General features: G+C 37.3%; 5 protein-coding genes and 3 pseudogenes across 10 annotated transcripts; 4 read left to right on the top strand and 4 right to left on the bottom strand.

Moving 5' to 3' along the window:
• Positions 1-83,811: 83,811 nt before the first annotated feature.
• On the bottom strand, positions 83,812-84,635 carry LOC106144869 (large ribosomal subunit protein uL30 pseudogene; annotated as a pseudogene).
• Positions 84,636-99,026: 14,391 nt separating this feature from the next.
• Rbm45 (RNA binding motif protein 45) lies at positions 99,027-135,113 on the bottom strand. 5 transcript variants are annotated; one of them, XR_013424179.1, is made up of 12 exons: positions 134,685-135,113; positions 130,195-130,317; positions 128,518-128,644; positions 126,532-126,654; positions 125,592-125,771; positions 123,385-123,514; positions 123,126-123,210; positions 122,736-122,899; positions 120,686-120,886; positions 118,098-118,129; positions 113,657-113,696; positions 99,027-109,309 (listed from the first exon to the last, which is right to left on the bottom strand). XR_013424179.1 is itself a non-coding variant. In XM_040294521.2 (11 exons), the coding sequence occupies exons 1-9, from the start codon at positions 135,054-135,056 to the stop codon at positions 120,694-120,696; spliced, it is 1,497 nt and encodes a 498-aa protein (XP_040150455.1). In that variant the 5' UTR covers positions 135,057-135,113; the 3' UTR covers positions 99,027-109,309; positions 113,657-113,696; positions 120,686-120,693. The 5 variants fall into 5 exon arrangements, 3 of the variants coding, with proteins under 3 accessions (XP_040150455.1, XP_077873782.1, XP_077873780.1); XM_040294521.2 differs by lacking the exon at positions 118,098-118,129; XM_078017656.1 differs by lacking the exons at positions 99,027-109,309; positions 113,657-113,696 and adding an exon at positions 117,642-117,936.
• Positions 135,114-138,502: 3,389 nt separating this feature from the next.
• Positions 138,503-150,909, top strand: LOC106144614 (cytochrome c, testis-specific). Its single transcript, XM_005324650.3, has 3 exons — positions 138,503-138,659; positions 141,283-141,469; positions 150,629-150,909. The coding sequence occupies exons 1-3, from the start codon at positions 138,567-138,569 to the stop codon at positions 150,775-150,777; spliced, it is 429 nt and encodes a 142-aa protein (XP_005324707.3). The 5' UTR covers positions 138,503-138,566; the 3' UTR covers positions 150,778-150,909.
• A 15,011-nt stretch (positions 150,910-165,920) lies between these two features.
• Positions 165,921-547,827, top strand: Pde11a (phosphodiesterase 11A). 2 transcript variants are annotated; one of them, XM_005324647.4, is made up of 20 exons: positions 165,921-167,362; positions 221,110-221,268; positions 301,697-301,786; positions 304,978-305,118; positions 319,612-319,676; positions 358,669-358,801; positions 381,293-381,368; positions 383,940-384,007; positions 385,282-385,374; positions 413,418-413,468; positions 453,985-454,131; positions 454,384-454,491; positions 469,572-469,681; positions 477,971-478,061; positions 481,476-481,576; positions 495,113-495,190; positions 500,901-500,964; positions 507,145-507,219; positions 512,240-512,323; positions 542,546-547,827. In XM_005324647.4, the coding sequence occupies exons 1-20, from the start codon at positions 166,451-166,453 to the stop codon at positions 542,699-542,701; spliced, it is 2,802 nt and encodes a 933-aa protein (XP_005324704.2). In that variant the 5' UTR covers positions 165,921-166,450; the 3' UTR covers positions 542,702-547,827. The 2 variants fall into 2 exon arrangements, with proteins under 2 accessions (XP_005324704.2, XP_077873779.1); XM_078017653.1 differs by lacking the exon at positions 165,921-167,362 and adding an exon at positions 169,278-169,366.
• On the bottom strand, positions 200,075-200,573 carry LOC101978200 (cytosolic 5'-nucleotidase 3A pseudogene; annotated as a pseudogene).
• LOC101968530 (transmembrane protein 254-like) lies at positions 210,007-210,460 on the bottom strand (annotated as a pseudogene).
• A 4,086-nt stretch (positions 547,828-551,913) lies between the features above and the next one.
• Positions 551,914-554,294, top strand: LOC144365578 (intraflagellar transport protein 70A). Its single transcript, XM_078017652.1, has one exon. The coding sequence runs from the start codon at positions 552,126-552,128 to the stop codon at positions 554,121-554,123; it is 1,998 nt and encodes a 665-aa protein (XP_077873778.1). The 5' UTR covers positions 551,914-552,125; the 3' UTR covers positions 554,124-554,294.
• A 1,714-nt stretch (positions 554,295-556,008) lies between these two features.
• LOC144365577 (intraflagellar transport protein 70B-like) lies at positions 556,009-558,438 on the top strand. The gene has a single exon (XM_078017651.1). The coding sequence runs from the start codon at positions 556,039-556,041 to the stop codon at positions 558,034-558,036; it is 1,998 nt and encodes a 665-aa protein (XP_077873777.1). The 5' UTR covers positions 556,009-556,038; the 3' UTR covers positions 558,037-558,438.
• The last annotated feature ends 18,278 nt before the right edge of the window (positions 558,439-576,716 follow it).

Here is a 576,716-nt window from a genome sequence, read left to right as displayed (position 1 = left end):
CTATGGAAATTATAGATTAAATAACGTGCCACCTAACGTTTTGGTCAACAATGGATTGCATATATGATGGTGGTCCCATAAGATCAAATGGAGCTGGAAAACTCCTGTCACTCAGTGACATCATAGCTTCCCAATGCCATAGTGTATAGTGAGGTCATAGTGGAAGGCAGTAGGCACATGCCTGTGGTCATGCGGGGGTAAACAAACCTGCTGTGCTGCCAGACATACAAAAGTATAGCTTAAATAATACTAGATAATGAAATAAATTACTACATTACTGGTTTATGTATTTACTGTAGTTTTATCATTTCAGAGTATACTGCTACTTACAAAAAATTTGCTGTAAAACAGTAAACAGCAACAGTGTGTTAAGTTGGCAGCAGCCTCCTACATCTTGTGTTTATACCACATTTCTCAACTGCACCATTTCTTCTTGTGCTTAATTTTATCTCATATTGTTTTGTTCATCGTGGATCTAGGAGCAATAGGCTCTATAACACACACACACACACACACACACACACACACACACACACACCACAGAACCTATGTGTGTAGCAGACTATACCATCTGGGTTTGTATAAGTACACTGTATGGTGTTTGCACAATGATAAAATACATTTTTCAGAACATGTGCCCATTGTTAAGTGACACATGACTGGAATATGTGTTCAGGACCTAGCACTGCAGACTTCCTAATACAGAGCAACTAAGATGAGATAATTTTTTTTCTTTTTCAAAATGAAGACCTATAAAGTATTCTAAGACCTCTTTCATACAAATAATACTTTCTTCAAACTACAAATCTGTTATCTCAGAGAAAAATTACATGCAGAAATCATTGAAATGTTCATGACAAACATCCAACTTTGATTAGGCTCATAAGAATAAAGACCATGACTTTAAAAGTTCAAAGCATCCTAACTTACAGCAGCTGCCAGGCAGTAAGTAGCTATGGGATGAGTCTCTAGAATCATATAGATTCACATTCCCACTCTGTCACTCTCTAGCTGTTAGACCTTGAAAAAGGTATAAGTAATTTTTCCATTACTGTAACAAAATAACTGAGGCTGAGTGTTTTATTAAAAAGAAAGGTTAAATCACAGTTCTGGAAGATCCAGGGCATGGCACTGGCATCTGCTTGGCTCTGGTGAAATCTTCATGGTAGACTTACCCCAATGGCAGGAACATGTGTAAGGCTGAAATATCACATTGCCAGACAGAAAACTGGGATGGGGGCAGCCTTACTCCCTGTATAGCAATTCCCACACTATAACTAACCAAGAGGTCCCATAAGAATCACCTTAATTCTTTCTGAGGGCAACACCCCAATGACCCTACAAACTCCCATGAGGCTCCATATCTTATCTCATCTGAGCAATGCGAAGCCAAACACAGTACCAGTTATAGAAGCAGGTGGCAGGGTGCAGAGTTTGAAGATATAAGTAAATATGGGAAAAATTTTTTCCCTCCCTCCCTTGAATTGTAATTTGCACATGGCCACAGTGGGACCAAGCTTCCAACACATAAGCCCTTGGGGTACACACTTAAACCATACCCAAGTCACAGCAGTATATGTTTCCTTAAGTGTGAAATGGGGCTGCTAACAGCATCTACTATCTAGAGCTGTAAAGTGGATTCAACAACAGTACTAGGTACACAGGAAGTACCCAATGTTAGCTTTCTTTATATCACAGCTGCTTTGCCCAAGTCACATTGTATACATTTCCAGATTCAAATTATTTATAATCATGCTCCCTGATTAACCCTGTTCATTCTCCTTCCATCATAAATAAATAAATGAATAAGAGTCTGTCCCTTATCTTCTTTGATAAGGGAGCCAAATTGAAGAATTTCTTGGAAGGCATTAATTATCTAATTACTGCCCGACAAGGTATAGACCCGACCAGTGCCTATCCTGTGGCATGCTCCCTTTTACTGCAGTGCAATCTACAAATCTGTCCTGTTCTACTCAAGGAAGAAGGGACGCTGCCGTCATGAAACCATTCCTGGCCCAGCCAGTGTGTTACTACTGCCTGACATCCTTGATTTTATTTAGAAACAACAGTCCAGTAAGTGTTCTCAGCAAAGAGAGGACTCTCAAGTTTGTGGGATAAATTTCTTCTTCAAATGGGCAAATGACAAAGCTGGGTGCTGTGGTCTCTGTAAGAATCAGAATTCAATAAGTGCTTGCTTCTGTGCTTTGCATACTCTAGCCCCATCTCTGGCTCCACTCAAACATGGACTGAATGCCATCATCAGGCCTGGCCCTGAGAAACTGCAATGTGAAGCCAAACACAGTTCCTGTAATAGAGCTTACTCTGTAATGTAACAAGGCCCTGGAAGGGAGTGGCAGGGTGCAGAGTTTGGAAATATAAGTAAATAAGGGAAAATTTTATTCTCTCCCTCCCTTGAATTGTAATGACCATGGACTTCAGGCATTCTGAATGAATTCTACTGAGCCCTATAGAACAGTTTAGAATCTGTATCTAAATTCTTATGTTGCTGATGGGAACATAGTTGGCAAAAGTAATCATACACTGTGACCCAGCAATTCTTCTTCTCCTGGATGTATACCCAAGAGAAGTGGGTGCAGATTCAGAAGGTTTACAGCAGCTTTATTCAGGCTTCATGCAAAACTGAACCAACCCAGTGTCAAATAGGAATAGAATATCAAAGGAGCCTTCAGGCTGGTGAAAAAAATGAGGTGCTGGGAAGATGTTGTGCCCAGAGGGTATGGAACCTCCATCCCACCCACAGCCCTACTTCACCTATGAATCCCTGACATCTGGCTATTCCTGACTTTATAGCACCCTGGTAAATGATATTACAGGAGAGTTACGTGAATGTAAAGCTGGACCATGGTCTACTAATAATGACATGTAAGAGAACAGAGCTACCCAAAGCAATACAAACCAATCCACAAAGCACATCCTCAGCAAAAACATAAAGTTGCATATTGAAGTTGACTGAAGACATGATTATGCAGAGAGCACTGCAGGTCACTTAGGATAATGGCGAAAAGTTCCAAAATGAATGCTAACATGCTGGGAACAACGGAAGAAAAAAAAAAATGGACAGGGATGTTCTGATGATCCTTGCTGCCCTCTCTGAGCCACTGTACTAACTCAGGTCTGGATCTACCGTATTCATTTTGGCTATAAGAATAAATGTCCTTCTTTTGGAAAAAGAAAAATAATATTGAAAATATTGTGGAACATTCATACAATAGAGTAATACAGAAATGAAAAAGAGTAAACTGATAGATAACAGCAAGAAACACCATGGATGAATTTCTATAAAAAGACCACTGTATAATTGATTATATATGAAGTTCAAAGATAGGCTAAATTAGTGCCTGGAGATAGAGGTTATAACAGTGGTTATTGTTGGGGGGTACAAACTAGGAGGGAGGCTGGAGATACAGCTCAGTTGGTAGAGTGCTTGCCTTGCATGCCCAAGGTCTGGGGGTTCAATCCCCAGCACCACCAAAAAATAAAAATAAAAAAACTAACAAGGGGCCTGAGAAAAACTTCCAGTGTGTTACAAATGTTCTAGATCTTTATCTGGAGGTATTATTTGTATCACTATAGACTTAAAGAATTAAACATGTACTTTACTATATATTAATGATATCTCTTGAGAAAATCTAAAAAGTAAAAAGCAACTTTAAATTTTTTTTTTTTTTTTTAGTTGTAGATGAACATACAGTATCTTTATTTATTTTTATGTGGTGCCGAGGATGGAACCCAGTACCTCCCACATTGGAGGCAAGTGCTTTACCACTGAGCCCCAGCCCCAGCCGGCAACATATTTATTTTAAAGCCTTTAGTATTGTGAAGCTTTGAATCATACATCATTTCCCTCCTTCCAACATTGACTCAGTGCCTACCACTACCAGCACTACCAGCAGCCATGCATGGTCCTCATCATAAAAAAATTTGGATGCAAGTAGGGAAGACCATTTCACTGGTAGTACTATTCATTTGGCAATCACCACCTCGGACACCTCATCTTGTCTTCAGTTATTTGCTATTTTATATACTGATTAATTTTACAGCTGGTTTCAAAGTGCACATTCCTGGGTCATTTTAAAACTCCTTATGCCCTGAAATACCTAGCATAGTGCCTTAGAGTACACAGAAAGCACTCAATAGTTTCCTGTTTTTATAACCTATCACACTGCAGGATTTCTCTTGGCTTCAAGTTTCTTAGCCAATATTCTTTTCTCAGTTTCTCACTTTTCTTGCCTCCTATAACCCAGCTGATCTGAAAATTACTTAACAAAAATAGCATATGGTTTATATTTATATATGTTATATTTTTGGCCAGTGGAGTGCAGGATGTGACTTATGCTATTTCAAGATTTTAAAATTAAACATTAAATCAATAATAAAATTTAAGAGCTGGGTGCAGTGACATACTCCCATAGTCCCAGCAGCCAGGGAGGCTCAGGCAGGAGGATCATGAATTCAAAGCCAGCCTCAGCAACTTAATAAGGCTCTAAACAACTCAGCAAGACCCTGTCTCAAAATAAAAAATAAAAAAGGGCTGGGGATGTGCAGTGGTTAAGCATCCCTGGGTTCAGTCCCTGATACCAAAAACAAAACAATAGACTTAAGCATAGGGGAGAGATTAAATAGAGAAAATAAAAGGATAATAGAAAGACTTCTGTCTTCATAGAGGAAAATGGTAAACCTTGCTTTGATGGCTTCCAATGCACTGGTGTAAACAAAAATAGCCGTGCCTGTCTGGATTCCCCATCTTAAAGTGCTCAAGACCCCAGAAATGCCATGTTCCAAATACCCTTAAGAATGACAAGAAGATGCTATGCTTATCCATCTCTCCATATGATTATTTTTTTCAGCGTGTGACTTTTCTAAGAGTCACCATTGAGGAAAAGATTTAAAAGTGCCAGGAAAAAACTTGGGTCTCACTATCAAATGTATTTAACTATAGTTAGAATTGCTGTCACGAAGAGATGCAAGATAAAAGAACCAGAATTGCTTTTTTTTTTCTTTCTTTTTTTTTTTTTTTTTGCACATGGAGGTCTCATGTGATTTTTTCTTTTTGTGGTGCCAGGGATCAAACCCAGGGGCTCTTAACCACAGAGGCATATTCCCAACCCCTTTTATATTTCATTTTGAGACGGGGGTCTCACTAAGTTGATTAGGGGTAGGTTGCTGGCTGAGGCTGGCTTTAAACTCTCAATCCTTCTGCCTCAGCCTCCCAAGCCACTGGGATTACAGGTGTGCACTACCATGTCTGACTCTCAGGTGTGGCTTTAAGAAGCCACTGTTTTCACCTGGAGTTGAGACTGTAAAGGTGGCACTTTGATGTCTTGGCCTTATCCTGTGTGTTAAGCCTTCACATCCATGTTCCTGTTGATCTGCAACTGAGCAGCATCTGTTCCTCACAAGACAAAAGCCATACCCCCCTTCCAGATGGGGCAAGATAATCAACCACTAGCCCGTGATCCTGCAGTGAGCATGCTGACATGATAGAATTGGTTTCTGTATGGTTTTCTCACTGATATTCAAAAGGAACACCCACCCTAAGTGCAGCAGGATTTTACTTTGTGTCCTCTTTTGGCATTCTTGTCTGCTGAAAATCACAAGATATTGTCCTGGGGACAATAATGGAGGTCCTGCTCCAGCTTGAGTTAAGTCAGTAAAGACCATTTGGTTATTATTATCCTGTGAAAATCAGAAACATACACATTTTGCCACATAGTTCAGTGGACTCAAGGAAGTGCTCTCAGGATTGAGACTAAAAAGGGCTTACACTTCTCAGTGTGATCCGTTCCTGCCTCTCTCTGTGCCACATCCCATCCCATACCACTCTTCCTATTAATTCCTTTAGCACATTCTATTTCCTCTGCCTGGAACATACTTCTTTCCCTTTCCTTACCATCTAGTATATCTCAATTCAAAACCACAAAACCCAAATTTGTAAGTAATTTGCAGATTTTTATCCCATGGGAACTGCAAGCTGGACCAGATCTTTTGTCACACAATCTTGTAACACCTGCATTTTTATTTTAGCACTTATCACAGTTCACAGTTAGAAACTTCCATAATTTTTCTCAGGCATATGGTTTTTCTGAGCTTCTCAAGGCTACATGGTGCTCAATAAACATCTGTAGAACAAAGTAAGCGAGGAAGAAAAAAAGGAGAGCAAAAAGACAGGAAGAATGGGGACCAGGAGAGAAAGAAAACTTTAAGAACATAGTACATGCTTCAGTGTTGTTAGATTTAGGCTAATAGTAGAGGAAGCATATCAGCCCAGCTCACATGACTACAGAAACACTGCCATGCTTCCAAGGGCTGGCCTACATTTTCTGATTCAAAACAGTCACAAAAGAGCCTATAACCTCTAATGTGGGTGAGGAACAATTATTTAACTCTGAAACAACAATTTGAAAATAGCATGAACTAAATTAAAGAGTGCAAACTTTTGGGGCTGTGTTTAGGCATTTTACAGAAACATATTTTTAATGGGGACAACAATGGATACAAAACTACAAAAAGTAAATATTAAAAAATCACTGCACCACACTGATAAGTTTTTTTAATTTTCTCATTCCCTTTGAGGTTGTGTATACAGATTGCCAATATATGGGCCAGGGACCCCTTGGAAATTATGCAATTATTCCAAGGGTCCTGAACATGCACACACAAAGCAAGTATTTTCTACCACTGAATTAATTAAAACCCAATGATTATCATGTTTCATACCAAGAAATTTTGCCTGAGGAAAGGGGTCTTCATACTCAAATATTTCAGAGCCAGGCAGTTTAGAAATTAGTTATAACAAGACCTATTTCCCGCTACATTGATGGAAGAGGTTCACTTATAAGATGAGCCCTTATGTGGCTCACATCTATAATCCCAGCTACTTGAGAGGCTGAGGCAAGAGGATCACAAGTTTGAGGCCAGCCTGGATAATTTAGGGAGACCCTGTCTCAAAAATTTAAAAAAGAAAAAGAAAAACGAAAAAAGGTCCTATTCCTCTTTCTGAACCAAAATTATTTCCAGTATCAGGAAACTCTTGATGCTGGGGTGCCTGATCTAGTACTTGGAAAAACAAGGTAGGAGTCACAAATCAACATTTGGGAATTGCTATAGAGTTTTTAAAGAAGATAATGTCATAAACCCACAGTGTTAGTGTGCTGTTCATCAGTTTAGATATTTATATGAGAGTGTGATGCTTCAATTCAAGTAATTTCAAAGGACTTAATTTACTTTTTTTTTCATGCTTATGGGTTTTACTTTTCTTTGGCTAGATAATTTACTGAACTGAAAGATCTTACTGGACAAACCAACTGACATTCGCTAAAAAAAGTTAGAGTAGTGTCCCATACATATCACAACCTCATTGTGGGTCATAATGTGGGAGCTCCCACACTGGAAGCTTCTTACCGTCATCCCCCGTTGCTGGAAATGTGGGCACAGGGTGACTAAAAGTGCTGGCCAAACAAGTAATAACAGAAGCTTCAAAAATCCTGAGGTAAATTAAAACTTATCATTATCATTTTAGAAAATAGTAAGAATGTTCTGTCTCACACATGTGCATAAATGCATATAAGGCAAGTACCTCTGCAAGCCTCAGGCCTCCTAATTAAGTTATGAGAGTCAAGGTCAGGAGCCTGCCATGTCCCTGAGCACTAGTTCACTATCAGAGGCCAGAATGATCACCAACCATCCCAGGAGAGCAGGAAAACATACCAAGAGTTGAAAGTCTGTATGCCTCATGGTTCTGCTCCTTCAAAGAGTGTCACTTTTTAGTTCACTGCCCATCTCTGGGACTTGATCTCTTTCTTTGTCAACCAAGGGTGCTAAGTTGCTAGATGATTGCCAAGGTCATTCCAGCTCTGACAGTCTATTCTATATGTACTTTTGCTCAAGATCATATTAGCACCTTGTTTTTGGAGAAATCTGTTATAGAACTAATTCTCATTATAGTAGAGATAAGGTCCAGTGTTTTAAAAATGTTTTTTAAAATAAAATCTAACGTTGTCATCTGTTTTTATTGTAAGTTTAGAACTATATCATCAAAAAAGAAAAATGGAATCTAGAGCTATTGATGAGGATTAATAAAGTTCCAGGGGCTGGGGTTGAGCATTATATGGAACTTGGACACGTTTTCACCAACTCTCTCTCACCTCTCTCCCATGTTTTCCCAAATTATTAATTCCCAGTAAGGGTTTAATTAAAGCCAGGGAGATTCATGTATATTGATGTCCTCTAATTTTCACATTAACCAAAGGCCACTAAGACAGTGAACATATGGCCTCTGCCCCGATATTATACCTTCAAACAGTGAGAAATTCAGAAACTCAGGCACCCTGGTTTCTCTTTAACGATTAATCCACTGAATCACAGGACCCTAAAAACAGGTAGGCAATTTTTTTTTGCTGAAATATCAGAAGAAACTATGCTCTTGCCACACTCCTTTTCATTGATATCTATTTAAAAATATTAATGTTCTTTCTGCTCTAAAAATAAAATCTATTAGGTTAAATACACACAATGTCACTTTAGATATTTCTTATTTTGACTCAAAAATTACTTCCCTTGGAGACAGATTCTGAAAAATAATGAAATGAAGCTTTGCTAACATTTTGATACTACCCTAAAATAGCATAAATCTGTATTTTCTTCTATGATAAACAATGGTTTCTGCAATATGTACTATGGAAAATTCAATGTTCAAAATAATTGAGTGTCTTTTACATATCTACTTTTGTTTTTTGAAGAATCTAAATAGGAAAACTGACACAATTTCAAGACTGCCATTTTAAACTAGCTTTTCAAGCAATGCAAAATAATTCACCTCTGCATTAAATTCTGAATTTTCCTGTAAAGGAAGTAAAATAATTCAGGTCTACAACTCAAATTATAACACACACACATGTAATACTTTGTTTTAGAACCAACTGTGTTCAGAATACATGGTCCTTACCCTGCTTAAAACGAAATACTAATCTAACTGCTTTACACATCGCCTCTCATTAAGAAATAATAATAACAGCAACAATAAAGTTTGAGACCAGGAGAAATCTGCCAAAAATAATGACAGAGATCTCTCCTTGACTTATAAAGGAAACTAGAACCACTGAGGTCATGAAGGGTTTGTAGCCAATTAATTTTGTCTTGTATTCACAGACTGAATATTTCATGTCTAGAGATAAAATTCTTTCTCTAAGAAAATGTTCAAAGTGAGAAAACAGTTGAAGGAGGGTCAACTAAAGTCAAAACTTGCTCAGTACAAAATTCTCCATTTGAACTACTGCAATCTGTTTTCTAATCTCTTCACTTTACATACATCACTTCACATTCAGGCCTCTGGCCATGCCTATACTATGGAAGCCAGTGACTAATATTTGAATTTCACCTTCCTGAACCCCTTCTTTACTCAGACATGTTCAAACATAGCTTTTGTGAAAGGCAAAGCAGAAAACAGGCCACATAATATTTCAAGGTCCCTTTGAGTTATATTTTCTATGAATTTATAATGATATCCTTAGCTTCTTTTACATTACCTTACAGTTCTTGATTAGTTTTCCTATACTTTTCAAACTAATCATCATTTTTAGATCATTCTCTTTATGGCTTTCTTAACTGTTTTATTGAATTATATAACATTCCTGAAGAGTAAGGTGGTAACTCTTTGGGGTACAGGGTGGTTTTTTTATAAATGCAGGCAACTATGTAACTACAACTCAGATCAAAGCATAAATCATTAGTCTCCCAATCCAGAATTCTTCAAAGAACCATCATTAAGATTTCTAACATCAAAGATTAGTTCTTCCCATATTAAGACTTCATCTAGATAAACATCACCTTTTAACCTGAAATTCACTGAGAAATGAATTATATCGGTTTCATTTAACACCAAGATTTGTTGCATCAGAAAAAAAGAAGTAAAGATAGAAATTGGTGAGCTTAAGTTAAAAAAAAATCTCTTGTGATTTTCAGTTTGAATTGGAAGTATCAGCACGAACTAATAACGTAGCTTACTAAAAGGTAAAATTCCCTGACCTTATCCGTTGAAAAAGTCTAGAAATAATAACTAAGTTGTAATCATCACCCCTGGTGACAAACTGTGTTTTTGAAGTGTACACACACACGGCTTGGTAGCCAATCAGAAGAGTTTTCTCTAGACAAAAATGGGACATTTTGATCATCAAAAAGAATAATGAATGCAAATGTATTAAAAAATAAAATGTATTTAAATCCATAGATTCATGATGACCTAAAAAAAAAAATCACTCTTCAACTTTGGAGGAGGCCAGCCAATCAATTCATTTGTAAACTGGTAAATACAGGAAAAGGAAGGAGGCTGGGATTGTGGCTCAGAGGAAGAGCACTCGCAGGGCATACATGAGGCACTGGGTTCAATACTCAGCACCACATAAAAATAAAATAAAAAGGTATTGTGTTCACCTACAACTAAAAAATAAGTATTAAAAAAATAAACAAGGGCTGGGGATGTGGCTCAAGCGGCAGCGCGCTTGCCTGGCATGCGTGCGGCCCGGGTTCGATCCTCAGCACCACATACCAACAAAGATGTTGTGTCCGCCAAGAACTAAAAAATAAAATATTAAAAATTCTCTCTCTCTCCTTTCTCACTCTCTCTTAAAAAAAATAAATAAATAAAAAATAAACAAAAAGAACCAAGCATTTATCTGTCTAAATGGGATAGTGGTGATGACAGTCAATTACTGTTATGATCACCGGAAGTCAGTCCCACCCTGCACAAGTTTCATAGAGGGAAACAGATCATTCAGAATTGACTCAAACTTAATCCAAACAGCAAAGGGAATAAAGTAAAAGGTAATTTTACCTCTTGGGCTCTTTTCTTTCCAATTAGATGAAGAAACTACCAGAAATACAGCAATGTCGGTATATAAACTTTCTAAGGAAAACTGCTGCCTGTCAAAGGAGCCAGAGGCATCTACAAATTAGTTCATCCTGGGGTTGACTGCTCTGCTTATGAGTATTGCCAGTATAAATTTTTCTTTCCAAAAGATAAAAGTAAGAGTAATTCTGGCTTTTTTTTTTATCCATGTTATCTTTTCCCAACCTAAAATAGAGATAATTGAGTTAAGGAATTCAAATAAAATTCCCTACAGAAAAAAAAAAACACATTTGGATCTAATTCTACTATTGAGTCCTCACTGATTTCTTTTAAATTAAATGAAATCAAATTAAATGCAAGCTCTGGGTACAGTAATTTAACCACTATTTTGATCATTTCTCTTCTACTTAATTAGCAAAACTGAACCATTAAGTAATCCCATTAAAAATAAGGAGACAGGTAAATGGCTTTCTGATTCTTACAATTATCAGTACTTGACCTTAAAAACATCAGCGCAATCTCAAAAAGGAATTTGGTCAAGAAAACTTCAAAATCAGGAGGGACTGGGGGACGGTAATGTTTCCCTTACAAGCAAATGATTCAGCTACCTACAGGTACTAGCTAGCCACAGCACTCATCCACCATAAACCTTCCAATGACAGAATCACCTGTCACCAGAGAGAATGAGGGATCCTTTGTGAGACTGTGCGCCCACAAGTGTGCACAAACGCACATACACTCATGTACATACCACTCACATAGCTAATCTCCGTTTGGCCTTTTGTATTTGTTTGCTTGTTTGTGGTGCTGGGGATCAAATCTGTGGTCTCAAGCATGTTAGGCAAGTGCTCTATCAGTAAGCTACCCCCAGTGCTCATCTCTCTGTGTGAGCTGAGCAATGATGACATGAGGCTGCTTTCTCCATCATTCATGAAATCACCTTTCTGTAACTATGAGGTGGGGCTACAACTTCAGACTCAACAAACAACCCTGAACTAACTCTGGATCAAAAGACAGGAGCTTCACAGACAATGAAGCTCAACAAAAGAAGCTAGACACAAAGGAGTACACACTGAGAGATCCCATTCCTATGAAGTTCGTGAACAAACAAAGTTAGTATTGACTGGGAAAAATCAGAACAGTACTTGCTTATGCAGGGTAGGGGATTGAGGGAGACAGGCAGGAGGGACGCTTCTGGGGAGACAGAGACAGAACTATCATAACACGGAGCAGGTTATAGAGGTACATCCATTGTCAAAACTGTGCAGCCAAGATTAGTGCTTGTCAGTATAGGTAAACTTTGTTTTAAAAAGCTATTTAAAGTGACCATCATCATCATCATGTACAGTGAATGCTGATGAATGTATAGATGACACAAGGGCAGCAGAGTATTGGTAATTGTGGTGGCCAAGTAATGGGCAACTGGGGTTCAGTATATTATTCTCTTGACTTTGTACGTATTTGAAAGTTTCCACAATTGAGGTATTAGGAAAAGATTAGAAATTTAGTCCTCTGTCACTTAATAGTCATTGGGTCCCCAAGAAAATCATAACCTTTCTGAACCTTGTTTTATTTACCTACAAGCTGGAGGTAATGCTCCCTGCACATCTAATTCAAAATATCACTAAGCTGTTGGTAAGTATCAAGTGAAGCAATGGATGTAAAGTAATTTCTAAACTTGAAGCAATACATTTCACATAGCAAATTCACAATAATAAAGATGTGTAATTACCCACAGACCACAGTCTATATCTGAAGTGATGATTAATATATTTTCTTCAAACACACGACCTATTAACTTTTCCAAAATTCTTGTTTGAAAACATAGTAATGGAATTGATATGCCAGAAGTATGGATAATTAAATATTACTTATATTAGATTACAAAGTATACTATGAGATTCATTTTATAACTTCTTAATAATGGAAAAATTGGGGCCCTTAGCATAGTTTGTAATCTTTGCACCTACACTAACTTGATGGCCAAGAAAAGATGCCTAAAAGCACATTCCACACAGAAATTGGTTTAGGACTTTAAGTGATCTGGATAATCTGCATGTTAATAATTAAGAATTGACTACTCAAAAACTCACTGAAGCTTGACCAGCCAAAATAATGTTCATAGTTTATATAAAATCACATTGGGGATAAGATACATTAAATTCTTAATGGAATTAGATTAGAAATTAGAAAGCTAGACATCTGGCCCTCCAAAATTAAGGCACACATATGTTCAACTCTAAGAAGCTCAGCTGAAAGTGGACATGTGGACAATGCCTTTATGTGATTTTTTAAAAGTTGTCTGCTAGGCTATCCTTAGGTGCAACTATCACAAAATACAATTATACAGAGAGAGGTAGGTGAGAGTACAGGAATTGCAGGTGTATTTTGCTGTAACATCTGGACTAATTCCAGTGTGTGAAGGGAAAAGACAAACAATTGGGTTGGCCTGGTGTGCTGTTGTGGGCCAAGTTTCAAAGTAAGTAAGCATGCCAGAGTGATGTTTTAAATAAGGACATTCCAGCTTGAAATCATACTTACAGGAAAACCACTTGGATAAATTATTTTGCAGTAATGTCATCTTCAAATAATAGATGTATGTACCAAGCGCCTACTCACAGTGTTCTCTTAAGACCTGGATTGGGGGAGAAAGTTTTTTTAATCTCTGTCCTGGCCTCTGAGCTTTGACCTGATGCACCCTCCACCTTCTGCTGCCTCAGACACCCCCTCTGCCCTTTTCCACATGACTTCCCTAAGAAATGCCAGCTCAGCCTACCAACTGCTGGGTTTTAGGAGTTGCCTGAGGAAGACCATCTGAGCTGCTATTTATGAAATTACTGAGCAAAAACATGTTTGAATCTGCCCTCTTCTTGCTCCTTTGCAATGGCAGAGGAGATTACACAATACACAGCCATAAGGTTGGTCATTCTAAGATAAATCAATGCTCCAAGCTAAAGCCCCCACTCCAGGTACCACCCATTGGAAGAAAAACTTCCAATCCCAGTCCACACACACCAAATTAAGCCCTGTGTTCTATTTTCCCTAATAGTCTAACATCTCCCATCCAAGGCAGTCTTTTCTCTAGGAGGCTGTGCTTTCTCTAAATATAAACTCTGCTTTTTTCCTCCAATTCATCATAGAGCTTTTCTGTCATTGAAGAGCTAAGGTCCCTATCAGCCTGTGAAACACAATACTGCCCGTGTGACCCCCTGAGTCAGGAGAAGATGCCCCAGAGGAGCTGAGCTTCTCAACTGTTTCTCCCAGAGTTTGCTTCGACCCTTTCCATAACACAGAAATCAGGGACGTCAAGGTCACACCACGGATGAAGTGAGTGCCAAGACTTGAAAGGATTCCAAGGACTTGGGACCAAATGATTTCCTCCGAGGTCATTTTAATCTCTGCAGTTCTACCATTCAGAAAGAAACAGTGAAAACTGCAAGGACAGAGGAAGTGAGTGAGAACACAAATTGAGATGGAAGCTCTCCAGGATTTCAGAATGAAGCATTCCTCTGTCAGTTCTCTTCAAGTCACTTCAATTTGTTGTTTCTTCTCAAACATTCCTTTAAACCTGGGCCTTGACGTCACACTATGATATGAAAGGAATCGAAGTGAGAGACTGGATAATTGCTAAGAACTGAAGACAACCTCTGAAGCACTCAACCACGGCATCAATGGAGCACGCTTTAGCACATCTCAGTTAGTGTAGGATGCTGATGTCAATTCCAAAGAACTACATCCTTGAGAACTTCTGTCCCAGAAAATACCAGTAATACCAACGACCTGGGTATTTCTAATAGGTTCTTCCAGTGGGTGCTAGGATTTACTAGTGTGTTCTACTAGTCACCACTAGCTAATCTTCTCAATTTTTATCTTGTTTGCCTCCAGTAGTGTTACCAAATAAAATGCAAGACATCTAGTGTACAATAAGTAAGGATTCTTTTTAAAATATAAGCACATCTCAAGTGTTGCATTTAATACTAAAAATGGACACTAAAAATGATTCCTTGTGTATATGAAATTTAAATTTAATTTGATGTCTTGTGTTTTTATTTGCTAAATCTGACTACTCTAAGTCCTATCTCCACTACAGTGACAAGATAAAATCAACAGGCATATAAAGAACATATTATTATATCCATTTGTGACATGGTGGTTTTGAATTCATTGCTTTAGGATATATAACATGGATAATATAGCAAAATATGAGAATGAGTGGGATGGTATTGCTGGATAACCCCTGTTCTCCAAATGAAAAATGGAAACAGTTGGACCAGATATAAAATTTTAATAAACCACTGAATTATTAATAAACATTCATCCATATCAAATTTAATCATTCATATCTGAAATTCTCATATCTCCTGGAAGAGGCTTTCTAACTGAAGAAAGTGACCACCAGCTCAATTTATCACTGAATTTTCCTCCTTCTTCAAAAGCAACTCCGGGAACCCATTCTTTTCCAACTTACCAATGGTGATAACCTCTACTGTCTTACAGTGGTTTGAGTATTTGCCACTTTCTGTAGATTCTGTTCAGTCCACTCTCTTGGAAATGTTCAGGAGCTGCAGAAAAACTAGGAGTCCTCATCCTGACCACAGAAGGACTGGGGCATGTATTGATCCCTGGGGGATGCCTTGACAAAATGTCATTATTTTAGCAGAAGATCTCAAATAATTCTAAGATGGGGTTGTATGTGAACAGTCATCTCATCAAGTAAGAAGAAACAAGCAGATATCTAATTCATGCTGACCAAGAACAGTCCATTACTATTAGCATTAATTATAAGGAATGAGGTAGGATTTACGTCTCTCTGCCTATCTATATTTGGCTCTATTTAAGTGGCCTCAAGTAACCCAATCTTATTTTCTGTGATATAGATGGCATCTAATATAATCATTTTTGTTTAACAAAGATCTCCAAGCTCCTCTGTGAAATGTGAATTTAGGACTGACTACATCAGAAGAAAAGTTTCCTAGTGTTTCATTTTACTCAAATCATCTTCTATGCTTTCAGTGTTTGGGTTGGAGCAATTATGCTAATTACATTAGCAAACTATGGCCCACAGGCCAAATCTAGCCCTCTGCTAAAAGTTGTTTTGGAATATAGTACAACCACTTATTTACATATTGTCAACGGGGGCTTCTGTATCACAATGGCAGAGTTGAATAGCTGGCCATGGAAACCATGGCCCATTAAACCCCAAATATTTACAATCTAGCTCTTTCCAGAGAAAGTTTCCCAATCCCTGCTGTAAAGTACTACTAATATTTTATTAAAGGAGAAATGAAGTAAGAACATTCAAGGCTTTATGCCTTTGGGGCAACAATTTGCAAAAGAAAATGGTTAGTAGCTTCCGATCCAAGAATTAGCAACGTAGTACTCAAGCCATGTAGCCTCTAAATGTCAGAAAGCATTTCTGGTGTGGTAGCTCATGTTTCCAAGAGCAGTTTGAAAAAGAAAAGGGCTCTTGACCAACAGACATTCTTCAGAACCCAAAGAACAAACATATACCCATGGAAACAAGATACTACACATTTTTTTTCCTGCTTGGAGTCCTGCATTTCAAAAGGCAAAATTATACAATGACAACACGCAGGATGGCTGCTGCCACAATTATTTGTAGTCTGGCAAAGAAAATGCATCAGAGCAGCAATAAGGAAACTGTCTCCATTTGGCACGAGGGCCTGTGAGGGAACTGTCACCGTCACAGGAATTCAGATTTTCAATCATCATGGCTCTTCTGTGGCTTCCCTGCTTTAGGCAGGAAAAGTGTGTGATCAGAAAGAACAACTACCTTCAAAACCCAAACTACAGTGAACCTCAAAAGATCCCCAACACAGTTGCCTTGGAGGAGAGATTAGATGGCCAGAATGACATTTTATAGTTTCAGAGAGGCTCTTGGTATAAACCACCTTCTCTACAGTAATCAAACATGAAGGGCCCCTTAATCTCCCTTCTGCTCCCATGGAGAATCCTTGCAAACAGAAATGGCACACTCACAGTTAATGAAATTTTATGCCCCAGAAAATTAAACACAGATATTCCTCTAGTTGAAAGGAGCAGGAAGAAAAAAAACATACCATAGTAACTGTTGCTAGGTTTGACTTTATAATATTGACAGAGTAGATGGCTTACCAAACAAAAACTTTAAGAACTGGGTCTAATTCAATCTTGCAACCCCCATTACAGATTGCAATGGGTTTTCTTACTGAGACAGAGCAGAAATCTGGCTCGCTTTTGATTCTTACTTCTACAATATGCAACACCTTCCACTCCCTGAGCCCATGGTTCCTTTGTTAGGGCTATAAAGTGGGTCCCAGGCCTAGGGGCCTTAGATTCTGACTTGACAAAAACAGAAAAATCAAACATACACCAACTTTCCTTGGGAGGAGGAAGAGCCATCCCAGCTAGCTCACATCCAGGTGTAGTTAGAGCTTACCATGTTTATACTCACTCTATTGATCTATTTATTTATTCAAAATATTTGATAAGTGTCTACCATGTGCTTTGAGGTTCAAAGGTGAATAAGAGAGGCAATCTCCAGCCTTCTGAGGATACTGACACACTACAGGGGGGCAGATTTCAGATGAATCATCTATAATTATGAATTGTGTTCAGTGCTGTGAAGGTGAAGAGCAGGAGTCTGTGAGAACATAGCGGGAGACCTAATTTATGTTGCAGGATCTGAGAAGGCTTCTGCTCTGTGAAAATGATATTCAAGATGAAACCAGAAGGAGGAAGAGTTCTTCAGGTGAAGGCTGGAGCTGAGGAGTATCTGAGGCAGAAGGAACAGGTAGTGGAGAAGCCCTAAGGAAGGAAAAGTGCAGTGTAGTCAATCAAGGAAGGTGAGAGTGATGTGGGGTGGTGGGGACAAGTGGCAGCCTTCCAAGGCAGGGTAGTTGTTTTATTTCATTCTGAGTACAATGGGAAAATTACTGGCAGGCTTTGAACAGGTGAATGAAAATAAGATCTGCATATTTAACTGATGGGTTGCCTGAGTTCTAGACCTGAGCAGACACAGAAGGAAGGAGCTACCAAAGTAGGAGATGACAGTAGCCTAGCTAAAGGTGACTACAGTCTCTGTGGAGAACTGTAGCATTATCAAAGATAGATCTGGAGGTAGAATCACAGGAGACACAGACAAAGGAGGAAGAAGGAAGTACCAGGATGTCTCTCAATTTTCTGGAGCTCCTGGGTAGTTAGTACACCATGCATCAAGATGGGAACTACTTAGGAAGGTGCTATAGGAGGAAGCAAGGCACATTCAGTCTTGGAACCACAAAGCGTAGCCATTAAGAGCACAGACAGATGTACTAGCTTCTCTGTAAGCGACTGTGCCTTTGCTTTCATTATCTGTAAAATAGGGTTTTGATAGAACATATATGGTGTTGTGATAAAACAAAGTGATACATGTAAAACACATGGCATGATTCCTGGGACACGGTAACCTCAATAAAATATTAGCAGGTATAGTTATTATTTTACACTTGAAGTTTATTGGTGACCTTAGTGAAGATGTTTAGTAGGCATTGGGATAACCTGTCTGAGAAGCTCAGAACTCTCCTGCTGGAAGTGGGAAGAATGATCATGGTTCAGAGTTTAAGTATGCTGATATGAGATTCTAAACAAGACATTCAGTTAGGGATTTTGTGACAAAGACTGACTTACAGGGCCAAACATATGGGAAATCTGATGCAGAAATGATCCCCAAAGGAGACAAACAGTGTGTCAAGAAATGAGCCTATCTAATGTAGAGAGAGTTTTTTAAGCTCAAGCATTAGGCAAAGATTGGACAGACATTAAAAGGTTTCTATACATATTATTCCATTTTCTTTCCAAACAGAAAAATGGTAATCTTAAAAGAAGTTGATAATTCCCTTTACATGTATATCATAAGCATATACAAAGATACATGTGTCAGAATATTCACTCTACTACTACAATCATGGAAACGAACTAAAACCAATGATAGGAGACTGAAAAATCAGGTAAAGTATAGCATATCCATATAAAGGAAGAAATTTATGGCCATTAAATATTGTGCTATAGATGATCTACTAGGAAAAGGATCAATGTAGTGGTATGTTAAAAAAAAGTAGGCTAGAAATTAGCATGCACAATATAATATTTGTCTAAAAATATAATAGACAATAGAAAGATATATCAGAAGGACAAACAACATCAGAAAATTAAAAATAGTTCATTTGGGCTTGGGGTGTAGCTTAAGTTATAGAGCATGATGTACTTAGCATGTGTGAGGCCCTGTATCAATCTCCAGCACCAAAAAAAAAAAAAAAAAAAAAAGACAGTTAATTCTGACTAATGAGATTTCAGGTGATTCTTTTCTTTCTTTTGTTTTTTAAAAAAATATCATCATTGAATAGATGCTATTTATATGAATAGACAACTTTCATCTCTTCCTCTAAAATATCTGCCATTTTTCACCCTCAAATCCCTAAACCAAAAGCTCAAGAGAAAAAATGTGCCTGAAACCCTGACACGAGCATCTTCATCCTCACCCTAGCATCTTCATCCTCACCCTAGCAGCAAAAGAAGCATGATACTGTTATATACAGCAAGAGAAATAAATAAAATAGATCCATGTTCTTCACTAGGGGATGTTCTATATAATCCTAAAGCAACTAACAGCAGCATTGCAAATTACATTATGTGAATCTGTAACCACTCTTCAACAATATGCATTAAGAGAAAGTAATACAAAAAGTTTCATTTTGCTGGGTGCAGTGACACATGCCTGTAATCCCAGCGGTTTGGGAGGCTGAGATAGGAGGATTGCAAGTTCAAAGCCAGCCTCAGCAAAAATAAGGCTCTAAGCAACTCAGTGAGACCCTGTCTCCAAATAAAATACAAAATAGGTCTGAAGATGTGGCTCAGCAGTTGAGTGCCCCTGAGTTCGATCGGTGGTATCCCCCCGAAAAAAAGTTTCATTTCATTAAAAAAAATGTGAAGCCAGACAAACTTTATGTTTGTGAGTTCTTTAAGGTCATCACACCCACAACCTCAACTAAAACTCTTTTTTAAAATATTTTTTTTTAGTTGTAGATAGACACAATGCCTTTATTATGTTTATTTATTTTTATGTGATGCTAAGGATCGAACCATTGTCTCACACATGCTAGGCAAATGCTCTACCGCGGGGCCACAACCCCAGCCCCCATACCTGAAACATTTTAAATAAAATATTAAACATTTTCAGAGGACTTTTACTTTCCATAATACTCTTGATTTTTTATGTAACCTTACATTGCTCTTCCACTATACCAATAAATAAGTTTTCATAACATGAGATTGAAATTTCTCATTAATATCTCTATCTATACACATGTAAGAGTGCAATGTCTCCTTATATCCTGGTACATATTATCTGTGCAACCTTGGCAAAATTATTTACCTTTCTGTGTCTTATTTTTCTCACCTACACATAGGGAGAATATAATGCTCCTCGCCAGAGCTTTCACACTTAGAGCACAATGGTTGCCTCAAGGATCCAAAAATCCTAGACACATTTTTCCCCCAAAACCACAAAACCAATGAGAGTAAATATCATATTCCCAATCCACTCAGCATTATTAGGAACAGAAAATACCACAAACTTCAAATTACCTGTAAGTGAAGAAATAGACACTAACTCCCCATAGAGCTCCTACTGAGGGTAGGAAGAATGGCAAAAACTGTTAAGGGGACATGGAAAGGACTTTGATAATGCAAAGACAAAATAAAGAGAGAAAGTTCTTCACTAAGTGCTAACATTTCTAACTCAAGTTTGATATCTGACAGTTCTCTGCCCCGACTATAAGCATGGAAAGGTTTGAAGGTGAGAGAGAAGGGAGGGTTCAGAGAAGTGTGGCTTCTAGTAGAGAAGAAGAGAGAAGGAGTGATGTGCTGTGCTGGTGAGGGAGGAAGGAGGCCCTGAGGATACGGCACCAGGGAAAGAGAGGTGAGACCCTCATCATCTACCACCAGCACCTACCACCTATTAAAGAAGCTGTGTCTCCGGCTGGGGCTGTAGCTCAGCAGTAGAGCACTTGCCTAGCACGTGTGAGGCTCTGGGTTCAATCCTCAGCACCATATAAAAAAATAAAATAGAGGCATTGTGTCTATCCACAACTTAAAAAAAAAAACAATTAAAAAGAAGCTGCAACTTCCCTGCTGGCAGAAACAAGAGCTCATGAACCAGGAAAAGTGCCCAAGTTTGATGATGTGAAGGGGGCAGGTCACAAGTAGGTGCAGTTAACCAGTGTGGCTGCAACCAGATTCATTCAATGAATATTATTTGAGTGTCTCGGCATGCAGGGCACAGCTGCCAGAGCCTGCAAGTGGAAGTGGCTCTCCCTACAAGGAAGACAAGGAGGGAGCCAGAGACTTTAATCAGGAGAGTGATATCATCAAACTAAATGAAGAGAAAGGTAACTGGAGAAGTGGAATGGAAGACTTTCTGGAATGGGGCACAACTTAAAGGGAGGCTAGTGAGGAGGCCACCATAAATAATTCTAAGATAAAAGCATCAAGGTTTCCAGATGACCCCAAATCAAGGCACCAAGGCTTTTACTTTAGGAAACTGGAGAATGGCTCCAGTAATAGAAGAAGAAAATTTCAGCTTCCTTTTTGGCCATGGTATGATAATAATATAGAGAGATTGTAACCTCAGGAGAAAGTAGGAACTGGAGACCTTGGGAGTTGTATCCTTTTAGATAAAAGAGGCAGCTACTGGACAAGAGGAGATGGCCCATGGGTAAGTCAGTTCTCATGCTGGGCCATGGGACAATTCTGGTAGCCTTAGCATTTGAGGGTAGGAGTGGAGGAGGAGTACTTCTACCATAAGAGAAAGTGCCTAAAATAGCTGTAGGAAGAGAAACTCAGGAAATGGCGGTGGAATGCAGATACACAGACTGCATGGAGGAGAATTTGAGGCCAAAAAAAGGGGGTGCAGACACCAAAAGTGATCTTGTGGATTAGCAGTTTCAGGTTGAGGGGTGAATGGCATTCACAGAGGAGAAATAGTGAATGCTCTCACAGTAAAGGAAGGAGACAGAGAATGGTGATATGAAGGTGAAGTTTACTAAGGACAAATGTGGGAGTGGAGGGACAGGTGAGAGCTAGTGGTAAGGTCAAGACCACAGGAAAGTTAAGAATAAGATAAAACTGATGGAGCGGGAGAGACACGGGCCAGGGTCTGGATGGAGACCATCCAATCAGATTTCTGGGTCTTTTCCTATGAGAGTAAAGGCTATGGGTACCACGCTATTAGGTCACCATCCTATCAGTACATGGGCTACAGAATGTGCTTTGAATGAAGGGTTGGAAGCCTAGAGGCCGAGACATGGATTTGCATGCCAGTTTTGCCACCTACCAGTTTTGCCACTTACACCTTTGCAGACGTCATAACTCGTGAAGCTCAGTTTTCCCATCAGTGAATGAAGTATAACAACCCAGTCCTCTTCCTCCTCCACCTATCTCACAGGGATGTGGTGAGGATCAAATGACACAGGGTATATGGATGTGCTCTGAAGACAGAACAGCCATGCATCGGTTATCAGACTGGTATTAATTATTTCATTCGTTTCTCACAACAGCGTTTGTTCAATCTGCAGTGCGCTCTGTACAGGGTCTAACCCAGTATTAAGCACTGAGATTTTAAACACACACTGACTAGGAATAAGCACCAGTCTCCTCTTCATAGAGTGTATATTGCTGAGCTGATTCTATGTCCACACCAGTACACAAGAAAACAGAAGGCTGACCCCTGGGGTAGTTTCCCAGCCTGCACTTAGCAACAGAGTTCAACTACATACACTTTGTAACAGCAGTTTCAAATTAGCAGAAATGCCACTATGAAAAGGATGCCATGTGTTAGAGTCAATAATTTGTTGTTTTTAATTAAGAAGAAACCAGGAAGAAATCATGTTCTAAGAGTACTCAACCATTTGGTCTAGAAAAAGGCACCCACAGAAAACCAACCAGCCCCTCCTGTCTGATCAGGGGAATTTCTCTCAAAGGGTGGAAACCCCCCTAGGCATTGAAAGACACATCAGAGCTCTGTCAAATCATCACAGAAGAAGCTGCTGCAAGTCAAATCCATCCTGTCCCTTCACATTTGCATCCCAGTTGTCCCCAAAATGCAGCAACTGCTAGAAACGCACATCGCACATCTTAACACGGCTGCTGCAGCCACACCCACCATTCAATCATAATCTTTTCATTACAGAGATAATATAGCATCTATAACTTGGCCCATTGTTGGAGGGAAAATATACATGTGGAGAAAATGGTTTTTTTCACTTCCAAAGCAGCAAATCGTTTTAGCTACTCTACACAGTACAGAGAAGCTCATGCATTTTAAGAAACCTAGATAAGTTCTTTTTTCCATCTGAGGCAAGTCTCAGTAGAGACTTAAAATTAAATTGTTAACCAAGTGTCAGGAACCATGAAATAAGCATAAGCGGTATTCTCCCTCTGAAAAGCAAAAAAACACACATTAGGAGCTCTAACAATTCAAAAGATTCTAGTCAAGAAAGCCACCTATTATGTTTAAGAACCACAATCAAGGGAAAATATTATGAATGAAATGATTTTATTCTCTTTTTGTAAAAAGACTTTCACTTATTCATTCATGCAAATAAATATATTGAGCCAATAATACGTGCTAGACAGTGCTTGGAACTGAGAATATGGTATTTAACCAAATAGGCTTGTCCATAATCTTATAGTCTAATGGGAAAGACAGATTAAGATAATAAATGGCTATTCCTGTGATTACAAATATTAAATGTCAGAGGGAAAAGTTCAAGGTACTAGGAAAACGAAATGAGAGGGACCTGGTTTAAATGTATAGGAGTAGGAGGCTTCTCACAGGAAATAGCATTTAAAAGCTAAGACCAATGTATCATAAAACAATTTTATAAAACAGCTAATGCTAAAGGGCAAAGAATGTGGAGTTTGGGCAGTGTGTAAAGGAGAGGAGGGCATGGAACGAGGTGGTAGATTTAAGAGACAGTATTTGGAGGATCTCAGTTTTTTGGTTTTGTTTTTGTTTTTTGTAAGTGCAGTGGAAGGTGGTGAACAACTTCCACTAGAGCAGAAACAGGATCATATTTTTGTTTTGAAAAGAATTAATAGAGAGAACAAGAAATGGGAGCACTAAGGCGATGTAGATGGGAGGAGAAGAGTGATTTTGAAATGTATTGATGTATTCTGGAGATGAATGGAGAGGACCCTTCTACGTGGGTGGGGGAGTGCAGGAGCAAACTGAGGCCTAAAGATGATCCTGGGGTTTCTAGGTGAAGCATCAGATTGAATGAAAGTGCCTCATACAAAGATAGGAACAGTGGGATGCACAAGTGTAGGTGAGAAGTAGGGTATCAAAAGATTGATTTTGAACAAAATTTAAAAAGTGGAAGATGCCTTTGAGACCACCAGATGGAAATGTCAAGGAAGGGGCAGAATTGAGTGAAACAGAAACATGACACATGTGCCATTCCACTCTCAAAACCTATTATGGTGGCTTAAGACTGCCTGCCTTCCTCTATGGAGTTGTTTCCACTCGCTCACTCACCTCTGGACACATTTCCATGCAGGACAACAAGATGGGAATACAGGTCCTCTCCAAGAACTATGAGCAGGGCTACTTCTCAATATTAGCAAAAGATAGTCTGAGAAAGTAAAGATGTCTGTTAGAAACCAACTATGTAAGATTACAGACCTTATAAATTTTGTATATATTATACATTTTATGTATCTATGCAAAAGTTAACAAAATATATTGTGAATACAATTTTAATATATTTCATAAACAAATTTTATATAAGAAAATACAAATATATTTTCTAAGATTTTTTTTTGTTTTCATTTGGTGCTAGGGATTGAACACAGAGCTTCATGCACACTAAGCACATGTTCTGTCACTGAGCTAAGCTCCAGTCCAATTTTCTAAGGCTTTATGTGGATAGATTGTGCTGGTTATTTCATAGCTGTCTTATTAAAAAAAAAGAACTTAAATGTATTTTTCTAAATGTTAAGATAGTCCTTAGGACTTTGATTAGGCAAAGGAGAATGTGGGAAGAGGAGGGGTCTTGGAGGCAGGAAAGATGGCGGAATGAGATGGACATCATTACCCTAGGTACATATGGTATAACTCTTCATCGTGTACAACCAGAGAAATGAAAAGTTGTGCTCCATTTGTATACAATGAATCAAAATGCATTCTGCTGTCCTGGATAACTAATCAGAACAAATTTTTTTAAAAAGTAAAACATTTGAAAAGACAGTACTTAGATGGTTAATTGAACTTACATACCGTTCCTTTGATAAAGACTTAAAGCATCGATATGCTACATACATAGCTACATACTAGTAATTTGAAAATCACCATGAGATGGTATGAAATAACTGTCTCAATTCAGTGGCAGGTTGTAAAAGTCTCCAAATATGAGTTCTGGGTTGATTTGGGTGTTGTTTTTTTAAGCCAAATTGGCATGATTCAAAAATCATTTGTTCACTAAAAACTTCCACGATTTAAATAAGAGTAAAAACTGGAAGTAGGCTCATCAGGCTTGACTTCTGACAGGGCGACATTTAACACCAGGGAGACTGCCAAATAAAAAAGTGACGTCATCCACATCTGCTGATTCACTGGAAAGGGGGACGCAAGGAAGAGACAGTGAGGCCAAGAGAGATGTAGGAATTGTGATTACATTTTGCTGGAAAACATGCTGCTGAGCTAGACAAGTACTTAAAAAGGTTACTGGTAACCAGTGAAGAGAGAAAAAGCACTTTGTTAAATGAGATCAGAGGAAAGAAATAATATTTGTCAGGTGTGCAAGCAGAAGGCAGGATTTTAGCTGTGAGGCATTGATACCAAGTGTCCCCTTATCTTTTTCTGAGTACATATTTTCCACCTCTGACTCACTTGAAAATAGTTTCTCAAGCATGCTTTCACAAGATACACTTTTAAATCATCTTAAAGCCACTCTTGTTTCAGGCAATCACTTAACCTTGGAACAACTTTGAAAATATCTTTTAAAAAGTCACCAAGTGGGGGCTGGGGCTATAGCTCAGTGGTAGAACGCTTGCCTTGTACGTGTGAGGCACTGGGTTCAATCCTCAGCACCACATAAAAATAAATAAAAATATATTTTTAAAAAGTCACAAAGTAGGGCTGGGGCTGGGGCTCAGCAGTAGCGCACTTGCCTGGCATGTGTGAGGCACTGGGTTCAATTCACAGCACCACATATAAATAAATAAAATAAAGGTCTATCACCAACTATCTGTATATAAGTGACAAATCCTTTGAAAGGGAAACAAGGAAAACTACCCCATTTACAATAGCCTCAAAAAAAAAAAAAAAAAACTTGGGAATCAACAAAAGAGGTGAAAGGCCTCTAAAACGAGAGCCACAAAACGCTTAAGAAAGAAATTAAAGAAGACCTTAGAAGATGGAAAGATTTATCTTGCTTTTGGATAGGCAGAATTAATATTGTCAAAATGACCATACTATCAAGAGAACTATTCAGATTTAATGCAATTCCAATCAAAGTTCCAATGACATTCCTCATAGAAATAGAAAAGCAGTCATGAAATTCACCTGGATAAATAAGAGACACAGAATAGCTAAAGCAATCCCTAGCAAGAAGAATGAAGCAGGAGGCATCACAATACCAGACCTTAAACTATACTATAGAACAACAGTAACAAAAACAGCATAGTATTGGCACCAAAATAGACTTGTAGACCAATGGTACAGAATAGAGGACACAGAGACAAACCCATATAATTACAGTTATCTTATATTAGACAAAGATGCCAAAAACGTACATTGGAGAAAAGATGGTCTCTTCAACAAATGGTGCTGGGAAAATTGGAAATCCATATGCAACAAAATGAAATTAAGTCCCTATCTCTCACCATGCACAAAATTCAACTCAAAGTGGATCAAGGACCTACGAATTAAACCAGAGACACTGCGCCTACTAGAAGAAAAAGTAGGCCCAATCTCCACCATGTGGGATTAGGCCCCAACTTCCTTAATAAGACTCCGATATTACAAGAATTAAAACCCAGAATCAATAAATGGGACGTATTCAAACTAAAAACTTCTTCTCAGCAAAAGAAACAATCAGTGAGGTGAATAGAGAGCCTATAATTTGGGAACAAATATTTGCCACAAGCACATCAGATATAGCACTAATCTCTAGGATATATAAAGAACTCAAACATTTTAACACCAAAAAACCCAAATAACCCAATCAATAAATGGGACAAGGAACTGAAAAGACACTTCTCAGATGACGATATACAATCAACAAACATGAAAAAATGTTCAACATCTCTAGCAATTAGAGAAATGTAAATCAAAATTACTCTAAGATTTCATCTCACTCCCGTCAGAATGGCAGCTATTAAGAATACAAACAATTATAAGTGATGGCGAGCATGTGGAGAAAAAGACACACTCATACATTGATGGTAGGATTGCAAATTGGTGCAGCCAATATGGAAGGCAGTACGGAGAATACTTGGAAAACTGGGAATGGAACTACCACTGGACCCAGATATCCCACTCCTTTGTCTATACCTAAAGGAGTTAAAAACAGCATACTACAGAAACACAGCCCTATCAGTGTTTATGGCAGCACAATTCACAATAGCTAAACTGTGGAACCAACCTAGATGCCCTTCAGTAGATGAATGGATTAAAAATGTGGTATACATGGAATATTATTCAGCATTAAAAGAGAATAAAATCATGGCATTTGCAAGTAAATGGATGGAGTTTGGGGATTAGCTAAGTGAAGTTAGCTAATCCCCAAAAAACAAATGCGGAATGTTTTCTCTGATTTAAGGATGATGATTCATAATGGGGTTGGTGGGGCATGGGAGCATTAGATGAACTCTATGTAGGGCAAAGGGGAGGAGGGGAAGGGAGGGGGTATGGGAGTAGGTAGGGTGGTGAAATGAGATGGACATCATTACCTCAAGTACATGTATGAAGACAAAAATGGTGTGACTCTACTTTGTGTACAACTAGAGATATGAAAAATTGTGCTCCATATGTGTAATATGAATTGTAATGCATTCTGTTGTCATATATAACAAGTTAAAATTTTTAAAAAATGGAGAAAAATTTTTAAAAGTCACAAAGTAAAAATTTTAAACAGCTATTACATTCAGAAACATAATTTCTAAAGCAAAAAGTATATTTGTGTTATATATGCTTTATGACCTTACTTATAAAACCTGGCATATGAATGTATGCAAATTGTTATTAGCCCACCTAAAGTATCAAATTAAAATGAACTGTATATTTAATCATAAGTCCATTTTCACAGAATTAAATCTCTAAAGAAATGTTTGAAAAAATGTTTGTCATCCATTGTTGTCATCAAAACATTTATCCAGTAATTATTGTCTGAGTACCTACTATGTATAGGGAAACACAGTGACTGATCAACTCTTGAGCCAAAATTAAGACACTAAGAAGTGTGAGCGGAACTATGGGGAAAATTAGTAATGATAGTACAGAAATAATAATGGCAATTATTAACATTTACATTTATCAACTGATCATTATGTGAATGGTTCTCAAGTACTTCTTTTTAATACTACTTTTAATTGTGGTAAAATACACATAAAATTCACCATCACAACTGGTATTAAGTGCATAGAGCAGTGATATCAATATTAATCATCTCACACTATGAAACCATCACTATCATCCATCATCTTCCCAAACTGAAACTCTTGTGTCCATTAAACAAAACTCCCCACCCTCTCATCCTCCCATTCCCTACCACTAGCAAACACCATTCTACTCAAGCATCATGATTTTCTAATAAGCATAGCCAACAATATACTTCTTCTATTTGAATCTAGAATATCTTCCTCACCTAAGACATTAAAATCAAGAATAAAATAAACTGTACTTAAGATTTATGTGTAATAAAGTATTAAATATAGAATTTTTTAAATGAAGCGCATGAAATTACTAGTAACATCTTCAAGTAAAAGGGTTTTATTATTAAATTTTTAAATATCAATTTCATCTTTCTTCATATTTATAAAATTTCTGTTTCATGTTTTATAAAGATGCTACTCTACATATATAAAATGTATTAATAAATATTATATTTTAGCTCTCACATGCTCAAAAATGTTTTATTGATGTGCTGTGCAACCAAAAAAATGTTTAGAGAACCACTGTACATAAGACCGTAGTCCCGTTAATAGCAGTTGATGAAGCAGGGGAGGCGACGAGTTTGACTTTGAATCTGTTGATATATATTGAGTCCAATGTGCAATGTCGATGATCCAATGGACACCTCCAAAAGACAAAACACATGCAAGCCTGGACTTCAGCTGACATGGAATCTATCCTTAGGAGTTATCCACAGAGAGGGAACCACAAAAGATGGGCAAAGGAATGAGAAATATGAAAAAGGACAACAGCCCAGGCCTACACAGAGGGGAAGAACAAGCCTGGAAAATGGAGGGGGAAGCAGATCTAAAGGACACAGGGAGACAGGAGGTGACCCAGAAGAATATATAAAATGGATACCACAACTAAGACCACTCAGTTATAAGCTGATGAAAATTAAGGAACCGAGAAAAGGCTGCCCACTGGATTTGGCTACCAGGTCACTTCAGTCCTCTTAGAGCATTTTTCAAGCCTGGGAAATATCAGAAGCCTGAGTCAGAATTGGCTGGATGATGAGCCATGGAGATTGAAGCTGGAGGGGTTCACAGGGAAACCTGGTGATGGTGGAAATGAAAGGATAGCGATGGACATAACCCCTTGTTTGCATGAAGACTTCCTAAAGCAGTGGTTCTCAAACAGGGGTGACTCCATCCCTTGAGGGACATTTGGCAATGTCCAGAGACTTTTTCTTTTTAATTTTTTAATTTGTTTTAATTAGTTATACATAACAGTAGAATGCATTTATGCACTTTGACATATCATACAGAAAGGGGGTTTGATTGATTGTATGAATAAATGCAATCAATCAACAAATATATGAAAAAAATGTTCAATATTTCTATCATCTTTAAAGGAAAGATCCATTTAGCCAACTCCAGGGTGCCATTTACATTTGGTGCACAGAGGCCAAGGTTGCTGTTAAATATCAGTAACACCCAGTACAACCCCCACAGCAAAGAATCTTTCACTTCAAAATGTTGAGAGTGCTGAGAAGCTCCACTATAAAGGAGCAGAGAGATCTGAGCATTTTGTGAGCAGAGAAACTACCAAATTTAAGTTATAAGAAAGGAAGGATATAAGTGATAAATTGGCATCTCATAAGAGTGGGAAGGTATATGATTAAGGGCAGAAGTACGTGGGTGAGCCCTAGAAAAGAAGAGCTTTTCAATTTTGGGAGATGGATCAGAGATCAAAAATCAGAAAATTGAAGGAATTCATAATCTAATAGTTTTAATCTTATTTGAAAAGCAAGCAGCATGAATTCTACAGAGACACAGAGGTGGAATTAGTATCTTCGGAGAGGAAAATACTTGATATAGCCCCTAAGGAGGTGGAATCAATTATAGGGATATGAAGGAATTATTATGTACAGGTGAAGGCCCAGCAGGGGAAAAATATCTAAATATCTTTGGCATAAAGGTAATTTATTCGCGGTGTACAGGTCATGACCTTAGGGTTTTCTTGAGGTCAGTATTGGGCTAATCAGTCAGGAGAGAACAAAAGATAAGAAAACCGAACAGTCTACCTACCTGTCCAAGCTAAGGCCATGAAATCAGAAATGAGAAGACCAGCAGGAGACTGGGGCCATGGTCAGGACAAGAGCAGCATGGGTGAAAGGAAGACTAAGAGAAGGAAAGAGGGATAGAAAGCCACAACAAAAGATGGTAACTCTGGGGTGTCAAATTTGAAACAAATTGTTCCAAATTATAATGAGATCCAAGACATGATTGTAAAAGGCTATAGACAAATTCTGACATCCATGCACCGCAATCATCCTGGATTGCACCATATTCGATACATTCCTACCAGCATCAGTCTTTGGAGATGTCAATGTCTCTGTTTAGGTAAGTCAATCACAGTATGCCTGGATCCCCTTGTATCTCCCATAGCATACACTGGTCACTTCATCATCTAAGGTTAGTGTCTGGGTGAACAAGCCTTCTGTTACCAGGCTCATGTAGAACTCAAACCTCTGATACCAAATCTTCCAGAAAGGGCTACACATGCAAAAAGATACCATGATAGAGTAGCACATAATGTTCATGATCACATGAATGGTATTCACAGCTATTGTTCTTCTGTGACCGGTGCACTGTGGAAATGGTAAAATCCAAGTTGACATTCAAAGAAACATTCAAAAAAACTGTCCTTTCTTGCCATCTGAATTCTAAGTGATTAAAGACACAAACTTCATTAAGCATTATTCATTAAATGTATAATTTTTCTGAAATTAAAACGTAAAAAAAAAACCCAGATCTATTTCATCATCATTTTATCTGATACCTTTTAGCCCAAGACCTGTTACAGCAGGCTCTATGATCTTAAAAGCAAAGATTCATTTCTAAGGGACTGTAGCAGCCAGGAATGTGGATTGAACAGAATCAATGACTCAGAAGAACACACAAAATGAGAACTTGGAAAAAAAATACCCTAGGAACTGGGGCTGGAGCTCAGCGGTAGCACACTTGCCTGGCATATAAGGAACTAGGTTCAATTTCAGCACCGCATATAAATAAATAAAATAAATGTCTATAGACAACTAGAAAAATATGTTTAAAAAAATAGCCTAACTTGTGAAAACAAATGTTATGAAGTTGAAACATTAATAAATGGTTTGATTGCACTCCAACATCAAATAAAATGTCCAGCTTTGAAAGTCAACTTTTTTCATTAAAGTACTGAAAGGTTAGTTCTTCATGCTAATGAAAAAAATATTTTAAAATTTCTAGGGCTAGGGTTGTGGTTCAGTGGTAGAACACTCGCCTCGCATGTGCAAGACCCTGGGTTCGATCCTCAGCACCACATAAAAATAAATAAGTGAAATAAGAGTATTGTTTCTGACTACAACTAAAAAAATAAAAATAAAAATAAAATTTCTAAAAGAGGAACTAAACCAGCTAAAATTTAGGTTGGAAGCAAAAGCAGTACTAATATTCATCAAATGATACGTATTTTTCTCCAATTAGAGAGTATATCAAATTATCTGGTCCAATGTAAGGAAGAAGAGATAAAACTAAGACCCCCAAATAAATAAGTAAACCAAAGATTACTTATTCATATAAATAAATAAGCCCAAGATTACTTATAAATAACCCCAAAGTATTCTGTAATTAAGTAACTTCAAGCATGGAGGTAAATTTCTGGCCTCTCTGACAGATGATCTACAAACATTAATTAAGATGGTTCTTATTCTATTATTCACTATACATAGGGGTATAGAAAAGAATCTAACCAATAATCCATGTATTAAAGATGTCCTGTGAATAGCAGGAGAGTATCCAGCAATATAATTATTCCAGAGCTCATCAGAATGATTGAGTGTATAGATTTAGAAGCAATCTGTACACGCCTGATGATATAAGTTGCAAAAATGAATGGGATGATTCACATTCAAGGTAGAACAAGAAGAAAAATGACCCAGGGCCAATCTCTCTGAATGAGTATTTCTCAGCTTTTAGGGAACTTCTGAGACAGACTTCCATACAATGTCCAGAGTCTTATTCAAAATGCTTAGTATGGGGCCCAAGCAAATGGGTTTTGTAAATAAACACTTCATTTGATCCCAAAGCAGGTACTGAGTGAACCAACCTTTGAGAAACATTACCCTAGACCATAAAAGGAAGAATTGATAAGAAAAAATTTTTTCTTTAATTTTTAAGTTTTTCTTAATGATAAGAAAAATTTTTTCTCTATGAAAAAAGATACCATGAAGAGAATGAAAGTATTTTCATATCTGAACAGCTCTGTGGATTCTACCAACATCCATATCCTGGTCCTGATATTGTACTATAATGTATGGTTCTGAATCATACTATAATTATGATGTTACCCTTGGAAGAAACTGTGTAGAAGGTACATAGGAACTTCCTGTGTATTTTGGGGTGACTTCCTGCAAATCTATAATTATTTCAAAACACACATATTGTCTTTTTTTTAAAATCTCTCTTTCCCTCTCTGCCTTATCCCCCACCGCAACATACACATTGGTAACAAGTTGGCTGATTATACTACAGTGTGTGATAAATTTTATTCTAAAGAATTGAAGCATAACGAAGGATGACAATTCACAACCTGTGAAATCCTTAAAACCACTACCTGAATTGGACATTCTCTCCAACTCCATACTAATTCAGATGCTAATGCAAAACGTGTTGCTGTTGTTATCATTATTAGTTCACTTTTCCAAATATTATTATAATATGTGTCATAGAAATTGAATAGATGATATGACTTCAGACATATGTAGTAATGAACTTTAAGAACTGTTATGAAAATACTTCTATTTTTCTCCTATTAACATAATACTGAGTGAACATTACATTTTTAAGACTGTATGATTAGTATTATTTAAAAAGCTGAATAAAGTAAATTACTCAACTTTTTTGAGAAAAGGAAAAAAATAAACTGCCACTAGAGAACTATTACTGTCTCGATTCATAAAGTGTGTTGGCAGGAATATTTTCAGTGTCTCTAGAATTGTGCCTACTATGAATAATAAGACTAATGATAATTGCTAGTACTTATGAAAGAATTACCATGTGCCAGAGATTGTGCTAAGCTCATTTCCTAAGTGGATCAGTCCAACACTTACAACAAACCACAAGGCAGGAGGTACTGCTATTAAAGATGTGAACAATAAGGACATTAAATAGCGTGTCCATGGCCAGATCTTTCCTGATGCCAAAGCTCAGGCTCTGCCTCGATGTTTCTGGAAAGTGAGGGATCCCTTTAAAGCTCTGAAAATGCAAGTGAAATCAAAGACAATGGCTTCCAGCAAGGTTTTTAATCTGACACTAAACATTTTAATACCTAAGTAATGAAATCCACAGTAATTTCAGTAACTGTGGGTGAATTAACAATGAAAACAGAACCACTGGAAGCTAAGAAATTCTATGCTCAGCCTGTTGAGAAGCCTCAACAAAGTCAAAGGAAGCAGCCATGATAAAGTAAGGCCATAGAAGGAAACCCACGAACATGGCCACAGTTATAAGAGAGTGAGACCATTTTAAGGAATTAGAAATTCTTCATCTGAAATTGGCAGTTATCTGAGTTCTGAGTTTATTTTTACTGAGTATTTTGTTTCTGAAGCCAATTCCAAAATTTTAAAAATTATTTTTCGATCTTAAAAAAAACTTTTCCAAAGATTTTAAACTTTTCCAAAGCTTCTTTAATCAAAGCTCCTCTTCCCAGTTATACACTCAGAATATTGAACATGTTTCCACATTTCTGGATTGAAAGTGCTAGAAGGATTGTATAAAGTGGTAAATAGTAATTTACAGTACTCTTTTTTTTAATTGTAGATGGACACAATTTATTTTTTTATTTATTTTTATGTGGTGCTGAGAATCAAACCCAGTGCCTCATACATGTGAGGCAAGTGCTCTACTACTGAGTTACAGCCCTAGCCCCTAATTTAAAGTTCTTGATATTATGAAAATACACACATTCTAGGCAGTACATGATAGATTGTTTCGATTCAGGCCATTAGGAAACATCTTTGTGTAACTATTTGACATCCAACGTTATTGTAAGTTGACAGTTAAAAACGAGAAACAGGTGTTCTGGGTCACTCTCAAGTGTATCTCAGAGGTGGCAATTACGAGTATTTCCATGAGATCACCTGAGGTCCAGGGACAAGTCCCTCTGTCCACTACACAGACTAGGAGAGATAGTGCTGGTGTTGCTTTTGAATGACCAAATGAGAGCTGTTAATACAGAATGAAGTCCTAAGCTGAGAGGAAACTTCAGTGTTCCGGTAATAAAGCAAAGCATACTATGTGATTTCACAACAATGGAGACAAGATGCAGAATGAAGTGTTATTTAAACCCAAGACAAAGGAGCAAGGTAAATCAGTTTCTTCCTTTTAATGAACTAATCTAAAGTGTCTAATAATTATTTACAGAACTGTGACTAATGTAACACTAAAATTTTGCTTTAGCCATCACAACTACCTTATAACATAGGCACTATCATCACATTTTACATATGAGGAAACTGAGGTTCAGAAGTTTCAATAACCTGTGCAATATCATACAGCTACTAGAACCGGTGCTAGAATTCAAATCCAAGCATTTTGAGTACAGACTTTCTCTCCTTAGCCATGGTGCCATTTGCCTCTTGGATTAGTGATTTCCAGACTTATTTATTTTGTTGAAGTTAAGGTACTTATTCAAAAATCTGATAAACTAATGATATAGTAATTCTGAACATATGTATCTGGATGTAATATCAGGTCATCTTAGACTAGGTTTTAGAATAAGTGAGCACCAAAATATAGTAAATATTTAAGAAAAAAATGTAAGACAAAATTTAAATAGAGGAAAACAAAGTGAGAAAAGATACTGTTTTACTCAGTAAAAGGATTTTGGAGCAGCAAGACACCTGTATCAAGTTCCTATGGCATAGGAGCAATTTAAGAACCCCTAAGACGGATGTCAAAGACATGGAAATTTGAACAAGGATTAATCACATTCATTTAAATTTATAAATTTGCTTATTAGATTTGCAGAGACTAAAAAGAATGCTGGGAAAAAAATAAAAAGGATGCTGGAGGTGGTGAGGGTGGGGGAAAGGGCTACTCATGTACTGCTGTGGGTGGAATGTACATAGATGGTGCTAATTATAAAACAGAGAGTAGAAGCTGCTGAACTATCCCACAATCAGAATTTGTTAAATCACAGCATGCTATACAGTCTGCCAGCAATGCAGGTCTATATTTATTGAGATGTCAGATATTTGTGCTATACAGTTGTGGGGAAAGTAGACTATGAAATAGCACAAAAGCATAAGTCCGTTCCTTTTTAACATATAGTCTAGGGAGGTAATCATATTCCGGTGTTAAAAGCTAATATCTCTATGGGGTAGGGTTGGGACAATCATACTTGTCCTCTGAACAGTTACACCTAATTTCTGTCTCCCATGCAGTGCAGCACATACAACCATCTCTGCTTTAAAGGAAGGTAGTCAGAAGCTGATCTTGGTGACTCAGGTTCTGACTGGCACATGTTAAGTGACATATTTTGTAGCACCCGTAAGCCTCCTTTAGGTATTACATGCATCCATATTTCATCTCCGTGACTTTTCTAAAGAACCTGGTGCATTTGATCAGCACCACTACACTTGATCCCTATCCAGTTGTAGACAGCTCCCCATACATGTTCTATATCACTGACCCCATACTTAGTATAAGAACCAGTAAACATGCTAGCACAGAGGAGATGATCAAGTGACATGTTGTTTTATGGCTAATAAGGACAGCAGATGTATCTCTATTATGGCCTCTAAGAGTGCCAGAGCTGTAGCTGATAGGAAATTCAGATTCATGATTCCTCCTATTTTTCACTGAAACACAATAAGGTAGAGGACCCAGCACTAGAAAGAATAAATTGTTTTATAATGAAACAGAATACTATAGAAGACAAATTTTTCCTGAGAGAGGGTAGAAAACCATTATTCCATCATTAGTTTCTATATGCCAGACACCAGACTAGGTGTTAGAGAAACCAAGACAAAAGGAAAGGAAATTCATAATCTAAAGGACCAGGCATTTGGAGGGCACATAAGTAACAGTAAGTGTAGAATACATAACTAGACTCAGTAGAGTATAAGCAAGGGAGCAATCAACTGGGAAATCAGAAGACTGATCAGTATCCCTGTTCTGTTGCTCAGCTGCTATAAAAATATTCCTTTATAAATAACTTCTTTTCCAAATGCTTATGCATCCAAAGGGCAAGGAGATCCTTACAGAACAGAAGTATATCAGCATACTGTGCAGGTTGCTCATCATTTTCCCCTCCCCACCCCACATCCATTGTCTAGCCTTCTCTGCCCTTCTCTGCGTTCCAGGAAGCTGACCTTAATAGGATTCATCACCCAGCATCTTTGGCCCTCTAACTTCCAGCTAACTTTGACTTTCTGAAGGGACCAGCGATAGAGTGAAGGGCAGAAGGGTTGAGGTATTTGCCATACTACATCTCTTTACTCTGGCCCTCCAGCTGTAGCTGTATCCACACTCATTGCTCCGTGGTCTGAGCTCTTAATGGGTCCCAGGAACACAGCTTCCTCCTTTGCTCCTTCTGGCTCTCCGTTGCAGACGTCAGAGTGATCTGTCATCACTGGGGAGTTCCCTGAACTTGGCCCTTATTCACTAAATGCTCCTCCGATAACTTTTAGGATATGCCATCCCTTACCTAAGAGGACTCTGACTAAAACCAGATTTTCTAACAGTGTAATACCAAATCTCTAGAAATTATCTGACCACTCTTAAGGACCTGAAATCTGGACAATTTCATCACTGTCTGATGATAGCACGCTCTATCGAGGACTAGATGTACAAGTTTCAATTACAATAAAATTTGTACCCTGTAATCAGTTTGAGATCTGCAAAAGGACAGTCTTGGGTCTTTGGGGCAGTTCTGAGTATTTCAAGAGTGAGTCATAGGCTTCTATTTTTTAATTTTTTTTTTAATTTTTATTTTTTTTTAATTTTTATATAACAAGCATGTAACTGAGAATCCCGAGGGCAGAGAATAGTCAACTCACTGCTATCCATAGAGAGACTTCCATCCAAGGCTACATAATGTCTGGTAGCCTATTAGAGCAGTGGAAACATGGCCACCTGCCATAATAACCACCCTGGTACATCTGCAGATGTGTTTAAACACACATGCACACCCAACCAATTTTATACTAGTTTCACATTTGTAACAGTTCTGATTCACGAAAGTAACAAATAAAATATGTTCTATGATTCTGAATGATGTCATTCTGACTCCGGAAAAATCATTCATGATTCACTCAAGCTACAGTGGAGACTACAGGAAGAAAACAATGTTGGTTCTTAGCATCAGAGTTAATTAAACACATTACACATACAAATCTGTTCCAGTGAGAACAATATTTTTATTGCCTACTTTTCAGAAATCTCCCTTGTTCTTCTTCCCTCCTCTGAGAATTGGTGGCAAAGGGATTTTTTTTTTTCTAAGCATCACTCTCGGGTCTGCCTTCTCAGTGCCCTCCTGCTCATTTTGTGGCTTGGTGTTTTGTTCTGCAAAAACAATTTGTTCTTATTTGTTATTTTGATTTCTATCATTTGCTTCAATGCAACCTTCTCCCCACATTCACATCTCTTCTATTCCTTTTCTCTTGATTCCCTTTCCTTTATTCTCCCCTTTCCCTTCATTCACTGTCAGATTATGGCATAACCTCACACCCCACTAACATTAGCAAAGTATCCTAAAATCCACAAATGTACTTCCATTGCCTCTCTGAGGGCAGAGTTCCTCCTTTCACATGTGGTGTTTCCCCTGGGACTTGGGTTATCCTTGGGGCATGTGACAGAAGCAAGCCAGGTTGCCCAGGCAACCGCTCCAAATTGTCCTAGGATGCCTGGCAAGTGTGTTTTCCACAGCCTGATGTGAAGGTCATACTAGCCAACCCTGTGACAGTTAAAGGCAAAGTGCAGTGCAGTCAGCCAGGGACTGTGAGAACATCCATCAAGATGAGCTCAATAACATTTGCATAATCATAAAACTGTCAGACTCCCAAGGCTACAAGGACCCCACAACCCAGGACCATTTCAAAAAGCCAAAGATATAAGATTTGAGAATGAATAATAATAGGTGAGCATGCTAAAATCATTACAAAGAACACTTTAAAAACCAACCACATGGAATCCAACCACTTAGCTGGTAAAAACACATTAGTCACTTAAGTTTTCTCAAAAGATTTAGGAACAGTTCTACCCTGAGGCAAAGCAATACACTGAAGGGGGTCTGCAAAAAGTCACAATGGAGCCTTTTATTTTTTATAATTTCCTTAGATCAGAAGTGCTTAAAATATTATTCTCAAACAGCAAGACCCAATTTTGAAGAAAATGCCCATACCCACTAAACTAATGTTACATTTGACTAAGTCTCAATCAAAATTTGAATCCAGTGGGGAAAACACCATCAACAAGGCAGAAATCCATGTTTCTAATACACCAAGTTCTCTCACAAAACAACAGGCTTTGAAACAAGAATATCCCCATATAAAAAATAAAAAAAGAAATGAAGTAGCCAATTTACCACAAAATTCAAAGGTCCAATGTGATACAGGTAAATGCTTAGTATGAAAAAAAAAATGCAACTTAAAACAACACAAAACCACTTTTCACACAATAGGTTGATAGAGAATCAGAATAAGCTTTTGGGACAGCAGACTAGTAATAAGTCTCACAAGCTTTCAACACATAAACTACTTGAAGAAATTATCTTAAATCAGGCACAGTGGCACACATCTCTACTTGGGAGGCTGAGGCAGGAAGATTGCAAGTTCAAGGCCAGCCTGGGCAATGAGGCCCTGTCTCAAAAAAATATTAAAATAAAAATGGTCAGGGATGGAGCTCAATGGTAATGCACACCCCGGGGTTTTATCCCCAGTACCACACACACCACACATGCACGTGAACACACACACACACACACACACACACACACACAGACACACACATATACACACACAGAGTACACACTATATATGTAGCATATAATCAATTAAGCATAAAATCATATATACAAAGATCAAACTTGTTTATCACAGCATTGCCTATTATAACAAAAAGCCAGGATACAACCTATGTCCAGCAAACCTCTGCAGCCATTCTAAATGGATGGTAAACATGTATTTATCAACATGGAAACCCTGTGGAAGGGAGAGGTTTATAAAACATCTTGTGCAGCATGACTCCATATCTGTAAAATAAATATAAACATAATAAATGACTAATAGGAATATAAATTCTAGCGGTGAAAATCTGACACCAAATGCCTTCTGGTTGTAATAGTGGGATTATAGGTGATTTTTATTTCTTGTGGGAGGATCTTTTATTTATTTATATTTTTGCTATGAACAGATATAATATTTACTTTTTAAATGTTAAAAGAAATTATAATAAATTTTCATGCATACCAAGATTGTTTTGTTTTGTTTTGTTTGTTTCAGTAAACTTTTGATTTAGGCTAGGATTACAACATCTCTCTGTAATACTGGAGTCTCTATGAATTAGACTATAGAAGATTTGAGAACATCTATGCATTTTAAGTAGATGGATGGACAGGGGATTAAAATGACATCATCAGCATCAATTCCTGCAAGCCAGGCCAGTGGCTAGGAAAGCTGCATCCCAGGGTTGTTCCCTGGCACAACCACGCAGTCAGAACTTACTGGAGCTGGATGAGAACATGCTGCAAACATCACTGGTAGCAGCTTCCATAAAGGTGACTGGAGCAGACGTCTTTCCTCCTTTCTCTTCATTCCCAGTGCACAATATAGAAAAAGAGGGAGATGCTGGCAACAAGGGGAGAGTGTAGGATCTGAAGAGCCTGCACACTTTCAAACACAACACTCCCCGTTGGCTTGCCCCAGGAGGACAATTTACATGCTGTGCCTGGAAGGAGACACTTGACAGTATGAATTTGAGCTCAGGAAAGCAAAGCTATTCTTTTGTATCTGCTTGGCCAGGCAAACATTTCTAAAACTTGCTATTTCACATATCACTGATAGAGGAAACTGTCCCTATTCCCCCTAAAATTCAGGGCTGTTTGACGGGTTCAGTTATTCCAAGTCTCACTCACTAAATACAGCTACATCTTTGCAAATTCTAATCTATATCTCTGTAAGAATAGATGGTATTTGGCTGATGAATAGGACTTTTATCCTCAAACTTAACATCAGCTGAACTCACTCTAAAGATATTTATATGCTTATTACTTGGGAAAGACTGGTGAGAAACTTAGGACACACACACAGCCAACAAAGATTTAGGACTAAATAGTTACTCTTAGAATTTAACTTCAATTTCCAGTAAGTCACGCTCATGGCTTCATCTACCCTTGCAGAGTGCTTTCCTTCAGTTTCACTCAATAATGACACAATTCCCTACCAAAAGGCTATATAATCACTTTACAACACATTCCTTCAAGTAGTATTACATGCTTATTAGGTGTCTCCTAGTGATGTTGTACCCTACACCAAATTAGTTGATAATATCCTATGCCCACCCCAACATAAAGTCTCTGTTAATATGGGTTTGCATTTCCTCCCCATTTCCTCCCCACCCTCCTCTATCTCTGTATTGGGTAAGAAGTCACCTTCAAACTGCACATAATGGGATTTCCAGAGACTGTTTTGAGATGAATAGAATTTATATTCTACATGAATAGTCTACTTGAAATATCCAAGCCCCGAATGAAGGGGGAAACAAAGGGGATATTTACCAAAGGGAGTCCTTGAATAGTGTCTGTGGGCTGAAGTCAATTACCTCTGAACTACGCCCATCAGAAAGCTAGTGTTCTGGGGCAGACCCTGACTTAATGGACATCGTCCAGTTCTCCCACGAGGGCAATTTTTTTTCAGATGCTTTTACTGTTTAGCCACACTCCAGCAACATCCTGTTAGTGCATTTTCCCGTGCAGTGTCTCAGCAACATCCCAATTCCAAAACCCAAAGGAAAATCCCCCTTTAGGCCATAATCCCAATGTCAGCAACATAAGCAGAACCACAAGTGACACAGTACAGCTGTGTTTACAACTCACCTGTCGATGCTTCTTCATTAAACTGCACTTCCCAAAGAAATATATGTTTTATGTTTTGCATTTTTCTCTATAAAATTGAATAAGAATATATACCTAAGAGATATATAAACAAAGGTTACAAATTCCAACTAGAAGTTTTGTTATTAAAAAAAAAAAGGTGGAAATACACTTCCAATTAATCTAAGGTGGCCAATTAGCACAACAGAACTTGGGTTCTTAAGCCTCAGCCCAACCAGTGTGCATATCCCAGCTTTCCATTATGTGTATGTCTCAGGCTGCAACCAGACATAACAGCTATTATACTAGAGTTAGTAGGAACTGAGGCATCCTCATGACAGCTCACAGGCCAGGAAGCATGACCTCATCCTGTCGGTCTCTCCAGTCTATTTCCCAGGCACTCAAAATCTTACAACTCAGAATTAACCATATTCTTGTGCTCCTGAAATCTCCAGCGTACTGCTTGGGAGGATATCTGGAATTAGTTACATTGAAATAGTGTCATTCATGTGGCAGTGAGAATATGGTGGGCACAGTTATTTAAACCTATCCATCCTGATGGAATTCACTGTCCACAGTGCAGTGTATTGAATACAATACGCCACAATGTCACTAATTGCTCCTGACATAGAATGTTTACCACTGGAATCTCCGAATATGAAATGTGGATCTTGAATTCAACAGCATATTATTAGTTCCTGCTACACTCCAGCAGGAAAAACTTGCCAGAAAGGAGGTCTGAGTCAAAGACTTTCAGCACTTTCAGCAGCAACATGCACTGATTGTAAATAATTACTTACCAAGCATCCACCATTCCTAGGTTGACATATAATTCAGCACCTCCTCACAACAGACATCCCCCACCAAACTAGGACAATAATACAAGATTCCTTATCCCTGATTTGTTGATACTCACCTAAATTACATTAAGTCCTGAAGATATTCTTTCTCTAGAACCCAACTGCTATGGAATTCATACCCTTGGGCTGTGAGGTAGGACTGAGGCATCAAGAGTTTAGAAATTGGCCTTGGGATTTTTGAACCAGATTTGGGATTTCCATATCTTATTTTGGGTAAGTTGTTCAACTTCTGAGCTTTCCACTTCCTATTCTGAAAAATGGGGATAAAACCACACACTCCAAAATGCTGTTGCCAGGATCAAATGTTACTATAAATAATGCATCCAGCATAACTCTTGGCCAACAGCAAGCATTTGGCAAATGGTAGCTATTAATAAAACTTCATTTGTTACAAATTGTCTATTGTTGATTCTAATTCTGACAATCTCATCCAGATTGGCTTTTCCTGTGAATAAAAGCAAATTGGAGTAGTAGCATTATATCTAGATTCAAGGTTACAACAAAAAGTGTGTCAAAGATGCTGAGTAGGAAAATAACTGCAAAGACAGAGAGAACAGAAAGACATGAGCGAAGAATTTGGTGTCAGAAGGGGAGATTAAGGTCTCATAAGAGGAGGGGAGATAAAACACAAAGAGGAAAGAAAATTCAGAAAAAGAAGAAACTGAAAGAAACACGATATCAGAGGTAAGGAGGCAGTGGAGAAATAAGAAGGCAGAGTAAGAGTCTGGGGAAGATCATTTCCATTACCAGTCAGAGTACTTCTATTAATAGAATTAATAGTACCAGAAATAATACCACCTGTCCCTGCACAGCATTTTGCAAAGAATAGCTTACATTTTTATAGCATTCTCTTCTTTTGAAAAATGATGTTTACGACGTATTTGTGTCATTTTATCCTAAGAGGGACTCATCCAACAAGATCGGACATGAAGATATTGTTACCAGAATTTACATTCAAAGACAAAGAATCAGGGCTGGGGTTGTAGCTCAGTGGTAGAGCATCTGCCTTGCGTGCGTGAGGCACTGGGTTCAAACCTCAGCACCACATAAACATAAATAAATAAGGATATTGTGTCCAGCTACAATTTAAAAAATATTTTTTTAAAAAAGACAAAGAATCAAGACACTGACCTATCTATAGATCGATCACTTAGGCATTTCCTACTCAGAAGTGAAATCTTTAATATCCTTCAAGCCTCCTTTATAAAAGCATAGCCTGGTTGGCTTTTTTCAGGGGGAATAAATTCTACCCTATTCTGGTCAAACAAAAAGGAAAATTAAAGTTTGGACTTCACAAGAAAACTTTTACTTAAAAAAATTTTTTTTAAACAATTTCAAACTTAGGAATAATGGAACAGAACAAAGAACATCCATATCCACCTTCATCCAAAACCCCTCCTGCAACTTTATCAACTATCCCAATGACTTCCATTATAGGAAAAGGATTCAACCCAGGACCACTCATTGTACTTAACAGCCATATCTCTCCATCTCCTTCAATTCAAAACAGTTTCCTAGTCCTTCCTCAAGCTTCATAGACTTAAAAAAAATCCACTTAAAAATAATTTCAAGCTCATGAAAAGCTGCATGAATAGTACAAAAAACTCCTACTTCTCTTTCCCCTCCAGCCAGATACCCACTTGCACAGTCTTCAGCATTTTTTCTGAAACACTTGAGAGTATATTGTGGACATGATGTCCCTTCACTCCTACATAAGTATATCCCAAAGTTTATTTCCCAAAACAAGGATACTCTCTTGAATAGCCATGTGACCATCTCAATTAGTTCCTGAATATTGATAGATACTACCCAATACACAAATGCCATTCAGCCTATCCAAACAATGGCTCTAATCCAGGACCTCAGGATGGAGTCCAGGATCATTCAGTTCATTTAGTCATCAAATGTTACCCATCTTCTTCAGTCTAGAACAATTCGGCAGTCTCTTCCTGGCTTGCTCATTCTTGACAATTGGCAAAACTTATTATCTCAGATGACTTGGCCACCTTCAATTTGGGTCCCTCTCATTTCTTCATGGCCATACTTATAACATGTATGTCTGTAGGAAGAACCCCCACAGTGATGCCATGATCCTCTCAATGCATAACATCAGGAGACACAGATGCCACTGGTCATCTACCACTAAAGAGGCTCACCTCAATCACCTAGACAAGTCTGTGTCACACTTGCCTTTAAAAAAAAAAAAGCAGATTCAGAGAATATGATTTCACCTCCTGAGAGCTATGTTCAAGACCAAACAATTCTGCTTTCTCAATTCTCTTTGGGAATTTTAAGACAATACAGAGAAGTCATTCATGATGTGTATCTAAATATACGACAAAGCTTTGAAATATAGGGTAGTGTTCTGCCTCATCTTGCATCTCTATTGCTCTGGGCTCAGTAAATGTTTACTGCACTAACAAAGAAATGTCTTTTTGTACCAACTTGGCTACAAGATATAGTCTCTAGTTGTTATTCAATCAAACACTAACCTGTGTTGCTGTGAAGAGATTCTATAAAGATGACTGAAGTCTATGATCAGATGACTTGAAGTAAAAGACATTATCATGTAATCTGGGTGCGTCAATCAACTGAGAGATCTTAAGTGTAGGCCTGTATAGATCTTAAGTGTAGACTCCTCTAAAGAAAAAACTCCACCTGTGGACAGCTGGGATTACAGGAACCCCAGCCTGCTCTCCCTGACAGCCTGCTGGTCCCCTCAATCTCAGAAGTGGATTCCTACATTAAATCTTTTTATCTTCTCCTGGCTCTGTTTCTCTAACAGAACCTGGACCAATATGGTCCACTTCTAGAATGAAGAGGGAGAGAGGATGCAAGAGCCTAACAGTTAGCAATATCTGAATAAGGTCTTCACAATACAGCTTCATTATGGAGTAGGAAGCATTTAAGTTTCTAGAACATCAGATGCCCCCTCTTCAAACATAAGAACAAATACACTTAACATATGCCACGGCTTCTGTCCAACCCTATTCATTATACATTCAGTTGGCAAATATTTGTTATGAAAAGCAATGGGGAGAGAATGGTGAGCCAGATAGGCATGATCCCTACTCTCGGGGAGTTTACAGGCTAGTGGGAGAACCAGGCACAAACCAGTCATTATATAAATATTCAATCATAGTTATAAAGAGTGCTAGGAATTACAGGATGCTGTTGGCATATTTAGTAGGGGAAATCTAACCAACTGGAGAGGACTTTTGGAAATATCCCTGAGGAATGATTGATCCTGAAGCTCAGACTAGAAGGCAGTAGCCAGGTAGAGCATAGGAGGAAGAGCACCAGAGGCACAAGGAACTACATGTGTAAAGGCTTTAAGCAGGAAAGGTCCAGATTAATTCAAGCAGCTGAAAGATGACTAGTCTGGGCTGCTGTGAATTAGGGATGAGGAGCACAGAAGATCAAATGCTCACACTAATAAAAGACATTGATCTTCAATCAAACAGCAATGGAGAATCACTGCACCCATAAGCAGATAGTGACATGATCAGACTTGTGCTTCAATACTTTTCCCTCAGCTGTGTGTAATTTAGAAGGAAGCAAGCCATATTTGGGGAGACCAGCTAGAAGGCTTTCATTATGATCAAGGAAGGAGCGTGGACAAAGGCAGAAGGATGGAGAGAAGTGGTTAGTAGTGGAGTCCATAGGACATGCAGTTTTCTTAGACAACTTCCATGCTGAGGAGCCAGAGCAGGGGACAAGGATAGAGAAGACCACAGTTCTGTTTTGGTTATCTAAGAGAAATAGCAAACACAAAGATAAGACATTCCTCTAAGATAACCACGTGGAAATATGCATCTGGAATACAGGAGAGAATAGATTTAAATAAATAAATCTTGGATTTGCTGGCACATAGTCAGAACTTGATGGAGTCAAGGAAGGAGGGGCTATAATGTGGGAAAACCTAGGACAGAGCCCTGGAACACTACATTTTAAGTAGGTGGAAAAAAGTTTCTAAAAGAGCCATCAAGAAAAGGAGCCACCAAGAAGGCCATGTTCATACAGTACAGCTATTTAAACAAAAACCCTCTCCACAAGCTTTTTGAGTTTAGCTTTCAGGTTTAAAAGGTGTACATTTTCACCAAAAAGGAAATAACCAAGTATAAGGTAATGACTTGAGGAAAATCCAATTTGAATAGACATGAATGATTTCCAGCTAAGGTATTTTATACGATGGGTACCACCTCTTTGATTACTGTTTGCGATAGTTATTCAGTCTTTGGGTCAAACGGTACTTTCTGAAGTCACTTCTTATTAACACTAGTGGCTTGGCTCTTTATGTATAATTAGTTCAGGCAATCAGTTCTGAGTTTCACATTAAAATGCATTGCTTTCATCTTTTGAAAATCGCTGGGTGTCTCATTATTTGAAAAGTGCCTCACTTGAAAGAAAACACTGAACCAATAGGAAGTACTAATTTAAGAAATATACCCCAGTCCCCAAAAGAACCACACTAATTAGTGCAGGCTCAATAACTAAAAGAACTGGGGCCTCAGGAAAGGGCATATTTAAATTTAAATTGTGCTTTTTCAGACTAGGAACACTTCTCTCCTCAATCTCCCCCATGAGTATGACACATAATATGCCAGGGACAGTTCTACAGTGTGCTGAGTTCAGAGGGCAATTTGTTAGGCAACCCTATTACAGTTGATAAAAATCAGCCCAGCAGAGGATCCACAGATCCAGCAGTCACAGCAGCACGGGGCACAAGTGGGTGCCTCATACATATTTGATGATGACATTTTTCCTCCCTTTCCTGCTGCTGCAAGGCAACTCCCAACTTACCAACGGGACTTGTGCTACAAAGTTGGCTTTTCAAAATTTATTACCTGGAACTTGAAATATATTTTTCTGTAAAAAAAAAAAAATGCTATAAGTGGTGGAATCCTGGCCATGTGCTAAGCCAGAAGGGAGTTTAAGTAGAGTTCCTAATTACCATTTATAACAATGTTCTTATGAAAAAAAAAACTCATTGAGTTATGATTTAGTATTCCAAGCATGCATCTCTCCTCCGCAGCAGTCCCAGATGGAGAAGAAACCACTCTTTCCAGCATCAGGCAAAGGGCTCATTTGGCTCCATGCGGGGAATCTGATTGGAGGGTCATGGAATTAGGGCTGGTGGCTGCCACCTAAGAGATCCAAATCTAAAGATGAGGATATAGGAGGTACTTCCAAGAAAAGTAAGGCAAGTACTTAAGCCCTTGTGGGGCTAGGGGGATGCAGGGTGGCATCCATACCAAAATGGCAAAAAGCTGTGGTCAGGAAATAAGCAGTAAGTGCTGGAAACAGTCGTGTTCTGGTAGGAGCTCTGAGGGCACAGGTTCTGGGGCTGGGAGAACCAGAAGGTAAGTCCTTAAAAAGGTCACATGTTAATCAAGGACCACTGCATGGTCCTTCAGTACTTGCTGTTATTCAATGTTTCTGAAACTATATGAAAAGCTGTGTAGCTACTCTCCAATTTGTACACAACAAGCTCCTTGCTAGGGTTGGCTAGAAGGTTCCCAATCTCCCTGACTTCATGTCTTAGTCTAGCCACACAGTCAAGCCCTGTTTGCACTTAGTAGCTAGGCTTGGTCTGAGTCTGTGCTCCTTCTCAGGAGAGAGAGTGGTCATTTGCATGTCCTGTATATATAAGAATATTGTGTCTACATTTGTCTGCCAAAAATGATATACCAACTTGAAAGTTCATCAAGTCATCATATTTAAAATATGGCCATCAAATAATATCCTTCAGTGGCATTGTATCAATCACATAAACTGATTCCTGCATTAAATCTTGTATCTTGTATCAGTTCTGGTTCTCTAATAGAACCCAGAGAATCATTAACAGTAATAGATGATTAGTCATAGATGATTAGCCAGTCCTAATTGCAGAGAAAGATCAGTTTAAAAGTCTGTGCTGACTTTAAATTTCTATTTTTAGCTGTTATTTCTAATAGTCTTATTTTTCAGAGTAATATGACAGCAACATGGAAAGAGATAAAAGGTTAAAAGGCCCTATGTCTTTGAAAGTCTTGTAAATTGTTTAGTAGAGAAGAAACATGGCAGCCAGGTCTGTGGACTTCAGGCAGAAGCTTGGGAGACCATTCTCAGTGGAATCTGCCAGCTCAACAGGAAAACCTCAGGATACTACAGTTGTGGTGAGGGTGGGGTTCCTCACGGGACTGGTTCTGTCCACAGTGCCCTCATTTTAGAAGCTTGAAGCTCTCAGATCAGCTCCCTTGTGGGCTCACTTTTTTTTTTAGTTATTCATAATAGTAGAATGCATTTATGCACTTTGATGTATCATACATAGATGGGATATAATTTCTCATTTTTTTTGAGTGTACATGTTGCAGAATCCATATTGGTCATGCAGTCACATACATACATACACTAACAATGTCTTTTCATTCTACTATCTTTCCTATCCCCACTATCCCCTCCCCTCCCCTTTCATCACTTCCCTCTATCTAATCTAAGGTAATGCTTAATTCTTCCCTAGTGCCACCCACCTTATTGTGAATTAGCATCTGCATATTAAAGAAAACAATTAGCCCTTGATTTTGTGGGATTGGCTTATTTCTCTTAGAATGATATTCTCCAACTCCAACCAGCTAAGGTATTTTATATGATTTACTGGCAAATTCCATAAATTTACTCTTCTTTAAAACTGAGTAATATTCCATTGAGTATATATACCACATTTTCTTTATCCATTCATCTATCTCGAGGGATACCTTGGTTGGTTCCATAGTCTAGCTATTGTGAATTGAGCTTCTATAAACATTGATGTGGCTGTGTCACTATAATATGCTGATTTTAAGTCCTTTGGGTATAAACCAAAGAGTAGCTAGAACAAATGGTGGTTCCATTCTCAATTTTCTGAGGAATCTCCATACTGCTTTCCACAGTGGTTACACCAATTTGCAGTCCCACCAGCAATGCACGAGTGTACCTTTTTTTACCACATCCTCACCAACGTTTATTGTTGCCTATATTCTTGATGACTGCCATTCTGACAGGAGTGAGATGAAATCTTAAATAAAAGTATAACCAAGGATCATGAGGTATCTCAGGAAAAATTCTAACACAAAAGCAACAGGGAGGGAAGAAGGAAGGGAGTATCAGACAAATAAAGAGGAAGATATACACTAAAGGAAGCAAGAGATCCAACACAGAGGGAGATGAAAGGGAGCCCTGGATGCCACTAAGGGGAGAACCGGATGACAGATGTTCCTAACACAGAATGCAACCCATCCAGAGAAGTACAAGCCAGAAAGCTCTGGTGTGTGAAGTAATACCTTTAGAGGAAGTTTATATCAGGCTTCTTGTGCTTTAACATGCACAGGAGTGACCTGGGAATCTCACTGAAATGTAGCTGCTGGGGGTGGGGCTGAGTTTTCACATTTTTAATCTGCTCCTGAGTGACACCAAATCTGCTAGGTCAAGAATCACCATTTGAGTAGTTCGGATACTGATAACGATAAGGATTTAAATTCAGGATAAATACATAGAAAACTAAGAGAACCACAACCAAAAAAGACAATCATTAGCTTAAAGGACAGCACAAAATATTACAGCAGGGAAAAAGTAATCATAGCCTACTCCATGGCTCAGCTATGGTGAGTGTTTATACAGTTACAATAAGATGCATACCAATACTGGTTGCTATGGTTTGAAGGCTCCTACCAAAACTCGTGTTGAAATGTATTATTTACCACTTACTATGTGTGTGACCCTGAGCAAGTTACATACCTCATTTTCTTTGCAGATGAGACTGTAAGCAGAATTGATGGTTATTGCTCACAGAGTTATGATATTTTTAAATGTAAAGAAACTAAAAGAAATAAAATGTAATAAATATAAAAATTACTAAATGTAAAAAAGCACAGAACAAATCTTGTACATTTTAAGGAGTGTGTTAATTTTTTTTAAATGGTTTAAGACCAAGCTGTGAGCAACAACAGGGAAAATACCCTATTGGATAGCACTTTGCTTCTAATAAAGCTAATAATCTTCACATTGGCACACATGTTTTTTAAACTCAATTTCCATAATTTAAACTCAATTTCCATAATTTGGTAAATATTTGCTTATTATCAAATAGTTGAGAATAAGCAAATAATAGCTCTAAGTCATTACGTCTTAAATTAGCCTTCCTCAAACCAGTATCTATCTAGCTTTAAGAGGGCCTCTGGTACTGTTGATATGATTAGGAATCTTTGAAACTACTGTTTCCACCTCCAACTTCTGCTTCCTCCCTGACATTCAGGAGCTATAACTCCAGCTCAGCACATCTGAGGTTCTTGCAGATGACTTCTTAGTGTGCAGATGTTCACAGGCATCTCTTGATGGCAGGTGTACTCAGAGCTGGAAAAACCAACTGTGCCTAAAAAATGCACCTCCTCCCAAAAGATATGTTCCTAATTCCCTGAACTTGTGGGTATATCTTAGACACTCTATGGCAAAAAAAAAAAAAAAAAAAAAGTGAGAAAATAAGGATACTGAGAGGAGGAGCTGATTCTGGATTACCCAGGTGGGCCTTGAATGAGGTTATATGTATCCTCATAAGAGAGAGGCAGAGAGAGTTCTGACATAGATAAAAGAAAAATAAGATAAACACAGAGGAAAAGGGGATGGAAAATATTATGAGGTACATAGGCTATACCTCAATGGCGTCAGAGTTTTGTATCTTGCTTTTTGTTCTGTTGATCTGCCATACAAAAAGGAAGACTATCAATAATGACATTAATTTTCCCAGCAGCTTGTGACCTCATTCATTTCTTTGTAATTCCTGAACACACATTATTAAGTAATAAGATTACTTGCCTTTTTTTGTGTTGACATAATATCAATAGCTTTTTAATCACGCAAGAACTCAAAAAGTGTCTTTTTCTTTTCATTCTATCTACTGGAAAATACTTCAATCTTTCATACAACACAAACATTAGATGCTGACTTTCTCACAACAGCCAATAAGATAAATTCTAATTGCAAGATCTTCAAATCTTACATTAACCAAAGAATTGTTGAAAGTTTCTTTAAAAAAAATCAAATGCATAATCTGATTAACCAGTATACTGAATGTGCTTGAATAGGTGAAGGTTACATACTAACTCAACTGTGACTAGATTTTAACAGTTTGAAATGTAACTTTAAAAGATGGCAGAGGGGCTGGGGCTGTGGCTCAGTGATAGCACACTTACCTGGCATGAGTAAGGCACTGGGTTCGATTTTATGGGTTCGATTCTCAACACCACATATAAATAAATAAAATAAATAAATAAAGATCTATCAACAACTCAAAAATATATATATTATAAAAAAAGATGGCAGAATAATACTTCCTTGCCAGCCTTTGATACTTCCACAGCCAGGAGCCAAATGCTTCTAAAGTGTGACAAATGATAGTTCTAATTAAACTGATCAAACTGTTAGCTGTGCTTCTTAGTGTTGATCTGCTATACAAAATGCCCTTAAGAGGATTAGACAAACAATTCTGAAAATATACAAATTCATCATGTTTGTTAATGAATTAGCATTTCAATAAGTGACTATATGTAACTTTTCATTTGTCAAGTCACTGACCTAGTGATTTGGATACATGTACCAGAGTTATCATCTGCTTTTTTCCCTCTGCACAATGTTTTTAATGGGAATAATTTTAAATATGTCCAGTTTGTCTTTTTTTTCCTTTATGATGAGCATTCTACAGATCCTTTGTAGGAAATCTTGGCTTATTTTCTTTGTTGAAAGCTTTGTTGTTCTACCTTTCTTGGATCTACACTCTATCTGGAACTATTATTAGATATCCAAGACTTCCTTTAAAAAATCAGGCAAAATCCTAGCACTTCTTTATCCCATATCAGCTTTCAGTGCCATCACATAGGGGTAATTATAACTCCTTTGTTTCTCTAAAGCCACTGCAGATACAACTAGCTCTCCACCCAACAGTGGCATCTGAACACTGGCTGGGGACACCTTCCATCCCGCCAGGCATTCAGCAGTGAGACACCTTGCCCATGCACCACACTAACTTTCACCACCCTGGCCAGAGGCCTCCATTCTGCTCCCTGCCTGCCTCCTCACTCTCAACAACCTCTCTGGGGACTTCTGCCTCTAGTCAAGGAAGTAACAAGGGCTGGATTTATCTTCCTGAGACAACTAAAAACAGAACATACCAAAAAACAGTTCAAAATAATACCAACCAACAGAAGACAACGATGCCTGAGAAATGGGAAAGGAGGGAGGTGAGTCCTAGGACTGTCCCAGCTTACCAGGCAAGGCACAGGGAGGAAGAACCCAGGCAGAGACCAGCTGAGCTGCTGAACTGAGAGTCCGGGAAAAACCAAGGCAGCTGCAGTTTGAAAGAAGGAAGACAGCGTCAAAGAGAGAAATTTCCAGAATGTTTTTTAAAAATTCTGTGGAGCCCTCGTGGGTATGAGTAAACTAAAGAAGCTGAAGAAAGAACTACCAGAAAGGATTAAAGATGATAGCACAATGACAGTACTCACAGAATCCAGAACAGTCTGTTCTACCTACCAAGACCTCATGATTTAAGAGGTACTGAGGAGAGTGCACAGAAAGGTCTCTCCCAGTTATGGGAAACAGTTCTAAATTAAACATTGTTGGGACTCCCCTAACAAATCTCAAAGTGAGACTTAAAAGAATCAAATTACTCCCAAGTAAATTAAATGTATCCACAATAAAAAGCTCAAGAATATTTATAAGAATTCAAAAAAATACTCAGCACCCAACAACATAAATTTTACAATATTTAGCATCCAATCAAGAATTAGCAGACACACTAAGAAGCAGAATTATATGACTCATAACAAAGGGAATCCCAAAACAGAACCAACACAAATATTAGAATTAGCAAATAAGGATATTAAACCAGTTTTAATTTTATTCTTTATGTTTAGTTAAGTAGAAACACAGAAGATATTTTTTAAAAACTTCCAGAGTTCCACTTCTAGAGATGAAAATTACAAGGTCTTAGATAAAAAGTTTAACCTTGGATGGAATTAATTTTTTTGATATTGCCCAAGAAAAGATTACTAAACATGAAGACACAGCAGTAGAAACTACGCAAAATGACACAGAAAGAAAACAGAATTTTGAAAAACAAACAGCATCAGTGAGCCTTGAGACAATTTCAAACAGCCTTGAAAAAGGTGAATGTATCCCCACACCTTCCTTCACTGCTCCAAGCAGAGAAGAGCAAAGATAAGGTAGAAAACTAAGTTGACCCAGGTATACCACTCCTTGTTATATATCCAAAGGAGTTAAAATCAGTATACTACACTGAAGGAGCCACATCAATGTTTATAGCAGCTCAATTCACAATAGCTAAGCTATGGAACCAACATAGGTATCCATCAACATAAATGGAAAAAGAAAATGTGGTTTACATACACAATGGACTATTATTCAGCCATAAAGAAGAATTACTTTGGGCTGGGGATGTGGCTCAACTGCGGCCCGGGTTCGATCCTCAGCACCACATACCAACAAATATGTTGTGTCCACCGAGAACTAAAAAATAAATATTAAAAATAAAATTCTCTCTCTCTCTTAAAAAAAAAAAAGAAGAAGAATTACTTTATGACATTTGCCAGCAAATTGATGGATCTGGAGACTATCATGGTAAGTAAAGTAAGCTAATCATCACCACCCCCCAAAAAAGAACAAAGGTTGAATGTTCTCTCTGATATGTGGATGCTAACACACAAGGGATGAGGAGGGAGTAGAAGTTCAGTGAATTAAATGATGGGTAATGAAGGGAAAGGAGGCAAATGGGAATAGGAAAGACTGTGGAATGAATCTGACTTAAGTTTCCTATGTACCTCCATGAATATACTATACTGAATCTCAACATCATGTACCTCCATAAGACTAGGATCCTAAATATAATAACATATACTCCATTTTTTATAAATATGTCAAAGTAGACTCTACTGTCATGTATAACCAAAAGGAACAAATAAAAAGAAAAATTAAAAAAGAAATAGTGGCAGAAAAAGTTCTAACTCTGGAAATCAAAACTCACAGATCCAAGAATCTTAATAAACCCCAATGGCACAGGAGACTTAAAACCACCTCAAGGCTGGAGATATAACTAACTCAGTGGTAGAGAACTTCCTTAGCATGACTGTGATCCTGGGATTATCTCCAGCACCACACACACACCAAAAAGAAAAAAGAAAGAAAGAAAAGAAAAGAAAGCCACATCAAAGCACATCATAATCAAATTGTTCAACACTAATGATAAAGAAGAAAATCTTAGAGCAGCCAGAGAAAAGAGACTTAATATGTACAAAGATAAGGATAAAAAACATTTCTCATTGGAAGCAAAGCAACCAGGAAGTAATACCTTTAAAATACTGAAATGTTACCCAGAATTTTATACCCAGTGAATATATCTTTCAAAATCAAAGGACCAAAAAAAAAAAGGGGGGGGGGGACATCTTCAGATATACAAAAGCTGTAAGCTGTAAGAACTCATCACCATCAGATGAAGAAATGTTAAAGGAAGTCCTTTAAGCAGAAAAAAAATGATTTGGAATGGAAATATGAGTCTATAAAAAGGAATGGAGGTATACAATAAATGGTAAATACATGGCAAATAAATAAGACTTTTTAATTTGTTTTAATTTATCTTATCTTTTCTATTTAAAAGATAACTGACTGCTCAAACAAAAATGGTGGCAGTGTAATGTGGTATTTATTACATAAGTGATTTTAAACATACAACCAATGTTCAGAAGAAGAGAAATGAATAAAGTTCCAATGCTATAAGCACTCATTGTATTGACACACTAGAACAGGTGATTAATAACTACAACCCAAATTCTACCTGGGTTCTGCCACTCCCCAAAGAATCTATATGTATCTACTATGTGGCTCAATTTTAAAGCTGACATTACATTTGGAAAAGCTCTACCATTTTAGTAACCAGCAAATGTAAAAAGACTCATGAGTCCTAATTACCTGACACACTTTTTGGAATGAATAAGAGTACCCCTGGTCTCTGTCAGCATTTTTTCCTACATCTGTACGTATATTTGCAAATCAACCCTAATAAATACTGTATCTCAGGTCAGGATGGCTTGGTAGCCAGGTATGTGATCAATAATCAGTAAAAGTAACCGTTCAGCACTGGCTTGGCGACCTCACTTAACTCTTGGAACCTCATTGTCCTCATCTACAAAGTGAGGAACACTGACCTGATGACTTCTGTGATCTGAGTAATGTTGGAAAAGCTAATGTATTAATGAAGCCTTAGGTACAGAGGTACTAAGAGAATATGATGACAAATACTTTTGGTCATCTGCTTCTTATAAAGCACTCTGCAGGTAATGCCAAAAGAACCATTATTTAGAAGGAGCTGAGCTGATTTTACAAAAATCTGCTGCCCACCAATTCCCAACACCATTCACCACTATTTTCTTTAGACAGAATATTAGTCATGATTCTTAACTACCTTCAAATCAGAAAGGTGAATTCAATCTAAATATTCAACAATATATTAATATAATTTGTAGGACATACAATTTTAAGAATATTTCTCTGGAATTCCTGAATAAACTCAAAATTTCAAAGAATTCTAGAAAATACTATAAAATTATCCAAGTATACCTCTGGATAACACTCCACCAACAATCTCAAAATGAGACTACAAGGGTCCTGTTAATACTGTCATCATACTTACCCAGCAGAGGGGAAATAATATTGGGATTTGTGGGTAGTTTTTATAAAAGTCTGAAGAGAGAATTTTTTTTAATATTTATTTTTTAGTTCTCTGCGGACACAACATCTTTGTTTGTATGTGATGCTGAATGAATTACAGTAGATGGGGTAGAGAGAGAAGTTGAGAGGGGAGGGGAGGGGGGATAGTTGAGGATAGGAAAGGTAGCAGAATACAACAGTCACTAATATGGCATTATGTAAAAATGTGGATGTGTAACCGATGTGATTCTGCAATCTGTATTTGGGGTAAAAATGGGAGTTCATAACCCACTTGAATCTAATGTATGAAATATGATATGTCAAGAGCTTTGTAATGTTTTGAACAACCAATAAAAAAAATTAAATTAAATTAAAAGAAAAGTCTGAAGAAACAGAACCTTGCTTGCATTTAACTCATAAGTCACTGTTTTACAAAGACATATCAAATGGCTTACTTTAAATAAAAAGTAGCAACTAAAAAGCTCCAGTACTTTTCCAACTTAAAGAAATGTAATTTAACCTTTCTTAACTTTATTGCTCCTTTTGAAAAATGTAATTCCTAAACCTTATCATTTTACATTATTTGGCCAGCTCACAAAGACCATTAGACATTATTCTCAAAGAATTTTTTAAAAAATCTTTTTGTAGTTGTAGAGGAACAGCATTCCTTTATTTTGTTTGTTTATATGTGGCGCTAAGGATCAAACCCAGTGCCGCACACATGCCAGGTAAGCGCTCTGCCACTGAGCTACCCAGCCCAATTTTCAAAGAATTTTTTACATAGAGAAACATAAATAATTGTTAATTAGCTACCTTATAATGGGCATTTTGAGACTAGAAGTAGAGCATTCCTTTATTCAAATATGTGTTTTCTATTAAAGTTTAAAGTGACAAAGCTTCAAGGTTTTTTTTTTCAGTGTTCCCAAAGACTAAAGTGTAAACACAAACTAAATAAACCTATAATTTGCCTCTCTAATGGCAAACAGCTACAGGGTCATTTTATATGAGTCAATTAACAAAAATTACATATTTAACGACACAATATTGAATAGCCATTATGTACAAGGCAATGTGATGGGAGAGTAGAAAAGATGAATAGAGAGAGCATTCTATTTCTATGAAAAGCCTCTTAATAGCTTTAGTTTGGGGGATTTAACAAATGGGTACAAAAAAAAAAAACTCTTAATGGTTATGGTTCCTGCTGAGACTCCCCATGACATCTGAGCAGTCACTCAGAGGCAGCAAAAAGTTGAAGACTAGGTATCTCAGAGAGCCAGGGAACCATAGGATTTAGCCACAAAACAAGGCAATAAAATAAGTCTTCTAAAAAGACCCAGAAAAATTCTTAGCAGTAAATACCCAAGCATCCCCTCAGGAGCAAATCAAGAGAAATATTAAGTATGTGGAAAGGATAATGGCTGGAGCTTGGGGAAAAACAGAAGAGAGAAGCGAAAAGAAGATGAATTTTTATTTATTTAAAGTAGACTTTGATATGATATATCAAGAACTATGTAATGTTTTGAACAACCACCAATAAAAAAAATTTAAAAAAAAAATAAAGTAGACTTTGAATGGTAAAATCAAAAATCAAAATGCTGCCTCTGGATAGTGACGCATGGAAGCTCCTGTTTGATTTTTTTTAGATTGAGTTTTATGTTAATGTTTCTTTTAGTCACCAAAAGGGATTACTAATTTTGGTCATATTTTACCACCTACCAGATAGTATTTATACACTGAACATAGCAAAGCCTGAATTGAGCATCCAAGACATCCTATGGACATATGCTGCATCCAGTTTCCTCTCAATATGTAAAAAAAAATTAAATTAAATTTAAAAATTTCACTGTCATTATGGTATAGTCACTAGACACCAACAATGTACCAAATGCCTGTTGAGTCAGACAAAGTTGAACATGAAGAACTTTTTCTATTTTCATATCCGTTATCCAAAAAACTGAGATCAAATTAAATTTTTCTTGGTCATTTTAATTGTATCTTTGAGAGTCTGACTTCTAGAACAGTGACTCCCTAATACTTCTGACAATATTTACTGAGATTTCACATGGGCCAAGAGAGCCCAGACTACTTAACGCAAACTCCAGAGGTACGTCCTAAGGTGTCTCGATATTATAGATGAGGAAACCACTTTGGGCAACTTACTTAACCTTGTGCTTTGTTTTTCTCATCTTTAAAATGGAACTAATAATAATACTAACCAATAACATTATTGTGAGAATTAAATGTAAAGCATTTAAAAGTGTCAGATACTAAACTGTACATGCATCAACTATTATTACTGTGTCTAAATTTTTACAGTTCACAGGACAATTATTTTTATTAAGCCGTCTCATACATTCTTAAAGGGAGTAAAATACGATTTAGAAAAATATCTGAATGTTGTGAGGGTGAGTAATGAAGGCTTTAAAATGTTCACTTCCCTTAATCTAGCAATTCTAGGAAGTAATCAAAGTTGTACACAAATAATTTATGTACACACATAATTTATCAAGTTATGTATAATACCAAAAAAGCACCTAAATGTCCAACTAGAATTGAATAAAATATGCATGTTCATAAAATGGCATATTCTGCATTGTTTAAAAAAATTAAGTTTAGCTATCAACACACACAGTAAGATCAGTGGTTGGCAGGGGGTGGGTGAGAGTGGGATGCACAGGAGAGCACAGAGGATTTTTAGAGTGGTGAAACTCTTCTACTTGATACCACAATGGTGGGTGCAGATTGTTATACATTTGTACAAATCAGTAAAGTGCACAATAGCAAGAGTTAATTCTAATGTAATCCACAGACTCTGGGTGATAACATGTATCCATGTGGATTTACTGATCCTGACAGAGGTGGAGGGGGTTGATGGTGGAGGCCATATGTGTGTGTGGGGGGTAATGGTGAATCTGTACTTTCTGCTCAGTTTTGCCCTGAAGCTAAAACTGCTCTAAAACACACAGTTTATTTTATAAAACTATGTTTAAGACAGTAACTCATGACCAAAAATAAACATGAGACATTGCTGAGTAACATAAAGCAATTTATAAGTAATTGAAGGATATATCCAACTGTTACGAGTTAGTTTCTAGAAGTAGTATTATAGTTTAAAAATAGTTTTTCTGTGTTTCTAAATGTTTTTATGGTGTACTTGTGTTACCTTAAAAATCAGGAGGCTGGGGATACACCTCCTTGGTTCAGCACATGCTTAGCCAGCACACAACACTGGGTCTAATCCCCAGCACCACGAAAGAGGAGGAAAGTTATTTAAAAATCAAGAGACGGTTTTAGGACTTTCTGTTAAAATATTACCTAGTTTTCAAGTCAAATCTATTTTTAAAAAGGAATATAAGCTAAACATGAAGAAAGCAATGACTAGCAATGAAATGATGTTCTAACATCTCCATAAACTGGAAAGATCTCACCAATTACTTAAACCCCACTCATTCATTCATTCTCCAAATATTTATTGAATACCCATCATGTGCTAAGTCCTGAAAACTCAGCAGAAAATAAACATTGAAACTGTCAAAGCCAGGGGTGATGGAACACGCCTGTAATCCCAGCAGCTTGGGAGGCTAAAACAGGAGGATCGAAAGTTCAAAGCCAGCCTCATCAAAAGCAAGACGTTAAGCAACTCAGTGGGACCCTGTCTCTAAATAAAACACAAAATAGTGCTGGGGATGTGGCTCAGTGGTCAAGTACCCCTGATGCTCCTGAGTTCAATCCCCAGTACTCCCCCTCTCCCACACACTCCCACCAAAAAGCAAAAGAAATTGTCGAGATGAACATTACCAAATAAGCACATCTGGAATGCAATGTTCTCAGATTGTAAAGAATGATGGATGTGCTAGTAGAGTTTCAGGGTATATCTCTCTGACATTTGAGCAGACAAGAGAAAGGTTAGGAGGATCCCACCAGGTGAAGCAGTAGGAAAGAGTGTTTTAAAGAAAAAAAGAAAAAAAACAAATAAACAAATGCAAGGCCCTAAAGTGGGAATAACTCTGTTTAATTTCAGAAACAGCAAGAAGGCCAGTGTGATCATGGTGAAGGTGGATCTTAACCATCCTACATCTAAAATGCCTTGGTGAATAAGGCTGTACAGGGTACCACAGCACTGTTATCTATATTAGTTAGAGTTCAGGTTTCAGGGCTAGTCTGAGTTTGAGTGTAGTGTGGCCTTGGATGGACTGAAAGTTGAAGTTGGCCTTCTCATCTGCGAAATGGAAGGAATATACCTGCTTGCAAGAGTAATTACAAAACTATATATAGCTTTAAATCAGAAGATAATCATCTCAAATGCTTGGGAGAATATATGGCAAACAAAATGTTAAATGAATGGTAACTAGTCTAAAAATTCTCTTTAAGACATTTAAAAAAATCTAGAAATTTCCCTATACATAGAATTTTCTCTCATGGATCTCTCTTTTTTTTAAATATTTATTTCTTTTAGTTCTACACAATGCCTTGGTTTTTTACTTATTTATTTTTATGTGGTGCTGAGGATCAACCCCTCTCATGGGTCTCTTAATGATGGAGATACATTCCAAGAAACATGCTGTTAGCCGATTTCATCACTGTATGGACATCATACAGTGTGTTTACACCAACTGAGATAATACAGGTCAATCACTCCATATGAATGCTTGATGCAGTGAAACCCAAGATGTTTGGGACTTTGCTGGCTTCATATGGCAAAAGAGTAAATTTTTTATTTTTATACATAGAAGGAGTATATTCTAAAATGACAAAAGTATAGAATACATAAGCCATAAATAGCTCATACATTATCGAGAATTATGTACTGTGAAAATTTGGACTGCTACATTTTTATACAAATGGCAGGGAATTAGGTTTGTTTATACCAGCATCACCACAAACACATGAGAGATGCATACTGCAAAAACATTAAAAGGGTTAAATTTGCTAGGTGATAGGATTTTCTTGACTCCATTATAGTCTTCTGGTCATACATGTCATGCATGCTGCCATGCATGCAATCTGTCATTGACAAAATAATCATTATATGGTACACTGCTGTATATGAATCATATAAGTACAGCAAATTGTATACCACCTGACTTACAGAAATTCCATTACATATTTATCTTGTTAAGAAAAGCCAATGGGTCCCTGTATTGTCAGGGATCTCCAGAGGCACAAAACCAATAGGTATCTACATGAATATATGAGCGAGGACTTAGGACAATTAGCTCATGTGATCATGGAGGCTGAGAAGTCCCAAAACAGATCATCTTCAAGCCATAGATCCAGGGATACTTATAGTGGGGTTCAGACTAAGAATTAAGGCCTCAGACCCAGGGAAGACAGTGACATAATTCTCAGTCTCAGGCTGAAGGCCTGAATCCAAGGGCGGCTGGTTTAAGACCTGGAGTACAAAGACCAGAGAGCCAAGGATAGGAGAGGAATTTTGTATCTCAGCTCGGAGAAGATAGACATGTGCACCCTTCCTCAGTTTTTGTTTCCTCTGACCTGTACTTGATTGAATGGTGCCAGTCACATGCTGATTCCTCTGGAAACATCCTCGGAGACACACCCCCAAGCAATGCACCACCAGGTTTCCAGGTATTCTTTAATCCAGTTACACTGACACCCCAACTAAATCTCACTGGCCCCCTAGAGTTTGCAGAGGAAGTACTTTCCAATCTTCCTTAATCCTCAACCACCTCCCTTTGATACTTCTGAAATATTTGTGAACGTCCATTTCTTTTCCTAGGAATTCTTCCCTTTCTTGACTGGGACATGATTCTCAGTCTTTCACCAGTTAATCTGACTATTCTTTTTCTCCCTCAGATTTCTCCTCCTATTCTTCCTGTTCCTCCAAAATGTCATCAGTTCCTAAATTTCCATCCTTGGTCCTCTAAGCCACAACATCTCCCTGTGTGCTTCCCAGCCTCCAGAGGTCCTCACAGCATTAAATCGCACTTTTACTTTATTACAACCATATTATATAAAATGATGTCTTTCCCTAGGCTGGTTCTTGACAACAGGATCAAAAACTTAATCATCTTTCTCCCTCAAGATCTAACAATCTTTTGAACACAGTCACCGCTATAAGTACTAAGCAGGTAAGCATTTAAAATACTTTTAGCAGGCTGTTAATATTAGGACAGAGTCTTGACAATTTCCTTTCACTGTCAAATTAGGTTCTGATTTATAATAAAGTATAAGAGGCACTATGGCAATATTTCCAGTTTACATAAGTCTTCCAAATTAATGAATGTATCTAATTTTTAATTAGCATGTTAAAAAATAGCACTTATATAGCACTTTCTACTAGCCCTGTTCTAAGAAACACACGTGATTAACTCACTGTCTCCTCCCAACAACCCTACATGATATGTACTAATTTTTATATTTCCCCTTTGACAAATGAGGTAACTAAGGCAGAAAAGGGTCAAAAAATTTATTCAAGGTCATGTAGCTAGACAAAGCCAGGATTTGAATCATGTAGGATTGGTCCCAGTATATGCTTGAAACCCACAGCCTTACCTAAGTAGCCATTACTATAAAAATCTAATTTTGCATGAACATTTTGAACTCACATTTAGAGCTTTTTATGGAGGCCTGTTATCTCCAAGTAATGGTTTTTCTGCATTAGAGAAAATATATCTGTATTTACATCAGCATTCTGTCTACAGCATACATACACAATGTGCTAATATATATTTTGTAATGTCTATATTACACTAAATATTATAATATTTTAAATTACCCTGTCTACCTATAAATACTAAGAGGTGTTAACAGCTTAATATAAAATCTTCCTAACAATCCTGAGAAATGTAAATTTCTACATAGATTTTTAAATACTTTTTAAATCAAAGAATTTTCATAAACATGGAACCTAAATCAAATTAGTGCTACTTACAGAGCACAACCACAACAACATTGTAATCTTGTTGAAAAATCGCTATTTTTAACATCTTAGGCTTTTCAAGACTATAGTTATCCTTAATTTCTTACCACTAGAAAATAATCGCAACTATTACAAGGTCGGCTTACTTCTCAGATGTTGTTAGAATTAAGGCTTTTAGGTTAATAAACCTACGTACAGTAATGAAGAATTTTAATATTAAAATGTAAAGTTCACTTTAAATGAATAGAATTCTTAAAATGTGATTAGTCACTTCTAGTAGAATTGATTTCTCAGAAGGTAATTTTTAAATAAAAACGGTCTTTGACCAAAAGTAAAAGTAATCAAGAGTGTTCAAAAGTAAAATCCTAAAATCCTATTAACTTTGACCATAAAAGTTACTTGCCCAAAATATCTGTACAAACAGACATTTTGTTTGTACATTTTAAGGGTGCAAAACTTAATGTATACCTTAGACTCCAACAGGCTCATTCCCTTGGCTGCTCAATTGCCTTTTCCTCTGCCCAGAAGGGATCTGCATCCAGAATTTCCCACATTTCAGGTTCGGCTCAAATGTCTCCACCTAACATAGCCTTGCCTGGACAGTCCACCCATATAAATCCACTGTGTGGGTTGAATTGTATCACTTGAAAAGATACATTGCAGTCCTAATTTCCAGTACCTCAGAATGTTGCCTTATTTGAAAATGGCCCGTTGCAGAGGTAATTAGTCAAATTATAAGTCATTCTGGAGTAGGGAGTGCCCTCAATCCTTTATAACTGATGTCCTGCCAGTTAGAGAGATACACAGACAGGGAGACTCAAGGAAGGTAGCTATGTGAAGAAGGAGACAGAGACCAGAGTTATAATGCCACAAGCCAAGGAATGCCAGGGATCCCAGAGAGGCAAAGAAGAATCTGCCTCATTTCAGATTTCTAGGCTCCAGAACTATGAGAGTAAACATTTCTGTTGTTTTTTAGTCATCCAACCTGTGACACAAATATACCTACCAACTCAATGACTGCTTTCTGTCCCATCAGCCACTTTTATTCTCCTCATAGTTCTTAATGGTATCAAAAACATGTACTTTATTGAATGTCTCTCTTCATTAGAATGTAAGCTCCATGAGAGCTGGCAGATAATGTAAGCTCCATGAGAGCTGGCAGACCTTTTCTGACTTCAGAGCAAGCCTAACACATAGTAGGTGCTCAAAAAATATCTTGTCTAACAAATTAATGATTTTGAGAAAAGTGAAAGGATTAAAGAATGTCAGAATAATTCATTCCCAATATTCCAGTAGTCAGTGTAAACCTTCTTATAGTCTAGGAACAAGGTCCTATCCCAGATTCACTTAGTACCAAATGAGTCATTGTGCCATCTTAACAGTAGGGACCTATGTGGAAATGAACCTCTGAGCAAAAGAAAAGCAGCTTCAGCAAAATAAGAGGCAAGAAACACTCTTTACCTACTACTTGGAAGATGTATTTGAAATAAAATTACTTTTTGGATCAATGTTTCTCACGTGGTCAGAAGAAAAGACTCATCAAGGGAAGGGCAATATGAATAGGTATCAGAGGCCTGACCACTAGTGGAAGAAAAAAGCAAAAGTTGGTTATAAGTCCATGAAGAATTTTGGGATTATTTGGTAAAGAAGTAAGTAGGGCTACCCACCTCTACAGCCCCAAAGTCATTTGTTCTAAGCATGAAGAAGAACGGGCACTATTAACCTTCAGTCACCAGCATCGTTTAGAGACTGCTACGGTCTCTATGAGCAACTTTTAAAAGTGTATTATATAAATCATTCTAGGAAGATTTCCAATTACAAAAAAAGACTTAAAATTAAAGCAGGGGAGGGCTTTGTGTTTAATGGGGTAAGTATCAATTGTGGATAAGTATCAATTCTTTCATTAATGATGGCAGAAAAACAAGGAGCTGCAGAACAGGGACCTTCACTCTCAGCAAATGTCTAAGGAGCTTTGAAGACACAAAGAAACAGTGAAGGGTCTGCTCCTAGTAAAGGAGCTCACTTCTGCTTGGAACAACAAAACCACAGTGAGGCAACCTAAGGAGGACCACAGTAGTGCAGGGATATGAAGCAGGAATGGTAGGGGGAAAAGCAGCTGCCCTTGGGTTTTGTGAATACTGGGAGACACTGTGAGCTAGAAGTAAAGGGAAACAGAGACCTGGGTTGGAATGAGCAACAGCCAAAGGCTGAGAGGATGAAAAACAGTCAGGCAGACAGAGGGAAGAACACCTGCAGGAGCCGCTAGAGATGCACTGACTATGGTGAGAGATGCCTATGGTAGTCCAAACTGGCCAGAAATGGGGATTTTCTACTCCGACTTTCCACAAATAACAGAGTAATTTTCAAAGCACCATAATGTGGACCATTTACCAAAAAGAAAAAAGACTGAGCTGAGTGTAATGAAATGGTAACTTGTACTTGAATTCCACGTTGTTTTAATTTTATTTATTTATTTATTTTTGGTACTGGAGATTGAACCCATGGGTACTTTGCCACTGAGCCCCATCCCCAGCCCATTTTTGTTTGTTTGTTTTTGCTTTTAAATTTTGAGACAGGGTCTTGCTAAGTTGCCTAGGGTCTGACAACGTTGCTGAGGATGGCTTTGAACTCATGATCCTTCTGCCTCATCCTTCCAGAGTCTGGGATTGCAGACATGCACCACCATGCCTGGCCTTTTGAATTTTTATAACACTCCAGGGGAGGAGTTTACCATTAAATCAGTTATCAATGAACGGGTAAATGGAAATTTTTCTTTTCATACCCGGGATTAAACCCAAGTCCCCTTAACCACTGAGCAACATCCCCAGGCCTTTTGGTTATTTTATTTACAGACAGGTTCTCATTGAGTTGCTTAGGTTCTAAGTTGCTAAGGCTGACTTTGAATTTCCCATCTTCCTACCTCAGCCTCCTGAGCCACTGGGATTCCAGGCATACATCACTGTATCCAGCTGGTAAACGGAAATTTAATGTAGTGATGCTTATATTTTCTGTCTACATAGGACTTAAAGGACCACTGTTTTATGCTCATTTATCAGGAGAGGAAACACTTTGAGAGATTACTGACCCAAGATCAGCTGTTTGGTAAAGAAGGAAGCTAGGAATACAACTTGGGTATCCATCCACAATAGCATTCCAGGGTTCTTCCTGTCGAACATATACTGCTTTTCTGAGAAGGGTACAACACAACAAAAAGATGAAGGCTGTTTTCACAGAAGGATTTATTGAAACAAGTTGCATGTGTGACAGGGAGAAAGAAGCATCTAGCACAATACCATGTTTGCATGCATTTATATGCCACTGTCTCTCCAAAAGAAATGCAGTTAAATGTCTGTTCTTTCATGTAAAATTATACCTGCTCCCAAAATTCCACTAGAAATTAGATATACAAGGTACAACAGTTCAGGATCAAATGCATCCTGAAATTTCCACAGCCCTAGAAAGACATAGGATGGTTTTCCAGATACTTCCGTATGTCCTCCATGAAGCCAAGCATTCAAAGGTCACTGCAGTGTCTTCTCTTCTATGGTGTAAGCATCTCTAAACTTTCTCATTCTAAACTTTACCATCCAAAGCAGGTGTCACCATTCTGTGACAATGAAGGCTTCTTATGCCATGCTGCTACCAGCTAACTATTCTTCCGACTTCCCAAATAAACTTGTTTGAAAAAGAATGTAATCACCAAAAAATCAGAACTTACACAAAGAAAAGATATGCATATTATTTACCCAATTAATTGATTAGGATATCCATACATACATATTTAATGTATATTTAATGTATAATGCTATCCATACATACATATTTAATCCTAACTTCATGCTTAGAGGTTAAAAGAGACTGACAACATTTCCTTGCCCATCAGTATCATTTCTGATTTAAAATTACAGATTCCAATGCAGAGTGATGTCGATTAACTTTGAATGAACATGTATTAATTATAATAATTAGACTATTTTTACTTCTTTCAGAAAATTTATTTTGTAGCACAATGGCTCTGATCACTACCAAGCTTTTCCTTTTCTTCTGTATAACTCATAACTATTCTTATCACTGCTTATTCAATTCCTATCAGCATTTGATCATTCTTCCCAAAGCAATGACCCATTTGTTGAGGGCCACAGCCAGTCGGAAGGACGCCTGGAATTTTGCCAGAGGGAATGGTTGAAAGGTGATGACAGCGAGCCATTAAGATGATGATGGTTAGTTAAGCTGTGTATTCAGTTGTATATTAGACCTTTGCTGTCCCGCAATAGGGCGGCTCTTGCTGCCTCAGGCGCCCCTACTTTGGAGTTCCCGTTGAGTTCTGGAGGGGGGGGGTTCTGAGAGAGTTGGCACGGAGCCCGGTGGAGAGCTGGGAGAGTTCCCAGGAAGTGTGCGTGGAGTGCTGGTGGAATTCAGGAATAGAGTTGCTGTTTGAATATACAAGTGCTTTGTGGCGGCTCAGTTACTTGTGCCCAGCCAGACTGCAGCACCCATTAACCATTCAGGTGTTATCTCTGCTTTTTCTTCTATTCTAGACTCTAATATTTGGTACCTCTTTGCAGGCTCTAATCACTCTTAAGAAGCATGTGTCTGGGAGAGAGTAGACTCCACAAAAGGTTCTGGAAGTTACTATAAAGTACGTCAGGGGAGGAATATTTCCAGAGATGCAGAGATAATCTATCTCTACAACAAGAGGGTTGGAAAAGATCAGTGATTGCCAGAACTGGCTCCCAGAACCAAAGATCATTTTAGAAATTGCAGATTCCTCAACACCACACCAAACCTCTGGGGTAGCAGATGATATAAAGGCTGTGACCTACAGAATAGCTTTCTCTTATGTTGCCTCTGTAAGCTGCATTTGATGGAGTTAGCACAGCAGTTACAATCCCCATTTCCATGCTGCCCCAGCCTCTGTCCTCTGTCATCCACTGTCTTCCACGTCTGTTCTACCTGAGCTCTTCTCCACACCCTGGTCCTATTCATGATTCTTGAATCTTTCCCCCAGTGAGACCAGGTCGCAGGGGGCACAGTAACAACAGTAGGGCACGAGGGAGAACAAAAATGTACCAACTGTGTTCCAAAGGGCGAATACTTCCAGTGTCCTTTCTCTTTGAATTTTTGCCTGTTAAGGATTATTTATGGCAATACCACATTCTTCTATTAACACAGAGTGAGTCTTAAAGTTGCAGAGAAATTCTATTGGTTAAAAGTACTCAACATACTTGATCAGCACAAATAATCCTCAAGAAACCAAAAAAAAAAAAAAAAAAAAACCTATCTCGGTTTGAACAGATAATTTGTTTATGTGTTTAAAAAATGCAAAAGGGAGTGAAGGATGGTCAGTTTAAAAAAAAAGTGTCCCTCCCATTCCCACCCCACCCTCCCAGAGTCAACCACTGTTACCAGTTTCTTGGGTAATCTTCCAGAGACAGTGTTCACAGTTACATGCATAAACACATCACATATTCATATTTAACACAAATGGCCATCTACTGAAAGGGTAAAGTTTCTAAGCTGCTTCTAAGCTGCAAAGCCTGAGTTAAAATGTAAAGGACCGGGCATTGTAAAGCTGCTTCTAAGCTGCAAAGCCTGAGTTAAAATGTAAAGGACCAGGTATTGTTAAGTTCCTATGCTACACTCAAAACCTGAAATCCTGTAGCTGTTAGGACAATTCCTGGGACTGCGCAGTAGATATTCCCCCTGACCATTTAGTTGTTTAATAACCTAGGACCCTGTGCAGCTTGGCTGCGTAGGCATCTCAGGGCCCAAACAAATCAGTTTGAATGTACCCCCCTTCTTAGGACTGCCCTATCACTCCTGCCCGACCTGTTCCCACCAATGAATGGACTAATCATGTTTGAGAGTTGTTGTTCAATTCCCCCCCCACAGCCTCATGATGATTTGCTCTGATGTATGCAAAGCCCCGCCCTCCCCAAAAAGTGTACTTAAGCACTGCTTAACCCCTGCTAGGGGCTCTTGGCCGCTGTCCCGTCTTGAGTGAGCCTGGAGCCCCAGCGCGCTGGATTGGATCCTCAATAAACCCCCTTTTGCTGTTGCATGAGTCGGTCTCTTGGTGGTCTCTTCCTCTGACGTTCGCCAGACCCTTACACTACTACTCTGTACCTTGATTTATTACCTTACAAATCTTTCCATATCAGCAAATATAGAGTGGTCTCATTCTTTTTAACAGCTCTCTAGTTTTGTTTCTGTTCCTAATTAATTTGGCCGATTGTTCTTTTAAGTTTTTTGCTATTAGGCAATTTTATCATAAGTGTCTTTGTCAAACTCAGTCTACAAAGTATAAATACACCTGTAGACAAATTTTTTAGAGTTTCTGGGGTGAGAAGGTAGGTAAATTTTTAATTTTGGTAGATCTGAGAAATTGCTATCCATACATACTTTACCATTTTGTTCATCTACCAACCATGTATGATCCCACTGGTTTCCCCAAAGCCTTGCCACCATAAGATATTAGCAAATGTTATGACTTTTGCCAAACCAATAGGCTAAATAGTGTAAAATGGCATTTCTCCCAACATCACTTATTTGTAATTCCTTTTCTGTGAACTGTTTCTGCATGTCGTTTGCCCCTGTCCTAATCAGTCATTTTTTCTTCTTGATACATAGGAGGTCTTTGGATATTAAGAATATTGTAAGTAGTATCTTTCTAGTATACTAAAGTTTATCTTCTGCTTGTTATACATGTAATTTCTCAAATGGAGTTTAACTAATCAATCTCTTATCTTGCAACTTTTGTATTCTTCTAGATGTTTAGATGTTTAAAGACTTTTTTAATATAATGGTAGAGACAGATACCTTCCCTAACATCTAATCTCCTTAAGACCTCAGACTCACCCTGCTATTTCCTCTGTTGGCACTTCTTGAAATGAGACTAGAAGACAGACAGGGATACAGTATCCACCCCTCCCCTCTGCTGACCTTCCTGCTTCCTTACTAGTTTGCGTGGATTTTGCTCTGTTCTCCCTTGATTCTGAGAGTTGCATGTGAACCCTCTACTTGCTTGGCCTATGTTAGAATTCATACTCCCTTTATAGTTCTGGTTTCAATTTGAAGTTTATTAGGATCAAAAAGAATTTCATTAATGTCTTTTCATAATCAACATGCCATTCAAACTGTGCTACTTTGTGCTACTTTTTCTATTCTAGGGAAATTATATGGCAAAAAAACTGTTCAGATGTGTTGCCTGATGGAGTGAGAATATGCAAAAGCTTGTCTAGCTGCTAGAGATAAACAAAAAGCAAAAATATCATAATTTTAAAATAAAATCAGACTTTCAACTTCAGCTCCAGAAATGACATGTAACAAAATTTATTTATTTTAATATGCTCTTTTAGATACTTCATTTGGCAAACTTTAGTAGCTGATAAATTTGTTACACGTGGTAACATTGTATTATGTATAAGAAAAATCAAGGAAACCTTCTCATATTTATAATAAAGATCCGGAGGATATGTAGCTTAGTAAAGGAATGCTTGCCTAGAATGTGACAAGCCCTGGGTTCAATCCCCAGCACAACAAAAATAAATAAGTAAATAAAACTTAGGCTCTAGTTTAGAACATGAGAAAGAAAACTACAGCTTGAAATTGAGGCCAGGTTTATTTTAGGTTTGACTTTTGAAAAAAAGATTCTAAAAATAGACTACTGTTGTTCTCCCATCTATTTCTATACTCTTTTCAAAAAGGTAGATAGGTCTGTCTCAAGTGCTATACTGAAAATTGCTTCAGTAAAATTCAAGATTAAAAAACAAAAAGTTAATGTTCTATTCCTGACCCAATTCCCCCTACACTTTTATTTTTTTCTTTTATTAGCATATGGAAAAGAGATAGAGAAAGCATCTAGCACAAGGTCATTTTTCTCCATTCTTTCCTGTTAAATGACAAAACAGCAAGTATTAAAATTTTAAGTGTGTGGAGGGGGGACGCGCGTGCGCGTGCATGAGAGAGAGAGATTTAACTTTCTACGCCAGTCACTTGAGAAGAATGATAGATTAATATTCTACTATAGTTGTTACTTTGGCTCAATTCTAATTCATTTACCCTTAGTTCTTTAATTTAGGGAAGAGCTTTATTTCATGTGACCTATGACAGAACTAAACTATTTGACACACTCTTTTCAAACCAGATCTACACAAAGGGCTAGGCTTCACTGGACAAGTCTCTGGGCTTCTGTTTTCTCACTTGTAAAAATGGGAGATGTTGGAATAGAGGATTTTTAAAACTGTTTTTAGCCTTAACATCTTGTGAGTCAAATGCAAAGGTTATTCAAGCATCAGGCCAGTTATCAAATAAGAGTATTTCTAGTATCTGGTTATTTTCTGTGTGTGTGTGTGTGTGTGTGTGTGTGTGTGTGTGTGTGTGTGTGTGTTTATCAATCATACTGTGGACTGAACCCACAGAACTCTACCACTGAGCTACATTCCCAGTGCTTTATAATATTTATTTTAAGACAGGTTGCCCAGACTGGCTTAGAACTTGTAATCCTTCTGCTTCAGCCTCTTGAGTCAATGGGATTACAGGAGTGCACCTCTATGCCCAGCCTCTTCATATATTTTATAAAATGACATGCAGTTTTGCTTGAACAGAGATAATCCATCATTTCTAAAGGAGAAGATAATTTTTATGTTAATTATGAATTCTTTGCACTCAGTCTCATATACTGGTGAAATTTATTCAAATGACAGTCTTCCAGTATTTTATTTAAATATTATTTATTTAAACTTATTTTGGCCCATTTAAATTTACTTATTTATACTTACTTTAATAGTTAAATTTCATACTTGATGTTTTCTCTAGCCCATTTATCCCTTAAATAGTACTGGATATTAAGCTACTTGTGTTTGGCTCCTCTCCTAGCTCTGCCTTTGGTCAGCTTCCTACAGATTTTTCTGAGACAATGGCCCTGTGAAGTGGGTTTTTTTCATACAGTGTAGTTTTTACTTTCAAGTAATGGACCAAACTATTGTCAGAAGAAATCACTGGAATTTTCTACTCCCTATAATTCACTACCTCCTTAACATAACCCTTATAATTTACAGATTTTTAACATTTATATTATAAGTGATTTTAATACCATAACTACACTCATACACAAAGGTAATGAACACAAACTCACAATAGACAGCTAATCTAACCCAACAAGAACTTAACTTCATCTTGAGACTATCATGGCTCAAAATACTCAATTCCTTATACTACCTAAGTTGGGTCTTTTAATAATTATCTCCATTTTCTACTTTTTCCTTTAAAAATCAATTTAACATTAAATCCTATTCCATTCCTAACAACTCTGAATTAGTCCATCCAATTGTCCCTTCCCTAACCTCTGTCTGGTTACTCTTGGATAATATATAAATGCCTTTATGACAAGAGGGCTTACCAAAAGCTTAAAGCCTTCTCTGCTTTAAGAAAAAACAATAAACTAGAATTACATTTAAAGTAACTATTCTTTGCAAGGGCTGACTTTTTTTCTACAGCATTCAAAACTCAAGAAGATCTAAACATAAATTTAGATAAAGTTTAGGAAACAAAAGAAAATAACAGATACTTCCAAAACTCCACTCAGAGCCACCCCACATACATGGCTACATATTCAATAATGACAGGTTTGGGTGGATCCTGTTTCAGCTGGATCCTCCAGAGCAGATGTGTTTGTGATCAGCAATTAATACAGTGTCCGGCACACACCTGATGCTCAACAAACACTGGCTGGATGAATAAGACAGGCACTAGATGCGACCATGTCATTTTGACACCAACAGACCTTAGTTACCTCTCTGAAAATGATCAGCCTGGGTTCAGTAATTGAAAAAAAAAATAGATGAAAAAATGCCTCGAAGTTCATGAAAAGTCAGAACCATGCCAGAATGGCAGACAACCAAGTTCAGTAACTGGGATGTACTTCATGCTATCCCTAAATTTAGTTATTCCTAAAATTAACTTATTTCATTATTTTAACCAAAGCTATTAAGTCCATTCTGAATTTCAACTTATTAAACACATCCATTTTGGGAATGTAAGGAATAGGTAGCTTAGGGAGGAATGTGGATATCAGCCCCCCAAAACAGAAGCTATCAATAATTTTGCTCTTTGGGATTTTGTTAACTTCTGACTTTATTGGTAAATGACACATTTTTTTCCCCTTAAAAGACCATCATTCTTAAGAGATCATCATTTTTTTTTAAATCACAGATGCAGCCACATTTCCATTTAACCTCTGTTGAGTGGGACTACTGGCAAGATGTTTTCCAAATTACTATGCTGGAAAAAGGCTATGAATTTTGTTGGAGACAATGATAGTCATCAATTATCATAACAGTTGATGCAGAATCAGTAAAGAAAATAGAGTTAAAGATCATGAAAAGATGTCAAGAAACATAAGCAAAATCAGAAAGAATTTTAGATTATAAGAAAATGCTGAAAACCTATCACAATATTTATGAAATAATTAACTACCTGAAATAATATTCAGTCAAAATGACATTTTATATTATTCCAAAATACCCTAAGGCGGGGGGTGGGGAAAGCCTTTATCCTTATCCTTACAGGAAAGCATAAGCAACTCTTTATTATAATAAACAGAATTTAAAGGTCTTTTTCAAGTGGGTGTATGTGAGAGAATATAATGTGCTGTTATCTTGCAACATGTGATCAGCAACAGTAGGAAAGCAAACATCACCCCTAAGGGTTCTAGTCCCTCCTTCATCCTGCTACCTGTGCCCATGTGAGGTGGCTACCTACTATCTTCATTTTAGATATGCAGAAACTAAAGATCAGAGGTTTCTGCCCCCAAAATCTCACACCACAGGAAACCAACCTGATTCAATTCTTCTGACTTGATCTCAGCACTCAACTCCTGAACTCCACGCCTCGCTGTCAATGCTGAGACATCTTCGTGCCTTAACCAAGATATTAATTACCTCATTTATGTCAGTAAATAATAGCACAAAAGGATTTTATATCATCTTACCTCTCAGACTGCTCCACACACACTCATACATCAGCAGAGGATCATATTCTCTGATGTGAGAGTCCTAACCGCTCACCAGAGCACCAAGTAAGTCCGTGTGTTCCAGTGAGAGCTTGTTTATCTATTAATTCCATACTTGTTGTATCTTAACCATAGTTAAAACTCCACTGCAGCTTCCCTATTTCATTTTTTTTCTTTCCATATTTTTTATTGGTGCATTATAGTTGTAAATAATGATGGGATTGTTGTTACATGTTTATACATGCACACATATATACCAATGTAATTTGGCCAATACCACTACATTCAAACATCTTTAACTCCTTCCTCTTCTTTTAAAAAAATATTTTTAGTCATAGATGGATACAATACCTTTATTTTATGTATTTATTTTTATATAGTGCTGTGGATCAAACCCAGTGCCTCAAACATGCTAGGCAAGCACTGTACCACCAAGCTACAACCCCAGCCCTCTTTTCTTCTCTTTTTACCTAGTATCATAAGACTAGAATTCTTCCCCCTGTGTTTTTGAATCCATTCTTCTTTTTCTTTTTCTCCAAACTCAAGAACATTTATCCCCATCTGCAGCGCTGAGGAGGGGTCCTTTCTTGAATGCCCCTATCACCATCCTTCATCTTTCAGCCCCGTAGACTTATTTTATAAATACCACAGAGTGGTTCACTGTTGGAAAATTTCTCATGGCTTCCTCCACTTCTGCTCATATCATTTCCTCAGTCTGAGATAAACTTCCTCTTCTTGGCATGGCCACTTCCTACTCATCCTCCTCTTGGCATGTATTTAAACAGGGACAGCTTCCTCATCTTTCAGCTGACATCTTGTGGGTCTTCTGCTACAGAAGCCTACTGTCTTGTGACAAAACTGTAGTGCTTATTTTCTTTTTTTCTTAAAACTTTAAAATCATCATTACTGATCCATGCATAATCCTCTTTTTCTTTTTTAAATGTAACAATCACCTACGAACTTTTCACCAAACCCAAGTACTAGATCATTACCAATAACTTACATCCATCTATGTGTTCTCCCCTATGTCATCTCTAACAAAAGTCAGCTGCCATCCTAAGTTTTATGTTCATCAATCTCTTGCTTTAAAAAAAAAAAGACCGTGTGTTTCAACATATACATATATAAACAACTGTTTGTATTTGTTTATTAGTGTTTTTTTCCTTCACTTGTAATAAATTAGTACAACTATTCTGGAACATAATTTGACAATACCTAATAAGTTGAATATTCATGTAACTATATAAACCAACAATTCTATTCCTATTTTTACCTAAGATAAATGTCACACATATGCCCCAGGAAACATAAATGATCAGAGCAACACTGTGCTTTATAAAAAATGAAAAAAAAAACAAATGAATAGCCACTGGTAGGAGAATAGAAAAATATTGTGCTACAGGACATGTAATGGAATGTTGTAGGACAATGAAAAATCAATGAACATACAGCATGAATGAATCTTCGTGATACAGTGATGAATGAATGGATAGTATAAAACCCTTTACAGAGGTTTTTAAAATGAAAATTATTACTTAGCCCTTGCAGGAAAAAAAAATCCCTCTTTTGAGAATTTATTATCTTTTCAACCAGACTATAAACGCTTGAGTGCAAAGACATCCCTTTATTCTTACTTGTGTCTCCCACAGTGCCTAGACCAGTCTCTTGAACACAGTGGATACTCAATAACTAATTATCCACTGAATGATCATTGAATGGTAGCTAACCAAGACATTTTAATAAAATTTAAATCTTCTTCTTAATCTAATAGCTATTAGTAGTCACATGAAACTTTTGTCCTCTTACAATTTTACTTAATTCTCTATCTGCAGTACTACTACAAACCTCCAACCACAAACATTTCCTCTTAGAAGGACTTTATCCTTCTTGCTGGAGTAAAGTTAACGTAAGGGTAAATCAACCTAAGGATAAGAAAACATATATTACATGATCCTGCAAAGTCCTACAAAACTACATCATACTAGAGACATAGGAGAAATCCTTATCATATGAAACCAAGTTATCCCCAAAAGTAATAATCCCTCTACTGAATGTGTAATTGTATTATCAACATCACAACTGAAAGTACAAGCAAACCGGGATTTTTTTTTAAGGCTTCCTAAAAGCCAAGATTTAAAATTTCAAAATATTTTGTATTTATTGTTAGAAAAATAATATTTTTAGGGAAAATACATTAAGTCTAGCTTTAAAGTATATTAGGAATGACATTCCACCAATCAAGACCTTTTTTTACAACCCAATGAGGGTTGTGCATATTCTCCTAGGTGATTATAGCTGAGTTACACTGCAGCTTCCCTTCGACCTTGGGAACCCTGCTCATTCCCAGAGTTACTGCGAGGTCTTCCCTTTCACTTATTATTAGTCTTTGTATCTGCAATGCTGTAACATTAGAGAGGAATATCAACGCTGTGAAGTTGCAATACCCTAAACTGTAGAAATGCTTCCAAAAAAGCAAAGTGAGGGGATGTGGAAGAAGGACAAAATAAAAACAAAAACTAACAAAAGGAAAACAAAGTTTAATTATAGCATAAGATGCGAAATTTCTTATTTTTTCCTTTGAAAACTACATTCATTAATCAGCTCTGTGATACATAACTTCATTAACATGCAGTTTTCTAATTTAAGAAAAAATGTTTAAGAAAGATTATTTTGCTACTTAGGGAAAATATCACCATTGACTATAATATACAATTTGATAAATCTAACCCAGTGATTTTAAAATGAAAATTCTTAGGAAAGGCCATGTAGGAGTTTTTGTCCGGAGAGGGAAATAATCTGGCAACCCAGTAGGTTCACTTAGTTTTGTGTCGTTTGCTTCATATCCATTATGTAATGCTTTCCCCAAGCTTTAGCTCTCCAGTTTAAGCAACCCTTCGGGGATATAACAGAATTGCCACAAAATCAGTATCTGGTCATAACTTTTCAAAAACAGCTTAAAAGCTGGCTTGCGGCTGTGTCTATATACAGTAGAGGCTTAAGAAGAAAAAAAAAAATCTGCTGGTGTCATTAGTTCTTCCCGGCTTCCTCCCCAGGTTTCCCATCCCCTCCTCCCCCAGCATCCCCGGCGACACGATCTCGTATCGGGCAGCTCCTGGCTCGTTGCAGGGGAAGCACGTCTTGACTGCAATGCAAACCCTGTCCCGATCTGAACTAGGGAAGGCAGATTCGTCCCTAACCACGAGCGTGGACGAAGGCTGCAGAAAGGGCTGCAGGGGCGCCAGCAGGGGGTGGGCAGGGGTGCCCCGCGAGGGCAGTCCGCAGTGCACGCGCACAACAAAACCCAATGCACAACTTCCCCAGCTGCTCCTCTAGGCTCCCCGGATTCCCTAAAAGGTGCGGCGTAGGCGTTAGCTCGCGCGGGCGCGGACGCTCTCACCGGCGCGGGTTCGGTTCTCCGCTGACAATTACATCAGTCCTTCTACCGGCTTCAGCTTCAATCCCCAGCCAACCTGGGGGTGGGGGACTGGGGCGCTGGGTTGCGCGGGGGAATGCGGGCGCGAGTGCCAGCCGGCTGGAATTCCCTGGCAACCCGGGGAGGGAGGGCGGCGAGTCGGCACCGTGACACAGACGCCCCCTCCCACCCTGGCCGCGCTAATGACTGACACTACCACCCCCAGTTCCAGGTCACCCAAGCAATCTCGATGGGGAGCCTCCACGGGTCCGCGATGCCTTAGGGGCCCAAAGCTACGTCTGATCACCCGTGCGTCTCTTGGGGTCCTCGGCCCGCCGGACGCGCACAATGCCCCGGGCCGCGTTGCGGGCACTGTGGTGTCCGCCCCAAGCATCCCCTCTACAGCTAGGACACCTACCTGAGGGGCGGGCAGCAGTGCGGCGGATGCTGCGGCGATCACCGCGGGAGACGGGAGACGGGAGACGAGAGACGGCCCCGGCAAACAGCAGGCGCGCGATCTGGCGGAGGAGCGGAGGCACGGGCGCCGCCTGTGCGCGGGGCCGCGGTCCCCAGCACCGGCAGCGGTGGCGGCGGCGGTGCTGCGCCTCCAGTGGTCCGGCGCGCCGCAGCCCCTCCTCTCCCACGGGCGGGGCGCGCTGGCGGGGCGGCGCTCCGGGCTCCCCGCCCCCGGCTCCAGCCAGCCGGCCGGACTGGAGTGGAGCCACTGGCGGCGGGCGGGCGCTCCCGCTGCGCACCCGCCCGCTGAGCGCCCCTCCCTGCGCCTCCGAGAAGCGGGGCGCACTGCGTTCGGTTCGCTCGAGGTCCGACTGTCTGGGCTCACCCCAGGCCTGGCCGCCGTTGGAACCCCTGGGGTCTGGAGATCACCCACCATTGGACACCCTAACCCGGCCGCAGAGGTGGGCTGGCGGAGCCTGAAACAAATGGCCTCGAATGACTCCAGCGCTCAGGCCTTGGAGCCCAGCCACTACGAGCACCGTGGGAGAGCGAATTCAGATGGGAGCAGCTGCTTGGCGGCCTCCCCTAAGCGCTATCAGGCCGCTGTCCCTTGGCACCTTTAAGAGACCGTCATTCATTAGTCCTATACTGTGTGCCGGTTCCCTGTCCCCGTCACTCGGGAGCAAGAACTTCCTAGATCCAGAGAAATACTTGGGTTCTTTCTGTAAATGGAAGGACTGGCGGATTGCTTCAAGTCCTTGGCAGAGCCTAGCAACGTCAGCCCCACCTCACTACAGCCTTTCCACTCCTGAAACGTTTCCACACTTAACGCTGTTCTGGCCCATGTCCAAGAGCAGACTGATCGAAAGGCAAATTTGCAGGGAGGGACGGGGTAATTTAAATATTTGCACAGACATTTCTTCTGTGAAGGGATGAGTGAGGAAATGTCAGCATGTCAAGACATTTCTGTCATCACCATCTTCAGGGAGAAAAAGTCCAGAGGACATTGACTGGGCCTCAGGAATGCTTACAAAACAGCTCTCTTGGATGCTTTGTGGGCTCTCTAGGAGGGGATAGGTATGATGCCAAGGTGACTTTAAAAATGAAAGAACTTCCTCCTCATTGAGGCAACTTTGATGGCATTTCACTGTTCTGTCTGCTAAATAAAATCCTAATTTACTATGTAACATAGTAAACTATATGCACTCTTTCCTACATGCAATTTGTCTTGAATCTCACCTTTTGGATTAATTTCTTACACTTTAACTAGCAAGTTCTCATATCCTTCAGTCACAAAATAAGAGTTGGGGGACCTGGTGATATACAACAGCCTCACCTTAACTGCTGTCCTGTGCAGACAGTCGCCTCAAGGGAGCAATGAGGCTTATGACTTTCACTTGATCATAGCCACCTTTTTCCTTCCATCTGGGTTCCATTGACAAAAATTCTACTGAATCAAAATTTACAAACATGCATGCACATATATACATACATATACATACATATATATGCACATATGTATATATGTATATCTATATGTTAATAAGAAATATAACAGAGAATACAGAGTCTTTAAACAAAAAATTTCACTGAATCCTTATTTACTGAACAATAAACTATGGGGGGAAAGTGGGAACTACCACAATACAAATCTCATGTTTTTCTCATAAGAATGCTTCACTCTTTTCATTCTATCCATAATGTCTGTGTGTGCTTTATTATTTTTAAAACCAGGCTTCAGAGAGAAGTCTCCTACCTGTCTCATTGACAAATGGTCAAATAAGATGTAATGTCACTACACCCATCCATCCAGAGAAATGGGTGAATTAAAAAGAGCTGGATGTATGGAACTGCATACCAAGGCAATTTCTCCACTCTGTTTGTGCAACACAACATTTTGAAAACTCAGACTGGCATAGATAAGTAAATATGAGTAACAGGCTTTTCACTGCTTCTTAAATTATGGCAGGGTTATTGCTCAGAAAAGTGCCAGAGAGCAATGTTTTCATTATGTGTATATTCTTGCTGAGAATTTAAGTCACAAGTTATATGTTTGCTAAAAGGATCTTTGCTCCCTTTATTCATCTCTTTTATTTGTCTCAAAGAAATACTTGTTCAAGGACTTTTTCAGTGAAGAAAGACAATGGTGTTCTTAACTGGTAATATTAGTGCTATAATTCCATCACAGCATATTAACTGAATCTCACATGAATCGTAGTCCAACCATCCATTCATGCAATTCACACTTTATTTTCATTGCAAAATTTTTATGGGTACTATTTTACCTGGGCTTACTAGAAAGGATGAAGTGCTAATACTTCATTGAAACATGCAATCCCAGGGCACTGGGCGTGAGGAAAAGGAGAAGTGAGAAGGGAAGAATAGGAAGCAAATTCATGGTTGTTTTGGTTTGGATATGAGGTGTCCCTCTCCAAAAAATTCCTGTGTCAATGCAGGAATGTTCAGTGTTGAAATGGTTAGATTGTGAGAGCTGCAACCTAATCAATGGATTCTTTCATTTAAGAATTAATAAACTGAGTTTTAACAATAGGAACATGGGGTTTAGCTGAAAGAAGCAGACTGCTGTGGGCATGCCTTTGGAGTTCATATTTTGTGCTTGGAAACTTGACCTTTCTCTCTGCTTTCTGGTTGTCAGCAGCTTTCCTCCACCATGCCCTTCCACCATGATGTTCTGCCTCATCTTGGGCCCAGAGCAATAGAGTTGGCAAATCATGGACTAAATCTCTGAAATTGAGCCCCAAATTAACTTTTCCTCTTCTAAGTTGTTCTTGTCAGGTATTTTGGTCACAACAACAGAAAGTTAACACATGGTAAGATAACTTAGCCTATGTTTCATGAACCTGAAAAGACATCACTAGTTGCTTGGTTATGCAGTGTCTATGGACAGACTCTATAGCAAACTGTGCTCACACCAGGCAAAGTGACACATGCCTATAATCCCAGTGACTTAGGAAGCTGAGGCAGGAGGATGGCAAGTTCAAGGTCAGCCTGGGCAACTTAGAAGACCCAGTCTCAAACTACAATATAAAAAGGGCTAGGAATATAGCTCAGTCTTACAGTGCCTCTGTGTTAAATCCAAAGAAGGAAGGAAAGAAGGAAAGACAAAAGGAAAGAAGGAAGGATAAAAAGAAGGAAGATGTGCCAGGAACAGTATGTTCAGGGGAGGGCAAAAGAAATTTACCAGTAAGCTACCTCCCATATCCTATCTCCTATTGTCCAAAATTTATCTCATTGGAGGTTAGTTCTTCCAGTTACCAGGTTGAGTGATCTGACCCTTTGGCAGGTGCCAGAGAAATAAATCCCATGTTCTGAAGCCTAAGTAAGGTACTTGAGCTGGATTGTCCTTGAGACAACCTAGTTATGTTGGGACCTATGATTCCCACAATTCTCCTTTCCTTTATGCTTATAGATCTGTATTTGTTCAGATGGACAAAATTGAAGTTGTCTGATATTCAAAGTTCAAAATTACACCGCAGCCACTAATTCGAACGTTAACGTTGATCAAAGTGGCAAAAGACAAATGCCATTTCTAACCAAGAGGGTTTCTGTTTGTTCTCATTCCTCCCTGGTCTGTGTTCTCTTCTGCCGCATAACTATGACCACAGGCCAGCTAACAGACCCTTCAGAGAGACTCATAGAGGTGGTGGTCCCAAAGAGACAAAAACTTTCTGTAGATTTCTACACCAGCAGTCTTTGTGGTCCCATTAAAACAGCCTGACTTCCAGATTTCCTTCAAGCTTGGGCTCCTTTGTCTGCATTAAGACTTGTCAGTGATTCTGCAATTGTCCCTTTTCAGGTTTTTTACTCCTCTTTCTCCTTCTACAAGTGTGAAGACTAATTCCTATGATAAATTTCCTTATTCAACTCACTCACAGTGGTTCTGCTTCCCTGATGAAACTCTGTCTGCCAATAGCTTAAGCCTGTGACTGAGTTGCTTCAGGGCCTGCACTGAGACAGTGGCTTGGGAGCAGCAGTGACCCGGCAAATAGCTCAGAGGCCTGGAGAAATGGGAGGTCAACATAACTGAGACAGGGATCCATCATAGGATTCCATGCAGAGGAGTGAAGTTATTTGACTCCTTTTTAAAAGAGTCACTCTGGCTCCTGTGTTGAAAAAGGACTCTAAGTGAGCAAGCATGAGATTAGAGAGGAGGCTGTTCCTTCAGCCCAGTTAGTGATAAAGGTGGTGTTAGAGCCAGGTGGTAGAGTGGCTATGGTAAGAAGAAGTAGAATTCAGCATGCATCTGAAAGTATAGTCAATTGGATTTTCTGATGGATTAGATTTCTGATGGTTTAGATCATGCTGATAGGTATTTGCATGAGTTATGATGAAGACATTTTCATTCTACTATTAACTTAGTGAAATTGAAGAAAGGAAATGTAGAGCCCTCCTGCCTCAGCTACCATGTAATGTTGATCACTGTCAAAGATCCTAATACCTGGGAGTGACCATTACAGTGTTCCATTTCCTGGAATTGCCTCACACACACACACAGTCTCTCTCTCTCTCTCTCTCTCTCTCTCTCTTTCTCTCTCTCTTCTCTATCTATCTATCATAGATTTAATCCACATGGAAAAAGGAATGTTTGGGCATACACATGATAAATTCTTTAAAAACACCAAAGTATGATATGAAGTTTCCCCCAAAGATTGCTGAATAAAATTAGTAAAGTAGAACCTACTGCTTCCCTTTCCCTTGGAAAGACCAGACTTTCATGTTAGTAAACTCAAACCTAGAACATACTTACTCAGCCCCCAGACCCTTCAGAGAACCAAACTGTTAAAATTCCCTTGTTATATTAGTCCTCTTAGAAAACATTAGCATAATGATAGATGCTTTTCTAACCTGAGACAAGTCAGATCTTTCCTCTCATGCCTTGGAAAGATTATTTCCATATATTTATCTGCAAACTCTTTACTACTACGTTGAGAAATGGGTCATACACCAGAGGTGTAGTGACATAATTTAGGTGGTTCCCAGACGGGGCATTTTGAAGACACTGAATCAGAATGAGAAAAATATCTCTTTTCAATTATCTTTCTTTTGCTGTGTTGACCTACAGAAGCAAGTCTCAGTTTAGTGTTTATATTTGTAACATCTTTCTAACACTTGGTTGTCTCCCATTTTCACAAACAATAAGCAGATCTCAGGCTCAGAGGCTTTGATCAGAACAGAGTGTTTCCAGAATTTAATAAAATTTTGTGTTTGTTGGTTTTCATAGCATTTTAAAGGTTATTTTCTATGTGCAGCTTTTGATATGGTTGTAATACAAAATATATTTTTAAATGAATTCATTTCCAATTTTTTAAAAGGAAGTCTAATTAAAACATGTTAGGAAAGTAATATTGTAGATGGTATATAGATATGGCAGAAAAAAATGTAAAAGTCTTAAGAGAAAACTAAAGTTGAGGAAAAGTGGTAAATTAGAAAGAGCAAAGTCAGAAAGACTGAGGTTGTGAACCCACTACCAATTCCTACTTGTTTGACTCTGAACATGTTTCTGAACCTGTTAAAATCTCAGGTTCTTCTTTTATAAAAGAATTGGGAAAGACTTTTAAAACCTAGTAAGGTAATCATAAGAGTGGTTACAGTAAAAAGAAAATACCTCCTAAACAGAAAGCTCTAGACAAAAGTTGCTTGGGTTGGTACCCACTCTCCCTCTCTCCCTCCCTCCTACCCACCCACCCTGCTTCCTTCCTTCCTTTCTTCCTCTTTCTTTCCTTCCTTCCCTCCTTCCTTCCTTCCTTCCTTTTTTCCTCTCTCCCTTTCTTTCTTCCTTTTTCTTTCCCTTAGTTCATCCTTCTAATAAGCCTGTTGATTGTGTCTTCCCTGTTGCTAGCATTTTCACTTTCCACAAAATGGGTGGTGTGTTTCTTCATCCCACCTCATGGAGAAGATAATTTGAAAGGCCACAGGAAGTTATTTACTTCTTTCAAGTGTTTTTTAACAGTGTAGTGCTCATGAATCAGATCCTCCAGGAAGATGATGCCATATAGCAACAGACAGAACAATCAAAGCGTTATCTGTTAAAGCAATTTTTTTCTTATTGATTTTGCCATATTCACACTTACACTTTAGTTCATTCACTGACTTCAGGTTCAAGCACCCCCATGCAATATATGGTTCCACAATGCTGCAGCATGTTATTGAAGCCTTGTTGAGCTTAACAAAAAGGTGCCATTGAAGATCTGGCAAAGGGAAAGAAGCTGGAACACTTTATAAATCTTTGGACTCACACTACTAATACTTCTGTTCCTGATTACAAGTGTTAATTTGGGTACATATAAGTTTCAGCTTTTCTTTTTTAAAAAAATTATTTTTTTTCATTATTTCTTACATACATCACAATAGAGGAGTGCATTACATTCATCATTTTTTTGGAATGCAATTCTTAATACACCTTTATACCACAATTTATCAGCTTTTCTTGATATCCTAGCCATTCAAATCTTAGTTATGTCTACCTGCTTATATTCCTTGAGATAGTGGTTGGCTTTGCCTTTTAAAGCATCATTTGGGCAAATGTTTTCTCAGATACTTTACCTTCACCTCTGCAAAATTCCTTCCCTTTTTCTTGAGGTTGCTTGAGGGTTTTCTCTTCCTCATCCTCCATGGTTCAGTCAGGAAAGAACTATTTGGGTTATCTTTATTTTCCAAAGTTCATACTTCTTGAGGTGAAACACAAAGTGTCATGATCCTCGTGAAACTATTCCTGATTCCTGCCAAGAATGTGACCACTAATCCCATAGAACTACTTCCAGCACTCTTCCTACATTCTGCTTTCCTTACTGGCAGTTTTAGACTTGCCTTATTCCTTCCACTTGATTATAAGCCTCATAAAGGCAGCTCTTTGTCTAAAATCTGTGGATTTTAGACTAATTGTGGATGATTAATACATATTTGAATAGCTTAATTCAATCATTTATTCAGTGATAAATTTGGGCCCACCACAAGAATCTTAAACCAACCTACCTTCTGAAAACCACATCAGTCAACAGTCTGAGAATCCACACACACAGAAATACTGTCCACAGAGCCCCTGTCTCATATGTAGTGTGACTTATGCTTTTTCAAATGTATATAGGATTACTAAAATACAATTAATTGATTAATAAAATACAATTCACTTAAATATATGTCTAAGTTGATAGTAAATTTAGGTTACTGCATTTTTTCTCAATAAATAAATTCTTTCAAGAATGGGTCCAAAAAAATTTTTTTGTTTTTATATTTGAATCTTTGCAAATTTTGGAAAACAATGGGTTAAATAACACTCAAAAGTATTATGAGGCTGGGGTTGTGGTTCAGTGGCAGAATGCTTGCTTAGCATGTGTGAGGCACTGAGTTCGATCCTCAGTACCACATTAAAATAACAAATGAATAAATAAAATAAAGTTATAAAAAAAGAATTTAAAAAGGTATTATAGTGGTCTTGGCTTATACCCTCAAAGTTAATGTCAAGATATGCTTAAGCTGATAAAACTCTTGAGATTGCACCATAATATCAAACTAGTTCTAGAGATCTAAGTATGTTTTGCCTCATATGAGTATAAAGAGGTTACATACTAACATATAGGTATATTAATAAATACTAAAAGCATTATATATTGTTATACAAATTGTATGTAACATTATTCAGGTATAATATTTCAAGTTTAATTTCTCATTTTATCATATGGCCACTTGATGAAATACATAGATAAGAGTTCCATTTGTCATATGGGAAAGCTGAGGCAGTGAAATGTGATTTGCTCATGGACACATTAATTAATGGAAGTTCTCTTGGCCTCAAATATTTTCTCATCCCTTGCACTAGGCTACATTAAGATCTGGGTGAATGGAGTTTCATATATCACATGCATAAATATTCCAAGTTATAAACTAAAAAGATTTTTAAAAACTTGAACTACTCAATAAAATATGTTCTATCTGCTACCTTGACAACTGATCTTTTTAATGATCTGGAGAAGATTCAGAATTTTCACATTGCTTATAGTTCTAACCAGATGACTTGGCAGTGTGGGATTATATGGCCCTGGCTCCAACTTGGTTCCTATACTTCTACTCTCCTTGCTTCCTGCTCTAATCTATCACAGAAGGGGAGGGACTTAATACATATCCAGCCGGGGACAATCCAGCTGCCATAGACAGCCTCTGTCTACACTGTTCTCAAACAGCTGCCCCTTGGCATCAGAGTCCTAGGTGTCCAGTGATCTCCCTATCCAATGCAATCCATACAAAAACTCCAATGATATTCTTTACATTAATAGAAAAAAAATTCCTAAAATTCATATTGAACCACAAAATCCCTAAATAGCCAGAGTAATCTTGAGTAAGAAGAGCAAAGCTGAAGATATCACACTACAAAGCTCCTGTTATGGTTTGGATGTGAGGGGTCCCCCAAAAGCTCACATGTGAGACAATGCAAGAAGGTTTGGAGGAGAAATAATTGTGTTATAATCTTAACTTAATCAGTGAATTAATCCCTGATGGGATTAATTGGGTGGTGACTGGAGGCAGGTGGGGTGTGGCTGGAGGAAGTGGTTCATTGGAGGCATGGCTATAGGAAACAAGAAAGTAAAACCAGTAAATAGAGGAAAATATCATTTTTAAAGAAAAATAAAATTAACAGCAAAATATAAGTGGTTGAGTAACCTTAAACAAAAGAATTAGAGAAAGCACAAATACACAGAACAAGAAATAATAAAAGTGGGAAATAATCAATTATGCAGGAAAAAGCAAAATAATCATAAGAAATTCTGCTTGCCCCTATTATAGATAACTTTATTATGTTTGGAAACAGGAACAAAAGGGTGAATAGACTTTGAAAAGAAGTTACATTCTCTGTTTTACCAATAAGGATATCTTACTAATGATTCCATAACCAAGAAAATATGTCTCGGAAAAATTGACTCCAGATCAATCACCACAGAAGAAACAAAGCTGCAAATACTTAATTTTCTTTTCCTTGACAAATACATCAGACTCAGAAGTTTTTCTGGAAATTCATAGGAAAACAGATAATTCCCAAGTTATTTAAAGTGTTTCAGAGTAAATGAAAAGAAAACCTGAGCTAGGCAAGGCGGTTTACCCCTGTAATCTCAGTTACTTGGGAAGCTGAGGCAGAAGGATCACAAGTTCAAGGCCACCTTGGGCAAATTAGCAAGAGCCTGTCTCAAAATAAAAAATAAAAAGGTTTGGGGTTATAGGTCAGTGATAGAATATTTGCCTAACATATATAAGCCTTTGGGTTCAATCCCCAGTACCAAAAATCAAACAAACAACAAAAAAAGAAAAATAAGAAAATTTTAATGAGCCCCAATTGCTGCATTAAAAACTTCACAGGGCTGGGGATGTACCTCAGTGACAGAGCACTTGCCTGATATAAGCAAGACCCTTGCACTGCAAAACAAGAGAAAATCCTCTCAAATTAATGTCACTATGACTATGGATTCAAAGTTCTTAAACAAACAATAATAACAACAACAAACCCTGCAATTATAATTTAGTAGCACAGTTAAATCAATAGACCAGACCAAGTAAGGTTAATTCTCACCTCCCAATTATCCTCCCTCCCCCACTAACTAGGAGACAAACCTTCAATACATGAGTCTTGGGAGACATTCCAGATCCAAGCCATAACATTTGGCTTCATTCTTTTTCAGGAAGTAAAAATATATTTTTTCTTTTAAATATATATGTATATTTAAATATAACTTCTATATGGCAATAGAAATAGATGAATGTCAATTTCATTTAAAAATAAACTATATAATTTGGTTTTCTAGAATGGGAGTTTTAAATCATAGTACTATAAAATATAGACATTCTACAAAATACTATAAAATATAGTCTTATTTTCTTAGTTACAAAAGCTCTGTTTGTCAGAAAATGCACACTTCTGTTCACAGAAACAGATGGTATGTAATATTTGACCTTCTCAGAGAAGACAGAATTGAGAAGAACATGAGCAAGAGTATAAACATATAAATTTTGAAATGCTACAGGTGAATACACAATTTCTGGTTAAGAATGCTTTTAAAATAAGAGTATGCTTCTCATCAAATAGCAGGCCTCAGACTCTCCAGTGGACCTAAAAGAGGAGGCAGCTTGAGATAAAGGAAATCTTTCATCAGAGTAGTATCTCATTCACACCTCTTATGGAAAAAAGGAGGAAGAGAAGACATTTTTATTGAGGTAATGAAGTCAAACTCTGGCTAACAGTTTGAATGTGTAGTAGACAGAGCTATTAACCCGTCTACATGTAGTAGACACACATTGTGTTGAATGTCCAGATCATAGTGATTCTCCAGATATCTGTATTTGTCCTACTCATCCTACCCCTCATTTGGTGAAATGTTGATTTCCTCAAAATATACATGTAATAGGATGATACCTCCTATTGAGATCCAGCCTTGATCTGAATAGGAGGTGCCATCCTGTTACAAGTATAATCCCATCTCCCAAAATAAAATACATACTACCCAAGAAAGGTCAATTATATTACACTTTCTCAGCCATTGTGGTTGGACCAATGACTACCTGTATGATTAGTCTATGCTTGTCAGTGTCCTTTCAAGAGATATTTCCAAATGGGGGCCAGGAAAAGCACTTCCCTCTCTGTTTGTTAAGCTATAAAGATTATTTTTGGTTCATCAGAGGCCATGTTTTCAGTCTTATGTAGAAAGCAGACCCCAAAATAATAAAACTAAAAATTGTAGAAAAGCAGATCCAAGATATGCAAAGTGGAAGAGAAGAAAAATAAACTGAAATGACCACTTCACACTCATCAGGATGGCTACTATTTTAAACAAAAAAAGAAAAGAAAAGAATAAGCATTAGTAAGAATGTAAAGAAATTGGAACCTTTGTGTATGGTTGGTGAAAATGTAAAATAGTGTAGTCACTGTGGAAAACAATGATGTTTCCTCAAAAATTAAAAGTAAAATTACCATATGATCCACAATTCTACTTCTGGAGTAGAATTCTGGAGAATATCTAAGAGAATTGAAAGCTGAGTCTCAAAGATATATTTGCACACTTTTATTAATAGCAGAATTATTTCCCAATAGCCAAAAAGTGGACACAATCTAAGAGACTTTTAATGAATGAATGGATATATAAAATGTAGTATGTTCAAATACAATAAAATATGACAAAAGTGTTTGGATTTTTTTGTTTTGTTTTGCAGTGCGTAGGTTCAAACCCATGGCTCAAGTATGCTGGGTAGATGCTTTATAACTGAGCCAAAGCCCCTACCAATACAATGGAATACTATTATTCTTATAAAGGAAGAAAATTCTGACACATGCCATAATGATGAATCTTGAAGACATTATACTGTGTGAAATAAGCCAGACACAAAAGGACAAATACTGTATGATTGCATTTATGGGTGAAGTACCTATTAGTCAAATTCATAGAAACAGAAAATAGGTTGGTCATAGCCAGGGGCTTGGGAAGAGGGGGAAATGGGGAATCTTTGAACAGATAAAGAGACTCAATTTTGTAAGATAGAAAAGTTGTGGAGATTGTTTACACAACAATGTGAATCTACTTATCATTAGTAAGTATACATTAACAATGGTTAAGATGGTGAATTTTATATTAGTGGATTTTACTATAATTAGAAATAAAAATATAAAATTAAACAAATTTTAAAATTATTGGAGAATATGGTGGTACACACCTACAATCCCAGTTACTTAAAATTACTCCTCAGGCAGGAGGATCATAAGTTCTAGTTCAATTTAGGCAACTTAGCAAGACCCAGTATCAAAATTTAAAAAAAAATATATTAAAAAGGCTGGCCATGTCTCAGTGGTAAAATGTTTGCCTGAGTGTATGAGGCCTACGTCCAATCTCCAGTACCACACACATACACACACACACACACACACACACACACACACACACATACACAAAACAAAACTAAAAAAGAACATGAGTAAAAATATCAATATCTACCAAATATAAAGTGGCATCAATAGTAAAGGCTGTAATAGAAAAATATCTATATGTATAAATAATGTGTTCATGTTGATTATATGCTGTTCTTTGTGTGTTATGTTATTTTTAAAAATATTTTAATATTACCTTTCTGTAATGAACATTATTGATTTATATAGTAAAAAATCTAATAAGTAATCAGCAATTAGAAAAAATAAATACTATAGTTTTTGGTCATTTGTCAAAGATTGTAAAAAATTGTAAAATTTAGTGTTGGTGACGATATAAAACAGGTAATCTAATATACTGCTATGGGAGTATAAATGGTACAGCATAAAATTAATCGGTAGAGTCTAATTTATCAGTCTGAACAAGTGGATTTTTAGGAGATTACAGGGTGGGAAAATTTCTGTCATTGGGCACATAGTATACATTCATCTAGAAAAGATCAGAATGCAAGTGAGGACTAAGAAAGGATTAGAAAAAAAGAAGTAGTTGTGGAAATTATGGAAAGAGAATGATTATTGAAATAGGATAGAAAAAAATGCCTTTGCATAATTTCATAATCTTTCTACTTCTTTTCACTAGTAGAGAGCATGGCATGAAAGTCATATTTAAATCTTAATTTTTATTAACAAAAATGTCGGTTAAGTTGCTTTGTTTTACCAAGTAATAAGATGGCTTTGTTTTCTTTCTTTTGCCATCTATCAAAGACCTTTGTCTGAAATGTTTGCATCCACCCATACGTTGACACTTTGTTCACTAATGGGAAAAATACACGCATAAATTGACAGAGGAGAAAAATTATGTCAATCTTTAGTTATCTTATTTAGAATTGTCTTAAAATATAAAAATCCATCTGATACCAGTGATTACATGAATCTGAGATCTCACACAATGAGATTCATTCAAATCACCCAACTCGACTCTTTTTTTTTAAAGGAGCTTAATTGTCTTTAATTTTAATTCTAGAATCAGGTAACACTTCATTCCATAAAATAGAACAAGCATCCAACGTTTAAATAGAACCACAGATATAACATTCAAAACAAAAAAGCCAAGGCTACCTCATATTTTAAACTATAATCAAATTTTACAGAACAAAATTCTTTTTTTTTTTTTAGTGCTGGGGACTGAACCTAGGGCCTCATATATGGTAGGCAAGTGCTGTACTTAGGGCACAAATTTCTGAGGTCTATGATTTGATGAAATTTGTCCTGATGAACATAAAAACAGAGGACACTTCAGTACTGACCCTGGTAGAGCTATTCACCATCACTTTTGACATCTTGTAAAAAAAACAAGGGCACATGTGAAAGAGAAAAATGAGGGACAAAAGGCCAATTTAAAAATAGAGAAGAGAGAACTAGGAAAACACAAACCAACAAGCTTAATGTGTCTTTTAGGACAAGACCTTGAAGTGTTAAGTTCTAACTTTTAAATAATATTTTATATCAAGTGAAGAAAAAATGAAGATAAGTGTATCTGTTTTTAATACTGATAGCATATTATATCTATATAATTTGAAACGAAAATAGCATAGCACATTTGTATATCACATTTATATTTTGAAAGGGTTTTATAAGAAAATTTAGTGATATATAGGACTAATTAGGCAAAATTTTAAATCTCACATTCCTAATGATAGATTATAGTTTTCTTAATCAAAACATTGATTTGTGTGGCCCTTGGTCTGCTAAAATTAGATGTAAAAAATAGAGCTAATTTATGCCACTAAGAATTAATCCTCACTCTGTTTCTTAAAAAATGATTTAATCTTCTAATGCCAGGAGTAAAGGATTTACAGCAAGTTTCCAAGTAGGAATGGTTCCAAAGACTAGCTTTTCCTAAGATATTTCCCCAAGGATTTATTATAAGACAATTTCAATTGATGTGTAAATAGTAGAAGATGTTGGCTTACATGGGTGATGCAGTAGGTTCCCAAAAAGTCCACATTACTAATGCCAAAGGATTCATTATCTTCCTTCCACCATTCTCTGGGAGTGTTCTGAATATAGCAAGCCTCAAAAAATCCAGTTTCTTCCTACTGCGAACTCTAAGGTGAATGACACACACATTCAATTCTGTTATAGACTGGATGTTGTATCCCTTATAAAGTGTGTATGTTGAAATTTTAACCCCTACTGAGATGGTAGTAGGAGGTGGGGCCTTTGGGAGAAAATAAAGTCATGTGGGTGGAGCCCTGAATAGAATTAGTGCCTTTATAAGAAGAGACTCCAGAGCCAGCCTGCCTGCCTGCCTGTCTGCCTTCCTTCCCTTTCTCCTTTCTTTCTTCCTGCTTTTTGCCAAGTGAGGAGACAAAGAAAAGATGAACATTCTACATACCAGGAAGTGGGAACTAAATCTGCTGACATTCTCATCTTGAAGCCTCCAGGACTGTGAGAAATAAACATGTGTTGCTTAAGTCACCTAGTCCATTGTATTGGTAGCAGCTGGAATTGATTAAGATGAGCCCTAACCCCTCAGTGAGAATGCATTACTCTCGAGAAAGGAAGAGCCATACATTATAAATACACAGGACATAGGGAGCATATTTCAACATACACATTCTATAAGGGATACAAACATCCAGTCTATAACAGGACATAGGGATCAGTAAGAGGCAGAGAATGAAAGGAAAAAATTAGCAAAGAAAGGACAGGTGGAGGCAAAGACAAATTTGTCCTGCATCTCCATCTTGCCTTCCCAGAACAGACTCTGGCTTCCACTTCTGCTCTTTCTGTTCCTACTCTCTCAGTCTCTGTTTCTCTCATTTCTTGCTAGTTGGTCAACAAATATACCGGAACAGACAAATGGAAGGTCAGAAATTTAAAATATAATAAATTTTATAGACTTAATAGTCAAAAAGTTGAAAAATAATGGCCCTTTTCAGTTACAGAGAGAAATCAGTCAGGGAGACAGCACAGGTTGGCTGCCTGTAGACACAGACTGAGTCAGGGATTGGCAGGCAAGAGGTTCATTAAGAGCCCTCTAGGCCCAGTGCCCATATGAAGGAATGGGGAGGACTGGCAAAGGAAGAAGTGGAGCTGTGATGGATTCTAAGCCTTCTGGAACATTCTAAATTTGGGATTTTTCAATAATGCCTTGAATTGGGGCAAAAGGGCTGGATCTTTATACTCCCTCAATGACCAGTGATGAAAGGTGGATCACTCCTTGAAGGGACTATTATCTTAGGCAAGGACACTCTCTTCAACTGAGGCAATCCCTAGAAAGGACTGATGGCTGAGGTCTGTCTTGTCCATAGCACTCCTAGAAGAAGGGGTCATGAGGGACATTTGGGTAATGTATAAGGGAGATGTATCAGGAGAGAAAATTAGTATCTCCCACAGTGCTTGATGTATATAGTCACTCAAGTGTTTGTCTTCTGACTTTGATACTAGTTTTTGTCATGTAGGAAGACTGGTGACAAATCTTTGTATAATCAAGCTATATCTGTGTCCAAGAAGATGGCATTTTGTGATAAATATCTGTTAGAGTCTGCTATAACTTAATGTGCATTTAGTTTGTATTTTTGTAAAAAAATTTCAGGGGTTGGGACTGTGGCTTGGTGGGAGAGTGCTTGCCTAACATGTGTGAGGCACTTGAGTTCTATCCTCAGAACCACATAAAAATAAATAAAATAAAAGTTATTGTATCCATCTACAACTAAATTTTTTTTTAATTTCATTTTGAAGCAATGTCAAACACACAGAAAACTTGTAAGGGGAGTATGGAGATCTTCTTTTGTTGTTCTGGGGATTGAACCCAAAGGGGCTTTACCACTGAGCTATATCCCCGGCCCTTTTTATTTTTTATTTTCAGATAGGGTCTCACTGAGTTGCTTAGGACCTTGCTAAGTTGCTGAATTCATGATCCTCTTGCCTCAGCCTCCCAACTGGCTGTGATTATATACATGACCCACTTTGCCCTATAAAAGCTTTTTTGTTGTTGATAATTTGAAAAATTTGAGAATAAGTAGTTGACTTGATGTTCCAATACCCCCTAATACTTAAGTATGTATTTCCTACTTACAAAGACTTACTTCTATCTGGCCATAATGTAACCAATCAAGATCAGGAAGTTAACAGATTACTAGCAACTAATCCTTAGTTTTTATTCATGTTTTGCTGGTTATTCCAATGTAATTTATAGTAAAGGGTCCAGTACAAAAGGAAATGTTGCATTTGGTTCCATGACTCTTGGAAATAAAAAATTAAAAAGGCTGGCCATGCAACTCAGTTGGTAAAGTGTTTGCCCACGTGTATGAGGTCCTAGGTTCAATCTCCAGTGCCACAAAAAAAAAAAAAAAAAAAAAGAGAACATTAGGGCTGGGGTTGTGGCTCAATGGTACAGGGCTTGCCTAGCATGTTCGAGGCCCTGGGTTCGATTCTCAGGACCACATTAAAAAATAAATAAATAAAATAAAGGTATAAAAAATTTTAAAAAAGAACATGAGAAAAAATATCTACCAAATATAAAGTGACATCAATAGTAAAGGCTGCAACAGAAAATGTCTATATGGGTAAATAATGTGTTCATGTTGATTATATGATAGTCTTTGTGTGTTATGCTACTTCTTCAATCTAGAACCATTTTTCAGCCTTTCCTTGACTTTGATTACCTAGGCACGTTTGAAGATTATAATTTTTAGAGTGTTCTTAGTTTAGCTTTGTCTGATGTTCCTTATAATAGGGTTATGCTTGTTTGATGAATGTCACAAAAGTGATGTTGTGTTCTAATTGCGACCTGTCGGGGAGTCCACACTTTCATTTTGTTATTGGGACATTTACTTTTTTAATTTGTTTACAATGGTGTCTTCATACTCCTGTATTGTAAAGTAATCCTAGTTCCCCATCCCTTGCCTCACTTTCTTTTTGGTACTAGGAATTGAACTCAGGGGTACTTTATCATTAAGCTACAACCCCAGTCCTTTTTATTTTTTTATTTAGAGACAGGGTCTCGATAAGTTGCTGAGGGTCTTGCTAAATTGCTGAGGTTGGCTTCAAACTTGAGATCTGCCTGCCTCAGTCTCCTGAGTCACTGGAATTACAGGCATGCCCTAATCATCTTTTTTTTTTTTAATTCATAAGTGTTTTGCAGATTGGTGCTTTGAGACCATGCCTCATCAAACTTTCATCATATTCATTTATGTATGTCACTATGTACTCAAGGATTCATATTTTGCTTAGAAACTCTTATTTTGATTCTCAAATTGTTCTAGATTTTATCTAGTGATGTTTCCTTCAAGTTGGCTTCTATGTCCTTTTATGACTCTCCTCCTCCATTTGGGATATGCTTCTTTACTTTGTTGTTGTTGTTTTGTTATACATAACAATAGAGTCTATTTTGACATATTTATACAAATATGAAGTATATATTATTCTCATTAGGATCCCAGTCTTGTGGATGTACACAATGTTGAGGTTCGCTGGGGTCTATTCATACATGTACATAGGAAGTATGCTGACATAACTTTCATTCCACTTTCTTTCCTATTCCCATTCTCCCTCCCTTCTGTTGTCTGATTCACTGAACTTCTATCCTCCCCACTCCCCCATCCTTTATTGTGTGTTAGCTTCCACATTTCAGAGAAAACATTTGACCTTTGGTTTTTTTGAGGGCGGGGTGGGGGACTGGGGAACTGGCTTATTTCACTTAGCATGATAGTCTCCAGTTCCATCCATTTACTGGCAAATGTCATAAAGTCTTTATCCATTCATTCCTTGAAGGGCACCTACGGTGATTCCATAGTTGAGGCATTGTGAACTGAGATGCTATAAACATTGATGAGGCTGTGTCACTGTAGAATGATGATTTTAAGTCCTTTGGGTATATACAAGAGGAGTGAGATAACTGGGTCAAATGGTGGTTCCATTGCAAGTTTTCTGAGGACTTTTCATACTGCTTTCCAGAGTGGCTGCACTAATTTGCAGTCCTATCAGGAATGTATGAGTGTAACTTTTCCCCACATCCTCACCAACATGTATTGTTACTTGTATTCTCGATAATTGCCATTCTGACTGGAGTGAGATGGAATCTTGGTGTAGTTTTAATTTGCATTTCTCTAATTGCTAGAGATGTTGAACACTTTTTCATGTATTTGTTGACTGCTTGTATTTATTCTTTTGAGAAGTGTCTATTTAGTACCTTTGCTCATTTATTTATTGGGTTGTTTGTGTGTGTGTGTGTTAAATTTTTTGAGTTCTTTGTATATCCTGGAGATTAACACCTTATCTAAGGTGGAAAAGATTTTCTTCCATTCTATAGGCTCTCTCTTCAAGCTCTTGATTGTTTCTTTTGCTGTGAAGAAGCTTTTTAGTTTGAAAAACATCCCATTTGTTGATTTTTGATTTTACTCCTTGTGCTTTAGGAGTCTTGTTGAAGAAGTTGGTTCCTAAGCCAACATGTTGGAGTGTTGGGCCTACATTTTCTTCTAATAGGTGCAGGGTTTCTGGTCTAATACATAGGTCTTTGATCCACTTTGAGTTGAGTTTCATGCAGGGTAAGAGATAGGGGTTAAATTTAATTCTACTACATATGGATTTCCAGTTTTTCTAGCACCATTTATTGAAGAGGCTCTTTTCTCCAGTGTATTTTTGGTGTTCTTGTCTTATATGACATAACTATGTTTATGTGGATTTTTCTCTGTGTCTTCTGTTCTATTCCTCTGGTATTCATGTCTGCTTTGGTGTCAATAATATGCTTTTTATTACTATAGTTCAGTGGTATAATTTAAGGTCTGGTATTTTGATGCCTCCTGCTTCACATTTCTCACTAAGGATTGCTTTGGCTATTTTGGGCCTATTTTTCCAAATGAATTTCATGACTGCTTTTTTGTTTCCATTTCTATGAAGAATGCCCTTGGAATTTTAATAGGAATTTAATTAAATATGTATAGCACTTTTGGTAGTAGGGCCATTTTAACAATGTTAATTCTGCCTATCCAAGAACATGGGAGGTCTTTATATTTTCTAAAGTATCCTTCAATTTCTTTAGTGTTTTATAGTTTTCATTGTAAAGGTCTTTCACCTCTTTTGTTAGATTGATTCCTAAGTTTTTGTTTGTTTTTGAGACTCTTGTGAATGGGATAGTTTGCCTACTTTCTCTTGCAGCTAATGTTGGTGTATAGAAAAGCAATTAATTTATGGGTGTTAATTTTATATCCTGCTACTTTGCTGAGTTCATTTATGAGTTCTAAAAGTTTTATGGTAGAGTTTTTTTGGGTCTTCTAAATATAAGATCATAATTGTCAGTCAATAGAGATAGTTTGAATTCTTTTCTCATTTGTATCCTTTTGTTTCAGGTTTATCTTGTACTTACTCTGCCCTAATCCTAGAAACAGTAATTCCTCTGAGCTCCATTTAAGGCCACCTCTCTACCAGTATACTTGACCCATCATAGGATCTAAAGGAAATGCTAAAGGGGATTTTGTGAAAGCTATACAATGGATTTTTCTTGCTCTTTGATTTTGAAAGATATGATGTCCTGTGCTTGAAATCCTAAACTCCAACAGTACAGACTAAGAATTTCTTCCAATATCTTCACTCCATAGATATGTAGCATATCTAGGAAGTAATGTAGCATAGTAATGTTGCACACCACAAAATATTTTATAATCAAGGCCTGCAAAAGGTAAAACAACCAGTTTTCAACTGGTCTAGGATTTGTGATTGCCAGTTCATCAGCATAGGCTAGTGGACTTTGAGTAGGTGACCTGGGTTTGTGTCTTCCTAGAATCATTTAATAAGAAAATTATCCCTACCTCCCAAGGTTGTTGTACATACTGAGATAACTCCTGTAAAACTGTCATGTAAATGGTAAAGAGTCATTTTAAAATAAAATATTATTGAAGGGTCCAGGATATAGGTCAGTACTAGAGTGCAGACCTAGCATGTATGAATCCTTGAGCTCAGTCCCCAGCACTAAAAAAAGTGCTATTTAAAAAGGCTAACAATTACACAACTATTAAGACCTACCAAAAATGAATGTCTTGATTTTCTAAAGAAAAGAAAAATCAATGTGCCTCAAACTAATACTATTAGCTTTTTTAAAAATGTGAGATTTTGCTGGGTGTGGTAGCACACACCTATAATACCAGTTACTCGGGAGGCTGAGTTAAGGAGATTGTAAATTTGAGGCCAACCTGGGCAATTTAGTGAAACCCTGTTTTAAAATAAAATAAAATGGTGCCAGGTGCTGTGGCACATGCCTGTAATCTCTGTGGTTCAGGAGGCTGAGGCAGGAGGATAATTCAAAGCCAACCTCAGTAAAGGTGAGGTGCTAAGTAACTCAGCGAGGCCCTGTCTCTAAATAAAGTACAAAATATGGCTGGGAATGTAGTTCAGTGGTTGAGTGCCCCTGAGTTCAATCCCCAGTAATGCACCCCCAAAAAATAATAAAATGGTTTTGGGATGCAGATCAGTGATAGAATGTTTGCCTAGCATGTATAGGCAATGGGCTCATCCCCAATACCAAAATAACAACACCAGCAACAAAAAATTGAGACTGCCTTTGTATGCTGTATTTTTTCATAGGATGCAATAAATCTCAAATTTTTATCGTGCTGAAATCCAATGATTGTGCTAGTACTGCTCACTAATTTTCTTACATACTTTATTAAATTCTTAATATTTTATTTCAGGAGGTTATCTACAGATAATGTAGCTATTAAGTTAAACTTACAGAAAATGCAGACTAATGTAGACCTAAATAATGAGTTAGAAAAAGAAATATTAAATAATTTCCATTACTTCTTATGCAGTTAAAATTTTGTAGAAAAGAAATCAATGAATTGCTGTTATTTTTTTTAAAGACAAGGGTGACATGCTTTATTTTTAAGGGTTATTATATTTTAAAACATACTGAAAACAATTTTAATGAAATGTGGGAGATTTTTCCTGAGATGAATAAATGAGAATTTAGTCTGGAGGTCAGCAAGATTTTCATATAAAGGGTTTGATAAATATTTTAGGTTTTGCAGGTCATATAACAGCTGTTGCAACTACTCAACACTACTATTATAGTAGGAAGGCAGGCATACAAACAAAAGAGCTTGGTTGTGTTGCAATAAAGCTTTATTTGGAAAAATAGTCAACAGGCTGGATTTGGTCTAGGGGTAATATTTTCCCAATTCTTGGCATAAATGAAACAAGATTCACTTGGCATAAATGAAACAAGATTCACCATAATTAATAATTAAGAAAGCTCAGCAACAGGTATCTACAAGGCATTACATGATTATGTGTATTTTTTACATATTTGAAATTTTCCATGATAAAAAGTTGAATGAAAAAGAAAATATAAAATTTGGATAAGGCATAAAGAAAAGAATGGGATAAGTAGGTTGTGATAAAATCACTAATAAATTTAATATATACATCTTAGTAGTTTAATTTTCCAATTTTCCTGCTGTTTTCCTTTTATATTATCTACCTGATTATTTTTTAAATGCATTGAATTGAAGAATTTGTATTTATCCATCAAGAAACTTTTTTTAATGTACTAAATTTGGGTATACTTAAGTGTCAAGAGATTACAAAATGTTTTATTTTAAAAAATCATCACAGGACATAAAAGATACCTTTCATGTAAGATTCTAGGAGCTTCAGTTGCAATGCTGTTGAAAATTGTTTGTGGTTCAAAGTAGTCTCTGCTCCAATCCAATGATCATGATACATAATGTATTTAAAAATATCATGCAGCTTCAAAAAAGGACACAGGTGTGTTAAACAAGATAAACTTCTCTGTGAGCCAGCAAAAGAAAAGACAGTGAAGCAAATGAACCTGCTAGACTCTGGGTAGAACAGCAGACAGAGGCAATTTGTCTCAGATGAGGTGGAGAGTTGAGATAGGTTCCATTACCTAAAATAAGAGCTGGGCTGGGGACCCTTGCTTCCCCCCTACCCCATCACAAGGAAGCTTCTCAAAGCTGCTGATGACTCTTGCTTGGCACTCTGCCTTTATGTGAAGCCTTAAGCTTCAGGAGGCAAAAGGACAGAATTATCTGGCAGTCAATATCCTACACGTTACCTGAGAGGATGTGATAAGTCAGTGGCTCACGTTCTTCTTCCTTCCTTGTACCCATATTCTTTACCACTGGAACTTTGACATTTTTCCCTCAAAAAGTGGTATACTTTTTTACCCTTTAATTTTGGCTCTAGCTATTGGACATGCTTTGGTCAATGGAATGCTCAAAGATATGATGAAAACAGGGTCTTCACATATGCTTATCTAATGGGTTTTGCCACTTCGTATTCTTTCACCACAGTGTTTTCTCCATCGCAGCTGCAGCCCTGGGGCGCAGGATGAATTTGTAGAGAACTACCCTCCCAGATTGTAGACCTAGCAACCAAATCCACCCTACACTCTCTCTGTGGCCACTGGAGCCCTAGGTGATTTAACCCAGCAGCCTACAGGTCTTGCTTCCTCCATGTTCTTCCTCTTACTGTTCCAGGAACATAGCTTCCTCCTGCTCCCTGGAACTCTCATCTCAAGGTCTTTCCATGGGCACACTCTCCTCCAGGTTTCTTCCCAGCTGGGTCCTTCTTATCATTCACAAGTTAACACAATTATCCCCTTCTCAGAAAGTCCCAGTCTGCCCTGTGCCACAGATGGAACATGTGGAGCAGAACTGCTATATCTGACTATAAGCCTGTGATCAGCAAAGCTGCTTCAGCAATTGCAGCTGCAGTTGCCCTAGCTGACCTGCAGACCCAGGAGAGAATTAAAAGCTTATTAGTAAAATGAAAAGCTTACAGGCCACTGAGATTTTGTGATTGTTTGTTATGCATCAACAGCAAATTGATATAGAAATTAGCACCTAATACTGGGACACTGCTATAACTAGAACCTAAATTATATGGTATTAGCTCAGGCGGTAGGTGAGGGATGGTAAAAAAAAAAAAAACTATTATAGAAACTGAAAAAATAGCAACCTGTTTTTGTAAAACCACTGCCTGTGGTAACATGGAAGATAGTAGGATAGTTTTTAAGTACATATTGAAGGTATGAGCTAGTTGTTTTTACTTCTACTTGATAAGATACTATAAGAGAGAAATTCAGAAAAAAAATTCCACCAAAAATGCAAGCAGAATTTAGAGGTATTTAGGGAGAAGAACTTTTTTAGTTGGAAAACAAACCTCTTCATCATCTCCAGCCATAAAAGTGTCTCAAATTCAGCCTGAGAGTAAAACAAAACAAAAAAAAAACACAAAAAACAAAAACAAATTAAGGACATGGCTATAATATCCTTTATTAAGACATCTGAAAGAATTAAGGTGGTACTTGGCAGATCATTTCAGCAAGACAAAGGTATATCCCAAAGGATTAAGGGTAGGGTTTCTTAGAAGCCTGAGGGGTAGTTCCTAATAAGTATATATAGAGGTGTATCTCAAAAAGAATTGTGGATATAGTTTTGTCAAATAGAGGTTACTAAAAATTAATTAATAGAAAAGCTGTTTTTGAGAGATGTGGTAAACACACCACTAGTTGGGACTAAATGGGATGGAGATGGTTTAAGATATACTAAGACCTCCAGGTCAACTTTTATACTCAGGAAGTAGCTGAGAAAGCTTCTTAGCACCCACAAGGGCATATTCTGTGATGCCCTCTTCAGAAGTAACCAAGAAGGATATCAGAAATGTTAGGAACTTCTGGAAGGTGAAACTAAGAGCAGTGAAGAATAATGGATTGTAACCTCTTTGGGGGAATGAAACCCAGGTTTAATCTAGGGAGATTTCTTGCTCCAGAATAGGAGGAGCTGGGAATATTTCCTCCATGGTATTTCAGAGCAAGTGAATCTACTGTCATCTGATGTTACTCCCTGCCCCCAATTTTTTTTGACTAGGAGTATTAACTGAAGTTATACTATCCTTGCTCCATGATTTGAGGAATACACACACACATACACATACACACACACACACACACACACACATACACATACACACACACACACACATACATACACACACACACACACACACACACACACACACACACACACACACACTGTTCATAGGTTTCTAGATGGACAGATAACCACTAAATATGTTGTACACTATGTGACTCTGGATTTTGATCCTGGTGCCATGACTGGATGAGGCTTTTGGGATCTTGGGATTAGTGTGGATTTGTTTTGCTATGAACAAATGTAAATAATTATAGCAGAGAGGGTAGGTGCATGGTTGCTTTGATTCTTGGCCTCAGTCCTTCACATTTACTTGTATATACCACTTTGCCTTGTAAATTTGAAGTTCCTCCAACAAAAGGTAAAATATACTTACATGCTTTTTGGTAAAAAAAAAAAAAAGAGTTAAAAGGTTAGAACATGTCAAGTGAAATTAGAAACTCAATGGTCATTCTAGACTGCACACAGTTTTACTTACTACATTATAAAGCATTACTGAGGAAGTAATCTAGAATGCAACAGAGATTTTTAGAATAAGAATGGAAAAATAAATGACACAGAACACAGATCAAGAGGCTCCAATGTCTAATAGAACTTCTAAAAAAAAAAAACAACAGAGCAATATTTGAAGATTTAGGGGACATAGAACTTTCCTAAATTGAAGGATAAATAACCCCTTTGAGTAAAACTACAATCTGTACTCAATAGGATAAAATATAAATTTATATCTAGACATATGGAATAAAACTTCAGGATTTTTATAAAAAATATAAATGTTAAAGTTACCAAAGAGAGAAAAAAATATAAAGAAATAAAAATTAGGCTAATATCAGATTTCCAATGGGAAAAAAATGACAGGACACAATGGACTAACAGCTTCAAGTTGCTGAGGAAAAATAACTCTGAATGTAGAATTCCTAAAGCTATCATTAAGGAGTGAAAATAAAGTAAAGGCACTTACGAAAAGAAAACATGACGAAACAAAACCAAAACCTCAAATACATACCACTGAAATGACCACTAAAGCCTGCAAGGAGAAAAGTCAATCCAAGAGAAAGAAGTTAGGTGCAAAAAATAATGAAAATTTTATAGTATGTGAATTATATCTCAATATGGTTATTTTTAAAAAAGAAATGATGGTGAGCATAAAATATGCTGGCATAATTGAATATTGATTTTGAAAATATTTTTATAATAAAAGTAGATACTAAATTTGTAGACAACAGTTGGGCACAGTGGTATACTTCTGTAATTCCAGTAACTTGGAAGGCTGAAGCAGGAAGATCACAAATTTGAAGCCAGCCTTGGCAACATAGTGAAGCTGCAACTTCGTGAGACATGTGTCAAAATTAAAAACGAAAAGATCTGGGGATGTAGCTCAGTGGTAAAGCACCTCTGGATTCAACCCCCAGTACCAAAATAAATGAATAATTATTTATTTAATTAAATTTGTAGACAATAATAAAAGGGAAGACAGGGACTTATTAATGGGTAAATAAAATGAAGTGATATCCTTTTTCTGTTTGGAAGGAAGGAAAAATACTGAACAGCTTTAGACTTATAAAATTTTACAGATATACAGTTAGAAATTTAAGGGTGTCTACTAAGGAAGAGAAATATAATTTATAACTTCCAAATAAGGAGAATGTAAGAGGTGTGAGGGTTATAGAAAATCTTAACAACCTGCAGAAGACCAGAACAAAAGATGCAAATATAATTAAGAGTAATCACAACACATAAAATATAAAAAATAATTATGATATTATTCACAATAAATGTAAATAGACTAAACTGACCTACTGAATGTGAGACAGTATCAAATCATACACACACACACACACACACACACACACACACACACACAACACACAAATTCAGCTTCATGTTACTTATATGTAAGAGATAAGTACATGTAAAATATCACAGAAAATAAAGACACTGTACAAAGTTCTGCTTCTGGAAATGGTAGAGAAACTTTTATCAGACTAAGTCTCCTTCAACAATTATAAACTTGGGGCAACTCATGAAAAAATTTATCTAAAGGTATATGAGAACTGACAAAAAGCAGGCAGAAACTGAGGTGGGTAAGCATTGAATGACAGTGGGTGATATTTGCATTTATAAAACTTCTGCCTGAGTACATGGATGCTAGAACTCAAGCAGACAGGAGCAGTCTTAATGGACTGAGTATCAATGGACAGAGTTTGGGGTACGCAAGCAACTTAAAACCAAGGAAGGACCTCAGAAAGGCAGAGTCACAAAACAGGGAGTTCCTAAATCTCACAGATCTCCAAGTTTTGGCTGATTCTGACTGCATGTGCACGGGCATCTACCATGGGTGATGGTATGTAGAAAACAACAGCTGGATGGCTGAAAATTCAGACAGAAATTTTAATTGCTTCCTATTGCAAAAGAGTCATAAATACGGTTCCAGACAAGCTAAGGGTCTGCTAGAACAAAAATTAAACTCTTTGGAGGGTAACAGAATCCAGAGTCTCTACAACAATTTAGTTCCAATATCCTGTAAATGATAAAATAGTACTAACCATGTGAATGTTTACAGCAGTTTTATCCTCAAACTGGAAACCCAAACATCCATCATCAGAGGAATGGAAACAAATTGAGGGTCATTTTGACATTGGAACACTCACTCAGCCATGAAAAGAAATGAACCACTGATATAATGGCAATCATAATTCTCAAAAATCTTAAGCTGAGTGAAAATAGATAAACACAAAAGAGAATATAATGTGTGGTTCCATTTATGCAATGTTCTAGAAAAGGCAAGAGGACATGTGGGAACTTGTTGCTTCCTGGAAAGAATCTATATCTTCAAGAGGTGTGGTTATCAAAAACTGTGAAGGGTCTAAGATTTTATCTTGCTTGCAAGATAACAAAATTAGTCTACTAATGTCTTATGGATGTTGGTAGAACACACAGAATTCTTGCATCAAAGATAAAGGACTTTATTATTCACAGTGTAATAAGAAGTATGAGTTTTATGTATGCACAGGTTCCTCAGTTTTACAGGTGTGAAGAGGAGTTCAGATGGATGCTGTGCACATAGCAAGTTTGTGTCTTAGCAGAATGCCAAACTTGGGGAACCTGAATCATTTATAAAGGGTGGTAATTTTGCTAATCCTTTGTCCTGGAGGGACAAATTATCTTTATAATTCTGGACAGTAAACAAATCTGCCTTTTGCTCCTGCATTTCAGGACTGCTCACAACACAAACATCCTTAAAAAGTGAGCCAGTCCCTCTGCTTGGAAGACAAGCAGAAACACTGAGACCCATGAAATAATGGGTTACACGAGTGTGTGGTATGGTGTACTATACCACAGTTCTATGTACAAAATTTTTACAAATATATAAAAAATTAGTTGTGGAGAGATTAAGGATGATAGTAGAAGAATTATTTTGTTTTGATGAATCATTTAAAATTGACAGGTTTGGGGAGAGCCAGCTTGCCTTATTCAAAGTAGCGGCTGATCCCCCACCACACATTATTTCTCCTAGGTATGTTATAATTAGACTAAACTACATAAAATAAGGACACTAACGTTTCTCTTCCTCTTTCTCTATTGTGTCCTCAACACCCTGTAGTGAGGTGCTCAATATATGATGTTGAATAAATCTGCACCACCAAAAAGGAACAAACACTTTGACTCAAAGTCACTGAGTCATCTCCTTGCAGCCTGTAATCCTTTTCTCTTGCTTTCACCTCCTGTCAATTATACTTTTCTCACCTTTTCCTTCCATCTCACTGTCTCGAGAGGTCATACACTGGAATGAATGATTTTTTCATTACATGCTCTCCTTTTAGGATACAGATTATAGTACTTTCTTCTTAACAACAAAAGAGAACAGTGGTTGAATTAAACAGTGTGTAAATTTAATGGAGACCATCAGCCATATTCTCTGAGTGCAAATCCCAGGTCTGTTACTTACTTGCTTTGTGTCCTGGTGAAGTAATTTCTCTGTGCTTCATGATATAATTTCATAAAATTATTTACATGATTAAATGTAAAATATTTTACAATTCTCAGAATAAAGTAAGAATAATAAATGTTATTTAAAATCAAAATTTGTATGTGGACTGTGAATTTGGCACTCATAAAATTGCACAAGACAACAAAAACCTAAAATTGAAATAAAAGTTGAATTTTTAAAAATGAACCTATAAGATCTCAGTTTGAAAAGATGGCATCTAAACAAATATTAGTACATCTATAGAGAATACAGACTTCTTTTCAGAATCTCTACAGTAGAAGAAACAGGAATCTTTTATTTTATAGTACAAATGGATAAAAATTCATTTTGTGACTTTAATGTGTAAGGGTATAGCTGGGTTTCAGCTTATAGAAATAAAAACACAGTCTTTGTTGACAAAAATCTTATAATATAGTAGGAAAAATAGTGTACTTTTAAAAGATTAAACAAAACTATACATGTTTACCAAGAGAAAATATATAATAGTGAAAAACAAATATCCATATGGCTTTTTTTCAAATTCATTATTACTTAATAATATTATAAGTTGTTTCCCTGCTTTCTTTCACTAAATAACAATAAGCATTCTTCCCAGGCTATCTCATAGTTATGGAAAGATTTGTTATTACATAATATTCAGTGTGTATGAATGTGATCTTTATTATACCCTTTGATGTTCAGTGTAGAGACTGAGTATGAACTTTAAGATAACCTGTATCTGAAGCCCAGCTTCACCATTTGCTAGCTATGTGACCTTGGAAAAAAAGTTACTTCATCTCTACCTCAGCTTCTTGCTTGAAAAATAGTACTTACAGACTAGGCCTGTTATTTAGTATTAGAGCACTTACCTAACACATTCAAGGCCCTGGGTTTGACCCCTAGCACCACAAAGCTAAATCCATAAACAATAAGTGAAATTAAATAAAATGCTACTTACCTCACAGGGTTTTAAGATGTATGTAAAGCAATGATCAATGCCTGACAAAAAACATAAGGGCTCAATACATGTATCCATCTACGAAGCAATGGATGCCTCACCAACATCCCTTTCTGGCCCTTCCCATTTTATTGCAGCCATGTAATTGAGGGTGAAGGTTGGATACTAACTAATTTCAACAACCAGGTTAACCCTATTCTTCCAGCTAGTGACATTCAAGTAAACTATGCATAATCTAAATAATCCCTGGACAATCACAAGAATGAACAAGTGATCAATTTAGGCAAATAGAACTTACTATAGTTTTATCATATGTATTTTATTATTGTTTTTTTTCGTTAATGAGAACTGCTTTTTCATCAAAGGGTAAAAATTACTTGCCAATGGTGACTTATTCTTTGAACATATTTATACTTTGTAATAGTTTGTTTAGATTTGTTTGCATCCATATTCATAGGTGAAAAAAGAATCTATATTTTTGATTTTAATTGCTTTTTAAAGTTTTAATGTCAGGGTAACAATTACACAAAGTAAAATGTATATACTCACCTTTTCTGATATAGGAAAAACATACCGTTATATTCTTATAATAATATGCATCTTGAAACTATGAAAGAAGGATGAAGTTATATGGATTCATCAAAAAAACACAATTCATCAATTACTACCTGAGTTTTTTCTTTGATCATTGACCTGTTTGGATTTTCTAATTTTCAAGAAATTTGAAAATAGCATTTATATTTAATAATCTCTATATTTTTCATTACCTTTAATATTTAATTATGATTTTAAAAAATACAGTTGCCAAGAGATGCCTATTTATTGTTTTCAAACTGATTTATTAGTCTCACTTTTGTCATGTTACTTTTGTTTCTTGTATTGTATGTTTTAATTGATTTATTTTTTCCTTCCAAATAAAGCTACCAATGTGGCTTTTAGACATTTTAAATTTTTTTGCTACTTTATTCTAACACTTTTATTGAAATTTTCTTCCTTAACAAAAAGCTGTTTAGAAGAGGGTTTTAAAATTGTTTTCCTGGTGATTGTGATTGTTTTTTGAATTTTATTACCTTGGGAGTCAAAGAGCAAGTCTTGTACAATTTCTGTCCTTTAAAAGGCAATACAGGGCAATTATCAAGCTTCAAGCTTTGCTTTTAGCTCTTAAAAGTCTGTTCAGAGGCTGAAATAATGTCTGGCAGTTGGGCACCAAATGTTAGACCCATTTCATTTCTCTAGGCGATCCAAGAAGGTTAATAAGCCTTACGCTGAGGAGAGGGTAAGAGATGTCCTTGAAAGACCAGGGTACTTAACAAAGAGGCTGGAAAAAACATACTTAAGGTGGGTTTTTGTCATTTTGTTTTTTATCCTGCTATAAATACTCTAAATCAGCTGACATGCAGAAGCTAAGACATATTTCGGAATACCCCGCTGCCATTATCATTCAACATTCCTGTTTAATTTGTGAGAAAAGGTTTTTATCTTCTTTTTCTACACATGTCAAAATTTTGCTTTTTTATCACTATATATTTTTTTTCATTTTTAAGGGTAATTTCTCTCTCCTAGTTCATTTCTGTTAATGACAGTTCAGAGAACATGCGAAGCCCTCCATTATAATTTCTAAACTATTTTAAAGGCTTTTGTACTTTTGTTTTAATCCTGTATTATTCTGCATATAAATGTTAGGGGTCTGTTGTCTTCGCTACTGATTATAATTCTATAAGTGAATATAATTCCTCTTCTTTCTCCCTTAAATTGTACTCAGAGATACTTTTTGTTGGGTGATGATAAACCTTGATTTACAGATGCTCTTGGAAGAAGCAAATCTTTCCATTTTGTTTTTAGTATTTAAACAATTTACAGTTTTGATGTTGCATTTTGTTTTTCCCTTCTGATTTTTGTCAAGTATACAATATTATTTTTGTATTTTTGAAGGATTTGAAAAGGAGACATTGTTGTTAATTTTATCATTAATCACCTTAGATTTCAAAGGATTCTTAATCTTAAATTTAAATTATCAAAATAAAAACCAGAATGTTTCCTCTTTATAGAAAATAAGTATTTTACCCCTTAACTCAACCCCTGACCCCCAAAGAAACTAACATTTCTTTTCAGCCTTCATTAATTTATTCTGAGGCTCTACACCCCATTTTAGAAATTTTAGAATAGACAAATAATAATAGTTTCACTGGCTTCAATACTCACCAGTTTGTCTTTAACTCTTAATTCTTCTATTCTTAATTTGGACTTACTTTGGTAGTGTGGTGATAATATTCAAGTAAGTTTTGTTTTGTTTTTTTTCCAGGAAGGACAAATAAGTAGTACACTGTATATCGCAGGATGCCATTCTGTTACCTTCAGTTTGGATGAGTAGAGAAATGCTGAACTACAAAAACTTCTTGTAGACACTGTTCCATTCCAAATGGCATTTAAAATGTGTAGCAGAGGTTCTTTGGATGGGTTCTTAACTGAATATTGTTTGTTTAGTTGTCTTCATTGGGGATACCTATTATTCAAAGGATAAACCTCTAATCAGTCTTTTTTTTTTATCCATACCTTTTCTCTTACTGTAATCATCTGAGGATGCTTTTCAAGTTTATCTTTCAATTTAGTGAATTTGGTTTACTGTAACTTATTCAAGTTGCAGAAATCCTTCAAGGAAAGCTTTTTTTTAAAAATATATATACATATTTTGGTTGTAGATAGACACAATACCTTTATTTTATTTTTATATGGTGCTGAGAATGAAACCCAGTGTCTCATGCGTGCTAGGCAAACGTTCTACCACTAAGCCACAACCCAGGCCCAAGGAAAGCTTTTTAAAAAGCAAAGTATGTAACATCAACAAAGGCAGTTTTAATCTCATTGATGAATGTGTACCCCCTCTAGGATGAGATGTGTGGGCTCATGAGAACCCACAGGATTCTGAAAAGCAGTTTAGTTTCACCTTTCTTCATGGATTAAATTTTCGTTAAGAGTTATGATTGTTTACTATTTCTGACATAAATTTAAATTTAGTGTCTCACTTTCTTACTCTTCTCTTGCTCTCTTATCATAATGCTCTGTTGCATCATAGTGGGATCCAAAGCAGATATTTTCTAATATTCTTGGCTCTAATGCACTGAAAGAATAAAGAAAGCCCTCTCTTCTAAGAGCTTTGGCAAACCGCTCTTTTCTCATACTGCAGAATTATTTGTTCAACAAGCATCATGCTGATTTAGCTTTACTCATTAAAAAACAAAAACTATATATAAATATATATGAAATATAAGAAATACATAAAGAGTATAGCTCAAAAAATTACCAAGCTATCACTATCCTAGTCTAGACAAGACTACAAGCACATTAAAGCATTACCCTTTGTAACCTTTCCCCATTTCATTCTGCCCAAAGGTAGTGTTTTGCTTGTTTCTGAACACCATAGTAGGAATCATACACACATATTCTTTTGTTGGCTAGTTTCTTTTACTGGCTAGTTTCTTTTGCTCATTATTTGTGAGATTCATTCATACTGTTACATGTAGCAAAAATTAGCTCCTTTCCTTGCTTTAGGGCATCCTCTTTATTGCATGTATTGTTGATGGACACAAGTTGTTTCCAATTTGAGGCCACTGTGAAAAATGCTAAAAATATTTTTATGTTTGTTGATAAATATATATGTATACATATACATCTCTGATGAATACAAGCTTATAAGTGGAATTGCTGAGGGTATATTCAACTTTAAAATATACTGTCATTTTCCAAAAGGTTAAGCCAATTATACTTTCATCAGCAATTCCTATAGCTCCACATCCTCACAAATACTTAGTACTGTCAATATTTTTTTTTTTAAAAACTTTTTTAGTTATCAATGGGCCTTTATTTTATTTACTTATTTATTATTTGTATGTGGTGCTGAGGATCAAACCCAGGGCCTTAAGCATGCCAGACAAGTACTCTACCATAATCCCAGGCCCAATACTGTCAATATTTTAATTTTTTGCTGTTCATACCACTATAAAAATATCTTATTGTATTTTTAATGTGCCTTTCTTTGATGACAAAATGGTTGAACATTTAATAGTTTTAAATTTTTAAATTAATATTAACTATCAAAGTAAATAACTATCAAAGTAAAATATTTTAATGCTTTTTGCCAAAAAACAAAACAAACACAAAACACTTGAAAAAAATAAACAAATTAACTTCTACGACTTATGTGAAGTGCTGTCCAAACATTTTGCCTATGTACTTATTCACTTCTTTAATGAGTCTAGATTAAAGTTCAGGGGAATGTCAAGGTGGATGAGTGTTTTCAGCTCTTTTTCTGTCCACTCAGATACTGGTGTAAAATTCAGAAGGTGATCAGAAATGTTAGATCCATTTTATTCATTCCCCAGGGAACTGTAGGAGATCCATTAGATCTAGGATAGAAGAAGGTAAAGGGCTTCCTTGCAATAAGATCACAGTTCTTGGGACAAAGAAGATGGAAAGAACACTTTTCTCCGTTGCTATATTCTAAGTCAGCTAATGGACAGGAGCTAAGAAGTCTGTGTCACTTATGCTGCCCTTTTCAGAGGCGGGATCATTTGTGACCTTCTTGGCTGGCTGAATGTCAGCTGTTTCTCTTGGTTAAGGAAAAAATCTCTAAGACACTGTAGCTTCAGGGTGACTTAGTTAAGAAATATAGAATGAATTATTCTGATGGAACTCTAAATACATATCTCAAATTACTAGTACAATCCGTTCATACAAAGTAATACAATATAAAGCTAAGATGTAATATATATAGATGTCATTTTGCTTTTTAAAACAAATTGTTTTAAAATCCCATTCCTTACTATTTTTTTTTAATTTATTTTAGTTGGTCACACCATCTTTATTTATTTATTTTTACGTGGTGCTGAGGATTGAACCCAGGGCCTCACACTTGCTAGGCGAGCGCTCTGCCGATGAGTCACAACCCCAGCCCTATTTCTTACTATTTTACTTAATAGAAATTCCTTCTAGTTTTCACTACTCTTTACCTAAATTTCTTTGATTGATATGAATTGTTTTCCTATTTAATGTTTTCATTGGTAATTTTGTGGATCACTGGGCAAGGAGGGTTATAGGTGTTTGTATTTATACTGCTAATCACAGTTAATCTTATTTAGATAGGAATACAGATCCAAAAAAATTGATGTGGGTACCATATATGAAATTTGCTCTTAGGAAACAGAAAGTTAATAATATTAATAAAATCTAGAAGACATGATTCCTATGTTATAAATAACTGAAAGCTATTAAGTAGAAGCTCACTATTCCAGGCACATTGTTAATTTTTCAGGATAATGTAAAGTACATCTACTTATTCTTTTTTTTTTAAATGTGTGAAATAGTTCCTTTGAGTTATCATAGTAAAATAATACCAGGTTGGGTAAAAGGAAACATTTCCATACCAAATATAGAATCCTGACTGCCTATGATTCCTAGATTTATGGTAAAAGTAGCAAGAGATGAGCACTGTTAATAATTTCTAGTGAACAAATTAAGTCATGATAGTACCTAATGGTAGCTAAACCCCATTAGGAGTTTGTGACTATAAAACAAAGGTAGCTACTCTCTCTCCTAGTATTTTTTTTTTTTTTACATTATTGGTTCATCTTCTTATTGCCAAAGCAGGTCACCTTGCCCAGTGCTCTCAGAATCTACTACAGATTATTCCTAAAGTCAGTTTATAAGCAACAAATTGTGATTTTCTCTACTTCCCCCAAATGCTATACTGGTGTTTACTACTTAAATTACTAATGTACTAATGTGGAAGAGGAAGTAAGTCCTTTGTGCCAATGAATTAATAACATAAGAATGCAAAACTGTCTCCTAGGGCCCAAAAACAACACAATAGGCATGTTTTGCTGAGAAAAAGAGGAAAATAAATTATGTATTTTTATGTATTACATCTTCCAGTGTATTAGTCATGGACTGTGAGGTAGATACCTAAAGGTGTATTAAGAATTATAATGCAAAAAAAAAAAGAGAGAGAGAGAGAGCTCATATATAATGGCATAATTTGGCATGAATATACTTTATATACAGTTACGAAAAAATTGTGCTGTGAATGGATGATTATGAATGTAATGCACTTCACTACTGTCATGCATGTAAGAAATAATAATTAAAAAAAGAAAAAAATAACAGAGCAAGCAGCCCTTAAATCTCTGTGCTAATGAATGCTATGATCTATGTAGTATTAAAGCTGGAAAATGATATTAATGTATTACTGAGAAAATAATTTGGTTACAACAAAATTTACCCATAAATGGAAGAATGTAGATTCAAAAGAGTATCTGTGAGTAAGCACTTTTAGGTATTCTACTGTGCTCAATATTATTTTCCTATTTCTGTGATACTTGCTTTACCAGATAGTTTCTGAGTTATGTATCTCAAATATAAATAATTTGGGCTGGGGATGTGGCTCAGTGACAGCATGCATGAGATACCAGCACCACCAAAAAAAAAAAAATCAAATACAAATAATTTTCCTAAAATAGTCTTCTGACACCTTCTTTTTACCACTTCTGCATTAGTATGGCCAGATAGGATAATTCTATGTTTGAAGGTTAGCTAGCTCACATAAACACTGACATCTATATACTGCTTTAAATTCATATGTGACAATTATAGAACTCATTTTTTTCTATGATAACCACTCAAATGCATTCTCATGGCCTAGTAGATTTCTCAAAGCATAGTGGAGCTACATTTTTTGAGGATAAATACATGCAGCTCCACATATTTGCTCAATTTGAAGGATGATCATTGTAATGAATGAACTGCAACTTCATATTTTAACTAAGTATTTCTATCTCATCACCTGGCAATACCATACCTTCAGTTCCCAAGATCCATGTGCTCTTGAGTTACTGTTTCTAGAAAAGGAAATAATGCAATTCATTTATTAGAATTCAGATAGCAAAACAGAACTCCTTATCTAAAAAGAATGACATTTATGTTTTCCCTCTTCAATAAAATCATAAGTAAAAACAACTAATAGAAATAGTGCCTGTGTGTACCTATACCTCTTGGTAAAAAGGCTACTTAAGCAGAATTAGTAGAATAGAGAGAGGGGAAACAAGGGGTTGGAGGAACAGAGTTGGGAAGGAGAGGTTCTAGGGACTGAATTAGAAGAAATTATATTTCATGCTTTTATGTTTAAATGAATTATATTGCCATATATGACTAAAAAGAATAAAATATTTAAAAAATAAAATGGAGAATAATAAAGGAAGGGGATTGAGGGGGAGGTAGGAGGTAAGAGAATATAGAAGTGATGGGGAAGGATGACTACCAAATTTGCAAGAGGGTTCACTTTAAGACTATAATAGTCACTTACATATAGATGCATTTCCGTACCCTCTTATTCTATTTTTCAAATTTTTTTACATTGATGATAATTACACTTTATGCTCACTTAAAAAGAACATGTATTTGCTTCCACAATCTTTGGTGATAACTTATTTACATAATTCAGTAAATATTTTATTTTTATTAAAAAATAAAATGGAGAATAATAAAGGAAGGGGATTGAGGGGGAGGTAGGAGGTAAGAGAATATAGAAGTGATGGGGAAGGATGACTACCAAATTTGCAAGAGGGTTCACTTTAAGACTATAATAGTCACTTACATATAGATGCATTTCCGTACCCTCTTATTCTATTTTTCAAATTTTTTTACATTGATGATAATTACACTTTATGCTCACTTAAAAAGAACATGTATTTGCTTCCACAATCTTTGGTGATAACTTATTTACATAATTCAGTTAAGAATAAATGTAAATAAAAACTAAAATTACATAAAGCAAATAATTATCATTCTTTACAAACACCAAAAAAGATTTACTAACATGAAGAAACCTGCTTGTTATTTTGTTATTTGTAAGACTATTTGGGTTTTTCAATTTCTTAATACAATTCATATTTCCTGATATTAAATTGAGGAAAATGCTTATACTTAATCCTAAAAGATGTCTTAGATAGAAAGACTTAGAAACAAATTTTCAGTATCTTTTTTAACAGTCCAACCACATGTAATCTCTTTAGGCCAATATAATGCAAAGTGAATGCCAATGGCTACTCTATCAGGATCACTTAGGGGGCTTATTGAAAATACCTCAAAACTGCAAAATCAGTATACCTATATTTTAAACAATCACTCAAGGAGATTCTTAGGGACACCAAATATTTTAAGAACCACTGCTTACAAATCCCATCATTTCACACCCAGTGCCTTAAATTTTAATGTTGGAATGCTGTACTTCCTTGTTTTTGAATGACAATGTTTAACACCACCTAGTGGTAAAAATTCCTTATTTCTATTTTTTTAGGGGTTCATTAATACAGAGTAGGATCCTGATTAAAATACTATAGAACAAAATTCAGAGAAAGTTAAAATTTTAGAGAAATAACTTCCTTGATATTACAATAAACTTTTTATCTACAATATGAAAACCTGTGGAATTTATAACACCAAATATTTTATATATATATACACACATTATATATATATTATATATAATGTTTATATATTATTATATATATACATTATATGTAATATTTGGTGTTATAAATTCCACAGGTTTTCATATTATAGATAAAAAATTTATTGTAATACAAAGGATGTTATATATTTATATATATATATATATATATATATATATATATATATATATACACACACACACACATATAACCATAAAAATGTCTTTTTGGTATTTTAAAGGAACATATGGGACATCATACTCTAGAAGCTGAGAGTCTGACAGCTACATTTGGCACCTGTAATCTACCATAAAAGACCTGTCTGAACTCATGAATTTACGAGAAAGCTCTGATCAGGATTTATTTTAAATATCATTTATTATTTTAATGACATACTTATAAGAGGTTTATACCTATATTGTTATAATTTAAAAAATTTTTCAAAGAAATATGTAATAAAACTTCACTATGTGGAAGTTTTAATAACTGAGCAACTAAATATTCACATTGTTTTTATATCCAAAGTGGATCTGAGAAGTAAACATTTCAGACATAAACACCAGATTACAAACTGCTATTAGGTTCTAGAATTTACTTATTTTAAGAAAAACATAACATTCTGGCTTTTGAAGTTGTAGGGATGAACCATAGACACAGGAAAGTAGGACTAAGGCTAAATGATAGGATTAAGATGAGTGCACACTGAGGCTAAAGTAACCACTGTTCATTGAGATATGTTACTGAGAAAGAAACTAAATTGAAGGTTGAATTGAAAAAGCAAAAAAAAAGGATTCAGAGGAGTATAATAAGTCTCTTTAGAATTTGTATGAACAACTTAAGGAAATAAACCTCGATGAGGGACTCTACCGACATAACCATTTTTTGGGATTGTCTGCTTGACCTTAAATGCAAATAAACGAGAAACTAGATCCAAACAAAACTTGGGAGCATAGAGGTATACAATAGCTACCATGTGAAAGACTCACGTTCTGTGTGGCCCAGTGAGAACCATAAAGACTAATCAGTGAAAATTGCAGGGAATGAGAGATTTATCCCAAATATAAGGATTAACCAAAGATGCAATAGACTCAGGGAAGAGGTAGGGAGCTCCCTCTCTATAATTATGTTATTTTTACAGTTTACATTAACCATCTGGACAGGAATATTTTTGAGGGAATTCATGCACTGAGTGATGAAGCCAGATAACCTGTAAAGCATAATTTAATCCCAATCTGTGAAAACTGAACTATGTGTACAGTAAACGTGCTTGGGAGGAATAAATCTAACTGTTGGTAATGAATTCTCAACTTTCCTCACTTATGTTTTTCATTTCTAAAGAAAGCCTTGCTTTCATTTTAAAATATGCCCTCTGGCTCACAGAAAGACTCTTAGTTAAATTCTTTTTCAATTAAGTCTTGCCTGGGAAGATAAGATAGGAAATTTTCTTATCTAAACTTACTAAAGTTACTGATTCAAAAAAAGGGATTCTAATTTTTCACTGGAGAAATGTCCAAGCATAAAATACTCTTTTATGCTCACTGAATTTAATCTTTCAGTATTTTTAGTTTAACTCAGAATTTAAGAGTCATAATGACGAGGCAATCAAGTAATAATTTAGCAAATGCATATAATTTTTTTAAAGGTGCTAAGTTACTGATTGAGATATATCTTTTTGATATATTATCATTTACTTCAAGGACTGATAAAACTTTGTCTTGGATTTTAAAAATATAAGCAAAGTAACTTTCTAATTTTTAATCTTTAATTTCAAAATAATTATACTTTCTATCATAGGCTGTTTTGAAAACTGCTTACATGTTATATTTTTGAAGTGGTGATTATATTTCTTTATTTATAAAGGGAACAATGTCCACCCCCACCTCCTGCAACCATGACATTAATTTAAAATATCAACAATAACTTTTAATTTTTATAGCTGTTGCTTTATAATCTTAAAAGGTTTTTATAAAATTTTCAAGTTTTAATATAATTGCAAATGTACAGTATAAAAATATTTCTAATGCTGCCTTTTTGCTAGTCCTTATAGTAAAAGTAACCAGTTAATCTGCATGTGTACACTGAGGAGCAACTACATTTTTATTGACTCTAAGGTGCACCTAATTGAAAAAAGTACCTTTATTTTATGTTTCATTTATGAAAGAAAAATAAGTTAGTATAACTGTATGCCAATTACACTATGGCACACATTTGATATCAAGATGTTTCCATCTTCAGTGTGTAAAAAAAATCAATGAAATAGATTATTTCGTCAACCTTTAAACACTGTCTATTAAATTTTTTCATCCCTGTCTTTGACATAAATAAGTCATAATATAGTTAAGCAAAGAAAACTTTATTTCTGCTACACATAACAACATATTGCTCTAAGAGAACTTTATTTCTGCTACACATAACAACATATTGCTCTAAGAAACAACTACCATATTAGTTTTAGCATTAGGTATGGATTCAAAAATACATGTCAGCAATTCCTGCTTCCCAGACAAAATAATGTTGTGCAGACTATCAGGTATATGAAAAAAAAAAGCTGTCAACTGTCCACAGGGAGTGCGTCCAGTCACATTTTCAGTCAGTCAGCTGAGGATTATGTCATTATTTAGTCTTTGTTCTGTAGAAAGAACACAACACAAGTATGAAAATCATCACCTGAAAGAAAATAGCTGTTGCATATAGTATTCCTAAAATGTTAGGAACTGTTCTTTTGTTTCAATATAATCAATGTTATCTGTTTGATCATAGATGCCCCCCAATAAACAAAACCACACTTACTCAGAAGGATGATGCAAGCAGGTATTGAATTTCTAGAGGGAAAATGCTGTGAATTAATATAAAATCAGATGCTCTGAAATACTAAAATTTATGTTTCCTCAAGCAGAAGAAATATATTAAGCATATCAGACACATAAAACTCAACTATTTTCAGTATTATATTTTTAGATGACTTTCTTCTATTTCCTAGGTGTGGTTCAATTAATTCCAGGCTTATTCCTCAAAGGAACTAACCTTCATGAACTATGTGTCTGTCCTCTTGAAATTAAAGAAACATAATATACCACCCCTTCCTTCCAGACTTCAACAGTTAAAACCTTAAAATTTGGGAAAGTCTACCATACTTATTGAGCCTTAAGATTATTCATTTTATTTTTTATTTATTTTTTTATGTTGCCGGGCTGGTCTAAACTCTTGAGCTCAAGTGATCCTCCTGCTTCAGCTTCCCAGGTAGTTGAAATACAGTTGCGTCACCATGCCTGGCCAATATATTTATTTAATTCACCAAAAAAAGAGGAGAATCTCATTACAGAGTCCTTCGTAAATAGAAGATGAAGAGCAAAAATGAATAAAAAGCCATGCTGCAATTGGAATACATTTAAATTATAGCTAATTTTATTCTACCAAAAAAAAAATTTTCAACTAATCTGACCCTACTTTATCTTTGCCTTAAAAATATATAACAGTTTAGTAAAGGAAAAAAATGATAGACTTATATTTTTATGACTAGCTAAGCTAAAGAATGTGCAAGTCCTTCAATGAAGAAAATTGGATGAATGTACATTGCTTTTAATGGGAAAGACATGGTATTAGAGATCTTAGTTTTCACAGTAGCAGACATGAGATAGACTGATACCATTAAACTTTTAGTTTTTGATCATTTAGATGCCATTATTTTGCATGAGATCATCTATCTCAAAGGTTTCTCTGAAGCCATATGTTGAAGAGTTCTTTTTGTGTGTGTGCTGGGGACTAAATCCAGTGCATAATGCATCTGAGGCAAATACTCTACCACTGAGCTACATCCCCAATCCTTAATTTTTTTAAACAAGGAACTTTGTTCTCTCATTGTCTTTCAACAACTCTAATAACTCCAATAACTGGATATCTGAAAGGTAAAAAGAGCTGCCTAATCATGAGAAGTATCAGAGCTGAAATTCCAACCCAGATATTCTGATTTTAATTTTAAGTCCAGTATTCTCTTTAAAATGTAAATAATCATTAGGAAAGGCTCAATCATAAGAGTAATTTCTATATTTTTCCTTGGTGGAAATTAGTGTTATAGTCCTTTTTAAGGACAAGGATTTGTTGAACAAAAGCAAGAATTGTTAATTATATTGAAATATTCACAGACAGGAATAAACACAACTTTTGCAATCTATTTTAGAGGACAGCCTGTCTAAAACAGAATTCAGTTTTTAACATTTTACTTATAAAACAGGAAAATGGCTAATTTGTTTTCACTGGCAATTTAATATTCCTAGGGTTAAATTGCTACACTTTATGGTGTGATGAGAGTTAGTTTTGCCATCAAATATTTAAAAACATGTAAAAAGTAGAATTATTAACAATGGGCCCAGTGGGCACTCTCTATTGCCCAATGCCTTCTGTGAAGGAAGAACAAATAATCACTGGTCTTGCTCTATGAGAAGAAGGTCATCAGCAATAAGCCCTGTGATGATTGTTTTGATAATTGTTAGCTCACATAATTGGTTGGAAAGAAAACCTGGAACTACAAAACAGATTCATTAGACCTGTAGTAGATTTGGAAGGCTGATGAATGTGGGAGTGAGGAAACCCAGTATCCTTTGAAACCCAGAATTCATTTACAGAATTAAAAAGCCTAACTAACATTAAAGAATGTCTCCCCAAAGCAAGGAGATATAAACTGTCACAAAAGAGGAAATTGAAGTCTGATTTTTAAAACTAATAAGTAGGAAAAGCAATGCACATGGCTATGTCAGTATTTATAACAAAGAAGAATTTTTGGCAAATGGTCAGGGTTTAAAAAAAATACATATAAGCACACGAGAATATTTTCCAAATATGTACTTTTAATGCATAAACTCATAAATATAAATCCAGAAAACACCAATATTTAGGTTTCAAATGATACCCAAAAGGTATATTATTTGATACTGCTTTTTAGGCATTTCCTTAGTGACAAATCAAAACATACTTTATAAAGACTGTTAAAAATTACCTCAATTCATAATTCAGGACACCAATTTTTCAAGTTAAAAATCTCTAGAAATATTTCAATTTTAAGCTTTATTTAAGAATACAGTAAAAAAAAAATCCAAGTCTTGGGATATAGATATTCACAAATAAAAAATAAATGTTTAATTTTCTAAATTGAAATCTGATCTACCCATTTTTCCAGTAAACATCAAAAGCATTTTTTTAGAGTTTAAATATTTTAAGTTTAAAAATGTGTTGTTAAAAAAAATTTGGCTTTCAAAGAGAGCTTAAGTCAGGGCTTTTAAATTATCTTCTAAATCTCTAAAAAAAAAAAAAAGTCCGTAATTCAAGTACTTATATAGATTCTTCTTAATTTTAATTTTAAAATTCAGATTAGAAGTGCTTACCTCAAGGATCAGTAAGTTCTTTGTCTTTTGTTAGATTCTTCTCTTGGGGAATCCGCGAGCATAACTTTAAGTCTGACCCCATTTAGAATCTTTCCATGTAAAGTAGCAATGGCATCATTAGCGCTTATTCTATCTGCATACTTGACATAACCCACATTTTTTCCTGACACAAGGTAAACTTCAATCAGGTTACCAAAACGACTGAAACAAAGTAAAAAAAACAAAAAAACAACAACTGAAACAGAAAAAGACTGCTACTCAGTTCTAAAACCTTGTGTTTTTTTTTGTTTTTTTTTTTGCTACCAGGGATTAAACCCAGGGGCTCTTAGCTACCAAGCCACATCCCCAGCCCTTTTAAAAAATTTTATTAGAGGGTCTTATTGAGTTGCTTAAAGCCTCACTAAATTGCTGAGAGCTGGGTTTGAACTCACAGTCCTCCTACCTAAACCTCCCTAGTCGCTGGGTTTACAGGCATGCACCATGCCTGGATGGACTCCATTCTTGACTCATTTATTACCCTTACTCTTATGTTCAACATCGAATGCATGCCAATTTCAATACTTAAATATCTCTTTACTCAGTTAATGTCTCTTCTTTTTACTTGGGTCTCTTTCCTTATTCAAATTATCCTTATCTTTTCCTTATATTACTCTAATGCCTTCTTCCTTGTTCTGTGACCTGTCCTTCTTCATTCTTCACCATGTTTTCTGTTTCTTTCTAAAATAAAATATGATCATTTACTCCGTAAAAATCTCCTCAGTAGCTCACTCCCCACTGCTTCCAAGGTGAGAACAAACTCCTTAAATAGCTTTCAACATGGTCCTTGGCCTCCTTAGCTTCATGTTCCCTTATAATCTCTTTAAGTCTGTATACTAATCACCTCCTTTCACACACTCTTTGGCAGGAAAAATCACCCACACCCACAGTTTCTTCCTATGGCAAATTATTTTTAACTTTCACTCCTCAGAGTTTCTAAGGTAGGTTCCCCTCCCATGGATTTCACATATTCCTTACCACAGCATCATCTCACTCACTAGATTGTAATTCCCTATTTGTCTGTTTCCTACATGACATTAGTTCTAAGGGGACAAGGACTATAATCTCGTCAACATAATATAGTAATATAATGTTTTCTTTACATAACTGTCTTTAGTATTTAACACAGTGACTGCCTGACACTGAGGAGTGATTCATGAAAAAACAACAAAACTAAACTAAACTAAATGAATCAATTAAACTCAGTTAAACAAAGGTCAAAATACTTGAACCACATGCCTGATATCTTAAGCAGAATTTTAACAAGCTTTCTAATGAGCCTGCTTAATTCACTAACATTCCTGTAAGGCAAACAAGAAAGTGACCATAAAGGAAAAGCTCAAATAGGGGTTATATTAAAAACACAAAAATAAATAAGAACCTTCTACCCTTAACACTTATTGTACTTATTATTCTTTTTTTTTCTTTCTTTTTTTTAGTTGTAGATGGATACAATACCTTTATTTTGTTTATTTAGTTTGTTTATGTGGAGCTGGGGATTGAACCCAGTGTCTCACACATGCTAGGCAAGCACTCTACTACTGAACCACAACCCAGCCCAACACTTAATATTCTTTCTTATAAGTAACTGTTTACTCAATGTGGTTATGTAATTTTTAGGATCCAACTGAGCACTGACAAAACAGAAGATGCTTAGTAAATACTGTTCAGCTGAATTATAACTATGAAGGAAAATCTATGTAAAAAGAATTTTAATGGACAAGTCTACACAGATGTATCTTCTATCAGGAGACAAAAGGTTTGTCCATTCTATGCAAGCAGCTTTTCAAAACAATACTACATGCTTTAAGCAAAATAACAGGAAGTTCTGTGTAGAAACTTAAGATGTGTGAGTGGCATAGAAGAGAAGGAAATGGGGGATTATAAATTGAAAAATATGATTCAAATAAGAAGTTTTTAAACCCACAGAAAAAATCATCTCTTCCTAAGTAGGTATTGGATAAATGAAGTTTCAAGATTGTGAGAATGCTTAAATTACTAGTTCAAATCTTACCAGAATATATCTTCTAACACATCTAAAGGTAAAGGATGAGGATTAAACACAATAAAAAGTCTTTCTTTCACAGGAGTTTCAGGAGGAGCTTTCTTTTTGCATGATGGAAGTATAACATCTGTCTGGATTTGAGGCAACTGGGATCCAGAACTTCCTCCAAATTGCTGTTGAAGAATTAAGTACAAAACAAGAAAAAGAAAAGCTGCATTTCAGGTATTTTTGGTCAAAAGATAAAAACGTGCAAATCATGGCTCTTACATGGTTTCCTACTATAGTAATGAAAAATTTCTTACATGGGTAATAAACAAAGGTAATATTTATTTAATACTCTGTAGACTGTATTATGCTCTGTTGATTATATTATAAACGTTAAAGTTCTTACCTACTTACCAGAAATTGCTGTTGACTTGGGTTATTCCACACCATTGATGCAAGCTGTGCAGCTACCATCTGTGTTGCCATTTTTCTAAGGAGACTGGAGACAATAACTGGTAATTTACAGAAAACTGGAAATATTCAGTCTCTTAATAGTAACTTGTTTTGTGTGACTTCCTCTCTTGAGAGGTCAACTGCTTCCTATTTTTTTTCTTCAATTCATAATCATGTACACCCAGGGCTTGGCTCCAGACACTCCTGAAATGGTACTTACTCTGTTGCATTACTCCCATCGTCAATGAAGGAAACACCTATCCGGTTTCCAGGAGGGTACTGAAATCCATGTAACTTGTATTTTGCATAAATAGCTGATGCTACATTAAAATACTGAACCACTCCATGGCCTAAAGTAGAGAATATACAGAAGGAAAAGAAAGCACATTAAGTCACTGAGGCCCATGTTACAATGTATATTGAAGGTCAAACAATATAAAACCCTCATATCACCCAACAGAGTCAAATATATCAAAAAACAAAGCTCTGTTACATGTGTGTACAACAGCCATATATTCCTATAAACTGAAGCATAAATCAAATTTTGGCAAAAGTATGAACATTATATTTTAAGAAAAATGGAACATTATTAGCATTATATTCTGTCTAATAAATTTAATTTGGGGATAATGATTTTGCTTACATGATATCAATGTAGCTAAAACCTTAAATTTTTATTACATGAAATTTAAGAAAGTTCCCTGTCATACTGGGTAGGAAATGCAAAGAGAAGTAGTATATAAAAAGAATATATACTTAAAAGAATTTATACTTAATTTAGCTGTAGTGGGAGAGAGGAAAGAGTGGCAATGTATGAAAAACAAAAGGTAGGTACCAAGTGGGTCTCAGATCCAAAGTCATCAATTTCACATTCCTTTGAAAGATTTCAGCTAATCAAATTAAAAGGGTAATGCTGAGCAAAGGGACAATTTTATACTGGGGTCCTTAAATGGAAAGCCCAGCTGTGACATAATCAAAAGGTTTCATGATGTATTTACAATATAACCTGCTTTGGTGAAAAATAGTCATTGTTCTATGTTTCTCTTTAAAGCCAAGCATCAAATACTTTAATGAAATTAAAACACAGAAATCAAATGACCACATAAAAGTCTAACTACATGATGACATCTTTATTAATGAAAAGGTGCTTCAGTGACATGCATTTTTCAGACACAACTAACCAGAAAAATAATAGAGAAGGTACAGAAGAAAATTCATTTCAACATACCAGATAAATGGTAGTGGATGTATGGAACACACAAACATACACAAGCAGAATAACATAAATATAACAATAAATGTGCCAGAAAACATGATATGTGTGCCTAGGGATCTTGGAACAAAAAAATGAAAGCATATGTTTGGGTTAAGGTTGGAAATGGCCTGAAGTAGGTTCCGATGGACAGCTGTGCAAAAAGACCAGTGCTGGGTAAGGCAATAGTATGTGGGGGTGTCTGTGGAAGGGTGGGAGTACTTCAGGCCCATCAGTTCATAAGCCCACACTGATTCCTCTGCTTCCCTTCAACACTCATGTAACTCTAAAAGGACTAAATCAGATAACCCATGGAACTGGAAATATGCCAAATATAATTTATTTATACCACTCCTTGTTTCTAATTCTTTGAAAATCAAACAAATCTTAAATTTACTGAGTGCTCATTATGTGTCAGGACTTACATTAGGTATTTTACATATTTCATTACTAATTCTGATCCAACCCTAGCAAAGAAGATATTAATAATCCCATTTCATAGATGAGAAAAGGAGAGGCTCCAAAGAGGATAAACAATTCACCAAAGTCTTAAAGCTAGTGCCACTGCTGGGATTTATAGCTGGGTTTTATGGATTGCTAGACTTTTTCCATTATCCATCATAACGCCTCCTTTAACAGAAAACCTTAATAAAAATCAAAAGCTTAACAGAAAGATGGGTTGAGCTAACACTAGATAACTAATTAATTGATTAGATACATTAACAGGTTCAAATAGTTGATATTAGAGTCTTGCTTCTGTTGAGAATTGGAAAAACTAGTGAAAGGGCATGTAAGAAGCTTCAATTTGGAAAAGTTTCATTTAGGTGCATAAAGCTTAAGAAAAAGAGACTTAGGGATGAAAGAGGAGGAAACTTATAGTTTTTAACTTTGCCTAGCATTAATCAAAAGAGTACAAACAGGTGTCTTTGTTGTGCTACTAGAAATAGAGAATGCTGTATTTTGTGGGAATTAAAGTATTTTTTTAACTGAATGACATTATATAAAACAGATTCCTACTGGTTTGTTTATTAAGGTATCACTGGATTTTATAGTCCAAAGTAGAGAAAAAGGAAACACAAAACTCCTGTCACACAAATAGTATCTGACATAAAAAGTTGTGTTTGGGGAAATGCTATTTAAAAAAAGTGTATATAAGAACACAGACATTATTTTACCATAATTTGAATAAGGATCTCGTTGGACTTCACAATACTCCAATCCTGGTACTATATCAAAAATGCTGAAAAGCTGCTCTTCAGTGAAAGGAACCCTTGAAACAACTGACAGGCGTTTGGAGATAGCTTCCTGGCCTCTGTTGTCATTCTTGTCAAAACTTGAAAATTCAGGTTGTTGTTCTCCAACATTTTAAAAAGAAAAATAAATCCTTAAACTTCTATACACACAAAATTCATGTAACATTTTTTTGTACTAGAAAATAAAAAGTCCATTGCTAAGGCAATGTGTTTTGTATTATGTTTCTGGTCACCAGCACTACCAGAAAGAACTAATGACAAGAAAACAGACAACTCTCCCCATTCCCCAATCTTCTATGCAGAAATACAATTAGAAATGTATGATCTAATTTCACAGGTATACATTTGGTATGTAAAAATTGAAAAATATGGCAAATATTTTATCTGAAGTTTTGTGGCAAATAACAACCTCAGACCTTACTTTGATCACTCATTTTCCACTTTTATTAGTTTCTAGTTTTGTCACTTTTCTCCTTTCTGTAACCCTAATTTTAAAGCAGCAGTAGTATTTAAAACAAAGTTTTAGGACTCATTGTAAGGGAATATCTGTACATATATGCTTTATACTTTTTGATCAGTTGTATAAAGGCAGAAGTTCACCTATAAAAGTGATACTGATATAGTTTAATATGCAGATAATGCATAAATAATCAGGTAAAACTATATAACTGGAAATCAATTAAGTAAAATAAGTTATTAAGAACACTAGAAGTCATGCCCAAGATTTTAGGAAAAAAAACACATTTAAGATTTTTATTCTCTAGATGAGATTTACAGACTGCCTATAAAAGCATAGTTTTTAAAAACTCAAATTACATTATATATACAACATATGCTATTGAAGTAAAGGTAGTCCACTTACCAAATGGAAACATATTTACTCTAGGTTCATGTCCCAAAGCCTCTTGCCTCATATTACTATAATAATCCTGTTCTGAGGATTCAGATGCTTTATTTTTAGGTTCGGCCAAGATTGCTCTAAAACCTGAAAAAGAGAACCAATGATTTCAAATTGCAGAGAAAATTTAACATATGGCAAATATACTTGGTTGATAGTGCCTGATAGCTTTATAAAAATAATCGTACAAAGCAAAATGGTTCATCAGACTCATTTCTTTGTTTTCTAGAATATGGCAAACAATAAAGAGGATCAGCAAGAACCCCAAATTATGGATCAATGTAGACATAAAAGTTCAGCAATTCTACTGGACTGTACCTCTGTAGCAGAACACTTGCCTAGCATGTGTGAAGTATTAGGTTAGATCCCTAACACCACATAAAAATAAACAAATAAAATAAAGGAAGGCTGTCTATCTACAATTGCCAAAAAAAAAAAAAAAAAAGATGAGCAATTCTAGGCTGTTCCTTCCAATCGTCCCTATCACAGATGACTTCACTGTTATTTGCCCAGTATTCTCCACATCAAAATCCTATTGATTTCAAACAGAATAAAAGCAACCAGTTTGAAATCTTTTTCTGAAAATCTATCCTTAATACTGTGGTTAGGTTAATTGTTCTAAAGGATTTATTATTTTTGAACAATTTACAAGAGCATCCTTACTTAGACTAAGCTTGATGTCTTCAAAACCTCCATATATGGTTCCAATGTATTTAGTTAAATTTGTTGCCTACTTTCTCAGCAGGAATATTGTACTTTATAGACAGCTGCCTTCATAACATGAAGCACAAGACGTATTTATTCGTGGCTCTGTGCCTTTGCTAAAACTGCTTTCATGTTCTCTCCTGCTTGCTCTATACCAGATGCAAATCCTGTCTCCTCTGGATGTGTTCCCAGGCTCATTCAGTGCACCTGTTGTTCACTACTGACAGAACTATACCACACAGTTGTGAACATTTTTTTTTTCAATTGGCAAATTCTTACTGAGTCTACTATAAATGGCAGTTACTTTTGTAGAGATCTCAGTAAGTCTTTAAGGGCCTATTACTACACTAGTTATTAGATGATGGAAAGACAAATAAGACATACTGCTTGCTCTCAAAGAGCCTTTTAAAAATTCTTCTATTATTTTTTGTTTTTTGCCTAGGTCTTTGCTACCCACTATAGATATAAAATCCTGAATGCTGGAAGTTCCAAACATTTCATTTATATCCCTCTACTTAGCATAGTGGTAAGTATACCATAGGTACTCAATTAAAGCTGACTGAATGAGAAATGCAGAAGGATCTAAGGAGAAAATTTGGCTGTGAACCTTAGGATTATCTAAGAGTTCTACTGATTAACAATAATTATTATAATAATAATAATTCTTTCCCACATGTATACATTTTCATAATAGCATAAACCCCAGTAATTTATTCTTTCTAAAAGTAAGTATAATTAGAAGTATAATGACACAAGATATACTTCTTGGTTCCTTTAAAGTTCTTATTCTTTATTATGTATACTAGTAATAGGATAAGATCCAATCACTGCTTGAATTTATCTCATCTATGGTTAATTACTTATGTTAGTAAACCTTATGAATCCTATCCTTAACTTACAAGTTTATTAGTATATTTAATTCTATTTAGGGTTTAGGTCAAATATGAACAAGCATAAAGAATAAGTATTTAAAAAAATTGAAAGGGCAAATCAATTTCTTAATACTTTAAATTCTAAAATACTTTTAAAAAGTCAAAAACTGTTCCACTTGCTATCTTAGTAATGTAGTCGCTCTTATTTCTCTTCAGACAGTGCTTCAATGAATATTGCCTAATCACAGTCCTAAAACATCCACTGCTAAGATTAAATTAGCAGGTATTCACAAAACCAGCATTAGATTCAGTTGTTTAGAATAACAGAGTTTTCAAAAAAGTCTTTAACAATGTTTAAAAACTGCATTCTTACTTCGATCACAGTTTTCTATTGCTTGGGCAGCTTGTGATGGTTTTAAATATCGTACGTAGCCCAAACCTTTACTTTCTCCAGTGACTTTATTCTTAATAATGCTGCAATACTCGATATCTCCATACACCTGTAAAAGTTAAAAGAAATGATCTTAGGGGACTCAAAATTAATAACTGAACAGAGTTTTTCAGAACTAACTTAAATTTAAATTTACTTGTGCTATTTCAAGATATATAGATATTTTAAACTGCTTGTTTCATAAACAAGCAAGCAGAATCCAGTAATTTGCCTAGGCCACACAGGAAACAAACAACAGAAAGAAAGAATTTATACATGGTCCAGATAGCTGCAAAGTTTTGCTCAGTAGTGGTTAAGGGCAGGGGTTCTGGAATTGGGCTTTCTAGAGTCAAATTCTGATTCAGCCACTTATTAATTAGGCAATTATGTATCTTCTCTGTGCCTGTCTGTTAAATGGGACTAAAAGCAGTACCTGTCTCACTTGGTTGTTTTAAAGGTTAAATGAACTAATCTATGTTAAGTGCTTATGTAAAGCCTGGGACATACTCAACACTCAATAAACATTAACTATAATATACTGTCTTCTAAGAGAACCATAAGTAATAGTGTATTCTTTTGGAGAACAGCTCAAAATATATCTCTAAAACACAGTTCACTCAGAATTTTAACATCCTATGTGAGAAATATGCAGCATTATTTATTTTTAATGTTGGAAGAAACCCAGGGTATAAATTCTTGGTCTTTAGTTTACGTTACAAAATTCTATGTAAACAATTAGCAAGCAACTTAATTACTGTATATTTAGGTTAAAATATCTTATTTGTTCACTAAGAAAAGAAGTTATAAATTTATAAAATAAAAAACTTCCTTACTACTGAAGGAAATATGGGATATATTCTTTTGGTATTTGTTGTTTCTGAAGTATTTTATTCAACTCTCAATTGGGGTAGGACAAACAAAGTTGGAAAATTACCTTTTACTGCTTGTTTCTTTTCTTTTGCTATTGCCCACCCTATTCACAGTATTGGGAGGATAAGTAGAAAAGTAAAAAAATTACAACTCAAAACAACTTAAACACCATTTTTTAAAAACTTTCTGTGAAAGTTTACCACTGCATATAAAAGTCAATGGCTAAAGACTTATCTTCAAATTCCATTTACTATGACCTATAGTTCAGAGCTGTAGTTTTTCCTTAAATATAACTCCTTTGTAGGCCCAATTTTACAATTAAAGCTCTTCAAAGTTTAAGCTTTTCTGTGAATGAGTAAAATGTCAATATGCCTTAGGTCCATAAAAAATATTAGATAATGCTGTTCACACACTTAGGGCTGCAATGGAAGTAGTGATAAGAGAATGTTTTGAAATTTTAAAGGCCAAGAACAGGCTCTGGATACAGAGTAGTTTTAAATCTTGGCTTTGGTACCTACTACTTGTGTTACCATACTTAAAACTCTCTGAGCTTTATCCTTCATTTTTCTGAGTCTGTATTTTCATGATAAACGTCTGGGGAGGAGAGAACCCCCCACTACTATTATCTCCTTTTTAGCAACCGTACAACCATTAAGGATTAATATTTTAGTTGTTACATTTATTTTATTTTCTTTTTAGTATTAATATTTTAGTTGTTACATATACTAGCTGATTAGAAAAAACAAGTACCTTAAATTTGTCCCGTAGGTCTTCTTCTGTATAGGACTTTGGTATCATAACAAAGATTCTTGTAAGTTCTTCATCTTCGACATCTCGGTGACTTCCAGATGATCTGGACTGAGCAATGAAAACCTAAGAAACATAACAGAACCCCAAAAATAAAGTCAAAACTTTTTTCTGTACCTTAAATACATTTACTTTATGATTAAATACCCATTAGGTTAAAATGCAATTTGATGGAGTCTTTTTTCTAAGAACTTTATTGCAATGACTTTTTGTATAATATCAATCTCTGCAATGTTTTTTCAAATGCATTTTTCATTTTGTATTTTTGATTAGCAAGTCACTGTACTTAAAAAGAATGTATACTTGGCAGTTGTTTGACAGTGTTTCATAAATGTCCATTATATACTTAAGATATTATATACTTTGTCTACTTGTTCAATTAGATAATAAGAATATAAATATCTGATTATGAATTATCCATTAATTCTGTCAATACTTCATGTATTTTTAAGATTATTGGCTGAATAAACAAATGAGTTTTCTATATATTTTTTTGACTGATACTTTCATTCTTATGAAATTATGTCATGTCTGTTAATATATGAACTGAAGTCTATTTTGTTTGATACTACACCAGCTTTCCCCCAACCCCTCAGCATGACTCTGATAAACAGCACTTAGTTGGTTTTTTTTAAATCTTATAATCTCTTCCCTTTAATTGGAGTATTTAGTCATTTACATTTAATGTAACTGCTGATACAGTTGGGTTTGAGTCTAGATTGTCATATTTTGTTTTCTTTCTTAGTATTAATATCTAGAAAAAGTAGCATAACCATGTTCTGAGTCATCTCAGTGATTATTCAAATGATCTCCTGTGTGAGTAGGGAAATGCACAGGAGGTTCAATACTGGCAATTCTGTTTATTGAAATATTTTTTTATGACATAAGAGTACTCTGAATTTGCTTTGTAGTATTGATTTCTAAATCTATTTTGTTTTTATACTAATCTAAAGCAATGCTAAAAATCTGTGACTAAGAGTTGGGGTTGTAGCTCAGTGGTAGAGTGCTTGTCTGGCACATGTGAGGTACTGGGTTCAATCTTCAGCACATAAAAATAAATAAAGGTACTGTGTCCATCTACAACTAAAAATATTTAAAAAAATCTGTGACTAAGATCATGGATATGTTTGTATAATTATAAACATAATAAGTTTAATGGCTAGTTTTAAAAATAACTTGAAGAAATGTAATGTAATTAATTAAATCACTACACATACAAGAACCCTTGAGGTTTTGTGTTTCCTTTAAAGTGTCAGTATATCATTCAAGTATGAGAAAACCAGGACTATGAAATTCCAGAGAAGGAGACAGGAACCCAAAGGACACTCAACTTAAAAAGCCATGGGATTTTATAAATGTTGAAAAAAAAATGACATCAGAGCCATGGGGAAAGCAGGCCATTATTTTTGCTCAAAAGACAGTCTGACATAGAGGTGTGGGATTCTGCTTATGAGACAGGGCAGGAGACAACTCTAAATGAAGTGTATGTCCTGTTATTTCTTCAGTAATTTACACTACATGGCTCTGTGTGGTAGAACATGCCTATAATCTCAGCAACTCAAGAGGCAGCAGTTGGAAGATCCCAAGTTTGAGGCTAGCCTCAGCAACTTAAGAAGCCCTCAGCAGCTTAGGGAGATCCAATCTGAAAATTAAAAAATAAAAGGATTGGGTATGTAGTGTAGCTCAGTAGTAAAGCCCTGGGTTCAAATCCCAGTACTCTCCCCCAGATCTACACAATATGTGAAGCACTGTTTGAGGCATTAGTAATAAGAGTAATGAGTAACACAGAAATGGTTAACTACAAACCTAGCTTAGTGGATGCCCGGGAAATAAATGATCAATAGGAAAATTCAAAAAGAGAAGTTCTAAGAATATGTAAAGACACTACAGGAAATAAAGGGGACTCAGGTAAAATGTGATTAGATATTCTATCAGATGCATACTTCTAAACTTTTGAGGATTGAAATATTTGAAATCGCCAATAAAGGATGTAGAGCACTTCAACACTAATGGAAGATTTCTCCATACATATTTTTATTTTCATACACTATGAAGACATAGATTCTAGATGGGGTATTCTTGCAAAGCTAGAACCAAGATTCTTCTATTTTCTAGGTTTACTTTTTTCCTCCAGGTAATCCATCCCATAGCTGGTCACAGACTACTTTTTACTTGGACAATCTTTTGACCGGAAGCCTGGTGCTGTAATATTTTTGTCTTGGAGATCCTTTGGAACTTTGCAAAAACAAAGTACATGTGAAAAAACAGAAGCTAAATTAATTTAACTGGAAATACTGAAAAAAAAGAAAGAAAACCAGATGTGCTCCAGTGGCAGACAACCTGAGCTGTAGCTGCTGAAGAATGAGCTTTGATTGTCTGGCTAGGTACAATAGTGATACAATCTTCTGGCTGAAACTGAGTGTACAAAAATGTGAAAAACAGAATTGTAAACTTTAATTCTCTTTGGGAACAAGCACTTTAACTTCTCTATGGCTGAGGGAGGCTATGTTTCTGTATCTAGACTTAAATTTCCTGTGTAGGAATTTATTGAAGGCAGGCAGTTTCAAACTTGGGTCTCTTTTTTGAATTGCCTGCATGGGCTGAGATCATGTTATATTCCAAATTATAAAATCCATTACATTAAGGCCATAAATACAAAGAGATGAAAATTATCAATCTATTGCAGGTATCAGCAAATTGTAGCTCCTTGTTTTTGGTATAATTCATGATATAAGAATTTTCTTGTTTTTAAAGGGCTATTGAAAAAAGAAAGATGTGACAGAGACTGTATGTGGCCTAAAAAGTGGGAATTATTTATTATGTGGCCCTTTACAGAGGTTTGCCAACTCCTGAACTAGTGTATGCTATTGCTCTACAATTAATTTCAGGAGGTGATTATCATTTATCTTTTTCCTTTTAGTTCTGTCAATAAAGCTTCATGTATTTTGAAGCTCTATACTGACATGAACACACTAGATTGTCATGTATTTTTGTTAGTGTCTACTGTGTTACTGGTATATTCCCAGGCTCTTTCTCTTTTGTGTATGGAGGAGGTACAGACAGGACCTCCAGAGACTATAATATCTGAGTTATTAATTTAGAATTCCATATTAATATTCTTCTCAATTTTCTGTAAATAAAAAAAACAGAAAATAAAGAGGGGAAAAAAAGAAAATTGAGAGGAAAGAAAAAAATTTGTGGAAAATTCCAATAGAATTGCATATACAGCAACTACCTTTAGAAGACAGGTGAAGAGTACAATTTAAACGACTGTTAGATTCTCAGGACTGAGTCCTGATTTGAAGTCACAGTAAGTAAGAAGTGACATCTTGACTACTATTGATCAATAAACATATATGGAGGGTTTCCCTTCTGCCAGGAATTGTGCTAAAAGGATAGATTAAGTCAAATAACCCTGAAAATGACCCTTTCTTCTATGAGCCCTTAATTTTACAGATGCCTAAGTATAGAAATAGAATATAAATACTTCAAGAATGAACTGAGTATACAAACAAGAACTAAGAACATACAAATAAACATCTTAAAATAATTCAAAAGCCACACTACTGTCACAATGATTTGGCTCCTCTTAAGGGAGTTTACTTTGTTCTCTCTCTTTTTAAAAAATATTTTGTTTTAGTTGTAGTTGGACATAATGCATTTATTTTATTTATATGTGGTGCTGAGGATCGAACCCAGGCTGCTAGGCAAGAGCTCTAGCGCTGAGTCACAACCCCAGCCCCTACTTTGGTCTTTTTTCAAAGAAAACTGCCATTTAACAGGATCAATAGTCAAATGTTCGGCATTAATATCTTCACAAATAGGGCTTATCTAAAATAATTTCAAAACTCACAGAAGCGTGAAGAATATGTAATAGGGGTAATTTAATCACCTGCACTTAGTATTACATACATGAATACTTTTGTTTGGTATTGGGGAAAAGATCCAAACCCAGAGGGCCACAATTTCACCTATGTACTTGGCGCAAGTTTTAAGTTTCCTATTTACCTGAGGAAAAGCAGAGATATACATAGTAAACCGAAATGTCTGAGAGAAGAGGGTCAGAAAACACCAAAAGGTAAGCCAGGGGTGGGTGGGGATGACAACAAAAGAGGGGCAGTGGCCACCTGGGAGAGGCGGAAACACAGCTCCAGCCTCTCTAGTGCCCAAGGCTGTCCCGCCCACTCGCAAGGGAGAAAGAAGTTCTCTCGCAGGCGCCCCTCTGCGCTCCTGGGTGCACCCTCGGGGGCGGGGACCCTCTCAAAGCCACTCCGAACCACCCCGCGCATGCCAGGTGTGCCTGGTCAGCTCCGGGGAGTGGATGTCCACCCCTCCCCCGTCCTGGCACAACACCAGGGCCCGTCCTAGCCCCACGTCCTAGCCCCGACCCCGCGGGCACCCGGACCCGGGCATCAGGACCCGGGCACCCGCACCTTGATGGGCTTGATGTCGTTGGGGCCAAGGCACTGTCCGTGCATCTCTTCCATAGCCCTGCAGGCCTGCGAGCTGCGGGCGAACTTGACGAAGGCAATGCCCTTGGACTCCTTAGTGTGCTTGTCCCTCACCACCCAGATGTCCTGGATCTCGCCGAAAGGCGAGAAGCGCTCCCTCAGCACAGACTCGGGCGTGTACTTGCTGATCACCAGAAAGATGCGGCTGTTGGGCGGTTCGTCCAGGCTGTCCACTCCCGGGCGGAAGCCTCCGCCGCTCGCAGAGCTGCCAGCTTCGTCCATGATGCCCCACCTCCGCGTGGGAGCCAGGCCCGCGTCCCTGTCAGTCCTATCTTTTTCTGCTGTGTCCGACATGGCCGCTGTAGCGCACCCAGTTCTAGCGAGTCCGCCGCTGGACTTCCGGAAGACGGAGGACTCTAGCGTCAGGAGCTGTCCCGCCGCAGAGGGTGCTGGCTTCCGGGGGCAGCTTGCAGCGCCCCCTGGCGCCGCGGGGGTCCCTCACCAAGTCCAGTCCTTCAATCCCGTTAAACCCAGGTCCAAACATTAGTTTGTGTCATCCTTAGTTCCCTACAGCCAGAATAGTCTTGCCTGGTGCAGGGACTTTGCCAGCTCTTGCTTTACCCTACCCAAGAACCCAAGGATTCTTGGTTGTCATTGTTAAAGAAAAAATTATTCATGACATTTCTTAAAGATGGCTGACTTTATTCAAGGGGGACATCTGGTGATAGGTATAGGGACCTGTAATGGGATCTTAGAGCCATGGTAGGGGGACACGGGTGGGGGGAGATACTGGTTTCAATTCTGACTTTAATAAGATAAAAGGGCATTTATAGCCAGAAGCAAGATTAGAATAGATAGAAAATTATCTAACTCCTGATAAAATCTTATCACTATGGTCTGCCTTCAGCAAAAAATTCTGTTAAGCTAGAATTCCTCTTCTAAACCTTCTTGTTAGTGGGTCTTGGAAGAGAGGTCAGCAGAAATAAGGCCTGGATTTAGCAGTAGTATCAGAATGAAGTGAAAGGAATATACCTGAAAGTGGACTAGGGTACTAAGATCTGTGCTTCTATGAAGTCAAACAGATAAACATTTATTGTGCAACAATTATGTGCTAGGATCTGTGCTAGGAGCTATACATACAACCGGGAACAGAAATAGTTTTGCTACTAAATTGCATAAGCTTAGACAAGTTACTTAGTATTTCCAGCTAGATTACTTCAACTGTAAAGTAGAAATAATGTTTCTTACTAACTGGGATAGTTGTCAAATTCATTCGTTAACTATGGTGCCCTCTCTTACCTCCTTGATAGTATGTAGTTGTTTGATGGTAACAAAGAGTCAGGGATTCGAATTGTTATCCTGGATTATATACTAAAAAGATTTTCATTCTTTTCCTTGTTTTACATTCCATAACTGTACAATGAACGCTCTGTTTACAGTAGAGCTTGACAAGTTTAGGAAATAGCTTAACTTTTCACTTCTCTTTATCTTACCCAGTTCAATCAAGGTGAATGAAAATAACATAATGTAATAATTTTATTGATGTGAAGTAGTGTAAAGATTCTGAGCAATACTAGTTGCACACAAGTGCCATCTAGTGGAAAATTTATAATTTTCTTAAACTGCACTATCAGCCCAAAATTCAGAGCAGCTAATTTTTTAAAGAAAAACTTTGGAATGTCCTAGGAAAGAAAAATTTCTTTTCTACTCAATCTTAAGAAATACCACATGTACAAGGGGGGGGGGAGAAAATTACTTATAAATTATAAAAATGTAATAAACATATTTTCTTTATATGACTTATTTATGTTAAACAGATTTATCCAGATATAATCCCCATTTCAAGTGCTCTATCAGTATGTTCACAAAGTTGTGCAAGCATCAGGATCCATTTTAGAGTATTTCATCCCTCAATGACAGAAGTCATATTTTAAACCACATAACATCTTTGAACATGAATTACATGTAACTAAAACACTGATAGTGTCTGAGGTTCAAAAGAATGATTATTAACCTTATTTTAGAGAAAAGACATGCTGGGCATTTCCAATTAAATTTTTTCAAGGCTTTAACATATAGACTATAATGCACAATTATTAATATAATAAACACTTATATTGACTTCATATAAAATTAAGATGTCCTTTGACATTTTTCTCTCCCACATCTTATGAATCAATCCACTCCTCCCCCCACCCCCTTTTTTAAAATGAGAGGTAAGGGGCTAAGGATGTTGTTCAGTGGTGGAGGACTTGCCTAGCATTCATGAAGTCCTGGGTTTAATCTCAAGCATGGAAAAAATAATAGTGTGGGAGAGATGATATTGTGACCAATTTTTGAAACTCAAAGATAAAATAGTAAATTTTTGTTTTTGTTTCCCAAATCTCTCAAACTATGATGTAAATGCAATGAGGCTTACTTGGTTGGGATATGAATCTTCAGATATTATATTTAACCAAAAACGTTTTACTGTACCTGCAAATTTTCTATAGACTTAACTACTGGTAATTATTGGTAATAAATTCATAAATTTCAGATTGTTATATGTGAAAATAGGTCAGAATGTCCATTTGTCCCATCTGTATACTATCTGCTAGTGATTAATGTATGCAAGCACTTAGCCTGGCTGTGATAGGCACTCAAGAAATGGCAGTCTCCTTGGGTTTGCATGCCTTTGAACTTGAGAATAATATTTAAACCCTGATTTTCCCCCACAAACCTGGTTCTTTTGGTTGATGACATAGCTTTTAAATGTGTTGATAACACGACAGAACTCATAGGTACCACATAGTTTCATTCAACCATCTGTAATTGTGGCTATTTAAATTAAAATTACTTGAACTTAATTATCAATTAAATCATTACAATTAAAATCATTCAGTTCCTCAGTTTAAAATATTAACCATATTAAAGTCCACACAGAATATCTCCATCACAGCAGAAAGGTCAATTGGACAGCAGTGCTCTGGAGAACAAGAATATTGAATAAAAATCCTATTTCCCTAGTTCATAAAAATATTCACTATCAATCACATTTCCAAATACCTTGATAGTTAAACAATTTTAGAAAATTATTTCAATATTTCTATTTCCTAGTTACAGTGTTCTACTCAAGTAGTAATATAAACTTAAGTTTCCCTACTTATGTTTTTTTAAACACAACTTTGTCTTTTTCACCTCTCTGCCTTTAATTGCTTTTTCCTTTTGACTCTCTCAGTCCTTCCCTCTATATCTTCTTTCTTTACTTTTTCAGGACTTTTTTTTCCTTTCTGTTTATATTCCTACTTGGTTCCCCATTTTTGGCAGTTACCACATTGCAAGCTTGCTGTCAATTGCTGTATTATCGTATAGTCTGTTTGTAATGATGTAAATGTACTGTATTTTACATCTTGCTCCATCTAGATTGTAGCTCATGGAAAACTGGGGCTGAGGTGTTCAGTGTTTATATTTCCAAGTTGCCTGGCACTGTGACTTGCCTATAATAACACTCATTTTCTTTTGTTGACTTTGATTTGATTGCCGTCGCCAAATGCTCTCGGACCATTAATAAAGCACGAAGTTTCTATGTCAGGCAAGACCTTGTACACATTGTGCATATACAAAAAATAAATTCTCTGGTTGGGTAAAGGTTGAACCCACAAAAAAAGACATGCTTTGGGGGCCTTATGCTTGAAAGGCATTCTCGTTGTCACAATAAGACTCAAGGGGGCTGCCGCGTGGCGGGTGCAAGGCTTTAAGCTCTGCGAGAGTTGGGATCCCGCGGGATCAGACGGGGGCCAATCAGCTGCGAGCATGGAGCCTGCCATTAGTCCACGACCCTCTGAGCGCACGTCTGACTTGGGCTGCGGAGAAGGGACTCAAAGCATGCCTGCCCAGCCTCCAGTATCCAAAGTGGGGAGTGGGCCCCCGCAGGGCAGCGGCCCAAAGGAGGTGGAGAGCAAAGGCCCTGGCTCCGTGGTGGGTGCGGGCCGGCTGGGCAGACGCGTGGTTGGCAGAGGGCAGCCTGAGGTGGAAGTGGTGACATGGGGAGTTGAGGCTGGAAGTTTGGAAAGCCCGACTCGTGTTGCAGCTCAGGGGTTCATTCATAGCCACAGAGAAGGGGTAAAGGACAGCTTTGGGGATTCATGGATGTGAGGTGATTTACTCAGGGTTCCATTGTCATTACCGCCTTCCACTTCAGTCCACTACCACATGGATCCCACATCCTCCCAAAAATATTCTAGTGAGCTTCCCCTCCTGCTTTCATCACTTCAACTATGTGTGGGCTTTGTAAGTTTAAAAAGTTTTGTTGGTACCTTGATGGTTCTGACCCCCTCTGCATCCCTCTTTTTACACAAAGTGAGACTTGACAATGGTCTGTACGCTTATTAAGAATGGCTTCACTTACTTCTCTTTGTTTTCTCACTTGGGAAAAAATTTAAAAATCTGCAATTATATTCAAAGAAGGATCTCCTGATCACTTTAAAAGCAGATTTTTAACTGCTTACAAATTTGTGACCCTAAATATGCCCCTTAATCTTTGTGTGCCTCATCTTCCTCACATGCGAAAGTAGAGATATGAATAGCAACTATCTCATAGGTCTTTTGCGAAGATTAAATGACTTGAAAATATGTAAAAGGCTTAGCATATACCTAAAATAGAGTAAGCATATACCATGTTTGCTACTTTTATCATCTAGTTAGTATTGGAATACTTTATTGTTGGATGAACGATCAGGCTCATATTAGAGGTCACATCTTTGCCTATTTTAGTGAGATATTTCTTCTTTAATGCTAAATACTGGTAGAGTGTCACATGACTATAGGACAAAATGGTTTCCTTTGATATTCTGACCCATCTTACTGTTGATGAATGTATTGATTTTATTGCACTTGGAAAAGGGTCATAGGCATTTGCACCAGCATTAATCTGTGATTAAAGGTGGCAGCCATAAAAATTTTAATTGTGACTCATACTGGTAGTTTGAATAGTGATAATAGAAGGTTTTTTATAAGTGACTTTCATGTGAAATTTATAGCTTATGAGTAAAGTTTTCAGAATTATTAGTAACATTTTAGTTGTTATAAACAATCAATCTGATCTTTCTACCTTTATAAAAGGTGATATCTAGGTAATATTTTATTTTTATGTGATATAGATTTTATGGTTATAGTGAATGTATTTTACTAAAAGGTCATACATTTGCTTTTCTGGTTGAAAATTCCCTTTTATGGCTTCTGTTCAAAGGCTCACTGAATCCTGAAACTATTAAGATAATTAATAAAACTGTTACATGTAGAAATTGAATGCAATATACTGAGTGATGTTTGGAATCTTAAAGTTAGCTTCTTTCTTAGATAAAATAAGTTTTCTTACCCTGCTTTCTATCAGACCTAAAACATTGATTTCTAGTTTTTGGATGCTGCCCCCTAAAAATCAACTGTCTTTCCTTTAGGTGCATTATTGACACTTTTATCAGCTTGCACATAGATTGAAATAAATTAGATATTCATTTTGTAGTTTATTGTACACTAGCCTTTCTCTGAGTAATAGTTAGCTTTAAGCAATACTGTATTCTTCAATATTGGCAGATTAATGCAAACATTATTTCTTAATAGGGAGGTATGGATAAATACATGCTTAGGATTATACTCTCAAAGAATTAGGTACTTTCATGATTTTGATAATAGTAATTTGTTATGTTCAAATCCATCCCAGTCCCTGCCTCTAGTGTATTTATTCTTCACTGAGCATGAAAACAAAACCCATATAGAGCATTCACTATCATTTTAAAGTATAATTTTGATAGGTTGAAAATATTTTCTTTTTTATGTCATTTTAGATGGAGGAGACAGTTATCTAACAGAATTTTTGGTAGTCTTCATCAAAATGTCTTTGTACAAAATCTCTTGTATATATCTATTACTATACAAAGATTTTATCTACTTTAAAAACATTTATTTTCTACATTAATATTAAATTGTATTAGTGCTGACTGAAGTCAATAATGTTATTTCTGATTGCTTTCTAGTAGTGCTTGATCTAGTCTGATGGACTGATTTACAATAAGAGTGTAAAGTAAATGGGAATCTATTTTACATATAGCTTTCTGTGGCCTCATTCTTTTCTGTATGATTTTTAATTTTATAGTTCTATTATTATAGACATATATTAAAGCATAATAAATTTCATACTTAAGCACTTCTCCAATTTATTCTATCCTTTTTTCTTAACTAAGGAAATGCAAAATTAGACCTATATACTTCAAATAATTTTTCATGTTTTTAGAGGTGAAAAGGAAAGAAATACAGAGGACTTGTATAAACTGGTATAATTGTTTGAATACTGAAGTAAAGTTAGGTTTATTCTAATAGCAATTTGTGAAGTAGCTATGACTGGAAATTTAAAATAAATGAGATGATTAAGTTTTTAGTAAATTAATTGCTATATCCTCTTTTGAGCACTCATAAATTAAAACAAACATGCTATAAATAACATGTTATGTTTAATATCATTAGCATTCACTGCAGCCAAAGTGATGAAATAACTTTGGGTTTCCAGCTTTGCAAATCTGATATTTTCTTTGGTCTGTGGTTTAAGGTTTCCTTGCCAAACAAAATGGGAGATGCTGAAGCAGGCAAGAAGATCTTTACTCAGAAATGCGCTCAGTGCCACACAGTGGAAAAAGGTGGAAAACACAAGACAGGTCCAAATCTCTGGGGTCTCTTTGGCCGAAAAACAGGACAAGCACCAGGATTTTTGTATACTGATGCAAACAAAAACAAAGGTAACAATCATCAGTGGTGGAAGAACTGAGATATTTTGTCACAGAAAGAAAAGCAAATGATTTGGCCCATAATTAAGGGCCTTATTTGCGTTATTGAAAATGGACCTTTGTGCTTATAATACTGATACATTGATTTATATCATAAGACCTGAATTTGGATAACTGATTATCCTTATGATAAGAAGAACTAGCAGTTTTGTATGGCATAGGTTTTTGCCTGTACAAAGTATTTTATTTTGTGCAATATGTTTATCTTGAAAAAAGTGTAAGCTAGATTTAAAAGAACTCAAATCATATTTTAGTGGTAGAATGGTAGTAGTGATTCTATCTATAATAATGATTCTTAGCAAAGTGGGGGGGGGGAATATTATGCAGTTGGAAAAGTATATCCAACAATGTCTTTGTTGGTAGAAAGAGGGTAGAAAGTAAATGAGAAAGCATTTGAGAACTGAATTAGAAATTGTTAGAAAGATTATAGTATCTTTTAAAAGCAATTTGTTACTCCTGGATATACATGTGAGACAGATCAATCTCTCTCTCTCTCTCTCTCTCTCTCTCTCTCTCTCTCTCTCTATATATATATATATATATATATATATAAACATATATATATCACACAAGGCACTCATACATTAAAACAAACATGCTATAAACATGCTATATTATTTGTGCTAAAAGTAACACATAATCTTCGTTGATCCAAGAATATTTTAGTACTTTTAAAATATCAACATAGTTATTATTAACACAATATTATTATATTCAGATGTGCAAAAATTCTGGTTAACTAATATTGTATAATAAAGAATTTGGTTTTGGTCCTGAGTTCCTTTCCAAGAATATGTAAAACCTTGGAATTTCCTAAGTGTTAGGAATGTCTTTGTTATCATTGTTGGCCCCTGAGACCAAGACCCAAGATATGCTGAGATAATATGATGAGTTCATAAATCATTTCAGAATGGAGGTGACTATGCTAGAAAGATCAACTATGTGATTGGAGAATTGGGGCATTGAGCTAGGTTATATTAGTCTAATCTCTGGGGAAAGACTGAGGATTGGAGATTGAGTTTAGTCATGTGGCTGATAAGTGATCAATCATGCCAATGTAATGAAATCTCATTAAAAACTTTGGGCACTTATAACTGGAAGCTCCTATTGAGTTTCCTAATTGGTGAACACATCTGGGAGGGTGATAAGTCCTGATTCCACAGGAATATGACCCAGAAACTACATTTGGACCTTCCCAATCTTTGCCCTGTGAGTTTCTTAATCTAGCTGGTCCTAATTTGTATCATTCATAATAAAACTATAAATGTAAGTACAGTGCTTTCCTGAGTTCTGTGAGTTGGTCTAGAAAATTACTGAACTTTGGGAGGTGGTGGGAATTCCTGGATTGGTAGTCAATTGGTGAGAAGTGTGGGTGGCCCATTATTTACAACTAGTGTCTATGGTGAGGGTATTCTTATTGGGTACTGTAGAGTCTATGCTGATTCTGAGCAATTAGCATCAGAATTGCATTGCAGTTATTGAAATAGGATTTTCAGTTGATAGATTACTGGATAAATCATTTTTAAATTTACATTTATTACTTGCCATTATAATGGCTCTTAAATATTTAAAGTAATATTTTGCTGTAGTATCATTTTAATATTATTATTCTGTTACAATAGCAAACTTTTGAATTCCTAATTTGTAAACTAGTTATAAACTAATATTTATGCCTGTAGCTACCAAAATTTTAAGGCATTTATTACTTATTAGCATTGATTTGAAATTGTATCAAAATTTACTTCAAATGCATCTTTTATTATAGATTGTTGTCAAAGGTTGAAAGCTATATAAAAGGCTTGGTTTTAACATTATCTAAGAATTAGAAATAAAATATCTCTAACTTTATTCAAATAATTATTTTTATTTTTACTTATTTTTATTTTTACTTATTTGAGAATATATTATTATTTATTAGTTCCATTGATAAAATAAGGATAATATAAGCAGTTTGCTATGTTAATTGAACTAGGATTTTAAATTAGATTATTTAAAATAAAATGAGGACTAAGAAGAATTAGGAAGTCAATAGTCATGTTAATATAAATTATGGCTACTATCAACCATATTTTATTTTCTGTGAATAATCTTTAAAAAATTTTGTTCTAATTAGTTATACATTACAGCAGAATGAATTTTAATTCATTGTACACAGATGTAGCACAACTTTTTATTTCTCTTGTTTTATATGATGTAGAGTAACACCATTCATGGAATCATCTGTATATAATTTTTTTGTAAATAATTTCACTTTTTTTTTAGGAAGATGTGGAAATTCTTATATTTTAAAGAAGACCCTTTGTCTCATGATTTGTGTGGAGTACAGTTTTACAAAATTCATGATAATAACAATAATTTTATATTGTGTGTTTTAAAGTTTTTGGTAAAATATGCATAATATAAAATTTATCATTTTAATAATCTTTAAGTGTATGACTTTGTGTTTTAAGTATATTCATATTGTTTTGTTGTCATTACCACCATTTATCTCCAGAACTTTTTCATTTTCTCAAACTGAAATTCTTTTCCCATTAAGTAATCTCTGGCAATTACCATTCTACTTTCTGTCTTTGCCAATTTGACTATTTAATGAAATAATATCAGAAAAATTTCCAAACATGAATAATGAATTGGAAAATCAAATATAAGAGGCTATTAGGACACCAGATATATAAAATCTCAATAGATTCACACTAAGGCACATTATAATGAAAATGCCTAGCATACAGAATAAGGAGAAAATTTTAAAAGCCACAAGAGAAAAGAAGCAGATTATATTTAGGGAGAAATCATTTAGGATATCTTCATATTTTTCAACCCAGACCCTGAAAGCTAGAAGATCCTGGAACAGCATGTACCAGCCTCTGAAAAAAAATGGATGCCAACCAAGAATCTTATATTCAGCAAAATTATGCTTTAGATTTGATGATGAAATAAAAACCTTCCATGATAAACAAAAGTTAAAAGAATTTACAACTAGAAAGCCTGCACTACAGAACATCCTCAGCAAAGTATTCCATAAGGAGGAAACAACAAAACAACAAACAATGAAAATCAGCAAAAGGAGGTATTACACTAAAGGAAATACTACTAATCCAAGGAGAAACCAAGTCAAGTTAAATACCAAAAATAAACAAATATGACTGGGAATACAAATCATGTCTCAACAATAACCCTGAATGTCATTGGCCTAAACCCACCAATCGAAAGACGTAGATTGGCAGATTGGATTTTAAAGAAGAAACAACAGTATGCTGCCTTCAAGAGACTCATCTCATAGGAAAAGACATCCATAGACTGAAGGTGAAAGGTTGGGAAAAAATATACCTCTCATATGGACTGTGGAGACAAGCAAGGGTCTCCATCTTCATATCAAATAAAGTAGACCTCAAGCCAAAGTTAATCAAAAGGGATAAAGAAAGACAATTCATACTGCTTAAGGGAACCATACATCAGTAAGACATAACAATTATAAATATAGATGCCCCAAACAATGGAGCATTTACGTTCATAAAACAAACTCTTATCAAGTTCAAAAGTCAAATAGACCACAACACAATGATTTTGTGTGACTTTAACGCACCTCTTTCACCACTGGATAGATCTTCCAAACAAGCTAAACAAAGAAACTATAGAACTCAATAATCAGTAACTTAGACTTAACTGATATATATAGAGTATTTCATCCATCAGTGAGTGAATACAGTTTCTTCTCAGCAACACATGGATTTTTTCCTAAAATAGACAATATATTATGCCACAAAGCAACTCTTAGCAAATAAAAGAAAATAGAGATATTACTCTGCATTCTATCAGATCATAATGGAACAAAACTGGAAATCAATGATAAAATAAAAAATAGAAGCTACTCCAACACCTGGAGACTAAATAATATATTATTGGATGAACAATGGGTTGCAAAAGATATCCAAGAAGAGCTTAAAAAATTCTTAGAGGTAAACGAGAACCCTGATAAAACATATTGAAATCTCTGTGATACTATGAAGGCAGTACTAAGAGGAAAGTTCATTGCGTGGAGTTCACTCCTTAAAAGAAGAAAAAGTCAACAAATAAATGACCTAATACTATATCTCAAAGCCCTAGAAAAATAAGAACAAATCAACACCAAAAGCAGTAGAAGACAGGAAGTAATTAAAATTAGAGCTGAAATCAATGAAATGGAAACAAAACCAATTGAAAAAATTGACAAAACAAAAAGTTGGTCCTTTGAAAAAATTAATAAAATTGATAACCGTTAGCCATGCTAATGAAGAGAAGGAAAGAGACAACTCAAATTACTAATGTCTGTGATTAAAAAAGGAAATATTATGATGATACAGAAGATAATTAGAAATTATTTTGAAAATTTGTACTCCAATAAAATAGAATATATTGAAAGAATAGGCAAATTTCTAGAGTCATATGATTTTCCCAAATGAAATCACGAATACACAAGTTAAACAGATCAATTTCAAGCAATGAAATAGAAGATGACATTAGAAGCTTACCAACCAAGAAAAAGCCCAGGACCAGATGGATACACAGCTGAGTTCTACAAGACTTCAAACAAGAACGAATACCAATACTCCTCAAATTATTTCATGAAATAGAAAAAGTAGGAACACTTTCAAATTCATTCTGTGAGCCAATATCACCCTGATTTCAAAACCAGACAAAGACACATCATAGAAAGAAAACTTCAGACCTATATCTCTAATGAACATAGATGCAAAAATTCTCAATAAAATCTGGCAAATTGAATACAAAAAATATCAAAAAGATATTGTACCATGATCAAGTGGGGTTCATCCCAGGGATACAAGGTTGTTTCAACATATGGAAATCAATAAATGTAATTAATCACATCAATAGACTTAAAGATAAGAATCATATGATCATCTCAATAGATGCAGAAAAAGCATTCTACAAAACACAGCAACTCTTCATATTCAAAACACTAAAAAAACTAAGGATAATAGGAACATATCTCAACATGGAAAAAGCTATCTATGCTAAGCCCCAGGCCAACATCATTCTTAATGGAAAAAAATTGAAAGCATTCCCTCTAAAAACTGGAACAAGACAGGTTTGCCCTCTTTCAACACTACTATTTAACATAGTTCTTGAAACTCTAGCCAGAGCAATCAGATGAAAGAAATGAAAGGGACATGGATAGGAAAAGGACTCAAATTATTATTTGCTGACGATATGATTCTATACCTAGAAGACCCAAAAAATTCCACAAGAAAACTTCTAGAACTATAAAATGAATTTGGCAAAGTAGCAGGATATAAAATCAGCATCCATAAATCAAAGGCATTTTTGTACATCAGTGACAAATCCTCTGAAAGAGAAACTAGAAAAACTTCCCCATTTACAATAGCCTCAAAAAATATGTAAATAAAACAAAAAACCTTGGGAATCAATTTAAAAAAAAGAGGTGAAAGACCTCTGCAATGAAAATTACAGAATGCTAGAACACTAAAGAAAGAAATTAAAGAAGACCTTAGAAGATGGAAAGATTATCTTGTTCTTGGTAGGCAGAATTAATATTATTAAAATGACCATACTTCCAAAAGCAGATTCAATGCAATTCTAATCAAAGTCTCAATGACATTCCTCATAGAAATAGAAAAAGCAGTCATGAAATTTATCCAGAAAAATAAGAGACCCAGAATAGCTAAAGAAATTCTTAGCAAGAAGAGTAAAGCAGGTGGTATCACTATACCAGACCTTAAACTATAATAGAGAATAATAGTAACAAAAATAGCATGGTATTGGCACTAAAATAGACTTGTAGACCACTGGTACAGAATAGAGGACACAGGAACAAATCCACATAAATTCAGTTACTTCATATTAGCCAAAGGCACCAAAAACATATATTGGAGAAACATATATAGCCTCTTCAACAAATAGTGCTAAGAAAACTGGAAATCTATATGCAACAAAATGGAATTAAGCACCTATTTCTAACCATGCACAAAACTCAACTCAGAGTGGATCAAGGACCTAGGAATTAAACCAGAGACCATACACCTAATAGAAGAAAAAGTAGGCCCAAATCTTCATCATGTCAGATTAGGCCCCAACTTCCTTAATAAGATTCTTGTAGCGCAAGAAATAAAATCAAGAATCAGTAAGTGGGGTGGATCCAAACTAAAAAGCTAAAGAAACAATTAGTGAGGTGAATAGAGAGCCTACATTTTGGGAGCAAATTTTTACCACAAGCACATCAGATAGAACACTCATTTCTAGGATATATAAAGAACTAAAAAATCTTAACACCAAAAAAAAAATAACCCAATCAATAAATGGAACAAGGACCTGAACAAACACTTCTCAGAAGATGATATACACTGAATGAAAATATATGAAAAAATGTTCAACATCTCTAGCAATTAGAGAAATGTAAATCAAAACTACTCTAAGATTTTATTCTACTCCAGTCAGAATGGCAGCTATTAAGAATACAAACAACAGTAAGTGTTGGCGAGGATGTGGGGAAAAAGTACACTCATACGTTGCTGGTGGGACTACAAATTGGTGCAACCAATGTGGAAAGCATTATGGAGAATCCTTGGAAAACTTGGAATGGAATCACCACTTGACCCAGCTATCCCACTCCTTGGTTTATACACAAAGGACTTAAAAACAGCATACTATAATTTCTCATTTTTCTGAGTGTACAGGTTGCAGAATCACATTGATCATGTAGTCATGTATATACATACAGCAATAATAATGCATTCTTCATTTCTTTACTTTGTGACATGTTTATTGCCATTATTCTGCATAATCTATCTTAATAAAACATCTTAAGCATTGCTTAAAAAAAAAACAGCATACTACAGGGACATAGCCACATCAATGTTTAGAGCAGCACAATTCACAATAGCTAAATGGTGGAACCAACTTAGATGCCCTTCAGTAAATGAATGGATAAAGAAACTGTGGTATATATACACAATGGAATATTACTCAGCATTAAAAGAGAATAAAATCATGGCATTTGCAGGTAAATGGATGGAGTTGGAGAATATGATGCTAAGTGAAGTAAGGCAATCTCCTCCCCCCAAAATGCCAAATGTTTTCTCAGATATGAGGATGCTGATACATAATGGGGATGGGTGGGGGAGCATGGGAGGAATGGAGGAACTTTAGGTAGGAGGGAGGATATAGGAGGGGACAGAGGGGTAGGAAAGATGGTGAAATGAGATGGACATCATTACCCCAAGTACATGTATGAAGACACGAGTGAGGTGACTCTACTTTGTGTACAATCAGAGACATGAAAAACTGTGTTCTATATGTGTACTATGAATTGAAATGCATTCTGCTGGAATAATATAATGGATTAGAATAAATAAATTTTAAAAATAAATAAAATATGTAAATTTTAAACTATATGTTTTAATAATTGTATTTTATCCATTTTTTTAAAAAATCATACTTGGGCTATCCCTTGTGTGAATCTTCGATCTTCTTTGTCTAAATGTCTTCTATATGTATCATTTTTCCTTTGATTTGAAAGCTAAGTGATCATTTTAAATGCTTAATTATTTCCATTTTCTTTTTGTCAATATTTTCAAGCCGATTTGTGCCATCAGCAGCACCTATTCAGTTAGCTGTCACTTTTATATCTTTCTATTTTATCATTTTTTGCTTGAGCATTTTGTAGTTCTGCATTGAGCCTTTAACTTATAAATTAAATTAAATTAGTAAATAGTACACATTAAATTAAAATGGTTTCTTTGAAACTGTGGGAATGTAGTTATGGTTTTCATCTGCTTAATGTCTATAATTTATGATGTGTATTTTTCTTTTAACTTTTTAAATATTCATATCTGATTTGTATTTATATGTGGTATGTGTTTGTGCATACATGTTATGTATATGTACTTTCAACATTCTTACGCTGTTTCTTTTTTGATTCTTATTCACCTTTTGATTAGAACAGATCTTCTTGGACTAATTGTCTGCGGAAGTATAGTAAGGGTGAAGGTCTGAGTGTACCAGTTAGTTCTTCTTTCCCCACAGTTATATGTTAGAGATGTGTATATATATATATTTGAGTATTTGTAGGTATATTTTGGTGATGGTGTTATTTGGTCCTTTTTTTCACCTGACAGAGGACTATGCAACTCCTGTAGTTTCTCTTTTATCCTATAAAATTGAAAACCTATCCTATAACATGTTGGGATCCTTCTTTCAAAGATGGAATGTCTCTGTTTTCTTTAATTCTGGCTCCCCTGACCTCCATGATGTCAAACTGAATTTAAGGAAACTTTTATGTCCAACTGATACACCCTATTCTTTCTGAACCAAAATGGGGTTATAACTTTGCCCTTTAGGATGTGTCACCTACTTTGAAGAACTCTTCTTTTCTTCACCCTAGATCATTAGTGACATTGTCTTCTTTCTTTGGTCCATGTTTCATATCCTTGGTGGTCTTCTAATTATATCAAGTTTGGGGTTATAGATGTTTCCTGAAAAGTTTTATCAAAAATAGAGTTAGCATTAGTGTTTCTCTTTATCTATGTTTTGACTGGTTTTAGAAGGGAAAAAGGCAACCTTCTTTGTCATCTTGATTCTGGATTTCTGAGTCAGATTTTGATGGGAATATGGACAAAAGGAACTTGGTTTGATTGACTGATGAAAGAACATGAAAATATAAGTTAATAGTTATAAATTCTTCACTCCAAGCAGGCTTGTCATTTTAAGGGAAAATACTTTCTTCTCTTTGGATCATCATTTACTCATCTGCATAATAAAAGACTAGATTAAATGATCTTTAAGGTCTTCTCTAAAAGGACATGGGATTATAGGAGGATGAGATACTACTTAGGCACAATGTGTGTGGGGTGGATAGCTCATTGATTTATTTTGGATAATCCTAAATAACTGTGACTATGGATTTCTATAGAGAAGGCAAAGAGTGGAGTCTAATTTTGTAATGTTTTTCTAAGTCAGAATCTGTACATATTCTTAGTTTTTAAAAGTCTTCTGTCCAGTCAGAATATAAACTTTTACTCACATGTGTATCACATTAGAAAACAAGCCCTGCAAATGTAACTATACAAACTTAAAAATTTATTTTCAATTTTATAGGTGTTGTCTGGGGAGAAGACACTTTGATGGAATATTTGGAGAACCCAAAGAAATATATCCCTGGAACTAAAATGGTCTTTGCTGGTCTTAAAAAGAAGAGTGAGAGAAAAGATCTTATTCAGTATTTGAAACAGGCAACATCTTCTTGAAATACTATTGCAACTTAAAAAGTATCAATTTAAATATTGTACATTTAAATAAATCATATTTGATCATTCTTGATCAGCCTGTAATAAGTTTAATGTTTAAAAATAAAGGTTGTTGTTTTTGATTATGTGTAATTTGATCAGATGCCCTTATAAACCCAAACTTACTTTTGTCTGCTCAGTGATAGGAAGGAGGAGAAGGAAGGAAACTGAAATCTACTGGGCTTCCATAGTACCTGCATGTACAACATATTTTATAAGCCTAGCAACTGCTGCAGGTGATGGAGATAGCTTCCACATACTTATTTCTCTGTAATTTGAATGTAGATATAACAGACATTAGCTTTAATTTTCATTAAGCTGAGTTTGGTTATGTGTTTACTTTTTATTATAAACAATACTCAAAGTAACTTAAGGAAAAAAGTAGGGAAAAGAAAGTCAAATAGTTAATCTTACTTTAAGAGTACATTTAGAAAAAAAGAGAAGCAAATCATCAATCTGGATGAATAAAATTTGACCTGGAGGGAAGGAGAGAAGCATTTTAATAAACATGCCATCTAAGATGTAATATTTTTTAATTCATATTTTAATGATACCCTGCTAATCCTGAGCAATATAAAACTGTATGGACTTCAGGGAGGGATAGAAGGGAGCCTTGTAAGAGAATGAGGGAGGAAAAAAACCCCAAACCCTTTTCTATGTTTTTTTTTAATTATTGTTGTAGATGGACACAATACCTGTATTTTGTTTATTTATTTTTATGTGGTGCTGAGGATCGAACCCAGTGCCTCACACATGTGAGGCAAGTGCCCTACTGCTAAGCCACAACCCCAGATCCCCGAAACCCTCTTCTTAAGTGTGGAAAGAGCCCCCTTCTTGCTATAAGAGTGAGACCTGGTGAGGCAGATCTACAGCAGGGCCTATATGGAAAGGAACAGAGCTCTGTGCACTGTGAGGCAGCCCCTAAAGCAGCCAGGAAGTACTCTGTCACCCACATAGTGACAAAAGTAAACTGCTTTCATCCCAAAGAGGTGGGAAGATGATTGTTGGGGGGTCATTTTGGGTGCAGAGAAGACATCTGTTATCTCATTTACACTTTACAATAATCCTGTGAGGTTATACCTTCTGTAGTGAGCCATAGACGAGTGTGATGCCAAAGCCAAAACTTGGGTTTTTCACTCGAGTGCCTGGTAACCTTTTACCATTATCATAGTATAATAATATATTAATTAGTCAATTTATAGTAGACACTACTACTGTGAAGTCATCCTAAACCGGAAGTTCTCAGAGGAGGGGAATATAGTTGAAAAGCACTACTTTCCAGAAGATTCCATTTAATATGCTTGGTGCTCAGATGTACTCTTAAAACTTCTGGCAAGTGGGAGAAAATATACTACTCTTGGAGCCCAGTGTCAGTATTGTGTAGAAAAGTGTCTCTGGGGGCCAAGAAAGGCTTCAGGCAAAGCTGAGCTTGTTACTCTCTCCCTGGAGGAATTTTCTGATGAGAGCTGAGACATCTGCAGGGACTCCAAGAGTGTACTCAGAGCAGAGCTGGGTTTGCAAAGATGTAGAATTAGATGACATAACTCATATCCCAACTTACATGAGGCCTAAAAAAACTGTGGGAAAGAACTTGAACTCAATTCACATTCATAATTACAGTTCAGATTTATGCAACCTGACAGATGGACTTGGCATTCATTAATAAAAGCCACATTGCAGGAAGGAGTAAAAGAACCTCATGTTCAGAGTTCAAATATTTTTAGTTAGGGGAAGTAAAAAGAAGCTAGTATGAGGAAAGCTGAGATGATGAAAGGCAATTGGATGGAAATAGGAAAGTATTAATTGAATTTCCATTTAAAAATTTGCTTGGTTAGTGATAATGCATTGAATTAAATTTATATTTATTTTTAGTAGGAGTGAAATAGGTACCTCTGCTGGTAGCAGTGTTTCTTGTATTAGAAAAGTTGGAGGAAAAATTGCAAATGAATACAGTAATTAGATCAGTGTTGTGATAGGATTTATTATTGAATGTGTTATCTCAGAGGCTTAAGTTTGTTTTAGGATCAATTCATATGAAGTAACTTCTAGATATTGTGGTGATTTTATTCTGTGCCAATTTAGTGATAGTAGAATTGCATTTCTCAGAATTCTCTCCTCTGCATGGTTCCAGTTAGGGCTGGTCATAAGAGGAATTTACCTAAGATTTGGGAGACAGAGTAATCAAGCAGAAACTTACATTTGGAAGGTTAGTTCAGGGTCCCAAGTATAGCTCACACTTGTCAAAAATTTTTTGGTTCTGTTGTGTGTGTATGTGTGGCAGAGAGCAGGTGCTCCTCCAATTTTTGCCAGACCTTGTCTTTTAACTTCACTGAAGTTTTAACTCAGGGGTATGTGCTGTTTGGGGGTGGTAGATGGGGGGACGGGCCCAGCTTCATTGGGTTGTCCATATCATCTAGGTTTGAAATGATGAGAAACAGACAACACAGGTACTGGCTGTCAGGTTTGTCCTTGCTCTCCCTGTTTTGCATCTTTTCTTCCCAATTATCTGCCATATAGATGTATAACAACCTTAAACCCATCACTGGATGCAAAATCAATAACAAAGAGTCTACTTTGATCAAACTGAAGTCAGGTTTCTCTAAGCCCTTTTCTTGACCAGGCCCTCTGTCCTTGGCCCACTTAGTTCAGTTTTAGCAAAAATCCTGCTAAATCCTCACTCTTGGTGCCTCATCACCTTGACCTGCATTCAGCAAGAATCCTATCAGAATGTTTTATCCAGCATTGCCATACCCCAGTGTTTCCTCATAGTATTTTTTCATTCATTCATATGATGCTTCTTGACTATAAATCCCCACTTGTATTTTTGTATTTATAGTTGAGCTTAATTTTTTTCCCCTTCAAAAAATCCTGTTTGCAGTAGTCCCTTCTTCAATAAGATCTTCCTTGCTATCTTTAACAAGTGTCAGAATAACTTTTTTTTTTAAATATTTTTATTAGTTGTTGATGGACCTTTATTTTATTTATTTATATGTGGTACTGAGACTCCAACCCAGTGCCTCACACATACTAGGTAAGCACTCTGCCACTGAGCCACAACTCCAGCCCCCAGAATAACTTTCTTTAATATCAAAAATCTTCTGTAGTCTTCTTCACCAGCTTTCCTTTGTGGTCATAGTGACTTCTCTGATCCATTAGCCAGCCCCTTCTGAATCATTCTCTTCCCAGCCTTCCTTCAACTATAAGATATAATCCCTATAATAAGTTCCTGTTCATGTCACCCAGAGTGGTCCTGCTTCCCTGGTCAAACTCTGATACAGGAACCATATCTATACAACAACACCTATTTTGTGAATGATAAAAACCTGTGAGACAGTTACACTCTAAATGCTTTTCAACCTAAATTAGGTATGTCCTTATAGAGTAGAGGAAACAATAAGTTTACTAAGATCTAAAATCATCAAGTTATTAAAGTGTGCCATATCTCCTAAACTTGAATGCAATATTGAGTAGGAAAACGATTCATGTTAATAAGAGTACAGATTTCTTTGATGATGAAATCTAAAAATATAAGTACCTTGGTTTTGTAACATCATTAACAGGAACAAGAAGACAACATTTCCAGTGACGAGGAAATGTTATGCTGTCATATCAACAAAAATATATTTTAAAGTATTGCAAACTGTTGGACAATTATAGAAAAATGTTTATTATTTTTAGTTTTGGCAATTCTAATATACATCTTGACAAGGATCTGGAAGAATAAAATGTTTTAATTAATTAAGTCAGAATATGAGATTAATTAACTTCTCAATTGTTTGTATGTTATGGAAGGAACAGAGAGAATTCTTCAGAAAGCAGTAGAACATTGTTAGAACTGCATTCTTTTTTAGATTTTTACACTAGCAAGTGAAGTACTTCCCAGATATAAAGCTCTAGACAGTAGTTCTTGTAGGAAACAACATACCATTTATTTTTTAAGAAGAGTAGCTTTTTGAATTGAACCCTTGTGTCCTACAAGATGTATATAATACAGCATAGTTTGGAGAGTGTGTTTTTCCTTATCCTCCCTCCTCATCACCTAAAATATTAACATAGATAGGGATTTAGAATCAAGTTGTTATCTCTGCATTTTTCACTTGGTGATCATTATCATCCACTTGTGAGCTTGAAATCACAATTTCCTGTAGTTCTTCAGCTTGAATTCCTCATTCCCCACAAAGTAGGGCCTATGAGAGTAGGGCAGATTGGAAGGGGGCACTACTATGGGGAATGGGAGGTTGCATCAGAATACAAAAGCTGATGATAGGCACAGAAAAAGGCTAAGCCTGCTGCACAAAGGGGTACTATTTCCTCATCTTTAAAATGGCACATGAAGGAGCAATTTGGGCTAGATCTATTTTCTAATATATTTTATTTACAGAACCATTTGTTTAAAAGAAGTCTACCTCCAACGAAAATTCAATATTTATAAAAAACATTCTGACCGAGGAAGGGTGAGACACCCTCCCTACTGCCCCCACATCTTTCCTCCTCACCCCTGACATGTAAAACTTCTTTGGAACAAAGGATACAGAGGCTGAAAAAACATTGAGAACTGATGGTTGCCATATTCTCATTTTAAAAATGAAAAAACTGAGGCCCAGAGGCATTTCCAAAATTAAGTATCTAGTTAGTGTTAGTCCTCAAAACTGAGGCTGGAATCTGGAACCTGATTCCCCAGCATCTGATTTTCCAACTTTTTAGAGACAGGACCTTGCTCAGTTATTGAGGCTGGTCTCGAATGAGCAATCTTCCCACTTTAGCCTCTTGAGTAGCTGAGGTAACAGGCATAAGCCACCATTCCTGACTGATTCCCCTACATTTATGTGGGGTTCTGGCTCGATCCATAGACTATCTAAGGTGCATACATTAAATTACCATCACCCGTCTCCCTACTTCCTCACATTTAATTTTCTGTTCTATTAAAAAAAAACTTGCAATAATCATATAGAATCAAAATCTTCCTGTATTAATCCATCCCAGAGGCTCCTTTTTGGTTAATTTTTTTTGGTATAGTATTTAAGATAGTATGTGAAAACCATGACTGTATTATGTTTGAAATGAATATAAAGGTGGAAAATAAAGACTTTGCTCATCTCTGCTATAAGAAGAATGTGGCCAGCTACAGTGGAAGGCTATTCATTAATTAGTAAATATTCAATAAATATTTATTGTGCATTGTGGTATCTTATGTCTAAAGATGCCCTCAATAAACTATGCTTCCAGGTATTTACACCTGGAAGTCAAAAGCTCATTAGATTTATTACCTGTCATCCAAGTTATTGCAGGTGACGTTTACACCAAATATTTTATTCTTGCATAACATGGGTTACCATTTTCTAGCTTCTGATAACAGTTTTTGTGCCTTTTGTTTGGTGTTGAAGATAGGACTACATATTCAGTTGTAGATGCATATCACTTATAGGTACCGATTTCTGTATTGACTCTCTTTGCAATAGAAACAGGGTCTTGCAAAAAATAAAACATTTATTTCTCATTTACATAGAATGTAGGCTGTGAGTATGTGTAGGAAAAAAACATAAAATTGAACCATTCTGTAAAAGTGATCATGTATTTGCTTTCTTTACTCAAAAGTGTATTTTGTGGCTGGGCCTGGGGCTCAGTGGAAGCACACTTGCCTGGTATGAGTGAGGCACTGGGTTTGATTCTCAGCACCACATGTAAATAAATAAAATAAAGGTCTATCAAAAACTAATTTTTTTTTAAAGAGAGAGAGAGACAGAGAGGGAGAATTTTAATATTTATTTTTTAGTTACTGGCAGACACAACATCTTTGTTTGTATGTGGTGCAGGCATGCCAGGGAACACACTACCACTTGAGCCACATCCCCAGCCCATAAAAAAAACTAAAAATTTTTTAAAAGTGTATTATAGACATCCTTCTATGTGAGAACAAATAACACCTTCAAAAGTATTAAAATCCATAATCAGTTATCTTCAAATAAAATTAATACTCAAAGAGAACTATGCTTATTCTATCCAGAATTACAAAATATATAACTTTCTTTTCTAAATCAGAATTGAACCTCTAATGACAATTTTAACTGAGATTCTCAGATATACTGGTAAAGATTCTTCTAGTCCTCACTATCAAAGAATTTCTGTTGCCCAATTATTTCATGCTTTATGTAAAGTTGAGCAGTAATTTGACCATTAGCCTATAGTTAATCTAAAATGAAATTTTATGATGGTCTGATTTTCTCCCTCACATATCATAGAGAAATAATGGGAAAACAGGGATAGTGAGAGCAAAACAATAATGTGACAAGCCAGAATGGGAGAAGGCAGGCTGCAGGCAAGTATAGGAACCAGAAATGAGAATACAGCAAAGTTGACACCTAGACTATGATCTGTCAGGGAACTGGGCAAATCAAAGAACAATGAGACTGAGTGCAACAGGGATTGTATGAAGTGAAAATATGAGGAAAGGAAAGGCATATACATATTTGTGATACATGGCATTTTGTTTTCAACTATATACCACCTTCTTCCCTCTAAAAGAATGACATACTACTGTCATGTAACTTGCTATTCCTCCTTTCAGGGGAGTATATGATCTTACTTCATTGGCATAAGCCATGGCTTTATCTTATGACTATATTGTATCATGAATTTCATAATTTGCCCAATTGATAGGTTTATTTTTCCTCTGTAATGTTAATATAGATTGGTTTTGGTGGTAAAATAGGTGGTAAAGAAAATTTTACAGCATATACAAAGGTCTCATTAAAAAGTAAGTTACATAAGTCAGAAAATCTTTCAGGAGAAGTACTAGCATCGGGTTCTATATTGGATGTACAGGTTCCATAATATACAGGATTGTTCTTGTAATACATAGAAGTGATATAATTAAGAGTTTCTAGAATAACTAACATGTTATCTACTATTCTACATTATATTCCACATTAGTAAGATTTGATGAGAGATTTGTAGTTTCTCAAGGTTAAAACTATCTTTAATTTTGATGTATTTATTCAGGAAAGGTAAATTCTGTCATTAAAACATTATAAATGTTTTATGAGTAACTTGTATATTTTTTAAAATGCTTATTTGAAAGTAGAAGTTCTTGGCTTTATTCTAATCTCTCATTTATCATGGTCACTCAAAAAATGAAACAGTAGACATGTTTGTTTTTGTTATTAGTTGCTGTGAAAGTTACTCTTGGGAGTAATATTTCATCTTTGAATCAAGTCATAAATAACACATGAGACAAATGGAGACTGTCTTTTAAATGATAAGGCATTTATATCCTATGTTTATAAAATCTTTCCTATGAGCCATTTTTTAAAAAAAATATTTATTTATAGTTGGACATAACATTAATTATTTATTATTTTAATGTGGTGCTGAGGATCAAACCCAGTGTCTCACACACGCCAGGCAAGCGCTGTACCACTGAGCCACAACCCTAGCCCTAAGCCATTACTTTTGATTTAGTGAATGAAGGCATGGTAATTAAGAAGAGAGGCACCAGTGTTTAACATTTATTTCTGCTCTTCTTACATATTTCTTCCCTAAATTAAAACCTAAATTAAGATCTGTTGTTGATTTTTTCCCCTCCAATTTTCCTCCTTTTGTTCTATTCGTAAGTCTACATTCTCAAGACTAGTTGTGGATTACATTGCATATAAACCATTTCGAATGGTATCCAAGAACACTTCTAGTTTCTTTTATAGATTTCCTTGAGTGTCACATTCCATCAATGGTATCTTGTGTTATCAATTGTACTTAAATATAATGTCTTATCTCCCTAGCTAGAAGATGATGATCATTACACAATGATCATATTTTTAGTAAAGTTACTTTTATGAAGACTCAAGGGATTTAAAAAATATTGAATTTGTCCTTATTCATAACTGTTTGAGTCTTTAAAAATATAGAAATTATTTTTAACAATTAAAAGCCAATAGATGTGTGTTATCAACAAATTGTTCTTCAATAAGATACTTTGTTGCCAAATTTTCTGTGAGATCAAATTCTCTATTCACTTTAAAAGAAAATAATATCTAAGATATTCGTGGAATGATAATGAAGCTTATTTTTCTTAACTGAATGGGTCATTATTGTTCACCTTGATATCTTTCAAATTTTAAAAACTTGTCTTTCAGGTAGTTATTAATCTTGAATATACTTTATAAATACAGGGGGGCTTATTGCTCAGAGAAGTTTTAATTTCTAAATTAAAAAAGAGATGAATACTAAAATGTACTTTAATGTAAACACTTAAAAAAAACTGATAATTAAGTGCATCATGTAGGATTGAGTAAATACCAAGCATTAAATAATTTCTATCAGCAATTTGACCAAAATATGGGAAAGGAAGACAGAGCACAGTTTTTTAATGTAGAAGCAGGAAACACTTCACAGAGCATGTTAAATAGGTCCAAATGGAAAAGAGAAGTGTGAGAGGCAGGGAAGGAAGGAAGGATATTTCAGGACAATGCTCAGAAGAAAAGGAGGCTTTTTTTTGGGGGGGAGGGGGGGAGGTAATTGGGGATTGAATAGTGAACCCAGGAGCACTTAACCACTGATCAACATCCATAGCACTTTTTATATTTTTTTTCTTTTGAGATAGATCTCTCTAAGTTGCTGAGACTGGCCTTGAACTTGTGATGCTCTTGCCTCACTGGGATTACACACCCTTTTTGGTAGCAGATGAAAATAGAGACTAAATAGAGATGCAGTGATGAGGGGTCTGGTATTAGTTTCCTAGGATTGTTGCAACAAACTATCACAAACTTGGTGAATTGAAACAATAGAAATGTATTATCTGGCAATTCTAGGGGCCAGAACTCCAAAATCAAGGTGTTGGGCAGGTTGATTTCTCCCCAACCCCATCCTGAGACTCAGAGAAAATCCATTTCATGCCCATCTCCTACCTTGTGGTGACTTCCAGCAGTTCTTTCCATTCTTTGGCTTGTAGACACATCAACCTCTACCTTTACCTTCACAGTGCCTTCTCCTCTGTGTGTTCTGTGTCTTCGCTTATATATAAGGAAAGTATCATTGTATTTAAGGCTCACCTTGAATCCAGGATGATCTTATCTTGAATCCTTAACTTAGTTATGTCTTCAAAGATCCCCTTTCCAAATAAGATCACATTCACAGATTCTGGATTGGTATATCTTTTAGGGGACTGCCACTCACCTATTACATGTCTTTTGACAAGGATTTAATCCTATAAATATAACATTTATAAACAAGGCTCTGCCATTATTATGCTTGTTATGTGGCGACAATACTGGATGGTAGAGAATGGACAGATAACAGGGCTGGGGATATGGCTTAGTTGGTAGAGTGCTTGCCTTGCATGCACAAGGCCCTGGGTTCAATCCCCAGAACCACCAAAAAAAAAAAAAAAAAAAAATCTCAGAGAATGGACAGATAATGAAGGCTTGAATTAGGGACTGTAGGTTTGGAGAAGAGATCTGGAATCAAAGAGAAATATACAGAACTGAGTGATTAAAGGCAGGGAGGAGTTAGTAATATTGCAGAAGATAAATTTGAGGTATCTGTGACATTTAGGAGCAAATATAGCAGTGGGAAAAATGGGTCTGGGATTCAGTAGAAAGCTTATGGTCAGCTAGTAGGTGAGTGGCTCCCAGTGAACCACACCTGAGAGTATTCACACGCTTGTCCCTCCTTCTCTTGACTCGACTCTGCACTGGGCTATACAATTGGTTTTAACAACAAAAAAAAAAAAATGGCATACTCCCTCTTGGAAACCAACTGCCACATTGTAAGAAAGGAAAGGCTATCCTCCTGGAGAGAGAAGCCATGTAAAGCCAGTCTAGGGAATGAGACACCATATGGAACTCAGCTTCTCAGAGGAGAACTAAGCAGCCTCAGCCACAGTTAGCATTGAGTCTGCAGAGCTTTTTCTTTGAGCTGATTCATTTGTCTTCACAATATCATACCTTTTCAGGTAGGATAGTGCTCTAAGGGATTCTGTTGACTGCACAATATCTTCATAATATCTTATCTATTTTCATAATATACCACTTAAGATATGGTAGGTTGTACCTATGAGAGGGTTCTATAGTCTGCAACTGCTGTAGAGTGTATTATAACAGTTTTGATTGAATTAGTTGATGAGCAGAAGAGGGCAGAATTACACAGAAAATTCTTTGGAGTCATATTTACTAAGGGGAAATATATCTTAATTCCATTTCCTAAAATGACTTTTTCAAGGTTCCATTTTGGGTCAAGTGTTTTCCATTTGATTCTCTAGACCTTACACAGATCCTCCTTTCTCTCTCCTACTTTCTGCCCAGGTAGGATGACTATATGGATTCCATCAACAGCCTCCAACATTTTTAGCTTCTGGTCACTGATAGGAGGGAGGGAGGAAAATAAATTCAAGGTGTTTATTGCTGATATCCCTCCTCTGAGGTTAGCTTCACCTGCCAATGTCCTCTGACAGACCAGCACTGCTCCCTTCCAGGCCATTGTCACCACATAAGACTCTCTCCTTCTGGGTCTGGGATCCTTTCCTTCTTTCCTTCAATCAGTCCTGGAGGTGGGAACTTCTATGATGCTGTGAGTCAAGTCCCAGGTTTCTTTACTATCCCTGTGGTCTATCTATAGATAAACCTTTTAATTAGTCCCTTTGTAAATTAACCCTCTTGGAATTACTTCAAGTTGAATGTTTTTGCTCTCTTGTTGGGAGTATGACTAATACACACCATTCTACAGATCTAGAAAAAAATAGGAAATGGTAATTGGAGCCACATCTACACAATCTTATTATACAGTCTTCTATCACAGCCCTCTGGACTATCTTAAGCGTGTCCCATGTCACCTTCTCATTCTTTTCTCCAACCACTAACTCCTTTAGTCACCTCATGTACCAAGCAGGAAGCATGACTTCAGAACCAGGCCAGAAATTCCACATTCATTTCCCTACATGTCTCTTCTATTGCTTTTTCCACACTTCCCAGTATTCTTCCACTTTCTGTCCTTACTGTGGACTGAAGTCCTCAATCAAAAGCAGAGGGTTTGTTTTGGTCTTTTGTCTCCAGAGCCTGGCACATGATAAGTGCTAAACAACTGCTTTTATAATGAATACATGGAAATGTCGTCTATTAAACCTTCTGTTTCCAGGCAGCCCAGGGCTGATACATTTTCCTCCCTCCCCTGGGGATGCTCACTGCTTTTCTTGCCTCCATCCAGTACAGTGCTGCTGTACTCTGACTAGTATTATGCTAGTAAGTGGTTTTTGTTGTTGTTTTGTAACAGCTTCATTGAAATATAATTCACATACCCTCTCATTCTCTTTTTGAATTGTACAAATTAATGAACTTTAACATATTCACATATTGTGTAACCATCATCACAATCAGTTTTAGAACATTTTCATCACCTCAGCCACCCCTCCCCCAAAACCTACACCCTTTAGTAGTCAATCTCCTTCCTCTCCATCTAGAAAGTAATATATTTTCTGTCTCAGTGGCTTTGCCCATTCTCAAATTTCATATAAATGACATGCTACAAAATGTGGTCTTTTGTGAGTGACATAAAAACATTACTTATGCCGGGCATGGTGGCATATGCATACTTATAATTCCAGCAGCTCAAGAGGCTGAGGCAAGAGGATTGAGAGTTCAAAGCCAGCCTCAGCAACTTAGCAAGGCCCTAAGCAACTCAGTGAGACTCTCTTTTTAAATAAAATACAAAAAAGGAATGGAAGTGTTGCTCAGTGGTTAAATGTTCCTGCTTTTTGTCCCTGGTACCAAAAAACAAGCAAGCAAACAAACAAACAAAACCCACTACCACCACCACCACCACCAACTACAACAACAAACCAACAACAAAAAACATGACTTGCATGTTTTTGAGGTTCATCCAAGTTGTAGCATGTATCAGTATTTCATTCCTTTTTATGGCTTAATAATATTTCACTGTATGAGTATACTGCACCTTCTGGGTCTGGTATCCTTTCCTAACTGATAGGTTGTCCTCACCGAATAATGATAACAGTTGAACAACAAGTAATCTGTTTTTTCAAAAATATCACATGACTTGGAACATCTGTAGATTTCCATGATACAACATTTCCATTTTGGTTGATTGCAAGCTACATGATGTGACTGAACACAGAATCAGAAAGAGATGCTAAAATAAGCTCTTGTGAGTATCTATGAGCCAGTTCCAATACACTACTAACCATCTTTACTCTTGGTTTACTCCAGTGACTAGTGATGTGATCCCATGCAGTGATATTTCCCATACTATTACTTTAGGAGAATAATAAGATAACAGTCAGTATTTATTAAGTACTTTCTATGTCCAAGGCACTGTGCACTTTTTCCTTCATTTAATCTTTGGTCACTATTCACCTTCTTGGCTACCATCAGCTCCAAACTATCAATAACCTATGCTTGGTTCATTGTCTCCTAGCTGTTCTCCCTGCAGTTCTCAGATACTCCACAAATATGTTACATCTCACAACTTTAGCACTGGCTTCCTTTACTTAGTATGCTTTTACTCCATATATCCTCACAGGTCATTCATTCATTTCTATCAGATGTGTGCTTGGGTGTCCCTTCCTCAGAAAGGCTCTTTCACTAGCTCATCCCCTTATCTAATCTTTTGCTATGTTTCATTTTTCTTCATAGCATTTATCATGAACATTCTGTTACTCTCTATTTATTTTATGGTTGATTTTCCCACATAATGTAAGTGCCTTAAAAGGCGGTCTTTTGTTTCATGCATACTGTGTCCCAGTTCCAAGGCCATGCCTTTTACCGTGCTGCTGGAGCTGGGAAATTCAGAAATTTCAAACAAGTGATTTCTTCTTCCTCCCTCTGCTTCTTTCAGTGCTATCAGAGGAATGTTTAGAGGACATTCTATCTCAACCCTGCATTCCCATTACTAGTACAAATTCTGGCACAGATAGAACTCAGCTGACATAGCTGGGAGACAGTTCATAATGTGGCTACGAGTGTGTCTCATTCTGGAGCCAAACTAGGTAGACCCACAGCCCAGCTCTGTGTGCCTTGGGTCAAGTTACTCAACTTTGCAGAGTTTTCCCATCTTTAACATGGGATAAGTTCACACTTCATTCATCTGTTGAGATGGTTAAATTAATAAGTTCAACTGATTAATCTATAGCAAGTGCTCAATAGAGCTTGTCTTCAGAGCTCTCAGGACATCTTCTAGAAGTAAGTGTTACCTTGGAAGTCACTTGTTGATGGTTGCCATGTATAGGCCCTGTGCAAGTCTTTTTTAAAAAATATGTAAGGATTATGTTATTTATGATATCAAAAATTATAATAAGAGAATGTTTTATGTGGAATATAATATGGATGAAACACAATAGCCGCTGAAAGTTAAGTTTTAGAAGAATGTTTAACAACATGGGAAATACTAATAATGTGGTTTTAGAATTTTAAAATGCAAAGCACAGACTGCTTGCTGCTGCATTGACCCTAAGAGTTACTGATTTATTGGGTTTTTGTTCCTTTATATTATTCTTATTTGTTATTTTTAGATATATATGACAGTAGCATATTTTTAATTGTCAATGGACCTTTTATTTATTAGTTTATTAATTTATTTATATGTGGTGCTGAGAATCAAACCCACTGCCTCACACATGCCTCACACTCCAGCCCCTGTAGTGTATTTTGACATATTATACATACACGGAGTATAAGTTATTCTAATTAGGATTCCATTCTTGTGGTTGAACATGATATGGAATTTCACTGGTGGTATATTCATATATGAACAGAGGAAAGTTATGTTTGATTCATTCTACAGTCTTTCCTATTTCTATCCTCCCTCCCTTCCCTTCATTCCCCTTTGTCTAATCCAATGAACTTCTTCCCTCCCCTCACCTTTTTGGGTGTAAGCATCCATATATCAAAGGGAACATTGGATCTTTGGTTTTGGGGGATTGGTTTATTTCACTTCATATGATAGTCTCCACATCCATCCATTTGCCAGCAAAAGTCATAAAATATTCTTTTTAAATAGCTGAATAATGTTCCATTGTGTATATATTTCACATTTTCTTTCTCCATTCACCTGTTGAAGGTTGGTTCTGTAACTTTGCTATTGTGAATTAAGCTGCTATAAACATTGATATGGCTATATCACTGTAGTGTGGTGATTTTAAGCCTGCACAAGTCTTGACATGCATCTCTGCAGCCCTTTCTATTACCTGCATTGCTGTCATTCTGTAGGAGCACTTTTGGATTGTCCTGCTGCCCCATGTTCTTCACCTGCATTCGTTTTCCACAGAAGAGGACTCCTGGACTTCAAGAAAGTGTCATAAGCCTGTTCCTTTTGTTTTTCTGACTAAACACCTAGATTAACCACTAGATTTAGAAAGGCCCAGGGGAAGCCTGATATTGCTTTCAGCCTGAGTAGCATATCCAAAGCATCCCCAGAGCAGGAAAAAAGACATCCCATAAAGAAAACACCTTTACACATAAGTTCCAGGACATTGAAAATAAAGAAAGCATTAGTGGTCTTGTGAGAGTGAGTGGAGAAAGAAGGAGATGACAAGTCATTCATGAAAGAAAGAGAAACTATCCAGTGTGCAGAACTGGCTGGAAAGAAAGCCCCTAAGCCCCTCAAGTTCATTGTGCTAAAAGTCCCTGCTAGGCAGGTCTCCCCAATCCAAGTAACTTGTAACTCTATCCCTCTACTCAACTCCACCCCCCGCACCTCCCAAATTCATGGAAATTTGGTTAAAGTCATGAATTTCTCACATGGAGAACTTCATTTGCTAATTTCAGGGAAATTCAGTTCCATTAATATTTACTGAACATCCACAAGGTGCTGGGCAGTCCCAGGAATCCTGGGAACCCACAGTCTACAGCCTCATCCCAGAAAAATAACTGTCTTGGAGCATCCTCACTTCTGCGGGGTCCGCTTCTGGGTTCTGATCCCTGCAAAAAACATCAACACTTCTTCGTACTCAGGTGCCCACTGAGCTCCACAGGGGCCTCCCTGAAGCGCTGAAGGATTAAGGGGCGGGGAATGAGAGGGCTGGGAAGGTAAGGAGGGAAGGAGGAGGAAGGAGTTAGGTGCCTTTCCCCCTTCTAATCGTGTTCCAATAAGGAGTCGATCGGGTTCTCAGGAGTGGATTCTGGCCGCCCAGGGACTCTTCCAGGAACCGCCTGGCATCCTGGGCCGTGGACTTTGGCTGGTCTGGCGTCCCAGACTGCCTCCTCCCCTTCTCTCCTCCCTCCAGGCTCGGTGCCTCACTCAGGGGCGTGTCCTGCCCTACCTCCCTTTCACAGTGGTCCACTCAGCCGGTTACAGCGGCAGCAGAGCGGCGGCAGCAGCCAGCGCGAGAGCAGCGGCAGCCCGAGTTTCCACGACAGGAGCGGTGGCCGCGGCAGCCGCTCAGGGCCCGGCACCTGTGCGGAGCAGGAGTAGCAGGACGAGTGTGGGTGGGGTTGGTGCCAACCACTCAGAGCCCAAGGAGGACAGGACATCTCCCAGCTGGGATTCCACTCCTGGGAACAACCTCCGGCTGACGGGGGAGGTGGTACCGAGCTGGGAACGCTGGTGCGGGAAACATGTGCAGGAACAGCTAGAGGCCTCAGGGCAGGTCAACGTTTGCTCCAAGTGTGGAGAGGCAAGAGGTGCCTGCATCATGACAGCCTCCCGTCTGGACTTCGGGGAAGTGGAAACTTTCCTGGATAGGCACCCAGAGTTGTTGGAAGATTACTTGATGCGGAAGGGGAAGCAGGAGATGGTGGAGAAGTGGCTGCAGAGACACAGCCAGGGTCAGGGGGCTTCAGGCCCAAGGCCTGCTCCGGCTGGCACCGGCAACTTGGCTCATGCCGGTGGCAGAACCAGCAATACGGTTGGTGGTAGCACTGGACCAAATGGCTCTGCCAACAGCCAGCCCACTCCTGGTGGTGGGGACTGTGGTGGGGTTCCCCTGAGTCCAAGTTGGGCCAGTGGCACCCGGGGCAATGGGAGCCTGCAGCGGAGAGCTTCTCAGAAAGAGCTAAGGAAGAGTTTTGCCCGCTCCAAGGCCATCCATGTGAACAGGACCTACGATGAACAGGTGACCTCTCGGGCCCAGGAGCCCCTGAGCAGTGTACGGCGGAGGGCACTTCTCCGGAAGGCCAGCTCCCTGCCTCCCACCACAGCCCACATTCTCAGTGCCCTGCTGGAATCAAGGGTGAATCTGCCTCAGTACCCCCCGACGGCCATCGACTACAAGTGCCATCTCAAAAAGCATAATGAGCGTCAGTTCTTCTTGGAACTGGTCAAGGATATTTCCAATGACCTTGACCTCACCAGCCTAAGCTACAAGATCCTCATCTTTGTTTGTCTCATGGTGGACGCTGACCGCTGTTCTCTCTTCCTAGTGGAAGGGGCAGCTGCTGGCAAGAAGAGCTTGGTCTCCAAATTCTTTGATGTGCATGCAGGAACCCCACTGCTGCCCTGTAGCAGCACAGAGAACTCAAATGAGGTGCAGGTCCCCTGGGGCAAAGGCATCATTGGCTATGTCGGGGAGCATGGAGAAACAGTCAACATTCCTGATGCCTACCAGGTAGGACTTTGCCTTGTCCTCTCCTCCCTGAACCCCACTGGTTTGGCAGCCAAGCCTTGCATTATTACCCTTGGGCATCCAGTAAGACATTCATTTAGATTCTTTAGGATACAATCTTGCTCTTTGAATTCCTTTTTGAGTTTAGGCTCCTTAGAATGTTACCACATTATCTTTGATGTAATGGTCTTTTTCTAACACAAGGTGGCTTATGGGAAATTCATGTATCACCCAATATTACCACATGTTTCTCTGTCAAGATACTCTGTCTTTAAGAATGTCAACATATGTTTTTAGAATGTATTTGTGAACTGCTAGGAGAAAGGAAAAAAAAGGAATCTACCCCAAAATTCCAGTATTAGTCTGAAAAAAAGGGGGGTATTTTGGTATCTCTGATTTTTTTGGGGGGGGGTTATGATGCTTTTTCTTTCACTAACTCAAGATTGGAAAGGAAATAAAGTTCCTAACTACTTTCTTATTCCCTCTCATGGCTTATATTTGCAATACTTCCACATTAAGAAAGAAAAAGAGGAGAGGAGGAAAGTTAGGAGAAGAAGGGCCTCTGACCCATTTGGCTCTTCCTAGCATTGTTTCTGTTGTTGAATTTAGAGAGATTGGACAAATAGAGGGACTAGTTATCTTTAGGTGTGAATATAGTATTATCTGCAGTCAGCTTTTGACAGGACTGAGAAAGCAGGGTTTTAGTTTGTAAAATAAACAACAACAACAGCAACAACAACAAATTGATATATTTTTTAGCAGCTCCCAAGGCTAATGGCAGAGTAAACACACTTGTTTTAAATGGAAAAGAGAAGTCAACATGCTATCATCTGGTTTTTCTAACCCTTTCATTTTCACAGTGATTTGTACTTGATACTTGATGCTGAATCTGAAAGCCAGTCAGTTCTAATTTCTTCAGTATCTATTCACTGAATGTGATGAAGCTAGATGTCACTTTCTATGAGATGTCTTCAGGGTTCATAGAAATTGAAAGTTCTTATCTTTTGTTATGAAAATTTTATAATCATTTGATGACTATTTCTTCTATTTGTTTCATAAAAGATGTTTCTCCCGTGGTTTGGTTGCTATTGATCACAATTGTTAGAAGTGGTGGGAAGAACACTAATTGTAAAATTTTCCTCTACTTCATCTGAAAGTTTATAATTTTACATAGAAAAATTGACTGGGTTGTTCTAAGCCTCATATTTTTGTCAGATGGCTATCAATGTATCCTCTAATATTAAGGGATGCCTATTAAAATACCACTTTTGTTAAGTTTTTGTTGCTGCTTAGATGAATTATTCATTATATCCTTCTTGAAGACTTTGATAGATTTAGATCCAACAACTGACTAATGATTTTCAACAAGTGTCTATTTCCCCACAACCACAGAAAGCTATGAGAGGAAATAAAAGCATTTAGGGCTGGGTTGTGGCTCAGTAATAAGCGCTCACTTAGCATGCGTGAGGCACTGGGTTTGGTCCTCAGCACCACATAAAAATAAGTTATTGTGTCCACCTACAACTAATATATATATATATATATATATAATGTCAAAGATTCTATAAAACAGGTTAAAGAATCACAACTTCTTTCCTATTTTGCTATTGTTTCCACATTCTTTTTGTGCTTAAGCTACAAAAATCCCTTCCTCACTGGAAAATACTTGTTAAAGCTTGGGACTGCAGTGTTTTTATTTTTATTGTCTTTACTTATTCATTTTCTATTGATTTTCTCTTCTTTCTGTAGTTTTTATTTTTTAACATTATCTTTCAGCTCCTAACTTTAAGACTTTTCATATGCAGCCCTTTATTCCAGAGCGCGATTCTTGGTCTCCTCAACAGTTAACTTGTCTTCCTGCTGCTTGGAATTATGGTTATGGGTGTTGTAACAGGCATAGAAAATCAGGTTTCAGCAGCTGTTGCTTCCTGTGGGTTCTGCTACTACTCTGCAGACAGAGTGAAAGCTAAGTTGCCTTTTAATATTTGGAAGCTGACATTGGGAAAGGTGAGTAATGATGGCTATAAATAAGACTGGGATCTTGAGAGGATTAGCAAAAGGCAGGTAGGGGAAGGGTGCTATATGGACTTGGAGCTTGAGATCTTCTTTAACCTGCTTTCCTTTCTTTCTGGTTAGAAAGTTTGTTTTCTTTCTCCATTGGCTTCTATTATGCATTTGTGTATTTTAATTGGAATACATTTATGTATTTATAATTTTACTTGTGCTATTCTTCTTTGATAAAAAATATATTTTTCTTTATCTTCATATACACCATCCTCATTGGTGTAAACTAAGGAGAATTTATATATCAGTATCAACTTCTCCATCTGCAAAATGGACATAATAACTCCTACTTAGCAAAGTTTACTGTTATAAAAATAAAATGAGATACTGCATTAAAGCCTCTAAAAGGGTCCCTGGCATATTTTAATTACTCAAAAAACAATGTTTAACAGTTTATAGTGGCAATGATGATATTCAGCTTGCTAGATTCTTTTTCTTTATCTCATTATCAGTTGTTTTCCTCTCATCCAAGACTGAGCTCTGAATTTAGCACAGCACATTTTGACCAGCCTACTCTTGCCCTGAGCCATGTTCCAACCTTAAATTAAATGTTTTACAAGGAATATAGAAAAAGTGATTCTTCCACAATCTACTTAGAAGTCTCCTAAATGTGATTGTAACATCTGATCATATTCTAGCCTATTGAAAGTTCTGTACTATTCTTCTTAGTAAGTCATGCAATTTGAACTTTTTACAGAGTCATGTTGATGTTGTGTCCTTCTCCAGTTCAAGCATTTCTCCCCTCCTTTTTATTTTTTTAATTTGGTACCAGGCTGAGTTGCAAGGCCTTGCTAAATTCCTGAGGCTGGCTTTGAACTAGTAATCCTCCTGTTTCAGCCTCTCAAGCCGCAGTGATTACAGGCATGCACTCAGCTCCCTCCTCCTTTTTATTTCCTGCTGTTATACATTTTTCTTAATGAAAACTGACAACTTTCCAAATGCATGTATTTTTTACTATGATGTATTTTAGTTCGTATCATGTATAAATATCTTGAAGTTTCTAGGTACAAATATAACCATCCTTCCTGATTCTTTATGAACTAATATTTTTAAAAAATTTTTCTTGCTCAAATTCAGTTAGCATTCTTTCTTTTTCTTCATAAGATGAAATTTTTATCATGCAGAGTTTCAAAATTTCACCTCCTGACAATTAGATTCATTATCTTAATCATTGGATGTTCATAATATGAGCAAGAGAAAGCCATTGAAGACAATTATGAAATTGTGATAGTAAGTGTGGCATTCTAAAGTCAAGAGTAGAATGTTTAAAGAAATACTGAATAGTAAATAAAACTGTGGCAGCAAAAACCTCTCTTTGTTTATTTCATTATATTGTGTTAATTAGTCCTAAAAAACAGTTGAAAGTAGGAGAAAAACAAAGAATTGCAAGTGGAAAAATAAATTCATCTTAGGTACCTAGTATGATCACAGTGAAAGCAATTTACCATTTTTCTCTGAAAGTTATAAGTTATTAAATAGCCCACTTTAATATAGTAATGAATAAATTGCCCTCAAGAGGTTCAAATTCAAAATAAGAGCACTCAAGTAACAGGTGTTCTCTTTGAGATTATTCTAAACATCCAGAATATAGCATGTTTAGACACGAATTTGTGTTAGTGTTGATAATGATGATACAGGTGTTGAATGGGCTTGGGTCTGAAAAGCAGGAGAATGTTTTGTTAGGTGAACTGAGAAAAAGAAAGAGGATGACGCAGAAGAGTTCCAGGTGTGCTAGGCTTTCAGAAGACCTAATCTGTTTACATAACAGATTCATTTGTTCATCAGATCCAACAAACAGGCACTAAAAAACCATTATACCCAAGGCCTTGAATAGGGAGCCTCGGGGTATACAAAGGTGAGAGTACATACTTCCTGTCCCCTGCGGGCTTACAGTTGAGGACCATGTACTCTACACAAACAGCCAACATTGAGCTGTACTTAAATGGCAAAAATAAATGGTACTCCTCTTGGAGAAGAGTGGAGTCACTATGTGACTGAGCTGATGATGGTAGACTTCATGGAGGCGGTTCTATTTGAGCTGTAAAAAGGGTTAGGTTTCCTAGCTTGGAGATAGTTTTTGAGTTGAGGGAATATGAAGCAAGTACTGCAAAATGGCTTTAGCAGACACAGTTATGAGCAGGCACAAAATATGTATAGGGGACATTGAGTGTTTTAATTTGCCCAAATTTTGCATATACTATATGTAGCATGAATATGCAAAAGTAAGATAAAGGCAAAAGAAGAAAGGATCTTGAGCACCTGGCTAATAGGTGGTTAGGAGCCTTTAAACACATATTAACAGGATCATACTGGTGTTTTGAATAACTTGGTGTTGGTGGCTGAGTGGATTGAACAGAGAAAGACTTGAAGTGGTAAAAATAATTAAGTGTCTATTATGATGATCTGATGGAGCCATAATAAACAACTGAACTAAAGTAGCAACAGTGGGAATGGGTAGCAGGGGACAGATGGGAGATGTCCTGCAGATGTGGATTTGGGCTAGGAGGGAGGGAAGTCAATGATGACTCAGAGAGTCTAAGCCTGGGAAATATGGAGAAGGGTTATGCCTTTATCAAAAGACAGGAAGAGAAACTGGTTTAAAGGGAAGAAATTCTAAGCAGGATCAGCTATGTAATTTGTAGAACTTAGAGCAAAATGATAAAGCAGGGCTCCAGCTTGGGATGGAGAAATCAATCTCCCCTTCCCAATATTTTGCTCTCCAAACCACAGCAATTTCCATACAGGGAATTCTAAGGGGTTGCAATTTCCAGGTTGGGAAATTCTCAGTATCTGGATTGGAGGTGGATAAGAATTGCTGCTAAATGTGCCCCAATACTGCCAGTTCTGGTAGAGACGATCACACCCTTGCTCTGAGATGACATGGGAATTGTACCTGACTCTCCCCATGCCCCCACCCAGACCTCATCCAAGAACAAAAGGCAATGACAGACATGGGACTTGGATCTCTCCCCTGACTTATGTGACTTGGTTGCTGCTCCTGGTCTCAGACAAGTGGTGAGGTGGGTAGACTGGATGAAACCTAAGACACCAGGGAACAGGGAGCAAGTAACCAACAATAAGTGGCAGTGGGAGAGGAGACTACATGTCCCAAAGCTCAAAGCTCCAGATTCATAGTCTTTGCCACATTGGAACTGTGATTGCAAATCACAAGTTCAAAGATTAAAATTATTAAAAATGTCACGTGGGGGCTGAGTTGTTGCTTGCCTAGCACATATGAGGCACTGGGTATGATCCTTAGCACCACACAAAAATATAAATAAAATAAAATAAAGATGTATTAATAATAAAAAGAAGGTCACACAGGGCAGCATTAATCCTCAAGCAGTCTCCACCCCCACTCCCCAGATGCATTGGTCACATGTTCATGAAGCTTGTCCTGATTCTGAGTCTTATTGAGTGTAAGGTGGAGAAGTTCTATTTTATTTCAGCCCATTGTCTACTGCGGTCTTTTACGTAGCCTCCGTTCCATCCTAATTCAATTATATGCCATTTTCAATGCCTGGATAGTGTTTCTCTATTTCTGTGCTTTGCATCTTCCTTGCAGGACTACTTTTTCTCTATTTTTGCTCATCCAAATCGCCTTTGTTTCTCATGATATAAGAAGGGACAGTTAATTGCTTGTCCTTGAGAGGAGATGGAAAACAAAACAAAATATTATACATTAAATTATATTTGATAAAACATTATACAATGTATATATATTTATTATGTGTACTAACTAATACTATAATAATAAATAATAGTTCATTGAATTTAATTTTTCACCTCATTTCAGAATAATCTCCATTGAAACAACTATATTTAAAGTGTTAGCCTTAGACAGAATTAATGTTAAGAATCTAGAAAACTCAGTGACAAAAGTTTTCCCATCACTGATTAGGCAGTGCTGACAGATGTGATCTATAGACCTGTGATTGAGTTGCTAAGATTTGCTCAAAAAGGTAGATTTTGGCCCTATTGAAACACTTGTTTTATAAAGGAGTTTCACGAAATCTTATTTCAACTTTGCACACAGCGTTTTAAAAATTCCCTTAAGCCCACAGTCAAATTCAGTAGCCCAGAGTCAAAATTGATTTTGTGCTTGCAGCAGGAAACATTTGCTATTTCAGCCCCTCTTCCCGACAGACATATGATCATGATAAACACAATGACAAATTGCATTTGCTGCATTGGACATGAGGATAGATTACCAAGAAATACAGTTCCTACAGAAGCATGGAGAGGTAATCTAAGGTTAACTTCTTTTTCCCCAACCCATAATAAACTAAATGTTTACTAATCTGACCAATTTGTTTTGGTTCTTGAGGTTTGGATCACCTGTTTATTTACAAGGCAGGCTTAAATTGGAAGCTAGGGTCTCATGTTTAATATAGTATTGAGAAGTCACATAAAGTTGCCCTCTGAAATAGCTGGGAGTTGTTTTATAGAAAAGTCAACAGATCCTTAAGGCATACAATTGCTCCCTAAGTCACTTATTTTAAGGGTAATATTTTGCAATGTAACCACATTCTTTTGGACTGTGGAATCTGAATCATAAAAAGGCAGTCTAACCATAAGAGAGTGGTTGGGTTTCTAATATTTTAGGAGAAACTTTAGTTTGTGAACATTTATAGGCACTGAGGCTAAATTTATTTATTTAGCTTTGGATTAAAATAGTAAAGAAGGTTTCCTGACATTAAAACATTTGTACTTTGTATAATTCCCATGCTTTCTTATTAATTGGTTGGTCTCAACTGAATAGTGGTTCTACATATTAATGATACATGATGTTTCCTGTTGTAAAATTCAGCTTTAGGTTGTTGCACATTTAGGACAAGAAATCCTCCTTTCATCTGCATGAAAATATAGGGATCCTATGAGATGCCTCTTTACAGTGTCCTATCTAAAACAAAACAATATGCTCATGTAAGGTAATGGTGCACCCCACTGTGGTTTAACCATGAGCCAGGCTTTAGCTCTTTAGCTAGCATTTTTCTCTTTTAATCCTTACAACAACCCATTTTATAGAAGGAGAGACTGAGACTAGGAGGCATGAGGTAATTTGCTCAAAAGTGACTCAGCTGGTAGGTGAAGGAGCTGGTGTTCAAGCTGGGATCTGTGGACTGCAGGCCTTCATGCTGCCACTCCCCGGCGGCCTCTCCTGACCACCAACTATTGCATACACACTCGTGCCTGTCCCTTTGCTTTATCCTTTCTGCTGGTCTAATTCCTTCCACTCTTGAAAGCCTACCTCTGTGAAACTCACACTAGTCACTATCCCAATCCACCCAAATTGGACATGATCTCTCTCTCCTTCGAACTTCTGTAATGAATTCACTATTTTCTCAGTATTATAACTGGGTACTTGCATTTCAAGATATCTCAGATGTGAACTCTTTAATATCTAAATCATGACTTCCTCACTTCACATGTGCTGCAGTAGATCCTATAGTGCTTAATACAACATTTTCTATTCAATGGAGAAATTACCACTTTCATCAGTAAGTTCAGATGTTTCCAAACAGAAAGCTCAGCCTACGTAGATGATGTATACAGATCAGTCTGAAAATTCATCCCCTGAACACATATTTTAATCTTTGATCCTAAGTTTGAATTTTTTTTTAAAACCTAGGGCTTATGAAGTCCAGATAATTGGTGCACTAATAAACTCTCCACATTAATTGTTTTACTTCTAACCTCCCTTGCATTTTGGGAGGCTGGGGGTTTTGATTTTTTTCTTTTATTTCATTCCATGTGAAGACCATTATAGAGAAAGCAGACTAACCCTAACTAAACACTAACAACTAGTAACAGCCTGCTGCCAACTTCTAGAGAGGGCATAGGGCAGAATATGACTACTCTGGATAGATGAATTTTCTAGTTTTTGTATTACCTCATTCAAATGGTACAACTTCTTGAATGTAAAGCACTCTTTCTAGCATAATATTTTGCAAATGTTAGGATTTTTTATTTACATATTCTTTTAGATGTGGGAAATTATATTGGTCAACTTTGTAAGTATTTATTTTTCAGGAATATTCAAGTTGATTGTTTATTGATTACAATTGATTACCAATCTTATGCTGCACATGTTCTCAAAAGGTCTCACCCAAATTGAAACTTATAAGATGGTTGTATTTGTAACCTACTTTCCCCAGGTTGTAGTTATTAGACATTCATGGCCCATTTTCAAGTAAAAACCATCTGTTATGGTTTGGATGTGAGGTGTCCCGCAAAAGCTCACATTGAGACAATGCAAGAAGGTTTGGCAGAGAAATGATTGGGTTATAACCTTAGCCTTATCAGTGAATTAAACCCTGATGAAATTAACTGCATGGTAGCTGGAGGCAGGTGGCATGTGGCTGGAGGAAGTCGTTCATTGGGGTCATGGCTATGGGGTATATATTTTGTATCTGTAGAGTCTTATCTGTCTCTCTCTTCTTCCTGATCATCATATGAGCTGTTTCCCTCTGCCATGCTCTTCCACCATGATGTCCTGTCTCACCTTGAGCCCCAAGGAATGGAGCCAGCCACTTATGGACTGAGATCTCTGAAACTATAAACCCCTAACTATAAACCCGCCTTTTCTCCTCTACAGTTGTTCTGGCCAGGTCTTTCAGTCACAGCAGTGAGAAAGCTGACTAAAACACCATCTTTTTCCCTTTTGTTACTATAGTTGGCCCCGATAAATTGAGTTGATTGCTAAATTTCCTCCTCTTCCCACATCCCAAATTGCCACTCCTAGCTCTAAAGAGGAGGATACAACTGCCAGACCCAGAGAGAAAGAACAACAGCTGTGGGAAAGAGGCCTTCAAGCCAGAGATGTGCCCTGGGGGAGAGGAGCTCAGCCACTGGCAAACTGACCTGGTAAAGAGAAGAAGGCTAACAGTGTCCTCCTTGTGCCTTCACCTCCTGGCAATTCACTCACTGGCTGAACCCACTTGGAGACCAAGGGGACAAAGGGAGCCTGGTGGAGCCATTTCCAAGAGTCAGCTTCCTGGTACAGAACAGGACAGTGAAAGGTGCAGGTGCCTCAGCACTGGAAAATAGGGACTATCCAGCACAGTTGTGCATATGAGTTTATTCACTAGGGATGTGTGTGGAGAGACCAACTCAGGTAGGAATAGCTTTATTTGACTTGAACACTGAATTTCTTTAGTATGTAGAAAATGGTGATCTAAACCTGTTGAAACAACTTCAGAAATGCTATAATGATGTTTCACTCTCTAATTCTTTCCCAATAATCCTTTTTTAAATATATTTTTTTTAGTTGTTGATGGACCTTTATTTTATTTATTTATATGTGGTGCTAAAAATCGAGCCCAGTGCCTCACACATGCTAGGCAAGTGCTGTACCACTGAGCTAACAACCCCAGTCCCTATTTATTTTTGATATTCTATATCCATTTATGAAGAAGCTCCATAGATGGTAAACTGGGCCAAACACACCTAAAGAGAAGAGATGACTGGTAGTTTATGGGAAATTTCCCATTGCACAATCTGATTAAGCTCATTTACTTGACAATTGAAGTCCTGGGTTACTAATAGTGTTGCTGTAAAAGACATCACAATGTAATAGAACATGTTTTAGATTTGGAATCAGGATTCTTGGATTTTATTCTCAGTTCTGCCTTAGTTTTCTTCAGCTATAACAGAGATAATATGTCAGGTTGTGTCTACTTTATGGTGTTTTGTAAGGATTTAATCATTAAATCTATTCATTACATTCTCATGAGATAAAAGAAAAACACTTCAAAAGAATAAAGTAAAAAAAAATGTAAGGCTTTATTAATATTTCAAAGTATATAGTCCATAGTTCACAGGGCCTGGCTCTGGAAAGGACCTTGCTCATGAAAGAAAACTTGATCTGAAATGTGGTAGTACTGATAATGTATGTATAGAACTGTATAGAATATATGTTTATTTTCTTATTTTCTGTGTTTTTGATACTCTGGCATTTGGGGCCTAAATCCTGAAGAGACTGCCCCTCCCAGAACTAGCTAATTCCCAGACAGCAAAGGACACCCCTCCAGGGTGCCTTTGATACACAAACCAACCAATTAAGAGCCTACACCCCCTAACCAATCCCTTTATCAAACAGTCACATGCCATACCAATATTCCCCCTGCCCTAAATCATTCCAGGGCCAGGTATCAGAAAAAGGAGGACCAGCCCTCTGGCCTAGAGCCCACTGAAATTATTCAGACTAGCGAATCCTAAGTTACTCAGTATACTTTCCCTGCTTTGTCCATTCCTTCCCTCAAGAATTCTAGTGCAGGCTTTGGGCCAGGCTCTGCCCTGGGCTTTTTTTGCTAACTGACTTACTCCCGATCCTTCCCCAGGTGGCCATTTGTGCATGATATGCCTCTTATTTCTGGGGTGCATTAATAGAAATTTCTTCCTTCATGAAAATCATTTCTATATCTGGATAAAACAAATCCTGGGTATATTTTAATACAGCACCAAACACACATGATGCCTTATACACAGGTAATGATTATTTTAAAATATTAAGTAATCAGATGCTTTAAATGAAACATTAGACAGTGAGGATTTATTGGTCATAATACACAGTTTGCATTTGACAAGCAAAAGTAAGTTGAATTCTTTTTTAGAGAGAGAGAGAGAGAGAGAGAGAGAGAGAGAGAGAGAGAGAGAGAATTTTTTAATATTTATTTTTTAGTTTTCGGTGGACACAACATCTTTATTTTATTTTTATATGGTGCTGAGGATCCAACCCAGCACCCCGTGCATGCCAGGTAAGCGTGCTACCGCTTGAGCCACATCCCCAGCCCAGTTGAATTCTTTTTTATAATTGATCAATATGTTTATTTTTCTAGAATTATATGTAATTCCAAAAGTATATGTTGGGTTTCTATGCTATAAATCCTCATATAAAATGCTCAGAATGGTCATTTGCAGTATTATTGTTGAAATCTTACAAGTTTTTAAAATAGTAGTATTTGGATCAAGCACTTATAAACCAAATAAATTCTGGCAGCTAACATTAAAAGATAGATGAAATCTGAGTCTTGGTTCTTATATAACATCCAATAATTTGTTAGGCTAGGTGGAATCCATGACACAGTTTTACTTTAAATGTGTTGACCATTCATTAAATCAAAGACTTTACGCTTTTTGTTTGTTACTTTTAAGACTAGGAACTGTTATTCTTGCATTTTTACTGTCTGTACTATTATTCTATTGCATTACCAGAATGTGTTCACCTTTACTTTTTCAATTAAAAAAAAATAGATGATATTCCTTTTTCATTTAAATGCCTATGCACAGTTTAATGAGCTAACGGTTTTTATAGGTATTTGGCAACTTAATGTGCATGATTACATATTTAAAGTTTAATAACAGTTGTAATGGAATTAAGAACTACAGGCTTGGGACATTGTGGGAAAGATTATCCCAGAGTTGCTAAGGAAACCTTTCTAGATTTTTTAGTCTTTTCTGCATAAGTTTCTCTGGAAAAGTGAAGCTATAAACCCTCCTCTTTAGTGGCCAGTTCACAAAGTACTGATGTTTCCATGTTGGCCTCCTCCTGTTTCTAGAGGACTGCTAAGTGGGAGGGTGTGTATGCTGTGCAGGTACTAGGACTGGCTGCTTCTTTCTCTCTCTCTCTCTCTCTTTTTTTTTTTTTTGTCTCTAGGTATGTGAGACTAGGATCAGATTCTTCTCTCACTTCCTTTCCTCTGAGCACTGCTTTGAAAGCCTAGTACAGCCACATCTCCTTTTGATCCTAACCCTGAGGTAATCCTGCAGAAAAGCAAGGAAGAGAGCAGCCCTTGGCAGTGACTGTACCAGGCTGAGTTAACCCTGCAGGGAGGGGGCACAGATCTCTGGAGAGGAGGCTGACAGGACAGCTGGAAGCTGAGGCATCTCTCACCTCTCCTTTGCAATCCCTTTTTTAAATGGAGAAATAAGAGGAACAGCTTTTTATTTGATCCCTCCTTTTTACGTATGCCTACTGTGGATAGACAGCAAGGAGCTGGCAGTCAGGTAGTGCCTACTCATTTAAAATACAAAAGGCAAGAAAACATTTTACACCTTGAAATTGCCAAATTGAGGTTCTGCTATGTTAAATTAGAGAACAAAAAGGTCAAATGGGAAAAGAGAAGTCACTATCACCATAAGAATGTTTCATATTTAAGATCTTGGGTCTCTGTTGAAGGAAGATCCAACTTTATTTCTTAGAAACAGCCTCTAAAGAAACAGAGTCAAGCATTCGTGTATGTAGGAATATAGCAATGTCAATAATTTATTGTAGTAACCTTGGGAGGCTGTATAATTTCATGTAGAATTATATGGAAATAATTTTTATACCTTTATTTATTTATTTTTATGTGGTGCTGAGGATCAAACCCAGTGCCTCACACAGGCTAGGCAAGTGCTCTACCACTGAGCTCCAACCCCAGCCCCATATGGAAATAATTTAATGCTAAATTATATGGGAAAATATGAAGGTATATTATGAAATAGATATGCTTTCTCACTAGTGAGGGAAACTTAAATTTACTTCCAACCTACTTCCTCTCTTTACTCTTCACTGTTGACCTGACCCTCTTTCTTGAATGCTAACTTAGCAGCTACCACAGTATCTGGTAATTAATAAATCATATTTAACCTGATAAATCATGTTAGAATAAGTGAAAGAGTCTGTATTATAGTCTTCATTTTGTCTCAAGACTACATCCACTGTTATGGCTGTTGTGGAGGTTAGAGTATATATTAGGGTTCTGCAGAGAGACAGAACCAACAGGATAGAGAAATAGTGAAGCTAGAATTAGACAGGCAGTCAGCATAGATAGGTAAATCGAGTCAGGTCGGATCAAGGAGGCCAATTTTGAGTGAGTCTGAGAAGTTGGAGACTGTCCCCTGAAGGATCAAAATGTTAATCCTTCAAAGCCCTTCCTCCACCCTTATTAAGAACTTTCCCCTGCTAAATTAACCTGTCCCAGGAATTGCCCCTCCCTACAGGAATCTATAAGATTGTTAATTAATGTGTCCTTGGCTGCTCCGTCCTGCCCTTCCCCCTTCAGCACACCTGTTTCCCACCTTTAGGCCATCCCATCCTAGGTCTAGTCAAATTCCTAGTCACAAATGCAAAGAGGAGAAAGTTAAGTGGAAGAGGGCAGGAGAATAAAGGAACCTAGGACACGTAAAAGGGCCGAACACCTTGCTGCTTGGCATACCAGGATACCAGCTATGGCCCCCTTCTCCCTCCCTGGAGAAGTCTATATTAGCCATTTTAAAATAAACCCTGCTTTATGTGCTTGCCTCAGTGTGCTTCTCTAATGTTCAGACTTCAACATGAGAGGAAGCAGGACTCCTCACTGATAACCAGCAGTATCAATAGTGTTTTAGTCTGCTTTTTCATTGCTATGACCAAAAGGCTTGACAAGAACAATTTTAGAAGAGGAGAAGCTTATTTGGGGCTCATTATTTCAGAGAACTCAGTTCACAAGTGGCCAACTCTGATTCATGGTAGAAGGGTGTGGCGGAAGAAAACAGCTCAGGACCTGACAATCAGAAAGGAGAGAGAGAGAGAGAGAGAGAGAGAGAGAGAGAGAGAGAGAGAGAGAGAGAGAGAGAGAGAGAGAGAGAGAGAGAGAGAAGGAAGAAAGAGATTTAACTCAGCTCTTCAGGGACAAAATATACATCCCAAAGGCATGCCCCCAGCACCCCCTCCAGCCATACCCTACCTGCCTGTAGTTATCACCTAGTTAATCCATTCAAGTGGATTAGGTTTAGGCTCTCAAAACCCCATCATTTCACCTCTAAACTTTCTTGCATTGTCTCCCACATGTACTTTTGGGGAACACCTCAAATCTAAATTATAATAGATAGATAGATAGATAGATAGATGAAAGGGGAACTGGTTTATGCAATAATGAAGGCTGAAGTGTCCCATGACAGGCTGTGTGCAAGACATAGACTCTAGGATGCTAATAGTGTGGCTCAGTCCAAATCCCAGGGTTTCAGAACAAGGGAGGCTGATGGTATAATATCAGTCTGAGATTAAGGTCTGAGAACCCAGAGACCACTATATGTCCTGGAGTCCAATGGCTAAAGAGGAAACTGGAGTTTTGATGTACAAGGACAGGAAAAGAAGAATATATCCCAGTTTCCATAGGTAGACAGACAGACAGATAGATAGATAGATAAGCAAACAGACACGTGAACTTTTTTCTGTTTTCATTCACTCTGGGTCCTAGGCCAATTGAATGGCATCCACATTGAGGGCAGATCCCCCCACCCAATCCACTCAAATATGCAAGCTATCTTTTTCTGGAAACATTCTCACAGATACCCTCCCCCCCCCCCCCCCCGCCTCCCCCATAATGCTTTACCAAATGTCTAGGTATCTCTTAATCTGGCCAAATCAATGCCCCAAATTATCACGAGGTTCTCAGCATTGGCACTATTGATATTCTGGACAAATAATTTTATAACTTTAGTGAGTGAATGGATGACCTGTGCATTGCTGACTGTTTAATAGCATCTTTGGTCTCTACCTGTTAAATGCTTGCTCACTCTTTACAATTAAAAAGTCTATAAACATTTTCAATTGTCTCCTGGGGGCAAACTGCTCCTCCATGACTTTGATGTAAGACAATTTGTCAACAATCATGTATTACCTTAAGAATATATATAGCTTCTAACATAACATCCATGTCATCCCAAGAAGGTTTTCATGGGTATGTGTACAAAGATTTGTCTCTATGAATATTCATTGTAGTGTTATTTATAATAGCATAAAATTATCAACCTAAACATGCAACTAAAGGGTTGGTAAATAGATTATTATTCATCTTAAAATGGGATATTTAATCAAAGGAAATTTTTTACAAAATGCTATTAAGCAAGCATATTTGAAGACAGCAGAATCTCAGTTTTCTTAGCAATAATGACAAAAGCTCGAGGGAAGTGGTGAAGGGCAGGAGTTTTGGAATCAGACACACTGCATTTGGTTCTCAGCACTACTGTCTAAGAGCGGCCTCATATTTTACCTCTTCAGTTATTTGTTCTGTAATCCCCAAATGTGGATAACGATTCCTATCTTAAAACATTGTTGTTAGGACAAAGTGAAAAAAGCTTAGCATGCTGTTTGCCGCTTTGTGAGGACTCAGTAAAAAGTGATGAGAGTAGTCCATGGTGAAAGGCTGGAATGTGGTATGCCAAGTCTTCACGAGAGGCAATCTCAGAGCAGTGGGCTTTAATTTTTCTTTTATGTTTTCTTTTATATATTTCCCCCAAATTTCAAAATATGTTTTAGTCAATAGTTAAGGAAACTATCGTGGCTTTTATACACACTCATCCAAAGCTCTTAAGGAGATTGTCTTCCCCTCCTCTGAGCTTAGTGCATGCCAAGGCCAATGTCTCGGCTTGGCACCAGAATCACGAGGCACTCACATCTTTGTAGGTTCAAACAGCAATTCTTTATTCCCACTCTCACACCGCCTCCACACAGGTCCAGGGGCCATCGCGTTCTGCCGTCTGCACGCACAATTCACCTACTCCACGAGGCTCTCTCCAAATCCCATTTTAATCTCACGAGAACTCAATGGGAACAAGCAGCAGGAACACCCTAATCCCAGCAATAATCTTCAACTTCCAACTTCCCTCAAACCCATTATCTTAAACTGGCAACGCCTTAAACTCAAGGAGCCGGTTACTTCCTCAAACCTGATCAGCTCTAAACCCGGATCTGCCTAGGTCCTTGAGCAAGGTCACCTCATTAAAGCATGCATGCAATGTTCCATCAAATGTCCTCTAAGCAGCATGGGGTACGCTTGGCAAGGAAATTTCAATGCATCATTCCTACTTGGTAATGGCCCTCAGCATCTCCCCCCTTCTGATTAATTAAACAACAAGCAATGCGGCTTAGGACCGTGCCTGGTAGGTTGTCCAATTCAACATATGGTTCTTACCCGTCATCGGATGAACTGACCTCTAGGCGTCAGTCCCCTGTCTTAGGTTGAATCCACTGCAATCAGATCAACCCGTCGCTGACTACCGGTCCAGCATTCAGCCATGCTTGTGGATAGGCCTAAGCACCAGTGGGGGGGTGAGGTTCTTGCCTCACCTCTGTTGGCCCCCAAATTTAACCTTGGTGCCAGTGGGGGGGTGAGGTTCTTGCCTCACCTCTGTTGGCCCCCAAATTTTAGACCATCACTAGTAGAAGGGAGGAAGATACAGAAATGCCACGACACCAAGCCAATTGACGGCTCCTTTGGAAAAATTGCATCACTGGTGACACCATCAGCAAAGATGCCAGCATTACCACAATTAACATGGGGTGCGCTGGCAAGGAAATTGCATCACTGGTGACACCATCAGCAAAAATATGCCAGCATTACCACCATTCGCTGCACCAGACGATAGATCACAATGCATGCAACTGATAAATAGTCCAGTCAGGTTCTGCAGGCAGTTCAAAGTGGAAGAGTCTATCAATATGTCCATTTCCTCACAAAGTAAATCAAATCCTTGATTGAGCATTACTTGTTGAGTTATATTCATTGATGCATCAGTTTATACAGTTTACTGTGGTAGCTATCATAGAAGCTGTAGTTTGGTTTTCTTAGTCTTCACCGGCACTGGGATGGAGATGGGAATTCTGGTAATGATGTTAAAGAGACATTATCCTGAACAGAATTATTAAATATAATGAAAAGGAAAAGTGAAAGTAAACAAACAGATCTGTTAATCACCTTTAAAAACAATAGTAAGCAAACAGATCTATTAACCACCTTTGAAAACAATCATTAACAGCTGTTTACCTAATTAGATTAAACCACTTAAATCACGTGAATAAAAAAAAAAAATTCGGATCCATTTTTTCATGAGCGCTCCTCATATGGACATACACACATACTGACATGCAACACAAAACAGTGCAGACATAACATACAACACATAAGACAATAATAACGGCCTTGTAGCTTTACCTAGGTAAAATCTCCATTGCAATGTTTAAAAACTCCACAGTCAAAAAATTAAAAACAGTCAAAAAACAAAACTGATCAGAAAAACATTAACCTAGGTTTGTATGAGCTCAAAAAATAAAATAGAACTTTATGATGTGGGAAAAAGCAATAATAAAATAGATATTGAAAAAAAGCACCGTGGTTAATCACTGTCGCAGATGTAAGAATAGCCAAGCTGGAGCTCTGGATTTCAGCTATTATGGATTTCAGTCAAATCATCTTCTTTTTCTGTAGAAATTGTTTTGGTTAACCTCTCTGGAATCCAAATCGGCTGCTGTTCTCCCTGTGGGAACACACAAACGGAACCCCGACTCCAGACAATAACTGGGTCGGGACCTTTCCATTGTCCTGTTAGAATATCTTTCCAAAGTACCTTAGGCTTATGTACATTTTTCAGATACATATGTCTTTCCGCAGCACTAAGTCCTGATGAATGCAAATTTAGAAAGTTTAGAGTAAAAAAAGGGTTATTTTAAGTTTATCTTTGGGGGATATGTACCCCTTAAAGATCCTTTTAAATTTAAGTCTTTCAAAAGCATTTTGCCTTAGTTTTTAGAATTATTTTAGTCCTTATAATTTTTAGATGTGGTTTTAAACCATAGTTGTCTTAGCCTTTTGCATTTTCTATCTGAAATACCTTTACTTGACATTTTCAACCATTTTTTATCTTATTTCTATCTTCTACTTTTCTTCTAAGGTTTTTATATTTACCCTTAGTTGCTTTTTTTTCTCTCCTAGTTTTCTTTTGTTTCCTATTTTGTGGGTTTAAAATTCTTGTCTTTCTACATCTTTTTTATCTTCCTATATCTTTTTTATCTTTCTACATCTTCTCTCTCTCTCTTTTTTTACCTTCCTGTACTTCTGTTTTTGAAGTTTTCCACTTCAAATTTTTAATCTTCTTTATCTAAATCTTTTATCTTATTATCTTCCCATTTTCATGGGTTATATTTTTTTCTCCATCATGAAGGCATCTTAACCACCTTCAATTTGACCTTTTAAACCCTTTTGCAACTTATTTAGACATTTTACAACTTTTTACTTTACCACACAAAGATTATCTCATCTCCCTCTTTTTAGTTTAATAAGTACATAGTTTGATGAGTAAAGCAATCTTTTTTCCGCCATGAAGGTATCTCGACCCCCTTCAATTTAACCTTTTAAAGCCTATTAATTATCATCTATACTGTACTTTTAAATGTACTTTTTCACCACCTACCGCTTTACTCTTTTAAACGAGGCTTAGATTCTGTATAAATTGCTTTAATGTTAGTTTACATGGCTGCCCTTCAACCAAAGGCCCTTTTTTACTCCATTGAGAAGCTTTGTCTCAATCTGCCATGTACAAATACCTTTTTCTTCTTTCTTCCTTTCTCAAGCTTTTAAAGTAAGTCTAGTTTCCTCAAAATCTTTTTAAATGGCATTTACAACTTTTTACTTTACCATACAGAGATTATCTCATCTAGAAACATTTATTTAACCTTTAACCTTTTATATTAAAATATATTTCCACATCTTGAACCTTTTTATATCCCTTTTTTAACCGTTAACGCTTTTTATAAAATCACATTCTGAAACAACCCTTATAAAATTACTCCACTTTAATAAGATGAAATACTTTTATGTTTTCTAAGGTACTATTATACTGTAATTGAAACCCAACTGAAACTTCTTATACTCTTTGTATATAAATTACACATGATAGAATCTTAACACTTAGTAACCTTGTTTCAGCAAAGACACAGACCAAAGCAATATTAAACCTTTTTCCATTCACCAATTTATGAAAACACACATAACGTTTAAATATATTACCTTATGGAACTTAATAAGTAAAGAGTACTTGATTTCATATTTAGTGGTTGATATTTTAACACTGTAGCTTTTCAAATTAATCAGATGTCTCTAAAAACCAAGATCTTAGACAAGTATAGTAAACAGAACTAGCCATCTCTTTCTTGTTGAAGAAAAATCCTTCTACAGGATACCATGATGGTCCCATTGATATACTTAATAACCCGTCTTTAAAAAGCCATGGGCTACATTTTTGTATTGTATCAACATATGCCCTAGCTGTTCTTGGTCTCACTGGGGTGCCTCCTTCCTCTAACAATTTCTCTTCCTTGGAGGCAAACAACTTCAAACCTCGAGTCAACCATTTTCCCCAGTTTGCCTGAGAAAGTTCTAGGAACAGGCAACTTGAAATAAAAACAAAATAAATCAAAACAAGAACACGTTGTTTTTTGAAATGGTCACCCATTTTTTTGCTCTCCTTCAGGATCAAGCAAATTCACTTACCCCCAAGCTTCAGACATCCCAAGTACGGGCCACCATAATGCCAAGGCCAATGTCTCGGCTTGGCACCAGAATCACGAGGCACTCACATCTTTGTAGGTTCAAACAGCAATTCTTTATTCCCACTCTCACACCGCCTCCACACAGGTCCAGGGGCCATCGCGTTCTGCCGTCTGCACGCACAATTCACCTACTCCACGAGGCTCTCTCCAAATCCCATTTTAATCTCACGAGAACTCAATGGGAACAAGCAGCAGGAACACCCTAATCCCAGCAATAATCTTCAACTTCCAACTTCCCTCAAACCCATTATCTTAAACTGGCAACGCCTTAAACTCAAGGAGCCGGTTACTTCCTCAAACCTGATCAGCTCTAAACCCGGATCTGCCTAGGTCCTTGAGCAAGGTCACCTCATTAAAGCATGCATGCAATGTTCCATCAAATGTCCTCTAAGCAGCATGGGGTACGCTTGGCAAGGAAATTTCAATGCATCATTCCTACTTGGTAATGACCCTCAGCAAGTGCAGGCTTCCTGATAAATGGGGAGCTCTCCTCTAGGATAGCTTCTTTCCCTGAGCCTCTGCACCTTCAAGAGTGTGCTTCTAGGACTTTCCCCAACATTAAGTCCAATCAGCAAATGACTAGGTGGGAGAGACAGAAATGAGCAAAAGAAATGTGAGGTTTTTATGGGCCAAGTTGGAAATGACACGTATTCCTGCTCAGATGTTGTTTTGCCTTTCTAGATCTGAAGCACAGGCATGTGTTCATATCTAACGGCAGTGTGGTTTCACCATGCCCTAGTCCCATGCAGTCACTGCATTCTGTTCAAAGGCTAGGGGCTTCAGTAGTGAAATGGCCTCTCCAGCAGGTCCTCACGGTTTTTACCTACAGTAAGATTTGAGAGAGAAACCAGTGAGGATTTAGGAGAGGGATTGGAAAGGTACAGGGAAAAGATTCTTACTTTTTTCCCACATTGTTGAGAATGCAATGGAGACTGGGACTTGAAAGCAGGAAATTTGGTAAGGAGATTGTTACCTTTAAGCTTAAATGTCTGAGGTTACAAGGTCAAGGGTTGGGATCAGACCTGGACACATAATTTGTGGCATCCAGGAAAAATGGGACAAGGAAGTCAAGCTCTTCTTCTCCCAGATATTACCCTCAGGTCAGTCTCCCAACACGATAGATGGACAGTCCCAAAAGTATTGCAGTCTCTGTGCCAAAATGAGCGTGTTACCTGGAACAGGATGGGAAAGAGCCCCTATAGAATCTAATACTGAACATGCCAGAGTGCTGCCAGCCAGGGGTAGGGACAACCAGGCCTTGACCCTTGTCTAAAACACAGAAGGGCTCCTGATCCTTCCCATACAGACCCAGACTCCAGCTGGGGTTGGAAGGGAACAGTAAAATGTAGGCCTCTCTGTCAACCCTATTGCAGTCCTGAGTAGAATGAGAAGGAGTCATTGGGTTGGTGTGGGGTGTCAGAGGCTGAGAACCTATTAGGAGGCTGAGCTATATATGAACCCTTGAAGCATTCCCCATCAAACTTAATGTTCAAAGCATAAAATAAAAAATAAAATTATTATGCATTTCAAGACAATGACTATAAAGCATTAAACTTCAAGGTGGGGGGGCCCTATTTAGCATGGGATATAGGTTCAAAAAGGTAGCCTGGGATGGAGCTTACACTATGACTTTAATTGTAAGAATGAATAATAAGAATAGAAGCTCATTTTTTTTCTACTTATTCCCACAGTACTTTACCCATACAACTCCTGTTTATTCTACTTTTGATCATTTAATTTTGTCTCACCTGTCTTTCCATTGAACAGTGAGCTCCTAAGGGTATATAGCTTTCTTGGCTTTAGGCACTCTGTGTGTGGCATCGTGCCTAGCACATGGTAATTTAGTATTCAGTAAATTTGTTGTATTATCTGGGTACAGTGACACACATTTATAATCCTAATGTCTCAGGGGACCATCCTTAGCAATTTAGTGAGACCCTCAGCAACTTAATGAGATCCTGTCTCAAAATAAAAAGTAAAAAGGACTGAGGATATAGCTTAATGGAAAAGCACTCCTAGGTTCAATCTCTAGTACCAAATAAACTAAAAAATAAATACATGTGATATGAAGATATGTGGGAAAGGCATGTAATTGAGAATTTGGTTCCAGGGCAAGTAGCTTAAGTACCAGTGCTATACTAAGTTCCAAGATGAGGGTAGGACTAGGGATTTAGCTAGTAATCCTGAGCTAGGCCTCTTACAGGCCAAGGTCTTTTCATTTTCTCTTAAATAGGGGTGTGTGGATATAGAATCATGTATGGATCATTTTCTAGGCTGTGAATGTTAGAAAGACGCAGGCACAGGGAACCAAGCAATTCATCTTTTACCAGAAGACAAGAGGAATTCTCAGGGAGAATGAGAGCAGGAGAGGGAGGCATCAGCTAGACTCTCATATAACTGGGCTGGGGATTTGGGAAAACAGTAATGTAGTTAATAGCAGCTTTGGACCAAAGGAGGCAGATTCTGTTTTTTCATGTTTGTTTAAATGACAGTGGTGCTATCTTTTAGGCAAGGCAGAATGATTCGCTAGGGAGTGTTAAAGGTCAGGCTGGAGCTCTCCTATGTGGGGTGGAAACTTAAGGCGAGTTCATGCACACACAGAGTCCAGAATCTAGCCTTTGATGATAGCAGATGCTCTGCTGCTGCCACCACCCCCACTTTCCAAAGGTATTTATGTTTCTTTAGGCTGTGCTTGTTTCTGGGAAGCATCCTCCAAGATTATCAGATTTTCTTTTGGTCTTATTTTATTTAGAATATCTATATTACCTGTGAGAAGTATGCAGTTCTTCTAAAATCACCAGTCACCAGTTTTGTTAAACAGCTAAATAGTGTATCCTATTGTGATGTTCCAAACCTAGGGCCTCCGTAATAGCAGAGCCTCCACAAGACTTTTGCCTGGCATGATCCAGAGTTCTCCCCTTTTCCTTTGTCTTCCTGCAGTGCCTCTCTCCCCTCTGTTTCTTTGTCTGGCGCTTTCCCTTTCTCCTTTGCTGACATCTCACACCTGTTCCATTTGGGTAATAGCTTCCCCTCCCTCCTCCACTCCCCCTGGCTCCTCTCCCTTTCCTGTTCTTCCTCCCCTCCTATCCTTCATCTTTCCTCTCTTTCCCCTCATTCCCTTTTCTCTTTTCCTCATCCTCTTCTTGCCCCTACTGACTTTAATGTAAAACCAATATTTCATGAAAGTAAGATTTCATTTCTGGTTTTTAATTTTAAAATTAAAATCTGAAATCTCATAGGCCTCCCTCAGAAAACAACTAGGTTTCGTTTTTCACTGCCATGTGGCCTATGATTGTATTCTTTTCAATTTTAAAATCAGATACATGAAATATTTGTTTTTCTTCTTTAAATACACAGAGTTTAATTACATTTTAAACTGTTACCCATGTGGCTCTTGATTGTAATTTATTTCCTGTGGGTCAATGCCTTGTAATATAAAAAGGACCTTGCCCCTCAAGAACATTCTAAGTAGAACAAGTGACAGGGAAATTGGTATTTAAACACTTGTATACAACATCCGGGCTTTTATTAAAATGAGAACAATGATGAATATTCTTTCTTTAGTGTATCTCTTAGCCTGGTGCCCACCAGGAACTCTTAGCAACAGCAACGCAGAAGCTACCATGCCAGCATTTCTCAGGCTCATTGATTGATTGTTTGAGGTCTTGTCTCTGGTAACCTAAAGTTCCTGATGGTGAATGTCCCCTGCAGGGGCTTTTATTTATTTTTTCCTTTTTGTACACAAAAAGAAATATTTTCCATCTTCTTGAATCCACCAGGAAGCATGTGGGATTTAATCACATCTATTATTATATTTTTCTTCATCAATGTTTTAAAGTTCAAAAACTTGCTTATTCATTTTTAAAACTTAGCCAAGAACTTGCTGCTGCCCTTCTGTGACAATCCATCAAAAGGAAAGCCAGCCAAACTTTAGAAGCTGGGTTGCTGTTTCTTAAAGCTGACATTTTTCTCTTGACTGAAAAGTACTTGCCACCTTAACATCTATATCTTTTTTCATGATTTCTACCAGAATGCAATCCCTGGGCTGTGTGTGGAAGTGTATTTACTTTTTGTCACCCCAGCTTTATGGGAGGTATTTGTTTTCTTCCTTGATAAAGGAATCTGTTCATTATGAAGGCACTTTTAATTCTCAAATTTTCTATAAATGTGCAAAATTTAAAAATAGGTCGGTTTTTTAACATTCGAAATAGGTAAACTTGAATAAAATAGAAATAAAGTAAAATAGTAATATAATTATTACTGCTACAAAATAAATACTATTTCTATCCTCTTTATAGAAATTCCATCTATAAATTCTTTAGCCAGTGCTAAAGAATTTGAACTAAAAGTAATGCTTCCTATATTTGCATATTGCTTTGTGTCTTGCACTTGTGTAGAATTATCTCATCTGATCTTTCTAATCATATGGAAAGAAAGGTGAAGTGGGTGTTATTCTTCCCCTGTTATAGATTAGGAAGCAAGTGTGGAGAAGTTTAGGCCTTTTCCTGAAGGCCATAAGGCCACAGCGTCAGTTAAGATTCTGTGTTTCTTCCCAACTCTTGGGCTTTGGGAGGAGCTAATGTATAACTTCTCTTTTCCCTTCCTGATACAACTGAATTGAGAACTAAGAAGAGTAATGTGCCTTAGTCTATTTTTTTGTTGGTATCACAAAATACTTGAAACTAGGTAGTTTATAAATAATACAGATTTATTTAGCTCAAAGTTTCATGGGCTAGGAAGTCCAAGAGCATGGTGGGGGTATCTGGTGAGGGCCTTCTTGCCCCATCATAGTATAGTGGAGGGTATCATATGATGAGATAGAGCAAGTATGCTAACTCAGTTCTGTCTTCCTCTTCTTATTTATAAAGCTACTAATGCCATCATAAGGGTCTCACCCTCATGACTTAAACTAATCCTAATTATCTCCCATAGGTCCCACCTCCAAGTACCATTAACGTATGATTTTGGGATTAAGTTGACAAATAAGAATTTTTGAGAAACAGATTCAAACCATAGTAGAATATGTATGTGACACCAGAATACCACTTTTGAAGCACTTATACCACTTATGAAGCAGCTATTGGAGTGGGGGCTCATATTTACAGACATTTATAATATTTGATTCCAGAATTAGATAAGTCTACCTTCCCAGGTATAGACAAAGCTGGAGCCCACAGTTCTCCCCACATAAGTAGCCCATACCTTTGAAAAGTTACAGTATTGTAGAACAGAGCAGAAAGCCTGCTTCTTGTGGACAGCCTGACTTCTGAAGAGAAAGGGAAGAAGGGGCTGGGCTTGTGCAGTTTTCCTAAGCCCCCTAATCAAGCAACTCACCTGTTTTCCAGGGGAGAAGCAAGGTGTGGGTCCAAAGGCCTGAGACTGCGGAAAATCTCTCCTCCTGGAATTCAGAGAAGGGAGATAAGTTGTTTCTCTTCCCACATATGTCATGCCTTCTGTCAAACAAATTGTTATCTCTGAAACATGGAAAGAACTTTTACCACACACTCCACAACAGTCTCCTTTCCCATCTTTTCTTCCTCATCCTCAGTTGCCCAGGCCAGAAACCAGAGCATTACCTTTGGTTCTTTCCTTTTATTCATCGACCACATAAGACTTATCAGAAAGCTCTTTTGATTTGATCTTTCAACAGATTTGCTCTTTCAAATCTTCAATTTTTTTCTGTACCTCCACTGTCCCAGCTATGTCCAAGTCACTTTCATCTTTCACTTCACTATTGTGACTACCTGTTAAAAGTAGAAGGCTGGTTTGCAGGAGGAACACACATGTGGGCTGTCCTGTACTTAATACCTAAGGAAATGTGGGCAGGTTACTTGCTCTCTGTGGACCTCAGAATCTTCATATATAACACGGGAGGGCTAGAAAAAAATGAATTAGAAGACTCTTCCAGCGCTAAAATTCCACAAACAGAGAAGCCTGACAAAGTAATTCTGCCCAAGAGTTTTAAATTAGTAGCTTTGTAGATAGTTAATACTTGGTGTTGACGAGTCTGAAGTCTGAGCTGCTTGTAGTATTATCAACAGCTGCTCTCGAATACTACTTGAGAGGTTCAGGGGTGCCTTTTTTCCCCTCTCTTTTTGTGCCAGGGATTGAATACAGGGGTGTTTAGCCACTAAGTCATGCCCCTAGCACTATTTATTTATTTATTTATTTATTTATTTATTTATATTTTAAAGGAAGTTAGTCTTTTTAAAAAAATTTTATTTATTTTTTATGTGGTGCTGAGGATTGAACCCAGTGCCTCACATGTGCTAGGCAAGCTCTCTACCACTGAGCCACACCCAGCCCCCGTTTTATTTTTTTATTTTGAGACAGAGTCTCAATAAATTCCTTGGGGCCTCACTAAGTTTCTGAGGCTGGCTTTGAACTCATGATCCTCCTGCCTCAGCCTCCTGAGTTGCTGGATGTACCATCATGTCCTGCCAGGGCTGCCTTCTGACTGAAAGTGTAGACTAGGTGACTTGTAACAAAGCTGTCATTGTATAGCAACATGTTGTCTTCATATACCTTTGGGATAGCTGGTGATAAGACATTCCTTGGTAATGCCATTGGGTGATATCTTTAAGAAAGAAATGACTTGGATTCAAGTTTGCTTCTGGAGAAGAACTCATATCAACTGCAATAGAGAATATAGCCAACTGCTACATCACAGGATTTATGTATCATTGTGCTTTGTGCCTCTGAATCAAAAATCAAAGGTAATCATTGCCATCTAAGAACATAAATAAGTCCACAAGAACAAGATAGGCCCTCCATATTGGAACAGTGTGTGAACAACCTCTTCCTTGAATTAGCAACCTCATAAACCCATAGTTCCATTACAGCTTAATGCTCCTCAATATTTCTGCCTTTTCCAACTGTAAACATTTTCAAATATCTCTAAGATCCCATCCATAGAGAACAAGTTACTTAGCAGTTAACTATTAAAATAAATAAATCGACCACTTGGTAAGAGCAACAGTGGGATGGGTTCATTGATTGAGAAAAAGAAAGCTACAAGGGAACCCATGATGAACAGACTAGCTTGGCTATGTCAAAAGCATACCATATGTAAGCCGAGGGGCCCAACTTGAAAGAGGCAGTCTGTGGCCTTCCTCGGCTAGATATCATCTGACTTTCTAATTCTATATTATCATTCTGAAGTTCAATCAAGAACCCTAAATAGAAAGGAAACATTGATGACTATATTACAGAGGTCAACTACCTTCTCAACATTACATTTCTACAAGTTAGATAATTTACTCCAGGACTATTCCATATTGTAAAATTTATAATAAAATCCCAAAAATACCTCTCGAGTGAACTAAATTTAACATTATAATGGCACAAGAAATGAATTCTACTAAGCCTTCATGTTTACATTTTATAGGCTTTAAAGAATCAACAACTAATTTTTTTTATTAACAAACAGAGAACTCATATCAATTGGACTAACCAAACCAAAGAAAAATTAATAGAGATAGCTAACATTTATTGAATATATCGTATATGCTAGGTACTGTGTTAAGATGTACTTGTTTCATTTAATTCTCACAAAGTTCTATGAGATTCATAACATTATTTTTCCCCATTTTATATGTGAGGAAGTTGGTCTCTCATACGTTGAGTAACTTGCCCAAGTTATACAGCTAGTATCTGGTAGAGTTCTGGATACAAACCCAAGTTGTCTGTTTTGAGTCTACATTTTTACTACTGTGGAAGAAATTAAGGATTATATTTGAGTTCTCCTCATACTTCAAGGCATTATTCCTCTCTGTATAAGAAGGCAGTTCCTTGACAGAGTATAAAGTTTATGAATATGTTAGAAAGCCTTCCAGAAGCTGTTTCATCAATTTATATCCATTGAAAATGGTAATTGATTATTTACATGCAAAGATTCCAACAATTACATCAAGTGTGGATAATTTGAGAAAAGGTGCCTTAGGAAACTACACATCTTGCAATAATTAATGGGTGATACATTAATGCCTGTGAAGGCAAAATAATTGTAGTAGTAGTAATAAGGAGCTTACCAAGTGCCACGTATTATTTTAAGCTCTTGTATTAACTCATATATTCCTCATAGCAATCTTATGAACACAGTCTATTATTAACCCAATATGGTTGAAGAAACTGAGGCATGGATGGGTTAAGTAATTTCCTCAAGGTCACACAATTATTAAGTTGGAGAGCCAATGTTTGATCCCAGATTGTTGGAGCCATATTTTGTGATCATAAGCATCATGACCTGCTGTGGTGTGTATAAACAATGAGCAAGGATCACAATGCCCTTTACCAAAGCTGTGAGAAACTTTAACAAGGGCTAAACTATAATTTCTTAGAGAAGCTGTGTAGTGACTGTCTGACATAGTTTCTTTAAACATGAAAAGCTTTCATTTTTTTTTTTCATCCCAACTGGTCCATACTGTACCTGCTGGGGAAGGAGTACATTCATGGGAATTAACTGGATGAAAATATTATGAGGTTCTGCACCACATGTTAAAGGGAGGAGAGTTTTCAAAGCAGAGTTAAGATTTTTTGTAGATGCTCTTTGTAGATCTTATAATTTGTATATACATTGTAAAGCAAGAGCTGGACATATTGCCCCAGAGAAAACCTGAAGCTCTGGTAGGTATAAGCAAGCAATATATTCTATTCTCTTTATTGTAAAACTTTTTCAAAACTATAAGTGAACACTCAGTAGGGCACTAAAGCCAAATCAGAGGTCCATTCTTCCAATGGCTCTTTGTTGTTTAGCTAGAGGGAATGTATTTTGGATGCATTGAAGCCTTAGCCTTGGATCATTTTGATTGCTGGGGGTAGATACCCACTAAAGCAATAAAAAAATACCAAGTGGGTTAGGACAACATATCAGAATTAACATCTTAGGAAATCTAGAAAGGAAGGAAATTGATGAGCCTTGTGGGGTCAGGATATGGAAAATAGAGAGTTTATAATTCTTCTAGTCTGATTCCTGTTCGGTATTTTGAATGTTGTTTATTTATGTAGTAGCACTTTATGAGTACTTGAGCTTATATATCCCAATTTTTCCTGACTGTTGTAAAAGGTGGTAATTATTATTCTCACCTGGAAGATGAAGAAATTGAAGCTTAAAGAAGTTAAATGGCCCAGAATTTTGGAGCTAAAGTAGCAAAGATGGAACAGGGAATTCAAACTTTTTAGCATCACATGCAGTATCTTTTTTTTTTTTTTTGAACTGGAGATTGAACCCAGGGGCACTAAGCCACATGCTCAGTCCTTCTTTTCTTTTTTCCTCAGTCCTTTTTTATTTTGAGACAGGGTTTTGCTAAGTTGTGTGGCGCCTTGCTAAGTTCCAAGGCTGGCCTCAAACTTGTAATCCTCCCACCTTAGCCTTCCTAGTTGCTGGGATTATAGGTGTGTGCCACTGTGCCCAACACATGCAGTATCTTTTGTACCTCCCAGGAACTTCATATGATATCATGATTATGATAGGTTTAATTTAAGAGATTACATAAGGAAATCACACATGCACACACATGCACGCACACCCCTATGCTTTTGGAACGAAGTATCACAATTCTAGCTTCATTTTATCAAAATTATATCATTTCTATGAAATGGGCTGCATTTGGGCAAAGATATTTGTAATATCTTTGATATCTTTGATATGCCTGATCTTCAAGCTTTCAGGGGGATACTTAATTTCTTCTATTTCTCTTTGGTGGAAGTCAAGCTTTGCTAATACATTTAATCACAGACTAGAAAAAACAAAGTGACCTAGTGTTGAACTAGCTAACAAGAATGACAAACAGTACTAACTTCTCTCTGTTTTAGTACATTAGATTGAACATAAACTACTGTTTGTCACCATTCAGCAGGTCTCTTTGTAGGTTTTGAGCTATTTAACATCAATATGTGTAAAGGCTCTGCACACAAATTGCTGACTCTAAAGTAGCATGATATGGTGAAGAGGCCAAGCTTTAGACTCAAGCACTTATGAGTTAGCATCCTGGTGTAATTAGTGGTAAATTGCTTCATTAGACAAGTTATGGAGCTCCTCTTAGCCTCAGGTTTCTCATGTGTATAATGGGGCCAAAAATACCCACTTTGTATGGCTGTTGTGAATATTCTGTGTATGTAAAACACTGCCATAGATACCTGGTTACATGGTAGGCCATGATTTCTATTATCTGAGGAATCATTAAGTTCCATAATTACCTCAATTCCTTTACAAGTTAAACTGATCACAAGGTTCATTTAGTTCTTATTTTAAAGGCTAGCTGTGCTGGAATAATTGGTATGATGCAAGAGCAAAGTCACAAAAGGTTTCTCATAGAATGTATATCACATAAAATTGATTAGCCATACAGTAATATCTTCCAATATGCATACAATTTTATTAATTTTTGATTAGCTACCTACACTTTCACATTGTAGATATAGATGGAAAGTTCTGTGTTAAACTTTTTATAATATAAAGTAGACAATATAGTTAACTAGAACTGATTTATTTAATTATATGTGTCTTTAGAATTGTTGATAGAAACTTTATGTGGTGTGTATGTAGCCAGCTGAGGCTGTTTAAGGGAATAGCCAGGTTAATAATTGTCCCCTCTCCTTACACAAGATATAATGCTTACCACCTAGACCTCTGTAGAAACAGAGATAAGGAACATTAATATTTATACAATTCCTTTAAATTATTTTTGAAAAAAAGTGAAAAAGCCTTTAGGTGGGAAAATTACTTTTGTGTGATCACCTAAACTTTTGGATAGATAATAAATATAGGTCTTCTCATAAATTTATGCTTAAGGCAGTTCTTTTAATCACAGGCAGGTTCATCTAACTGCCTGTGACACCTAGAAGAATAGTGCTAGAAATATTATCTCTCATGGAGAAAAAGAGATGGCAGTTGTGAAACTGGTCAGACGGTACTTAAAATTGGGAATTAAGACCCTTTGTCATCTCGCATACAAAGTATTGTGGAAAAGCTGGAAAATTTGTCATGTGGACTTTAAATAAATGTTGGCTTCTCTCATTTTTGAAAAAACATTTTTTCTTTGAAGATAGTTTAGTTTTTATCCAGTTAAAGGTTAATACTCTTTGCATTGTACTTTGCTTTTTAATTATAAACTGTATCATATATCCTAGTGGGAGATTAAAATATATAGCATAAAGAATAACAATAAAATGGACATCCTTCTATTCACACCAGATTAAAATGTAAGACATTGCCTTTACCACTGAAACTTTCTGCTGTTCCTCCTGACCCCACCCCTTTGATTGCCATACCAAGTATGGTGCGATTATTCTCTTGCTTTTCCCCACCTATGGTTTTGTCATTTATTCATGTTTTCCTATGAAATATGTAATTTCACTTTGCCTGATTTTATACTTTGTATAAAATGAAATTATTCTGTGTATTCATGTTTCTTTTTCTCCCTAACATTGTTTTTCAGATTGATTCTTGTTGAAATGCTCAGCAATAATTTCCGTTGCTACAAAATGTTCCTTCTTCTATCACACTTTATCCTTTCTACTATTGATAGACTTTTGAGTTATTTCTAGGTTTTTTTTTGTTACTATAAATAATGCTGCTATGAACAATTTGGAAATATCTACTGGTTTACCTGTGTGGTAGGCTGAATAATGGCTGCCCAAAGATTAGCTGTCCACATGCTAATCTGTAGAAACTGTAAAAATGTTACCATACTTGGTAAGGGGGATATTGAAGATTAAACTAAGGATCTTGAAATGATGAAATTATCCTGGAATATTTGCATGTGTCCAAAGAGGTCACAGAGTTTCATATAACAGGGAGGTGTGTGTGTATGTAGGTGTCAGAATTAGAGAGAGAACCCAAAATATGCTGCTACCCTGGTTTGAAGCACATTGAAGATGCAGACTTGAACCATGAACCAAGAAATGTAGGTGACAGATAGCATCTAGAAAGAGCAAGCAAATGGACTTTTCTCCAGAGCCTTCAGAAAGAACAAAGCTCTGCCAACTTTCATTTGTTTTTATTTTGAGTCACTAAATTTTTTAGTAATTTGCTAAAACACCAATAGGAAACACATAAACTTTGTAAGACTTTCTTTGTCATTATATATGTAGGAGTACAATTATTGGGTCAAAGTATAGGCACATTATCAAATTTACTAGTTTATGACAAAGTGTTTTCAAAAATAGCTGTACCAATTATACTCTTTCTAGCAATATGTACTAATTCCTGTTGCTCTGTATTCTTGCTAACAGTTTATACTGTCATATTTTAAAACTTGCTAGTGTGTTGAAAATGGTATTTCATTGTGGTTTAAATTTAAATTTTCATTTTCCTGATCATTTAAGAACTCAGTCAACCAGTGTCCTCCTAGGAGATGGTGATAAGATCAGGGCAATTTATCCGAATTACAAAAAGAGCAATACCTGACGACTTCATAAAATTTCTTTTCAAGCTCACATAAATTTTCCCAGTATAAAAAGACTCTTCAGAAATGTATGGTAACATTAACATTAAATGATAAAATCAACTTTGAAAAATTAGGCAGTTATTTTCTAATGTTACCTCTAAGTTGTTTTTCTTTCTTTTTCTTTTCAGCTTGTTAAAAAACATGATGGGGGGCTGGGGTTGTGGCTCAGCGGTAGAGCACTTGCCTAGCACATGCGAAGCCCTGGGTTTGATCCTCAGCACCACATAAAGATAAATAAATAAAGGTATTGTGTCCAATAACTACTACTAAATAAATAAATATTAAAAAAAAACATGATAGGGAGTATGTTGAAAGAGGTGGAGAAAAAGGAGATTCCAACTGAATGGATGCAACATATTTGAAAATACAACATAAAGGAAAACATTAAGTAAAATAATGTATTATAAGTAGGAGACTTTCCACAAGATGATAAGATGAGCAGTTTTTGCATCATTCTGTCCTGTGATAGAGAGATATTCCTAAAGAATGCTTGTTTATAGAATCTTAAGTAGGATGGTGTTGGCTATGTCTGATGAGTAATAAATTGTACTACTAAACCTGTTTTATAAGTCTATGTGATTTTCTAAGAGTTAACTGACTCCATCAATTACGTATATAATTTTTAGAATGTATTCACAATTGCTACTCTAGCTGCCACTCTAAGTGTTTTTGGGAAGTCTTTTTAGGAGTTCCCCAACAGAATTATGTTGCTGTTGTCTTTTAGTTGATTGAAATATTCTATTTTGTCAAATATATTCATTAATTTCCCTTTTAGAGTTTTAACAACCCTATTTTCATAAAAAATCCATGCAACTGAACATGACTTTGACATCTTATGATAAAATCAGGTCAACGGATAACCTTCTGTAGTACATTACCTACACACAATGTGAAAATATGAACACACGGATGTTGTGCTTTGGAGTTTATCAAATAAATTCTCATATCCTTCTTGAACACAATGTCAGGTTTTTCCACAATTTGTTTAGATTTAGCTTGTGATAAAACTTGCTCAACAACCAAATTATGTAGTGTAGTACACCATTCTACTCAATAAGGGAAGGGCACTTCTATTATACAGTAGGAACAAGACCAATTTGAATAGCATAAAATTTTTCCTTTAGTAGAATAATTTTTTCAACATTCATCTGTAACCAGTTCACAGTTGCCAATAATATTTTGACTTGTTGGGCATCTTTTCTCTTTGTAGGAAAATATTCTTAGTGTCACAACAGTCTGTTATTATCATAAATAGAGTAGCTCCTCCTTTGAGAAGATCACAGATAATTTATTTTACTCTTGTAGGGTTCTGCATGTAAACTGAATGTTTCTGGAATTTTGGCATCATATTCACACAATCGGAGACTCTTAACTAGTCATTTAAAATTATCCAAGGTTCAGTTTGATAATCTTGATCTTTTGCTGCATTGTCCTCTTCAAGGTCAATGTGGACATGGGGAAGAAAGATTTCTGGAATGAAAGGGCTTGTGATGGGGAAGGGAATGAGTATGGGACTAATCAGCCCTAGGGATTCACTAGGACACGTGGTGGCAAGTATCATGCTGTTTCCAAGTCCTTTCCCAGTGGAAGGTGCCTGTTTTTTTTAGCCTGGGCAGAAAAACAGTGGCTGCACACACTGCTGTGACAAGAGGACTTGTTTGTGTCATTGTATCAACTGGTTTAAGTTTGTGGAACTTTTTAGGTGAACTGACCATCTGGCTACTACTTCTTAGTTTCCAGTATTCATCCTTTGGATAATCAAAATCCTATGATCATTCAAAACAAAGATTTTCAAATAGCAAAAAAAAAAAAAAAAAAAAAGAAGAAGAAGAAAAGAAAAGAAAAGAAAGGAAGAAAGAAAAAAAAATCCTATGTCACTGAGAGATTGTGATGTTTAACACTTAGCCATGGAGAAAGTCAGAGTCAGAGAGCTGAAAAAGCCATCCGTTTCACATATTACAAAACTGCCCAACTCTAATATCTGGGCAATATTTCTACTCTTTGTTCTCTGATTTTCAGATAATATCAAGTTCCTTTGGCAGTCTGTGTAGCAATTCAGTTGGATCTGATTTTTATAATAAAGAGTTTTATTGCCCAGATAAGAGCTTAAAAATAATAGGACCATTTAGACTTAGGCTACCTTAGACCCACTTATATCCTGCCAAAATATACAGTGCAAAGTTTTCAGTTTTGCATATACTTATATTATTTATGAAAATCGACCTGCTTCCATCTTGACAGCTTCCTTCTGGTATAGCTTGCTTGCTTATTTTGCTGGCAATCCAATAACACAATGACTTCTCTTTTTGGAGAGCACTCTTGAAGCTGTAGTGCTGTCCTGTATGATATTGTCATTACCAAGAGGTAACTATGCTAATTTTACTGCTTTCTAAGCTACTTTTCTTCCTATCATTTTTCTCATGTCATAATAAAAATCACTTATGATTAAGTAAATATATTTTATTCCCTTTTACATATATATCTGTATATATCCATATATATGTATATATATATATATGGTTTTTATTTTGTCAATTTTTCTATTTTAAAATAGTCTCTTACTGTTCTAATTAGTGTTGCTTTAAAATGTATTTTAATTTCACATATTTTTGTCATCATATTTTAACAAAAACTTTTTAAAACAAATTTCATTTTAAAATGCTTTAAAACTTTTAAAAGCAGACGAAATTACTTTTTAATGTTAGACTTCTGTTAAACAGTAGTAGTAATTTTCACATATTAATAAGAAAACCTAAATACATTTAAAATATGTAATTGAATATACACTATGCTACTAGAAATTATGGTAATTTGCTATAAATATGGAAACGGTCAGGACCTTACTGAGAATGACTATGATCATTCTATTTGGGGGCCACTTTTCAAGTTGTCTCATTTGACTGTGGTGGAAAGGACTAAAAACACTCTGTTGGAAGTGGTCCTTGTTAGGTTTTAATGAATGGATGAGACAAGCTGTCCAATGTGCAGTGACATTTGTTTTCTTATTCCTGACTGCTTTTCATGCATCACTGTCTTGACCTTGGCCTTCCCTGTATTCTCTGGTTCCTGACCATTTGTCTAGCACCCGAACTATAGCTCCATGCTGACCGACTCCTTGTCTGTGTCTGCAGACTTCTGGTTCCACCTTATAGCCTAGTTTTCCTGATTCATTGCAGTTCTTGATGGTCCCATTGTGACAGGAAGAAAGGTGCTCCTGGCTAGCTGACCCTTCCCATAGCACTCTCTTCAGGTATTGGCTTTTTCGGGACATGTTAATTTCACATGATAAAGCTTATAAAGCATGGAGTGGCATTTTCACTCTACTTACAATATATCTGCATACTTGCAGATATATCTATAGTAGGTATCTGTGCCATGTACTAAAGCATCTTAAGAATTTATCATTTTTTTTTACCACCTAATCTGCATTTTGGTTTCAGATGTGCAGTGTGGTCCTTCCACTTTTCTGTTCCCCACCAACCAGAGATGTACTTGTATTTAGTTTAAGAAAGATAAATAATAATGATGACAGCATGATGGGATCAAAAGAAAAGAGCCTAGTTAGGAAGAACAGAGAAATAGGATCAGTAAACAAAGTTTATTTTAGCAATTTAATAAAGGAGGGATACTCCTTCAAATAACATGGCGATAACAGTCTCTTTCAAAACCTCATATTACATTTTTTATGGTGTCTGTTAACCACTAATTCAATTTGGAAGTCTTAAATGAAAGCATGCCCATTAAATATTTACCAGCTGGAGCCGACTTATGCACATGTACAAATTGCTCTATCACCAACCCTGCCAATTCAGGTGTTTAGAAGAGTGAAGCTTCAAAACATAAATATTTTTGTTAATATTTGAAATCAGAGAGACAAGATTTTTGTTTCCTGTAGAGTAATAACATTCTGCAAAATACATACTAAGAACAGTGATAATTTTGTACATTTTCCAAACAAGAACTCAATTAGGAGGCCCAAAGCATTAGCTATCATTACCATATGCTGTGTCTTTGTTTTTACGCAATCACATATCAAGTCTTCCATCAATTCAGAATAATTAGTTGTTCTTTCTATGGAGAAAGGCTGAATAATACATCTCAAATCATTAAAGACTAATCAAAAATTTCAAGAACTTAGCCTTCCAAGTATTTTTCTGTAAAATGATGTCTAATGATAATTTATAACTGTAAGGAGATGCTTTTATGAATTGGAATTAAATGAGTATTACTAATTGATGAACCAGTGAAAGCAATTTTCTTTTGAGCTTCAGAGATTTTGGCAATCTATTGGCTAGAGATTCAATGGATTATTTATTTTATACTTTGTATTTCCATTAGCTTCTCAACACTAAAACTCCATAAGGCATTTGAAAATGAACATAGATGAAAGATGTGTCTGAACTTTGTCTCCAAAACTTTATTTGGGGTGGTAAGATAGTGGAGTGATGGGAAAAGTATTTAGGTCCAGTCCATTAAGACTTCAGGGATGTGGAAGAAAAATATAACAAAATAAAATAAAACTAATAAACCAATCCTGTAAACTCTAAAGCATGATTTACAGTCTATTTCTAAATCCACAGAGACCTTGGATTTATTAAGTGACCCTCTAATTCAGTGAGTCTTAGTCTTGACCAATAGCCAGAAGTCAGATCTCCTGCATACCTCTCCTTAGGATTTAATTGGTGAAGGTTGGCCTAAGACATCCCTTAGCTTCCCAGTGATTCTGAAATTAGTAAGGGTTACCAATGACTAATTTATTACAATGCACACTTAACAGTGCTTATAGGCTGAAGAAATACCACATATACATGTATCCCTATATCACTTTTCTTTTATAATTGATGGATATAATAAGTACAAATTCATTTGAAAGACTCATGGAATGAATGAGCTTTTGTCATCAGTTTATTAGACTTGAAAAGTTTGAGCATCTTGCCTTTAAGACCCAATGTGGAGTTGAGATTATGGTTTAAGAAAAAATTCTAACAGGTTAAATAGTGCTCATAATTAGTTCTTGGCATAATCAAGAGCAGAAGAAAATTTTGCTAAAGTTCTGGGGATAGAAACACTTCAATACAAGGGAGGATAAAAGACATAAGAGGTAACCCATCATTGCTATAAGCCTGAGACCTACCTGAGACTCTTAACCCTGGCTCCTGCTGTGGAGTGGCTTCTCTGAGAAAACAGAAAAAGGGATGGATTACTTTTGTGCCTCAAGACTTCTCATGTGCCTTTAAAATATGTACTTTGAAACATCATACATGAATGGAGTATAACTTCTCATTCTTCTGGTTTTACAGGATGTAAATCACACTGGTCGTGTAGTCATATATGCACAGAGGGTAATAATGTCTGATTCATTCTACTATTATTCCTACCCAATACCCCCTCCCCTCCCTTCACTCCCCTCTGCCTCATTCAAAGTAACTCTATTCTTCCCTAGCCTCCCTGACCCTTTATTGTGAATTAGCATCGGCAGATCAGAGAAAACATTCAACCTGGTTTATTTGGGATTGGCTTATTTTGCTTAGCATGATATTCTCCAGCTCTATCCATTTACATACAGGTTAATGCCATCAGTAATTCCTGTTGTTCAGGTAATTTTAGGGGATATAGCTCAGTTCTCTTGCAAAAAAGTAAAAATTGCTTTTGCCCTCAGGATTTTATCTCTCTAAATATTTAAAATCATAGCTGAGTGTCACATATAAAAAATAGGTCTGCACAACAGACACTGAGGAGATCCCTGCACTTCTCAAGAGTAATTATGCTTAAAATACCCGAGAGGAAAAATATTATGACATAAAAATACTCGAAGCAAGAAGAGCCCACCACAATCATAAGAAACTCATTCCAGATTTTAACAACCTTATTAAAGAAGCTCTTACCTTAATTTATTAGAAATCTTTCCTGTTATAGGTCATTTCTTGTTCTTTTGTCCTAAGGGAGATGAATAAAAATTGTGCACCATTCTCATTGTGATATTTCATTACAGACCTAGAGGCATTTGTTAGCTTTCTATTCCATTTTCCATTTTTAGAAACAAATAAGCCCAATGTTCCTACCTTATTGGTCCCTTTTCTTTCATATCCAGCTTTCTGTGAATCTTTGTTGGTGAATGTGGCAAAACCCTGGAGATTGTTAGTTTAAAAGTTATCGACTGGGTGACGTTCTTGTCCTTACCTAAGTCACCTTACTTTTATTCCAAATTCTTTTACTGAAAATAATAAATAAATAAACATATAAATAAATAAATAGATAGATAAATAAAAAAAATACACAAATTTTGAGGTATCACCACTATATAGAAATGACCCATAGTCAACTCAACCTCAAAACATCCATGATGAAACTCCCCGCTTTGAAATCTGTTCCCCACTCAGTGAATCACCCCACCACCCACCCTGCACCAGAAAAATGCAGTTTTGTAATTCTTCTCCTTTCACAACCTTTCATTAAATTAATCATTTAAGTCCTAGTGGTTCTATCTTCTAAATATCTTTCGATTCAGTCCATTTTCTGCCACCACTACTGCCACTAACTGCCATTGCAGCCCAGAGATGAACTGGATTTCTTGTTTCTAGTTCATTTTTTAACATGTGTTCAGAAAAGTCTTTCTAAAATTATCACCCACCTTCTTTTTTAAAAATAAATTATTTATTTATTTTAATCAGGTATATATGACAGCAGAATGCATTTTTATTCATTGTACACAATAGCAGCATAACGGACATTTCTCCCGTTGTACACAATGTGTTGCACCATATGTGCAGTCATACATGTACCTAGGGTAATGATGTCCATCTCATTCCACCATCTTCTTAAAACCCTCTAGTGACATTTCCACCCCTTCCTTTATGATAAATTTTCAGTTCTAAACCTGGTCACCAGGACCCCTAATCAGCTTCCTCCTAGTCTTTCCTGCCCCATCTCTACCTCTTCCCACAAGAACCATCCACCCTTTCTTTCTTATCTTTAAATTGACCAACTTTTTATTGCCTGTGGGCTTTGAACATACTATTCCCTTTTCGGGAAGACTTTCCTTACTCCTCCTCATTCTTTCCCTCCTTCTTCTGGATAATTCTTATTGACCCTCCAGGGATCAGCCTGAGAAGTTTACTTTCTTTGGGAGGTTTTCTGCGCCCTTGGACTAGTGTGGTCCTAGACTTTGTGCCATAAACCCCATTTCCCCTCCCATTGCACTCATTTGTCCTTGTTACTTGACTGGTGATATCTATTTTTTAATATCTTCTGTTATTGAACTTTCCTTCCCTGGTTAATGTTAGAGTCATATATTTCTTTAATCATTTCCCTAATTTTCTTCATCTTCTAAAATCAATTTATGCCTCAAATTTGGGCTCAATTTTCTCAACTTTCTAAATTGGAAGATTACCCTGGAGATTAACATACACATAAGGAAGTGTGCACTTGCATCAGCTCTTCTGACCTCACATTAGATAAGATTAACTTGATTCTAAGGTTTGAATTAATTTGTGAGAATTATCCTACAGAGTCAAAGCATGTCTCAAGATGCTTTATTTAAAAAAACACTGAGACTTCATGGAATAAATCTCTCTTTCTAGCTTATGAATGGGAAGATTGATATTTACCATATATATCAATATGGTTATTTTTTTCCTCTCAAGTTACAAGTTTACCAGAGTTGGTTGAATGGTGGTGGTGATGTGGCAAGGGGGGGGGATGCAGTTTATGACATTTTTGTGGTCCTTGGTCATACTGAAGCATCCCAGTGTCTATTCTGCTGTGATTTTGGAAACTTCAGTGTTCATAGGCTTGCTGGTTGGTACTCAGTTGGATTTTGGTGGAAATGAGACTTTTATGTTCTAGAGATGCAGACTGACATAAAGGTAATGCCTACTTCAGAATGGATTTTCAAGTTCAGGTCATTGCCATCCACTCCAGGGATATGCAGCCGTCTAAATATGTGCCACTCTCCTTGTTCTTTCCCATTTTAAGGCTTTCCCCATCAATGAATTTTATTGATCTCACTAGTGACTAAACTCATCATTTATAATAGTGGTTCTCATGTCAGAATCATATAGGAACATTTAAAAATATCAATATCTAGTACTGATTGATTCAGTTTGTGATGGATTGGAATACAGGCATTGGTCATTTTGGAAACTCTCACATACAGTCAGTCATCAAAGGATGTACCTAACCTTGTTAAATAAATTGATTCATCAAACTTCTTTGCTCTCTTCATGTGTTAATTTTTACTTCATCTCAAACTACCCCATCTTAGTAAATGGCATTTCCATTCATGTAGTTTCTGTAATTGAAAACTGAGACTCATTTTTCTTTCTCTGTTCCCACTTTTCCAACCAATTGATCAAAAAGTACTGTAGATACAACTGCCCACATATCTGTTTACTTTTATTTAACTCTATTTACCTTTTCTTAACCCAGACCATCTTTATGCTTTATCTGGACTCCTGAGCTACCTGGTAGTTTCTATTCCAATTCTGTATGATCCTCAACCAAGTTCTTAGTTTTTAAGAATGGTCTTACTTTTTAAAAACCAAATATTTCAAACATTTGGGTAAGAATAGGTTATCTATGTTCATGAAATCTTACCATCATACTATATTTGCTTCATATACCTTTTCTATAAGTGGGTGGAATAAATTTTTATTATATAGCATTTAATTTAAAAAAATTTATTTCATAGAATGCATTTTCACTTTAGAGCTTAACCTAGTGAAAAAATGACATTTTTTTGCATTTTTATATTTGTAGGCAGTTTATCTTAGGACAATGTGCCAAACATGTTTGAGTTCTTAGTTTAGAATTTGTAATATTTTGATAACATCTTCAAGGGAGACCTCCATCTTAAATGAAACTTCTTTATATTAAAAGTTTTCCAAGCTCCTCTTCCTAGGATTTAGGAAATGGTAATATGAAATAGCAACATTTTCTAATTTTTAAAATTTCCCTAGGACATGTAGCATCAGTAGCTGGTATCAACTAGACAGAAGGGGAAGTTTTCAAAAATTAAACACTGTATAAATATTTTGCAAGGTCTTTACTTAAGAAGTAGCAGTCTTTCCTTTTGTCTTTCATTACCAGAACAAACATAGAAGATGTTTGATCATGTATTATGTTAATAAAGCTGGATCCTCTTTTACAGATTGGTAAATTAAAAAGCAAATCTCATACATAATGTTTAGTTGCACTGTGAGTCCTGTGAGAAGCTCAAATCCTGTGATGGAAAACAATCCCATCAACTCACTGAAATGAGGAATTCAGTCTCATAATTTCTTTCTTTCTTTTTTTTAAAAATTTTTTGACAGTCACAGCATTTTATTTATTTAGTCTATTTCATTCAATCATCTGCCACATTGTTCTGGGCACCACCAGTATTACTGTCATTATTAATGTCATTTGGAGACAGCTATGCTTTAAAAAAAATCTGGGTTGGATCTCCATGATACTTAACTCCTGGTCAAAATTTTTTTCTTTACTCAAAAGTAACCCCTACTCCAAGAGAAAGATCAGGAAAGATTGAGATATATTTGCAAAAAAAAAAAAATTATCTCCAGTAAAAAAAATTCATAGCTCATGATCTCTCATGAGGGCTTTCTTTTTGGGGAGAGTTGTTTCTTATAAATGTTTGCTAATACATCAACCTGCCCAAGGAATCACAAAGGGAAATGAGGAATAGCTTCCAGAGAACAAGCAGATGCTCTCCAGGGAAGAAGCCCTCATGCCTCCTAAGGGTGACAGCACCATTCTGCCAAGTTAAAGGGACAGAGTTAGAGAACCTCTCTCCCCAAAGGCCATTCAGGATAATCAGGGAGGTAGTAACCAGCTGGAAAACCCAGAGGTTAAGATCTCTAGAGAGGAATGTGGGTGTAACTGAGTAAGCTAGGGCTGAATGAAGAAAGCGACAGAAAACAAGAGAGTGGGGAACAATCCACGTTTCCGAAGAGGACCCACAGAAAGATGGCACCACTACTGAAGGCATCGTGTGCTCTTCTAGGAGATGAGTGCACACGGAATGAATGATACAGATCAAGTAGAAAGCGAAGTGCTTCCCTCCTTTGTCAATACACTGGAGGAGAACCACTGCTGATGCACAGGTGGGAACAGGTGCCCCGGGGGAAAGGACAGCTGCCTGAGTTGTGGCCCTGAATTGAAGGGGCAGTTTAGCAGTGGCCATCACACTCTGCCAACCACAGAGCACTGTGTCTCTGGGGCTGTATGCAAGGAAGGATCACTGCTGGCTGGCAACATCAGGGAGACTGTGTCCTGGTCCTCTGCTCTTGGTTCTGGACAGGTCCTTTGGGCCTTTATACAACTGCTTAGTTGAGGAGATAAGATCCTGCCTCACAGGTGCCTAACAAATATATTATGGAAGTGTCATTTCATTTTGGTTTAGAAAGGTGAGAAAAAAATTAGAAGAAATGTTTTACTCAGGAACAGGGAGCACAGGCTCACCAGCAAGCAAATCTAGTACTCATTTCAGCCCTGAAGACAGAGAGGGACCACCAGAGCCTAGGACCTCAGAGGGGGAGGCTGCAAGTCTGCTGCCATTCAAGTTTTCTGCAGAACTCGGAAAGCCAGAGTTTTTTCTTATTTCTTCTTAGGTAACAACTAGTCTACACAAGCTCAACCAGAGCATAAAAATGAACATTGAGAGGGTCTTAAATACCTTTGTAGGACAGGCACTTTTAGAGTGTAGAAAGATCATCAAGTAAACACAGCACACCCCAAAAGAGAGTCTGAATGTAAAAGTGGAGAGGAAGTTTTGGCTTTCTCCTTTAACTGTATTTTTGGCGCTTTGTCCCGTAAGCAATCAAGATGGGGAGAGATGCTATCCCAAAGAGGAAAGTCTGCAGGAACCAGAGTAGCTGAGCCCAACTGTCTGTGATTCCTTTATACCTTTAAACCAAGCTCCAGGACAGCTCCTCTTGCTCTCTGCCTCAAGCCCCCCAGGGAGGAAGTGAGATTCTACTGGAGAGGTTGCACAATACCATGGCATATAAGTACTCTCCCATTGAATCAGCCAGGCAAGCCAATACCCAATATGCAGGAGGGTGGGATGGTGGTTCACCAAATACTGAGTAAAGTAGCCCAGGGGTCCAAGGCTCTGATAAGGACACTCTGAGACCAGAGGACAATACATGTGTAGTAGCCAAAGGAATGAGTGATGACTGTGAATCAGAACAGACTGTCCCTCCGGAAGTAGGCTGCACCATCTGCTAAGGTCCCCATCACTGCAGCATCTCCAGGGGAATGAGCAGCCACACAGTTCATCAGCAAAGGTTAATGCTGAGAGTGTCAAAGTGTCTGCCTTGGCAACTTGGTGCCATGCATCTTCATAGAAGTAGTCAGAAACAACTTGTCCAAGGACTAGGGACCGTGGAAAGTGAGGGATGCTACCAGAAAGTAGTATATCTTGGATCAAGGATTCAGATCAGCAGCTAGATACATACTTAGGAGCAAAACACTAATAACCCCTCTCTCTAGCCTTGGGAATAGAAAGATGGCTAGTGACACATGAATGAGTTTGCTGCAATCCACACCATCCTGGAGAAATGCCGATCAGCCTCCTAGGACACCAGACAGGACATTCCATCTTCAGGAAAGCCACCTTCTCATTCCCTAGTTGTTCTTATAAAGAAATAAAATTTATTGTTAGAATTGAAACCTCCTCTATACTTTTCCCTAATGCCATTTTCTCCCTTACTTTCTACAGGTGACTACTAATATAAATTTGGTATTTATTTTTCTCATGCATATTTTATATTTTTATTCCATATTTGAATCAATAAATAATATTTCATACTGTTTTTAAAAACTTACCAGTTTTTTACATAGAGTACAGTTTTTTACATAGATGGTATTAGACTGCAGCTTGTTCTAGTTAACATTAAAAAAATTTTTTTTAGATGTAGATGAACACAATATCTTTATTTTTATTTATTTATTTTTATGTGGTGCTGAGGATTAAACTCAGTGCCTCACATGTGCTAGGCAAGTGCTCTAACACTGAGCTACAGCACCAGCCCAATATGTCTTTGATATTTGTTCATGTTGATACAAGTAGCTCTGGTTTATTCATTTAAATTGTTGTATAATGTGATATCAAATAGAAATGTGATAATTTACTTGTTTTTCTGTTGATCAGCAGCAAGTGAATTCTTAGTTTTTATTTTCATAAGTGATTTTTTAGTGAACATTTGTGTTTCACTCTTCTGTATGTGTGCAAAAACATCTCTACATATATGCCAGAAAGTGAACACTGGGGACTCAGGGTCTTAAAAACTTTTTTATATTTTGCATAACTGTAGCACAATTAAAAATAAATTATTTAAAATAGTATTCAGGCCCTACAATATGCCAGGATGAAGCAGTAAATCAGTAAATAAGAAGAGAAATTTCTGCTGAGATCTTATATTCTAGTCAATGGAGAACAAGTAAACTAGTAAGATAATTTCAGAGAATACTAATTGCCAGAGAGTGAACCATGCCCTTCTTCTGCTTCAGGTTCTTCCACAGATTTCCATTGCATTAATTCCTTTACAGGCCAAGAAGTCTTGTCATCATTTGGTCCCTGTCCAGCTCTTTCATTCTCTCTTTGGCTTCCTACACTGTACCACATTAACTGTGGTGTCTTTTGAACTTACTATGTTTGTTTGTTCAGGACTTTTGTAGGCAACTATCCATCTTCCTGGAAAGTTCTTTTCCTCTTTCTTTGCCTCTCTTATGCACCTTGTTCTTTTCCTCAGTATCACTTATCACAGTATATCTTTAAATATTCATGTGTCATCTGCCTCACCTAGTAGATTGCAAGCTCATGAGGCAGAGATGCTTCTTTTTGCTTTCTGTGTATCTCCTCTCTTGCAGCCTGACACATAATGGTTCCTTGGTGAATTTTAAAAAAATTAATAAAAATAAATGTTTTCCTGAAAGTTTGGTTAAATGTTCATTTTGAACAAGAGATTTGGTTTCAATTTTCTTCTCTCCTTTAGGCTCTCCACCTCTGATTAAGGGTTTTAGGGTGGGCTCCATGGGTCCCCAAACCAGAACCAGGTCTTATCATGGCTGTCCTTGTGATATTGGAGGTGCCACATAACCAGAGGTCCACCAGGTGACCAGATGCAGTGTTAGTTTGGTCTTAAGGCCATCACCTTATCCAAAGCCAGCCTCCTTAAACCATTGGATTAAATCCTTATCTCCTGCTGGGGCAGTAGGTGTGTGTGTGTGTGTGTGTGTGTGTGTTAAGCTTTCTGGAGTGTTTAAGGAGCTTTGCTCTTGACCCTGGCTTGAAACAGCAAGCCTAGTTCCAGCTTATCATCTTCCTTGCAGTGGTTTTATTATATTATCTAACATTAAATCCATGCTCAAGTTTTGCCAGTTGTCTCCCCTAAAAAATATCCTTTGTGAAATATTTGTAATTGTCAGTAAAGAATCGTCATACACTCTATTTGGGCTTTAGGCCTCTTAAGTCTTCTTTAAACCAAACAGCTCCTGTGGTTTTATTTTGATTTTATTTATTTATTTATTTATTTTTTTTTATTGTTGGTCGTTCAAAACACTACACAGTTCTTAATACATCATCTTTCACAGTTTGATTCAAGTGGGTTATGAACTCCCAACTTTACCCCGTATACAAATTGCTGTATCACATCAGTTACCCTTCCATTGATTGACATATTGCCTTTCTAGTGTCTGATGTATTCTGCTGTCTGTCCTATTCTCTACTATCCCCCCTCCCCTCCCCTCCCCTCCCCTCCCCTTTTCTCATCCCTGTTTAATGTAAATCTTCTTCTCAAGCTCTTAGTCCTTACCCTGTCCTTGTTTACTCCCCTTATATCAAAGGGGTCATTTGGTATTTGTTTTTTAACGATTGACTAGCTTCACTTAGCATAATCTGCTCTAATGCCATCCATTTCCCTCCAAATTCTATGATTTTGTCGTTCCTTAATGCAGAGTAATACTCCATTGTGTATAAATGCCACATTTTTTTTTATCCATTCATCTATTGAAGGGCATCTAGGCTGATTCCATAATCTTGCTATAGTGAATTGTGCTGCTATGAACATCGTTGTAGCAGTGTCTCTGTAACATGCTCTTATTAGGTCTTTAGGGAATAGACCGAGAAGGGGAATAGCTGGGTCAAATGGTGGTTCCATTCCCAGCTTTCCAAGAAATCTCCATACTGCTTTCCAAATTGGCTGCACCAATTTGCAGTCCCACCAGCAATGAACAAGAGTGCCCTTTTCCCCGCATCCTCTCCAGCACTTATTGTTGTTTGACTTCCTAATGGCTGCCAATCTTACTGGAGTGAGGTGGTATCTTAGGGTAGTTTTGATTTGCATTTCTCTAACTGCTAGCGATGGTGAGCATTTTTTCATGTACTTATTGATTGATTGTATGTCCTCCTCTGAGAACTGTCTGTTCAGGTCCTTGGCCCATTTATTGATTGGGTTATTTGTTATCTTATTGTCTAATTTTTTGAGTTCTTTGTATATTCTGGTTATTAGGGCTCTATCTGAAGTGTGTGGATTAAAGATTTGTTCCCAGGATGTAGGCTCCCTGTTTATATCTCTTATTGTTTCTTTTGCTGAGAAAAAACTTTTTAGTTTGAGTAAGTCCCATTTGTTGATTCTAGTTGTTAACTCTTGTGCTATGGGTGTCCTATTGAGGAATTTGGGGCCCGATCCCACAGTATGTAGATCATAACCAACTTTTTCTTCTATCAGATGCCGTGTCTCTGATTTAATATCAAGCTCCTTAATCCATTTTGAGTTAACTTTTGTGCATGGCGAGAGATAGGGGTTCAGATTCATTTTGATGCAAATGGATTTCCAGTTTTCCCAGCACCATTTGTTGAAGATGCTATCCTTCCTCCATTGCATGCTTTTAGCCCCTTTATCAAATATAAGATAGTTGTAGTTTTGTGGATTGGTTTCTGTGTCCTCTATTCTGTACCATTGGTCCACCCGCCTGTTTTGGTACCAGTACCATGCTGTTTTTGTTACTATTGCTCTGTAGTATAGTTTGAAGTCTGGTATCGCTATACCGCCTGATTCACACTTCCTGCTTAGCATTGTTTTTGCTATTCTGGGTCTTTTATTATTCCACATGAATTTCATGATTCTTTTATCTATTTCTACAAGAAATTCCATTGGGATTTTGATTGGCATTGCATTGAACTTATAGAGAACTTTTGGTAATATCGCCATTTTGATGATGTTAGTTCTACCTATCCATGAGCAGGGTATATTTTTCCATCTTCTAAGGTCTTCTTCTATATCTTTCTTTAGGGTTCTATAATTTTCATTATATAAATCTTTCACCTCTTTTGTTAGGTTGATTCCCAAGTATTTTATTTTTTGGGGGGATATTGTGAATGGAGTAGTTGTCCTCATTTCCGTTTCAGAGGATTTGTCACTGATATACAGGAATGCCTTTGATTTATGCGTGTTGATCTTATATCCTGCCACTTTGCTGAATTCATTTATTAGCTCTAATAGCTTCTTTGTAGACCCTTTTGGGTCTGCTAGGTATAGGATCATATCATCTGCAAATAGTGATAATTTAAGTTCTTCTTTTCCTATTTTTATGCCTTTAATTTCTTTCGTCTGTCTAATTGCTCTGGCCAGTGTTTCGAGGACTATGTTGAACAGAAGTGGTGAGAGAGGGCATCCCTGTCTTGTACCAGATCTTAGAGGGAATGCCTTCAATTTTTCTCCATTCAGAATGATGCTGGCCTGTGGCTTATCGTAGATTGCTTTTACAATGTTGAGGTATGTTCCAGTTATCCCTAATTTTTCTAGAGTTTTGAACATAAAGGGATGCTGTACTTTGTCAAATGCTTTTTCTGCATCTATCGAGATGATCATATGGTTCTTATTTTTAAGTCTATTGATGTGGTGAATAACATTTATTGATTTCCATATATTGAACCAGCCTTGCATCCCAGGGATGAATCCTACTTGATCATGATGTATAATTTTTTTGATATGTATTTGAATCCGATTCGCCAGAATTTTATTGAGGATTTTTGCGTCAAGGTTCATTAGAGATATTGGTCTGTAGTTTTCTTTCTTTGAAGTGTCTTTGTCTGGTTTCGGAATCAGGGTGATGTTGGCCTCGTAGAATGAATTTGGAAGTTCTCCCTCTTTTTCTATTTCCTGAAATAGCTTGAAAAGTATTGGTGTTAGTTCCTCTTTAAAGGTTTTGTAAAACTCTGCTGTATACCCATCCGGTCCTGGGCTTTTCTTAGTTGGTAATCTTTTGATGGTTTCTTCTATTTCCTCTATTGTTATTGGTCTGTTTAGGTTGTCTATATCCTCCTGACTCAATCTGGGCAGGTCATAAGACTTAAGGAATTTATCTATGCCTTCACTATCTTCTATTTTATTGGAGTATAAGGATTCAAAATAATTTCTGATTATCTTCTGTATTTCTGAAGTGTCTGTTGTGATATTACCTTTTTCATCCCGTATGTTAGTAATTTGAGTTCTCTCTCTTCTTCTCTTCGTTAGCATGGCTAAGGGTCTGTCAATTTTATTTATTTTTTCAAAGAACCAACTTTTAGTCTTGTCAATTTTTTCGATTGTTTCTTTTGTTTCAATTTCATTTATTTCAGTTCTGATTTTAATTATTTCTTGCCTTCTACTTCTTTTGCTGTTGTTTTGCTCTTCTTTTTCTAGGATTTTGAGATGAAGTATGAGATCATTTATTTGTTGGTTTTTTCTTTTTTTGAGGAATGAACTCCAAGCAATGAATTTTCCTCTTAGAACTGCTTTCAATGTGTCCCATAGATTCCGATATGTTGTGTCTGTGTTTTCATTTAACTCTAGGAATTTTTTTAATTTCCTCCTTGATGTCTTCTAAAACCCATTGATCATTCAGCAACCTATTGTTCATTCTCCAAGTGATGCTTGATTTTTCCTTCCTTCTTTTATCATTGATTTTAAGTTTTATTCCATTATGATCAGATAAGATGCATGGTATTATCTCTACCCCTTTATATTGTCTAAGAGTTGCCCTGTGACATAATATATGGTCTATTTTTGAGAAGGTTCCATGTGCTGCTGAGAAAAAAGTGTAACTACTTGATTTTGGGTGGTATAGTCTATATATGTCAATTAAGTCTAGGTTGTTAATTGTGTTATTGAGTTCTATAGTTTCTTTATTTAACTTTTGTTTGTAAGATCTGTCCAGTGGTGAGAGAGGTGTGTTGAAGTCTCCCATGATTATTGTATGGTGGTCTATTAGACTCTTGAACTTGAGGAGAGTTTGCTTGATGAACACAGCTGCACCATTATTTGGGGCATATATATTTATGATTGTTATGTCTTGTTGGTGTATGGTTCCCTTGAGCAGTATGAAGTGTCCTTCTTTATCCCTTTTGATTAACTTTGGCTTGAAATCTATTTTATTAGATATGAGTATGGACACTCCTGCTTGTTTCCGCATTCCATATGAGTGGTATGATTTTTCCCAACCTTTCACCTTCAGTCTATGAATATCTTTTTCTATCAGATGCGTCTCCTGTAGGCAGCATATTGTTGGGTCTTCTTTTGTGATCCATTCTACTAGCCTGTGTCTCTTAATTGGTGAATTTAAGCCATTAACATTTAGGGTTATTATTGAGATATGATTTGTTCTTCTAGCCATATTTGTTTATTGATGTTTCTAAACCTGATTTGTTATCCTCTTTGACTATTTTCCCCCCTTTACTGTCCTATCTCCCATTGTTGGTTTTCAATGTTATTTTCCATTTCCTCTTCCTGTAATGTTTTGCCAAGGATTTTTTGAAGAGATGGTTTTCTAGCTACGAATTCTTTTAACTTTTGTTTATCATGGAAGGTTTTAATTTCATCTTCTATCTTGAAGCTTAATTTCGCCAGATACACGATTCTTGGTTGGAACCCATTTTCTTTCAGTGTTTGAAATATGTTATTCCAGGATCTTCTAGCTTTCAGGGTCTGTGTTGAGAGATCAGCTGTTATCCTGATTGGTTTGCCCCTAAATGTAATCTGCTTTCTTTCTCTTGCAGCTTTTAAAATTCTCTCCTTATTCTGTATGTTGGACATCTTCATTATAATGTGTCTAGGTGTGGATCTCTTATGATTTTGCACATTCGGCGTCCTGTAGGCTTCTAGGATTTGTGATTCTGTCTCATTCTTCAAGTCTGGGAAGTTTTCTTGTATAATCTCACTGAATAGCCTGTTTATTCCTTTAGTTTGGAGCTCTGTGCCTTCCTGTATCCCAATGACTCTTAAATTTGGTCTTTTGATATTGTCCCATAATTCTTGGATGTTCTGCTCATGGTTTCTTAGCAGACTTGCTGAGCTGTCTATGTTCTTTTCCAGTTGAAATACTTTGTCTTCATTGTCTGATGTTCTCTCTTCTAAGTGATCTAATCTGCTGGTAGTATTCTCAATTGAGTTTTTAAGTTGGTTTAATGATTCCTGCATTTCTAGGATTTCAATTTGTTTGTTTTTTATTACCTCTATCTCCCTGTGAAATTGATCTTTTACTTCCTGGATTTGTTTGTCAATGTGATCTTTCATTGTCTGATTTTGCTGTCTCATGTCTTCCTTGAGACTCCAGATCATCTGAAGCATATATATCCTGAACTCTTTATCTGACATTCCATCTGTTGCAGCTATTACCTCTTCGAAAGTTGAGTTGACCTGCATTGCTTGTGGTCCTTTCTTTCCTTGTCTTTTCATGCTGCTCACGTTTCTTTCTGCTTGGTGAAACTGTTGTGATTATGAGTTTTTCCCCCTAATTATTTATATTGCTCTTGTACAGTTGAAAAATCTCCCTTGCAGGGCGGGTAGTAGCTGTGCTCCTTCTCTAGTTGGGGTGATCTCATTACTGCGCTGGCAGGCCGCTAGGCCTGCTCTGCCGGTTGTTCGCAGGTCTGCCCACCCTGCGGGAGCGGGTGGCGGCTCTGCTCTGTCCCCCCTCCAATTGTGGCGATATGACTATCACCCCCTCGCGTCGTTGGGCCTGATCCGGATGCGGGCGGCTGCTCTGCTCTGCCCCCCTACTCCAAATGGAGTGGCGTATCTACCATGCTGGCAGGCCTCTAGGCCTGTTCCGTTGGTGGGTCTCAGGTCTGCCTGACTCTGGCAGTAAGGGGAGTTGGGTGTCGAGAGTCCTTTGGTCCTTGCGGTCACGCCCACAGAGAGATTTTGAAGTTTCCCTGTTGTTCGCCAGGTGTGTGGGGCTATTAGCAGAGCCCGGAGGGCATGGCCATGTACGGGGCCATGCGGGGATCCTTCTAGCTGAGTCGGGCCACCGGGAGCCACGTGAAGAGCGGGGTAGCTGTGTCTGCGTGGTTAAGATCCGAGCGGGTGGTTTGGCTGTTCGCCGAGCGAGAGCAGGGCCTCCCAGGAGAGCCGATATGGCGAAGGCGTCTGCCGGTTTGGGCTGCCACTCCGCTCTGGGCCGCCGCCGCTTTCAGAAGCTGCTGGTGGTTGCGGGATTGGACCTCTGCTCCCGCCGGAGGGGCCACCTGTAGAGCCGGGAAGCTGCGACCGCGTGGTTAGGGACCGGATGGGTGATGCGGCTGCTCCCAGAGCGAGCACTAGGCCTCCCAGGGGAGCCCGGATGGCGGAGGCCGAATTCCGGTTCGGGCGGGGCGGGCCAAGTCGCTCCGGGTGTTCACCGCTTGCAAAAATGGCTGCTGTTTACAGAAGATGATTTCTGCACCCGCCGCGGGGCCACCTGTCTAGCCGGGTAGCTGTGGCCGCGTAGTTAGGGTCCGGGTGGGTGGTGCGGCTGCTCCCAGAGCGAGCACTAGGCCTCCCAGGGGAGCCCGGATGGCGGAGGCCGAATTCCGGTTCGGGCGGGGCGGGCCAAGTCGCTCCGGGTGTTCACCGCTTGCAAAAATGGCTGCTGTTTACAGAAGATGATTTCTGCACCCGCCGCGGGGCCACCTGTCTAGCCGGGTAGCTGTGGCCGCGTAGTTAGGGTCCGGGTGGGTGGTGCGGCTGCTCCCAGAGTGAGCACTAGGCCTCCCAGGGGGAGCCCGGATGGCGGAGGCCGAAATCCGGTTCGGGCGGGGCGGGCCAAGCCACTCCGGGTGTCCCCGCTTGCAAAAACGGCTGCTGTTTACGGAAGATGATTTCTGCACCCGCCGCGGGGCCACCTGTCTAGCCGGGTAGCTGTGGCCACGTGGTTAGGAACCGGGTGGGTGATGAGACTGCTCCCAGAGCGAGCACTAGGCCTCCCAGGGGGAGCCTGGATGGCGGAGGCCGAATTCCGGTTCGGGCGGGGCGGGCCAAGCCGCTCCGGGTGTCCGCCGCTTGCAAAAACGGCTGCTGTTTACAGAAGATGATTTCTGCACCCGCCGCGGGGCCACCTGTCTATTCGGGTAGCTGTGGCCGCGTGGTTAGGAACCGGGTGGGTGATGAGGCTGCTCCCAGAGCGAGCACTAGGCCTCCCAGGGGGAGCCCGAATGGCGGAGGCCGAATTCCGGTTCGGGCGGGGCGGGCCAAGCCGCTCCGGGTGTCCCCGCTTGCAAAAACGGCTGCTGTTTACGGAAGATGATTTCTGCACCCGCCGCGGGGCCACCTGTTTATTCGGGTAGCTGTGGCCGCGTGGTTAGGAACCGGGTGGGTGATGCGGCTCCTCCCAGAGCGAGAGCTAAACCTCCCGGGGGAGCCGCTTGCGGGAGCAGCTGATGTCTGTGGGACTAGATTTCTGTGCCCGCGTGGCCGTCCAAAATCCACTTCTCTGGGACAAACTGTCACTTCCAATAAACCTACCAGTTCACGGCAGCTCTCTTCTTCAGGGAATTATGCTAGAAGTTCCTCCGTAGGTAGGCTGCCGCTGTTCGATGGGTCTTTCTTATCCGGTTAAAGTGGAGACGTTAGAATCGCTGCTTCCTCGCCGGCCGCCATGTTGGGTCCTCCTTGATTTTATTTTTAATTACTTTTGTCTCTCACAATGTTAACACTTTTGAAGCATCAGGTCAGGTTTCTGATAGAATGACCAGTAATCTAGAGATTCCTTAATTTTCTTTTCCTGGATAATTAGACTCATGCTACACATTTGGCAAGAACACACACGTTCTTTGTTCATTATTGATCATGCTTAATTTGGTTACTTGTTTAAGGTAGTGTCTGGTAGATCTCTTCATTATAAAGAAACCTGTGATGATTGTAATTAGTAAGAAATCTTAGGGGTGGCACTTGAAGATCATGTGAATATATTGCTTAGCAACAGCATTTACCCAATGGTATTAGTGTCCATTGATGATCCCTGCTTGGAACCACTATTATATTTGTGTTGCAAAATAGATAGTACATAATTTTATCATTCACTCTACATTTTTAAAACTGGCATTCTATAGATAAGACTTTTATCTCCTCCTCTCCCACCCCTTTTTGGAAGTTTTTCAAAATATCACTATGAATTTATAGGTTCTTTTTTTCACAAATCATTTTAATAACATTTTAATAAGTAGCATACTGTGGGTGTGGGGTTCACTTAGGACACCTGTCCCTCCCCCAATTTTAATATGTTGCAGTTCAGTTTAAGTCTCTCTTCACTTACCATTACTAACAACTATGGTGATGATTTATTATAATTTATGCTGTATTGGTGAATTAAACACGAAGTTGAATCTACTGTTGGGATTAAAAATCCATGGGAGAAGGCCAAGGTTGTGGCTCAGTGGTAGAATGCTTGCCTAGCATGTGTGAGGCACTGGGTTCCATCCCCAGAATCACGTAAAAATAAACAAATAAAATGAAGGTATTGTGTCCTTCTACAACTTAAAAAAAAAATCCCAGGAGAAAATCTCAGTGATAAGAGTATTGTACACAGAATTACTCCTGTTCCCTAATAATAATAAATTTGCAGCTTATGTTTTCTCTTATTTGTAGGATCGAAGATTCAATGATGAAATTGACAAGCTAACGGGATATAAGACAAAATCCCTATTGTGCATGCCCATCCGAAGCAGTGATGGTGAGATTATTGGTGTGGCCCAGGCTATAAATAAGATTCCTGAAGGTGCTCCATTTACTGAAGATGATGAAAAAGTAAGATTTCTTGTCTTGCATGACTTGTACTTTCCTTTTTGATCACTGATTGCTGCTCTCCCTGAAAAGACAGGAATTATGTGAATAGCTGTTCGATTAGCCTATTCATGGATCAAAGAGCTTTTTTCATGTTATCTAGAATGAAATAGGAGATTTTTTATATTTCATCAGATGTAATATAATTGAAAATAATGACTTTATCTTTTCTTTTAAAGCTTGCTTTTCGTTATAAGTTTCAGCAGTATTCTTGTTATTCCTTGGTCTTTATCTTCCTTATAAGCAAGCTTTTTAATTGAGGATCACCACACTACCACACATGGCCCAAAGGAAGACAAGAGAAGACAGGAAGATTACTGTGTTTCAGAAACTCAGCGTTTTCTCTTGTATTTTTATCACTACAATAAAGAATTGTTTTCTCAGTTCTTATATAAAAAAACTCAATAAAATGAATGTTATTTAATTGTTATCCCAAATTGCTAATAAAAAGAACATTATTTTTTGCCCCTGAAGAGCAGTTGACCTTGGCAAAAGTGGTGTACTTTTTGTTCTGAAATTTTAACTTCTTGTCTAGTAGTTTATTTGTCAGCTTATCTTAAAACCCAGACTTTTCAAATAACTGAAGATCTGGTCTGAAGCTCTTGCCTTCATATTGAATAGAATCTGGTTGAATATTTATATGATTTGTAGTAAGGCAAACCTCAAATTAGTTTGCTTAAGTTTGTTGACTGCCATAGTCCTATTTGATTTAAAACACTTTATAACTTAACCTCTGGATAGGGGTTTGCTTTTTGCTAGTGCTAATGACTAATGTTCCAGTACAGAAGGTCAACATAAAATATGATGATATTAGAAGATATTTAAATGAAAGGAGTCCTTGATTGAGGTTATTTTTATAGTGGAATTGGAATAGTAAAAGCTTATAAACTCATAGAGAATTATAGGACCTCAGATGAATTTTTTACCAATTTAATAAACTCTACAGTATATGAGGCACTTGGGTTGGGGTCATAGACATAAAGAAAGGGGCTTTGAAGTGGCTTCTTGGAAGAGGAGGTATTTGATCTGATCTTTGAAGCAATAACTGGCCCCATTAGACAGAACTAGGTGAGAAGGAGAGGACTTTTAGAAATGTACATAAATGTAGGTCAACTCATTTGCCATAAAAATATTTCCATAGAACATATAAATAAATCAAAAAATTCATTTTGTGTCATAAGTGACAGAATCCTGAGAATATTGCTTTCAAGGACTTAGATAGAAATATTTGGAGTTTGTGGCTTTTCAAACATAACAACCACACACCCATATCATCCCCCAAATAGTTTAGTTTATACACAGATGGAAATCTTGCCTTTGCTCTGCCTTCTTCATTAAAGGGATCCTGTTATATATTTAGTTCTCATTTTGGATTCCATTCATGTTAAGTTTGTTTCCTGAATGTCTCTCAGTGGATTTATGCTTATAAGACAGGGATCCATCAGTTCTGAATGATGCAAAGAGAAGGTTTGCACAGGGTTTTGTACCATTATTGAGAAGCATCAATGTTTAGATCTATCAGGAGTGGGAGCTCCAGCTAAGTCTCAGGTTGGCTAATGACCAGCAACTGCATGGCTGCGTTGGAGAGCACTTCTCTCAGTTTCCTCATTTTTCAACTATATTATCTACCACTCTATGTGATAATTAAATAAGACCCTAAAATATTTTTAAAGATATAAGGCAAGTATAAAACATAAATTTTATATTCATATTTGAACAAACATTTTCCCTAAGAGTTAAAAGAACTTTTGTCTTTGTTGCTTATCCTCAAGCAATTTATTTCTTAGATTCAATCCTATTTGAGTATTTTTTTTTGTTCCAAATGTTATGTTTTTATCTTCTGCATTTATCCTGTGTGCCTACAGTAGCATGTTTGTCTTCAAACCTCTACAATTTTCCCCTCTTAAAAACCCTACTCCACTTTCACTTCTTGAAAAAAGCCTTAATGTTCAGGGCAGGTGGATTGTGTTCAGGCAGATGACATAGTCACAGTGAATGAGTCTTTGTATTGCAGATCCAATAGGCTGTGGCTCAGTGGTAGAGCACTTGCCTCACATGCCTGGGGCACTGGATTCTATTCTCAGCACCACATAAATAAATAAAATGAAGGTATTGTGTCCATCTACAACTAAAAAAAAAAATTAAAAAATTAAAAATAGGAGTGGCGAAAAAGAAAAGCAGAAAACAAAATCCAGAAATGATTCATGGAAGAGAACAAAATCTGGATAATTTTTCCAAATAAGGGGAGACAATTTAGCATAATTGCTGCACAGTGGGCCTATATGGGTTGAGAGTCCATCTCTTAACTGGACTTCAACTTCTCCAAGCCAATAACCTCAAGTCACCGAATTCCTACATTCTTCTCCTCTTTCCATCATAAGACTTGCCAAATCTTTGATTTTTTCAAATTCAAGTGATGGCAGCTGACTTCCTTGTTATAGTAATATCTGAATATATAGACTGTTTTCATTTAAAAAATTTTTGAGTCTATATGCCAAGTACTCTTCTGGTGTTAGGGTTTCAACAATGAAAAGGAGGATAAGCTTTAGAAATTCATGATTCTTAATTAATAATAATTAATTCACATACTATTTTACTTGGATTTACAGGGTTATCCTTATAATAATTCTATTTTAAACATAAGGTTATCCTTTACATATATGTCCACATGTGAATGTAGTCTATACCTGCTATTTTGGGGAATTATAAAGTTTCTTCTTTTCTTTTTCTTTTTCTACCTTGTCATTGTCTTATTGCTAGGAATTTGAGTTATCTCCAGTTTTCCACTAATACAAATAGCCCCTGAATGAACATCTCGAACAAATTACCTTTTCTCTTTTTGTTATTTCCTTGGGGTATATTCCAAAGACTGAAATTACTGAGTCAAAGGGCAAGAAAAGTTTTATAGCTCTCATTGCATATTCTCAGAGAGCTTTGGAAATATTAAACCCACTTACAATAGCAGCAGTTCACATATACGTATTTTCTTAGCACCCTACCAACTTTGTTTATCTCACATTTTAAAACCCCAATTAATTCTCCTTAGTCTCCCAAGAAGGTTTCAGACAACCTCCTCCCATATTCAGAGTGTATACTCCAGCAACAGAAGTGCTGCCCACAAGGAAGAAAACATGGGAGGGAAAGGAAGCCTTGTCATGAGTGTTGAGCCTCTGGGCTTCGGAGCCAGAAAGCCGCCAAGATAGGTTTAAATCTTTGCCCTGCTGCTTGTTAGCTGAGTGACCTTGAAAAAGTTGCTAAATCCCTCTGAGCCTCATAACCTTCATTATAGAGTTGTGAGGAGTAAAATAGACAATAGATGTGAAGAGTTTAGAATAGCACCAAAAAAGAGCCTCGTGAAATCTCACCATATATTTCAAAAGTAATTTGAACCCTGTTTGTCATTTGACCATGTACAAATAACTTCTATCTCATCATTCATATGGATAATGGTAAATTTCTTGCACATTTAATATAATACAATTTGTATATCCTGTTATCTTAAAATTTCAACTTCCGGAAATGGTAAGTTATAAATAGTATAATTGAAAAAACTTTGCAGTATGAAAATCAGGAAGTTATTTTTACTTGATATTTTAAAAATTAAATGTTTTACATTCATTTGGGGATATTTATGTATCCATCATAATGGCTCATGTGAACATATTTTGTTTCTTGAAAATTCTGTATGTAAGATTCAATGGCTGGCTATGTGGTATCATGTAATAATTGTTGGAAGAGACTGGAAAAATAACAGTTCATTTTTCACTACCCTAATCCAATGCAGGGATCCATATTTGACAGATCATCATCCTGCCTCTAACTAGAAACTTTCATTTTAATTACTTTAAAATCATTATATATATATATAATTTTTAGTTGTTAGTGAACCTTTATTTTATTCATTTATTTTTATGTGGTGCTGAGAATCCAACCTAGTGCCTCACACATTTTAGGCAAGGGCTCTACTTCTAAGCCATAATCCTAGCCCCCAAATCATCATGTTTTTGAAAGTTCTTGGATAATTATCAAGGATTTTATCAGTAGTGATGAGAGTTTTGTGTGCAATATAGTCTCCCATATGCACATATTAATAATTTAAGTTTAATACTGACAAATTACAGGTTTGGTAATTCACATTGGAAGTACACATAAAGTCAGACCATGCAGAAGAGATAATTGGAATTTTCTGGTTCACTTCATGGGTCTCAAGCAAATGCTCCTGTTTTTCAGTGATATGTCTGAGCTAGTTGATTTAGGTGGTATGACTAGAGTCCTTGCCTGCAATTAATGTTTCATTTCGTTATACCTGGAGGAGTAAGAGAGGTGTTTCTGTGCAGAATGAAACAACGAGACCAGATAGGTGAAAGTGTTTGTGAGCTATTAAAATGTGTGGATGCTCTAGTGTGAAAATGGGGAAATGGAAATGAACACAGGCTCTTATCAGCCCTTTAACGTTGCCTAAACTTCAGCCCCAAAGTTGCCATTTCTTATTGCCATGTTGCATAAAACTCAAAATGTCTATTGCAGTTACTTTCCAACAGCTGATGTATAACAGTTGTGGCTCAAAGTTCTTCTTTGGCTAATCTCCATGGTGTTTCTTTAGCTTGTGGTCACCTTTCTTCAGCTCACAATTTACAGCATTTGGCTACCATACTTTTTTGTGTGCCTACATGTTCAGGTACCCTGTGGAGCTGGAATTCAGCGGCTGAGTTTGCCTGTAGGGTGTGGGAGAAGGGTGGCTGGCCGTATTCCAGGAACTTGTTACTGGTGATGCTGTCCTACCAACTGGTATTAAGGATGGCACAGGGATGATGCTAACAAGTCTCTGTAGAGGCTGGATTTTGTTATCAGCAACAGGTCTGAGACTCATAGCCAGATAATGGGGGAGGATTTCATAAGCCCTTGGCCTTATATTTCAAAATTGTTTCTGATTGTGTGAGGCTAATATTTAGGATGTTGAATACATTATGCTGATGGGGTTAACAAATTAGTGGTCCCAGAAGACTGAATGCAATTCACTCAAGTGTTACTTGCATGGGATTTGACTAGCATAAGATTGATTTTTAAATTTTGAATAACTTTAGACATGGCCGAAGGCTGTAGTTCTACCACAATAGCAAATCCCCAAATAACTAATCAGTTTAAGAAAATTACCCCAATGGGAGCAAGATAGTCAAGTTTATTCTGTCATCTTATGAATAATTTGTTCCTATAAAAGATCCTTTGAAAAGTACCATTCAAATACTTTAAAAAAAGATTTTTGGGGCTGGGGATGTGGCTCAAGCGGTAGCCCACTCGCCTGGTGTGTGTGGGGCACTGGGTTCGATCCTCAGCACCACATAAAAATGAAAAAAAAATAAAGATGTTTAGTATGCTGAAAACTAAAAAATAAATATTAAAAAATTCTCTCTTTCTTTCTTTAAAAACAAACAAACAAACAAAAAACCATTTTGTTATATATATATATATATATATATATATATATATTACAACAACTCTATCAGGCTACTTTATGTGTTTTCTATTAGTACTCCATTGTCTTAAAAGATATTTAAGTGCTAAAAGAGAAAAGAATTAACTAATTGTAATAAATGCCCTTTGTGTTCTTATCTCATTATTTTCACTTTCCTGCCTGTATTTGAACTAATATTTTTGAACCTGTTGCAATGAAACTAGAATTAATTAGCAGTGTCATGAAAGGAGGTTTTAAAAGTCCTGGCAGATGGCTCATGATTTCAAGTTGTATTTGATCAATATGATCTCAGTCTGGGGAAAAATTTGGACCTATAAGTTATTAATTGCAGTTATTTTGTCAATAGTTAAATCATGATCTATTAGTCACTGCACTATTTGCCTTTTAATGGTTATTACCCAGGGTCCACATGGTCACTGTGAAACTACAGGAACTCCCAAGACCAATTTGTTCATGTTCTATGCATTCACTGGACTATATCTGATTGAGAGACACAGAAATAACCAAGATTTATGAGAAAACTATTATCAACACTATATCTGTCATAACTCAAGTTAAACTTCAGGGATTTGGGGGGTGGGGTGCTGGAAAAATATTGTAATGAACTCCCATTGGTATTCCTTGCCTCTTCTTGTGCAGAGTCTAACTTTGGAATAACAAAGCAAGTCAGCCTGCCCTAGCCAGCTTAGAGGTTTATATTTGATGAAACTGGTTTGCTATTCTCCCAATCTTGTCTTGAGCTCCCTACTCCTATACTTTTGCTTATATTCTTATCAAATTGCAGAGTTCTCTTTTCCCCCTTTTTTTCAAAGCTAAAGTCAAATCTGTCATCTTAGACCTATTAGGACTATTCCGAAAGTGATTACTGTTTAACATTAATAGTGGTCCCTGACCTCTGAACGGCTCTGATGCTGAATACCCTTAACTGTCCATGCCCCACCTGATAGAGAAAAAAACTTTGGGTTACTTCCCATAACTTTGCAACTTGGAGATGTTGTTGTCCATTTTTCCATAGAAATGGAATGTAGTAATTGACAGTGGGGAAACGTAACACTTTGTGCTTTGGATATAGCCCTTGCTGCTCTGCCACTGCAATTTATTTTTAAAATGGACATGTTTCTTTCTCTTCCTCTCTCCCTGCTCCTCTCTACTCTCTCCCCCTCCCTAATCTCTGAGGAAACAGGATTACCTTTCTTCCCCGTTTTAGACAGATTTATCTGTATACACCCACTGTAGGAATGAAATAATCCAGACTTTGAGAATGGTACAAGTAGATCTCAGAAATGACTGTCTCCCAAATTAACAAGTGAATTACAACTTCAACAGAGAACCAGTGGAATATATCCTTTGAATCACCTCTTTAAAAGTCGCCTGTTCCTGCTGATGGGCAGAATCACAGCTTCTGGGATAGGCGTCCCCTGTGTTTTTCCTTTGCTAGAAAAGCAATAAACCTTCTTTTTCCTTTTTCTCAAAACAAAACAAAACAAAACAAAACAAAAAAACAACCAAACAAAATGGTCCCTGATATTTTACAGTTTGACTTTTTTTCAGATGTCCCCAAATGATTACAGTTAGATTTGAACTAACTATTCACTGAATAAGTATCCAGTGATCAAATAAATATTCAGGAATTTAAAGTATCAATAATATAACAATGACACAAAATGAAGGACAATAACTGCATAGTATTATTTTTTATTCCAGATAGTTGGCATGCATGTAGATTTATAGGTTCCTGGAAAATATTCTAATGTCTTTTGATAGCTAACAAATGGTATTTGTAATTTCATGCTTCCTTAGTTTTCTTCTCTCTTTCTTTTTCCTTTTCCTTTTTCTTCTTCTTCTTCTTCTTTTTTTTTTATGGTACTGGGGATTAAACTTAGGAGCACTTTATCACTAAGCTACATCCTCAGTCCTTTTATGTTCTATTTTGAGATAGGTCTCACTAAATTACCCAGATTGTCCTCCAACTTGGGTCCTCCATACTTCAACCTCCCAAGTCTATGTGGTTACAGGTGTGTGCCACTGCACCCAGCTTTCTAGTTTCTCTTTTTATGTTTCTGAGAGTTACCAAAGACATGTTAAAGTACTGTTGTGCTCGAATTCAGGACCCCCAAAAGACCACCAGAGACCAAGATCAATGTAAGCAACAAAGAGGTGTTTAATGCCAGCTAGCTCGGTCCTCCGCGCGCACACAGCAACTGGTGACGCTGAGAGGCCCCGAACCCAGGATTTGCAGCAGTTTTATACACTCTTTGAGGAAGGCAGCGACTTCACATACATCATAGCATCACTAAGCAAATCATCACACACCGCGGGAAAATCAAACAACAACTCTAAAACATGATTAGCATATCAAGTGGTGGGAAAAAATCTGTAAAGGATTATTGGTTAGTACATGAGGGGGATTCCTTTGAACTGATTGGTTTAAGCCAGGAGTGGTGTACGTGCTGAACTACGTGGTTTCCCAACATGTTATCAAACACCATAAACTACTGGGAGGGTCGTCTGGCATCCCAGGTATTTTTCCTGTCTCATGCTGATTGGTGGTTACTAGGGGGTTGCTATGGTTCCTCACCTAGCCTGACTGAGTCAGGGACACCTGGCTCTGCAGATCTCTCCGGTTATTTGTGGATAAACAACTCAGCAGGGTGGGTATGTGCCTAGGAGTGCTCTGAGGGTCTTTCCAAGGACAAGGGTCACACCCCCTTCCTTGGACAGACTTTGCTCTGAGGTAGAGGCTGGTTTTCAGTACCTAGATGAAGTAGCCTTCTATTTCTTTTCATATGTTCTGAGGATCTAGTAAGATAGTTTGTAGTTATCAGTAACATGAAACAAATGAACTCAGACGATTACAGGGCTGTAACTTTTACAATGCTGAATGCTGAGGGTTTTCGTGATCATGGGTCTATACAACAGTTTTAATGGTTGTATAGCATTCCATTGGGTTGGGGAACTATCAATTCACTCAAAAGACATCACCATGTTTGAGACATGGTGGCAAGTATTGAGATTATACTGATGAATGGATAAAAATTCCTGCCCTTATACTTCTCAAAAAAGAACTACAAACAGCCAACAAATACATGAAAAAATGTTTAACATCTCTAACAATTAGGGAAATGCAAATAAAACTTACACTGAGATTTTATCTCACTCCAGTCAGAATGGCAATTATCAAAAATACAAATAATATTGAATGTTAGCAAGCATGTGGGGGGGGGAGATACAATTGTACCTTGTTGGTGGGATTGCAAATCAGTGCAACCACTCTGGAAAGCAGTATGAAGACTCCTCAAAAGACTAGCAATGAAACCAGCATGTGACCCAGCTAGCCCACTCCTCAGTATATATCTAAAAGATCCAAAATCAGCATACTATAGGGATATAGCTGCGTCAATTTTTATAACAACACAATTCACAATAGCCAAGCTACAGAATTAAACTAGGTGCCTGTCAACAGATGAATGGATGAAGAAAATGTGGTATATACACAATGGAGTTTTACTCAGCCATAAAAAAGAATGAAATGATGGCATTTGCTGGTAAATGGACGGAGCTGGAGACTATCACGCCAAGTGAAATAAACCAGATCAGAAAGTCAAAGGTTGAGAGTTTTCTCTGATATGTGGAAGCTAGTCCAAAATAAGGAGGAAAAAAAAAAAAAAGAAGAGGAAGAAAAAAAGAGGTGTGATTCATCAAAATAGAAGAAGGAGGAAGGGAATTGAGGGAGAGGGAGGAGGGACGAGTTAAGAAAAGAAGAGTGGAATGAATCTGACCTAACTTTCCTGTATGGGATGTGTATGAGTGTGTGTGTGTGTGTGTATTCATATATATATATAAATGTACCAAAGTGAATCTCACCATTATGTGTATACAAGACACTAATAACTATGGTTGGGCACGGTGGCTCATGCCTGTAATCCCAGCAGCTTGAGAGGCTGAAGTGGAGGGTCAGGAGTTCAAAGCCAGCTTCAAGAACTTATGGAGGCCCCTAAGCAACTCATTGAGACCTTGTCTCTAAATAAAATATGAAAAACAGGCTGGGGATGTGGCTCAGTGAATAAGTGACCCTACATTCAATCTCTAGGACCAAAAAACAAAACAAAACTATCATCAACAGCAACAACCAAACCAAACCAAAACAAAACAAAATAAAAAACTATAAGTAAAACTATAACGACAGAAATCAGTAGAGTAGAAGGAAGAGAGCAAGGAGAGGGGGTATAGGAGGGAAAGGGGAAGTATTGGGAACTGAATTAGAGCAAATTATATTCCATGCTTTTATAATTATGTCAGAATAAATCCTAATGTAATGTAGAACTAAAAAGAAAGAAAGAGAAAATTCCTGCCCTTTTGGAGTTTACATTTTAGTAGTAAAGACAGACAACAGAGTATAAGTATATAACATTTCTAGTCATGATTAGATATGTAATTTTTATAATGTTGATAATTTAGCAGTTTTCTGTAGCTTTTATTCACATGAGCATGCTTTATTCAATCTAGGTAATATAAAAAGGGCTCACAGAAAAAAAAATAGGACCTTTCACAAGGAAATAAGATTTGACTCAAAGCTGTCTCTCTCAAATAAGTATGATAAATTGTGACAGACTCTTCACCTGAATCTCTCCCCCGCCCCTTTATTTGTATAAGACATATGTTCCTCTGGGCTGCCTTATGCATGAAAGTTAAAGTACAAGAAGGTGTTGTTTTATTGCAATGTTCACCTCAAGTATCCTTGTGTTTCATCTGCCCATGAGTATGCAGTTGCAATTCCTGTATCAATTCACCATCATTTGGATTGAGGAAATAAAGAGATTGGATGATCAAGAACCGGATCTAGCCAGGCTATAGCTCTTATAATGCCAGACAGACAAGGCACATCTGGGAGGGAAATGTTGGGGCTGAGGAGAGTTAGATCCATTCTGATATTAAGGGACCCATAAATCCATAGCTCTTAACAGCTGGCAGAACTTGAATAGTCAAGGCACTTCTAAAAATGCAAAATGATAAAGAACTGTTTTATAAACTCTATCTCTGGTTGATACAGAGCTTGGATAAGAAAGGATGATCTGTAATTGCAGATTAGAAATGAACACTTGTTAGCAGGAGGGATTGTTATTAAAGAACTTGAATGGGATGTTGGGAATCCTTATTTATCAGAAATTTCAAATTAAGACACATAACTGTCTTATTTGAATAACTAGTTTAGTGCTGTCAGGTGAATGTAATAGCAAGACTGAAGAAGCAGTTTTTATTTATTTTTCATTTAAGAAGGTTGAAATTTTGAAAACTTACATTCTTTTTTGACAAAAAGTGGAACTTAGTAGAATGCCAAGTATACTTAGCTATCTTTGAATTGGACATCTCTGTCTTCCTTGAATTTTTTTTATAAGATTATTTGCTAATTATAAACATAATACAAATTTATTATAGGAAATTTAAAAAATTCTTTTTGGGATAATATTGTAATGTTATTGGTATATTTGCCTATATTATTTATTTTTAATAAATAAAGATATGTTTATAAAATTTGCATCATGTAGTATTTTATCATCTTTTAAACAATTCTTCAAAGATATGATTTATGTTAGCATTATATTCTACCATGAAATTGTACAATGATTTATCTAATAATTCTAGTTTTTTAGCCTTTAGATTGTTTCTAACATCATACTATTATAAAATTACATTTTTAGAAATAAATTCCAGACCGTATCTTAGTATAGTTATCAGGTTGAACTATTATGTTGATGTTTTTGTAGGTCAGAAGTGATTCAATGTTTGTAATTGCATATGATTCAAACTAATGTTTAATCAAGAGATTTGAAAACTAGATTTTAAAAGTAGTTTTACTGAGATATAATTTACATGCCGTATAATTCACCTGTATAGAATTCCATGGTTTTTGGTATACTTAAAGAGCTATATAACCATCACAACACTCAATTTTTTTCTCCACCTTTTTTATTGTTACATTAAAGTTGTACATAATGGTGGAATTTGTTGTTACATATTAGTACATGTAGACAATATAGAATATGATTTGGCCAATTACTCCCCAGCACTTCTCCTCTTCCTCTGGTCCTCTTCTTCTATTCTATGATCTCCTTTTGCTGTTTATATGATCACTCTCAGTTTTATTTTTTCCTTTTCCTCTCTAGTTTCCACATACGAGAGAAAACATACAACCATTGGCCTTCTGAATTTGGCTTGTTTTGCTTAACATAATGATCTCAAGTTCCATTTATTTTCCTGAAAATAGAATGATTTTGTTTTTCTTTATGGATGAGTGAAACACCATTGTATAAATATACCATACTTTTTTTTTATCATCCACTCATCCTTTGATGGACACCCAGGATAGTTCCATAGTTTAGTTTTTGTGAATTATGTTGCTGTAAACATGGGTAAGCATGTATCACTATAGTATACTGAATTTAATTCTTTATAATAAATACCAAGGAATGGTATACCTGGGTCATATGGTGGCTCCATACCTAGTCTTTTGAGGAACCTTCATATTGATTTCCACAATGGTCACCACATTCAATTTTAAAACATTTTATCACCCCCAAAGAAATGCTATACCCAGTAGCAGTCACTCTCCATATTCCTCCAGATCCTCCATATTCTACCATCTACTTTCTGTCTCTAAGTATTTGCCTCTTTTGGATAACTCCTATCAATAGGGGATCCTTGGAGACTAGCTTCTTTCACTTAGCATAGGTTTTCAAGATTCATCTATATTTTAGCATGAATTAATACTTCATTTCTTTTTGGTGGTATGATATTCCATTGTATGGATGTACTACATTTTATTTATTGGGTTATTTCTACTTCTTTATTATCATGAGCAATACTGCTATAAACATACATGTAAAAGGTTTTGTGTGAAAATGTTTTCATTTCCCTTGGATATATACCTTGGAGTGGAGCTGCTGGGTCTTATGGAAACTCTGTTTAACCTTTTGAAGAACTACTAGACTATTCTGAAAAACAGCAGCACTGTTTTTTATTTCTGATAGTAACATATGAGGGGTTCAATTTCACCACATCCTCACCAAGACTTACTATGTCTTTTTTATTATAGGCATCCTAGTCAGTATGAAGTGGCATTTAATCGTGGTTTTAGTTTGTCTTACCCTAATGGATAATGATATTGAACATCTATCTTTTCAAATGCTTATTGGTGGAACATTTATTTTTAGGCTGTTGTTAAATTTTTCTCTCCAGAAAATTGTATTAATTTACAATGCCAACAGCAGCATATCAATTTACAGCTTTTATCAGTTTCAATATTATAATTTTTAAAAATTACATTTCCTTGATTCTAATTTTACTTTATTTCCACTCCTTTGATTTATTCTGTATATGCATGTATTCCACAAGGAATTAATCAATCATTGATTAAGTGTTTTTTAAAAAAATTTAGCATGATGCAAACTAACCTGAGCCAATTTGGTTGAAACATATCTCCTAGGTTATTTATAATAGCTCCTAGGTACAGTATAATGGCTGCCAAAAAAATTAAATTACGTGTGAATTGGCTATTTTCCCATGAGCTTGCTATTTTGTTTCATTAATAGCAGATCTCTGACCAAATACTGCCACACATAAAGACATTTATTTATTTAAACAAAAATTTATTAGTAAGTCATATCAAAGAGTTCATGTACTCTATTCAGAAAGCTTCATGTTTCTTTTAGGTGATCTAAACATGCCTTGAAATATTCAGAAACAGGTTCTGATTGCTCTGATATGAACATCAGACAGAATCTTTTGACCTGGTAGCAGGATTGAACAGCCTCAGGGTCTATCCCCATGGTTACAAGTTTGGAACTTGCTAGATCTTTACCCTTATTAATAGAAGCAGGTGTATCTGGAATATTATAACCAATGAACCTATCTTGAATATCACTAATTGAGGTAATTAGAGTTGATATCTAATATTCATTGTGCTTACTAATAAACAACTAATTTCACTAAGGAAATGCATTTCTGACATAGCAAAGGCTCAAGTTATTAAAAGCAGTTAAAGATCTCTGGAACTTGTAATATCCACATTTAGAATGTGGCTTTCTGATTATGTCGGGAGTATGATTCTTGGTAGGGCAACTGTCTACTCCTTGACAATCCTCCTCCACACATTTGCACGTCATTTCACATTGTCTTTGCCACAGAAATTTGGAAATTGTAGGCACCATAACAGCATGCAGTGTTTCTTTCTCCTCTTAAATGAGAAAATAATGGAAACATTAATTGTTTACTCTATAATAGGAGTTTTGCATACATGATCTCAGTTAATCCTCAAAACAACCCTGTGGGTAATTATCTCATCTCACTTTATGGCTGTGAAAACTGAATATTAGAGATTTTAAAATTAGAGACCGTGGGAAGCCAATACCTTCTCTTGGCTTATTCTATATTTTCTGCTCCCGTTTCACTGTGGAACATGAGGCTATGTGGTGCATGGTGTTTATTTTCTTATTTTCTCATTTTTACTCTAGTGGCTCAGGAACAAATAGATTGTTTTGTACCTGATGCATATGAATAAGAGGTTAAATAAAATTGGAAATTCTACATGTTAAATAATTTTGGAGGGTGGGGAGGGGGGTGTGATGGAGTAAAACATTTCTAAATTACACTGTCTGGTGGAATTTCAGCCTTTGATAAATAACTGTAACCAAGTTTGAGCTTTATGTCTGTAAGAAAAGTCAAAAAGTTAATACACTAGAGTTGGAAATAATTAAAATATAATAATGGCTTCATACATATATAACAATGAGGTAAGTAATTTAATATTTTTATTTGATTCTATTTTCGGTTTTCACTGACAAAGCAAACATTTTTAAATTTATGTGTTTTTTGTGTGTAGTTTTTTCCTCCTGAGGATGAAAAGAAGGTAAGGCTTTAACTTTAGCTTCCTTTCGCTTTAAAAATTTGTGCTTCAAGTCAGAATTTACAAATAGTTTTCAGTTGTGCTGAGCAGTAAAGTGAGGTGTTCCTTTGTAAATTATCCTGCAGCCAATTTCAAGGTGCCTTTTTTTTCTATGTTCAGAAAAACTATAGAACATGAAGTTCAAATGAAGCTATCTTATATTCTTTGTTGGAGAATTTCAAATAGGATATTAAATAACTTTGTGACATACTTTGTAATTTCTTTAACCATACATTGATTTTAAAAATGTACTTGGGATTTTCCCCTCTTTTCTTCTTCTTTTTTATTGTATTGGAGGTAGAAATGAAACCATTTCTTTTTGTCATTTCCCATTATTTCTTTTTATTTCTCCCACATGTACCTTGGATAATATCTTGGCTAGATTTAATTGTAGGCTATTTTCACTGGAAGATTCTGATCCCATTGCCAATCAACAAAGGAGCATTTCCCCACCTTCTCATATTCTGCACACTCCATTTAGAAATGAGGAAAAGTCTCAAAGGTAGGCACTACTGTATTACCAAAGCAGGCAGCCAAGTCCCCCAGGGAGGGCCTGAGCTGGAGTGAGAGATGTGAAGAGGGGGAGGAAGTAATGAACAGTTTTGAAAAATGAGGTTATGTAAGTTAGAGCTGCCCAGAGATGCTTTGAGGGCCTATTAGACACAGTTCTTGAAAGGGGGCTTATATAAAACTCAAAATGCAATAATGAAACTCCCTCACTGGAGAGAACTTAAAATGATTCCTCATGAGAATAAACAGACACCACCAGATGGCTGGAACGTGTCTTTACCCATCTGTAAAGCATGTTTGGTGTTTTGGAAGAATTGCTGTATATAGTGCAGAGTAAGGGACCATGGGAAACCAATACATTCTCTATAATGGTGCCGCCCAGTGTTTAATAGCACTGAGTTGCACAACATCTGACAAGATTTAGCGCCACCTTTACTGGTTATTTGGCATACTTATAGTTCCAAAAGCCTATCTCTATTTTCTTTCTGTTGAAATTAATTCTAATTAATTTTGCAATGTTTTTAATACTGACATCAATTTTGTCATTATTTCTCAGCAGTCCTTGTGGTTCAATGTAACTGAAATTTGTTCTAACTATTTTGTTCCACTTTCCATACTCAGAATGAGGCATCACAATAAGTTTTCAGTTATTCTCTCTGACATAAAGGTAGCAGAAGTCCTTGGATGAACCTATAAGTGTCCATTACTCCTTTTCAGTGGTTGACCCTCAATTTATGTAAAATCTTGGCTTAGCCATTTCACAGAATACTATCATGGTTCTGAGAGCCATAGGACATAATGGGAATTTTGCTATTCCAGTTTGTTTTAACCTCTGAAATATGGTGACAAGAGTTATTGTCTCTTGGAGATTGGGAAGACATATCTCTCTAGATCCAGAGTCTAGTGTATTGAGATTTGATCTTGATCCTTGTGGTTTGTTGCCATAAATGTTTCCATTGTTTTACATTTTGAAGAGCAATCCAATCAAAACCAACAAAACTGTACAAATTATGGCAAATTTCTCATCTGTAGTGTAGATTTCTTCAGTAAAAGAAAACAAACCAAACTGCTTCTTGGTTTCTTGTCTTAAAATTGTTGCCAGGGGGCAGATTATGCATAGATCATTGGGTCAAGTAAGGGTTATTGTTCCCTCAGCCATGCACAGAGTAATAAGTCATTCTCCTTCTAAAAATTATATCTTCTCTATTATCAGTATATAAAACACAGTTCTATTCAGGCTGGAAGTACAAGGTCACAGCTATTCACCTGGAAGATGATCCTTCACAATTATTCTGAGAAAAAAAATGTTAGAAAAATACTCTGTGTCCTTCATGGCTCAATGATGTAAAATGTTCAGACTAAGCTCATTATGGACACTGAAGACATGGAGCTCATCCAGTGGACAGACCTGGGGGTCAGGTGCTATGTTTAGAAATATAGTCAACTAGAATATGTAGAATACATGCCAGGTGTTATGGTTTAGATATGTGGTAACCCCCAAAATCTCATGTGTAAGGCAATACAAGAATTTTCAGAGTTGAAATAATAAGACCATGAAAAGTGAATTAACTATTGGCAGGTAGGGTATAGCTAGGGGAAGTAGGTCACTGGGGGTGTGCCTTTGTGTTTTGTCTCTTGTCCTTGTTGGATGGAGCTTTCTCTTTGCTTCTTGCTTGTCCTATCCTGAGCTGCTTTCCTCCACTGTGGTCTCCTGCCATGTTGTTCTGCCTCACCTTGGGCCCAGAACTATAGAGTTGGCCAATATGAATCTCAGAAACCATGAGCCAAAATAAACCTTTCTTCCTTTAGGTTTCTCATCATGCTTTTTGGTCATAGCAATGAAAAACTGACTGAATACCTCAGGTATACAGCTTGCTATATTTACTCTCTTAAAAAATATTGAAAGCATCAATCAAAATTTACCTTTGCAAACACTTTACCCCTCATATATAAATTAATTCATATGATTCTCTCAATGTTCTTATGGGGTAGGTAAGACAATGATTTAGTTTTTCTTTATAAATGAGGTAACTACATTCTGTTTTCTCTAGCAGGAAGTTAAAAGTGGAAGTAGGAGGTCATTATTCTTTCCTTCTTCCTTGTCATTTTTTTTAAAAGAGTGAATTGGTAATTCTTACCACTTAGAAAGCAGGGACGACCTCAAAGCAAAGAGTACCCATTGGGTTAATTGCAGAAATGATATCATTCAACATACCAGAACGTGTAGCTAATGAGCCAATTGGAAATACAATTTTATTGGAAGATTATAACAGTGAAATACTATTCATATATGATGTACATTGAGCTTGCTAAAAAGATTAAGTCTTTATATAACAGTTTTATTTTATAAATCCTCATGGAGAATTTGCTAAAAACCACTTTTTCTGAATGTATGAAAATACAAGAAAACCCAGAGACCTAAAAAATTACTTTGTTGAAACTCTCATTTTAAAGCTAAAACAAAGGTAGAGAGTATTATATAACTACAAGTATTTGTGCCAGATTGCATAATTAGAAAACCACAGAGCTGAGAGATGAATCTGCATCTTTAAGTTCTAATTTACTAGGGCCTTATTATTTTTTTTTTTTACCATGTATATATTTGGCTGCCTCCTGGCAGAGGACCAGATGAAGGTGATGGTCCTATTCTGCTCAGGATACTTAAAAGCAAAGTTTATGGGTGGCCCTATCTATGAATAGGGAAATCCTAGTTAAGGAGTATCCTCAGAAACAAGTTAGTAGTATAATATACATCTCCCAAATGCTTTCTTGCCTGTATGGCACCTAATAAATTGAGTCCATGAAATAAATTGACAGTAAAAAGATTAACAGGAGAAAAGGTACACAGACTTATTATGTGCAGAGACATCATATGGATGAAAATCAAGTAACTGCCAGGATTACACCTGTAATCCCAGTGGCTCTGGAGGCTGAGGCAGGAGGATTGCTAGTTGAAAGCCAGCCTCAGCAACAGCAAGGTACTAAGCATCTCAGGGAGACTATGACAAATACAAAATAGGGCTGGGGATGTGTGGCTCACTCCTTGAGTGCCCTTGAGTTCAATCCCTGGTACTCCCCCTACCACCACCACCTGCCCCCCGCTGCCCCCCCCCAAAAGCAAATAACACAAAACTCAATGAGATATAGAAGCGTATGCATCTTTTTAGGGAAGAAGGAAGCAGAATATAGAAAACTTAGGAGAGAGTAAATGATTTGGGGATAGATAAATGGGTGTTAGTTGGTGAGGAAGTCTTTCTGGACATGGTGTCAACCTCTAGTCTCCTTGCATGGGATCTGAAGTAATCCTCTTTGGTTGGTGAAGTTCTCTGGGAGGGAATTCATGCTAGTTGAGTTCTTTTTGAGGGTGCATGTCCAAGCATAACAAGACTCTGCCTGCATAAGCTGTTCCCCAAGGTGCTCCAGGCTCATTGATATCAGCACACCAAATAATTCTATTTTGGAGTAGCATTTCCTGTACTCCTTCACCTGTCTTCTCACAGATATTGGAGGCTGCAATATTTCTTCTTCCATAATAAGAAAGGATTTGTGAAGAATCATTTACATATTTCAAACACAAGAGTTGAGAACATTAAAAAAAAGGTGTTTCTTTGTTCTCCAGACAACATTGAGGTGAATTCCATATTGTCATGGTTTATGACAATTTTAGTCATACTGAAATCACATTCAAAAGCTAAGGGATGAAGTTTTAGCCATCATAGTTCTGTCTTTGTTAGGGTGATCTTTAGATAGATCAAGTTTCTTTTATGTCAAACTGAAGAATCTTCAAAAAGATTGTTTTATAAGTTGGTAGCCTGCCTAGCTCCAATACATTAAAAGACTACTGCAACTGCTTAATTATTTACTGATAATCATTGATTTATTGTCAAATAGCAAATACAACATATTTAAGAATAAAAGGAACTATTGAAATAAAAGTTTACATGTAATGTGCTTTGAAGAACCATAAGAAGTATAAATGTTGATGGAAATGGGTTAAGAATAAGTAGGAGGCAGATGTTTATTGAAGAGGTCAATAGCATGGATGGAAGAAATATTTTAGTAACTTCTCTTTATTATCTGTCTACGTACTACATGTTGATTTATCTGTTTTTGATGCAGGAATGTTGACAAGAGTTAAAGCTGGTAGACACCCTGGAATCTTGTTCTACCCTTAACTAGCATCTCAATTCTATGCAATTTTTCCTTTTGATTTTATCAATTTATGTAGTATCTGCAAATTTTTAAATTTTGGTTTTATATTAGTTTTAGTTCTGAGACGAACCATGTTTAGTGTTAATGTGTTATTTTGATATACTTTTGGGTTCAGTTAGTGCTTATATTGGTAATGAGGTTCATATATAGTTTTTTGGTACTTTCTAAATCTCTAATATAATTGTGAACATTTTGTCAAGTGTATTATTTTAGAATTAGAAGAAAAGCACTAAAATTTAGCTTATTATTACTGGGAATCCTCTAAGGTGTTATCAGATGCTCTCTGAAAATCCTTAATAAGTGAATTTTACTATAAATGTAAATGTGTTATTTAGAGAACCGTTAGGAATTTAATTATGGTCTTCTGTGCAGTCTGGAGCCATAAATGAAAGATCTTATTATGGCCGACATATCCTTGCCCCTTTCTATCCCAGTACATTTATAGTTAAAGAAAGTTAAAGAAAGTATTTCACTTTCTTTCTTTCCTTCCTTCCTTCCTTCCTTCCTTCCTTCCTTCCTTCCTTCCTTCCTTCCTTCCTTCCTTCCTTCCTTCCTTCCTTCCTTCCTTCCTTCCTTCCTTCCTTCCTTCCTTCCTTCCTTCCTTCCTTTCTTTCTTTCTTTCTTTCTTTCTTTCTTTCTTTCTTTCTTTCTTTCTTTCGTACTGGGGATCGAATCCAGGGCCCTGTACATATTAGACAAATGTTTATATATATATATATATACATATATATGTATACATATATATATATATATATATATATTCCTGATTATTGAACTCAGGGATACTCAACCACTAAGCCACATCACCAGCGCTTTTTTGTATTTTATTTAGAGACAGAGTTTCACTGAGTTGCTTAGCACCTTGCTGTTGCTGAGGCTGGCTTTTGGTCCTCCTGCCTCAGCCTCCCAAGCTGCTAGGATTAATGCTATAAATTTTGGAAGTAAAAATCCTAAACTCTGTTATTAATCAATAACATTAAATAAAGACAAAAATAAATTATTGTCACTATTGTGACATTAAAGGAAAAATCACAGAGTCTGAGATGCAGAAAAAATGAAGATACAAATGCATTTTCTTTGACAAAGCAATAATCTGATTGAAATAATTCATTTCATCCTGAGAAGGGACATGATTTCTAATCATATGTAGTTTGTGCTGGATTGAATTTTGTTCATTTCCAACTGGTGCTGGAATGAGGCTTGCCAAAGGAGAAAGAATGTCCATTTTGCATGTTGATGTATATATATATATATTTTTTTAAAAAGTCAAAGCTGTTGTGGTGTGTTTTAGGTTGGATAAAAATGTCATGTTGTCACTTCTCTCCACCCACCTTTTGTTGCTTAAAGGATTTTAAGGCAATTGATGGGAAATGTTAGGAAATAAATAAAGTTTCATGGCCAGATGAGGTGGTGAGCTGGGAATTCTCAAAGAATGCTTTGGTTCATTTTTTATCTTTTTCTCTGCTAGGATGTTCTGGTAATCTCTGGTTACATTCAGTATTGCTGTAATGGATTCACAGTGTCCATCTAGCACAGGATGGGGCTGGAGGATTCCACGGGACTCCTGATATTCAGATAAATTCTTTTCTCAGGTGAAAGGAATTTCAGATGAGGAGCCATGACTCACTGAGAATACACAGGATGAACAACACTATTCAGAGGGACAAAATGGTTTGCAACCTGCCAAGCAGAAAACCTATTCTCTTTCAAAATAGGGAATCTCGTTACATATTATGAAGACCTTGCCAGTGCAAAAGTATTATGATTTTGGCCCCAGTAGATCTGGTAGTGGAGCCATTTCCCCACCATGTAGAGGGCATAAATTCCTAGTTTGTGTATAAAGGAATTCACAGAAAAAAATTGCTCTGTCTTACAAAGGAAATGAGCTTTCATTTCCTTTCTTATTTGTAGCTCACCTCTGAGTATGACAGGAAGATTTAGCACTGGGGAGAATATTCTGGACTTCATTCATTGTGTATGCTAAAGGCTTTTCCTCATAACCACATCAAGAATTGAAATTGTTTTAGGAAACAGCATTCTGCATCTCTAGCGAATTGCTTATCTTTCCTGAAGCAGAGTATATTGCTCATATTGTCATTCTTATGTGCTTTCTGACGTAATAGAAGCACTAAGGCTTTCAATTGCTTTAGACTGTATGATGACTATTGTGAACCACTTAAATGAATGATGTACAAAACAACAGAATTGGACTCATCCCATCAAAATGTTGTATGTGTGTTATGTGGGATTTTGAATGCAGTTAGCAGGCAAACCCATTTTGCTGTCCTCGATGAATTATCAAACTAAAAAATTCAAGCCAAAGCAATAGGTTTTTTTTGATGTACAGATAATACACAGAATTTGGTGCCCATGGAACTCTGGTTAGTTTTGAGCAAAGAAAAAGTAATAAGACTAGAGAAGACCTCAAGAAGATTTCATCATCTTTGATCTTAAGGGACATCACTTGCTGCCTGTCCTCTTGTCACTATAGGCATTCCACAGCTGTTCTCTGTGCTCCTCAGCTTGTCTGTCCTTTGACTTTGAGTGTCAAGTCATGTCTTAATTCCAGAACTTCAAACAGTAAAGAGAAGTTGGGCTTCAATGTGAAAAATAGACTTTGACAATTCAACTCTTTGACAGAACCAGCTACATAATTTGTAGATCTCAGTCAAAATGAGAATGCTGGGCCCCTCTTTCAAAAATTATTAAGAATTTCAAGGAATAGAGCTTTGAACCAAGTGCGGGATCCTTTGAGGCATGGAGCCCTATGTGACTGCATAGGTGGCATGCCATGAAACCTGGCTTTTTGGTCAGGAAACACAAAGGTGGAGAGGAATTTGCTTTAAATCTATGCAATTTAGAAAGCAATAATAGAATGGATGAATTCTGTTTATGACATCTTAGATTCTTTGAACATTAAATGATATTATTTTATTTAAAAAATTATAGTAGATACCTGATATCTTGAACGTTAACTTTGAAGATAGAACATAATACTTGGTGTCCAAGTTTTTTTCCAGCAAACTTTTCTGCAAATACATCCTCCTGGGTGTTTTTTTGCAAATAAAGGCAGATTAGCCTATTGATGTCTATGTATAAAGTAAAATTTCATGGATTCCATAAAGACACTCTGTCCCCCAAATGTGTCCCCAATGCAGGGTCAGAGATGGGTGATAATACCATGTGCCTCTTTCTTACATAGCAGGAACAAACTTTTCTGGATAGAAGGGTAGCTTATTTTTTCTAGCCAAAGGGTCTTATTGAACCATGGAAGCATCAAGAGTGGGCCTCAAAGGCTCAGTTTGGGTTTGGGTAGCATCATCAAACTCCTTAGTTCAGAAGGATAATTGCCCAGTGTCAACAGATAAATGTTGTATTTATTGATGCAGAACTGGAATGCTTTCCTCACTTAGCACTTCAAAGTAAAGATTCTCACAAAATTTAGAAGAGATGAGAACACTGCTGCACAAGATTTGATGTGTGTTAGAGGTGGTACCCAGTGACTGCTGACACTTCATTCGCTAGAAATTAAGTTTGTAATCTCCCCTCTGGCAGCTTTAATTTTACATAGCTGGTCAGTTTGACCTTGACAAAGGAGGAGAAAGCATTGATGAAGGCTTTTCTGAAGGAATATTTGAGAGCCATCGAAGAACAAGTGAAAGAATATTGCCTAGGTTCTTCTTTGTCATAAAACAAAGTACTAAGTAAAAAATAAAAATATAATAGAAAAAATGCAGTGGAGAGATTTCTTCAATCCTTTATTTTCTTTAATAACAGAGTAGACCTCATCTTTTTTAATGCAGTAGTCACACACAGAATCTTTGTTTCTAAACAAAATAATTCTAGAGACAGCATCCTTTTTCAACCTATCTAATAGTTTATTTCTGATGAGGAAAAAAAAAGAATTTCTGCAGGGATGTGAAACTAACATTTATGAAGTGGCTCATTGTGCCTTCATTTATATCAACTCTATTATGTGTAACTGCCCAAGTTTAGCATATGTCATTATTCCCACTCGGAAGAAAAATGTGATTCAAAATCAAACTAAGAATGTTCCTCAGAATAGTGCTTTTTGTAAGGTGTCAATTAATAGTTGTTCCATAATAGTCAAATTCTTAAAAAAAATACTTGATTTTGTCAAGTGTTAGGGAAGATTAGGAAATTTGGAGTATATAGTTGACATTCTCGAAAACATATTGAGGCCCTTTGTTCTTTGCCCTCTGTCTTCTCCCACATAAGTATTAGGGGTCCTCCCACTCTTAATTTCTGACAGTCAGAAAAACTGCTTTCAAAAAACAGCGAAGAAAATATATCAACTGTAGCATTGTAAACATCTGGGAGCAGGTGGGGAACATATTTGAGGGGTAGAGTATCTTCATGGAATCTGTAGACATTAATGAGTAAATCTGCTTCCATTTGCAAAACCACTCAGAAGGATATAGTTGAGAAAAGTTTGAAGAAAAAGCTTTGCATTTAATCTTCAGTTAGTATTTTAATTGCTAAGATATCAGGTATTCAGTTACATACAGTTTTTTTTGAGTAGCATAAATGTTATTTTAAAGTCATTTTATACTATGTAAAAACTGAAAGATATAGCTGCATGTGGTGGCATATTCCTATAATCCCAGCTATTCAGGATGTTGAGAAAGGAGGATCACAATTTTGAGGTCAGCCTGGGTAACATAGTGAGACCCTATCTCAAGATAAACAATAAAAATTTACTGGACATGATGTAGCTTAGTGGTAGAGGACCCTTGGGTGCAATCTCCAGTACGAAAAAACAAAACAACCTGAAAGATGTTACTGTTACTATACTATGGTAGGTTGAAAATAGGTCACAATAATATACAAAATACCTTCTTGTCAGATGTGATCAGGAATGGTAATTGGTTATTAAACCCAAAATTCATTAAAACAAATTATTTCAAAATAACACATATGCATATTAAATATTTTAACTTGAAATATTAATGTATATTGTTTGGATAACATTTTCCTATCATGCAGACTTTTCTTTATGGTCCCAATAATTAGAGAATCACTTTGCTTTCCTTAGATAAATCACATACATAATACACCTGTGGTGGGTAATGTAGTTTGCTTATTATTTAAAATGAGGCTATCATCAAGACATACTTCCAAAGAAGTCTGAACAAATCTAGAACATTTCTAGGTTCTTATGATTTTTTTCTTCTATTTTTTTTTTAAAGTTTACAATTATCTTAGTCCATTTAGTTGTAGAGCTGTTTTTGATGACAAAATTTTATAAAACTCTCTGGGTTTTATCTTAGTCTTCCTAGATAACAATGCTCTTTTTCATATTATTGTTTTAACATCTGAATTTATAATAACAAGTACTACTGACATCAGGAGGTTTGAGAACAAATGCATTTGACACTTGGTAAGCAAACACTTAGCTGCTGGGGGCAGATGTGTGCAGCAGTATTGGTTTCCTAGCTACAACCTTCAGCACGCTATAGATATGTGGGCTTGTCTTAAAGAGGTCATCAGTATGTGTTGGGGACTGCTTAGGTGGAAGTCATTAAAAGAGCTATTATTATTATAGTAACAACTCACATTTTTCTAATGCTCAACTGTGGCATCTTTAACTCCTTAAAGGCCCTTCTACTTCTCTCCAGGAAGCCCCAGGGAGAGGTTGAGCATATGCTCAGATATAAATCTTTTTCTTTTCCTTAAACATTCCGGCAACTTCTTATCTAAGTCTCAGGAAGGTAACATTTCTTAAATGGCAGCTGGTAGGCTGCCTCTTACAGACACTTAATTGTAACAGGAAGAACTTTCATTCCCTAAATGTAACCATTTCTTTCCCTAAATGTAACTATTACTTATATCTGTTTGTCTTTTCTTTTCTCTCCCTTCCTCTCTTTCTTTCTTTCATTCTTTTTCTCTAAGGAATCAGACATAAGCACATGGTGGCCAGGCCAGCCAGGGTTTCAGTTAGCAAACAGAATATGCCATTAATCTCTGCTTTCCTTTTGAAAGCACAATCACAGGGGAAAAGTATAGCTATAGATAGATATAGATATAAATATAGATATATATATATAGATAGATGTAGATATATATAGATATCAATATAGATACAGATATAGATAGATATAGATATAAATATAGATATAGATAGAAATAGATATATATACATATAGATAGATATAGAGATAGAGATAGGTAGATATAGATATAATATATATAGCTTATATATCTAGCAGCTCCTCTCTTCCCTTAGGAGGAATTATTTCCCAGAAGACCCCTCAGTGATTGCATGCAAATGAACTCCTGACAAGTTCAGCCTACCTATCCACCAGATAGGCCCACAGCTCAGACGTTCTCATCTCCATATGACATTATACCTCTATTCTGTTTCTGCATTATTAGCGGCAGCTATATGGGGGGGGCAGCATTTGTTGCACAAGCTGAACACCAGCCTAAGCATTCGGCACTTACTATCTTGTTTAATCCTCATAATCTAGTGAAGTATATATCATTATTGTTCCTATTTTTAAGAAGAGAAAGTTTAGGTCCAGAGAATAAGGTATATATATATTTTATAGGTGATGAAATTATTATAGGTGATGAAATTAGGACTGGAATCAACTCCTTAATCAGTATCTCTACTCTGTCTAAGAGGGATGAACATGAAGATCAATCCCACAAAGCTGTGAATAGGCAACAATGCTGCTGCCAGAGGCACTCTCTGGAGTTTCATGGTTCCTCAAGGTTGATACTGAGGCAAGAGGAAAGATGTAGCTGAGAAGGGGGAAAGGTTTAGACATGGATTAGCATGATTATACTCAGTTCCAAGAATGTCCCAATGTGGAAGATGGTGACAAATGTCTTTCTGTCCCCTTCTTCGTGACAATTCAGTTATATCCGTATTTATTCTTTTCTGCTTCTGTAATTGAATGTGATAGAGTAGGATTAACTTTACCATAGTTTGTGACCAAAAGAAGAGAGAGAGAGAGAGAGAGAGAGAGAGAGAGAGAGAGAGAGAGAGAGAGAGAGAGAGAAACTGTGAAAGTTCTCCTTGTTATATTTTTATAGCTACTTGAAATAGTTTTTGATGTTCCATTTTAGAAAACCAATTTGAGATCAAAGCGTTTTATCAAAGATAATTTTTTAGTCTACCCTTTTCTAACAGGTATAAGCTATATTGAAGCAAATACAAGTACTTAGCCATGTTCTGGCTCTTCATGTACAAATTTATTAAACTCTTGGGATCTCACCCAGAGAATTGGTTCAATGTACTAATTTTAAAATTTCAACTTCAAGAACAGAACTCCTCTTACAGAACAGGAGACAGAGGCAGGTAGAAATGACTTGTTCAATGAGACGCAGCTGGCTAGTGGTAGAGATTGAATTAAAGTAATTATTTCTTAACATTAAATTCAGAGTTCTGTTATTTTGTGTTGCTCTCTATGCCACTGATGAAGGTATGAGTTAACTAACCCATAAATATGGAGGTGAAAAGCCCAAAATCCTTTGAAAGTGAGAAAAGAATATTGATCCTTACTGATTTTCTCTTGTTATTTAAATGAGTCACCCAAAAATGATAGGAACCTTTGTTATGATTCTTTGTTCCTTCCCTGGTGTAATTTTTGTTCAAATCTTGGATTTCCACATATTCCTGGAAGGATATGGCTACTTGGTAAATAGAAGAAATGACACAAATTAAATAAAATGAAACTGGAGATAATTGTGGCAATCCTTCAGTAAGGTTTAGTAATGTTCAATTTCAATACTCTAAATTATCATTTTTCAAGAAAACTTACTAGTCACCTACACTATTAATTTCTGTTTCTAACTCCACTTGACATATCAACATTTTAATTGATTTACTGAAGAAAAACAGCACTAATTTAACTACCATCATTGGAGTGCTAATAGTCAGAGCATAGCATAACCTTATCAGAAGCAATTGAAGACCATTACTGAAAATAAAATATGTACCTTAATTCAATTATATCAAATGCCAGTTGATTTACTAGTCTATTTGATAAGCTGGAGTATATTTCTCAAAAGGATTTATTTGTGCTGACTGGAGATACCTCAGAGAAATTGGAAGGTTCTTGGTTTGAGTTTTTGAATTTCTACTTTCTGAGCTGCTGGTTGCTATAATTATGACCATATTGGGGATACAGAATGCCAAGTAATTTGCCCCAAACTGGAAAGCTTTGGTGCAGATAGACCTTGGGCAATATACCTGTCCACTACTGTGTTTCTACCTCTGCTCTTTAAGGTGAGCCAGGGGCTTTGGCATAAAGCATTCTTGCATTCAAAATTGGGCCCTGCTACTCAACAGTTATTTCAAGTTGACAAATTAATTTATGCCTCGCTTTGCTTTTTATTTACAGAGAAAGCATTGGTGCTAATCTCATGGATTTTTTTTGGTGAGGTTTATGTGTAATGATGTTAGACTTTATTACATTAATGTTATTATTATGACTCTGGAGGAATTAAAAATAAAAAGATACATTATTGACCCCCAAGGCCTTTTTTATTTAATTAGGGACTATAAACAGATGCAAATTGATCAAGAATCAAGAATAAAAAAACAAACACCCCTACAATTTGAAAATACTTGAAGGAAGTAGTGATAAAACCTATATTTGCTTTCTTCCTAGTTGTTTTGACTTAATTATACCATTCACACCACCTTCAGCAATATGGTATGATTTAATGAGAAAATGATGAATTCTACATTTTAAAATATGAACTATCTAACTTTTTATTTGCCCTGTTGTTACAATCTGTTTAGATGAACAAGTAATTATGCATTTTGCCACACATCATTTTTAGCTCTTCCACTTGACACCAAACTAAAATCAGGATAGTATTAAGATGTTCTCAAATTATAATAAGTCTTTTCCAGTAATTGGCACATTTCAAGTTTTTATTTAAACCTCTTATCTTTCTAAGTCCTCCAACAATTGCACAGCAAGAGACGGTAATTTTGATTTTGATTGATAGCTGCTAAGCAGAAGAGAATTAAAGAGTGCATTAAAGAGAAGATATATTGCTAATTTGTTTTATTAATTGGTGCTTCTTTGGGATTTGGTTTCGTCATGCACTTCTGGTAAGGGCCCCTCATCAGCTTCAGAATTTTTGATCCGGAAGGTCACTTTTCTAAGCTGCCAATGTCAGTTGCCTTGCCTCATTGACTGAAATAATCAGATTACATAGACTTGATGACTAACCTTGTTTATGTTATGGCTGTACCTCCTGAACTAATAATTTTTAAGTTTTCTGTTCATCTTGCAGTTCAATTATAAATTCACAGGTGCTATGTATTTCAAAATAAAAAAGATTAAAAGCCCAGAACATATAAAAAAGTTTCTTTTAGTTCATCAGGTAACAAAACACTTAGGAATTTATGTTTCATGTTTCAAATAATTGATTCATCACAGTAAATAATATAAGTCCTTAAAGTGGCATTTTATGTTTGAGAGATGGCCTGGGCCGTGCTTTGATATGATAATTATAAATGCTTTCTTTCCATCATCTCTATTCTGCATTCTTGTCCCAGACTTTAGCTTTATTTAAACTAACTTGGGCATTTTAGAGTAGGTGCTGATTAAAATAAGGTGGCAGTAGCCCATTGCTTATAGTGCCACCTTGTGGTCCTGATCGATTATTGCTGCCATTTAGCATGGACTGCCAGCCCTAATAGGTCAAATCTGAAATAAGCAGTTTCTTTAAGAAGGTCTTCGTTTTCAGGTCACTAACCACTTCTGAGGCAAAGAAAAACTGCAGTTAAAAATGAGAATGAAAACAAGTTATCTCCACATTATTTAATTCACTAATGGAAAAGTATGATTTGTTTTATGAGTGTTTGATCTAAAATTACATATTCCGTGATCATTTTTATAGCATAAAGGAAGATAGTTGTATATTTGGTTATTTACTTATTTATTGGGCTATCAAGAAGTTGCATTTTGCTGGTACTCTTTAGAAGGTAATAAATTAGGTGCCTTAAATTTCATCTTATTAACTTGTGAAATATTTAACCTATTCTTTTTTTCTCTTTCTTTCTCTCTTAACTTGTCTCGTCTATTGTGTCATTGTGTTAGCATTTGAATTTCTCCTCTGCCACATGGTTCTGACACAGGGTGGAGGTGGGCAGGTCATTAAATGTGTTTGAAAAATGTGGACCAAGACAGTCCCAGAAAAAAATAAATAAAGGTGCTCTCTGCCCTACTGACCTGCATTCTGTCTTCTATTCTTTTTATTTCTTATGTTAACTAACTTGAAGGCTTATTTTGGTGTACCCATAATTGCAGTGTTATATCAAACCCTCACAGAAAGTTTCAGGTTTGGACACAAATATGTGTCATTTAGTAAAGCATATGAAGAAGCAGAAATGAATGTGTCAGGTGTGTTTATTATTTTTTCATGATGAAAGTAGAGTTAGAAAAAAGGTTATGGGAGAGAATATTGGGTAATAGAAGGAACAGAAGCCTATGTTACTCATTGAAGACATTTAAAGAGGAAAAAAAATTAAAATTGGCTGAGAAGAATTCATTTTGATTAATAAGTGTGTAATTTATGCTCATTTAAGTTCCATTGAAGAGTACAATTGAGGTTGTTCTATGATTAACAAACAGTTCAGAGTAAGGGTACATGTTCTTTTTCTGCACTATATACTTTGGAGGTCTGGCTGCAAAGGCCTGTGGCAGTTTTCCTTGTTTCAAGACCAGGAAACTGTAGGATCACAGAGAAGTCCATGTCCAGCCATTTTGGATTCAGCCTAAAGCAGGAAGGAAACATCAATTTCATACTTAAGTCCTTACATTGAAGAGACCAAGTACATTCCCTTTACAATGAAAAGGAAGAAAAACAAATCACTAGTGAAGGACAGTCTATAATTTAAAAGTACTTCATTACTTTAAGTATTAACCCATCTCTTGTAAAATAACTCATCAAGATATTTCAGAAAATAATTGTAATGGGTTAAGTTGTTGGTCCTACCACCCACTGAAAAAAGGATCAGATGGAGTTCTAAACCCCAATAGCTCTGTATTTGACCTTGTTTGGAAATAGGGTCTTTACAAATATAATCAAGTCAAAATGAGGATATTAGGGTAGGTAGGCCCTATTCCAGTATGACTGGTGTCTTCTAAGGAGGGCAAATTTGAACACACAGAAGGACATGCTGGGAGCGAAGCCTATACCTGGAGAAGGTTGTGTGAAGATCAGAGTTCCGCTGCCACAAGCCAAGAAATACTCAGGGCAGCCAGAAGCTGAAAAAGGCAAGGAAGGATCCTTCCTCTGCAGGTGTCAGAGTTCTAGCCTCCAAAATTGTGAGATAATATGTTTCAGGTGATCTCAGTCACCCCAAACTAATACAATAAATTTCAAGCTGCTACTTACTGGCACGCCATACTTACTGGCATGGCATAGGATGAGCACTTTATGGGAATTATCTTGTTAATACCAATCTTGGGAGTCTACTATTATCTTTTTAATATACTAACAGATGAGGATACTAACTTACTGAGGATACTAACTTACTGAGTGATTTGCTCAAGATCAATAGGTAGCAGGTAAAGGATCTGGGATTTGCACTGAAGTCAACATAACTTTGGATTCTGCTGCTCTGTGTGTGTGTGTGTGTGTGTGTGTGTGTGTGTGTGTGTTGGGAGGGTGGGGGGTGTGTATCTGGTTCTCCCTATTAGATTACTTAGGGCCACAGCCACTTTCATATCTCATCCACCCCATTTGGAGAATTACTCTTGACATTCATTGTCAACCCCACCTTTCATTTTCCAGGACAGGAGTAGGACTCAACATTTCTCTGAGAAGAAAAGGTTGATAATATTCTCTTGACTCTTTGTAATTTGAAATTTATAACCTTATTGGCCTCTTCCCCCACACCTCTCTATTTCTTTCTGCCTTTTTCCATCATCCTCAATGTAGTTTAATATGTGTAACAGAGTGAAAAATCTACATGTAGTCAATTTTCTGCTTCAGAAGAATTTCTTTAAAAATCCAACCAATGCCTTTGTTGAAAAACTAAATAAGTCTGCATTGAACTGTGTATGTATCAGAGAAACTGAAAACTAGCTCTAGCTTGAAACTCAAAATTTCATCAGTGAGACTGACCTTGCCACTCTGATAGCAGACGATAAATATTGGAATGAATGCTTTCATTTTATTAGTAATTATTTCTACTTTACAGTTCAATTCTACTTGTTGATCTAAAAAAGCTAAAGTATCAGTTTAACTTATAACAGTGCCACAGGTTGATGCAGTTGGAAAAAAATCGATTTCAGTTTTCAATAGCTTCATAAAATGGACGGCTGATTGAACACTTGTCATAGGGTATAAATGCTAAAAGTATCAAATTAGATATCTTTCTATTAGCTCATCAGAGATGGGAGTTAGGAATCTCTAGGCTTACTTAATTAGTAGTGCCTACATTTTTTTCTTATCTGGTGTTCTTCAAGGATGTCACCTTCCATTTGGGGGTTTACCTAAAAGCAGGAGGTTTCACAGGTGCTTACTGCAATCCATAGTGATGACAGTCAGGACAGGAGATTCAAGAAGGAGGCAGAGTCATTGCTACCAAGTGCTTCAGAGAGATTAAAAGGATAGTTAAGATTATTTAGTACTTGGGGATTGTTATTTATTGAGGTAGATGTTTTCACTGTTGTTTTTAAAAAATGATCATCTGGGAAATGTCCATTTACACTTGAGTAATAATGCTGTCAGATTCCCATTGTTTAAATGTTACCAGAGTGTTTCTCTTTCAACCTTTTAATACAATGGCAGAAAAAGGAAAATGACACCAGGCAACTTATTTCAGAGGCAGTTCAGAGAGCAAATTGTAGAACACAGCAACCTTGAAGCAAATCATAAAGAAAAAAAAGCAGTTATTAAAAAAAAAAGGCAATGTGATTATCAAGTAGTGACTTTCCATGATGGAATTCTAGACACAATAAAAGGACTGGAGATAGAACCATCTAGACACTAATGAGATTCTCAAAGGAAAGTAAAGAACACATATCCTTTTCTGGCTTTTCTTTCTAACTTAGATGAAAGTGATTCTAGCAGAAGAATATAAAAGCTACAGTCATCAAATCAAATTTCTGTAATAGCTGACCCACGCTACAAAGAGAGATTTAGGAATCTCAAAGTAAAAGTAGTAGATAAGGCCATGAAAATGGAAAAGATCATTTTAAAAAATGTTTGTAGACCAAGAATAGAAGAGGATTTTGCAAAGAACTCTGACACTGAAAAGAGGAGCCTGAGAAGGAATGGGCTGAGACAGCAAGGGAACAGTAAGGAAGAGGCCAGAAAGATTTGAAACAGTGTCCGTCGCTGCCCCAAGTGCAAGAACTGATGGCTGAAAACACACCTTGGGATTTTTGTGGGCATGTGATGCTCCACCTCAGTCAAGTAGGGGTCGGGGGATGCCAAACTAAACTAGAGTGAAGAAATGGATGGAGTGGCCAAATAAGGTACAAAACCCTCTTTCAATAGGTTTGTCCTTGAAAGAATGCAGCAAGTAGCGAAAAAAGAGGTTGGACTGACAGGAGGATTGTTCGTGATAGGAGAGAAGTGAGCAAAGGGGAAAGAATCCCCTAAGAAAGAAGAGCTGAGAAGACAAAGACGTGAAGAAGGTGGATGGGCAAAAGTTCCTAGGCAGATGAGGAGTAGCTGGCCCTGGACAAAAAGAGGCTAAGAAATTAGGAGCAGCATTCCAATGGGTAAGTTTTGAAGTGGTAGCTCCTTCCCAACCCTCTTTCTCTGTGACTGAGGAGGCGGATGTTAACTGAGTTGTCAACTTATGTGATGAGGGTAGTGGTTGGTAGGTGCTTAAGGAGGAAGAAAACCTTGAGTCTGCAACTCTGGGAAGAGGGAAGTCGCGGCCACCATAACAGTTCTTATGGAATACAGGAAAAGCTTCCTTTAAGATAGGACAGGATAGGGCTAGCGTGGGGATGACAGTCTGGGAAGGCAGGTGTGAGGTGGAGCAGGCAGGATCTGCCAGTGCCTCTGGTGTATGTGGTTGGGATTTGGAACACTCAATGATGCGGTGTTTTTCAGAATGTGGGTCATGACTCATGAGTTGGGAAATGAAATCAATAGAGGCTTTAATAGTATTTTTTAAAAAATGAAATAAAATAGAGTAAAACTAAATCAGAGTGACTTATACTTAGTAAGGGTAAGTATTGTGCTATTTCAGATATATATATATATATATATATATATATATATATATATATATATATATGTGCTGGGTTGCTGATGATCAATCAATAAAAGGTGTCCTCATTTGACATTCTTAATTCATATCAGTTCTATATTTCAGTCATTTATTTCAGTTTATTTTTATTAAGTGTATGGCTTTGCGGAAAACCTCCTGAAGTGAAAAATATCAATAAGGGGCAGATGTTTGCTAGTGATTTCTGCATCTTCCCAGTATGACCAGTACAACTGTTAACTAGCCATGGGGCACTGGGCAGGTCACTTAAAGATGACTTCTTCCTACTTTGTAAATAATGTGTTAAGGGAGAGAAAAAAAAACAACTTGAAAAAGTAAAAGGAAATATACTGTAGAATGGTTGTTAACTATTCTGGTATTGCTACAAGATGGCTGGTTCTGTATTCAGATGTGTAGCTGCTGTCTTGTGAGTTGCTTAGGGCCTGGCTTGTGGCTGTTAGTCTACACAGCAATGTTTGTGGGAGCATGGAATGCTGATCAAGAGGTAGTGTTTTCTTGCTATTCAATTTGTCAGTCCTGTAGAATCCAGTGCCTTTGATCCTTCTGATTATTTTACTACTCAAGCATGAATGAACATTTCCCAGGTGACCATTTCTATCAAATGACAGCAAAACATTTGCTTCAATAAATAATTTAATCAATAAAATATTCAATAAATATGTTATCCTTAACTATCAAGTAATTTAAGTCATCCTTTTAATCCCTCTGAAGCACTTGGAAGTGCAGACCCTGCCTCGTTCTTGAATTGCATGCTCTGACTGCTATAACTGTGCCTTAAGATGGTCACCACCTGCCTCAGGCCACCCCTGTCCTACCTGCTCTGACTCACAGCCTTCACCTACCTGGTCTTGAAGTAGAAGTGTCTTCAAAGTTGTCATCTTCTGCTTTCTCATCTTTTCTATACTCTATGGCCTGAAGTCTCAGTGCATCTGATGCCCCTCTCGTTCTTTTGCTAAGCTTAGGTCACTGAACTTAATTATTTCATTTCTGAAGCTTTAAAGCCCCATGGGTAATTTCTACTTGGGTCTACTGCCAGCATCTCAAATATGATACATCCTGAACTAGATTTACTGCTTCCCTCCACCAGGACTCTGACTTTAGTCATCCCCCTGCATTTCCTGTGTTGGTCACAGTACTACCCGAGCTAGCTAGCTGCCCAGAGGCCTGACATCATCCTGAATTCTGCTTCTCCCTTTAATCTTATGTCTATAACTAATTAATTCAGTGTCAGATTCTGTCAATTTTACATGGAAATGACTCTTGAGTCTTTAACTTTTTAAATTATACTGTACATTTCCATATTTTTGATTCTTGCACTTTCTCTCTGAACCCCACTGTTGCTAGAGTTATATTTTTACAGTCTTAATGTGACTGTGCCACTTAAGTGACATTTTAAATAACTGTCTATGCTTTCAGCATAAAACCTAAATTCCTTAGCATGGCACTGGAATGGTTTCAGGATTGAGACTCAACTACATTTTGAGTCTTTGGATTCTTTGCCCATATATTTCACATTTTAGTTCCATTGAAATTCTTGATACTTACAATTTTTAAAATGCACATTCCTGACTTCTCATTCAATTCCATCAGCCCAGAATTCAGCTAAAGATATTAACATTCAGTAAAGATCCCTTATAATACCACTCAATAAGTGTTTATTGGCTTGAAATAAAATTATTAGCTTTCTTTTTAAGCATAAATATGAAAGTAGAGGTCAAAGCTTTTTCATTTTCATGTTTCTAGCAATTAGAGTACTAAATGTATAGTGAGTACTAAAAATATGTACTTGGAAATAAAAGTTTAAGAATTATTAATTTGCATAGTTATGTGTATTTTTTTTTGGACCAGGAATGGAGCAGAAACACTTAACCACTGAGCCACATCCCCATCCCATTTTATTTTTTATTTTGAGACAGAGTCTTGCTAAATTGCTTAGGGCCTTGCTAAGTTGCTGAGGCTGGCTTTGAACTTGTGATCCTCCTGACTCAGCCTCCTGAATTTATAGGATTACAGGTATTCACCACTGGGCCAAACTTGTGTGTGTGTGTGTGTGTGTGTGTGTAGTTTTAAGTTGTAGTTGGACACAATACCTTTATTTTATTTATTTATTTTTGTGCGGTGCTGAGGATCAAACCCAGTGCCTTGCACATTCTAAGTGAGAGTTCTACCGTTGAGCCCCAGCCCCAGTATCAGACTTGTATTTTTAATAGCCATTTGTTCCCCAGGGAACACAGAACAGTAAAATAAGTAGTTACAGAAATAAAATCAGCATTCTTTACTAGAATGAGTTGATACTCACTGGGAGAGAAAAGTTATATACAAGTTTGGTATTGACATCATTAGTTACAAACATTCTTTAGTCCCTAAAATCTGACTATTGATAATAATGAGTGTTTTAAAGTTACTTTAAAACATGTACAATTTTCACTTACAATTTTCTGTACATGAAATTTTGTACTATAGGATCCTCAGGTTTTATTGTCATATATTACAGGGCACAAATTTGCTTCCTGCTTTCTGGTAGTGAGACTTTCCAATGTAATATCACCTAACACTGAATGTTCAAATCCATGTGACAATTTATAATGTGAACTACAGCTATGATGTAAACATGAGTTTATCTTTAATAACTGAAAAGTTGGTTCATCCTATAGGAATCTAATTGCATGCATATAGAAAGTATTTTTACCCCAAAGTTTTTTTAAACAGTTATATCCCTAAGCTTAGGTAATTATTATTATTTTTTTTACCTTCTTAACTAGTCATGGTTGATTAGGAGAGTACCAGAATTCTAAATCTTAAAGTTTGCTATGGAGAAAATTTATTCTTTAGGATAACTTCAGAGATATAAATTAAGTTTGAGTCAACTAAAGAAAATCTACCAAAAAAAAAAAAAAGGAAATATTTGTCTTATCCTGGGTTTGTCTGAATGAGTGAATTATTTTATTATTTTGAGAACCACCAGGAAAATTCTTTGGCTTTAACATAAAAGTAAATATTTACATTAATAAATATGTAATTTATTTATATTGATTTATTAGGAGACAAATAATATCTTAAAGTTAAGGCTCAGAATAAATATAGCATCTTTGTCTTTTCAGTCTGTGGTACCAGGTCAGAGTTTGGTCAAAGTTAGCTCCTCATCTGACATCACCACTTTCCTTTTTGAGAAGGGGTGAGAAAGGCCCTAAAAGATGGTCATGGGAATCAATCAGATTGTGGTTTGAATCACAATTTATTGTGATTTATTTATTGTTTATTTATTTATTGTTTCTGTGACCTTGGGCAAAAGGCTTGATCTCTTTCAGACTGTATTTCATTATCCATAAAATAGATATTCACTCAGTTATTCAATGAATATTATGCAACTACTATGTACCACCTTTTCCTCTGGATATCTGGAAAGTAACAGTGAATAAAATAGGCAAGGATATTGGCCCTCATGGAATTTATTTTTAGTAGGCAATAATAATAGTATTACCCTCCATAGCTTCCATGTTTTGTGTGTGTGTGTGTGTGGTGTGAATTAAATGATACAATGCAAATAAACTGTTTAGCTCAATGCCCAGCATCTAGTATACTAGAAAACTTGTGATAGTTAAGTTTGCGGGCATACAGAAAAATTGCTGGGAGTGGGGTATGCAGCCTGAGAAAAGAGTAGGCCAGGGCCACATTGTACAGACAGGTAATTTGAGTATTTACTATTATGAGAATCTGTACTACATGCTTTCACCTTACAAAAACACAGAGACAAATATTGTGAATGAGTTCAAAAAAACCTTCACTGAGGATCTTCTATATCTTAGGTGTTGTGCTAGGCGCTGGAGATAAAAAGATGAGTAAGACACAGGGCCTGGTCCAGTCCGCAGGAGGCACTCACAGTGACAGCCAAGTAGAGAATATTTCAGGAGAGAATAAAACACAGAAGACTTTCCTAGCACCCAACCCCATCTGAAAGTATGGGATTGAATGATGGAAGCCATTGGGAATATCTCCTTCTAAGTTACAGAGTGGCTCTCATTTCCCAACCAGCTGCCCTGCCTCATCCCTAGATTATTGGTAGCTTAGTCTAGAGCATTTTGATATCATATTTTTTGAAAGCAAATTTTGAGAGAGGAACAGAGAATAGGGCAAGATTGAGCTGGATATTTCTCTGGACCTACTCTTGCACCTTGTAAGTAGACCAGAGGTAAAGGGCATTTGGGTAGTTGTTCTGTGGCTAGGAACAGTCAGGCAGTAGGCCTACTCACTCCACTGGACTAGAATTCATCTTTTTAAGTTAGGAAGATTATTTACTTTTTTCAAAGCTTGTAGAGGATTTAAAAATCTGGTACTGCTCTGACATCTCATGATTCTCTATGTAGGATGATAGACTACTGCATAGTTATGAGTATTTGGGAGGCAAGTGGAATGCAAGGTTACCCTAGCACCTGCTCATGTACGTTCCTGGCTGGTTATGGTTGTGGTTGGTCAATGGTTTCTCTAGAATCCACATAAACTTAGTGAAAGATAGTCAATCATTTAGAAGTAGCAGATTTTACTTCCCTCTGTTTCTATCATTAGGATAATTAAAGGACAGATGCAAAAAGTATATTGACTGCTAAATTTTACTCATTTCTCCTTCATAAGCATAGAGAACTGGAATAATTCCCATAGTCTCAAATAGCTTCCCTATTTACTTTGCCTTAAAAATTCTTATATTCAATGGGGCTGGGGTTGTGACTTAATGGTAGAGTGCTTGCCTGGCATGTGTGAGGCACTGGGTTCGATCCTCAGCACCATATAAAAATAAATAAATAAAATAAAGGTATGTGTCCATCTACAACCAAAATAAAAAATAAAAAAATTATATTCAACATTTTCTTTTGAATACTTTGATCTTTGGGAAGTAATAGTTCAGAAACATTTTTTAAAAAATCATCTGGATATAAACTAAACTTCTAATTCAAACCTTGAAATTGGTGGAATTTTTTTTTCTTTAGCTTTATCTTTGTCTGCCTCTATTTGTGTTCATTTTTATGATAAGGAGTAACTTAATTGAATATGTTCCTAAAATAGAAATCTAATTATATTTAAAATATTGTTGGGATTTGCTGTTTAAATAACCTCCATTGCAAATTTATTTTGCAATATAACTTATTTGAGTCTAATTTATCTTTGTACATTTGGATTTTAATCTGTTATGTTTATCTAAATCAAGGTACATCAATTAACCATTAAATCTGTTCTTTTTTATTATTCTCATAAAATCTAGATCTATCACTTTAAAGTTTTAAAATCAAGAATCTCCACTGTCGCTATTAATAGCAATTTAGAATTTTCCTTTATTTACAATATATTTTATATCCAACATTATATTTCATAGTTATATACACATATATGAATTCAGTACATAATTAAATGTACTCCTTTAGTTTAATGGAAATATTGAGTATCTTCATTTTGCTGATTTTATATCTATAAACTGTGACTATATTTGACATATTTGTAGACATTTGTTCACTAAACAAATATTTAATGCCTATCATGCACCAGTCATTAGACTTAAAAAACTGGGGAATATGAAGTATGATATATAATCTCTTTTTCCAAACTTGTATTAAGAGAAGTAGATAGACACACATAAAAATTGCACGATGTAAGACTTAAATTGTAATATGTGACAACGTAAAGTAGCCTTTCCCAAATTTTGTTATATGAGATAATTTTAGATAGATGAAACAAACATTTTTTATGTTCATGATTACTTTTTCACTGAATACACTTTTACATCAATTTATGTAGAATATTTTGGCTGCTCATTGTAATTATGATCTAAAATTCCCTCTAACATTAAATGTTTTTAAGTAAAAATGTGAGAATTCATTTAAAGAAAATTGAAGATCAAAACAACGGATAGTAGGTACATATGAAAAAGAATAGTAAAGAGTAGGTGAACAGTGAGAGTTGTGGGACTTACAAAAGAAATGTCATAGTGATTTGTACCACAACATGCCAGAAATGCAGCCCACATGCTGGGGGAAGGAAAGGTCCTGCTGAGCTTCAAGGTCCCATCAGCCTCCATGGAGGGTGAAGGAATTGATCTGGGCAGGGAGAAGGGAAGGCAACTTGGGTGAGATTCTCTAAGTGATAAAAAAAAAAACCCAAAAAAACAAAAAAACAAAAACTGGAGACCAGAATTCATATTATATAGCGCTGGACAAGGAAAGAGTGTAGGGGGGGAGGGCAGGAGAGGGCATATGTGTTGGCTGGAAGGAGGAAGATGGTACAGGGTTTTGAATGTTAGTCTGAGAACTCTGGGCTCTTCTTGCTCCTTGTAAGAGGAAGCATTCTTTAGTCCACATGGACCAGCCTCCCAGAAGGATGGTGAGGAAGGTTCTGAAAGCATGTGGATCACACATGTGCCTCCCAGCATGAGATTCTCAGTACTGTTTTCCTGAAGGACTTGCTGTGGGCGGTGGAGCTCCTTTCCCACTGACTGTGATTCTACAGCAGCTTTGAAGCTCTCAGGCTCTCTAGGATACTCAAGTGGCAACTCTGGGATATGGATCCCTTTCAAGGGGTCCTGTCTGAGGCAGGGCTAGAATGGCATCAAAGTATGGGATGCCAAGGCAACCCAAGATAAATTTCTGTCAGTAGTTTTGATTGGTATTAGCCTAATTTCTCAGAATAGCTATGTTATATTTAAGGACTTGAAATAATGTGTTATTAGATTGATTGTACAGTGTTTTTTTTTAATGTTTCCTTTTTTGTTTTAGACAATTATAGACCATGATAGGACTCAAGTTCCCTTTTACATGATCTACCTGAATTTTCTCATGTGGTTTTACATAATCTACCTGAATTTTCTCATTTGGAGGAACCTGGGCATTTGCAACAACCTGGGAGTAGTTCTCCTAAGTTTATTCTGAGGTATGCTTAAATACAAATTTGGCTTTTAAAAAGTAAACATTAAGTGACTCTACCATTTTATAATGAAATTCAATTTGGAAAAAATGTTCATAAATAATGAAAAACATTATTAATTTTCCTGATTAGTTGAAATTTCCTTGTTCCAGATGAGTTCCAAAATGGAGTCTTTAGCTTCTTAGTAACACAATGGTACCACAGCGGGATTATTTTCAAGTTGTCTTCTGTCCTCTAAGACAGGTGAGAAGAAAAACAGGGTCTCCATCTCTACTTCAATTAGAGCAAGTCTGCTTAAATTTATTTTTTTTATATCTGTCCTGTGATGACACTTTGAACCTCTGAAATAAAGATAAAAAAGATAAATGAAAACTCTAAGCAATGGGGTACTTCCACAGGTGGCCTAGAGATCAAAGCATAATGATAGTGATTGCCCATTACTCCAGCAAGGAGGTGCTGGGATAATGCTAACCTTTGGTGACATATTTATAAGCAAAGACATCACTATCTAGGCTGGGTCAATGCTTAGTTACTTAGAAAAATAAGAGAATTGATTTTAATTAGTTATTCTATTGAAGTGTAGTATAATCATTGTTGTTCAATCCCCAAACCTTCTTCCCACCACTCAAATTAATCAATCCATTAGCAAATATACAGCCAAAATATACCTGTGACTATGGGTTCTGCTTGATTTAAAGTACCTAAATCCCTTGGTATCCCAGGGGATTGGTTCTAGGACCTTCAAGGATACCAAACTCTTCATATGTTCAAATCTCTTTTATAAAATGTTGTCATATTTGCATGTAACTTTCTCTGTCCTTCTCTTCATCTTTACAGCTACCCTGATCATGATCCAAGCCACATTCATTTCTTGTCTAGACTCTTGGAATTACCTCTTACCTGCTCTTCCTGATTCTATGAATGTTCTTTAACTATTTTCCACAGAGTAGCCAGAGAGAACTTTAAAATATAGAAATCAGATCACTGCAACTGTATGCTTAAAATTGCCCCAGGCTTATCACTCTATAAGAATTCTCAGTCCTGGCTTCTGAGGTCCCACAGGGTCTGGGTCTTTCTTTCTTTGAGACTCCTCTCCTACTTCTTTCCACAGTGTTTTGTACTTTCCCCCAGTGTTCTGTTCTTGATACATACCAAGCTCAGTCACTGGGTTATTATGCTTCTTCGTTCCTTTTCTGGGAACTCAAAGTCCTCAGATAAGTTTCTTCTTACCCTTTTAATGAGGGGACCTTTCCTAAATTAGTCCCTCTACTCCCAAGTCACTCTTTTCTCACAATAGCAAAATTATCTCATTCACTTACTGGTTTGTTTACTGTCTTTCTCTACCTCCCCTCTCTGGAATGGAAGCCACATGAGAACAGCAACCTTATCTTCAGGGGAACCTGTCATTTCCAATAATTATCCCAGTGCCTGTATGTAATGGGGAATCTATAAATTTTGTTCAATTAGTCAATTTATGAATTCAATAAATTTTCTCTTTTATTTCATAAATTTAAAGAGGGACATCTTTAGTTCTTTTTTTCAGAATCTTTGTGTTTGCTCGTACTGTCATATAAATCTCTATTTAACTCTACAATGAAATTTTAGAGAGAGGCAAGGAAAAAAAGTGCTTTCCTTTAAGAAACCCAGCTCTGAGAGTTGCTGGGTCAATGCTTGTTCCAGATGAGTTATGGAAAGGAATTATGTCCTTTCCATGAGGCTTGATTCTAATAAAATTAACCAGAGGTTTTGGCATTTCCCTTTTGATAGCTTTCCTTTTCACTTCCTTTGTGGTACAGAAAACAAAAGAGGGAGATTGTTCAGTGTGTGCAAGAATGATATCCTACAGTGGCCTCTTTGAAATTATAAGGCAATAACTTATCCCTCTTAACCTTATCTTATTTCTATTTGTAGGTATATGTTTGTTAGTCTGAATTTTCTTTCCAAAATCAAAATAAAATATCTTTGTTCAACAATTAAATAAGATTGCACAAAAATTTATAGAGGGAATGAAAGTAGTTTTATAAGGGCTCATGCTGATCCTGGGATGACTCTGTGCTGTCCACCTACTCCTTCATCAAGACCATTTCCCAAACGGAGTTATGGCCTTATAGTAAGGCAGAAAACCATACTCCCATATCTTATGTACTATAGGATACTAATTTTTAAATACATTGAAAAAAGGGAAGGGAAAAAAACAGCAGTATCTTTTTCTTTATGTCTTTTAACATGTATTACTTTTGTTTATTTTTAAAATTTTATAACCAGAACACAGAATATTCTTTAAGAGAGAGAATTACCGGGACTAAAAGCACAGGTGGGCTGTGAGCAGGTGTACCTCGGCTACCTTTTGTGCATCTCTTGCTGGGCTTCCATCTCTTGTCTTTAACAACCTGGAAAATCTCGATATTCTATGGGTTCTGTTCTATTTTCTGGTTCAGAAAAGCCAGTTTCAAGTTTCCAACCCAATTTGAAGTATAATTCTTTTCCAGACAAAAATGGTTTAAAAATCACATTGTACTACATAATGGAATTTCATTTCTTCCTGAGCAACATCACCCAGGGGAAGGTTTTTGTTTCGTTTGCTTTGTTGTTGTTTTTAGGATTTAAAAAAAAAATTACTTCCCTTGAATTGATAATGTTTGGTTCCATGAAAAGAAACACTATTGAATTTAACAGTTTTAACAATTGTAGTTCTGAGACTATGGAAAATAAAGAATTAAGTTTAGCATCTTCCTTATTCTTTTTGTTGGAAGAAATAGCATATGTTATATACAGGATTGGGTTTTCAAGAAAGGTGGAAATATTGTACATTTGTATCCTTATGTACTAGGAAAGCCATTAAAGTTGGTGACATACTTTTAAGTACCTTGCATCTCAAAGTCAGACATATGGATGAGCAGCTTGTTAGAAATGCAGACTCTCAGGCTCATACAAACTACTGAATCAGAATCTGAATTTAACAAGATCCTTTGTGATCCTTATAAACATTAATTGAGAAGAATTACCTCAGGACTATCCTGGGAAATTTCAGGTTCTAATAGCTAAAACTCTAGCATAATTTACTGCCCTTTTTTCCTTTTTTTCTTTCTTGCTTGCCCTGACCAATAATTTAGGACGTGTGAAATTCCATATAAAATTATATGTACATATATATGCTGAGCTTTTACTAGCCATTCTAGGATGCAAAATTTGAAATACCATGCTCTACCTTGAAAAATGGAAGTATTAATCCTTACTTGGGAAAAATCTAGGAGAAAACACTAATAGTTCTTTCCAATTTTTTTTTAAAATAAAAAGAATCAAATTGACCAGAGAATAGATCACAGAGATGAGGATATTTTAGAAGCAGCTTTATAGTTCCCCAAATTGAATTCTATTCCACCGTTCCTGGTGTGTGTAGGTTAGGAGATAATTGCCTGTTCATATCCATAGGCCTCACATGCTTTAGGATAATTAAAAAAGATGAATGTCTCCATAATGGGAATTTTGTGCCTTAACTTTATCTTTTTGATTACTTTGATTCGCTAGGACAGAGCTTCTCATTCCTAGCTGCACATAGAATCATCCTGCCCAGAACAATTGAATCAGGTTCTCAGAGCTCTTGGGGATGAGGACCAGGCCTATTGGGTTTTGTTTTGTTTCAATGCTCTCTGGGTGATTTTAAAGTGTAGTCAGGTTAAGAACCACTTACACAGAGCAATGTGTTCAATAAATTCCAGAATGGGAATTGTTTGTCTTTCATTATCTAAGGGACAGTTGGCTCTGTTTCCTCTGGGAAATGAAGTCCCTTTGCTACTGGAATATTATTACATTTGTGTCCCACTGTGCTGTCTGCCTTCATCATATCAAACAGAAGCTGACGAACAAAGAAGTTGTTCAGATCTGGAACCGACTCCAAGAACTGTTGAATCTTTCATCTCGTCCTCTGCCACTGTAATTACCAGTCTGTATCCAAAAAGCTTCCTTTTCTTATGAGTGACTTTTCAAATACAATAAATCTTAAATGACTTCTCTCTTGGGCTCATCTATGGAGATTACTTGATACACTATAAAAATAATGCAAATGATTAATTGTGCTATAACTAAAGAATGTAATTGTAAGCAACTTTTTTCACCCTCTAGGAGTACTTGGCTGATACCGAATTATAAAATGAATGGTCTTGGCATTTTGTAAGCCCAAGAACACATAAGTGTTTGTAGGATTCAAGATTTCAGTGAGAAATCAGAAAGAGCATTATGGACTGAATGCAATTTACAGTCACTAGCAATGCCTTTCACCAAATAAAAGAAGTGAAATCCTACAATAAAGTCCCATTTATAAAGCTTTCACTCAGACACATTCACAAATTGATGCCCAATTACATAATCACATTTTTCCATTTTATACTTCAAGCATTTCCAGCATTATTAGATTTTGCAGCCAGTTCTCTGAAAAATAGCCTAAGAGTTTGTGTTTTGTCCTTTTCTAAAGGAGGTTTCTGGCAGTGAGCACTCATCTTCTTACTCTTTTGGGAATTTCCATGAGAATTAGAGGGATTTATGCCTTCCTCATGTTCACTTCTGGGATGGGCTCACCAGGTCCTTGATTAATTACAATTTCCTTCAAGATAATGAGAACATGTTTCTGAGAATGATAAATTAACTTTAACATGATTTGGGGTTGGGGGGTGGGAGGTGGGGAATGGCATTACAGAATAATTTCAATCTAATGAAGATATTTTGAAGTAGCAGCTTGCGTTCAACACTGATGAAAATATTGCAACTTATTTTCCTTGTTTTTATGTTTTAGTTTTCTCTAGCTTGAAGAGAAAAGAATATTCAGAAGGATGGAATGTGATTCATATGATATTAACTTTTCTTAACCTGTTTCTAGCTAAGAGTTTTCCTAGCTGTCTTCTAGTGAATACACGCACAGACAAATACACACACAAAGCTAATTTCTATTTGAAATGGAATATGCATGCAGGTTGTATTTATAATTTTAGTTTTTATGTTAGATTGCTTAATTGTAGGAAGCTCAACAGGAGGCTCTGTGATGAAGTTGTTCTTGTGATCTACTTTGGCATTGTTCTTGGAAGATTTTTGTTCAATTATTTCTGATACAGACTAAAACTTTGTAACAGCTATACCCATGTCCAATATTTTCCTCTCTTTCTATCTTCATTTGAGTTCATGAGAAATTCCTGATTATTTAATTTAAATCAATTTGGATAGACTTTGCTCTTAATTTAAGCCAAACTAAAATAATCAAGGAGCTTTGGCAACAAAATTTAAAACATTTTCCCTCTTTTGGGGAAGACAATGATTGAGTAGCAAAGTTTAATTATCACTCTAATTTAGCCCACATTTACAAGTGTCTAAGATATTCCAGGCTCTGTGCTAGACATTCCAGGGAAAGTAGTAATACCTTATGAGAATCCAAAATGAGATGGGAAATAGAAAATTAATAACTATAATATAATATAAATGCTATATATAGAGTAGGAGTAGGATCACACAAAGATATCATAGTCTCTGAGAGTCAAAAAGGGTTTCATAGAGGAGAAACGATGATTATCAATATCATCTATTCACTTACAAGCAACAGACATTGATTTGCCTTAACAAGTTAAAAGGGAAAACAAGGAGACATTCAGTTCCTAGAACAGTACAAGTTTTGGAAAGGGAGAGAAAGAGGATGAGGAAGAGGAAGAGAAAGAACTGAAGAACCACATTTCAGAAAGAACGTATGCTGCTCAGTTCTGAGTACTTAAGTAGCAGAAACTAAAGGACAGTCACTGAGAGCAGTGCTATAGAAAGAATCAACTTCAAATGTTTTCTTTCCTTGTGTTGCTTTCCACAGGATTCCTAGGAGAAAGTCAGGTTGGCCCAGTGTGAGCCATGTACCTACTCCGTAGCTAGAACAGAGCAGGACATTTTGATGGTCAGTGTAATAAGAGTTATGTGCAAGAAGTGAAGGGATATTGCCAAAGGCAGATCAAAGTGCTTGTTATGGTTTGGATGTGGTGTCCCCCAAAAGCTCACCTGTGAGACAATGCAAGAAGGTTCAGAGAAGAAATGATTGGGTTATGAGAGCCTTAACCCAATCAGTGAATTAATCACCTGATTGGATTAATTGAGCTTATTAGAATGTTTAAAGTATTATTATATTACTTATTTATTTATTTATTATTTAGTTAGTTTTGGAGTTTCTTTGTTTAGTTTTTGTTTGGAGAATCTATCCAGTAGTGAGAGAGCTGTGTTAAAGTCACACAGTATTATTATGTTGTGGTCTATTTGATTCTTGAAATTGAGAAGGGTTTGTTGAAGTATGTAGATGCTCAATTGTTTGGGGTATGAATATTTATGATTGTTGTGCCTTGTTGATGTATAATTCCTTTAGGCATCATGAAGTGTCCTTCTTTGTCCTTTCTGATTAACTTTGGCTTGAAGTCTACTTTATCTGGTATGAGGTTGCTTTTGTATATGTTCCATGTGAGTAATATATGTTTTTTCCCATCCACTCCTTCAGTCTGTGGATGTCTTTGCCTATGAGATGAGCCTCCTGAAGATAGCATATTGTCAGGTCTATTTTTTAATCCAATCTGCCATTCTATGTCTTTTTATTGATAAGGTTAGGCCATTTACATTCAAGGTTATTATTGAAATATGATTTGTATTCCCTTTCATTTTGGTTTATTTCTGATTTTAAATTTGTATTAGTTTCTCCTTTGATTGACTATTTCTTTCTTTTTTTAAATTTTTTTTTTAGTTTTAGATGGACACAATATCTTTATTTTATTTATTTATTTTTATGTGGTGCTGAGGATCGAACCCAGTGCCTCATGCATTCGAGGCAGGCACTCTATCACCGAGTTACAACCCAGTCCTGACTATTTCTTTAGTGCAGTTCCTCCCTTTGCTTGTTTTCACTTTTCTTTTTTTTATTTCCTCCTCATGGAATATTTTTCTGAGAATGTTCTATAGTGTAGACTTTCTAGTTGTGAATTCTTTTTGCTTTTGTTTATCATGGAAGGTTTTTATTTCATCTTCAAATCTGAAGCTTAATTTTGCTTAATATGGAATTCTTGGTTGGCATCCATTTTCTTTCAGAGCTTCATAGATATTATTCCAAGATCTCCTAGCTTTGAGTGTCTGGGTTGAAAAATCAGTTGAGATTTGAATTGATTTCCCCTAAATATAATTGGACATTTTTCTCTAGCAGCCTTTAAAATTCTACCCTTATTCTGTATGTCAAGCATTTCATTATAATTGCCTTTGTGTGTGTCTGTTGTGCTTTTGTACATTCAGTGTCTGTCCTGTAAGCCTCTTGTATTTGATTTTCCATTTTATTCCTCAGGTTTTGGAAATTTTCTGATATTATTTCATTAAAAAATTGTGCATTCTTTTGGTTTATATCTCTGCATCTTCCTCTATCCTGATAAATCTTAAATTTGTTCTTTTCATGTTATCCCATAATTCTTGGAAGTTTTGTTCATGTTCTCTCGCCATCTTCTCTGTGTGATCAACTTTTTTTTTCAAGATTATATATTTTGTCTTTGTTGCCTGAGGATTGTCTTCCAAGCGTTCTAATCTGTTGTTGATGCTTTCCATTGAATTTTTAATTTGGTTTATTGGTTCCTTTATTTTGAAGATTTCTGCTTGATTATTTTTTCATAATCTCTATCTCTTTATTGAAGTGATATTTCACCTTCTGAAATTTAGCTCTGATTTGACTTCTTACATGATCCTTTATGTTGTGGACCAGTTTCACTATGTACATTATGAACTCTTTCTCTGATGTTTCTTCTACTGTGTTGTGAATGGATTCTCTTCTTGGAGCATCTTGGTTTGTTTGGGGCAATTTGTTCCTTTTTATTTATTTATTTTTTCATGTTGTTTGTGGATCTGAGGCAGTACAGTTTTTACTCTGTAGACTTATAATGTCTCTGAAGGTTTTCAATACCTCATCTTTAAAGGGGAGAACAATATTAACAAACAGAACCCAATGGAAACAATGTACAGCCTCAAATCAAATAGCTCCTATTAAGACATCAGGCACTTCTCTCCCAGGTGGTCTAGAGAGGCTGAGTGCTGCAACCTGTGTGCCTGTTGCAGAGAGCTGTTCTGTATTAGGTGTATCAGGATCAGGCACTGAGGGCTGCAGGCCAGCCATGTATCTGTGAGTGCTGGTCTGGGTTGGTGGCTAGGGAGTGGCTGGGAGACTGGGGATCAGGAAGCTGGAAGGCTCTGCTGAGTTCAGGACTGATTCTGGACCTGGCAGGACCATGGGATCAGTGGATGACGAACTGGGGAGGGAGTTGGGGACTAGGATGGTGCTGGGGCCCAGTGAGTGCCAGCCCGAGTGGGCCACCAGAACCCAGTGGGTGCTGAATCAGCTGGCTGGTTGAACCGAGAGGAAGATATTCTCACATTCTCCTCAAACCCTCTGACACACAGTAGTCAGCCCCACCCATCCTTGTGTACCTTAGGACTCATGGAACTGGGGAGAGACCAGCTCTCTCCTGCTTCCTCAGCAAGATGGTGGCTAATCACACACTCAGCAGGAAGATCCAGGTACAACCTAACCCTCAGGTACCTTGACAATGGACCTCCAGGCCCTGGCTGGTGTCCCCAGATGGAGGCAGCTGCATCCTGAGATGGTGTCATTGAATTAACTAAAATCTTGGGCGGCAGCCCTGAAGGCATCTTGATACTGGGCTTCAAGGCCCTGGCTAGTGTCCCAAGATATTGGTGACCATGTTCAGAGATGGAGCAGCAGCAGCATGGTGGCAGCTGGAGGTGGCCACATTCAGAGATGGGGCAGCAGTGGTGGGTGGCACAGCTTTGGTATGATATTGTTCTTAACGATTGTGGTACATATTCACCTGCCCAAGTTATGAAAATACTGCCAAAGATTTTACTTAGGTCAATGATTCCTAAACTTACTTGACAGAATCTCTTATCCTATGACAGCTACTAACATCATGCAGAGCACTCTTTAGGGGGATTTCTTGATGACTACACATTGTAAAGAGAATTATTCATGTTTCTAAAATTAATTTTAAAAATTTGCACCAGAATGTTTGTTTTCTAAATGAAATTGATAATGGCATTAGCTAAGATCACAGCAGGCTAATAGGAAGGCAAACTATTATAAATAGGACTTGCATCCTTCATTTGAGCAGCTGCTGAAATCTCACCTTCTTTATTAGAGTTTTTCTGGAATAAATAAAATGGCATAAATTCCCAGGACCTCATTTTGTCCTGATTATCATTTCCTTTATTATTTCAAATATAATTCCAGCATAATAAATGTTGCCTTTTGGCCCAGATGTCATTGAAGAAACATAATCCAACAAGAAATAGGCAAGCACAGTTATTTCAGATATTTATTCAATATCTGAAAAAAACACCAGTTTGGAGAGTACGTCCTTAATATATAGAAAAATATTTGAAAGAAGCCTTTTAATGTAAGTCATGGAAAACTTTGAACTTGTACAGATTATATAGAATAGTATAACAACCCATCATCCAGATTTATAACCATCTTCTGGCCATTCCTGATTCACCTTGATTCCTACCCACTCCTGCTCTGTCCATCTTTTTGGAAGCAAATTTCAAATTCCATTACTTTATTAAAAAATATTTCATTTATGTGTTACTAAAAGAGAAGGAGTCACACTTTTAAAAACATAATAACACTACTATTGTCATACTGAAAAATTAATAAAACTTAATTGGCTTCATAAACATTTTTAACAATCATTTTTGGGGGTTCAGAATAAGGTTACATATTACGCTTGGCTGATAAATCTTTAAATATTTTAAAAGTCCACATTCTTTCTTATTCTTCCTTGATCCCCCTTGCGATTTGTTTGTTAAGGTGTTGATTGGGGGTTTGCCCAGGACTTTCCTGTGTTAGCCCTATAATTCTGTGTCCTAGAAAGTGACTCAATTCTGGGATGTTTGTTCTATAAAATGTCCTTCAATATGGATTTTGATGGTTGTATTCCCAAAGCTAACATGCTTTTCTCTCCTATTTCTGAAGATTGATATTTGAATATGGTATCTTGGTTGATTTCGGGTTTAATGGCCTCCTTCTTTCCTTTTCCTCTCTACATTGCTCTGTCAGTTGTGTAGTGTATATTTCTGCCAGGAGACATAGAACGTCTGTTTTTTCTCTTCTTGTGCTGTTAGCTATTGCTGATGAATAACTGATTAGAAAAACATCTTAAAAATCTTTTCCCCCTCATATTTCTTCGGTTGTAGATGTGCCTGGTTGCAAACTCTATTATTTTTGCCAGGACTGGCATAACAAAATACTACAGGCTGAACAGTTTAAATAACAGAAGTTTATTTCCTCCCAGATCCAGACTGTAAGAGTCAGAATCAAGGTGTGGGCAGGGCTATTTCTTCTGTGGCTTCTCTCCTTGGCATATCCTTGGTCATCAGCTTCCTGTGTCTCCATGTCATCTTCAGGATTCATACTGGATTACAGTTCATATATATGACATCACTTTATGTTAATTACCTCTTTAAAGAAAAGGACAGTTACATTCTGAGGTAGTAGGGGCTAGGAAGTTCAATGTGTGAATTTGGGGGTCACACAATTTAGCCCATAACACATATAGATCACTCCCATTCCCTTCCCTCCTTGAAGCAGGAATCCATTCTATACCTCATTACCATCAATTTCAAAATAGGGAAACCTCATTCCAAGCCCCATCTGAATGAAAGATAGTTGATCTAAGCCATATGGGGGGTCCTGTTTTCCTTGGTAGGTGTTGTGGTTTGGATCTAACACACCATTGAATGGGATAAATATGAGTTGGAAATTCAGTTCTGGCCAGCCCAATGACATGTGAGAGGAGTCTCCTGGGGAGCTTCTGAGGAGGATTTTCCTCATAGGTTAAAAAGAAGACATATGGGAAGTAACAGCTGCTTCTGCTGGAACATGAGGGAAACTGGCCAAAAACCTGCTGTGGACACATATTTTAAATGGAGGTGGATGTCACAGCAGTAGAGTTATGCAATTCCTCCAAGAGACTGTGCAATTCAAAGAAACCAACCTTCCCTCCTTACTGTGGAATTTCAATGTGTGATGATAAAGCCTTCTCTTTGCTAACGCCCTTTTTAGTTTGGACTTCTGTTATTGCTTTCACAGACATCCTAGGCAACATGTCCCCTAAACTCTCTCTCCTCTGTGACAGCTCCAAAACCTGCTGGGGTTACTCCTTACTCTTCACTTCTCCCTTCCGACTGCCCCACTCCCCCCCACTCCTCTTCTTTTTCTTCCCCATAGTCATTGTTTTCATTTCCACTCTAGAACTTTCAGCTTCTTCTACTAATTGCATCTTTCCTATTTATCTTTGTGGTTAGAGCTAAAGAAAAAGGGAAAGAGACTCTGAATACTCTCAATTAGTAATTTTTCTGTGTTTTCATTGATATGTACTCCTTTTGTTTTTATTCCACCTAGGAGTTGTGCCAGTATCTTTTGCCTGATTATCCTCTTTAGAAAATAAAATCTACAGATTTTCTCTTTTTACCCTGGAAGCACCCTTTGTATTGTGATAGATGAATCTGCTTCCTGTCTGAGGAATCCTGTACACAGGATCTTCTCTGCACCTTGGAGCTCAAGGCAAAGTTGAAGTGTTTTTATCCCCTTGCAACTTTTTAAAAGAAAGACAGAAAACAACTTTAGACCATCTGAGTGGGTAGATTTCACAAGAAAAGAGCCACACCTTCTTGCCAATAAATGTTTCAATATATAAAATTTGCGTTTAATCAATTACACAGCTTTATTGTGTCCCTCAGGGTTGACAATTATCGCTAAGTGCATTAGAGAAAAGATGACCATATAATTTATCATCCAAATGCAAGTGAAAGGCGATTGGTCAACAGCGGTCAGCCAGGTGTCTCTTGAGCAAACTGCCATGTAGGGTCATTCCAATTAGCATGACATGAAAGCATTCACCACTTTCCTCTGTAGAAATTTGTAAAGAGAGTCCTTGCAAATACTGTAGGGACATAGCAATTAGCCCTAACAATCCTCCAGCTTCCCAAACATAGAAAGGTGTAGCACCCAGGACCATCAAGGCATTGTTCAAAATATTAAAAATTTAATAAAAACATTCCTTAATTTTTAAAGCCCTGGTAACAAATGAATACATTTATAATCCAAGGTATTTTAAAATTTCCTCCTTTCTGTGGCACAGCATCTGTGATGGGGAAAGCTCTGGAACCTGTCCTTCTCAGCAGTCTTTCAATTAAGGAAGATCTGCAAACAGTTGAGAAGTGATTAAGGAGTGAGCTACAGGGTGCCTCCTGCTTTGTTTCCACTGTGTCAAGGGCACACAGGGTGGCTTTCTGTCCCTGGCTCCAAACAACCCAAGTAGAGTGACAGCTTTTTCTGGAACCCGAATGAAAAATAGATCCGGTGTCACTCGCAGAATGTAAAATGACAGGCTGTCTCTCTAACATTGTTGTACAAATACCAAAATACAACCAAGCTCAAAATAGACCAGGCATGGAGACCATTAACAGTAAAGACTGGGAGAGGAAAGGGGAAAAAAATAGTGAAAGAACATTCTTTGTTATGGCTCAAGACTCACTAAAATTGTTCAAACTTCAATCTACCTAGTAAAATTGGGCATTTTCCCTTTTTACACTCTGTAGTTACCTCTTACCGCGTCCAGTGACATCTTACCCCTCTTTCTCTATGGGTTTCCCTATGAAAAGGAGCCAAAGCATATTGAAAAATATTTTTTTTTTTGTTCTAACATACCAAATGGAGCAAACTGATATCTGATCTGGTTGCTGTGTTGGATGGTCATTCCCTTTGGAATTTTAGTTTTTCTGACATCTCTCTGAGATAGGGAGATGGATATGAGATACTTATTGTTCCCTTTTAGCTAATGTTCGTAGTCTTCCTCAATGTCACATTTCTGGTAGTCGTGAAAGTCAGGGTCAGGACTTAAATCCAGGTCTTCTGGTTCCAAATTTAAAGCTCATTCAGCAGGTATGTCCCTGAGCAGCCTAGTTGGCTCTTCCCCTAAGGATCCCATGTGAGACATGGCCTCAGGCCGGTAAGGAGGAGGCTGGGACACTGCATTGAATGTGGAATGAGTTGAGGAACATTTGGTTCATATGGACTCTTGGGTACTTCCTTTCTGCGCTTTGTTATGTCATATATTTAAACAGATGCAAATTTGTACTAAGATGCCAATAATTAATCGATTAATTTTTTTACTAAGGGCAAAAAGTATTACTTTGAAAATTTCACATCTAGATCCAGAAATTATGACTCACAGTGACATTCTGTACAGTTGAATTACTCTGAACCTAAGAAAATTTGTAACTCTTTAGCTCAATGATTCCTAACAGGGACTCCTGACCCATTGCTGATTTAAGAAAGCAGTAATGGTGGTTAAGAATTGGGGTGTTGGGCTGGGATTGTGGCTCAACGGTAGAGCGCTCGCCTACACGGGTGGGACGGGGTTTGATCCTCAGCACCACATAAAAATTAAGGCATTGTGTTGTGCCCATCTACACCTAAAAAATAAGTATTAAAAAAAAAGAATTGAGGTGTTGGTAAATGGTAATAAAGGTGAGATCCATGAATAATTAAAATAATTTAAAAAGACTAACAGAGACAACCTTCTTAATAAGGACAGGTCTATGCAGATTAAATAAAACATGATTTTAAAATGTCTTCTGGTGGGAATATTATCAGTATCCTTACCAGTCTGTCTATGATGAATGAAAAATAAGAAACAAATTATTATTTAATAATAACAAATTTAGGGATAGATAGGGAAATTATTGGATTCAAACTTTGGTTTAGATAGAAAAAAGAAGTTGAAAAAAATCTATTGTACAACATGGTGACTATAGTTAATAACAATGTCTTGAAAATTCTAAGAGTAGATTTTCAGTGTAGTCAACACAAAGAAATTATAGATATGAGGAATAATACATATGTTAACATGCTTGACTTATCCATCCTATATAATATGTGCATATTCTGGAGCAGCATTTTGCATGTGATAAATGCATACAATTTTTGTTTGTCAAATAGATAAAATATAATATCAACAGTAAAAAAGAGTATTTTTAAATATAGCACCCATAATTGCAAAAAATACCAGAAAGTGTTTTTGATGGTGAAAAGTGTAGGAAATCAACGGCTTAGCCAAGTGACTGAGTGTGAGTCCCAATGGGAAGTGGTCCTGACTAAGGGCTTTAGTGCTAGTCTCCTTTGATGTGAAAATTCTGGGGCTTTTCCGGTTTATGGTTCAGAGACCAGTAGAGGTTCTAAGCTCTCCACAGTTTTCTACAAATCTTTAGAAGATGCCAGTTGGTTCATGAATCCTCTTTAGGATTCAGGTCATTCTAATCTGAAGGACTAGCATTTTAGTTGTGTCCATGACTTTCAAAGGGTCTCTGGGCTTTGTGTTAGTCAATGGTTCCCTCTAGCTTCTCTGACTTGGCCAAGTCTCTGGCTTTCCTATGCAGTGCATGTCATAGCTTCCCTGTGAGTACTTATGGAATGAGAATTCCTGCACCTTCTACCCTTCTCTGTATCTTATTTCCAGGAGGAGGAGGTTTTGGTGGCAGAGTTTGGAAGTTATTCAGTATTCTACTTTTAACTCAGAGTGCTGCTTCTGCCTTTGATCTCAAATTCCCCAGGATGGATACTGAGACTCATGCCAAGACTATATATTTTTCTACCCTTATATATATTTTGTTTGTTATCTACTCATTTAGGTCTTAGATATCGTGGTTGATTGCATTGTACAGCTGCTAATGCATGCTTACCTGCTTGGCTACAGGCCTTTTCATTTTGTCAGTGGGCTACCTACTGCATGCACTGAGGGAACTTGTTTAAAGAACAAATCAGCCTCTAATCTAGCTTCTCAAATTTATCATAAAAAATAGCTTCAGAAACACTAGTCATTTTATTACTAGTAGCACAAATATATAATGATATAGTGAGAGAGCTGTGGGATTGCACATAATTAATTGATCAATTTAAACTTCAAAGAATAAGTTTTAAATTGAGCGATGAGAAATCTAAAGTATTAGCTGCCAAGTCACATGCAGATACTGACAAAGTGAGCCACCCACACTTTTTCTATCAAACTTGTAAATGGTGATACATTCCTGTTTCTTGTCAGGGAGGGTATTTTGTTTATTATAATCATATTTATCCTGGAACTCGGGTTTATTAAGCAAATAACTTGTACAAAGGTGGGATTATTGCTCAAATAGCAGTTACCTATTTACAAATCTTACTGCTGTCTTTAGACTCCTGCATAGAGGCAGACTGGAAAAAATTAGCATTGTGCGCTACGATTTCTGTGAGCCTGGTGTGAGACTGGGGGGAAAGCTTTACAAAGTTCTAAATGGAATTTATTCAACTGTAAAATTAACTCTCCTTACACTCCCACATTCACCTACACATGATCCCCTGAAGTAACTTAATTGAGATTAAGTGTAAAAGAAACCCAAGGAAACGTCAAGCATACAAATGTTCAAAGAAAAGGAAGGTAAACAATAAAAGACACCTTTTGGGAAACAAGAACTCAAACAAGTCTTGGCTTTGTATGGATAGAGCTCTGAGTTCATCCTAGCAGGCCTAGGATGCGCTGATGCACTCTACGGTATAGTTTTAAGATACAGTTATTTGAAGTACCATACGGTAGTCTTCATTTCTCAAGCTTAATGCAGTTACTAAATATTCATTTAGTCCTGACCTAATGACATCTAATCCTGAACATTTTGCCTAGCAAATGGAAATTTTCAGCTAATTAAAAAATGATCTCTCCCAATATGGTCTTCAAACCCCAGAAAAATGTGTACTCTTCTTGGACAGCAAAGAGGAAAATGGCATGGGGATGAGACTCAGTGGGCTGGTGCCCCCTGCTTTTGTGGGGAGCAGGAAACAGTCCTGCAGAATGGAACAGTAGTCTTGGATGTTTCAGGAGAGCCCAGGCTGGGGGCATTTGTGGAGAGGAGTTGGCAAGTCTTGATTCTCCCACTGACAAAACTCAGATTTCCCTGCAAGTCTCCTGAAGAAAAGGATTTTGGTTTTTTTGCTGTTTATTTTTTTGTAGGATTTTTTTTCCCCTGCTGATCCCTCCACACTTTCCTGAAGGAATGCAGCTTAGGTTTTCAAGGTTCTCAAATGCTTTCATTGGAGAAACATAAAAATTGGAAACACAACTTGAAAATGTATTTCTAGATTATTCTGTTATTTTGAACAGTGTTAATTCTTCAGTCTCAGTCAGAAAGCAGAATCAGATCTTACATAGGAACTGGAAATACTGAACCCTTATGATAGTTCTGTTCACTTTATTATTAGAGTCACTGAAATAAAATATTCACATCTGTCAGGTGATTGTCATGTAGCTGTCTTAAGTATTCATTAGATGACAATTTCTAAAAGACATCTCCTATTTCTTGTGTCCTTTTAAAACCTGCTGTAATAATATATAATGAACTTAGTATTGTATCATTGTAACTCAGAGGTTCAAAATAATTCTTTAAGAAAGTAGTTAATATTGGTATTTTTCTTTCAAAGGTAGAGAAACTGATAAAAATTGGAATATCAAAAATAGTTATTTTATTATCCCATTTTACCAATGCTCTAGTACATTATCATCAAAATAATACAGAGAATTTGTTTTTCTGGAACTTTTCTGTTCAAACATGACTCTTCACTTTTGTAACCGGCCAATTAATAGAACAGTTTCACCTATGACAATATGACCAACAGTGTGGGTTGCTCAAGGATGATGAGGGTTTGTTCTTTCTGTAATGTCAACGGTTAAGAGGTGCATTTTATCCTCTTCACATTTCAACAGAACAAAATCAATGCCTGGATATTGGCAATAAACTATGGGTAGTTAGGAAATATTTGTTAATTTGACTTAAGTACCAAAAGATGTGGGTTTACTGTAAGGTAAAATCATCTCAAATGGTAATGAGATAATCAAGAAAGAAAACATTTCAAATTCAATCTGGCCTGAACATTTCAACTAAATGTCATGGCAGTAAGTCTTTAAAATTTAATAAATAAAAGGAAGAGAGATATTGTCTGGCCTCATATTTTATGTCCTAGCTGCCTGTCCTATGAGGGCTGTTGGAAGGTGAAAATGGACTCTATATTGTGGCCAGACGTTTTCAAAATAACAGAATAATCTAGAAATACACCTTAAAGTTGTGTTTTTAACTTTTACATCTGAAATGAAACAAAAGCATTTGATAACCTTGAAAACCTAAGCTGTATTCTTTCAGATCAATGTGGAGGGATCAACAGGGGGAAAATCCTAAAAAAAAAAAAAAAAAAAAAAAAGGATTCAGGAAGGCCCAGCACTTCCCTGACCTGAAGGCCCCAGGGAGTTGATGAGGGGTCTTAGAAGACTTCATGACCACATGGGGGAGTTAGTGGTGGCAGAAAGGAGGGGAGATGTCATCAGGGTGTCACTGGACGACCAATGAAGAGACTTCTCTTGTGTTGCAGCTAATTGGGTTTTGCAGACTTAGACTAGAAAAACCAATTACTGGGATATTTTAATCCTTTGTGTTCTCATACTGGGCAGGAATTTTAAGTAAATAGGTATAAAAAATATACTGGTAGAGTACTGGTAGACTGAGTGGAGGGGAAACTTGGAAAAAAACATAACCCAGGTAAACAATAAGTAAGATATTGTTCCTAGTATGTTTTGGATTTAAAGAAAATCAATAAATGGTTATGTAATACCTTGAAATTGTCAACTCCCCTTTGGGCCATTTATAAGAGCTAGTCTTTCTTTCTAAACCTGTAAAATCTCAAAAGCTAAAATTTCCTCTATCTTTTATCTATGGGCTCCATATTTTACTGCTTAGAGTTTGCTCTCAGTATTTTCATTTCCTGTTTGCTAATTTGGGTAATATCTACTGAATTATAATATAAACATTGAGAAAATATTGAGTTATATATCAGTGAATCAAAATTTTGCTGTTGTGAAGTCTTAAATTGATTCATTTAGAATTAATTTGCTTTTAGTAAAATGTAGATAAGAAAATCTGAAGATTTTGCTTCAAACTTTCCATAAAGTATAAGGATACCATGAAATAAAGAATATTTGTTTCTTTTTAACTTAAAAAAATAGTAGATGTACAGATGATAAATCCAGGACTTTTCCCTAGAAAATGAAAAAGAACTTTCTGAAGTTATCTTGAAGCCTTTATTAAGAATGGTTGTTCAAGGTATTGGCATAAAAGTAGACCTGAAGACCAATGGAACAGAAAAGGAGATACAGAGACAAACTCACATAATTAAAGTCAGTTCTGATACTTGACAAAGATGCCAAAAATAAGTATTAGAGAAAAAGCAGTCTTTTAAACTAATGGTGCTGAGAAAACTGAATAGCCATATGTAGATAGATCCTTATCTGTCACCTTGCACAAAAATCAAATCAGATTGGATAAAATACAAAATTATACCATAAACTTTGCAAATCCTAGAAGAAAACAGTGTAAATACTCCAACATATTGGCACAGGCACCAGCTTTAAAAACCAAAATCAATAAGTGGAACACTATCCAATTAAAAAGCTTCTGTACAGAGGCTGGGGTTGTGGCTCAATGGTAGAGTGCTTGCCTAGTAAGTGTGAGGCACTGGGTTCAATCCTCAGTATGGCATAAAAATAAATTAATAAAATAAAGGTATTGTGTCCATATACAGCTAAAAAATGTTTCTTAAAAAGCTTCTGTACAGCAAAGAAAATTATAAAAAGCATGAGAGAGTCTATAGAATGGGAGAAAATCTTTGTCAGCTACTCCTCTGACAGGGGATTAATATCCAGAATATATAAAAAACTCAAAAAGCTTAACAAAAAAATCAAACAAACAAACAAACAAAAAGAATCAAGAGTTTACTCACCACAAAGTTTTACTCAACCACAACTACCACAAAAAACAAACAAAACACAAAAAACCCCAAACCCCAAAATTGATAAATGGGCAAAAGAACTAAACAGACAATTCTCAAAAGAAGCAGCAAAAATGATGAACAAATGCATGAAAAAATGTTCAACATCCTCAGCGATCATGGAAATGCAAATCAAAACTACTGAGGAGCAAAAATAAAACTACACTGAGATATTTTTACTCCAGTCATAATGGCCATCAAGAATACAAATAATAATAAATTCTGGTGAGGCTATGAGGCAAAAGGGACACTGATACATTGTTGATAGTACTTCAAATTAGTACAATCACTCTGGAAAGCACTATGGTGATTCCTCAAAAAACTAGGAATGGAACTATCATATGACCCAGTCATCTCACTCTTCAGTATTTTATTTGAGAGAACTAAAATCATCAAACTATAGTGATATAGCCACTTAATGTTGATAGCAGCACAATTCACAATAGCCAAATTATAGAATCAGCCCAGATGCCTGACAGAGATGAATGGGTTAAGAAAATGTGTTATAAATAGAAATAGTTTTACTCAGCCACAAAGAAGAATAGAATTATGGCATTTGCCAGTAAATGGATGAAAAAGGAGAATATCATGCTAAGTGAATAAATCAGACTCAGAAAGTCAAGGGTTGAATGTTTTCTCTCATATGTAGAAGTAAGAACAAAATAACTGTTCGGGAGAAGTCAGATATCTTAAAGACAGAGAGAAGATCATCAGAGTAGGAGATTGAGGAGTGAGGAGAAGGGACTGGAAAGGGGAGGATATGCAGAATAAATTTTAAAAATATGCATGTAAAAATATACCACAGTGAATTCCAGCTTTATGTATATCTGTAAAATACCAATTAAAAATATATACAGTGCACACTTGTAATCCCAGTGGCTGGGGAGGCTGAGACAGGAAGGAGTTCAAAGCCAGCCTTAGCAATGGTGAGGTGCTAAACAACTCAGTGAGATCCAGTCTCTAAATAAAATACAAAATAGGACTCAGTGGCCAAGTGCCCCCTAGTTCAATCCCTGATATAAAAGAAAAAAATTATATATATATGTATATATATACATATATATATAATATGAAGAGTACTTTAGATTTTTTAGGCAAACAAGTTGTATCCCACTTGGTCACCTATTTAATAATGAATTACACACCGAGTCAAGTGATGTCTGTATTTGTTGTCTTGGTCAGTGCATGCATGCATTTATGTATAATATTTTCTAGACTTTTTTTTTTTGTGTGTGTGTGTTGTGCTCAAGCTTGAACCCAGGGCCTTGTTCATGCTAAGCAAGCATTCTATCAACTAAGCTATATCCCCAGCCCCTAGACCTTCTTTTAGATACAGTACATATTAGTTATTTATTAACTAATTCTTTTATTCCTATTTATTTCATATAGATTTGAACAGCCAGTATGTGCTAGATATTATGCTGGATATTTAGAAATATCAACTTAATGTTCTTAAGAACTTAATAGTATTTTTAGGGATAAATACCAAATTTTAGGAAATTTCAAATAGAGAGGAAACACTGAGAAATCTGCCTGATATGAATTTTAATGATTTTCCGAAAGAACTTTATACTAGTATACACTTATTATTTTGGACACTTTGCCTCTTGGCAGAAGGGCCTTGATTATCTTCTGGAGAACTGTCCTTTCCCTCATTCTTAGTCTTTGTTGTTCCATCCCAAACTCATCCATAGGTATATTGCTGAACTCTGGCCTATCAGAGGATTGGTTTTCTTTTATTACAGGGATGGTTTGAGTAATGACCATGTGACCCAGTTTGGGCCAGTGAGATTGAGGTCCATCATTCTTAAGCAAATGGACAAGAACAAATTCTCTGAAATTGTATCTGGAGTAATGATGTCTAGAGCTACAGTGAAGCTCTAGAAAGAAGCCTATGTAAGGCCAGCTGAGATAAGAGGTCAAGAGGAACATCTCACCTCCAGTCCAGCTCTGGCTGTAGCTAGCACTGTCTTTGCACTTTTGTTACATGGCCAAATAAATTTCCTTTTTCTGCTGATGCCAGATCAAGTTGAGATCTTGTTTACTTGTAAACAGAGGCTTGAAGATACTCTCTGAGGAGATCTATTCATGGGCCTACCTGTATCAAGTGGCAGAGGGACACAAAGATGAGTAAGCCGTTGTCTCTGCCTCCAAGCAACTCACAATTTATCCAGGAGTATACATATTGATAAAAATAAACTATAACATAAAAGGACTTCATTAGTGGAATATAACATCATGATGAAATATCATTTTTTTTTTTTTTGCAGATAGGGAGAGTGCCAGAGACAAAACAGTCAGGTAAAAAGAAGTTCCAGAAAGATTTAATCAAGTTGATATTTGATCTGGGCCAAGCAAAATAAGTGGAGTTTGACAAATGGACAAAGTAGGCAAGAACATTCTAGAATGAGGGAATAAATTATAAACAAAGACAGAAGGTATAAAATGTAACTGTACACAGGGATGAATAATTGATTGTGGCTAGGATACAAGGACTGTGGAGAGAGAAGAGGGTTGGAATATGAGTGGATTTTGGATTGAGGTATTGGTGAGAGTGTGGGAAGTGTTGATTCAGGGAAGCCATGGTATTGAGAGGCATCTAAAAGGTAGAATCAACAGAATTCAGTGACAACAAAACCCCTAGGTTTTTGGATTCAGCCCTTGTTGGAAAGGTGGAAATTTCACTAAGGTACCACATTCCTCTTAGAAGAGAAATATTTTTAAGGGTGGTCAGTTGTGAGTTCTGTCTTGGACATAAGGAATTTGAGTGTTTTTTACACATCTAAGTGAAAATGTTGAAAAAGTCTTTGCATATGCATGAATCTTGGGCTGAAAGGGTTAATCTAGGTGAGAAACTAACTTGGGAGTCATAGGCATGTAGATGGTTATTGAATCCTGTATTGTATATAAGCTTTCCTAGAGAGAGGGTGATACAGGAAGTCCCAGAATCAAGTCTTGCAGAACAGTAACAAGAAATAATCACATGAAAAAAATTTTACAATTCTGCTGAAGTGAGAAAGAATGAAGTTTTGTAAAATTAACCAATGTTATTTTATAATGGTATTCACTTGAAACAATTCTCTTTTTCCCTTCTAATATCTTGTCTGTTATACTTCTCTGTTTCTCAGGAATTGCTGGAGGGGTCATTACATTTTTGGAATCTAGTTAAGAAAGAAGTAAAATTGGAGATGCCTTTAGTTGGAGCTTAGCTGGATATAATTATGTGCTTTCCAATCCTTTTTATATAGATGTAAGTTTTCATAGTTTTATGCTGTAGGAATGGCTTCTCTGAATACTCTTTCCAACTATCCCAGTTCTTTCAGCAACTTGACAAAAAGATTAAGGCCAGTGGTCACATTTTGATATGAATATGTTCTACAGCATGTGGCCTTGGAAATATATGCATAGGGAGGAGACTGAGTTTGAAATGTGTGAAACCAGGAGCCAATCTTTGGAAAATTCTTCCAGTCCTAAAACAGGTAAAATTTCATAGACACCTAGTCAAAACAAAAGTTCTCCTCTATGGGAGTGTATTTGGTAATGCAGATATACGATGATAAACACACCATGCTTTCTTTTCTTTATTGCTATTTACAAGGGAATTATGCTCCCGAATTGTGGGGCACAGACCTATGCTAGTACTGCAAATAGTATATATGTCTCTTGGTGTATTATGTATTATGCATCCCAACCATTGATAATAGAATACAAGTTTTGGTTTGCCATGCTAAAGAAGATTGAATTGTTTTTCTGAATATACAGAAAAATAACATTAAAAATTGTAGTCTCATGCAGACTCAACCAAAAAGTATGCTGTCAAAAATTTAAGAAAATTAATACAAATATTATGCTTATTTTCTGGATATTGTGATATTTGGGATATTTTATCATTTTTAAAAATATTTTAATCTGTTTCTTAATAGATTTCTTTTCACATTCTAAATAAGTTTTTACTTTTCTAATAAATTTTTTATATGATTTCACAAAGAACTTGTTCCCCAAATGCGTAAGTTTTATGTCTTAAAAATTGAGAATTTTTCCCTATTTTTAAAGAGAAGAATTGAATAAATCTATCTGGATATTTTCTTAAGATAAATTTTTAGGACTGTGAAAAAGAATGGTTTAGGAATGGTTAAAATTAGACTCCTCAGGTCTTACTTTTGTACTTTTAAAAGGCATTTGATACATTTTGCAAAACTGTTCTTTGGAAGTGCTAAACCAATCAATCTCAAGAGATATATGAGAATGTTTTCTCACATTGCTTTTAGATCTAGATATTAATTTTTATTATAATGCTTGTCAATATAGTAGGAGTAATTTGATAGCTCATTGTTATTTTAATGTATATATTTTTGATAATTTACAGACCATCTCTTCATATTTTGGTTTATTATTTGTCTTCCTTCTTTCCTTCCTTCTTTCCTTCCTTTCTTCCTTTTTTATAAACTGCCTACTGTATTATTTTGGCCATTTTACAAGGGTTTGTTGTTGTTATTGTTTGTTTGTTTTTTTAACTGATTAATTACAAAGAATTCTTCTCCTAGTTAGGGTATTTACACTTATCCTAAACATTGCAAATGATTTCCCCAGGTTTTGCCTTTTAATTTTATTTGTTTGATATCTTTAGATGTAGATGTTTTCAATTTCAAATATATTCAAAGTCTCTCATAAAAATTTCCACGGTTAAGGTATGTTTAGAAAGGACTGTCTCAATTAAGTCTATATAATTGTATACATTTCTTCATGACTTTTAGTTTATTTTTAAATCATCTTTAATCTCCCTGTTTTTTAAAAGATTTTCTATTTTCAGTATTTTTCCAATTTATGTATATATGCCAACTCGATTTGCTGACTAAACTGTCCTTTTCTTGTGGATTTGAAAGGGGATATTCGTCATGTAGAAACTTACTTCATATGCTTGGTTTTGACTTCTGATTGAACAAATTTTGTTTTTACTATAATCCCTGTGCTCCTCTGTTTCCACCATCATAAACTAGTGATATCATCTTCTCATTTCTCTTGTTTCTTTTATGTTGCACATTCATTACATTTGAATTTTAGATATAAACTTTTTTCAAATTCTAAAAGTAGCATTCAAATTTTAACCAAAACAAAAATCGGTAAGTTAATTTAGAGTGACAATTGATATTGTTTTAACAATAAAAAATAAAAAATCAAAAATCTCATGTTTCTCCATTTAAAACCTCTTTCATAATGTTTATAGCTTATTAAAAATTTCATAGTCATTGGGTAGTAGATATTATCAAGTAACTTTTTAGGATAGTGAAGGCAATCTTTTTTTTCTTTACAAATTAAAATGTAAGTCTATAAATGTAAGACTATAATAATAGGTTTTAAAACATTGAAAACATCAATTTGTTCTGAATAAAAATTCTTGGTCATATTCATTATTTTTTGTATTTAACTACATTAAATTTTCCAATATACAAATATATATTAATTTTTAAAATGCTTTTATTTAGGATCTTTCTTACCTGTTTTCATAAGGTATTTATTTTCGAAGTTTAATATTTAAAGGTTTTTCTTCCCTGGATTCTGGAATAGTTTGACTAGCATACGAATTACCTTTTTCTTGCAGGAATGAAAGAATTTGCTCACAAAATCATTAGGTTCTGGTACCTTTTTCAGAGAATTTCTTTTATAACCCTTTCAGTTATTTTTGCAGTGATTGTTTTATTCAGACTTTCTCATTCTTCTTGCTTAATCTTTGTTAGCGTGTATGTTTAAAAATTCCTAAGTTCATATCAGATATGCAAATCTATAAGCTTAGGTTGTGCAAAAACGTCTTTTTAATTTATTTTTTCTGTAGCTGTAATTATATATATTTTTATCATTTCTATTTTACAGTGGGGTTTTTCCCTCTTATTAAACTACCTGGTGATGTGTATTTGTCTTACTGCTTTTCTCTATAAGAAATACTTTTGAATTTACCACTTTTACAGTTTTTTCCTCTCATTTATTATTTTCTAGCTTTATTGATTTCACCCTTTTGTTTTCTTTGGGTTTATATTTTTGCTCTTTCTGTTTACACTACATGTAACTGACTCCTTAAAATAAATACTTGAAATATCATTTAAAGTAAGGGATGAGCTGTTTCTGGCAGCCTGTGAGTGAAAGGAGAAGTGTGGATTGGGCACTAATGTACTTTGGCTATGAAGACACCTTCCTGTTTTGCAAGCTAGGAAATTCTAAGATGCAGGATGTGAAATCTTGCTAAATTACTGACGAATCACATAGAAAGTTTCCCCTTGCCCCTTTGGATTGATATCTCAATCTGAGAATAAGTCCTACACAAACTTCTGTTTGTTGTCAGGTCAAACTTTGAAGCTCTTTGTCTTCAAGTTATTCATTAAGAATGTCTTGAATTTGCTAGGTAGCACTTTTGTGTTTAAGTTGCATAGACACAACTTATGGATATTATCAAGGCTTTTACATTTATAATATTAATTTTAGGCTACTACTATATTAATTAAATATTAATGATCTAAGTGTATTTTTCATAGCCTTCTCTGTTTTAAACTCCACTGGAGAATATTGCTAGAAATTAAAAAATAGTTTGGTTTATTATCCATGTCATTGGTCTTACATTTTGATGATGAATTATTTTTGGAAAATGAAAAAAAAAATAAGATATACAAATGGAAGAATCCCCTCTGGGTCTTCTGTGTTTCTCTGAATAGCAATTTTATATTTCCTCACTATTTTTTCCATGAGATTATTACATATCTTCCAAAGTATCTATAAAATACTAAGCCATAGTCTTAAATATTACAGTTACTTTCTGATGTGCTCCTAATGAGATTTTAAAAAATACTGCAGGTGGTATTAAAAATGCTCACACAAAAGTAGTTTTAGAAAACCCAATTTTTATTATGTGTAAGACATTATTTATTACATTAAAAATTATGACAACAGGGCCCATTGGTACAAATAGTGTGTTTAAATTTATGGTCTTTCTGGATGGGTCTTTCTAGTGGGATATAGGAATGGTGAGCCTGGGGATTGTTACCAGAGATGGTAAGGGTTGACACTGCTGATCCAGAGAAGTGTGGAGGGTGAAATTTACTAAAGCTGCTCAATTGCTATGACTTGCTTTTCCTATATATGGATAGCAGTCAAGATGGCTCCAGGGTTTGAAGCCAAGGAATATGGATATTTTTGAAACCTGGTCCTTTTGGCACAAATAGAAAGCTTTGGAGGAGCTTCCTCTCTCTTTGGGAGGACATGGGGGATTAAGATGATAAAGTTGGTTTTGGCCTTCTGAGATTGAAAGAGTTCAAGGACATTCTATTTTAAATGTCCTACAGGCAGTTGATCATGTGGAGTGTTTTTTCCCCTCATTATTATATAGAGGAAAGGTCAGCCCCAGAGAACCAAACTTGAAAATCATCTCACAGGTGACTATTGGAGACAAATGAAAGGAGAAGGAATTTGGTATCTTTTTCATTAATTTGGTCGAATTCGGAGTTCAGTTCTATTTCAGTCCAGGAATGCTAAAACTAGACCATGAGAGAGAGGAAGCCGTGTTTTCAAGGCTCAAATTGTGTCTGGATCAGAGACTGAGGGGTAACAGATTGAGAGGAAGTGGGGTCGGGGACATAGGTGAGAGAAATCATGGGCAGAGGGAATTAAAGATGAACCAAAGCTAAAGTGAGGTAGGAGAATCTAGTTTGCAGATAGAGGACTTTTTCTCAGCTGCCTTAAATATCTAATGGCATCAAGTTTGTTGTCTTTCCTGACTCTTACTCAAATGTTAATCCTGGCATGGCCAACCTACTTTATTTTTTCATATCCTTATATTGTGAAAATAAATAAATCCTTAGAGGGAGACTATAGAAAGAAAGGTCAGAAGGCCAAAAACTGAAACTGGAAATACAACTTGGATGAGGCTGTCAGAAATGCAGAAAAATTATGTTAGACAGTACAGTACATGGATGGCATACTTCAACAGCTATCTAACTAGTGATCGTGTATGTCAGACTACAGAGAGCATAAGGACTTAGAATAGTTGACATATTGTGTATTTGGTGATTGAGAGTTCATAGGCATACCACAAGCTAGCCATCCTGTAGATAGCAGATTTTAGCTGAATGACATTGGGATGATGTGAAGCCAAGCAGAGATAGACCACGTAGCGAAGATAGAAACAGCAATATCAAGTGAAGAGAAACACATTCCTTTTGAAGGGAGAGAGGAAGATACAAACATAGGAGACAGAGACAATGATCATAGAGGAGAAGTTCTCCAAGGACCCTCAGAAAGGACAAGAATCTAAAAACCAAGTAATGAAGAAGCATGTCTATAAAACAGGGACCTAAACAAAAGGATAATCCAGGGTAAACTGATAAGTTTGAAGATGAGGAAACTAAGATTTTTTTTTTTTTTAGTAATCATACTCTTCTGTGGAATCAGAAATAAATTTTAAAAATCTGGTGGCTTTATAAAAAGTAACATGTAATAAATGAATAAGCCACAGATTGGGAGAAAGAGCTTTGGAAAACACATCTAGTGAAGGATTGGTATCCATAATATATAAAGAATTCCCCTAACTCAACAATAAGCAAACAAACCACTCAATTTAAAAATGAGCAAAGGGTTGCACCAAAGAAAACATATACAGATGACAAATAAGCATATAAAAAGACACTCTATCATTTTCATTAGGAAATTACAAATTAAAATAATTAGATATGGCTACATTCACACTAGAATGGCTGAAATCCAAACACTAACAACACTAAAGTGTAGTGAGTTTGTGAAGCAACAGAAATAAATTCTCATTTACCACTGGTGAGATGCAAACATGCACAGCTACTTTGGAGCACAATTTGGCAGTCACTTGAAAAACCAGACCTGCTCTTACCATGCAATCCAGAAATCACGTTCCTGGGCATTTACCCAAATGAGTTGAATCTTATATCTGTATAAGAGCTAGTATATAAAAGTTTGTCAAAGTCCTACTTATAATTGTCAAAACTTGTAAGCAACCCAGATGTCTTTTAGTAGGTGAATGGATAAACAAACTGTGGTGCACACAGATAATGGAAAGGGATACTAATCCATGATTAAAAGAAATGAGCTATCAAGATGTGAAAATATATAGAGATACCCTAAGGGGATATTGTCAATCTGAAAAGAATAGATACTATACAAGTCTAATTATGTGACATTCTGGAAAAGGCAAAACTATGGAGTCAGTAAAACTAATCAGAAGCTGACAGGTGTTTGGGGAGAAGGAGGGAGGGATTAATAAGTAGATGAAGTGCAGGGGATTTTTTTTTTTTTTAGGGCAGTAAATTCTTTTGTATGATTCTGTAAGGGAGTGTTTTACTCAGATTTTTGTTGCTGTGACCAAAAGACCTGTCAGCAAAACCTTTTCAGAGGAAAAGTTTATTTTGGCTCATGGTTTCAGAGGTTCTGTCCATGGTCAGCTGACTTCATAGCTCAGGGTCCAATGTGAGGCAGAACACTATGGAGGAAGGGCACAGTAGAGGAAAGCTACTCAGTTCCTGAGACCCAGGAAGCAGAAGAGAGAGCTCTGTGCTCACCGGGGACAAAATATAAACTCCAAAGTTATGTCCCCAGTAACCTCCTTCCTGCAGCCACACCTTACCTGTCTTTACCACCTGTAACAGAAGTGTTTTCAAGTTACTAATCCGTCAAATGAATTAATGATTAGGTCACAGATCTCATAATCTAATCATGCCACCTCTGAACTTTCCTACATTGTCTCACATAGGAGCTTTCAGGGGCTACCTCATCCCCAAATTATAACAGGTGGATACACACATTTGTCCAAAACCATACATGATGAAACACAAAGAGTGAAACCCAGTATGCACCATGGACTTTAATGTTACTGTATTAATTTGACTAATCAGTTGTAACAAATATACCAAACACTAAGGCAAGTTGCTAATAATCAGAAAAAACTGCATTAAAAAGGAGACTATTCAGATTTCTATAGGGAATCTCCATACTTTAACACTTAATTGTTCTGCTTAAAGACAAAAAACAAAAAACCCTTAACATCCATTAATTTAAAAACATTTTCTAAAAAAGGAATGAAGTACTAATATATGCTATAGTATAGATGAACCTTAAGGACAGTATGCTAAATGACAACAGCTAGACACAAAGGCCACATATTGTATGATTTCATTTATATGAGAAGTCCACGACTTTCAGAATGAGGAATTGTAAATTGGAAGGAGCTCAATAGGTGAAATGGTAAAAGGAAGGGTCCTGCTGCTAATTGGAGAAAACAGTGTGGATCTTTTTCAAATTTAAAGAAAAAATTTTTAGATATTTCTTATCAGAAAATAGTACAAGAAGATTATTTTTCCTGTTCATACATTGATTGTGATATAATGGCTTTTTTTTTTTCAAGCATCAGAGTGTTGTACCCTAGTTTTCTGCATTCATACCAATGGTTGGTAAGTGGGAAATCATAATGATTTTTAATAGCCCAAACTCAGGAATGCCTGGAGCAAACTAGCTCAAACTGACTTCTTGCAGGAGCTGTGAATTACAAAGATAGATGGAGCAAATGGACAGGATGAGATATGTAGGTCAACCTGCTTGTAAAAATAACCTTGACAAAGCAATATAGGTAGTTATCTTTGTAGGAGTTCTTAAACTGAAAAAGGGGGTAGGCCAAGTTTACTGAGCCATAATACTTATTCACCTAAGACAAAGCAATCATAGCTTACAAGAAGACTTTTAGACTGTATCAGAGACAATTTCTGACTATCAAGTAAGATTTCATGATTTATGAAAATGGAAGACGATTAATATTCTTAGTACGTAAAGAGTGCTTACTAAGCAATAAGAAATAGATAAGTAGCCAGTAAAAATTAAGCAAAATATACAAAGAGACCATATTTAAGAAAAAGAGATAATGAACAAATTATATCACTGGTAAGCAAACAAATGTAAGTTAAAGCAAAAATGAGTATTGATTTTATCTGTGAGACACGATTTAAACAGAATGATAATAGTCAATGTTGTATGAGTGGCAGCAAATGAATATACTCTGATTACTGTTAGTGGGAGTATACATTGGTAGGGTCTTTTTGCAGGATGTTTTGTCAGTAGCTATTAATATTTTTAATGTTCATATTTTGCCATCCTTAAAATTTTATGGAAAAATCTATCCAGCAGTATAGTCCAGTGTACAAAGATATATTTTAAGAAAGTTCACAATGGCATTACTTGTAATAAAGAAAAACTGGAAAAGCAATGTGAATGTCTACTAATGGTTAAATATACCCTCTCAGGTATATATTCTGTAGAGATTAATATGAAGTAATCTCTTTGAATTGACATGTAATGATTTCTAAGATATATTCTCAAGTGAAAAATAAGTTGTAAGAAACATCTTACAATATGATCCTATTTATATTTACAAACACCCCTAGCACTAGATATCATATGTAGTTCATTAAAAAGTCCAGAAGAATACACTCAAATGCTGTTCCTTGCGAGGGGAGTGTGATAGGAAATGAAGGGAGAACTGTAGTTATTTCATGCAGTTCTATTCTGTTTTTATGTTTCTAGCAAAAAGTAAAGATTTGTGTATCATTAGGTATTATTTTAAAAATAAAAAATGTCAGTGTATTAATATTAGTAAAGCACATAGAGTATTACCTAGCAAAGAGATGTGCTAGGTAAATGTGTGTTGAATAAAACAAGCCCCAATAAATAGAATTTGATTCTAAGAATATAATCATGGAACACACAAAGATTTAATTGCAAGGATGTTTAACCCCAGGATTTTTGTTAATCTAAATTTGGAAACAAACTACATGTCTAACAGTGTATGATTACTAAGTAATCATGTGTATGATTACTAAGTAAAATTGTATTAATCCACAGGAGCAGAATATTTATGGTAACTTTAACAGCTTTATTGAAGTATGTTTTACATATCATAAAAATTAACCCATTTCAAGTGAAAAATTGATTTTAGTAATTTTATAAGTGGTGCAACCATTATCATAAATTGGTTTTAGAAAATATCCCTGAGAAGACTCCAGTCCTATTTACAGTTAATCCTGATACCATTGCTAGCCCAGGCAAATACTAATCTACTTTTTTTCTCTATGAATTTTTTTTCCTGGACCATGTAATGGGACATTTTGCTTCCATGGAAATTGGTCATTATAAGTGACAATAAAATATTATGTATAGGATTAGCCTATTTGGGTATATTTTTGTGAAAGGATAAATTTAAAAAAGAGAGAGAAAGAACAGAGAAGAAAACATGAATGGAATACTCCAGGATGTTGATAGTACTTATGTCTGGGTGGTAATTTGGGTACTTGTTTTCTCTTGAAATCTTATGATCAGAAAAAAATACAAATTATTCTAAAAATGACATGGCTCTTGCAATGGCTTCCTTCAGGGTTTTCCCTTCAATGTAGTGTGTGCAAATAAGAAATACCTCTAGGCATAAGAAGATTATTTCTCTAAAGCTGCAAAAAGCAACAAGGTTCTTGGGTATTATATCCAGTATCTGCATGGTTCAAGCAGTCAGCAGCCCAAAGCCTTAAAAAACAAACAAACAAACAAAAAAAGAGAATAAAGTGTTGATGCTACAGGCTGCTTTCTAGACTCAGCCTTTCTGCCCTTGGGTGAACGTGGCTGCTTGGGGACATTTTAGCCAACACTAATTTGTAGGGAAGGAGTGAGAATAGTGGAAGGGTGCTCAATCCAGGCACCCTAGGGTCCCAGCTTTAATACTTGGGGATAGAAGCAGAAGCACCACCCTCTCCCCCAAAAAAGGAGTAATGAGGGTGCCTAAATAGAAGGAACAGAATCTATGAAGATTTATGCTTTCTTGTGTTTTCTGTCTTTAATTTGGACCAGTGGGCTTCCTTTCCTTCTGGGTTCTTCTCTCTATCTTTGCTCCTTGCTGCACCTCTATTGCATTGTTCTGTCCCTGCTTCTGTCTCCTAAAACCAAGCTTCTCCTATTTCTTTATTTTCTAGTTTATTCTTCCTCGTCTTTTTTGAATGAAGTCCCAATCCATTCCTTAACATGTTAGTTCTTTTGATAGACACTCTCAAAAAGCATGTATTTAGATAATCTATTCATGCCATTTTAAAAAAGCAAAAAGCAAAGTTTGTTTCTGTATCTTTTGGAGGCTGTTTTTTTTTTTTTTTTTTGAAATGAGCACATTTCTGATAGAAAAAGATATCTTTTATCCCAGAGTATATGTATTTTGATGTGATCTAATGAGATTCATTTGTGATTCTAATTCTTGAAATAAGAGTCCCAAGTATTTTTATTGATGAATTTGAATAGAAGCAAGATTACAGTGAACTGTCAGGAGCTGTCCATGGGTTGCATGTGGGTAACTGGGCATGGAAGCCTCGTGGAGAGAGACATCTGGTGTCTGGGAATGACCAGTGGACATTTCCTCTGGTCAATTGCCCAGGGAAAATGTGAATCGGTCCCGCTCTGCCTTGGCCCACATAGCACCTGAGATGGGTGTGACCTGCTAAGATGTCAATCAACCTGCTGACTGCAAGACATCAGGAAGCAAAATTCTACCCTTGAAACCTTATCGATGCCTTTGATGTACCCCCTTAAATAAACCACTAGAACTATCTTTCCTTTGTCTAGTTCCAGAACCCATGTGGACTAGATCTATCAGGGGTTTTGCCTTTTGTAAATATATTTCTGAATATTTGTGCTTCGTTATTCACTAATTATTTGAGATTTTAAGTTTTGGGGTGGCTTCCATCCTCCTTGGCAGGTAGAAGAACTTCCAATGAGATGCTGGCCATGTACCCCCCGGGTAGTGAATGATACTGCTGGAAGCAGAAATCTCCTCTAGAAACTTTAGAAAGCTTCAAACTCATTTTTTTTTTACTGTTTTAAAATATTCTATTCCTTGAAATGTTTTGAAATGTTTTATTACTTGAAAATAATGTAACTGCTTTCATATTTTGATATGTTATTTTCCAAATTATTGTACTCTCCTTTATTTAGTGTTTGAATTATAAGTCTCTTAAATCATCTCTAGTTTTATATCAGTAGGCCAGGAACCAGGGAAGCTTTGCATCCAAGTTCATCCCCTTCATGCCCCAGGGCAGATGGAACAATAAGGATAAGGTTTTCAGCATCTGCACAGAGAGAGGAGGTATTGCCTGTTGGTGGGAAAATCTTCTCTCATGCATTTATACAGCTGACAGTGATGCATCCGGCCAGGCTGTTTTATCTTCCAGAAGTGGGGTCCATAGAAGGCATGGCCCCAACTCCCCTGGGAATCTCCAGTGCAGACCTCAGCTTTTTTAATGATGCATAATTGGACCAGACCAGGCCATGGAGCTTTAATAACCTCTGTGGTTTGCAAGTTTGGAAAGACTGACTACCTACTGTCTTTCTTTAGTACATTGATGGAAGGCCCAGTGCTCAGATTTTATGCTTATTAATGATACTTTTATGAGTTTCCAGGGCTAAAGTGACTTTTTTACACTGTTTAATGATTTTCAGCTTTACTCCCTTTCTGAGTGGGATGTTGTAAAGATTAATTAGCCAATGTTCACAAAGTGCTTTCAAGCTGAAAAGTGCTGCACAAGGGTGTACAGACTCATTAGCTTCTTGGTCATTAAGGCTGTTTTAGACCTTTGGCATTGAGAAACTAGATGGTGAAGGCCAAATTAGGATTTTATTATTCTTTTTTTTTTTTTTTTGAGGGGGGAATTTCAGAACTTCAGAAAGAACAGAGTGGAGAAGTATATTGTTATTGGTGGGTTTCTTTTCTTCCTCATTTTGTTTTTCTTTTTTGTTTTCTTAAAACATCTGTTACTCTGGGACTAGAAAAAAAGAAAGAAACATATCTTGTTTTTAATACTCCCCACACTGCTTTAGGTTTTGTTTTTTGGCTCCCTATTTTCAAAAATGTATTTGTCTGTGTCTCCTGCATGTTTATTTAGAAACTGTGGATCACATGCTCATGTAGGTGTCCATAGTGTGGTTAAGTCTGGCCTAGAGCGCTGAAATGCAATGCCAATGAATGACAGAGGGTAGCACATCCTGTTTGGTAATAAAGATCCGCACTCTGTGAGCAGTGAATCATGAAAGTAAAATATTATCTTCATCCACAGTAATTATTGTTCATCATACAGATGCTTTTTGACTTATGATGTTGTTACATCCCAATAAACACATGTAAGTTAAAAATATCCTCATACATCTAACTTACTAAGTATCCTACCCTAGCAACATAGTACACTGAAGGGTATTGATCATTTGCCCTGTGATCACATGGCTGACAGGGAGCAGCTGCTTGCTTCATTGCCCCAGCATCACAAGGGAGCGAATATTGTACCAACTATTGCTAGCCAAGGAAAAGATCAAATTTTGAAATTTGAAGTATGCTTTCTACTGAGTGTGTATAGTTTTTGAACCATCATAAAGTCCAGAAATTTAAGTTGAACCTTTGTCAGTCAGGAATCTTCTTTATACATTAGCATTTTATATGATTCAATTAAGCCTTTGTTAGAGGTTGGAAATGTACAAATGCATAACTAGGACCTCAAAGAAACCAGAAACAAAGACAGATGAACCACAAATAATTATACTGACACCTGACTTTTAGTGGCATCAACTGCCAATTTGATAGAGGACTAATATCTTCTAAGTACTGAGAGAAAATAACTGCAAATCTGAATTGCATGCCAAACTAAATTACATTTTAAGGTGGATCATAAAATAAACATTTGTTTATACAAAACAAAAGCACAGCACTTTCTACTAACACGACAGATTATTATAAAGGACTATCTTCAAAAAGAAAGAAACTATCCAAGAAGGAAGTAAGGAAGGAGATACTACAAGGAATGAAGAGGGTCAATTTTGGTCTTCTTGTGGGTAAATACAAATAAACACTGACTAATAATAATAACAGAAATGTTTATGGTAATAAAGCTAAAATATGTGTTTAAAAACAAATATTGAGAATTAAAATGTTTCAATTCTAAATGTTACAATTAGATTTTATTAAATGATATATAAAATTTCTAGATTAATCATGAAAATGAAGGAAGCAGAATGTAGTTGAGGGAATGAGAAAAATAGAATCAAGAGCAATTGACTTAATAAAAAAGGGGAATAAAGAAATTTAACAGTTTTAATAATTGTTCCTGGGGACCTTATCTTATAATTATAAATGCTAAGTGGCTATGTTGTGAAGCTCATGATAAATACCTACAGGAAAAATGAGCAAAAGCAATGGTCTTAATGATATGTGAACGGATGCCAATGGCTTGGGATAAAATGTTCAATAGTCACATCATACATAAATTACACAGGGAATTGTGTTACAGGAGAGGAACCTCTGATGTAGGGAACCCAAATATTTTCTAATGGATAATAAGCCTGCCTAACCCCTACCACAGAGTGAGACATTATCTTAATCATGTGTTGCATAGTGAGTAATTCTTCCCTCTGATCTGGAAGGAGATGTTTCTGCCTTCCAATGCCATTCACTACAGAACATTTTCCCCATTGACTTAAGTTGAGGTGATTACTTTGTAAAACAATTTAAAATTAATTTTTCAAGTGGGTCTAGTATAACACAAGACACAAATACAAAAACACATCTAAAGTATTTAAACAAATTATTCAGGAAAATGCACATGTAAAAGTATGATTTTTAAAATGAGCATGTTTTATTTTATCTTATTTAAAATTTGTATAACCCAAATAATAAATATAACAGATTTTTAAAAGATCATTAAAATTTTGACAGATATAGACGGAGGTGAAGAGTAGAAGGGCAAAGAATTTCAGGTGATGTGGATGGTAGAGACATCATGGGATATAGAGTATCTGACAGTGAACTGGGGGAAATGTTCCAGTGTCATTAAAGCATAGACTATATAGACTAGAAGATATAGTGAGGGCCAAATCTTTGGAGGTCATTAATTACACAATGAAACTTAAATTTTGGCCTTTGTTTTCTGTGTAACTATTGAAGGAGAATGATCTTGTTAAGAATCATTTCATGAACATAGTTAAAGCTAGTGGCATACTTGAGAGTGGTAATGGTGTCATGTAGTTGATTGTACATACTATACTGTTAACCCCGTTTGTGATGAGAGAAGGCAATCAGGCAGCTCTTGTTAAGTTGAGCTGATCTATACATTCCACCTGCAGTGAGCAGGGTGTTGGTTGTGCCATTTGTTTTTGTTTGGATTCTCTGTGGAAGCATCAACTTGATAAATTAGAGTGCACAAAATAAGACAGTAGGTATCTCTTTTGCATTCAAAATATCATGTTAAATGCTTCATAATTGGTTTAAATTAGCAGTACTTTTATCTCCACTGAAGAATAAGAATTGGAGTTACACTGAGATATGAGGGATTTATATGAGAAAATTTCCTGAAAGTGACACTTGCTAGATATTTATAATGGAGAAAGACATGGAGTTGCTTTTCCTAAAGCTTTGACAGTACCACTCATCTGTCAGGAATAAATTGGGGCAGATGGGGGCCTTCATTAAACACAGTTGTGTAGATTAAAGAACTAATCCTTTCAATCTGATCTACTTGCTTTCTTGATCATACATAGTACTAGCCATAAGAAAACAGCATGTACTATTTGGAAAAATCGTTTACAAATTCTGAATTTTTAGACCAAAGCTAGGCTTAACAGAAACAAAAATGAGGAGGAAGAAGTTTGTTATTAATTGACATTGTGACCTTGGATGTTCTCGGGTTCTGAGGGATGTTGAAGTGTTCCCATTGAGCCTAGGACTGCTCTCTGGCAGTGCACCTAGCCCAACCTGGTCCCCAGGCCCTGTCTTTACTCTGTAGCTGGAACCACACCACAGGACCCACTTTAACACCTGAGCAAACGCCCATCCTTTCTCCTGCTCTTTCCCTCTCTTCCACCACTAAGGATGTAATCTGATCCACAGTCTCCAGAAAACTGGGGCCCTGCTACCCACTGACTGAATCTTCTAAAGTCAGCTTTTTTTCTATTGGAATATTCTACTCTGGTGTCCATAACCACATTGTGATGCCTATCAGTGTAATCTGCTCTCTGTTTAGGATTTACCTTAAACCAACTGCTAGACAGATCACCCACAATCTGAGGACTTGTTCTTCTAAAAATTGGGCTATGTCTGCTCTACCAGAACTATTTCCTCTATCTTCAGTCTCTTATAGCTGTTCATACACTCAAAGAATTTAGTTATGATGCAGTTAACTGGGCCATCATGCTAATGATATGGAAGATATATTCTATTTTGGGAGGCAGGATAATGCAGAAGTTAAGAAGGTAGATTCAGGGGTCAGGGTGATTGGGTTCAAAACTCAGCTCCATTGCTTTCTATATAAGGGAACTTGTCAAGAACTTTGAAAAGTCTGAGATTTTACTATACTTGCAAGACGACAATTTAGTCAGCCATTGCTCATTGATATAGGCAGAAAAGAAAAGACTCCTAAATCGTGAAAAAGGGCAGGTTATTACTCATAATAATAGCAATGCCTAGAGGGAGATACTATCTTTATGGTATTAGATAGTAAAATTCTGCCCTTTGCTATGGAAGGAGATGATATCTCTACCTTCTGAGACTATTTACTATGCAAACCTTCTTGAAAGTTAGAATCAGTGCTTCTGTTTGCAAGATGTGCGGTAGCATGAGACTTGTATAGAATTATCTCCTGAAAACTTGTGCAAACTCTCAAACCTTCAGATTTCTCATTTTAAAAATAGAATTAGTGGTATAATATAGGTCATTGTGAAGATCAAATGGATATAATACCTATAAAATGCTGACCATCATGCCTGCCACACGATCAATGTCAACTACTATTATAAAGGATTATTTCTTGAATAAGATACAAGTATGTTTATTGGATTCTTTGTTTTTCTCATCAAATGGAATATTACAGCTCATTGATGTTTCTAACTATTTGACTCACAGAATATTAGAATAAAAAGAACCAAAAGCGTGGTATTTTACAGGTAAGGAAATAGGTTCAGACAGAGGCTAAGTGAATTATTGAATTCACACAGAAAAGTCATCAAAAGAACAAAAATGATGTGATTTAGATTTAACATTCCAATTCTTTTAAAATAATTCCTAATGCCTGGTTTAGCTCAATTCATATTTAAAAGTAAGTAAAACAACCCTGTTTTGCATGTTCATTTGGTCACATTCTTCTTTCTACTTGATTGACTTATAAACCACCTTAGGCTTATATCCCCTGAAGACAAAAATAAATAGATAAAACAATTAAATAAATGGTAGAAAGTTAAAATATGTGATCCATACTTCCTCCTCTCCTTTATCTCCATCATGGACACTATCTTCTGGGCAAGAAAACCAAAAACAAAACCAGAGAACTGCAAGGAAAGTGCTTTTGGTGTGTGCAGGTGGTGTTGAAAGTAGGCAGGGAAATTCTAGGGGTCTATCTGGCAGCTTTATCTCAAGAGCTCTCTGCTGGCTTATGGAAAAATAACTGAGGCATGAAGAGGAAGAAGGGGAAACAGAAACAATATCTGGCTCCACAAGACAATATGGAAATCAGTGAAGAAATTTATCCTGAAAGATCTGCAAAAATGAACTCATTTGCTGGGTGTGGTGGCACAGGCCTTTAATCCCAGTGACTGGGGAGTCTGAGGCAGGAGGACGGCAAGTTCAAGCCCGGCCTCAGCAACTTGTAAGACCCACTTTCAAAATAAAAATCATATGGGCTGGGGAAGTAGCTCAATGATAGCATGTCCTGGGTTCATTCCCAGTGCAGCAGCAGCAGCAGCAACAGCAGATCGTTGATCTCATTTTTACTTCTTTTTTGTACCAATCTCATTGTTCCTCTCTTTTCTTAAAGAGTGAGGTCATATCTTTAGCTTCCATGGAGCTCTGAAACTCTTTCAGGGTTCCTAAATTCAGAGGTGAACATGCTGTCAGCCAAAGCAAGATTTTAATAGGAAAGAAATGACAGGGAATGTTTATTAATCTTCGGCTTTTATATATCTTGAATCTTCGGCAAAAATCACCTTTCACTAGAGGTAATTTTGCTCCAGATGTCTCAGAGGTGTTTCCGACTGGCTTCTGTGTGGGTGACCTGCTAAACTCTACTGGAAAGTTTTGGAACTGTTCTGTGTTGCTGTTGCTCTGTTCCTGTTCAAGGGCATCACAGCATGTGATAAAGTACATGTGCATAGAGAGAGAAACCAGAGAGGACAGAGAGAGAAAAGGAGGAGGAGAGAGACTGACAGACAGTCAGACAGAGACAGACAGAGAGAAAAACAGACTATGATAGAACATGCTGTTTTCCTTTGACATTAGAGAAGTCCCAAAGATATGTCAACTTGTTTCTTCCATTTGTGAAGAATTTAGGGAAATAGCCACTTCAGTTTTCACCCGGAGACCTCTATCTGTCTGGAATAGATATTCTAGATGTGAATTTGAGTGGAAGTTCCAGGTGGTACATCTTCATTAGGTCCAACCCTGCCCAGCTGTATGTTTCCTCTCATAGGAGGGCTTCTCTCCAATGGGCTCCTCAGCCCAGCTCTGCAGAACTATCCCATCGGTGTGCAATTATGTCCAGCTGGTGGCACCTAGTAGTGGACATCATAGAGCTCTTTCGAAGAAGACCACTAGGCCCTCGGCCTCGATTTCTTGCTGGGCTCATTCCAATGGGCATGTTTAAATCTAGTAGCTTGTTAACAAGTCAAGTGAGATCCCTACTACAGAGATGTACAAAAGAACTGGTTTTTATCCTGCCTACCTCCAAGTGTGAGGTGGGTACAGGCCTTAAAATTCCATCTGTATCCCAACTCCACTCACTCACTCATTTTTCTTTTATCAAAGTAGGAATATTTCTTTTATCAAAGTAGGAATATGTATGTTTTACACACACTTTCTCTGTGATAGGTATCATAAGCTGTTGGTTCACTTTCTGTCTTCAAAGATGTGAGTTCCCTAGTTAAACTATTAACTATTTTATAGTTAATTCAGAAAAAAAATCCCTTCTGAAGTTAACTGCTATCACTGAATCCCTATGGTAGAAAGTAAAGTGTTCCAATCAGGCATGTGCAGGGAAAGTGGAGTTTAGTTTAGCGATGGGTGTTTTAATGTTCTTAATGCTTTCTTTGCCCCAGGTCATGCAGATGTATCTTCCCTTTTGTGGAATTGCCATATCTAATGCTCAGCTCTTTGCTGCCTCAAGGAAAGAATACGAAAGAAGCAGGGTGAGTACAAGAACATGCTGACAGTCCTCAAAGCTTTGTCTTTCCAGTTTCTGAGTCATTATGTCTTTTAAAAACAGCAGATGATTTTTGAATAGTCCAGGAATCTTTTTCATTTGTATTATCCTGCAGGGCTATGGCTGAAGGCTCCCTTTAAGCAATAAGCCCAAATGGAAGTGGACATGACTTTTCCATTGTTGGTAGGGAGAAAGAGTGTTAGCTTCTTTTGAAAAGGATTTTCATTTCACATCTATACTCAAAGGCAGCTGATGTATTCTTGCTTACTTGTGGCTTCGAAACAATAACACAATTTGGTGTTTTTGGTTTTTTTAAACAATTTGGTTCCTTTAAGGAGCGCAGTGTATTAACAAACATGATTTGAATCCACCTTCCAGATTTAGTTTTGAACTGAAAGGTTTTCTGGAAGAGCATCTCAGAATACTTGGGACAAAAAAAGACTGACGCTCAAAAATGCTCAATTATCAAGTAGAGATTAAATCATATGAGGCTCACTCCATGTTTAAATCTAAGTTGATTTAAATCAACTTAGAAATATATTTGACAACAAGATGTTCAAAAGGACTCGAAAACCTCTCCTTAATCTTGTAATCAAATTGATTAAAGATTTCATTTATAAAATATGAATATGTAGGAATATGTCACAGTAAGCAGTGGGGCACAGTTGACCACACAGCCATCATCCTTGGCATGGCACACCACACCTTTTTTTTTTTTTTTATCTGATTCTTTTTTTCATCTTTAGATCCGAGTCTTACTACCTTTCATCTTGTGCTCCAGAGATACAGTCAATGAATTCCAGAAAACACTCTGTTTCACATTGTAACACCTTTCACCACATTGCCCCTCTGCCTTCCAAGCCTTGTGTGCACCCTTTGCTCCTTCTGCCGCCAGCCTTCCATATCCTTAAAGAGCCAGCTCAACCTTCTGGTTAATCTCCTCTTCTTCACTTACTATTTCTCCTTGCATATACCACTATTGTTCTTTTGTGGGTAACAGACTATATTTTTATAGTTATCCATAGCCCTTCTCACCAAATGTATTTTGAACTCCTTAAGGGAAATTTCATGTATTATTAGTCTTTTCCTCCTTGTGCATTACACAATTCATTTACTCATTTAACAAATATTGTATGATACTCTTTCAGATACTGTACATCCAAGTTCTCAGAGAACTTACTATGCCAGCAGGAATAATAGGCAAAAAAATAAGAATACTATAACACCAGGTAGCAATAAAGCACTATAAAGAGAAACACTATGAAATAAAGAGATAGACTAGTTGAGTTAATCTGAGAAGGAATGTGTGGGTAAGAGAAGGGTAGAGATTCAAGGATGAACACAGGAACGAAATTAGGTCACCAGAAGACGGAGGGGGGAAGTGCAGACACTTTTTTCCTAGAAGGCAAGTGACAGTAAGAAGCAGAGTAAATACTAAAGTGTGTGAAACGCTTTCAGTGCCAGGTGAGCTGCATAGCTTTCTAGATTTTCTTTCTCTCCTTTTCTGGAGCTAATCTGCATTGGCATTTGCAAACTTTCATCACTTGATAATAAAGCAGCAATTTTTAATTGGAAACAATAAAATTACTACAATGTGATTTGTCAGTGCAAGACTCAAGACACATTTGTTTTTCCTCCGAGATAAATGTTCTTGTATACAGGTCCCAGAGGCTCTCTCCACGCAGTCAAAACAAATTGAAAAGTTAAATAATTGTTCAGTTAATATGATCCATGTGAAGAAATAATCTGGAAGATTAAGGCAATAATGTTTCCCCCCTTACTAACAGGGAATTTTGCCTGTAATTAGTCAGACAAATTGTCTCGTTGTTAATGTTGTGTTGAGTATGAAGCTTTTGTGCATTGACCTCTTCCAGCAATTTGCTGTCCAAATGCCAAAGAGTAAAGCTTCGCTTAAAACTGTTTTTACCTCCTGGTGTTTCTCTTTGCTTTGGGATCACAGAGCAATATGTCACTTAGCCAGTCTTTCTTGGAAAAGGAATGCTACCCAGGGAACTTTGGTCCTCTTTCAGTTGCTCAGTAAACTTGATCCATTTCATGGATCCCTTAACCCATTCAAATGCTTTTCTACCTGAATAGATTCGGAGAAAAATTTTTTTATAAGTTTCAAAGGGTTTCAGGACAAATCAAATTCATTACTAGAGCTGAAAATTAGTCATGCCCCTGGGATAATGATCAACACCATGCTGAATAGATGTGAATTTGAAGGTTCATGAAATTCTTTTGGGAGAGGTCAGCTCCAAGATGGCATAGCTTAATAAATTCTGCTGAATAAAGCATCCTCTGGTGCAATTCCCTGGCTGTGTAATTCTCTGATTGCTCTGATAGAAGCATAATATCTGCAACTTGAACATAGCCCACTATTCTGAAACTTCTGAAGATACCCATGTCTTCAGAAAAATTCCAAACAAATATTATTTCAGCATAATTTTCAAGCTTACTTAGCCAGAAAAGTGACAGTTTAATTTTAAATGAGCTAAACTTAGAATTTTAAGCCTTTTCTTTAATTAGTGTGCTTTCATTCTGCTATTTCAACAGAACTTTAGAGACATTTTCTTTCCTGAGATATATAGATGTATCCAACTGTTCTCTTGCACAATGGTGGTTTAGTAGCATTTCCTCTATTTGTGTAGAAGTATTAGTTGCAGTTTCAGTTATATTTATAAAGTCTCTGATCCATATTGAGCATTCACATCTATAATTATTTCAGAATTCTGTGAGTGATGTGTATTAGCAATAATAAGTGTAAACTTTGATCATGAAGCTGTTTTCCTGATAGTGAAGAAGAGATATTTTGTGGTTTTCTGAAATAAATGTCCTTTTCAGAGAATTAAGTACTTGTTATTTTTAAAAAGTTGAATTTGTAATTAGTCAACATTGTGGAAAAACTATAGTCATGGAGGGAAAAAAATCCTGTAATAATGACTACTACATGGTCCCCAGTATATGGATGGACTCCATTCTCCAGTTGTATTGTGCAGTTTCAGAGTGTTATAAAATGAAATGATAGAACTATGTTAAACAATCATAAATGCTTTAAAAATCAGCCACACAAAATTGTTTGTGTTATTAGAGCAAAAGACAAAAGACTACATAGAGTTTTGAGGGGAAAAAAACATCAACTTTTTCATCTCCTAAATACATCCATCTTCTTACCAGGCTTTGCTAGAGGTGGTAAATGACCTCTTTGAAGAACAGACTGACCTGGAGAAAATTGTCAAGAAAATAATGCACCGGGCCCAAACTCTGTTGAAATGTGAACGATGTTCTGTTTTACTCCTAGAGGACATTGAATCACCAGTAAGTTATTGTTTATTTTTCATATAAGTCAAGGACTGTAAATGGGACGATGTTGAGTTTATCTGTAATTAAACCTATGCAACTGTGACGGAAACAACTCTCTTCCTGAGTCTTTTAAGGACAAGAGGTGACGTTTTCTAAATGGAAATGTGTTTCCTTCAGGTGTATTTTCATTCTTGCCTTGTTCTCACCTTAGAAACGTAGACTCTCAGCTGGCAGGGACCTTCAACATGTATCCAGCCCATTTGCAAATGAAGGAGCTAAAGGGCTAAATGGTTTGCCCAGTCTCAACAGCTCAGTTAAAAGAGAAGCTAAAATGCCAGCCTCCCACTTTATTTGCCCATTAGGTAGAAGGTCCTCTATACTCCTGGGAGTGGATTGCAGCTGAAACAATGTCCCTCAGGGCAAGCAAGCAAATGACTGGGGAAGCTGTGCCCTTAGCTCTTGAAGCCAAATTGAATTTGAGCCTCCCAGTGAGTAGCCTTAGCTGGGCTGTTCTCTGCTGCAAACTGGTCTTGCTGGGATTTCCAGGCTCTTTCCCGGCTTCTCTGGATCTGTGGACACTGGCACAGAGCAGCATAAATAAGTGGAGGAGGTACCTTCCCACCTCACCAGGGCTCCTGGTACTCTGAGGGAAGCATCATGGAGCATAGGGCCTGTAGCTTGCTGTACCTTGGTGATTTGTGGCCAGCTTTTAGGTTCTGTTCAGCCCTTTGGCTCTTTGGGAGAAACCTGCTGGAAAAATTATACAACAATATTGAAAATAATGATCTCATCAATCTAAGTTCTTGAAAGTTAAATGTCTGAACCCTTGGCAGCAATTTATGTCTTTGCTGAGAATTCTCCTCAAAGACCAGGAATTATATAGCAATTAAGAACTCTTTTAATACCTTAGAGAATGATATTTTCCTGTACTTAGAAAAGATTATTATCTTTGCCTTTAGGTCTGTTTTCCTCAAAGAATAAGAACTTGAGGATAAATTTTACTGATTTAATAAGTATTATAAAACTCACAGCATTGAGTTTTTAAAAACATCTATGCATGCTGAAAATGTTAAAAGTGTTTCCCCAGATTTTACCAAAGCTTGGGATTATTCTGGGTGGGTATGGTTTACACAAACAATTGCCTTGTAAGTATCCTGCAATTGTGCAAAACTCAGCTGTCCTTTGAGAGGATGGACACACACACACACACACACACACACACACACACTCACACACACACTCACACCAATATCCCATAAATTATGGAATGCTCCAGGCCCTCTGAGAAGCATTTGAGTTCCTTTATTCCTCACCTTATGAGGAGAGGAAGGTGTTAGTATTACCCTGATTTTATAGATGAGGAAATAAGGCTTCAAGAGCAGAGTAACTTCCTAGAGTCACTCCCATCACTTGACTCTAAAGCCCCTGAAAGGAGTGGCAAGGGCCCAAGGTGCTCATTGGTGCCTGGCAGGCTGCCAGGAAGACCCCACTAGACAAAGAGGCCTGGTTCTTTGGTAAATCAAATTAAAAAGTGCAGATTATGGAAACTCATATTAAAGGTGGGGGCAGGGCTGGAGAGTCGGGACTATAATACATTCATGGTATAAAATAGTGGGGGGTTGTCAAAAAACATCATCTAGGTAGATGGTACAAGCAATAGAGTTATGGGCATATTACTGAAAGTTAAAGAGCTTTGTTGTTGTTATTGTTATCACTGCTAGATACTATATATCAGTGGGGCTGGAGCAGAAAATGCTGGGCTACAAATCATGTCTTCTCTCTTCCCACCCTGCCACCTCAAAGTGAAGATGAACTCCTCCAGTCCTGAGGGGCAAGTCTGGGGATGTGTTGTAAAGCTGCGAAGACTTCTTTGCCAAGGCTGCTGTCAGGAAAGGTGGTGGAGAAGTTGGGCATCACATGCAGAAATCCATCAGCTCTATGCTTACCTTTGACACAGTTCTTACCAAAGCAAAGCCAGATTGAATAGGCACCAAAATTTTTTGCTGGCACAGTAGAATCAACAGACAGAAAACTGTGCAATGTTCTTTGGCTGGACTTTCCTTCTTCCCCCAGCTCAGAATGCTGAATGACAGATTGATAGTAAAATCCTTTGTCATCTAGATTTAACAAGGGATATGAATGACTATTAGAGAGGAGACCCAAGTGAGATCCATAAACACAATTTGATTTGATTTGATTGACATATCGAATCAAATAAGCAGACCTAGATAGCTTTTTATGTTTTCAAGGCTAAGAAAACAAAACTGGAACTTGAGGGTGTGATTTTTAATTCCTGAAAGTTCATATGCAAAGTAAACATGTACGAAGAGTCATACAGTTTGTTAAAAGGCAACAATGATGAGCAATAGGTGAGATTTTGCTGTGAAGCTGTTAAAAAGCATTACAAAATGGGAGACTAATAGCCTTGTAAGAAAATAGCTGAACAGAATGGATTCCAAAAGACCCCAACACCTGTGAGAAGCTAATCAAGACTGTTCTCTTGTATGGTTGAGAGAATTATTTCTGAGGAGGAAAAAGGTGTCTTTTAAGAATTTCAAACTTGACAAAGTCATCGTTACTGAAAGCATTTCAATAATAGAGATGTGTTAATAATTATAAAGGAATGTATGCAAGATTTCAGCATCACCAACAAATCCAGCATTCAATTATAGCTTTCCTTTATTACCTATGACCTTTTCTTCCTTGTTATTATCAGAAAGCCTATTGCTAGCAAAATGCTTCCATCACCTTTGATGCAGCTATAACAGCAAAGAGCTTTTTCCTGTGCAGAGTACTAGTTTCAGTTTTAGATTTGTTACAACCAGTAATTATCAACATAACATAAAGCAAAAATGACAGAAAAGAGGATTCATATCAAGATGTGAAAGGAAGCCCTCTCCTGACTCCCTCCCCAAGTCTCAGGTTAGCCTGGAATTCTGCTTCAGGGGAGGGAGGACACAGAATATAGAAGCGAATATTTAATTCTGGGCTTTTAAAATTTATAGCAGTGTAATTATTCATACAAACCCAAACTTTCCATCAGTAAGAACCAGGATTTACTGACAAGAAGCTTGCTAGGAGGGTGCATTTGGTAGTTAGACAAATGCTACAGGAGATAGAATGATCTTCATTCATTCATCAGATACTTTTCTGTTGCCTGCTGCATGTCCTGGGATCTGAATCTTTTATTTCTAATCTTAAAGCAAACATAAATTAATGATTTATGTTCAAAGTCCAACATTAAAAAAAAAAACAACTATAAACCAAAAAAAAAAAAAAAAAGAACCAAGAATTTCCTAAAGGCCTGAAGAAATCAGAGGCTAAAACCATGAGCAAAGTAATAGATTTAGAAAGAGAACAGATGAAGTCCTAGAATAGCCAAATCTTAAATTGCCCAGAATAAGGAAAGAGAATACACCATTGTAGCCAGTCTTCCTAACATGACCCCCAAGACTCAAATGCCAAACAGTGGTGGGAGTGGCAGTCCAGGTGGGGGAAGTCGAATGTTGGTTCCCCAGACACCACTACAGAGAAGATGAGACATAGCAGTGTTGGCAGAGGTAAGGGGTAGTGAGTGCATCCCAGTTTTCCTAAAGCCCCAGAAGTGCAGGAGAGGCAGATTCCGTTTTTCCCATTTTCTCACCAAAGTTAATAGAGAGAGGTCTGGGACCTGAAGAAGCCTGCTGTCAGGATTAAGGAGACATGATATTGTGACCACGTGCTGGAAGCATCCCAGTGTTAGGGGATGACTGTGAGGCCTAGTGGGGCTGCCCTGCCTTCAGCTGGGGCTAATCTGGGCCAGAGGATCTCCCTAGAGTGCAGCTTTGCTCCAAAACTCCCAGGAAGTTGCAAGTCAATCTGGAGAAAGTTTCAGTATTCAGTGAGTTTAAATATGAAAGACTGAGAAAATTTGAAGTGGCTGAGTTTAACTAGAGTGGTCTATTTCTTTTGTGTTCTGTCGACAAGCACAAGTGGGGATCGAGAAGAGATTTAGTTGAGTTATAGAAAAATAATACATTACTCTTCCACACAGCTGTACCTGAGGCCTTTGAAATGTATTCCCAATACACAAATTGCATTCTCTACTTTCTCAATTTGCATACGTGACAAAGAAAAGGTTTGAAATTAGATGGGTGGAGAGAATGATGGATTATTTTACAAATGTTTTGGAAACAAATGTCTAGCAATAGGAAAAAAATACGGAAAGCCGGATTCCTACCTCTTACTTGTTAAAATATAATTTTATGAAAGACAAAATTATGACTCTTGTGTATACAAAATAAGTACAGACTTTTTTAAACTCTTTAATTTATGAGGGAACCAGTATGATGTTAAAACCGGTGTAAGAAGCATTTGAGAAATTAGGTGCTTATTGGCAATGTTAGGGTAGGCTTTTAAGGTCAGAAACAAAACTGGTCAGAGACAAAACTAGACCATAAACTGTACCCTTTATGGTTGTCTTTTCCATTGGAAAGAAATCACTTAAAACTTCTACCTGAGAAAAAGCTACATATTAACATTTTACTTAGTACCAAGCCTGGAGTCTTTTATCAGTATTAACCAGTAAGTGGAACTAAGCACATTCCTTAGTTTAGGAGCTGGTACATTTTTTTAGGAAACACCCAGATAGTAAATATATAAGGTTTTCCAAATTATACAGTCTCTGTTACAGCTCTTCAAATCTGCCACTGTGGCCCCAAAGCAATCATGACAACATATGTGTGGCTATGTTCCAATAAAACTTTACTTAGAACAGTAAATGAGATTTTATTTATCTAAAAAAGCAGGTGGTGGCCCTGATTTGGCTTGCAGACAACAGTTTACAGAACCCTTATTTAGATAATCACACATACCCCCCATCCCATTATTCATTTAAAGATTAGTACATAAAAAAGAGCCACCACCATGGGGCTTCTGCAAAGATATCATAAGCACAAAACTGAAAGGGAGGTGGAAGTGAAAGCTAGGCAAAGAGCACACACCACAAAAATTGATGACAGTTTCCCATGAAATGAAATTAAAGATAATGTGACCTCTTAGGAAAAAAAGAAATGTTCAAAACAGAGATACAAGGGCTCAAGGAATAAATGAGTAGCATAAAAAAAAAAGACCATTAAAGTGAGATGATAGAGCTTGGAAAGAAGCCGAAAATATATAACCATACAGAAATGGATATTACATTAAAAGGGAGGGAGGGAGGGAGAGAAGGAGGGAGGAAAGAACAAAAGAAAAAGACAGAAAGAAAGAAAAGAAAAGACATTTCTAAAATGCTTTCAGGGACACGAAGGATAAAATTGAAAATGAAATGGAAAGTGATAAGGTATAAAGAGAGAAAAGAATGATAAGAAGGCGGTCAGAATAAAAGAAGTTCAAAATAAGGATAATTGGTATCTCTGAAGACAACATGACAAATGGAACAGGAAAAAGCACTGGAAATTCTAGCTCTGGGACATTTTATTGTAAAAAAAAAAAAAAAAAAAAGGCAAAGTTAGATTTACAGACTGAAAGAACATGCCATTTCAGGAAAAGTTGAATCTGACTGCTTAACACTGAGACTCATTTGGTGTTAATGGACTGCAAAGATATTGAAAAAAAATCTGTAGGCAAGTAGATAAAAGAAATCAAGTCACCTCTTGGAAGAAAGTTCATACTGATACTACATTTCTTAGTAGCACTCTCTGTTTTATATTTTTCATTTTTTTTAATTTGTTCTTTTCAGTTATACGTGACAGTAGAATGTATTCTGTCATATCATACATACATGGAGTGTAACTTCCCATTCTTGTGGTTGTACATGATATGAAGTTAGTCTGGTTTCATCTTCATATATGAACATAGGAAAGTTATGTCCAATTCATTCTAGTGTGCCCTCTCTGTTTTAATTTTAACCTGTTAAATTTATCATTTTCTCTCTTTGATTTGTATTGTAAGGGTTTTGTTATAAAACTCTTTACAACCAGCTATAATGGCATATATACGCCATATACATACATATATATAAAATTTATTTTTTGTTTGTGTGTTCATGTGTGTGTGTATGTAAACCAATCACCTTAAATGGTTTTCCCCTACTTTGGAATGCCACTTCTATATTGTACCAAGTGTCCAGCATACCTGGGTCAGTTTCTGCATTCACTCTTCTATTGCTGGTCTATTTGTCTGTTTCAGCATCAATATTACACTGTCTCAATTTCTATAGTTTTATACTCCAGTTTGCTATCTCATAGGGCAATCAGTCCTCAATGTTGTTCACTTTCAAAATCATCACATAACTATATCCTAGGAAGCAAGGAAAACATCTTTTTACTTAACCTTTCCTTTTATTAGAGATTAAAGTCTTATATAGCAGGGGCTTGTCCAGCTGATTTTCCCCGTGAACAGGAATCAAGAACAAGTTGTTATTCCAATTGTTCGTGCTCATAAGACTTTTCTGTTTGTTGCCTATCATTCTCTGATACAGGTGTGTTCAAATCCCTAGCATCACAGATTTATCCATATCTCTTTGCTCAGTTATGCAGGTTGCTAATTCAGTTATCTATATTAATTATGTGTTTTTGAATTGGGATTACAGCTTCTTTTGACAGGAGGGTTTGTTTGTGCCTTTGTTTTCCTTCCATCTCTCTGGTCCTCCTTCCTGCCTAACAGTGTGCACAACTCCCTGGCGCCTAGTCAAGAACCAGTGCTGACTTGATGGCTCAGGTCTCCAGCTGGGTGGTAATATTACATCAAGCCTGAGGCAGTTGGTTCTGTAGGAATGAAGCTGGGTCATCTGTCTCAAGGGAACACTTTTATTCCCCAGTCCCCAGGAGGAGCTGAAACTCCAAGTATCATTGTCTGCCTGTGTCAGGACCTGGAGTCCCGAGGCCTTTGTCTTCAGACTTGTACTTTTATGAATCTTCTCTTTACCCTCCCTCTCTCCTCTTCTCCCTTCTTTTTAACCTTTAGATGTCTGTCTTGTTTTCTCTTTCTGTATTTTATTAGTCTCTGCTTCTTTTGGAAGAGACCAGATGTGTGAAAACATGAGCTTGTAGCTGCACCCTCTCCACTTGCATTCCATGCACTGTAATCAGAAAACAAAATAAAACAGCATCATTTCAGGAACAGCAACAACAAAGCTCCTTCCTCCAAAAATAACTCTTCCTTCTCGCTATTTTATTAAAATAATACCTGAAACAAAGCCTTTATTTTACTTTATTTTTGTGATTTTAACACTTTCACAAAGCTAATTATTACAAATGTATATTTCATGGCCTCTGCAAATTTCAGGGAAAAAAGGAAGAAACAAATTAAAATCTAGCTATGGGAATGGGAAAAAAATCTTTGCTAGCTACTCTTCTGACAGAGGATTAATATCTGAAAAAACAACACCCTCCCCCAAAAGCAAATAAATTGGCAAATGAGCTAAACAGATACTTCTCAAAAGAAGAAATACAAATGACTAATAAATACATGAAAAAATGTTCAACATCATTAGCAATTAGGGAAATGTAAATCAAAATGACACTGAGATTTCATCTACCAGTCAGAGTGGCAGACATCAAGAATACCAACAATAATATATGCTGGAGAGGACGGCATTGAGAAAATGGAACACTTTTACACTGTTAGTGGGATTGTAAATTAGTACAACTACTAGAGAAATCAGTATAGAGTTTCCTCCAACAATGGATGACTGGATAAAGAAAATGGGTTATGTATTCATGATGGAGATTTATTCAGCCATAAAGGAAGATCACTGGGAACAGAGGAAAGGGACAAGGGTGGTGAGGGAGGTGAGGGAGGGGGAAGTGCTAGGGAGTGATATTGGCCAAATTATACTGTGCACATATACAAATATTTAACAAATCCCACAATTATGTACAACTATAATGCACCTGTTAAAAAGGGGGAGGGATAAATCTAGCTATAGAAGTTTTGATTCACCAAGATCTTAACTCAGTGTTTAGAGCTTGTATTCATGGTCTTTATAGTAGGCAGTCAGGTGTAAACTGATCATTTTACTAAATGGGAACCAAAAATAGCCCTTTCTCCTGCCAAAATTAATATTTCACTCACTTTTGCTTCTCTTAAGTGTTTCATTCAATGGATTTTAAGTGATTTTGTCAATGGCATTTTCCATTAGTCTAAAAAAAAAAAACAACAAAGCAAACAAGAAAACAAACCTTAACTGGCTACTGCTGTCAACCTCAGGAAATGCATAGTCCTTTGAACTGAATATTCCATTCCATGAAACTGTCTAAGCAATTCTTATCACTTCTCTTAGTTCCTTTTCAGCTCACACATTTACTATTATCTTCATTTCTTTTAGTGTTTAGTCAAAGAAAGCAAATGTGGACGTTGTAGCCTTGGGTCCTAAGGCATCTTCTCAGCTGTAATGTTTTCCAGTATCCAGATTCCATGGATCATCCTGATAGCTGGCAGCTATTTTCTTGTCCAGAACTTTATGAAATTTTTTATAGCTGGACTTATTATAAGGCTAGTTTCTGGAGTGCATTTTCTAAACTGTGAAGCACAACTATCCCTATATACTTGTTTTCTAATATGTCTTTTTTCCTGGTTCTTATGTAAATGTATATACAGTTAAGCCACTGAATGATCTTCCTGACCTTACATTTATGGGTGTGTGTGGGGGAGCACCCTGTGGTTGTTCTGAAGTAGTCTATAATTTAATCTTCTTTCTCTAAATGGATTGTAAATATTGCTTTAGGCTTTCCTTTTCATATCACTTTCTTTCCATTTCCCTACCTTCCTTTAAATTTTTTTCTCCCTGTAAGAAACTAAATTCCATTTGATTTTTATTCCAAGTGTTTTTTAGAGTGAAAAATGGAAGATATCTAAATATCTCTGAAGATTACCTAGGAAAGAAAGCATTGTCGCATATACACACATGCCCACGCACATAATCACATTGTCTATATATCATATTATGTGTTTATTGATTAGCTCACTTTGTCAGAATTCTAATGTGGTCTCCATTGAGCTACGGGTTACACCTTTACTTACTTTATTATATCTCAATCTCTCTCTCTCTCTCTGTATATATATATATCTATATATATAGATATATATATATATATATCCCACACACATATATGCACATATATATATAGAGAGATAGATAGATAAATTGATAGGTATCCCTCTCTAGATGTCTATCTATCTATCTAAGGAGCAGAGAAAAAGAGAGGAAGAAAGGAAGGGAATAGTCTTACTGATGTCCTGGAGGAGATCTCTATCTATCTGTCTATCTATCTGTTGCTATATAGAGAGGAACATATTGATCTCTCTCTCTCTCTCTCTACACACACACACACATATACCTCTTTCTATAAATACTTATATGTATATGTAAGAAATACATATATACAGAGAGATATCAATATCTATCTATCTATCTATCTATCTATCTATCTATCTATCTATCTATCTATCTATCTATCTATCTATCTATCTAGAAGACCATGCCCTTTCTCTCTGCCTTCTCTTAATCCCTCTGTCTTGTGTTACCTCATACCTAGGATTCTTAACTGCTTTCCAAAGTTGTCAGTCCCTGGAGGCCCCAATATTCCTTATTGCTCATTTTTATACAAACTACACTCCTGTAACTGGTCCCGTTGTTGAATTATGTTCAGTTAAACTCTTTCTGGTGTTCTCTGTGTCTTCTGCCAGAGCTGACTACTGTAGTTCTTCAAGCTGGAGAACCTCTTCATTGCTCAGCCTAGAGCATGGCTGCTCATGCTTTAAGGCTCAGGTAATATGGAAATTCTCTTCTGTGCCCTAGTGCACATCGTGGTGAAACCCTACATTTTTTAACTTTTACCCCCTCTGTGCTGTACTGTGTAGTGACTTCCTGAAGGACAGAATGTTTGTATCCCTTGGTTTCTTCAGAGCTATTATAACAGTGTTTGATGCAATAAGTACTGGGTAAGTTTTGATTGAGTTGAATTAATGATTAGAATCATTAATAAGGGAGAAATTTATGAAGAGGGTGATGATGGATGATTATTTAATTCATTTTTTTGACCCTTTGAGTATCCCTATTGAGAAAAAATAAGGGTTCCAAAAGTTTGGAAAAAGATTGGTGAATACTTAGTAGATAATTTTCTTTTTGGATGACGGAGATATCTGCTTGAGCATAGTTTTGTTTTTTAATTGTTTTTAAATTAAAAGAACAGAGAGAAACCAGGCTAACTGGCATTTGATAAGCATCCAAATCAAAAAGACTTCTGTCCGTGGAGCTTTTCCAAAGAACAAGCAGGGGATATTTTGCTTACTTTACTTGGTGTGTGCACTATTTCCCCAGGATGTGATCGCCAGGGCTGTTCAACAATAAACGGGACTTGGAACCACTTGTTCAGTCTCATTGACCTATAAACCACTTCTGAAATTTTCCTTATAAGTGTATCTTTTTTTTTTCACTTAGTGTATGTGAATGTATGTATTTAACCCATGTTTATTTAGTATGTATGTAATAACATCAGAATTGGATTTAAATAGTATATTTTAAAAATTAATAAAACTCAAAAACGTCAAATTGGTCCAAGTCAGGAAAAAAGCATGACTTCTACTCTCTTTTATTTATTCATTCATCCATTTCTTTTTGTTTATCTTATGGGGGTGCTGGCAATCAAACCCACGGCCTCAAGCACTCTCCCCAAGTTCTCTACCACTGAGCTACACTCCCAGCCCACCTGTTTCCTTTTGATTATAATTTCTCCAGTGTCACTCTATATATACCATTGAATTGTATTAGCTTCTTTTATTCTTATATAATATAAAATTTTGCCAACTAAAGCCTAAGCCTCCATGTCTAGAGTCTTGCTGGGGTTTTATCACAGAAACCCAGTTGGCCACTTACGTGATGACCTCTGTCTCTTTTCCTCCAGAGTTCCACTGATTCCAAGTGATCCAAAAGCCCCATGTGAAATCACCCCCATTCTAAATCACACTGTTCCTAACTGGCTATCCCAAAGCCCCAATCAAGTAAGCAGGTTCATTTATTGCAGAAGACATTCCAAGAGGTTAAAGATTCCCTCTCAGGAGCTAGGGGCCAAAGCCTGAACTTTGTTTGAGCAAGGTTAAATTCCTTGCTACACACGAGGTCAACCCCATGGTTCACGAGTTCAGTGTCTGACTGGTCATTACAGCATGGGCTGAGATAGGGGGTATTCTCTATGGGATGGAGTGCCAGAAGTTGAAAGATACATCATCTTGGGTTTTCCCTTTATCCATTAAACGTGTATTTAGAACACCAAACACAAATAAGACAAAATGTTTTGACTGTATTTTTCTTTTCAACAAAGTGTTTTTTTTTCTTTTCAGTGACTTTTTAAAAAGCTCTTCTTACATCTACATTGTGATATTTCATTAAGAGGAACTTGTACATATTGCTACCTCCAGGACAATAAAATTGGAACCATTGGGCTTTTCTTTTCTGCTACACAGAAATCACTTCCTATTCTCCTTGGATAAAATTCATTTGCATTGCTATAAGACAAAAATAGTTTGCATTGCTGTCAGTTTTTCAGAAGTTAACACCTACCCTTACAGAATTGTAAAATAATCTAAGCAACAGTAAAATGAAGTATTCTTAGTAATATTAGAGAACTTAATCTATCAGGTCAGGAAATTAAAAGATGCATCCTGCTGGATTTCCAAATGCAGAAACAATAGTTTACTAGTAATTTGATTGATTTTATACCAAGTTAAGTTTTTTATTTCAAGTTATCATTATTCTGTGTTTATTATCCAAAATTGGGCTTAGAATAGAATATTTAGTATTTTTTAAAAGCAGGGTTTAATCTAAATATTGTGGTTTTGAAGGAGTCATGTCTACATAATTTGCTACCTGCAATACCACTTGCTCTTGCTTATGAAGACAGCAAGGGGTAGTGGAAAAACTAGGGCTGTGGAGTCAGAAAGACATGTTTCACATCTCAATTCTGTTAAGTTACTGCTTATATGGCTTCTAGCAAACCCCTTAATCATTCTAAAACTTATTTTCTCTTTAATAAAATGGGATAATATTTACCCTGTGATTATGTTGTAAGCATTGGCACACACATAAAGGATTGGTCATAACATGCAAAATGCCTCATTTGTAGTAAAACAGCAGCCTAGAACATGATAAAAATGGAAGAATTTACTACCATGAAAGCAAAAATAATGGAAAGAAATTATAAATTATGAAAGACCAAGGTGGACATATAGGACCGACTCAGTGTCTGGCAATCTCCTACTCTGCAAACATAAATGAAATGCTTCTACTTTTTATACTGCTCTTGTTATAACTAATAAAACTGTATTTGGATACAGCTTGAAAGATTTATTATTTGATCTTAGTAAATAGTCTCTTTGTGACTTGCTAGCCTGAGATTCAAGAATATTATAGCTGAATCAAGATTTCTAAATGATTAGTTTCTCTTTAAATCCTTACTTAATATAGGTAGGTATTCCAGTTACTTTTGCTGTGTAACAAATAAGCCCAAAATGTAGAGGCCTAAGTCCACCATTACAAATTAAAAATTAATTACAAATTTGGTGGATAGGAATATGGAGAGGGCACAGTGGGATATGCTCTTTCCAGGATATGGAGGCTGACTTATTTGTTGGGAACTAGAATCATCTGAAGGTTGCACAGGTGCCTGGGTAGGGGTAGCATAAAGTCTCGGGCTGCTGATCAGAGCATCTGTGTGCGGTTTTTATATGTGGTCTGGCTTCCTTTCAGCCTGGAGGACTCAGGGAAACTGGATTTCTTACTTCGATATCCAGACTCAAGTATTCTATCAGATGAGGCAAAAGCTGTGTTCCCTTTTATGGCCATCTGGAAAGGCATATAGCAAGTTTTCCATATATTCCATTGGCTGAAGCAGTCAGAAGCTCAGCAGGTTCAAGGACCGGGGCGGGGGGTGGTCAGGGCAGACTGTACCCCTTAGAGGAAGGTGGGAGTGTCTCATTGTAGAGAATGTGGGATAGGAGATAATATTGAGGCCATCTTTGGAAATAAAGGTGAACACTGGGTAGATTCTGTAGAGGCTCATTTTACCTTTTAGTATGAAATAAAATATGTTCTGTAGTTATCAAGAGGATTTCCTTGCAACCGACCTATTATCACAGTGTACATTCAGGTAGTTGTTCCCAGTTGTCTTTGTGATGTCCCTTTCTTTTCTGTTTCCTTTTTCCTCATGTTGCGTTTTCCTAATCTGGACTCATGACCTCACTGGTAAAACTGTGAGCGCCTTCCCTAGTGTCCCCCACCTTATTGTGAATTAGCATCAGCATATTAGAGAACATTCGGCCTTTGGTTTTGTGGGATTAGCTTATTTCACTTAGCATGTTAATGCTCCTTAGAACTTGATGTTAGCAGTGTTGTATAAATTCTTTGATGATAGGAGTTGTTCTTTTTCCATCAACAATATTTTCCATCAATATTTCACCTATTCTGTTTCCAGCTCATTTTCTCGGGTGCCCATCAATTCCTTGTAAGTGGTTAATTTAAAAGGCCTTTAAAGCATAACTGCATCTGACTAAGCCAGTTCGAAATGTCAACCTTGGAAACATCTAATAACATTCAGATGTACTCCTTCTAGCACAAGGGTCATATTTTTCTATCATGTGGTATATTTTGTCAAAAGAGGGCTAGAAATGGTCCCCTTCCCACTCAACATTTGAAGTATTTTTGAAAGAGCTGGTCCTTGAAGATCAGGCAGATTTGCTTTAATTCCAGTTGCCTCACTTCATTGTGCAAAAACTGAGCTAGTTTCTTAAAAATTATGGGTTATTTGGCCCATTTATAGACTGAAGATAAAAATATCTACTTTACAAAATTATAATGAAAAAATTAAGTGACCAAAGAAGTTTCCAGTGTAGGACCTGATTTATAATAAGAACACACTAATAGCTAAAAATGAAAATACCATGTTGACATTTTCTCTGTGCTTATAAATTCCCTTTCCACATAGTAAGTCTGGGTCAGACTCTTGTACTGAGGGTGCTGGACTGGAGAGGGAGAAAGTGTCCACCCAGGGATGATCATTGAAGAAGGTGATTTCTTTTTTACCCTTTGGGTGTTGACACCAAAATGTTCATCTGACAACAAAAAACGAGCCAAGGAAACTAACTTCAAGAACCTGATGTTTATGTTCCTTTTGAGAACCTGCTGCCCTACCTAGTTTTCCATGGATAGTGATTGGTTGTTAATAGAACAGTTTAAAACAAATAAAATAAAATATCCAAATGAAATGTTCCTTTGCCTGACCTCCACAGCTTATTGAAAAATATATATAGGTTTAGTAAAATTTAATTTGGCAGTATATGCTATGTAAGAAGTGAAATACAAAATGTGGATTAAAAGTTTCTTCTCTTCCTTGGAATCTCTCCATTTAAAAATCTCTCTTTAATCTGCAATCATTGTAATAATTATTATAAAGATGGAAAATGTTTATTGCATTATTTTAAACCATGAGAAAGACTTAATTGACCTGGATTTGCTGTCTTTTTGAATGACAGGTGGTGAAGTTTACCAAATCCTTTGAATTGATGTCACCAAAGTGCAGCGCTGATGCTGAGAACAGGTAGGGCTTGAGCTCATGTTTGTTTTTGTTTTTTAATATTTTCATTTGTTTTAATTAGTTATATATGACAGTAGAATGCATTTATGCACTTTGATATATTATATATAGATGGCATATAATTTCTCATTTTTCTGAGTGTACAATGTTGCAGAATCATATTGGCCATGAAGTCACATATATACATACAGTAATAATGTCTGTTTCGTTCTACTATCTTTCCTATCCCCATATCCCTCCTCTTTCCTCCCAGCACTTTCCTCTACCTAATCTAAGGTAATGCTACTCTTCCCTAGTGCCCCACACTTTATTGTGAATTAGCATCAGCATATTAGAGAAAATATTTGGCCTTTGGTTTTGTGGGATTAGCTTATTTCACTTAGCATGTTAATGCTCCTTAGTACTTGATGTTAGCAGTGTTGTATGAATTGTTTGATGACAGGAGTTGTTCTTTTTCCATCAACAAGTACAGCCAAACATCACTCTTCTGTATTTCAGAGCTTAAATAAAAACCATGACTGAGTAATGATGTCTATACAACTAGCTTGCAGCTTATGAAGCTAAATGTTAGTACTTATACTGTGATTAAAATGTTGTCTTTAGATTTTAGTCCCCCATTCCCCTGAATGACTCCCTGAATGGTCTGAGATAAATTGAAAAGTATTCTGCTGCTTTCCAAACTTGGAATCCAAATTCTTTATGCAAGTTAATACGGAGTAACAATGGAGCAAATTTGTTTTCTTTAAGCCACCAGTTTCAATTTTTTTCGTTGCAAACATTTGACTGAAATTGCTAATGAATAAAATCAGTTTTTAAATGTTCCCTAGGTATGCAGAAAACCTAATTTTATGCTTTATTCTGGCTCTTTGCTTCTTCTCCTCTCTTTGCTGGCTTGCATTTGGTGAACAATATCTCTTTAGGGGAAAAAAGAGAAAGAGTTTCAGATAATTTGCTATTTGTCTCTGCTGGCATCTTTGGGGCCACAGTAAAAGTGAGGGTTTGGGAAAAACTATGAATATCTCTAAGCTTTGCACCACCCTGAGTAATAGCTGCTCTGGTATAAAAACTGGTCTTGTAAGGGAAGGGCTAAAAAAATATGAAACTGATTAAAATGCAGAGATTGGAAAAAAATAGTGCCCAGGACAGTTTGAGGATGATGACGATGATGATGATCCAACATTGCTAACAACATGAGGAGCTTCCAGTCAGTGAGTGCCAAGTGTGCCAAGCAGTATGCCAATCACTTGAAAAACACAAAATATATACCCCAAAGACACTCCCCCAGAGACCCACCTTCTCCAGCCACACCCTACCCACCTTCAGTTACCACTCAGTTAATCCTTATCAGGGAATTAATTCACTTATTGGGTTAAGGCTCTCATAACCCAATTATTTCACCTCTAAGCCTTCTTGTATTACCTCACACATGAGGTTTTGGGGTATAGCTCATATCCAAATCATAAATAGCAAGTTTGCCTTGTTGAAAATCAGCAGGCCAGAAAGAGGTAGCCCCAAATCCAAGGCCAAGATTATTTCTCCCAACCTCTGAACTTTGACCCCTTTGCCACCTATAATTTAAAATAAGATAGTTAATCCCATACAGTGAATACCTCTTGGGTTAATGTTTCTCAAATCTGGTTTATTCATCATAATCAAGCTTGGAGAATTCAGCAAAAACTAAATTTTCAAGATACACACTGAGAAATTCTGATTCAATGTGTCAAAGGTGAAGTCCTAGAGATTTATATTTTCTAAAGGCTTTCTAGACATCACCTATTTCAAGATAGAATATTCCAGGGTAATCTGATTTTTAATATTTATTATTGCCTTTAATTTCAGAAAATAGAAATCAATAAAGTTAAATGACTACTTCTTTGAGTCACTTTATTTTTTAAAAAGTATATGAAGTTTGAAAGAGGTCTATGTTATATTCTGCTTGATTTCAGTTATACAGCTTTCTTGGAAAGTCAAAATTATAGGAATAGAAAGCAGGTTAGGGGGCTGGGGTGTGGCTCAGCGGTAGAGCTCTTGCCTAGCATGGTTGAGGCCCTGGATTTGATCCTCAGCACCACATAACAATAAATAAATAAAAAAAGGTATTGTGTCCAACTACAACTAAAAAATTTTTAAAAAAGAAAGCAGATTAGTAGTTACCAGAGACTGAAAAAGGAGAGAGAGCTTGGCCAGAGGGGAATTTGGTAGTGACAGAACAGTTCTGTACCTTCTTTGGGATGGTAGTTATACAACTGCCTTTGTCAACACTTGAAGAATTAAATTTTTTTTTTTTTAAAGAGAGAGTAGAGAGAGAGTGAGAGAGAGAGAGAATTTTCAACATTTATTTTTCAGTTCTCGGCGGACACAACATTTTTGTTGGTATGTGGTGCTGAGGATCGAACCCAGGCCGCACGCATGCCAGGCGAGCGCGCTACCGCTTGAGCCACATCCCCAGCCCCTAAATATTTTTTAAAAAGAGTGAATTTTACTTTCTGTAAGTTACACCTTAAAATGAGAAAAAGGGACCTTTTGTAAGAGGTTTTTATATTCATGAAAATGTATTTATGTTCACATCTGTATGTAATGACAGCTAATATGTGCCTAACAAAAACAGAGTTATCAGTGTTATGCTCAGAATTTTACCTAAATATAATGCTATTAAATAACATTTGCCACACTAGAGAAAATATCTATTCATGATCATGTTTTAAACTAGTTACAGCCTCATGTAAAGTGTATTTCTCATATACGAGGGAGCTTTATGGAGTTATTAAAGCACAACCTTTAAAATCCTAAGCCTTCAATATTATTATTTTTATGTTGAACATGTTCTTCTGGTACTTCAGAGTTAAATACTTCTAGCCTTTTGATTATTTTTAATGCTGAGAGAAGTTCCATGTCAAAATGAAATGACCCAAGACACAAACTGCCCTTGGAAAACTTTCTTATAATTAAAAAAAAAAGAAGAAGGAGAAGAAGGAGGAAGAGGAGGAGGAGGAGGAGGAGGAGGAGGAGGAGGAGGAGAGAGGAGGAAAGAAAGAAAGGTCAGGTTTTCTTTTAAAGAGACATTTGAAAAGTGCCTTTGAACTTTGACATTATGAGATAGTCCTCTTCATCATTTTATTTATGGATTTTAAATTAATGGAGAACGTTCATTTATCTCAAAAGGCTTTCCTTCATTGCCGAGTAATTTTCCTCTTGTAGATGTAGTTTCCTCCAGTCCTTTAATGGAAGTTAAAGGATAAAGACAGGGGGCTCTGGCATTTGCAATGCCAGTGGCATGGAAGGGATGTTGAGACCCCTGATGAGTCTACAAATCCCAGCCTGCTCTCGACACACTGTGAATCTTTCCTTTGACCTTTGTCACTTAACACCCCTGCTATACATAACGTCCACTAAATACCCCAGTCCTCTGAACATCATTCACAGGTATAATAGTATATCTTTTTAAAGATAATCTCTATGTCTTCCTGGATCAATATATCAGGGTGCTATTTCAATTCTGATGAAATCTGGTTTGAGGCTTGATGGTTTTTATAGACAGTCCTTGAAGACTTTTTTGAATCAATTTTATCGCTGACTCCTCCGTTCTGCTTAGTGTCTTATGCAGTGAACTCCTTTGTCATAGCTGGTCGCTTGGTCTTCCTGCCACTAATAATAACCAATTCAAGAGTTGGAAATGATTTGCTCCATGCCTCTCAATGAGATGTGTGTCACCTCTGGGACATTCTTGACAACCTCTCTGGTGATAATATTCCCAATGTATCATGATGAACTTCCATTGATAAGGAGTACTAATTATGAAAAAGTCATTTTATGTTGAGTCATATTCCTGTCACTTCCCCCTATTGTTCTCAATTTTTCCATTGGAGACATTCTGTCTTTATTTAACAGCTGTATCGTAACCAGATTTTACCAGGCCTCCAGACTATGACTATAAAGTAAAGTTATATTGACAGTGGATAATCTACACTTAGTCTCTTAGTTATTTCTCCTCTAAGGTATAGGCCCTGTGTTAGCTTTTCATTGTTGTGACAAAAATATCTGACAGTGATAACTTAGAGCAGGAAAGTTTATCTTGGGCTTATGGTTTCAGAGGTTTCGTCCATGGTTTGCCAACTACATCACTTTGGGTCCAAGCTTAGGCAGAGCATCCTGGCAGAAGGGCATGGCAGAGGGAAGCTGCTCACCTCATGGTAGCCAGGAAACAAAGAGAGTGAAGGAGAAGTCGGGGGGATAAGATTTAATGCCCAAGGACATGCACCCAGTGACCTACCTCCTCCAGTCAGGCCCCACCTGCCTAGAGTTGCCACCCAAGACAGAAATCTTTTCAAATTAAGAATCCATCAAATGGATTAATCCACTGATTAGGTTACAGCTCTCACAATCTAATAATTTCACCTCCTGCATTCACATAGTAGCTTTGGGGGGACACTTCATATCCAAATTTTAATAGGCTCCCAGCTCCTTAAAAAGGCCAACTTTAGAGTATTTCCAGTAGTCTGTAAGATTTCTTAAACCAATTTTATTACTGAATCATTATTTCTTCTAAATGCTTTCCCATAAATCTTCTCCCTCTGGATATGGAAGAACATCCTTAGTCTTGCTTTTGGCATACTGGTATGGTTTTCCTTGCCCACTACAGAGTTTCCATGGCCATAACTGAACTCCTCACTGGAATTCTGCCTTCACTCCCCACATTAAGATACACTGGTGATCTTCCCAACCAAAGGACAGTGTAGAAATAGAAAGAAGGCTCACTATCCCTACCATGTGTCATAGCCTGGCCCCTAAATAGACCTATGTACCCCATTTTTATAAGTCTTTTAATTCATAAAGCTTTTGTTTGTAGCCTTTCTTTTCCATAGACTCAGACTTAGTCCATTGGGCTAGGCCTGAGAACCAGATTAGGGGCCAACCACTAAGTTATTCTCTTGATTTCCCAACTTTTCTTCCATCTCAGCCACCAAGCTTAGATGCACAAAACCTCTTCCTCACAGTCCCTTTCCTTTATGCACATCAATTCTTACAAATATAACCTTCCTCAAATACAGATATGTCTCATTTTAGGCTCATATGTCCTGTTATCCACGATTGCAAAACAATTAAATAATTTCTGTAAAATATTTATGCAAGGTGGTACCTTAGTTAAAAAGTAGGGACTCTGCAGGGGAGGAAAAATAACTTTCTCTCTACCCTTCTGAGTTCCTACCTGAGACAGGACCTTTTAACAAAAGGTAGATTAATAAGAGAAAATCAATTTGAAGTTATTACCTTGTGTGTCTCACATAAGGATGAGAGATACTCTGGGGAAAATGAGTAACTCCCAATGAGCTGGCTTGCAACTAGGGTTTACACAGCATCTTCAACAAAGAATGCTATATTTTTGCAATGTGACAAGACAAAGGACCTTGAGTACTGAGCAACAAATTATGGGAAGGCAAATAAATGGGAGTTAGTAAAGTTATTACAGATTCCTGTGGTGCCATCTTCAGGTTGATAAAGATCTAAATTTGTCTTCGGTGATCAACCTTGGTCCTTCCTGGTAGAGAGAGGAGGAAGGATATTTTTGTAGATTTAGGTCCTGATTTAAGGCAAATAGCAGGTGGACAAAGAGCTTTTTTGAATCTGCTTTTTCTTAATTGTATTCACCACAAAATAATCCTTATGTCAAATGGCATAATTTGGTGTGGCCTATTTTGATCTCCCATTTCAACCAACTCATCTGGGAAGTAATGGAAGGTGGTCCTCAAGGAAAGGTTTTGGATGGGGTAAGACTTTAGTTAGCTCCTTAAGGAGGATGGGAGGTAGTGATGTAACTACCTTTTAAGAAAAGGTTATGTCATAAGTGGAGGCAGGGAGGTAAGAGAGCGTGAACAGGATGTTTGCGGACATTTAACTAGGTCTGTGAGCTGTTGTCACAAGCATCATCATCATTGGTGGTGATGGCTTGTAACTTCTGATGGAATCCAGCTGCCAAGAATGCCATTTGATTGAGGTGAGGATGCTGCCAATTCTTCCTGAGATGCTCAAACCTTCTTAATTGGCCTGGAGACTAGATGCTTGTCTGCTTGCTCACGGGGGATCAATATCACATAGTGACATGTTGAGGTCTGTGTCTTGAAAAATCATCTGGGTAGTAATATGAAAGGAGGGATGGCAAACTAAAGTCACCCAGGTTACATCTATTGTCTCAGCCATGGGACAATGGTTCTGTCCTGGAAGACTGACACGGTTACACTGTCCTTACCTTCTCCAGATCAACATCTGCTGTTCTTTGACTCTTCTTCCTATTTCAGTCTCTGGACTCAGTCTCCCTGGATGTGCTCCAGCTTCCCCAAATCTGTCATAAAATGCTGTTTCCCAATATAGAAAATGATTTCTGTTTTTTTTCCAGAATTTAGACATATTAGAAGGAGATTCTTAATGCATTGATTATTCACAATCGTCTTGTATAGGCTGACTTTCTTTTAAATTAAGAACTTACCTGATACATCTAATTTTCTTCTTCTCCAGGTCAATTTTAGGACCTTCCCTAAGAAACCTAAGAATATTTGGTGAATTAGCCTGAATAAACTTTCCTGGATCTCTTTTTAGCCTTTAATAAACCTTTTTTTCTGCCTTCAATGGGAACAGGTTATTTGTATGATAATATATCCTTAGAAAGGACAAAGAACATTTATGGGAGTCTTAATAGTTAAGTTTTTTTTAAGTTTAAGATATTTGGCTATATTATGTTCGTATATATTTTAGATATAATATGGATACTTTGGAAATTGTACTTCCTCAGCTCTGCTCCTGAAGGTATCAAAAACAAACAGAAAAAATAAATAAAATAAATAGTAACCTGGTATCTGTCATTTCTAGAAGGTAACAACAACCTAAATAGAAATTTTTCGTGTAATAATTCAATGGAATGTAGTGAAAAATGGTTTAAAATCCAATTTCTTTAACCATTTTAGCCTTTTGAGAATAGGGAAGTTGTGGGAATTAAATTTATATCAATGGGAACATATCTTTTTAAAATATATTTAATCTTTTTTGGTATACATTATGCAATATTTTTTGAAAAATTTGATTTGTTATATATGACAATAGAATGCATTACAATTTATATTACAAATATACAGCACATTTTCATATCTCTGGCTGTACACAAAGTAGAGTCACTTCCTTCATATTTTCTTACATGTACTTAGGGTAATGATGATCATCGCACTCCACCTCTTTCCTACCCTTATACCCCTTCCATTCCCCTCTCCCCTTTTCCCCTTTGTCCTATCTAGAGTTCATTTAATCCCCCCCCCCACACACACAGCATATTATGGATCAGCATTCTTAAATCAGAAAAATCATTTGGCATTTGTTTTTTGGGGGGGAATTGGCTAATTTCACTTAGCATTATATTCTCCAGCTTCATCCATTTGCCTGCAAATGCCATAATTTTATTCCCTTTTAATGCTGAATAATAGTCCATTGTGTATAAATACCACATTTTCTATATCCATTCATCTACTGAAGGGCATCTAGGTTGGTTCCACGATTTAGCTATTGTGAATTGTGCTGCTGTAAACATTTATGTGGCTGTAGTCCCTGTAGTATGCTGTTTTTAAGTCCTTTGGGTATAGATGGAGGAGTGGATAGCTGGGTCAAATGGTGGTTCCATTCCCAGTTTTCCAAGGATTCTCCATACTGCTTTCCAGATTGGCTGCATCAATTGGCAGTCCCACGGGCAATGTATAAGTGTGCCTTTCCCCCCTCCCATTCTTGTCAACACTTATTGTTGTTTGTATTTTTGTATATTAGTGACAATCACCTGAAAGGAAAACTACTCCATTTACAATAGCATAAAAAAAAATACTTGGGAATCAACTTCATGAAAGAGGTGAAAGGCCTCTACAATGAAAACTACAGAACACTAAAGAAAGAAATTAAAGAAGATCTTAGAGGATAGAAAGAGCTACCTTGTTTTTGGATAGGCAAAATTAATATTGTCAAAATGACCATACTAACAAAAGCACTATAGAGATTTAATGTAATTCCAATCAAAATTCTAATGACATACTTCATAGAAATAGAAAAAGCAGTCATGAAATTTATCTGGAAAAATAAGAGACCTAGAATAGCTAAAGCAATGCTTAGCAAGAAGAGTGAAGCAGGTAGCATCACTATACCAGACCTTAAACTATACTACAGAGGAAGAGTAACAAAAACATCATGGTATTGTCACCAAAATAGACTTGTAGACCAATGGTACAGAATAAAGGACACGGAGATTAACCCACATACTTACAATTTTCTTATATTTGACAAAGGCACCAAAAGCGTACATTGTAGAAAAGATAGCCTCTTCAACAAATGGTGCTGGGAAAACTGGAAATCCACATGCAACAAAATGAAATTAAACCCTTATCTCTCACCATGCACAAAACTCAACTCAAAAGTGGATCAAGGACCTAGGAATTAAACCAGAGATACTGTCTATTAGAAGAAAAAGTAGACCCAAATCTCCATCATGTTGGATTAGGTCCCAACTTCCTCAATAAGACTCCTATAGCACAAGAATTAATATCAAGAATCAATAAATGGGATGTATTCAAACTAAAAACCTTCTTATCAGCAAAAGAAACAATCAGTGAGGTGAATAGAGAGCCTACTAATTGGGAACAAATTCTTAACCACACGCACAGTAGAAAGAGCACTAATCTCTAGAATATATAAAGAACTCAAAAATCTTAACACCAAAAACACAAATAAAATCCATTTAATCTTTACATTACATTTTCATTTGTTTCAACTGGGAGGGAAGAAAAGAAATAAAGCTACAGAACTCAGAGCTGCTCAAGAGCAAAACCTTTGTTTAGTGATCCTTTGAATTTGCACTTCACCCTGGAACCTCATGAGATGGAGAACTAGTGTTCTGATTGGAAAGATGCAGGGACTCGGTAGCTTCTCCTCCTCAAAGACAGCCAGGGCCTAGTCCCCAGAACTCGAGTGCAATATTTTACACAGCAAAAAGGACTTTGCAGTCTGATTAAGAATCTTGAGCTGGGAAGATTATTTGGGATGATTTTGATTGACTGGACATAATCCCAAGGGTCTTCATAAAATGAAAGAGATGTGACAACAGAAGCAATGTCTGTGAGAAAGACAGACCCATCATGGCTGGCTTTGATCATGAAGGAATGGGACCACCAGCTGAGGAATGGGGGGTCTCCAGAAACTCCAAAAGGAAAGGGAATGGATTTTTTCCTAGAGAATTGAAACATAAAAACTTTTTGCTATTGGGACTAAATTTGTAGTAATTTGTTACAGCAGCAAAAGGAAATGAATATATGGCAGTTTAATTTTAAAAGGAATCTAAAAGAGAATTCAGAATTAATAAAGGATTAAAGAGAGGTGAGGGCAGTCTTCAAGGATCAAAAGGACAGGAACATGTTTGGAAGCTGATTGTAGGGAAAACTCGGCCAGGAAGAAATTCCCAGGGATGGGACAGATAGAGATTTGTACACATTGTATATTGTGTTCAATTTTAAATTATGGTGCCTGCTTTATCCCTTTGTGGTGTTGGGCTTTCTGTGCTCAGTTGCTACTGTAACTTTGAAGTTTTAATCCTGAAGCTTCTCACTTAAAGTGGCTCTAATTTCACCAAAACAAGCCTTCACCTTTTTACAGGTCTCTTCCAAGAAGATACAGACAAAATATGAGCTTTTTTTTTTTAAGACTCAAGAAAAATTTAGGGGAGCTGGGGTTGTGACTCAGTGGTAGAGTGCTTGCCTTGCACATGTTGAGGCATTGGGTTCTATTCTCCATACCACATAAAAATAAATAAATAAAATAAAGGTATTGTGTCCATCTACAACTAAGAATTTTTTTAAAAAAGGAACACTTAATATTAGAAATCTGTTTCATTATTATTTCAGAGAAATGTAGTGGTGGAATAGTGTCTAGCCAGCCCCAACCCAAAATTCATGTTCACACTAAACCTCAGAATGGGACTTTATTTGGAAAAAATATTTTTGTAGATGTAATAAGTTAGGAATCTTGAGCTAGTTTTAGGCTGCACAGTAAACCCAATGACTGGTGTCCTCACAAGAAGAGAGACACAGAGAACACAGTCAGGGAATGACATGTTAAGATAAAGGCAGAGACTGGAGTGAGAGGACCATCAGAATTGTAAGGGAATAAAGTAACGTTGTTTTAAGACACCAAGTTTTTAGTATTTTGTTATGGCAGCCCCAGAGACTAATAACTAGTTATTAAATGAGGCAGTTAAAATGGATAATGACCATTAGATGTCTCTTCCAGATACAAAATTCCAGGAAGCTATGATTCTGTGAATCCCCTATTATCATTATGGTGATTTCTTGTTTAAGTACAAAAAGAGCATTAGCTGTCATTGGAAGTCTACTTCTATTGTCTTACTTAATCTCACAAATGCCCATTGAGTGAGATGTACTTGTTCTCATTTTACGAATGAAGAAACTGAGGCCGAAGCAAGGTTAAGGGATTTGCACACTGGAAGGCTAGTAAGGTTCAGCTGTTGGCCTGAGAGTAAAACTCCCACAAACTCTCCCCTTCCTGCAAGTTTATGGTTGGACGGAAATGCTATCTAATGCTCCCTCATTCTATTATGACCAATACCTTAATCTCTGGAAATATTTACATCCTCATGGGGGCAATGCATATGTAAAAGATGCAAATGACAACAACTAATCCAAAACCAATCAGCTAAGTATTAAGAGGCTTCTAGCATGATTAGCATACCTAGTGACATTATGGCAGTGTCTTCCTGAGCCATATTGGATCCTGAGGCAAACAGAAAAACATGCCGTTTAAAATGTTTTTGACATTTTGCTCATCATAGACTTTTTTTGCATTTATTTGTATTTTTTTAAAATATTGCATTAAAATATCATCTTGATTCCTGAACTTTTTGTGCCTCTTAAATTTTGTACCTGAAGCACGTATATTAGTCCCTTCACCCCAGTTCAAGAAGACTAGGGAGGGGTGTCAGAACTTTGAAGAGAGTAGATGGCATGGGTTAGTTTACAGGGATGTTTTAATTGACAAGGATCCAAGTGCATAGGGAAGGGAGATTTACAGAAGGAAAAGTGGAGAAAAGGGTGCTTGGGTGGCCTGAAAGTTTGTCTTTTAAGAAAGTTTTCCTTCTCAGACTCTCCCAGTCATGAGTATTAATGGCTTCTATTCTTTGTTTAGAGAGCCAGTGCACTTGTGACAGTGTGAAGTGAACTGGTACATTTTGGAACAATAAGGAATTGGAACTGATAGAGACTCCATCTCCAAAATCAATATTCTCTCATTAGCTGAGAAAATACAGGTGTCTGTTTCAAGAACAGATGGAAGGAAAAGGAGTCAGCTTTTTAAGCTCAGTTCATAAGTAATACTATGTATGCCATTACTTTTGTGCTAAATGCTTTGCTAAGTACTATAGAAAAATTATCTTATTTATTCCCAAATTACAGATAAGGTAAAAAATATGGCTAGGGTCATATAATAAGTGACAGAGGTAGTGCTTGAAACCCAGTCAGCCTGACCCTGGTATTTGCCCTCTTGTGATTTGTGAGTAGATTAACTGGAAACTCCTAGAATTGCTAAAACAGCTTAAAGCCCGGCACTTAGTAGGTACTCAATAAATATTTATGAATGAATAACATTTCTTTTTCCCACATTGAACATGTTGAAAGTTGGGATAGTGACTTAGTACCACTGCTGTCCTGGTGGCAATTGTGACACAGCTGTTGCCTGTGTAAAACTATGTCATTGCAGCTCACATTGTCATCACTTCAATTGTGTATTCATTTTTGGTACTATTCAAGCTGGGTTTAAATGATGGCTAATACACCCTCAACAAGATTATATTATGATTTGGTGTTGCAATGAAAATTTATTGTTCTGAATACAAATATGGAAATAAGAAGTGGGAGTACAAATCTGATATTAGTGATGAAAATATTTGTGGTCGGAAAACTGGCCACAATGCTGTTTGCTCTTGTAAAGCAGCAACTAAGGAAGAAGTGAGTACATGAATTGATGCTATTTTGTTACTGAAACAAAGACAAAAGGATCACCTACCACAAGCCAAGTCATGCAACTAATGACAGTAGAAATCGCCGCAGCTCTCACAAAAGAAGTTTCAAAACAATAAGAAGCTGGAGTAACCAAATCCATGCATTTCTCAGGAATATTATTAAGGTGTGGAATATCAATTTGTCAAAATTTGAATTTATTGGAAGCTGCTTAATTTTCAGTGACAAGTGATTCAATTGAGGAAAACAGGAAACTGAATTTAGTCAAAGAGGAAATACTGCAAAAATCTCAGTGTCCTTTGACATGCTTGTCAATGCCAAGGGTGCTAAAACAATTAATTTCAAGAACAAAGATCATAGACACTAGTGTTTCATCAGCAATACTAATACACAATACAGAAATTATGCATGCATGATATCCAATGGTCAAAACCTATCACTATGGTTTATTTTGAACAACAAAATTAAGCTGTGGCAGGCAGTTTGGGCCTCTGGTCTCTTTACCCTTTATTGTCAAATATTCATGTTATGTCACATGGCCAAAGAGACTTTGCACATATAGTTGAGATAACCAATCAATTAATGTCAAAATAGGGAGGTCACTTTGGGTTCTTTAGGTGGGCCCTGGAAAACAAAGCCTTCTCTCACTTGAGGAAAGAAAAGGAAGTCAGAGGAACACAGAAGAAGGGAAAAATTAGAGTTTTGAAGCATTAGCAGGATTTGACACATGTTGCTGACTAAAATAGAGACAGGACCACGTATCAAGGAAACAAGGAACTTAGTTCTATAACTGCAAGAAATCAAATTGTGCCAACAACCTGAATGAGTCAGTTATTCCCCAGAGCTTCCAGAGAGGCAGACAGCCTGCTCAACACTTTGATCTTGGCCCCGTCAGATCCTGAGCAAGAAATCTAGTCACATTATGAACTTCTGACTTCCAAAACTTTGAGATAATAAATAGGTGTTGTGCTAAGTTGCTCTATTTGTAGTGATTGCTAATAGAGAAATAGAAAACTGTTAGTGTATGAGTTGGACCCAATCTCTTGAGAGTATGAAATTGAACTCAGTGTTACTACACACACACACACACACACACACACACACACACACACACACACACACACGTGCATACATAGAAGAATGACAACTAAGCTGATAATGAGTGAGGAATAGCCATGTAGAAGTGATGACTATGAGCTCTACACAACCTTCCAGACTATGTTAGGTCTCTTTGTACATTTTTTTTAGACATGTATCTGCAGTTACAGAGTTTCTAGTGGCAACAGAAACCTCTGCAAATTACTGCCAACAAGCCAAGAGAACCCAAGTTTGGTTTTATCTAAAAACCTTCCAGTGACATCTCCAACTAAGTTCAATAGAATGACAGCATCAAGTCTCCCAAAGAGTGTTTCAGCTGCTTGGCAGAAAGTCCTAGAGGTGATGGCATGATCATTTTAAGAAGGCTATGTCTTCAGAATTCTGATCACTTAGAGAAGAGTATCATGAACATTGTTGACTCTGAATTGAGAAGAGTGACACTTTGAATTGTTGAAGAAATTTTAGAAGTGTCTTAATTACTTTTGCTTGTAATGTTTCCTTTACATTTAATCAACTTTACTAATTTTCTTTCAAGAATGACACGTGATAAAATTTATATCTAATTTAAAATATTTTAAAAATTATGATTACAATATTTTAATAAGAATTCGTTGTTTGGTAGCAGTATTTATTTTTTCATTTTGTAGTTTCAAAATAGCAGTGCATCTCACAAGTGATGGCATCATGAATTCGATTCAATTATATGAACCTACCATACCTTATTTTTTCTGTAACTTTTCTACCTCTTACCTTTTATTACATCTACCCTGCAGAATATATATACCTCAACTGTAGAAGCACTTAGCAGAACTTAGTGTTTCTTTCAATTTGAAGATTGGACAGCCCTGTGATTCTTCTCATCAGTTTCTTCCTCAGTTTTCAAGTCACAATAGTGAAACGTGTTTCAGTGCCTTAGTGATTTTTATTTTCTTTTTCTTTTTAACAATTCTGGGATCTTGTTTTATAATCAAAATAACTCCTTCTAGCAATAGTTTTTAACCTTTCTGACTTCTCTGAACTCTCTCTTTTAGGCATCTAGATCCCATGGCCCAAATCTAGCCATTTTTTTTAAAAGAGGAGTTGACTTCCATGAGCTGCGACTCTAATGAGATAAAATGAGAGGATGAACTTTCTAGGTAGCCCAAGGGCCTGTTAGCAAGACTCTCAGTGACTATCCTTTGTTTTTGTCCAGTGGACTTTGTTCTTCAAATAGACTGGATTAAACCAGAGAAACCAAGTATGATGAGTGAAGATTTTGTCAGTTCCTGAGTGTACTGTGAATATACCCTGCAACCATATTACTTATTTTACAACCCTGAAACATAGCTGCCTCAGCTGAGGTGATTTATAGCCCCTAGTCAGTTTATGAATATGATTTGGGGCCTGAAGGAAGAGTCTCACTTTCAGAAAATCTGATGTGATTCACCCACTTGTACATTACCACTCAGAAGCATGTGACTCTGGCAAGGTTTGAGGGAATCAGAAATTGTCTTGGAGAAGGTGCTAAATGTGTTTACTGTGAATCCCACTGTGCCGGCTTCACTGTGGATTCCTTAGGTCATGACTTTCAGTATCTTTAAAATGTGATCCACGAATATCTAGACCTAGTTAATATGTATAAATATATACAAAAATGTACATACATATCTAAACCAAAAATTTCTTGAGACTGTACTTACATTTAATACATCTATATGTTCTGATCTATCCTTAAAAAAAAAAGACAGAAAAAAAAATACTCTGCTGTCCTGGCCCATAAAATTGATTTCATGATTTACCACTTTGTTCTCACAGTTTGAGAAACACTGCTTTGGACGTCTCTACCTTGTCTGATTTACTCAGGCAGTGCTTGTGGCCTCAGTCAATACCAATATAGGTCATTTTTAAATACAGGGATTGTGTAAAACTGGTTATTTCTCAAGCATTCCAGATCTTCACTCACATTCATATTATCCTTCCAATTAGGCACCTTGAAGTACGGTTTGTTTATGTAAGTTTTTTTTTTTAAGTATATCTGTTTAGTAACTAGTGAATAAAATGTGTTCTATAATATAATTTTGGAATCCTGGGCACAGGATAGAGCCCCCACACTCTTTTTTTATAGAGTAGATATATTCCATCCTACCAAAGCCCTTCACTCAGTCACATTTCTTCAAGCCCTGTCCTTGAGCCATTTTTAGATATACCTTAGTGAGTCAGTTCCTGTCCTCCAGACAGTGCATGCCAAGATTAGAAGAACAGAAGATTTTTCAAAGGAAATGGCCGTGAAGGATAAAGAAGGCAGGATTAGGGGTAGGTGGAGAGAGTCTTAGACTACAATGCTCTGTTAAAGCACAAAGCAAAGAAAGGAGTGATCTTTGCAAGAGCATAAGATCACAGCCTTGTTAGGAAAAAGTCTTTTATCCAGCCAGTGGGAAGTCCTGAGCCAACTGGACTCAACTGGAAAGTTGCCAGTTGGAAGACTCATGGATCCATATGTATGGCCTAGCTTCTACCCTTGCCCTGTTCAAACATTAGTAGGGAAAGCTCTGAATCCAAGATCAAAAGGGGCAGAGACAGAGATGGCCAATCAAAGTCATGTTACCTGTCTTTTAGAGGAAGTTATGAATGGGGTATCTCCATGGCCCAGCATTAAGTGGGCCTTAAGTATCATCTTTGTAAATTATTCCTATCTTTTTTCCCTTGAGATATAATTCACATACCCCCAAATAATCCTTTTAAGGTGTTCAATTCAGTGGTTTTTATTATAGTCACAAGGTTGTATAACCACATCAAATGTTCTTAATCCAGAACATTTTCATTACCCTCAAGAACAACTCTATACCCATTAACAGTCAGCACCCACCCTCCAATTCTCCTCTGCTAATCTGCAACTGCTAATCTACTTTCTGTCCCTAGATTTGCCCATTCTGGACATTTCATATAAATGGAACCATGAAACATGTACTCTCTTATGTTTGGCTTCTTTCATTTAGTATGAAGTTATCAGCTATATTGTATCATGCCCTTTATTCCTTCATTTCTTTCTGGTGGATGAATGATATCATTGTGTGGATATACCACATTGTTTTTGAGTCTAGGTCTTGCTAAATTGCCCAGGCTGGCCTCTAACTTGAGATCCACTTGCCTAAATTGCTGAGATTACAGGAGTGTGCAACAGTTCCTGACTTTACTTTTTGAGTATTAAAAATAATGCTTCTGTGAACATTCATGTAAAATTTTTTGGGTGCACATGTGTTTTCAGTTCTTCAGTATGGCCTAGGAGGGAGATTATTGGATGGCCTGGTAACTTTGTGTATAGTATAACTTCTGGAGCAACAATCACTTTCCACAGTGTTCTTACTACATTATATTCCCACCAGCAAAGTATGAGTCTTCCAGTTACTCCAGATTGTCATCAAACTTATGTTCCTTTTTTAAATTTTTAAATTATGGAAATCCCAGTGGGTATAAGAGCAACAACTCATTATGGTTTTGATTTACATTTCTCTAATGGCTAACGATGTTGAACATCTTTATATGTATATACTTGTTGACCATTTGTATACCTTCTTTGAGAAGTAATTATTCATATCATTTGCCATTTTCATTGTTAATTGTCTTTTTATTGTTTAATTGCAAGAGTTCTTTGGAAATTCTGGATACAGATCCCTCTCTAGATTTATGTTTTGTATACATGTTCTCTGATTCTTTTCACTTTCTTGATGGTGTCCATTAAAGCATCACAATTTTTAATTAGTGAAGTTCAGTTTAGATGTTTTTATTGTCACTTGGGATTTTGGTGTCATGCCTAGAAGCAATTGTTTAATTCAAGGTCATGAAGACTGTCACCCAGGTTTTCTTGTAAGAGTTTGGATATTTTAGCCTTTGACTCTAGACCTTAATTTACTTTCAGTTAGTTTTTTGTTTGTGTTGTGAGATATTTTACATGTGGATATCCAGTTTTCCAGACTGTTTATTTAAAAGATTATTTCTTCTCCATTGAATTGTCTTGGCACCCTTATGAAAAATCAATTGATGATAGATGTATGAGTCTATTTCCTGACTCTCAATTTTATTCTTTTGATCCGTATGTTTTTTCTTATACCAGTACCACATTGACTTGATTACTGTATCTTTGAAGTAAGTTTGAAATCTGGACATGTGAGTCTTTCAACTTTGCTCTTTAAGATTACTTGAAGAACTACAAGCTATTCTGGGTCTCTTGCATTTTTATATTATTTTTTTGATAAGCTTGTAAATCTCTGCAGAAATTGCAGCTGAGATTGCATTGAATCTGTTAATTAATTTGGAGTGTATTATATCTTGACAAGGTTATATTTCAATCCTTGTATATACTGGCTTTCCAATTTTTGGATCTTCTATAATTTCATTCACTAATGTTTTATAGTTTGTTTTAAAATCTTATATTTATTTTGTTAAATTGTTTTTTATATTATGGTAAATAAAATTTTTTTTGAGAGTATTTGTCTAGCTTGAGAACCACACATACACACAATTATTTTTTATTTTTTCAATGTTAGTGTACAAAAATACAACTGATTTCTGTGTACGAACCTTTGATGTTGTCATCTTGTTGAATTCAATTATTATCTCTAATATTTTATATGGGAATTTCTTAGGATTTTCCGTATATAAGATCATGTTACCTGCAAATAGAGACAGTTTTACTTCTTTTCCAGTCTGGATTTTTTTTACACTTATCTTTTCTTTCCTAATTGTCCTGGCTAGAACTTTTAGTACAATGTCAAATAAAATGATAAGAGCATATATTGGTGCCTCATTCATAGTTTTTGGGGGAAAGCTTTCAGTCTTTCATTATTAAGTGTGATGTTAGCTGTGTTTTTTCATAAATTAAAAGGTTAAGGAAATTCACTTCTATTCCTACTTTGTTGGATATTAATGTTGAGTGTCATGAAAGAGTGTAATGTTTTGCCAAATGTTTTATCAGTTGAAATGACCATGAAATTATTGTCCTTTGTTCTATTAATATGGTGTAAATTGGGTTAATACTACTTGGTCATAGTGCATAATCCTCCTATATACTCCTGATTTGGTTTACTAGTATTTTTGTTGAGAATTTTTGCATCTAAACCCACTTATGATGTCTATCACCAAAACCAAAAAAAAATAGAAGCTGGTGAGGATACAGATAAAGGGGAATTCTTCATACACCATTATTGGGAATATAAATTAGTATAGACATTATGAAAAATGGCATGGGGTTTCATTCATATAATGGCCTAGTTTCTTTTGATATCTTTGTCTGGTTTTGGTATTAGAGTAATGCTACCTTTATGAATGAGTTGGGAAGGATTTTCTTCAAATTTTCAAAGAATTTGTGAAAGATTCATATTTAAAGAAAATTCTCTTTAAATGTCTAATAGAAGTCACCAGTGAAGACATCTGGTACTGAGCCTTTCCAGTGAAAAGATTACTTATTTATTCAACTTATTTACTTGTTATGAATCTATTCAGATTTTTAATTTCTTCTTGAGTCTGTTTCAATATTTTGTTCCTTCCTAGGTAGGAATTTTTCGATTTCATCTAGATTATCTAATTTGTTGACATATGCCTTAGTCTATTTATGCTACCTTAACAAAATTCCTTTGACCTGATAATTTATAAATAATATAAATTTTTACAATTTTGGAGACTAAGAAGTCCAAGAACAATGTACCAACAGAATCAGAGATTGGTGGGGGCTTTTTTTTTTTTCCTGCTTCAAAGATGATACCTTTTTGGTCAGTCTTCATAGATAAAAAGATGAAAGGGCCTGGCAGCTCTCTGAAGCCTCTTTTTATAAGGACATCAATCCAATTCATGAGAAGAGGGCCCTCATGACTAATTACTTCCCAAAAGGATCCACATCTTAATATCATCACCTTGGGGTTTAAGTCCTGACATAGAAATTTTGGAGGAAGACAGATTGGCATCATACAGTTATTCCTAGTATTCCCTTACAGTCTTATTTCTGTAAAGTTGGTAGTAGTGTTCCTTCTTTCATTCCTGTTCTTAGTAAATTTGAGTCCTTTTCCTTATTTTCTTGGTAAACTTAGTTAACAGTTTATCAGTTTTGTTTATCTTGTCCAAGAATCATTTTTTAATTAATTAATTCTATTGTTTTCTCTAGTTTGTTTTTTTTTTCCCCCTCCAATCCTTATTATGCTCTTTTTATGTTTGGTTTGGGCTTACCTGCCCCCTTCCTTTTTCTTTGATTACTCTAAGATAGAAAGTGAGGTTCCACATTTGAAAACTTCTTGTTTATACAGGTATTTACAACTATAAATTTCCTCCTCAAGACTGCTTCAGCTGAATCTAGTAAATTTTGCTATGTTGTGTTTTCTTTTCCTTGATTTCAAAATAATTTCTAATTTCCTCCTCTTCCTTCTTTCTGCTGGAGAATGAACTTAGGGCGTTGTACTTACTAAACATATATATTGTCCCTGAGCTGTATCTACCTAGCTGTGATTTATTCTTTAACTTGTTACTTCTTTAAGAATGTGTTGTTTCATTCATAAATATTTACCCAAATTCTTCCTGTTACTTATTTCTAATTTCATTCCATTGTGGTTGGAAAATACTTTTATGATATCAACTCTTAAATTTATTAAGGCTTGTTTTATGACCTAGCATATGAGTTGTCCTAGAGAAGACTCCATGTGTGTTTGAGAAGAATGTGTATTCTGTTACTGGGAAGTGCATTCTATAGATGTCTTGTTAGGTCTAGCTGGTTTATAGTGTTGTTCAAGTCTTCTGCTTCCTTGTTAATTTTCTGTCTACTTGTTTTATTTATTACAGATGTTGGAATATGTAAGACTCCAACTATTATTGTTAAATTATCTATTTCTCCCTTCACCACTTGCAGTTTTTGCTTCATATATTTTAGAGGGTCATTTGTTAGGTGTACATGTGTCAGAAACTGTTATATTTTTTCTTAGTTTAATTCTTAATCACTATAAATTCATTTTAAAATATCTAATAACATTTTCCATTTAGAGTCTATTTTGTCTAATATTAATAGCTACACCAGCTCTCCTTTGGTTATTGTTTGCATGGTATAATTATTTTTGTATTTTTTTAAACTTTAAACTTCTTTAAGCCTTGAAATCTAAAGTATTTCTCTTATAGAGAGCATATAGTTGTATCATGTTATTTTATCCATTCTACCAGTCTCTTTCTTTTGATTGGCATGTTTAATACACTTTAATTTAATGTAGTAATAAGGTAGGATTTAAATTTGAATATTTGTTGTTTGTTTTCTGCAGAAATTTTTAAATTTTGAAATGATTATAGCAGCTCTGGAAGCTGAGGCAGTAGGACTGCAAGTTCTAGTCCAACCTCAAAGCAACTTAGTGAGACACTGTCTCAGAATAAAAATAAAAAGGATTGGGGGTGTCACTCAGTGGTAAACCAACTCTGGGTTCAACCCCCAGTTTTAAAAAATCACTTAAAATACTTTAACAATAATAACTCTTCCAATCTATGAACATGGGATTTCTTTCCATTTTCTTTTCAATTTCTTTCATCACTGTTTTATAGATTTCATTGTAGAGATCTTTGCCTCCTTGTTTGAGTTTATTACTAGGGATTTTTTGGTTTGTTTTGTAGCTACTATAAATTGGATTGTTTTCTTTTTCAGCTAGTTGTTTTAGGTGTATAGAAATGCTACTGATTTTCGTATTTTGATTTTGTATACTGTGACTTTACTGAATTTTGTTTATCAGATTTAACAGTTTTTCTGTGGAGTCTTTATTATTTTTCTATATATAATATCATGTACTTTAAAAATAGGGACAATTTAACTTCCTTCTTAGTAACTTGGATACCCTTCATTTTTTTCTTTTGCTATTGCTCTGGCAAAGGCTTCCTGGTTTCTGTCTTTTTTGCTTCTTCATTCCTCTATTAGTGACTTTTTGTGTTAAACAAATATTTTCTAATGTAATATATGTGTGTATATATAATATATGTAGTTATTTATTACATATATTTTATATTACATATTTAACATATACATTATATATCACATATTTTACATATACATTGTATATTATATATAACATTATATATGTTACATATAATGTATATGTAATATATGTATATATTATATGTATATGTGATATATGTATATATTATATATATATGTGATATATGTAACTATAGATTATATGCATGTAATATATATGTATATATTATATAGATAGAGAGAGTTATATTTTTAGTGTTTACCCTTGGGATTGCAGTTAATATCTTAATTTGTAATGACTAGTTTGGATTAATATCAACAATATCCATGGTGTACAAAAACTTTGATTTTATATACCTCTGTTCCCTCTTTCTTCATTTGTGTTATTGTTGTCCTACACACATATCTTTTTATGCAATAAACCCACCAAGAGTTTTATAATTATTGCATTATGCAATCATTTTTACGTGAAGTAGGAGAAAAATTATAAAATACATTATACTGACTTTTATATTTACCTCTAGAGCTATTTTTATTAGTGCTATTTGTTTTTTCATATGGATTCAAGTAACTTTCTAGTGTCCTTTCATTTCAGAATGAAGGCTTCCCTTTAGTATTTCTTATAAAACAGTTCTGCTACAAAAAAATTTTCTCAATTTTTATTCATCTAAGAATGTTTTAATTTTTTCTTTATTTTTGAAGTAGCTTTGCTGAATATAGAATTTTTGTTTGACAGTCTTTTCCTGTCATCAATGTGAATGTATCATTTAACATGCCTTTGGTGTCCATGGTGTCTGATCATGGAGCTATTAATCTTATTGAGGATCATTAATATGTGATGAGTCACATCTTTATTGTTGCTTCTTTCAAGGCTGTCTCTTTGTCATTGTCTTTGGACTATTGATTATTATGTGTCTAGATATGGACCCATTTCAGTTTATCTTCCTTATAGTTTATTAACTTCCTTAATATGTAGATTCATGCTAATTTTACTCAAACATCAGAAGTTTTTAGCAATTATTTCTTCAAATATTTTTCTGTCCCTTTCTTTCCTCTCTTTCTGAGAATTCTCATGTTACATGTTTGTATGTGTTATGGTATTTTCTGTGTGTCTGAGACTCATTCATTTTTCTTCCTTCTTTTTTATTTCTTTTCCTTAGATTTAGACTTTCCAATTGACCTATCTTTGAGCTCAGTGCTTCTTCTACCATCTCAAACATGCTTTTGAGGCTTAATTTTTCATTTGAGTTATTGAACATTTCAATTCCAGAATTTCCATATTGTTCCTTTTTGTAATCCTTATTTATTGGTACTCTCTAATTGGGAGACATTGTTCTCATGTTTTCCTATAGTTCTTTAGATGTGGCTTTCTTTAGTATTTTTAACATATTTATAATTGCTCACTTAAATTCTCTGTCTACTAAGTCTATCATCTGGGCTTACTCAGAGACAATTTCTACCCAACTACTTCTTTTTCTATTGTGGACCATACTTTCTTATTAATTTGTAAATTTCACTGTTTTTTTGTTGAAAACTGAATATTTGAAATAGTAGAGTGTGGAAACTTTAGAAATCAGATCTATCTCCTCGCCTCATTCTAGAGCTTTTTATTATTTCTGCTTGTGATTTTTTGTTTTTTAGTTACTTTCCTAAACTAATCCTGTGAAATATGTGTCCTTTGTTAGGCGTGACAACAAGAGTTTCAATGAATTCAGTTTAATTGATTTAATGATTAGACAGAGATTTCTTTAAAATCTTTGAAACATAAATTTCTGGTCTTTGATAAGGAGGACCACGTGTATGTGGATTATGCCTTAAATTCTCTGACAGCAAGTTTATTTAGTTTTCACAGGTTCAGGGTCAGCCAGAGGTGAGAATTAGGGCTTTCTCTGGTCTTACCTGAACATTCATACAGGGGTGTGTGTGTGTGTGTGTGTGTGTGTGTGTGTGTGTGTGTACCTAGATTTCCATCAGAGCTTTCCAAGCTCTCTGGTAGCCTCTCATTTCTAAGCTTATTGTTTTAAGTAAAAAAAAAAAATCATCTTGTAAATAATAACTGTTATCACTGCTAAGGCAGTTCCAATGTTAAATAATTGCTGCTATTTTCCCCCCACAAATATCCTTAAGGGTAAATGGTGTTCTCATGGAACATCTCTGAGGAGTCAAATAAAGACAAGCTCTGTGAGTGGAAATTTCCACTGAACTGCCAAAAAAGTCAAATAGAGACATTCTCAGAGTTGGAGCTTTGGGGAAGCTCCCAATGCATTCTTATTCTGCAAGTGGTTGGTTTTCATAGCTACTCAGGAATGGGGAAAGGGAGATGGAAATAATATAAATTAGAATGCCATAAACCACACTATTCCTACTGAAATCCCAACTGTTTATCCCGAGTAAATATTTCTTGGATTGTTGCAAGACTTTGGTTAATTTTTAGCATTCTGAAAAATTGGGTTTTTTTTTTCTGATTTTTCCTATTTTCTCACTGCTTTTATGGAGAAACAAATTTTCAATAGTCTTTACTTTGTTGAAAGTTCTCACCTTTTCTCTTTACCCTCTCTTTTATTTCTCTAGTATTCAGGTAATAGAAATGTTAGACAAACTTACACAGTGATATAGAACAGAATATTTCCACAAGTAGATCATGAATATATTCTGCTTCTTCTACTTTCCTCTTCATGGATCTTCTTTTTTCTTTTTAACTGTGCCCCTCTGCTAAAATGATAAGAATCTCAGAATATTCTTTTTTACTCTCTATTATCTGGCACATTCAGGGATACTGGACATCATTATGCCAATATTTAATATTGTTAATCAAAGTTCAGAGATCCCAGATGCCCTGGATACTCATTTCAGGTATCTGGCAAAGAAGAGGCTCAGCAGATCTGAGTTGGCTCAATGGAAGGCAACACTGGTGTCAGAGACTGAGTTCTGAGGCTCTCTTTTGTTTTTGAGGCCACTTCCTTACCAGGAAACTCTGTTGCCACAAAGTCACTTAGATATTTTCTGCCTCTTTTTCCTAAAAGTATTCAGAACATAAAGGCCTTATGCCTGACCTAAGCACACCATTCAGGGAACTGTGTAATTTAGACATTTCTAAACTTTCTTGGGTCTATGCTTCATTTGCATAATGTCAATTGTAAGAATTAAATATCAATAAAGGAAAGGAAGCATTTGTAAAGAAGTTGTTTATCACTGGGTGTGGTGGCACCTGTAACCTCAGAGACTTGGGAGGCTGATACATGAAGATGCACATCTGAAGCCAGCCTAGGCAACTCAGTGAGACAGTAACTCAAAATAAAAAATAATTAAAAGGGCTGGGAGTGTAGCTCAATGGCAAGGCACCCCTGGGTTCATTCCTTAGTGCTGCAGAAACAAACAAAAAAATTGTTTATGTCTTCCAAGTTCACCTTAAGAAACTCAAGAAGCATATTTCTCAAACATCTAATATTCACATTTTAAGCAGAGAAAATTTAAATATATAATTTTTGTGTGAATTTTCATGACTTTAAACATAAAGACTCAAATGAAAGACAAACCTTCTTGTTAACCCTATTTATTTCAAACTTGTGGGATTGTCACTCTAGTAAAACTGTCACAGGGGAGGATAAAAGCTATAACACATTCCATGAATAAGGCACTTGAAAAAGTACTGAGCTCAGAAATACTAAAGTAGCCTATGTAGGTCAGCTGTCCATTGGATTGATGCTCTGCAGTAAACAGATCATGGCAACTCAGAAGTCCTAATGGTTGGTTTTTATGTTTCACTCTTATTTTTATAGGTCTCTCATTTAACATGCTGTAGCTAATATTTTAACAAATTGAATCCACTTCTCCTTTCTTACTTGATATTCACATGCTCAGGAATTATGTAGTGTGCCTTCAGTCTAGGGGAGATGTTTGGGGTGACCACAGCACACCCATAGACACATGATGTGGCTACTTGAAACCACTATCAGGATAGAATTGTAACTATGCAAAAATGATCAGCAATTTTCCCAACTGGCACATATTCTCTCTGGGACCATTCCACACCTGACAATGAGTCCATGGTCAAAAACAGTTGCATCTAGCTGGACACAGTGGCTCATGCCTGTGATCCCAGTGGCCCAGGAGGTTGAGGCAGGAGGATTTCAAGCTAAAGGTCAAATTCAGCAACTTAGTGAGACCCTTTTTCAAAATGAAAAGTAAAAATGGCAGGGGATGTGCTCAGTGGTTAAGTGCCCCTGGGTGGTTCAGTTTGCAAGTACTTAAAAAAAAAGTTATATCTCTTCTGCCATAGTAGTTAAGCAATAAATACAACATACATCACCTCTGTGTTTTTTATGAAAAGATAAATCTTTGTGATATAAGGGAACTGGTATTCATCAAGAGCCTTCTATGTGCCATGTACTCATTAACATATTATTGTAATCTTCAAAACAGCCCTGTGAAATGGTTTTGTTTTTTCCTCCTGTTTTCCAATAATACATTTATCTGTCATCTCACATTTAGGAAATGTTGACCAAAATTAAAATAAAACACAAAAACCAAAACAGATTTGTTTGGCTGTGAAACCAAGTAGCTTTCACTATATGATGTCAAGTGGTAGATGCCAACCACTTGCAGCTGTGATGTTTAACACCCACCTGAGATATATAGGACACTTTTCCAAAGTGACACCACTCCTGGGGGTGATAAACCTAATCCTTCTAATGAAACTTGAGGAAACAAAAAGATAGAAAATGTGTTTGTTGTTTACTGTGTCTTAATTTCTGATAAGATAGAAACCTTGAAATGAGAGAAATGAGAGTGTGGTGAAGTGTTCTCAGACAAGCAAGTTCATACACAGGGCATGATAAACTTCCAGAACTCCTGCAACTTAGAGCATCTCCCTTGCCTGCCACAGTGTAAGGACTTATGGGTTGGTTCTGCTTGCTAATTACGTTCTCTCTCAACTCCTTTAAAGGATAAAAAGACTTGTGCCATAGCCTTCAAAGATACTGAGGCCAGTAGGAGATTATTAATGTCCCAGTCCTGGGGTCCTAGCTTTGAGCCCCACTGGTATTGACTAAGTTCCTTAATCTCCTAATTAAAAGAAGGCTTCAAAAACGTTGAACAGCTGGAGGCTTCAGGGAGGCCTCCAGGGATAGACAGATTTACCTAAAGAGAAAAAAGAATGAAGTTTTTGTTTGTGAACCAAAGTTGAGACTGACCTCTGGTCAATGAAACAAAATAAGTACTACCCTGTATAACCTGTGGATAGAAAATAAATTTTTGTTTACAAAGGAAGGAGGAGGAGGAGGAGGAAGAGGAGGAATAACTGTCCCAAATAGTTCTTTTGAGTTGCTGACTCTGGAACCTATACCTACTGAATAATAACTCAAGATGCCAGAAGAATGAATGACAATCATTCTTTGACATTAAGAAACTAAATTGTGTGTATGTTGAAACTTGTGCTCCCATTCTAATGGTCACAGTCTTCCTTAATGATCGTCACAACATTAAGGAGAGTGTGTTAGTTCATTCTTGAAAATGTTAAATTTCAGGTACCTCAGGATACCTAGGAAGTGTCCACAAAATATTTGGATAGATAGACAAGGGGCACTTAGGATCCAAGGGGCTGATGTTACAGATGTGAGAGTGGTCGCATAAACATACAGATTGGGGTATAAGATCTAGAAGATGTAGAACCACACAATATATTGTCTGTTTTCTTTACTATGGCCTTATTATCACTTCCACCATGTATCCTCAGTGTTAGCTCTACTCTTCACTACTCCAATATAGAGAACCCAACCCTTATACAGCTTTTCTCATGCTGCATTGTATTTTATCTCCTTTTGTCTGCAGTGTATTTTATCTCCTTTCTGTTACAGGTGAATTCTGACTTATCTTTCAAAGAGGGGCTAAGGCCAACTTCTTTTGTGAAGTGGTTCCCCAAATACCATTCCCAATCTAAACAGAATTGACCCTTTTTTCTCTGTTCTAAAGTCCTTCACATCCATTCATTAGGGCATTCTAGGTCTGGTCCTACAGCTTCTGCCCTCTTTCTGACATCTTTCCTGCCCCCCATACCCTTTTCCTTCCCTCCCGCTCCTTTGCCCAAAGTTCCCCATTTTCCCCATGCCCTCCCTCCATTATGGATCAACATCCACTTACTTTTTTATTTATATTTTTTTAGTTGTAGTTGGACACAATACCTTCAATTTATTTATTTATTTTCATGTGGTGCTGAAGATGAAATTCATTTGTAGTATAGTTTTTTTTATAGAGGGTACAATATCTTTATTTTGTTTTTATTTATTTTTATGTGGTGCTGAGGATCAAATGCTCTACTGCTGAGCCACAACCCCAGCCCTTGTAGTATAGTTTTAAGTTCTGGTATTGTGATGCCTCCTACTTTACTCTTTGGTTATTCTGGGTCTTTTATTTTTCCAAATGAATTTCATGATTTCTTTTTCTATTTCTATAAGGAATGAATGAAATTGGGAGTTTAATTGGAATCGCATTGAATCTGTATAGCGCTTTGGGTAGTATGGCTATTTTGACAATGTTAATTTTGCCTATCCAAGAACATGGGAGAGCTTTCCATCTTCTAAAGTCTTCTTCAATTTCTTTCCTTAGTGTTCTGTAGTTTGCATTGTAGAGGTCTTTTGCCTCTTTTGTTAAGTTGGCTCCCAGTTATTTTTTTTTTTAAGCTATTGTGAATGGGGTAGTTTCCTAATTTTTCTCTGAGGATTCGTTGCTGGTATACAGAAATGCATTTGATTTATGGGTATTGATTTTATATCCTGCTACTTTGGTGAATTCATTTATTAATTCTAGAAGTTTTCTGGTGACGTTTTTTTGGATCCTCTAGGTATAGAATCATGTCTTCAGCAAATAATGATAGTTTAGTTCTTCTTTTCCTATTCATATCCCTTTAATTTCTTTTATTTGTCTAATTTCTCTGATTAGAGTTTCAAGAACTATGTTGAATAGAAGTGGTGAAAGAGGGCATCCCTGTCTGGTTCCAGTTTTTAGAGGGAATGCTTCCAATTTTTATCCATTTAGAATGATGTTGGCTCTGGGTTTAATATTGATAGCTTTTACAATGTTGAGGTATGTTCCTACTATTCCTAGCTTTTCTAGTGTTTTGAACATGAAAGGGTACTTATTTTGTCAAATGCTCTCTCTGCATCAATTGATATAATCACATGATTCTATGGTCTATTGATGTGGTAAATTATATATTTATTGATTTCCTTATGTTGACCCAATCTTGCATGCCTGGAATAAACCCCGCTTGATCATGGTGCACTCTTTTTTAAATACATTTTTGTATGTGATTTGCCATATTTTTTACTGATAATTTTTGCATCAATGCTCATCAGGGATATTGGTCTTAAATTTTCTTTTCTTGATGTGTCTCTGCTTGGTTTTGGGGTCAGGATGATAATAGCTTCATCAATCAACCCTACCAGCCAAGAAAAGTTCAGGATCAGATTCACAGCTGAGTTCTACAAGACCTACAAAGAAGAATTAATATCAATACTCCAAATTATTCCATGAAATAGAAAAGGAGGGAACCCTTCCAAACTCATTCTAGAAATTTGTCGGTGTCTTTGAGGTTTTCTGTTTTACCGGAGTATAAATTTTCAAAATAGTTTCTAATTGCCTTCAGTATTACAATAGTATCTGTTATGATATTCCTTTTTCATCAAGAATTTTAGTAATTTGAGTTTTTTCTCTCTTCTTTTTGTTAAGGTAGCTAAAGTTTGTCAATTTTATTTAATTTTTTCAAAGAACCAGCTTTTTGTTTTGTCAATTTTTTGAATTGTTTCTTTTGTTTCAATTTCATTGATTTCTACCCTGATTTTAATTATTTCTTATCTTCTACTGCTTTTGATGTTGCCTTGTTCCTCTTTTTCTAGGACTTTGAGCAGTAATGTCAGGTCACTTATTTGTTAACTTTTTCTTTTTTTAATGAATGAACTCCATGAAATGAACTTTCCTCTTAGCACTGCCTTCATAGTGTTCCATAGATTTTGATAAGTTGTATCAGAGTTCTCATTTATTTACCTCTAAGAATTTTTTAATCTCCTCTTTGATGTCTTCTGTTATCTATGTATTATTCAATAGCACATTTTTAGTCTCCAGGTATTGGAATAGCTCCTATTTTTTTATTTTATCATTGATTTCTAATTTCATTCCATTATGATCAGATAGAATGCAGGGTAGTATCTCTATTTTTTTTTTTGTATTTTCTAAGACTTGCTTTGTGACATAACATATTATCTATTTGGAGAAAGATCCATGTGTTGCTGAGAAGAAAGTGTATTCGCTTTTTGATGAATGCAATATTCTATATATATCTGTTAAGTCTAATTGATTTTATTGTTGAGTTCTATAATTTCTTTGTTCAGTTTTTGTTTGAAAGATCTATCCAGTGGTGACAGAGGTGTATTCACCCAGTATTGTTGTGCTGTGGTCTATTTGATTCTTGTAGTTGAGAAGGGTTCTTTTGATATACAGAGCTGCCCCATTGTTTGGGGCATAGATATGTATGTCTTGTTGATGTATGAATCCCTAAGCAGTAGGAAATGTCCTTCTTTATGCCTTTTCAGTAGCTTTGGTTTGAAGTTCACTTTATCAGATACGAAGATGGAAATCCCTGCTTGTTTACATGGTCCATGAGAGCGATATGTTTTTTTCCCACCTTTCACCTTCAGTCTGTGGATGTCTTTTCCTGTGAGATGAGTCTCTTGAAGGCAGCATTTTTTTTTAAAAAATCCTTTCTGTCAATGTATGTCTTTTAATTCATGAGTTCAGGCCATTAACATTCAGGGCTATTATTGAAATATGATTTATATTTCCCAGTCATTTGGTTTATTTTTGGTTTTTAACTTGACTTAGTTTCTCCTTTGATGGGCCTTGCCTTTAGTGTAGTTCTTCCCTTTGCTGAATTTCATTGTTGTTTTTCATTTCCTCCTCCTGGAATATATTGCTGAGAATGATTTGTAGCATAGGCTTTCTCATGGTAAATTCTTCTAATTTTTGTTTATCATGAAAGGTTTTTATTTCATCATCAAATCTGAAGCTTAATTTTGCTTGATATAAGATTCTTGGTTGGCATTCATTTTCTTTAAGAGCTCGGTATATATTTCTCCAGGATTTCCTGGTTTTGAAGTTCTAGGTTGAAAATCTGCTGAGATATGAATTGGTCTCCCCCTGTATGTGATCTGAGTCTTCTTTCTTGTGGTTTTTAAGATTCTGTCTTTATCTGTATGCTATGTATTTTCATTATAATGTGCCTTTGTGTCAATCTCTTGTAATTTTGTACATTTAGTGTCCTATAAGCCTCTTGTATTTGATTTTCCAATTCATTCTTTATGTTTGGGAAATTTTCTGATATTATTTCATTGAAGAGATTATGCATTCCTTTGGTTTGAATCTCTGTGCCTTCCTCTATCCTAGTAAATCTTAGATTTGTTCTTTTGATGTTATCCCACAATTTTTGGATGTTCTGTTCATGATTTCTTACTATCTTCACTGTGTGGTCAACAATATTGTCAATATTGTACATTTTGTCTTCATTATCTAATGTTCTGTTTTCCAAGTGATCTAGTTTGTTGGTGATGCTTTCTATTGAGTTTTTATTTCATTTTATCATTTTCTTCATTTCAAGAATTTCTGAATTTTTTTTCAGAATCTGTATCACTTTTTTGAAGTAATCTTTTGCTACCTGTATTTGCTCCCTTATTTCTTTATTGGTGTGATCAATGGTTGCCTGTATTTGCTCTCTTATCTCTTAATTGGAGCGATCAATTTTTGCCTGTGTTTGCTTACTTAGGTCATTCTTTAATTCGTAGATCATTTTAATTATGTACATTCTGAACTTCTTTTCGGACAGTTCATCAACTGCATTGTCCATGGATTCTATTATTGCAGTATCTTGGTTTGCTTGGAGCACTTTTCTCCCTTGTTTTTTCATGTTTTCTATGTGTTTTCCTTTCTTGTCCTGTGGGTCTGAGGCATTACAGCTTCTACCCTGTAATCTTATAGTGTCCCTCCAGTTTACCTGCACCTCACTTTGGTTTTGAGCTTCTAGACCCCAGCTGGTGTCCCACAATAAATCCTACTTCAACTAAAGATAGTGGTGGCAATAGCAGAGATAACTCAAGATAGCAGTTGTGGTGTCCCAAGATGGATGCAACCACTTTCAGAGATGGGGCTGAAAGGGTGGGCTGCCTGTTTGGAGATGCAGCTGCCTCCAGGCCCCATCTGTTGTCCCAAGGTGGAGGCTACTGCATGGGGAGGGATATGGCAATGGCTGCAGTGTCCCGAGATGGGGTAGGCCTGGGCTCTGATGTGGATCTACTGATAGGCAGGGGTGGTCCTAGTCCTGGGGCTGGGCTCAGGTGTGGGTCTACCAGTCAGTAGGGTGGTCCTGGGCTAGCGCCTGGGTCTTGGCTCCCACGCAGGTTGGCAGGGTGGTCCTGGGCCTGGGCCTGGGCTCCCAAGAGGGTCAGAGGAGCCGTCCTGGACCGGGACCTGGGCCTTGGCTCCCTCGCGAGCCGGTGGGGTGGTTCTCACTAATCTATAGTTGGAAATGTTGAAGTCACTTGTCCTTGGGTATTTTATTTTGTCTTATTTTGTTTTGCTTGTATTGATTTACCTCCAACACAGCTCTGTGACTTGTCAGCCTTGAGGTTTATGTCTATTTCCTTGGACTCACTTCAGGACAGTCACATTGCAGGCATATGTGTTTCTGTAATAGGGCAATTCTCTTTTATCCCCACACTCCACAGTCATAATATTTGAGCTCATGAAGATCTCTTTAAAGTCAGTTTGAGTCTCAGATTTGGAAGCAAGACATCTCTGAGGAAGGATGATCTAAACTGCAGCCCTTTATATGAAACTCACTTAAATACCTCCATCTTCCTCTGCCCTTGATCTTTGTAAAATAACAGAACATAAGATTTCTTTACAGTTACTTTGTTAGTTTAAAACAAATCCTTGAGCTTAGAGAAGTCTGTTTTTTAATTTTTTTTTTTAGAGTTTTTTTTTAAAAAGCTGTGAAGTAGTGATTTTTTTCCTCTTTTGTGTTTCACTTAAGTTTAGATGTCAATGATATTTCTTTCACTTTCTAAGACTCTTTTTTCAATGATTTTTTTTTGAATTTTTTTTCCTTCAAGTCAGAATTTTAAAAAGAATATTCCCAGTACATGGGTCAAAATTGTGTTATGACTATTACACATGAATAAATGAATGATTTGTTTAAGAAACAGGAAAACTTCAGGAACGTTTGAATGTTTTCTCAAGTGGACTTTGGTTTAAAACGAATGTGTTAAGAATTCAAAGGCATTTTCCCCTCTCTTTTCTGTGCACTGGTGTGAAGTAAATGTCTTGGCAACACACATGTGCACCCACCAGCACTCACACCAGAAATTCATGAGGCAATTGATAAGGGTCTTCTTGCTGGAAGGAGTTTATGCATGGGTTCTTGGCACCAGGGGACATATTTGTAGTCCAGGTCAGCCCAGCCTAATCACTACTTGTACAGAGAGTGGTGTGGGCAGGAGGTAAAGAAGCCAAGTAATGAGGAAACTTGTGACAATGTGGACAAGCAATATGATCTTAGGATCCAGGAACCAAAATGCTACAAAGAAATTGGGGGAGGACATTCTTCTCTTGCTCATGAACCTTTGGCCCTCCTGAAGCCCATGGTCAGCCTCCTTTGAGTGTTTTCCAAGCAGTGGGCTTTGATGAGGGGAGGGCCCTTGAATGAAAGAATGTCTCCCCAGGAACTGAGGGTATGAGGAGGAGGATTTATTCAGAAATGTCTACATTCATACATCCCCATGCATGGAAAATAGAGAAAATTAGAGTTGACATAAACTTATTTGAATCCTCAAGCTCTGGAGACCCCAGGAGTAATCCAGCTAAAGATGTATTTCCAAACTGTGGTGACATTCCTTATTTTCATTGGGCCTAATATAAAAATCTTAATATTGGCCTTTGCTATTTCCGGTCAGATTCTTTTGAGCTCCTGATATGATTAATGCAATTCTGGATATTAAAGTGAGCTCCCAAAATCCTATTTAAAGGAAGATCTACTGGGCTGGAGAAGTAGCTCAGTGATATAATTCTTAATTAGGATGCAGGAAGCCATGGGGTTTAATCCCCAGCAGAACACACACACACACACACACACACACACACACATGCACACACGTGCACACACACGCACGCACACACACGGATCTATTGGAAATGAACAATATGACTGGTGGGAACAGTGTCTAAAATAAAAAGTATCATCCTACCTTCATCTGACTCAGATCCCTGAGAGGATCATTAGCAAGCAGGACTATGTGGTTTGCTTGTATGGTCTGAACAAGGAAGGCATGCCACAGGAAGAGCAGCTGAAAAGACTAGAGATAGGTTGGGATGGAACAACCTTAAGTGGAAGACCATGGGGAATGTGTTGATTATTGCCATATTTCAAGAGCTACTAGAGAGACCTATGCTCTTCGGCTACAAACCATGGGGCTGGGAACAAAGGATGATGATTATTATAAAGAAAATTGAGCTGCCACATATGCAATGGAATATTTTATAAACAGTGAGTTTCCTGGTACAGAAGGTATTGAATTTGAGGTTACATGCCCATTTGTCAGATGTGTTGAAGATTGAAGCAGGCTATTGACAACCATTCAAGCATCTCTTGAGAATTAGAGAAAGGTATCCCCTTTAGATGGACATAAACATGCATAGCATTCAGTCCCTACCCATTCCTATTATAAGGGATTCCTGCACAGGGCAGAATCTGAGCAACTATTTGTGGCTGAGTCCATGATCCTAACCATGTCCTGTTCCAACAGCAATCAATTAAAGGAAGAAAAACACAGTAAATTAGAGGGTCCTCATAAATCAGAGAGAGTTGACCTGTATGATCTTTATGTAATAACTAACTGCTTAAGCCAGGGGTGTCCTTCAAAAATCAGAAATTGTTTGGGCTCTCTCCTTTGTGATTAAATTTATAAGACAAAATGTGCCAAGTAATTATGTCACATGCAGAATTTGCTGTAAAAATGCTTATTATGACCTACATACTAGTCTAAATATTTGGCATAAATTATTACCTTAGTCTGCACAATAACTAGGTAGTAATAGTATACCCATTTTACAATGAAGTATAAATAACTGCCTGAGATCACTTTGCTGAAGAGTGGCCAAGGGGGCATTTGGATGAGGCTTGTCTGACTCCAAAAGAAACTCAGGTTCTGAATTATAACACAAAATTACCTTTAAAAAAGATAAGAAGCAAGGTTTTGAAAGCTGTAATTCAGTGTCATGATTCTGTGTTACAGTAGAACATTAAGATTTGAAAGACTGAACTTGTGCAAAAGCCAAATAAGATTGCCTTTCTTTCTTTCTTTCTTTCTTTCTTTCTTTCTTTCTTTCTTTCTTTCTTTCTTTCTTTCTTTCTTTCTTTCTTTCTTTTTCTTTCTTTCTTTCTTTCTTTCATCTATTTAGTGGTACTGGGGATTGAACCCAGGGCCTTGCGCATGTTAGGCAAGCACTCTACCAGAGCTACATCCCCAGTCTAAGCATATACACTTTAAACAAATTTTGAAAACGTACTTGCTATATGGTCTGAATATCTGTTTCCCTCAAAATTTGTATATTGAAACCTAATTCTCAATAGGAGCATATTTGGAGGTGGGACCTATGGGAGGTAATTATATCACATAGATGAGTCCTCATGAATGGGATTATAAAAAAGGATCCAGAGAGATCCCACACTCCTTCCACCATGTGAGGATACAGGAAGAAGACACCACATACTCAAACTGCCAGTGCTCTAGACTTAGTCTTCGAGACTCCATAAGTGTGAGAAACAAATGTTTGCCATTTATAAGCCACCCTGGTTTATGGTATTTTGTTATAAATGCCCAAATTGACTAAGACAATGATGTAAATATCAAGAGTGACAAATCAACTTCCCAGTCACTCTGAACATTCTGTCACCCTAAACCTTGATTTATGTACCTATGCCACGTTAAACTGGACAAATGCAGAGGTAATTTCAGATAATCCATTTGCATTGCTGCAGCTCTAGGTCAGTCCAAGACTTACCTCCTGTCTGAAGGTTTAGCTAGATTCCAGTGCCAGAAGTCCTTTCTCCCTCCCTGGACTTCTTCAGCATTCATAATTGGTTCAGTTGACTTGGCAACTTGGCAACACAGCCATGTGACAAATTTTTTTCATTGGGAATTTAAATTTTTTGTTGTTCACATGTCAGTGTGTTTATTTCTCATCTCCTCAACTGATAGCAAGTTCTCTAAGGGTATAGACCACAGCTTATACTTTCTAGAAACAGCCCAAAGGTGCTTTGCCCAGTTGACCTTCTACAGTGGTCAAGAATTTTAGAATGATTTCAGTGCAGCATGCAGCCAGAATGAACCAGACTCTACGTGCTTAGATTTCACATGAGTCTTTGAGGAGCCCCTGCTCCCCCCAAGTATTTCTGCCATGTTATCTTCCTTGGGATTCTGTAAGTAGGGGTCTAATGTTATTAATGATCTAAAGTAGTGATTTTTTTCTCCCTCTTCCTTTGACAGAAGCTCAGACTTATGTGTTTATCAACTTCGGCATCTTCCTGAAACCCTCCCTGATGCTGACGGCACCTTTATTTGATTTTTAGGGAGGCCCTTAGCCCATAGTGGATAATGATAAATTTATGTTTTCTCTTCCTCCCTTCCCCCATTATTGCTGCCTTTGGCTTCTCTCTTCCCCTACATCTAGATTTCCCCACAAAATCTCTCCTGAGGAGTCTCATCCATTTTATCTCCCTGAAGACCATCTTACCTCTCCATCAGTGTTTTCGATCCTGAAAACTGATTTGGTTCTGATTTTTTAGTAATGAACATGTCTCAGACTTGTAGAATATCTATCATCTCTCCCCATCTTCCCACTCCTCAGAACAACTCCCTCTGCTAACAGGCCCTCAGGAGGAAAATGTGAGCCACCACTGCCTGTCCATCAAGCCCTGCAGAATCTTCTGCATTACCTCTTGCATTGCCAGCATCACCATCTCCCACCTTTGTGACTTCCTAGTCTACCAGGACATCTTCCCACTCTCAGTCTCTCTTAGCACCCTCTCTCACTCCTTGTTCCTGATTAGACTTCCTAAAATTACACCTCAAATCCCATCATTTCCCTGCTTGATAAGGTCTCATCAACTCAGTAAGTCTCCACCCTTAAGCCTTAACCCTCTTTTCCAATCTACCTCCCCACCATGTGAGTATTCATTTTGCTAAGAACACACCATTGGACTCTGATGAATTTGTCTTTAACTCTTATAGTAATTCCTCCTCACCACTCCAATCTCTCTTGCTAAACTCTTACCCATCCTGAAAGACCCAGCTTAGAAGATTTTGTTGCTGCTTGGTAAAACCAGTTCCTTCTTTGGTCCCCATTCCTTCTACTCTATCATGTCTCAGTTTCCTCCCTTGACCTCCTACTCAGACTCCTCCCAGATCCCATTGCAGCTGTTCTTCCCACCCTCCACAGCACACACTGTGTCAGCACTTTCCAAACTGCTTAATTATAGAGTGTTTTTTGGGGGGAGTGGGGTACCAAGGACTGAATGCAGTAGTGCTTAACCACTGTGAAACATCCTCAGTCCTTTTTATTTTATTTTTTATTTTGAGACAGGGTCTCACTAAATTGTTTAAGGCATCACTAAGTTGCTGAGGCTGGCTTCAAACTTGCAATCCTCCCGCCTCAGCCTCTCAAGTTGCTGGAATTAAAAAGCTCGCACCACCGCAGCCAGCAATTATAGAGAACTTAAAAAATTGTAGCATACACTATAGTATAGACAGTACAGAATGAACTGACCAGCCAATAATCCCTGAAAAAAAAATGTCAGAATTCAATCCACACCCTTTTGTAAACTTAGAAGTTACTACATTAAGTCAATATCCTCATTTCAGGTACATAATCATGTTTCTGTATTTTGCTTTCATTGAAGCATAATCTAAAATTTCATTTCTTACAACTATAAAGTAGCAAGGAGAAGGCTGGAGTTGTGGCTCAGCAGTAGAGAGCTCGCCTAGCATGCGTGAGGCTCTGGGGTTGATCCTCAGCACCACATAAAAACAAATAAATAAAATAAAAATACTGTGTCCAACTAAAAAATGAATAATTTTTAAAGTAGCAAGGAGAAAATAGAATATGGATTTTTTTGTTGTCTTTGTTTTAGGAAATAAAGTTTTATCTTTTGAAGTACTGTCTTTATACTTCTTTATACTTTTTGAGAACTAAAAGACTCAGCTTTTCATTAACATTTCCATTGTTCAGTTGGTGATCCATAGAGAGTAAGTTTATGTACCCTTAATGTTTAATATGCAGTAAGGGATGAATAACATCACAAATATATTCTAAACTTATCAGACACAGACCAGCAATCTCTACAGATGAGATATGCTAATGATGGTAAATAATGTCTACGCTTCCACGTATTCATACATTTGGTGACCTTTCCATGCCACTTTCTCAGCATTCTCAGTATGGCATAAATTCCACACGGGAACATTATGGCATCGTAACTATTACTATGAACAGTATTTGGTATTTTATTACGTATAATACAGTTTAGACTAAAAAAGTCAATAGTATAATTATTTTTTTACTGTAGTACACTCATGAACACCACAGAATGTAGTTTGGAAAACTCAGATTCCTGTGTTCATTCACATGATTTCAATTGACATTTCTCAAACCACAAATCAAACATTACCCATGGAAATTTTCCTTTAAAATGCTCAATTTTGCATCAGTGCTCAATATGTACCTGTAGAAGAAAAATGGAAAGGAGGGAAAGAGTGAGCAATCTTACCAATTCTCACATCATTTATATAAATTAAATGTCTGCCATGAAAATGATACAAGGGAAAGTTTACAAAATCATTTAGCATAAAATTCCTTGTTCAATTTAAGTATGGATATAATTTAAATTATTTATATTAGCAGCCGGTACATTAAAACAGACTTTTTAAAAATATTTTTTTTGTTGTACATGGGCACAATACCTTTATTTTATTTATTTATTTTCATGTGGTGCTGAGAATTGAACCCAGTGCCTCACACGCACTAGGCAAGCACTCTACCATTGTGCTACAACCCCAGCCCCTAAAACAGACTTTTTTTTAATATTTATCTTTTAGTTGTAGTTGGACACAATACCTTTATTTTATTTATTTATTGTTACATGGTGCTAAGGGTAGAATACAGGGCCTCGCACGTGCTAAGCTAGTGCTCTACCGCTGAGCCACAACCCCAGGCCCCTATAACAGACTTTTAAGTGAGATTTCATAAGAGGAACATGTACTCCAAGACTATAATAATTACTCAGATACTTAGTAGAGTCACTGGAATAATTACTAAGATTATATAATCTAGATTTGTTCTTTGCTACTTTTAAAATTTTGCAAGTTCTTAATTCATTTCCTGATTTCCCCCCATTCTTGAATTTCACTTTTCTTGGTCGCAAAGCATCCAGTCTCTTCAGTTAAGGCGGGCAGGCTGCAGAGTTCAGTGCAATGGTGTCCTATTGTCAATTTTTAGTACCTGATTATGAGCTTTATATCTGCCTATTTGGAGGTCTAAATATAACCTGGAGTTACTCTCTGCATCATAGTGAATCTATGGTTTCTACTCAGGGATTTGACATTATAAAAATAATACATAAGGTTTTTTGAAGTAGCTACTGATAATTACTTTATGATTATTCTGTGACTAATGTCATCATAATTTCTTAATGAGTACAGATAATCCTGTTACTTGTATAGTTTTGTTGGGTTCACTTTCAAATAAACTTACATTTTTCTCCTTGTTGCCTGTGATGGTACTCTGGCAGTTTCAAAGAAAGCATGGAGAAGTCATCATACTCCGACTGGCTAATAAACAACAGTATTGCTGAGCTGGTTGCTTCAACAGGCCTTCCTGTGAACATCAGCGATGCCTACCAGGATCCGCGCTTCGATGCTGAGGTAAGAGGCCTTCTCTGGTTGCCATCATTAGGTTCCATGGTCATAATGTTGACAGTTTGCTAGTTGAAGCAAAACTGGGAATCTTATAGATCCACAATACCCACTGAATTTATTGGCAATTCTTTTGCATCTTTTCTCTGTAGTCTGAGTTTTAATATGCTAACTGTTTGACTAAGAGAAAACTTCCTTTTTCTACCCTCATTGGTGGCAAAAAGACTATCCTCAGTCTGATACTCTTTTATGATTAGATGTACTTTATATTGAGCTATGAAATATTTAATAATAAAATGTGCATATAACATAGTTATTTCCCAGCAGATGCTGGAGTAACTACCATATTTTTCAAAATTGCTCCCAAGAAACAGTAAATTGGTTAATGTTATTATTTAGTGTTAATTATATAGGTGCATTTTGCTGATATGCAGAATATATTAAAACAGTTTACATTCTAAGATAATACAGAGCATCATACAGATAAATTCATACAAGCTTATAAAAGTTCTATGTGGATATATGTGTGTCTAAGCATAAATATATATACTATGTAGAGAAAATAAATATGTATAAAGTTTCCCATTCTAGATTGCCAGGCTGAGCTCTGAAGAGTAGCAGGATTCTCTTGGTGGCCAAGAATAAGAGGAATATGTGTTGTAAGCAAAGCTGAACAAGCACAGGGAATTGGGGAACTGGGTTTTTTTTTTTTAAACGGGGTTGAGGAGCCACAATTGATGAGGATGGAGAGCGAAGCAGGTCCAGATTACCAAAAAGCTTTGAAAGCTATGCTAATAGGTTGAATAGTCACAGTGGGAACTAATATTTTTGTTCTAAATGCAGGAGATGCCTGAGTTGTATTTCAGAATGATCACACTGCCTACACAAGACAGAGTAGATTAGTAATAATAACAACTGAACTTTTGATCTTTGCAATGCCAAAAAGGAGGAGTCATCATCCCTGTTTTACAGAAATTGAGAGCTTGTCCATGGCTCTGGAGACAGACAAGGAATCAGCCTTATTATCTGACTCTATAGACTGTCCTCTTCACCTGGCTTTGTGCTGCCTCAACTGTCTCTGGCAGGGACACAATGATGTCAGGAAGGCTGGTATCTAAGTCTAATCTATAACTTGAGTCAGATCACCTTTGCAGATCTGTGCAAGGGAAATTTTAAATTCCTTTAACACTTCTCTGTGGCTGTCTGGAACTCTCTTCCCCCAGAGGAGAGTTTTTCTGTACATTTTCTATTCCTTCTTTTTTTTTTAAAGAGAGAGAGAGAGAGAGAGAGAGAGAGAGAGAGAGAGAGAGAGAGAGAGAGAGAATTTTTTAATATTTATTTTTTAGTTCTCAGTGGACACAACATCTTTGTTTGTATGTGGTGCTGAGGATCGAACCCGGGCCGCACGCATGCCAGGCGAGTGTGCTACTGCTTGAGCCACATCCCCAGCCCTTCTATTCCTTCTTGAGCATCAGGCTTAGACGCACCTACCTTGGAGCATGAACTCACAGTCTAGGTTCAGCTCTTTCTAGTATGCCCACTCAGTTGTCCTAACACTGACTACCCTCTAGCTTTCTTCAGTTCTAAGACAGCAAGACTGAACTTTGAGTTACCTTTCTAGGGAAAGTGACAGTCCAAAGAATCTTTAGTTCTCCTCTTGAAAAGACGAACACCACCCCCGAGTTCTGATATAGCATGGTGAAAATGATCTACAGATGTCAGTAGTATAAACTTTAGTATTGCAATTGAGGTAAAACTGATTTTATGAAGTTTTGTCTTTTGCTATGTTTCTCTCTTCCTTGATAATAGAGAATAATGAAAAGATTTCTATACTTACAGTCTTAGGAAGAAATACTCCCAGTATTCTATTATTATCATCAGTAATAACAGACAAACCAAAAGACTTTCCTATACAGAAAAATCATTAATTGACAATCCATTATTGCAAAGTCAATGTAGTTGATTAGATGTCAGGGAACAATAGTCATTTCCCACCTCAAATCATACCATTAAATTTGAGTGAGTTCCTATTATTCTGCTCATAGCTTTGGACAAAGAGATTCAAATTAAAATTCTGAGGAAGACAAAAAATCAAATTGCACTATTTTTTATTGGTCCATAAGATATTTGTGATGGTATAACAGAACTTAATGCAGTGTATATCTGTGTACCTACCACCCAGTTTAAGAAAAATCAAAAGATTATTACTTTTGAATAATTGTTTTGATCTTCCCTAATCCCATATCCTTTATTCCCCCACAGAGATAACTTGTATCCTGAATCTGAATTTATCATTCCCTTGCTTTTCTATATAGTTCCACTGCACATGTTTGAATCCCTGCAAAATATGTTGTTGTATTTTACATAAAAATGACTAATAGGATATGTATCCTTCTGTGGCTTACTTTTTGTTTTCACCAAAATTATGTTTCTGAGTTGTGTAAATTTATAACCCTTCATTTATTTTAATTGCTGCAAGTTATTCCAATGAATGAATAAGCATCATTTTGTTTATCCACCAGGGCATTAATGGATGTTTGGACTCTGCACTTTACTGTTACATGCATAACTGCCAGGGACATTCCTGAACACATGCTCAAGTACAAGAGATTTTATAGAGTCTATTCCTAAAAGAATGATATACTGGATCAGAAGCCATAAACATCTTTGCCTTCACCAGAGAATGAAAAATTCTTATTTAATCATTGCTCTGTTTTTCTTATGAAAAACATCATATTTAGCAAGCACAATACCTTAGACTACTTCTTGCTAATGGAATATAATCAGCTTGAATATACCAAATCCTGTGTCTCCAGACAGACTCTTACCATATCCCTTCTGGATTAGTGATACAGCCATTTTGCATTTTCTTCCACATGCATAGCCATCCCAGTAAAGTAGCTTGTCCTGTTGATCTATGAAAAAAACAACCTGGACTCCCAAGCAGAAGGCAACAGTTATTTCTGTGGGGTTAGGCATAAAATTTTCATACCCTGATTTGGTAGTGAGAAGCAATGCTATCTGAAGACAGTCAGCTGCTAGGCTGAGCAGTGACTATTTTTCATGAACTTACTCATCACTTACCTATGATAAAATAAAGCATGAATTTAGAGCCTCATTATTTCCTGGTTCGCCACCCAGATGTTTCCAATCAACCTCAGAACTAATACTGGATTAAAATGCAAATTTGAAAATGCATCATATTGTGGTTTTTACATGTTCTCTTTGCATGGTATTGAAATTCAAAGTTACATTGTTTCCCTTCTCATGATAAGAGAAAAAGAAAAGTAATCAATTTAGATGAAGATGACAGAGAATGGGCATGGTGGGGATGCTATGTTCCATTTAAATACAGATATTTGGCAGATATATCCTATAAAAGTGTGTGTGTGTGTGTGTGTGTGTGTGTGTTGTGTGATAATCACACAAAAGCAAGGAAACTTGTTTATCAGCTTAAGTTTCCTCGCTCCTCAAGTACAGTGGCAGGTGTCAACTGCTATGTTAATAATGAATGAAACAAACTCCAGAGTGAGCCACAGAGCTCTCCCAAGAGGCTAGGAGGCTCAAACCTTCTCTCTACAAAGCCTGATGTAAGATAGTGTAGATCAGAAGACAAAGGCAACCATTTCACATAATATTTTTTATTAATGAATACGTATTTCCTTAAGATAAAAAAATCATGAAAAAATGAAATCACTTCATCCTTTTACCTCACCATGAAAAGTTTTTTTTTTTTTCAGAATTATCTTAGAGACAGAAACAATGTTTAGAATTATTTTTTCTTCCTTCAAGTGTTTGAGTCCTCTTTTGACATGGGTGAAGATAGTACATGGGTCTGTATTTTTTCCCAGGAATCATAACTGAATGTGGATAGTCTTTAACTTGCAATGCTTCGATTTATGATTTTTCAATTTTATAGTAGGATAAAAGCATACCCATATGACCATCCTGCTTTTCACTTTCAGTACAATATTCAAAAAAGTACATGAGATATTCAACACTTTATTATTGACTGGGCTTTGTGTTAGATTTCTTCCAACTGTAGGCTAATGTAATGAGCATGTTTAAGGTGGGCTAGACTAAGCTATGATGTTTGGAAGGTTGGGTATGTTAGATGCACTTTTGACATGTTATTTTCAATTTATAATGGGTTGATCAGAATGTTAAAGCATTGTAAGTTGAAGAGCATCTGTGTTTATTTATCAGTGGCAGAAAATCAAGAAACAATTTAAGAATTTAGGATTAATTGTTAATTATTATCTCCACTGGAAAAAAGCTTACCTTTTTGTTTTCTGCACTGACTTCCCAGAATGGTTTGAGAATAACTAATATGAATTTGAAAGAGATAGTACAGGGAATCCTTTTTAATGTATTTCCTATTTTTTTTCCTACAGATTTTCTCAGTCTACATCTGAATAATGAATTTAAATTTTCTGTAAATGCAATTATCCTGAGCACTAGTGTCTCTCAATGTTTCTTACTGTCTCAGTGGCTAATTCCAGCAACTTGAATTATCTTTACTGAGCATGAAGGACCCCAGTCCATCAGAAAATGTAGCAACTTGGGATAGAATGCTTCAAAAATGGATTGGTCCTATTCTGAGATTTTTGTACTATAGATGTATCAACTTCTAGTTAATGGAAATAGTAGGGGGTTATTTCATTTTCTGGTGAGGAAATAGATAATTGGAGAGATGAAATGGTTTTCCCAAGGCCACACAGCTTCCTTGAGACTATGGACCTTCTAGTTTTTAATTTAATGCTCTTTCTCTGAGTGGTCTCTCAGAGGGACCATCACCTGCCTGGTAATAGTGACTTATGGCCAAAAGGTCTACTGTCCTCCTTAGTTGAGTCATCTTGGGCATACTACTTATTATAAGATGTAAAGTCCTGTATGAATATTTTGTAAATCAAAATCAGGTCATCCCCTACAGAAGCCAGTAGACCTGTGTCTTCACAAGAGTGGCCAGGCATCCAAGGATTTGGTCACCTAGGCACAATTGGCATGATCAAATTTCAGGAGCTGGCTGCACTTCCTAGATTCAAGAAGCCTGAAAAACATCACAACATGTAATGAAAACCATTTACATTGGATTTCAGTATAGCCCTATGTTACATTTCAAACTTCCCTATCAGTTAAGGCAATAAATTAACTCCCAAATCTCTGTGGCTTTATACAACAAAAGCTTAGTTTTTGTTCATGCTAAACCCAAACCAGTGTTTCGAATCAGTGTTGGTACATTAGGGAGGTGCTCCCTTTTTTATGAATGAAGTTATTCAGCAGTAATCACAACTGAATGTGTATAGTCCCTAACTTACCAGCTTCCGTTTATGATTTTTCAATTGTGCTCATGAATGACTCACCGAGTCAACTATCTTGTGGATGCTTTCAGTCATTAAATGCTGGTGCTGGACACAGTACATCCACTTGTGTGCATTTGAAAGTTTCTTCTCCAATTTGAAATAGCATGGAAACCTTGCTATTTGAGGGATTCGTGACACTAGTGACAGTTTTCTGTTAAGAAGATAATTTACTCTATCACACTTTGGTTTATCTGTACAGTTAAAGTATGTAGGTAATCTAAATTTCTAATTTTGGCATCGTTCCTATCTTGTAATAATTTCTGAAAAGTCCTAAGAAACTCTGCCCAAAGAAATGCAACAAGAGAATGATTCTTGTTTTGAAATCAGCTTTGTAGCTGTTGGTCTTCCTTTTGATAGAGGTTATGAAGGGATGTCTTTAATGTGATGTAAACCTCATTGCAGGTGCTTTCAGGCACCTGCTGAGAGGGCTATGGGGCAAGTAGTCATAGTTGTCCACCTGCTGGGTGTTCTCTTTGTGACTGTCTTAAATATTTAATAGAGCTTTCTCCTTGTGGAGAACAGAGCCGCCTTAGCAGGAGAGCCACAGCCATTACTTGGATTACTGCCTTCTGCGTGCCTATTTGAGTTGACTCCCAGGAGTACTGCTTGCTGGGCTTGGAAGCATGCATGGGTTTTAAGGCCCAACTCCTTAGTTTATGGGTGGAAAATTATGACCAAATGGTTATATAAGACAGTCCGGGAGCCTGAACTAAGGTTCTGAGCTTTAAATCCTACCATCTTAAGAAAATCACTGATGTTTGTTTTGTTACAAGACTCCATGATCCTTGAAAGGAATTTAAAACAAAAGAGACCTACCAACATAACTGCTTTTACTCATAGTGGCACAAGAACTGCTTTTATTCATAGTGGCACAAGAAACACTCATATTCCTGAGTAATCATGTAGTGGGTTTTGGTGTGTTATCATTCTCTTGGAAGAGGTATCCATCTTTATTTCTGAAGATGTTGACAGGAATACTATGCATATGAAATTTCTAATGCTGCATAAGAAACCTCCACAAACTCAACAGCTAAGACAACTCCCACTTATTATTTTGCAGTTACTGTAGGTCAGAAATCTGGGCATGGAATAGCTGGGTGCTCTGCTCAGGGTCTCCCAGGGCCAAAACTCAAAGTATTGACAAGATGGGTTCTCATTTGGAACTTAGTGTTTTGTTGGTGATGATGGTGGGGAGGAGGTTTTGTGTATGTGCATTTTGCCTATTTGTTGTTGTGTTCTTTCAGGTGTTTAACAGAGCTGAGTTCCTGGTAGTTGTAGCCTGAGGTTCCCATTTTCATACTGACTCTTGGTCAGGAATCTTTCTCAGCTCCCATAGATTGCCCTCAGGTCCTAGCATGTGCCCTCTCATAACATGGAAGCTCACTTCTTCAAAGTCAATGGGAGAATATTACTCCAAGTGGCTGTAACTGAAACTTACAGAATGTCAAGAGTGATTTACATAAAGTCAGTAGTGATTATACGCCACTTTTGTCATACAACATAACCTAACCAGGGAAGTGACTGTCCTATCGTATTCTCAGCCCTGTCCACATACAAGGGGAGGGGATTAAACAAGATGTGTGCAAAGCTGAAATAGAGGGGTTGGGGGCAGCCTGGGATCTTAGGGGTTGCCTTAGAATTCTGCCTATCAGGGGAGATCCAACATGGCGGCGGGCACGGAGAGATCAAGTCTCTGACCTCTTCAGCTGCGCGAGAATAGGGAGTCGTAAACTGTCTAAATGCTGTTTGCTCAGGATCACTAGGCAATGCTGAGCTGATGTGGATCTGGGGTGAACAGTCTGGGCCTCTCAGAACACACACTGAGGCTGGATCGGCTGCATTCAAGCTCCCGTTCTCCTGCTTCTCGCAGCCAAACTGCTATGACTCAGCACTAACGATCCCGCTGAAACAACTGGTCTGCCCTTTTGAACTTACGGAGGTAAATGCCAACCGAGCCTTTATAGGCAGTGGCCACAGGATTGAAATGGGGCTTGGGAAAGCCAGTCAGGACCCACCCGTTGCATTGGTCACCGGGCAAAGGGAATGAACTGTCACCATTTGCATGGGATACCACCATGGCAGAGAACTGACCTCACCAGACACGATGGAGGAGATAACTTCATTGAAACCAGTGGCAACAGCATCAATTAAATTTATAGGAGTAAACAGTAACTCAGCAGTCAAACAGAACAAGAAGTAACATGGGCAGCATGAAAAAGCAAGGAAGAAAAGGAGTACAAACAATGCCTAAATATTCAGGAGGACCTAGAGTCATCAGAAAAATGGTTATATAAAGAACTCAAGGAATACCTTAGACAGATGGAATGGAACCTTAGAGAGGATATGAGACAGCAAATTCAAACAGCGAAAGAACACATTGAAAACGAATTACATAAACAGATAAAAGAAGAAGTTAAGCATCTTTATGAGGAGATAGAGATTATAAAAAAAATCAAATAATAATTCTAGAAATGAAGGAAACTATAAACCAAATTAAAAACTCAAATGAGACTATCACTAACAGAGTGGAGCAAGTAGCCAGAACATCAGATAATGAAGACAAAATATATCATCTTGAAAAGAGTCTAGCCAACTCAGAAAGGCTGGTAAAAAATCACAAAAAAAAACATCCAAGAGATATGGGATAACATAAAAAAACCAAATTTAAGAGTCATTGGGATAGAGGAAGGTATAGAGATTCAAACCAAGGGAATGAGTAACCTGCTGAATGAAATAATTACAGAAAACTTTCCAGAAATAAAAAAGGAAACTAATATACAAATTGTAGATGCACACAGGACACCGAGCACACAAAATCACAGTAGACCAACGCCAAGACACATTGTTATGAAGATATCCAATATACTGAACAAAGAGAAAATATTAAAAGCTACAAGAGAAAGGAGGCAGATTACATTCAGGGGTAAACCAATAAGGTTAACAACGGATTTTTCATCACAGACGCTGAAAGGGAGAAGATCCTGGAACAACGTATTTCAAACACTGAAAGACAATGGATGCCAACCAAGAATTCTGTATCCAGCAAAATTAAGCTTCAGGTACAACAATGAAATAAAAATATTTCATGATAAACAAAAGCTAAAAGAATTTGCAGCCAGAAAACCAGCATTGCAAAGCATCTTGAGCAAAACACTACACGAGGAAGAAATGAAAAACAATAACCAAAACCATCAGAGGGAAGTGCCTCGGTAAAGACAGAGGGCGGGGGGGGGGAGGAAGCTAATCATGGAGAAACAAACTAAATTTAAAAAAAAGATAAATAAACATGGCTGGAAGTACAAACCATATATCAATAGTAACTCTAGACATTAATGGCTTAAACTCTCCAATAAAGCGACATAGGCTGGTATCATGGATTAAAAATACAAATCCAACAATATGCTGCCTCCACAGGCTGAAGGTGAAAGGTTGGGAAAAAATATACCACGCACACGGTCCTCGTAAGCAACCAGGGGTGGCCATCCTCATATTGAATAAAATCGACATCAAGACTAAGTTAATCAAAAGGGATAAGGAAGGACACTATATCCTGTTAAAAGGAACCATTCACCAACAAGACATAACAATTGTCAATATTTATGTGCCAAATAATGGTGCTGCGACGTTCATAAAACAAATTCTCCTCAAGTTCAAGAATCAAATAGACCACAACACAATAATTATGGGTGACTTCAACACACCTCTCTCACCATTGGACAGATCCTCCAAACAAAAGTTGAATAAAGAAACTATAGAACTCAATATCACAATCAATAACCTAGACTTAACTGACATATATAGAATATATCAACCATCATCAAGAGGATATACTTTTTTCTCAGCAGCACATGTATCCTTCTCAAAAATAGACCATATATTATGCCATAGGGCAACCCTCAGTAAATATAAAGGGGTGGAGATAATACCATGCATTTTATCTGATCATAATGGAATGAAACTGGAAATCAATGATAAAAGAAGGAAGGAAAAATCCTATATCGCATGGAAAATGAACAATATGTTACTGAATGATCAATGGGTTACAGAAGACATAAAGGAGGAAATCAAAAAATTCTTAGAGATAAATGAAAATACAGACACAACATATCGGAATCTATGGGACACAATGAAAGCAGTTTTAAGAGGGAAATTCATCGCCTGGAGGTCATTCCTCAAAAAAAGGAAAAGCCAACAAATAAATGAGCTCACACTTCATCTCAAAACCCTAGAAAAGGAAGAGCAAAACAACAACAAATGTAGCAGAAGGCAAGAAATAATTAAAATCAGAGCGGAAATCAATGAAATTGAAACAAAAGAAACTATTGAAAAAATTAACAAAAGTAAAAGTTGGTTCTTCGAAAAAATAAGTAAGATTGTCAGACCCTTAGCCACGCTAACGAAGAGAAGAAGAGAGAGAACTCAAATTACTAACATACGGGATGAAAAAGGCAATATCACAACAGATGCTACAGAAATATGGAAGACAATTAGAAATTATTTTGAAAACCTATATTCCAATAAAATAGAAGATAGTGAAGACATTGATAAATTTCTTAAGTCATATGATTTGCCCAGACTGAGTCAGGAGGATACACACAATTTGAACAGACCAATATCAATGGATGAAATTGAAGAAGCAATCAAAAGACTACCAACCAAGAAAAGCCCAGGACCAGATGGGTATACAGTGGAGTTTTACAAAACCTTTAAAGAAGAATTAATACCAATACTTTTCAAGTTATTTCAAGAAATAGAAAAAGAGGGAGCTCTTCCAAATTCATTCTATGAGGCCAACATCACCCTGATTCCAAAACCAGACAAAGACACCTCAAAGAAAGAAAACTACAGACCAATATCTCTGATGAACCTAGATGCAAAAATCCTCAGTAAAATTCTGGTGAATCGGATACAAAGGCACATCAAAATAATTGTGCACCATGATCAAGTAGGATTCATCCCTGGGATGCAAAGATGGTTCAATATACGGAAATCAATAAATGTTATTCACCACATCAATAGACTTAAAGATAAGAACCATATGATCATCTCGATAGACGCAGAAAAAGCATTCGACAAAGCGCAGCATCCCTTTATGTTCAAAACACTAGAAAAACTAGGGATAACAGGAACTTACCTCGACATTGTAAAAGCTATCTATGCTAAGCCTCAGGCTAGCATCATTCTGAATGGAGAAAAATTGAAGGCATTCCCTCTAAAATCTGGAACAAGACAGGGATGCCCTCTATCACCACTTCTATTCAATATAGTTCTCAAAACATTGACCAGAACTATTAGACAGACGAAAGAAATTAAAGGCATAAAAATAGGAAAAGAAGAACATAAATTATCACTATTTGCGGATGACACACTTCAGATAGAGCCCTAATATCCAGAGTATACAAACAACTAAAAAAATTAGACAATAAGATAACAAATAACCCAATCAACAAATGGGCCAAGGACCTGAACAGACACTTCTCAGAGGAGGACATACAATCAATCAACAAGTACATGAAAAAATGCTCACCATCTCTAGCAGTCAGAGAAATGCAAATCAAAACCACCCTAAGATACCATCTCACTCCAGTAAGATTGGCAGCCATTAAGAAGTCAAACAACAAGTGCTGGCAAGGATGTGGGGAAAAGGGTACTCTTGTACATTGCTGGTGGGACTGCAAATTGGTGTGGCCAATTTGGAAAGCAGTATGGAGATTCCTGGAAAAGCTGGGAATGGAACCACCATTTGACCCAGCTATTGCCCTTCTCGGACTATTCCCTGAAGACCTTAAAAGAGCGTACTACAGGGATACTGCCACATCAATGTTCATAGCAGCATAATTCACAATAGCTAGACTGTGGAACCAACCCAGATGCCCTTCAATAGATGAATAAAGTGTGGCATTTATACACCATAGAGTATTACGCAGCACTAAAAAATGACAAAATCATGGAATTTGCAGGGAAATGGATGGCACTAGAGCAGATTATACTTAGTGAAGCTAGCCAATCCCTAAAAAACAAATGCCAAATGTCTTCTTTGATATAATGAGAGCAACTAAGAACAGAGCAGGGAGGAAGAGCAGGAAGAAAAGATTAACATTAAACAGAGACATGAGGTGGAGGGAAAGGGATAGAAAAGAGAAATTTCATGAAAATGGAGGGAGACCCTCATTGTTATACAAAATTACATATAAGAGATTGTAAGGGGAATGGGAAAATAAACAAAGAGAGAAATGAATTACAGTAGATGGGATAGAGAGAGAAGATGGGAGGGGAGGGGAGGGGAGGGGGGATAGTAAAGGATAGGAAAGGTAGCAGAATACAACAGTTACTAATAGGGCATTATGTAAAAATGTGGATGTGTAACCAATGTGATTCTGCAATCTGCATTTGGGGTAAAAATGGGAGTTCATAACCCACTTGAATCTAATGTATGAAATATGATGTCAAGAGCTTTGTAATGTTTTGAACAACCAATAAAAAAAATAAATATATATATATTAGGCATTGTGATCACCAAAAAAAAAAAAATTAGGCACAATTACAAATAGAGATATTAAGGCCCCAAACCAAACTTGCCTGTTAGGTTTTTTATCTTTCTTTTCTGTGACTTACAAAAAGGAAGCCACAATATGATACTCCTTTAGAATAATACTGTGTTTAAATGTAATGAAGGTTTACTGAGGACTTAGAGAGCCACCATGAAAAGTGTCCTGAGCTTGGGTGTCATCATGGTTAAGCACTGTCATTTCAGCGGAGCTTTTGACATTTACATCCTACTTCTGATGTAAAATGTGACCTGTCCACATATACTTTAGGTTCAAGGGATGAGTAACAAAAAAGAAAAAAAAAGAATTCTGCCTATCATATCACAAAAAGACACAAAAATGTCTCTATCCTAGGAAGCAATCTATTTCCTGACATGAAAAAATGCCCATGAGGAAAAAAAAAGCAAGCAACAGAGAAATATGTTTAAAATAATGTATAGTATAGTACCTGGGGGCATATTTACATATTTGTGTACATATTTTATTTAGATACTTCAAACTTACTGTGTCCAAAATGGAGTTTACAGTCTTCTTGCCTTCAAGCTTCTTCCCCTACCTCTGTTAAGGCAACTCAGTCCTTCTTGATGCTTTTGCCAGAGATTTAATACATAGGCATGTCTCTCTCTCTCTCTCTCTCTCTCTCTCTCTCTCTCTCTCTCTCTCTCATCTTGCACAGCTAATGCATCGGGAAGTCCAACTGGCTCTACTTGCAAAATCCATCCAGAATCTGACCATTTCTCACTACCCAGATGCTCCCAGTCAGGTTCAAGCCCCTGTCACTCTGGACTGTTTCGTGGCCACAGCCTCTTCATCTGTCTCTCTGCTTCCACCTTCCCCTCTGCGTTCTATTCTCAGCACAACAGCCAGAGACTTTTCATTTTTAAGTCAGATCATGACTTCGCTCACAAACTCTTCAATGTCTCCTTATTTCACTGGAGTAAAAACCAAATTCACATTTCTTTCAGATGTCTACGTTGACCCAAAGGGTCTGGCACCCCACTATCTACATCCAGTACTCAGTTATACTGTTGCAGCCTTGTCAGTCTCCTTGTTGTTCCTAGAACAAACCACTCCTACACCACCTCAGGGCCTTTACACTGGCTGCTCCCTCAGATGACATACTCTCCCCCTAATATCAGTATAACTCACATCCAAACATTTGAAGGCCACGGTTCAAACATGACCTGCCAAAGACATTTCTGGCACCCTTGGTATTTCTTATCCCTCTTCTGCTCTATCCCCCACCCCTATCATACTGCCCCCATAACACTTGCGCCTTCTAACATATAATTTCCTTATATTCCATATCTCTGTCACTGGAATGTAAGCTTTGAGAAGGTAGGGATTTTTTTTTTAGTTTTATTTTCACTGATATACCTACAACGACTACAACAATGTTTAATACCTAATAGTCATCACTGTTGGATATTGTCAATATTGTTGAATATATTAACTATGCATTGTTAATGAATATACTATGGATTGTTGAATATATTATATGTTGATACATACATATGTTAGATATTTATAGGAAAAGGTAAGGAAGGATTTATTCTAAATTATTAATAGTTGCCATCTCAAGAGATATAAGATTAGGACTTTTTATTTTATTATTGCTTAACATTTTGTGTATGTTCATATTACTTTAAAATCATGCAAAATTACAAAGGTACTCTAAATTTTTAGGCCCTTTATATCATCTGTGAAATTATATTTTACAAGACTACTGTGAGTCCTCTGAAATTTATCTAAAAAAAATGATTCAAATCCAGGAATGAAATAATGTAAAATCTAAGTAAATCAACTTGCTTTGCTGTATCTTCAGAGAAATCAGATGGATCATTTTCTGTTATCATTGTCAGTATGGAGTGGGTTTTTTTTTCTTTTTTATTCTAACTAAGGGCTTTGTCTGAGGCTATCCTAACAGCATGAATATAAACTGTATCTACGATAATCCACCAATGCATCAGGTGGCCTCTTGGAGTACATGTCTATTTACAAGTACCTTTACCATAAAATAATCATTCTCACCTCACTTTTCATTGGCACCGTGCTTCTGAACGCAAAGCCGTGTAATTAGTTGCACTTTGGAACATCCTCTGTGAAGGTTTCTGCCCTCTTTTTATATTAGATTCAGAAGAACACATTAAAAATTACATAAATGCAAAACAAGCCATTATTTAGTCAATTCAATGTATTATATTCAATTGCTTAATTTAGTATTTCCTTTCAATTGTGTAGCTATGGAGGAAACTTTCAGAGCTCTCTCATGTAGGATTTGTTTTCTGCCTACAAAAGGAATGAACAATTGGACCCAACACTTAAATAGGAAAGGTTCTCTTAACAAGAGGAGTGGCAGTAAATAACTAGAAAGTAGGGCAGGTTTTATGCAGGGATGAAGTCGATGGTCCATTGACTTGCTACAGGTTCAGGAATTGGAGGAAACCCACCATCACCAAAGTCTAATCTACTGGTGAGATTTCTAGTTCAAATGTTCTAGTTCAGAGCTCCTCTGCTATGGATGGCCATGCCAGAGCTTCATAGTGTGAGGACGTATCCAGCTCTAAGTCTTCCATCCCGTGCAGCTTTTTTCAGATTTTTAAAAAAAGCCTGTTATACACAACTCAGTAGTACTCACCTTTGTCTGTGGCGCTTAAGGATAATGGGGGCCCCAGCTCTGAGATCCTCTGAAGTGGAGCATTAGAGCCACTTTCAGCTGTCAAAGTCTGATAGCGGAGCACTCCTACAATCTGGGACGCTGAGTGCCAGCCTGGCAGGACAATTCATTCCCTCTTCTCTGTCACACCTTCTGTTCTATCACTTACGTTTCTGTTACAAAGAAAATGAGCAAAACTGAAACCTATAAGAGATAAAGGTCTGTGAATCTGCTGAAATGCCTCTACTACTGGTAATGGTCTCTTAGTCACTGGTACTTATTTTAAGCTAGTTTGAAATCCTGTCCCAAGTGAAGGGTTTGGAAAGGAAGGTTGGATAGTGGGCATAAGAATCCAGATGATGAGGAACGTGATTGGTCAGGGGGAGTTAGGAGGAGGAGGATTACTAAGACTTGATAAGACATTCAGGGGTAGCTGTAGGTAGGAAAAACATGTATGGGTCTAGGCACACCCAGATAATTTACTTACTTTAACTATAGCTGAGGTTGCAGTGCAGACAGTGCCTGAGCCCTAAGCACAAAGGTTGGTTTGTTTTATTTTCTTGGGTTTTTTTTCCTTATGCCATATAAGCCATAAGGATTGATCCTGTTTCCAGGAAAGCAAGGGATTGACTCTGAATATTGGCAAACTTCTCCTGTTCTAGTATTTGAACTAGAACATCTCACCAGTAGATTAGACTTTGGGATAAAGTTTTGCTTTAGATTATTGTTAAATCTGTCCATATCTGTCTGATATGATGAGAGGCTGGAAAATATAACAATTAGGTTTTGATGGCTCCAAAGAACCAACTTTAATTAGATCCATTAAATGGAAAGGCCCTATGAGGACAGAGGCTAGGAAAAAAATTTTAAGTAAATTTTAAGTAAGTACAGTTTTAATTGCACAGAACTGGACACCTCCCAATAATATACTTATTTTGACTTTAGCCTTCTAGAAACATTGCTTCATCTCAGACAGGCTAACTTTGGGGACTCTAATGGTGGGAATTTAAGACTAAGAATGATCTAGCAGGGACCTTGTGGAACAATGAGGTAGATATGCTTTGACAGGTATTTCTTTCAATGTTAGTAATGTTTACATAAATACTTTACAAATTTTGAAACTCTTTCACATATATATGCTTATGAAATAATTTGTAAATCAAGAAAATGCACAAAGAAGGAAAGGTGAGAATCAGCAGTGATATCAAAATCTCAAGATGACCAATGTTAACATTATTGTCTGTAGAATACAAGTACAGATGATAAAATTCAGGCATTGGGAGTTTGGGTGACTTGGTTGGGGCCAGGTAGCCTATACACATTATTTGAGCTCCATTGGCTGACACAATCTGGAGAGATGGGATTATTTAATTGGTTAGTCAGTTTTGTGTTACTATGACAAAATACCTGAGATAACCAACTTAAAAGGAGAAAATTTTTTATTTTGGCTTATTATTTCAGAAGTAGTTTGGATTTGGGCCTGTGGTGACACAGTACATCATGGTAAGAGTCCCTGGTAGATAACATCCATTCACCTCATGACAGTCAGGAAACAGAGAGAGGAAGATAGGAAGAGCTGAGGTTCCAATATTCCCTTCAGGTGCACATTCTCAGTGACAACTTCCTTCCACCAGATCCTATCTCCTAAAGATTCTACCACATCCCCAAAACTCTGTGGGCTGGGGAACAAGCCTCCAATGTCCTTTGGGGGACATTTCAGATTCAAACCATATGAATAGGTCTGAGACTTCATACTTTCTTTTTCCTTTTTCTCACAGTTCAGAGTTAATTCTTTAGAGGTCCTGTGCTTCTATAATGAGTTCATTTTCCTTCTCCTTCTTCCATGAAAAGGGCTCCTGGACCTCACAATGTCATGTGGTCATATCAACTAACCTGGATTAGTGCAACTTTCCAGAAACAATAGCATCACCTCAAATGGCAATTAGAGAATCGTCTTAATGACCTTAAATTGGGAACCCTCATTACACCCTGTTCTCCTCCTCCATGTTGTTGGGCTCATCAACCATGTTGATCATCAGCACCCCTCTTTGCTCTTCTCTTAGCCAACTGAACTGGCCTCTCCTTCTTCCCCCAGTCACTGTGAGAAAAATTCTAAAGACACCTTCAACATTGTTGCCTCTCATGCTTAGCAGATGCAAGGTAAGCTCTGGATTGATGAAGCTCTGCTTTCTCATGTGGCTTTCCTCTGCTCCATAACTAAATTTGATTCCTGATCCCATCTCTTCTTCTCTCAACCATCTCTGCCATTATCCTCATTGTGTTGCTAAATTCATAACCTGTTTTCAATCTTTATCTTATTTGACCCCTCCATAGCATTCGACACTGATGTTCCCACTTAGATCTATTTTGGAAAATAATTTCTCTTCCTTGTGTACAAGTAATTTATATTCATTATCTAAAATTAGAAATAATAATTCAAAAATTTCCATAGGCCATCAATTCAAAGGGAACTGTTACAGTTATAATTTTTCCAGTATTTTTCAGTGTATATGACATTTTTGCACAACCACTGGAACCTACACTGTTATCACTTAATATATTAAATATTTTTCTTGCCAGTAAATATCCTCCTATAGCATGATTTTAATTAGATGCATAATATTTATTCCATTATATGGAATAATATTTGCTATGATTTACTTAACTAAATCTTAATTGAATACTCAGGTGATTTCTAACAAATCACTAAGTTAAGTAATGCAATTATTCACACGTTCATCTGTAAGTTGTCTGTGCATAGCTTTGATAATTATCATAAGATCAATTCTTATAGATGAAATTAATAAGTCAAAAGCCTCTGTCAAATTCCAGAGGCTATAAGAATCTGTTCATACATTAGAGGTTCAGCAAAGCCTCAGAGTGAAGATCATGAGCTTTGGAGTTCTTTCCCATCCCTGTTACTGATGTCGCCTTCTTTCATCCTCGATACTTTGTCTTTTTGTTGGACACCAACTGCCATGCCCGTTTTACCCATGCGAGGCCCCTCCTTCTCTCCCATTGCCGTCTCAATTGTGAAGTGTGTCAACTTAAACTCTATATTTTTTCTCTCAAATTTTCTGTGCTCCTCACCTCAAGGAACTCTACCACCCTTACTCGAACCAGACCCCTCCATGTTATCCTCCTTAGGAACCGGGGAACTCAAATCCTCAGAATAAAAAGATCTTTGAGGGAGCTACAATACTTTGAAAATGATGGGTGAACAAAACTCTCTGCTTTCACAGGCAAACAGCCTAAGTTCTCATCTGTAGGCTCTGGAGCTCTTCTTCACTCAATGCTCTTTTCCTTCCTGCCCTTCTGTGATCTCTTCCCTCAGCTGCCTCAAATCTGTAGTTAAGGTTAGACAGGGTCTACAGCTGTCCCAAAGGTGGCAGAGACAGCTGTTCCTGTTGCTCAGTGCAGGCTCAGACCACCATTGCTGTTCATTAGTGAGTGACCCTTCCTTGGCAACACAGAACAGGCCTAGCATTCTAGCCCTGCAGTGACTCACCCAAGCTTACACCTCTGAAGCCTCCCTAAAACCGGCTTCCATCTCTTCCTGGTACTAGAACTGCCTTAATTCAGATTTTATCCTTAGGGAGAGGAAGAAAGCCACTCTGTTCTTTGGGAAGATAACTTTGATGGATGTGTTTGTTATTGTCTGGCTTTCTTTGAACTAGTCTCTCCCATTCAAGGCAGTTAATCTCTCTAAACCTCATCTGATAAGGAAGGATGATAAGAGTACCTACCCATAGAGCTGTTTTTAAAAATGTATAGAATGATGCATGTGCAAATGCTGAACAGGGTGCCTGACCCAGTGAATATCCAATAAATGTTAGCTCATTTCATTTTCTTATGGAGACCCATCATAAATGATCTAAAGCTATTCCCGATTTCTTCAAAAAGAGTCAGTTGTTAGCTTATTTTTATATGGTGTTTTGACCATTGTCTGCTTGAATACTTGTTTTTCTTTATTTCTATCTTTACTAGACTGTGAGCTCCTCCAGGGTAATGACTGCTTGATTCATCTTTATGTCTTCAACACCCGATAATAAATATCTATTGGAAGAGTACACTGTCTGAATGACTTATGCCCATATTTTTGGTTTTGGTTTCATTTTGTTTTGTACCTGGAATTCTCAAAAATCAATGTAATCTAAAAGAGAAAAATCACATAGTCTAAAATCACAGGATAAAGGGCATAAGCATTGAAGAATAAGATGGTAGGTATAAGGATATGGCTAGAATATTCAAAACACTGTATAGATAATGTATTACAATTAATAATTAAATATTAAGAAAAGTGATGCATACAACTTCAATATATAAATCAATTCTATTTCTATGTACCAATTGCATAGAATTGACACTCTACATCTGTAGTTCTCTATCTATGAATTCAACCCACCACTGATGGAAAATGTAAAAAAAATTGCAACTATACTGAACATATGCAGACTTTTTCCCCCCTATTATACAGTATAGCAACTATTTATATAGCATTTACATTATATTAGATATTATAAGTAATCTAAAGAGAATATAATGTATTCAGGAGGATATGTTTAAGTTCTATGTGGATATGATGCCATTTGAGATAAGGGACTTTAGCACCTGCAGATTTTGTCCTGGAACTAAATCCCCATAGATCCCAAGGAAAGACTGAACAAGCACTAGAAAATTAAATAATAATGCCATTTACAATAATAACATGAACTTTCAAAATACCAAGGCATGAATTTAACAAATTATGTATAAGACCTCTTCATAAAAAAAATTTGCTAAAACCAGGTGCAGTGGCACATGCTTGTAATCCTAGCGGCTCAGGAGACTGGCGCAGTAGGATCATCAGTTCAAAGCCAGCCTCAGCAAAAGCGAGGTGCTAAACAAATCAGTGAGACCCTGACTCTAAATAAAATACAAAATAGGGCTGGGGATGTGGGTCAGTGGTCAAGTACACTTGAGTTCAATCCCTGGTACCAAAACAAACAAACAAAATTTGCTGAAATAAGTTTGAAAAGCACTAAATATTGAAGGATGTTTATGGATTGAAAGACTCAATTTTGAAAATATATACGTTCTCTCCCAAATTAATTACCAATTTCAATTCAACATTCTCCCTACTAAAATAAAAATCCTAGCATTGCTTGTATATATGTATAAACTGAAAGTTGATTCTAAAATTTGTAATGCAATCATTCATACCTTCATCTGTAAGTTTTCTGTGCATAGTTTTATAATTATCATAAGATCAATTCTTATAGATGAAATTAATGCCAAATCTTGAAGAAGAAGAAGGATAAAGTTGAGGGTTTACACTACCAGATACCAAGAGTCATTGTAAAACTGTGTTATTCAAGGAAGCATGATATTGGCATAAGAGTAGACACTTGGATCAATGGAGTAGAATAGAGTCCAGAAACGGATACAAGCACACATGGGCATTCAATTGATAAAAAAGGTGGTACGTATTGCAGAGTGGTGGGGACGGATTATATTTTTCCCTCGAAATGTTGCTGACTTTTTTTTTAAGAATCTGATTCTTAGCTCACATTATACATGAAAATAATTTTAATTGGATTGTAGATTTAAATATGAAAGTTAAAGCAATAAAGATGTTAGGAAGAAAATAAGAGAAGGATATCTCCATGATGTAGGAATAGGGAAACATTTCTTGAACAATACCAAAAATTATAATAATAACCCACTAACCACAAATTAAAAGAATGAGATTCTAGGCTCTATTATATTAGGAACCTTTAAGTCAAAGTTGAGAGACTGAAAAAGCAAACTGAAGCATGGGAAATAGATTATATTTATATTTATATAATACATATTCCTACATCTGGCAAAGGGGCTCCTATTTGGCATATAGAAAAACCTTTACAAATCAGTTTTTAAAAGCAGATTACCCAATAGGAAAATGGGCTAAAATTTTAAAGAGATACTTCAGGAAAAAGAATATTGAAATAAACAATAATATATAAAAGTTGCTCAATGTGATTATTCACAAGCAGGGAAACCACACAATCTGTTTTCTCAACCATGATACTTTTGAGAGGGTAAAGTCAATTTATTAATAATGATTTGAGGAAAACAACTTAAACAGGACACAAGGTTACCACCATCATCAGAGATTATTCATAGTATTTCTACTATCAGATACTACTACATATCTCCCTGAATTGTTAAAATTAACAAAACTAAATGAAACAAAATCCCACTGGCAATATCAAATGCTGATGATGCAAATCATCTGGAACTTCCATACGCTTCTGGTTGGAGAGTATATTGGTACAGGTACTTGGAAAAACTTGAATATATCTATCAAGGCAATTATGTGTATAACCTGGAGATTTCTGTTATAAAAATATACCAAACATAAATTCATATAAATGTGCATCAAGTATGTATAAGAATATTCATAATCACACTATTTGTGATTAAACTGCAAACAACTCAATGTTCCTTAAGAATAGAATGAATTAGCTACATTATAGTCATACAGTAGAATATGATTCTATTATGTAAACAACCAAAATTAATAATTCTCAAAAAATAATGCTATGTAAAAGAATCTAGACACAGAAGAATACACATTCATTGATTCCTTTTATACTAAGTTTAATGCAGGCACACTACTGACTGTCTCTTGGGAGGAGGAAAGGGACATGGAGGTAGATTAGGGGCTGGTGGTAATGTTCTATTTCTCTATCCCAGTAATGGTCACAGAGGTTTTTTTTTTTTTTAACTCTATGAAACTGTATACTTAAGAGTTTTGCACCTTTCTTCATGTATATTAATCTAAAAAAACAATTTTGAAGAGAAACTAACATATTGGTATCAACAATAGGAGCATTCAATTGATAAAAAGGTGGTAGGTACTGCAGAGAGACAGTAGAACATTAAATAGGAGACATGTAGAACATTAATTTATAAAAAAGGAAAGCCAAAGAGAAATGCATCAAATATAAAATTTAAGTGAGTAAGTTAACTTCCAATTTCAAATTTGTAACATATTTTAAAAATATATGTAATTCATTACCATAAATGCTTAAAAATATCTTTTTATCTCAGTAACCATGAACCAAAACCTTGGCATCTCTTTCCTTCTATACTAACAGGATGACAGGTTGACCTTTCTCACTGGAAGCAAAGGTCCTACCGTCTCACCAAGATCCTTTCAGTTTTAGGAGCTCCTTCCCTACCACTCAAATACGGAACATTGTTTTAAATGTAAATAGAGCTAGCTCCTGAATGGTATTTGATGCTGATTATGATATCTGTCTAATTTCAATCTGTCATCTCCTGACCTTCTGACAGAAAGAACTCTGAATGCCTACATTTATTGTCTCTTTCTCCTTCCTTCTTTCTTATAATTTTACAATATTCATAATAATTTGGTAACAGTTCAAACATACTATTAAAAGTACTTTAGGCTCAAACATTCTTTCTAACAGTTGTGCCCAATCCCAGTGAACACTGACCACTGGTTTAATTAAAATTCTTTATTACTAAGAGCAGAATCGGTTGCCAGGATTCTTGCCTAGTGGTATGGTCATGACCACAATAGTTTTACCCCAGCTCTCTATGGCTACAGGGATTGGGAGAGGTAATGTCGGTTTGGGTGTTTTTGTTGATTGGTATTTGGTTTGTATTTAATTCCCCTAGGATATTCATCATGCCATGTTAAATAAAAAGGACAGATGAGTGAGTGTATACATTTAGAAAAATAGATGATAATGGAGCCAGAAGCTATTACATAGGCCTGTAATACCAACGACTAGGAAGACTGAGGCAGTAGGATTGTGAGTTTGAGGTTAGCCTTGTGGGGGGAATATATATATATATATATACACACACAGAGAGTGTAAAAATAACCTTTAATCTGTGGTTAATATTTAATTTTAATTAAGCACCTTTTTTTTAATCCTAGGCTGACCAGATATCTGGTTTTCACATAAGATCAGTTCTCTGCGTCCCTATTTGGAATAGCAACCACCAAATAATTGGTAAGTATTATCCAAATAGTTATAATTTATTTTACTTTTATAAAGAAATAGAAATTTGCTTTTAAATACACCCATTTTTTTTAAATGCTATCCCTTTTAATGTTCAAAATTCATCAAGCTATGTCTCATACTCTTGTACAATCTTGTAAGCACAGACTCCTAATGAATAGATATTAATCAGGTCATGAACAAATATTTATTAAGCTCAAATATTTATTAATCAAATAAATTTTGAAGTAGAAAGGGATCTCAGAAGCCAACTAACAGAACCCTTTTATCTTACCTTGCAGACATTGAAACCCAGAGAGAGAGAAAAAAAAACATAATGACTTGAATCAGGTCACTAAGTTAGTTGGTAGCAGGATCAGGATGAAAACTCAGGCCTTCTAACTCCTAGTATAAACTTTCCCACTGTTTCTTCATGCTTATAACTGTGCTTTCACATATACTAAATGCAAATCAGAGAACATAATGGTATTAGACATATACTGAATGTGCATCTTTTTTTGTGCCTGGATGGTTCTGAAATAGGCCATGCAGACCCCTAGAATAAGGGAATTATAAGCAAAAGTCACTTCCAATTTTTTCTCCTGCTCTGATCATTCCCCACTCTGCCCCCTTAAAATTTCAATCTGGAGAATATCAAACTTAAGATAGAATCCCAGGCAAGAAGAGTTCATAGCTAAAGAAGTCATGAAGGATGGAGCTATTAGTTAAAATCATTCAAACACAATGAAAATGTGATTCTTTCCCCCTAAGAAACATAAGGTACATAGTGTGTTTGGTATTTAATGTATCTCTTTGCCTCTCTCTGTTTCTCCCTAAGATTGCCTGTTAAACTCTATGTAGCAAAGGATTTAGTATTCTGTAGTGTTTTCCAGACCTGAATTTTGAGAGTTTTTTTTTTTAATTAGATTGTTTAACTTGCACAGAAATTGATACATTATTGAACATAAAGAATATTCTAGAGTTTGGGAATCTGAGCCCATAAGACAAAGAGGGATGAACAGAGTTAAATATATTTATGTAAGGAAAAGGGAAAATCCATAAGAAACACCATGTGTTATCTGTTGATTTGGTGGCAGTCTCACATGTAGTCCTACATTTCGATCCTAACAGCATCTGTTGTTATTACTTCAAAATTAGGACTGTTGTTTGTCTACTACATGCTAAAAATTTTGTGTTTCATTATATATGTTTTCTAGCATTTGATAAGTTGTCTCCTTGGTGGGAAATTGGTGTTCTAAAAACTACAAGCAAGTTGCTGGGTGTAGCAGTGCACACCTGTAATCCCAGCCACTCTAGAGGCTAAAGCAGGAGCCAACCTCAACAACTTAGTGAGAGAGACACTGTCTTGAAATAAAATAAAAAGGGCTGGGGTGTAGCTCAGTGGTAGACTATTGCCTAGTGTGCTCAAGGTCTTGGGTTCAATCCCCAGCACTGGGGAAAATGGGTACAAATAACACTGCACTGTTGTAGTTATTTTTGTTTGTTTGTTTATCCTAAATGGGGATTTAGGCTAGTGTTTTTCAAGAGTGTTGAGTTTTGCCGGTTAGACTATTGTGCTTTGAAAGTCATATCCTGAAACATCTAAAAATGAATTTTGGAAGGTGGAAGGACTCCTAAATAAAGTTTGTTAGCACCACGTGAACCACTGGTCGCAGGCAGCAGGACAAACTTTGTTTTTAAGGTGAACTGTATCCTATTTATTTCCACTGCTTATAATAATTCCCATGGTTTCCTGAATATTTACTCCATATGGAGCAGTATGCTAAGTGCTTTACAAGCATTTAAACTTTATCCTATCTAGAGAATAAAACAGTGGTTACCAGTGGTAAAGGGAGAGGAGTGTGGGGAGATGTGGGTCAGAGGACAGAAAGCAGCAGACACAGACACGTAGGATGAAAAAGTGCAAAGATGGAATGCATAATACAAGGGTTATGGGTAATGAAATTGTACTGTATTCAGGATCCACGATAAATGAGTAGATTTTAGCTGCTTTTACCACAAAAAACCAAAACCAAAATGGATGTCTATGTGGGTTGATGGATGTGTTTATTTTGCTATAGTAACCTTTTTACTTCTACATGTACAATGTACATGTACATTTCTTAACATACATAACAAATCTTTAAAAATTATCCCCTTTAATCTTCACAACTCTCTAAGATAGTTAACTTTTTAATTCCCATTTTGTGCACAAGGAATTTCAGTGCTAAAATGTTAGGTAACTTAGTCAGGGTCACCTAGCTATTAGTGGAGTTCAAATTTGAACTGAGACCATGTAAATTCACAACTTACATTCTTAATCTCCAAGTCACACTGCCTCTCTCAAAAACTGAGGTAATTGAAAATACGTATGTATACAGGTATATGTACACACACATATACACTCAGTTACATATATGTAATTGTGTATGTATATATGTAGATACATGGATATATGCTGGCTATATCAGGGTCATGATGCATAAGAATTTAAACTGAGTACAGTAGAGTCAGCTGTGACCTACTCTGTTATAGTGACACAGTGTACTGAAAATGATGATATACTCCAAACTTTTCCCACAGGGGTGGCTCAAGTGTTGAATAGACTTGATGGGAAACCTTTTGATGATGCAGATCAACGACTTTTTGAGGTAAGAAAATAAATGTATAAACCAGGATCATTGCAGAGTCACTGATAGTCTCCTAGTCACAGCTTACTCATGTTTGTAAGGATGAATAATTATTAGTCATTATTATATTTGAATGATATGCCAAAATTTAAAGGTAAAGTTAAAAATAGAGGAATAGGTAAGATTTGAATCTCCTCCTCTTTGTGCCGAGAAGCTATTGTCTTAACCTTGTCTTGTTCCTGTGTGTTCACAGTCCTAGGCCACTCTTCTAGGTGCATTGTCCTCGCTTTCCTTTCCTTTACAAGTTTCCATTCACTCCAGTCCTCTAGCTGGAGAGCATGGCCTCAAATGGGCTTCCTGTGGCCTGTTCCATGTAGCCACCATGAAAACCCCATCATTACTTCTCGTAATCAAAGGCACCTCACAGTTTCTTTATTAACTGGTTCCAAATCAATCCTCTTTTCCCCTAACATTAACCTTATGGTCATTTAGTTTCTTTTCCAAAATATTTTAAGGCCTAGCTACAGAAAGAAGTTGCATTGGGTTAAATACAGTGTAATTACTAAAATCAGTTCCCAACTTAAATAAATTAATAACACATTTAGCCAGATGTTGTGGTGCATACCTCCAGTTATTCTAAAGGCTGAGGCAGGAGGCCTACAAGTTCGAGGTCAGCTGGAGCAATTTAGCAAAACCTTGTCTCAAAATTTTAAAAATTTAAATGGGATTAGGGGTATAGCTCAGTCGTAGAGCACTTACCTAGTATATGTGAGGCTCTGAAATCTGTCACCAACACCACAAACAATAACCACAATCACAACTACAACAACAAAAGCACATTTAAACATACTGTATGTTTTAAAATATTATGAAATAATTTCTTCATAATATTAAATTTTATTTCATTTTTCTGATACTGAAGATTGAACTCAGGGATATCTCCTCAGCCCTTTTTATTTTGAGACAGAGTCTTACTAAATTGCTAAGGGTTTTACAAAGTTGCCCCAGCCGAACTCGAACTTGTGACCCTTCTGTCTCAGCCTCCCAAGTCTCTGGTGTCATAGGCATGCACCTCTGTGCCAGGCAAATTCATTTTTTTCTCACGTGCAATGTGAGCTATAAAATCTTACGTGACAATAGTAATTACGAAGTTTAATCTGTATATTTCCCCAAGGCCCACCTCTGTGTACAATAAAATTATACATTCAGACTCATCCCTGATGACTGCCTACTTTCATATTAGGTTTTACCAATGATTTATTACAATTTTAATTACTGGGCTTTCCATTTTCTAGGCTTTTGTTATCTTTTGTGGCCTTGGCATCAATAACACCATTATGTATGATCAAGTGAAGAAGTCCTGGGCCAAGCAGTCTGTGGCTCTTGATGTAAGTACAATAATTATATCAAAATCATCAGCTAAAATGCTCTTAATTTTATGAAGAAAAAAATTGTTCTTGTTTGGTACTTATTTCCTTCATTTTGAATTATTTATTCATTGGGTCTGCATAATTTTGGGGTCATGGGTTCAAATTTGATGGAAGCTAGAGACCCTCTCTAGAGAATACACATATGTGCACAATATTATGTATAATTCCAGGGAGTTCACAGATTCCTTGAAGCCTATCCATATACATCCTATTCTCAGATATAGATTGTAAATATTAAAATTTTAAGAGTAATAATCCAAAAATAATTTTTTAGTATTTAAAATGTATTATGAACTTATACTTGAATATGTATTGATATTCTGAAAAGCCATAGCTCTTCTTATCAAAGGAGAAAAACTTCACTCTGAAGATGTGTGACCCAGATGCTCATCCCACTACTTCTTCTCTCCAAGCACCCACACATCCCACTGAGAATACCAACCTGTCCCCCATGCCAACACTGAATGTCCTCTCAGACTGTTAAGGGCTAAAAGAACAGTTCTTGCCAGGTGCAGTGGCATATATATAATCCCAGCAATTTTGGAGGCTGAGGCAGGAGCATTTTTCAATGAAAAATGTTCAAAGAAACTTTCAGAAACTTAGCAAGACCCTGTCTCAAATTGTGGCTCAGTGGTAGAGCCCTTGCCTAGCATGTGTGAGGCACTGGGTTCAATTCTCAGCACTGCATATAAATAAATGAACAAAATAAAGAAAAAAAAAGAATTATTTTAAAAACTTTTTTTTTAAATATGAAAAGGACTGGGAAGGTAGCTCAATGGTAGAGCACTGTAGGGTTCAATCCCTAAGAAAGAAAGAAAAAAAAAGTTCTCATATGAATCTCAGGTGCTTGATTGTTTAATATTTACTTTTTAGTTGTAGTTGGACACAATACCTTTATTTTACTTTATTTTTTAAATGTGGTGCTAAGGATTGAACCCAGGGCCTCGCACGTGCTAGGCAAGCACTCTACTGCTGAGCCACAACCCCAAGCCCTCAGGAGGTCAGAAGGGAATTGGAAATAGATTCAAGATCTATTTTTTTTTTGGTTTTCTTTTTTTCCAGCATTACTCTGTAGATAGTACTGAAGATTGTGTTTTTATATATGAAATACTTATTAAGTAGGGCAGATAAAATGTCAGTGCCAAGATAACAGCACTCAGAGCAATATGATATAAGACACTGCAGTCTTCAAAATATTCTGCAATTTGGTAGAAAGACAAAACCAAGGAAGTGTAAGTAGACAAATTGATGGTACCTACAGGACTCTGGCTTGAGATTTAAAAGACATAAAATTATAGTTATCTAACCTACCTATATACTTTTTTTCTTCTGGCCAGACTGTGAATTCTGGAGGTGGAGATTTTTATCCTTTGTGCTTTTATTTGCAGTGCATAGCAGGGTGCTTAGCACAGAGAAGGGATTTATTGAGTAGTTTTTGACTGGAGGAAAGGAGGGAAAGAAGACTGAAGGGAAGTGTGATGTAAGGAATTTTGTTGTTGTTTTTGTTCCCCTGAGGTAGCCTTGCTCTGTTTATATATGGCATATTTACAGTAAGGACTAAAAGTAGTACCTGATGGATTAATACGTGGGCAGACTGTAAACATGCAACCCACAGATAAGAATCACTAGTGGAGTATTAAGATCTGTGTATACAACTTTTTTCAAATTGTGGCTCTGTTACCTTGCTCAGTTGTAAGGATTGAATGATATGATGCATGCAAAGGTTCTCATGAGCAGTCAGTAAATTACAGCAACAATAATAAGCAATATATTTTAAATTGTAGTAGTATATTTATTACTGAAAAATCACCATGGATTTGGAAAAAAGGCAAAGGACATGAATTTTGAACAGCAAATGTTGATTTGTGCTCCCCCTTTCACTGTCATCGAATTCTGCCTCACCCATTGTTTCTCATTTCATGCCACTATAGGAAGAACATTCTATGAAAAGAATATGCAGCTAGGCCATTCCATACACTGGTCTTCACTAAAACCTATTTCATTGTGAGATGGCTTCATTAGCACATGCAGAGAATAACTCATGTATCCCCATAATCTCACTCCTCATATAACCTCCTAGTTTATTTTGTTCCCATTGGGAAGGGACTAGAATAGCTGTGGAAACATGAATGGCCACCTAACCCAAGATGAGAGATTCAGTGAAAAATTCCACTTTTGATGTCATAATTTCCAACTCCCTTCTGACCTCAAGGAGTACCTAATATCTCACAGATACCTAGAACCTGCAAATGTATCCACCATCCTAAGCCACAGTCTCATGAAGTGCTTATTTGGGTTCGCAGTGAATACCCTCCTGCTTGTATAACTCAGATACCTTCTTTTCTTAGACATAAAGATGATTACTGACACTGTCAAATTTCTGGATCAACTGAGCCTTTTGACAATTTCATCCTTTCAAGAAGTTGACTTATATATGTTGACTGTTTTAGTCAGCTATTTTGCCACTGTGACTAAAATACCTGACCAGCACAAGTGTAGAGGAGGAAAATTTTATTTAAGGGCTCATGGTTTCAGAGGTCTCAGTCCATATTCAGCCAGTTCCATCCCCCAGAGGCTCCAGGTGAGGCTTGACATCATACCAGACAAGTGTGGTAGAGGGAAGCAGCTCACATGATGATCAGAGAGCAGAGAAAGAGGTCTCTACTTACCAGATACAAATATATAACCCAAAGCCATGCCCCCAACTCCCACCTCCTCCAGCCACACCCTATGACTTCACTTACCACTCAGTTAATCCCCATCAGGGGATTAAGTCACTGATTGGATTAAGACTCTTACAATCCAATCATTTCTCCTTTGAACCTTCTTGCATTGTCTCACATGTGAGCTTGTGGGGGACACTTCACATCCAAACCGTAGCAATAACTAAAATGTTCTGCAGGCTTTATTTTGTGCCAGGGTCATCAGTGGATTCCCAGAGCTTCCATTTGGTTTTCTCCCTTCCATCCTTGAGCAACCCTCACCCCACTGGAAGTCAGATTTTTAACTCTACTGATCAGGTTACATCCACTCTACTCCCTGGCCTCAGAATCCATATGCAAGAGTATCCAGAAGAATTTCTTACCTAAGATCCTTTTTTTTTTCTTTTTCTTTTTAGTTTTTATTTTATTTTCTCCCTTTTTATTGATGCATTATAATTATATGTAACAGTGGGATTTGTTATAATATATTCATACATGCACCCAATAAAACTGTATATTTTCATCAATTTCATTCCCCCAGACCCTCCCCTTTACCTCCCCTCCTTCCCCCGATTCTCCTCTTCTATTTTACTGGTCTCCCTTCTATTTTTTTTTAATTTGTTCTAATTAGTTATACATGACAGTAGAATGCATTTTGAGACTTGTACACAAATGGAACACAACTTCTCATACCTCTGGCTGTACATGGTGTAGAGTCACACCAATAGTGTAATCAAAAATATATACAGGGTAATCATGTGTGTCTCATTCTACAGTCCTTCCCATCCCCACAGACCCTCCCCTCTTATCACTCCCCTCTGCATAATCCAAAGTTCCTTCATTTTTCCCTACCCACTCCCCACTATGGATCCGCATTTGCTTATCAGAGAAAACATTTGGCCTTTAGATTTTGGGGATTGGCTTATTTCACTTAGCATGATGTTCTCTTGTTTCATCCATTTACCTGCAAATGCCATAATTTCATTTTTCTTTAAGGCTGAGTAATATCCCATTGTGTATATATGCCACATTTTCTTTATCCATTCATCTGTTGAAGGGCATCTTGGTTGGTTCCATAGTTTAGCCATTGTGAATTGAGCCTATAAACATCAACTACAGGCTGCATCACTATAGTATGCTGATTTTAAGTCTTCTAGGTATAAACCAAGGAGTGGGATAGCTGGGTTAAATGGTTTTTCCATTCCCAGTTTTCTGAAGAATCTCTATACTGCTTTTCCAAAGTGGTTGCACCAATTTGTAGTCCCACCAGAAATTAACGAATGCACCTTTTTCACCACATCCTCACCAACATTTACTATTGCTTGTATTCTTGATAATTGCCATTATGACTGCAGTGAGATGATATCTTAGAGTAGTTTTGATTCACATTCTCTAATTGCTAGAGATTATGGACATTTTTCCATATGTTTGTTGTTTGATTATATATCTTCTTCTGTGAAGTGTCACAGAGTCACACCAGTAGTGTAATCAGAAAAATAGCATGGTATTGACACCAAAATAGACATGTAGACCAATGATACAAAATAGAACACAGAGAAAAACCTATATAAATACAGTTACCTCATACTAGGCAAAGGTGCCAAAATCATACATTGGAGAAATCATAACCTATTCAACATATGGTGCTAGGAAAACTCGAAATCCATATGTGGCAAAGCGAAATCAAACCACTGTCTCTCACCCTGCACAAAACTCAATTCAAATGGATCAAAGACTTAGGCACTAGAACAGAGACATTATGCCTAATAGAAGAAAAAGTAGGTCCAAATCTTCATCCTGTCAGTTAGGACCTGACTTCCTTAACAAGACTCCTAAAAACACAAGAAGTAAAATTAAGAATCAATCAATGGGAGGATTCTACCTAAAATGTTTCTTCTCAGCAAATGAGTCAATCAATAATGTGAAGAGAGAACCTACAGAATGGGAAAAAATCTTTACCACACCCGCCTCAGATTGTCATGGGGCAGACCACTCAGAAAACACACCAAATCTCAACTTTGTCTAAATTGGAGAGTCTTTATTAGCTGGACTGTGACTGTTCCCTGCAGGAGCAGAACTGTCTCCATAGGGAATAGCCCCGAGAGAGTTTGAGCATTTCAGGGTTTTAAAGGCAAAAACCACATCTGGGTTGGTGGGACTGCAAGCAAGCAGTGTACAGAAGCTGAATTGAGCCTTTAGTGAGACAATGCATACGAGGCAATGCATACAACCATATCCTTATTCCATATCCTCATTATGGGTACATTCAGTACTTCCTATGGGATTTTCCATGATTATTTGTAACTGACAAAGCTTTGGGGGCAGCTTAGAATCATCAGGAGCTAAAATAGATGCTATTTTTAAGATGGAGTTCCTCATGCTAACCTACTCTACAACAAGATAGGACACTAATCTCCAGGATATGTAAAGAACTCAAAAAACTTAACACCAATAAATAATTAAATATCCCAATCAATAAGTGGGCTAAGGAACTAAACAGACACTTTAGTGAAGAAGAAATACAATTGATCAACAAACGTATGGAAAAACATTTATCCTTAGATTTTTACAAAGAAAAAAAATTACTCATTAGAGCTACTAAATCCTAATGCAGGAAAGAAATTTTCATATACTATAATGTATATTAATTTCCAGATAATTTAGGTAATTATAAATATTATACATGAATATGAAAAAGTATAGTATTTTTGCAAATATTTCTATTAAAGTATGTATTTACATTTATGTGTGATTGACCTAGTCCCATAAAGGATTTGAGCTACTTTTTATAAGAATACAAATGAGCCAGCCAAATAGAAAAAAGCAAAATAAATAATAAAGCTAAGAGAAAGAAAGCAAGCCAGGAGAGACAAAACCAAATGCCATGCCATCCTTATGACCTCTCCATCCCTTCTCCCCAAGGACCTGGGCTAGCCCTCTCACCTTTTCCACTGCACCTAAGAGAAGATTCCCATCTCTCTGGCCAGGTTCATCTTCTTCTATTGTCCCATTTTTACAAATTTTCTTTGGTCTTTATCCTCTTGATCTTATCCCAAGAAAAGTAACATTTAAATGCAGTTCTCTCATTCCCCCAATCTTTTTACATTCTCTTATTTTTCAACCCAGTCATTTCTCCTCTAGCAATAAGAGTGGACGGAAATAATCCTTCCTGTGGTCCCCAGTGACAGTACCTGTCTTAGAGGCCTTTCCTTCCAGAAAGGAAGCAAGTGCATCCCTGGCCTGGCCAGTGCCTCATGGCAGTGCCTCTCTCTGAATATTCAGGAAACTCTGGAGAGGCAGCACAACACTATTTGCTTCTTTTAAACATTCCTTCCCCCTAGGCATTTTTGATAAAAATGTGGCATCCTCTGAAAGTAAATATTCTCCAGATAAATTTTCTGGGAAGACTCACCCCAAGTGGGGTTGAGTATAATCTCTGATGCTCGGGGCTCCCCAGAAGTATGTTTACTCATCTTTTAAACAAAATACATGTCTTGTATTTTATTTTTCTCCCAAACAGCCACGGATTTCCATGTATTTATTTGGTACTGGCTGCTTTCCTTATTGATTTGAAATGCCCTACTAAATCAACAATTTCATATATATTAAAGTATATTTCTTTACATGTTACTTTGTTTCATTGATCTGGGAAAAAAACCAGAACTTCATCATTTTAAATACACTTTTAATCTAGGTCTTGCTTTGCATCAATATCTCTGGAAGAAGTAGTCTATTGACTCTTATCCAAGCAAAAAGCAGTGTAGGTTGAAGATTTAAAGTGTTGATTTTAGCATTAGTCTGATCTGTCTAGTTTGGATTAAATCCTGATTCAGTAGCTATTGGCCTTGGGCAAGCTATGTAAGTTCTTACTCTTGGGTATGTTAAATGGGCATAAGAAGGGCATTTTAAACATTTAAATAAATAATGCTGGGAAAGTCCATAGAGAGTCCTTGCGTTCTACATCTGCATATCAGCTACAAATGGAAAATATCAAAAAACAAATTATGTCTATACTAAACATGTTATTCTTCTATGAACAATGCAGTATAATAGCTGTTTATAAACCATCTACATTAAATATTAGGTACTGTAAATAATCTAGAGATGATTTAGACAGAGCATAGATTATATGAAAGTACTAAGTCATTTCATGTATGGGACTAACCTCAAACTTGTGATCCTTCTGCCTCAGTCTTCCAAATTTTATTGTTAAATTCCTTTTAACAATATTTCTTTTCTTTCTCAGCTCCTAAAGCTGAATAATGAAACAAAGAGAAAATTTTCCAATAATTTTTCCTAACTTTAATTTTATGATTTTGATTTCCATGCTGAATGAGTAGCCAATATTATCTGTATTAATATCTGTTCGGGGGCTGGGGATGTGGCTCAAGTGGTAGTGCACTCGCCTGGCATGCGTGTAGCCCGGGTTCGATCCTCAGCATCATATACAAACAAAGATGTTGTGTCCGCCGGAAACTAAAAATAAACATTAAAAAAATACTCTCTCTCTCTCTCTCTCTCTCTCTCTTTAAAAAAAATATCTATTCATGCACCGAGAGTCATATCCTAAGAAATTTTACTTAAAAAGTCAGAATAGAGAGAGAATACAATATGAACGTGGATATAGAATATTACTTCTTCACTGTGAGCAACACAAATTGTACTTTGGGGTGTCTTTCACGGTTATTGCAAATGAAGCCTTACCTAATACTGATGAGAAACTTTCCGGTAAATATAAGTCTGTGTGTTAAGGGACACCTCATACAGCTTTATGATAAGAGAGAAGAAATGAGGAGCAAACAGAGGGTGAGAAAAAGGTATATGCAATCAGAAGCCAAACCCCATTTATTCTACCTCCCCAAAGCCTGTCTCATCTATCTCCTCCTTTACAATTGCCACAGCAACCATCCTTCCTAAGGGCTTCATTACCTCTTGACTGGACAATTGCAACAGTCTTCTACTTGCTCTTCCCAGAACAGATTTCAGACTGCATCACTCACCCACTCATTGACCTTAAATTACTCCCCCATCACCTATCAAAGTACAAATGTCCTCACCTTTGAGGCCCTTAGAAATCTCATACCAAACTACTTTCCTGCCCTTGGCTCTCATTGCTCTTCTCAGAGAATTGTATGCTACTTACAGCTCAAATTCTTCATAGTCTACAAATCAGCCACCTGCTTCTCTGCCATCTGATCTGTAATATCCTTTCCACTTTTGTTTTTCTCTATTCCATTTTTGCCTCCTCCACTCCAAAGTATTCCATCATTTGAAGCTTTATTTCAATGTAGTCTTTTCTATAAACCTTCTCTATATGGCCATGTCTGTCTTTGCCCTATATTTTGAGTCTATGTTTTCCTCTGCTAGAATATATGTGCCCTGAAGCATGTGATCATATCTTAGCTTCCTCTCAGTGTCTTATATAATTGGTACTTGGTAAAAGTGTATTAAATAAATGAATGCATGCTGCCACAGTCATTTTGGTCTGCCATGACAATATTCTGAAATGGAAAAGCTTGGGCAAAGAAGGAGGAGATGGCAGCCATTTTTAGTGGTAGTCTTGCTGGCCAATCTCCTCTGTGTCTTCTTCCCCTCTAACAAGCCATGAGTACAGAGTTGCTGTGGAGGATTGAGGGGGGTTGGCAGTAAGGACCTCTTCCTGGATGCCATGTCCAATGGTGTATTTCCTTAGATGAGGATTAAGGAACCAATCTACTTTCTTTCTTTTTTTTTTTTAATTAGTTATACAGGACAGTAGAATGCATTTTTGCACTTTGATATATTGTACGTAGATGAGAGATAATTTCTCATTTTTCTGACTGTACATGTTGCAGAATCATATTGGTCATGTAGTCACATATGTACATACAGTAATAATGTCTATTTCATTTCACTATCTTTCCTATCCGCATATCCCCTCCCCTCTCCTCCCGTTACTTCCCTCTACCTAATCAAAAGTAATGCTATTCTTCCCTAGTGCCCCTTACCTTATTGTCAATTAGCATCTGCATATTAGAAAAAACATTCGGCCTTTGGTTTTGTGGGATTGGCTTATTTCGTTTATCATGATATTCTCAACTTCAACCATTTAATGGTAAATGTCATAATTTCACTCTTCTTTAAAGCTTAGTAACATTCCATTGAGTATATATACCATATTTTCTTTACCCATTCATCTATTGAGGGACACCAATGTTGTTTCCATAGTCTAGCTATTGTAAATTGAGCTGTTATAAACATTGATGTGGCTGTGCCACTATAGTAGGCTGGTTTTAAGTCCTTTGGGTGTAAGCCTAGGAGTGAGATAACTGGGTCAAATGGTGGTTCCATTCCCAGGTTTCTGAGGAATCTCCATACTGTTTTCCATAGTGGTTGCACCAATTTGCAGTCCCACGAGCAATGTATGAGTATACCTTTTTACCACATCCTCACCAACATTTATTGTTGCCTATATTCTTGATGATTGCCATTCTGACAGGAATGAGATGAAATCTTAGAGTAGTTTTGATTTGCATTTCTCTAATTGCTAGAGATGTTGAACACTTTTTCATATATTTGTTGATCAGTTGTATTTCTTCTTGTGTGAAGTGTCTGTTTAGTTCTTTAGCCCATTTCCTGATTAGGTTATTTAGTTGTTGGTTTTTTTTTTTGGAGTTAAGTTTTTTGAGTTTGGAGATTAATGCTTTATTGGAGCTGCATGTGGTGAAGATTTTGTCCCAATCTGTAGGCTTTCTCCTCACATTATTAATTGTTTCAGAACCAATCTACTTTCTAAAAGTAAGGGAAGACAGATGATTCCCCCAGAAGGTGTTTCCTAAGCTCCAAGGAGAGATTTTGTCCTATGAGCTGGATTCACAGGATACCAACGGAATGCCACTTTATTTTGTCTCTTACCTCCAGTTCCAGATTTTATTCATCTTCTAACCAGAGGTTGTACCCATTAAATAGTATCTCACTCTCCCTTGGGGAAATGATGTACCATGATGTCACTTTGGCTATGAATCCGAGTACTCCAAATAACTCATATAAGTGGAATCCATTTGTTCTTTTGTGACTAGTTTATTTCACTTAATTTGTGGTAGACACTGTTCTAGGTGCTGAAGATTCAGCAGAGGAAAAACAATTCATATTCTTATGAACTTCATATTCCAGTAGAAGACAGGTGGTAGATAAGGAAACAAATAAATTAACAAAATGAATTCATGATATTGTGTCATAAAGAAAATGAAGCAGGATGTTTTAATAAAGAGTGACTGGAAACGGGGTCACTGTGGGCACATTCAGAAGAACCTCCTTCAGAAAGTGACAGCTGAGCTTCATTTCCTCATTTTTTTTTTTTGTTGTTTGTTTTATAAATTTCATCCAAATCTATTTGCCTGTATGGTTTTCTGCTCTAGTTTTAATGAGGATCTTCCTTCTTGTACTTATGAAGATACTAAGCATAAGATTTCTGAGAGGCAATAGCATGTATATGAAATAATTATCATAGGTGCATCCTCTTGAAGTTTCAGGATGCAGAGTTCACCAACTAGCAAGGCTTTTGGATGGTCCTGAGTTTCTCTCACTGTCCGTTCATGTCCTATAGCATCCCCTTGGCTATATAAACAAAAGAACAAATCATTGACCCAGTGTGGTTCTTCAGGACTGAATGGTGTATTCTTCCATTTGGATTCTGGTAGATTCTAGATCCCTTACATACAGGGTTGTACGTGTGTTACTGGCTCACCAAGGTGTCCTCGTGCCAGCATAGAACCTGGCCAAAGGACACATGCAAGAAGTGTTTATTGAGTGCATCACGTACAAGATCACAATTATAAAGTACAACAAGAATCTCAATCCTGCTGCTGGAATATTCTATGAAATACAGTGAAGTGACTTAAAGTATGAACTTGAAAATCAGATGATTAGGATTTTAATTCTAGCTCTGCTACTTTCTACCTGTGTATTTAAGGGCAAATCTAATAAATTATCTGTGCTTTATTGTCCTTACTTTCCAACCCTGTAGGATTGTGATGAGGATGAAATGAAATAATTCAAATAAATTTTTAGCACAGTGCTCATAAAAATGTCAATAATAATAACTTTTAATGTCTCCCCATTCATACAGTACTTTATTTACAATGACTCCCCCCCATATGAATGCTAATACTTAAAAAATAGCTGCCATTCTTCAGAAGTTGAATGGATTAATTTTCTGGTTAGTACAGATCCTGGGCTACAACCTGACAGCAAAGAAAGGAACAGCGCCCTCCTGGGATTGCCTGAGGAACAGCACTTTCATGGCTTTCAGGCTGGGGATCTGCTTCATTTCAGGGAGTGAAGCATGGTTAAGCCACTAGTTGTTTTTCTCAATTAAGCTGCATCTAACTTATAAATGGCAAAAATTCTTCTTAGATTCTACTAGTGGTTTATCAGTTTTAGTGATGGTTTTGGGTTTTCATTTAGATATTTTATGGAAGTATCAACATTGAGCCAGATATAATTTTTTTAAAAATATGCTATATTTTTAAGACAGCTTAGATTTACAAAGAAATTAGAAAGATAGTACAGAGTTCCAATATACCCCATACCCAATTTACCCTGTTCTTAATATTTTACATCAGTATAGTATATTTATTTTAATTAATGAACAAATATTGCTATCTTATTGTTGACTAAAGTGCATACTTTATTCAGATTTCGTTAGCTTTACCAAATATCCCTTTTCTGTCCCAGGATCCCATCCATGACGCTCTACTACATTTAGACATTGTGTCTTCTTAGGCTTATCTTGATTGTAACAATTTTTCATACTTTCCTTTCTTGAAGACCTTGACAGTTTCGAGGAGTGCTGGTCAGATGCTTTGTAGCATGACTCTTTAATAGACTTTGTCTGATGTTTTCTCATGATTTGACTGTGATTGTGGATTTTGGTGAAGAAGGTCGCAGAGATAAAGTGCCTTTAGCATCACATCATATCAAGAGTACATTCTATCAAAATGACTTATCATGGTTGTTGTTAACCTTGTCAAAGGGAGTGTCTGTCAAGTTTCTCCACTGTGAATTTACTCTTTTCCCCAATTTCCATTCCATACTATTTGGAAGGATATTGCTTATGCAAAGCTACGTTTAGAGAGTTGGAAGTTGTGGTCTATTTCTTTGAGTGGGGAGAAGATACACAAATTATTTAGAATATTTTTATACAGGATATTTTTGTCTGGTCTTGTTTGCCTGTCTCTCTCTCTCTCTCTCTCTCACACACACACACACACACATTCAACTCCATTTATTTATATACTCATAGATTTCTATTTTATGATTTGGGTTATAATCCACTACTACTTTCTTTATTAGATACTATTATATACCAGAATCCAGTAAGGTCATTTCTTAATAACAACAACAAAAAGAATTTATGAATACAAACAAGTGGCATTTCTCAGTAAATAGTCAGCAGGAGATTTTTTTGCATTTTTTAATAATCCTACCATAATTTAAATATTTGAGACACTTTAATGGTATTCATGAGATTTTTAAGAAATCAATAATATATCGAATGAATCACGTACTGTGTGCCAAGAACTCAACCCTCACCAAAACAGCATGGTAGACACTATGGAAATTTCATAAGATGTGGTATGGTACTTATGTAATTTCAGTCTAGATGACGATAGAGGCAAGAGAAAGTGTGATCACAGTGTGATGAGTTCCAGGAAAAAGGTAGGTACAATGTCAGGGGAAGCATGAAGGAGGGGCAAGTAATTCAGAGAGTGCCTCATAACTGCTTTGCAGAGGGTAACTGCTGAGTGACAAACAGTGGTGAGCTATACAGTTTGAAAGATCAACAGGAATGCTCCAGGCAAAAGGAAAGTCATGAGAGGAAGTAGGAAGGACTGAGGTAGCAAGGAATTTGAACTGTATTCAAATGATTGAGCAGTTTTCCCCAAAAAAGAAACACAGTTAGTTTGACATTTTAGACAGAACATCCTGGCATCTACAGAGAATAGATTAATCTCAGTATTTTGCAATTATATTTTGTTTTTTTTTTAACAAAATGTTGAGCATGTTTTAATTTTATTTCTTATTAAATTATATTTGATAATTTTCCAAAGACAAATCCACCTTCAAAGGATTTGTCACCACTGCCATGGTCTAAGGAATGTTCAGGATCCTGGACAGAGTTCCCAAACATACCAGAATGTTTGGAGTAAGTTAACATAGTCCCTATGGTTACCCTAAGAAGGAACTATTATTTGGATGCACTTATTTGAAAATATTTCTTTCATTGGTTTATGCTCTTCTTTCTTCAGTTTTATGATGTTATTTTTTAGTGCTTTAAAAATGCTACATCTATTAAATGCTTAGCATATGTCAGGCACTATGTTATGCACTTTACATATATCTCATTGAAATTTCACTAAAACAGCATGGAGTGGACGGTATTTTTCCCACTTGACAAATGAACAGACAAAGGCTCAGCAGGTGTAGAAACTTGCTGAGGGGTTGTGGGCTATTACTGCACAGCAAGTAGCAGAGGCACATTCAAATCAGGTCTGTGGATTTCAAACGGTAGTGCTGTGCAGACTATGCTGCATGTGTCTTTGGAAACTGGCATTTGCCATTGTTCCTTGGCTGGCCATGATGGAAGTGGGAAAAGCAGCAAGGTGCTTCTGGCTTGTAAGATTGAGGGAAACAAATAATGAAGAATAGATCATTGATTCAAAAACTAGTTGAATAAAGCACCCTCAGAAATACTGATATTTCTCAGTATACAATACTCCTCTTCTTTACTTCACTGAAAATTACTAACTTATCAGTAAGGAATTGTTCCTGTCAACCTTAATGCTTTGGAGTTATAATACAGATTCTAGGATAAGCCAGATTCTGAGCTGAACTCCAGCAACTCGATCCTCAGTTTAGTCTTATCCAAAACAAGTGCTGAATCTAAGTTGGGTCAGGTTGATTATTCCACAGTGAGATAGCACTGCTTTAGCTTGCTGGCTTTCCTTGTAATCACTGGCTTGTAAAACCCAGGCTTACAGTTGGCCAAGTAAGAAACTGGTATTCATTTTGGGTAAAATGGCCAGAATCTTGATAGTGCCTTGATACAAAGGCAATAAGGGAACTTGGCTTTCAAAGGTGGGTAAATCACACCTGGATCCAACCAGTCTACAAACTGCTTACAAAGAGATGAGAGTTACCTACATCTCTTCCCTCATTTCCCACCTCATATTACCCTGGCTTTGTACATATGTCTGAACCATGGAAACTGCACATTATAAACTCCATCCACAGTCCTACAAACAGCCCGCCAAGAGGCCATAATCTGGGGAATAAGCCAATACTGGCCCTAGAAGTGGGAATGGGGTATTGGGGTATCTGGGGAATTTGAGGAACCTGGAATTTAGTTTAGAGAATCCCAGGTACCTGGAACATAATCTTCATAACATGTCCCCAGGGATCCCAGCACTTTTCTCCCCAGAGGATGGACCATGGGCAGAAAAACCCCTTCAAAGCATGGAGTCCTTCAAAGCTCTGGGCCCAGGCCAGAGACTTGGGTCTCAAGGGTCTTAGGAAATACAGTGTTTCCAGGTCAGTGCCTGAACATCACAACCCTAGCCAGGTTCCCACTCTGAGTGTTTCTCTGCATCACCTGCCTTTGCTTATAACAAAGGTATAGTCAGATTTTTCCAAAAGGCTTGGTGTGGCTAAGATTTTAAAGCAATAAAAACATGTTTATATAAATATCTGTGTAGTTTATGAAATAATTAATAGTAAGCTTTAACCTAATCTATACACAAACCCCAGGAGCTAATTGTGGGATTTTTGTGTCACCTGGCCTAACTAAAAACCTGGAAGTATTTGATGATGCAGGGTCCTCATCAAACCAGGTCTTAAGTGAGTGAGACACACGTATCTACTTCATGGCTCAAACTACTCAGTATCTACAATCCTCCTGCACAGTAGAAAGAGGAGAAGCCTGGATCTAGACACCCATGAAGGAATTTTAAAAGGCATCTAGAAACAGGAGTGTGAAATCCCCTCCACCCTTCTTCTCCATCCCCCAGCTAACCTCAGTTCCTATATACTGATAAACTCTGAGGCGGCTCAGCCCAACAGGGAACAATCACCTCATATCCAGACCACCTGTGCTTGGAAAGAAAGCAAAGGGGAGCCAACCATAACTTTAGCTCAGGATTTGGAACCAGAGCAGCATTTACCTGTTTTATCCCTTTCCATATCACGGAATGCCACCACATGATGAGCACAAATAAGTTGTCAAACCCTCAATTTTAATACTTTTGTTTCAAAAAGTCTACTGCCAAAAAACAATCCTCCCATTAGTTAAAAACTCCAAGTTTGGCTGCATTAGACCCATCTCCAACCTTGCATTCAGCTGCCCACAAAGGGTTAAATCCATTGCATGAAATAAAACCAGAGGCCAGAAGACCACTTTAAAAATCAGACATTTACAAACAGCGGACATTTGTTTGTGGGGAGTGGCAGGCTGGGGATCTTAACCAGATTGCCAAGGAATGAAATTATACACCCAGAACGATGAAGCTCATATGGCTCTGTGCAGGTAACAGCAGTCCCTGAACTTGTCAGAGATGAGGGAGAAACTGCTTTCATCTTTGAAAAGGAGGGAAATGGTTTCTTAATATAAGTAATGCATGAGATTCAATTAGATATACCTCCCTCTGGGAAATTTTTCTTATCTCCAACTAGTGCCTATACTTATGTTAACCAATAGGCAAATCAAGTTGGTTTTCAAAATCTCCATGATTTAAACCCTGGCTCCTTTCCAACCTCCTGTTACCCTCCTCTTTGCCCCCTCTGTTTCACTGGCCTCCTTTCTTATCCTTGAACTACATAGACATATCCCTGCCACAGGGTCTTTCTTCCTGCAACCTCTTCCCCTCATGTCCACACCTCATTCTTTCTGCAACTTCAGGTCTTTATTTACACTATTCATTACCACCTTCATAGATAATCCTATTTAAATTTGCAAGTACCCCTCCATCACTGCTCCCCAATCTCCTTTCTCTGCTTTGTTTTTCTCCACAGCACTCATTGCATGCTATCATTTTTACTTCTTTAGCTTTGCTGATCTGTCTCTTCATTCTACATTGTATTTCCTTTTTTATAAATTCATTTTATTTTTTTAAATACATGACAGCAAAATGCATTACAATTCTTATTACACATATATACCACAATTTTTCTTATCTCTGTTGGTATATAAAGTATCTTGACACTCAATTCGTGTCTTCATACATGTACTTTAATGATGTCCATCACATTCCACCAACCTTGCTAATTCCCTGCTCCTCCCTTTCTCTCCCACCCCTCTTCCCTATCTAGAATTCATCTATTCCTCCCATGTTCCCCCTCCCTACCCCACTATGAGTCAGCCTCCTTATATCAGAGGAAACATTCGGCATTTGTTTTTTGGGGGATTGGCTAACTTCACTTAGCATTATCTTCTCCAACGCTATCCATTTATCTGCAAATGCCATGATTTTATTTTCTTTTATTGCTGAGTAAAATTCCATTCTACCTTATATTTCCATGTTGACAAGAATTTTTGTCTCTTTTATGCATTGGTCTGTGCCCGGCTTCTAGAATGGCTCCTAAACATAACTGACACACTTCACATATTCATTGGCTAAAAAATCTTTAAAGGCATTGTGTTTCCTCAGCCCTGCCTCATATTCAAGTAATGAAATTCACCATCTGCAGTTTTAGTCCTGCCAAGCTATGAACCAGAAAGTGGTCCAACCTCCTCTTCCTTCTCATCACTGGGTTCTGGAATTAGTCAGCAGTGTGGGCTCCGGGCACTCACACAAGAGAGAGCAGTCCTACACCTGGGTCCAGTGGACCTGTATGTGAGCATCCCCTCTGCCTAGTGTATTGTTCCCTCCATGCCTAGCAGGGACCAGAACCCCAGCTGAGTGTGCCTGTGGCTCTGGTCCTTCTCTCTCTGGGGGGAGATCCCTGTGCACTGATGCAAAGATCTGGGTCTCCATTTCCACCATCCTGATCTCTCCCACATCCACTCTTGCCCACCTCCAGTCCGCCTTCACAAGCAACCAAATCTTCTATATGGAATGGGGATCCACTTACATAAGATCAAGTGCAGGAAACACCACATAACATACCAAGGGAATGAATGCCACAGAAGGCCAAGTGGTGGCCATTTCTGGAGTGGAAATCAAGGAGGGGCACATAAAGTGCTTCTAGGGTTACAGGGATCAGAAAACTAATCATATCATGTTGGTCTCTTGCTTATTATTCTCCAGGGGCTTCCTAGGACCAACAACATGCCTTACCAGCCTCCAAGGCCCTGGCTGACCTGGTGATTGCCCAGCTCTTCCACTTCACCTCCAGGCTCCCCTCCCCCCACCTCACGTTGCTCTCTTACCACTTCCAGCCTACTTCTCCTGCTGCCCCAAAGGGATTTCCCCAACCTCTGTCCTGGATGGTTCTTTTATTTTTCCAGGTCTCAGCTTAAATACCATCTCTTCAGAGAATCCATCCCCACCCACCTTTCCTGCCACCTCAGCACACTCTCCCACCCTCGCCCACTTTGTCTCTCATCATTTTGCTTCTTGACTTTGCAGCAGTCATATGCACACCTATGTCTGCCTCTCCAGTGTCTGTGTCTACTGCTGCAACAAATCTCCTAAGAAAGAAACTGTGTGCACATCCAAATTAAGTTCGTGACCCAAATTAAGTCCTCAATAGACATGTCTTGATTGCATGGATGGCGTATGATCTGGACAGCCACAATGGCCATTTCCTGACCTACTCCTTCAAATCCAATCCAATCTACATGTCCACCAACTTGGCCCAGACAGATTGGAAATGGTCCTGTTTAGTCTTACCACTGGACTTCCCTTTCCTCTGTGGTCATGAGTGGAAATCAAGGAGGAGCACATAAAGTGCTTCTAAGGTTACAGGGATCAGAAAACTAGCCCAGTCAGACTAGGCCTGGTCCCTCCTTACTTTTTACTTCAAAGAAACTCCCAAGAAAGCCACGTAAAGCGCTCCATGGTGTTCCTGTGTCACCAATGCATTTAAGCAATGTATCTCTTTCAAATGATAAACCAACCGTGGTAATAGCCCTATTGATTATGCAAAAATCATTGGAGAAGAGGTATAGAAAATAAGTATAAGTAAACATTTGATAGTGAGAGACCAAAAATAGGGTATTAAATGAAATCAGACTTCTAATAGTTCCAGATATATAAATTGCAGGTTTGGCACATGCTATAGTTGTTTTAGAAGCAAAAATAACCACCCCAAGTTTGCTCAATTAGTCCAAAAGAATTTTGTGTCCTCCTTTGTTCTTAATAAATGAGAAAAGCAAGTAAGCAAGGAGTTCATTAGAAAAGCATTTGTGAAACATTGATACATTTAATAACCTTCATGATTAAGAAAAACAGCCTCACTCTAAAACAGAATGTGGGGAGTAATGCAACTGTGGGAACAGAACACTCATTTTAAAACAGTTATAAATTATAGTCCAATATGCATATGTATAGAGTCATATTGAATCACACTAAGAATTAATCATAAAACCTTTTTAATTTAAGTGTTAATGGTTGAGGTCCTTTGTGAGAGACTACTAAAAACTTTTAAAAACCTAGAAGAATCATTACCACATGAAACTTTTTCAAATGAAGTAAGGCGTTCTTTCATCCTAATGACAGTGAAATGATTGAAATTAATAACTATTTCCTGACAATTATGTAACAGAAGTAAGCCAATCATTATCCTTTTTTACGGTAGTTTTCTCATATAACTCTCATAATGTGTTTAGTCAAAGCAACAATATTTAATGGTCATATACTGTATTTATTATATGTATTACATATAAATAATAGCTAAGCATTTACTATAGTATTACCTATTTGGAAATCTACCAAACATAGTTCTTTGAAACACAGGCAAGAATCAGGAAGTAAGCAAAAATAAAAAAATAAAAAATAAAATTCATATGTAGAGTTCATAGAACCACTCATTTGCCCTGGTTTTAAACACAGTTGTAACCCAACTTGTACTTGAATGCTCAACCCCTTTTGGCAATCTTTACAGCCTGATATTTCTGGTTCTCTGCCTTCAGGACCCATAGTAGGATTACATTTCCTCCCTCCCTTGAAGTTAGTTGGAATCCTTCCCCTGGCTAGGGGAAATTGATTAGAAAATGCAGATATTTTTCACCTTTAAATTAATGAAGAAACTGAACCTTAGGCTAGTAATTAGGCCAAGGTTACAGGACCAGTGGAGCCAGGATTATAAGCTCAAGCTATCACAAAATCCCTCTGCTCCAAAGCCAAACTATACTGCTTCCCCATGTTGGTGTATTAACTGGTAACACATTATTTTGGTCAGCTTTTTCACCACTGTGACCAAAAGACCTGATAAGAGGAAGATATGTTTTTTTGGCTCAAGGTTTCAGAGATCTCAGACTATGGATGGCCAACTCCATTGCTCTGGACCGTTTCATAGTAGCTTGTTCATCCACACATGTGGCTTCAAGGTGCTCTTTGTTCTCTCTTCTTCTACTTGGTACTTCATCCTTCAGGCTTCTCTGAGTGGCTGAACTTCTCACAGGTAAATAAATCTTATAAACAGTGGCTCCTGGCTGCAAGAGAAACTGTTTCAAGAGCCAGGAAATAGAAGCTTCCAGTTTCTGAAGTCCTGGGCCCAGGCCACTGGCACACAGAACTATTGCATGTCTCGTTATTAGTGACACCATCACAATGTACTTCATCCAGAATAAAGAAGGGACAGAGATTCCACCTCTCATAGGAGGAACATCCAAGGATATGTGGCCTTCTTAATCTGCCACACATCATAATCTGGATGAAGTTGCAGAGTGTTTGTTCTCTGGCAAATGCAGTTACCAATAGTTAGCAGTTTGTGGGCAAAGGGTGAAAGATACTTTGGGCAATTGCCAAATGAATGTCAGTGCTGTTAATATACACTAGCTAACAGTAATATTTAGACTTATGAAGCCAGTTTAAGGGCTTACTTTTAAAATTAGATTGATATTTGGAGATTTGTCCCTAGTATTAAGTTTTAATCTGGGTAATAATGTGGTGGTTAAGTTAAATCTGTGAGTAGGGTGAGTAAGTGATACATTTCCTCATCCTAAATCCAGGGGTCTATCAAACTACTGGAGAGGTTAACTCTTATCTTTGAATGAAACAAAATGAAAAAATTGCATATTTATTCTCTCCAGAAATTTACTTATAGGAGAATCCAGTCAAGATGGACAGATATTAATCTAGAAACTCAAGCTTCTTGTGGAGGTGGGGGCAGATTTCTGTGAAGGTAGATTTCATCCATAAAACTCTTTGGAAAGTTCCTTTTACTCTTATCCTCCTGAGCACAGTTTGATATATGCTTTTGTTTTCTTCCTATTTCAATATAAATTTGAGCCTGTTTTTTCAAAACCAAAGCTATTCTTTTAAGTGCCTTTAAGTGATCTTATTAGATCCACCCAGGGAGAACATGGTACTTTCTCCTAGTTGCAATTTTGTTTTACCCTTCTATTAGTTAAATGGAAATTTAGCTTCTTACCTGCAGTAACTGTTTCTTATATCACAGAGGATTGGAGGCTGGTCACAGAGCTAGTAGGTTGATCTCAACACAAATTTGTTAATACAAATGAAAATGAAGATCAAAACTACATCTATATTTTAAGTACATTTTTAATCATTGAAATTTAGACATCTAAGATTTTCTCAGAATATGTCTTTACACCTTTTTTTATTACGGTTCAGATATCAGGTGTTGATACTGCAGGTTATCAGTGACAAGTCCTGCTTCCTCACATGTTGAAGTATAACATTAGAGAAGCACGGCGAGGCAAGCATATAAAGCAGGGTTTATTATAAAGGAGTAACACAGACTTCTCCTGGGAGGGAGAAGGGGGTCATAGCTGGTATCCTGGTATCCAAAAAAGTGAGGGTGTCCTGCCCCTTTTATGCATCCTCGACTCTCTTTGTTCTCCTGTTTCCTTCCCTCTTATTTCTCTCCTTCTCTCCTTCCTTCATACATGACTAGGCCCAGGAGATGGGGGGGTAGGGGTGGCCCAAAGGTGAGAAGCAGATGGGCAGGGAACTGGCCAAATACAGTAACCCAGGCAGGAAGCAGCCCAGGAGACATTAATTAACAACTTTTATAACTCCCTGTAGGGAGGGACAATTCCTGGGACAGGTTACCTTAGCAAAAGTTTGTGGGATGGGCAGATTATCTTGATAAAAGTGGAGGAAGGGCTCTGAAGGCATTAACCTTTTAATTCCTCAGGGATGGTCTCCAATTTTCCAGAACCAAATTTACCTCGATTCTCTCTGCCTATCTTTTTTTTTTTTTAATTGTTCCAAAAGGCTTCTCTATTTGTTTCTTTCTTTGGGACAGTCTTAAAGATCCTTTGATTAAATGTATCAACTGTTTTTAACATTACTTTGTTATGGCTTTTTATTGATTTTTAAAAAATAATAGATAGTGGAATGCATTACAATTCTTATTACACTATACAGCACAATTTTTCATATCTCTGATTGTATATAAAGTATGTTGACACCAATTCCTGTCTTCATACATAGACTTTGGATAATGATGTCTATCACATTCCACCATTCTTGCTAATCCCCTGCCCCCTCCTTTTCCCTCCCACCCCTCTGCCCTATCTAGAATTCATCTATTCTTCCCATGCTCCACATACAAAATAATAATAATAATAATAAAAATAAAGGTCCATTGCCTATCTTTAATTCTGGCTTCAATGTCTCCTAAAAGCTCACGTGTGAGACAATGCAAGAGAGCTTAGAGGTGGATTATGAGAATCTTAACCAGAGCATTAATCTTCTGAAAGGGATTAACTGGTTGGTAACTGTAAGCAGGTAGGATGTGGTTGGGGGCATACCTTTGGGGTATATATTTTGTTCCTGCTGAGTGAAGCTCTCTCTGCCCCCTGGTGCCATGTTCCCAACTGCTTTCTTCTGGCACACCATTCCATCATGATGTTCTGCCTCACCTCAGGCCCTGAGCAATGGAGTCTATGAACTGAGACCTCTGAAACCTTGAGCCCACTAACAAACTTTTGCTCCACTAATTGTTTCTGTCAGGCCTTTGATGGAAGCAGTGAATAAAAGTGACTAAAACATCTTTCATCAGCAGAGTCCTTAATGAATGAGTTTGATCCAATAGGTCTCGTGCTTACAGCTACCTAGCATACTTATCACCACTCTTCCCTCCCAATGTTTTTGGAACATATCACTAATGGATCACAACACACCTTTCTTCTGAGCCCCTCCCTCCTTTGGCTTCAACAGCCACTTGTAGCACAGTGCTTCTGTAGCAACTAGCAACCAAATAAAGTTGAGGCTTCACATAAAATGTATTTTCCAGGATGGTAATCAGATGCCCAATGATTTATACAGAGTAGGTACCCAAGAAATACATATTGATACAAATGACAAGTGGTTGCCCTTCTTTCCCACATGCAGTAACTAAAAAGCAGCTGATCCTAAGATCACTCAATTGAGTATTGCATTTATTGCCCCCAGATTCAGCAGGCACATTTTATTTTACTTTAAATTTTGAAAGTTCAAATTCTTAGATTTTTAAAGCTATTTTTATGTACAGAAATGTTCTGAATGTCTTGATAACAGATCACAGAGCAATATCAGTTTCAGATAACTGTACTTCAGATGTACATTTTTGAACTTCTCATTCCAGTAGGCAGCAGGTAGTTTCTGAAATATTTGACAATAGAAACTGAGGATTTCTCGGTTTCCGCATATCCGTTCAGTAGCAGATGACCTGGAGTATGATACTTTACACAGCTAGATGACACTCTGTCAGGTCACTGCAAGTAAAGTGGCTTTTCATCTCTTAGGGTTTGTTACCTTTCCCGGCTAAAGGACTACTGCTGACAGCAAAGCTTCTTTATCTCTTCAGAGAATTTAAATTATTTGGGATTTTACTTCAGACAAGCCTGGCTTAATTTGATGTCAGTTCTGTTTCCAAGATTTACCAAGTGCCACTTTGCCACCAAAGCTGTAAACATATCAGTAAACATTCATGCAGTCCTTTTCTGTCTGAGAGTACCAGTCTGGGTCCTCAGTGGTTTTGTGCCCCCCACTCTGTTAAGTGGTTCTTTACATTTATGCTCCCCTCTGCTGGTTTCTTCAGTGGTTCGTTTATCAATTTGGGGGCAACTGCCCAGATCCTTAACAAGTTAACAATCAAAACAATTGGTGTGAGAGGTCTGCCCTCAACTACTCTGGGGCATTTCCTGGGATTGCAAGACAAGCATTTGGCTCTAGTCTTAAAATGCATGTGGCAGAGGCCAAAGCTTGATACAGTGTCCTATTTCATAGCCCTGCTCATTGCTTTCCCTTTGAAATACATTTAATTGTCTTTTTCCTGCTGTGCAAACTCAACACAAAAAAAATGGACTTCTTTGCTCTGTCTTTGATGAATCTGACAATTGCCTTATCTTGCTTTTTTCATTTTGCTAGAAGCAAGTTCAATCCAAAAGTTAATTGAAGTTGCAGGGTTTTGCAAATAGTGATTTATTTTAGAAACTATAAAGAATTCTTAAGTCAGAGTTCACCACCAAAACTGAGTCACTGGTTTTAACTTTAAAATATTTTCTAAATTAACACCCATACAAAAAATAAATCTATCTGGGATAGAAATTTTTCTGTGAAAGTTTAACATTCGTCAAGTGTTCTGTGGATCAACTGTTTACTTTTGTATGTAAGCTTTATACACATTTTATTTAGCTGTCAAAAAAATTAACTAGTGTGTATGTTATGACTGAGCTCTCATAACCTACCAGTGCTTCTCATAAAGACAGTATATATATCACTAGATTTTGCAAATGACTCTTTCTTCAAGACTATTTTGAAGCATTAATTAAAACTTTTTTTTTTGCTTGATCAAAGATATGATTTTCTAAAGCATATGGTGTACTAGATACTTGCTATGAAATGTAAAATTTAGGGAATTCAAGTAGCTTATAAAATTAATGAAGCCTGGAATTAAGAAGAAATCTTTATAACTTATCCAAGAAAGTTTAAATGTAATACTTAAAAATATATCATTCTTTATTAAATTTTGTTCTCAACTAGAAATTTGCTTGATTCTTAGTTATTAACTGTACCATATAATATTATCTATGTTAGAATCATGATTTTCTTTTGAATATTGGCTATGCTAAAAGTAATCAGGAATTGCTTTTGATCTATTCCCTTCAATTTTGTTACACATATTACATCAATAAAATTATGTGGCTGTCTTAGTTTGCTAGTGCTGCCTTAACAAAATACCAAGACTGGATGACATAAACACTAGCAATTTGTTTTCTTCCAGTTCTGGAGGCTAAAAATCCAAGTCCAAGGTATTGGCAAGTTTGGTTTCTTCTGATGCCTCTCTCCTCGGCTTGCAGATGGCTATCTTCTTGCTGTGTCCTTACTTGGACACCCCTTAGTGTGTGTGTTGTCTTTGTCCTAATCTCTTCTATGAGCACACTAGTCATGTTGGATTAGGGCTCACTCATATGACCTCATTATATCTTAATTTTGCCTTTAAAGAACCCATCTCCAAATATGGCCACATTCTGAGGGTTGGGAACTCAGAAAGTGAATTTGGCATGGCGGGGAACACAATTCAACTCCTAACAGCAGCATTGCAGAAAGTATTCCAGACTCAAGGCATGTGATAAACTTGCTTTTAAATATTGTGAAGAAAAAGTCACTGGGAGGGGTGTGATATATTGAAAGGAAAAACAAGAATATGTTGGAATATGATTCAGCCTTCTCCTGATTTGTTTCCAGCCCTCTTGATTTGGAGTGGGTAGAAGTAGGGTTGCCAGATAAAACACTGCATGCCTTGTGAATCTGAACTTCAGATAAATGGCAAATCTTTTTTTTTTAGTATAAATATCTCCAAAATAGTATTTATCGCTTCTCTAAAATTCAAGTTTAACGAGGCATCCTGTGTTTTTATTTGCCTGATCTATCAGCCCTACACGTACTGCTCATATCTAATATATATGATGATTTCATTCAGGAAATGGCACCAATTAAGTCCACTAGTAAACAAACAGAAAAATATGAGAAATAGAGCTGTTTTCTTTCAAGTTGATTTTATTTTTAATTTCCTGATTCATCAAACATACTGAGTGCTAACTAAGTATCAGGTATACTCCTAGGGACAGGGCATACACTGGTGACTAGTAGGGCTAATCCTTTCTTCATGGTACTTTTAGTCTAGCAGGAGAGGTGGGCAATGATTAAGAGAAGGAACAACTCCAGTTTGAGAATCATGAGCAAGTAATGATTTCCTTAAATCTTAATGTTACACCATATACAAATTTAATTTCAGGTGTATCATACACCTAAACATTAAAGACAAATTATACAGTTCTGGAAGGCAGCACAAGTTATCTTCAACTTGGGAAAGAAGTACAAAATATTTCTTAGAAAGGACACATGAAACAATAACCATAAAAATTGGCAAGTGCACTAAATCAAAATTTAAAACTTCTGTTTTTAAAAAGACATTAAAATAGCCAGATATAGCAGTGCATGCCTGTAGTCCCCAGTGACTTGGGAGGCTGAAGCTGGAGGATTGCTTGCGCCTAAGAGTTTGAGGCCAGCCTGGGCAACATAATGAGACCCCATTTCATAAAAGGAAAAAATAATTAATAGATAAGTCACAGACTGGGAGGTGATATTTCTGAAATATATATCTGAATCCCAAATATACAAAGAACTCCTACACCTCAATAACAAACAAAAGAAACTAATTTTAAATGAGCAGAAAATCTTAATATGTAATAATAATTTACTTCATTGATTCAAACAGTTTCAATTTAGTGGAGCAAATAGCTTTTGGTTTATTTTGTATAATAAAGGAAGTGAGGAACAATTTTAAACAAGGAGGGGTAGTAAACTTTAGATAATAAAAGCCTGAGTAAGCACCACCTGGTGGCAGAGATTTTGAATTGCAACTTGAATTTGAGTTTTCATTGTTTTTATTTTGGAGATTTGACAAGTTTTGAAGATTTAACCTGCAAAAAGATACTTGTAAACAAAAAGAAACCATAGAAAAATTAGTTTTTTTCATAATAAAGTCCAACAAAAAAACCCAAGGTCTATTTGCTTATTTTGCATTGAAAATGTCTATTAATAATTATGAATCAATAAAGATCATATGATGATAGATAGCCAAATATCTGTTGGGTAGAGTTTTAGTTGACTGTTAATATAATAAATTAATTATAAGTTGATTGCTTGTGTACCAGGTATTCAATCTATAATATTGCATTTAATCTTCCTAAGAAGTCTATTAAGTACAGACACATCCCCATGAAATAGCTCCATGGTTAACATTTTCTCAGTAGAAAAATCACTTTAATTTTAATAACCAAGCCTCAGAGAAAACATTTATCTCTCAATACCATATTTTTGTGAGTCTTTTCCAAAGGTGGAAAAAGAAGTAAAGTCAGTGAGGTAAATGTTTGCAAAGAGAGAGAAGATATTATTTAATTCAAGGAAACTTTAGAAAATAACCCTTGAAACAACTTACAACCTAATCATTTTTTGTTATATCCATACCTATGAATTTTACTGTATTTTCATTAAATGTTGAGAAATTGTTACAGATCTTACAATGCATTCTACTCTTTTTTTTAATTGAAAATATCCCCTTATTAGAGTTTTCATGTAGAACCTCAGATTTTAAGTAGTTTACTGCTGCTAATCTGAAGATGACTCTATAGGACCATTCATATACCGTTCTATGAGCAAAGTTCATGGAGATTACCTGAATTTGCAGGAGTTAGATGTGGAGCCACCCTGCCAGCATGGTTCAACAGGCTGTTTTCTAACCACAAGGAGACAGTCTCCACTTTGTCTGTTATTGTATGCTTCAATCATACAGAGTGTGCCCTGTTTATCCAAGTTCTTGGTTATTAGTTTGGTATGTTACTAGATGAATATGTAATCCAAAATGGAGTTCTGTGGCTAATTAGATTGGGGAAATGCTAAATTACTTTTCAGAGAAAAATCATGATTCTCTAAGATATTGGTAGAAGGATTTTCCAGACTTTTTCTTTTAGATTCGTACAGATAAGGAATGAGTTTGGTTACATAAAACATATAACCTGTATACACCATACTGTGTGTGCATGTGTGTATATATTTGCCTTGTAACATATCTAGCTTAAACAGATATGTTTATTTGTCCCACAAAACAAGGATCCTGGGGCAGGGAAGCCCATGGCCAGGTTTTTTTTCTCTTTCCTTCCCTGCTCAACTGTTTACCCAAGCTGGCAGTCACACTCATGGGTGGCACCTGATGGACACCAGATTCTGCTCCCCTCTGGGCCTGCAACTGAATTCCAGGGAGGAAGGAAAAGGAATTGAAAGAGGCAGCCCCAACACTCCTACCCATATTTCCCTGACCAGAGCAGTATCACCTGACCACCTCACATGACCACCCTGAGCTGCTCAGAGCCTGCGAGTTGGGTTTTATTTTGTTTTGCATTTAAGCCTCTGTTGCAGTGAGTTATGATGTGGTGATAAGCCACAAAGGCTGATTTCTTGCTCACATGACATGTCATCAGCTGTACGCTGCTCAATGTGTCTTCTGTATTTTGGGTTCCAGGCTGAAGGTGCAGCCCTTTTGGGCCATGCCCTTTCCATGATAGAGGAAAAAAAGGAGATAGCAGAATCATGTGATCATTCTTCAAGATACTGCTCAAAAATGGCATCTGACACTTCCCCCCACATTCCATTGGCCAGAGCACATCACATGCTACAGCTGATCTCAATAGTGCAAGGGAATATAATCCTCTAACAAAAAATGGGTTTCAAATACTTAACAATGTAATCTGTGCTATATAACATAAGCAGGCAAGGGAGAACAGGTGAGGGAATGGAAGTCTAGTTAGACACCCATGGCTTCTGCTACAGGACACACACACTAACTTTTTTACTTATTTTCCAGAGCATTTCACAAGATAAGTATTCACATCCTTTGTTAACTGTGGTCTTGAGCCATGTTATTCATTATGTACCTTTAATGAAATAACTACCTATAGAAAAATCTTGTTACAAAGTAACCTTTAATCTGTGTCACTGATGATTAATATAAAATTTCTTCCATAAATTAAAATCCACTATTAAGTCAAGCTGATAAACATGAGTAGAACTCATTTTTAAACCAGAATTTCAGAAAATATTATCATATTTAGTTATTAAAGTTTTTTTTTCTTTTCTTCTGAATCAGGTGCTATCATACCATGCAACATGTTCAAAAGCTGAAGTTGACAAGTTTAAGGTAAGGAAGGAAATAATTGCACTATTAATGCATAAAATTAAGCTTTGCCTGGCCTCCTGACCCTTTGTCACTTGCCTCTATAAAATTAGTCCTGCCCTCTGGGAGTTGAAGGACTAGAACTGGGCAATGTGTTTGGATACTTCCATTTCAAGGGGAAGAGAACTTATATATAACTGAGTAGCACTCTCATGATCTCTTAAATGATTCATTATTTCTTCCCATTTATTAGGTAAGCAGGATGGGGGGGGGGAATCTGTAATACGGTAACAATTAGGACACCTGGTTTTGTCATTGGGTTTATGTCTAATTTACTGTTCATTTGCAATCGTACCAGGCAGCGTTTAGCAAAGGTCAAAACATAGGAGAAACTGATTTTCATCATTTTGAAAGTCTTGGTGTCTTCATTTTTCTATTGATTGATTGATGATTGATTGATTGATTGATTATACCATGAACTAAACCCAGGGGTACTTAACCACCCAACCATATCCCCAGCCCTTTTTTTTTTTCTTTTTAATTTTGAGACAGGGTCTCACTAAGTTGTTCATGGCGCCACTAAGTTGCTGAAGTTGGCTTTGAACCTGCAATCCCCTACCTCAGCCTCACTGGGATTACAGGCATGTATCGCTGTGCCCAGCTGGTGTCTTCATTTTTAACTTTTTGTGGAGGTTTAGAGAATCAGCAGGAAAATCTACCACAGCCATAAGAAAGATCATGTTATGTGCTGTAATATTAACATGTAATATTTCTCGGTGATGGCTTTTCTTCCGACTGTCACATTTACATATAAATGCATGCATTTATCCTTCTGGGAGGGAAAATGGCACAGAGGCCTTTGGGCGCAATAATTGAATCGGATTATTAGAACTGAATTAGATGAACAAAAAAAGGGGATGATAGGAGAATTCCTCAGAAGGGCTGCACAACTACAGCAGGTATATGATAAGCTGCTTGGGATCCATCCAAGGATGTGATTTAATATTGATTAGACAGATGCTTAGGGGAAATACCCACAATGGTACCCCGAGATCGAAAGATGAGATGGTGCCAGCAAGAGGTGACTGCTGACAGCAGAGGAAGGATATGGAGCAACAAAAACCACAGCAGTTGGGGCCCTTGTAAAGCAAACATCCTGCATATTATTTTAGTTTGTTTTCTGTTACTATTAAAAAAAAATACCTGAAATGGTCATTTATCAAGAGTAGAGGTTCATTAGCTCATAGTTCTTGAGGCTGAGAACCCCAAGAGCATGGTACTGGTATCTGCTCAGCCTCTGGGGAGTACCTTCTTGCTGCTTCAAAACAGGGCAGAGGGTATCACATGGCAAACAGAGCAAGCATTCCAGGAAAATCTGCTCTGTGACAAAGCCACCTTTGCAATAAGCCAATAATCTTTTACTAAGTGAATGGATCAATCCATTCATGAAAGAAGAGCTCTCATACCCACTAACCTCCCAAAGCTCCCACTTTCCAACACTGTTCCACTGGGGACAAAATTGGGGAGACACAGTCACACCATAGCACACACTGACTAGAGCGTGAGCTCCGCCGAGGCATAGCTTTTCCTATGTTTGTGTTCCCAGCTCTTTCTCTATTGCCTTCTATATTTCTTGGAATATAGTAACACCGAATAAACGCTTGTTGAGTGGATGAATGAATGAGGCTAAATAAATCCAAAGAGCGTCCGTATTCTAAAACCCAAAATATTTTATTAATGACAAAACAGTCATTAATAAAATATTAGAAACATGGTAATACATGATCATTTCATGCTCTTCATATTTTACTTAAGTTATATAAATTTTATAGATATTTTTATCAAAATATTTAAAGCTTTTTCACTTTAATAACTAATAAACTTTAGTATGCAATATTAGCACATCGCATGGGTATCCATGAATATGTACATAAAATATTTGTACATGAAATTTTATGCTTTTATGATCAGTTAAAAAGTTTAGTTACCTAGAAGCCTTATTTATGAAAACACATAAATTCCTTCTAAAATGCTTACTTAATGTTCTATCATTGTATTTTTGCTATTATTATAATTATTATCATGGCTAAAGAGGTAAGGGACAGACAGGGAGAAAAACAGCAAAGCTCACAATGAACTAAATATGACTTTAAGAGCTACTTAATAGGAGCTGTCCAGAGCCATAGCAGGCCAAAATCCATAGCAGTTAACTTTCTGGAGGTTACTGACCTACATTCAGGCTTAATTCTTTGCTTAGAGTAAGGGAAACTCCATTGTCTTAGAGTTTGCTACACTATTTTATTGTTACTTCACAAACATACTAAAAATATGAAGTATTTAAATTTGAGAACAAAGGGTTATTTCATCTTAAAATTATCAAGATTATTAACTGATTTACTCCAGATTTTATCCTGAAAGATATTAGCTGGTATCTTATTACAATGTAATTGAGATATAGTAGATAATTTTAACCAAATGGCTTTTTCTTTATATATAATGTAAATAAAACATTATCATAATTGGTAGCTGATGTCTATTATAACTGTGGCAATAACATTAAAATGTAGTAAGCTTAAAATAATCTTGCACACAGTGAAAAGCATTTACAAAAATTCCAGGCTGGAGTAAAAGCAATGGCAGTTTTCCCCTCTACAGCTCACCGAGTAACGGTAATGAAATGCTTTGTTTTGGCCAGTATATACAGACAAGCCATATTTACATTCAAATATATCATAACCTTTGCTACCTGCAGTACTGTTTAACAAAGATAGTGATTAACAACAACAACCAAAAAGTGCAGCAATTGGAAATCTGAAATTAGATTTAACAGGAGATTTCATGAGCTAAAGGATGACTGAGTCCCAATGCAATTGATTATGCTTAGCTGGGATCCGTGGTCAGTGATTTACAGATTAAGCCAGAGTTTGAAAAGAAACTGAAATCATCATCTAATGCTCAAAAAGACCTGGAGGTTCATACACACACACATCTGACAGACCTCAGTGGAAGCCCAGGCTGCCCCAGATGTATCATAATGGGATTCGAGTATGAAAACCTTTCTAGAAGTGTCCTAGAACCGTCCAACTGGAATTCTCCTCATCCAAGAATGTCAAAACCTGGGCTTCCATTTCCTGGTTCTTATATATCAAAAAAGAGTCCTATTTGTGGGCTACTTACGAAAAGATCACAGAAACTCCTGGAACTGAACAAACAAGCTATTGTTGATTTTTTTTAAGACTGATTCAGGCTATAATGTTAATAAATTATTCTTTATGGGTTGATTGCCTTGTGCATCTAATGAGGAAACCAGAGTCTGAAGAGTGCTCTTTATCATCATTAACATTTACTGATCTTCCATGAACTTGAAATAAGAAAGTTGTGTACAGAAAATTTGTGCAGATTTTAGTGCCTGTTTATATCTCTTCCACTCTATGGTAACAGGAATAATGTATAAAGACCATATTGACAATTAGATCTCTTTGAAGATGGCTGGTTTAAAGGCTTTTAATAACCTGAAGATGCCAGCTGTGATAACATAAGAAAATGAGTTTAGTACACCAATTATATGCTCCTGTGATTTTATGTACTTTCCTTGGATTCCAATGCGGTGGACAGACCAAACGGTTATCACTATAAACTGCCAGTTTACCAATTAAAACCAACTCATGGACATTCTTGTGTTATATTGCCATCTTCTATCATCCCTTCTTTCAATTCAGAACTGCATGGGTTACAGCTACCATCAGAGATGAACTCCTTTACAGCACTGTAACTACCTCAGTAATTAAATGCCAATAACTTAAGTTGGCTGTTTGGGCTCGGACTACTTGTTACATATTTCAAATTTCAATGTTAATGCCTAGGTCGCAAATTAATACCCTGGTAAAGTATAAAACAAAGTACCAAGAACAGATACTTCTTGTGAAATAAGAACAGCTGCCTCAAAAATTGGATCTTATAGCCTCCTCCTCAGACTGAGTAAAGGGATGTGATTTTCTAATCTTTATTATTATTATTAAATAATCTCCATTTGGGAAGACACTTTTATTCATAAAATATCTCATGCATGTAGTAAGAAGCATCAGGCAACAGGCCTACTAGCCAGTGATGCCAGAGATGTGCCCACATGAGAGCCCCTGCAGGAGCAGGCAGGAGTGGAGCTGCCACAACCCCCTGCTGGGGAACCCTTTCCTCCAGTGGTTGCTCCTCTCTCTAATTGGCACAAAGGTGCCACTTGGGCTAGCCACTGCCCTGGCCACTCTTTGCCAGGTGTGGAAGGGCCACTCCTTGCAGTAGTCCCTTGCAGAGGAGGAATGCGCACTGTAAGAAGCAAGTAACATCATGGCATTTACCCAAGCCCAGGGCATCAGGGAAGGCTGAGAAGGGGAGGTGGAGCCAGGCACCACAGAGGCCTCTGCAGAGGTTCTTCTGATGCCCAGGGTGATCTAGGACTTCAGTGTCTGAGAGGGATCCAGAGCTTTCTCTTGTTTCTCTACAGTCTCAGTTCTCAGTTTATGAAATGCTACCTTCAGAACTCTCAGAAATGGTTTCTAGTTCACCTCAGTTTATTTCTAAGGATGTATCAAAAATTGCTAGGCAGCAGTATGCATGGAATTTGGGTATCACTTTAGATCTAACCTCTTATGTCTTTTTCCTTGTCCCCACCTCTTGAATTTAAGGGGTTGCTTTGACTTTAAATAGTATTTATGCCAAGTTTAATATCCAAGTTTTTTTTTTACCAGCAGGGAAAGTTTATTGAACCTTCACCAGGAAATTGACTGCAGAGGAAACAGCTGCCTCAGCACACTAAAGGGCACCCTCTGCTCCCAAGGCAGGGCCAGCAGGGCCTGCACTGCTCAGGACCACCCATAAATATGAGGCATGCTTTGTGCTCAAATGTCTGATTCTCTATATGAATTGTATCTTAATCAAATGCCACATCAGAAAAAAGATGGTTGTACTTTGTCACTCTTGAGCATTGAAGATGCTGGGGCGGGGGTGGTGTGAGGGAGCCCCGTCTGCAAGCCCAGGCTGGCCTTTCCTGCTGCTGAGCTAAGCGGCTGCGAATGGAGGGCCCTTCAAGGACCCGCCTGACCCAAATACATCCTGGGATGACCCTGACCTCCCCTCAGATCAACTTATACAGCCACCATTTGTCACTTCTCTCCATTTGAAAACAAAGCAGGGACAGCTCTCCAGAAGGTCACTATGAAGGTCTCCTTTCCCTGGAGGAAGAATGGGCCTGGAAGTCTTCCTCTCACCTTTCTCCAGCCCCTTCATTAAAACAGGGGAGTTCCTGCATTCCCCGCATGTCACACTGGGAGGCCCACGGACTGGACCTGAGGCAGCGAAATAAAGAGCTGTTCATTTTGGGTTTCAGAGTGTCAGGAAGCAGAGCAGTGACAAGTCCAAAATGCTCTGAGCCCAGCCATACATAGCACGGCCCAGTGAAGCCCTGATCCCTGAACCGTGAAGGGAACTACAGAGGCCAAAGGCATCGGAACCTTCCAGAACATTGGGGCATTTGGGGCTGATTCACTCTACCTCCTTATTGGTTTCCCTCTGATTCAAGCTGTGTGTAACTAGATGTGAGCAGGTAGCCCCTCACCTCAGTCATAATGCTTGGCATTTCCTCCACCGATGGTTCAGTACACACAGAAGCTACGCCTGCCCGTTCCTTGCCCTCACTTTGAAGCTGCATGCTTTGGATGTAATTGCACAGTCACCACTGATCCTCTCCGCAATGCCCTCAGGTACTGTCCCATCCATTTTGTTTTGGGACCTCCCTCCCTCCTCCCTGCAGACAGTGGTTGCACACTGAACTCCTGACTAGGCTCCCCCTGCCTCCTTCTCTCAACCCTTTCCTAAATCCAGCCCAAACTCTGCTGCCAGATGAACAGTTCCTTTCCATTAATACCTGGTTCTTGCTCACAAAGCTTAGCATCTTCTATAAACCTCTAGAATTCTACTTTGGTTCTTTAATTTGGCATGAGAAGTACCCTGAACTCTGAACTCCAGTTCACTTTTCCAGCCTGTTTCCCACGCTTCCACTTCCCTGCCCTTCACTAGTTCTATTTGATGTTTTCTGCTGCCCCCTGTCCTGTCCTAACTTTGTTCCCATCCTTCTCTTTGTCTTTGCTTATTTAAAGTCCCAACAGCCAGGTGCTGTGGTGTCATCCCAGTCGTCAGAAGGCTGAGGCAAGAAGATTACAAATTCAAGGCCAGCCTGGGCAACTTAGCAAGACCCTGTTTTGAAATAAAAAGGGCTGTGGATGTAGCTCAGTGGTAGAGCAGACCTGGGTTCAGTCTCCAGTATCATTCAAAAAAAAAAAAAAAAGTCGTAACAATGCATAATCCTTCTGACCCTGCGCAATTGCCCCTCTGTCCATGAGCCATCCTATCTGTCTTTTGGGTAAAAGGGATGCTCTCATTTGCCATTCATTCCATCACACCTGCCAGTTTCTACCTTGCAATTCAAATCTTGGTACACCTATCAAATAAAATGGTTAAACTGGGATCATTTTCAGGATAGAATCCTTATCTTATTAATTTTTATGAACTTTTTTCATCCTCAACCTTTATTTGTATCTGACTGCAAGAGAAGTTTCTATCTTGTGACCAAATTCATTTTTATGGCAGAGGAAATTATAATGTGTGGGTAGAATCTGAAGCAGCAATCTATGACAAGAAAAATATCTGAAAATTTTGTCTCAATCTTTGCTTGATGTTGCTTAAAACCCCTTATTTTAGGATCTTGGTTGTCAGTTTCCTGTTTTCTCTGGGCAGCCTAAACAATTCAAAAATAAAGAAGCTGATTTTCTGTGTCTAGGATAATGCTGGCCCTTTGGAGTGCTTTGTAACGACATCATCTTTCTTCCCTGCTGTGGGCAGAGAGGCCTCTTGCCATTAGTTTTTAGTTGATTCAGCAATTTCTTTACTATTAAATAAGATTCACCCATGTATCCTGCTTTTACAACTCTGCTGACTAAATTTTTTTAAAACTATTATTTTCTTGATCCTAAAAAGTCTAATATTTTTACTTGTATTTGTATTCACTATTTTGTATAATTCTATATTCTGTCTCACCTATTTTTGAAATCACATTCTGATTTGGTAGTTCTTCATGTTTCAGATCCATCCAAAATCTTAAAGATGTTCATGAATCATGATTCTATTGGTCCTCAGGCACCACAGAGAGAAACACAAAGCAAGTGGAGAATGACTGACCTAAGGGTTTCCTGCAGTCTCAAGAGATAGAGCTCTCCCTTTATGCAGTCTTTGTAAGACCATGGGTACAATAGTGTAAGAGTGAGCAAATGTGAGGACAAAGCAGCTCCCAGACCTCTTAGTTCATTATAAATTTCTGGGCTTCAAGTTTCCTCATCTGCAAAACAAAGCCATTTCCAGCTATAAAATGCTATAATTTTATGAGCCTATAAAATTTATCTCTAACAGGGAAGGGGGAAATAAAACACAAAGCAACATAAATGTTGACAAAACATCTTGGGTTTTTTTATGATTTCGAATACTCAAAGGTTTGAATTTAAATTCTGTTTAAGAATTTGGGTATCAGGTAGAAGACTTGGCTCAGCTTGACTTAATTATATTTTATAAGTAATTTTCAAAGCCTCTCGTGACTATATTATATAATGTGATAATACCCATGAGGAAGTTAATGATTATGTTGGATAAGACAAGAGTCTTTATCTCAGTATAGAAACTGTACACTAACACTACCTATAAAAAAGCGTTTAGCGGGCTAGGGCTGGGGCTCAGTGATAGAGCGCTTCCCTAGCACCTGTGAGGCACTGGGTTCAATCCTCAGCACCACATAAAAATAAATCAATAAAATAAAGGTTGAAAAAAAAGAATGCTTTAGAAATATTTTAAAAAGCATTTAGTAATACAATGTACATAAAAATAAAAAAGTCTTCACATCATTATTCAACTTGAGCCTCTCAACTCTTGCAGTTTTAGCATATTTCCATTGTACAGATGAGGCAAGAGACAGAGGACCAGGAAGAAAACGGACCCATCTGCTTCAATTTTTCCTCTGCAGTATTTTGACCTTGTAAACAACACTGCTGTTCAAGTGGCTGAGTAGGAAAATGGATGCAGTGTCATGGAAATTTATCCTTAAGTCATTTGTTGTGATTCAGCAATTATTCTTGGAAACTTCATGGTATTTTGACAGTTTGGGTTTCAAACAAGCATGAATGGTGATGATGACTGACAAAGAATTTTTGGTTGAACTTAACATAGACATTTAAAAAGACTGTTCATAGTTCTCTGTGTGCAATTAATGGAATGCTGTTTTATTAGGAACTTCTCTGGGGTGGTGTCATCTATGTGACTCTTGCACTGGGGTTTCAGGGTGCTTAGAAACTCAAGGACATTGGAAACAGCAAGCATTATGGGGACATTGTATCATTCTTAGCAAGAAGCTGTATGATCCATTATTCTGACATGCCGCCTGTCTTCCTTAGTCCGATTGGCTATCTAGCTCTATAGAAATCTCACAACATCTGGAAAGCTCAAAAAAAAAAAAAAAAAAAAAAAGGCAGTCACATTTTATTATCCTGCTCTCTCCAGGCCTGCCAAGTACCTTCAGAAAGATAACAAGGATATGAGATTGTGAACATCAGTTTAATGATAAAGCACTTGTCAGGAGATAAAGTCTTATGTTTAAGGCGTAAGAACTTATGAATTGGCCACTGTTTAAGGGAAGATATGAAGACTGTGGGACTGGCTTTATATTTGTTTAACATTTTCTATAGAGATACTTGGTATTAGAAATATCATGCATGGTGCTCTATCTGAGAGGTGATGATTTTAACATAAGGAAAAAATTTTGTAAAAATTGAAGTTGTTATTCTGAATTAACCCCTGACACGTCTCAACTTCATGTGTGACTGTGTGCATGTGTCTGTGTACCCACCCACTTGCTTCAGCTTAAAGGGTTTGTGATTCAGAGTTTCAATTCTGGCTTTAGGAAGTGCCTCTTGGCAATTTATTGTCTCCAAAGAGATAAGCAGATGGAAAACCTGTGAAAAAATAGTGTCTGAGATGAAACACTTTGGCCACTGGGTGCCATCCTTGCTCCACGAAAGAATTTCCTGAGCCATGTTTTTTAAAGAAAATGGTTAAAATCCCAAAAGATAGTAATTTAAAAGTAATTTCAAGATATAATAATGTTTGTGTGTGTGCATGACCTGGAATACGTTATGACACAGGCAGCTTATTCATTTGCCCAGGTGCAAGGTGGAGGGGACTGAGAGACTGTCCCCTTTGGTCTAACTATATGAACAAAGCCAGGGTGAGGCCCTCCTGCTTGCTATACCCCAGCGAGGCAGCCTGTGGTGGCAGGAGAGGCAGCATGCAGGGGCTGGGGATTGATGACTGGTGCTGTAGGTGTCTGGAGGTCAGCGGGTGAGATGCCCCATTCATTGTTTTATTGTTATGTGTAATTGCAGCATGCCTGCATGGCGGAGCTTGAGCCTAGCTGTCCGTGTGGCTGTACTCTAACCCTTCAATTGCATTCCTGTCATGGCCAGAGCTGGTGGAGCTATTATGCACTCCTGCCCTTCCAGAATACTGCATGTTGATGCAGTAGTAATCCTGGGGTGCTCTTTGCTGCTTTATAAACAATTCATGGATTTTATTTTATTTTTATTTTTTTAATTTATTTATTTATTTATTTATTTTTTATTGGTTGTTCACAACATTACAAAGCTCTTGACATATCATATTTCATACATTAGATTGAAGTGGGTTATGAACTCCCAATTTTACCCCAAAATTTACAAAGCACCACCTTACCAGGTGTCAGAACATCCAGAGTCAATGACAATTATCTCTGCAGGATTTTGCTGTCTTTGAATTTGAGACTCATGTACATAAAACTAAGGAATAAAACTCACCATTATGAAGAAGAATAGCCACAAAGACTATTCTAAGACTGTCATGTAACCCAGGCTGATGTTTCCATCCAGGGTCCCCAACATTTGGTTGGAACTAAAAGGAGTTAGGTAGTGAACAATTAAGAATTTTAATTAAAAATTGAAAATCTGTTGGGCTGGGGATGTGGCTCAAGCGGTAAAGTGCTCGCCTGGCATGTGCGGGGTGCTGGGTTCGATCCTCAGCACCACATAAAAAAAATAAAATAAAATAAAATAAAGATGTTGTGTCCACCGAAAACTGAAAAATAAATATTAAAAAATTCTCTCTCTCTCTCTCTCTCTCTCTCTCTCTCTCTCTCTCACTCTCTTAAAAAAAGAATTGAAAATCTGTTGTGTCCACCGAAAACTGAAAAATAAATATTAAAAAATTCTCTCTTCTCTCTCTCTCTCTCCTCTATCTCTCTCTCTCACTCTCTTAAAAAAAGAATTGAAAATCTGTAATTGTCTCACTATAACATTCTAGAAGCCTTTCTATAAGACCACATTATAGAAGGAATCTACGCTTAAAAACAGATTTTACCTTACAACCTGAAGTGGAGACCACAGCAGCTGGCCTCATAGTTGACCCTAGAAGCTGTCCCAGAGTGGCATGCCCTGGTACTCTGAACAGCTCTGTGTAATCCAATCCACACCCCTATGAAAGGGGGCAGGATGAGAAGGGCTCGTGAGAACTTACAGACTCAGGCTTTTCTCAGCCTATCCAGGGATAAGGAGCTTAAATACCATTCTGTAGCCAAGTATCTGCAGGTGGATGGACTTTAAAATACATTTCCTGGGCTTACTTAGGATAACATGGTACCAATCATTCTACGCTTTCAAATATTGTTATTTAGTAAGAGTGGTGCTATTATAGCTGCAGTGTCCTTGTTGATTCTCAAGTGCTTCTATAGCTCTCATTTCAGTAAATGTCAACAGTGAGTTGCTGAAGGAGGTATCGGAAGCTGTATCCCACTTACATATCAGGCGATGGGGAGGCCACGGTTTCTGTTGTGGGACTTTTTTGCAAGGAGGCACATATTGCCCAAGTCCTTTTTATTTTTTTATTTTGAGACAGTGTATCACTAAGTTGCTGAAAGACATGTTAAATTGAGGAGGCTGGGCTGGACCTTAAGATCCTCCTGCCTCAGCCTCCCAAGTCTCTGGGATTATAGGCGTGTGCCACCACACTCAGCACTGGGACACTTTTCCTGGACTCTCCTCCATAGTATATGCTCATTCCATTCTGTGTGAGGGTCACCTGGCAAACAAACATTTAATGAATACTTCATCACCTGCCAGGTCTGTTTTATCTTTCTTATTTTACATGACAAAACTGAGGCACAGAGAGAAATGTCCACAAATTTAAAAATTGAGATATGAGTGGGCACACTGAACTTGTAATATTCCCTTTTGAAATGACCTGAAATTCTTTGTGTGGAAGCTTCTGGCCTTGGTTTGACCCTGTTAACCTCAATCTGATTATGAGCCCTTCTGTAATTTGGGGGACTTTGATCCTTAATAGACGAATGCAGATTTCAACAGACTCTACTGTGTGTGTGTGTGTGTGTGTGTGTGTGTGTGTGTGTGTGTTAAAGCTCCATAGTTTATAAAGTAATCCAGCCCCACTGTTGGAGCAGGTGTATTTCTTCAGCCATTAGCATCCTGCAATATCAACTTCAAGGCCTAGGTTTGAGGAATCTAACAATTTTTCCCTCCAAAGGGTAAATCCCAAACAATTCTTGTGTTGACTGAAGCCTCTCTTCTTGCTACTAGGTTAATTTTCTAACATTATATTATCATTCACCTCTGGCCTTTCTGGAGACAGAAAGGAGTTCTGTGAAAACCCAGATCTGTGATAGTTTCTGCAAGAACAGGTGGCCAACCTCACCGCTGGGCTCAACTTTGTCAAACAACTCTGTGAAACACTGAAGCAGCTTGGGAGGATACTTTGTACTCTTCCCCTCACCATTAACAGAAAAGACTCAGAATTCAGAGAAAAAGAAGTGGGGGTGGGAGGCTTTCTATGACTATGTTGCTCCAACATAGTCACAGGAACTGTGTTCTCTTTAAATCCGTGGAGAAATTTGTATTTCTGCTTAAAATATCTTTCAAATCATCAGTGACCTCCTTGAAAACAGCTTTACTCTGATTCTCTGAGAAGCCAAGTTCAAGAGAAAGGCTGATAATTTGGAAACACCCTTGGAAAACCAAGGATCCATGTCACCTGGTGTTAGGAATGTCCCTATCTGGATGCACTGGGGTTGAGACTCTCTCCCCACATGAGCTGTTTCTCTCAGTGTGTGATAAGTTTTCTTATGAAAAGCTAGGGTGAAGTAGGGTGCCAGGCCCCAGATATAAAGTCTCCTTTGTCCATATAGTACACACAAGCTTGAAGTCTTCCCCAAACGGTTAAATATCAGAGGACAGTGTGTACCAAAAGGAAAAGCTACCCCATGGAATGTTCTCCTGCAAAACTAGCTGCTGCATTGAGAACCATCTGACCATTCCTGGGCAGACTGCTGTGACTACACCCAGGGGTCTCCTTGGACCAAGGCACAGAACCTTTCATTGCCATATTGAGTCCCCAGGGGGGTTACTTCAGAATAGCTTTCTTTACAAGAGGAAAATGTGGTCCCAGTCAGGGCCTAACTTTCTGATCTTTTAGCAATACCCTTCTACAAAGGAGTGATTCCCAAGTTTCAGTTTAGAGAATCTCAGGGACATCTTCTGATTGGCTCAGCTTGGTTCACATGTCTATCCCTGGACTGATCAACTATGAGGAAGGATTTGCTCATAAAAGAATATGTCAGATTCTGGGTGGAACACAGGTGGTTAGAGTGGAGGAAGAACCAATTCTGGGAAGGAGAGAGGTACCAGGCAGAGAGCATCATTGTCATCCTCTGAATAGCTTTCAAATGGTGACTTTCAGTCCCCATCAACCCTCTCCATGCCCTCTTTTATGGCCAGAAGATATTTCCTGAGGCACAGATGAATGCTAACAGGGGCCCCTTCATAACATATAGGCACTGGGAAGCACCTAAGAGTGATCTATCTGCTGAGATGGTTTCCCAAGCAATGTTGGCAAGATCATATTATTGAGTAAATGTTCTATTATGTCCTTAAAGCATTTCTGTTTCCACAGATAACTGCACTGATGACCACTCTAATTTACCTTGCAAACTCTCCCAAATATTATAAGGCAAATATATATAATTTCCCTGGGTGTGCCAGAAATCCCCCTTCAACTGGATAAACCAGTAACCTATAGATTCCTTCTGGGTAGTCATTTCTTCATTAATTAATTGGGACCTCCTGAAGAATTAATAGGCCAAACCTCCCTACATCCAATATTTGAAACTCATAGTAAAATAGCTCAATTTCTAATCTACTTCCTAGCCTCATTAGAATTCAATTAGCAAAGGACATTCTTTCCTAGAAGCTCTTTGGCAGATTTGTGTGTGAATAGTTAACCTGGTGTTAGCAAAAGCAGTTACTTGTATCCAAATATCTCTCTGGCTGCAAAGATGAATCCCAAAGCTGTTTAGACAGGATTGTGCTTATTTCTCCACCAGAATGCAGATATTTTAAGTAGATAGAATGAGATAAACTTCAGGCAGTGCTTCCCCTGATGCTGACCACATCCTGTGGCTGCCAGGATTTGGGACTTGAAGATCAGCAGAGGTCAGGGGAGAAAGGTGAACGAGGGGATGCTACAGATGAGGAGATGAAGAAAAAGTTTAAAAGTCTTCCTTGACATTGTTGAAAATTATTTCCTAAATAAACAAATTTGGACTTTAAAATGTATAAACAAATATTCTACAAAAGATATGTAGAAACATCCATACATCTCTTGAACAGGAGGAACTACTCATCAGACCATGAAAAGCAGGGTATTTGAGGGTAAGAAAACCTTGAGTTGGGTTTTTTTGTAGGGTTTTTTTCCTTCTTCTTCTCCCCTGCAGTATTCCCTTACCTGTTCTTTAGATGCCTGAATGTAGACACAGGGAGATTTATTTTTCTTCTAACAGGGTATGTTATAGTTGTCACTCAGCCTTGAAATAGTTTTCCTCTCCAGTGGAACATCAGGCCAGTGATATATTTGCGTTGCTATTCCCGCCTGTCACTTTTCTGCCAGCCCTACTGCGTCAGCCTTGCACAGAAAGCCCAATCAGCCAATGGCAGGCTTTTAAGCTGCTGCATTTATGGGACTTCTTTTCAAAATAATCACAGTCACCCAGCAACAGGAAAAAGTATTTCATTGGCTCTCTAGCTGTCAAATGGAGAGAAGAATGATCCAGAGGCAGATGGGCCTCAGCTGGGTGGATAAAGATGAGGCATGGGACAGGGCAGATGTTTGGACATAGGAACCTCTCAATGGCAAATTTTATAAATGTTGTATAAAGCATCATGTTTTTGTTCCCTCCCCAACAAAAATCAAATATAAAAGATTTTCTCCATATCAGTGTAGGTGATTTTAATCTGCAGTGCTGCAAGTTGCATAAAAGCGAGAGGCTGGTCCTTGCTTTTGTCTGCCTTATCAAAGGAAGCACTGGTGAGTGTGGGGACTCAGTGGGACGTACATTAGAGCTTTTAGGTAAGGAAACCTGAAATCACTATTCAAGACATGCCATGTATAGTGGGCTTTCTAAATGCAAAGTAAATCCTCGAAGTTACTTAATCAATATCTAATCTTGTGAATTTTCTTGCCCTTAAAAAGTTCTTCATTCTGCTTAACTCCTAAGGCTGATCGTTCCCCCAAGGAACCAGTCCAGGTTGCCTGAGCTTTGAATGACAGGTTCCAGTGCCACTCCATTCACTCTAATTTCTCCTGCATGTGGTCCTGTGCAATCCAGGGAGGAAAACAGTTTCCTTTTTTATGTTTTTGCTCTTTTGTTGTTACTAGAGCAGAGAAAATGAATATCGACTAGATGCACATGTGACTCAACACAATTAGGAAATACTCTGCAAAGAGAGAGCTGTGAAAAAGACCAGGCAAGCATGGACTCATCCCCTGATAGAACCAGTCCTTCTGAAGTCCCAGCCTCTTGTCCCTTTGAGCTACATGATTAAAGTACATCCTCTCTCCATAATGAAAAATAGTTAAACTCTGGATACTTCAAAGCCAGGAGCCCATTCATAGCTTGTCATCAGTCAAGAGCTTGAGTCTAATGCAGAGCAAACACATTGGATCATAAGAGTCCAAACTCTTCACTGCTGATCCACCTGGGCATCTGCTACTTACTGGCTTTGAATAGTAAAATAGAGGGAAGGTACTGTCTGCTATTCCAGAGAGTTAGTCAGATTGGAAATTAACCATAATTAATAGTAATTATAATTAACAATGAGCAACATACTGTGGCTCCAATACTATTACACAAATGTTAATTCTCTAGAGTCACATTAAACAATTAGTATGAGAATCATATTTCTGCATATCTCTAGTGGGTAAAAATAATGATACGACAAATTTGCCTTAGATAGCTTCTAAGCTATTTGAAAACTGCTATATCTCCAGTACCTAATAAAATGCCTAAAGCATAGTAGGTGTTCAGAAAATATTTGCTGAATAAGTGAAGCACAAAACTGATGACTAGATTAATGAATCAATAAATGGCCAAATACCCTGTGATTCTAAGTTCTACAGATGATAAGCTTTGGAAGGTTGTGAGACTTAAATCTTCATTCACATATCTGAGCATATGCTTCTAATGGAAATTAAACTCAGGAGTCCTGAGTTGTAATTTTATTTCTTCCAGCTCTATGAGATAAATTTTATGATTACATCTGATTTTATGGATGAGGAGGTTGAAGCCTAAAGAGGAAAAGTAAGTCTCTTAAGGTCACGAGGTTAATAGGCACAATCTAAGATTTGAACCCAAAGCTCATGTGGTTACCCTTACTAGAGTCTGTCCTCATGCCTATGCATTTTTAAAATACTAAAATATGGACCCAGGGAGCAGGACATGCTGCATTTCTCCACATCATTAGCACTTCTTTTTTCATATCTCACAGTAAGACAATGAAGGGAAATTCAGATACTATTTTGGAGAAGACACAAAATAAGCTAAGAGTGAAGCAGCAGGTAGGATGATAACCCTGCAAAATTCTGATCTCTGAACAGGTCACTGAGCTTAGGTTGGAAACTAGCATCTTGTTTCTCATGGTGGGCTTTGCAGAGGTGAACAGCTCATCCATCCTGTTGGCCATTTCCTTTTTAGACATGGGTTCAGGTCCCAGCAATGTCTCATACTTTCCATGTGACTGTGGGCAGTGCCTTAACCCTTTTGAGCCTCCACAGTAATTAAAGTGAGTTAAGATGAACTACTTCCAGGGGTTGTGGGATGATTAAAAGACAGCACGATTTGGAAAGATTTTGAATTTGTCCTCGCACATTGTATTTGCTCAATAAATATTAAATGTCCCTTTTTATTCTCCTCTATTTTTAAATGAAAAAGGTGACTAATTTGTTCAGCAGAATGTAAAACAAGTCTATGATATTATCCAGTTTTTCTCTCTGGTCTTGCTTAATCATAAATGTTGGTTAACAAGAGGAAATGTTTTTTCCATTCCAGTAAAACCCTAGCAATCTCAGACATAAGGCATACATTCAGAACTTAGAAGTGTGCATTAGACAAGACTTTCAAGACTCCAGCTCTCAGGTTTCTGCCCCAGCTTCCATTTTTCCCAGGAAAACAACACTAATGACGAACATTGCAGGGCCTTCCAGCACCTCCTAGCTCAATGGGAGACAGGCTATACTAAATCACAGAGAAAGTCTTGGAAGGTTTACCTATAGCAGAGGCTGTTCGTCATTTTTTGTGAGGAAGAGCAATTCCTCACATAAAGTCAATATATTAACAGGGGTGAGTTTTCTACAAAAGTTCTGGGTGGAGCAGACCTTTCCCTTCTCACTAAATATAGCAACAGTCAAGGGGGAGGAAGCACAGTAGGTAGTGAACCCATGGAAACAGCAAATCAGCACATCAGCTATTATGTCAAGTTCAGCTGGTAAATCCAGATTTGACTCCAGAGAAAACTTCTTTCTCTGACACATCAGAGCTTTGAAGCTGAATATTTTTATTTTGTTCAATTTCTGGGACTTCATGCCATTATGGGCAGTGCCTCAAATGGTAGTTTTTAACTTTACCCAGTTTTTGTTGTTGTTGTTTGTTTGTTTGCTTTTAGCATGAGGCAGGGCAGTGCTGGGAATCAAACTCAAGGCCTTGTGCATGTTTGGCAAGTGCTCAACTGCTGAGCTACATTCCCAGCCCTACCCAGTCACTTTTTATTATACCAGCTAACAACAGCCCATCTGCTAATAGATTCTATAGTTGTACCAGAGAACAGTGGTCTGAACACATACTGGCCCAGGGCACAGTCCACATGTGGTCAAGGGAAAGGCCAGAGAGTACTATCTAAAGGCTTCTGCCTGTGGCCATGTTCTGTAATCAAAAATGCTGCAGGACTTTCAGATATAGGCACTGATACTCTTTTCAGAAAGGGCCTTTAATCATTATGCTCATTATTAAATAATAGTTGCAATAAAGTCTTGTCTCAGGAATTTCCAGAGAGCAAGTCACTTTAATTACAGTAAGGCATATTTCAGAACTGCTCCATTTTTATTGTCAGTATTTCTGCCCTGAAAAGAAAATGTGTTGCTGTTTTGAGTTGTAAATTGCCTCGAAGAAGAAGAACTCCTAAAGATTCATATTGCCTTAGAATATCAGGAGTCACTCAGAGAGCAGGTCTTTACCTCCAACCAGGGATCTCTGAAAGGAGATGGAAATAAAACCAAACTGACAATGATATTGAGCTCGAGTGTGTGCAGGAATTAACGATGTACTAACTATCTAACTGCCTAAAATAAAATCGGGTAGTCAGTGATTTGTATTTTACTGAGCAGAGGTGGCAAGGTTTCTTATGTGCTGCTGAGATTATGTACTGTTGTAAATGAAACCTAACCTTCAATTCTCAGGGTCTAAGAAGGGAGCTCCTAGCCTGCATCTTCCCTTCTGCCTTGGATATTACCTGAATCTCTCTGACTTTTCCAATGGCCTCATTTTTCCATTTATTGGTAATGTATATTCATGAGTAGCTTCTAAGTCTCAGTAAACTAGTGTTCATACTTCCTGCCAATAACCAAGGGCCTCAGAAGTTATTCAAGTTAGGTATAATGAAAATAATAAGAACTATAATGATGGCTGTTATCTATTGAGCACTTAACTGTAGGTCAGAGACCTCACATGTGTTATCACATGTAACCATCAAAATAACTTTCTGAGATTAGTGGTTTGGGCTTTCTTGGCCTGATAGGGAACTACATACAGCTCACAGAGGTAAAATAACTTGCTCAAGTGAACATCAACATAGGGTTTGGAGTGGCTATCTAAAAATGCTCTTTGCAGTGTGCCCTGTTGGTAAACATAGAGTACAAATTGTTCTACCAATTAAGGGAAATGACAATAAAAATGGAGGGCAGAGCAATGGGGGGGGGCATATTTAAAACTTCATGTATGAATTATTTCAGTATGTTTTAGTCTTCTATCTCTAAATATAAATATTTTATAGCACTTTTCTCTTCACTAAAGAATATTTGGCATTATGTAATGATAATCCTTATTTGTAAAAATGATTTGTGGGGCTTAAAACAGCAGATAAGTGAATATGTACATCCTCATTTTTATTTATATGGTTACAGGTATACACACATGTGCCAGTTTGTGTGTTGTGCAAAATATACTGTGATATCTTTATCACAGGAAGATGGATCTCCAGATCCATCTCTCTGGCACACTAACTCCTAGTTGTTTGGGAAACAGGGACGTAGGAGTTGCCTGATTTGGCCACATTCCTTTAATCAGCCCCTTGATGACACTTTTATTGTTGAAGCAGCTAGTTTAAGTAAGGACCACTGTCCGTAGCCATGGAAAATAACAAATCTTCTTAACTACCTTCTTAATCCCACAACCACCACCCAGAAAGAGCAGTATAATTTTTGGAAAACACAATCTGACTGTAATCTGAATCTAATGTTTGGAGACCTCTGGAAATGAAGTATTAAAAAGATTAATACTTCTAAAAAAGTAAGGGAAGAAAGGCAGTTAAAAGATGAATTCCTATAGCTCCAGCAGAAATAATGGTAGATGACTGGTAAAATATATTGTATCTGATGGGAAAAGTGGTCCACCCTGGCCTGTCCATGTAGCAGCCTACACTGTATTTGACTCTAAGAAATGGCTCTTGGCATTTATCCACATTATCTTCCACTCCCTAATTCTAAAGCAGAAAATTTCTAGTCCTGGCAAAAAGCCATTTTGATATTTTATTTTTATTCCCCAGAAAACGGCTTCCAATGCTGAAGAATAATTTTGTCAATATAAATAATCTAACTGCAGGTGTTTTATATCATATTCAATGACAAACTATGAGATGTAACATTTTAGCTTTGATAGCTCATGAAATCCATCATCTATTTTCATAGATCCTTCATTCAGAAAAAGATTTGATTTTAAAGGATTTGTGGTCCGATCAGAAATATTTGAATAAAAGATTTGCAGCTTTTAAAATCAATATCGGGATTTACTAGTACAAACCTAGAGTCAGTGGGTGAAATGTTATTGTAATCATTTATCCTTTGTGACCTTTAAAAGAATAAAAACATAGCTGATGCCTCTTGCCCATGGTTTATATCCAGCAACGCTAGATAAGAGCAAGAGACTTTTTTCATTCACTCTGCAGTTCCTGACTCTTCCAGGAATTCCCCATATTCTGTTGCCAGGAGGCAGATGCACTACATGATATCAGTGTTTAATAAGGCGTGGCCAGATAAGATAGAAAAAGGGCTTTTCTCACCTGGTGTGTCTTTATAAAAGTAAACTGAATGGAGAGAAATATGACTTGATTCATTTTCGGAATATAAATTTATGATCTGTCTACTCTTTTTCAGAAGTTCTCTGATAGGGTAGAGTGTGGTCCTCCTATATGGGTACATAAAGTGGACTTGATCTAAAATGTCCATTCAATTAAATTATCAACATAAAGGAAAAAGTATTCCTCTGGGTGGGAATTCCAATATTTAAAATATCCTCACCTTTTTGAATTATATTATTTGTCATTTATTAGATTTGTTAAACTTTTCATGTCCTGGATCTTTCTTGGTATAGAAGCATAAATATGATTGTATTGTTAAATGCATCATATACCTTATATTCCAGGCAAAAGCTGCTACCAATTAGCTAAAGATTTGAGATGACTACACAAGGCACCCTGAATGCTGGGAAATTCTGCCTCAGACTAGCAGGTGGATTTGTGGAGATGGGAGGTCCAGACTAGGAATCAGTACATTCTACACTGGCACTCCCACCAACACACACTTTTGCCTTGGCTAAGTTATTCAGCTCTCAGGCATTAGAGAAACAGGAATCAGCCTTCTATCATCTGAGGGCTTTCCAAGTGCTATCTAGAGGCCCACACATGTTCATTGTTTGATTCCTACTTAGCTGAGCTAAGGATGGTCCAAGCTTTCCTGAAATCCCTGAAGGCTAGGGGCAGTACAATGAAAGGCAGACCACAATCTGCCTAAGAATCCAAAGATTCAAAATGCAATCTTCAGAACCAGAAGGAACCTGGGTGGGGTAGAGTTGGAATAGGGAAACAGAAAAGTGAATAGGATTATTCTTACATCCCCGAGGATTTAAAATGGATCCAAGAGAATGATTTGGAATGATGTCCTAGAACACCTTCAAAATCAGTTTCTGTACATTCCTTCAAGAGTGTGAGATCCAGAGCCATCCTGGGCTTAGCCCAATTGCTGTGCAGCTAATTCCATCCTATCTGAAGTGTAGTGTGGTGAATTGAAATGTAGGTAAGGCTGAAACCCTGGGAGTGCAAGGAGGCAAGCAAATGTGTACAAAGTAGAGCAATGTCCAGGGTCAGACCAGGGTGGTCTTTGGAGCTGAAATGAATTTAGAATTGAAAACCAATTGTTCAAACATGGCACGAACATGGGAGAACACGAGGTATTATTCCAGAGCAACAAAGCAGATCCCTGAGCAGATCTTTGATACTATCAAAGATCCTTTATCTTTGATTCCTTCACAGATGAGAATCCTACCCCCAGAATACATTTCTGTTATATAGAGAAAACAAGTCAACCATTCCCCCGCAGATTTTGCTGCTACCACTCCCAAAGAGCTTCCCACCACCATTATGCTGAGATGGCAGAAGGCTTTCCTGTCTCCTTTCCTCTCCTTTGTCCACCTCCCTCATGCCCATGCCACCTCATCCTCAGTTTTGCTGTCAAGCTGAATGCTTTCACTTCTAGAAGGTTATGAGTTTCCCTTGGCAGTCACTATCTATTTTATCTCAGTAACCTCATTTCACAGTTTACATTAGATAATTCAAGTCGTTCTTTAACTAGCTCCCATTTAGATTGAGCCCTCTATATTGCAAGTTGCTCACCTCCTTTGTCTTCTCCTCTTCAACTTTCACTCTCTCAGAGTCTCTGTTCAGGTGATTCACCTGTTAGAATTGAACTTGTGAAAGCTCAAAATCCTCATCTAGCCACAGGTATCATCCTCTCACACTGGCAGGTGAAGCCTACCTTTGCTGGGCATAGGAATTGAGGGTTGCAATCTTTTTGCCTCACTTGTGCTTTGATGCTATCTAAGCTTCCAAGATTGCAAGGAGAAGTCAAATATCAGTTGGGTTTGTTTTCTTTTTAAATCACTTGGTTTTTGGTTGATGTAAACTGCCTGTCTACCCATTGCTTATCATGTGGCCTGGAAATCTTGAAGTGGCCTTGGACTTCTACCTTAGATTTCAGGAATCTTATCAGAATGTCTAGGTATAGGGCATTTTCATTGTTCCTACAATGGTCTATTTTTGTTTGCTTCATTATTTCCTTTCCTCAATAGGTTTCTTTTCTCCTCCTGGAGTTTCTGGAGATTAGCTCTTGAATCTACCTTCTCTGTATTTTGTTGTTTCCCTCCAGGAAACAACTTTCTCCCCACATTCCCCATTGCTGAATCAGGAATGGAGTTAATCAGCTCTTCTGGAGAATTTGGAACAGAGGGCTCAATCTAAATATCAACCACCGATTTAGGGTGGAAGCTGGGTTTTTCTGCCTAGGGGAGCTGGGGGCCCATTTGAGAGGTGATGGGGGCTGACTGTGCCCTGATTGGAGTTCCAGCCATTGTGTTTGTATCCTAAAGTGCTTAGCCCCAGAGATGCCAATCTCTCACACACTTCATAGCATGATTGCTTTGTGACATACCAAATCTTCTGTGGTTTGGTGTGAGAAGGAAAGGTATTTATGCTTAGGAACAGACATACTTTATTAGAGACACTGGACCTAAAAAACCAGGGCAATCTAAAATGAGAGTATATTGGGGGAAAGGGTCATTATAGCAATGTTGAGGGAATAAACTCTACAAAGGTTTGTTTCTGACTCATGTTAGATGTCAGCTATAGGTCAGCTGTGGTTCTGTGGCCCCTTCATGCCATTCTTATGACAGGAGGAAGAAAAACAGAGAACTGGCATACTACACGATGGGCCTCATAGTTTCTGCTGTGTGTGGTATGGAGGGGAAATGGGATGGAGGAGGGGATTGACATATGATCACTTCCGTTCACACTCTAGTATGCAAAGCAATTCTTGCCAAACCTGAGGTCATGGAGCAGTGTAGCATCATCATCTATGGAAGGCACTATGTCATGTGGCAGTGGGTGGACATGTAGAATCCCCTTATGTGGACAGGAAAGAATAATTGGGAACAACAATACCGTTCATGACAGTCATTGAACAGGAGAGTATTCCTTTTAGAAATTCTCCTCATAAAGAGGCCCAGTAAGGAAAGCCACCTGAAGACAGTGGTTACATCAAGTGACTTGGACCTCTGGCCCCTGCACCTGATGGTGGCTCAGTCCTTGATGATCCAGACAGGTAAGGGGATGCTCTTTATCCTCTGGCCTTCATAGGGTGAACACACAGGAAAGAATCTGAGGACAGTTTGAACATACTTGATGTTCACACTTACCTATATAAAGTTATTTAGTTTAAAAAAAGACACAGAGCATGCAGAGTGATCAGCTTGCTAGCACACTCTTTTTCAGCATAGACGTCACCACGCACTGTCACACTTTAAGGTCACTAGATATGTTTCCTCTACTACTACCTCCTAGTTAGTAGCTCTTCTTCTTCTTCACATTCCTTTATTCCTTCCCCCATGCCTCTTTTCCCATCTGTGTACCTTGAAGTTTTCCTCTCTTCTTTCCTGAACCACATTCCTCCTTTTGAGTCAGATTCCTTTGAATCTCCAACCTGGTTATTCTAGTTCTTGCTTGTTTTCCTGAACAGGCAAAGGAAGGGGAGAAGGGCAGGGAGGGAAATTAGTTTGCCTCTAATTAGCAGCTAATTTGCCTTTCTGAATGATCCAGACACCAAAAAAGCAAATGTTATCTTACCTAGTCAAAGGCTGATGTCATTTTTAGGGTCTTCTGCTCACACTTTCTCTCATTTCTAACTTGAATTTTATGCCTGGCTCTCTTCAGTTACCCCTTCCTGATCCTTGGTGTGTTAAGAGTTATAAAACTGTCCAGATCTTTACTCTATACCCCACCTACACACATGTGCATTGTGCCCTTTGGGTTTCTCATAACTTCTTAACTTATATAAGCCTTTTACCAGCCACTCAGTTAACCTCTCTGAGTTTCCGAGTGTGAAGTCAATAAATACTAGCTGCAAGTGGTAGCCACTCAAAAAACACTAGTTCCTTTCTTTTTTATTTCTCTTCAAGGACTTTGGGTGAGCCACATTTCTTGGCCATTCTAGACCAAGGGCAGCTCCTTTGCTGGCATTTCTACCTGTATCCTCTTACCTGATGTGAACACATTTCAAGCATGCTGTACCACGTGCACTTGGTGTCCCAGTTCCTGCCTTCACCCTCAATTCCCTGCCCTTCCTCTAAAATGTGTACTCTCTTTGGGGATATGGCCTTGTTCTTGTCTCTTTTCCTTCACAGCTAAAATCAAAAGAACAGCATTAGCATTATTAGCTCTTCTATATTGCTAATATGGTGGTGTATTGTTTGTAGGAAATAAGGAAAGCAGCAAAGGACCATTATTAAAAACTTAAGTTCTATTTTTGTTATCTGTATTCAGCATCTGCATTAAGCTTTGACTTTATCCTTTCCTTGTACCAAAAGAAAACTAAAGAAACCACATTATAAACAGTTGTATCAGGTGACTTGTCACCTGGTTAATCGCTTTGCTGTTGATAGAGAAGCAGAAGATGAATTCAGATGTATTATCCACGAATCCCAGAAGCAGCAGACTGGAAAAGAGGCCCTGATACTTAGCTACCTGGTACTTTCCCTGTGCTCTGGGTGGGTGCCCAACACTGCCCTCCTGCTGACTCTGCCCACTCCTTGCTCACCTGGGAACTCATTGCAGGAGAGAGATATGGAGTGGAAACATCCATTACCTCAACCACCTATTGAAGATGCAGCTTACCCTCAAACCTCAAGATACTTCTTCCTCTCAGGTTCTAAACTCCCCATCCTTCTGAGGACAGTGTTCTTAGAAAAGGCATCCATTTTACATCTGTCAACCAGTGTAGCTAACATTCAAGGTCCAGTACTACACACCTGAAATCCCAGAGCCTCAGGAATCTGAGGCAGGAATTTGAGACCGGAAAACTTTAATGGATAGCAGATTGTGGGAAATGCCACAGAAAAGGACCAAAAACACAGGGAGAACTTACCTGAGAGTCCATGCATGGGTCAGAGGCAGCAGGAAGTGAAAAGGAGCAGAAGGCACCTGGGAATGGAAGAATTAAAATGATGATCAGGAGACATTTTAAGAGGACCACTATTCTTGGGTCTGACATGAAACATTTAACTTGAATGCCTGGATTTTTAGTATTCAGCTCATTTGCAGTAATGATAACCATCTATTATGGATTAAGTTGTGCCCCCATCCCCATTCATATGTTGAAGCCCTAATACCCAGTACCTCAGAATGTGACTATTTGGAGACAGGGCCTTTAAAGAGGACTCATGATTATGATTATGCCACAGTGACTCTCATCTTTACGTATATCCACAAATCATTAGTTTTTTAAAAAAAAAACTATAAATAGAAGAAAGCTCAGTAGAGAAAAGGGAATGGGTGAAGGAGGAGGAGAAGGAAAGGGGAAGTGCTGAGGACTGAATTAGAGCAAATTATATTTCATGCTTGTATAATTATGTCAAAATGAACCCTGATATTATGTATAACTAAAATGAACTAATTTTAAGGGGGTGGGGTGGGGATTCATGGGCCTTAATCCAATATGACCGGTATCCTTATAAGAAGGAAAGATAGCAGAGATGTGCATGCATGAAGAAGCAAGCTACAAGGAGAGAGGCCCCAGGAGAACAAAACCTGCCATTACCTTGCTCTTGGACTTTCAGCCTCCAGACCTGTGTGAAATTGTATTTCTGTTGCTCAAGCCACCCAATCTATGATATTCTGGTAAAGCAACCCTAGTAAACAAATGTACCATCATGTACTAAGGGCCTACTATGAGCCTGGCACTGTGCCAGGTATTTTGTCTCCTTAATCTTTTCAATGATTATGAGAGATAGTTCTTGTTGTATTTCTTTTTCAGACAAGATAGATACCCAAGGCCACAGCTTTAGCAAGTAGCAAACTCAGATTCAAATGCACATCTGCTAGGTTCTAGAGGTCATGCCCTTGGCATGCCACCAACTCACATTTATTAATACTAGTAATGAAAAAAATGTGAGGCTACAATAACTGCTGATGTTTAAGAATCTTAATCCTTTCCTTGTGGAACCTATAAATGATGAGAGATAGACTCATGAAACATATATATATATATATATATATATATATATATATATATATATATATATATACATTTTTTTTCAAGTTTCATGGAAGAGAATCTCTGAAAGCAATAATGGCATGGCAACACCACAGTGAATCTAAGAGAAGAGATATTTGACTGATTGTGTGGACAGTGTACAATAGTGGGTACAAACACAGGATATAGGAGCAGATTAATTGGATTTGAATTCTAAGTGCCAGCAGTTTCCCAGTTATATGACCTTGAGCAACTTATCTTCTTAGTCTCAGTTCCCTCATTTATGCCAGGGGTTCTACTAATTGGAACTACGAATAAAATTTTACCAGTGGGGTTGTTTCAGGATTAAATGATATATTTTAAAGCACTTAACATAATAGTGGGTAGACAGTATGTCTTTTTTATTTTTTTAATTAGAACATTATATTTATGTTTAGTAGTTGGGTTCATTTTGACAAAGTCATGCATGCATGGAATTTGATTTACTCCGTTTTAGACCATGATCCCTTACTTTCCCTTCCCATCTCCCTCCTTCTATTGTCCTTCCTCTGTTCTATTGGTCTTCCTTTGGCTCATTTATTTATTTATTTATTTTTGGTGCATAAAGGCGGAATTCCCTGGGTTTATTTATATATGCATATAGCCTGATTTTATTAAATTCATCCCCCATTTCTCCTCCTTCCCTCTGGATCTCCTTCTTCCTGATCTTCCCTCTGTCTTCATGATATCCAGTCTCCACTCCTTTTCCCTTATTTTGCTCTAGCTTTTCTGAGTCTGGCTTATTCATTTGCATGATGTTCTCCATTCCAACCATTTACCATCAAATGCCATAATTTTATTCTTCTTTATAGCTGAGTAAAACTCCACTGTATGCGTATACCACAATTTCTTTATCCATTCATCTGCTGATGGACATCTGGGCTGGTTCTGTATCTTGGCTACTGTGAATAGTGCTGCAATAAACTTCAATGTGGCTGTGTCACAATAGTATGCTGATTTTCATTCTTTTGGATAAGTACCACAGAGTGGGAAAGCTGGGTCATATGGTGGTTCCATTTCTAGTTTTCTGAGGAATCTCCATACTGTTTGTGTGTGAGTGAGTGTGTGTGTGTGTGTGTGTGTGTGTGTGTGTGCGCGTGCGCGCGCGTGTGTGCATATAGTGGGAATTGAATCCAGGGCCTTGTGTATGTGAGGCAAGCTATATCCCCAGCCCCTCCATACTTTTTACCACAGAGGTTATACTAATTTGCCACAGTATGTCTTAATAAATGCAACATGATGGAAAAAAATTTTTTCTTCCAATGTGAGTTCTTCCCAGCACTGACAGAAATAGTCAACCTGTCTAAAAAGACTGAGCACTTAATTTTTAAATTAAAATTATTAGTATTGTTTGATTTATAATAGTTTCACTGACCATGTGTGAATTTTTAAATAATTTCATATCCAAAATATGTTTGCCTTATCTATTGTATTCAGCTTAAATAAAATACTAACATATATCATCAACAATGGTCCAGGTAAAATTAAAACATTTGTCAGTGTGGAAGAACAGTCTGACAGAAGGGCAAAACCAGAATAGGTGAATAAAGTATCTGATAGATGTTGAAGAGCAGATTAAAAATAAAGTGTGTGCAGAACTTCATGTGTGCACAGATGTACATGTGTGTGTGTTCAGGAAAGCCTCCATCCAGCCAAGAATAAATCCAGGCATAATTCAAGACAGGCAACTGTGGCTCAGAAATCGGGCCCCACACCCCTCTTTGCCTCACTTGATAGATTGCTTCTTCACTGCAGGTGATTGCTTTATTCAGCCCTAAGAGTAGAAACCTCTTTTATAATACTTCATGTGCTTTTATGGCACAAACCAATATAAATATTTACTGGATCTGTAAGTAAAAGTATATAAATTCTTATTTATCTTGCTGCATTGAGGAACCATGAAAAACATGTGGAAAGTGAAGTCCATTTTTCTCTAAGAAGTCACTCAAGTGTATGCTGAGGCAACAGCAGAGAGATGTTTAGTTTCAGAAGTGACAAAGAGGCTCTACCATATACTTTGATGCACGGATGGGAAATTGTTTCTATTGAGTGCATAAATATTGAAATATTTCTTCTGGCCAGCTCACTGGAAATGGTGACTGGTGACCACCAGCCTCATGTGTTGCTGGTGACAGATTGTATTCCTAACCCCAATTAGTGGGCCTTTTGGGGCTCAGGTTATAGGAAGAGGTTGAGAGAGTACATGGGATTAGGTCAGCAACATGAAAGGGAAACCCAAACAAAGCCCATGCCCTGGCCAGTGCCTCTTCACTGTCCTCTTCTTCAGGGTGGCCCACTATTGCCACTAGCTACCAATTATAATCCCAAGGTTCAGTTTTCACTGCTAGCTGGTTTTGTTCCACGGTGAAGTATGGAACCTTGTTAACAGGGCTGTTGGGACCCATGAGCCCAGCACACACAGGTCAGGGTCAAGTTAACCAAAACCACAAAGAGAGGAAGTTAAGCCTCTGGTCCCCTTGCTCTCCTTCTCTACTGTTTCATGGGCCTCTGGTCCCATGCCCTTTGCTATCCTTTGCTTAGCTCAGCATAAGTGTTGGCTTATTCCTTTGCAGTCTTATTAGTGACAATCCTTTGATAAACCTGTAATTCTAGACCACAGAAACAGGGAACCTGATGTTCACCAGTCTTAGCTGTTTGTTAATAAAGTACTGAACCAACCCACTTGGTCCCTATTTCTGGTCCAATTCAGGGGCTGATGTTCCTGAACAGGTTCATCTTTAGTTCATGCACAAGTTCTCTCACCTCCTTTCTCCTTTTCCTATCAAGTCACTGAAACAATCTGAATTGTCATTTCACATCTATGTGTCCTGTGTTCTACCAAGTACCATTGAACCCAGAAGCATTGGTGGCTGTGCCTTTCTTCTCACTGGTGAGGCTGCAGCAGGGATGGTCAGCAAGGATTCAGCCAAGACCCAGAGGACAGCAGGTTGAAGTTGAGGTGGGTGGGAAGCCACTGAGGTCCAGAGAGCATGTGAGCTGGAGACACCATATTCAAAGGGCAAGGTGGTCCTGGCAGGGTGGAGACCAAAAGCAGTGTTCCCTGGGTTAAAAGGATCATGTTGGACTGGCAGCACCTGCTTTGGGAATTCATATCTTCTGTCTATAAACTTTAAAATCTAATGCAAGCCACACCACCTTGGCTACCTATGAATACCCACTATTCTCCCACGACCAAGACATAGGAAGAAGGGCACCATGACACTTCAGTGGGCCACCACACTACACTCACACATCCACCCTGCAAGGACCCCCACCTTTTCCCCAGAGGCATGAACCTTCCTATTACTCTAAGTGGCACAGATTGAAATCTCAAGGCCAGGATCTTAGGGTCAGGAAACTCTTTATGTGTCCCCTGTTGCAAATAGCCCCCATGATGTATAAACAAAAAGAGTAGTAGAGACACTCCAAGTTAGAAGGCTATTTCATTTTCCATCATTGTGACAAAATATCTGAGAAAAAGAACTCAAGGGAGAAAAGATTGATTTTGGCTCAGAGGTTCCAGTTCATGGTAGGCTGGCTTCATTGTCTCTGGGCCTGTGGTGAGGTAGCACATCATGGCAGATGGGCATGGTGGAGGAAAACTGCCTACCTCATGAAAGTCAGGAAGCAGAGAGAAAGGAAGGAAGGATTCAGAAACAGAATACACCTTTCAAAGTCATGCCCCCAGTGACCGACCCCTTCTAACTAGGCCCCAGCTCCTAAAGCTCCCACTACCTCCCAACAGCGTCACCAGCTAGCAACCACACCTTCAACACACAGGCCTTTGGGGGACATTCTATATCTAAACTCTAACACTTCTATTACCTGATTTTGGATTTTTGCAAGTGTGTATGTGTGTAAACATAAGGCATTCACCAAGGTGGTTGGTCAAAAGTTACCAGGGGATATGGTGGCATAACTGGAAAGTATAGATAGCTTTCAGTGAGATTGCCAACCCAACACTCATCTGATCAATATTTAATGAGCTTCTTTCATGTACCAAGGCCTACCCCCAGTGGTGAAGACTGTGCTGAGCACTTAGAATATAACAAATAAAACAGACATAGTCCCTACCTTTTAAAATCAGACCTTTAGCAAATAATTACAAAATGTATGAGAGGTGGAGCGGGGATGTCATTAGCTACTGCCCTGGCCCTCAGTGTCTTGGGCTGTTCATTTCAGTTTCTCAGTCAAGTTCAAGTGCTCAGGACTCCCCATTAGCATTCCTCTTGGTACTCAGGACCATGCCTCTCTTTCTTGGCTTTCTTGGGATCCTTAGGTAATAGGTATTTGGAGGTTGAGAAGAGTATGTTGTCCAGATAGGTCTCACACCCACTGGGTAGGCAGTGGTGAGGTACTGGACACTGATAGCTACCATCTTCCCCAGTCTCCCATGAAAAGAAGTGCCTAGTGAGGCTCTGAGAGCACACAATGAGAGGTGTCCCCTTGAACATGGGCAAGACAGCCCTGCATCCTGATTCAGCTCACACAGGCTCATGGGAACCAAAACAAACAGTGTCTTGGTGGCAGTGTTTTATAGGTGCATCTGCTTCCTTGGTGCATGCCCTGGGATCAGCTGCCACATCCCCAAAGGGCTCTCTCTTTCCTTCTCTTGCCCTGTTCCCTGGCCTCTGTGAGAAGGAGGAATTCTTAACTCTCTTTCTTTTCTCCCCCAGGAGCACTTCTTTCCTCTGTCTCTATAGCAAATCTCTTCTCTAGTTCTTTCAAAATAAGTCCTCATGGCCCGTTAAACTCGGGACACTACTCAACCAAAAACAAGTTCCTTTTTCTTAGAGGACACAGAGGGCTGCTTGACCTTCAAATTATCCCAGAAGAGAAGAGAAAAAGGCATGATTTTTGAGGGCAGCAAGAAAGAGGAAAGGAAGCAAGACAATTGCTTTTCCATCATGAAAACAATACAAATATTTGTCTTCTTCCATGACTAAAATTGTGAACAGATCTTTGAAAGGGAAGTCCTGGGAGTTCTGATCACAGAAGACAGGGACCGGTCTCTGAAGAGATCCCAAGAACAGACAAATGTGGACAGAGAACAGATATCTGTCACAAAGCACAAGCAAGCCAAAGCCCTGAGCTGCAGTTTGAGGCCAGCAATGGTAGTGCAACAAAACTGATAACTTTAATCTTCATGAGGTCAAGGTTTGCAGGTTGGGGAGGCCGCCAAAAGTTCCTAGCCAATGAGGGCAAGTCCTGAATCCCCGTGAGCAGGCAGTATTACTGATGCACAGTCCTCTGCACTGTACCACATGGAACTGTGTTGTCTTCAGGGGAGGCCCGGCCCTGCTCTGACCTTGCTGTTCTTCACCTGGAATAGCCGTGTTGCCTTACTTTCCCATGGAGTTGTATTTGTCCTTCCAAGCCCAGATCAGGCGTTTCTCCTCCACTGTGTTTCTCAGACTCTCATACTCTCCCTCCTTCTGTTGCCTCTGCCCTTGATGTCCTGGTTTTTCACCAATCATTCTGTTTACTCTTCTTTCTCCTTGAGTGCATCACAAGCATCTGGGGAATGTCATCCACATCTTTTCTTATGTTTTAGAACAGTCTTTATGACCTTGAGAAATCATTGATCATACTAACTTTGGGATTTTTTTTTATTAGTTGTTCAAAACATTACAATCATCTTGACATAAAATTTTTCTCACTATAATTTATAAAGTTCCTGCTTAATACAGTTTGGATTTACAGCAGGAATACTAATCTAAAAAGTATTTTTTCCCAGGGATTCCAGTGGTGTCCTGTATTGCCCCATCACAGCATTGAAACTGCACTGCACTGAAATTTCCTACTTAAGTCTTTGCATCCCTAACCACCTATGGGCACAGGGACTACATTGATTTCACAAATGCATCCACAGCAGCTAGCACAGGGCCTGCCATAGAGTCAACCATGATACGTGTGTACTAAAGTAAGATTAATTGAATTAAAGATCTTCTCCAGGGAGAAAACAGTGGTTTACTCTTTAGAGTCCAGCCATTGCAATCTCTGATGTTCATTCTATTCTCCTTTGGGTCTAATATTAGTAAAAAATAATAATAATAAGCAAAATAACAACATATCACCAAAAACCATAATCACAACAGTCATTGTTATTTAGCATTTTCTATTTCCAAGAACTCGGCCAGGCTCTTTATGTGCATTACTATTTCAGTTCTTCCTCATAACTGCCTTGCAACATGGTTTTGTTCTTGTCTACACAAAGAATGCCCAATAAGGGGTCAGCAAGTAGGCGTCAAAGGGAGCATTAGAGCCTATGTCTGTTGTGAGGAGTGTTCTAGTCATCTACAAGGGAAATTAAATAAAAGACTTTCAAATGAAATACTAGAAGAGCTTACATGTTGTTTTTAGTAATATTACTGTATTGCTAACATGGTTTGTCTGAAGTATGCTTCTGCTCCCCCAAAGAATAAGCTATTTTTTTAGGATAGTCTTGGGCAGATAGAGTTAATTTTCCATTATCTCCAATCAATACAAAGCTAACAATTAGAATTCATAACAAAGACTTGTCTGACTGGTATAAGCTCAGAGACTTCTCTAAGCTGTTACATAAAAGTAAAAAACAAGGTATTGTCCTCCAAAATAGGTCCAGGCAGCTCATCATAAAATATGGACCAAAATGCCATCAAAATCCCAAATGCTGCCCATGGTGCACACGAGTTAGCTTGCATAGCACAAGAATTAGGGGATCCTTAGCTTAGCACTGATGCATTTTCAGAAGTAGTGTAGTGGTTGACAGCCAGTCTTTAACAGTACTCCCCAGTTTCAAATCTGCCTCTGCAAATCACACAGTGCAAATTTGGTCACCTTGATCATTGATTTCAGTTGCCTCATTATGACATAGAATTTAAAAATATTCCCAACTTCTTAGGTTCTTCTAGAGATCAAGTGAGTTAATATTCATAAAGTACTAAAACAGTACCCAGCTCATAATAAATGCCATAAAGGTGTTGGGGGAAAAATTAGCTTTGCTATCCCTTTCACATCACTGTAGCTCAGCCTCCTGTCTCCATCAATACCAGAATCCTAATGACCCAATTTGGCTTTTGTCCAGTGGACTAAGTGGGTGAGTGGGCTGAAGTAGCAACAGGTCCATTTTCCTTTGAATTTCGAGGGATGGACCACCTTACACTTTGTTGTTTCTTCCCATTTTCTGACCATCCAAATGCACTATTCATGTGTCAAGGGATCCAGGAATGTATTTTAACATTTTACAGCCTCTTTGTAAAGCTACCTTTTCAATTTTAGAGGAGGCAGTTTTATGACTACCTTTGATACCATTTAACTATTAAGACCCAAACAAAGAAGAGGAATGGTCAAAGGATATCAGGTACTTACAGGCAGCTGGAGTCCCACTTCTTGAACATTATTCAAATTAGCTCCAGGACTCATAATTCTGTGTTTTCATTTATTGCAGCAGTAAAGTAAATGGTTCTTTTATCCGAATGTTATTTCCTGGCTATTAATTCAGTAGTTATTTTGGATTGTGACACTCCTCTTTGATTTAGGGATATGGCACCTTATAAATATTTAAAAGTTCAAGACTGACACTTGGAGAAATTGAATTTGATTTGTTTTGTTAATATGCTATGGCTAGAATAATTATAGGTTTGGAAGATGTGGTCCCATTCTTTTCCACAGAAGAACAAAGACTTTGGTGATGGAAGGCTATCCCCAAATCTCTCACAGATTCAGGATGCCCACTGCTTTAACTCTTCATTCTCTAGGATTTGTTCTTGTACCCAGGATGTATGGGTGAAAACTACCTGTACTTCTCAAAAAATAGCTGAAAATGGTCATTCCTGAAAGCCTTGGAACTTGTTCTGCATCTACAAGTGCCAGCAAGGGTTTACAGCAGGGGTCGGTGTGATCTATAGACTGGTATGATTTAACTGTGGATCAATCAACCTATTAGGGGAAAAAAGACAAGGTCAGAAAAGCTGGGTCTTGGTGAACCAGAGGTCATCCTGCATTTTTCAACCTAATGTTCTTATTTCCTTTCCATTAACATTTCATAATGAAAAAATGCCTATATTCTTTAATTTTTAAGATAATTAAGTGAATTTAGTGCCTTTGAAGGGTGGAGGATTTATAACGGCATGAGGGAATACACTATTAATAATCTACAAGACAGAGGCCACCTGGAGAGCAACAAAGCTGTCTCCATCACCATTTCTGCTCCTCGGGTGACAAACTATAAGAGGAATCTGCCTTCTGTATCAATTCAGAACCAAATTTATCTCCTGAAATCAGAAGATACCTGTGTCCTTTGGAACAGGGCCTCTGTCTCTTGAGAAGTGATTTTTGGTTGAGTTTGAATTTTAATTTGAACAAATTACAACAAGAACACATCTTTCTGAGAACCTGATGTTTTCTCTATGCAAAATTTTGGAAACATGGGTGGGTTAGCCACCCTGTTTAGTCACCATGCTGTGACTAAAAGACCTGACAAGATACATTTTATGAAATAAAAGTTTTTTTTTGGGGGGGGGGGTTATGGCTTAAAAGGTCTCAGTCCATAGACCTCCAGCTCCATTCCTAGGGGCAGAACATCGTGGTGGAAGAGTGTGGTAGAGGAAAGCAGCTCACATGATGATCAGAAAGCAAAGAGAGACTCTACTCAGCAGATACAAAATATATACCCCAAAGGCACACCCCTGATGCCCATCACCTTCAGCCACACACTACCTGCCTTCAGTTACCTAATTCACTGATTGGGTTAAGGTTTTCATAACCCAAATGAGTTATGAGACATCTGATATCTAAACCATAACATTGGGAGATACCTATCTAAACCATAACATTTCACTCTTGATCCCCAAAAACTCATCTCAGAATGCAAAATACATTTAGTCTATTTCCAAGAGTCCTTATAGTCTCTAACAGTTCAAGCATTGCTCAAAAGGTCATCCAAAGTCTCCTCTGAGACTCAAGGCAAAATTGCACCAGGAGCTCCTGTAAAAATCAAAGGTCATTTATGAGTACCCAATATATAAAGGTACAGAGTAAACACTTCCATTCAGTAAAATAGGGGTATAGAAAGAAGGGATGGGACCAAAGCAAGACAAAAATCCATGCAACCAGCAAAACCACAGTGGTGGAGCTACTCAAGCCCTTTGGCAAGAAAATCAGGATGCCATACAGATGCTGGACGTGAAGCTACAGAATCTGTTTTCCCATCTGGCAGATCCTGTAGCTTCATGTCCAGAATCTGAATGGAATCTTGATTTTCTTGCCAAAGGGTTTGTGTAGCTCCACCACTGTGGTTTTGCTGGTTGCAGACCACTCTATTGGCTTGTTTCTCCTCAATTACTATAGCTATCCTCCACTGACCTCCCATGTTACTGGCATTTCTTAATCTGGGAGGTCTCCACTACAGCTCTGGCTTTCTCCTCACATCTCCACCCATCACCCTTTTAGGGGTTGCCCCCAAGGACTCTGACCCTGCTGCACTTTGCCTGGCCTCCCAGGCCTTCCTTTGAAATCTTGGTGGAAGCCTCCATGACCTACTAATTAAAGCCTCCTGTAATCCTGCAGAACCAGTACCACATGGTTGCTGCCAAGGTCTGCTGCCATCTCAAGCAGTAACCAAGCTTCCAGGAACCACAGCTGAAGCAGCTCTGAGTGCCTGGGTGGCTGCACATGTTGAATAAACCTCCTAGGCACCCTGTGTAAGCACTGGTCTCTTCTCAAAGAAATTTTTTAAAACATTTATTTTTTAGTTGTAGGTAGACACAATACCTTGATTTTATTTTCATGTGGTACTGAAGATTGAACCCAGTGCATCACGCATGCTAGGTGAGCGCTGTACCTCTGAGCCTCAATCCCAGCCCACTTCTCAAAGGAATTTTTATTTTTACTCCCTTGAGCCTAAGATTGGTCCAGTCTTGCCAGCTCCTGAGATGCCCTTAAGCCATCTTTCTTATTCTCTCTGGGCAAAGTCTAACATTTCTTCAGTGTGGTAATTTCTTTAACAACTACAACTTCCTTAGCTCCAGTTTTACTGCCACCTTTCAAGTCCAAGTTTTTTTAATCTTTATGCTCTGCTTTCTGCTCCCGAATATAATAATAAACTTAGCTAAAAGCTGCCAGCAATATCCATGCCACCACCTGAATATTATACTGCTTAGAAATTTCTTCTGCCAGATTAAGAAGACCATTGCTTCTTAAATCAGCCTTGCAGAAAGTCTCAGGACACAGGCAAAGCACAGACAACTTCTTAACCAGAATGTAACATGAATGGCTTTTAGTTCAATTTCCAATAGAGTCCTCCTTCTTCTCTGAAACCTCATGGACCCTGTCTTTTCACAGCCAGATCACCGTTCTGGTTTTCTAAGCTCCCACCAGAAATACTCATTAATCTCTGCTTACAACAATCTAAACTTTTTCTAGCTTGCATAATTAAACTTTCCAAACACTTCCCACAAATTCCAAAAGACTACAAAAGCTTTTGAATCACATGTCAGGTTAGTTACAGCAAGGACCCCCATACTCAGTACCAATTTCTGTTTTAATTAACTTTTTCACTATTATACCTGAAAGACCTGACAATAAAAATTTTAGAGGAAAAGTTTATTTGGGGGCTCACAGCTTCAGAGGCCTCAGTTCACAGATAGCTGACTCCATTCCTCATGGCTTGAGGTAGGCAAAACATCATGGGGAAAGACTATGGGGAATGGAAGTGGTTCACATGATGATCAAAAAGCAGAGAAAGAAATACAAAATATAGACCCTAGTGCATATGTCCTGAGCAGGTGAAGGAATGAGTTTCCTTTCAGTGGGATGGGCTGGCTGAGAAATAAAAGCTAAGAAAAGTCATATAGCAAAATAACCACAGAACCCAGAAAGTAGTTTCAAAAAGAGGGTAGAGACTGGCAAAGCTGACCAGATGGGTCCAGCTTCTCAAAAAGAAAAAAGCACACATTTGCTTAATTTGTATTGAAAGACATCAAAGAGATTCTGTAGAGAGTTCTTCATCAAACAGGATAGAGTTGGGGGCAAATAGGCTGCTCATTTCCTAGCGGGTCACACCCATCTCTGATTATGCTTGAGAGCTCTTAGCAGAGCTCTGGGGGAGTTCACTTGCATTTGGTTGATCTAGCCTGGTGGAACCACCATGGGAAGTTGCCAGTACCAAATCTACCCTGTCACTGGCTACAATGCTGAAATAGTTCCTCACACATTTCGTGGATGGTTTCCCACAATACCCAAAGTCACGCCCCCAATGCCTACCTCTTCCAGCCACAACCTACCTGCCTTCAGTTACCAACCAGTTAATCTGCATCAGGGGATTAATTTTTGGTTGGGTTAAGGCTATCATAACCTAATTATTTCATACCTGAATGTTCTTGTATGAGCTTTTGGGGGGATACCTAATATCTAACCCATAATAATGGGGAGGAATAGAGTTGTTCTGGAGCTTCCCTAAGGAAAAGAAACATGGCATCTGCTGTGAACTGTTACAACTCAGCAAGTGTGGTCATTCACAAGGAAACTCACAGGGTCACAGCTGAGAGAAAGAGATCCATGTGGTTTTAGGTTGGCTCATGCATGTAGAAAGGGGACTAAAGATGAAAGGTTGGCTTACCTCTGAGATCTTCAAGCTGACTATTTGAAGTATCATTTAATAAAGATAATTTCAGTGATGTTTAGATAAAGATAGTTCTTTTGTACCCTCCCTAAACCTTACTAAAACAGTAAAAAAAAAAAAAAGGATTTTAAGGGCCAATTTTCAAAGCCAATGAGATTGGGATAGGACAGTCATTGTTAAGTCCTATCCCAATCTCATTGGCTTTGAAAATTGGAACATTTTGGAAATTAGAAAACAAATGAATGAATACTATGAAGGGAGAAAAGGTCAAATAGGATTATCATTAACATCCTCAGAGAGGGAAGAGAAGAGATTGCATCCATGAGACAAAATTGGGGTGCTACCAGAAAATTAAAAGGGAATATCCAGAAAACCAAAGAAAGGTTCTTAAAAAAAACTGTGATATTAAAAATATAAAGAGTAGGAAGAGAGGATATTTTTCAAATAATAGATCAAAAAGTAAAATAACTAAAATTTTGGAGAAAGACCTAAAAAAAGAAAATGAAGAGAAAAAAAGAAGAAAAGAAGAAATGAAGAAAGAGAGAGAGAGAGAGAGAGAGAGAGAGAGAGAGAGAGAGAGAGAGAAAGAGAGAACCAGTTTAAAGATCAAATAAAGAGAATTATGGAAAAAATGAGAGGGAGAAAAATCATTGAGTTTATTTTTCAAATTTTTCTGGAATTAAAGGACATGGATTTCTAAAATAAAGAGCTCACAAAGTAATAGAATTATGGATGAAAACAAACTGATATCAAGTCACATTTCATAACAATTTAGGACTTTGGAAGCAGAGAAGATCCTACAAAAATGAAGTAGGAGAGGGAATTATTTTCAAAGTGCCAGAGCCTAGAATTGCTTCTGACTTCCAAAAGTAACATCTAAAGCTGAAAGAGCATTGCCTTTGACATTCTCATGGAATGATTTCCAACCTAGAAATCTGTGTCTATCAGTAAAATGTGACATAATATGAAAGTATTTTAGATATCAAGTTCTCACAAATTCACATGCTCCACTCCTTGTCTTAGGAGCTATTAGAGGATGTGTCTCACCAAAGTGAGCAAAGAAACCAAGAAAGGGAAAGGTGTGGGATACAGACACAAAAGAGAGGGGAAGGCATTCCCAGAGGATGAAAACCACTTTAAAGGTAAAAGACAGCTGGTGCACACTGGAGAGGTGCACAAAGTTCCAGGGGAAGTTTCTGCCTGAATTTGATGGGATGTCCAAAGCATCTAACATTTTAAGTTGAGACTAAGGTAACTAAGTTTAGGGACTAAATTAATTGTTAAGTACACAGGTAACTCATCACCCATTGAAAAAAGACAGTTATTAACTCTGTAGAATTAAAAATGTAGTCAAGACAAGGAAAAATAGTCATAATAAACTGCATAACTTAGCTATCAATACCCTACATAGTCATAATAATAAAAATGCTGAATATCATCTCAACAAAGTATGCATATTAGAAATTGAAAAGCCAAAAGAGATGGATAGAAGTAGTGTAAGACAGCTTAATCTTCATTTTCAATGGGAAAAGTTGATAATGCCTTCAACAGAAAAAAAAATCAAAAAGTAAAATTGCAAGCACCTTATTTTGCTAAATATAAAGAGTTATCTAGATGACTTTTGAAAGTTGTATTTTTGTGTGTGTGCATATGTGTGTGTGTGTGTGTGTGTGAGAGAGAGAGAGAGAGAGAGAGAGAGAGAGAGACTTTGTAGATCTAATCTGCTCTTAAATTAGGTGTGCATTTACAACTTTGGTTAAAAATAGTTTTAAGTAAATAAATAAAGTGCTTGCCTGGGGTCAGGGACTCCAAGCAAAGACACACATATATAAAGAATATTCCATGTTTGAATTTCACAAGCCTTTTAATTTTAGGAGCTAGTCTACATGGTAACATATTAAACATATTAATGTGTTAATATTAAGCACATTAATATGTTAACATTAAAATGATTTGCTGAAAGATAAAAGGATTAAGTTTTAATGAAAATAAACAGTCTTAAGAATAAAGTTTGTCTTCACATTTATATATTCATTATTCTTCCAGTGTTACTAGGAATAACCAATGTTTAGATTTTAGCTTAGAGATATAAACTCTTATGGAGGAGCATAGAATTGAGAAGGAAGGATTGATTATTTGGTTTCTGGAATGTTTAGTGTGACCAGGGTTGGATTTAATTGCTCAGCCCAAATAGTCCCAGGGCATAAATTACTCCTAGGGTAATTTATACCCAGCGAACAGACTAGGAATATGAATCCTGAATGGTCTGGAATAACCTGAAAACATAAAAATGACTCCTTTATCAAGAGTGACCCAAAGGACATGGCAAACCCAATGAAATCAGTACAAAAATAATTTCCAAAGATTTTCTTCCCTCCCCTTTAGGTTTGTGTGGGTCAATTGATCGACAGCTACCTAATGATGTTTTGGAAACCTTGACTAATGACCAATAGTGTAATTATGTTGTGATGTTTAGATAGAATGAAGTTAAACAATATAGCAAAATTTACCCCCTCAGTGAAACATAGGTTTATGTTAATCATCCAAGTATTTCTCTTTTATCAAGACAACACATTTTGCACCAAAGATGTGCTGTCTGATCTTTTCTGTTCTTCTGAATATACAGAACACGTGTGTAACAAAGCGCATGTGCAAGCCACAGGACATAAGAATACAAGAAACAAGGCAAAGTGGTATATTCCGACTCATTGTGAATAGCAGCAATTAAAATTCACAGCTGCTAGCTGCCCAAATGTTTCTTGCATTTAGTGCTTTGTAATATGCATCAGAATATATTGTATGACCGCAGTTCCAGTAAACTAGACAGTTCTGTATTCTAAATTCTGCAGACTAGATCTAGTGTGTATATTTTATCTTCCGATTAGCTGTCCTCCCCATCCCCCTTCATTTGCTTGGGGCATTTGCAGTTCTGAAACAAAAGACATTTACAGCTCAGAGTTTAGCTGTATCAGGGTGTAAGTACGGGTCAGGCCTGATTTATGTGGCACTCCTGATAAGCAGAGGAGGCGAGCAGGATGTGGGGTTTGAGAAAGCTAGTGAACTTGGCTTGACTTATGTCTTTTGCTTGTTTAGGCAGCCAACATCCCTCTGGTGTCAGAACTGGCCATTGATGACATTCATTTTGATGACTTTTCTCTCGATGTTGATGCCATGATCACAGCTGCCCTCCGGATGTTCATGGAGCTGGGGATGGTGCAGAAATTTAAAATCGACTACGAGGTAAGATGTCTTGGGTGATGGAAGGAGTGCACCTGGGATGCCTTGTTAGCCTTTGTGAACCGCAGGTGTCTCAAAGACAAAATGGGGATGATAAGTCCTGCCCTGCACACCTCATGGGAGTACCGTGATAACCAGAGAGGGTGTTGTTGGAAGGCTTTGATCATCCGTCAAGGCATTGCTTTGATGGTGGGACCATCAAAGATACTGGAGACACGTGAAAGTGCCTGACATAACCTCTCCCTCCTATTTCAGACACTGTGCAGGTGGCTTTTGACAGTGAGGAAAAATTATCGAATGGTTCTTTACCACAACTGGAGACACGCCTTCAACGTGTGCCAGCTCATGTTTGCGATGCTAACAGTAAGTGTTCAGTGATGGTGGAAGGTCACCTCTCATTCATGTAGACCGCCAGGCCTTCTCTACCTTTTCATTTCTCGGAAAAATTGCCATGTGATTATTCTATGGCGGTCCTTACTTGTCCTGGTTGTGAGTGTATATCTTGGGCAACAGTGCTCAGCTTTAAGGCTGTAAAATCATTGACACCTCAAAGTAGATGTGACCTCAAAGTGTTGACTGAAGCTTCTTTTCAGTGTTCTCTGTAAACTGGTTCTTTTGCAAAAGAAACCCTTGGGTTTTCAAAGCAACGGAGATGAGGAATGGAACAAAAAGATCCTTGGGTAAAACTCTCTGGGCTGCTGGAAAGCCAACAGGAGGCGTGAACATTACCCAGAGGATCATCGAAATCCTGAGAGAACACTTATTTGGAAGAACATCCAGGAAGCTCACAGGAGAAGGAAGGAGTGGATGCTTTGAGGGTTTAAAAAGCTCACTAGGCTTAAAAACCTGTGCCCCTGGGCTCTAATCTACCAGTGATGGTAGCTGGTCTGTTTTATGCAGATAGCTAAGGCAGCCAGCCAGAGGCAAGTCTGGGAATGAAATCTGAAAGCAAATGTTTGTGGCAAAGATCGAAACAAAATCCTCCATTCATTCCCATTTTCTGGCAAGAATTAAGGCTTGTTTTGGCCTTATTTCCACTTACATTGTTAAACTATCATAAAGGAAAATGTTTTCTGGCTTAAATACGTGGGTTTTACTAACCTCATACTCATATATATACCTATGGGCACGTGTGTGTGTGAACATACCTAACATGCAAAAAGAGATGTGAGTTTTGGATTCTTATAAAATAAATTTTTAAAAACACTTGTATCTTTACAATCAGTTTAAAATTTAGACAAAAAATCAGGAATTCCAACTGAAATACATTTTCTTTTTCTTTTTCTTTTTTTGGTTATGATTTTTTTTTCATATCTCTGTATATAAGGCATATTGACACCAAATTCAAGTCTTCATACATGTACTTTGTATAATGATGACCATCACATTCCACCAGCCTTGCCAATCCCCTTCCCCCTCATCTTCTTTTGGTCTAAACAACAACAACAACAACAAAAAGACTCTTTTTGCTTTTTCTTCATGAAAATTTCTGCCCTGTTCTCTGCCTATTAAAATTTTGCTCATCCTTTAAGGCATTGATCTAATGCCAGTTTTTCTGTGAAGTTTTCTGCTTTCTCCCAAAGCATCAATAATTACTTCTGTCTCTGAACTGTATCTGGTACAACACATCTATCTTTCTACAGTGTATTTTAAGGTCACAATCTCTCATTCTCCTGTAGAATAAACTGCTTGAGAGAAGAGAGAGTTTCTTATTCTTTCAACAATATTCACTTATTTTCTCAACACCTTTGTATTGAGGGCCCTGCCAGCACCTTGTACTGTCACCTGCTTGTCAAGTTTTCATCAAATACCTTGGATTCACTTGGACTCAAGTGTACACATAGCATAAGAAGATGGGACTAGAATGTATTCCTTCTCCACACAGGGCCTGTAGTTTAGGTCCTTCTCTGCTTAAGAAACAGGCAGATTGGCCTGGAAAACTGAACTCTTCCTCATATTGGGTTCCAGTCAGAGTAGCAGTCAATCAATTGTGGACAGAAGATACTTTGGACCATGAAGTTTTATTGCTCAAGTGTCAATCTTGCTTGAAAACAAAAACACCTTTATTTTACTTTTCTTCATCAGATTTCAAGAGACAAGAAACAACTTCTGTGTGTAGAGGTTGTATGTCTGGCTCACAGAGAAATTTAACTTATTAACTAATTGTTTTGGAGAACCTATAGATTAATGGAGTTGCCAAAATAAGCCAGCAGAAATCTTGTTCAGCAAAGGAAATAGTAATGCCCATGGTATTGTGAGTTAGAGATGTCAAGGACAAAGCCAAATTTTTATGACAAACATGAAAACAGTTGGGATGTGGGAATCTGATGAGGACAGCGGAGTCAGGGTGGACATTTCAGAGTTTAAAGAAACATATACTCAGCTTTCATCAGTGAGTATTTCCATGGTATCTACAACTTGATACTTATGAAATGAAAGGAAATAGAACTCTCAGACCCTACTACTACCATGGGGATACTCAAAGCTCACAATATTTCATGGGTAAGGTTATGTCTGGTTAGCAGACTTAAAGAGTGTCACTGGTAGAAAAGGTTTGGGTTTTGTTTGTGTATTCATGCTACTGCAAAAATAGAACAGTTTGCTGTTAAAATTCTCTAAGGAATGTTGGGAAGATCACAAAGTAAAGAAAAAGAAAAAAATCATGGCTTTGAAAGAATACTATAGAGAATATCATTTTTTTCTCCCTCATATTGAGTTGTATAGCTGGATCTTTGAAAGTTATTATCTTCCACTCGTTATGTTTTGTTGAAAGAATTACATACAATAAGATGAAAATGTCAAATTTTTTATATCTGTAACCCAAGCTTTTTTTTTTCAACCTGACCATGAAATCTGGTTATTCAGACATTTTTAAATTAGGAAAGTAATCAAGAAAAAAAATAACAAAGCTTACTTGATCAGTGTAAATAAAAATGAATTTAAGTCACTTATCATTTCTAATTTTTGAAATATGATCTCAGCCTATGGCAAAATGATTCCCCAAGTTATTTCCATGAATGGGCACTAATGCTTCAAACACTCCTGAAGATGGTTAGAGTCTTCAACTGGTTTTATATCATCAGTGATTCTATTTCTATCAAGATATCTCATATGCTATTTCCATGTGATGAATTAGAACCAAAGTTTTCTTATTTATCTGGAAAGAAATAGTCACCATCCAACAATCACGGGATGCTGCCTGGATCAAAAAGCCAGGAATGGTGTATGCACTACATTTTCCTCTAGATGGCGCTCCAAGGCAAAGTTTCCCAGCCAGTTGCCAGAAAAGACCAAAAAAAAAAAAAAAAAAAAATCTTTACCAACCTTCCTTGAATGTGTGGCTTTTCTCCTAGCACAGGAGATGCTGGGGCACACTCCCCACTGGGTAATAAGAGCTTTCCTTAGAAGAAACACCGACAATGCTGGTCTGTTTAACAAGAATCTCTTATCAGGATGGGCTTGTTTGATGACAAACCTGAAAGCTTCCTGGTCCACTGGCTGATGGCATAAATAATACTGCTTTCTCCATATGACCTTGAATCCCTGGTTGTGTATTTTCATAAGCCCATTGTCTCTGGGAGTGGGAAGATGCATAGTTGTGTGCCACTGCCAAGCATATTTTGGCACCACGAACAACAGAACAAGCAAATTGTAAATATATGTACCAGTTTCCTAACCTTTAACCCTAAAGGGATTTCACACACAGAAAATTAATGTATTGACTCAGAATTATGTTTGCAAAAGTATTCAGGTTTATGGCTAGGTAACAAAGTGGCTTTGTTTCTTTAGAAATTAAAAGGAATAAAAACAACTATTTTGTAGCACCGGCTATTTGATATAAAATGATGGACATATCTAGTTCACTGGTAACCACACCCATCACTTGTTAATTTGTTGAATGTATCTGGCCTGGATTTTTAAATTTATACAATGAAAGCTTCAATATTATTTTTTGCTTTTAAGGAGATTTTTAAATAGTTAAAATTTACCAAAATTTGAATTCCTCCAAAAACCACCAGGAACGGGTAGTTCCTGTTATTATTTATAGTTAAAATAAGGAATAAAACCCTCATTATACAGATTCTATTTATAGAAATATGTAGAATAAATATCCAATCAAGCACATGCCTAAAGATGATAGATATATTTCTTTTATTCACAACATAGACCAGATATAGGGCTGTGCTTTTGTTTGTGTTCTATAAAATAAAAGGCATGAAGTGGCACTAAGGTTGCAGAGATATTTTTCGGTTTTATAAATGATGTATGAGCTCTGACAGATTTTCCAAGGGGGAAGAAAGCTTTCCTTAAGAATCAGTATTCTTTACTATCCCATAAATGTACTCATTAGCACTTTGGGCCATGCCCTGCATCCTGTACGGGCTCAATAAAGATTAATTGAATGAGTGAATTTAGTTTAGGGTAATATTATTCAAGGAACCATGTTTCTCGGTGTCCAGTTTAAAAAAAAAAAACTATAAAATGATGAAGCACTATCACTGCTAGAAATCTTGTTCTTCCTTCATATCACAGTAAGGTTCAGCTAGGGTTCATATAGAATATTATGATCTTACAGAATTCACTGGATATGAAAAGGGAAGAGCACATGATCACATTAAAATTTATGGTGGTGCCGGCGGCATGGCGCTGGTGGGGAATTGCAGTTAAACACTAATAATAACCAAGTATCACGGCAAACACATTGACACCCCCTGACATTTACTGGGGGCTTCTTAAATCTTAAATGTGGAGGTAACGTGTTTAAGTCCATATTTGTGTTGTCAACAAGGTTATTTTCAGAGATAAGCCAAGCCGTTTTGTTGATAATTCAAAGTAGAAAGCAGAAGGGACGTTTAGGGAGAAAATCCATCCTGTTCACCAGCCAGAGGATAATGCCTTGTCTGCTGTCCGCAGTTTACAGAAAAAAAAGAGTCCTTGATTTTTGAGGTAGAAAATTTCTTCTGGAAGGAAATTACAGAAGCACAGTTGAGTCTCTCTTCTTTCCCTCCAAGAAGACAGAACCAATTGAATTTTTAAAGAAAATACTTTCACTCATTAACCAGAATCCTAATCTTAGCAGAAATTAAATTCCCTTCTAGATTGTAACACTAGTGGATACAAAGAGATCTAAATGTTTTGTTCTGTAACTAACTATAGCAAGGTAGCAAGCAGTAATTTATATTTATAATCATCAAACATCATTTGCATTTCCTTATCACTGTAAGCAGCAACTAGTTATATTTACTTTAAAAATGGCAACATTATCATAAAAATATAATAAAATCTGCATGTTAGAAAAAACCTATTCTTTCATCTTCATATAGGTATAACCTAAAAGATGGCAAATTTTTAATTTAGGAAAAGGTGATTTTTGATGTTCTTGCCAAATGTCAGCACTGGGTACTATAATTTAACTATGGAGCTAATCAATTTGAATACTATGTTTAAATTACATTTAGGACTCCTATTTTTTCATCATGTAAGAATGTTCCTATTTTTATTCTCTCTGCCTACATCTCAGAGCCTCAATTAGGCACTCTGGGCTTCTAGCTGACATTCCCTTTATCCACATTTATTTTATAAAAGGAAAATGGCAAAGCCACACATAATTAAAAACCTGGTGTGCTAATAACCAAACATACAATTGGGCAGAAGGATAATCCAATCCATTTCCTCTCACAGGAGAGTAACCTCCATAACTCACTTTAAGCGCTGCCATTCATGAGTTATGGGTCATTCCCCTTCTAGTGAAAATAAATTCTCCCGCACCATCAGCCCAAGCTGGGTATTTTTCTTAGGACATGTAAATTGTAAAAGTGTATGAACATAATCGTGTCTGGTGTTACAGGGAGAATATGAGCTCTTGCTCATGGACAGGGGCTTGTAAGGAAATGTATGTGGTTTGGGGGCCAGGGCTGCCTAGTTACAATACACAATTTTTGATTAAAGTGAATTTATTCTTGAGATTTTTATGGTGTTGGTAAACTGCTTAATCTGTCGCTTTGTGTTTTATGACGCCGGCTGAATCCTTCAGGTCAGAGAGATCCAGCAGCAGAGCCACAGTCGTTTATCACGGCCTCCATTTTCCACAGTGCATGACTGTGCAGTGGCACTTTCTTTACTGAAACCTGGCACCTAAGGGTGTTAAGTTAGGAGCTTTAAAAAGTTTTGATCTTTCATGGGTCTCATGTTTAATCTTGTCTCAGTGATGTTTAATAAAAATTAGGGTAAGTTTGGCAGAGGCCTCATATTCTTGAAATTCACCAACCTAGCTTCTCACAGCACTTTAGAGATCTTTCTGCACAATTCATGTGCACCAAGTGATCTGCTTCATTTTCTGTGCTCACAAACCGTATGTTGTATTATATTGAGTTCAGTAGTAATTTATCGTAATAAAATATAAACTATATTTCTAAACATGGACAAAACATCCTGTCTTTATCCTCAAGGGGAAAAAAAACATAAAACACATATATTCTTAATGTTTGAAATCTATGTTCCCTAAGAATTTCATTTTCTTTTTCTTTTGTTTTGCTTAATGCAGTAAATGTGCTACAAAAGCTATATTTGTTGTATTATCTTAGTTGAAGTAAAAGCCTCAATTTTCTCAAGTCTTTTTCTAAAATTTTATTTCATTTTTATTGACAAGTAATCTAGTCTGAAATTTTCCTATTTGTATGTCTTTTAGCACATTTGATCAAAATATGAGAGCAGAGGTAGAGATACATTGACCAATTTTTATTTGTCCACATTAGGGCTTCTTGAGAATGAAATGAAGAGGGTTGACTTGCTTTGCAATATGCCATAGGTTTGCTTTGAAATATTCTAGCAAACAAAACACTGCATGTGAAGAGACAGATGAAATAGGATTGGTGAAACTGGATTCCTGTTGCCATTGGCTAATGAAAACATGGCTTTCAATATTGTCTTCTATTTTTTTGTATCTTTTAGCTTCCCAAATAAAGACTTTTAAAATTATGTTAATAAATAGATTTAAAATTAAGTCATGGAAGTGGTTAAGTATAACTAAATATAATTGTCTAAATGAAGTTTAGTTTTTTCATTTACGCACCAAACACCCACTTGACACAATACAATTGGACTAGACAGGCCCCTGTTTCTGTCTGGCCTTTCTGAAATTTACATAGATAAGCATTTGTAGCATTATTTGATGTTAAGAGTTATCATATGCCCAAAACATGCCTTGGGTTTCATGATTTGATGGTAAGTGCCTTTAGGAGCTTCCGGTTGTAAAGTCAGGTGTAGACTATAAGGTCTTCCAGCTCTGAGCTTGATAAAGAAAGCATCACTGTGGACTTAAATATTTAATTAATGCTAATATTTGGGTACATTCCTCTTAAGAAGAAAGAGGAACGAATTTGATAAAGCTCTCCCACTGCCATGGATAACTGGGCAAGCTACAGTTGGTTGGAATGATGTTGCCTTATCTGGAAAGGATGCCTGTTAGCATTTCAGTGCTGAAAGGCATCCCCTAACAGCTGGTAAGGTTCTGGTCCCTGGACCTTGAAATGAAGCTGAAGTACCTTTTTTTAAGCCATCAGACCCAAATATTGGCAGGCAAATCTGGTTACTATCGTTCATCTGGTTGGGTGTTCCCCTCTCAGTAGAGGATTGTGGTTGATTGCTGCTCTTCTCCTCCACCTACTTACATCATACACCATCTGTAGTTGGCAAAGATAGGATCTTTCTTTTTTAAAAGAATGTAGGTTGTGGCATCAAACAATATGAATTTACTTTTAAATACTTTTAAAGACAGCCCCCTCCCCTCCTTCCCAGTAGGCAGTTGAAGTCAACTTCTACCCTAACACTTGAGAAAATCTTCTGCCTACAAATCCTGGCTTTGGAGCATATGAATAGTTTATACTCCTCAGCCTGCCCCTCAGCTCATGTATTGAGAGGTTGCCATTGTATCTAAAAGCCAATGAATTATACTCCCAAAAGCAGAATGCTTGCTATAAATGCATGTATAGCCCAAACACACACCTGAACATTTTTTTCACCACCTTTATGCCACCCCATGACTGGGATATGTGCTGAACTAGAGATGTGGGGGTGATTGAAGACATCCCTCTTAGAGAACCATTCATCCCAGTTAGGAGACCTAACTTCATAGACTCCTCATGTTGACAGTGGCCTACCAGACCTGGCAAGCCATTGCCACTGCAATTTGGGATCATTTATGGTGATCTTGTATGTAACATTTACAATGAAACCCTCGAAGAGTACTTTTTGACTGAAGTACATTTGACTTAGTAATGTAGAAAACAGAGCTTCTGACAGTAACCTTGCAAATATTGAAAATTAAGTGTTTCTTATGTCACTTCTGCTCTTCACCCCACAGTTCACAGGACCTCCAAGTTCAAGCCATATACACCCGGGTTAAGACATGACAGCACAGATTAGGGATATGGTGTGCAGGTTCTTCTAGAGCAGACACTTCCTTGAGAATCATGTCTTCCAAAGCTATTGCAATGGTCTGAATAATATTCTTTGCTCTTCTTGACCAGAAGAGAGAAAGAGGAAGGGAAGGAAGAAAGACAGCACTCCTCCTCCCAAAACCACCATGCTGTTGCTCACCCTCACCCAGTCCACCAGGGTTCTGAAGTAGTACCTGCACATCAGCACCTTCAGTTTGGCATTTCTGCTACCATTTGGAATCTCTGATACATTATTGAATTCCCTTCCTTTCAGTTTGCCATCTGTCAGATCTCAGAATCAACAGGATGAACTCCTAAAGAAATCCCTCGTCATTCAGTGCCTGCAACAGTCAGGTTCAAAAAGAGATGTGAGGGCAGAATTTCTGGCATCACTTTCTTAGATACTGTGCCAGGGCTGCAGACATGACAAGGGCGTGCAGCCCACATGCACCTTCTCCAGGAACAAAAGCAAGAGCAGCCGGCCATTTCTACAATTACCCTCTTCCACAAAGGACCCATGTTGTGTTGGTTTCTCATTAGAAAAAAAGGCCCGTGTGGTGCTATTGAAGTGTGACAATACTGCATGTGAAGCAGGAGCCAGAATCCAGGTCTTGTCCTTTGCTGGCATGTTCCTGGTTCCTGGAGTAGCTTAAGTGCTTAATAAATATTTGCTCAATGAATAAATGAATGGACTTTTTTCAAAATGTCACCTTTTATTCCAAGTTAGGCCAGTTTGATAAAGTATGACTTTATTCTTAAACAAACAAACAAAAGAACTTACAAATACACACAGAGTATATGCATTTTACTGAGTAAATGTTCTTTATGGAAATTTGAGTATATAAAGGAAAAATTTTGTCACCTGTAATCCTACTACCCATAATGTTTTGATATATATCCTGATATATATCAAATATCATAATCATAATGCATATATTTAGACATTTTATAAAATTAGGATATTATATACAAATTACTGTCTCTAACTAAATATCTCTAACTAAGTACCTAGTCAAATGACCATATTTAAATATCCAGCCTCATTTATAAAGTATTGTATATTATCGGGTACACCTTGGTGCACAAGAACCATGTTTAGACAAAAAAAAAAAAATGCCCAATGGCTCTGTAATATCGCCTAGTACTAGTGTAACATACTTCATGGAATAAAGCACACACCAAGTAATTCTTTAAGGCCCTACTACCTAATGTTCCATCATCTCAAAAAGTATTGAAAACCTGCACAAGTAAACCTAAATTCTTATGTAGAGGCTGGATAGCACAACACATAAGAACACAGTCTCAGCTCATGAGGCAGGTTGCCTGGGCTCTAGTCCCACCTCAAATGCTTTTCAGCCCAGTGATCTTGTTCCTCAATATCCTCATCCATAAAATGGGGAGATAAAAATGACATCTACTTCAGAGAGTAGTTGTAAGGATTAAATGGATTAATGATTTTAGGGTATTTAGAAAAATGCCTGGCCTATACTAAGCATTACAGAAGGAGTTACTATTGTTAATATTATCCTAAGACTTGTTTCTCAAATATACAAATTTCTTGATACATAACAGGCACTTAATAACATTTGTTAAATGAAAGAATCCTCTATAACACCAGTAAGTGTTGATATTACAACTGATATTTTTGTGTCTTTTGGGATTCAATAGAGCCACAAAATGAAGATCGCTTTTCTCTGGCCACCATATTCCTCCATTCACTAGCAGTACTGTCAGCTTTGAAATGGTGGTGCATCCTAGCTGGCTGAAATTTTATGTTAGCTAATGACATAAATTAGTTGGTACTGTCCGTGACCCTGAGAATCAGTCTTACTAGTTTGAGTACTTTGGAGATCTTGTTACTCCATTTGATATAGCTGGGGATGGGGTTATCCCGCCCAATGAAGGACTGACCCTAAAGACCTGCTCACCTTCTGAAGAGGGTGGCGGGGAAGCAGGTCTATATGCTCTGTTTCCTTACTTAGACATATTGCATTCACGCCTATATTCCTGATACAAATCATGAGGGAACACAAGAAAGAAGATGATTAACATAAAGCTCAACAAAACACAATTGCCGGGTGAAAACAAAACAGTAATAATTTTGTTTGGAAGCAAAATAGTACAGCTAATGATTCAAAAGTGGGGTAAATGCATTAATGTATGCCTCCTGCCACCTCTCTGATTCCTCCTGAAGGTGTTATTATCTTTAGCAGGCAGTTGACTTTTTCTACTCAATGTGGGTAAATGTGAGTCTGAACGGATAGGGCCAGAAGGAAGATGGATGAGGGTGGGGGAGGGGCAAATGGACACTTAGTGGCAGGTGGACACTTTTCAGGCCTGATGATTCTCAGAAACCATTTACCAGGCAGCTTTAAATCACAGTCAAGAGATAGGTGCTGCTTCAGTAACTCAGGTATCACAGTTGAGAGGCAAATGTGTTTTGTGGGACTGTGAGTATGTTGTACTTCAGGGATTTGTTATTCGGAGATACAGAAATGGGATCTATGGTCTTTGAATACTATAAATTATTTTTGAAATTCTAGAAAGACAGGCCATGGCTTTCATCAAATTCTCAAAAGTATCCATGACACAATAATTTAAGAGCCTGATGTTGGATTTCCAGGGGAGAATAAAAAGGTGAGACTGCTAACTGATGGCTTCAAAATGATTTGGGATGTTGATTTTGAACCTATTGGATGGCATTTGATATTCACTTCTAACTAAATATCTAGTCCAAATGACCATATTTAAACATTATCCTTTCTCTTAATGTACTGATTCATCGGCTAATTCTAGTCAATAACATTTCACAGGCAAAATCTCTAAATTTCAGTGCAGCACTGCTATTTTAAGAAACTTGTTTTCACGGTACCATAATATTATTACTTTATGATAGACTTTCAGGATTTACTTAGCATTAGTAAAACCAAGTCCAATGAAGCTGACTAATAGTTTCAAGGTAACATAGATGACAGAAAAAAATACATTTATACCACTTTCTCCTTTCAAAAAACCACTTTCTAACAAGAATAGAAATGGACACAAATTCTCCCTTTCATGGAACCATAACATCTGAAAACAGAGAGGATGGTTCATAATTTAGTGGAAAAGAGCAAGAGTGGAAGGATTGGAAGAAGGGGCATACATGAGAAACAATGCCCCCAGACCCTGCCTCAGCTCAGGAATAGAAGGCCTCAGATATCACAAAAATGGGCTAAGGTGGATAAGGGTGCCATGGAAGCAGTGAGTCCCCAGGTCCCCAACCCCTCTCCATGTAGTAGAGGGTTACGCTCACCCCTACTTGTACAGTAGCCAGCAGCCAGACTAGAGGACACCAGCAAAAGAAAAGTCAGGTCATCCTGTGGTGAGCCCCAGAAGTCTGTAGGCACTACCTGCACACAGGTGCGGGGTGAGCTTTGTATCACTTTACTCTTAAAATGTGCATTGGACTGGGGATGTGGCTCAAGTGGTAGCGCGCTCATCTGGCATGTGTGTGGCCCGGGTACGATCCTCAGCACCACATACCAGCAAAGATGTTGTGTCCACCGAAAACTAAAAAAAAAAATAAATATTAAAAAAAATGTGCATTGGAGCAGAAGAAAACAACTGAAAAACTATTATTAGTATTTTCAGAAAGAAAAAAAAGAGATACTCCTTCCACAGGCAAAGAGCAGAATGCTGTTAGGAAAGGAACAGGAATAAATTCTTGTAAATAACAAACTTCTGGAAAGAAAGAAGAAAAGTCTGTATAGAAAATGGAGCCAGGTGCATGCCTATAGTCCTAGAGGCTTGGGAGGCTGAGGGCAGAGGATCGAGAGTTCAAAGCCAGCCTCAGTAACTTAGTGAGGTGCTAAACAACTCAGTGAGATCCTGTCTCTAAATAAAATACAAAATAGGACTGGGGATATGGCTCAGTGGTTGAGTGTCCTGAGTTCAATCCCCAGTGGCCCCTCCCCCCCAAAAAAAGGAAATGGGAAAGAAGAAATTTTTAAAAATAAGGAAATCAACGCAAGAAGTCCAAGATTCAACCAACTGGAGTGCCATTCAATGAGGACAAGAAAAATACTGAAGAGAAAATTAACAATAAGAACAAAATTAAAAAGATGATGTGCTGAAGAAGTAGAACATGCAGATTAGGTTTACCCCGAAAATTGACTGAAAAAAGCCTGAAACCAAACATACCTTTGTGAAATTGATGGACACCAGGAATAGAGAGAGGATTCTAAAAGAAAGAAAATCAAGGAACACTGAAAATAGGCTGAGGCAGGAGGATCCCCAATACAAGGTCAGCCTGGGGCCTGTCTCAAAATTAAAAACAACTGGGAATATGGCTCAGTGCTAAACCACCCTTAGCTTATTAAGAATAAGAATGGTATATTCTCAAAAGCAACTTTGGAAGATGAACAACAACAGAGCAGTCTTTTGAAATTCTGAGTGAAACTGTTTCAACCTAGAATTGTTAGGCTAAGTAACAAGTGAGTACAGCAAATAGAATATGTATGTGTATATATATATATATATATATATATAATTTTTTTTAATCTGAAAAGTCCCCAAAACAATTCCCCCAGTGAAGGGAGGGAGCTTTCTCATGAATCCACTGGCAGATGTGCTTCTGCAAAAGAAAATATTGAGGAAACAGAAAGGTGTATAATGCAAGAGATAAGAGATCAACCCCAGAAAGGGAAGAGGAACCCCTGAAAGATCATCAGGGGGAGCCGGATCAGGTTACTCCCAGGACAGAAAGAATCAAATAAAAATGTGACACTTTTGACTCTTTGTGTGTTGAGAGGCATTTTACAGAGTTTGTGGGTGAAAAGACAGAGTTTTCAAAGAAATCCTCATTCCAGCAAGTGAAGACATCACTGTGCACTAGTTGCCACAGCAGTGAGCCCTATCTATAGGGTGATATCAGGAAACCGCTGTACATAGATCGCCCTGGGAGTGTGAGGGGAGGTGCAGGGGACATCATCTTCCATCTGCACTAGTCGTCATTCCTGGTTCAGGGCAGACTCTGGCAGAACTGCTCCTCTCTGCCATGTGCTAGCTGTGACCCTTGGGCATAGTACATAGCCTCTCTCTGACTTAGTTTTCTCATCTAAAACTGGGGATAAAGACAGTAATTATCTCAAAGGATTGTTATAAGAATTAAATAAGTTAAATAGCTAGAAGTTCTTAGGAGAAAATCTGGTATGTAAGAAGGACTATGTAAGTATTTGGTGAATAACCAAATGCTAATCATGTGTGTATAGTATAGAGAAATATGATGGAAAGAATACCCATTTAGGTTAAAAAAATTAAAAGTAGATGTCTTTGGGCATCAGAAAAGGGAAAAGATGAGGGACTGTTGGCTTCTGGTTTTAAGTATTTCAGTATGATTCACTTAAGAAAAAAGAAAAAAAAACTTTGCAGGTAATATTTTAATTAAAATAGTTAAACATAGAAAAACCAACCGCTACCAGGAGTGGTGGAACAGTCCCGTAATCTCAGAGACTCAGGAGGCTGAGGCAGAAGGATCCCAAGTTTGATGCCAGACTGGACAACTTAGCAAGACCCTGTGTCAAAATAATACATAAATAAAAAGCTGGGGATGTAGCTCAGTAGTACAGTGCCCTTAGGCTCCATTCCCAGTACCACAAAAGTAGAAGAAGGAGGATGAGCAGGAGGAGAAAGAAGAAAAGGAGGAGGTGAAGAAAGAAGGAAGAGGAAGAGAAGAAAGAGGGAGGTAGGAAACAGAAAAAAATCAGCATCCAGTTTCAAACTTTGAAATGAAGGGCACACATGAGCTTGACATGAGGTATTTGATATTTCCAGATCATTTCTTAGCATGCCCATATTCCCTTTTGCTATCCAAATGAAGTTGTATGTTTTTCTAAATCTAGCAGAGGACCCAAGTCAATTTTTAAAATTGTCAACGCAGGAACCTATTATGCAGGGTTTTTTTGTAATAAAAACCATCATTTTCATTATTCTAAGAGATTTCATTATTCTAAGAAAAAATTTTACTTACAGTTATTCACCAGTGAGCCTAGATCTGGGAGAAAACACACATATGAAATGTGAAGTAATTTGAACTCTGTCTTCTTGCCACCTGATGACGACTTTAATAAGTAATGAAATGGAAGACTTGCAAAGTAAAATGCAGGTTGGATTAAGAAAATGCACATACCTGCCTTCCCAGAGGTACACTTTCTCTTCTAAACTAATAAAAGGACCAGTAGGAACCAAAGAACCATTGCTGCTCTTGTTTATGTAATTGTACCAAACTGCTTCCAAAAGAAATCACATCACAGCTATGAGTTTCACATGTGCGGCTAGTAGAATCAGGAAAAAAAAAAATAGAATTCCAAGTCATGGTTACTCCACTTGATCCTTAATCTGGGATGCCTAATCCTCTGCCAAATTCAAGTTTCCAAGGCTTACACTGCTTTATTACCTGTCTGCATTCAATCTGTCCACCAGCCTGATGTGAATTAGTTTAAGATAATTTCCAGAATGTCATCATCTAACAATGTGAGTACTTCTAAGTTGTTTCTTTTAATATAATAAAAGATTTATTATTTTTTTTACCTGCTCTCATTTGAATGGCATCTGGAGGGGGGTACATCATTCAGTTTGTATTTCATGGGCTTCTACCCTCTACAAATGGACATGATGCTCATCATTAAAATGTACAATAGCAAAATGCACTCTGCCTGGGTGTTTGCCAAACTGTTGCTGTATCTGGATAGGATAACCTCTTCTCTTAAGAAGGGAACAAAATAGTCTGAACTTTGTCCTGGTGTGGCAGTGTGGGCCACTGTGACAGCAAGTTAATTCATCACCATGGGGACCCCAGGCTGTGCCGCTGACCACTCAACTTACTGTCATCTCAGAGGGTGGCAGTTAATCATTTCCTTAAATGATGTGGGTATGATAACAGAGCTGATGGTTGCTCGGCCCACTAACCTTATCCATCCTCCCTGCCCCCGGTAGTGACTGTTGATGTTTTCCCCTTCTTTGCAGACTGCTGGGTTTCAAGAGATTCTGACCGAGGTGGAAATTTTAGCGGTGATTGTGGGATGCCTGTGTCATGACCTGGACCACAGGGGAACCAACAATGCCTTCCAAGCTAAGTAAGTGTTCTAATTGTTGTTATTTTAATGCATTTGCCTTTCTGTTCCGAGCCAAAGGTGACCAATGCTAAAGAGTAAAGCATTAATTTCTGGCATCGGAGGCCAAGGCCATGCAGGCTTGGGCGTGCATGTCATGGGGCCCATCCATCTTTATAATTCCCTATTCTTCTTTTAATTGCAAATTTGCCCTTCATGTCACGCTTGTTGATTTGGTCTGTCTCTGTTGACCTCAGTTAGAGAACCAAGCTCAGATTTTAAAGGGTCTACTGTTTTCCCTTTCAGAATATTTGCCCTCATGATGTGATATGCTTCTACTCTCAAATGTGGTTTTAGACTATTAGAATAAAAGCAGTCATAGGGAATTTTATGAAGCAAAATATTTCTTCTTCCTCTAATATAATCGCTTCCAGGGTCCCTTTAATATTGGATGTGTATAAACTGTAGTGAAGTAAGCCACATACAGGAGGGTAGTCTTTGCTCTTTTCATCTCTATTCCCATGTAAAAGTAGAAAGCAGACAAAAGAATTGTATAAATTCAGGGGTATTTGACCCTCGCATTATGTGCATGGATAGAATAATCTGTCCATAAGCAAGTTGTTGCTTGAAGGTGCACACTGTGGCCAAAGCCACAGAACTTAGGGGTGCTGGAAATAGGACCAAATCTCCGGTCTCAGGACTCTGGGATTGAGGGTTCAGTTTTCAGTTCCTTTTTTACTATCTATCTGCAAACAAAATAATATAGGAGATCAAAGGAGAGATCAATGGAGAGAAAAGTTTAGGGATAGGGAGACCAGAGAAGGCTGTAAGAAGAAGGTGAGATTTGCTTTCAGATGACTGATTCCAAAGTCCCCAGAAGAGGTTGACCTCTAGTATCTGAAATTTCAACAGCTTCCTCTGTGACCACAGATTGCTTTCCACTTGAAATTCACCCCTTGAATTTCAAGGAATTTTTGGTCCCTAAACACCAACTTTTGGAGTCCTGGACCCTTATATGTGCTCCTAGTCTAGCAGATAAATTTTAATTTTGTGTCCTTTTCTAATCATCCTACATCCTATAGCCCACAATTCAATATATGAATTCATATATTCACTTTTCAAGATCCAATATCATATTTCTTGGCCCTCAGAAGGTTTTGTGGCATCCTTTCTGGGAAAAAAAAGAAAAAGAAAGAAAAGAAAAAAAAACTTATTCAGTATCACAATTCAATCTCTTGCCACTTTTCCTAGACTTGTAAAGGCTTTGGGAGGAAATGTCACAGCTGTGAGAGTCTGAAACACATCAGAATCTATTCTCCCAACTCAGCTGAGTGCTCAGCATTCCCTGCCAATCTTTCTGTATCTCCAGTCAGCTCTGTCCTTCATTTCTCTTAGCAGTTACATACACCAAATGTCCACACTTCCTAAACCATCCCCTGCTTCTGACCTCCCCCACCCCACTCAGCAGATCACCTTGCCTCCTACATCACAGAGAAAATTGAGGCCATCAATCGAGAACTCACTCAATTTCCTCCCCTGCCACCTACGAACTTATCTATCCATCCCATCCTTTCCTCCTTCCCTCCTATCTCAGTGAAAATGCTGTCCTTCCCTGGTCTGAGGCTGATCCCTCCACCTCTGTTTTGGATGCCTTCCTTGCTCTCTCCTCTGGGACCTCGCACCATCCCCCCCCCTCTCTCCCCCTGGTATCTACCTCCTCCTTTCTACTGGCTCTCTGTATCCTGGTCGTATGAACACTTCTCCGCCATCTTGAAAAAGCCTACCTCAATCCTCGTTTCTTCCTCTAGCTTAAGTTCTAATTTTCTTTCTTTCCTTCCCACTCAAGCTTCTTGGAGGGTTTTCTGGGTTTGTTGTCTTCACTCCTCTCCAAACCCTGCCCTTCTAGTTCCAGTTCTATCTGGAACTACCATCAGTAATGTCACCTTTTCCCCAAAGCTTCTAGACCTTTTTATTGTCGTCCATTCTTGGCTCTTGCCATGAGACATGTTTTGCCATTCCTTCTGTTCAGGGGATCTTCCTTTTTCTCACAAAGATTTTAATCTTCTTTTATGGCCTTCCTTCTCCTTTGCTTCAAGCTCTCTGCCCCTGCCTGGCCTTCACTGCTGATATTGTCCCCTTTCCCTCTCCTGCTCTTTCTCACCCATGTGGGGCCTCCACCCATCTACTGATGAACCCCAAATTGTTTCTTTGAACCATAATTCACAGGTTATGTCCAGGCACTTTTAGAGAAGTGAGTGGGAAAAGTCCCAGAGTCTTCTCATTCCCAATCTTTCTCTTCATGCATGTCTCTTTCTCTTCTATCGCTGTGATGGACCCCACCAGAAATCTGTGAGTCACCCAGACTCCCTTCTTGGTACCCCTCCTCAACATGCACTGCCTCTGTAACTTCTGTAACTACCTCTTTGCCTCTTTCATGATTGCTGAAAACAAGAGCCCAATTCTCCTGTAATCTCCAGGTACTCCAGAATACAATCCTCATCGATTCACAAAGCTGATCAGGCTGTTCCTCTGCTTGAAAGTCATCCATGGGCTTCCTGTGACTTTGAGGACAATGTTCGAATCCTTAGTTTAGCACCTTAATGCCCAAATCAGGATCTTGCTCATTTCTCTGACCTAGTACCCACTCACCCTAGTCCACCCTACCTAGGCATCTATGTACCAGATTAAAGGATCACAGGGGAAGCTCTCAGTGGGATCCTGCTAATTCACATTTCTCCTATGCTCAATGTGATATTTTCTCTGTGTGGAATGACCTTCCTCTTCTTTCCCCCAAACTCCTCTGACTGCATCACTTCTGGGGCTCCCTGATGCAGCCTCCCTTTGTCAATTTTTTATGCCTTCATAATGGCCTCACTAAGCCTTTTCAAAACTGTGCATCTTGCTCCATTTTAATTGCTGATTTATAAGTGCATCTCCCTTTCTTCTTTAGAACCAACTAAAAAGTGCCAGAAACATAATATGCACACAGTAAATGCTTGCTAAATGTGTGAATGATAAATGCATGAATGAATTTTATCTTATTTTATATGTCTTTTCAATAGAATTTCCTGATTTCTTAAATACATATAACCTTTTATGGATTACTATAAAACATAGTTTCATACACATAGGTTTGATGTTACACTAAAAAACATGGATACCACTGAAGTGTGAACCATACAGGCTTTCATTATAGAGTCTCAGACAGTTCCTTATTTGAGTTCTTGTTTCTGCATTTCATTTTTTTAAGGATTCCTCTCTCCCCCCTGACAATGGTATCATCATCAGTGCATCTTCCCCTTTCACCTTCTCTCCATCACCCTACCATTCTACCACTTACTGTATAAAGAAGAGCTAAATGTGTTAGAATCAAGTCTGTAAACCAAGAGTGAGCACCTGTGAGTTCTTTTAATAGTGAAGTGCATAATAGTTGTACTCAGATAATAATGCCCCCTCCTAGGTCAGAGGTCCTGTGCCTCACACAAAAGAGGTAGCTTGATCCATCAGCTGTTTAGACCAAGAGTACACACCTAATCAAAGATAGACCAATCAGATTTTAACTCCCAGGATTTGGGAGTTGGATTACCATGATATTGAGGAATGCAAGCTGCAGGTTCATACAGACTTGGGAGCTGAGGTTGCCATATTGGGAAAGCTATGATGACCACATCCCAAGTGGTTGAAGAAAAGAAGGCCAGTCTAGAGAGATAGAGATAGAGTTATAGATAGATAGATAGATAGATAGATAGATAGATAGATAGATAGATAGATAGATAAGGAAAAAAAGAATGAAGCTGACGTCAGGTCATTGGTATAAGACTCAACAACTTCTATAACACATTAGACGGTATTGTCATTGATACTAGTTTTCAATTCTTCCCTTTTTTTTTGCATCCTAATGTCACATGATCAAATCTGTTTGTTACAATATGGTATGATGTGCGTCTCAGGATAATTAACCTTGAACACAATTTATCAGCTCATGGGATATCCATCAGCCCTGCACCTACCTAATGGAGTCACTTTTGAACTTAAGACACTTAATGCCAGTATCGCCTGACCTCAGTTAAGACTTCCTTTGATAAAGAATGCTGAAAAAGACTTTTTACATCATGGTGAAAACTAACTTTATATTGACTAGGATAGGATTCATTCAGAAAGTATACCATTGCTTAGAAGATTCTTAGGAAGAAACCTATGTCCTTTTCTCCTTTTCTTTTCCACGATAATTGAGTTTCTGTGTTCAAGGCCCTGTGCTAGGCATTGTGGGAAAAATAAGGACAGATAGTAGACAGTCCCTTCTCTTCAAGAGTTCACAGTGTAATTTCAGCCTTTCAATTGATTTGGAAATGGAATTTAAATGCACCAATTATTATGTAGCAAAGCATATGCTACCTTTTTTCATATATAAGGCTATAAAGAAACAGGAGACATTTAGCAAGGGACAAATTACTATATAAAATGCAAAATGCCTCTACAATAAAAGTGTGACTTTAGTTAGAGTACGATTTGATTTATACTCTTAGCCTTTCTGATAAGTGAACCTCTGCATTTTCATATTTTATTCTTAATTTTTAAGCATTAGAGTGCGTGCTGTGAATGATCAATAGGTAAAGAGGGCAGCAGTACCACGGAGCCTCGAAATTGCTCTGTTCACACCTCTCCCTGTTTTCTCCAGGGACAGCGTTCCCCACTCATCCCCCTCTCTATTACAGCTGCCCCCGATGATTAAATATCAGTACCGAGCAGCTTTGTAGTATATTCTCCTAGGAGACTTCTTCTATTCATTTCTAGCATAATCTCTTATACTCATTTCTTGGGAATGAAAACCCATCTTGTCGCTTTCGGCCAGGTCCCAGAAGTGAAATACTGGGGCACATTAATCTGCCATGACAGCCTAATCCCATTCCTCACCACCTCCCAACAACTCTCAATTTCCTAATTACTTTTCATAGTTTTCCTTTTTAAACTTTCCTGTAAGCCATGGCTGCATGCTGCTATTAAGTCTTTTTTCAGAGAATGCGAATATCTAGGGAAGTTATGAAGGTCCATTTCAATTTCCTGGTGCCTGTAGAAAGAGAATTTTTATTTTGACTTTTCTTTTTTAAAATTTTCCTTGGTGTTCTGCCTGTCCAAAAATGAAAAACTTGAGTATTTAGGATGACCTAATCAATAGCACATCATGGATACTCACATGTATCAATGTTCTGTGCTTTCTCTCCTCTCTCACACTCTACATATATCTAATCATATTTTCACTGCTACGTATGATGATATATTTACCACAGACAACTAACATGAGATATGATGTCAAAATCAATTTATTCCATATGTGATTGACTTGGGTTTCATTTTCATGTTTTACCCGAAGAAGTGAAGATATGCCTTTACACAAAAATATTACATGGAAGAAGTGGCCTCTTTTAAAAATGGCTCAATTAAGAGTGGATAATATCCCCCTTCTGCATGATCACAATAGTGTATTTTTACATATTGAGGCCTCTGAGAAATCCCACAATATAAAAAGTTTAAATTTTTAAAGCAAGCATTTTCCAAACTTTATTTGATCATGGATCCTTGTTTTATTTCTTGCCCTTTATGCCACTTAACATTTCAGAGAAACTAGTGTTCTATGGAACACATTTCAATAAGCTCATCCTAACAGATAGGCTTACTTTCTACCTCTTGAGTCAAGGTTTATGACTCTGGATTTCACTCCTGGTGGTCCCAAGAAGTACACAGTATGTAATGATAGGTGTAAGCAGCATTCTCAGTAGAGCCTGGCCAGAGAATGAGGCACTGACAGGTTTGAAAGTCTCAGATATTCCCACAGGGACAGAATCTAATAGTGTAAATAAGAGATACATATGAAAATAGTCTTGCTTAACTCATTTTACTATAGAAAACTGAAAGTAGAGTCAGTACCAAACTCCATCCTCTGGATGCTAACATGGCACCTTGCTGCAGAAAGGTGAGCATTTTTAATGCAAGACTGGTCAGAGAAAGTCCCCAGCACAATTATAATGTACTGTGGAGCTTCCTGAAGATAAGAGCCATGAGTCATGTATCTTCCTATTCCAGCCTGGGGCCTGGCATAATAATAGTCATCAGTGCTTGTTGGCTGAATTGAATGAATGATAGATGGATGAATGGATGCATGAATCACAATGTCTTCTTGCACATTCATGCATTAATATGGTCCAGTTGCAAAATCTACTATCTTCTATAATTGAGTCAGAATTGTGTGAAGGCAGGCAGAATGTAAGATGGAATTACTGAAAGGAACAGAAGCACAGCAGTTCAGGAGCCACTTGGACTTGGTGGGGGAGAGAATTGTGTCATAGGGAGCTTCAGTTTGCTTGTTATAAGATGACCCTTAGTTAAAGGAAAAAACATTCCTTATTCATCTTGAGAAAAAATTGAAGAGAATTGTCACCATCTAACTAATTTAACTTGTATGGAATCTGCTCAATCAACATGAATAAAGAAAAAGATAATATTTTGTATCTTGAGTCTACCTCCCATCAAGACTCTGTCATGAAGATTCACTGATCACTCAGTAAGTGGGGTGTATCTGAGCATGGCTGATTGAGAGTCTCAAACCACAGGAATCTGAGCTTGTGGTTAGCAGTTACACTAGTAGAATTTTGAATTAAATTTTGAAATCTTCTTTCATTGGTGACAACCACCTTGTTAAAATAGAGTATCAAAAACCAGAAATGTCTGTTAATCATTCTCATTAGGCAATGAGAAGCTTAAAAACTTGGATCCAAATCTAGAACTGATACTAGCTAGCTATGTTACCTTAGAAGCATTGTTTTCATAGAAATGAACTCTATGTAAGATTAGTTAGTAACTAACATTAAATCTTAATTCATTTAAGATTGATATAATGAATTTTTACTTATTAGATGATATATATTAAAGCAATTTTAAAGAAATAACATATATCTGATTAAAATCTCATGCCTTTCCTGCTAGCCCTCTTCATCATAATTCTTACTAACTCTAATAAGCCTTACTATTTCTCCTAACATAATGGTTAGCTCTGATCTTTCCAAGGATCACAGGTCCTCTGTACCCCAGAAACTAACTGAGGTCTTAGACTGCCTCACACTGAAGGTGGGACTGAAGCATGAGACTGAAATCCTTCACATTGTGCTTAGATACAGGACTTTTCTCCTCTCACTAGCAGGACAGGCTGTGAGCTGTCAATCTACAGTATTTTCCAAGTTAAGGACAAATTTTCCTTTCAATGTCCAAGCCCCTGCAATAAAAGGCAAGAAAGGTACACAGGGACCTAGATGGATCCTCAGGATCCCTGATTTCCCTTTAAACTGGAGGAGTCTCTGGGCCTCTCTCTCATCTCCTAAGATATCCTAACTCTTTAAATGAACACTTTATTGAATTTAACATTATTCAGGGATGGGTTGTTCTACATAAACAAAATTTACAGATAAAGCAATTCCTTCAAGTATAATTTTGATTTAAGATGGAAATATTCATACCTATTTTAACTCTTGATTAAAATCAATATAGACTATAATCTACTCCATAGCAGACACTGTGATAGGCACTTTTAAATATTTTATTATAGTTTTTAAAGTAACAGGTGAGGTAGATGGTACTATCATAATTTTGGAGACAAAGGAACTGAGCCGTAAAGAGGCCAAGTCACTGTCCAAATGATATTACTCTACCAATTGCAGGAAGAGCTAAAATTTTACTCCAAATCCAGGAAACTTTGCAGAATTCTACAGAGCTATCTCAGTGTGATTGGTGGCTGGGAAACCATAACAGAAGGTCTTCAACATCGTACATATAATGTATAAAGCGAACGCTGCAGAATATTCACAAGGTCTTTTCCTATGGAAAGTCAAGTACACTTGGTGTAAGAGAGGTGCTCTGACCCTCAGAACACAGGTTTTAATTAAGGAAGACTATACTGATCTCAGAGCCAGAAATCCTGCCTCCCACCACCATAGCACTTAGAGTGGACCTGGAACATTTTAGTATTTGTATTATTGTTTTGTGCAATATTTTTTTCTTATGATCATGTTTCATCTCTCTTGTTCATCTGTAAATTTCTTAGAGGCAGAGACTGTACCTTATTAGGCACATATCTGCAGCATCCAGCCTGACACAGAAAGTTCCTGAACAGTCTACTTAAGAGATGATAAGATACAGTTACCCAAGAAAGTATCTGCTTACAATTCTTTGTCACACATAGGAAAAGCAGTTCGATACAAAGAGCTGGTGTGGGGAGGGTCAAGTTGAAGGGCCTTGCTCACTCAATCTTCGGTCCTCTTTCAGGAGTGGCTCTGCGCTGGCCCAACTCTATGGAACCTCGGCTACCTTAGAGCATCACCATTTTAACCACGCTGTGATGATCCTTCAAAGTGAGGTACGACCTGCTCCACTTCTCCCCTCAACAGAGGACCAGATATCCGGTTCCTAACTCTCTTTCTTTGTAGTTCCACACATAGAAAAAGAGAAGCACATGTAAGTCAAACTATCAGGCTTTTGTGGGTTTTTTTGGATCTTTCAGATGCCTGACTAAGGACCTTGTTCAAATTCTTCTTGCGCTGATTCATTTGGGTTTCCTTATTGATTAGGGGGCTTTGCAGACTCACTTGTGGTCACCAGAGCTTGATCTTGTCTTGCTTAAGGAACCTAGAAGCACAATGAGTGACTGGATCCAAGTACTAAGTGGCCTAAGATTCCCATTTTGTGAAAACCCCGAGCCATTTTAAAAGATGGTGAAACAAAAACAGGGTGAGAAAGTTACACTTTAATAGCACAATCAAGAAACCTATAAAAGATAAAAGAATTTAAAATCTCTGGTGGGACCAGTTTGAAAGTGAGAACTACAACTAAAAATAAGACCCAGGGCTGATGCCATATGCCTTATTTTGCTTCCTGTGGCAATGCAGGAGTCAGAAGTAGTTGGAATTTTATACTTTTAGCTTTCCATGGAGAAAAACAGAGACAGTTAGTGAACTGACTCTGACTGAGGCGTCTTAGTTTTAAATTGCTAGGAAAGGATCTGTTTAATTTTCTGCAGGCGTACAGACTTTTTTTTTTTTGAGGCCAAGAAGGGATCATCTGTTCCCCATTATTTGTCAGTTCTCTAGCTGTGCCATTAATTATTATTATTATCATCATTAAGGCCCTGCTTCGCTGGAATAGCATCATTAAATATGGAGGATTTTTTTTTTTTCTTCCAGACTATTTTGAGAAAGCTTGTCTTTTGCAATATCACGAAAGCCTTCGACCTCATAAAGGAGAGTCAACGCTCCGGAACGTGAATACAGGCTGGGGCAGGGCCAGCCTGCTGGGGGCGATGTATTTTCAGTTAGGAATGAAATACCCAAAGTTAGGCTCTCAGTTAGCCAGCATGCTGGCAACTGTGGAATTTTCCTATGAAAGCTGCATTTTAGCCGAGTGCTCTAGAAGAGGAAAGTGGGAAAGGAGGCACTTTAACTCAGACTATCTTTTCTTTACTGGCAAACATGGTGTATTTATACCTCTGACCCCCAAAAGCCCCACCTTCCTAATAACAAGGATTAAAAACAGATGTAAGTTTCCCATTTGCGTGGAATCTGTGTTCATACAGACATAACACATTGATCGTCCTTCACTCTGGGTTCTAATGAGTAACAGCAAAGGATAGTAATGAAGCCTTGTACTGAGCATCTGCTTTGTGCAGCACTGAATGCCCTGGCACTGCCATGTCCCCTTCTGTCCTGCCCATTAGAATGGCAGAAATGCAGGCAACTTTATTGCCCATTTTCCAAATGACGCACAAGCACAGACAATGCTGGGTGGCTTGAGGAATTTTCTTTCTATCAGCTCCACTCTCACTGCCTCCCTAAACAAAGGGTAGAAGCGGTGTTTCAGGGAAATTCAACTCCACTTCAGGGACCCAACTTTGAGGCACTGTGCAAGGCAAATTTGCATATAAACTATGCACTGATGCAAATTAATGGTTTTTTCTTTTTTTAACGAAAGCTAATCTGTTTAGCTTTGTCACTCTGTTCCCTGGAAATGATATTAGTTACTTAAGTCCTTTAATAGCAGTAAAATGTACACCCTTACAAATAACCAGGATCCTCAAGTTCAGAGCAGTTTTCCCCTTGTCTGAATGTTAACTTTTCCTAACTCTTGCTGCTCAAGGCTGTTTTTCTTTCACTGGAGGCTGTGTGGCTCAATCCAGGGTGTCTATTTTTCTATAGCTTCTGGCCATTTTTTCCCCAGGCCTCAAATACACACTTGTGATTAGCCCATAGGGCAATTCTCTTGGAGAAAAACCTGGGCAGAATTATGGTTTAGCATTCCTTTAGTTACTTGTCTTCTTCTTAATGGCTAAATTAAAGGTCTGAAAGAGTTCATTTGGAAATTATTATTAATATTGGACCTGGTCCCAGATGGAACCAATATACTCTAGTCTTTAAGAAGTGTAGGGTTCACCCAATGAGATAAATTAACTCAGGGAAAAAGATTATCATCTAGTGCCTAGTAAGAGATGATTTACTAATTAATATTCTGGTTTCCTGAAAGAATTAATTTTCTTCTTACTGAGAACAGATGATAGGCAGTCCCATTGCCCCTTTCTTTCTCTACCATCTCTTGGTTCTCAACACTAGGTTAAAATTGGTCTGTTTTCCAGGCCCCAGGCTTACGAATTCATATTCCATGCTGAGAAAACCTGAAAAATGAAAAGTCCTAACTTTTTTTTTGTACCAAGGATTGAATTTGGGGCACTCAACAACTGAGCCACATCCCAAGCCCTATTTTGTATTTTATTTAGAGACAGCATCTCACTGAGTTGCTTAATGCCTTGCTGTTGCTGAGGCTGCTTTAAACTCTTGATACTCCTGCCTCAGCCTCCCAACCCACTGGGATTACAGGCATGTGCCACTGCACTCGGCAAGTCCTAATTTTTAAAGCAAATTAAGTGAATTATTGGTTACATTACAGAAAAGCAAATTTTTATGAAGACAAGACTGGTTTTCAAAGGTGTGGAGATAAAGCTGCAATCACAAATTTTCTTAGGTAAAGTCATCTTTATGGTCCCGCTGTTCTAAGAACAATGGTTTATATATCCTAGCTATTCAGTAACTATTCACTGTACAAGTTTAATCTACTATACCCTTCATCAAAGTGGGTCCTAACAGTTGAATGCAGGGTCCCTCAACTTCAGCAGCATTGATAGGTTGGGCCAGGTTGGTCTGTGTTGTGGGGAGTCTCCTGTGCATTATAGGATGTTTAGCCGCATCCCTGGCCTCTCCCATTAAATACAAGTAACACCCCCATCCTGCTGTGACCATTAAAAAATGTCTCCAGATGTTGCCCAATGTCCCCATTGTCTAATGGCTTTTTATCTTCCTTCAAGCCACTTATTGCCCCAGTCAATATCTCCAGAATGCCAGTTTAAACTTTAGTAGTGAAACTAGTATTCATTGAAGGGTCAAAAAGATTCCCAAGTTTTTGCCAACTTCTCAACTATGTAATTCCGTAGGAAACAGGCAGTTGGGTGGAGTTGTTGGCACAAACATTCATAGGAGGAGTTCAAACATTTTCTGAGTTTTCCCTTTGACACTAAACACATGATAAAGGCCCCACAGTAGAACTCCTCAAATATGATGCACTTTCTGGCTTTGCTGTATTTGCCAAGGAATCTATATTTGTATGAAATTTTATTAAGCTTTTTAAAAATGATTTTTTTTTCATTTTTTCCCCTTAATATAGGAAAAACATGTAATCAACAACCACAGGTTAATGATGTCTTTTGTGACTTTTTACTCTCTCATTACAGGGTCACAACATCTTTGCTAATTTGTCCTCCCAGGAATATAGTGACCTTATGCAGCTTTTGAAGCAGTCAATATTAGCAACAGACCTCACGCTGTACTTTGAGTAGGTATTGGCATTTGATCTATTTGACAAATGGATAACTAAAGTTCCGTCTTATAATTAATTTTCAGGTCCAGATTGGGGGTTGCTTGTTATTTTAGCACTGATATCAATGTGTAAAAGGGCTAAATTTCTTAATGTTTTTCTTTCCTTTGAAGTTCATTAGAGTGTGTGTATATAAGTCAAGAGATTTTGGGATACAATGGCAAGATTTATATCTTTTTTTCTGTTTTATGAACGTTGTTTGGAACTCTTGACTCTGAAACTAAATGATGGTCACTTTTATTTTAGATACTGTCTAAAACTGCCATTTTAGACTATTATGATGGATCTATAATGGCACTGATAATGATGACGATGATGATGAAAACTATTTGTTGATGAAAGATTGGCTAGAAATCCAAACTTCACACTGGGTATCTCCATTTATCTTTTTCAGAAGAGGGCTCTCCCTTCTTTCTACAGTTCAGGCCTCTCTCTCAGAGAAAATTCCATCTGTCCCTTTCCCAGTGCTCCTTCAGGGACCACCTGTTTTAGCAACCTGAAAATGTCTCCCTCCTCTGACATAGACAGTCCCCTCCTATGGTAAACACCAAACAATTTCTCCCCCTTATCAAGTTATTTCACTTGAATCCGTGAAGATCTTTAGTTGCTTTTCAACTTGTGTTTATTTCACTCCTTTTTTTTTTTAGATAAACAGAGCATGTTAGTTCCTCTATTTTCTTAGTATGCATTCATATTATGAGAGAAGAGAGCAGAGTTCACCTCCACATTCTACCAAAATTGTGTTCTCAGTAATCACCAAGACCCTGATATCTTCTGGCTTTGTCAGATATCTGAAGGTTTATGGACTTTTACTTGTCAATTCTACTTCCTTTGCTTCCCTCAACATACAGCTGTTTCTCTCTTCCAGATCCCTTATAACTTGCCCTTCCCCTTTTTTCTACATGTGAGATCTTTTTTTTTTCTCCACTGGGCCTCACGTCTGTGTTAACTTGGCATAGGTTACTCCCTGATGAAGAAGACTCTGAAATGCTCCGCTCTACCCCCTCACATTTTAGACCTATATTTTTAACTTCCATCTCAAAAAACCTCCAGTGTCTCCCTTACCTTCTAAGAAAGTTGTAAATTTGGTTCAACTTCCAAGGCCTTCCATTATCTGGTGCCGGTCTTCCTTCATTCTCATCTTCCCCTTCTCCTCCACATGATGCGTCAACTTACAGCAGAGGGGTCTACAGGTCACCCTTTGAAACACTGCCGAGTAGCCCCTGTCATATCAGCGTTTCCACATGGAATCCTCTCCCTCCACTTCCCCATCTGGCTGAACTGCCCATTCCTTAAGTTCATCTCATCTACTTTTTCTAGGAAGTCCTGTGTGAGTCCCTTTTAAATATTCCTTCACTTTGGCATTGTGTCATTTAGGATTAGTTTCAATGGTGAGAAACTAAGTAACAGTGACTTACTTCTCTGTCACATAAAAGAAGTTAGTAAATCAGCGCTCTGGAGGTGGTAGAGGAGGTATGTGGAGTCCTCAGGGACCTGGTCTCCTCCCACTCATCTGTACTGTCACCTTCAACACATGGTCTTCACCTCTCTGTCAGATAGTTGCTCAAGGTCCAGCCATAATGTCCACATTCCAGCCACCAGGAAGAAAGGAGGGACAAAAAAGAAAGGAACAAAAGGATAATGCAAGCTGTCTAGGAGAGTGTTCTGAAAACTGTCACATTGTCCTTCAACTTGTATTTCACTGGTCAAAATTGAGTTACTTTGCCATACCTAGCTTTAGGGAAGATTGGGAAAGGAAACCTATTCTGGGGAACAATTATGCCCAGCTAAAAACCAGGAGTTCTAATACTGAAGAAGAAAAGAAGGAGGGATATTGGAGTAGACAATTAGCAGTATTGCCACAGTGTTTATTGTTGGATTCTGCTGAACGGATTACTTACGTGGTATTGTGGGGGTAATAAAAGCTTTGGAGTTATATTTGCATGAATTTAAATCTTACTCTGATCTTCTAAGTAAAATCTGATGGATTGAGCCCAAGCATCTATGTCTTTTCCCTCCTAAAAGTCTACCAAAATGACAATAAATTTAATATTAAAAAGGCACAAATCTGAAAGATAAATGTCACACAGCAAGTGACAGAAGATGCCAATACATTTGTGGAAAATGAAAGGCCTACCAACTGCCACAGTAGGTGACCTAGTAGAGAGGAAATAGAAACCAGGATCCACAAACCAGTTTGCCCCGTAAAACCTGACTTGGAACTTTGAGACAAAAATTCTATGAAAGGTGGATGTGAACTCAAAGCTAAAGGCAAGCAGAGGGCCAGCAAGCCAGTTTATGGAATACTCAGAGCCCATCATGTCCTCCACCAACATGGCCAGGTTAGTCCCCTTTCCTTACCCAGAGAGCCAGAGGTCCATTCCACAGATAATGAAAGGACCCTGGACCCAAGAGAAGTACAGGGTGGGAATAGGATGCAGGACTCAAAAGAGGAAGCTCAGTAAGATGGAAGCAGTACATATTAAAAACTCAGAGCCAGCAAGGTGCAGTGGTGCATGCCTGTAATCCCAGCAGCTTGGGAGGCTGAGGCAGGAGGACTGCAAGTTCAAAGCCACTTAGCAAAGCCCAAAGCAACTCAGCAAGACCCTATCTCTAAGTAAAATATTAAAAAGGGCTTGGGATGTGACTTACATCAAGTGTCCCTGGGATCTATCCCTGGTATTCAGAGGTCCAGTTAAAGTTAAATTCCTGATAAACAATGGATAATTGTTCATTGAAATATTTGAGAATACTTATATTTAAAAATGAATTTTTATCTGAAACACAAATTTAATTGGGCTTACTGTATTTTTTCTAGCAATCCTACCCACTCCCCCACCCTCACACCACACACACATAGAGACAACTCCTACTTAGCTTTTAATTCTTTATTATTACTTTCACAGAGACAGCCAAGAGTCACATCATATTTTATAAGCCCCCAGTATGTGAAAACAGAGGCCTAAACAAACAGGGGGAAAATGGAATTAAGAGAAAAACAACAGGGAATAGTGGGGCACATATAAGAAAACAAAAAAGCTGCTGTTAATATCCTTGAAAAACCAAGGTATTGCATCTATGAAACAAGAATGGGATGCTTTTAAAAATAATAATAGGAGCAACCATGGAGATTGCTCTTGAAATTAAGATCGTGAGAGCCAAAATAAAAACAATCAAATTAAAGCATCAAAAATACAAAGGTCAAAAAAAAACACACTACATTATTTATATGCCTTTTAGTGCTGCTTGATTTGTTAACTATGTGCATGTATTAGCTTAGTAAATATTTATTTTAATAATATAAAATATAAACTTCAAAAACAAAAAATCCCAGCTCTGTAGCTAACTAGCTGCATATCATCAGACAAATTATTTACCTCTCTGAGCCTCTTCTTCCTGTGTAAAACAGAGATAATACCACCTCTGAGATAATAATTCTGATTTAATGTCTTAAATGTCATATACGTGGTGAGAACTACGATCTCAGTTGCTTTCATACCTATTTACTTTGCATGTTTTGTGGCCCTTGGGTTTACTTAACAATCATGACCTTCCATCTTTTCCTGGATTGATACTCTTTGACTTGGGATTTATGGAAAGCCTATATCTTTTTAATGCTTTTATTTCTTGTCCCTGACACTTGCGGGGTATGTGTTATTTTTTCTCAAAGTAGAAGAATTCTCCCAAGCGAAGTCTCCAAGTAACTTTTAAAGGAGGGAAAAAAAAATCTCCCCACTGGAGTCCATTTATCAAGACCTGTTAGGGATGTGACGAGTCACACAGTGACCGCGCGAGTGCCGTCAAGGAAGTTGGTTGCCAGTCGTTTTCTCATTACTCTCTTCTTATCTTAATGCTGCAGCCTCAGCTAATGTTTGCTGACTCCCGAAGAAGCTGGCTTGCTCTTTTTCTGTAAGCGTTATTGTTTTTGGAGGTACTGAAGAGCAGCGCGTTCTCTAATCTAGCCCTTCAGGGGACTGATTCCCTTGTCTGTCTGAAGTTGCAGCAGAGTATTGCCATATTTTTAGCCAAAACAACCCCTGGGGTTATTGAGGAGAACTGTCCCCCAGATGCTTTTATTTCCTAATATGCAGTCATGGAACTGGAAGGGATCTTGGAAATGTTGTCAAGTCATCTCCTTTATTTTGCAGATCATGCACTGAGGTCCAAATACATGCAGCTTGAATCACATAACTAATTATTGGCAAAACTGGAACCCAGTTCCAGCTAGAAGCTCCTCTTCTAGAGCTTTCTTCACTATTACCATATGCCCTCTTGAATGGATGAATCAAGAATAGATGTCATTTGAATTGGGGAAACAATATGACACTGTTGACCTTCCCAGATGTATTTGGATCAGAGTAAAATAAAAAACAACCTGGGTTCCTGTTGCTCTCTCGCCCAGCACAGCTGGAGACAAGGACTTGCATGCAGTTAGTTTAGTTTTGGAAACAATACCAAGAATAAGAGGTGGGTGGCTGGGACAGTGAAATGGGGAAAGAAGGAAGCCATTCTAACAGTACATCTACTAGTTGGCAATCACCATGGTCAGCCAGGCATGGACAACTGAGAAGCCTCATATGCTACATCTCAAAATTGTCCACCAGCCTCCATCTTTGTCAGACAAAGTTTGCCAGGAGGGGTACTGACCCCCACACACTTCCAGGTTTCATATACCTGAGGGCTGGGTGTTCCTGCAGCTATCCCCAGTCCCACACATTGAATCAGAGCAGACCAGGACAGAAAAATGCCAGGGGCCACACAGGAGCTGTGCTGTTGTTTGGGGTGGCAGTGGCTGAGAAAGGTGGAGGCCAAGAGGATGTGAGGCAGCATCTACAACTGGTTCTGAAAGTCTGATTATCATTGGGTTTCTGTCCTGGTGTCAAAAGTCATAATAGAATTGAGAAAACCAAAAAGGAATCTCCCCACAGGAAGAAGAATGTCCTTCTAGAAATGGCCACAAGGGGCAAGGAGAAGATCCCCACTTTTTGGGAAGGGGTTTATGACTCATTCCTAGGGGCAGGAATTTGCCATGCTCCTAAAGGGGAAAATGTAAGACACATGGAAATGTGGAATCACTTTTTTAAAACAACCATAAAAACTTACGACCTTAATTTGAAATGGCTGTGAGTGTCCTTGAGATTCTGTGTACAAATGGCATATGAAAGCAGAATTCACAAGATAAAAAACAAACAAACAAACCCCTCCATGTGCATGTCTAGGTTTCACGGCCCATGTCTGGCGGTTAATTATTCAGTCTGATTTTCCAACTCACTGAAAACTCAGTAACTGCTGACTGATTTTCTGAAATTGATTTCCTGTGCCTATTTCTGAGTCCCTGCAATGAATAAGGCTCTGATAATTAAATAGTAATTTTACCAGCTCAAGCAGGAATTCGATACACCCTCACATGACTTTGGGAGAGCCACTCCATCTGCTTTTGCCTTGGTTTCCTTGTCGGCAGCAGGAGGATAGGCCTTTCTCCCGTGCCACACTGCTGGGGTCCTTGTGGCAGTCAAAGGACGTTACCTAGATGAAAGAGCTTTGATAATTTAAAGTACCTTATAAAAAAGAAGTCCTTCAGCCAGAAAACTTAATAAAATATGCACCATAAAAGATGGCACTGGGGGTGGCAGAGAAATAGATCTAAAATCACAAATGTTAAAACTTCAAAGAGGTCACAGATGCCCTGTAAAAATGTCTGCATATAAATCAACAAAGATGGCCTATGCAAATTCCGCAATTAACAATAAAAATAACCAATATTTTCCTGAGTGCTAACTTACACATCATCCCAGTTAATATTGAAAGCAGGTCTATGAAACTAGAAACTAGGTAATATTATTAACCTCAGGATATGCATGAGAAACCAAAGTTTGGAGCAACTCAGTAAATTGCTCACAGGCTGGGGTTGTGGCTCAGTGGTAGAGTGCTCACCTAGCACAGGCAAGGCACTGGGTTTGATCTTCAGCACCACATAAGAAAAATAAATAAAATAAAGGTATTGTGTCCAACTACAATTAATAAAATAACTAAATAACTTAATTAATTAATTAATTAATTTTTTAAAGTAAATTGCTCACTAGGTTAAAAAGCAAATTTGAGATTCAAACCAAGTATTTGGATTCCAGAAGCTTTTTCATTCTGCCATTCTCTCTGAAGTTGTTTAGTTGTTAGTTTAAGAGTACTAAAGGGGAAACTGAGGCCAGTCCTGAAAATACTCAGGCATCAGAGGCAGCAGTAACTTGAGCATGTACACACACCTGAGACTGGTTCCAAATGTGCTAAGTGTCAGGTGAATGAGAGTTCCACTAATATAGGTCCAGCACTCGGAGTCAGGGTGAGTATAGAAGCTGCAGAGCACAGTTGCTCAGGAGACTGGGACAGGGAGGGCAGCTGAGACTGCAATTAGAGTCTCTGAGTTGAGCTAAGTTAGAGTATCACAGATGGGCAATTCATTAGCTTTAATACTGTTAAAGTTGTTAATACTGAAGTTAAAGTAATATCCATTTCCCACAGTTTGTGTTGGCATAACACTGTATCTCTCCTCTATCAGGCATGCTCCAGGCCAGCACTGTTCTAGGTATTACATGTCTCCTTGTATCACTGTTAGATGGAAGCTCCCAGAATCAAGACATTTTACTCTTTAGCTCATTCTTGCAGTCCCCAAACCTGACACACTATCTGACAAAACACATTCCCAAAATATTAACATTTTGATACTGAATTCTCATAACAGCTGCAAGGTTGATATTCTTATTCCCGTCTTATAGATAGGGATCCCTGGTCTTTCCAAGGGTATTGGCCCAAAGTCCTCAGATTTTCTCTATTCAACCTCCATGCCACATTACTCAGACTACTATGTAAATTGAGAATTATCAAGCAATTCAGATTTTATAAACCCATGCAAGGACTCAATGCTTTTCAGTTTGACTTCCTAAATTAATCAGATTAACCTTCAAATCGAAATTTGCCACTTCCAATTGCATTCTGCAAGTATTCATCAGCAACATTGCTAACCTAATGGTTTCTTGTCTTTCAAGGGGATGCAGTAAGTAGTGCTTCTCAAAGCACCTGATGATAACCAAATTGTACTATAAAATATTTTATGTTGTTTGGAGTAATAGTTTGACTATCCTTTTAAAAATTAGATTGCTATGGAGACAACTGATTTAAAAATACAATGGGAATTCAACAAATGTGTTACAGCTATGCAGAAATATTCATTCATTCATCATTGAAACATTGTTTATTAAGAACCCACCATGTTGTATGCTTTCAACTTCCTTGGTCAACTGTACTCAGCTGGTCACCATACTAAAATGGATAAATTAAAGCCTAGGAAGGCGTTGATGACCAGTGGAGTTTAACCTGTTAGTCTTTCCCAATCATCCTTATATTTTAACAAAGCCTGATGAATTCAGCAGCTACAGCTACGCTGATGTTAGAACAGACCATGAAGTAGGTTGATGGAAGAACCAATTTGGTAATTCATGACACACTTCAAAGCATCTTCAAGTATACTTGTCCCTGCCTCCCCACCAAGGGAATATCACAGCTGAATACAAGTGAGAAATTCATCCAACTTTTTGAATCCTCCTGTTGCAGGCACTGTGCTAGCTGCTGGGAATGCACAGAGGATGAGACATGGTTCCTACCTTCAGGGAGGTCAACAAAGATGACCTATGCAAATTCCACAATCAACAATAAAAACAACCGAGATTTTCCTGAGCGTTAACTTAATAGTGGTAGCAAATAGTGATGACACATCCAGTAAAGGGCTGCGGTCAGAGTAACTGCAGACTTTTCCAGCTAGCAATGGCTTAAACTGCTTCTTTGCCAGCTGATTATGATTTGACTGAACCGACCCTTAGACCCTGCTCTTTTCTAATCTTCTGTTCTCAGCATACAGAGTAATTATCATCTTTTAATTTCCTGCATTTTGTCACTGTATTAACAAAAGCACAGCATCAAACAGGTCATTTCATTCAGGGTTTTAGCTGGTCTTTGTGTTATCAGTTCCAGTCAAAGACGAGAAAACTCATTTCAAAATTAAATAGATGATTTTTGTTTCTTGAGTCATAATTGCTGGAGTTAACATCTGCATATTACTCTCCTATTCCTCTCTCTCCAGTGCTTTTGGGCCAAAAGCCCAGAAATCTTTCTAAAATCAGAATTTAGCAATTAGAGGTCAACATATGATTTGCCTGTTGAACAAGCAATAAGAACACTAAGGAAACACATCCTCCTCCCCCCCAACCACCTCCCCATCCACACATACCCAGGCCTCCAGCCCCTGCCTAGAGATTCTGGAGTCAAAATCGCAGGAGAATCACAGTGATGATTTGCCACCTCAGCAGTAAATCCTTCCTAACATTTGTGGCCTCTTTGTAGATTCAAAGGAATTATATGAATATATAAAGATAACATATATGTCCATATAGGTATAGATATATAAATTTACCCAAAAATCCTGATGAAAACATACACAGGAATTGTGATTTCTCATTTTACAAATAAAAGGTGCTTTTCAGATAAATTACAAACCAGAAAGATTTTCAAGTAGTAATGGGTGACTGGTAACCAATCCTTAGAATTATTTTTGAGGGTAGGTAATTTTAGCTTTCTTAAAGACTGCTATTTTTCTGAGTGGAACATATGTCAGCAGAGCAGGATAAAAGCCTAATAAAAACATATCTGATTATAAATGAGATTTTCCAGTAAGTTGCTTTTCACTAGCCTAGGTGCTTGCCATTGTCCTTGAAAACCAAGGTTCCCAATGATCTGCTTGAGAAGTTAATGATATAGTTCCTCTTGACAAAGGAGTGTGAATCTGGGGAGTATTATATAATTTTGTGGATTTTCAAATATTCATTTTAACAGTCCCATTTCTAAAAATGCTTTTTTTCCCAACAGTTTCACATATGTTCATGCTTTTGACTCTGTGTTATCTATACACATATATACAGAAAGATGTTAAAAGGAGCGATTGAATGGGCAGACTCATTCCCAAAAGCACAGTGAATTCACTGTTGTTGCTTTGTAATGCTTATCACCAAGGAGGAGGTCAGAAATATACCACCTGCAGCTGGGAACCACCAATCTGACCATCTGAGCTCTTCCTGGAGGATTCCCTTGTTAATGATGGAGAGACCTGTCTGGTGTCCGCCTTGATTGGCTCTGCCTCAGTACGGCAGCCTATGATGCCATCACATCTCATGAGAATTGGCAGCCATGACAAAACATAAACTCAAACACGAAAGGCTTTCCAGCCCCAAAGGTTGATACTGCAAATAGATTAATGAGATTGTCTCAGAGACTAGACCTAAAGAGCTGGAATCTACCTCGGTCTACTAATAACTGCCCTGGAACCTTGGGTGAATCACTTCACCTTGTGTTTCCTCATCTATAAAATAAGAAAATTATAGCAGATTTCTGTCAAAAGCTTCATACAGTATTCACGGTCCATAAAAATAATGAAAACTCCAACACAGAACTCATTCTATGATCAACAATTTAATATATACAAATACATGTACGTACTGACATATACATATACACATGTGCATGTATATGTGTGTGTATACACACACGTGTATGTTTATGTTTAATTTGATAAAATTGTAGTGTGCAGTGATACTCCCTTTATCTTCTGAGGTCATAGCCAAACCTTGGAAGACCTGTCATGAAATAGCCACACTTTGGCAATGGAGGGAAAGTCCACATTAATATGCCTCATTTTTATGTTTTATGAAGTGATTTCTCCCTCCCCTTCTTTACCTACCATCCTCTAGGGATAATGAATGTTCTCTTCTTTCCTGATGTGCTAGAATCCAATGTTGTTAATGTCATGTGGAAAGCCATGACTAATTATGAGTTTAGTTTGTTTAGGAATTTCATACCAGAAATTCTATAGCTATAAAAATTTCCAACACTGGGGAATTAATTCTTATGATGCTATTCAGTTGTCATGTTAGAGATATGATTTTTTTTAAAAAGGAATTTGTTTTCTGTAATGAGTTGCTCACCTAGGCAGTATGACCCTGCTTTGCACCAAAGATGTTATGACGCATATGTTGAACACACTACCTGCAGACATAACAATAGTAGAAGGTAGGTCAAAGATTGAATGGGAATTGTGTTCATATTTCATGCAGGTTGCTATGGTTCCAGCTAGAATCTTGTCTGCAAGAATCTGACAAGAGTTTCCCTGAACAGATTTTACATTATTTTCAAACCTGAGTCTCTCCAAATTGCATGTAGGAAGCCCCTAGAACAATTAGAATCTAAGTAAAATCAGTGGCTAAAGAATTATTTTTAAAAATGAATAGCTCTCTGGGATAATCATTTTAATTCTGTCATCAATTTCACACATATTTACTGATCTCTTGCTACATGTCAGGAACTGTTCCTGGCATGGCATTTATAGGAGTGAACAAAAATGGGCCAGGCCCCTGTCCTTGTGAAGCTTGCATTCTGGCAATTTCTTGGAATAACTCGTAGGTTGACGTGCATAGGATGACAAGGATGATGACTTCCAGAAAGCTTTCATGATCCTCCAAGCTAAGTGCCTTTCTCTGTACCCCTTTGACACCCTGGGCCTCTCTCAACTGTTCAGGGCAGCTGGTATTCCAGCAGGTTGCATTTGTATTCCAGTCTTGCTGCTCATCAGCTGGGAGACCTGGGGCCAGGTACTCAGCCCTTCTGAGCTTAAGAACTGTAATGGTCCTTCCTGAGCACCTACTTTTGCCAAGCACTCTGCCACATGTTTTATACAAACATTTAATTTAGTCCTCCCACCAACCATTCAAGATAGATCTCATTATTACTCTCTATGAATAAGAAAACTGAAGCCCAGTGAGACCATCTCAAGGTCAGTCATGTGGGTAGTAAGTGACAGAACCCAGAAAGTCTGCATAGAAAGGAGCCTATAAATGTTAGCTTCATCAAGCCCAGGACTTGGGTGAGGCAAGTGATGTGGATTGTAGGAGTAAAAGGTCAGATCCTGCCTTTTGTTTTGTTTAAAAAAAAAAAAAAAAACTAAGTTGCTGAGGTTAGCTTTGAGTTTGTGATCCTCCTGCCTCATCCTCTGGAGTGGCTGGGATTATAGGTGTGCATTCTGTGGCTGGCTCCTTGCTCAGATTTTGTCTTCATTTAGTATTTTGTTAGTTTGTTCATCATGAATTTTGTATTTGATTTTTATTTCTTGAATACTGCATTAAAACATTATTTATCTCGTTTGCTGAGCCTTTGAGCACTCACTTAAGTTTTGTGCCCATGGTACCCTCACCTCACTTTAGTCCCAGTATCATTAGCATCACATCGGAAGAGGGAATTACCTGTCAATTGCCCTGGTCAACCTCAAAGATCCTTAAAGGTACCACCCATGTCTTGTGCCCATAAATCCTAGAAAAGTCTTGGCACAGAGAATATGTTCAGTAAACATTTGTTGAACTCAACTTTCTGCTTCACAAAAATTTTAAAAAGACTACTTTCTATTCAGTGAGAGTGGAGGACTAATAAACTCTTCCATTTCCAGGTAGCCCTATTGGCCCACTGTGTATATTATTATTGGCAGCAGTATTACTATATTTTCATATTAACCATGGCTATGGGGTGTTGACTATCTACCAGTGCTGAACACTTAGCAGAGGGCTAGACACTGAGATTCAGCAGTTACTTATTCAGAATCTAACAGGAAGTGACAGGAAGTGACAGCATCAGGCCCAAGTCAATGTGAGCCCAAACCCTGGCACTTCCCACTCCTCTGCCTCCCTTTCTATTTCAGTTCATAGTCAGTGGCGGTGATGTGACAAAGACATCCTGGTCATTAAGGAGGGAGTTGGCCAAATGAAAAAATGGTAGTTTACAAAAAAAGGTCCCCACACTCTCATCCACCTAAAGAGGAGGGGGTTGTTTGATCCTTTCATGTTACTGAACCCTGCCGTCTCTGCTGACAACCACGGGGTTCTCTTGGACATTGTTCCATGCTTTTGTGTGTTGGGCCTGCATCCACTTGAAGGGATAGGTCCAAGACCTGTCTGTGTCTTGGATGAAGAAGTGAGCTAACTACACACTTGTCTTCCTGACCTGACCCCTTTCAGGTAAGTTGACGAGTCAGTCTGATCAAAGAGCAGAGAGCCAGAGAGGGTCAGTTGGTGATGTGTGCACCAGGCCAGACACGGGGGAGCTGGTGGTTCACAGCATTGTGTCCTTTGTCCTCCCAAATACAAGGGGTCAACACTAAGTTTCTCAGATCCTATTCTGATTGCCACCACAAATGAATGGTATGTTGTGGTGGTATTTTCAAAAATATATTCCTTAAAACTATCAGTACTACGTGGAATCCCACAGTTTAATAAGGTTAAACAGGCTTTTATACATCAGTATTTTCAGAGCCTTCCAAAGGGTAGTGTCCCAAAGAGAGGCCTCACCGTGAGGCAGCATGCTCACACCTACTGGGCCAGGACTTCCTTACTGGGAGCAGCTCTTCAGGTGGTACTTTGTGTAGGAGTAGTTTGGAATATGGAGCGTGGTAAGCCTTTAAATGCTGTCTCCTTGGGAAATGCCAAAAGGGTGAAAACTTGGGACGTGATTCTTAAAATGGTGATGAGCTCTTTTTTTTTTTTTTCCTTTTTCACTAGAAAAAAGAGTCATATAACTAGATTAAAAAACTTTTGGAAATAGGAATAAGACACCCTGTTTTCACAATTTTAAGATGTTCCTTGTCTTTTCCATATCTTCACACCTCCAGATCCATGGAGCATGGGGGTTGCCTGTGTGTTGAACACTGAAAACCTTCTGACATGGTGCTAAATACTTTGCATGGGTCATCTCATTTAATCCTTGCATAACTCCATGAGTTAGCAGATATAGTTCCCATATCAGATAATAGGGAATGAGGCTCAGAGGGTTTAAGTAGCTTCCCAAAGTTGCACAGCATGTGGGTGACTGAGCCACTGTTTAACACAGTTACTTTCTGACCCCACAGTCTATGTGTTTAAACACTGAAGTAGTGAAATAATTATTTTCTAACCTGGAAAACAAATATTTGTCTTAAATTTACTGCCAGGGAGTTTATCTTATCTTGGTTCATCATGCAAGCTCAGTTCTGTGCTGAATGATAGAAAACATTCCAGACTGTTTCTGTTTTTTATTTGTCCTTGCATCCCTTCTCTGACTTTCACAAAGTGTCACCGGGGCTTCGCAGCACATAATCCTAAATGCAGTACCACATTGTTTTCTGTTTTATAGCCCTACAATCTCCTCTGTTGTAAATACAATCAGAAATGATTGTGACTTTTTCTTGAAGCCTCAACATTTTTTAAAAAAGATGATTTATTTTGATAGTGCTTTAGCCTCATGATTTCAAATATTAAGTTACTTGGTTCAGATGGTCTTATATTTTCCCCATAAATGTGTTTATGTCACCCCACAGACTGAGAAATTTCATTTCAGCTGTTTTTTTCCCCCTTTCTTCATTTGATTTTCCTGCAGGAGGAGAACTGAATTCTTTGAACTTGTCAGCAAAGGAGAATATGATTGGAGCATCAAAAACCATCGTGATATATTTCGGTAAGAAAAAGCTCATGTTTATGTGTTTTTTCATTAGTTGAACATTTAGTCACACTTTTCTGACAGCACTAAGAGCATATAAGTGATTTTAAAAATAACGAATCTTACCTTTTATTCAAAACATTCTGAAATTAGTTAAATAACTAGAGATAAGATAAAGAATGCGTCTTTTTTGTCTTACAATTTATTTTTTGCCTTCTCTCCATTGATCTCCCTCCAAAATTAGAAAATAATGTTGGAATTAGTTCAGCTTCAACAAGCCATCATTTTTACTTTTTCCTGGGGGACAGGGCATGAAGGGGTGCAAGTAGGGAGGCTGGGGATTTGTGAGGCTTAGAAAGCAGAGTCATCCAGCACAAAGAAAAATGGAGAATTTGGTTTTTCTTTAAAGCCCATAGGCATTGTGGATAGAAACCAATCAGAACCACCTGAGTGGAGGATGGATGGGCCTGGAGATAGGAAGCCTGTTCTAAGCTGCAGGAGACCTCTTCCCAGGTGTTCAGGAAGGGTAGCAGCAAACCACTGTTACGCTGCAGGGTCCACAGCCCCTCCAGGTAGTTAGGTACCTTTCTTCTACTCAACCTCATCCTTCCCCTGACTCCGCCTCACCTCCCCAGACCTTCTGTGGCTCCTCCTTCTCATACTGCCAGATTTTACTGGGAAAGCCTGAGAGGCGACATTAGGACACACTGTGTCTGCTGCATAACCAGGCAACCACTGGATCAGAGCAGGCTTCCTGTCACAGCCCCTTGTCTGTTACAGCTCAGGAGCGCAGGGGCCCACCCACCCCGTCCCACAGCTGTCATCATATCATTGTCTCCTGAATTCTCACTAAAAGGCCCTGCATTTTCCTTCTCTCTACTTTGTTTTTAGTTGTTGATGGACACAATGTCTTTATTTTATTTGTTTATTTTTACGTAGTGCTGAGGATCCAACTCAGTGCCACTGAGTCACAACCCCAACCCTCTTTGTGTCAACTTTATGGACTCTTCAATGTCCTTTCCAGGGGTGGGGGAAAGCACCCCACTACTGATTCCATTGCCTCCACCTCCTCAATCCCACACCATCAGCCTTGCAGCATCATTTCTTGACTTTGGCTTCCATTTTCAAAATCTAGTTCTCTCTCTGACCTTTCTACATCTGAACATATACTTCTGCCTCCTCTAGAGAAACATCATCTGTAAAGCCTGCCCCTTCTCCAGGTCCCATCTTAGTTTCCCACTCTTCACTGGCACAATCCCTTGAAAGGGAATTTCTTTCTTTTTATGTGATTTTTAAAATTTCACGAGTAGTTATATGAATACATTTTTCTGTAATAAGCTAAAATCATTACAGTTACAACCCCCAATCTCCTTTGAGCTCCATACCAATTCCTGTACACATACCAATTCCTGTTACACAGCTAAATTTGTTGTCAATTTGTTGTATCTTTCCAGACCGTTTCCAAAGCATTCATATACTTGTATACCCTTAGAGGAAAATATTGTTCAGTGTGAATTTGTTTTTGTTCACGTTAACATAGATCATATATTTGCATACCAATCTGAGCTTGCTTTTTCATTTAACCCTGTGCCGCCTAATTCTTTCCATGTCTTTACCTCAGTTGTCTTTTATTGTGACATACATTCCAAAATTTGGAGATACCACAGTATCTAGTCATTCCTCTACAGAGGAATTAAGTCTGTGACACATGATTCTTCTCCTTTCAAGGTCACCAAACACCTCCCGGTATCAAATTTTCTAGTCTTTGTTCTCTTCAGTTGGCTTCATCTCTTCATAGCCCCTAATTGAGTAGTCCTCTTAAATCTCTCTCCAACTTTAGATTCTGCAAAACCATGCTGACTCTCCCTTCCCCTTTGCCCTTCTCCTCCCTCCCCTTTGTCCTTTGCTAGCCCGCCTTCCTCCCCCACCAACTGCTAAAGGTATCTAAGGTCCCCTAAGGTCCCCTAAGGACCTGTCTTTGATTCTCTCCTCTTGTTCCTCAGCGTCCTCCTGGTTTCAATGACAATCTTCACAAATGACCCCCAGCTTGTTTCTCAGGCCCCCTCTCTCTCTTCTGAGCTTCACTCTTAAAATTCCAGTGCTCATTCAGTGCTCATCTCCATCTGGATGTTAGATGTTTTCCTGCAGAAGTTTTCAAACATTTTTTGACCAGAACCCCCTCAGGAATAGGGTAGCGCCTATCTGAAGTTGAACAGATAATAACTGGGCAAATGTCTTTGCAGAATACTTTTAATTAAATTCTTGTTCTAAATCTATATTAATGCTTCATTTCAAATGTTATCCAAATGAAAAACAACATCTCACATAGCAAATTAAGTTTATCACCAATTGTTGTAATTTTTTTCTTATTTTCTAATTATACAAAGATTTTTATTAAAATTATGCTAAAAATATCTTATTTGGAAGCACAATATATAACATGGAGGTGTTTTCATGCCCTCATTCCCTCATCACATGGTTAGATCCTAAGCATGGGTCCCCAACAGTGGGGCTCTGCCAAAGCTCTATCTATAGAGAACTTTAAGATAGTAATAAAGCCAACCAAAAATCAGTTTACTTTTCATCATCGCCATATGCCAACAGTTCTGAACGAAGTCAATGATGAACTTCTTCTTCCTGAAGAAAATCTTTGCTTGTATAAATTCTAAAAAATTGCTGAGGTTACTAATAAAGATCGAAACCATTGATATGAAAGCTTCAAATTAGCACATTTATTACTTATCCTTTTATTATACATGAACTATAAGCTAAATCCAAGAATACCTGAGCAAACAGTTGGTCCTGACACAGGTGGCCCAGCTACATGCTTTCAAGAGTAAGGTCCTCTCTGGGACGTTTTGAACTTGCTCTGGGTGTGGTTTGTGCCTCCATCCTTGCAGAACTTCACGTTCCTGATTTTGACTCAGTGTGTGCTTAATAAACAGTGACAGCACTGCGGTGGGAAAGATGAAGCATGACTTGCCTTCCTTCTGTTCCACCATTGAGTGTGTGTATGTGTGTGTGTGTGTGTGTGTGTGTGTGTGTGTGTGTGTGTGTGTGACCATTTGTGGGTTTTATTTGTTTAAAATTTAAAACAGTGAAATGGGGTGCAGACTGCTAGGTATAATATTTTTATGTGGTGAGTGCAAATTTCAGTTCCTACATGAAATCTTTCACTGAATTTGAGTATATCTTTAAAATTAAAGTTTCTTCTTTTTACATTGCTGATTGTTTTTAACTACAGAACTAATCAAGAAGATAATTATCACTAGATTATTAATGAAATAATTTTGGCATATAGAGGAAAGATATGTTGAAAATGATCTAATGAGAGCAACAGAGATGCTGGGTTTTCGCACCCTACTTAGAACAGGGACAGTTGTACCCTCATTCTTGCAGACCATTCAATCAATTGCATTAAACAGATTAACACAACTTCACTGTAAATTGAACTACAATTTAACAGTTGATGCAAACTCGCTCCCTGCCCTGTTACTGTAGAATGGAATTTTAACTTTAATTTTAACTTCAACATAATTTTAACTTTAACTTCTGATACAGGATCCAAAAAATGAGATAAAACCATGCATTCATGTCCTTCAGTTCTTCCTTCATAATCTTCCACCTGTCCTTTCATTTCCACTCTCCTTTACCTTCCTCCTAGGTTCTTACCCATTGATGTTTCTAGCTGCTCTCCCTCCTGTCACTCTCTTTCTTCAAACTGTCTTCACATCTTAAGTTTTCTCCCTAAAGGCCTAATAAAGTCCGTCCCAACCTTGATTGACTTTCCACTGCCAATTGGGTAAAAGTTTTAGCCACTCCTCCTATCCTACCTCCCAGCTTCTTCCTCCTCGAGAGAGACTTTCTATTCCATTTCTATTCCTCATCAGACCTTGTGGATTCTAATCCTAGCTTTGACTCTCTAGCTGTCTAACATTGGGAAAGTTACTTCACCTTTTTGAGCCATAATTTTTAAATCTCTATAATGGAGATAATAATAGTATCCTTGCCTCATATAGAAATTATGCCAGTCACCCAGAAGTGGTTGTTCAATAAATCCTAGCTATTAGAATTATCATCATCTGAGCACCTAGCAAATACTCAAGATATGTATTGATCGACTGATTAAGGCAATATGAATTTGAGAAGTATGTTTCAAATGCTTAATCAAACATAATCTAAATCTCAAGTTGTGATGTAAGTAGACCCCCTCAAGAGATTATTTCCTATCCAAGAGACGACAAAGTCTGATGCATTATCCAAAGTCTTGCCCCCTTGGGTTTGAAAGAACCTGAAATGAGAAACATTGGAGTGCTGGGAGGGGGTCTGGCAGTCGTGGTAAACATAAAATCCTGAAGGTTTTACTCACCTTGGGAAAATTACTTAAATCTCTTCATGCATCTCTTTACTTATTTGAAAATGAGAATAATAACCCTGAGGGTTGTAATGAGAATTCATTTAGCTACAAGTTAGTAGTTAGTTAGAAAAGAAAGCATCTAGTACAGAAGTAGGCACATGGGGAGCATTTTAGAAACGCTCCTTAGAGAAAATTAAAAAATGAAGACTGGATTGATATGTCTTCCTTTGCATAATGCTTGGGGGTGTTGGGAATTCCATGCTTCCTAAGTGCTGCTCCGGTCCCAGAGGGCTGTGGATACTGGTGCAGTTAGCTTGTGCCTTGAATGGCCTATTGTCATCTGCACTCTGCCTGGTTCCCTGGAGGGGGTTCCTGGGGAAGTTACATAAACCCCCCCTACCTTGGAGGCCCTCTGCCATCTGGGCAGCAGACCTGTTTCCAAGGCACTGGGATGAAGAGTGGTATAAAATGTTAACCCTGGGAGCAAGACAGGCCTCTGACCCCTAACAACACAGCCTTTCTTCCCAAAGCCGTCAGCCAAAATGTGATTTCCCAGCTCAAATCCTGTCTTACTTTTCATCACATGCTGCTGGTTTTAGCCCAAAGAAAACAGATCTGGGACAAGGAATGTGCTCCCCCTGCCACCTACCACATCAAATGATAAGCACTAGAACTATCCACAATTTGAATTGTTCCCATGTTTCCATGGTTTGCTATGAATCCTAGATAAATCTGCCCCTTGAAATTCTCATTCAAAGCATTCCTGTGCTTTCTTATGTGCTCAAATCAAGGAAAGCCGGAGCTGAGTGTGGTTCTTCATAATGCTTATAAAACATGATGGGAGCCAGGTAGTAAACTGGAGTGAAATGGCGAGGCTCTCCCTCATAAATCCTGGTTCCATGGAGCCCATGAAAATGAAGGAGCACTTATGTGGCATGTGCCTCTTCTCTTTGGTATGGGTTTTCTTCCATTCCTTTCCATCAGGGATGAGTTTGTAATGTACATACTGGAATGTATATACTGTTACATACAGATTCCCTTGCTTATCGTTTTTTTAAAAAATGATCTATTATAAATTATTTTCAAGAGCTTGCTTAGCTCAGGTAGAGAGCAAGTAGCTTTCCTTGATTTGCTGCAGACAAAACAAAAGGGCCACAGGAGAATGTGTGAGAGCTTTGTCTTCCTAAGCAGTGTGGCCTCATGATAGAGATGCTGAACAGCAGGGACTATAAACAGGGCTGCCCCTTGTTGAGGGAAAGAAGATGTGAGCTGGCCTCCTTTCCATTTTATTTATTTATGTATCTAGGACGGGTTTGTTTAGGAATGCAACAAAAGATTATTCAGGCTGTTTTGTTTGGTTCTGTTTTTCAGATCAATGTTAATGACAGCCTGTGACCTTGGAGCCGTGACCAAACCGTGGGAGATCTCCAGACAGGCAAGTGGTGATTAATGGCAGGGCTCAGCAGAGGAGGGACTGGTGGGGGGTGGGGTGGGGGAGATATTCCCAGAGCCCCTGACTGCCAGGCACTGAAACCCTAGTCAATTTGCATCAGTATTATTAACATGGTGTAAAAAGCAGCAGCAGAATCAGTTGCACTGCTGTTTATCACAAAATCTTTTCTTCATTGTGCTTCTACTGAGCAATACTATTTCCATCTCTTTTTTGTAACATGCTAAATTGGAATAGCACCTTGACCACATCCTAAGACAAGCATTCAAAGATAATTTTTGAATAGGCCTGTTTTCACATCTGAAAAAAAAAAAAAAAAAAAAGAGCGGTGGGTGAAAAGGAAATTCTAGTTTTCTTTTCAAATACTATTTATATATCAAAGGACTTCACGGTCAAAGTATGCAGTGTTCGATTTGATTTGTACCCAAAAGGCCATGCCTTTATACCCATCTGTTTTCTGTCCCTGAATAAACATTGGTTTTATAGCAGCAATAGTTTTCCATCAAGTAACTACCCAACTCAAGATTCTTGATTACTGATATTATTTAGGGGTTAATAGCACTTTAAGTGCTCTTTTCTTGGTTTTATTTCAATATTTATTTATTTATTTACTGAAACAAGGTTTTACTATGTTGCCCAGGTTGGTCTCAAACTCCTGGGCTCAAGTAATTCTCCCACTTTAGCCTTTCAAGTGCTGAGATTATAGGTTTTTTGCTTTTGTTTTTCTCCTTTCTTTTCTTGGTACTATGGATTGGACCCAGCACTTAACCACTGAGCCACATCCCTGGTCCCTTTTTTTTTTAAGTTTTATTTTGAGACAGGGTCTTGCTAAGTAGCTGAGGCCCTCATAAAGTTGCTGAGGCTGGCTTTGAACTCACAGTCCTCCTGCTTTAGCCTCCCAAGATGTTGGGATTACAGATGTGTGCCATTGTGTCTGGCCTATAGGCATGTTTTTCAAAGTTTAAGTTAATTGGACTGTGGGGTACGAAATAGTAGCTTAGTATCTTAAGACTTAACCTTTTAGGGAAATAAGATACATTCATATATCAATAAATAACTTTGTTCTTTAAATCCCCTTTAAGATACATAGAATGATTATAGTAGGCTGAATAATGTCCACACAGAGATATCAGGTCCTAACCCCTGAAACCTGTAAACATTACTTTATGAGGAAAAGGTATCTTTGCAGATGTGATTAAAATAAGGATATGAGATCCTTCCTGGGTTGAGATTACCCTGGATATTCAGCTTTTCCCAAGTCTCCTTATAAGAGACAGCAAAGGAGATCACACATTCAGAAGAGGACACAGCAATATGAAGGCAAGGCTGAGATTGGAACTTTGTGACCACAAGCCAAGGAAAGCTGGTAGCCCCTGAAACTGAAGAGAAGGAACAGATGTTCTCTTAGAGCCTCAGAGGGAGCACAGCCCTGCCAACACCTCAATTTCTGCTCAGTGAGCTTATGAAGAACTCCTGGCCCCCAGAACTATGAGAGATTAAATTTCTGTTGACTTAGCCACCAAGTGTATGGTATCGTTTGGCAACTTTAAGAAATAAATCCAGTTATTATCCTCATTTCACAAATGGGAAAGATGAGATTTAAAAAGTAGTCTGAGGTCCTCCAGTAGTAGTTGGTGGACAGGGAATAGAGCCTAGTAGATTAAGCTCCCATCCTTCATGATCCATCATGTTTTTTCTTTTCCTACACACTCAGCAATTTTCAGTGATGCCAATGTGTCTACAGAATTAACTATGTTATCACTAAGCCCAAAAATCTCAACAAAGTGCTCGTGAACATGTGTATCCAGAGTTGGTTGGCACCTCTTTGTCCTCATCCAGACTGGGCTGATGGAGCAGCCTCTATCCGGATCATTCTGGAGAAACCCTGGGAGGATCTTGCTCTGCTAGTTAAATGCTTTCTTCAACAATTGAGTGGCCTCAACAGCTCATATAACCCCACTCGACATCCTTCAATGTGTCCAGCAATCAGAAAGCCAGTATAGCTGGTAAAAGCAGAACTGCCGCAGTCTGCCCTTATAATCACCAAAAACATAACTCACTCTCCTTCTTGAAAACAAAATGTACTCATCCTCTTCCCAAGAAAAGCTGCATCCCATTAGTCATGGCATCAAACTCCAAGTCCAGAATCTCTGAGTAATATGTGCTCACCTCTACAAAATGTATGAAGGAAAATTAAACACTTACATATGCCCAGATACAGTGGCTAACATCCACTCCAAACACAAAATACTCATCACACACTCCCATTCAGAAAAGGAAGCTATGAGCCTCATTTGGAAGTCAATGTTCATGGCAAATTCAAAACCCCATGGGGCATTCTTCATGAGGGTTGTCCTCATGCTAATGGGCTGGGAGATGCTGTCCAGTTAATTGTTTTCCATACTCTGGGAAATGATTCTTATCTGCAGGTCAGGCAGCTTTTCTCACCCTATTTCTCACCCAAAGATGGCTGAGGGTCCAAGACTTTCTACATAAACACAAGATCAGAGATGCTTTGGCATTAAAGTTCTCTCAAACATTTAGTCAGCTTCCTATATATTTTTTATTCTAATTATTTCCATTTGCCAATAACCATATACAGAGCTCTTTTTCATAGAAACATTTTAGGTGTGTTTTTTTTTCACTTCCTTATAATATTGAGGAATAAAGAAATATAGTAAATAGACTTTTCTTTCTCTCTTGTGATTTAATCCCTAGTACTTTGGGCCTCACAGGTTTCAGTGAGAGAACCATGTTAAATTATTTCTTTGAGACATTTTTGTCCAGTTCTGTTGTGTATCCCCTAGTTCATTCAGAATTTTAAAGTATAGATGTTCTGGCCCTATTTTTAATTGGATTCTTATTGTGAGACTAAGTCTTAGTGTACCTTTCCCATTTAAAGCATACCTTAATTTTAATTTTTATGTTTTGAGGTTGAGAAGCAACTTCATCTTCCATCTGTACAAGATCTTGTATTTTTCTGTTATCTTTCATTCCTAGTTACAAACATGCTGGCCATTTTCCAAATTCACGTCGGTAGAATACCTAGTGAAACAGTCCATACCAACCAACACATGCTACTAACATTGTTTTCTATTCTCTTTGCCTAAGACTATAAGTTTATTCAGAATACTGTTAGCTTCATTGCAGTGGTAACTGCACAAAATTGTGTAACATAGATTATGATCCTAAAACCCTCCTCACTGGTTAATGTCAAGCTTATGCCACATACTTCAAGATGTTTTCTTTCTTTTTTTATTTTTATGCAATTGTACCTTGCTTCTATATCAATTTTTTATTAGTCAAGGTTAGGCTAAGTGTTGCTGCAGTAACAAATACATTCTGAAATTTCAGTTGCTTAACATAAATAGATGTTTATTTCTTGCTCACATCACAGTTGAATACAGATTGGGCAGTTTTCCTATAAAGCTCTCCTCCATTTAAGTTCTGGTTTTAATTTCATTGGGACATATTTGAAGTCACAAAAAGCCACATAAAGGAGGGTAACTGTGAAGAATCTGTGTAATTGGTAGCATCTCAACATTTCTACCTACTGTGTGGGAAGATTGAACTTGAGAATAGACTGCAGAGAAGAGGTAAGTGAGGAAAGTGTAGTACTGTCTGGCTGCCATAAGAGGGAAGAGGTGGAGAGGTGAAGATAGGGGGGAAGTTTCTCACAAAAGTAGAGAAGACTGAAAACTGAGTGGGCTGAGGTATGAAGTGCCAGGGCCTTTGGAAAACCCAGTGAAATATGCCAAGAACACAAGAGCTAAGGAAGCAATAGCCCACATGGAACAAAAAGTGATGTGGCAGAGTTGGAGGGAAGGAACAAATTTCTTTTTTTCTCTTTCTCTTCTTTCTCTCCCTCCCTCCCTCCCTACCTACCTTCCTTCTTTCCTTCCTTCCTTCCTTCCTTTCTTTCTTTAACTAGGGATTGAACCCAGAGGCACTCTGTCACTGAGCTACAGAGCTACATCCCCAGCCCTTTTTATTTTTATTTTTATTTTTTTTAATTTTGAAACAGAGTCTCACTACATTGCTTAGAGACTCACTAAGAGGAACACAATTTCTGCATTGTTATTTTAGGTCAATAGTAGCCTCTCATGGGTGGCCTTCTTAGTCACTGCCATAAACATTATTTTATTTTTAGGATATGAAGTTCTGCCAATAAGTGCAGAAACAAAATTCAGGGAGACAATACATGAAACCATGTTTTTGCAGATGTTTCCATCAGAAATCTTATTGTGGTTCTAAGCTGCAAATGTCCTTCATGTTTGCCTCAGATTGAATGGGTTCAGATATTTTTAAAAACTATTCTCACTTCTCGATATTAACATTTGAACAAAAGAATAGAACCTTCTATAAAATACAAATGTATTTCTAACTTCCTAGATTTGGGATTGGATTTTTTTAAATATTCCTTTTCATTTTTTAAAGTTGTGGTGTTTTATTCTATTAATCCTTCCTCAGAAGCATGACTCTAACTAAGTATGTGGGTTTCCCCTGTGATCCCTCAAGGCCTGATTAGCATCTCAATTTCTTTCTTTAATAAAAAATTCAATCAGGAGCCACTTAATGTTCCTGATTGGGTTTTTAAGTACAAACAAAGCAGTGGTACAAGTTAATCTATGAAAGAAGCACAGAGGAGTTAACAGGACCACTTTAGAAAGAGTAAGGATAGGATTTTGTCTTCATTTCTTCATTTCTTTACTTCCCAGGGGCTATGGACCTGTGCAGGACTCCCACCTTGGGGTGCCATGTGCACATTTACATTTCCTAATGCAAAAGACCCAGCTTTGGGCTGAGGGGCATTCTGGGAACTGGATTGATGAGGCCAGACCCTAAGGGGATCATTTCTTTAAAGGCAATGCCAGAGAGAGAAGAGAGAGGCCTGGAGCCCTAAAGTGAAAGGTAGTGGCAGAGACTGTAACAGACATAAGTGAATCAAGTCCTAGAGGACAGGCAGGGACAAAGAAAGTGACTATAGCTGAAGGTTGGGGAAGGGCGATGTGTTCTGAGTCACTTCCAACTTCTTTTAAGCAGTTGAATTCTTGGAAGGGACTCAATCATGCTGTTGGGAATATTCCAAATCTAAATTTACTGGATATTCAATTTCTTTATAGCTACTGCCTACTTGTTACCTCGGATCTCTGCATGTGTGCATATGTGTAAGTGTGTGTGAGTCTGATGTGTTTGAGTTTTATCTATGTCCCATCTCATGAGATATAATTAGGTAAATTATCTTGATTTTGCACACTTGAACAAAATTAAACACAGCTCAACTTTGCCAGATCTTTATAAGGGCCTGGAATAGAGGAAAACTAGATTGAGGATCCAGGTGTTCTTGCCATCAATTGTTTAGGATTGTCGGAGATTTCTTGAGTGCACCTCACAGTGTTGTTGAAAATACTTTTCCAACACTTATCTGTTGTATCAGTTTGCTGTGCTTGAACTATCCTGAGTCGTACAATCTCGGGGAAGAGAAACTAATCTCTTTAGCTTGGCTGTTAATCTACCACACCAAAATGTAGTTCTCTGAGGTTTGGGGTAGAAGGACCATTGTGCTGGTACCATGAATTAACACTTCAATGAATCTATGTACACTTTAAGTTCTTAGATTCAGACAGCCCAAATTCCATGTTCTTCAAACTATATCTTGACATATTTTCAAAGTCTGGTATGAAATGGGAATCTTGATTTTTGCCTCTTGATTTATTGCTACAGTAGGAAGCAAGGGGCAGGGTATCCCTTTTAGAATGCACACACAATTATTAGTGGGAATTTATGTGTTGGCAAGATAAAGTCAGACTAAGATTAAAGTATACAACAACGCAGTAAAAAAATCTAGGTAGAAACAACAAAAAGTTGGCTATATTATTATGTAATAACTTGTAGTATTGATACAAATTATTATTAGTTTCATTTTTCTACACAAGAACTTTTTCTAATTGGCATGCATCTAAAATATACTGCACAAGTCCTCCTCATTAAAAGGAAATCAGTTTCATTGATTAAATTCTGTTATACCTTTGAACACAGAAGGTTAAGACTTCCTCACAAACTTTTTAATTGATTGTGTTGAAGATAATCACCATGTACATAAGCCAGAAATAACTCCCTAGTCTCCTGGTAAACTATTCATAAGTTAAAATGTTTCTGTTTCAGGTGGCTGAACTTGTAACCAGTGAGTTCTTTGAACAAGGAGATCGGGAGAGATCAGAACTCAAACTCACTCCTTCAGTAAGCTCATCCTTCTATTGTCACGAACTTACCCTTTTGAATGACATTTCCAAAAATAACTCCAAATCACACCTCGACAATGGGAAAGACTGAGAAGGGATTTAAGAAAGGGATTTAAGAAAGAACTCCTGAAAGTTTAAAACTTTAATTAAACTTAAATGCTAAATACTTTATTCCCAGGTTTCTGATTAAGAGCAGTGAGCTACTTAACAAGCATTTCCTGAGCACCCACAGTGGGAAAAGCAGGCATGAGGGAGGACGTGCAGAGTGAAATTCAAATAATTCAAAACTCAATGCTGGCATTTCATATGTGCTTACTTTGGAATGGAAATATAGCAAAAGATTAAAGTGAAGCATTCAGCCTCGAGGAACTACATTTTATTTGCCAATTTTGAACTTTCAAAATCCCCAAAGCAAATCTTTTCAAACCTGTTTTTTTTCCTCTTTCTTTGCAAAATGGGGAGAGTCACCTGGAGAACTAGGTTGTGGTGAATGCAGTGCTATTTATGTTGGACTCAGCCATTCAATTATTTGAGAAAGCTTGCGATGGGCTCAGGATGCTGCTGTTCATACATGTCAGGATGCAGGAGACATAATACCTCTATCACAGCCTCAAAGAGCGGGCAGCCTCTTTCTTCCTGATGAATGATTAGCTAAAAACATAAGACCCGACCCGACCACTCTGAGAGAGGTGCAAAGAATTTTAAAACCTGGCAACTCAGCACAGTAGGTTCAAGGAATGTGACGATCATTTAGCATGTGTTTTTGAGCATTCAAATCAATAGAGTCCTGAACATTTGGAGGTAAATTAAGATCTTTAGAAGTTTTAAGATGCCTTTCTTTGCTGACATTTTAAATCAAGAAAAAGCAGCAGAACCATCTCCTGGCTTGATTACCTTGGAGTCAGACTCCACCATATAACACACTGTGACTGTTCTTAACCAGTTGCTTACCCAGAAAAAGTCAGAAGACTACACAGATTAAAACACCCACCAAATATATTAGTTTTCAAATCAATGTCTAGTCATACAGGATTCTAAACATTCCCTTTATCCTTTTTTGGTGGTATCACCAAATTTCATTATAAAATTAAAAGTATTTGGTTAGGATGTATACATTTCTGTATCAAAACCTAATACAATCCAAATCTCTCCCAGTGACAGATCTACTTTAAAATAAAAACTATTCTCTCCTTTTAAAAAGTGTTTCAGAAGCATACACTGAAAGATTTACACTACAGTAATACTACAGGTCATCTAATAAAATGAAAAAAAAATGTGAGTAAATCACCAGCACCAGTGAGCTGGCAGCAGGTGCAGTGGCACAACACTGAGGAGCCTTTCTCTAAGCTCAGGTAAGGCATTTTCTGAAGACATAAATGAAATTAATTTTGTGGTGGAAACATGGCTCTAAATGCTAGTCTGTTCTCACAAAAGACTCCTTAGTCCAACTGATGACTGTCTCCTGTGGGATAGAGTAATCTCTCCCTAGTCCCTTTCCAGAAGTGTCTGGAAGTGTATACACCCAGAGTTGATACCTGCTGCATCCAACTATCTCCTCATTTCTAGGAAGAAAATTGTCCTGAAGCTCCCTCAGGTATCATGGTCCCAGAAGTCATCACAATAACTTTATAGAGACAAAATCTATCCTGGGCCACAGCCAGAGGTCAACACTAGAAGCAGGGAGTCAGTGAATAAAATATGGTTGAGCATTTTCATGTGTCGAGCAGGAAGCTAAGCACTGTATGTGCAGCAATGAGCATCAAGCCGCAATCTTCCCTGCCTTCAAGTACCTTGTCAACTGGTAAAAAATATAGACATTAAATAATCATGAAAAATTATATTACAAGATGCAAAGTGCTGTAAAGGGAAAGCACAGGACAATGTGGCACCTCACACTCATTTTTCTCTCCTCAAACATTTTTGATTAAGAACTGACTAGTCCAGAAATAAACCTTTACAGTTACAGTCGATTGATTTCAACATGAGTGGACAATCCAATGGAGGAAAATAGTCTTTTCAACAAATGGTTTGAGGACAACTGGATATCCACAGGGGAAAAGAATGAAGTTGGTGCCCTATCTCTCACCATACCCAAAGTAAACATAAATTGGATCACAAACCTAAATGTAAGGGCTAAAACAATAAAACTCTTAGAAGGAGATATAGGTATAAATCTTCTGGTTTCAATTTAGCTGTGGTGTCTTAAATATGATACCAAAAGCACAAGAGACAAAAGATAATAAGTTTCAGAGATGTTGATCCAGAGATATTGAATTGGACTTTATATCAAAATTAAAAATGTTTTTGTATCAAAGTATATTATAAAGGAGCTGAAAAGGCAATCTACAAAATGGGAGATATTATTTATAAATCATATATCTGATATGGGCCTAGTATTTAGAACTTAAAAAAATAATAATCATAAAATAAAAAGAGGGCTGGGGTTGTGGCTCAGCAGTAGAGCACTTGCCTAGCATGTGTGGGGCTCTAGATTCGATCCTCAGCACCACATAAAAATAAATAAATAAATAAATAAATAAAGGTATTACATCCAACTACAACTAAAAAATAAAATAAAATAAAAAGATGGCTCAATTTTTAAAATGTGTAAAGGATCTGAACAAACACATTTTCAAAGCAAATACATAAATGGCTAATAAGCACATGAAAAAAATTCTCAAAAGCATTTGCCATTAGGAAAGTGCAAATTGAAACCACTTAAAATACCACTTCATATCCCCAAAAGGACTAGAATAAAAAAGACAGACAATACCAAGTGTCAATGAGGTTGTGCAGAAAGTGGAACTTCATTCATTGCTGGTAGGAATGTGAAATAGTGCAGCTGCTTTGAAGAACACTTTACCAAAAAGTTAAACAAGAGTTACCATACGACCCTGAAATTCAACATCTAAGTATATCACCAAAAGAAATGAAAATATACATCCAAACAAAAATTTACGAATGAATGTACATGGGAGCATTAATTTATATTAGCCAAAAAGTGGAAACAACTCAAAGGTCCATTAACTGATGAATAAATAAACATGGTTTATCCATACAATTGATATTATTTGACCAAAAAAAATGATGTACTAATACCTGCTTCATAGATTTCCTTGAAAACCCTATGCTAAATTTAAAAAGCCAGTTAGAAAAGACCACATATCATACAATTCCATTTATATGTAATGTGCAGAATAGGCAAATTCAAACAGGAAGTAGATTTGTGGTTCCTAAGACTGGGACCTGGGAGACAATGCTTCTGATGGTGGGGGGTTCCTGTCGGGGTGATGAACATGTTCTAAAGTTGTGGAGATAGTTGCACACGTATATGAGCATACTTAAAACCCCTGAATTTTTAAAAAAGGTATTTGTATATAAAACTCACCAGAAACTAACTAAATGAACAAATAGTTTGATAGCAAAGAGAACTATGGAGAAAATAAAACAGAATGCCATGGTTCGGGTATGGTTTGAATGTGTTCTCCAGGGTTTCACACATTAAAATTTAATCCCATGGTGAGGTAGTAAGAGCATAGAAATTTAAGGACTATAATGTTTAAAGGCAGGGCCTTTGGGAGGTGATTAGGAGCCTAGCAAGCCCCTGTGATTTAACCAGGCTAGCTTTATAAGAAAAGAGGACATACATACATGCATTCCTTGTCTCTTGCCATGTGATGCCCTGTGCCACCTCAGGACAGCCAGCACAAAGGCCTTCATCACATGTGGGTCCTTGAACCTCTAGAACTATGAGCTAAATAAACCTGTTTTCTTTAGGGAGCTTCCCAGCTTTGGATATTTTGTTACAGTAACACAAAAGGGACTGAGAATATTCTTATAGGAGCATTTTGGACCAAGGCTCATTGTTCACAAGAGTTATCACTTTATTCAGGATATTTCATGTCCTTTCCAAAGTCCAGTCTTCTTTCCTAAGTATGAGCAGAGGCTATGGGAGTCAGGGATCTTCTCCCTAGTGTACAGATATTTTCCTCAGATTTGGCAGCTACTGATTTCTGCCTCACTCAATCCCACTGTCATTCATGAGTCTGAAGAATGCAGGCATTGCCAACATCTCTGGACCAAGAGATGGAGTGGACCTGCCCTCAGAACCTGTAAGGGTATCAAAATGATGTGGATCCACACTGTATCTAGAAGACAGACATCACTTACTCTAAGGCAATAAAGCAAGCCAAGTTATAACTAGGCAGTATAGTCTTATGGACCAATGGGGCACAAGGGAGCTTCTTAGGCCCTGGCCTTCTTTAAGAAAAAGGGAGGGACATTCTCACTAGAATTGATTGTTTTTTCAAGAAAAAACATTAACTCTCCAATCCCAATTGATTATTCCCCTAATCTAGTCTTCCCAACAGACATATGTCATTCTTTTTCTTAGTATACCTAAATTATATCAAACACTGTAACTTCATGAAGTTTAAAGACTGGGAAAGAAGAACAAATGGGTGCCTCCCACCATCATCCATCCAATGACAGATAAAGACTTAGGAATCTATTAATGGCAGAACCTTATTGAAAAATACAATTGTTGAACCAATTCTTCACCCTAAAAAATTAAAATAAATGGTTTCTATTTAAAATAAAATTGATTTAAATGGTCTTTTCCAATTTATCCCATTCTATCCTGCATTCTCACGACAGAAATAAGAGCCTGCTTCATTTTTGTGACAATAAAATACATCTTTTTCCCCTTGATTTGTACCTAATTCCCAGTGACCTGATGATTTGATTCAGTAGCAGCTACCCATATCTGAAGACAGATTCTGGCCCCAAGGAGTTGCGTGCTATAAAGTTCAAATAAATTCGCTTACAAATCTCATAAAAAAAAAGAGGTGGAAATGCTTTATTTCTTATCACAGATAAAAGAAAAGAGTGTGCATAAGGATTGATTGTGGTTTGTGAAGTGTTCAGTTGGTAAAATTGGACCATTGTGGCGAAGCATCTGTCAAAGCACCTGTGAAACCCCCAGTGTAATAAAGCAAGGCTCTCCTCCCCTGTTCTAGGCTATTTTTGATCGGAACCGGAAAGATGAGCTGCCTCGGTTGCAACTGGAGTGGATTGACAGCATCTGCATGCCTTTGTATCAGGTAATCTTGACTTGGGGAGGTGGGCTGGTCCAGACTGAGCCAGAAATGGCACTTCTAGAGGCATTAGTTTGGGGGAGATCCTTTCAGGGCATCTACATTGCTGCAAACTCTGCTGCAGTTTGTCTTTCCCCAGAATTCCCATCCAGGAGTTGGTACTGGGAAGCTGGAGAGCTGAGCTTTCCACCACTCTCTAGGATGTGATCTTCATGGGCCTTATCTTCCTCATCTATAAAGCAGGGATACTAATATTTTATCTCAGCATTTCCCAAACCATGCCCCAAGGAGCACAAATAGGGTCTAAAAATCATCATCCCTTAAAAAATGGCTTTCAGGCCTGGGTAACTGAGGAAACACCCATGCATGTATGGAAGCCATATATTGAAGACTCAAGAGAAGTCCTGCAAGAAAGAAACATACTTTATTCTAAATCTCTCAAACATGTTTGACCATAGAAATCATAATACACACACACACACACACACACACACATTTTTTTAACCCATATTAATATTATGTGAGACACAAGGGTTCCCGAAACTGCTTTCTGCTCTAACCTTGTGGTATTCAAAAACTGCCTCTCTCTGCAATGCAGGCGACACCTCCCACCCAGTTAATTCTGAGGGAGATGAGCTAATGATTTCTAGGTCTGCTCCCTGGAGTGCAGACCAGCTCCTGGCAAGGAGACCAGTGTCAGCTTTGAATGGTTCACACTCTGCTTTCTGAGTATGGATTAGGGCTGGCATCAGTTAACACTAACAGTTTAGTGTACATTGGCTTTTAATTCTACTTCTAAGCATTTGCTTTCATCTGTAAAACCTGGTGAGTTCTTTACCCCCAACCTAGCTCAATCAAACTGAGCTTCTTTTCTAACTTCAAAGCGAGAAACATGCAGGGAAAGCAGAACCTCTTTAGTTTCTCACTCTGTGTAACTCCATTAAGAGCACAGTATTGTTTTTTAAAGACCTCACAACCATTAAGTTTCAAACTTATCTACCACTTCATTTTCAGTACTTTTAGGAACTGCTGAACCCTGTCTCAGTACCAGGGAAACAAACAAATCAGAATATTGTCTTAAAGATGGAAATGCAATTTTTTCAATAATTATAAATAACAAAAGTGAATTCATTTCTTGTTTTATATGATCCATTAAATGCCTGCTGGCATATAATCAACCAAAAACAGTTTTAAAATAATCTGAAATTGATTATTTTAGTTATAAATGGAACATAATGTTCTTTCACTCAATAATGAAAGATTGGACAAAATGAATCAAGAATGATGTATACATTGTTATCTGTGGCTTCTCAGCTTTCTTTCTTCCCATCTGCTCCTCCTATCCCTGATGTCTCAGAATAAGCCAGGCCCCCATGTGTAAAGCCCACAGCTGTTGGGTCAGGTATCTCTTGCTTTGCTAAATTGACCTTGACTACCCACACTGAATTATTTTTCTAATGTTATGCATTTTCCTGTGCACACTTAGGCAACAAATGGATGAATGAATTATTCTTGCAATTAATAAATTTCATTTACTGACAGTAAAGTTTAGAAGATGAAGTTATGTATATGTGGTGCTAAGTTTGCAAAATTACTTTGAAACATACACACTTTTGCTATGTGATTAGATATAGTAAATGCTGGAAAGGGTTCTCTTGTGCATTTCAATGTTATTTCATTTTTGATTCACAATTGTTTGGGTTTATCATTTACGTTGTGGTAAATACTTTGAAACCCTTAGGTTAAAAAGTAAGTTACTTGAATTTCAACTGAAAATAGCAGTTTCTAGTGTTTAAGGAGCAATATTACCACTTCACATTACATATCTTGATTTTTCACATCTATTTTACTTTACTCATCTGTGAGATTAGATACATCTGCAGAAAATTAGCATATAGAAAGGATAAGTGTGACATTGCTACCAAGTTAGGCATGTGTCCTGCTCATCCTTGACCTTTATTTTGGTGAAGTGGCCTTTCAACTGCCTCACTGTGCCTTTGATGAAAGGGTCTCTCGCTGTTGTCTCTCTCTGGGGAGAGGCATGTCATTCTCAAGGGGAATATGAAGGAGCTGTTGACAAAAGCTCATATTTGTTCTTGCCACCATTATCTTCTTATTTAGCCACGGTGAAAATCTTGCTCTTTTTAGATTCCTTATCACTAATAATTTTTTTCAATTTCATAATTTCATTTGTAAATTCTTTGTAAGGTCTTGAAACCACCATGTACAAGAGCCCTCAAACTGAAACTCTAGCAAGAGTTTAATCTCTCTATTTTGTTCCACCTCATACAATGGATATTCTCCCCACTGTTCAATAATCTTAAATTAACTGTTGGTGCTCCAGAGTTGAGCTAGAATTAGTCGCCAAGCAGAATCACACTAGTGGGAAGACACAAAATCTTGAGGAAATGTCAAGCAAGGAAAGTCACCGATGTGATGCTGGCCACTGAGCCAAAACATCTGAGGAAATTCAAATTGGTGTTGAAAGACTGGTTTGAGGTTTTGAACCCAAAGAGTCTGAGAGGACAGAAGCCAAACAGAGAAGTGTCAGGAATCCCAACTGTGATCAGGCTGAAATAACATGGTCTGAAATATAGAGCATAAGAATCCAATTTGGTCTTGCTGTGTTGACCAGGGGATAGGGCAAAAGGACACAGAATAGTACATAGGGGACAAAGGGGTGTCCCTTCTAATGGCCAAAGCCCGACTCCAAGGCGACAGGTGTGAGTGATAAGAAACCTCACTAGAGTTTAAACAAATAGAGTCAGAGAGAGACAGACAGAGACAGAGAGAGACACAGAGAGAGAGAGAGAGAGAGAGAGAGAGAGAGAGAGAGAGAGAGCGCGCGCGCTAAGGTGAGACCCCCCTGCTGGGGGGACAGTGTGGACAGGAGTCTGACCAGCTGGAGGCTGTATGTAGAGGAGAGGAACAGAACAGGAAGTTGGGGAGGGGAGGATGGACAGGCAGCTACCCAGGCAGAGCTTTCTGACTTCACTGACTCTCACAGAGAAATTTGGTTTTACTTCATGGATTTAAAAGGATTGTGCTTATCGAATACCCTAATAGATTGGGCACTTTCTGCCTGAGTCTTGTCTCTTAACCAAAAGATAAAAATTATCACTACTCTCGGGTTCTTGAAGGAACCTAATAGATATTCCTAGGTGGGAATCCATTGCATTTAAAATCAAAACTCTTATAACTGCAATTTCCAGTCAATTTGTGATTATGTCAAAGGGAAAATGAGGAGCTCCTCCTTCTCCAAAATCTATTTATTAGGAAGTTACCAAAGTAATGAAATGATTGAAAGTGACTGACAGAAAATGTATAAAAACATTTGTGTTCATCCTATGTCTTGTAAACAAGAGAAACGGACTATTTCCATCTCAAGAGGAGAAAGAACAAGTTTTCAAGCCATTGCTTTAGCCCTAGCAGCGTGCCAGGTGGGGAAGGTGCAGGATGGTCCCTGATCCATGGGGAGCCACTCAAAAGAAGGTCTGGCATGTCTGTACACATACATTTAGATGTTCATGGATAGTTCTCCAGAACTTGATCATCTTTTTAATCTCATGGTTTCAAACTTTTCTTGAAAGAAAGAAAGAGGAAAAAAATGGTCCTAAGAGGCAGAAGTCATGATTTATCTGTGACAGCATTTTAATCAGAAAGCATATAGGAAGCCAAGAGTGGGCAGGGAACCATCAAAGCGTGTTCCCCCAGAGAAGACTAAAGCCCTGGTTAGTTAGCTCTGTCCTAGCAGGGTTTCTCGGAGGAATACATTGACATCTGATTCCTGTGCTTTCTGCTGTCTTTGCACCCTGCTGGGGAGCCATTAGCCTGCTGCTCAACATCTTTAGAAGGAAAAAAAAAAAGTAAGAAAGAAGAAAAAAAAAAGACACCATCAAACTTTGTAGTCATTGCTGCACCAGCCTTAGGGATAAACAGAAACCCTGATGTCACAGTATCATTCTGAGCTCCTCTTTGTAGGAGCGAGCTAAGTTTTTGCCCCTAATTTCCATTCTCAGCTTAAACCTCAGTGTACCTAGAATGTGACTGATGCACAGAGGCATTATAAATCTTCTGTCTGTTAAGGACTAAGCAATTTAATTTTTATTATGAACATAATCAGATTTCTAGCTCTGTCCCCAATTGGGGTGGATTTTCTCACAGATAATGAAAAAGAGGAGCATCTAACTAGAATAATTCTTCCTCTCCATCTAGAGAAGAAAGTTTTCCATAAGATCAGTGTGTCTCTGTTTAAAAATGTCATGGGTTTCTGTAGCAGGAGCGCTTCTGATGTAAATATTACAATCAACTTAAATTTTTTTTTCTGTTTTCAGTTATAATGATCATTTTGGAAAATTTATTTTACCTGATGCAGTGATTAATATGCTTTTTAGAAATAGTAAGAAAAAAGTATCTTTAGAATATACTTGAAATTGTAGAGACTCTAGACTTAGACATTGGTAAACTGAAAAAGAGGATATAAAGTGGTCCTGTAGGACAGTTTCTCTGGATACTGATGAAAGTACTTTAAAAACAATTCAATGTTTCCCACATGGTTCATGGCTTGAGTCCAATTAAAAAGGAAAGAAAGACAAAAAGAAAAAGAAGAAGAACTCATGGGCTGCAGGGTGACTAGTTAGATCATAAACTCATTCTCCTCTTAAAAAGCCTATAGGACAAAAAAACTTAACACACACAAAAAAAATCAATAAATGAACTAGGGAACTGAATAGGCACTTCACAAAAGAAGAAATATGAATGGTCAACAAATCTATGAAAAAATGTTGAACATCTCTAACAACCAGAGAAATGCAAATTAAAACCACACTGAGATTTCATCTCACTCCAATAAGAATGGTAATTATCAAGAATACAAATAACAATACATGTTGGCGAGGATGTGGGGGAAAAGGTACACCTCATACATTGCTGGTGGGACTACAAATTGGTGCAACCACTATGGAAAGCAGTATGAAGATTCCTCAGAAAACTTGAAATGGAACCACCATTTGACCCAGTTATCCCAGTCCTTGGCTTATACCCAAAGGACTTAAAATCAGCATACTATAGTGACACAGCCACATCGGTATTTATAGCAGCTGAATTCACAACAGCTAAGCTGTAGAACAAACCTAGGTTTGTTTAAAAAACCTACAGGAAATGGAATGTGGATATAACAAACCTTCAACAGATGAATGGATAAAGAAAATGTGGTACATATACACACAATGGAATATTACTCCGCCATAAAAAATAATAAAATTATGGCATTTGCTAGTAAATGGATGGAACTAGACACCATCATAGTAAGTGCAATACACCAACCCCAGAAAACCAAAGGCAGAATGTTTTCTCTGATATGCAGATGCTGATTTATAATGGTGGCGAGTGGTCCTGGGTTGGACAGGACAGAGTAAGGAAGGAGAGGGATGGAAATGGGAAAGACAATAGAATGAATTGGATATTACTTTCCTATGTTCATATATGAAGACTTGACCAGTGTAACTCCACATCATGTACAACCATAAAACCAGGAAATTATACTGCATGTATATATCAAAATACATTCTATTGTCATGTATAACTTAAAAGAACAAATCAAAAAAATTTCTTTAAAAAACCTACAGGAAATGGAATGTGGATAGAACAATTTCATCAGATAGGGAAGCAGGGAGGTAGGCCAGAAGGAAGGGAACCAACTGAATTCCTGGGTGAGGAGCCCAGACATCTCTCTCAAAACCAGTGAAAAATGCATTGATTTAGCCTTTAAAATATCTTCCTTCTTACATGTACTGTACCCAAATCTAAGTGCTAATGGTAAAACCTGTTAACCTGAAAAAATCCTATGTAATGTTAGTCAAACAGAAATGGAAGAGAATATAAATATTCAAAAGGGCCAGTTCTGTGCAATTGACAGGCCCCTCCGCTACAGACTGTCTTCCAAACTGATCTTCCTTAATAAAAAAAACAAGTAGGGGCTGGGGATGTAGCTCAGTGGCAGAGAGCTTGCTTAGCATGTATGAGGCACTGGGTTTAATCCTCAGCACCACATAAAAATAAAATAAAGGCATTCTGTCCATCTATAACTACAAATTAAAAAAATTTTAAGTAAAAATAAGTATGCTTTCCATAGTGGTTCCATAGTGGATGACTATGCATCCCTCTCAGAAGCCTGAGGTTACTACTCCCATCCATAAGACAGATTCCTTGGCTTAGAATAAAAGGCCCCCCTGGTTCATTCTGAGCCCTGACTTCCCATAAGATGGGTTTCCTGAGACCCCCCCCATACCCGGTACCCAGCATAGTGTGGAGCACAATAGAACTGCTTCAGTAAATGTCTGTTGAACAAATGAATGAAGGAAAAAAAGCAGATGATGGTTTGCAGTGCCACAGGTTAATTATAAGCAGTGGGATGTACAAAGTATGGTTATAATGTCATTTTAAGTTATCACCTATAAATATAAAAACCCTTTCATCAGAGTATGCACTGTTATATTCCTGCCCATAATCTCAACTATATGGCCTATGATATCTTTTTAGAAAGTGGTTTAGTTCTCATCATGGTTGAATTGGCCCTTAATTTTACTGTGAAGAACTACTTTATCGCCATGGATTTTTCAAAGCTTTGACTTTTTTCAGCTAGGAAATACATTTAATTTTCCTTTATCCAGCATTGCCAGAAAATGTAATCTTCTAGTTATTTTAATAGTCAATGTAAAATATTGAGCTAGTATATATCATATATAGATTTCAAGAAATTATGTGCAATATTGTATACAAATGACTTCAGGAAATTACAATGCAATAAAATGCACTAAATTTATTAGGATTAAAATTTCATGTTTCTATGACTTAAAGGACTTTCCAGATTCTTCAGCACTTAAGAGTTAGCAATATCAACATCAAAGAATCATGTGCTATGTGGAATGGAATACCGAACAGCAGAGGGGGCTCATTAACAAAAGGACAGTGAAGTGCATGTCACCTCTGGCCTCTTGCATCACCCTTTGCTTTGCCTGTGGAGGCATCTCACACTCTTGGCCAGATTCCAGAGCTCTTCCTGCACTCTGATGTATGGGGATGTTTGGTTTGGTAGAGAATTTTCCACCTCCAAATATGAGTTTGACTTGGTAAAGCAACTAGGTCTGTGTATATTCTCTTTTAAATAAAATGGCCTTTACTTTGTTTTATGTCATGCAACTTTAAAAATAAACTGTTCTTTATATGGCAGTACTTAATCTATTCCGTTTCTTATGTATTTTATGAGCTCAAAAACTGCCATCATGAATCAGTATTTAAATCCTAGAATCTGGTGAAAATTTTTTATATACTCCCTAAAAATGTTTTTGAGGATAGTATTTAAGATAAAATCTACTTCTCCATAACCAGCTAACCAACATAAATAACTCTTTTAAAAATATTTCTGCTTTGAGATCACAAAGCTAAAACTCACTTAACCCCAAGTCCATACAAGGCTTGGAATGTTCTCTTTACTTAAGTTACTTTCCAGTTCCCCTCGAGAGCATATTTTAAAAGCTGATTTACCCCCTATTCATGACCCTCTCCTCCTTCACTGTCTTCAGAAGAAGGAAGGAAGGAGGGAAGGAGGGAGGATGAGCGGGGAGGAGGAGAAAATGAAAGAGGTGGAGAGAGAGAAAATTGCCATTTTTGGTACTGGGTTATGAATAAAGACCTCTTAATTATTGTGGGGTTTTGGGTGGATTTTTTGGTTGTTGTTGTTTTGGTTTTTTTTTTTTTTTTTTTCTTTGTAAGTTCCTCTCCAAAATTTCTGCAACTTAATGTTCATTTGGAAGGTCACTATTGTTTGAGCTTGTGAAATGAGGCATGAGAGAAACAAAGCATTATTATGCTATTGCCCAACAGAATCTTCTTTATATTCTAAATGTTTTCTGAGAGAATTCAAGAAGGCACTATTGGAAACTCAACTATCACTACTCCTACATTTAATTATCAGAGTTAGCTATAGCCTTAGAAAATTTAAATAAATCACTCAAAGCACATTGCCTCATTCTAGTAAGCAAATGCCTCATGGTAATGTGATCAGAGAAAGTCAGGCTCCCAATCTCATACACCAACCAACTTGGCAGCTCAGCAGTTGGGTCTGTTAGGAAGGTTCTAAAATGAAGTTAAAAATTTCCATTGGACTGAGATTTTAGTAAAGAACTACTAGAATCCTACAGATATGAGGATATCCTTTTCAGCAAGCATTTATTGAATACTGACTTTATTTGCCATAGGATGAGTGCCTTTACATAAACAATTTAATTAACCCTAACTCTGTGAAGAAGAAAGAACTTCATTCCAGATCCTATAGTGCCTAATCATTATGGATGAGGAAACTAAATCAAAAGATGCTTGTGGACTTGGACGAAAGCAGTCAGTGCAGGGCAGAGGTAGAATTTTGAAGCTAAGCCTTCTTGGTCTTGCTGTGTTGCTTTTTCCCTCTAAACTTCCCTGAGGATGTGACAGGGATTTTTGTAAACCCCTCATTTACAAAATAAAACTGAATCCTTCAGAGGAGAGGATAAAAAGAAGACCTGGTAGAGAGAAAGAGACAGAGACAGAGACAGAGAGAGAGGGAGATTCCTAGAGGATTGATGGATTCTGTTTAGCTGTTACTATAGACAGTCTTTTCAAAATATTTTATGTCAAATTGTCTCTGATTAACACTTTCATCTGTAAAGTGTGTTGATGTTGCCAATTAAAGATGAGAAATTGGTTTTACAAGTTTATTTCCTCATCTTTCTGAGAATCCCATTAATATTTTAGTAGTAAAGGATTTTTTAGAAGATATAAACCCCTTTGGGCATTTCCAGGAAAAAGTTGGAAGAATTTTGGGGTGGGGGAGTGATAGAAAAGCCTAGATCGCCTTGAACAGACTATTGGTATGAATATTAATGACTATGATGGTGAGGTCTAGAAAGGAGTTGTTAAGAGTAAAAAATATACATATATGATACCTTAAAGAATCCTCTCCTGCCCTCTTCCCCCTCATACCCAGCCTGGAAGAAGCCTTTCAGGGTCTTGTTGTTAAATATATGTAACAAGGGCCACAGGAAAGACTTTTTGAGGAAAGACTCCAACAGAAAAGAATAGACACAAATCAAAAAAATGAAAGAAAGAGGAATTTGAGGCATCTAGAAGCACAGAAAACAAGACAACCTAAAAAAAAAAAAAGAAAGAAAGAAAAAGAAAAAGAAAAACTCTCACACCAAAGATAAGAAACTTGTTACAAAGCAAGACCAAACTGCCTGTTGTTGTTGTTTTCCTTCTTATTATTTGATAGATGCCAAGTCATGATTTTTCTCCTTCATCTGCATCCCCTCTGTGTTTTTGGGGGGGTCTCCTGATTGCCTCACTCAGACCCTTATCATGCTCAACAGCTCCCCACAGACTCACCCCACAATCCCATCCTCCATGTTACCCCAGAGCTGTCTTCCTAAAGCGTATCTTAAGCCCACACCCTCCCCTTTACTAGAGGAAAAAGATCCAAGTAGGCACACATGATCTTCCCAGCCCACCTCCTCTCTCTCCTTCCTTTGTTCCCTCTGCTCTTGCCATAACTGGCATCTACTATTTCCCAAATTACCACCTCCCTAACCATGCACACCCCAGCCCTTGCTCACCCAGCTGTGTCTGCAGGGCTGCCTACCTCTCCCCTCCTCAAGCCAGTACTACTCTTAATTTTGGTCTCAGATGACAGCCTCTTTGTAATATCGGTTTGCCCCTAAGAAGTAGATATTGCTGCCGCTGAGCCCTCTGTAATGTCCTTTATTAGCTCATCATAATTATTTGCATTCATCCTGTTACTCAGCCCCGATGCCCAGTGCACACCAACCGCTCCACCCTCCCTCAACGCAGCTGGAGCTGCAGTGTTTAAGTTGTCCACCTGCCGGGAGACCCCAGGGGCTGCCTCAGCAACACAGCAAGTGCTGTGACAGAAACAGGAAAGATTGGGTTGCCATGTTGCATGGCTGCTAGTTAGATCTGTGTCCCCTCAGCATCTGTGCTCTCGGGGTGCCCTGAAATAAGCCACTGCTTATTTCAGTTTCCCTGAGGCAGGCGTTGGCATTGCTGCCTTCATTTCACGGATGAAAAACTAGGGAGGTGGTTATACTCACTGCTCAGAATCGCCCCCGTGAATTAGGGGAGTTTCAGCATCTGGGCGGATACCTCCTAGAAGCCAAGAAAGGGACAAGCTACAGGGCTGTAAAATAACAGAAAAGGAAGAATCATTCCTCATGCCCTTGACTTAATGTGTCATCATCTAAGGTCTCAGGGCTACAGATGACCTGAACAGCTGAAAAACTTTAAATAGGAAAGGAGAAATAGAATCAGAGAGGATACAGAAAAGAGCCAACAGGAAAGAGAAAGAAGACCCAATATGAGGCCTCTTCTCCTTCAGCACCCTCCTTCCAGTCTCCCTACCACCCACATAAACCTAGCACTCCTTACCCTCAGCTGCCTTGGTGTGGTTATCCCCGCTGACTTGCAGTTTTGACTGAAAGTAGCTTCACTCTGCTACTTCTTAAAGGACTCCGTGCTTGCAAAGTGACTTTCTTCACTTAGCAGATGGAATTGATGATAGGTAATGTGAACCTTCCTACAAGTCCAAAACAAGTAGGTGAAATAGAAATGCTCTGAGAAGAATATGCATTATATGTTAAAGCTCTCCAACATGTGGGTTCTTATTGTTTCTATCATTAATATCATCTCTTTTTTTTTTTTGATATCAGGAATTGAACCTAGGGGTGTTAACCACTGAGCCACATCCCCAGTCCCTCCTACCTTTTTTTAAAAAATATATATTTTTTATTTTTTGGAAGTGGTCGGAAACAATACCTTTATTTTATTTATTTATTTTTATGTGGTGCTGAGGATTGAACCTAGGGCCTCACATGTGCTAGATGAGCACTCTACCGCAGAGCCACAATCCCAAGCCCACCCCCTACCTTTTTTTACTTTTTATTTTGAGAGAGGGCCTTGCTAAGTTACCTAGGGCCTCACTGAATTGCTGAGGCTGGCTTTGAACTCGAGATCCTCCTACCTTAACCTCCCAAACTGCTGGGATTACAGGCATCCACCACTGAGCTTGTTCATTAATATTATCTCTAAGCCTCAGTATCTCTGCTGTAAACTAGATAATCATAGCTAAATTGACTGTCTCATAAGATGTAGAGAATCTATATTTTTTGAGCACTTACTATGAGCTCAAGATGGAGAGTGTCTGAGCATTATCTGATCTAATCTTCCCAGCAATATCAAGTTAGATACTGTGGCTTTCAAATGTAAAAGCTGAGAATAGAGTTTCTGTAACTTACTCAAACATACACAATAAGTGATAGGGCTTAGATTTGCCTGGAAAACTGAGGCTTCTAACCAGTACAACCTGCCACCACCTGAAACCATGCATGTGTAGGCATTCGCATTATGCGAGCTTCGTACTGCTGTAATACTGAAATGTTTATCTAGAAGCAAACCTGCAGATTGTTCTGCAGGTAGGGAAAGCAAAACACTGAAAGATCACTACTAAGTGAAAGGTTTAGAACCCAAGACTTTTGACTTTGAGCTTGTTCAGGGATTCCCAATATATCATACCATCTAAGTATAAATTTAAAGACTATGATCTCAAAGCTTTCAAAGATATTCTGAAAGGAAAGGTTAAAAACGAAATGGACAGGGGGGAGGGAAGCAGATTTCAAACAAGCAGGAAGAAGACTGAACCAGAGAGTTTGTTTTGAAGGACAGCATGGTGAATCAAGAGGCCTCCAAGAAGAGGGGAAATGGAATGAAAAGTCAGCAAACAAGGTAGAAAAGACAGCCCTGAGAGGGCCTGAGAAACTGAACAGAAAATCTGAAGGAAGATAAATGGATAATTTAACAGCCATTCAGTTTTTAAGAAAGACAAAGAACAAGCTACATTGCATCAGAAAAGGACCAGAAATGATGATGGATGGGCCCCTTCAAATGAGTGGTGAGCACAACAGAATCACGGTGGCCTGCAGAATTCCCAGCTGAGGGCAAATTTGAGGAACTAAATAAGGAGATGAGACTGATACGGATTGAAGAGTTTTTCAAAATCTATTTAATGGCCAGGCAGGGGACATTGATCGCTTTTCAGTGGAAGTGTTGAGAAGCAATGAGGTAGTCAGCCCTTATTTGTGATGTGAATGGATAAGCCCGGAGAGAAGGGTGTGTATACATAATATTATCACAACATACATGAAGGAATTTCAATAAGTGCTGTATTATGGAGGTAAAGCACAAAATTGTTTGGATTTTTTATGAAATAAGCATTCTCTTTTCTATCCTAGTAACTGATAAGCCTTCTTGAATTCTAAAAGTCGGGTGACTTACTATTTAAGAATTCTAACACATGACCCAAGGTTGCAAGTCCCTTTCTCTGTTCATATTAGGTTTTAAATAAAATATTTTGTTGTTAAATAGCTAGACATGCCCAGAACCCAATTCAAACAGTAAGAAGACATGAAAGTATTAGACAGAAGGGATTCTCCTCCACATTCCCATCTGCTAGTCACCCAGTTTCTTTCTCTAGGGACAATCACTGCCAACCAGTTCCTTGTGTATGGTAGTCTATATTAAAGCAAAAATATAGCATGTTTTCACACTGATTTTACACATAATGTTCATACATTATTTTATTTATAGTGTGTGTATAAATGTGCATATCCTGCCCCATAGTTTGCTTCTTTAGACCTAGTATGTTTTGTTTTATTCCTTTCAGTCTCTATAAAAGCTGTCTTGTTCTTTTTTTTTAATTTGTTCTTTTTAGTTATACATGACAGTAGAATCCATTTTGATATAATTATACGAGCATGGAATGTATCTTATTCTAATTAGGACCCCAGCCTTGTGGATGTACATGATGGTAAGATTCACTGTGGTGTATTCATATGTATACACAGGAAAGTTATGTCAATTTCATTCCACTGTGTCTTGTTCTTTTTTGATGGCTGCACAATATTAGATATTAAGGATGAAGAATAAATTATTTAACTGATAATTAATCATGTAATTATTTAGGGACAATGATGTTTCTTATAGTTGGTTGTTGTAAATAATATGCAATATCTTTGTATATATGTCACTTCCACACTTTTTTTGACAGGATAAACACCCAGAAGTGGGATTACTGGGCATTAGGGGCATGGGTATTTGAATTAGATAGGTATTACCAACTATCTCTCTGTGGAGTTTGAACCAGTTTAATTCCCCAGCTATGCCTGAGGTGCCCATTCTCCAGACTCTTACCAACACAGTATGTTATCAACTTTCTCAAGTATTGCCAATATGATCTGTGAGAAATTTACCTCATTGTAGTTTTCATCTGTATTTTCCATATTAAAAAAAGCATAATGATATTTTAGCATAGATTATTTTCTTAGGAGTCATTTGCATTTTTTCCCTGTCAACTCTTTTTGTAGTCTTTTCTGATTGATTTGTAGGAATTGGCTATGTATTAAAGACAAAGAGCTTTGATCCATAGCAAAAGTAACAAATATTTTCCCCAGTTTATTATTTATCTTTTCACTATGTTCATGCTGCATGTATGCCAATTTTATATAGTCAAATTCATGAATCTTTTATGGCTCTGAATTTTGCATCACACTTAGAATGAATGACTGCCCCATATAAAACTGACAAAAGTAAAAAGGTTTTCTACAAACTTCTTTTAGTATTTTAAGTTTCTTTTTTTTTTAACTTGTGGTTTTAACTCCTCTTATTTGGTATGGTTGATGTGAAATGTGAAGTAGGAATCCAATTTTATTTTTTTGTGTGGCTACTCAGTTTTTATCAGTTCTTGACTAATCTTTTTCCTTAGGATCTGAAAGGTCACTATTATCATCTGCTACATTCACTTCAATTGGGTTCTGTTTTCACTCTTTCTATTCTGTTCTGTTGACCTGTCTGCCTAGTATCCTATTTTAATTAATATCAATTTATAGTATATTTTAATAAGCCTAGTTTCACCTTCCCCAATACTCCTCAGTATTTTCCAGGGTATGCTTCTTTACTTTTCCGTATAAACTTTAAGATTCAGTTCATAAACAATTAGTAATCATCAGATTTGTATGGTACTTACTAAGCAGCTCATTATTGCATAAAATTAGTCTTTCAGCCCTTGGGACTCTGAAATAAAAGCTAAAAAAAAAAAAAAGAAAAAGAAAATACTAAGAGAGTATTCTAGAATCCACTCTTGGAAGTTCTGTAGCATGTCACTCAGAACTCCACTTCCACTAAAGGCTAGGACTTAACAGTTATGTATATATACAACCCATGCAGGCTCCCTGTCCACTATGTTTGGAGAACCCTAGGACTCAAGGCACATGAGAAGTATGTAAAGATGTATACAGAATGAATGTCTGTAGCTCTGCAAACTAAAATTAGATATGGTCATTTTTAGACGTTGAACTTTGTAAAAATAATAGATTCGTATGTGTTTCTATAAAAATCTCAGATGGCCTAATTTTATTGGAAAACACTCTGCCATGGGAAAAGGTGGATTATTACCATGTGGCTACATTTTAGTTACATGTTCCAACCACCTCTTATATGAAGCCCATTCATCAAAGGCTGTGGCTTCTGGGTCGGCAGCCATTCCTTCCAAGTCAGAACTTGCCTATACAATGAACATGATTGATTAACTACCATTGGTCTCTGAAAACTCAGCCAGCAGGACAACCTAGGACAGTGTCCTAGAGGGGCTCATTATAACAGGAGAGATTTTCTCCTTGCTCCCATTTACTTGAGCTGTCTTTAGGTCTCCCTGTCATTTACTCCTTAAAACCCTTATTTCATTTCCCAGGGCAAGGTAGAATTGATGAGTCACAGCTAAGATCCACTGCCTACACCTAATGTTTAGGAAGTGGTGTTTCTCCCTGACTCAGCAAGGCAAACTTCCTTCTGTAAATTTGTCCTGATCCAGTGCCAGGGACACTAGAACAAAAAAAGTTGCTGCACTGCCCTTGGCATAATTAAGATCTGAGACAGATTTTGTTACCTATGTTCTAGTTGGGATATAAAGGTGCCATGGGCTTTGTACCCACTCAGGACTGGACTGACATTCCAGCTAGGCTTTCTACTCCCTTATAAACATTGGCTCTTTTTAACTTATTTCTCCAATCTCAGGCGCCACATTGATCCAAACAGGGACCAAAATTCCTACTCACAGCACAGTTGTGTGGTTTAATCAGCTCACATATAGAAAGCTCCTTACCTGACACCTGGAACACTGGATACTTTCATTTCTCCCTAGTCATTTTCAGCAAGATGCATTTTACTCTCTACCATAGTGAGCAAACAAGTGGCCCCAGCAGAGACTCAGCTCACAGACGTGTCTCATTCAGTTCAACACAGTTTTTAAAATGATGACATGTCCAGTTTTCCATAGTCCCCACCACTCCCACCTGTATTATGCAACATACTTCATTCATTAACTTTACTGGCTTGGCCCTGTAGTCATTTAAGTTTCTTGCCCTATATTATAGAAATAACAATGCTATTAATCCAAAGAGGCTAACATTCTTGCCTCATTAATTCAGAATGTTAATGTCATTTGTGAATATCATTTTCCACAAAGGGATCCCTTGAGCATATGAATAAAATAAGCAAATCAAGTAGCATGGGAGGTCAGAAAAGAAAAAGAAAGAAAAGAGCATTCTCACATTTTCGCTTTTATATGCACTACTAATCTGCTTCAAAGGTTGGAAAGAAAATGATGTGTTTCTAAGTTATTACTACTACTGTAATTAGCTTTCAGGATAGTAGACACTGATGCCACAAACATCATCTTCACTTATAGCTTGGGTAGACTGTGCCCTTAAGATTCCAATTGCAGATCTGAATCATTCTTGCATTGGATTCTAATGAGCTTGCTGGCTTTCATACTAAGCATTACCTCTGTGGCTTTATCATCTTTACAGCTATTTGGGTAAGTGCCTCATATTATTTAGATTTTTAAGATCTCCAATATCACTAACAAGACAAAAAAGAGAGACTGATGATATTTTTTGGCATTTGCAAAATTCTCACACAGCCAACCTGTCATTGCTGAATAAAACCCATACACAGAAAAATAGTTTACTCAGCTGGAAAAAGCAATTCACCCCATGTGATAAACATGGTATAATACTGAATTCTCATGAAGGAGACAAAACTAGTTGCTGGGTTTTTTTTCTAAATTCACCTGGACCATAGAGAAAAATCTAAGCTAAATGGCTGCTTCCTACTGGTTCCATTAAATATAACTTCCCTGGAAGCCACAACTCTATAGGCCTGTTGACTTTGTCACCAGAGGGAGTTGGCACCCTTCAATAGTGTTTCCTGAAAAAATATGGAATGCTAGAGTGCAGATTTTTAAGAGCAAAGGAAAATGTCCCCTTCTGTTTGGCAGATTCTGGGGCTTGAGGAAAATGGAGATGGCTGCTGGTTAGTCCTTGACTCACATTAACTAGGAACAAGGACTGGTAAGCAAGTGTTTGCACCAAGTTTCTCTGCTATATAAGGCAGGGCTAACTAAAGCCAGTTCAAAGTTGGGAGCCCTCAAACTTGAGAAACTCCTTGGGATGGCAGAGAACAGCACATGCCAGAAGGAAGAGACCTCTTGTTTGGAGCTTAGAAGTTCGCTCATGTTAGCTTCAGCAGAAATGGAAATTTGTTGCCTCAAGTGAGGAACCAATGGCTGGCTGGATCCAGCTGGACCCAGAGGATTTAAAGATGCTGTGGGCATGTGTCCTCTGTTCTCTGCTACTGACAGGCTTTGGCTTCCTTCTCAACTATGCTGGCTGACATGTCCCTGCCAGAGAGTGCTAGACATCTTGACACTTGAATAAAGAAATGCCCTCTCGTGTGTGTGTGTGTGTGTGTGTGTGTGTGTGTGTGTGTGTTGAGTTTACTTTTGTTGCTATTGTTGCTGGAAGTGGGTTTTAAGTGGCTTCTAGTAGACAGAAAAGGTTATGGGTTGTCCTTTTTTGCATCCTCTGGTAATGGAACCTATTTTATGAGCTCTGCACATAATGCAGGCCTGACCAGTAGGAGCACCCAGTGCCTGAGGTAGAGTGGGCATGAGATCCACACTTTAAGGTCCTTGTATCACATCAAAGGAAAATAGAAAAAGAAAGCTTGATTTCCAGTAGTACCAGGTAAAACCTCAAGACAAATCTGATTGGCTTAGTGTGGGCCTCATGCCCATCCTACACCAGTCCCTGGGCCCTCTTATTGGTCAAGTCTGCATTATGTGCAGAGCGCATGGAATAGGTTCAGTGACTAGAGGGAGCATAAAGTAACAACATACAGGCTCTGCTGTCTACTAGAGTCCACTTAAAACTCACTACAAAAAAAAAAAAAAAAAAAAAAAAAACGTTAATTTTTAGCATGCACATTCACAATGCAGAGAATCAGTTCAAGGATCAAAATGTTTAGAACACTCCACCATCTGCTCAGGTAGTCTGAAAACAGAGACCTACATATGACATCAATTTTTATCAGTTAGGAATTACATCCTACTACCAAGAGATAAAAATAATCTAGAAGAGCTAATTCAGGACTGCTAGTGGCACAATAGCTCCAAAGCCATGAGATACCCAGACCCCTTTTATCTTTCCTTAGCCCATGGCTACCATATTTAAGTTTGTCTCATAGTCAAAAGATGGTCACTGTGGTCCCAGCCACTAAATTCATATCCAAGCAGCAAGAAGTAGATAGGGATAAGAGCAAGAGAATGCATCCCCCAGCTGACTAAGACGCCTTTAAAGAGTTTTCCCTGAACTTCTTTTATGAACTCTGCTTTAATCTCCCTGGCCATTCCTGAGCTCAAAGGGGGCTAAAATTCCTATTGGGGAAGCAACTAGCAAACTCTGCTAAAAAAACCCCCACAATCCTGGCAGAATAAATGACCATGTCTCCAAACAGAGAAACAACTCTATTGTGTTCTGGCCTGGGAAGAACTCAATGAATAGTAAATATTTTAGATCCTCAGCTGCTGTAATGCCATTATTCAAAGTCTTTGCCTCTACCTGAGCTTTTATTATTCTGCCATTGCTTTTGTTCTCAGACATCAGCCTTATATTGGATAACCTTGAACTGTGTTCACTCTTTTCCAAGGTGACCAATCTTGATCTCTTCAGACCTAAGTCAGAACACATCTGAGACCACAGCAGCACTTGAGTCTGTTAAGGAAAACATTTATTGGACAATCAGATAGTCCCTAGGATGGACAAGCAATGTCTGTCTAGAAATTCACTTTTCATTCATAACTACAATTAGCAGCACTTCCCAATGCAAAATCTCATGCCAGTGTTACAATATGCTAATTGGTTATCAATGTGGGCTCTGAAGTTAGAGACCTGAGTCAGGACCCCATCTCTGTGGCCCCAGGCAAATTCTGTAGCTTTTCTGAGCCAGATTTCCTCATCTCCAAATAGGGCCATGAGGAAATAGCTCCCTCATCTGATTATTTTGAAGATTTAATGAGAAAACAGAGAGAGAGAGAGAGAGAGAGAGAGAGAGAGAGAGAGAGAGAGAGAGAGAATGTGTACATGCACAATGCCTGACAGTTAATTTTCAATCTGTAGCAAATTACACAAAAAGGATGCTGTAAGACTAATATCATTGATATGAATGTTTAAAACATTTATCCAAAGAAGTCTTGGCTTGCTTTCATATTCACTATTATTGTTTATTTGGGTTTTTTTGAAGGAAATTTTTTTCAAACAGCCAGAAGATTCATGTAACAGTTAATATATTATCTTAAGAATTTAGTACAAATTAATTTTTACACAAGTTTGAGTTTCAAAAGCCATTGAACTGGGGAGGAACAAAATGAGGCTTCAGGGTTTGTTTGCTGCCTCTCATCTGGACCACAGAACCAGCTCCATCTGCTCTCACGTAGTAAGTAGCACTTTAGGTATTCCTTGCCAAACTGCCGTGTGGAGTTTAGCTGTTTTTTTTTTTGTTGTTTTTGTTTTTGTTTTTTTTTTTAAGCAGGAAAATGTTAAATTGCATAGAAAGATGTGTATTTCAAGTTTTCAGAAAACTTGAGGGGGCTATTTTGAAATTTCAATTTTCTATTTTTGTACCATAATCCAAGTTTTTCAACAAATTTTGTTTCTGAATTTCATTCTCTTTTACTATCATAATTCTTTTGGTCACATTGAGGGATTTGGATTGATACGATCAACACATTGCTATGAAATGGGAACCATTGAAATGCTCAGAGAATGAAAGCTTGGATTTATGTTTTTGATTCACCACCCCATGGTGGGTTCAGTGTGGAGAGTTGATTGGACAGGAGTAAGAGGAAGGCTGGGAGACCCATGAGGATGCTGTAGTCAGACTTAATCAGTTGGAAGGATGATGGTAGCCTGAAGGAGGGTTGTGGAGATGGCAATAGACTGAAGTACAAAGTTACCCTGGAGTTGGGCTGACAGGAGGTCACTGGTTGATTGGGTGTGGGGAAGAGGGAAACACCATACAATCTGGGGCTGGGCAGCTGGATGGGTGATAATCAGCTCAGCTCAGCTCCCTGAAAGTTACCTGAGGGCAGAGGGCACCTTGCAGGGAGGTAGCAAGTTTGGCTCTGGTCAGGCATTTCACCATGTCTCTGGCCTTCATAGCACACAGAGGAACCCAGGGTTGATGAGCAGCACTGAAGCGTGATATATGAAATCCAGGATCTGTCAGATTCAACCATAATAATCTTAACCTTTAGGAACCAAAAGGGATTAACAATTCACCAGTTCACTAATGTAAAAGTTAAAATTTGCTGAGCACAATGGCTCACTCCTGTAATTCCAGCAGCTGAGGCAGGAGGATCACAAGTTCAAAGCCAGCCTCAGCAAAAGCAAGGCACTGAGCAAATTAGTGAGACCCTCTCTCTAAATAAAATACAAAATAGGGCTGGGGATGTGGCTCAGTGGTCAAGTGCCCCTGAGTTCAACTCTTGGTACCAAAAAAAAAAAAAAAAAAAAGATTTGTTTTTATACTTGGTGACTTTCTTCTGAAGTCACATACCTTAAATAGAACCCCCAACCCATGTTTCTCAGAAAAACACTTTGCACCTGTCACTAACATCATGTGACTTCATGAGGATTCAGGGCTGCCACCACTGCAAGGCCTCTTTTTCCTCCTGTTGAGATTTGAGCAGAGATGATGCTGGCTGGTCACATAATTGGTGATTTTCCATTTCAAAATATCAATTCCCAATTGGATTTTTGACATTTTCACTCAAAAAGGAAATAATCATAGTAGTAAAGTGATCATGTCCTCATAATTAGGATATTGCATCATACAGATATTTGAGATGATTTCTAAGACTAATTTTGTATTCTAGCCAGAAAAATGATATTTCAAAAAAATACTCTAATTTCTTTATCCTTTACCATACATTGTATCTCTTAGTTCTAATTATTTCTCTTTGGTAAAGTAGGGGTGAAGAAAGGCAGAAAACACAAAGTCATATTGCAAGCAACTCTGGAAATAAAATTCAGCAACAGGAAGCCAAAACCATCCTTTATTTGTCCTTTTAAAAGAACTGGAATAGCTAGTTCAGGTAATTTCCTCAAAAAAAAAAAATCTTAAAGGTATTAATGGCACAATTGGACATTTTCAGGTTCAAAGACAAATTTGGTTTTAATTTGGTGAGGTTTCTCTATGCCTTCTTTGAACAACAGAGTATAGGAGCACTCACTTTTTCTAAGAGCAAATCATGCTCTTTGTTTACTTTTTTGTCCCACATCCAGCTCTTGAGTTCCAAGATATGACCATGGCCACCTAATAACTACATACTGACTCAGATGATAGCAGGTGTGGGTCATGATGGCAGAAGGAAAGCAAAGTTAGCATAGGCTCCTAGCAGCTTGGTGAACTAGAAAAAAAATAAGTCTAAGAAATAATGGTAATAAGAGAAAAGTATTATATTCATTCCTCAAGGGGGTTATTCTAGGTTTGTTTTTTCAACAACATTCTTTGCAGGTCAGAAGGTACTAACTCCACTCTCAGCCCCTGGCAGGTGTCCTGGCCTTAACCCTTCTTCCTGCCACAGGTATGTGAGAGGGATAGAAAAGGAACTGCTATCTCCTGGGGTTGCTATGCTAGGTATTAGAGATCAAAAGATAAAAGCTTCTGTTTCTGTTCTCCCTTTGAGCTCATGGATGGTAAGCTTATTGGTTAGCTTTTCACCATACCAACAAAATATCTGAGATTATAAACTTATAAAGAGAGAAGATTTATTTTGGCTCACAGTTTTGGAGATTCCAGTCCAAGATTGGACAGACCCAAGGCTTTGGGCCTCTGATGGGGGGGTGCCAGATGGCAATGGTGGGGAGAACATGGCAAAGCAAACTACTCACCTCATGGTCATGAAGCAAAAGACAGAAAGAAAATGGGCCCAGATCCCAAAATCCCCTTTGAGAACACAACTACAGAGACCTAAGAATCTCTCAAAAAAGCCCTCCTCCTAAAAAAGTCCACCGCGTGCCAGCCATGGTGACACATGTCTGTAACGCCAGCAACTCAGGTAGCAAAGGCAAGAGGATCACAAGTTCAAAGCTAGCCTCAGCAACTTAGTATGGCCCTCAGCAACTTCAAGAGACTCTGTCTCAAAATAAAGTATAAAAAGGACTAGAGATCCAACTCAGTGGTAAAGTGCCCCTGGTTTAATCTCCTGAAAAAAAAAAAAAAAGAAAAGGTGGGGGGGGAAGGGAGGTGAGGAGGAAATTCCACTATCTCCCAATAGCACCATGCTGTGAACCAAACCTGTAACACATGGACCTGTGAGGACATTAAAGATCTAAACTACAGCACAAGGCAAGACAAAGTTGTTTTAAACCAATAATGAGGAACATTCACTGCTGGTCATGATGGAGTAACAGATCAAAAAAAAAATTAACAAAGAGAAAGAGAGAGAGATGCAGAAAAAAATATTTGAAACAACAGTTTCTAGACAGTAAGCAAAAGACAGCACAATACACTGAATTGTGAAGGAAACAAATGAATTGTGAAGGAAACAAACAAATGTCTCCACTTAATGCCTAGAGAGAGTTTTCCAGCCTTGGCACAGGGAGGGGTAATCCAAGCACAAAAAAGTGGCCTCAATGAGTTGAGGAGTCAGAGCCAGGAGACTGTGGGGGTCCAGGAGGTTAGATTCCAGAGAGAAGTACCAGGAAAGACAGAGCTATACAGTTCTGCTCCAGGCAACTTTGAATCTTTGGCTCAGTGCTATTTACCCCATCTACTGAGGCTGAGGAAAAAAACAAAACAAACAAACAACAACAACAACAAAATCTTGAAATCACAGAGGCGAGGAAATAGTCTATGTTCCTCCTAGTCACAACACCAAAGAAAAACCTTGAAATACATGAGGCATTAGCATTATGTACAGTTCTCAAAAGGGTATTGCATGAGGAGGGGGGCAAATTAGCCCTAGACTAAAAATCTCTCTGGCCCCACTTAGCAAAGCTTAAAAGCAAGCCCTGAATGGATCAAATTTTTTCCAGTAAACTTAGAAACATTTCATAATAAAACAAAAAATATTTGGAGAAATTGGAAAAAAAATCTATTACCCAACAAAATGAAATTTACAACATCTAATTTCCAACCAAGAATTACCAGGTGAGCAAAGGAGCAAGAAAATGTGGCCCATAAGAAGAATCAATCAACACAGACTTGATGATATGGATTGTGGAATTGACTAAAAAGACCATTGAGATGTTAGTATGCTTATATTTTATATGTTCAAGATGATAGAAGAGGAAAGATTGAGTGTAATAAACAGTCATGGAAGATATTTTAAAAGACCCAAATCAAATTTTTGAAAATGAAAACTACAATTTCTAAGTTGAAAAATACAGTAGATGGGATTTGCAGTAGATTAAGCACTATAGGGGGGCGGGGAAACAGTGACAGCAACAGAAACCATCCAGAATGAGAAACCCCAATGTAAGAAAGACTGAAAAGAAATAGACAGAACATCAATTGAGCTTCAGGATAATACTAAAGGGCTTAATGTATATATAACTGGAGCCCCATAAGGAAAATGCAAGCATTAAAAATAGTTGAAGAAAGAGCAGTGGACATTTCTCAAAATTTGATGAAAATTATAGACTTAGGGAGTCAAGATTCTCAATGAACCCAAGCAGAAGTAGAAGAAGGAAACTATATGGTGCTACATCAGAAATCAAATTGCTTAAAACCAGTGTTACAGAGAAAAATCTTAAGAAGTAAGGAAAAAAAAACACATATCACGGTAGAACCAATACAACCCAGAAGACAATATCTTTAAAGTACTAAAATACACACAAAGATATTTTCAGCATGAAAGATATGATTGAAGAAATATAGAACATGCTTCAGACATACATAAACAGGAGAAGGAGTCCAGGTTCTACCCTGGAAGACCAGTGACTCCACAGAGAAGGTAGAGTATGAGCTGAGTGGTAAAGGATGACTAGTTCTCTAGGGAGAGAACTATTTACTCAATGCTTTAGAGTCAGGGAGGCTTAAGTAAAAATCTGGCTCCATCTCTTGCTATATGACCATAGTTGAGGCACCATCAGCTAGGATGATTCTGCTTCCCAGGGAACATTTGACAATATATTTGATATTTTAGTAGAGAGTGGGAGAGACTACTATGGGCTTCTGGAGTATCCTACAATGCACAAAGACAGGCTTCACTTCACAGCAAAGAATTATTTGGCCCAAAACATGAATGATACTAAGTTTGAGAAACTGCAGTAAAATGCCGATTTTTCCACTTATAGAACTTAATGACATGAGCATATTCTTTCGAGGTTTTGGTTTCCTCAGCCATAAAACAACAACAATAACAAGCGGATAATTATAGTATCTACCTGGTTTTGTCAGCCTTTTGTCACTGTGACCAAAATACCTAATAAGAACTACCTAGAGGAGGAAAGTTTATTTTGGCTCATGATTTCAGAGGTTCAGTTCATGGTCAACCAACTCCATAGCTCTAAGCCTGAGGTGAGGCAGAACATCATGGCAGGAGACATGGCAGAAGGCATGGCAGGGGAAAGCAGCTCCCTTCATGGTGGGGTTAGGAAGCACAGAAATAGAGAGAGAGAGAGAGCTCTACACACCAGGGCTAAAACATAACCCAAAGTGATATCCCCAGTGAACTACCTCCTCCAGCCACACCCTTCCTGCCTACAGTTACCATTCTGTTAATCCATATTGATGGATCAACCCATTGCATTAGGTTATACCTCTCATAATCTAATCGTTTCACCTTTGAAAATCTTTGCATTGTTTCACACATGAGCTTTTAGGGGACACCTCATATCAAAACCATAACACTACCTCATAAGGTTCTTGAGAAAGTTAAATGACAATGTATATAAAGCACTTACTACAGTGTAACTCAAAACATAAGAGAATTAAATAGATTCATTCACCACTTAGGTTTCTTTCAGAGATAGAATGAAATCAAAACCTTCTGGAACAACATGAGTGTGATGCTTAGGTGAGACCAGGCATGTTGTGTGCACATTAGCATCTTGAGTGTATGGAGAGGAGAGGGCCATGTGCCAAATTTGGGTATCCTCCTTATCTTATCCATCCTTATATGCTCTCTCCAAGGTCTTACTCTAAATAGTAACTATGTTTTCTTTCTCTTGTAGGCATGATGGATATAAGAATTCTGCTCTATATCTTAGACAAAGCTTGCATGTGTTGATTTAGTAATATCTAGTAAAATGAAAATGCATACTCTTTTTGTTCATCAATACCAGTTCTAGAATTTGACCTTCTGATAAGCTCCATATATACAAAAAGTCTATGTACAAGGATAGGCATAATAGCATTATTTGGAATGGGTACATATAAGCAACCCTAGTGTTCATTAAAAATAGCAACCAGTTAAACAAATTAGGACAGTAATGTAATACTAGGTAGCCATAAAAATGAGGAAATCTCATTTCTTATGTCCATAGGGATAGAATGTTTCTTGAAGGATACACAAAAAACTGATAGCACTTGTTGCTTCTTGGGAAGAAAACCCAATACTTGGGGCAGGAGTAGAAGGGAAATTTTACACTGCACCTTTTTGTGTGCTTTGAGCTATGTGAATATGTTCTTATTCAAAACAGCGATAAAAGATGGAATAAACTGTATGTGCTTGTCATGGGTGAACCCAAGGGAGTGTGAATGGAACCCAGAAATCCCTCAACCTACAAACCCAAAATGTGTCCCCTAATGGGGCAAGTATCCAAGATCCTCTCTGTAATGGGCCAGAAGCCCCCATGATATCATAAAGTTGCCCCAAGGGAGAAGCCGAGCATACTTAGTAGGGTTTGAGGCCCGCCCTTCCTTCACTTAACACTTGGAGCCACTTAGGAGTCACCACTCCTGCACTGCTAGAGAAGAGTCAGATTTCAAGGGACAGCATCCCAGGGATTAGAACCACTAAGTAGAAACTCTAGGGAGGTAGAGTTCAGCTCAGCATAAAGAACAATATTCTAAAATCAGGACAAAAAAAAAGCATACCATCCTTGGGAGGTAGTGTACTTACTACCTCCACATGGTCAAATAGTAGCCAAAAGATCACACAACAGGGATGCCACAGAGGACATCAGGTACCCTATGGCCTATGCAGCCACATACTAGCCTTTAGAGTTCCTCTGGCACTTATGGACAGTGATCCAATGGGTGATGTTTCCCCCTTTCTCTCTCAGCAAGTGAGGAGCAAGTCAAACTAGACAGACATCAGTAGCATCCTCACAGAACCCATTAGGTGTCACTCACTGATGGCAAGCTTTCAGGAATGCCCAGTTTTCTTGCTGATGGTGCTTTTCAGGTAATCGCTGTAAGTCCTGGAATTTAGGTTTGTGGATAATCATTTGCTTTACTGATATCCTAATAGTTCCGTATTCCCTTAGCTAACTGCATTTATGCGACAAATTTATAGTGTAAGAGTAATTCCTCAAGATAGAAATCTTTCTCCCTTTGCCTATAACCAGCACCTGGCCAGAGGAAAATGGTCTTCTGGTGTGACAATTCTGTTTCAGGAGAATAGGAAACAAAGAGAAAGAAGGAATTCTGAGAAAGATGTAACCTGCCCGCCCTGCTCCAATATTTTATTCAACACAAAGGAAGCAAGAGGGAGAACAAAGAACAGGATAAAGGAAAGAAAGCTGTTTGGGGCTAAGCCAAATAAACTTAAATGGTTTAAGGAATAAATTGGTGGAGTAATTCGAATCATGGGCAGGTGCTATGAATGTAATTTAGTAAATGCTCGGGAACCTGCCAAGGAAGAGAAAAATGTGTTGCTTTTGAGATCATTTCCCAGCAGCTTCATAAAAGAAAACTGATTACAGGAATTTAATAAGTAAAACAGAGCCAGAAATATTGTAATCAAATGAGTTTTTAATTACATTTCAAGCAGAAAAAAATTCCAATTTGTGCTCCTGGGATTAAAAAAAAATAAGTTCGAGAGAAATGCTTTTGTAGCAGGAAAATAACATAAACACTAATTTCCATAGGAATTATAGTAGTCAGTTTAATTAAAAGGCTTGATCAGAGTAAAGAGGAGCTGGTGCCAAACCACACTAAATAAAACCATGGTGATCATTGCTACCTCGCACTCTCATCTAAGTAAAAAGTGGGAAGCAGGCATCTGCATTTTTCTCATGAAAAAAAGGAATTTGATTACTGCATGAATTACTATGTTGTCTTGTTTTATCATCATGTGAATATACCATCCACAAGATGGTATATCTGATTTAAAATTAGATGGTTTTTCTTAGTGTGATGAACACACACAGAATTCTCTGCATTGATGTGCAGAAGAGTTGCCACCTTAACCAAGATAGAACACTCACTCTTCATTAGGGTACCTGATTATTTCTGGAACTCCACTCTCTTATGTCCAGCTAAATTTTACTTGTGTCCCTGTAACTCCTTGGAGCGGAGGGCTATTTGAGGGGATGAATCAAGTTCATGAGCAGATGGTGTACAGTTGTGCATGGAGAGACTACACTCACCACCCTCAACATGAAAAGCTGTTTCCTCCTGGAGGCTGTTGCTATTGACCACTCCCTAACCAGTGAAAGCTTTTTAGGAGATATGCCAAAATCACAGTGGTGTGATTCTGTGCTCATGTTTTGTCTCCTGTGGAATGAATGGGATTCACCTGCAAGGTGTCTCATGGGAATAATGGGTATAACCTATGGTCACAAGATAAAAAAAAGCTGACTGGTCCAAGGCAGAGTATGAGAGCATCACCTTTCCAATGGATAATACTCCCACAGCCCTATGCTCCTTCTTTTATTAATTGCTTTATAGAAAAAAGAATTCTAACTATATTTTGAGAGAGAAACTTTAATTCATCAGGATTCCAGAGAACCTGGACAAAACTGACTGGCTGACAGGCTAGTCTGTATGAAAGCAGTGAGGTAGGACTGGGGAGAAAACTAGATTACTTGTTCCATAGAGAGAAAGACTGTGGCCTTTGAGACAGGGAGAAGCATGTGTGTGAGAGTAGGTGGGTAAGTCACTTCCCCTCTAACAATCTCTACTGTGGAACAGAGTTAGTAGGCATCCAAAATGTTGAGGGTGATTTGATTTCCTGTGAAAAGAAAATGAAATGGAACTTCACATTGGGAATGATGCAGAGTGGAGTCAACAATGTCAGATGGACTCAAAAAAGGAAATCAAAGAGCCCATGGAAGTAGGACTTGGAAATCATGAGGATTCTAAAAGGTTGCCAGAACATGACATAGATTTGAAGTGAAGTTTTACCTAATTCTCAAGGGACAGGGAGACCCCAAGTGACATAAAGAGTCCATTCAAAGAACAGTGTCAGAATTCATGAGTGTTCTATACATATCCAAGAAGGTAGTTGATAGAATTGACGGATAAGAGGAAGGAAGGAATGAACGAACAAATAGGATGTGGAAGTAGAAAAAAAAGAAAAGGATTTCCTGATGTCTGGCCTTGCCCCAATTTGATGACAATGACAATCATATTTAGAGCGTCCTCAGAAGTTTATGCCTTCAGTATCTTCCTTGCCATCACAGACTCTGAAAACTGGTGAATAACAAAACTATTAACCAGTTTGAATTGGGTATTGACAAAGGATGAGGCCATAACTTCAAGATGTGTACCTGATTCCTTCTCTTTTCTCTTTACTTTTTAAGAGCTATCTTTCTATGCTTCATCTTCAACAGTTTTTGCTATATAATCAATGATATAGCAGGCTAATGCAATAGCCTTGATTTTTAGTGGAGAAAAACAATGACATTCTCCATAGTTTTCAAAATAAATGGGAAGATTACAAAAGGAACCCTTAACTATTTATACAGATTCTTACCTTTGTCCTAGAGTGTAAGGATTAAAGTTCAAGTGTAATCCTAGCATGTGGGGGACATATTTTATCATTTGTAAAGAGCAGAGTCATTGTGAGGAATATCTAAAATAAAGTGCATCTAGCACTGGCAATGTAGATGTTCATAACTGGAAGATCCACCATATCCATGTGGGTATGCCAGGTTTATGTACTTCTTTGAGACCCTTGCGATGGAAAAATAGGCCCAAAAAGTACAAGTGCTTAAAAATCCATAGAATCTCTTAGATTCTGACCATTTGTGAACTGCTATTATAAAAACACCACCTTGTGACTTATATTTTTTGATGTTTAAATAATTTGTCCAGTTAGGAAATACAAAAGGGATCCCATTTGAAACAAAACCCAAGTGTTGGTACTGATTATCTCTTGAGTTATAGGATTACAAATTATTACTGTTGCTTATTTCTTTTAAACCTATGTTTTAGCATTTTCTAATATTAACACATTACCTGAAAAATGCATAAATAACTACAAAAGAGAAGAAAAACACTAATTTTAAAACAACAACAAAACATTCATGCTTTAAAAAGATCAAGGCCATAATTTTAAAAGATTAAATGTCATCCAAATCTTGTTTTCTTTTTTATTAGACTGTCCAAAAAGTATAAAGTCTCCCAAACCCTTTGTTGTATGTTTTACATGAGTGGTTTTACCTATATTTATTATTCATACTTATTCACATGTAGATGCTTCTGCTAATCATATTTTGCTCTTTTAATATGTTTGAAATCTTTATTAGTAAAAAGTAAGAAGTTTGAAATACAGTCATGCATTTAAAAGAAGGAAAAGAAACTTTTAAAATTCATCTTTTACTAAAAAAAAAAAAAAAAATCAGGCAGAGAACAATAGAATTTTCCTGCTGGGCAGAGTGAACTCTTTTCTCCTCTGACCTGTAAGATATTTGCCTATTGTATCCTGAATTTCTTCTAGCCCTACTTCGGAGGCATCCTCAGGCCCACCCCACAGGACCCCAGGACCTGCAGAATGACGCATGCGTATTAAAGTCGAAGCAGCAGGCTTCTGCTAAGTCCTCATTCCCCGAAGGGTTTGAGAGGACAGAGGTTAAAAGATCCCAGATTCCTCTCTTTTGTTAAAAATAAGTAAATAAATAAATAACAAAGTTAAATCCTACTGTAGTTAAAAGGGTGTGGAGCCAGTGAGGACTCCGCAGCCTGAGCTTCATCAGCCCTCTGCTTCGGGTCATATGCACCCCACATTTCCCCTCCCCTCATCTAACAGCCCTCTGCTTCTCTTCTCCACGATCTTTTCCCTTTCTGTCATATCTGTTTCCATATAAGTTCCCACTCTGATCTTTGTATTTACCTTCCAGATCCTTTAGCTTTAAAAATGAGCCCCTCCTCTAGCCTCAGGATTTTGTGTGGACTATTTTACTCAGAAAAGTCCCCTACCCTCCCCGGAGGAGGACATTCGTGGCAATACAATTATAGGTTTCTTTTTGTAAAAAGTTAAGTTCACAGTCTATTGAGATGTGGAACCCTCTCTGGCAAAGATCCACATATGAGTAGCTGGATATTTTGCTTCCTGTCTTGCTTGATGTTGTTATAAAATAGAATGGGAGTCTGTGAGGCTGGCTCCCCCTGCAGTTGTGCACAGCCGTCCTGTCTTATTTTCTCATTCTCTGCATAGGCTCAATTAATAACAACATAATGGTATTAAATGCATTATTCCTTGTAACTAGTTTATGTTTACCAAAATAATTATTTTTATTTCTTACAGCCAGTTTCCATTCTCTATAAATGAAAGGTAGAAAATCCTATGAGTGACTTCAGTTCCTCTCTCCCTACTTGTTTTCTGTTTCATTTTAGGCTTTGGTGAAGGTCAATGTGAAACTGAAGCCCATGCTAGATTCAGTGGCTGCAAACCGAAGTAAGTGGGAAGAAATGCATCAAAAAAGACTGCTGGTCTCAGCCGCCTCACCTATCCCTGCCAGCCCCATGGTGGCTGAGGAGGACAGAAACTAAAGCTCTATCCTCCCAGAGATGCTGCAAAATGACTGCAGCCTGAAGAATCAGCTTCAGTCCGGCCACATAATCCTTTTGTTCCTTTAGCTCAGATAGACCTAAAGACTCGGGGTGTGCTGGGAAGCATGCCTGGACTTTTTCACCTTGAAGTGTGGTCAGTAGCAGAGTGACAGGAGGACAAAGGAGGAGGTGGGGCAGAGAGCCTGGACCCTCACCTTCCCCTGATGAACAACATGGACTGAAATAAAGGCTGTGGGCCGAAGACTGGTTTGGATCCAAGGACCTGGGGACAGTCAGCACAGAAAGGTGAAAGTGTCAGCGCTGCTTAGTTTGAACAGTAAAAGTGTCAGCACTGCTTAGTTTTGTATGTGCTCTTCTGTTGGTTACAAGCCAAATGCTGCTATCTTTGCAGCCTCTCTCCAAGCAAGCTATTGTGTTAGACTGTCCCAAGAATCCAGATTTGCATTCTATAGAGGTATTTTATTTTTAAACACATAGGTTCTTAATGATGGACTAGAGCCTTTAGAACAGATAACCTACCTAACAGATAACCTATAAATACCAACCTTATAAATACCAACCAAACCCAGTTTTCCCCTTAAAGGGTCCATAGTAGGAACATAGCAAATATGTTTGTTGATTGGTGTTTATACAAAATCTGTAACTACATTGAGATCATGGTTCCTTTTTAGAGTTTTAAAATCAGACTTCATTGTAAACAAGTCTTCTTTCTCTCAGGAAGAAGGGATTAACAGACTTTAATTAAAGCAAAGATGAGAGGAAATCTATAGCCAAATTTACCACAAGTGACATATGAACATCTAGAAACTATTTTCCAATAGTGAGAGATATTTTTTACAGGACACAGTAGAGCCACAAAGACTGAGTATTGACTGGCTTGAGTTCTCCCAGTGATGAGTTTTGATATAAAATTTAAGTTTACTATAAGTAATCAATCAAGAAATAATGCTTGAATGTTTAAGAAAACACATAATTTGTAAGAAACTAGGTTTAAAATGGATAAGAATAAACTGTCAATAGATACAATGACTAAAAAGCTGCTTTGCTGCTCATTGTACCTGAGATTGAGGATATGGTATGTCTTATTCAAAAAGCATGAGGCTAGAAGAACGGCTTCTAACCACAGCTTTGGCACTATTGACTGGACAACTCTGGATAAGTGGCTAAACTTTTCTGACCTTGTTTTTTCCTCATTTGTCAAATGAGATCACAATGGAAAATGATTTTCAGACATATCTTAACCTTACAACTTTGTTCAAATGAATCTTTCAAGGAATACTAAGATATTAGACATCAAAAGAAAAAGTCCTCTGTTTGAAGCAGGGTTTGGGGATTCAGAGACCTACAAATCTTTACTCTTTGATCACATACACAGAGGTCCACAAAGGGACCCTAAGGACTTGGAACATCCCTGGACTAGGCGAAACATGAGATTCATTCCAGCTATGAAAAAATCTAAAATTCACCAAACATTTGTTCTTACTTTTACTCATCAATATCAGTTATTAATGTTACTACTCAATTCTTAAAGAAATAGGGGCCATGTTCCACAAGGGACATTGTTTTTCTGGCACAAAGGAGTCTTTCGGGAAATGTTTGAAGGAATGAGTAAAATGAGGGGACAAAAACAGAAGTGAAGAGGAGCAGGTAATCCTAAATAAGAAATGAGATTTGTTATGGCAAGAAACAAAGTAAAAGAAAATTATAAGCCTAGCAAGGAGGAGGGAAAAAAGAAGAAGAAGGAAAATAAGAAGACCCATAAAGGAAAGATAGGAATGAAGCAGGTAGTTAAGGGTACTGCCAAAGGAAAGGTGAAAGTCAATCCAAACAAAGAAAAATGGCACCTCCAACCAAAAAAATGAGGATGTAGAATCCTGTCATCAATTGCTTAGGAAAGAGAGACAATTGAGCAGGGAGGGGTTTGACAAAGGAGAGAAGGAAGGAGTGGGAGCACTAAAAAAATAATGTTCCTAGCTACGCTTTACAGCTGTCTCTGCAGGGAAGACTGGAGAAACTAGAGGAGAAAATGAGTGCAGGAAAAATTGCCTCTGCAGAGCAGGTAAGAGGAGGTTGTTCAGATTTATGGATTTTATTAAGCCAGTTTTCTGAATCACTCTGCTATAAAGGAAAATAGCTTCTGCAGGGCTGTCTCTCTTCCTTCAGGTGATGAACAAAGGATGGGTGGAGTTACGAATAGACCCTGGTCTGTGAGATCATCATGTGTCTGCAGATCACGAGCACTGCAGGTGTTTCTGGGTATTGTGCCACATCATGTTAATATCACAAATGGGAATTGAAAATCAGTCCATGTGAGGCAGAGATGAGTCCACATCTGTTATCTTCCCCAACAATAAATAAATAAATGGCCCAGACAAAGGGATGCCAGTCCATCTAAAGCAAAATTTTAAAGCACTAACCCAGGGTCTGTCAGAGAATGCAGGCAGCTACAAGCACTGTAGTTACCCTGAACACTGATGCTGCATATCGCTAAGGGGAACATAATTTATAGCACAAACCTTACGGTTTCCACTAAGGTTGAGTTTTCCTCTCATTTTCTTGCCTTTTTATTGGCTTCACTGCACGGTTGCCAATAGCAACATCCACTGGTAGCAAGGGGAGTTCAACACCATTGCAATCTGCCATACAGTGGAGCCCTGACAATGTCAACCATCAATCAAGTAGCTGTTTGTAATTGCCTCCATCTATTTTTCCTGTCTCGGGGTATCTTTCCCATTGTGGGTCAAGATTCAGAAACTGCTGACTAATGCCATGGATCTGATCCTCCATGGCTAGGAAACAGTGGAAAGGATGGTAGCAACCTTCCTGGTGTCAACAACCCTGGGGGTTAAAGGTTGAACTTCTGGGAGTTTTAGATATTTTAAATCCTTTTGTAAAATAATTTCTGAGTTCTCAAAAATGTGATGTGTGTGTGGCTACTCATATATTCTGCCTTTCCAAAATAGAGGAAGAAAAATTGTCCTAGTCCTATTGGAGGAAGGCATTTGAAATGTGAGCCTTCTTGTAAAACCTCCGACTGACCAGATTATGTTTGCTTCCTCAGGTCTTTTAGCACTGATGGCTGAAAATGACTTCATCCTGCTTTTTTCTATGAGATATATTTTTTTCAGATTTTATTTATTAATACTAGTCAGTATGTAGATAATACACGCACAAACTAAAAGGTAGCCTACCTTGGCAGGTAGGGGCAATTTGGCATTCTGAGAAAGGTATCATCTAGTACACAGTAGACCAGAACTCTATTCTAGCTGGCCACTGACTGGACCTGTAATCTTGGGACTCATCAGTTTCAGGTTTTCCATCTGTTAAATAAAAGCACTGACTGCTATTCAGTTTCCACACCAAAAGACCAAGCTGTGTTTTGCTTTTTAAAATTCTTCCAGAAAATTATCTTGTTTATCCTTCTCAAATAAAATAGGCAAAAATCCAAAGAGATCATCTTCTTACTAAAAATAAAATAAAGTTACATATGAAGTAGATATAAAACAATCTTATTACAGATGGTGTCAGCCTGCCTCTATTGATCTTGAAATATATGGTCATCAATACATTTTTTAAAAAAGCGTATATTCTTTTATTTCATAAAGAACAATTGTGGATTTTCTCATATCATAGGTATCTTACAAACAGTGGTCATTCATTTAGAAATAAATTTATAAAATGAGTCAAGGAAAGTTAAAATTGCACGTATGTTTTCTGCTTCTAAAATTTGATATGCCTATACACTTCCGGGTATTTTATATTTGCAAATGTGTTGGGTTAAAAATAATTTTAAATTTTTTATATTAGTGTAATGCCAATATTGTATTACATTAATGCTACTGTAATTCAGTTGTTTTCTGTGTATCAAAATTTTATCATATTTTATCCACTTGCATTAGGTCATTAAACAGAGTTGCTCAATTTACTTAAGGTACAATTATTTGAAAATTCATTTCTCCTTCTGACTCTTATGAACTGCAGAAAGACAAAAAAAACAGTATCATCCCTGGTAATGGTATAAAACAATTTATATCACATGGGACAGTAATCTATTTAAGGAAGATTTAAATAGAAAGAAAAAATGCTTTGACTGGGGGAAAAAAGGCAAAAAGGATACATTAAAGCAACCAACCAAAACCTAATTTGGGGATCTAAAACTCTGGGCAATTCTACCATAGTGAAGTTACATTATCTGCATTAGAATAACATTATGAAATTGTTATTCTGGCATTTGCTGCAAAGAACCCACTAAACTCAAATGTACAAGGATTTTAAAGGTTCAGTCTAGCTACAAGAAGGCCAAAATTTCATAAACTTGCTAAGTGAATAATAATAGAATAAAACACATAAATGACAGAAATAAAACAAGGCAGATCTGGAGAATTTCATGATGAACATTTAGACTTAGCAATGCCCAAAATTGTGCTTGTGTTATCTGTGCCAATATCTTTCCCACAGTTATTTGGGGTTGTATATCTTTTTAAGTTTAATTTTGAATGTACCTGCATGTTTGCTACATCTCTCAGCAGTGCTAAAGATAAGTTACTTATCTGTGTAGCATAACTACACCAATGTCATTGAATGTATACGCTGGTACAGAAATATGTTTGTTTTAGTAAGTAAATGAAGTATTTGCTGTGAAAAATGTGTTCTTTGAGGTCATCATTTATCTCTGTGTTCATTTTCTCTATATGTCTGTTAGAATATTAATTTTTCTTTTGCTTTAGTTTAGACTCAGGTTAAATTATATTTAGATGAATTTTAAAAAACAGCACAGTATGAATATAGGCTAGGTTTTTGTTGAGTCTCATTTCCTTGGGGGGATATTGCTTTTGCCATTTTATTTTATAAAATAATCTAAAAAGGATCCCCTTTTGACTTGCTTCCTAATTGTTACTGTTTTACACAAAGAAGGAAAGTATGTTCAGCTGAGGGATCTACAGGCATTCCTTTGTGTAGACTTCCCAAGCTGGTGTTCCATTGTTAGAATACGATATTATAGAATGCTTGTCCATTTCACAAGCGACTAATCCACGATTTTGAAAGTCTGTTTTAAGAGACCTAAATATCTTTGTTTTTAATAAAATGTTTAATGTTTGACTAAAGCTGTGGAATAATCTTTATTTCTTTTGGAGAAGGGCTGAGAGAAGGAAGCAATGCCTTTAAATTTTGACTGTTAACTTGGCCCATTAACCTTGTCTTGATCTGTGATGTTTGCCTGCATGAGAAGGATACTGGACAGCATTTCAAAAATGACAAAAGGTTCTCCAAATGATTAAAGTTTTTCTGGAGGTAGGAGAATCTGCAGCCAAATGCTGGGTTCCTGTGTCCGTTACACATTGCTCAAATTTGCATGGGCAATTACACAGGGGAATGGCGTCAATGCAGGGCCGCCAGCCACACTGACGCTATACAATTACACCATGGCTTCGGTGCTTAAACTTTAAAATTCTTACACCATTGTGCCTGTTCTATTAGAACAAACTGCAGCAAATGATCCAAAGCCAATTCAAACGACTGGAGAGGAGGTGCCCGGGGAAGGAGAGGGAAAAGGTGCAGAGGGGCCCACTACTGGCCAGTGTAGGCAATCACCAGGAAACCTCTGGCTTTTTTGGTGCTTTGCAGTCTGTGATTTTAAAGTGAGGCCAACAATAAGTATCCCTCAATTCACAAAAGAGCTGTGAGGGTTAATGAGGGAAGTTAGGCAAAGCAGGCCTGGTACTGAAAGTACTGTATAAACACAGGGGCTTAGAGTAGCTCTTTGTTTGGATGACTGGTTATTTTAAAATGCCAGTATCCACAGTTTTGCCTTCTCTGCTAATCCCTTTTATAAATCACAATGCTATTGTGTTCTCCCTCATAATTTAGAGAATAATGCCTATAAATCCCCAAATACAAGCTACTTGATCAAAAATGAAGTAATTCAAGAAGGAAATCTAATTAAAATATCAATAAGGTAGAATTAGCAGTGGAAGAGAAGCTCCTAATAGGGTGAAATGTCTCAACATCTACGCATAAATATTCCCAAATGTTGATTCAGCATACAGTGTTTTCAAAAGTCTTAAAATACCGAACAGATGCGCCTTCAAAATTGAGCCAACTACATTATCAATTTGGCACTAATTTATTCTTTTCTTCCCTGTTCACAGTGAGAGATGGGTTTAGGGGAATATGAATGCAAGGTAACTGAGCTCCCAAACTAGCCATCCTGAAAAAATGGTTGGGAATCAAAGGGGAAAAGAAATAACAAATGGAAAATGATTTTGCAGAAGGACTTCCTTTATCAAGGAAGATGTTTGCCCACAGCTGCGGTTGAAATACTCATGAATTACTAATGTTTAACAACAGGAAGCAGTCCCATTTGCAGAAAAAATAAAAAATATATACCTCCTAACTAGCTTTAAAAGAAAATGTCAGATACATTATACAAACAAATGGACTATGGGATTTGATCACCTCCTATTTTGACAGACAGAACATCAACATGCTAAGAATTAAACATTATGCTTTTAGCTCCTATGTGTTTTACTTAAATTGAACCTTTCTACATGGTAAACATGCCTCCTTTTATGCACCAAAATCTACCCTGAGACTCACACAATTTTCTCAATCCCTAATCCCTTTCTACAAGTCTGTAATTCACGTTATTACAATCACTTTCCTATTGTTTGAAATAGAATGATGCCCTTGCTTTTTAATATATGCTTCATTAATTTTAATATATGCTTCATTTAATATATGCAAGATTCTATTGCAAATAAAAATATAAAAATATTTTATATTTCAAAATATTCCACATAGCTTATTGCTTTCTAGAATTATTTCGATTGTTAATTAAAGGGCCTTCTTTCACCTATCTCCTCCCCCAACCAAAAAAAAAAAAAAAAACCCAATCTATTCCCCAACTGCCTATCAGTGACTAAATAAAAATCATTCTATCACAGCAGCAGTGATGGTCATGCCAATTTCACAGTGTGATTGGTGCACTCATTTCATTTTGAAAATGACCCTGCCCTCCATCTGTCTAAACTGTCTGTCCTGTTTTTTCAAGCCAGGCCTCTGGAGCAGCATCAGATGAAATAAGGAGAGAGATAAAGAATAACCTCTTTTCTGCCCAGTTCAGCTTCTGTGCTCACATATAGGTACCACTGGAAAGAAGGAGAGCTCCAAATAATTCCTGTAGAGATCAAGAAATTTGATGGAAAATAAATCATCCTTCTAGTTTTCATACAATATTTAAGAAGTTATTTAAAAGTGAATGTTTTCATGATGTAAAGACATTTCTGCAAATCAGAAATACTAAATATATAAAAGGATATTCTTGTTTTTGCATTTGTGATCTTACCTTAATAGCAACTTACCCAAGATCATTTTCCACATGTAAGGATTTTAAAATACTGAACTTAAATTTCCAAGGGACAAAGGTCAGGAAGCCAGCTATCTATGAAGGAGAAGCCATTCACACCCTCTTTATTAGGAGCAGCACTAGTCAGCACACTCCACCAAATGTATCTCACCAGTTTAAGACCTGAAAGATGCATGAGGAGACATGGTTGAAAGATATCTCAGAATAGAATTATAGGAGTATTACTCAGCTGCTTTTTGTGGGGAACCTGGGTAAGACAGCCCCATTCAACTCTCTGAAATAGGAGGGAGATTGTTCCTCTCTTGATATTGATGCATTGGGAGGCTCAAAATCTGGTTCCACACAGGAAAACACAACTCTGCCAATTCTCAGCATGAGAAAAAGTGCATAAATAAGTACATAAAGTCAGTCATTTTATGAAATGATCAACTGGACACCTAATGAAGTTGCTTCCTTGTGATACTAGATGACTAGTTACTACATGATTCTCACTAGTTACTTTTTAACATCTACTAGTAGCTGAAATTGAAGATGAAGGCTCAAAATGTACTGTCCAGCATGATCATTTTAATGGAGAGAAAAAAACCCCACTAATATCCCTCATACACACTTTACACCAAAGACTGGGCCCTTACAAACTTTATAGGAGATTATGGTTTAGGTTATTCACCACTCAAAATTTCCTATGGAACTTACCTGCTGAACATCATGGCTTAGCTTCTACCTACCTGGACATGTTTGTAGCCCACAACTTTTCCATCAGTATATACAGATTACAGGATAATTATAGGATTAGAAGTAATCTATGAAAATGAGGTATAATAGAGCACCATACAATATTATAGTGTTGCTTCTGAAATGTAAATACAGAAAACATTTATGGGAGCAATATCATTGGGTAATTAATGGACTTGCATTACAGTCTTTAATTATATGGCAAAGACATACATTTATCTGAATCATATTTACCTTGAGTACTGGGGAGAACAATGAAGATCATAGAAGACATCAGTCTTTTATTGGCAGGGAAAGTTAGAGGACCAGGGCAAAGGATACAGCCAAGTTTAAATGCCTACATATACTCAGTAATATCTGGTTCTTCGTGTGGGGGATGAGAGAAGCAGGTGGAAATGCTTGGATATATATTTCATCCTAGGAAGTACCAATTAACATTCACAGCACTTCTTTCTTTAGACAAAAAAAACCCTGGAAACCGCCAGACTCCCGGAGGCGGCAGGACTCTTGTTTTGAAGAAGTGGACATTCAGTAAGGCATGAAAATAATCAACTCTAATTATCCAGAATTCCAGCTTTTCCATCCATTCCTATCATTAAAAAAAAGTGAAGGGGCTGGAGTTGTGGCTTAGTGGTAGAGCACTTGGCTCACAAGTGTGAGGCACTGGGTTCAATCCTAGCACCACATAAAAATAAGGGCATTGACTCCATACACAGCTAAAAAAGAAAGAAAGAAAGTAACAAAAAAAAAATGAAACTGAAACTACACGAATGGTATAAACACAGTGTGCATGTCTCAAACACTGGAAGGACATTGGGTCCTAAATATTCCTCCATTTCTCTAGATACCCAGGTGACAACGGAGAAAATAACCCTCAATTCAACACCGAGGGAATGTGTAAGCACACAATACATTTTGCGAGCTCTTTTCCTGTTAAGAAACCAAACCAATGAAAGCACAGGAGGAAAGATAGTTCACAGCATAGCCCCTCAAAATTGTATTTGAGGAAGAAACTACTCTTCCCAGAATGCAGCGCGGCACGCCTCAAGATGCCGCGCGACTAAAGCTGTGCATGACGGGAAGTGGAGTTTCGGCAGCGGAGCGGCCTGAAGAACTTCCTGTCAGTTGCCGGATCCTGCTACTCCTCAGTACGGAGCCATCCAAGGCTAAAAGAGAAATTAAGTGACTCCTGTCAGTGCTTCCTTTTTTTTGTTAAAGGGCCGGGATAGATTTCCTAACAGACTTCCGCTTCCGGCGAACTTGTTGCCTAGGAAACCAGCAAGCGCCTCAATCCAGGCAGTTATGGCGGGGCTGAGCAGCACGCAGATCCCCGACGGGGAGTTCACCGCCGTCGTGTACCGGCTCATCCGCGACTCCCGCTACGCCGAGGCGGTGCAGCTGCTGGGCGCAGAGCTGCAGCGGAGCCCCAGGAGCCGCGCCGGCCTGTCGCTGCTGGGCTACTGCTACTACCGCCTGCAGGAGTTCGCGCTGGCCGCTGAGTGCTATGAGCAGCTGGGCCAGCTGCACCCAGAACTCGAGCAGTACCGCCTGTATCAGGCCCAGGCTCTGTACAAGGCCGGCCTTTATCCAGAGGCCACGCGGGTGGCCTTCCTCCTCCTGGACAATCCCGCCTACCACAGTCCGGTCCTCCGCCTGCAAGCCGCTATCAAGTACAGTGAGGGTGACCTGCCAGGGGCCAGGAGCCTGGTGGAGCAGCTGCTGAGTGAGGAAGGGGGAGAAGAGAGTGGAAGTGAGAATGAGCCTGATGGTCAGGTCAACCTGGGTTGTTTGCTGTACAAGGAGGGACACTATGAAGCTGCCTGTGCCAAGTTCTTTGCGGCCCTGCAGGCTTCAGGCTACCAGCCTGACCTTTCCTACAACTTGGCACTGGCCTATTACAGTAACAGGCACTATGCCTCTGCACTGAAGCATATTGCTGACATTATTGAGCATGGGATCCGTCAGCACCCAGAGCTTGGTGTGGGCATGACCACAGAGGGCATTGATATTCGCAGTGTTGGCAACACTTTAGTCCTCCACCAGACTGCTCTGGTGGAAGCCTTCAACCTCAAAGCAGCCATAGAATACCAGCTGAGAAACTACGAGATAGCCCAAGAAACCCTCACTGATATGCCACCTAGGGCAGAGGAAGAATTGGACCCTGTGACCCTGCACAACCAGGCACTCATGAATATGGATGCCAAGCCTACAGAAGGGTTTGAGAAGCTACAGTTTCTACTCCAGCAGAACCCCTTTCCCCCAGAGACTTTTGGCAATCTTTTGCTGCTCTACTGTAAATATGAGTATTTTGACCTGGCAGCAGATGTCCTAGCAGAAAATGCCCACTTGACTTATAGATTCCTCACACCCTATCTCTATGACTTCTTGGATGCCCTGATCACTTGCCAGACAGCTCCTGAAGAAGCTTTCATTAAGCTTGATGGCCTAGCAGGGATGCTGACTGAGCAGCTTCGAAGACTCACCAAACAAGTACAGGAAGCAAGACACAACAGAGATGAAGAAGCTGTCAAAAAGGCAGTGAATGAATATGATGACACTCTTGAGAAATATATTCCTGTATTGATGGCCCAGGCAAAGATCTACTGGAATCTTGAAAATTATTCGATGGTAGAAAAGATTTTCCGCAAATCTGTGGAATTCTGTAATGACCATGATGTGTGGAAGTTGAATGTGGCCCATGTTCTGTTCATGCAGGAGAACAAATACAAAGAAGCCATTGGTTTCTATGAACCCATCGTCAAGAAGCACTATGATAACATCCTGAACGTCAGTGCTATTGTATTAGCTAACCTCTGTGTTTCCTATATTATGACAAGTCAAAATGAAGAAGCAGAGGAGCTGATGAGGAAGATTGAAAAGGAGGAAGAGCAGCTGTCCTATGATGACCCAGACAGGAAAATCTACCATCTCTGCATTGTGAATTTGGTGATAGGAACACTTTATTGTGCCAAAGGAAATTATGACTTTGGTATCTCTCGAGTTATCAAAAGCTTGGAACCATACAATAAAAAGCTAGGAACTGATACCTGGTATTATGCCAAAAGATGCTTCCTGTCCTTATTAGAAAACATGTCAAAGCACATGATAGTGCTTCGAGACAATGTTATTCAAGAATGTGTGCAGTTTCTAGAACACTGTGAACTTTATGGCAGAAACATACCTGCTGTTATAGAACAACCTCTTGAAGAAGAAAGAATGCATATTGGGAAGAACACAGTCACATATGAATCTAGACAGTTAAAAGCTTTGATTTATGAGATTATAGGATGGAATCTATAGATAATGAATTTTATCATAAAGGCTATTATTTTTATCTCACATTCTGTTTTATCCCTGGTTTTTGGCATCTTTACACTTGCTATATGTTGAACATTGTACACGTTAAAACAAGATTCAGCTTTTGTGAAACTTCACATAATATTATTTAATAAAACCTTTTCAAACCTAGAAGGATTTATGAAAAAAATCAAAGCTGAATGTGGGGGGCATTTACATCTAAAAATGTTTGTAATATCTGTGTTCTCTCTGTGTCTTTCACTTTTTTTTCCTACTTATTATATCTTCACAGAGTCTTGTATGACATCACTTTCTCATCCAGGGACTAAGCAGTATTAAGTCCAGAATTGAGTTATTATATAGTTTATCTGGGATTTAAGTCATTTCATGGTTGTGCGTTGTACTCCTTCTTCCGGAATTATATTAAGGTGTATAACACAGGTTTTGCATAACCTAAGATATTTCAGCAGTTTTGTGATACAGAGGTAATTCTTTGTCCAACAACAACAACAAAATGTTGCTAATGTTTTTTCTAAGAATGTACAAATTCAGTGGGAAATCTTGTGCCCTAAAAAAATTATGCTATGATACGAGATAATAAAAAATTCACAAAAAATTTGTTTTCTTTTACTCAATTTCTTCATAACTTTAATAAATGAATGTAAGATGTAATCTTACCATTCACAAATTACTTTTAGTAGCAATGCATAATAAAAGTAGTAGTATTTCTCAATTCCTCCATATTTGTTGCATATTAAGAAATGTTAATGCCAGTCATGTTGGTATACACCTGTGATCCCAGCAGCTCAGGAGGGTGAGACATCAACACAAGATTGAGGCAAGCCTCAGCTACTTACCCTAAACAATTTAGCAAAACCTAATCTTAAAATATTAAAAGGGATGGGGATGTAGTTCAGTGGTTAAGTTCCCCAGGTTAAATCCTTAGTGCCAAAAAATAAAGTCCACTTTTTAAAAAAATAAAAGAAATATTAGTGCCCAGGTTTCTCTTCTGTAGCTTCTTGGAAAAGGAAAAATATTCCGTACTATTACTATGACCTCATCAAATTACTCTCCTACTCATACCACAGATAAAATGGTCCATCAATTGATTTTGAAAACATGTACTACCATTTTGTTCAGTGGATTTCATATCCACAAACTGACAACTGGCTATTCAGGTTCTCAGTGTGATAAAGTATTCATTCTTCTAAGGTTTTTCATTTTTTACAAACCACAAGAGCTTCACTATTTTGTTCAACCCTATGTCCCTTGCTCTTCATAATTGTGAATGCCACTGTATCTGGCATAGACAAGATCAAAAGTATTAAACTGAGTCATGAAATTGCTGGTCTTCAAAGTTTTTGGTCTACAAAATCAGCAATTTCTCATAGTTTAACCATACAGTATTTTTTGTTAGTTTTTTTCTGAAAACAAACATAAGTAGAAAATACTTATAAGTAGAAAACACACACAAAAAAACCTAACTATTGCTAAATAATGATGCTTTTTACCTTCCAGAAGGAACCACTTAGCAATTTGGTTACCCGGAAGAAGAATGCCTCCTATAGGTCCTCTATGACCACTTTAGATGTCCAAATTACATCTGTAGACAATTTGGTTTTGACAACTATTGCATATTTTGTAATTTATGTCATTTTTAAACTGTACTAAGCTGTTCCCATTTCCACAGGCGATGTGATGATTCCATATTTAAAAGAAACACTGACGGGACTTTGTTACATGTTCGAGGAAATTTTAACAGGCCAAAGTGTAAGAAAACTGCAACTTTGCAGTTTCAATCCCTTTCACCTACCAAAAATTAACTTCCGGAGCACATACAGAAAAAGAGTTTCACATACTTCCGGTTCCGGTGGCCTGGTTGCCTAGGAAACCAGTAAGCACCGCAATCCAGGCAGTTATGGCGGGGCTGAGCAGCACGCAGATCCCCGACGGGGAGTTCACCGCCGTCGTGTACCGGCTCATCCGCGACTCCCGCTACGCCGAGGCGGTGCAGCTGCTGGGCGCAGAGCTGCAGCGGAGCCCCAGGAGCCGCGCCGGCCTGTCGCTGCTGGGCTACTGCTACTACCGCCTGCAGGAGTTCGCGCTGGCCGCTGAGTGCTATGAGCAGCTGGGCCAGCTGCACCCAGAACTCGAGCAGTACCGCCTGTATCAGGCCCAGGCTCTGTACAAGACTGGCCTTTATCCAGAGGCCACACGGGTGGCCTTCCTCCTCCTGGACAATCCCGCCTACCACAGCCAGGTCCTCCGCCTGCAAGCCGCTATCAAGTACAGTGAGGGTGACCTGCCAGGGGCCAGGAGCCTGGTGGAGCAGCTGCTGAGTGAGGAAGGGGGAGAAGAGAGCGGAAGTGAGAATGAGCCTGATGGTCAGGTCAACCTGGGTTGTTTGCTGTACAAGGAGGGACACTATGAAGCTGCCTGTGCCAAGTTCTTTGCGGCCCTGCAGGCTTCAGGCTACCAGCCTGACCTTTCCTACAACTTGGCACTGGCCTATTACAGTAACAGGCACTATGCCCCGGCTCTGAAGCATATTGCCAACATTATTGCCCGTGGTATCCGTCAGCACCCAGAGCTTGGTGTGGGCATGACCACAGAGGGCATTGATATTCGCAGTGTTGGCAACACTTTAGTCCTCCACCAGACTGCTCTGGTGGAAGCCTTCAACCTCAAAGCAGCCATAGAATACCAGCTGAGAAACTATGAGGCAGCCCAGGAAGCTCTCACTGACATGCCACCTAGGGCAGAGGAAGAATTGGACCCTGTGACCCTGCACAACCAGGCACTCATGAATATGGATGCCAAGCCTACAGAAGGGTTTGAGAAGCTACAGTTTCTACTCCAACAGAATCCCTTTCCCCCAGAGACTTTTGGCAATCTTTTGCTGCTCTACTGTAAATATGAGTATTTTGACCTGGCAGCAGATGTCCTGGCAGAAAATGCCCACTTGACTTATAGATTCCTCACACCCTATCTCTATGACTTCTTGGATGCCCTGATCACTTGCCAGACAGCTCCTGAAGAAGCTTTCATTAAGCTTGATGGCCTAGCAGGGATGCTGACTGAGCAGCTTCGAAGACTCACCAAACAAGTACAGGAAGCAAGACTCAATAGAGAGGATGAAGTTGTCATAAAGGCAGTGAATGAATATGATGACACTCTTGAGAAATATATTCCTGTATTGATGGCCCAGGCAAAGATCTACTGGAATCTTGAAAATTATTCGATGGTAGAAAAGATTTTCCGCAAATCTGTGGAATTCTGTAATGACCATGATGTGTGGAAGTTGAATGTGGCCCATGTTCTGTTCATGCAGGAGAACAAATACAAAGAAGCCATTGGTTTCTATGAACCCATCGTCAAGAAGCACTATGATAACATCCTGAACGTCAGTGCTATTGTATTAGCTAACCTCTGTGTTTCCTATATTATGACAAGTCAAAATGAAGAAGCAGAGGAGCTGATGAGGAAGATTGAAAAGGAGGAAGAGCAGCTGTCCTATGATGACCCAGACAGGAAAATCTACCATCTCTGCATTGTGAATTTGGTGATAGGAACACTTTATTGTGCCAAAGGAAATTATGACTTTGGTATCTCTCGAGTTATCAAAAGCTTGGAACCATACAATAAAAAGCTAGGAACTGATACCTGGTATTATGCCAAAAGATGCTTCCTGTCCTTATTAGAAAACATGTCAAAGCACATGATAGTGCTTCGAGACAATGTTATTCAAGAATGTGTGCAGTTTCTAGAACACTGTGAACTTTATGGCAGAAACATACCTGCTGTTATAGAACAACCTCTTGAAGAAGAAAGAATGCATATTGGGAAGAACACAGTCACATATGAGTCCAGACAGTTAAAAGCTTTGATTTATGAGATTATAGGATGGAATATGTAGTTACAGTTACAGCTGGTTATGCTTTTTATGAAAATTGCTTTGTTATTTATATTTCACACACTTTTTTATTCATCCATTCCAGTTTCATATTGAACTTTGTACTCTCAAAATCGTAATACCAAATGTTAAATTTGCATAACTTTTCCACTTAATTAATATGGACTTGCAGTGTGAGGTTAATAATTTCTCCAGAATCCTGCATCACCAGATTGCCTAAAGTAAATATTACTTCAATGAAATCTTTCTATAAGCAAGTAATCTTAAATAGCAGTTGATTTTTAGTTTTGGGCTATTGAAAAGGGTGTTGCATTAACCTATAAACTATTTTGAGTGGGGGTCTTTTGGGTCCGGTATTGACTGAAATGTAAAAGGCTATCTCACATATAGATCATTTCTCAAGTCAGCAAATAAAAACAAATTTTTCCCATCTCAGGATAATCTGTTTCTTCAATAAATCTTAACTCTTTACCTGTATGCCTCCAGTTGTTTTTAGTCCTTTAACTTTTTAGGTCCTCACAAAGTCCAATTTGGACCTTGTCTAAGCCTTTTTAGAAGTAAAATTTTAAGTAATGTTCAGTGACTTAATTTTTCTTCCACAATTTTATTGATTAGTTCTTAAATTTGATAAGCATCATTTTACTTTCTGCTGTTTTCCAAAATTGATTTTATCTCCTTGTGAATACTAACAAATATTAAGTGTGGAAGCTTTCCAATGTTTTCACTGTAGGGATAAATAACACTTGAACTAAGGATGAAAAAGGCTAAGACATAAGGTCCAAACCTACAATAGTCTGTATGTCTAAAGACATTAATTTACATCTTGGGGGCTTATAGTCATTTGTACTACTAGATGCTTTAAGCTCTTTATAATTAGTTTTGCCTATTGCATCTGATTCTGTTGAAGCCATAGAAGAAATTTGCTTTTCTTCTTTTATGATTTGTATATATTAACACATCAGTCAGGAAATGGAATATATAACTGCATTTCAAATGACTATTGTATTTTAGTTTACAATATTGTTAACCCATAAGGTAAATATTTCTTATGGTAGTGTTAAATACAATAGCATAGTGATTGCTATTAAAAAATTGGGATCTTTGCCCTGTTGGAGATTTTGATTGCAACTCCAACTACAAATTTTGAGATGGCAATCCCTATTCTGTACTATGGTTTTGCATAAATTATAAATTTTGTAAATACTTACAAAATTATAGAATTCTTTAACCTCCTCTTTTATATGTCTTGGTTGAAGAAGGGGGAGATTTGTTTTTAATCCTTCCCTAAAATGATAAAGCACCCTTCAGGAGTTTTATTGACAGGCTATTATAATGTGCAGCATTCTTGAAATAATTAGAGCTTCTCTTGCCCCTAAGGTGAAGGCCTCCAGCTGCCAGTCTGCCAGATACTTAGAAACAGAAAAACAGGTGAAGTGAAGATGTAATGGTGGTTTAGCTACGTGATTTACTTTACAATCCAGCTTACGTCTCCTTCATGTCCAAATTTTAGTAGTTAATCAAATGTCTACTGTCATTAACAGAATGGAAGTAATGGATAGCAGAGTGGAAGTAACAGATGCCAGGGCTATATCTGTAACTAGCTCACCAAATCAAATCATTGGTCTGTACACACTTGTTTTATTTAATAAAAGAAGGATGGGTTGTGTAGACTTTCAAGAAGGACAAAGCCACAGAGAACAGGAGGATGACCTCCAGTTCATAAAGCTTTCTCTTGGAGTATTTTCCTGTCTTCAAGAGTTTATTTAAGAGATAGTAGTGTTCACAGCTGCAGAATGTATCACAAGATAAGAAATGAAAAATCTATCTTCTTACCAACCCCCTTTCTTTCCCTTTCTTATCTTCTCTTTTTGTCAAGTATATACACTTCTCTGATAGCTGGCAGTTTAAATAACAACCACAAACAAATACATACCAATCTTTAGCAATAACAGGTGAGCTAGCTCTATGACTATCAAGGTGACTTTTGAAACCCTTTAACCATGCATTTTTGTAAATTGATTTAACATTTCTCAAGAAAAAGTGACTCTCAAATGGGTAAAGCCACTGAAATTTTAAGATGATTCACCAGAAGCACTGGCACTATATAATTTGTAGGACATACTGAACTTTATTTTCATATTTGCAGGAACCGCCATCTTTTTCTTTCAAACTCTTAAACTTCAGTAGGAAAACAGTGACTAAAATTTTAAAGATGTGGAATATTTTTTACTGTTGGAAATGTTCTGTGACATTAGAAATCAAATATATTCAACTTACAGGACTCTTGCTATTCTATATCCATAACTTTTTACATTGAGAATGTATTAGCCAAAAAAGCATTTAATTTATTAGCCATAGGTATAATTCTTAATATTTTCTTGGGAAATGAGTCTTTGCAAGATGATTATACTTTAATCTGCTATTGAGTCTCTTTTGATGCATAAGTAAATCAGCTACCTTGGATTTGGGCCAAGAATGATCCAGCTCATACTGTAATTCTTCCTAACTAAAACTTCATTATGTGTATATATATTAGGAAAGGAATTGTCTTCACAGAGAACAATGATTAGAAAATAGCATTAAATGTACATTTCTGGCATGAAAGAAACCTTTGTTAGTTTAAGTAGGACTTTCCAATAATTTGATTATAAATATTGTTAGGTAAGCATGTAAAAAGAGCCCAATTCTTATTCAAAAGTGAATTTTCCACATTTGTAGAATCAAAAATGAAATTATTCATGACTGGATACCTTGGTTCAAAATAACAAATGACTAAAATTTTATGGGCAAATAGAACATAGTAAGGTAAGTAAGAAAGCATTGATTGCTGCTGTTATTTTAAATTATTTTATTAAGAGAAGAAAATGCTTAAGATAAAGGATCCCCATGATTAAAAGTTTCATCAGCATTCTATAAAATTTCTATCAATAGGGTGCCCATAAACTTGTAAGACCCAGAAATAAGTCATTGGCTGGTTAGTTTTTCTGATCAGAGTCTATTTTTTGAAAACATGACCTCTTAGTCCTAGCTACCAAAGCCATATCCTATAGTTCATGCACTTCATATGTGGAAAGGAGAAATATACTTTTGGGAATATATCAATTCCATTTTTAAGTCAGGAAGTATATAATAAGAGATGGTCACATCCTAACATTGTAAAACAAAGAAAATCTCCAGGAATTAGACCATAACAGAAACACTTTGCTGAAAAAGGTTCTTTTGCAAGGCAATACCAGATGTCATATATGCTATTTTTTGTGTTTATAAGGAAAAACTATTTCATATAGTTAGTATAGCATTTTTGTTTCTAGATCTTTTATTTTTGTATCTATTCATTACCATTGAACTATTTTGACAGACATGCCAGAGAACACAGAAGATGTATACACGATATGGCCAAAATGCTGAAAATAGTTTCAGAAACCATATAGGCTATTTTCCAGATAATAAGCATAAAATTTAAAATAACATGATTGGCAAAATTATAAAATTACTCTTGAAATAATCATGTGGAAAATAACTAAAGTAATCTTTTACATTGTTTATAGGTATGACCTAAATAAATTTTTATATTATAAATTGAATATTAAGATAAATATCTGGAATGTATCTACAAAGAGATCCTGAACAATAAGGGTTTGAACTAGCTCATTTCTGGATTCATAAAACAGGCTCAGAAAGATAAATGTACTTACCCAAGACCACAGACCCAAAGAGTGACAAAGTTAGAACGAGAATCCTGCATTCTTGCCCAATTCTCATGCTCCTTCTCATATTCCTTCCTTAGGGTTTTTTCCTAAATCATCTTATCAATGCAAATAAGCTTTTATTTTCCAAGAGCTATGACTTTCACCACTTGCATTGCTGCTGATTACTTAACTGGTGATTTAATAAGATTTTTAAGAATACACTTAGCACATTACTGGACTCGCCTCAATTGCACAGTGATTTCTGAAAGTGTGCTGGAGGGGTCTTGAGTGGGTGCTGCGCATTGTTTGCAACAACACAAATTTAACTGCAGTACAATATGGGTTAGGAACAAAAATTATTGAATCACCTCTTTGTTTCATCAACTCTTTTTAAAAAGTTGCATTTTAAGAGCCTTCAAGTTAGAAATTTTATTCTCTCCATTACAATTCCTAGCTACCCAAACATGTAAGAACAGCTGTCAGAGGTTTCTCTGAGCCTCAAGTGCTAAGGACTGTGAGGAGAGCCAGCTGTTGCATAAGTATTTATAGCATATTACCAGCTCCACAAAGCTTTACCTTTATTTGCAAAATCCACTTGAGCCAAGCTCTTAAATATTTAGCTTCTTCCCAGAGGTTGACTATTCATTTTAGCCTAGATTTGGGGGAGGAAAAATTAAAGGCAAGCCAAGAACAAGAGAACAGATGGAGTTCCTATTAATGCTTTCCCCTCTTTGAACTAATAATTCTCAATCCTCACACTACTTTAGAATCAACTGGTGAACTAAAAAATAAAGAGAGATGCCTGAACCCAAACTCTTAAAGATTCTTTTTCAATTTATGGAGATGTAAGTGGACTGTCCAAAACTCCTTCACTGTCATCACTACTTGGTTTACTATGCTTTGCTAAAGGCAAAAGAAACTATATGTGCATTGTCATAACCATTTCTACAAATGTAACAATTTGTTCTTCCAAATATGGACAACATTTATCTGGCCTCCCTACACATAAGGATTCCTCTAAATTTGCAATCATATGTGTGCATTTACATATGCATATATGTCCTTTAAGTTTTACTGAAAACATAACAATATTCAATAGTTATGGTGGTTTATAATTGAATAGGCATCCTAATCTGCCCCACCCCCAGACATTTGATCTAAATTGATGATTCTCAGAATTTTTGATTGCACATAAGAAGCACCTGGGAATCTTTTAAAAACTTTTATGCCCCAGTATAGATCTCAGAAGAATTAAAGCAGAGTTTCTGGAAGTGAAATCTAAGTATTTCAAGTGTAGCCAAGGTTGCAAACCACTGGTCTAAACTTATCATCACAATACTCTTTTGTTAATTAGGAATAGTCATGTGGCCAACCCTTATCAAGAAATGAAAAGAAGTCTCCTGGAAGACTGCTGGAAAGGATTCTTCACCTATTTAAAGAGGAGGGTGTAGGATATTAGAATCTTACTTCTTCATCCAAACATTATTGATCTGAATCTGCTAATACAATTTTATGACTATGAACCAGTTTAAGAGCAAAAATGATTTTGAGGATACCAAAGAAATTGAAAGACAGGATACAGAATCAGCATACAAAAATCAATAGCTTTCCTATACACCAATAATGAATTTGCTAAAAAAGAAATAAATGAAACAATTCCAGTCACAATAGGATAAATCAATTAACTAATTAATTAAAATACCTAGAACTAAATGTAACCAAGGAGGTGAAAGACCTCTACATTGAAAATTACAGAATACTAAAGAAAGAAATCAAAGAAGACTCTAGAAGATGAAAAGATAAAAATAATTAATGTTGTTTAAATTACTGTAATGAATTATCAACTTGGTTGGATTCAGAGATACTGGAGATTAAGAAGCTTCTAGGTGTGTTAATGAGGATGTGTCCAGGAATGACTGGCTTGTAGGACAGGGAACTGAAGTAGAGACCCTCCCTAAATGTAGGTGGCACCATCCAGTAGGTTGGAGGCTTGGGTGGAAGAAAAGTTGGAAGAAAAGGAAGCAGCAGCACATGGAAGTTTGATTTTTCTTGAATGGGTTCATGGTGCTGCTGTAATTGCCTGAGAATATCGGACTCTCACTGCTCCTTCACTCTTCCAAAGTGGACTCTACCATTGCTTCTCCAGAGAGTTTCCAGAAGCCTTCAGTCTCAGACTTGGGTAGCATAGTTGATCCCTCTTATTCTAAGGCATCAGCATCTTGGACTGTGCAGCTACTGGGTCCTCCAGCTCTCCAGCCTGCAGAAACCACTGTGGACTTTCCAGCTTCTGGTTGCGTAAGCCAATCTGATAAATCCCCTTTTTATAATCATACCTCCTGTTGGTTCTCTTTCTTTAGAGAACCTGTCTAATATAATTGCAATATTACCAAAAGTGATCCACAGATTCAATGCAATCTCCATCAAAATACCAATGACTTTTTTAACAAAACTACAAAAAATAGTCCTAAAATTCATTTGGAAGAATAAAAGACCCAGAATAACAAAAGCAATTCTAAGCCAAAGAAGTGGTTTCACAATACCCAACTTTAAATTATACATCAGAGTAAGAAAAACTGCTTGGTATTGGTATAAAAACAGACACACGGATCAATGGGACAGAATAGAAAGCACAGAGACAAATCCACACAAATACAACCATCTGATCTTTGACAAATTCATCAAAAATCTATGTGGAGAAAAGATACCCTTTTTAACAAATAATGCTTGGAAAACTTGGTAAATGTGTGTAGAAAAATAAAACTAGATCTCTATTTCTCTAGGAATTAGACTAGAAACTTTGCAGCTGTTGAAGAAAATGTAGGATCAAGAGTCCAACATATAGGCACAGTCAATAACTTCCTCAATAGAACTCCTAAAACTCAGGAAATAATACCAAGAATTAATAATGGTATGGCTCAAAAAGCTTATGCACAGCAAAGAAAACTACTAAAAATGTGAAGAGAACCTAGAGAATAAGAAACTATCTTCTGACACAGGATTAATATGTAGAACACATAAAGAATTGACATAAAAACACCAGAAAAAATAAAATTCAATTAATAAATTGGCAAATGAACTAAATAGCCACTTCCCAAAAGAAGAAATACAAATGGCCAAGAAATACATGAAAAAATGTTCAACATCCCCCACTATTAGTACAACTACTATGGAATCAGTCTGGAGGTTCTTCAAAAGACTAGGAATGGAATCACCAGCTATACAACTCCTTGGTATTTATTCTAAAGAATTAAAATCAGCACACTGTTAAAATGCAAACATAGTCATGTTTATAGCAACACAATTCACAATAGTCAAATTGTGGTTCCAGTCTAGGTATCTGTCAGTGGATGAATGGAGATAGATAGATAGATAGATAGATAGATAGACAGACAGACAGACACACACACACACACACACACACACACACACACACACACACACACCAAGGAATTTTATTCATCCATAAAGAATAACATTATGCCATTTGCTGATTAATAATTGTAATTGGAGAACATTATGGTAAGTGAAATAAGCCAAACTCAAAAACTCAAGGGTTGAATGTTTTCTGAATGTGGTAGCTAGATAGAAAAAAGGAAGAGGTGCGGGGGAATCTTATGAAAACAGAATGGAGACCACTGGAGTAGAAGAAGGGGACCAGAGGAAGAAGGAAAAAAGGAGGGAAAGGGAAGGTATGGAAGAATGAAACTGACCAAATTATACTGTTATATTATGTGCATGTCCAAATATGTAACAACATTCCTGCTATTATGTATAATTATAAATGTACCAATAAAATGGAAAAAGAAGAATCAAAACAACAAAAAAAGAAATGGATAAAACTTGAGTACTTGATGACATCTCTGAGCCACTGTAATATTTATCTTGGAGCCTGACCCACCTCTGAGCCTCCTGTAGAAGGAAATTAATAAGCTATCTTATTTAAACTTGTCTGAGCCAGACTTTTCAGTGTCTAAAAACCCACAGACCATACTCACCATTGATAAAATTCTCTCTGACCGAACTCTACTCGGGATCCCCCAAATTTTTCAATTAGGTCCTGACTTTTGTTTGTCAAACATGTTTGTTTCTTCACTGTCCAATTTAAACAAGTTGGCACAGCTAGAATCTGCCTTCCTCCATACAGATCATCCTCCATATGTAACTGGTTTCCTCCTCCTCAACCATCCTCCAGGGAATGTCTGATCACACCAGTCTGCCTTGAACAGGAATCCTGCTAAGTCAATGTAGCCAGAATTCCCTCTTACCCGTGGTGTTTCCTCTTAGTAGTTTTTCATCCACTTAGTCCCAACCCTGTTCCTTGGCTATAAATTTCCACTTGCCTACGCTGTATTTCGAGATGAGCCGAATCTCTCTCCACAATTGCAAAATCCCATTGCAGTGGTCCCTGAACTATGGCAATCGTATCCCCATATCTTGAATAAAGAATGTCTTATCATGTTTCACAAGTTTGGAGGTGATGAGCCTTTATGCATATTTCCATAAATATGCATAAAGAAATCCAGTCTTCCTTGAGATACAGCATCATTTCTTAGTTTCAGGAGAGTGGAACAAAATTAATTGACCTTTGTAAAGACATTATCTGAAACCTTGACTTCATTAGTATTAACTGATTCTTCTATTCTTTTGAAATCAAAACAGCTACTTACGAGATTCCGGTTGCTTTTATTTTCTTGAGAGAATAGAATAGAAGTAAATTGAAAATTAAATTGACCTGCCCAAATGAATCAGCTCCAAGTTTAATGCTTGCTTACCACTTCTTAGCAAAAACACAAGACAGCATTGCATATAGTTATTCGTATGGAAAACATATTCTTCAATTTTTAAATTTCCCCTACCTTCATATAAGGTTGTTTCAGTAAAATCTCAAAGATAATAGAAGAATAAAAATGAAAATGAAAACCACACAGCATTTATTCATGTGTAGTAACGCTAAGTGTTAAAGCAAGGCAACCTAATCTTTTCTCCAGTGAGAGATGCTGGATCTTTCTAGTCATAAACCTAGTTATAGGAAAAGTTTCATAAAAAATAAAGACTTTAGTTCTTCCTGTTAATCCCTCTCAGCACTGCATTCAACTAACCAGGCCCAACTTATTCTGAATTGTTGGCTCGTATTGGTTCTCTAAAAGAAGGACGCAAGAAATTCAAATTCAAACTGGATAGCTTTTATCACATCAGGGGATTGGGACAACTGATTTAATCTATAATCTCTTTAAACATCCACAAGGAGAGTCTCTGAAACAGAATTTATTGCCTCTTCCTGCCATCTTTGGGCCTACAAAAAAAAAAAAAAAGCAAAACCTTTCTATGAAATCAGAAACTCTAGTCACTGATTTCCTGGCTGATGTCATTTCCAAGAACAGTGTAGCCCCATGATAGTCACAGCAGGAATCTGTCTCTCTATGGGGTTTCCATCTGCTTCCCATCAGAAAGAACCTCTTTGGGGAGTTTCAGTAAATGCAGAGCCACCCATTCCTCCCCATGCATCCCAGAGTCTTATATTAGTCTTTTTAGGATCACCTGCTGTTAGGATTAGATATGTTTAATTTTCTCCAGAATAAGACGGTGTATCAAATTACATCCCTATAATTTCGTTTTCTTCCTTGTTTAGTTGATCATAGTTTTTGTTGCTGTTGTTGTTTGTAAAAGTTTTCCATTCTGAAAATTGATTTCAGATTTCCATTCTGAGATTGCTACGTGAATATTACCAAGACAAAAATCCAGTCACTGAAGTTCTTTCCTTTGGAACAAGAGTTGTCTGTGTAACTTTTGGTACTACACTTATGATAAAACAGCTTGCACTAGAAGCAAATCCTTCTGCGCTCTCTAGGTCCAAAATTGCTTAAAAATATAAAAATTTGGTGTCATGGGACTATTTATTTGCTTCTCTTTCATGGCCAACGGAGATGGTACAAAAAAGCAAAGAAAACAGATACCAACAACCTCTTGTTTTAAAATTGATCCATTTCAATACACATAAGTGAGGGTTCACAGTGGTAACAAGTTGTGACTAACTGGGAATTGAGGGTTTTCGTCCAGCAATAAACACACAATGGCCACCTTTACTACGAAAGAATTGAAGTCTGAGTTAGTTCCACAAGAATGTTTAATAAGGGAAAAGATTTCATGAAGATCAGACTTTCTCTCATCTCCATTCTCCCCTACAGGTGGGGCAGCTTTCATGGTGCCAGAACAAAAACAGACTCTCCATTATATTTCTCAAGGAATAATGGATTAAACATGTTGTTTTACGAATTGGACTTCTTGTGCTCATGTGCCATTTCCTCAGAGAAGGCTGACTGTAAGGATGAAATAGAAATGATAACACTTTTCAATATTCCTCAAGCCCCAAGTCCTAGAAAAAGACAGGAACACAAAAGGTCTTTTTGTTTATCCTGTCAAATGCCAGCTGACTTGAATGTGGTTTCCCAGAGTGAAATATGAAAGGAAGCATGGTCCTCAGTGGGCAAGGGAGAAGGAAAGTTCTCCTCAGCACTTAGGAGGAGGCAGGAGGAATGTGGAATGAAGACGAATATAAAAGAATGAAAAGGGGACAAGGGGAGACCCCAGGAAAGTCGATAAAAATACAGAGGAAAGACAAGATGGAGGCAGCTGGCCTTTACAGGAACAGGAGAATTATGACTCTTCTACATACATGATTTAAACGTGAGGTGCATTACTCAGTGTCTTCTTTTTATTTTTTTTAATGATTTTATTTTTTTAAAATACATGACAGCAGAATGCATTACAATTCTTATTACACATATAGAGCACAATTTTTTTCATATCTTTGTATATAAAGTATGTTTTCTAAAGCATGTTTCACATATGAGATAACTAAAGAGAATGGACTTAATTGGCAGTCAGGTGAACTTTTCAACAGCCACATGCTTACTGTATTGTGTCTATGTGCATATTCATTCATCAACACATTTCCATGACATTCTTGGTTTGATGTGATATATCTATATCTATCTATCTATCTATCTATATCTGTATCTATATCAATATCTATATATCACATATATATGTGATTATGTTTATGTATTACCACAAGCTTCATGGATTGTATTGATCAGGATGAGGTTAAAGTTTAAAAATGGCTGTACTGAAAAGAAAAACAATAAATAACCTAACACATAGTACTCAGCAGTGATCCATGCTGGACGAGACTGGAGTTTAGAAAAATTTGGTTTAGGCAAACAGAGAACAGAACTTCGTGTGAGTATGTGACCCTACCCTTCACTGAGCAAAAAAAATGTGAGTTTTACTCATTATTGACTCAGTATGTGTCAAGGGCCTTCTATTTTTCAGAAAAAAAAAAAAACTTCACATTTTTCTGCCAAAGGTGAAAATTTTCTCAAGAGAGCGTTGCCTATCACACTTATGGGGAAACTATTTTAAACTTTCTAGATCTCTGTTTCTTTGTTTAGAGAGTTCACGAGGGCACTTGGAGTTTTTGTTTGTTTCTTTGTTTCAGATTTCCTTACAATATTAATTTGATAAATTTCTTCCCTATTTCCCATAAACCTAAATTCTGACTAGTAGATTATGAGTCCTACCAGTAGAGGGGGCCTCACTGCTGGAAAAGTCTCCCAAAGGGCTTTTTAAAAGGAGCACTCCCCCACCCCCACCCCTGGGTGTTGGCCGGACACCCCGCCCTGTTCTCTGAGTTGGTGATTTTAAAGTGAAGCAGTTGGCCTGTGGGTCAGCCTGGCTGCGGGTGTGTTGCCACAATTCAGTCTAAAATTCAGTCTTAAGGATCTGATTAGCGGCTGCACAAAACATCTTGCTAAAATAGTGATCTGATTGTTACCACATTTTCCATCATGCACATGGTAGATCTAGGTGACAGGCAAGGGTTCAATTGTGTTCATTTTGAGTTTAAAGGTTGTAGAGTTGGAAGGATCTTTAAGGCATTGGTTCCAACTCTCTCTTCCATAAATGAAGAAAAGGCATTGAAAAAATTTGTGTCCCCAGCAAGTTACTAATTTTGTAAGTGAGATTATGCAGTTTAGATGAAGAAGTCATTCACAGACTGTTTAGTCTTGACTGCCCCCAGGGGCTGTGTCACTTTGGGCAGGTCATTTCACATCTAAGCCTCCATTTCTTTTTCTATTCAATACAGGCACAGAACCAGTAACGGTAAAGATCGCTCCAGTTCTATTCTATTGGACTCACTATCTGGGATGATCACTTTATAGTCTATTTGTAGGCACTTCTAAGGCTGCTTGTATGTATTATTTTTCCTTCATCTTCTTTAAGTGTATAAATGTGTTTTTCCTTTATGAGTGTAGAATGGATTAAAATTTAACGACACCAGAACAAAAAAAAAAAACAAATTATAACTCCATTATGAATGCAACAACCAAAGAGATATTCCAGGAGAATAAGAGAATGTGGAAAAGTGAAAACAGTTGAAGCATAAAGGACATAGAATTATGAATAATTGGTCCTTTTAAAAAACACCTATAACCATTGCATGGTAAATATAATCCAAGAATATGAAAAAGTCAGTCTGAAAGGCAAATGGAGATTAAGCATCCAATTCCACACAGACAGAGCCTTCGGAGGTGGAGGCAGAGCCCTCAGCAGACAAAGCACTTGCTCCAGGTCCCACTCCTGGTGTGTGCTTCAGCCTTGCAATAAAACTCCCCATGTTCCCGGATATTGAATTTGGGTTTAGGGAAAGCCAGACATCATGTAATCACAGTTTGGAATTACAGTGTATATCTAATAAAAGTCCACAAAACTTGCCAAAAAAAAAATTTTTTTCCAGAATCACTTAAAGAGCTATGTGTTTGCTAAATAGAAATGAGATGGGAAAGCAATCCCACATAAAGGAAACCATCTCACAGAAGAAGAGTGCCTCTAGACCAGGCACAGATATTGGCAGATAGCTAAAAATCTGGCTCCATGTCAAGGAAAGTACTCTGAAGGAAAGGAGAGAATGAGGATTGGGAACCAGAGTCTACACCACAGGGTGAAAAGAGCCTTGTTCACACTGGACTCAAGCGAGGTTCACCCCACACCTTTCTTTTGCAGAAATAACTGCTCTGCTGAGAGGACAAAGGGCTTTCTTTGATCTCTGTGGAGCCTTAATGCAGAGGAGTTTTGTGATGGGTGCCCCAAGCCAGGCCTCCTCAGGCCTATGCTAAAGTTGTGCATGCAGAGACCTCCTGGGGCTCCACTGGAGAACTAGGAGACCCAAGAAAGGGATCCATTTCTGTGTAGTTGAAGTTCAAGCACAACTTCACTTGGCTTGCTTTTCCTTCGTGCAAGCATCAGCTTGCTCTGCCATAGGTCTTCTCCTGCACTTTTTGAAGCAGCAAGGGAGGAAAGCAAGTTGGAGGGGGAAAGGCACTTAGCATCCTGAGTGCAGAATCTGGTTTGCAAATGGCAGTCAAAGCTGGCATTTCATTGTCAGCACACACTGCAGTGATCAGCCAAGGACACCTCAGAACTGTAGGGAGGAAAGCACTTGGGTATTGTTCAATGGCTCCCAGATGCTGCCACCTTTAGTACATGTTTGCAGAGAAACAGGCTCTTCTCCTAGAACTTCAGGCTTGTGCCCATGGGTTGGCAGGATCCTTTACAGAAAGGCTCTGCAGAGCCTTATACTTAGAAATCCATCCCAACCTCGGGAGCTGGGAGGATCCTGATGCAGACTTGCCCTGTCCTGTGAGATAGAGCACACCATGGGTAGGTTCTGTGGCATCCTGTCATGGACTGCTTTAGCTCTGAAACAAGGAACCATCTTCCAGGAAAGACTTGAAGACTTCTCTAATGTGTAACTGGTTACCTAATCCTGTCTCACTTGACTGCCACTACCTTGGAATTTTGTGTTCTTTGGTTCTAGCTACAGAATCTGGTGACATAACCTCGTGGCTAAAATACCAAAACTAGTCAGGCATGGTGGTTCATGCCTGTGATCCCAACAGCTCAGGAGTCTGAGGCAGAAGATCAGTGAGTTCAAGCCAGCCCTTGGGATGGTAGACCTACACATTTAGATTCATTCTGTGGAGATTGTGGGGACCTCATGGCCAGGGACTGGTGCAGTCACACAGGACTCTGCACACAGGAGGACTCTAGGCTTGGTTTAATCCTCTCCTATTGCCATTTTGAAATCCTTATTAATTTATGAACAAGAGTGTCTACATTTACATTTTGCACTGGGCTTCAAAATTTATGTAGCTGGTTTGGCTGGATATCTCTGTGAGACTGCTCCTATTCCTGCATAAATCTCCTACATTGCTGCTGTGTGGTTAATCCTTCAACATGCTCAGCCATGGCTGACTGAGTCAAGTCTGTTTTCCCACATATTCCATGCTGAACCTGTGAGCCTCTTCTTGGGAGACTGTTCCTTTTGCTACAGGTCAGAGTCTGTGTCTTACACAGATAGTCCAGTGTATGTGCAAATGTCTCTTCCTCAAATGTTCAGAGTCTCCTGCTCTTTTTACTATGGGTGCTCTAAGAATGCACTATCATTTAGAATTAATATTCAAAGCAATTGAGTCCTTCTTAAAGATTTGCCTGGGGCAAAGATTAATGTAAACTCATGCTGTTCTGAGCAGGCAACGTTGACCCTCATAAAGCCTTGTGTGTGGCCAACAACAGAGAGACCTCCAGTGTTTACTTCATCTTGCTCAAACCTCTGTGGACTCTTCATGCTTAGTCTTCTGCAGGTCAGGGTCTGCTTTAAGGTTTCCTTTGAATAAATAAAATGCATTTTAACTACAACTCTGAATATTTTCTGTAGCCAAAAGTCTAGGAGCTACAGCAAGAATCGACAACTTCCCATCCACATACACCAGACCTCAGAGGAGGATCAGCGTATCAGGGGAGACCCTTGGGTAATGCAGCGCATTTATTATTCCAGAAATTTTCCTCTTTTCTCAAACCCTCTTTTAGGGTAGAACAGAAGAAAAGAAACCAAACATTATTCTACATGAAAACAGGGCTTATTGCCTGAAGGGAAACAGAAGGAGAGATAGAAATGAGAGAGGGAAGAGAAAATACACTTTACAAATTTGGGAAATACTTCTAAACTGCATCATCTCTAAAAATTAATGTGGTCATTGGATGAGACTGGAAGATGTGGCTTAAGAGGTGAGGAAGTGATCATTTCTGTAGCCCACCCTGGTGGAAATACTGAAAAGTAAACCTCACCAGTAAGTAGACTTGGGGCCTGCCCTGTGCCTTGCAACAAGGAACCCCCTCCTCCCTCACGTAGGTGTAACAGCAATGGGCTTCAAGTAACCATTAACTTAGCTTTCGGGAGTCCCAGATGGCTTCTGCAAACCAAATAACTGGGGATGGTGGGTAATGGAATTTTCCTGAAGGAAATAAGTGTGTGCCTGAAGGCTGAAGAACTAGTTGTAACCTAGGCTGGGAGTGGGAATCCACAAAGGGGTCTTCTTCCTGTGAGCCTGCACCCATTTAAGGGTCCAGGACAAAGTCCAAATTAGCTAGGGTCCTGACTCTTCCTCTGCTATGTAGTTCTTTCCCAAACCACAGGACTTTGATTGGACTCAAGTGACAGAGTGTCTGTCTCTGGTTCAGGGGAGAGACATCAGCTTATCAAGTGGGCCAGGACTCAGAGAACTCAAGACAGAAAGCAAAATGAAGCTGACTCCTTCCTCCGTGAGTCATGGAGAGTGGAACTGAAAGGAAAGAGCTGCAAATATACACTAGGGAAACCAAAGGAGACCGGGCCACTGTCATGACCGAGCAGGGACTCTGCACTGCTCCTGTTCACCTACAGAGGAATTCTGGGGGAAGGGTATTCTGTATCAAATAGCCATCCAGCTTCTGGAGCACCAGTGACCAAGATGGCCTTGAATCTACGTGACTGAACTTCAGACAGGCTTCTGCCAGACTATTCAAGGAGCATTATTTTCTCAAGCAAAACTTTCAGTTGTAAATTTGTTTTCTTCCCCTTTGAAATATGTGTAAATGGTGTGTGTGTGTGTGTGTGTGTGTGTGTGTGTGTGTGAGAGAGAGAGAGAGAGAGAGAGAGAGAGAGAGAGAGAGAGAGAGAGAGAGAGAGAGAGAGAACACCAGGGTTGATCCCAGAGCCTCATATGTGTTAGGTAAGTATTGTATCAACAGCCTGAGATATTCATACACCTTTTTAAAATTCTCTTGCCAGTTTTATAAACAATGTCTTTCTCAAGGACCTGGATGCCATCTCAGGAGATAGCACCCTCAGCTGAGCCCCATAACATCCAGAGGGATAACAGGAGCCTAACTTCAGGGGCACCTTCCTCCAAGCTGTGGAACAACCATCTGTGTAAAGCTCTGAGAAGATTACTTTCCCTTGGTTAAAGCCACTTTGCAAACGGAAGGCTTGATATCCCTCTCACCTGTCTTTTAAAATCCTGTACCCTTTATTTCAGTGGAGTTGAATTCACACTGAGTTCTGGCCTCTGTCCTGTATTACAAGGACCTTGAATAAAACCTTCACACCTGTTTAACCTTGCCTGGTGCAAGTTTTACTTTGACAGCTATAATGTAAATACATTGGACCAAAATGTGTTGTGTTCCTGCAAGCTCTGGTTGCTTTGTAGCATGAAAAAATCATGAAGAATTTGCATGAGGCAATGTGCTTCTTGGTGTATACATCTTCCTGAGGGAAACCTAGGAAGGTATAGGAAGAAGTGATGTCACACTCTCAAGAACTGGAGCATTCTCAGGGGTCAGGAAGAGGCTGGCTGGGGATGGGTTTCTGCAGCCTTACTGAGTTAGCAAAGCCTGATAGAGCACTCGGCTCTCACCAGGCACTACTCTAGGCACTTTACAAAAAAAGGAAGTTTAATTCTTATAGCAACCTGTGAAACAGAGTTTTATTAATATCCCATTGTTTTCAAGTAAAGAATGCCTCTGGCACCATAGAAAATCTAAGTGAACTTGTTCCAACTCACAGAACTGGTGATCAGAGAGCATAGACAGTTTGATTCTAGTATCTATATTTTATTTTATTTTTATTTGATACCAGGAATTGAACCCAGGGGAGTTTAAACACTGAGCCATATCCCAGCTCCTTTTTAAAAAGTTTTTATATAGAGACAGGGTGTCAGTGGGTTGCTTAGAGCCTTGCTAAATTGCTGAGGCTAGCTTTGAACTCATGATCTTCTGCCTCAGACTCCTGAGCTGTTGGGATCACAGGCATGAACCACCATGCCTGACTAGTTTTGGTATTTTAGCCACGAGGTTATGTCACCAGATTCTGTAGCTAGAACAAAGAACACAAAATTCCAAGGTGGTGGCAGTCAAGTGAGACAGGATTAGGTAACCAGTTACACATTAGAGAAGTCTTCAAGTCTTTCCTGGAAGATGGTTCCCTGTTTCAGAGCTAAAGCAGGCCATGACAGGATGCCACAAAACCTACCCATGGTGTGCTCTATCTCACAGGACAGGACAAGTCTGCATCAGGATCCTCCCAGCTCCCGAGGTTGGGATGGATTTCTAAGTATAAGGCTCTGCAGAGCCTTTCTGTAAAGGATCCCATGGGCACAAGCCTGAAGTTCTAGGAGAAGAGCCTGTTTCTCTGCAAACATGTACTAAAGGTGGCAGCATCTGGGAGCCATTGAACAATACCCAAGTGCTTTCCTCCCTACAGTTCTGAGGTGTCCTTGGCTGATCTCTGCAGTATGTGCTGACAATGAAATGCCAGCTTTGACTGCCATTTGCAAACCAGACTCTGCACTCAGGATGCTAAGTGCCCCTCCAACTTGCTTTCCTCCCTTGCTGCTTCAAAAAGTGCAGGAGTCTTCTCCTATGGCAGAGCAAGCTGATGCTTGCACGAAGGAAAAGCAAGCCAAGTGAAGTTGTGCTTGAACTTCAACTACACAGAAATGGATCCCTTTCTTGGGTCTCCTGTTCCCCAGTGGAGCCCTAGGAGGTCTCTGCATGTACAACTCTAGGCTAGGTCTGACGAGGCCTGGGCTGGGGCACCCAGCTCATCACATCATTCTCTCAACCTTCCTTTCTCCATCTGTGAAAAGCAAATCACAATATCTGTGCTTTGTACTCTCCAGGGCTGTTATGAGGATCAAATGAGATAATGTACATAAAGTGCTTTGTAAACTGTAAAATGCTCTACAAATGTAAGGGATTATTATAAACCACAATACAGCCATGTTTTATGCTTTTATAAAACTACTGGCTGGAACTGCAGGTAGGGGAATCCCTCTGGTGATTTTTATTTTGGAAACAGGAGGGCTTGGGTTTGCCTCTTTGCCAGGAATTGGATTTCTGGCGGCAGCTGTTTATTCCATTTCGCTCCGCGACACACATATGGCCACAGCGCACCTCCTGCAGAGCTGACAATATGTACTACTGTGTCTGAGCACGTCCACGGAAAGCATCTTTTCTCCACCCTCACAACTCTAACTTGCCAAGTCTAACACCTCAGAAATAGAAACTTTCAACTTGCACTTCACCTCGGCAGCATTTGTTTTTGTAGATGAGATTTTTTCCTCCTTTATAGCCACACTCTCACTATAAAAAAACTTCCTTTGAGCAGAATAAAAAACTTGAATGCTGCTTTTTAAGACTTTTACTGTGGTTAAAAGGAAAATGATATTAATATCTGTCCCGGGGCTGAGCTTGCATTAGAGGAAAAGGATTAGGATATTGATATGTTCTCCTTTCTGCAGACCTGCAGCTTAGATAGTTGGACCTTGCTTGCTGAACAGTGCTGGGTGGCAGAGGGGGCAGGTTTTCTGCAGGGATGTCACCAAGCTGTGGGTCTGTGCAATTACCTGTACCAGGCTTCATTGTCGATAACCTCTCACTGCTCCCTGACATGTTCTGAGATCATTCTGCGTCTAAGAACTACTACTGCCTTGTAAATGTCATGAGAAATTATGAACATTTGTAGAAAAGTAACTGTTTGACTAATTTCCTGTTCCCTGGAGCAAACACACCACCCTATGTATTTAGAATCTGGTGCTGACAGCCAGGCCTTGGCAA

Source organism: Ictidomys tridecemlineatus, chromosome 7 (genome assembly GCF_052094955.1).
Source record: "Ictidomys tridecemlineatus isolate mIctTri1 chromosome 7, mIctTri1.hap1, whole genome shotgun sequence".
NCBI lineage: Eukaryota > Metazoa > Chordata > Mammalia > Rodentia > Sciuridae > Ictidomys > Ictidomys tridecemlineatus.
This window is presented reverse-complemented; position numbering and strand designations above follow the sequence as displayed.

Coding starts and splice junctions, on each gene's coding strand:
- Rbm45 (XM_040294521.2), bottom strand. CDS start 135,056: ATGTCGGACACAGCAGAAAAAGATAGGACTGACAGGGACGCGGGCCTG. Junction 128,645..130,194: donor ACCTACGGGACAAATTTAAG/GTACTTGTTTTT, acceptor TAACTTTTACAG/GTGTATGGAGATATCGAGTA. Junction 122,900..123,125: donor CAAGTCAACAGCAATTTCTG/GTAAGTAGGTAA, acceptor ATTCTTCAACAG/CAATTTGGAGGAAGTTCTGG.
- LOC144365577 (XM_078017651.1), top strand. CDS start 556,039: ATGGCGGGGCTGAGCAGCACGCAGATCCCCGACGGGGAGTTCACCGCC.
- LOC106144614 (XM_005324650.3), top strand. CDS start 138,567: ATGCCTGCCCAGCCTCCAGTATCCAAAGTGGGGAGTGGGCCCCCGCAG. Junction 138,660..141,282: donor GCAAAGGCCCTGGCTCCGTG/GTGGGTGCGGGC, acceptor CTGTGGTTTAAG/GTTTCCTTGCCAAACAAAAT. Junction 141,470..150,628: donor TGATGCAAACAAAAACAAAG/GTAACAATCATC, acceptor TCAATTTTATAG/GTGTTGTCTGGGGAGAAGAC.
- Pde11a (XM_005324647.4), top strand. CDS start 166,451: ATGACAGCCTCCCGTCTGGACTTCGGGGAAGTGGAAACTTTCCTGGAT. Junction 384,008..385,281: donor CAGATCAACGACTTTTTGAG/GTAAGAAAATAA, acceptor TCCATTTTCTAG/GCTTTTGTTATCTTTTGTGG. Junction 500,965..507,144: donor CGTGGGAGATCTCCAGACAG/GCAAGTGGTGAT, acceptor TTTCTGTTTCAG/GTGGCTGAACTTGTAACCAG.
- LOC144365578 (XM_078017652.1), top strand. CDS start 552,126: ATGGCGGGGCTGAGCAGCACGCAGATCCCCGACGGGGAGTTCACCGCC.